We start from the raw sequence: 576,716 nt of genomic DNA, 5'->3' as shown, positions 1-576,716 counted from the left end.
TCTCTCTTTCACTTTGGTGTTTATACAGTGCTTCTGTGGTTTCCTTTATTTCTTCTTTTGCTTTTTCAAATTCTCTATTTTTATTGTCTTGGAATTTCTTGAGTGTCTCCTGTACATTTTGGTTGACCCTATCCAGTATCATCTCTATAAAATTCTCATTGAGTACTTGTAGTATGTCTTCTTTTAAATTATTCTTGTAGGCTTCATTGGGTCCTTTGGCATAGTTTATCTTCATTTTGTTGGAGTCTGGCTCTGAGTTTCTGTTCTCTTCATTCCCCTCTGGTTCCTGTACTAATTTTTTGCTGTGGGGAAACTGGTTTCCTTGTTTTTTCTGTCTTCCTGTCATTGTCCTTGGTGTTGTTACTGTCCCTGTACTGTGTGTAATTAAGTATTTTCTAGCTTGTAATAATAACAATGGTAATATTGAGAATGAAAGAGTGAGCTGAGATGGAAAGCAAGAAGTTAAAGAAAAGGGGAAAACAAATATACAGACAAGAGGGAGAAAGCAGAACAAGGTATCAGACAAGAGAGTTTCAAAGGTATAAACAGGGAGTGTTAGTGTACTAATCGACAGTAAGCTGAACAGACAATAGAGTGACAGAGAGAGGATTGAAAATCAAAGATAAAAAAAATAAAAAATAAGTATATGAAAGTAATATCTATTTATAAATGAATTAAAATAAAATGGAAAATAGAAAATTAAAAAAAACAAAAAAAACAAAAAAACCAAAAAACTTCCAAGTTTATATGCAATGCAATTTCAGTCTTAATAATTTGGATGTCCGTCTCAATCTCCAGTCCTGGAGTTGGTGCCTCAGATGTTGTTCTGTAGTTGTCTCATCAAAGGGGATGCATAAAGTAGAACAAAACTACACTCACACACACACAGAAGAAAAAAAAAAAAAGCCCCACCAAGTGTCCCCAGTTCAAATGCAATACAGTTTCAGTAAGTTTTTTGGCTTGCAGGTGTAATTCGGTTGTTCTCTCATCAAAGGTAGGGAGAAAAAGAAAAAAAAGCGTCTGGAGGCAGTTCCGAGAGTGGTATCTGCAACTGTGGCTTGCCTGCCTGCTGCTCTCAGCCTGTAGCTGGCGGCATTATTTATGCAGATCTCTGGGGTGAGCTTAGCACTCACCTGGTCCCACAGGCTTTGTTTGCTCAGAGTTCTCCTGTGCGGGGGAGGGGGGCCTCTGCTACAGGCTTTTCCCTTTCCAAGCACTGGGAAAGGCGACACTGCCCCGCGTTGTCAGGCCTGTGTGTTTATTTACAGTTCACGTGGGAAGTGGGTCTTCCCTCCTCTCACAAGCGTCCCCGCTCCCGGTTGCTGGGCGCGCCCCGCTCCCGCCAGAGCCTCTCCGGCCCGCCCGGCTTGTTTATTTACAGTCCCGGGAAGGATTCCCTTCCCCCAATCTTCAGCGCTCAGGGCGCCCCACCCTCTTTCCAGCGTGTCTTAACTGTTCTTATTGCTTAGTACTCAGTTTCTCTTTTTTTCCCGGGTGGAGGTCAGTCTGTCCAGGGGGCTATGCTGCTCTGGCCCAGGCTTGTCTGTGGGGCTACCGCGGTACCGCGAAGCTCACCTGGTCCGCGTCTTCCCAAGCCGTATGGGCGCCGGCCACTGGCGGCCCGGGGGCCTCCTCGCTTCTCCGTTTAACGTGAAGTGGAGATTTTCTGCGCCGGCTGGAGATGTGGAGGAGTCAAAGTTATGCCTTTTCTCGGTGATTATGCCTGTAAAGTGTGTCTCCAGCGTCCCTCCAAGATTTCACTATAGGAGGGTCGCTTTCTGCTTCCTACCTCTAGCCGCCATCTTGGAATTCTCTCTCAAATTTTTTTGAATATAGTTTCTTGAAGTAGTCTGATGATTTCCTGGACTTCCATGGTGTTTGTTGTTATCTCCTCTTTTGCATTCCTGATTCTACTAATTTGGGTTTTTTCTCTCCTCATTTTAGTCAGGTTTGCCAGGGGTCTATGGATCTTGTTTATTTTTTCAAAGAACCAACTTTTTGTTTCATTAATTCTTTGTATGGTTTTTTTGGTTTCTATTTCATTGATTTCAGCTCTTATTTTTATTATTTCTCTCCTTCTATTTGTTTTGGGATTTGCTTGTTCTTGTTTTTCTAGGAGTCTGAGATGTATCATTAGGTCATTGATCTGGGATCTTTCAGTCTTTTTAATATACGCACTCATGGCTATAAAAATTCCTCTCAGGACTGCCTTTGCTGTGTCCCATAGGTTCTGGTAGGTTGTGTTTTCATTTTCATTGACTTCCAGGAATTTTTTAATTTCCTCTTTTATTTCATCGATGATCATTCTTCATTAAGTAATGAGTTGCTTAGTTTCCAGCTGTTTGCATATTTTTTGTCTTTACTTTTGTTGTTGAGTTCTACTTTTACTGCATTGTGATCAGATAGTATGCACGGTATAATTTCTATTTTCTTATATTTGCTGAGGCTTGCTTTGTGCCCTAGGATATGATCTATTTTGGAGAAGTTTCCATGGGCTGCTGAGAAGAATGCTTATTGTGTAGAAGTTGGATGAAATGTTCTGTAGACATCAACTAGGTCCATTTGATCTATTGCATATTTTAGCTCTTGGATTTCTTTATTGAGTTTTTGTTTGGATGACCTATCTATTGATGATAATGGGGTGTTAAAGTCTCCCACAACCACTGTATTGGCATTTATATATGCTTTTAGGTCTTTCAGGGTATGTTTGATGAAATTGGGTGCGCTGACATTGGGTGCTTAAAGGTTGATAATTATTATTTCCTTTTGGTCTATTTCCCCTTTTATTAGTATGGAATGTCCTTCTTTATCTCATTTGATCAATGTAGGTTTGAAGTCTACTTTGTCAGAGATAAGTATTGCTACTCCTGACTGTTTTTGGGGGCCATTGGCTTGGTAAATCTTCTTCCAGCCTTTCATCCTTAGCCTATGCTTATTTCTGTCAGTGAGATGGGTCTCCTGTAAGCAACAAATTGTTAGATCTTCCTTTTTAATCCATTTCGTTAAGTGGTGCCTTCTGATGGGTGAATTAAGTCCATTAACATTAAGTGTTAGTGCTGATAGGTATGTGGTGATTCCTGTCATTTAGTTGTCTTAGTTGTTTGAAGGTTTGATTGTGTGTACCTAAGTTGAGTTACTCTCTGCTTTCTTGCTTTTTCTTTTCCTGTGGTCGGTGCTGCCTGTCTTTTCATGGTTAAGTTGGGTTTCATTTTCTGTGTGCAGAATCCCTTGCAGAATCTTTTGTAGTGGTGGCTTTGTGTTCACATATTGTTTTAGTTTCTGCTTATCATGGAAGACTTTTATTGCTCCATCTATTTTGAATGATAGTTTTGCTGGGTAGAGTATCCTGGGGTTGAAGTTATTTTCATTCAGTGCCTGGAAGATCTCACCCCACGCTCTTCTTGCTTTTAATGTTTCTGTTAAAAGTCTGCTGTGATTTTGATGGGTTTACCTTTGTATGTTACTTGTTTTTTCTCTCTTACAGCCTTCAATATTCTTTCCTTAGTTTCTGAACTTGTTGTTTTAATGATGATATGTCGTGGGGTAGTTCTATTTTGATCTGGTCTGTTTGGTGTTCTGGAGGCCTCTTGCATCTGTATGGGAATATCGTTCTCTAGATTTGGGAAATTTTCCGTTATTATTTTGTTGAATATATTACACATTCCCTTCACTTTACACCTCTTCTCCTTCTTCGATGCCCATGATTCTCAAGTTTGGTCTTTTGATGGAGTTGGTGAGTTCTTGCATTTTCTTTTCACAGGTCTTGAGTTGTTTAATTAATAGTTCTTCAGTTTTTCCTTTAATTACCAGTTCATCTTCAAGTTCTGAGATTCTGTCTTCTGTTTGTTCTATTCTGCTGGATTTGCCTTCCATTTTGTTTTGCAGTTCTGTTTCATTCTTTTTTCTGAGGTTTTCCATATTCTGGCTGTTTTCCTCTTTAATGTTGTCTATTTTTGTCCTGAGTTCATTTATCCGTTTATTCATTGTGTTCTCTCTTTCACTTTGGTGTTTATACAGTGCTTCTATGGTTTCCTTTATTTCTTCTTTTGCTTTTTCAAATTCTCTATTTTTGTTGTCTTGGAATTTCTTGAGTGTCTCCTGTACATTTTGGTTGACCCTATCCAGTATCATCTCTATAAAGTTCTCATTGCGTACCTATAGTATGTCTTCTTTTAAATTATTCTTGTGGGCTTCATTGGGTCCTTTGGCATAGTTTGTCTTCATTTTGTTGGAGTCTGGATCTGAGTACCTGTTTTCTTCATTCCCCTCTAGTTCCTGTACTAATTTTTTGCTGTGGGGAAACTGGTTTCCCTGTTTTTTCTGTCTTCCCGTCATTGTCTTTGGTGTTGTTACTGTCCCTGTACTGTGTGCAATTAAGTATTTTCTAGCTTGTAATAATAACAATGGTAATATTTAGAATGGAAGGGTGAGCTGAGATGGAAAGCAAGAAGTTAAAGAAATGGGAAAAACAAATACACAGACTGGAGGGAGAAAACAGAACAAGATATCAGACAAGAAGGTTTCAAAGGTATAAACAGGGAGCTTTACTGTACTAACCGATAGTAAGCTGAACAGACATTAGAGAGGCAGAGAGAGGATTGAAAATCAAAAATAAAAAAACAAAGATAAGAATAAAAATAAAAAATAAGTAAATGAAAGAAAAGTCTACATATAAAAATGAATTAAAATAAAGTGGAAAATGGAAAATTAAAAAAAAAAGCCAAAAAACCAAAAAACCTCCAAGTTCAAATGCAATGAAGTTTCAGTCTTAATAATTTGGGTATCCATCTCAGTCTCCAGTCCTGGATATGGTGCCTCAGATGTTGTTCTGTAGTTGTCTCATCAAAGGGGACGCATAAAGTAGAATAAAACTACACACACATGCACAAAAAAAACCCCACCAAGTGTCCCAAGTTCAAATGCAATACAGTTTCAGTAAGTTTTTCAGCTTGTAGGTGTAATTCGGTTGTTCTCTCATCAAAGGTAGGGAGAAAAAGAAAAAAAAAGCGTCTGGAGGCAGTTCTGAGAGTGGTATCTGCAGCTGTGGCTTGCCTGCCTGCTGCTGTCAGCCTGCTGTTGCTGCAGGCATTGTTTATGCAGATCTCTGGGGTGAGATTAGCACTCACCTGGCCCAGCAGGCTTTGTTTGCTCAGAGTTCTCCTGTGCGGGAGCCTCTGCTACAGGCTTTCCCCTTTCCAAGCACTGGGAAAGGTGACACTGCACCCGCGTTCTCAGGCCTGCGTGTTTGTTTACAGTTCATGTGGGAGGTGGGTCTTCCCCCCTCTCCTGTGCAGTTTTCCTCCCACCTCCACTTTCACAAGCTTTCCTGCTCCTGATTACTGGGCAGTGCTGCTGCTCCTGCCAGCTGCCATGTTTGTTTACAGCTCACGTTGAAGTGGGTCTTCCTTCCTCTCCTGTGGAGTTTTCCTCCCTCTGCCACTCTCACAAGCTTTCCCACTCCTGGTTGCTGGGTTCACGCCCCCGCTCCCACCAGAGGCTCTCCCGCCTGCCCAGCTTGTTTATTTACAGTTCCGGGAAGGATTCCCTTCCCCCAATCTTTGGTGCTCAGGGCTCCACACCCTCTTTCCCGCGTGTCTTTATTGTTCTTATTGCTTATTAGTCAGTTTCTCTTTTTTCCCCAGGTGGCGGTCGGTCTGTCCAGGGGGCTTTGCTGCTCTGGCCCAGGCTTGTCTGTGGGAGTATCGCGGTACCACAAAACTCACCTGGTCCGTGTCTTCCCAAGCCATCTAGGCGCTGGCGACTGGCGGCCCGGGGGCCCTCCTGGTTTCTCCGTTTAACGTGAAGTGGAGATTCTCTGCGCCGGCTGGAGGTGTGGAGGGGTCAAAGTTATGCCTCTTCTCAGTGATTATGCCTGCAAAGTGTGTCTCCAGTGTCTCTCCAAGATTTCACTATAGGAGGGTCGCTTTCTGCTTCCTCCCTCTAGCTGCCATCTTGGAATCCCCTCAAATTTTAAAAAAGAGTGCTATTTACAGAAGCAGTTACAAAAGTGAAACATTTAAGTATAGGACGAAAAGTATGGGCAGGACTTTTATGTTGAAAGTTGCAATGCACTGAAGAAATAAACCAAGGAAGACCTAAATAAATGAGCTGTGTTAGTTAGAATTTTCATTGTTGTGACAGCACCTGAGAGAAACTATTTACTTATTTATTTATTTTTAGTTTATTTTTCAGATAGGGTCTCACGCTTTTTGCCCAGGGCTGGCCTCACACTGCAATCTTACTATTTCTGCCTCCCATCTAGCTGGGATTGCAGGCTTATACCACTATACCCTGCTTGTTTCTTGAGGTGGGGTCTTGCTTACTTTTGCTTAGCTCTGCCTTGAACTGTGATCTTCCGAATTTCTGCTTCCTAGGTAATGGAATCACAGGCATGTGCTACCATGCTTGGCCCCAAAAGAAACAATTTAAAAGAAAGAAAAATTATTTTGGCTCAGAGTTTTAGAGGTTTCGAATCTCTTTCGAATGGCTGGATCCATTGCTTTGGGCCTGAGATAAGACAGAATGTTATGACAGAATGTGGCCACTTCATGGCAGTCAGGAAGCAGAGAGAGAAAGCCAGGAAGGGCCCAGGGACAAAATACCCTCCAATGGCATACCCCCAGTGACTTACTTCCTCCAACCAGATCCCACCTCTTAAGTTTCTGCCACCCTTCAATAAGGCCATCAAATTATCCAATCACTGGAACCCTCATTATCCAACTACTGCCCAAAAGACTTATCATCTGGGAACCAAGCCTTTGACACATGAGCCTTCATGGGAGATGCACCATGTTCGTCCATCAGAAAACTCAATATTATTTAGATGTCAATTCTGCACAAAATCCTGGCAGGATTTGGAGGGTTAGATGTTAACAGGCTGATTCTGCAATTCACATGGAAAAGCAAGTGGAATCGAATAGCTAACTTCACAATGTATACAAAAATTAACTCAAAACACATCACAGGCATCACAAAACAAAGCTACAAAACTTCTAGGAAAACATGAGAGGAAGTCTTTGTGGCCCAAAGACTTAGACATGACTCACAAATATTATCCAGAAAGAAAAAGCTGATGAACTAAACTTTATCAAAAGTTTAAAATTATGCTCTTCTAAAGAAAAGTTATAGACTTGCAGACAGCATGACAAGGAGCCGGTGTCCTTGTCTATATAATAAGGAGCTCTCCAAAATTCAGCAAGAAAAAAAAGCACTCCATTAAAAATGGGCAAGTGAGGACTGAGGAGGGGGTTCTCAGTGGCAGAGCACGTGCCCAGCATGCAGAGGCCCTGGCTTCGGTCCCAGCACTGCAAAAAAAAAAATGGTCAAAAGTTTTGAACGGGTACATCACCAAAGAAGCTAACACTGGATGGTGATCGAGCTCCTGAAAAGATGCTCGCTATCATTCGTCATTAAGGAAAAGAGTGAAAGTTTAAATAGAAAAGAAAGTTAAAAACCCACAATGAGAGACTGTTTCACACTTATTAAAATGGCTAAAAAAATTCAAAAAAGCAATAATAACTACATTTTTAAAGATATAGCACAGATGGAATCCATACGTGGCTAATGGGAATGCAAAATGGTACATTTTGGGAAACTTTTAGTGGCTTACAAAGTTAAACTTACACGTACTACTAATCCCACGTAAAGGTGTTAGCCCAAGAAATGAAAGCAAGTTCATACAAAAACAGAAGCATGAGTTTTTTTGTGGTGCTTGGATTTGAACCTGAGGTCTTGCACATGCTAGACAAGTGCTCTATCCCTTGAGCCATGCCTCCAACCCTTTTGTTTGTATTTTGTTTTTGAGATAGGGTTTCACTAACTTTGCCTGGGGTGGCCTAGAACTTGTGTTAGCCCTTCCTCTGCTTCCTGATTAACTAGGATTACAGGCATGTATTACCACACCTGGCTTGTACATGAATGTTTATAACCTTATTCATAATTGCCCAAACTAGGAATAACCCAAATGTCCTTCAACTGGTGAATGGTTAAACAAGCAGAGAATACTACACAGGGCCACCTGGAGGGAATTTTGGGGAGTGGTAGAACTCTTCTGTCTCTTGATTATGGTAGTAGCTATACAGCTATATGGATTTGTTCAAGCTTGTAGGATTGCATGCTTTGAAGAGTACATTTTACTGTATGCAAATTAGAAAATAATAAGTAGAAACTATAAATGCATAGGTTATGTAAGCTTGGTACACCCGCAAATATTTCTTAAGTCTCTAGCTCTCATTTGGAGTGTTTAAATTCCTCTGGGATCATTGCCTGTCAGAGGTAGATCCCTGTGTGTGTGTGTGTGTGTGTGTGTGTGTGTATGTGTGTGTGTGTGTGTGTGTGTCTCCTGAACTCAAGTTTCCAAGGCAGCGGAAATCATCCATGCTCAAATAGCTCTTCCATCCCCGCCTCAGCATGAGTCACCCTTTTGTTAACAGGAGACAGGAAAACTCTGGAGGCATTTTAGCATGAAGTGCTTATCCTGCCTCAGACAGTGGTGCCAGCCTCTCATCTCGTTTCCCACTAATTATGCCTACTATTTTATTAATCTGACTCCCCCAAATGATCTGCTGGGTGGAGCAGTCAATTGACTCTGTCACATGTCCTGGTGTCCACAGATTCATAGATGACGAGGAAGAGGACAAGAAAAAAAGATGACCCGAGAGAGGTGAATGGGGGAGCAATTCTCCTTTGCATTGTTTAACCTTAAGAATTTTATCATACTATTTAACAGTAGAGGCATAATGTGTACACATCTTTAGTGCTTTGCTTGGTGAATTTTTACCCATGTCTCTATTCAAGTAACCACTGACTGGATCAAGATATAAACCATTTCAACACCCTGGTTGGTTCTCATGACCCCAAAACTCAGTAACCCCAAAACTCCCTCCCAGAGGTAACCACTATTCCGATCATTGTTGTAGGTTCATTTTGCCTGTTCGCAAAGGCCACACAAGTGACATCCTGTGCTATGCACTCTTGAGGTTAGCCATGTTTGCTCACTATAAGGGCTCTAAGATTCATCCATTGCATGTATCAGGGTATATATTTTTTGCTATGCAGTATTCCATTGAATGAATATTCAGTAATTCATTGATCCATTATTCCATTGGTGAACACCGAGTCTTTGCAGTTTGGCTGTTATGAATAAAGCAACCATAAATATTTTGTGCCTGTCTTTTGGTGGATATACGCCTTCATTTTTGCTGAGTGTATCCCTATGAGTAGGATTGCTGGGTTGTAGGAGATACAGGCTTAGCTTTAGTAGACATCGCCAACCAGCTTTCTAAAGTGATTGTGTTATTTTGTGTTCTTACCAGCAGTGTATGACAGTTCCTGTGACTGTGCACTTGGTATTGTCGGCATTTTTAGTTTTAGCCATTTTGATGGGTGTATGGTTGTATCGCGTTATGATTTTAATGTAAATGTATATGTGCCCTCCATTGCTGTTGCCCCAAGGAGGAGAGTTTCTGATTGGTCTGAGGGTGTGTGTGGAGTGGAGCGTCAATTGTAGGCTATGTACTGTTGGGAAAAGCACTGTCATTGGGAGAGAGGGTTTAGCAGTCCCTTTTGCTAAAGTCTATTCCCACAGAGGCCTGGCTTATTATTGACAGGCACACTCATTCCTCCAGCAGGCTGGGTTTGACCTATGATAGACAGATTATGTCCTTCCCTGGGCAGATGGACTACTCTGAAGCTTTTTCTGGAACTATGTGAGCTGACGTGGTACTTTTAGTCATTTGTTTTCAGAATGACAATGTGTCAGTTTAACTACCACTCCTCTGATACGTCTGTCAATTGGAAGAGAAAGTTGGAAAAATGGACAAGAAACAATTGTGTACCAAGGTCAGATAATGCAAATCTCACCTTCACTTTTTTACTTGGTTTGTTGACAACTCTTTAAGCACAGGCACCTCCAAAAGGAAATCCATCAAGCAGGAGAGCTGCCAGGAATTTTACTGTGCTGTCCCTCAGGTCTGTCTTGATTCTTGGTGGGAACATGGCTGAGAAACCTGGGGATGTGTAAGCCTCCCCGAGTGCTCTCTTCTGAACACATTCTGATAGCCCAAGGGAAAAACCACCAAGTAAACTGATAAGTAGCACTCAGGGGCTTGGGAATTTATTATGTGAGCGTGACTTCTCGTTATGCCACATGTCAACTGTGTGGTCTTGACATGTAAATTGATATCAGGGAGGCTCAATTTCTTTATTTATAAGCTGCTATTATACTAATATTTCATGAGGATTTTTCAGGGTAAAGACAAATAGGAAAGGACTTAACATATGAAATAAGTACTCAGTCAATATTGCTGTAATATACAAAAAGTGGGACTAGCTTAGATGTTCTGCACCAAGTGAGTGTGTAAACAAATCATAGCACATATAATAGGTGGAAAAGAAGAGAAAAGAACTGCTGACACAGTACACATAACTGATGAATGTGCAGAGGATTAAGCCAAATGAAAGAAAACAACCCTTTCTGATTGCACTTATGTAGCATTTTTCTAATGACAAAATTTAGAAGTGAAGAATAGATTAGTGTTTGTCAGGGTTTAGGGGCAGAAAGATGGTGAGATAGAAGTGGGAGATCAGAAAAGGGCAATATCAGGTGTGGCTCACGTGGTGCAGCACCTGCTTTGCAAGTGTGAAGCCCTGAGTTCAAACCCCAGTCTCATCAAAAATAAAAAAGGTGGGGAACAATATGAAGGGATTTTTGTGGTGATGAAAGTTTCCGTATCTTGACTTCCTGGTGGATACACAAACCTACACATGTGCTCGAATGGCATAGACTAGACACACACATTAGTTCAAGTAGAACTGGTGAAAGCTCATTGAGATCTATGGATTGGTAATATCCTGGTTGTGATACTGTGCTACAGTTGTGCAAAAGGTTACCTTGGGGGAAGCTGGATAAAGGGCTCACTCTATTATATCTTATGACTTTGTATAAATCTACAATTACCTCAAATTTTTTAATAAAACATATTAGCGTTCTCTTACCGTATAACATGTCATAGATTATAAGAAGCACTGCTTAGTAGCAAGCTCAATTTAATGATTTAAAACAAAGAAGAAATATAGTGCCTTATTAAATCTATTTATAGATTGCAGGATAACTCTTGACAAGAAATATTAAAGTGTGAGGGTAAGGGAGGGAGAAATTGCAAATTAAATAAAGGAAATATGATAGTTTTTAGCAGTTGCCTACCCCAACTTCTGTTTCCCTTCCTTCCTGCTCTCTCTTCAGAAACCCAAGGCTCTCATTAAGACTGCAGGAAAACCCTGCAGGAAGATCAAGCCACACTCCAGTGTTGCTGACTTGATTAATTCATTTATTTACTTATTGCTTCTCCTTCCTTTCTGTCTGCCTCCTATCCTTCACTCATCGTTGACCCCTAACACAGCGACTTGTGTATTTGGTGAAGCTAATGAAAGGATTTTAAAAGAGGATTGCTGATTAGAGTAATTCCTCCTACAATAATAACTTTCTAATGTTCAAAGGTTCAGCACCTTGGCGATTAGGGATGGAACTCTTTCTTGGCCCTGTTCAAATGGCTCAACAGAACTCCCGTCCACTCTAATCTTACCCACATACAAAGCTCATCCTTTCCCAAATGCGTGTTACAAGCTTTACCAAACTGAACCTACACTTGCAAGTGTATGTATACAATGGGAAGTGAATTTGTCATTAATACAAATGTGACCTCTTGGAAGATGATAGAGATCCGTCGATTGATGATTACTGATGAGAATTTTGTTTTCTAAATTCGTGATCTTGCTTCTTCTATCCTGGGAAAACCCTTTAAAATATTTTTCCTGGTGTGGTTGAGGTAATATTTAAGGATTTCTCTCTCTGGCTTCAGAATTTCCTTCTGGATAGCAATAATTAACTTGAATTTAGATTAATGCAAAATGCAATAAAATGAACTCAATATTTTACTTATTGGCAAACCAATCTTCACTTGGAGTAGATATAATTAAAACTAGAAGCCAATACTCCATGACTTTATTCTTCAACTTAGATTAGATAGCAGGATAATGTTTTAAAATGTTCAAATGTGGTTTTCTCTTTGGGTAGATAGTTTTGTTAAAGGAGAAGGAGGAGGAGGGGAAAGAGAAGGAAGACTTACCTGCTATTCTTCTGCCATTAAGATTTTGCCATGAGGTATGGAGGTTTACTGTCCTGGCAGATGGAGGAAAATATAGTATAGGACAAAATAGTCATTGCTCAGCTTTAAATGTCAACTGGACTTAGAAAATCCCTTGCTTTGACAATAGTTTTGAAAGCCAGACTAGTAAATGGAAAGGAAATTTTTTTCCTTAAGGACTCCTAAAGTTGGACACTTCTATCATAGTTAACAAAGCGTAGAGGGTTTCTGTGGTCTCAATATTTGTGTTCCCTCAAAATTCATGTTAAGACCTAGACCCAGGGTGATAGCATTAAGAAATGTGACCTTTGGGAGGTGACTAGATCAGGAGGACAGAACGCTCATGAATTGGAATAGTGCCTTTACAACAGAGACCCCAGACACTGCCATGCCTCTTCTACCACAGCAAGAAGTTGCTGTGTGTGAACCAGAGAGTGGATCCTCACCTGGCACAGTACCTTCTGTGCCTGATCTTGGACTTCCCAGTCCCTTGAACTGTGAGAAATATAAGTCCTCCAGTCTATGGCATTTTGTTACAGCAGTGCCAACACACTAAGACAAAGGTTGATTATAGAAAAGCAATAGAGTAGGAAGGACAAGGACACAGAGAAAGTAAGGCAGCTCCTTTTTACGAGAGAGAGAGAGAGAGAGAGAGAGAGAGAGAGAGACAGACCAGCCTTTCAGTTCTGGGCAATGAAGGTGGGCACAGAGAAAGGAAGAAGATTCAAGTGTCCTCCTAATAGTACAGGGGAAGGAGTAAGGGGGTGGTAAGAACATCCAGACAGACTTGGGAGACATGAAGCAGTGGAGTGGCTGACCACCTCCCCAGGCATATCTGGATTAATATAAACATCTCAGAGAAACCTGTGACAGCCCCATGCTTCCTCCCCTTCCACGAGGGAGAAGTGAAATAACAGCACATCAGCAGCCTCATAGGCTTGCTACTCCAGACAGCAGGAGAGAGCACTGGAACCCCTAATTTGGGCATGGAAGCTTTGAGAGGTAGGTGTATTGAAAAGTCTGAGTATATGGAGGCTGCAGAATTTGGAGACCTCTCAACGGAAGCAACCAAGCCCCATGATCAGTAAGCAAGGCTGCCAACACAATGTCTCAAAGGCCAGTCACAGCCCCACGGAGACCAGGGAGGGATGCAAGGTGATCAGGTGGGCCAAGCTACTCCCAGAGGGTAGCACGAAGACAGACCATCCCCACAGTCATAAAGATGCACCTAGTTACCACATGGGAGAAAACTGGAGGTGGGGAAAATACTTGACAGGGAGGCAAAATCCAGAAAAACGAAGTGACCATCTGAAATTAAAGCTGAGCGATTCAGATGTCTACACTTAGTATCGTTAATAGAAATGTGAACGCAAGAGCAAGAAATAAAGTTATAGCTGTGTCCACTCCAGTTTGTGAGTTTTCAGTCTTGACACTGGTAGGTTTTTGAAAGAATTTGAAGTTTGCTCAAAGAAGAATGGGCAAAAGGATCATGGGAAATGTCATTGACGCCTCATGTATTAACCCCCACACCCCCCAAACCCCAGCACTTACCATTTCTGTGTTTGCTAGCCTGATATCCAACTGCCATCCCCTGCTACTTTGCCTGAGAGATTTCTCTGGAAACAGAAACTTTTCTGCACCTGCTCTTGGAAGGCTGGAAGTAAAGGGGAATGAACGCCCGTCAGGTAGTAGCCCTAAGCCAATGACTGATGGGTTTGGTGGATAAATATCCCAGCTCCCACATCCCTCTGGTGGAGTGAGTCTGATGTGTGTGTTCTACACTGCCGTCCACATTTCCTCTGTGTGTTTAAGCTCTGATTGTCCACTGTGATAACTTGTCTGACAATGCATACTTTATTGGTTGCCTTTCTATCCTTCTTTCCCTGGATTCCGCACTCTACTCTTGGCATTGTCTGGAACCACCATTTAAATAAATGACTTGTGTTCAAGTCTTTTCCTCAAGAGTCTGTTCTTTGTTGAACCCAATCTAAGTCAGGGAAGAATATGAGTGGAAGAATGACCTAAGATGAGATCAACACAATTTTCCTATAATGAGCCAGACAGTAAATAGTTTAGGCTTTGTGAAATTAATGTGGGTTTCTGTTACATAGTCTTCCTCTTTTTTTTCTGGTACTGGGGTTTGAACTCAAGGCCTCACACTTGCTAGGCAGGCGCTCTACCACTTGAGCCACACCTCCAGCCCCCTATATTCTTCCTTTTTAAAAAACCTTTTAAATATTCTTAGCTTGGGAGCCGTAGGAAAACAGACCATGGGCCATAGTTTGCCAACTTTAAGAGAAGAACCTATCCAAGATGAAGATTTTAGATTCCAAGGGAAATTCTTCTCTATTTCAACGTCTACAGTTTTAATTCTCAATATACATTTAGATTTGTTTTAAATCTCCCTTTGAAAGACACCCCTTAAATGAAAGATGAGTAGGATCAAACTAGTGAAAAAGACTTTACAATATTTAATTGCTAGTTCAAGATTAAAAAGGTCTGAAAGACTAGTAAAGAAAACAGAGCCAGGAACGTAGGTGCTTGCAGAAGTGTGGCTGGCACTGCTGACTGTAGACTTGCTGCCAGGGCTCTGGCACTAACTCTGTCCCCTTTCTTAGCAGAGTAACTTTTGGTAAATTATTTGACTTCTGTAAGCCTCAGCTTCTTCATCTGCAAACTGTGAATGATGATTCTGGAGATGGTGATGAAGTACTGGAATGATATTCCTAACAGAATTACTGTGACACTTGTGCAGTACTTGGCCACATAGCACACACTTCTTAAATGGTAGTTATAATTAGATCATAGCATCATAGACTATAAGTTAGTCATTTATTTCTACATATCCTGAGCATCTATTAGATGCTAGGAAATCTCTAGGTTCTAAAGGGCATAAGTATAGAGAATAGAGGGAAGGGATAGTCTTAGTAGAAAGAACTTTGAGACAAAAAGCCTGGAGAAATGTAAGCATGGAGTGTTTTCATAGAGCTGCCAATAGTAGAGAAAGGCCAGAAGTTAAGAGATATGGAAGGGTCAGGAGGTGAGGAATTCTGGGAAATGAGCTTGGTACTAAATTTCAAAGAGTTCTTAATTATTTGTAAGTCTAAGTTGAATTTATTCTGTGCTTGATGGGAAGTCACTGGTAAATTTTAAGTCGGGAAGTAAAAAATTTCAGATTCTGGACTGGCAGAGTGGTTCAAGTGGTATAGCACCTGTCTAGTAAGCATGAGATCCTGAGTTCAAACCCCAGTATCATAAAAAACGTTCAGATTTGAATTTTTTGTATGTCTTTAAGAATGGATGTTATATGGGTGGTGGCTGTTAGGGGACATGATTGGTGACCTTAGAAGTAGGGAAATTATTTAGGAAGTCATTGTCTTATGCATCAGTTAGCTTTTGCTGCATGGCAGACTACCTTAAAACTTAATGCTTAAAGCAACAGCATTTGTTTAGCTCAGAATTCTGTTTTGGTGTGCTGGACTGGCTCAGCTGTGTGGTTCTTCTGGTCTCAGCTGGGCTCACTCTGGCATTGGCAATGAGTGGCTGGATTGCTTGGGGGCTATCTGGTCTATGCTGATGTCAAATATTGAGCTATGTTTTTCAGTGTTGGGATGGAACCTAAGGCCTTGAACATGCTAGGCAAGCCCTCTGCCACTGAGCTACATCCCCAGCTTGTTTCTGCTCCATTTGGGCTTTCATTCTGCAGCAGACTAGCCTGAGTTTGGTCACGTGACAACAAAGCAGGGCTTCAAGACAGTGAGTAGAAATGCACAGAACCTTTTGAGGCCTAGGTCCCAAACTGGCATGGCATCACTGTCTTATTCTCTTGGCCAATGCAAGTCACAAAACCAGTTCAGCTTCCAGGGAAGCGAAACGTATCTCTTCATGGGAATAACTGCATAATCACACTGCAAAAGCTGTGGATGCAGAGAGGGAAATAATTGTGGCCAATTTCATAAAGCATCATAGTGCATTAAGATGCTTAAGACCTCAACTGAAGCAATGGAACATGCAAGTGAAGAAGACAGGCTCAACTTTGGAGGAATGCTCCCCAATTTCTCCTTGGGTGATTGATTAGTGCTGCTAACCTTCCTAAGACAGAAAATAAAGGGGAATGCAGATTGGCAGGAGGAAGAGTCGTGACAGCTAGTCTGGGATGACAGAGATGCTGCTGGGATAACTAGTTCAAGATGCTGAGGAAGCAGGGCCACCTTCTTTCCCCCTGCCTGCCTGACATAACCACCCACTGTTTTTCAGGCTCTGAGCCTGGCTCAGGAATATTGATACACTACACCCATGCTCCCCACAAATGTGCTACACACTCCTCAGTTGGCCCCACTCCACTGAAAACTTTCCCCTTTCCTGTCGATTCCCCACAGCTCAATTTAGGAAAGCTTTACTACTCCCCAGCCTTGTGGTTGTGGGCCTCTATTACTGTGTAAGAAATTACCCCCAACACTCAATGACATAAAACAACCACTTATTTTATTTTGTTCATGGATTCTGGGGTCAGGAATTTGGAGAGGACAGAGCAGAAATGGTTTATCTCTGCGACACAATGGGCCTCATCTGGGAGACTCAGAGGTGACTTGACAGCTGAGGGCTAAGATCATCTGAAGGTTGTTCTACTAACATGTGACCTTAGCTAAAGTTGTTGACTAGAACACACACACGACCTCTCCAGTTGCTCCATTTCAAAGATGAAGTTCCTAAGAAAGCAAGAGCCAGATGGAAGAGAGATTAGCTTTTCTATCCAGTCTTAAAAGTCACACATCATTTTCTGCTTCACTCTATTTGTTGAGGCATTCATGAAGCCCCACTCAGTTTTAACAGGAAGCAAAATAGCATAGCTACTACCTCTTGATGGGGGAGTGGCAAGGTTCTGGAAAAGCTTGTGGAACTGGAAATATGGCAAAAATATTGTCTGCCTTACAGTAGAAGACTAAAAACCATTAGACATTCTCATACCTAGTTCCTCTTTGGCATCACATTTTATGGGGTCTTAGTTTACCTTCTTACCCTTCTCATACTTTTCCAAATAAAGAGTGTCCTTTTCTCTAGAGTCCATCACCTTTATGCACCCTTGATCCACTACTGTCTGCCCCAGGAAATTTGTCTTCTTGAATCTTCCTCTCTACCCTCTCCACTGGACCTTCACCTTCAGCCTAAAGCTTTTCTACATATGTTGTCTCCTTTGAAGCACTTTTCGGGGAACCCTCTACCTCCCAAGATATGTCTTCACTCTTCTTTTTCATTTATCATTTAACCAGTTTAAAATACGCCTATACTTGCTTCCATTCCATATCCACTACCCACACCCTTTAATCCTTTGAAATATGACTCTTCCATTTTGAATCCATTGACTCTTCCCTCTTAAAAGTTGCCAGTGTCATCTCAGAATGAAATCTCACAGGCACCTCTTCATTAATGCCATCTTTATTCTCTCTGTAGTATTAACCAATGTTGTCTGTGCTTTCCTTCTTGAAACTATTTCTCTTCCTTTTGCTACTATGACATAAACCCCACTAAATCTCTTTCTACTTCTCTATTACTTTTCTGACTCTTCTTTGTATCCTCAACACCTTAAGGTAAGTGTTCTCAAAGATGTTTGCCTTGGAGACTCTCGAGGAGTCTACGAGTTGTCTTTCTTACAGCAACCTCCCATTGTGAGGGTAGTTCCCTTTATTCCAGCCCTGACAAACCCTTAAACCTTTGTTAATCGTCAACTACTTTTGGAACAACTTGTCCAAAGATTCCATCCAAATTTGCTTCCCCTTTTCTACTTCCTGTCAGCGCCTTTTATGAACACTGCTAACAATTTACATGTTTATTAAACTTCTTTCTTTTAGTAACAGAATCCCTGGAATTTTATCAGACATGACTTCCCAGCCTCCCTTGCAGCAGCTCAGTAGGCTAACATGATTAGTTGGCTCAATGGGACAGAAGCTGAATGGTGTATACAACCTTGAGGTCCTCTCCTTGAAGACAGTGCCTCTAGCCTTGGAACTTTTCTTTCTTCCTTATATCATATAGATAAGAACAAACCCCTAAGAGAATGGCGTATTCTCAAATTGAATGATCTCTAACAGTAATTTAGGTATTCTACAGGTATTCTACCAGTAATACATGTGATATTTTGGCCTTCATATGCTGATTATTTTGTCTTATTTCCTGCTTTGTTTGCATCGCAGAGAGGGAAGAAGGTACTATTTATTGGCTCCCTGACCCTCTCAACACTTGGTCCAAGTGGTATGGTTTTTTTCTCTCCTTCAATTTCCTTTCCTTTCCTTCTCACTTCCTTTCTTTTTCTTTCTTTCACCAAAGATGACAGATAGAAGAAATTGCTCTGGATTTCAAGGGATACAGGAATATCAAATCATCTCAGAGGCTGTCTTCATTTCTTCAAGTTGGAGTTAAAGTTAGAGTAATCAAAACCAAATTCAAATATTTCATCTTTGGTGAAGCTTCCTCAGACTCCTCTGGAGTTGGTTCTATTTCTTCTGCATTCCTCAGAGCACTTGGTTCTGACCTCTGCCTTATCATTCACCCCTCTTGCTAGAATTGAGCTGTTTCTACCCCTGAACTGTGCTGCCCTCAAAGGCAATGGTCATTCTTGTAGGGTTTATCTTTGTGTTACCACTACCCAGCCCAGCCTGCCACAAAGTACCAAAATAATCATTTGTCAAATGAATAAATGGAAGACATGCAGTAGATAGTCAATAAATGCTTATGTCATATAAGAATGGCAATAGCTATCATTTCTTGAGTTATTTCTATATGTCATACACATTTTTGTTTGTTAGTTCATAATATAGTACTTAGTAGCTTGAATTGTGATACTGATTTTTATAGATACGGAAATAGAGGAGTTCAAAAGTTCAGAGACCTTAAGGTTGCTCAGCCGGTGAATGGGTAAGTTAGCATCCAAACCCATGTCTTTATGACTCCAAAGCCTTTTCCCCCATAGGATCATGTTGAGTCTTGCTCATGAGGAGGGTTTGCGTGGCTTTATTCCTCGAGGCTCTGCAAAATGGTGTCAATACAGGAGCCAAGGAAGTGGTTACCATTCTTTATCATCTTTTTCCCCATCTCCATTGGCAACGCTCAACAGTATTTCTACGCATCTTGTAAGCAGAAGCACTGGCTGCTCTTTATTCTCCAAAGATACACAGGTAGCAAACAGATTTGGAAGGTAGACATAGTGTCTGCCTCCAGAGCAAATGGTCAATTGGCTTACCATCTTGGATTATAAAGGCAATATCTTTCTCTGGAGCAAAAGGAAAGCATATCTAGTGTCTGTTGTAAAAGATTCAGGTTTCCTAAGATCAGGGTTCCTCTCCTGTCATAAAGCCCACTTATATAAGCAGGTGTCACCTGGCCCTCTTTGGATCACCCTGTGGAATTTGGGCTTAGGAAACATGCAAAAGTGCTATTGTTGTGAGTAGTAAATTGTTGTTCGTCTATGATCCAGAAGACTCAAGCCTTTTACCAGCATGTGTAAAACTGGTGCAGGTTAGCTTGTTAGTTTGCAAGAAGGGTAAAATCTTAGATCCTCTGCAACTTTTTGAGGTCCTAGGGTTTGATCTCAGGGCCTCAAGCTTGCTACGCAGGTGCTCTCCCACTTGAGCCACCTCTGCAGACCCCCTTTTGCAATTCTAGACCCCTTCTTTATGCCAGGTGCTTTCATATATAACATATATTATCTTCACAATAACCCTGTGATAGAGGTGTGTATAGCCCTATTTTCTAGAAGGGGAAACAAATTCCCAAATAAGGGATCAGGTTCAAATTTGAACTCAAGACAATCTGATTCCAAAGCTGTGTTTCTCCAGTTCTGTAGTAATCCAGTAGCTATAGCCCCTTTTTGCTTCCAGGAAAGGATGAGCCTTGGTTACTTAATCACAGTTTAGTGTCCTAAAGATTGTTCATCTACTGTAGAGAACAAAGGCATTCTAAGAATAGCCTTCTTCTTGACTTGGGAAGTCTTTGGAGATGCAGGGCTATTTGAAACAAAAATCTGATTTCTTGGTATATCTCATTCCTCTGTTATTGCAAAGTTCTATGTGGAATTTGAGATTCTGGCAGTTGGTGGTTTTTCTCAGGGAAAAGAAACATTAAGACGTTTGTTCTTGGAAAAATAAATCTGTGTATGTGACATGTATACCCACATGTATATACAATAGAGCAATCTTTTCAGGATTTATTTTTATAGAGAGGACTGCTGCTATGCAAATATACACAGAGCCACTCTATATTTTAAAGACAATTTCTATACAGAGAGCCAGGATGGCAGGAAGAAGGAACAGAGAGAGACTGAGGAGTGTATAGACATAGAACACAGCTACACTCCCTAGGCTCTGTAGATGTCTTTGGAATAAAGGTTGTAGGATGGTTTGAAAGCCTTTCTGGTATTTTAACTCCAGCTCTAGAGGTTGCGCTCTAAATGCTAATGAATGTCTTGAGGGCCACATTTCTGTAATTCCCCAAGAGCATCAGAGCCTCTTTAAGAAACTGAGTAAAAACAGCAGCAAAACCTGAAGTTTGCTAGTCCCCAAATCCAGTTTTAAAATGCTCTTAGAATGATTGTCCTCCACTCATTGGTGATGACAGTTCCAAATCACAATAATGACATACCTTGTTGTCCACTCCCCACACTCTGGGATATTCGTGCCTTCCAAGGCCCAGGTGTCAGGAAAATAAAAGGGAGCTCAGGGACCCGTTAGCCTCAGACCTAAGCCTCCACATGCTCCCCCACTCACACACACCTCTAGTTTCCAGACTCCAGTTTGATGTCACCAGTTCACCAGAGTCCCCTGGCTTAATTAACATAACTGTGGCTATAAGAGCACATGGCAGAGATTACAGTTTCCATGACCTTACCGATTCTGGAAAACATACTGATATTTCAGAAAATATATGTATTCTTTTCTTCTGTGATCAAGAACAAATCTAACAACACACAGGACGCCTCCTCTGAGCTGTCTCCTCGTACCACCCCTCACCCCCATGTACAGATTCTCTTATTCCTCTTCCCAGAACCAAATTCAGTGATCCACATTAATGAATTGAGGGTTGAGAAGTATAGACATAGGCTGATTATCAACACAGAAAGCAAGCGATGTGCTCCCTTACCTTCTGCATCCCCTTTTGGTAATGACTTTGCAGTCGCTAAAATGTATAATACTTCTATACCCTTCCCTCAACAACCCAAGTTGGACAAGTAGGTAATTTGTTTCTCCATGTAGTTGCTGTCTTGGTGAGCTGCTATGATGGGAAGTAGCAAAAAGAGCTCCTTTTTTTACAGTTGACTCTGCTGGTTCCCTGTCCATATCCCTTGAACTCTACCCTTAAATGTTCCAAATGGCAGTACCTATGTCTCTGTGCCTGATCACCTTTTCTGGGAGAGTGGGGGATTGTTCCAGAAAAGGCCACTGGACACTCTGCACCTATATGTGGCAGATTTGAAGTGCCAAGGGGTTAACACTCTCGGGAGCAATCCTCAATCAATGGTTTAGCTGTTGCTGTATAATACCTCTACTCCTTTTCCCGTCACGTGGGATCAATTTGAGCTCTGTGTTCTCACCATTCTCCTATGCTTCCCCATGGAATTCATTTCCAATGACCCATGGCAGAAAGATGGCTTAATAATGCACACCTTATTGAGTACCTTCACTTTTCTGAATGGCTTTCCCACCTTCCTATCCAAACTACTTGCACTGAATTCTCAGGGAACCCAAACTAAGATATCCACTAAAGATTGAATAAGGCCATGGAAGATATTTCCATTAGCCCGTTAGCTGAAACTGCAAAGAAGCATGGGAAAATGATTCTGACAACCTTGGGAGAACCTGACAAGAGGGAAACTGACAAATAAATTTCATATGAGAGAGTGCATTACTTTTGGCTTCGGTTGCTCAATTATCCCCAATCCAACTCAAGCAACCTGTGTCGTGATTAGTAGTTTTCAAGTGTTTGCTCACCAATCAGCCTGTCTTCTTTTATTTATTTATTTATTTATTATTCATACGTGCATACAAGGCTTGGGTCATTTCTCCCCTCTGTCCCCACCCCCTCTTACCACCCACCCCACCCCATCACTCTTCCCCCTATCCCCTCAATACCCAGCAGAAACTATTTTGCTCTTATCTCTAGTTTTGTTGAAGAGAGAGTATAAGCAATAATAGGAAGGAACAAGGGTTTTTGCTAGTTGAGATAAGGATAGCTGTACAGGGAGTTGACTCACATTGATTTCCTGTGCGTGTGTGTTACCTTCTAGGTTAATTCTTTTTGATCTCACCTTTTCTCTAGTTCCTGGTCCCCTTCTCCTATTGGCCTCAGTTGCTTTTAAGGTATCTGCTTTAGTTTCTCTGCGTTAAGGGCAACAAATGCTAACTAATTTTTTAGGTGTCTTACCTATCCTCACCCCTCCCTTGGGTGCTCTCGCTTTATCATGTGCTCAAAGTCCAATCCCATTGTTGCGTTTGCCCTTGATCTAATGTCCACATATGAGGGACAGCATACGATTTTTGGTCTTTGGGGCCAGGCTAACCTCACTCAGAATGATGTTCTCCAATTCCATCCATTTACCAGTGAATGATAACATTTCGTCTTCTTCATGGCTGCATAAAATTCCATTGTGTATAGATACCACATTTTCTTGATCCATTCGTCCATAGTGGGGCATCTTGGCTATTTCCATAACTTGTCAGTCTGTCTTCTTTACCTACTTTCATCTCTCCCAGTAGATAAAGTCAAGATTATTTCTGTGATGAAGACAGCTTTTCTGGTTTCCACCCCAACTCTTCCATTGGTGGTGTAATTGAGCAAATTTTAAAATTCTTTTGAATTTCAGTTCAAATGTCTCTAAATTCAGGGCAAAATGCCTACGCAGGTCATTAGTTCAACAAATATGTTTAACATTTTTATTAGCATGTATCAGTTGTACATGGGGTTTTGTTGTGACATTTCAATATATGCTTATAATGTACCTTCGTTAGTTCACCTCACCATCACTCTCCCTCATCCTCACTCCCCCTACTTAAAATGATTTCAATAGGGTTCATTGTTCTAGTTTCATATAAGTATATACAATATATCAACCATGATTTTATATATATAATCATTATATATGTTTATACATTATATATATATATATATATATATAATGTTTGCAATAGTGAGACTGTTTGAGGGGAGGAGGGAGAGGAAAAGAGCATGGTAGAGAGTGAGTAATATTGAAATTCATTGCATCTGTGTAGGAAGAAGGCATAACAAAATGCACTGAGAGCTGTTGACTAATAGAGGGGAGGGGGAAAGGGTAAGGCAGAGCAATAGAGGGGTCAGTCTGATTAAAGTACAATCTATTCACAGGTGAAATGCCATGGGGAAACCCCTTCGAACATGACTATATACTTAAAAAATGAAGGACAGGAATGTAAAACAGGTCCTGTTAGGGGGTGGGTACCAGTGGGAGGTAGAGGGTGAATGGAGGTGGGAAAGGAGGGTGAATATGGTCAACAAATATTTTTGAACAAACTCTACATACTGGTTTTGTGCTAGATCTCTGGGAATACAGTCGTGAATGGTTGCAGTTTCTTGCCTTTTGACACTCACAGTACAGATGTTGGGCTCTGGAGTTCTCACTAAACCTCCACTTTTTTTTTGTAAAGTGGGACCAATTTCCTCCCAGAGTTGTGAGAATTAGCATCTACGATCAAGGTTAAGCACCTAATACATAGTTCCCACTACATAGAACATGCCCAGTTGGCAACACGCGAGACCTAAGATTATATACTTAATATTTATTGAGTATTTTATGACATGGCAGGTGCTGCTTCAAACAGTTTAAATGTATAAACTCATTCAGGCCATCCAAGAACTCTTAGAGGGAGACACTACTTTTTTCTGCCATTTTTATTGTCTTCATTTTATGGCTAAGGAAGTGCAGAAAGGCCAGGTAACTTGTCAAAGGTCCTAGAGCTAATGACAGTGACAGGATTTGAACCGAGATGGTCTGAATGTACAATCCATACTCTCAGCCTTATGTCTTCCCTTTCCAAGGTGTGGTTCTGGGACGAGCTTGTCAAAAAAGGAAAAACCGGATCCTGGGCCCACTGTAGACTAGTAATCGAGAGTGTGCATTTCAATGTGCACAGGTAAATTATGTGCGCGTTACAGTTGGGGAAGCACTGCTCTACCCCAGGCCAATTGGAATTTGATGAGTTAAGGCTTCAGCTGAGCTATGTCTAAGGTGCTGTTAGAGCAAAAATCTCAGAAGGACTGGGCCAAACTTCCTTTAGTAAAATATAAAGTACTTTATGTGGAAGGCATTGGTGTGTAAGTGCTCAAGGAATAGTAAAACACACACACACACACACACACACACACCCCTCCACCACCATTATGAATGTGAGAAGTGACTTGTGAAGGCCTAGCTTACTCCCAGTCACAGCTGATCCAACAGCTGCCACTGGCCTTACCTCATTCTGCATTTGTCATTGGCCGTTAGGCGTGATTGCTGACAGCCATGTTTTGTCTCACCTTGATGGCTCAGGAAGGAATTTGCATAGGCACAATTGTTTTGTTTTCTTCCCTTCTTTGTTGTCATGGTTACTCAATTCATTTACATCTTCAAGCTTCTTTCTTAGCCTGAAAGCCACTCAGAGCATCTCCTTCAAGGAGGAAAAACCGTACATGCAAGGGGAGCCAGAGTCCTAATTGCTGAGTGTCTAGGTGATAGTTTTTACATAAAGGCACTTCTAAAAGAAGAAATAATTCTTAAGGCTCAGCCTGAAATCACAATTTATCTGGAGGTTTCCCACTCAGATCCTGGGTTGGAGCTCTATGTCTTGAGTGTGTATGTGTCTCAGTGGCAGAGAACGTGTCCTGAAGCAGAAAGGAAGTCATTATTGTAAAAGTGACTCAGTGCAGAGACTGGGGAAAAGACACATTCCCCAAGGCAATGCTATTCTTTTAGCTCACTAAGTCTTTATGTTTCATGATGTAAGTCACAAAAGAAAGCCAAAGCTGCTCCAGGTGTTGTGGTACATGCCTATAATCCTAGACACTCAGAAGATGGAGATTGGGAAGATCGCCATTTCAGACCAGCCAGGGGAAAAAGTTAGGAGACTCCATCTCAACCAACAAGCTGGGCATGGTGGTTTTGTATCTGTAATCCCAGCTATACAGGAAGCAAAAGTGAGAGGAGGTGATCTGAGGCTGGCCTGGACAAAAACAAGAGACCCTATCTGGAAAAATAACTAAAGCAAAAAGGGCTGAGGACATGTCTTAAGTGGTAGAGTGCCTAGCAAGTGTGAGGCCTTGAGTTCAAACACCAGTACTGCCAAAGAAGAAGGTGAGGTCATTCCTCACCTACCTACTCTAGCCCCCAGATGACTGTGCATCCTTGCTTCACTCATCTACAGTACCCAACTCACTCAAAGCCCTAATGGCTTAAAGTGACATTTTATTCTCATGATCCCCTGGGTTCAGGGGATGGTTCTTTTGCCTGTGATGTCAGCTGGAGCAACAGTCATCCAGATGTTTGAGCAGACTAGAATGTCCAAGATGGCTTCCTCACGTGGCTAGCAAGTGATGTGGGATTTGGGTGGGAAGCTCCATTGGGAAGGTGATCAGAGATTTTGGTCCCCCTCTATGTGGCCTCTTTGTGGCTTGGATGTCTCACAGCATGGTGGCTGAGTTTCAAAATGGAGTATTCCCAGGAAAAAAGTACTCCATTGGCCAAGGGAAAGTACTGATTTAAGGGGAGAGGAGAACAGGACTTGTTGGGGTATTACGGTGACTAGCTGACACAGCCATCTGTATTAGTCGGGGTCCTCTAGAGGAACAGAACCAATAAAATGTATATGTAACTATCAGAGGGGGTGTGCTAGCCTGGCTTACATTATCAGAGGCTGGACAGTCCTACAATGGCTGTCTGCAAGCTAGAGAGCCAGGGAAACCAGTAGCTGCTGGGGCCAAGAAGCTGGAAGAATTAGAATAAGAGGGATGGATCCCCAGTCTGAGGCTGAAGGCCTGGAAGCTCCCTGGAGAGTCTGTGGTGTGAAACCATGCTCAAAGGCTAAAGGATCTGGAATCTGATGTCCATAGGCAATGACAGCAGCAAAAACCACCCCTACTGAAGACAAATTGAGCTTGCTTGGGCAGGCAAGTGCCCCCTTTTCTGCTTTTTTGTTCATCTCAGCCCCCATCCTGTTCAATGATGCTTCTTCCTCAGTTTGCTGATCCAAATGCCAAAGTTCTCTGGAAACGCCCTCACAGACGTACCCACAGGTATGTTTTACCGATTTTCAAGGTGTCTCTCGATCCAGTCAAGCTAACAACCAAGATTAACCATCATGCTCTCTTTCTGACCTTCCCCAGGTCAAACTTCTCTACTGCGTTCTTGGGAATTCTTAGTCATCAACAAAATTCTGTCCAACCTAAATCTCTTCTCTGAATGTGTTCCTTTTGTCTGAGGTGCTGGCTACTTTCCCCTCACACTCCTTGTACCCCTGGACTGGAAGGTGAGATGGGTGTCTTTCCTCGCTGTTCATTTTCAGTTTCTCAGACCACTGTCTCTTCCTTCTCCTATTTATACCACCCCACTTGCCATCTTTGAATCTTAAGTCAGTGTTCCTCTTGGTGTGGCCATCCGCTAACCCTATGTCATTCTCCCTCCTTCCTCTAGGACACTAGACCTCCTCACTGTCACTTTATCAACACTGCTCTTGGAGATTTCCGTACCATGTCAATACCGTCCCGATATTCTTCTGCCTCTTTGCACCTTGACTTTCCTCCAGTCATTCGCTCTCTCTACCTCAGTTTCAGCTCCACACTGCAGTTACACCCTGAAATGATTTCCAGTTGACTTCCTTCATAATCTGTTCTCCCAAGGCGTCAAATCCAAGCAGTTGTTTCGATTCTGTGAAAAGTAGAGCAAAGGCTTGACAAAATTACTCATAGTGTTCTTAGTGCTTTTCGAACAAATAGCAAGGTGGCTTTAGCCACTTTATTCAAAATCTGCTTAACAGAGACAGGCAAACATTCCACCAACAGCACACTCAACTCTGAAATGAAGAAACCTGCTAAATCTATGGTGACCTGACATAGTGCAGGGTACAATACAGTCTGGATCATGCTGCATTTAGAATCAAAAGGGCTCAGTTTAAGATTCATCTCATTTCTTGGGCATCATTGGTAAAGTCACGTAACTCCTTGAGCACTGGTTGGCTTATATGAAACTACTAAGACATTTTGCTGAGTAAATTAAATCAAATATATATATAATATATCTAATGTTTATTTGTAAATTATAGTTTGGTCTGAAGAATGTCATAATAACCAGAGGTTTTTTTTTTTTTAATGTCTCCACTTTTTAGAGGAAATAAAGGTGATTTTGAAAGTTTTTCTAGGGACAGTTAGTGGTCAGAGGTTGTTTAGTTCTGATGCCACTTTGGCTCATTTTATGACAAAATAGTTTGTAGAACTTTATAATGCCTTGTAATATTATTTCTTTCAAATTAATGCTAAAGCTGATGACATGCCAGGAGCTGTGCTAGGTGCTGGGAATATACTGATAGGTAAAAATAGATGCAGCTTCTAACTTCATGGAACTTTTAGTGACAAGAGCTGGAAAGAGCAAGTGCTTAGTCTAGGCGGGCCTGTACTAGGTAGATCTGACCTCCATGAGGAGCCAAGATCTGAAGGAAGATAGGAGTCAATTAGGTGGAGAAGAGATGTGTGTTAGTTTCTGACTGCTGCTATAACAAGTCATTACAAATTTCGTTGCTTAAAACAACACAAACATTATCTCATATACCTGGAGGTCAGACATCTCAAAATTAAGGTGCTGACAGGATCACATTCCTTCTGGAGACTCCAGGGGAGAGTCTGCTTCCTTGCCTTTTCCAGCTAATGGAGACCACCGATGCTCTAGGGGCCACCATGGATCATGGCCCTTTTATTCACCTCCGAAGTCAACAACATAGCATCTTCCAATCTCTCTTCTTTCCTGACCCGTGATTCTGTCATGACATGTCCCTCTCTGGCTCCCCTGCCTCTCCCTTTTCCTTGTATGGACACTTGTCACTGCAATAAGACAATCTAGAATATTCTGTCTAGCAAGATTCTCACCACTATCAAATCTGTAAAATCTCTTCTACTATATAAGGTAAGGTATTATGGGTTCTGGGATTGAGATGTGAACCTCTCTAGTAGGAGGCTATTATTCTGTCTATGACAAGAAGGAAGAGTATTTTAGGTAAAAGAATAACATGTGCAAAAACCCCAGGATTCGACAGGGGGTCTCAAATAGAAAGGACTGAAAGTAGAGCAGTATGACTGGAGCCAAGAAACTAGAGAGAGCATGGAGTATGAAGAGACCAGAGAGATAGACAAGATCTAGATCACATAGGACCTTTCAGGTCATGTCAAATAATTTTGCCTTGATTTCCAAAGCGATGGGAAACATTTAGTTGGTATGCTCATCTTTATACTTGGAGGAGATAATTTTGCTGCAGAACGGTGTGGAGAACGGACTGGAGGAGCTAGTGACTGAGGTGAACAATGATGTTGGCTTGTACAAGGTGGAAATGGAGTGAAGTTGATGGAACCCTAAAATTTTTAAGGTTTTTTCCTTAGAGAGGAGGAAAAAACCTACCCAGGAGACAGAGAACCAGGAAAGGCAGGAAGAAAACCAAGAGGGCATTGTTTCTTTGAAGCGAAAGCAAGTGAATATTTTAAAAAGTAGTGAGTGGCCGTTAGTGTCAAAAATGTTCGTGAAGTCAAATAAGAGGGTGACTAGAAAATATCTATTGAGTTTAAAGGTATTATGAAGTAAATTCCACAAAAGTGTAGGACCACCTATATCTGTGTCTTTTCAATTTTTGAGACAAAAACTGTCACACTTTAAGAAAATAACCAAGGATAAATCACAGGAACCTGAACTGGGAGGAGCCAGTTTCTGATGTGGGGGCTCAATCTTGACTTCATGGACCTCCTTTTTTGTTTATCAAAGTCCAAAGGACTTAGAAGTATAGTACTTTACACACAATTGACATTCAAAGATTTGTTGATTGATTACATAAAAAAACCTATCCATTTCTTCCTGACATGTCTTAATCTTGCCCACAGGAATTAACAGTTCTTACTCATGTACTGCCTCAAGGTCCTGATTCATAATCAAATAAAGTTTCTGTCCTAGTCATCTAAGTGTGCTTTAAAATGCACACACACACACACACACACACACACACACACACACACTCACTAGCTCTTATATTCACACATGCCTGAGAGATTATTTTCTCATTATGTGCTCTTGACTGTTTCCTTCTTAGGTGTGAAAATGTTTGAGAACAGCTCTTTGTGTGGACAAAGTGAAAACTACTTTTTTTTTTTACTGGAAGAGGATGTTTATACCATGGGAGAGATGACAGGACACCAGAAATTAGAGCTTCCACCCTGACTCTGAAAAGTTATTACGAAGCAGTTTCCTGCCACTTGTCTTTTCTTTTTGAAAAATGGGCCCATAGCACTTTTTACAACTGAAGGCAACAAAGAGAAGTTATGAAAAGCATGTGTGCATGAATATATGTGATAAATTAAAAATGAAGCAGATCTACCAGCATTTTCACTCCTACAGTCAACAGAACTGCATACACGTGGAAAAGTTCATAGCAGTACTATTGTGAAGAGCTCCAACTGCTTATTGTATCAGTTAGCTTCTGCTACATAACAAATGAGTCCAAAACTTAACAGTTAAAATAACAACTCATGCTTCTGTGGGTCAGCAATTTGAACTGGGCATATCTGGGTGGTTCTACTAATTGGAGCTACCAAGATTAGCTGAGCATTGGAATGTAGAGTAAATGCTGGTTAGTGAGACAAGCAATAGATAGCTGATACAAAGCCACCTTACCTGAGAGTCTCAAAGGACATGTGCAAATTTCTCAAGTTTCTGGATGGAAGACGTAGCAATTATTTCTCCCCAGTGTCCCCTCTTCATTTGCTTAACAGTCTCATGATCTTGGAAAAACAGAGAGCAAAGGTGGAGACTGTTGAAGTGTTCCTCAGTGAATTCGGTTATATGTTCTAAAATCAAATTCATGCCTTACCAACTTGTACAAACTACCACCTGGAGCTCTATAAAAAACCTTTAAAACAGCATTTCTCAACTGCAACACAACTGATACTTTAGGTTGGATAATTCTTTGTTGTCCTATTTGTTGATGGATGTTTAGCAGTACCCCTGGTCTCTATCCACAAATGACAGTCCTTCTTCAGCTATGACAACAAAATGTTTCCAGACATTGCCAAATGTCCCCTGTAGGGTACAATTGCTCCTGGTTGTAAACCACTGCTCTAGAAAAACCATTTAGGGAACATCAACTTGGGTACCACTTGGACAACCAAGGAGGGGCCATTCTTGTTCTCTCTCTAGAGATGATCTGCTTTTGGTCTATCGAAAATGTATTCCTTTCCTAATAAACTTTTCTATCACTTTCCAAAAAAAAAAAAAAAAAAGAAGGAAGGAAGAAAACCAAGGAGGGCAATGGTGAATGGATGAAAGTGAAGTAAGTGAAAAGACAGGGAGAGAAGGATGATCTTTATTTAGATCCAACAATGTGCATTGCTAATGTCATTAAACTCACAGCACTCTTGTGAAGAAGTTAGCATTGCCTCCTCTTATAGGTGAGGAGCTTGGTCTTTAGGGAACATGAGTAATGTATGACTATTAAGAGGTAGAGCCAGTGGCCTAAGCCAAGTGTGTCTGACTCCAGTATCCACATATTTTCTCCCATGAATTCAGGGCTACCTCCAGATAGGCCCCAAAAGTTAAGTGATGTCCAGCAACAGCCACCCAATGATGGTTGATGACTGTAAGGAGAGAATCTAGGCTCTTCCAAAATGAGCTCAAAAGGTAATGTCTAAAGTCCAGTGAATGGGCATGGGGAGGGTAAGACTTGAGTAGGGTTACAAAGCAACATACCACTCATCACCAACAACTTTAGGTCATGAAATCTTCTCTAGGTCTAGATTGGGCATGAAGGACTATTCTTAGTTCAGATAGGAAGAAGGTGTTCAATTGAAATCCATCAATAGTGTCCACACCTCATTTTCTGTATTTCTTTAAAAAAGGTTTTTAATCTTTAAAAATCCATGTATGTTTTAGCAGACAATGTATACATATAACACAAAAATTCAAGATACAAGAGTAGATAGAAGATGGTAACTTTTCCTTTTATCTTTCTCTCCAGATCTTTATTTCCTAGCCCCAGAAGGCAGTCACTGCTATCTCTTGTGTATAGTTCCAAAGATATTCTATATATAGTCAAACAATATGTCTATTTTTTCCATCAATAGCAAAGTAGTTTATACAATGGAATACTATAAGTACACAGATATGTATATATTGAGATATAAATATGTGTATATTTATATATAAATATGCATGTATCTACACACATATATGATATGAAAGATGTCCCAAGATTATATATACATATTTTCTTCTCTTTTTGCAGTACTAAGGGCCTTGACTTGCAAGGCAAGTGTACTCTTCCACTTGAGATACGCTCCCAATCCAATATATGTACATATTTTTAATCTGTACACAAAGGTCTATTTCTTTTTCTTTTTTTTTTTTTTTGGTTCTTCACTCTTTTTTTGAGACAGGGTCTCACTATGCAGCCCAGGCTGGCCTCAAACTTGTTACCCTCTTCCCTTAGCCTCCCCAGTGCTATAATTATAGCTATGTAACACCATACCTGGACCAAGATCTGTTTCTTTTTAATGATTGCCTAGCATTCCACAGTAGGACTATGTCATAATTTAGTAAACTGATCTAATATTGATAGATATGTAGATTGTGTCCACTCTGTTGCTATTATAAACAAAGCCTAAATGAACAGTCCTTTGTACACATTTTCCCTTTCATGTTCAAGTGTACCTGTTTATTCCACTTGAATTTCATTACCTATGATTTACCCTTTCTTCCTGCAGTGTCAGTACTTAGATCAGTGTAGCTTTGGAATCAAGGAAAGAAAATATTGCATTTGGACAAGATATCAAGTATACAGGTAACTTCAGAAGGAAAATAGAAAGAATGCCACACGTGATAAGTAAAATGTTGTGTCATCTGGTTTCTCAAGCCCCAGATTTCTTATCTAGAAACTTCTAAAACTGGCTGCAGTGTCAAATTTTCTTCAGTGTATCCCTCCTCTATGTTTTTACATAGACTCAGAGATACTTGTAAGTAGTAGAGCTTAATTCGATTTAAAATCTACATCATTCATGTTTCAAGTCTATGCTCTTCCCAATAGACTACCCCAAGGTCTTTGTTACTCCTAACATTTTAAGCCTAAGAAAAGGATATTTAAAACCCAAACTGACTGTAAGCCCCTGTGCCTTCCAAAGTGATGGCATGATTCAAAGCAGTGAAGAACTGAATGTTTGCTCTTTTCCTCACAAGGTCTGTGGGATGACGGAAAGGCTAGGATGGATATCTCAAAACCTCTGCCAATGGAGTATTTGACCAATATTTTTTTAATGAAATAATGATATGGGAAGGTGGCTGCCCTTCTAGGCACAGATGTCGATGGCTAAAGATATTGCATAATATTGTGAGGAGAGTGGGATTTCGAGATGACTGTCCCCAAACTGGGTAACCAAGAAGCTTTAGAAAACAAATAGCCTACATATTGTATAAAGATAAAAATGTCTGATATTGAAGTTTAAGCTATTTGGCCCTGTTGTGGTATAAACTCAAACTTTAAGTGAAGTCAGCTTCATACATGAATGTCTTCAGGGAGTGGACATTTTGGTTTATGAAAATAAAACAAATTTACATTCAAGTTAATGCAGAGAAGAGATTCAAGAACAACAGTGAGAGGAGAAATGACACGAGATGCCAAGGCCTGTGGGAACAAAAGCTTAAAGCCAGAGGGGGGCGGGAAAGAAAGCCCCTTAGAAGGTGAGGGTGCCTAGCCTCTGAAAGCCACAGTGCAGACTGAAATGCAGCGTTACTATTATTTACTGTCTTTCTGCTTTTAATGAGCAGGGGATGAACGGGGAATCATTTAAGAACGTTTTTGTTCATGAAGTAGGAAACACAACTAATGCCACAGTAAATAAAAAATTAAGTGTAACAAAAAAGACTAAAGGCAGAAATTCTAGTATTACTTCTTTAAGTCTACCACGTGAGGGCACTGGGTCGACATCGTGTGATTCCCCTGACATTTTTCTCCCTCAGCTTCACAGGATGGCTGCCATAGCTCTATACAAACCAATCTTTAAAATGTTTTAAAATTCAGGGTAGGAAGACAGAGAAAGAGAAAAGCGTTCTCTTTGTAACGGGGAGAATAATCTTCCCCAGAAGCCCCTAAGAGACTTTATCTGTCTTTGGCCAGATGTGACTCTCATTACATCCCTACTATAAGGGCGGGGGTGGGAGTGGGGGAGATTGCTGAGAAGCAAGTATGCCCATCCTTCACTTCATTACTTTGATTTATTCTTGAAAGCCTTAAGTGGAAAGCTTTTAATATTTTTAAATTCCATTAGTTTTAATCAGAAAGTTTATAATACATTCTGTTCCAAACAGTTTCCACAGATAAGAAGCTATATCAAGTGAACAATGAAAATAAATTTAAACAAGAAGTTAAGAACAATTTGAAAGTAAATAAAAAGTTTGTACACGAAATTTAGTATAATGAAGAAAAACAGTCTTGATAAGGATGGTGGAAGAGGTAAGGGGGTTGTTTTTGGAAGGTAAATTCTTTGGTCTACGTGATTGGCTTTTCACCTTTTTGGGAGAGGTGTTCATGGTTATTTTGTACTCTAACTGCACTTAAATATAAAGTTATAGCCTAGAAATCAGCTTCAGGACAAAAAGAACGCTAAACATACAATCACTTTGAAACATGTGAAATTGCACATGTGCAAAGACTAAGGACTTGTAGACAGTACTTCTCCACCCCTCTCATTTGGCTCTGTATGCAAAGCAGAACATTTTGGGCTTATTTCAACATGATGCTCAATTCAAATTTGTTCCATATGATATGCTCTGACAAATAAATGCATGTCAAGTAAAATTGGTGAGCGTGACATAGCCTGAAACTGAAATGATGTCATATCACTTCTTCTAGCGTATTTGTTTAGTATGTTTTGGGAATGAAAAAGTCAATAAATTGGGAAGAAAAGGGAGTCATTGTTCAAAAACTGGTACAACTTTTCCAGACTCATGACAAAAAGTCGTTAACGAACAGTCTTTATGTGAAGTAAGTCTATACCTGGAGAGGGGGAACAGAGTCATCTCAATTGGTTTCTCATTAATCAAAGTCACCCTTATAGTCACCCTTTGAGCCTGGGCACATTGCCAACCCAAGCCAAATTGGAACCTTTTCTCGTAGAGAAGGGGGTGGCTAGGATAGTCATTAAGCATGTCTGCCACAAGATATTTGTTCTCTCCCAAATTGCTTAGAAAATGTGCATTATGTGAGAAGTTAGCTAGAGGTCGGAAATAGAATTTGTATATAATTTCAATCATAAAATTAATAGGCCATTGTGGTTCTTAGGAATACTATACTAGCAAATAAGTGGTAGTCATTTATTGGTGCAGAGTCCTTGGTATCTCAGAGACAGGCAACAGCCACACTCCACACTGCAGAAAATGGAGCATGCAGCAGTTGCATTGAAAGCAAAGACCTATTTACATCACTGGCCCTTTAACCAGCCAATGTGGCATGTCCCCATTCTGCTTGCCAGGCCTGGTGAAGGTGCCACTGACCATCTGTTGGTGCCATCCATCAGGAGTATGAAGTAAACCTAAAATCACTTTCTAGACAATCAAACTTAGAACTTTCTTTTCCTGACATTGAAATTCAGTTATTGACTCAATGATCCTTTACCAGGCACCTGTTATAGGTTAGGTACGTACAGCTTTGCAGAAAATTCAGAGTTAAATCAGAAATTACCCTTTCCTCAAAGAGATTGCACTACAACAGAGGTAATAAGACACCCATACCAATTCTAAAAGGTAAAATATAGCATATTTACCATAAAAATGGGACAGATAGATATTTCTGGAAAATTTGAACGTATTTATTAATATCTATAAAGTTTCCACATCTTTCAACCTAGCAATTTAAATATACCCATTCTATTTTTAGGGTTCCCTAAAAAATCCACACATTAATTTCAGGTGAATTTCTTTAAAATCTGTATAAAAGTGTGTTTTCTTGTTTGGTTGCATTATTCTTGGGAAGTAATCCTTAATTTTTATAATTCTTAAATGAAAACATTATTTCATTCTTTGTAGTACTCCCACTTCCTACCTTAAGGAAATGGCCAGATATGTAGACAAAGACTTACTATGAAGGAAGTTTATCACAGAATTACGTATAATAGTATAAACCGGAAACAATCCAAATATCAAACAACTGAGAATTAGTTAATTAGAATACATCTGCTCAGCAGAGTGTATGTTCCCGTTGAAATGAGACAACAAAGCGTTAACGATATGAAAATCTGCTCAGGATAAAATGTTAAGTAAAAAAAACTGTATCCATGGTATGCTCTCAATTATGTTTAAAAAAAAGCATCCAGACGATGTTAACAATGATTATCTTGGTGTGTTGTGGGATTAAGAATAATTTTTCTTTAATCTTTTCCATATTTCTCAACTTTTCTAAAACGAGCATGGATCACTTCACCAATGGAAAAAAAAATTATAGTCATGTGAAAACTAGTAGAGATAAAACGTCATGACAATTCTTCAGAGAGATGATTTTTATTTGGGAAATCAGAGTGGACTCTTAGAGAAGGTGGCTTTCGAGCAAAGCTTCAAATCATGGTCAAATCCTTGACTTTTTGTGGGGACTAAGAGAAGGTAACTAAGAGGGGTGGTTGAAGATGCTAAGAGTTGAAGGAGAGAGGTTCATGTAGAAGTTGAGACGTGGTAGTGACTTAATCACTCTTCCCAGAAGTCTTGGTACAGGGAGGGCTGGTCCCTTTTTAAGTCAACAGCAGTACTAAAGTGTAGGCCAACCTCCGGAGCCTCTTATGACTCATGGGATGTGGCCTATATTGTCCAGAGACCCTTCCCTTTCTGTGACCGGGAGTTCAATATGGGGTTTATGGATAAATTATGGAAGGGTGGAGTATTCAAAAGTTAGACAGATGGACCTTTTTTTTTTTGAAGGATTAGCCAAAAATTCTGAGAATGGGATTGTAAGGCTTAGGGGAGGAGGGTGAGAAAGCAGAAAGTATATATTGCTTTGTGACTTAAATTGTTTCAAAGCCAGATGTCTTAGTGTGAAGCTGTAGTTTTTAATCCCTTATATACCCAGAGGAAAACAAAAGCTAGTAACAGATTGATTAATGCCATATGGTGTAAGATTACACTGCATAATGTTTATTAGTATTCTGTATCAGCTTTAACAAGACAATAACTTTTAAGGAACCGATTATGCATTTTAACCCATTAATTCATTTGGAGAATAACACTTAAATAACTTAAAAAGAGAAAAAGTAGCTATTTGAATAAAGTAACTATTTTATAACAGAAAAAATATTAGAAATCCACTTGCTTGAGAACTTAAGGATATTGAAATAGATTAAATGAAAAGAATATATTATTGCCATGAAAATTATTGATTTATGGGCTGAATAGTTATATGGACATGACAATAACTTCATGTCAGGAAAAAAAGTACAAAATTCGTTATGAGTAGGTTGATCGCATTTTGTTAAAGATTTATCTGTATAACATTGTGTATGAAGATAGTGGGTGCTATAAGGTTCAGAGGAGTTGGGAGTCTGTGCTGGATGGTTTTATTTTGGTGACTAGGATGCAACCCCATTTCTTTATTTGACATCTCTGCTCCTGAGGTAGACTGTAGCTCCTTCTAGAAATGAGGAGTTACATTTCCCGGAAGCCCTTGCCGTCAGTTTTCCAAGATAGACTCCATCAATGAGAGTCTCCCTCACAAGATTTGGATGGCAGAAGAGAAGCAGAGTCCATTAAAAGAGCAACAGGAAGGTGGTGGGCAATGCCAGACAGAGATGTGAGGTTTTTTTCAGCCTTTTCAAGCATTCTCTTATAAAAATCACTATTTCAGTGCTGCAGGCAGCTGATACCATTAGTGGAATCTTCCAACAATTCCTGCAACTTCCTGATTTCCTAAAAGCTAAGGACAGCTTTCCCTGACTGTCATTTCCTAAGCCCCTCCAATGGTTTTGTAAGCCTTTAATTTTCTAAATTAAAATCTTCTCTTCTTGAAATGCCTAGAATAATTCTCATTTCCTGACTAAGCTGTGGCTGATATAGGGTCTTTGCAACCATTTTGTTTTGCATCATAAAATCAATTAAATGAATGAAAAATGTGCTCAACCACTATCTTATTATGTCCCTGTAGGTTACATATGTTTTGATACATATATGTACAGTATTCCTACCTAGAAAAATTACACTATGCCTTGTCTGACCATAATCCTTGTTTAGTAATCTCCAGCATATGTTCCTTACACAAAATGATCTGTAAATCAGTAGATGTTGTTGTAAAAGTAAGAAACTAAAAAGAAAATCTTATCATCCCTAAATACTTGTTTAGCCTGAAAATGTGTGTGTGTATTATAGGGGATTACATGGATCAGTTTATAAATGGATGGGAACTCTTTCTATTTTTTTGAATGCTTGTTAAGATTGGGATTATTCATTTGTTTGACTAGACATAATCAACATCGGCTTTGAAAAAAGGTATCCAGAGTGTACTAGCATGCATAGGTACCAAGGGAACATAGTATGTATGTGTCTATACACAATTTGTGTGTGTACATGCATACATAGGCATATATATAATGTACATTTGTGTGTATTGAAATAATACCTTATCCTCTGGCAACTTAAAAAACTTCACATCTTTACTTCCTAGACACTGTTTCATTTTAGTAGAGGAAAAAATATAAAATATGGATTATAACGCCAATTAGATGCAAGAGTCCTTGCACAGGACCTCAAATGACAACATGGGTGTGGGAGATTGTTTACGAATGCCTTTCCTGTATGCACACCATTTGTAACGTGACTTTGCATCATCTCCCATAGAGATGCAGAATCCATTTCTCTACCTCCTTGAAGATGGCCTTGACCATGTAACTTGTGGGTATTGGAAAACGTGATAGAAGCAGAGACTTGAGAACAGCTTCTGTACTGGGTTCATCCTTTCTTGATGCTTTTGATAACCCTGACAACCCTTTTATATTAATAAGCTTGAGCTCACCAAAGAGGTGTGGCACAGTTACCTGCATCGTCCCAACCACTGGTCACTACCAACCATCAAACATGTGAGTGAGGCCACCCTAGACAAACCAGACTTCTCTAGCTAACTGTAGCTACGTGTATAATTCCATATAAGACCATCAGAAAAGTTGTCCACCTGATCCCAGGCTAAGTTACTGACCCATAGAATCATAAGCTAATAAGTGATTGTCGTTTTCAGTTACTACATTTTGGAGTGGTGAGAATTAGGCTAGATATAAAGTTGTGTGTGGGGTCAGAAATGGGGACTCTATTCCCTCTTTCCTCCATCATGCAAAATTTAAAATGAAGCTAGAAAACTATGCTGAAGGTAGACAACTGTAATTTATGATCTGTGCCTCAGAGGAAAGCAAACAAGAAAAGCAATGTTGAAGACTCCTTTTTTCCCTTACTAATTAGAAAACTCTGACAAATGAGAAGCTTATCACCCAACTACAATCAAAACCAGTGAAGTGAAAATGATTTTGATTCACTGAGAAATGTAAGAAAATTGAAATGAACCAGAGTTCACAGTCTTTCTTCACCAAGACCAGCAGTTTTGCAAGAGACGTGTCCATCAATAGGCCTTGTGGGTACTCTTGGAGCTTGCTCCCCACTCTCCTTTCTTCAGGTTTAGCCACTGTTGGGTGCACACAGCTCAGGATCATGGAATACTTTGTTTTGTTTCTTAAGTTGTGTTTATCTGCCAGAGGTAGTAAGCTAGAGACAAAGTAGGTAGGAAACACTCTCCATGGAAATATTCCTGCCCAAATAATCCACCCCAGCTCACCTTGTATATTATATAGGCAAAGATTCAACAAGTCTCACTTCTGTAACACAGTGGCTACTTCCTGGGAGGAGGCCAGCCATCTTCTCATGTGAGGAAATAGTCATCTGTGGTATTCAAAAAGGGGAGGGGACTGTGCCAGGTGAGAGGAAGGGGCACAGCTGCCTTCCACCCAGACCTGACTCCTGCCTCATTCTCACATGGTCACTGATGCAACATCTGTGGGGAAGGTTGATATTTACATTCCATGTTCTTCTCTTTTCTACCCACATCTTTTCATGGTCCTCAAGAGGGCAAGAAGCTAAGGATGTTTTGTTTTGTCTGTTTGTTTTGTTTCTTGACAGAACTTGGGGGGGTGAGGGGAGAGGTGAACTCACGGCCTCACACATGAGCTACACCCCCAGGCCTTTTAATTTCAATTTGTTTTTCAGATAGGATATCGTGCTAACTTTGCCCAGGCTGGCCAACTGTGAGCCTCCTACCTTCATATCCCAAGTAGCTGGGATTACAGGCATGCACCACCATGCCTGGCCCAGGTTCTATTCCGAGTCATGTTCAGTTTAGTATTCATTCAACTTCAAAGGGAAGAATGAGCCAGGTGCCAGTGGCTCACACCGGTAAACCTAGCGACTCAGGAGGCAGAGATCAGGATTGTGGTTCGAAGCCAGCTTAGGCAAATAGTTCATGAGACCCTATCTTGAAAAAAAATCCACCACAAAGATAGGGCTAGTGGAGTGGTTCAAATTGTAGGCCCTGAGTCAAACCCCAGTGCTGCCAAAAAAAAAAAAAAGTGAGAGCAAAAATGTCTTTGGTAGTACCTAAGAGGCTGAAAGCTGGCTCAGGGGCATGCTTCAGAGTGGATCACCCATTTATGGTGTCTTCTAAGTAGCTAGACTCAAAAATATCATTTTCTTATTTCAATACTCCATTGAGTAAACTTTAAAATTTATCTAAAACAAATTTGCCCTTGGAGGTATAGCTTAAGGAATAAGTGAATTGTAGACAGGAATTGGGTAGATTTATTTCCAGATATCCCCCTCTTCAAGAATTCCCTTCACAAAGGAACTTTGCAATGACTCAGAGAGTTGGAGACAAGGACAGGAATGAGCTTACACAGTGATAAAACAGGACCATGCAAATATACTCCTTGTGATGCCACTCATCTTCTCACCTGGAATTTAGACACAGCTCTTGTGTATGTATTTAACTGTTACTATGCATGTACTCATGGTTCCTTGAGGTGGAGAAGCTCAGTTTTTGCTCTTCTGAATCCTCCATACTGTTGAGCACAGTGTAAGTCAGACGGTGGAGCTGTGTAAAAGGAGACAGTTCTTACCATGATATCTCTAGTGCCTAGGACAGTACCTGGTACGTGGTAGCTACCCAATAAATGGTGAATGAATGAATGAGTGTGGCATCAACACCTTGTGACAGCTGTTGAATAAAAGAGTGAATTGATGAATACATGTTTGTTTGAGAATGGGTCTTGTCTTGAAATCTGGTGCTGGCCTGCTTGGAGAGCCTGGGGTTCTGCACGTGATGATTTGGAATGCAGTTCCTAGAAAGAAGGGCTACATGTTTGCATTTTTCATTTACAGAAGCAGATGGCTTTTGCTGCCTTGATTCTCACTGCTAGCTGAGTCTTATTCACCTGGTTATTAAAAATTGCTTCTTTTTTTTTTGATTCATTTCATTGTTTTGCTCAGCTTCTCTGTTTTAGGGTTTCGTTTCTTACTGATGGGGCTTGCTGTCAGCTTAGTGTGACACAAGTCTGAAGACCTTGGAATGGTTTCTATGGTTACGTCTTCTGGAATTCTCCCTCTGGAAACCTAGTGTTCTTTCCTTACCTTTAACTTCCATCTCAGAAATTTAAATACACACTTTCGGGTTCTCAAGAGTGCTAGCATTCCCTAGAAACACTTCAAACCACAAAGAATAGAAATCAAGGACTTCACATTCCTTTTCTTCTGTTATATGTGGAATGGGGGAAGATGATTTGATGCTGAAACACTCTGAAGGAGAAAGAGATTCAGAGATTTCCCCCTCACAAAAATGACTCCTCACATTGCCAGAGGCACAGTCTCCTTATTCCAACTGGATTCATATCACAAAATGGACACTGACACCAAACTTCTTTCTTCTTCTTTTTAAGAATCCTCATGCTAAATTTATCACTGATGTGTCTTGCCTTGGAGTGCCTAAAATGTGTTAGTTAGGGAGTGAGAAGAAAACCAGAAAAGAGTAAGGCTAGTGGATATTGGGAGGTGAACATGATTTTCTTTTAGAGGATCTTCGTAAGTGAACTGATTTCTGAATTAAATGACTTTCTAAAATCTTCCGCCCTTTCTCCTTCTGGGATTATTATATAAGGTTGAAACAATGAGGAACTTCTAGGGAATCAAGTTCCATACTCATGTCAGGTACACCTGGGATACACCTGTGCCTTTTAATGGACTCCAGATAAACTTACAAGCTATGCAGTCAGTAATACTAACACCCTAATGCAAAACTTTCTTCTTTATGGCTCCCCTCCACCTGTCCATCCAGCCTGGCCTGTAACACCCTCATCTCCCCCATGCAACCCCTTATTCTTTCTATAACTAGCCTCTAGCAAAGTGTCTCCCTAGCTCCAAAGGCTCAGCCAACAAAATTAGAGGAAGCCATGCCTGGTTCTTTCTGTGTACCAGAGGTGAGCTTGGTCTGCAAAGAGCATAAAACTGTCAGGCCTCAGCACTGGCCTTACTGCTTTTGCCTAAACTTCGGGTCCTTCCACTGAATCTCCTTGCTGATTTTTCTGCATGAGTAGCATGGGCCCATCACTAGGGCACTGAGCCCGCAAAAAGGCAGCAACAGCAGTGGGGTAGCATCTGGTAGCAGGTTGGTAGGCACTATGGTGTATTGCTGTACACATAGGCTCAGAAGGCAGACTTCAGAATTCATGGATTCATGTCCTTGCTTCCTCACTTACTGAGTATTCTGGCCAAGTTGCTTGACTTCTCTGTGTCTTTGTTTTTCATCTATAAGCTGAGGATGATTATAATAATTATTCCTGATTGTTATGAGTAGAAAATTAACTAATTACATGAAGCACTTAGAATAGTGTGTGGCACTTAGTAGGAATCCCCAAATGATGATCTAATGTTATTATCTACATTAAAGCTTCCTTTCTTAACAGGGTGAGTACTGGCCTAAGTCACATAATCGTAAAGCAACTCACGTACTGTAGCTTCCTGCTGTACCCACCACGCATGGCCACAACTGAAGCTGAGTCAGGACAGTAAGGAAGGCTAAGTGGGCCAATGGGCATGGCAGCAGCTGAAAATGAATAATGGTGTTTTCCTCTTGCTCTTTATGATCAAGTCTAGGTGATATTTGGCATGTCTTTTTTCTCTTTTTCATTCTTTGATCACTTCCTCCTTCTGTGACCTCCATTATTGCAGCCCTTTTCTCCTACTTAATCTCTTAGAACTCTCATTTTACAAAATTATGCTAAGCATGGGGCAAAGACAAGGGCCTGAGTAACTCTTAAAAACTTTGTTTCGTATGCATCTCCCAGGTCCTCTCTCCTTTAATGGGAGATAGAGTGGTCCAAAGAAGGAGCCTTGTAGGTTTTGTCTTTCTGAACCCCAGCAGCTCCAGCTAGGCCAGGGTCAGTGAGGACCCAGTGTAGGGATTCTGTTTCCACTCTGTTCACTGGCTGCCACTCTTCTGCTCAGCCTGGTGTGCTAACCACCACCTCAGGGGCTGCTACCAAGCCTCGATGTGATCCAGAACTGTTACTGCTATACTATGATAGCCTCCCCACTGTCCCCAGTAACTATGGCCACAATGATGATCGGGAAGACTTCTCTTCCCTCTTGTGTCAGTTAGCTTTTATATCATAAGAAACCACTCCAAAACTTGGTGGCTTAAAACAAGCTCCTTACTCTTCTTACACAGTTGGCAATTTGGAATGGGCTCAGCTGGGTGGTTCCATTGTTGTCCCAGTTGCACTCACTCATGCGTCCATAGTCAGCTGCCACCTAGACACATGGTTCTGCTACGGATTAACTGGCTGTAGGCTTGGATGTTTTTCATTCATCAGGCTGGAGGCAGTGGCAGGAGTTTCAGGAGCAGTAACTGAGGAAAACCTCAACATGTGTTTTTCACATCTCTGCTTCTGTCACAATTGCTATTGTTCCTTTTGTTAGAGCAAAGTCCAGGGGTCTGTGTGGGAGGGACCTATCCAAGGGCTGGATATAGAGGTGTGAAAAAACTGAAGGCCATTACTGCAACGATCTACCACATCAGCTGAGAATGCAGGGCACAGAAACTAGTCCCCGAGTTCTCTTTACATATTTTCCGACAGCGCCTAAGGCACGAGGACATCTGGTGTGACATCTCAGAATTCACAAATTGGAGATGAACATTGGTTCCTCAAAATATTACATTAGCCTCCTGTCAAATTGCTTTCAAATATAAATGTCTGCTTCTTTAAGGAAATGTAGGCTCTGAAAACAGCTACATTAGTAGTGGCTCTTAACTCCTATTTTGGAGGTGGAAGGGTGGTCACAAACTCCTTTCAGAATCTGATGAAAGCTCAGCGTCTTTACCTTAGAGAAATTCACATTCACACATACACATGGTATGCTGCTTATAATTTCATGAGAGTCTCAAATTCCCTGAAACCAAACCCCAATTTAAGGAATTTTTTATCAGATGGAGATTATATACTTTTAAAAAATATTTTTGGCAATAATGGAGTTGGAACTCAGGGCCTTGCTCTTGTTAGGCAGGTTCTCTACCACTTATGCCACACTCCCAGCCCTTTTTTGTTTTAGTTATTTTTCAGGTAGGGTCTTGTGTTTTTGCCCAGGGCTGGCCTGGACAACGATTCTCCTATCTAAGGCCTCCCATGTAGCTGGGATCGTACACATGAGCCGTCACTGCCTGGCTTATTGATTGTGATAGGGTATTGCTAACTTTCATTTTTGCCTGAGCTGCCCTCAAACCATGATCCTCCTGATCCTGGTTTCCCAAATAGCTGGGATTACAGGCATGAGTCACTGTGCCCGGCCTGAGAATATATACTTTTGTAAAAGAATTCCTTTTTGAGCCCAAATGGATTTGCCATAAGGCTTGTTGACTTAAAATAAATCTTATTGTTTGAAGTGATTCATAAACTACCACTGTCTCAGGTTTATCCAGAACACTGCCAAAAAACATTTGGTTTGGTTAGATTGCTCTTCAATGTAGGGAAAATCAATTTCCACCCAAATTTTGATTAATGTTATTAAAGGCCAGATGGGATCATTCAGGTGTGCTCTTGTGTCTGATCAGGCTGATTCTTACAGATGTTGCGTACAGTCTGACGCTACTGTTAGAGAATACAGCCAAAGCTAGTGAAACTATATGAGCTATTAAGAACATTCGTGAACAGATCATGCATTCAAATCATTATTTTGTGGTGTTTTTTAAACACTGGGGTCCAAGCTGTAAGGACTGTATCATACATTTAAGGGTTCTTTTGGTTGCAAGTAACAGATGACCCAACTATGTAGGCTGGCTCTCTGGTGGTGTAAATGGCTCAATGGCATGGTGGATCTAGTTCTTTTTCTCTAATCCTCTTTGTATTTCCCTCATGGCACCTACATGATTATAATAATTCTGGGTGTCACATACAGGTGACAATATCCAGAGGCAGAAGGAGAAAAGAACCCTTTTTGTGAACAAGGCAAATCTTCCCAGAGAGCACCATTGGGCATTCCCCAGGTTTTATTGGCCAGAATTGTCTCCCTAGTTCTGGGGAGAGGTTTAGCCTCCTCTGAAGAACCTTGCCTCTCCTCGTTCTTGGCAAGAAGAAGGGAATAGAATGGACATTGGTTGGGCAATCTAGTGTCTGTCCCAGTGCTCCTAAACTGAATACTGGTTTTGAATGAGTAACTTGACCTTTTACGGACAAGGGAGAAGGAAAAGCTTTTGCTAACATAAGTCATGGGAGAAAAGACTTCTGAAGCATCCAAGGGCTGACTCCTGAATGGCTGAGAATGAAGTTGATGGTGGACTTAAATGGGAAAACAAAGAACAATGGCTCAAAGGTGATGGAGCTGTGCCAACTATGGTGTGTCAAAGAGGGTAGCAGTACAGGCTGACAGGGAGAAGGTGAGTGAAGTGCAGAAAGGAGGGAAGGACACGGCATAAGGACTGAATAAGAGCCTGATTACAGAGGAGAATGGCAAGTGCTGGCATCTTACACTCAGCAAAATGGCATGAGTGTAACTTTGAAGGGATGTGGGCTGGGAGAGTGGAAGAGAGGGGCCAGCTATTGAGGCTCTGTGCTTGACCCAGGCTGGGTACTCAGCACAGATGCTGTAATGCCCTGCTTGTAGCCTACAGTCCATTCAGAATGTTCTGCCAGTGTTGGCGTCTGTGTACCTGACCCCTCCCACCCTCATGGCTGTGTGAAGATGGAAGAACTAACATCCTCCTGTAGTAACCCTCAACTAATGAAGTTTAAGACTTGGTATATAAATACCCCTGGTTTTTCCAGGTGTGGTGGCTCATACCTGTAACCCAGCACTGGGAAGGCTGAGGCAGGAGGCTTATGAATTCAAGGCCATTCTGGGCTACAAAGTAAGCCCTTGTCTAAAAACAAAAACAAACAAACAAACAAAACAAATAAACAACAACAACAAAAACCCAAACAACAAGCTGGGAACGGTGGCTCATACCTGTAAATCCTAGCTATTTGGGAGGTTGAGAGCAGGAAGATTGTGGTTTGAGGTCAGTTTGGGCAAATAGTTCATGAGATCACATCTCCAAACTAACCAGAGCAAAATGGGCTGGGGAAGTGGCTCAAGTGGTAGAGCTTGCTTTGCAAGCATGAAGCCCTGAGTTCAAACCTTAGTCCCACTAAAACCCCCAAAAAACCCATCCACGCCCACAAAACTACAAACAATAAATACCCCGCTTCTTACTTTTTTTTAGATAATTCTGAGCTGGAGGTTTGATACTTTTCCCAGAGGTTTTCCTGCAGGTTGAGATCAGTTGCTCACTGTGGTAGCCACCTTAACAGTGTACCCTTTATTGGCTGTCAGCTCTTCCTTTCCTGGCTTCTCCATCTTCCCTCCAGTCTTCTCTGCATGTCCTAAATAAACTAGTTTCACCCAAAGCCTGGTCTCCTGGTCTACTTTACATACATTCTTTTATCCAGTCACCACAATGATCCTAGGGGTACTGGGTATTAGAAATTCCAATCGATAGATAGGGTGAAGGACTCAGGCAGATTGCTGTGGTTCAGATATGGTTTGAGTGTCTCTCCCAAGGGGTCATGTGTTGGAAGCTTGGTCCTCTGTGTGACAGTGTTGGTAGCTGGTGGAACCCTTTTAAGAATTGGGGTATAGTGGGAAGTGGTTAGGTCATCGGGAGTGTTGCCCACAGCAATTAACATAATTCTTGAGGGACTCTAGTTACTTCCCATGAGAGTGGGTTGTTCTAAAAGAGCAAGACTGCCTTCCTCCCCACTCCTGGCTTCTTGTCACATGATTTCTCCCCATGTACACTCTTACTATGATGACATCCAGCACAGTGCCACCTGCCATGATGTAGCTGGGGTCCCTCACCAGAGCTGGTGCCATGTTTAAATTTTCAACCTCCAAAACTGTGAGCTAAATAGACCTCTCTCTTTTTTTTTAATACAAACCATTTAAAAACTTGGAAATATTCAAATTTTTCCCTTTTTTCTTTTTATTTATTTTTATTATCATATTATTGCTGTTCTGGGGGTACATTGTGACATTTACAAAAGTTCTTACAATATATCTTAGTTAAATTCACCCCTCCACCACTCTCCTTTATCCCCCCCTCTCTCCATTCTTAGAATAGGTTCAACAGGTCTCATTTTTCCATTTTCATACATGAGTACGTAACATTTCTACCATAAGTTACCCAGCTTCAAGTATTTTATTATAGCAATGGAAAACAGACTAATACATAGGTCAAGCTACCTTCTCAAACTTATTCTGGACTGATAAATAGCAATCTATTGAAATCTGGGTTTGTCTGGTGAAAGCATCTGCTCTTTCTCTAATAACAATTTGTATCTTGATGATATTGAACAAAACATGAATGCAAAGACTGAAGGACCTGGATAAAGCCAGGAACTGTGGGGCTGCTGTACTATATATCCACAACCTGTCCTGGTCAGCAGGTGGTTGTTGTAGAATTTCCATGTATCAGTCATTTCCATGCAAAAGTTCAAGAAACTGATACAGAATATCTGCTTGTGAATATGATAAGAAATTTCTCAGGCAAGAACTTGCCAAATGACCTACTTTGTACACAGCTGAGTTGTTGAGACAGTATGATGGATGAATTAGGAGATGGATTTTGGAGTCAAATATACCTGGACCGGAATCTCATTCTGACAGTTTCCTTCCTCAAGAGCCCAAATCTCCCTGTTTCTTTCCTGAAAGCGTTCTCTGACATCACTTGAGCCTGCTCAGTGACAGGTAGGTACAACTCAGAATCTTCGTGTGAGTTAACATCACCGTGCGAACCCTTAACCAATGAGGAAGGGAATTGGTGGGCAAATGATGCAGCATCTCCATTCGCCAGTGGAGTGATTCTGAAGCATGCTACCCACGGTTTCTCGGAGGACCCTTAGCTGAATTGAGCCTCAGTTGCCGCAGAGCTGTAACGCCTGTTTAATGCACTCATTGGTTGGTTATTGTCACCCCTGTGTCAGTATCCAAGTTGCTTAATTTTCTTAAGCCTCTGAAATTCGGATCAGGCCTTCAACATAAAGTTGTCACGAGAATGAAAGGTGTTCCTAGGCACAGACTGGACAGTGCATAGTAAGCGTTCAAATGAGAATATGGTTGTTAATAGGGATTCCTTGTTTTCAGCCTTTAAGCTCCATCCCTGCAGTCCCAGTTCTTCCACTAGGTGGCAGAATATCAACATTCATCATCCATGGAAGGCATGTCTCTTAGAGTAAAATAAGTAAATTAGAGACCCCAAGGGACTATGGTCAGTGTGACATGAGAAGGGCAAGCCTATGATTAAAACCTAACCCAAATAAAGCAAGTGGTGCCCTGAAATTCCAGCTTCAGTCAGATCAGTGTCTGATTCAAGGCTTTGAAAGGTAGATTGTTGGATGAATTCCCAAAGCAACATGGGGAACCTATATGAGAGAAGCAGGTGGAGTCTGTTTGCAAGAAATTACTGGGTGCCATTTTTCCATGCCTGGGGTAATTCTAAGTCACAGGAGATGACTAGGAGGTCGGGGAATGATAAAAAGCTAGGGAAAGCCCAAACAATCACCCAAACAAAGTAGAACTTCCCAAGACTCAGTGTGAATTAGGCAGGCAGCTTTGAAACAAAATCTTTCAGGATCATTGGACAAAGAAAGAGTACCAGCTGAGGATGCTGGTAAAAGGATGGGAAGGATAGGGCATTTGTCCCCTGGCTTCGATCCCTAACTGATTGAGCGTTCAGCCTGGGGTTTTAAATCCACCATACCTGTAAGGCGTGAAATGCAGGCATTTCAGATAGGAAGCTCTTGGAGTGCTTGAAATTTTCTATCACGCCCACTGATGAACGCAGGTGGTCAGATGAGACACGGGCTGGGGGCATCCACCACTGCTTCTGTAACAGTGCTAAGACTTTAGGGAATATACAAATCACCTGGGATCTTGTATGAACTTGAAGGCTTCCCATTATGCAGGTCTTGGGTGGTGACTGGATTCTGAATTTTTAACAAGCTCTCAGATAAAGCTGAGCTGCTGGCTCTGGACCACATTTTGAGAAGCAAGGGTTCCACCGTTCTTTAAACCAGTCCTGCAATTTCCTTTTCCAGCCTACATAATTATTAGCCCTAAGTAGCGCTGGAGGCACCAGGGTCCCTGAGTTTGAGCTGTTCTCTGGATCTTGATGTCTTCATCTTCAAAATGAGGCTATTGAATTAGCTGAGGTATTCCTAACCGGAGTGGCGGATGGGGAAAAGGTAGGAGGGAGACTTTTTTTTTTTTAAACAATGGCATTTCAATAGTCAGAAAATATTGAGCTAAAAATAAATCCACAAAATAGCAAACTGTGAACAAATCTTCTGAGCTGGCCAGGATCCACAGAAGGTAGCTGCAGTTTCTAAAAGGATTGCACCTCCTGGGAGTGGGGGAGGGCGTCATGGCTTCCAAAGGTTGGCTCAGAGATTTTCATTTTCATATAAAGGAAGATATGGGCTCGGAAAAGTCTGTATTTGACGATTTGTAAGACCACATTCAGGTCTACCATCTTTCCACTGAATTTTTTAATAAATTGATTACATTATTATATGAACTTACTGATGTGCATCTGCCTTTCCTATTGGCCTAGAGATCTCTCTACGATTCATCTTTATCTCTATTGCTCACAGCGGGCAATAGAACATGTTTAGTAAGTCCTTGAATGGGTGAATGAGCCTAGGAATATTTTGCAGCTCTAAAAACATTGCGATATTATGAGGTTGGGCTACACATTGGCTTTTTTGAAAAGGGTCTTTCAAGGTATTTTTGAAGTCCATGATACTAACCCCTTTGAAGTTGTATTGTAACATAATTTTAACCACATATAACCCCACGTCCAGTATGTAATAACCCTATGAATTAATGAGAGATACTGCAGAACAAATAACATTCGGTGACATCCTGATGACAATTCTTTGGCAGAAGAAATGGTTGAAAATGGTGCTTTGGAGTAAGAAACATCTGCCCTGGTTTGCCATGGAAGAGGAGTCAGTCAGTCTCCCTGCCTGACTGAGCTTGCCAGGGAGAGGCGGAGACACCGTTAATTACATGTCTTGCATTATGAGTTGGAAATAGATACACAGAGCAAATGCTCTGGCCCACAAAGCCCCAAAATGCAATGAAAGCAACATAGACTTCAAGTTCATTTTCAAAATTCCCAGTGTTGCAATGCAGAGCCAGCATACATTTTTTTCCTCTTTTTTATTTCACGTGGCACTTAAGCCACACACACACACACACACACACACACACACACACACACGCAAAATGAACTGAGCATCTGAAAATCAACTTGCAAATTCAGAAAAAAAAACACAGTGGGAAGAAATATATAGAAAGTGACAATGTTAACACGTAATTTTTAGCAGCGGTATTAATTAGTAACTTCCTCGGGTCTTTGGTGTCCTTGAAACAGGTCAGCACTGTTGCTTGACTTTATACAAACTAGACTGCACTCAGTTCAAAATTGCTCTTCTCCAGAGAAGAAGGGCAATTTTTCTTAGTTATATGAGATCCAAAGAGACCTTACTCAAAGGAAGTAAAGTGGTAGAAGCAGCAGGCACAATGAGAGGCCCAAATGGGCAACCAATGGGATAAAAAAGGATCCTTGCTCCAGGTCTCAATAGATGAACTTTTAATTCATTATTTTAGAATTACTGGAAGAGAAGGTCAGCTTGCCAGCAGCCCATTAAGATAAAATCTAGTAGAATTTGGGCAAGCTCAAGAAAAACCAGCAATGGAATGCAGTTGTCCAATGTCAGAAATAATTGGACTACTTTTCCCAGCCTCCCCCTGGGATGGTCATTTGACTAAGTTCTAGCCAATCTATTGTGAGCAGAAGTGAAACACTCTATTTCCAGGTCTGGCTGGTAAATACTGCCTATGCAGGATCCACCATATTCTTTCCCTTTCTGGTTTGATGCAAATAAAGGGTAGCTTTAGAAGCTCTATTTGGAATGTAGTAGAGCCACAGATGTCACTGAAGCACTGCACAGAGGAGAGCCCTTCACTCATCAGGATATTATGTTAGTGAGAAATAAACCTTTATTGGTAAAGATGGTAAGATGTTGGGGGTTATAGAAGCTTTTCATTAATTAAATAAATATTTGTTGGCTGTATTAATAGAGGAATTGTAGGAAGGACAAAAACGTTTGCTGTTTTGCTGTTTTGTTCTAGACATCACCCTGTGGGAGGGATTTTTGTCAAACTGGAACACACATATCAATGAAAGATACCAGTGATAAAGAGGTGAGAAAGGGTTGATGGGGGAGGGTAAAAGCGAGGGAGCTCAGCCTAAAGAAGAAAAACCTTTGGGTTGGAATAGGAAAATATAGTTATCTGTCTTCAAATCTTGAAAGTATGTTACAAGGAAAAAGGTTGAGACTTATGCTGTAGAGCTCAAGAGAACAGAGGTTGGAGCAAGATTTGGGCTCAATGTAAAGGGGAACTTGCTAATAATTAGCACTTCTCCAGAGTGGAAGGGCTTCTCCTAAAGCCTTCTGTATTTCAGTGGATGCTGTTGATTTGTCACTCGGAATCCATTTCCCACTTCTCTGACTAGAGAAACCCAATTTTATTGACGTTTCATCTTAATATTATTTCGAGAGGGAATCCCATTCCCAGCTCCAGGGATGAATCCTGATTAGTTCTTTTTTTGTTTTTTTGGGTTTTTTTTTTTTTTGGTGGCACTGGGGTTTGAACTCAGAACCTCACACTTGCTAGGCACTCTACACTTGAGTCACTCTGCCAGCCCTTCCTGATTAGTTCAAGGCCTCCAGTACATGACATTCTCTTACAGGCTGTCCAGAGAGTAACACATAGTCTAAGCTGGCCCAGTCAAGCTTAAAGAAAGATCTTGCATTTCATGACTGGAGGTGAGCTTTTCTCTTTCTTCTGCTGGACTTACATTAGGACTCATTTCATCTCAACTGTCACTGGCAGCCATCTTGTGGCCATGAGGGGAACCAGCCTTGGGATGAAACCAGCACAGAGGATGGCAGAGCAGAAAGAGAAAATACCTGTCCCTTAAACTGCTGATCATTCTGTACCTGAAGGCTCCTCTGCCTCTGGATTTCACTTTGAGTCGAGCTTTTCTGGCTTAAAACACCTAATTGATAATCTGATCTTGAGGATGTTTGTGAATATAGGTTGAATACTATCTTGTCATCAGAGCTGCCGGAAGGGAGTTCTACCCTGGACAGCAGGAGGACCTCTAAGGGCACATCTAACCTTGAGAGTTATAAATTCTGGTGAAGAAGGTACAGCTAACTTCATTTAAATTAAAATATAGGCTCCCTCATCAGTGTCTAAAAACACATTTTGTAGCAAACATGTTGGCTTAAGCTATCACACAGCTGAGCCACGTCCAACCTGCTCCTATTGCTCTTTGTAGGAAGTCTCCTGTGACAGAAACAACTCTTTGACCACTGAAGAAGATCTGGACCACCTCTTCAGAGTGCAGTGTTTTCCATCGGGAGCGGTGGCCTCCCAGCAACTACATTTCTCATGCCTCCTTACATGTACTTGAGGCCATAGGACTTGTTCTTGCCAATGAAATGGGAGTGATAATGATGTATGTCACATCTGGGTCATTGACTTTATCTATCTTCCAGGTAAATATAAAGGATTTTAAGACCCAAGAAGAGGATGGAGTCCCAATATAGAAGAATTCTGGGTTGCAAAGAATAACAAGGAAGACTGACTCCTCCACTAGGAGTGCCTGTGTTGAATAGTTACATCACTGATTAATACACTTCTGTGTTAAGCCACTAAACCTTTGGACTTGTTGGTTACCGTAGCTGGTTTTGTCCTAATGTATCTCCATTGTGAATGATCTTAGAAGGAAGGCAATAGCCTTCTTTGCCTCCTCCTAATGATCTCATTATGGAAGCCGAAGGGCTCCAGTTTGCTTATCTGCCCCCAGTACTGCCGAGATTTAACTAGCCTATTAGACACTTGCTCCTGGGATGCTAAATCATAAACAATGGGTACAAAAAAACGTAGGGAAGTATATATCAAATACACAGCAGTGGAAATAGAAACTTGAGGGAAATATGTGGTGCCTATGGCAACTGAGCTTTGACTGTGGTTTCTGCTGCTTTAGGCACACCCTGAGTCTTTCTTGTGTCCAAGCCTTGTCTTCCAGCTTCTATTTGATTCTCTTAGTCTCTGACAGCCTGCTAATTCACTCTCCCTTTAAGATAGTCAGAGTTTTTTTTTCCTCTTGCTTGCAATCATTTGGTGTTGTTTTATTTTTTTCCATAAAAGAGGCCCATCTCCAATTGATTTTGCTTAATAAGTGTGGACTTTTCCTTATAAAATTCTGAATTTATCTTTGATTCTGTCCTACTGTCTTAGATTCATGATCTAACAGCAGTCGAGGTTGGCATCACTCAATTTCCTCTTTTCATCTTCTGTTTGTCTAGATAATCAGGTAGCTGTTTTTCCTTGTGTTGACAGTTTGGTCTCTCTATTAGCTTTCAGCAATTGTTTTCCTTTCCTGTCCTCACCTACACATTTTGTGATATTTCTCCTTGCTAACCATTTCTAGCACTGAGCCGTGCCATCCAATTAGCAATCTGTAACATTTTTCTGAGGGGGAAGAGCATAATTGGCAGAGAAATCACTAGGCCTATTATCCCAGAGACCTGCTTCTGTTACTTCAAGATATGTGACCTTGGCCCAATCATTGGATTTTACCTGAGACTCATTTTGCAAAGTGACTAGAATGGAAAAAATATAGAAAAATCTCAGGATCAGTTACAACGACAGCAGCTAATTAAAAGTCACATGGTTAGAGAAACACAGTTGGAGTGAAGGTAGGAAGGTAGGAAATGCATAGCCTCACCTGGAAGCCAGGCTGTGCGACAAATGTCCATGCAATCTGCTGTCAGCTGATGGCAGCCATACAATTACTTTTGCCTTTTTTATCTGGCTTTATTCTTTAGGTTCATTCTCAAATACCATCCTTGAAGTGAATCCAAACAGAGCAGTGGTCCTGATTCAATGTTTTATTCACTCACATGATATGAGACAAATGTGAAACTCCACAGTAAACTTTTACTATTCACTTTAATTTCTCAATGAGGATTCTGTAACACTTCTGATCGGCCATTTATACCTGGGACTGAGCTGCATTAGAAACAATACTGCACCTCCCAAGGAACCGTTGTGGGGACTAGATTTGATGACCTTCATTTCCTCAGCTGTAAAATGAGGTGGCTTGCTGAAGCTCCTAGGGTTCCTTCTTCAGTCCCAGGCCATTGTGATGCTCCAAGATGACTTGTGAGCAGAATCTAAGCGGATGTAGTTAGTTCTGCCTCCTGGGTCTTCTGTTTTAACTAATAAGCCACCTATGCTGATTTTGGGTATCTTGGGTAGATGGTTTCAACAACTTGGCCCCAAAAGGGCCTGTTTGTGAGCTCCCAGGAAGATAGGCCTCTCTTTGTCATCACCGGCCAGTCTCTTTTTGTCTTCTCACTGTCCTTTCCCCTCAGCTCTCTCATGTATATGTCTTTGTGTGTGTGTGGTACTGGAGTTTGAGCTTAGGGCTTGTGCTTGCTAGGAGCACTACCACTTGAGCCGTGCCTCCAGCTTCCTGTATACTTCTGTCCTCCCTCTTTCCTTCTCAGAAGCCAGGGAAGAACAATTCTGTTTGGAGTTTTTCTCTTGTTGAAAACCTTCTCCAGCTCCCTTCACTGAGGTGGAGCTTGTTGTCATGGCAACCTCTGGGGAAGGTCTGAGGTTGGCACTAAATCCAGCCAAAAGGACTCACATGGGTGGCCACAGAAGGTCAGGACAGAATATTTCTCCAAACCTGGTGATTTGCTAATAGGAAACAAAATAGTTAGTTGCACTGATAACTTGTCACAATTTCCCCTCTTTTTTTAGGGAACACTTGACAACACAAGAGAGGACTAAGGCCAATTTAGTTCAATTTGCTAATCTTTTCTAATGTTTTTACAGATAGATACATTTATCTTAGGTCATCTTTTGACTTTGAAAATATTATCTTCTCTTCTGAAGCATGTTCTCTGAGTCTTTGAACTTGAGCCAAGAGGGAAGAAAGGCAAGGAACGCAAGCTTAAATAACTAATAATATTCAAATAATAACAATCAAATATTATTTGATAATATTTAAATAATATTCCGAGCAGTATCCCCTCCCAGCATACCACACCTGTACACACATACGTACACACACTCTCCCCTTCTTATTTGCCTTTTCATAGAATTGGATGAAACGTGAAGAAAAACAGCAATGTGCCCTGCAGAGTTTGGAAAATGCTGGACTAAATCTGGTTATTTGATTACTCTATGAGAGGTTCAAGGCCAAGCAGAGAAAGCAGTTGGTTAAAGGCAGTATGGTACCATGGGGAGAGAGATGGTTAGTGGCCGCCGGGCCAATTCAAGTGGAGCCTAGGATAATTGAAAATCAGAAGGTTTAGAATATAGGCATCCCAGCATTGTAGGTGCCACCATGAAACCTTTAGAGCAGCTGGGGCCCCCAGAATGCAGGCAAATGCTTCATCGGAGGCTTGGAATAAAAGGCGTGCTGGTAACAGACAAAGGAGGAAGGGTCTACGCACACAAGAAACTGTGGCGGGGCTGTCAGGCTGTATTTGTGTCTGCCTGAACTGCTCTGAAAAGATCCTCCTCTTCTGAATCACTAAGACCCCCAGACAATAGAGGGTTGGAGTTGTGACACTCCCTGAGCTAAGCAACAGATTGTAGATGTGGGAGTGGGAGCTTTCATGTCAGCTCTGTTACCGATAACCACCATTGACCCTAACACTACTGGCCTCAGCTTCCCCAACTACTGGGGAGTTTGATGAAAAGTCTGGCTATCCTGTGGGGAAAAAGGAACCCTTACCCACCGTTTGTGCAAAAGCTATAGAAAACAGCATGGAAGTTCCTCAAAACTCTATAAATAGACCTTCCATATGATCCAGCGGTACCACTTCTAGGTATCTACCTGAAGAAATGTAAGCCAAGATACAATAGAGCCACCTGCACATCCACGTTTATTATAGCGCTATTCACAACAGCCAAACTTTGGAAGTAGCCCAGATGCCCCACAACTGATGAATAGATTAAGAAAATGTGGTATCTGTACACAATGGAGTATTACTCAGCCATAAAGAAGAATGAAATTACATTGTTGCAGGTAAGTGGATGGAACAGAGATCATCAGGTTAAGCAATGTAAGCTAAGCTCATAGAGACAAAGGTCTCATGTTTTCTCTCATATATGGAAGCTATCCCTATAAGATAAATATACACATAATACCTGTATGATCATATATATTTATATAAAGAGAGTGAGAGAGAGAACATGGCTATAATGGTGGGTCTGTTGAAGGGAACAAGGGGAAGCAGGAGAGGAAAAGAGAATGATAGGGAATAATATCAAAATATTATGAAGATAATATAACAAAGTGCACTAAAAGCTGTTGAATAATAGGGGAAATAAAGAAAGACTAAGTAATAAAGAGGGTTACTCTAATTAAAATACAAAATATACATGTGTGAAATACCATGGCAAAACGCCATTTAACAATCAATATACACATAAAAAAGGAAGGACAGGAAGGTGAAACAGGTCCTGCCTGGGAGTGGGCACCAGTGGAAGGGGGAGGGTAAATGGAGAGGGTGAAGGAGGGAGAATATAGTCAATGTACTTTGTATACTTGTATGAAAAGAGAACAATGAAGCCTGTTGAAATTGTTCTAAGAAGGTGAGGAGAGGGGATGATGGAGAATGATGGAGGGGATGAACCTAAGTTACACTGTAAACATATGGAAATGAAATAATGAAACCCCCTGTTTAACTAATATATGCTAATAAAAATGTAAAAACCTAGTCTGGTCATCCTGGGCAAATGGTCCAAGGTAATAAGTCTCTACTGCACCCCCTTGCAGACACGAGCCCCCACCGTCTCTCACTGAGATTTTAGCAATAGCTTTCTACTTGGTCTTCTCGCTTCTGTTCTTACTTCCTTATAGCTTCCTGTCTACCTGCACCAAAGTCAGCATGATCCTCTCCAAATAGAAGTCAAATTGTACATTACTTCCTGGATCCAAACCATCCAATGGCTTCCCAATAGTCTTACTATGACCTATAAGGCCCTTCACCACCTGCCCCACCTCTCTTACTTCTCTAACCTCATGGACCATTACTTTCCACCTCTCTGACTTTGTTGTAGGTATACTTGTCTCCTTGCTTGAACATGTCATTTCTATTTACATCATAGAGCTTCTGCACTTGCTATTCCTCTGCCTAGAATAATCTTTTACCTGTTAGCTGAGTTACTTCTTGTTGCACCTCCTCCATATCTTTTCTCAGCCACTATCTTCCCAATGAAGCCTTCCTTGATCACCTTATTTAAAATGTGTTGGTAGCTATTGCCAGAATCAGGCTGCATAACAAATCACCTCCAAACTCAGTGACTAAAGGAAAGTATTTATTTTCATACTCATGAGTTCAACTGAGACTTGATTGATCTATGATGATCTCAGGTTGGGCTTAGTTCTGCTTTAGTTCATGTTGAGGACCAGAGTGAAGGGCAGTAGCTATCCTCTTCTCATGGCATATCATCAGAGCACAAGAGCCAAGCCAAGCAATATAAACAATGTAAGATCTTTGCTTGCATCACATTCCACTGACATACTATTGGACACAGGAAATCACATGACCAACTCAAACATTAATGAGAAAAGGAAGTACATTTTGCCCACCCTGGAAGGAAGAAGGCAAAGAATGTTTGCTGAACAATCATCCAATCATCCAATCTCTCTCTCTCTCTCTCCACACATACACATGCATGTGCACACACACACACACACACACACACACACCCCATACAAACCCATATCTCCCACTCATCCTCCTATCTTTCTCCTATGTTTTATCTTTCTCCTTTTGGTTTAGCTCCACCCTAAATATGACATGCTTTACCTACTTGTCTTGTTTATTTTACTTTTTTTGTCTCATTGATTAAAATGGAGACTTGCTGAGATCAGTGAGTTTTATTTGTTTTTTTTTTTACTGCTGTGTCATTGGTACCTTGAATAGTGCTTGATGATAAAATAAGTTCATTTATTACTCATTAAGGCAAGTTTAGAAATGAGTTGTAGGTCTTGCAACCTTCTTAATAGGGACATGATTTTTTAAAAGTACCATTCTTATCATTATACCACACTATTACCACCATCACCAGTACCATTATCACCACCACCATCATTACCACTATTACCACAGCCATGATAATCTCCATAAACATCACCACTGTCATCACCATTTTCCTCACCATCAACGTCACTGTCACCATCACCATTATAATCATCACCTCTACCATATCACCATTGGCTCCACCAAATCATCACAGCCACTACCATCACCACTTCTACTGCATTATTATCATCATCATCATCAACACAACCACCAGTACACTTCCACCACCCCCCTCACCACCAATGCTTTCGTTATGAACACCATCTCTACCATATCACCATCACTGCAACCATTACCATCCCATATCTACCACTCATCACTCCCACCTCCGTCACCAGTCATCACCATTGTTATCACTATTACCATTATCTCCATTAACGCATCATGATTGACAGTACTTCTGATTATACACAGCTCTCCATAAACTAATTCCAGTACAAGAAGCAGAAGAGATGATCGTGTGTCCTAATGGGCTGGATGCAATGAAAAAACCTCAATGCCAGAAAATTACTTCTCTTAAGAGCCCCAGAGCAAATGTGCAACCTTTTATACAATTAATATTTACTACTGTTTCAGAAAATACCACCCACACTTTTGGAAGTCTGCAGAGATTGTCAAACCTCCAATTTCCCCTCCAAAGCGGTACCAAAATTGTCTCCACCTCTTCTTTCCTTTCTCCTTTTGGAGGGAAAAAAAGTTGTTTACTAACTCATTTCTTTCACCACTTAAAGTCCATTACTTCTTGTTGCATAATAACGGACCATGTGACTCCTTGATTAATCTTTTCCATCCTGAAACAAAATCTTTTCCTGAATCACTGCTGCTTCTCCGGTTCCTTGTAAACACTGCCTGACAAAAATGTGTGGGTGCTGGAAGGCCCCCAAATACCAGGGGTAAGATTAAAGTCCATCAAATCTCCACTCCAGATCAATTCTCTCTTGCTTACACAGCAAGGCAGTGTAGTCTTTCTCCCAGTTCTCCTGTTTTGTTCTGTTTTGTTTTTAACTTTCCTCTTTAAAGCCAGATTTCACCTTAATTTTATCTGGCTTGTGACTCATTTCAGATCTCACAAAGCCTCTGTTTTATTTATTTACTTCTTTTTTGCTGAAGCCATCAAACAAATTCCTTTAACATATGGAAATATTCCAAACATTGTACGAAAGATCTTCCTCAAAATATACCATGGGTTAGGGAAGGGTGTGTTGACGATGGTGTAAAGAGAGAGACTTTTATTTAATTCCTAAAAGCAATTTTTCTTTGAAGAGACAAAATTGCCACTGTTTGGCTTTGGTCCCAAATCTGCTATTATGATGAAACACTAAGAGAGCAGTTTATACTATATACCTGACGACAACCCATCTGATTTTGATTCTATCAAACACAAAGAAAATCTGTATTGCGGGGGGAGGGGGATGGTTAAAAGAGGAATGTTAGAGCTTCCTGAGAAGCCTTTCTTTTTTGTGGGCATGAGAAAATGTTCCACAGGCAGGAGAAATAACTGAAAAGGCCTATACTGTTAAGAAGCTATAGGCTGATGGAGTGGCTCGAGTGGTAGAGCACCTGCCTAGCAAGTACAAGGCCGGGAGTTCAACCCCCCAGCACTGCCAAAAAAAATAAAAGGAGCTAATATAGTGATGTTTGCACAATGATGCCTAGACAATTAAGTGAGGCTGGTGGCTGCTGTGGGCATTAGACACAACAAGAAGTTGGCTATCTCCAGGGCTGACGTCAAGGGACATTGCTACCCTAGCTGTCAACTCAAAACCAGTCAGGCCAAATTTGTATCTGATTGTTTCTCATCTCTGGTTGCCTTGGGCTAGACTAGCCCAGGAAGACTCCAGGCTGTCCTCTGCTGAGGGGCAGTGGGAGGCATTGCCTTCACAGGAATCCAAAAGCCGCTCCCAGCTGAAAGGAGTTCCAGGTGGTGGAAAACCCCTGAGGGGCAGCAACTTTGCAAATGAAGCTAGGGGAGCAGCTGCTCTGTGCCAGGAGGATATCTTCTGAGCTGAGGCTTTTGTGGTGTGAGGCAGGATGACCTCTCAGCACGGAGTCTGGGATTTGAACTTGGGATGTGCTATTGTTAAAAGACATTGGAAGCTGACAATTCCTGTAAAGAGATTCGGTTTCAAATAAATGGTGTTCAGTTTACAGTTACTTTGGACCCAAAAAGGGGATTTTTGTCTGCTTGGATGGTAACAAGATCTCCTAGTAGGGATGCATAGATATTTGTAGAGGAGTGGGAAGGAGAGGCAGGGGAATCCTGTCTTGTGAGCCAGGCTGTGGCCCTACCTCCTTACTCTGCAGGCCTCTTCAGTGAAAACTCTGCTCAGCAGTGGACCTGGGCTCCGACAGGCATTGGGAATTGTATGAATCAGGCCTGAGAAGGACCCAGCTAAAACAGAGGTTACACACTGTGTTCGCCGGGAAACAGACTCTGATGGAGATTCATGAGCAGAGAGTTTATTGGGGCTTCACTCAGGATCAACACCTGTGAAAGAAGAGAAGTAGGAGGATTAGGTAGGGGGAATTTGAGCTATAGCACAGTGGCAACAAAGGCCCATGTTGATCCTATGGAGAGAGAGCTCTGGAGCATAAACCAGTCATTAGTCATGGGCACCCCCAGCAAAGGGCCACGCCTTCACAGAGGCAGAGCTCCTCCACCAAAGAGAAAATGCTCAGCTGCCAACACTCCAGGCAGCTTCGGGAACAAGTACTTCAACCCTGAAGGGAGAATCAGAGCGCATGTGGGAGAATCAGAGTGCATGTCACAGAATCCCTACATGGAGCTAGAAGGAAAGCCATTGACAGATGGCATACCAACTTATTTCTTTTTAAATATCATTTCTACATGATTTAAAAAATATTTGAATGCTTACAAGGCATTGGAGATACACAGATGGACAAGACAAGAGTTCTACCTCCGAGCGACCCATGAACTTGTGGAAAGACAGCCATATCAGATACTACCACCAGTCGACATGATTTTAGAGGCACTGGACAGGTAGAATGGTGTGCAGAGGGGGCTGATGGCATATTTAATGTGTGATTCTCAACGTTTTGTGCAGCATCAACCTATTGATCATGTATCACAATATCACATTTGTCACACTCTACTTTAGAACGACCATTTTGAAATATCCTTTTCTCCCACTCATTATGGAGAAGAGGTTTTCTTCCAAGTGGCAATGCAATTGTTGATAATATCAGATAACCAAATTATTTTCACTTTTTGGTAAATAAATGTTGACTGGAATCTGAAATAAAGGGAGGAGAGAGGAGAGATGGATGGCAACAGGGAATGAATAAAGATAAAATATGTCATAGCCACTTTCACAGATGTGGGACTAGCACTCCTGTTTTCTACCTGTCCAGAGTGTTCCCCCAGCACCAAGTATATCTTTTCCTGCACCCCCTACCCTCCCACAAGCAGCTTTCCTCACATTAACTGATGCTCTCTTTTCTGGAACACCTTCTCTGTACTTGGTCAGATGAGATCTCCTGACAGCTATTGCTGTGGTTGGGTATGACTTGAATGTGTCCCACAAAGGCTCATGTGTTGGAAGATCGGTCCACGTGTGGCAATGTTAAGAGGCAGTGTGATGTTTAAGAAGTGGAACCCAGTGGGAAGGATTAGGGGTGTTGCTTGTGGAAGAGATGAATCTGGTCTTTTGGGGCCCCGCTTAGTTCTCAAGGGACAGTTGTTGTAAAAGAACAAGCCTGGTCCCTCCTCGGGATGTGGTGGTGGGTGTGCACATTGCCAGTGGCAGGTCATTGCTTCCTTATGCTCCCAGGAAACAGGGAGTGTGTGTGTGTGTGTGTGTGTGTGTGTGTGTGTGTGTGTGTGTGCTCATGCATGTATAATACAAACTATATTTATTCCTATGCCTCACCATATATGCATGTGTTAAAAACGACGAATTTATACTGGTACTTCCTTCAACCCACCACGACAGAGGTCATTCTAGACTGTCTTTTCCTTACTCGCGATTCCTTTCCTCATCAGTGAGAAACCTGGTTCTCGTTGTTCATAGTAAATCTATATATATTTGCTTGGTCCTGGAATACACACAAAGTAGTTTCAAAACCTCTAATCCAAACTCTTCTGAGAAACAATCCGCTGAGTAGAGATCAACAGCCAGTCGTTGTGTCTTTAACCTTGCAGTATACGGTCGGTGTACTGTTTAAGTTCCTTAGATTAGTTCTTTTCCCTTCAGCAGTGGTTATGTTACTCACTTGTCATACAATTAGATCCATTTGTTACTAACTGTATTCCATCTTGGAATCTCTTCACATTCTGGTTTTAATGATTTTTTTTAAGGATATGTAAATCATTAATGTTGTTCTAAAGGCCAGAACTAAACAAAAATGTATCCTCATGCAAGTGTTACTTTCATCTCTGCCTCCCTGTTCCCCCTGCCCCATTTTTTTCCTACTGTGTGTCACAAGTCTCCTGTAAATTACCCAATTTCTGCATTTTCTGGTCTATTCTTTCTGTATTTCTTTTGCACAATTAAGCAAACACATGTATATTTTATTTTAGTTTTTGACAATGCTGGGGATCAAGCCAGCACATGCTAGGCAGGCACTCTACCAGCGAGCTATATCCCCAGCCCTTGGTTTTTTGAGACAGGGTCTTGCTATGTATCTTAGGATAGCTGTGAACTCAAGATCCTCCTGCCTCTTACTCTTGAGTGCTGGGATTACAGGCATGTACCACCACAGCTGGCAAATAACTTTCTAAACTCAAAGAATTTTTTTAAATTGCAAAATTATCTATGCCAGCCTCCAATGGCTCCTCAGGATTTCCAAGATGAAGCTAAAATCTCTTGCCTTAGCCCAAGAAGTTCTTTATGACCTAACCCATACTTTTCTCTCAAACTTTTCGTCCTGCCTCCTTCATTCAGTGACCTCCACTGCATTCTACTGAACTTCCTGCGTTTTCTCCTCCCCATGATGCTGTTTCATGCCTCCAGAATGCTATGTGTTTTCCTTCTTCGAGTGGCTTAGCATTCAGATCATACATCATTTTCTTTAGGAAGCTTTCCCCAATCGTTCTAACTCAGAACACCCTCTTTTGGGCTCTTGCACTACCCAGCTATACTACAGTCATAGTCTCATTGCAGCATATTACAATTGTAATATGTGAATATGTAATATGTGAATGTGAGTCCATTAAGACCAAGGACTGTTTCTTAATCTTGTTATTTGTATCTCTTGGTACAAAGCAAAAGGTAAATGCACAGCAGTGCGTCTAGGCTTGGCCTCAATTCTTCAAATAACAGACAGTCTGCTTCTTCAAAGGCAGCCTGTTCCATTTTAATGTTATTCAAAAGTTCTTCCTCAGAGCAAGCTGAACTCTGCCTCCTTGTAATTTCTACCCACTTGTCCTTGTGCTGTCCTCAGGAGGTAAAGCTCTTATTAGAGAGCAATGATCTGTTCCCTGAGCTGAGCCTTGGCAAGGGATACAGCTGTAACTGATGGCGTTTCTTGAAATAATTCAGTGCTGCTTGTTAAGGGTATGAAATCTTCCTTCCGATGAATATTTGACTTAAGGTAAGAACAATTTGAGTTTCCCTAAAGTGTTTCAGTTTGTTGTGCTATTTTAGTGTGTTACCCCAATCTGCTTCCTTGAAAAATTTTCTGCTACCTTAATTGAAGTAAAGTAGGCACATTCAGCACATTATTTGTCACAACAGTGATGACAGCCCTTCCCTCCATCTTTTCATGTGGACTCAATAGATGTAATTGGATTCATTGTTCTCTGTTCTGACTTGCTAGCTACTCTATGTACTGTCATCTTGCTGCTCAGTGTCCACAGTCTTTGATAACAGAGACATGGCTTAGATCTGCCCATGAGTCCTGGTATCACATCTCCAAAGTTCCATGAAACCCACCCTTTACTATAGACTGGAATTTCTCAAAAAGAAAATCTGCTTTAGGATTTCCCAGTGAGTGTGTTAGAAATGTAGAGTCTAGGATCTCTGTGCCTGATCTTCAAGATTCAAATCTCTGAGGATGAGACCCTGTGGTGTACATTTTAAACAGCCTTTTAGATGATTTTATGCAAGCTAAAGTGAAGAAACACTGACGTAAATGTTGGAAAAATAATCACTAAATATACCATTACTTATCTGTCCTGGACATTCATCGATACTTAAAAAACTACTAACCTCTATCAGTGTCTGTGTACTCCTTTTTCTGTTTTCCCTGAATTGCAAATGTGGAAAATTCAATCTTATAATCCCCGAGTGCCAGTTGAGGTAACACCTACTACGATTAACAAACACCTTCAAACCTCGGTGACTTACTATAGCTGAAGTTCACTACTAGGTCACAATAATGCCCAAATGGATGTTTGTGTTTGGTGGGGGGATTTCCTCCATGTGGTGATTCAGGAACCCAGGTTTTTCCATATTATAGAACTTTCTTCTAGAGCTTCTGTGTGGAGGTGATAGACAGAGGAAGAGAAAGTGAGGAGGAACATCAACTCCTGAGCCCCTTTCACGTTTCGATGGAGGGAATGATTTCCATGCTCAATCTAGAAGCAAGACAGAATGAAAAATGTAGTCTAGCTCTGTACTCAAGAAGAAATGTGTGTCACTTTTCACCAACACAAAACTTAGTGACTTAAAACCATTACCCTTTATTTAGTTTATTATTCTGTGGGTCAGGGGCTAGGATCAGCTAGGCAGTTACACCAGGCTCATCTGATCTTAGGCTTACTCTTGCAAATGTCATCAGCCGCCATGTTGGCAGGGGACTGCTTGGTCTAGGATGGCCTCAGCTAGGAAAGCATGCCTTTACTCCATCTGTCTCTCACTCTCCAGTAGGCCAGGCCAGGCCAGGTCATGCTTGTTTACATGGTAGCTCGGCAAGTTCCCAAGAGCAAGTGTGGAAGTCTGCAAAGCCTGTCAAGGCCCAGGCTCAGAATGTAGACAAGGTAGCCTCTGTCACATTACTGCCTAGCAACCAGAATCAAGCAGGGGTGAAATAGAAGATGAAAAGAATTGTGGCCAATTTTTGCAACCTATCACAAAAAGTATGAATAAATGAGTTGTGGTAACATGTTTATCAGAAATGTGACATTATAGTAAGTTCCAATGGATATATCTATTGTCATTATTGTCATTTCATTTATTGAACACATTTTAAAAATCTTTTAAAATTATTGTTGGACTTGGGGTACATTGTGACATTTACAAAAGTTCTTACAGTATATCATAGTTGAACTCACCTCCCCCATCATTCTCCTTTATCCCCCCTCCCCTTTCATGGAATAGCTTCAGCAGGTCTCATTTTTACATTTCCATACACGAGTATATAATATTCCACCATATTCACCCTTCTACACCCTTTCCTTATATCCTCCCCCTCCCACTGGTGCCAGACCCCAGACAGGACCTGTTTTACCTTCCTGCTTTCCATTTTTGAAAATAATACATTTTTGTTTGTGTAAGATAGCTATACAGAGAGTTTCATTGTAACATTTCCATGTGTATATGTATTATAACCCAAATTTGGTCATCCTTTCCATTTTTCTCCTTTCTACCTTAGTCCCTTCCTTATGGTGATTTTAACAGGTTTAAAAATTCTATAGTCATTCTTATATATGAAGTATGTCAACCAAATTCACCTTCTTAACTTCCTTCTTTTACCTTTCCTCTTTCAAATGTGACCTCCCCTTAGTGTGACTACCATCCCATAATATTACTGCATTTGTTTTGTGTCTTATTCCACATATGAGAGAAAACATGTGGCTTTTGCCCTTCTGAGCCTGGCTAACTTCACTTAAGGTGATGTTCTCCAGTTCCATCCATTTACTTGTGGATGACAAAATTTCATTCTTCTTTGTGGCTAAATAAAATTCCATTGTGCATAAATATCACATTTTCTTAAGTCATTCATCAGTAGTGGGGCATCTTGGTTGTTTCCATAGCTTGGCTATTGTGAATAGTGCTACAATAAACATGGGTGTGCAGGTGGCTTTGGAATAACCCGAATCGCATTCCTTTGGGTATATCCTTAGGAGTGATATTGCTGGATCATATGGCAGATCTATGTTTAGTTTTTGAGGAGCCTTCATACTGTTTTCCATAGTGGTTATACTAGCTTACATTCCCACCAGCAGCATATGAGGGCTCCTTTTCCCTATATCTTGCCAACATTTGTTGTTGTTTGTGAACACGTTTGTGGCAGGTTCTGTACTAGGAGAGTTACATACATTATCTTATTTAATCACCAGAACTATCCCACTTTATAGGTAAGGGAACCGAGGCTCAAAGAGATGAAGAAAACTATTGAAGTTCATTCGACTGGTAAATGATAGTTGCCAAAGCTCCTATTCCTTACTGCCTTGGGTTTTAGGATGTAAGCTAAGCTTGAACTGCCTAAAATGCTGAAGGAAAAGCCAAATTTGGAACCTGAATTATATCAAGCATTCATGAAAATCTGAAAAATGATTGTAAAGTGACCCTGGCCTTCTGACCTGAAATCTGAGGATGAAGGCTACACCCAGTTTTTGGTAGTGACCCTTCAGTTGCTACGGATCATCTCAAGGACAAAGCACTCCTGATTACTGTGACTCATTTGATGTCATATGCTGCCTAGTTCTTTCCCTTTTCACAGGGAGTAGGGAAATTCCTTTTTGATCAAAGAGTCACTGTTAGTGTTAGAAGATCTTAGATTGGAGGAAGGAGGTAGAAGGGAAGCGAGCAGAGGCTAGAGGCATTCAGCCTAGCAGTAGAAAATACCAGAGCAGAGCAGGAGTTTGAAGTCCCCTAGCCAAGATATTCCCAGCTTCTTTTAGGAATGAGGACCCAGATAAGATAGCACTTTACTGATCTTACAGACAATGCTTGGCAAGCATGTGATGTAGCAAACACGTTCCTGTGGCCTTAGTCTCCTGAGTAGTGCCTTTTCCACGACACTAAAATAGAAACTTAGTTTACCATTTGTGCTCAGACACAGTATTTTCTTCAATTTTCTTTCTATATTTATGCTTGTTTTTTTCTCCCCTGGAAATCTGCTTTTATGCCAGACATGGTGTAGTTTCCTTCCTTCAATTAAGATGACAAAATTAACCAGGCGCTGGAGGCTCACTCCTGTAATCCTAACTACTTAGGAGGCAGAGATCAGGAGGATGGTGGCTTGAAGCCAGCCCAGGCATAAATAGTTTTCGAGACCCTATCTCAAAAATATCCATCACAAAAAAGAGCTGGTGGAGTGGCTCAAGGTATAGGCCTTGAGTTCAAACCCCAGTACTGAAAAAAAAAAAAACACCCAAAATTAAACAAAACTTATTTGGGGATTGAGACAAAGGTCTCAATTCTGTGCCGTTTCCACTCCCACTCTCCTATCATAACGCCCTTGTGCCCAGGCATTAGACTTTGAAATTAGAGGCCTAGCTCACTGTTGAACTAAAATCTGCTTCAATTCAAGAAGACCGAGCAACAGCCTTCCTCTTTTATCCTCTTCTTCCTCAACCTCCCAGGCCCCTCGAGTCCTTTCCATTTTTATGTCTCCACATATCTGAGATTAATTCATTTCTGCTTGCTTGTATGTATACCCCAGACCTCTTCAAACCCACAAAACTTGTGTTTCTTATGAAATCTCCGTTTACTAGTGCTGGAATGGACTTGGGTTTCCTCCTGTCTGTCTTCTGAGGAGGCTAAAGTTCAGAGCAGGCAGAGTTAGATGTTTTCAAGGTTGTAGGGCTGAAAGCCAATTTTCCAGAATCCAGTATGTAAAGTGGCCAATTTGCTGAATGGTCAATCCGCACTGCAGTCTGGCTTTTGTGAACTCTTTTGTTCAGTTAATGGGTTTTCATTTGAAGGAATATTGAGTTTGCCTCTGCCCTAGTTCTTGACTACAACAGCTGGGCCTGGGGAGAACAAAGAGCATGAAAAGACTGTATAAGGAATGCAAATAATTTTATTAACATCTTATTTATTAATAGCATATAATAAAATGTTGCATATGTATTCAGAATGTATTCTCGAATAAGACTCCATTAATGAAAGATAGTAATAAAGGATATCGCATATGACCCTGTTCCTCTGACTCCCCCTCAGTCCTGGCAGCATTTCTTTATCTTCTTGCAGTTCTCTGAGAACACTAAGCTCTTTCCTATCTCATAACCTTCGCACCTGCTCTGCTCTGTTTCTCCTTCTCTACCCTCTTTTCTCCTTGATGTTTTCCTGGCATTTTTAAGGTCTCCGTGAGGCTTTACTTAGTCACTTAATCTGGTTTCACCTCTTTATCCTATGTTCCAGTAAGTTTTGCCACGGAGCAGACCATTTCAAAATTTAAGGGCTCAAAAAAAATCTCGACAATTATGTTGAGTGAGATAAGTCAAGCCAAATAGCATGTGTTCTTGCTCATTTGTGGAACCTAGACCTAAAATGATGATGCTGAGAATAATAATAATAATAGTAATAATGGGACATAAATGTAAAAAGGGGAGAAATAGGTAGGAGGGGAGAAGGAAAGGATACTGAGGGATGAAGAGGCTCAAAGTACACCACATATCTGAAGACAGCATAATTAAAACCACAAAATACTGTTTGAAAAAGGAGGAGGAGAAGGGTGGGAGAAACAGAATATAATGGAGGGGGTGAACTTGTTCAAAGTACACTGTGTGTATGTATGGAATTATCACAACGAAACCCCCTCAAACTATCAATGTATGCTAATTTAAAAATAAAGCAAGAACAACAAAACACAAACAATGAAAAATCCCAGCATGCACTGAATTCAAGATTCTGCTGGACCCAGCTGAATTCACTCATGGATCTGAACTCATTTTGCTGGCTGGAGATTGGCTGGTCCTAGGTAGCCTCACTCAAGTGTTTGGTGGTTGAGTGGCTGTCACTTGAAGTGATAGAGAGGACACGACTACGTATTGCTCATTCTCTAGAAGAAACATGCTTTCATTCACAAGAAAGCTTAGCGTTCCAAGAACATCAAAAGTATAAGCCCTTAAGGCCAGGCACCTATAATTCTAGCTACTTGGGAGGTGGAGATCAGGAGGATCATGGTTTGAGGCCAGTCCAGGCAAAGTTAGTGAGACCCCCATCTCAACAAATAAGCCAGGCATGGTGGGCACACCTGTCACTCAGCTACACAGGATGCCATAGATAGTAGGATCATGATCTGAGGCTGGCCCCAGGCAAAAATGTGAGCCCCAACCTGAAAAAATAACTAAAGCAAAGAAGGTTTGGGACATGGATCAAGTGGTAGACCACTTGCCTAGCAATCATGAGGTCCTGAGCTCAAACTCCAGTACCACCAAAAAACTCCAGTACCACCAAAAAAAAGGATAAGCCTTAAATGCAATCACTTTTCAAATTTGTGCTTACTTTGCATCTGTTAGTATTCCATTGACCAAAGCAAATCACAAGCCACCCCAGATGAAGGGGCAGAGAAAGACTCCATATCTTTATGGGGAGCATTCCAAAGTCGTATTGCAAAGGTATGGATACAAAGAGTGCAAGAATTTGTAGCCAATTTGGGCAACAGAACATGAACAAAGGGAACCCAAGCACAGGCTTGGAAAGCACTTGCACATTGGGGTTCACTCTCTTACTCTGCTTGGAACTCTGAAGACACTGCACCACAAGCCCAGGCTGGCCTACTGGAGAATGAGACGAGAGTATGAAGGGACCCCACCTAACTGCTTTCCAACCACCAGACATGTGAGTGAGGCGTTGTGGACCATCTAGCTTCCAGCTGATCCAACAGCTGACTACAGATATACAAGAGAGCTGAGCAGAGATCAGCTGAGCCAGCTTGGAATCACATAATGAACTCATAGAATTCTGAGCTAAATGAAATATTTATTGCTTTAAGCCACTATGGCTTGGGGTGGTTTGGTACATAGCAAAGCTAACTAATACAGGGGGCCTGGATCAAGACACCAGACCCAATCATGGCATAATACATGACCCTATGTAGCTAAATCTTGTAGCAGGCAGACTTTACCATTTCTGTCCATGCCTACTTGACTCTCAGCTGCCAATTTCTGCATTTCTTTGCCAGAGCCCACCCTGCCTTATGCACACAGTAGGCCAGAAGTTCTGGAGAATTCATGTTTACTATGAGTGACCTTCAATTAATGACTAGTGGGAGTTAGTTTACAAATGCCTCAGCAAATTGCAAAAGGAACAATTTGCTCCAAACCATCTCTTAGAGTTCTCCAGTGGGACTGAATTCTGAGACTCGGTAAAGAGCTGCCTTTGCCTCTCCGCTCTTGATTGTTTCATCTGCAGCCTGACCTGGAAACACATGGCCTAGGGCTATCATTTAGGCTCTATCACAGACTGAAACTGGGCATTTGTATCCAATAGATTTGGCATGATGGTTTTATGGGGGTAGGGGAGAGCTTTTGACATGTTTACCAGAAATGGAATGAAGGCCAAGGATAAGATGAAGTTCAGAGATGAGAGGAATGAGACTGGGAAGAGATCTGCTCTGTACCTTGTATATCAAGAAATAGAAGCTGCAAGTTTACAAAAGCCTTTTATTTCTTCCAATACTATATTTTGGGTATGTATTTGTTTAAGGAATAATTTACATATAGTGAAATGCAAAGATTGTCATGTACTAGTCAGGCAAGCTTTAATGAATGTATATATCCACATAACTACCTCACAAATCAAGATATAGAGCATTTCAATCACCCCCAAAACATCCCGTTGTGCCCCCTTGCAGTCATTCCTCATGCTCCAGAGACAATAGCTGCTATGATTTCTATCATTCTGTATTAGACGTGGCTGTCCTAGAATTTCATAAAAACGAAATCATACACTATGTACTCTTTTATGTCTTGCTTCTTCACTCAATATAATGTTTTCAAGATTACTCGTGCTGTTGTGTATGTCAGTAGTTCATTCCTTGTACTGCTGGATCATGTTCCATTGTATGACTCTAACATAATTTATCAATTCACATCATGTTAGATATTTGCATTGTTTCCTGTTTTTATCCCTTCTGAATAAAGCCACCGTGAAAATTCATGTACAAGTCTTTTTATGGGCATATAATTTCATTTCTTTTGAGTGCATATCTACAAGTAAAATTACTGGATCATAGGGTAGGTGTGAAGCCTTTGCTCTGGTTACCTCTGTGGCTGACTCAGTTTCCCCAGTCTTCTGCTTGACCTGCCTTCCTGCTGAGTCTAGGGTACTGAGAGCCCAGCAAGCCTTCTATGGATGTGGTCTCATGATTTCCCCTGAAAGTTTCAAAGCAGGGGTGGTCCAGGGTGAGGAAAAAGCACAGGGCTACAAGTTGGGCTTACATGAGTAGGAGACCAAGGTGTAGCCTTGGTTCTTCCATTAACAATTGTGAGGCTTATAATTTTCTGAACATTTTCCCTCATTGGCTGCTCTTCAAGTTTCCTTCCAGATAGTTCTATGGCTGTCTTATGAGTTCATAGGAGATAATCAATTAAAGTATGTTTCCGTATGTAGGACAAGGGAAAGAATTAAATTATTTGTATATCTCTTACCTTCAAAAAACATTAAAATAGTATTTCACTGACTTTACTGCCTCCTAATAAGGGTAGGTGCTAAAGATAATGAGTTTTTTGTGACTTGGGTGGTAGGTAGGAACACAAAGAGAGGAAGCCAAGAGAGGCCAGAGGCTACAGGATAGCAAATGAAAGGGAAAAGGAGGATGTGTGTGTGTGTGTGTGTGTGTGTACGAGGGGTATAAAGGAAAGAATGAGAAGCACACAGAAGGAGTAAACTTTAGAGAGAAAAAAGATATTTTGAAGCAGTGGTGCTGAGTCATGTGCAATAGTAACAACTCAGCTCCTTCTCACCAAGAAAATACCAGGAAAAACATCCTTCATTCTACAGTAGTTTCAAGGTTAGAAATATAATTATAGTGACCTCAAGATCAGTGGGGACTTAAAAGGGGTCCTGCAACATTTAGCTTGAATGAATGAAAGTATTAGGGTAAAAAGCAAATTACTGTAACAAAGACACCTAACAGCACAACACCCTGCAGAACCAAGAAGTTTGTTTTTCAGGTAACGATTGAGAGGCTCATGGTCCAGACTGGTGATGAAGCACCTGGTTTCATAGAAGATCAGAAGTTCAAGGTGATTCTGCTGTGTGGCTCTGTCATTCTGTAGAGTATTGTCATCTGTTGTTATCTGTGTAGTTGAAGATAGGTTGCTGTACATGAAGGAGGCATGCCTATTGTTTCAAATTCTAGTTCCAGTCATGTGCCAGTGACTCACATCTGTAATCCTACCTACTTGAGAGGCTGAGATCAGGAGGATCACGGTTAAAGACCAGACTGGACAGGGAGTTTGTGAGACCCCCATCTTAACCAATAGCTGGGTGTGGTGGTGCATGCCTGCCATCCAAGATACATTGGAGGCTGAGATTGGGAGGATTGCAGTTTTAGACCAGCCCAGGCAAAAAAGGTCTGCAAGACCCCATCTCAAGAGGAAAAAGCTGGGTGTGGTGGCATGTACCTGTCATCCCAACAATAGCAGGAAGCTGAAAATAGAAGGATCACAGTCCAGGCTGGCCTGGGAAAAAAGTGAGAATAATCAGAGCAAAAAGGGCTAGAGGCATGGCTCAAGTGGTAAAGCACCTGCTTAGCAAGCGCAGAAACCTAAATTCAATCCCTGGTACCACCAATAAATAAATACATAAATAAGTCTAGTTCTGGAAGTGGCACGATCACTGTCTCTCACATTTCACTAGCCAGAACTCAACCATCTGACCAAACCTAATCTCAAAGGAGACTAGGAAATGTAGTTGAGCTGTGTGCTCAGGAAGGGAGAATGGATTGTGTTCCATTCTCTGGCAGTATTTACCCCAGCTAGCAAGCCCTGAAATCACCCAAGATGCTGCTTGGGGGACCATTCCATTCATTCTTTGAGGGGAGAGCACTATTTTTCAGACCACATTGAGATTTTTTTTCTACTTTGGTTTATCCCGCATTTGCCCTGTGTGTGTATATACTCACACTGTGGTCTGATGAGCTTTGGGCAAGAGGATTCTTTTCAGTTCTTGAACACTTGCCTGACACCAAGTTAGGCTAGAACTGACTGTGCTTCAGGAGCAGGGCAAAGCAGGAGAGAAATGAGCCTAGGTGCCTTGTTCCTTCCCCAGGATCTTTGCCTCCCCATGGGGAAGTTGAAACTAAAGTCTCAAGTCTCTCTTCTCTCCTGAAAAATCCTCCCAAACCAGATGCACCCTTTCCCATCCACCTCTGTTATCCAACAAGCTTCTTTTCCTCCTCTCTTCCCTCACAGACCCCTATAGTATCAACTGGCTATGACACTAGTAATTGAATGCAGGGCATTTTCTCTCCACTGTAATTAGTCAAACTTCATCCCATTTGCAGTTGAATGACCCTTAAAAAGATGAAGCTAAAGTTTGAGGCTGCAAATTCCTTCTGAGGTGTTGAGTGGTATGTGTTGGGGTGTTTCTCCATGATGACACCAATGCCAATTCTATTAACTGAGCACTTTCTCTCCTCTCGCTTTCTCCCTCCCCACCTCATCTTTCCTGACTTTGGCATTGCCATTTTTCTTTACTTCAGACCTGCCACGATCTGTAAGCCAAGTCCACCTCCAACACCTCCAACAGGTCCTCTAGAATGGCGTCTTATATTTGGTTTGTAACCAACCTCTAGGGACTTCTCTGTGGCAGTCATAGCTGATTAGGGCAACAGAGAATTTTCTCTTCAAGAGAAAGCTAGAGTGTAATTAATCTCAGGGCAAAATGATTCATCTTGAAATAAATTATGTTCTCAAGATGCTAGAACAGCTGTTGAACAAAACATATTCTCCAGAAAGTGAGAAGAAGAATGACAACCTACAGATCTTAAATGAAAATTTAAAAACAAAAACAAGCAGATGTGATAAATTATATATATGAGTCATGGCACCCATGCACTGTCCCGTATAGTGGCAGTACAGATCCTCCCATCAGGAGATGGAATCAGTTTCTCCACCCTTTGAATCTAGGCTGGTCATGTAGCCTGCTTTGACCAAGGGGACATTAGCAAACATGAAACAGAAGGCTTGACATGTGCTTGTGGTTCCTGGGACCTTGAGACCCAACCTAGTCTGCTGGATGGTGATAAATATGTAGTTGTCCCCAGTACCCCATCCAATAGCTTGACCATGCTAAACACATGAGTGAGGCCTTTCTAGATCACTTAGCCTCTGGGTAACTCCTGAGTTGTCTGCAGGAAAATGAGAAATCTCAACTCATACCAAAAGAACTACCTGGGCAAACCTCAGAGTCATGATCTAAATAAATGGTAGTTGTTTTAACCTGCTAAGTTTTGGAGCGGTTTATTATGTAGCCCAAACTAACTAATACGATTGAGCAGCCTGTACAATTATGTGTGTGTGCATATGTGTATGTCTGTATGGGTGTCATGTAAATCTTCCCCCATATCCGTAACAAATGTTCCCAACATACCCTGAAATCAGTAGAGTCAGACGTGGTCTTTATGCAAATACCACAGAAACTCTGAGCTCCAAAAATAACCACAGAGAAAAAGTAAGTGATTGGTCTCCTCTTCCCTCTCCTGGCCTAAGTTCCTGAACTTGGAGCCAAGCCAAATACCTTGTAAAGAAGACAGAGCTTAGAATGCACCACACCAATCATTGCCCCTAAATTCTTCTGATCATAGGGAAATGGATAACCATTGGTATTTTCTTCCTTCTTGTCATGAAGCTTATTTTTCTATAATTATTTTATTTTTCTTTATCATGGAATTTATGTATTAAAATCTTGTAACCTCCTCATACTCCACAAGGTCTAGCTGTTACTGATGGCTTTCCAAAGACAAGTTCCCTAAAAGTGTTCTTATATATCAGATATGGGTATTGGTTCCTAAAACCACAGAGGTGACATTTCTGAGTGAGGTCTCTTTGGTTGAACAAAACCTGTATAAGATGCTGTCTTTAATATTAGTTTTCCATTTTTGATTAAGCATAGTTGGTTGAAGTATCACTTGACCTCTCTCAAATATGGTGACTTTTATTTTGGAAGACACAATAGGAAATCTGATTCTTATGAATCAAAAGTGCCTGGCAATAGGAATCCTTTCCTTTTTTTCCCCACGTTTAACTTCTTCCTTCTCCTCGTTTCTATATTTTAGCTGTGAAACTCATTCTTTTTTCTTTAAAACAGTCCCATTAAGGCATAATGTATGTACTATAAAAGTCACCCATTGAAAGTATATTTCAAGGGTATAAGTTAATAAATATATAGAGTTGTGTAGCCATCATGACAATGCAGTATTAGGACATTTTCATTACATCCAAAGATCCTTTGGATCAACACTCCTCAGTCCCACCCTCAGTAAAAGGCAACCACAAATCTATTTCTTATTGCTATAAATTTGCCTGTTCTAGACATTTCATATAAGTGGAATCATACAATAGAGAGAAGAAATTTGATAAAAATACTTAATATAAGGGTTTGCCAAGACAGAAAAGTATTTACAAGACCTACTCTTCCTTTGACAGTTCATCTATGAATATGAACAAAATGACCTATCTTGGTTTGGTTTCCCTCAACGTAGATGTCAAGGCAAAGACTTGGAGGCAGATAGTGTATCTGAGAGATAACCAGAGAAGGCAGAAGTGAGGGAGTGGAGAGGATGAGACACAGAAGGAGAAAATGCACACACACAAAATAACTAAATAAAAAGCAGGCAACTGGAAGGTTACTGCTCTGGACAACTGAGTCTCAGCCTCGTTGAACAGTGCCTGAGGAGCCATGTGGAAGGTACTTCTTGGAAAGCTGGAGTATTTATTCATTACCTTAGTTCCCTAATGTTGTGTAACAAACTACCCTTACCATTTTAAAGCAACAATTAACATTTATTATCTCTCACCATTTTAAGCATCAGGAATGTGAGGTTGGCTTGGCTAGGTGGTTCGGGCTTGGGGGATCTCACTTTAATGTTGCAGCAAAGACGTTGTTTGGGGCTATGTCATTGGAAGGCTTGATTGGGACTAAAGGATCTACTTCCAAGATGACCTATTCACTTGGCTGACAACTCAGTGCTAGCTGTTGCAGTGGGCCTTTGTTCCTTACTACATAGCTCTCTCCATAAGGCCACTTGAGGGGCCTTAAAACATGGCAGCAGTTTCTCCCAGAGCAAGTGATCCAAACGAGAGCAAGGTAGAAGCAGCAATGCCTTTTATAATCTAGCCACAAACAAGCTGCACACCATTATTTCTGCTATTCCATATTGGTTATAAAAGTCAGCACTGTTTGGTGGGGAAGACAACTGCACAGGGCATGAACATCAGGAAGCAAGAATCATTGAGGCCAACTTGGAACCTCAATACCACATCCATTGACTCCTGTCTCTCTTTAGTTAAGGGTTATCCTGTGTGGGTCAAGTAGGTTGTAGGAGGGCTTGAAGAAAGTCCCAGGTAGAGGGCTTTGCTGGTGCTTGAGGTGAGAAACTGCTTACCTGCTGTGGCATCGGTGAACTCAAACAAGGGCAAGGGGCTTTGGGATAGAGTATCACCAGCACCTGCACATGCACCAAGACTGCCATCAATGAGACAGTTTTTCTGGCCCATTCTTGATAATGAAAAGAGAAATCTTTGACAGCTCAGACTTATAGGTAGAACAAAATGATAGGTTGGTGATGAGGTACATTTGCCGCTGGGATGCCCTCCAGGGGACTGCTGCACCACCTTGAATTTTGATCTTTGGAAGCCCATCATTCCCAAAGAGGGAGCTCCCAGAACACCAAAGCCAGCCTGCTCCTCATATTGCTAAAATATATAAAAATATATGACATCACAGGCCTGCCCTGGGCAGAGGTCCAACCACATTCTTGAAATATGGGAAGAGAGTTGAAATCAAAGGCAGGAGGGAAGATTTAGAGGCCCAGTGTGCTGAAGGTTCTTCTCAAGGTAACCTGGTGTAGGAAGAAATGATGACAGATCAATGCCTGGCAGCACTGCCTAGCCCTAGATTTAAAGCACTGCCACCAACAGTCTCAATCACTCACGTGATCTAATTTTGCTACCCTTTGTGAAAGGAGCAAAAGCAAGAGGAGAAAAGGGAAGGTAGGAACAGAGTAATTAGGAAAAGAGAGAAACAGACCAGTAGATGAGTTAAGACCCTTGCTGGATGGCCAAAGCTGAGGAGCCATATGTCCTGGCTGGTTCAGGACAATCCTGGTTTAACCTGTTGTTCCAGAATAGTTATTAATAGCATTGACTTTTACTCCCAAAGACATCCGGGTTTGGGTGGTAGTTTACATGTCCATTTAACCCACAGTATTTTGTATTGTCCCAAACATAACTTTCCTCTCAATCAACTGCAAATGTTTAAATCTGTCTTGTCTGCTCAGCTGTACTTTGTGGAAGAATAGGTCTGTGTCTGACTTTTCCATTATTCTATCTGAAATATTGTCAATTGTGAAGTGCTCAATATATACTTTACTTAATGAATGAATGATTGAATTGATGAACTAATACATGAGCTCTATTTTCGAAGGTGTGGCATGATTGGGATGAATTGAGGGGAAGGCATTAGGGCTAAAATTTCAAGGGGAGCCATAGGTCAACACTATATTCAAATGTATGTTTTCATTTAGTACCAGCGACTCTGGGGCCATATGGTGTGTGTTCACAAACAGAGCTGCTACTGGTGAAGAGTCAAGGCTGTCAAATGTTCAGAAAAGCCCCACATGTGAATTTACAGGCTTTGCATCTCTGCTCTCTAAATGTCTGTTCTGTCATCCAGTGAATCTGAAAACCAGGAAATTGTGTTATCGGTCACGTGGTGACTGTAATTCACATTTTTCTGTGTTATTTCCTTTTTAGGGAGAGGGAGCCAAGCATTTTGCCACCAAACAAGGACCATTTATGGACTACTCAGCCACAGTTGCTGAGAGCTGCCAGGGCTGCCATGTGATTCTAAAGCATAAACCTTCACCTGTCTCACAGAGCCAAGAACTCGGGCACTGCATTTGGGAGACCGGAAAAAATGAAAACTGAAAGCCGAAGCCGGAGTTCTGCAGAAACTGCTGTAATGGTGACTAATTTAGAAGGGAAACTTCAACATCTCCAGCCGTGGGTTTTGATTTATCATCACAGCTTGTTCAGAGACACTGAAAACTCTTTTGCACTTGGGTCTTAAATTCCCCAGCAAAAGATGCTAGTCTTATTTTTCTTTTAGGTTTTAGGAATAGAGCAAGAAGGTTTCTTAAGGAATGGGGCATTGCGTCATAGCACCTGGCTTTTCTTTCTTGTTCTGCCAGCAGGTCATTGTTGAGCTGCTACTGAACTTTTTGTTGTTGTTGTTAGTGTTTTTCTTCTAAGATAGGAATCACTATGATGACTACGTTACAAGATGAACTGTTATTACAAATATGTGTCATCTATATTCTCCTGTTCCAGACCTTTCTTTCTAAGCATAATTCCAAAGCATGCCCCCTTAAAACAATTCCCACAAAAGTAGAAAGCTTCTCAGCAAACTAGCCGGTGTTTTTCTAGCACCTCCTACAATCACAGTGCCATAAGAGCAGGCCAGGGAAGTAGTTAATCTGCAGTAATATCATAGTTGACAGGTAGAAGATGGGTAGGCAAGCCTTCTAAGAAACGGAATGACATTGATGAAGTCATAGACCAGGGTTTGGCAAATGAGGGCCAAGTCCTGCCTACCATGTTTTTGTAAATAAAATTTTCTAGTACACACTCACACTTACTCATTTTTGTGTATTATCTATGATTGCTTTCCTATTATAACAGTAAGGTTGGATAACTGTGACAGAAACTGTATGGCCCCTGAGCACCAAAATATTTATTGCTAAATATTTACAATATTTGCTGAGTGTGGCATAGACCGTGATGGAAGTGGGAGTGCTTTTTCCTCACTGAATTGGGTTTTCAGAGAACGTGAATTTGAACAGAAGGAATGGGGCCAAATGATAGAGTTCTTCAAAGCCATTTAGTAAGGGACAGGGAGCAAGCTCATGGGGAAGAAAACATCTTTTCTTACCTTGCAGCAAACTCGATCTCAGATCCAAACACTGAGAATCTTGAGGGATGACAGCTACTCAAGTGTCCTGAAAATATCTTTCTTTCTATCTGACCATTTATCCACCCATTCTTCTTGCCTATTGAGCATATACTTACTTAAGTTTACAGAATCATTTTGTTACTTAAAACGTGGTCATTTTAGGGAAAAACACATTTAAAAAATATGGATAAATCCCTTTGAAAGAAGAAAATCATCCACAATCCTACAACCATAGGTAAAACCACTGTTAAATTTCAGTGTTTTCTTTTTTCCTACACAGAAAAGCTAGCGTTTGTTGAATGTGTACTCCATGGCAAGCAGCAGTCAGTGTTTCCCATGTTCTTGGAAGGTGCCCAGGAATCTTACCTACAATATCTCATGTAATCATTAAAACAACTCTAGGAGGTAGGTGTTAGCATTCCCATTTTACAGATGAGGAACCTGGGACCGTGAGAGCTGAAGGCAGTTGCCCAAGCCCATTCACACAGCCTGAGGTAGAGGCAAGATTTGAGTGCAGATCTGTTCCCTATTCTTTCCCCACTTCATCACACAGCTTCCCCAGGTAAAGAAAGTCACAGTGGCCATCTTCATTGATTTTATCTAGCAAATATTTATTGAGCATCCACCATGTATCCAATAAAGAATATATTGACTGTGTTCTCAAGGAGTCCTATGGGGTCTCTCATTTTCTCTCTGTGTGTCACTCTCTCTCTGTCTCTCTCTCTCTCTCTCTCTCTCTCTCTGTGTGTGTGTGTGTGTGTGTGTGTGTGTTGGGGAAGTCTGTGTGAAAAGTCAGGTTGTCAAGATCTGCTTTGACTTCAGACAAAACATGAAGCACACTTACTGAGTTTCTTCCCTCCTTGGTTATGGAACCCTTGGCCTTTTCTTGGAGGACGTGAGCCAGTTGTGCTGTATTGCTTGCCCCCTAGTTGGATGATTTTAGAACCCCCGATATGAAGGTTGCTAATCACGCATTAAGTCAGTCAGCCAATTACTACTGCCCCTGGGACTAGGCTATGTGTATGGACCGGTAGAGGAGGCAAGAAGTAACATTTCTCCCTAGTTGCCACCCTTGAGAGAAGTGACTGCCTAAATGTGGAGAGCAGACACAGGCCTGGCTCAACAACAATTTCTCAGGAGTTCCAGTACAGGGACCTCGTGGTGGACTGAAGGGATTGGGGGACGCTTTCTGAAACAGTGACGTGTTAACAACTCTTTATCATAGCTGCTGGATAGCAAACAAGAACACTAGGAAAAGTTAAAATCTCCCTTTCAAAAAGCAGGAGGTGCTTTAGCTTACAAATTTCCCTGGGAGGGAGGGGTGTGAGAGTTGGAGGTCGTGGATCCTCCTTTCCTTTTCTCTGGAACCCATACAAAGCCACCCACAGAGTTAGTGAGTTGCACCATGAAATATGGTATGGCTATAAATGAAATTACAAAAGAATTGCTTCCAAAGGCTTCACCTTGAAACCTTAACTTCAACATTGAGAGCACACCATTTATTACCACTGCTGCTGGGAAAGGGAGCTGTTAGTGTAAGGCAGAGAAGAGAAGACAGGCAGTCTTAGGAGTAGAAAATGATAAGATTTATGGTGGGAATAAAACTTTGAGCAAATTGCCTTGTTAAATGTGGGTGTTGGGCCAATTGTCAAAAGAGTTCACTTCAGGCAAACAGAATGGTTTTTCTGGAAAATTCTTTACACTACTCTATCCCTTTGTTTCTTTCTTTGTGTTAACTGGCCTGATAACAAAAGATTGGTGAGTGGAGAGAAGCTTCATTCTCCTTTAGGTTCCTGGATTCAACTGCCCTTTTTCCAGTTTACTCATGACTTCTTCACTTAGGTGACCTCCAAAATGGTGATGATACTCACGGCTTCTTCACGACTGTTCCATAGTCCTCACATATTGACAAATCTGTGACAGCCACCCAAAGGACGTTTCTTCAAGTAGAAAATACACACTGCATTTCAAAACCACAATACTCACCAAAATAATGAAAAATATCTCAGTAATAATTCCTATGTTGATTACATGTTAAAAGTGTAATCATTTGGACACATTGAGTTAGATTAAATATGTCCTTAAAATTAATGTCACCTGTTTCATTTTGCTTTTTATATCTGACACTAGAAAATCTAAATTACATTTGTGGCTTACACTGCATTTCTATTTGAAAACAAAACCTTAGTGTTCTTATCTGGAAAATGGAAATAAGCCAGAGACTGGTAAGGTGTACTCATCTTAAAAAATACCATGAGTCCCCCCACCACACGCATACATGCACTTGACCCATTGTGAGTTGACTACCCAGCAGTATGAACTGTGGTCAGGGTTAATGCGGTAGGTATTGTCAGTACCCCACATAGTCCCTGAGAATGTTATCATTCTAGTACATTCTATAGACATCCTACTTAAAGCACCTACAGCTCTTCCCTTTTGGGTTCTCTATTAGCCTTCAAGAGGGGAGGTCACCAATGCCTCCAGGAGCGGCACTCAGCCAACAGTGGATGGGAGTTGGAGGACAGGTCCCATGCCCTACAGCTGTTACACTCTAAGCCACGGTCTACACAGTTTCTCAGCGTTCCCCCGTAGAGTTGAGCCTCTCACGATGGTACCGTGCACAATAATCCTCCCCTTTTGTTTTTCATTTATTCATATGTGCATGCAATGTTTGGGCCATTTCTCCCCCCTACTCCCCACCCCTTTCCTCTCCCTCCCAAATTCTTCCCTTTTGGCTTTCTTCCTTTCATGTTTCACTTCTTGACTCCCTACAAGGGCTTCCTGGGGTCACCTCCTAAATAAGCCACTGGACTCCCATTCGCTTCTGAGGGCCTGCCTCTGGATGACCTCAACCCCAAACAGTCAGTGACTAGCCCTATATGTTGATTATGTTTAAGGACAACGTCCTAGGAACCTTTCAATGGCATCTCCTGTTTTATAGATCCTTGGCATCTCTGGGATTTTAACTAACAAATAGATGCTTAATGGTGTTCTTGAGTTTGTCCTGAGCTATAGAACTGCAGACATTACTACTTGACACTCTCTCCTGGGCCTCCCAAACATACTACCTCACATGAATTGGCACTTTCAGCTACATTTTGTCTGCATTAATGACTTCTATTTTAATACTACTTTCTAATCTCAGTTTTCATCAGACTGAGCTCCTGGTTTCATTTTCTTCTAATTACAATAAGATGCCTCAAGATATCTTAAGCATGATGGGTCCTGGGTGGGTGTAAATTGTTTGCTGCTGTTGAAGACACTCTGGGAGGGAATCTTCCAGAAACTAACAGGAAGTTGTTCCAGATGTCAGAAATATAGTGCCAAAAAATAAAAATAAGCTCCAGTTACTAAATTGATCAGGGTCTGGTATTTCAGAAAAAAAGAGACTCCAGGAGGAGGAAAATGTGAAATATCTGGAAAAGATCCAGTTATTCAACAAATATATGGCTTAGGAATGTTCTGGAAGCTCAAACATGGATTGTGGTCACTGAAAAAAAATCATTTTTTAGAGAAATATCAGGGATTAGAATCCTAGAAGAGCAGGAAGGGAGCTTGAGAATTCCCTTATCCACCTGATATCTTCTAAATTTATAAGTGAGGAAAACTGAAACTTTGAAAGGTGAAATGGTGGGTCTACAGACACAAAAATAGTGAGCTGAAACTAAAAACAAGTTTAGTTCTTTATCCATAGCCCTGAAGCATTACTCTAGTCTTTGTACATAAAAGCCAATGATTACAGACCATTGCTCCTACCCCCATCACCAAGGAAGACTGAGGAAATACCAGAATCCTCAGAGGTGTCTCTTGGCTGTGTGAGATGATGGGAGCCCGCATTTGGTAGCTCTTCCAGGGAGTTTACCCAGGGTCTAGCCAAAGTGCTGCCATGGAAAATACACTGCATTCAAAATTAATCCAATGTGCTGAAACACCATGAGAACCACGGCACACCCTCATGACACTGGGCTCTGTGCTAGGCTTCCAGGGATGTGAGTCAGTTGTGTACTTGAGCTCTGTTCTGAAGCTGCTTCTGACTGAAACAGTGAAGACAAAGCAGACAATAACCAAATTTCTATCACCAAATTCTTTTTTTTTTGTTTATTCATATGTACATACAATGGGTCATTTCTCACCCCTACCCACCCCCCCGCCCCCTCACTCTCCCCTGCCCCCCCTACCCCCTTACAACCCGGCAGAAACTATTTTGCCCTTATCTCTAATTTTGTTGAAGAGAGAGTATAAGCAATAATAGGAAGGAACAAGGGTTTTTTGCTAGTTGAGATAAGGATAGCTGTACAGGGAGTTGACTCACATTGATTTCATGTGCATGTGTGTTACCTTCTAGGTTAATTCTTTTTGATCTCACCTTTTCTCTAGTTCCTGGTCCCCTTCTCCTATTGGCCTCAGTTGCTTTTAAGGTATCTGCTTTAGTTTCTCTGCATTGAGGGCAACAAATGCTAGCTAATTTTTTAGGTATCTTACCTATCTTCATATGTCCCTTGTGTGCACTAGCTTTTATCTTGTGATCAAAGTTCAATCCCCTTGTTGTGTTTGCTCTTGATCTAATGTCCACATATGAGGGAGAACATACAATTTTTGGTCTTTGGGCCAGACTAACCTCTCTCAGAATGTTGTTCTCCAAATCCATCCATTTACCAGCAAATGATAACATTTCACTCTTCTTCATGGCTGCATAAAATTCCATTGTGTATAGATACCACATTTTCTTTTTTTTAATTTTTTATTGTATTATTCATATGTGCATACAAGGCTTGGGTCATTTCTCCCCTCTGCCCCCACCCCCTCCCTTACCACCCACTCCGACCCCTCCCTCTCCCCCAACCCCCTCAATACCCAGCAGAAACTATTTTGCCCTTATTTCTAATTTTGTTGTAGAGAAAGTATAAGCAATAATAGGAAGGAACAAGGGTTTTTGCTGGTTGAGATAAGGATAGCTATACAGGGAGTTGACTCACATTAATTTCCTGTGCGTGTGTGTTACCTTCTAGGTTAATTCTTTTTGATCTCATGTTTTCTCTAGTTCCTGGTCCCCTTTTCCTATTGGCCTCAGTTGCTTTTAAGGTATCTGCTTTAGTTTCTCTGCATTGAGGGCAACAAATGCTAGCTAATTTTTTAGGTGTCTTACCTATCCTCACCCCTCCCTTGTGTGCTCTCGCTTTTATCATGTGCTCATAGTCCAATCCCCTTGTTGTGTTTGCCCTTGATCTAATGTCCACATATGAGGGAGAACATACGATTTTTGGTCTTTTGGGCCAGGCTAACCTCACTCAGAATGATGTTCTCCAATTCCATCCATTTACCAGCGAATGATAACATTTCGTTCTTCTTCATGGCTGCATAAAATTCCATTGTGTATAGATACCACGTTTTCTTAATCCACTCGTCAGTGCTGGGGCATCTTGGCTGTTTCCATAACTTGGCAATTGTGAATAGTGCCGCAATAAACATGGGTGTGCAGGTGCCTCTGGAGTAACCTGTGTCACATTGTTTTGGGTATATCCCCAAGAGTGGTATTGCTGGATCAAATGGTAGATCGATGTCCAGCTTTTTAAGTAGCCTCCAAATTTTTTTCCAGAGTGGTTGTACTAGTCTACATTCCCACCAACAGTGTAAGAGGGTTCCTTTTTCCCCGCATCCTCGCCAACACCTATTGTTGGTGGTGTTGCTGATGATGGCTATTCTAACAGGGGTGAGGTGGAATCTTAGTGTGGTTTTAATTTGCATTTCCTTTATTGCTAGAGATGTTTCACCAAATTCTTGATGGAAGACTAGGATGTGTCTAATATCCCCTCCCATCCTTGGAATTCTCTAATAATTCCATGAACATAAATTGTATCTCATTATAATATTCATAAGTTCTTTCAAGTTAGAGATCATATATTCATTCATTCTATTCATTCATTCATTTGTTCATTCACACACTTATTGAACACATTTACTGAGTGCCTACTATGAGTTACTAGGGATAGAAGAGGGTGCTAGGTGAAGTACAAGGTAGAACAGAAGTTGCCTCCAACCCTCTAGTGGCTTCCCATCTCACTCACAATACAAGCCCAAGTCCTATTTTTGAAGGGACATTGCCATGGGAAGAGGGAAAGTAAGCACTCAGCCCATCTTCAGCCATCTTCAGGATGCAGACATGAACATTAGTCTTAAATAAACAAAGAATTAGGACAGGGGGCAAAAAGGTACGCATAGCTAAGCAGTCCCCATTACAGGTGTAAGCCGAAGTCTTCATAATCATCTGAAAGATCTGTCCTGATTTCAAAGTCCTTGACTTCCCTCTGTTATCTTGACATTCAGTCTCTGGTTGGAGATAGGGGAAGGCTGCTATAGCAAATGATTAGTTCATTCACTTAATTTAATTAATTTACTCATGTATTCATTTATCCAGCAAACATTTATTATTACCTCCATGTCAGTAGCTGTGCTAAACACTAGGGTATTGGTAGAAATTTTTACCGTTGTCGTGAACCTTATAGTCTATAGAGAGGAACTCAACATAAAACAGGTTGGCAAATATCTAAATAATAACACATTTGAAACAAAAAATAGGCATGAGGAAAAAATGTGGACATACTATTTTTATTGAGGGTCAGAGAAGGCATTTATAGGGCAAGTAATGTTTACACTGAGGCCCTAAAAGATGGAGATTAGTTAACCAAGAAAGAGGTGAGAGGAGTTTTTCAGGCAAATGGAACAGATTGTCAGGGAAGTTTTGAAGCTGCTACACTGACAACCATCTACTTTACCCATGAGATTTGGACATATCCTGCATCCAGCATCCTTTGTGGACCACTTTGGCCTCAGGACAATAGCCAAAATATGTTTGTGGAAAGGAGTGGTTAGATTATAAGGAAAGTGTCTCAAAGTACAATCACCTCAACAACCAACAATTCTAAGAGAAGTTATGAACACATAAGGCTGTCTGCCTTACACAAACACACACACACACATACACACACACTCACACAAATGCCCTCAGGGCTGGACAGGCTTTATTGGCAAGAAGTTTATATGATCCACTCTTGTTTCTATTGAGGATTAAATGTGAAAATTCTCTCTTGGTTTCCTTAGGATTTCATCCCTCAAAAGCTTGACTTACATTCTATACATACTGAACTTAGAGCTAGAAGGTTCTCCCACTTGTTACTTGAAGTACTTGAAGCTGTACTTGCTTTGTCTGTAATATAGATATACTGTAATTGCTCTATTTCTTCATAAAGTTTTTTGAAAAGGTTTTAGAAAACGTAACATATTGCCAAAATACTTTAAATTTTTGAATAGATTTTATTTTTTATAGAATAATTTTAGTCTCACAGCAAAATGGAGTGGAAAGTACCAAGATTTCCCATATACACACATCCATAGCCCCCCCCACTAACGACATCCTCCATCAGAGTGGTACATTTGTTACAACAGATGAATCTACAATGACACAATATTATTACCTAAAGTTCACAATTTACATCAATGTTCACTCTTTGTGCTGCATGTTCTATGGTTTTGAGTATATAAAATATAGTAGTAATAAATATGCTAGTTATTCTTCACTCCTACCTCCACCCCAAGATGCATTCTCTACTTCTCTTGGCTCTGTTCTCTGCCAGAAGTGACAGACTACATCACCCAGGCTCCCTTGGCAGCTGACTTCTGATTGGAATGGGAGGGCATAGCAGGTGATCAGAGGGCAAGTAGAAAAAGAGGTTGGGGTATTTCTTCACTGGTTCCTTCCTGTCTCAGCAGTTCATTTCTGGCAAGACCTGGGTCACTGGAAGGTGAAAGATGATCCACTGGGATTTGGTGACACTATTTCTTCCCCTTGTCTTCATCAGCATAGGGGTGGTTTCTTATCAGTCTCTTGGTTCCTTAACATTCCTTTCTAGTTCCCTTAATCTGCCCTCAAAGTAATCCCTTCACTCAGTTCTCCTCATTTGAGCCATCTGGGCTGAGTTCTGTTTCTTGTTGGAGCCCTGATTCATATAAACATAACAACAGTGGCTGTAATAGCTGAACAACAATTTTGTTGATTGCTTACAATGTGCCAGGTGTTAGGCTAATCCTTTCAAAAGCACTGGCTGGATTAAAGGATACTTTTCAATGAGGGTACAATTATGACTTTAACACAGATGTCAAATGAACACATGTTTACAAAGACTCTTTTCTTGACCAAGCTTTAGACCAGGCTCCTATGAGTCTTCTTATCAACTAGACTTAGTTCTTAGGCCTTGTCTTCAAGCTACTGAGCCAAGTTTTAGCAAGAATCCTACTAACTCAGTGACAACCCCTAACCCTCCATATCTGATCAGATTCTTAATCTTCCACCCTTGATATCTGATCATCCTGGTTTATCTTCAGCAAGATTCCTATAAAGTAGGTGTAGCAAGAATCCCCCACCCTTCTTGGGAGGCAGAAACGGGAGGATAACAGTCTGAGGCCAATCCAGGCAAAAAAGTTAGTGAGAACTTATCTCAAAAAACAAGATGTGTGTGGTGTTTCACAGTTGTAATCCCAGATACTTGGGAGGCAGAGGAAGGAGGATCACAGTCTGAGACCAGTCCCAGGCAAAAGTGTGAGACCCTGTCTGAAAAATAAACAAAAACAAAAAGGGCTGAGACATGGCTCAAACGTAGAGTGTTTGCCTAGCAAATGTGAGACCCTGAATTCAAACCCCAGTACTGCCTAAAAAAAGAATTCCCCTACCCTTGAAGTCTCCTCTTAGTAATTCTCCAATCACTAAGCTCATTAGCTATAAATCCTCAGCTGTCTGGTGTATTTGGAGTTAACAATCTCTCTTTTCCATTGTGATAATTTTGACATTTGTCACAATGTGCCTGAACAATATCTTCCTTGCCATTTTTAAGTGTCAAAATAATTTTTTCTTTATGTTGGCTACGATATTGGATAGGATCTGATTCATCATTGAATCTCCAGGCCTTACACCAGGTCCCCAAGTGCACACCTTAAGTCTTTTTCTTCACTTCTGACTTATTGATTAGGGATCAATCAATAAATCTGTCTCCTGAGCCAAGGCTCTGGATGACAGTCTGTTGAAGTATGATAAGGACAAATTTTGATTCTCAAGACTCTAAACAATCATGAGGTTGGATCAACATCTTATACTTCTTTACTTGAAAGGTATCTCTTACCTGAGGTTTTTCCTGGCTTCTTGCTCCAAGTGGGGATTCATTCCATGAAATCTCTTCTTAAGCTTTTTGTTTATTCCCTAACTCTTGGGCTGGAAACTTTCCTTGGCTGGTTGTGAGACCTTTGATCCCTCTGTTGAATTTTGTTTGTCACATAGGTACGTCTCAGTTAACTGCATTTTCCCTTCTCAAACTCCTGCTGATGATCTATTCTGTCTCTATGGTACTAACTGTGCAGTTCCTTGTCAGCACTGTATTACATAGGACAATAGCTTCCCCAAACTAGCTCCTCTAAGAGCTCTCCCTCCCCATCATCTCTGCTTCTATTTCTTCCTTTTTAACCACCTTTCATCCTTGAATTCAATTCCCTTGAGTTCTTTGATCTGGCCTTCTTCAAACCCTTATCTCTTCCATCCATCTGTTCAGCCCTTGTCAGACATTTTCCTTCTCATGTCAGTCCCTCAACCCCTTATAATCACTTGAACTTTAAGCCTCTTGCCCCACGATGAAAATTGGGGCTTTCAAAGGCCTCAGAGATTCTCTCTGGTAACTGTCTGGATCTAAAAAGGAAAACGACTATTTGGAAATATATTGGACATCTTATCCCCTCAAATGGACTTAGAAACACCCAGATAACCACTTGGTATTTCCAAAAGGTCTTTCACCCAAAAATCAGTCCATAGTCTCCAGAATATTATAGTTCAGAGTAAAAGAGAATCTTAAAAATCTCTGCAAATATCAGCCAAATGCATTAGCCTTTATACTGAGCAGGTAACCTTAATTTTTTCCATCTACCAGAAACAAAATTCAGATAAAAATATAAAGTGGAACAAAGACAAGAGCCAAATATTTTATATAAACCAGTGAGTTTTGTATTACAGTATTTACCTGACACATGGTTAAAATTTTAGAATGGAAGCTGTAAGGTTTCTATAAGGAAGCTGGAAGTTGTTTCTGTTTGTATATTCATATGTGTATGTGAATATATTAGTTTTCTACTTCCAGATGGTATTACTAAATTATTTCATAGTATCCCATGAAGAATTGCTACTCAAATTGGCTTAGATATAAATAAGCACACATATGAATTAAATATTCCTAAAAGTCCCAGAAACATAAAAACTTACTCATATGCCTTTTCAGAATTTAGGTAAGTCTTTGACAAATAAGGCTAGTGTGAGTCAGGCATGGTGGTACATGCTTGTAATCCCAGCACTATGGAGTCAGAGGTTGGACGATTGTTACAAGTTTGACAGCCTGATCTACTCATTCAGCCAGTGAGTTCCTGGTCAGCCCAGGCTACATAGCATGATACCATCTCAAAAAACAAAACAGAACAAAAAGGAGACTAGTATGGTACTATTGCTTTAATAAAAGCAGGTATGTCTTCTGAATTATCAGCACTAAGTGTAATGTGAACATTAATTTTTTTTCTACTTGGTCTTACCAGTCAAATAAGGTAATATTTTATCTTGTAGATGTTAAAGATTATAAAAATAATAAATTAGAGCTAAGAACAAATGTACAAGTAAAGATGCAGTAAAATGAATTTCTTGACAACCATTACTTCATGCGTATCAAGTGCAGCAATAAGGAAAAAAGTTATGCATTTCTTTTTTAGGTTTTTACTTTTTGATACTTGCCTAATGTGCACATACTGTAGAAACAGTTGGGATGATGGCTAGCTTTGTTTACCAATGTAAACATGATTGTTAAGATTGAATGTATAAAGTTCATGTAAGTGCAATCCAAGTTTAATGGAACAAATGGAAATTTCATAAAATATGTAAGGTAGGTAAGATGAATTTTTTCCTTTTCCTTTTTTTTTTTTGGCGGTACTGGAGGTTGAACCCAGGGCCTTGTACATACTAGGCAAACACAACCACTGAGCTACAGCACCAGCCTTAAGATGCATTTTTGTTAAAGGAAAAAGTAATTTTTTCCTGAGGTAGAAAGAAGAAAAATGTAGGATGAAAACTGCATGGATATAAAAAGTTGTAGAAACAGAATGACGTCATCAAGATAGAGGAATAGGAGGTCCTAGCCTTTATACCCACACAGAAATGCTTAATCAGAAAATGTCTACAGAATAAAATACTTTTATGAGAGCTCCAGAGTCCAGTTGACAGATTCCAGAACCCTTATGGAATACAAACTCAGAGAACAGCTATAGTGAAAGGGAGAATAGTTTCACTTTACCTGCATTGCCCCCTTCCATACTGGCAGAGCTCAGGGCCAAAGAAGACCCCTATATTAATTACTTTTGCATAGCTATAACCAAAATATCTGAGAGAACAACTTAAAGGAGGAAAGATTTATTTTGGCTCAAGGCGAAGATTCAGTCCATGGTTGCTTGGTCCCATACGCTTAGGCAGAACATCATGGCAGCAGGAGTTTGTGGTAGAGGACCTTCCTCACTTCATGGCGGGCAAGAAGCCAGGGCCAGATAAAGCTCCCAAGGACATTTGACCTTTTCCCTCCAAGTAGGTCCCACTTCCCACCCTTTTGCCATCTCCTGATAATCTCATCATGTAGTAGATCCATTAAGGGATTAATCCATCTATTGGGTCAGAGCCCTTATGATCTAATCATCTCTGAAAATACCATCACAGACACACCCAGAGGTGTTCTTTATTAATTTCCTAGGTGTTCCTCAGACTAAAAGTTGACAGTTAAGATTAACTACCTCAGCCTCCCTTGGCCTATTATTTTTCCCATTGAGGAAAGAGGAGTAAACTGAGCATCCAACTTCCCCAGTCCTAGAGTGTGCTGCCTAAGAGGCCCACTTCTCTCTCTCCTCGTCTAGAACACTGAGGAAATTTTCATGACTAGATTGTCTGGAAGCAACTAAGAACAAAGGGCATGGATACCCACAGCAACTGACCTCCAGATTACAACAACCAGTTCACAGACTCTGCCAGTCAGTTTATGAACCTCACGGGTAATCATATCCATAGACTGTGGCATGGCTAGCACACAGACCTCGGCAGCTGGTGTCTACATATCCCCACAAATGGCTCTTAGTGCAGCTATAGATGGTGCCACGTGTGCTCCCACTGATGACACACAGATCTCAGAAGCTGGCATGGATCTCATAAGCCAGCTAAACTCTGTAGGATTCATAGAAGGTATATAACCCTGAGACTGCTCCTTCAGAAGGGAGGGAGAGAAGTGAAGCTTATGCCTATCATTTTAACGTGTTGGTGCACTACGTAGAGTAAAAGGATGGATGACTTTCAGCATGTAGCACAGCTCTTTGGGCTGAGAGAAGATGTGGTTCTGAGACATCTCATTCAGGAGAAAGGGAGAAAAGTTTCTGCACTCAATGCTTCAACACTTCAGGGCACTGTCCTTGGAAAAATGAATGGATGGCTCTCAGAATCTGGATCAGCTCTGCAGAATTGAGAGACTACTTGCAATTCTAAGACTTCTCCTCTAGCAGGAAGCAAGGGGGTGCATCCGCACAAAAGATTTGTGAGAACCCCAGAATCTCTACCTGGGTCTTACTCTGCTAAATGCAATTCGTTAAGACGTAAGAAGTGACTGCTTCTTCAAATGTGCAGACACCAAGAGAAAGTCAGAAGTACCATGAAGAATAAAAGAAACAACAAAAAAATCAAAGAAAACTTTAGCAACTAAACCTAAAGAAATATAAATATACAAATTGCTTGACTATGATTTCAAAATAATCATTCCAAAGAAGCACCCTGATCAACAACAGAACACAGATAGAAGACTAAGTGAAATCAGGAAAACAGTATGTGAACAAAACTAGAAGTGAATAATGATAAATAATAACAATAATAATAAAAGAACCAAATAGCAATTCTGGGACTGAAAAATACAATGACTAAACCAACAACTCAATAAAGAACATGGAAAACACACTGGAGCCTGTAATCCTAGCTACTTAGGAGGTAGAGATCAGGAGGATTGTAGTTCATGGCAAGTCTGAACAAAAAGTTTGAGAGAGCCCATCACAATCAATGACTGGGCTGATGATGCACTCATCATCTCAGCTATGTGGAGAAGCACAAATAGGAGAATTGTGCTCCAGATTGGTCTGGGCATAAAGTAAGATCCTATCACAAAAATAACCAATGCAAAAAGGGCTGATGGAGTGACTTAAGTGGTAAAGCACCTGCCTAGTAAGTGTGAGGCCCTGAGTTCAAATTCTAGTACTCCAAAAAAAAAAAGCCCAAACAAAGCAAAACAAACAAACAAAAAACCCAAACATTTGGTTGAGCAGAAGAAAAACAATCATGAGACCTGAAGGCAGGTCAGTTGAAATTATCCAGTCAGAGGAACAAAAACATTTAATAAGAGTCTATAGGACTTAGGAGACATCATTGACCAAGCTAATACATGTGTTAGGGGAATTCCAGAAGGAGAAAAGGATAGAAAGCTTATTTTTTTAAAATAATAGATGAAAGCATTCTAAATCTGAGGAAAGACATGGACAATCAGACTCATGAAACCCAAAGAATTCCAAACATGCTGAACCTGAAATGTTCTACACTGAGTCAAAAGTCAAAGACAACCTGGCATGTTGGCTCAGGTGCGTATTCCCAGCTACTGGGAGGCAGAGACTGAGAGGATTGTGGTTTGAGGCCAGCCTGGGCAAATGTGAAACTCCCATCTCAACAAGAAAGCAGATGTGGCGGTCCATACCTGTAATCCCAGCTGTGTGGGAGGCATAGGTAGGAGGATCATTGTATGAAGCTAGCCTAGGCAAAAACTGTGAGAATCTATATGAAAAATAGCTAAAGTAAAAAGGACTGGGCATGGCTCAAGTGGTAGAGTGCTTGCCTGGCAAGCACAAGGTCCTAAGTTCAGGCCCCAGTATTGCCCCAAAAAGAAAAAGCTGAAGACGAAGGGTTACTTTTGAAAGTTTCAAGAGCAAAACATCTTGTCATTTACAAGGGCTCTTCCATAAGACTATCAGCAGATTTCTCAGCAGAAATCTTGTAACTCTACCACTGAGTTACATCCCCAGCCTTGGTTCATTTTTTGGGATTGGAATCTGGGTCTTAAATTGAACTCTGGATTTTTAAATGTTGTATACCACAGGACAAAGTGTCCTTGTTCAAATAAACTCATCAGATCTTGAATCACTGCTGTTTTAATAATTTTGTCAGTAACAGCTTTTGTTTTACTTGTGTTCTTTTTTGAAAGCATTTGCAATTAGCTACAGGCCAGATTGCTTCATCTTTAACAAAAAGCAATTTGTCTGATAGACCCATGGAAAGAACTATACAGACTTCTTCTGGCATTGCTTAAATAACTTTGAGACCATCCACTGGACTGAGTAAGGATTTCTAGAGCTCAAGTAGAGAAGCTGTATTTTCTAAAACTAGCCTAAGATCAAGCAGAGCAATGAATTGATGAAGAGTGATTACAGCCAGGCACCAATGGCTCACACCTGGAATCCTAGCTATTTAAGAGGCAGAGATCAGGAGAATCACAGTTCAAAGCCAGCCCAGGCAAATAGTTCATGAGACCCTATCTTGAAAAAAACCCATCACAAAAAAAAAAAAAGGCTAGTGGAGTGGCTCAAGGTGTACGCTCTGAGTTCAAATCCTGATAGTGCAAAAAAAAAAGAATGATTAGGACATTCTATGACTTTTGTTTGGAGCATTGCTGTATTCATTTGCAGAATATAAGCAACTCTTTTTCCTTTCCCCTTTTTTCTTAAGTTATCTATAACTCAAAGTAATTTATTAGAATATATTTTTACAAACAAAAATGAAGCATTTATCTTTCCTCTGTGCCTAGTCCCTCCAGAATTTAGAAAAATTTAAAAGTATTCTTATTTCCATGGCAAGATAATGATGTATGTCAGTTCAATAAGAAATTGTCTTCCTTGGATTAGGAGTGTTGCTGGCACCTCTAATCCCAGCTACTTGAGAGGTGGAGTTTGGGAGCATTGTGGGTCATTACTAGTCCATGCAAAAAGTCAGAGACCCCATCTCAACCAATAAAAGCTACATGTGGTGATGCATGCTTATCATCCCCGCTATGCAGGGTGTATAGACAGAAGGATCATGTCCTGAGGCCAGTCCAAGGCAAAAAATGTGAGACCCTATCCAAAAGGTAACTAAAGGAAAAAGGTCTGGGAGTGTGGCTTAAGTGGTAGAGTACCTGCCTAACAAGTACATGCTCTGAGTTCAAACCCAGTACAATCAAAGAATAAAGAAAAAAAAGAAATGAAAATAAATTATCCTCTTTATAACAGAACATAATTCAAAAATTAGATTATTGAGGTTTTTATTAGAATGTCATATGTGAGACTGATGCATAAAATCAGATCTGACCAGTTTGATGTAGCTAAGGTTGACTTTATGGAACCAATGCTTACAAAGCCCTCTAGGAAAAACCATTTTGGTACGGTTTCCCTGTCTTACAGATGTATGAATAAGCAAGGTCGTGTACTTCCTGGAGAACCAAGGAAATTAGAGACTTTGAGAAGAGAGGAACTCACCCAAGTTTATAGGTCTTTCTGGGGAAGTCTGGGGTGAGTTAATGGCTTGGCTTCTTAGCCTCAAGAGGCTTTTGAAAATCTAACCAGATTCCTTATGAAATGTTCCAGTAAAGCAAACTTTAAAAGAATTATGTAGGCAGTTCTCATTATTGCTGCACTTTCACAAATAATAAGGCCAAATCAAAAGGAGATCAGTCTTATTTTGTAAGTAAGAGTAACCTTATTTGGTTATCTTTGATTAAAAGGGGGGGGGTAATAAGATTGGAGGCATGGCTCAAGCAGTACAGCACCTGCCTAGCAAGCATTAAGCCCTCAGTTGAAACCCCAGTACCACCAAATAAAGGGCAGGGGATAACTATAGAGAGAACTTTTGTTTCAATGGAAGACAATAGCACACCTTGCACATTTTGCCAGTCCTTACCAAATTCTCAACTCTTCTGGTTTCCTCCAGGAACTGTCTGTAACTTTCCAAATTATCATTTTCAATTTTTCTCCCATCATCCTGACTAAACCTTACTGTCACATCTTTATTGGGTCTCTAGGTTATGTATAAATGACCCCTGTCCACCCCCTGGAATCGAAAGAAGCCTCCAGGCTGAAGGTGGCCAATGGACAACCTTCATGTCTGCATCTGCTGTGTGAGCCACTTTGGATGCTTTGAGCTTGCCAGCTAGAAGACTTCTCAACTGGATGCTCTCCTAACCTAACAGCTGGTTCAGCTGGTTCCTAATGAATAAAGGGCAACCAAATGAGAAGTGGACTTGTATTGTCCAAAGAAGAATGAAGAAACATTCTTCTTTTCGTCAACAAGATGAAGGACCAACAAAGATTTTTCTTGACCAAATTTTAGATAGGCTCCTTTGAGCCCACTTTTTGATCAAGTCTTTTTCTTGGGCCTTGTTTTCAGCTTGCCTAGCTCCATAGCCTAATTTGAGCAAGAATCTTACTAAATTAATTAGTTTAGTTAGAATTCTCATACCCTTGATATCTGATCACCCCAGCATGTCTTCAGCAAAAATCCTGTAAAGCAGATTTAGCAAGAATCTCCCAACCCTTGATGTCTCCTTTTAGTAATTTTCCATTCACTGTACTCATTGGCTATAAATCCCCAGCTGTCTTTGCTGTATTTGGCGTTGAGTCTGACCACTCTTTTTTATTGTGATAGCCTGGACACCTGTCACAATGGTCCTGAATAAAGTCTCCCATACCATTTTAACAAGTGTCAGAATGGTCTTTCCTCAACAATGTCAAAGATTTAACTCATTAATGAGAAAAGTGGTAAGATGTTATAACCAGTTGAAGGGAGAATCCAAAGAACAGGCACATTTATAGATCAGGAATATTGAAATGAATATGCAAATGGAAGCAAAACTAGTCTCTTCCACAGTGAGACAGAGATGTCAATTGAAGTTCTACGGAACAGAATTGTAAAATAGTTCAATGGCAATGAAAGGCTAGAATCACATAACCCACAAAGATGTGCTCTAGACTGCTGCCCATGGGCCAAATACAATCCTTTGCCTGATTTTGTAAGCAAAGTTTTATGAACGCATTCATTTATGTGTGTCTGTGCATAATTTCGTTAAGTTGAGAGGCTGCAGCATTGGTATATAGCTCACAAAGCCTAAAATATTTCTGATCTGGCTCTTTTTGGAAATGTTTCCCTACCCACTTGAGACCAGTATATGGCAGAACCAGAACTCTAACTTGGAGCTATCTGATTCCGTCATTAGTGCTGTGATCAGTGAACAGTTTAATTGGGCCTAGTAACAAAAACAAAATTATTTTTATTGAATGTTTTTTGAATTAGCACACATTAATAATACCAGGAGATTTTATTGTGATATTTTCATAATGCATATAGTGTAACTTGAACATGCTTACCCCTCCATTTATTTCCATTCCCCTCCCACCTCCCTTCCTTTTCAAACAGTGTTTGGCAGGTTTCATTATGCTGTCTTCAGATGTATATATGAAGCCAACTCCCATCCTCTCAAAAAATTTTGAGACTAAAATTAACATACCGAACATTGCAACTCTTTAGAAATTATTTCATCTTTTTTTTGGCAGTACTGGAGTTTGAACTCAGGGCCTTGTGGTTACTAGGCAAACATTCTACACTTGAGTTGTACTTCCAGCCTTTATTTCATCTTTAAAAGGGAAAATACTGCAGTTAAAGAGGTGTGTGTGCATGCGTGTGTGCATGCGTGTGTGCATGCGTGTGTGTGTGTGTGTTCCTGTGCACGTATGCGTGGGGGGTGATTAAGAAAGGAAGAACTGCTTTGATAACTCAGTAGCCTAATCATCCTTTCATTCCTTGGTCTACAAATGCTTGTAGAAAAGGAAAGGAATTAAATTGTAGTACATTTGTACAAGACAAGGCATTAGTTGTACACCATCAAACAAGGAATCAAGCCAGAAACTGAAAATTATTTCAATTTTGTAGCAATTTTCTTTTGAATGTTTGCTCTTTTCATATCTATCCAGCATCACAGTGTTCTATGCTTGGTGCACACTAACTTCTGTTGTCACTTTCTTAAAAATAGTCAAGTCTTCCCTCCTCCCCATTTATCACATTCTCTTTTATATCTAAGCAATTTAAAGCACTATTCTCTGGAGGGGATTAAGTAGGTTAATTAGCATTAAAAAGCCCCTTCCTTCAGTAAGTATTTAAAATCTCTAAATAACACCCCAGCTATGCTATCTACTCCTCTCCCTGTTTTTTTCGAATGGAAAAGTGAGATGAATCACTCCAGTGATAAGAGGATGTCTGAGATCAAGTCCAGCCCAGTCATCTCGCCAGCCAGCCAGATTTGGAAATCATGTCTTTAGTATCAAGTTGCATGGGAAATTTTGGTCAAATCTTTTTTCGTACATGTCATAAATAATCCTTCCTGGAGTATCACTAATAATCACAAGACGCAGTGGGTGAATTCCGATGACTGAACTGCCTTGGAGAAAATGAATGGACTGTTAATAGAAATGCTCTTGAATAATAGCTAAATTATTAAACTGTAGTGCGGTGGGTGTCGCTTTCTTAGTGTGGCAAATTAGATTTGAAAGTGCCAGTGCGAATGTCTCAGGAATATTACATTGCACAGCCCTTTGGAGGGATTTTAAACTTTTCTATAGCCTTCTCTCTTTTAATGAAGCTCATGTTCATTTCTGTTTTCATTGGCTTGCATTACAAGAGGGTGTAGCAGACAGGATCGCTTTTCTGTCATATCCCCTCAGTATCCACCTCTGTGCCAAAAGCTCTTTATGGCAAACACCTGCCTTTTTAACCCTAGGAGCATCTAGGCCTGCCCCTTAGCAAGCCCAAAATGCAAAAGAACTAATCCCTCACACTGCCCTCATCTAATGATGGATGTGACTAGTGAGTAGATACCAAGTGTCTCCTCCCCTCGATTACAGAACTATGAAGTGGAATAATTCCAGGGTAGGGGTACCAATTCTGGGGGTTCCCCAGCAGGATTGGGCTCCGTTGCCTTCAGTGTCTGATAATGTTACCTGGATCAGTTGCCTTCTCTTCCTGCCTTGCTTTCTCTACTGGTCTTTCCTGGAAGAGTTACTCAGAGAAATGATTTGCACTCAAATCCTTGTCTAGGGTAACCCCATCAGAACAGAAAGTGAGTATAAAGATTTTTCTTCACCAGTTATCATTCAGCAAAGGAAACGCTCCATAATCTGCTTTCACAGAACAACTTTGCCATCTCATTCAGTTGGGAAGACTGTAACAGAATACCACAGGCTAGGAGGTTTACACGACAAACCCCTATTTCTTACAATCCTAGAGCCTGGGGAGTCCATAATCAGGCTGCTAACACAGGGCTGGGGTTGTTGCTCCATGGTACAGTGCGTGTTTTGCAAGCAGGACGCCCTCAGTTGCATCCCCAGCACCAAAAATTAAAAATGGTGCTGGCATATTCAGTGTCTGGTGAGGGCTTGCCTCCTGGATCATAAATAGCCTCTTCTCACTGAGTCCTCACACGATAGAAAGAGTGAGGGAGTTAGTTCTCTGGGGTCATTTTAGAAAAGCACTAATCCCATTCATGAAGGCTCTGGGCATATAACCTAATCCCCAGCTCACCTCCTAATATTACACCTTGGGGGTTAAGGCTGCAACTTGTGAATTTCAGGGAACACAGGCATCCAGTCCATAGCACTTCTTAAGTCCTTTGCTCCTACAGAAATGCAGCCTGATACATTGGGAAAGTCAAGGATTTGGGGCCTGGAATCAACCTTGAGTTCAAATCCTGTCTTTGTCATTGACTGGAAGTTTGATGTATGTGAACTTGTTCAACTTATTTTGCCTTGTTCAACTTATAAGCACCCCTCAAATTTGCCACTTACAAAGAGGGAAAATAATGTTTACCTTCAGAATTATTAAGAGAATTAACTGTATAATGTATGTCAACAGCTCAGTACAGTGCTTGACATATAGTAGTGACTCTATAAATGTCATTTCCTTGACCTCCACTAGGTTGCTCCTTGTTTGCTACCAGTAGAATGTACTGTTCTTAGCACTGTAGCTTTTCACATGAGGGAATAAAGCAGAAAGATGCTCAGAGCAAGAATATATCAATATTCTAAGGTTTATGTGATTGCAAAGCATAGTAAACTAGGAAGAAAACCTTGTCTATCTAAAACATTTTCCATTCCTTGTTTTTATGACTTAAAAATTCTAACATTACAGAACTAAACTGAATTGTATTAATATTTATCTTGCAGTTCTATGATAAGCAAAACAAATTCATCAGCAAAAAACCCTCAAATAAGACAAAACAGGGAGAAGCTTATAAATCTAAACATGGAGCTCAACACTAATAGCCAAATGGAGAAAGGAATTAAAATAATTTAAAAATCACAAGTGGATGATAAAGTGTACAGAAACCAAAATAAAACCTGGAGATGCTGACTGTTCAGGAACTACACTGATGGATCAAGGGTAGCGAACAGCCGAAAGGGATTATGGATGAATCTAATCGTTCTAGTTGTTCCCCATGCTACCTGTCCCTGGGGAAAGCTTGACAGGTAAACAATAAACCAGGTTAGTGATGAAAGCAGATCCAATGGTTGTAACCTATCTATCAGTAGATTCTTCCATTTTTTTTGAAATTTTATGACCCCAGATATCTTGCAGGTCTTGTTGATTGTGGCACCATGATGTTCCATTATGCAGCCAATGAAATGCTTAGAATGATGAGTTCATGAGTGGTCTTAGTAGATACATGCAACCTGTCAATGGCTTCCTCCTCTGGAGAGTGGATGCAATGCCACTGAATCAGATGTTTCCATGGATCATAGGAAAACAAGACTTGCATTGGCAGCTTGGTCAAACGAGGCTGTGGCATGGCATGGTGTCTTTGAATGATATAGACCTCTTAGAAGAGGTCCCTCCATTTCAGAGTTAAGGGCACAAGGGTGAGGAGGTGTGAGAAAAGCTTGCACTGTTGCTGCCTGTACTGTATCTGTTCTGACCACTTCCAAACATGACTGGAGAGCTGGATGGCCTTTGGGTTTGAGGGAACTCTACTTTTTACCACACAGGTTTGTTGGTCACATTAAATGATGAATTGTCAAATGCCAACAGTTGTGACAGACTGCTCAGTTGTGTTGGGAAGAATGTTCCCTGCCACTTATACCAAATTCCTTCTACCCCTTCATCATATTACCTTGAACTTGCAACCACATTCGTAATCAGAGAGTCACACTGACAAGAAGATACTACCAGGTTCAGGGTGATCAGGGTCTACAGGTAGCTGTGCTATTGTCCTCTTTCAGTTTGTCAATGACCATAGCAAGATAGAATTAGCGGGTCCGGCTAAAGTGGTAATTCTCTTAGTACAATTCCTTTCTGAGGTGTTGGTATGTGCACCACTCTCAGTGTATCTTCTTAACTGATTCTCCTTTCTGCTGATACTTGCGGCTTCCTGTCCATGCATAAGTACCTGGATGGTTAATTCACCTTCAATTCACCTGCAGGGCCCTGTCACCTTCCTGCTTGTTTCTCCCATTCCTCCTCTGGTCTTCTACCTTCCCCCTTCCCACTCACTCCCCATTTCTCCCCAGTTGCCAGGAGTTTGCAGTTTGGACGTTCACTTCTAGTCGTGACCAAAGACGTGATCACCCAAAGCCAAGCTTCTCAGAGCACTACTTTACATGGAGACAGGTGAGCTTAAAGGAGATACACAGAGTGCTAAGCAGAGAATGAAAGCAATTGATACATTTGATTATGTTTAAATGAAGAACTTATGTTAGCAAAAGAAATCAAAAAAAGAAAAAATAAGCCAGAGAGAGAGCAAGAGCGAGAGAGAGAGAGAGAGAGAGAGAGAGAGAGAGAGAGAGATTTTCAACTCCCATACCCAACAAAGGGCATTTATGTAGAAAAAATAAAGCTGCTATAAATTAAGAAAAAATAGGAACACAATAGGAAAATGAACAAGAAACTTGAACACGAGCCATACAAAACAGGATATGCAAATGATTGGTAAACACAATAAAACCTGCCCAACCTCATTACTACTAATAAGAATGCAAATTAAAATCTCCACTACACTCTGAATAGATTGGCAAAAATGTTAACACCTGACATTATCAAGTACTTACTGTAGCCTAGGATGTAGAACAACTGAAACTCTTATACAAGGGTACCTTGGATTTGGGAAACAATATGGTGCTCTCTGTTAAAGATGAAATACTTAAACTCTACGCCCCCGCAGTAAACACTGTATAATTCCACTCAGTTTTTGAAAAGAGACAAAACCAGTCTGTAGTTTAGGGTTGCATATTTATGTGGCAGAAGTGAAACACTGCAAGGGGTTGTCACCAGAGCTTCAAGGAAGTGGTTACCTCCTTTAGCAAGGAGAGGGAGACTTGCGATGGGCCACGAGTTCTCAGTGGTCTGGTAGAGAAATTAGTAACATTTCATTTCTTAAGCTAGATGGTAGTTATAAGAGGGTTTGGTCTGTAATAAGTCATGATGCTGAATGCTTATGCTTCACGTACTCTTTCACATGTGTGCTGTATTTCATTATGAGAAAGTTTTAAAGTATCTCTCAGACTGCTCTGAGAAACACTAGTAACTGAAATTTTAATATGCATTATTTACAAAAAGGTCAAATACATTTTGGAAGCACTGGAATGAATGAAGAAAAATGGGTCTTGAATATGCCAAGGTATTTTGTGAAATTCCAAGAGCTTGAGCATATGTAGTGACTTATGTGATCACAAAACCCTTTTTCAGGGACATCTTATAGAATATGCACTCAGGAAATGTAGATGAAAATGTTATAGAGCAAGTACCAGTTTCCTGAGTTAGCTGGTTGGTCCAACCAGAGGCTTCATGTAAAACATAAAATGCAAAGTATCAAACAAATGCAGGTTTAGGTGGTGCTAAGCTGGAGATTCTTAAATTCTTAAAGAATTCTAAAATTCTTTAAAGATTCTTAAATTCTTTATCATTTCAAGTGTATAGTCAATTAATCCCAAACACTGAGTAGTGAGGGGTCATCCCATTACCTCCCCCTGTGGATAAGGATGGTCCAAAACCTAAGGCTTATCTCTCAGGCTAGGCTTGTTCCAGTGTTCATAGTGACCATGTTGATAACTGTCTATGATGGATGGATCCCATATTTCCTCTTTCTCTTTAATGCCAATCTCAGTTTTTTAGAAGCAAAATCATTCTGATGAGATTCAATAACTGCCTTGATGCTAGTGCTACAATTCTACAATTCTGCTCTCTCTGGGATGCTATATCAATTAGCTACTCCATAACAAAGCACCCAAAACCTAATGGCTTAAAACAATACCTAAAATTCTATGTCTTGCAATTTGAACTGGGCTCAACTGAATCATCTATTGGTCTCTGCTAAGTGACAATCATGGGTTTGCAGGCAACTGCTAGATCAGCTAGGATATTTATTTGGTTGGCTGTTAGCTGAGGCAGCCATTTGAGTTCCAGCCATGAATCTCTCCCATCATCCATCAGGTTTCCCCAAATGAGTTTGTTCACGTGGCAGCTTATATAACAAAAGTCCCGAGAACAGCAAGAGTGGGATCGCTCCAATGTCAGGTACTTTCCAAATATTTGCTCGTGTTATTGCTCTGTTGGCAAGACAAATCATATGGCCAAGTGTGGAGTCAGTATAGAAGGAGACCGTGCAAGGTCATTGATACAGGGAGACTTGAATAAATTGGAGGCCATTATTCCTACAATCTGCCAAAGGTACTGCTGACATCATAGCTATTCACTATCAAAATTATCCCTAAAACTGAGCTGACTTACAGTGCCTATGATATCATTCAAAATCTGTTCAAATTGAGCAGATGAAATAAATCTGTTCATCAGTCTTTTAGAGGAGTGATCTGAATAGGAAAAGCTGATTAAAAAGAGGTCTATTACATTTGCAAAGACATGACGAAATATAAAATATCCCTCAAAGAAAGTGCACAAGGAAAATTTTAATTATAACCTAAAACAGAGGCATTCTAGCAGATACAGACTATCATTAGATTATACTTGTTATAGAAATATAAAGGCTATGACCTTTCCTTTAGTTTCACTTCTGTTTATTTAGCAAAATTTGTTCCTTGTTTTTTTAAACATGACTCTGTCTTGTTTACAGTTTAACTTGTTGCATACTTCAAATTATTATCCACGACTGGACATATTAACTCTGTCTGTTGGAAGAGAAGAAGCCTGTCATATTGGGTAATTATGACTGTGGGAGGCAATCATGAAAAGGCAGAACAGGCCCAGGCCTGCTTTCTGTTGTGTACAGGAGTTGACAGTCTATGACTGTGGCCATGTTGGGTTGGAAGGGGACTCACATTTCTAAGTCACAAACAGTATTTTGGGAGTGATTTCTCTCAGGGAATGGTAAGGATCATCAATGACTCCAGATTCATCACCAATATTGATTCTATTGCCCATCTAAGGCATACCATTTTGTGCTGATTTTATACTATGACAGCCACAAGAAAGGATTGTCATCAAGAAGTTTATATTCCCAGTCTTATCTTCCTTAGTAAATATCTGTAGTCTTTCCTTTGGATGACATTGAACTCTGTAGATAATTTAGAACTTGGTGAGGTCTTTTATTGATGATGTTGAGGATGAGGACCATTGGTACTTGCCAAGTTCTTGACAAGAAGAGTATCATTTAATCTTTACAAGAAACCTTTCATCCTGTTTGACACAGGAAAAACCAGAGGCACCAAGAGACTATCTAACTTCCTCTACGAGTCATGACTTACAAATGGTGGCACCTAAGTTTCAATGGAGGTCCAAACTGATTCTGAAGTTTTGCTTTTATCTATTCAGGTATACTATGTCCTGTTGAGAGCCTTCTGGGAATGTCTGATTATCATTGCCATCACCATCATCATTGTCATTGTCATTTACACTTTTGTTGGGCATTTTATGTTTGTATTGTGTGCAGTACTGTGCTGTAAGTGTGGTCTAAAAATGTCTCTTGCACAATAGAATGTGGGATAAACAATTTTATAAATAGCTTTCTAGTTGGCAGTCTTGGTGGAGAAGGAAAGCATAAATTATAATAACCTTGTCAATTGATAAACCTGCTTTTAGTTAGAGGTTTTACACCCTCCACCCTCTTCAACAAATCCCTGTAAGACAGTCGATAACAAGCAGCAAAACGAAACCATTTGAATTTTAGTACAGTTTCTCCCTACCACATCCACTTGGATAGTTTATTCTTCAGTGAAGTCGTATGAAGTTAGGAAACTCAAGAGAGACAAGGGAGCATCTTGGATATCTCACAGCTGTAACTTTCAGATGCCAAATCGTACAGAAATGACTTTTCAGATTTACATATGGTTTGGTCTCTGTGTTGTGTCAGTTAAAAGCACAGACTTAGGAAACAGATTGCTTGGGATCAAACACAGATCTGCTGTTTTACTAGATGTGTGACTTAACCTCTCAAGCAGAAAAATGAAATGATAACAGTGTTCTCTGCAGTTGAATTATTATGGGGATTGAGAAGTCACGTAAAAGGCACAGTGCCTCATGCATAGTAGGTACTATCTAAATGTTAACTATTCCTATTGTGCTGAGAACCCAACATCATGCTTAAAACATTTCAGATTTGGGCTGGAGGCATGGCTCAAATGGTAGAACGCCTGCCTCGCAAGCACAAGGCCCTGAGTTCAAACCCCAGTAACACACACACACACACACATACAAAGCTTCAGATTTGACCTGGCTTGATGGTGCACAAGTTAGTCCCAGCACTGGGAAGACTGAGGCAGGAGAATCATGAGTTTGGGCCCATGATGGGCTCATAGTGAGTTCCAGGCCAGCCTTGGCTACCTAGAGAGACCCTGTGTCCAAATATTTTTCAAATTTGGAATAATTCAGATTTTGGATTTTTGAATTAGGGATACTCAAACAGTAAAGTCTATGCAAAGATTTAAAACTCTGAAAACCCCCTAGAACTTGAAACACTCCTGATCCCAAACATTGTAGATAAGGGATATTCAACCTATAAGGTCTCATTAGTCAAGCAAGTTACATAGCTAAGCACAGATTCAAGAAGAATGGGATTTCACCTTTTGATGGGAAGAGTGGCAAAGTCACATTCCAAAGGCACGGGCATACACAGATAGGACTAATTTGGGTCATTTCTGCTGTCACTGGAGGTGAATACTGTTAGTAATATATATTTATGTATATCTATCTATCTGTCATCTGTCTATTGTACACACAAATACATGAAAACTATGCACTCAAACTAAAGAAATAATATTTAACATGATGTTTTAGAACTTTTTCCATTAATTGCATAAGGACATTTTAACAACATGAAGTTACCATGACAAATTTAACCAATGTCTCTTGTATAACTTTTTAAGTTGTGGCAGACATATTTCAACCTCTGACATATTGCCAGAATACTCTATAGAAAGACTGTAAGCCAAAGGTGATCTTCAAAATACTTAAAAACAGAATGGATAATGACTGTAGCTTTCAGCAATGTCCTGAGGTAACCCTTTAGTTGCTGGATTGTGGAGAGGCTCAGGTCCCAGGAGAGAGGGTTGGGCACCTAGAGTGGTAGGTAGTTGTGAGCAACAATTGTTTACAATTCTTACAAGCATACTGAGTGTCCGTCATAGACCAGTGTGTGAGAATTCATTTCCTGTTGCCTTCTCCAACCATGGATGTTGCCTAATTTTTTATCTTTGCCAATATGATCCACAAGATGATGAAAATGATACCATTTTATTCTTTGTATTTTCCTAGTCATCACTGAAGGCATTTTTCATTGTTTCATGACCATTTATTTTGGGTTGGTATTGTTACTTTTAATGACTTACCCTTTTATGTCCTTTGTTCGTTTTCTCTGGGATATTAATCTTTTAATGGAAAAAGGTAATATTTACTGGTGACTTACAATATGCCTAAGCACCTACCAGGCATTTTCTAATTTAATATTCACTATGATTCTATAAAGTCATTATTATTCCCATTTAAGAGATGAGAAAAATAGAGGCAGAAGTTACTAATAGGCCCACCAGGATCTTGTTTGTAAGTACTGGGGCCAGGTTTGCAACTCAGACAGTGAGATTCTCTAATCAGGGTTTGTCATCACTCTCCTCTATTCTGCTGCTTCTGCAGCATTTACTTGTAAGAGGTTTTTTTTTACGTGTGCAAGAATTTAAAAACTACGGGTGCACTTTTCTATGTAACTTTTAAAATTCAATAAGATGTTTACAGAACCATCTAATACATCAAATAGTTCACGGATTTTTCTGAATGGATTCAACATCGTTTAAAGATGTTCTCCCTGTAAAGTGTATAAACGTATTCTCCTATATTTTCTTCGAAGATAGTGACCTTCAGAATTATCTGAATTAACATGTTTAGGTCTCAGACCTATTGAATCAGAATCTCTACATTGAGGACTAGATATGTGTGTTTTCTTAAAAATATGCCCAAACTCCCAGTCCAAGAGGACTGGTAAATACACACTTTTAGCTCTTATTACTCCCTTGGCACATACCATTCAATGAAGAACAGTAAATTAAGAATATATAGCTACAAAATCAGTTCCAGATGGATTAAAAACATAGTTGTAAAATCTTAATGTTTAGAAGACCACCTAGGAGGCTATTTGTATTAGTCAAGATTCTCAAGAGAAACCAAACCAGCAGAAGCTATGTATATGTAAATGTGTGTGTGGCATATGCATGAGAGACAGACAGACAGACAGACAGAGAGGTTTATTTTAAGGAATCGCTCACATAATTGTGGGGACTGGCAGGTCTAAAATCCTCCAAGCAGGCTGGAGATTCTGGCGAGAGTTGATATTGCAGTGTTAGGTCTGAAGGCAGTCTGGAGACAGAATTCTTTCCTCTTTAGGGGACCTCAGTCTTTTTTCTCTTAAGGCCTTCAAGTGTTTGGATGAGTCCCACTCACATTACTGATGCAGCTGGTATACCATGCTCAGAGCTCTGGGTTTGATTCCCAGCACTGTAAAAAAATATCTAATGATGCAAACGTGAGTCACATCCTCAAAATATCTTCACAGAAATATCTAGACTGATGTGTGATCACACAGCTGGACATCATAGCCTAGACAAGTTTACACATAAAATTAACATCCACTATAGCTTCTTGACCTTGTGGAAGGATTTGTTAAACAGCAAGCGTACACACACACACACACACACACACACACACACACACAAAGACTTGGTACATAATTTTTTTATTATTGTGCTGGGGATACAGTGTGACATTTACAAAAGTTCTTACAACATATCTTAGTTGAATTCTCCCCCTCCACCATTCTCCTTTACCCTCCTCCCCCCATTCCTGGGATAGTTTCAACAGGTGTCATTTTTCCATTTGCATACGTGTGCACGCAATACTTGCACCAGTTTCACGTTGTCTTGCTCTGTACAGTTTTACCTCCTCATTTGAAAGACTCCCAGGTAGACCAGAGTCCGTATTAGTTGATACACTCTATGGGATCATTGCAACTTGCTTCCTGACCAAAGACTCATATTCTTTCTTTCACTTCTGTGATTCCCGATAAACACTAAGAAACATAGTACAAGAACATAAAAGAGACAGACATATTTTAATTTAGGTCTCCAACAAATCCAGATATTAGCTATGGTACTACAATATCCTAAGATAAAATACTGAACAATTATGGATTTACCATTGCCTTAATTTAAAACAAACCTGATTTATTTTTTTTTAAAACGCAACCTCAAAACACAACACTCCAGACATGATATGGAATGTCTAACTAAAAACCAAAAGCTACTCAGTCCAGTGGACTTGAAAATTATCTTTCTGTTAATAGATCTCCCGAATGGCTGTGATCTGTTGGATCTGATAAATTCAGATTTTGACAGCTGCTAAGGACTGAAAACAAGCAGTTCCATACATTATCACTTAATAAAGAAACAAGGTGATGAAATAGCCCTTTGGTGAATTTTTTTAAAGGTTTTGAAGAGCCTGATTCCAACTTTAAGAAGTCCCTGTCTTTGTGTATGCTTTGCTGCTTTGCAACATGATCATTGACTCCTTATCTCAAACTGTGTCAGATTGAGAGCCACGGGTGTCCCCATTACTTTCCCCTCTTCCTCTGGCACAAATGCCTCAAACATGGTGTGCACACAACAAATACTGGCTGAATTGGGAAGCATCTCTCTTTGCTTTTACATTTTGAAGGCCTGACACTGAGTCACTGATTTGAGTGTTTGGATTGAACAGATTAAGAACATATCCATTGGACAGATAAAAACATTTTCCAGAATTTAAGGGAAGACTGATATGCTCTGCTGGGCTCAAAATATTTTTACAAAGTTTAATTGCAAAATATTTCCACCTACCGGTTCCTTCAAAAATAAATCTGAAAAGATATTACCAAAAAAAACCCCTAGTGGATTGTAGGGTATGTTTTTTGTTGAAAGAAACTCTTCTTTTAAGTTGGATTTCCTAGGAATAAACTTGGAGATAAAGATTCAAAAAAAAAGAAAGGAAAGAGAAGGCAGCCCAGAAGGATGCGCTATCAGGCAAAGTCCTGAAGAGAGTAACTCCAGATCATCTTGCTCTGGGAATAAATAGTTTAGGTCCTTGTCAAGGGAAAAGGGGGCTGCACTATTTATAGAGCCCACTCCACTCCCAGGTGTTTCTGGCTCTCCTTGCACAAGTTAAGTGCGTTCTAGCAGCCTGGGGCCTGTGCTCCAGCAAAGAGATGCAGGTGTCAGTTATGTGTGGGGTAGCGGGGACAGATGTGCATGGAGATGCTAAAAGGCTCCAGGGGACACATGCAAATGTCTTCCAGCACCTTCCTCACTACTCCATAAGAAATAATTTGTCAAGATCTTCTCCACAAAAGAGCAAGCCCAGGTATGAGTGGAGGTACTATGTAAGACAACATAAGATTTAAGGTAGGCAGCCATAATTTCTTTAACTTTACCCTTACATTGAGTCAAAAGCAGAGAGGTCAGAGAGGAGTTTGGTTTGAGGATGGGTTTGATACTTGCCTCGTGAGGGCAGCTCTACCAATAAATTCTGACGCCTTGGAGATGGTGGACAGTGAGCAGGTGTGTGCTGTTTCTGCAGAGCAGTGGCAGAAAATCAATCCTGAAGTGGGTTCTTGGGTCAAAGGTAGAAAAAGGAGCCCAAGCCAGAATTTAGTGGAAAGTTCAGGGGATGGGAGGAAAAAAAACAGAAACTGCAATGACAATTATTATAACAAATTATAAAGCACATCACATATAAAAATGCAATGTATGGATTATTTAAATGATTACAGTACATAGTCAATGCACTGCCCATATTTTAAGTACTCAGAAGCCACATGTGCCTAATGATTACTATATCGGACAGTGAAGTTCCAGAACATTCCATCATTATGGAAAGTTCTATTAGACAGTGCTGGTCTACAGTCTACTGAATACATCAAAGGTTGAGATGTAATGACCTCACTTTCATCTCAAACTTTTTTTTTCCTTCCTCAATCTATAACTATTCAACTTTTACCACTCAAATTTTTGGAACTGTGAGTTAAAGGACAATAGTACCTTTTTAAAATGTTTTATCAGGGGCTACTTTTCTTAAATGAGTTTTTTGGCAGCACTAGGGGTTGAAGTCAGGGCCTCCCTCTTTTGTGATGGTTATTTTTGAGATAGGATCTTGCTTCATGCCCAGGCTGGCTTGGACCAAAATCCTCCTATCTGTGCTTCCTGGTGTAGCTGGGATGCACCCCCAACACCCAGTCATTGGTTGTGATGGGGGTCTTGTGTACATTTTGGCCAGGCTGGCCTCAAATCATAATTCTCCTAATCTCTGCCTCTCAAGTAGCTAGGATTACAGGCTTGAGCCACTGTGCCCAGTCTTAAATGATTTTTCACTCCTTCAATCTAACCTGAGTTTTGAGGAGCTAAATATTAATTCAGAATTAGTGTGTATTGAGCTTCAGATGTGCTTTTACAACAACCGAGAGATTTTAGGGAGGAGACAAGAAGCTGTCCACTAACAGAAAAAATGGCAGAATCCAGTTTTCTCACACTCCACCACTACCATTTCCACATGGTTGGGCACAGGACTTTGCTGCCGGGACAAATTCTTACCCGACCAAGTAGCCAAGTGGAATTTGGGTGTGGTATTTTCAACATCTTGGGATCTTCTGGTGCTTTAGTTGACATCCAGAAATATTTCAAAACTGTAGATCACCTCCTGGGCTTACCAGGAGAAGTTCAAAGTTGAGGAGACACTGTGGTATCATTGCTAATCTTTTTTCCAAAGTTGAATTTCAGATTGTCTTAATTTGGATACCCCCCCAGAAGACCCTGGCACAGGATTCATGTGCAAGTAGTTTGCTTATGGGTGATCTTAAGAAACACTGGTAGGAAATTATGGGGAGGATGAGGAAAAGGAAGGAAGTCAATAAAGGATAAACCATCAACAAGTTTCTGATTAAGAACTCTGGGGTCTAGTGCTCAAAGTGACTCCACTGGAAGATGGAAGAGCTGGACACTTATTATCTTTCACCAGTCATTGGCTGAGGGATTCTGGATACAGAGCCCTTTAGGCCTACTGTGTGCCTGAATAGAGAAAGCCCTCAGACAAAGAAAAGCAGGTTTGGGAAATCAGGCCAGTCTGCAGGGAAACAGCAAGCAATGAGAGAGATGGGTGGGGCCTCTACAGAGTCTGCTGCACAGATTTATTTTTACTCTTAAGCAGGCAAAATAGACCGAAGTGTCTTAGAGTATAGCCCATCCATGTCCCAGTAGGGCTGGTCCACTGGCGCAGAGGAGATAATGAGCCACTGCCAAATGGAAAAACAAAAGAATTTTTAATGGGCAACTTGACCTCTGGTTAGAACATCCCAAATAGTTGAGAGTTAGCGTGGAGCCTTTGGTATATTAAATGCCTCTGAATTAGGGTAAGAAAGCAACATTCCGGATTTGACACCAAAGAAGATATGGAACGACTTATTTTAACTACTTGTCCAAGAACACATGGATTGCTTGTGCATTCTGGAATTTTGGAATGAGAATTACCAAATGCTTTCTGCTGAGACTGAGGAAGCCAAGCTGGGGCATTGTAGACCAGGGATATCTGGTTGCATATTGACAGACTGGCATATGTTGAGCTATAAGGAAGGCTAGTCAGAAAGAAAGATGGACTGGAGTACAAGGAAGGGTGAAAGAAGAAAAACTATGAAAGAGAAAACAAACCCTTGTGACTTTGGTAAGATGGAGACTGCCTTGAACATCAGAGGTTGTCTGGGTGTCTTTAATCCCCAGTGCCTCCAGCTATGCAGGGCATAGACTACATGCTTAGTTAGTGTGTCCCGAGGGTGGAAAGAGTGAGACCATGCAAGGTGCTCGGAACCCTGTCTCCTACACACACAATATGACATTGGTGTCATTGAATTAATTCATGGGAGGATGTTTAGAACTAGAAAGACTCTTGGAGATTTTTACATCCCTGTTTCTTTTACACATACAACTGAATTTTGGAGGTAAATGTCACAGTTTGGGACTACTCCTGATCTTATTCTGTATTCTTCCTGTCACTACACAGAAGGAAGGAGCAGGAAAAGAACTGAAGAACAGCCATTAGAATGAAGGCAGACCAGGCGGAGTCAAGTCTGTGGTGCAGCTCTTGAGCTGCTTGTGGGATTGCCAGGGAGATGTTGCCTAAGTCAGGCCTGTTGCTGTTGCATGTACATGTTTAAATCCATTTGGCAAAATTTACAAAACCTATGACTTTCATTGAGGTTGTATAAATCTGCAGACGTCAGGAGAATGGACATCTTTATAAGGTTGACTCCTCTGATTTATTTTGATAAATAATCTCTCCATTTACTTAAGCCTTCTTTAATTCCTTTCAACAAAATGTTGTGGACTTTTCCAGTGGAGATCTTGGAGCTATCTTGTTGACATTATCCTTGAATACTTGATCAGTTCTGATGCTATTAAAATGGTGTCTTTTTTAAATTTCATTTTCTTTTGGTGTTGGTATATAGAAATGTGATCGGTTTTTTTCATATCGACTTTATATCCAGCAGTTTTGCTAAACTGGATTTTCTTATGCATACAATCACATGATCTGCAAATAGAAATTCCTTCCTTCCTTCCCTCCCTTCCTCCCTCCCTCATTATAATAATTTCTGCACTTGATGTGTTTGAGAATTTCCACAAAAACAAAAAAAATTATTTTAAGGGAAGCTATTCAATGTTTCATATTAAGAGTTAGGTCTGCTGAAGGGTTTTTGGTTATCAGATTAAGGAAATTTTCATCTCTTCCTAATTTTCTAAAAATCTTAAAACCATGAGTAGAAGTTGTACAAATATAGTTTGTATCTGTATCTGCTGAAATCTTTTTAAATGTTTAAAAAAATTGTACAAAATAGTGTGCATCAATATGACATTTTCATATCAATGCTAAAAATCTCAAGTTCCAAATAGGAGTTGTACAAATAAAGTTCTTTTCTGCATCTGTTGAAATGAGCACTTGGCTCCCCCTTTTTGATCTGCTATTTTAGCAAATGAATTGATTTATTTGCTAATGTGCAACTGGCCTCTCATTCTCAGAACACTGTTGATTTTGTTCTATAGTGCTGGATTTTGTTTATTAATATTTCATGAAGGATTTTTACATCTGCCTCATCCTTTCCTTGTGGAGTCTTGCCATCCAGGCTATACCTAGATCAGCTAACACATTGGGGGTTGACTCCTTTTTCTGTTGCCCGGAAAAGTTTAAGATTAAGAACTATTAGTTCCTTATTTGATCGATTGAATTAATCAGAGAAGCCACCTGAATCTGGGATTTTCTTTATTGGAAGGTTTTTATTTATAGATTAAACTCATTTTGTAGTTCTTGTCTACTAATCTTTTCTATTTTTTGTCATGTCAGTTTTGATAAATTATCTTTTTTTTGTTCTTTTTTTCTAGACTATCCTTCTGTTTCTTTCTCCTGTCACTTTCCACTTGGGCCAGGCAGAAAAGAACAACTCTTAACCACCAGGCTGAGTAACCATTGGTGCAACTCTACTTTGGTGCCTCAGTTTTCCCATCTATAAAATGAGCAACCATAGCCAGTGGGTGGGATGATGTGGGATGTCAAGGAGCAGAGCACAAGGCACAGCAGAAATTGCATTTTATACACTCTGCACAGGGACAGCTGTGGAGATAAACCTCCAGTCAGTTGTGATGAACGATAGCTCTGTGTCACGTACATGCTTCACTTAGGGTGAGGATTTTCTAATGAATCTTTTTCTCATACTGCAACTGCTTCCTGTCATAGCATCTAAAGGTCTACCCCCAGCTGAGGGAAGAGAAGACTGGGCCTGAGTTTCTTGGAGTCAGTCTCCAAGTGGGTATGTTCCCTTTTTGTAAGGAGATGGAACACAGAAACCACCTTCCAGCCCTGAAGGAGTAATGGGCAACAATCACGCAGCTCCATCCTGCTTAAAAAGGAAAGTCATCCTTAACTCACAGGTCTTTTTCAACAGAACAGTGGCTTATGTGGCTTCCTGTAACAGAGCCCTGGGTCCCTCCCAGACCCTTTCATCTCCTTCTACCACCAGCAGTAGTGGGCCAGGGCACAATTGGCCTCAGCCATCTTGTGCATGTCGTGCTTCCTCTTGATCACTGGGCCCTGGTTGTGAAAAACCTCCAGCAGCTCATGTGAAAGCTTCTCTGGCATCAGTGTCGGCCGGTGCTTATGCTCTCTACACTCAGTGATCATCCACTTCATAGCCAGAAACCGGTGGCATCAGTCGGCCAGGGGCACAGGGATCCTCTAAGGATGGGTGCCAGCCCAATCACGGGCTCACAGTTTTTCAGTGCCTGGTGGAAGAAGGTGGAAAGGTTGTGTTCAATAGTTGCCTGTTCCTCTGCTGTACCAGTGTGGTACTTCTCAAACTGCTTCCTTTCCAGAGCTTCCAGAGTCTGCGCTATGAGGGATCTGGCCAGTACTTTGTTCCCTCCTTGCATCATCATGTCGGTCACTTACTGATCACCGGGTCTGCAAGCCCAGACCTTGTGTGTGACACTGGGGCACCTTTGATGAGCTGAGTTTTCTTGAGCTCCTGCTCATATTTCTCCTCCTCGGTGAGAGCCTTGCCGTAATGTTCTTTGTCAATTAGGGGATCCCGGAATTCAGGACCTCACTAAGGGCTCCATCTCACCTGGGTTAGCCCTGGAAGTCGCCAGGAGGCACAGTGCACATCAAGTGCCGGGCCTGACCGCTCTCGCACAGCCTTCAGTGAGGGGGCAGCCATTGATAAATTACCTTTACATAGCGATTGTCTATTTCAGCTGAAGTTTCCTGTGGGGGGCATAAAGATGTTTACAATAATAACTTGCTTTCTCAGTCCTGACCTCGGTAATTTGCACTGTCTCTCACTTTTTAAGATTAGTCTCACCAGACGTTGCTGGTCTTTTCAATAAAACCTTAAGAATCCCCTGCAATATGGGTTTGTTTTCTATTTCCCTCATTACGTTTTTCTTCCACTTTCATTCAATTTAGCTTGCTATCTCTGTTCCTAAAATTGCAATGAATATTTAGTTCATTAATATTAAGATTTCTTTCAGAATCGAAAATACACATGGAAGGCTATAAAACCCCTCTCAGCCTTCTATTTGTTGCATCTTTCATGTTTTAATACGCTCTGTGTAGTTCAAAGTAATTACTACCATTGGGTGAAGAGTTCATTTTTTTTTTCAGCTCCGGGGTTTGAACTCAGGGCCTCACGCTTGCTAGGCAGGTGCTCTACCACCTGAGTCATTCTGCCAGCCTGAGAACAGGCTATCTAGACAATCTCAAGCCATCACCTCACAGATTACTTATTGATTACAATGCGAGAAACGTGCCTGATTGTCTCCTTGATGTGTCGTTTAACCTAGTAATCCACCTCAACACCATCAAAAATGAGAAAAACACATTTATGCTTCCTGATGTGAGAAAGTGCAACGCACACAGCACTAACCATGTGGTTTTCTCGCCAAAAACATTTAACCTAAATCTGATCATGAGGAAACAATCAGACATGGGGTCCTTTGTAAGCATAGTAGCCTGGACTCTTCAAAAATGTCAATGTCATGAGCTAATAGAAGAAAGAAAACAAAACGATTATTATTCTGGATTAAAGGAGCTAAAGAGATTTAACAAGTGAAAAATGCACAGTCTTTAATTGGGTCCTGAATACAAAAACAAACACAGGTAGCGATAAAGGATAGTATTTGGGCAGTTGGAGAAATTTGAATATATTCTGTCTTGAGTCAATATTGAATTTCTTGGGCTGGTTATGATGTTGATGTTCTATATGGGATCTCTTGGTTCCTGTAAGACTTGTTGTGACGTATCATGATGTCTGAAATTTATTTTTAAATACGTCGGAGAACACACACGTGTGCACACAAAGAGAAAGAAAAATAGTCAATATAACAAAATGCTAACAATTCATGAACCCATAAAGAGTATTTTAGTATTCTGTATCACTTCAAATTCTTTATAGTTTTGAAATTTTTCAGTCATCACACTAAGCAAAATCAGTCAGACCTGGAAAGTCAAATAGCATGTTCTCTGTCACATGTGGAATATGCTTCCAAAAACTAATGACAGGAATGTAAAACAGTCCATTTGGGAGTGGATACCAGTGGGAGGGTGAAAGGAAAGGGCGAGGGAATGAATATGTTTGAATGTTGAAATTGTTCAACATTCAAAGACGGTGGGAAGAGGGATGACAGGGAGGGAGAGAGGGGATGGGTTTGATTGGGATACATTGTATACTATATAGAAACATCACATTGAAACCCCTGTATACAAATAATATACGCTAATAAAAATGGAAAGAATAGAAAGCTAAAAAAAAAAAGGAAGTTGGAACTTGGGAAACAAAGATAGGAGGACGGCAGTTTGAGGCCAGCCTGGACAAAAGTTAGCGAGATTCTATCTCAAAAACAAGCTGAGCATGGTCACACATGCCTGTAACCCCAGGTTCCAAGGAGACAGGTAGGAAGATCACAGCCCAAGGCCATCTGGGACAAAAGTGCAAGATGCTATCTGAAAAAAACAGACTAAAAGCAAAGGGGCTGGTGGTATGCTAGGCGAGCAGAAGGCTCTGAGTTCAATCCCCAATTCTACCGAAAATAAAAAGTTGGAAAAATATTTTTTAAATTTTCTTGTGAATTTTGTTTGAACCCACAAGTAAATGAATCCTTTTCATCTTTGATTATAAGATATTTCTAATAATATTTTGTTGTTGATTTAAAAAAATCCCTTTTAATTAGAGGGGACATTTATTTCAAGACTTGAATCTTTTGAAATTTTGCCTAGGTTTTGCTTTCATGTATTTATTGGCCATTTGTAGTTGTTCATTTGAAAAGTGCCTCTTTCAGTTCATTTACCCATTTGTTGATCGGATTATTGGATCTTACTTTTTAACCTATTTATTTCAATCTATCTATATCTATGTATTCAAGTATAGTTTCTAAAATCAGAACATATTATTTTATACAAAGTTCATTTGCAGTTAACCACATATTTGTCATTTCATAGCTGTTTGTGCTTTCCTGCCTCTAACATTTGATCTTGGGTCATTTTCTCTTTTCTTAGCATCTTCATCTGTCTGCTCATGTACAGCTCTGAATTTTTGTTTGCAATGCTATTTATTTTGCATGTAGTATTAAAAAATATTCACAGTAGATATGGAATTCTAAGTTGGTGGTCATTTGTTGTCAGTGCATTGGATATATTAATCTTCTGTTCTCTGGCTTTCAGTCTTGCTCTTGTGAATCAGCTGCCACTCATACTACTGTTTCTTTAAAAAGGATAAATCTTAAGAAAAAAATAAAAAGAAATAGTATGTATCTTTAACTCTGGGTCCCTTTAAAATTTTGTCTTTCCTTTGAACTCCAGTTTGACTATGATCTGCTTAGGCTGCATTTCTTATGTATAGCCTCTGTGTTTCTATCTTCTCTCCTTTGGAATAATTAAAACAAATGAATAAAGTTATGAATTATGAGTTGGTCAGCTTTTCATTTCTATGACAAATGCCTCAGAGAAACAACTTAAAGGAATAAAGATTTATTTTGGTTCACAGTTTTAGAGATTTCAGCTGGGCCTGACCATTGCTTTGGGCCTGAGGCAAAGCCGAAGCATCTTAGCAGCAGAAGCCTCACGGCAGCCAGGAAGCCGAGAGAGAGAGAGAGAGAGAGAGAGAGAGAGAGAGAGAGAGAGAGAGAGAGACAGAGAGAGACAGAGAGACAGAGAGAGACAGAGATAGCGACACACACAAAGAGAGAATGCCTGCAATTGTGGTATCCTCCTTCTATACATTTTTTTCCTTCTAGGCTACTAGACTATTGGATGGTGTTGCCCACAGTCAGGGCAGAAATGATTAATCATTTCTGGAAATGCCATCACAGACCAGGAAGTGTTCCTTACTAATCTACTAGGCATCTCTCAATCCAATGAACTTGACAATCAAGATTGATCATCGTGACTAATAAATAATAAAACAATAAAATATAGCCTGGACTTTCTTATTCTATCTATCTATCTATCTATCTATCTATCTATCATCTATCTTTTGCAGTTTCTTCTCTTTGGTCTTCCTCTGTCTTATTCTGGGTTATTGCTTGGGAACTTGCTCCCCATCCATCAATTCTCTCTTCAGGTGCTGATAAATCTGTCAATTGAGTTTTTTAATATTGACTATTTCCTTTTTCAGCTCTAGAATTTTAATTTGTTTTTCAAGTTGGCTTTGTCATAGTTCATAGTCCTGTTTCTTTCTTTTCTTGCTGAAATTTTCGTGCTTGTCAGTACAAGAAGCAATGATTTTACAGTTTGTGTCCAACAAGTCTATATCTGTTGCCCAGCTGTAACTTTTTTTCTATTATCTGCTGGTTCGTTCTTTCTTTCTTTCTCTCTCTCTCTTTCTTTCTTTCTTTTCTTCTTTCCTTCCTTCCTTCCTCCCTCCAATTTCTCTCTTTCTTTCTTTCTTTCTTCTCTCTCTTTCTTTTTATTGATGTGCTGGGTGGGGGTACATTGTGGCATTTACAAAAATTCTTAAAATATATCAAATATATCATGATTGAATTCACCCCCTCCATCATTCTCCTTTATCCCCCCATCCCCATCCCTGGAACAGTTTCAACAGTTCTCATTTTTCCATTTACATACTTGTGTACACAGTATTTGCACTATATTCACCTTCCTACACCCTAGTTGTAGTATCTTATTACCTCATGTCCATGGTTATACTTGATTGTGTGCTGGATGTTGTATTTGAAAAATTATTTGTGTAAATTATTTGTTACCTAGAATAAATTTCTGTTGCTGAAGCCATCTACTCTTTGTTATGGCAGGTCTGATTCATCAACCCTCTATACTATATTCTGTGATGTTGTGGCTGAGACTGTTCAAGACCATCTCTGCTTTTCAAGATGGTTCCTTATTGGGCTCTGCCGCTAGGGAAAGAGAATGGAAGAAGGAAGGAAAGCTAGTCTCTTTCCGGTTCCTGTCAGCATCACACCAGAAACATCACTCTTTGGCAGTGGCAATTCTGTCCTACAGCAGTTAATCTAGTTTGCAGTTTTCTTTCTTTTTTATTAGCATACATCAGTAGCACAAAGGGTTTCATTGGGATAATTCCATAGATGCATACAGTGTACTTTGAAAAAGGTTACCCCCCTCTATTACATTCCTTTAACCCCACTTTTCATCCCCCCTTTTTCAAACAGTGTTTGGTGGATTCCATTATATATCTTCATATATATATGTAAAATACTTCCATCCTCTTCAACCCCCAGTGCCCTCCCCTTTCCCTCTCCCCCTACTGCTGATTCCCCTAGACAGTCCTCCTTTTACACTCATGCTCCATTATCATTGTGGTCGTCATTTTTGGCCTAGATTCCTTATATGAACGAAAACATGTGATATTTGGCTTATTGAGCTTGACTTATCTCATTCAGCATGATTATCTCCAGCTCCATCTACTTTGCAGTTTTCTAACACTCCAGATCAAATTCATTGCCACACTCTCCTACTACCTTATCCTTTTCCCCACCAAGACCTGGCTGATGCCACCCACCTAGAGGATTGGGTCCCACATGGGACTCTCCTCTAAGCTTCTAAGTTTTAATGACTCCAACCTGTTTCTTTTTTTCCTAGCCCTAACAGTGGTAGCTGCTTCTAGCAGGTGCTACTTCTGGTGTATTCTTGTTCTTCTTTTGCCCTTCCAATCACTTAACAACCTTATACCTAGTTAATAAGACTTTGTACTAAAGTATCTTTGTTAAAATGAATGATTTGTGTCTCCTGAGTAGGTTTTGATTGATTCATATTTCATTTAGTGTTTGAATCTGTTTTTTGTGGGGGTGTTGGTATAAATTAATATTTTCCTATTACCAAAATTGGAAGCTCCCCAAAATGTAATTTATGTTATGCAAACAATGGATGCGCAGATCTACTGCATCATCACTGAGCCAAACCATGCAGTCTTCGCTTTTATTCCAAGATAGTTGATGGGGAGGTCCTCTTTCTTCAATGTGTCATTATCTTATTTCATGGGAGGAATCTTTCAGCTCTGTTGGGGCAGACATATATCTCTGGTCTTATAGGAGCCTGTGCCCCTTTCAGACTGCATAGAAGGAAAGGTGGCCTAGCTTCTAGTTTGAGGGTTAATGAAAGATAGCAAGCATGGTCACTCAACCCCAGGCACCATTAGCACTAGTGTGGCTGTCTCTGCCACCTCGTTATTGCCTTTGACTCAGGCTGCTGCTCGCCCACTAAGCATTTGGCTTTTGCGTCTATGGAGAGGATCTTTGCCAGTGTCCTCATTTCTAAATGAAGAAACCAAATTCAGAGTGCAGGGTCCAAGTAATAGAAATCAAGTGTGGGACCCAGAGTTTCTGACTCTGTTGGAGTTTCCTTTCAGTCTTGGCTTCCATTTCTTTCTTGCTTACATGCCCACCTACCTCCAGTCTATTTTCTGCTTTGTCTCCTCCTGTCCACTCTTCCAGTCCCTTTGTCTCTTCTCATCCCTAATGGGTATTGTGCTCCAGCTAAGCATCAACATTCACTCTTCCCTGAGCTCAACATTGATCCTGTTTCCTCTGGTCTATCGTCCCCACTGTTTCCTCTGCCTAGGACACCCTTTCCCCAAATCTAAGTATTAAAATCCCACTCATATTCAGGGTCAACTTAATGATGTCTCTGCCACGCATCCTTCCCTAGAATATAAAGCTGGAAACATTTCTCCACCGTCTTTGTTGCTATTGAATTCTGTATTTCCATTAGAACATCCTTATGTTGTAGTGACTTATGCTCATTTATTCCATATAACATTATGATGCACTTGCATACAAACATTCTTTCATCTTTGACCCCCCTCAGTGCCTATCACAGAAGTTTCAATATAACAATAATAGCAATTAGCAATTATTGAGTGTTTACTACATGTTAAGGTCCATTTTTAAAGTTTTACATAAATTGGTCCATTTATTTCTCCCAGTAGCCCTATGAAGGAAATAGTATCATTAGTGTCATTTTTCACATGAAGAACCTGCGCACAGAGAGATTAAGAAAGTTGCCTAAGATAACCCATCTAAGGAGTCAGTCACAGGGCTTCTGCAGCCAAAGGTTAAGCTCTTATCCACAATGCTACACTTTCTTCTAACGACCATTCAGGAACATTCGATTATTTCACTGTTGTTAAATACTGAAAAGATAGTTTTATTTAAAGAACAATTAGAGACTTGAAGCTATAAGATTAGCTGTCCTCCCAGAAAGGAAGCCAAGAGGAAACATGAAAGAAAAGGCTGAGTTCTCAGTAAAAATTTAAATGAGCTTCATCCAATTATTTAAACCTTACGTGCTCCTGCCTTTATTTAAAGATTAAAGTGCAAGTCCTCTCTCAGAAAAGAATGATTTTATAAAGTGTAGTGTGGTTTATGAAATCTTTAAAATCCATGGAAAGAAAATATGAGTCATTATTATTAGTTGGCTTAAATTTTATGAGAACGTTGATGGGTAAGAAAGGCTAGAATCACCCTAACAGGCTGCCATTTTCTTGGATGGGTGTGGCCTTTTATGCTCTCAAATAGGACTATCCTGCTATTGATTCTGTGGGATACTAAAGATTAGGATGGAGTGCCATTTCCTCCCTGAGTCTTCAAACCATTAGCTAGTTGAGGAGATTTTAAGTACAAGGATACATAACCAACCACTCCTCAGAACAGCACCTTCTGAAACATTTGGCCTGAAGAAAAGAAACTTGAGGAGTTAGGTCACAGTTGGCCACAGTTCCTATAGTATTTCACTTAGAGGAAAGAGAACAAGGAGGTGATGGGTTAGCAGCAAGGCCAGTCATAGCTCCGGGTTTACCCTGGAGGCAGCGTGGGGAGGTGTTAGACCTAAGTAAGTTGTGGCCTCAGGCAGAACTCCACCATGCATTTGGCCTCCATTTAATAACTCAGTGGCACTGGCTAAATCACCTAGACTCTAAGTTGCAGTTTCCTCCTGTGTGAAGTAGGGATAATGACACTCATCTTAGACGATTCTTATAAGGTGGCTTAATAGCATACTTGCAGCTTCCTCAAACTTGAGTCACTCACATATCATCATATCACTCAGGGTAATTTGGAGGAAAATTTACTAAGGAATCTGTTACAAAAGTGCAGGCAGGGTTCAAGGAAGGCAGCTAAGGGACAGTTCAGGAGCCAAGTGGGACAATTGTAGGGAGCTGTTCTCATGCCAGGCCTGAAGGGGGCAAGAGGAGAAAGTGAATACAGAACTAGGGAGCTACTTTAGAGAAGGGCTTAGGTTCCTAGCCATCAATAGAGGGTCCAATCAACTGCAAAGACACTACTGGAGAGGAGGCAGCAGGCTGAAAAGTACCCAGCCTCACTCTTCCCCTGCTTCTACCCCCCAGTTTCCTACCACTGGCTGAGAAAAGCCAGAAGCAAGGGGGCCTGTGATGTGGTCAGCCTCCTGATACAGGAGAGGGAGGATGAGGGAAGAACAGGTGTGTAAGGAGGGACAAAAAGAACCTATACAGCATGTCACCTTGATTAGTGTTTGCCCGTTTCCCCCTTAAAATAAACCTCCCTTTCAATAACTGAATTTGCTTTCAGAAGGAGACTTCAGAAGCCTCATCCTAAGCCATGACATCCGTGAAATCACAGGTTGGATGTGCTAGTCTTCTTTACAGTACACTTTAAAATTAATATGAATAGAAAGCATGCACACAGGTACTGCTTTGGGAAGCTTGGCCTCACTCCATTCAGGGCTTAGAGCATAGGAAATCATAAGGTGGTCAGTTCTGTCGCTGAAAGTTGCAGACAAACATGCGGTAGGACACCTTGTACATGTTCAAACCAACATTTAAAAGTCATTGTGCTACTGTTCTAAACATGATCTTTTCCCGATCTATTTTCTGACCTGGTATTGCTAATTCATAGGAAAGACTGTATAAATGGAAGTTGTGTGTTTGTTTTCTAACTGACCCATCTTAATGAGTCTGATTATCTGCCCATTGATTCTTCATGAGATTCTTTTGGTTTCTCCAGGCAAATAAGCAAGTCGTTTGAGAATGTTGGTAAGTTTTTCCTCTTATTGCTGGTAACATCTTATAGTGGCCAGGACCTTCAGGGCAATGTTGAACAACAATGGGTACATCAGAAAATCTCCGTTTCTTCCTTTTTTAGTGGAAATGCTTCTAGCTTTTTGTGTGTGTGTTTTTTTTTTTGTAGCATGAAACATTAAACATGATGTTGGCTGTTGGTTTATGAGAGATATTCTTTATCATGTTAAGGAATGTGTCTTTATATTCCTACTTGACTAAGAATTATTATCAGAATGGGCAGTATGTCTTACCAAATGCCTTTAAATATCTAGTGAGACCTTACATTCCTGGAATAAATCTTGCTCTATTGTGAGGTATAAAAATTCTTTTAGTATGCTTTTTTTTTGCTCTAAAAATGAGATCTTGGTTGACTAAAAGGAGTGTGTGTGTCTAGAAGTCATGTTCAGGATTTTGAGGGACTAAAAAATACATAAAATTAAAGTCTTTTATTTAATCTGAAGAAGAATATTTAAAAGCCTATTGGTGAACTGGTATGTTGTACACCCAATAATGTTTAAAATAGCAGTAGTTAAATAGCAAGTTCTTGACAAAATGGAAACATCTTTCAACAGTCTCCAGAACCATAGCAAGTTCTTAAAGAATAGAGGGACGCAAAGTTGGAGGATTTTTGGATACTCTTGTGCCCTTTCAGGGTAGAATTCCAAATAGAGATAATTTGGGCCTTGCAGATCTTCTTCCTTTTCTGAAAGTTGGTCCAGCATCAGACTTTTCTGCTTGTCTGTTCTTGGAGTAGGTACGTTATTTCAGTTTAAGCAAGGACAACTAATTAAGCAAGTAATAAACGGAGAGATATTGTAAAAGAGCTGAATGTGTGTCTGAGTGGGAAGATGGCACGTGAATACTCATGAATGGGATGTCCTTCATGTTTGTAATCTATAAATCTGGGCCACCTACTTGTCCACGTCAGCTCAGTGTGCATTCAGAAGAAACAGCACTCCAACAGGCCACAATAATTGAAAAAGTGTTTAGATTTTTACTGTAGTATATACAAAATGCAAAGAAGGAACTCTATTCACAGCATCCAACAAAGTTCCTCTTCACCCGTCTTTCTGCTAAAAGCACCATTTTCTCCCAACCCAACAGTTGCCCCTATCTTTCCACTATCTCTAAAAAGGTCCCTCAGCTTTCTTTCTAAGCAGCCTGATCCGCCCTTTGCCTCATTTTATCTTCTACATCCATTCTTTTCTCTTCCTTGAAGTTATTGCTCCTTTATCCTTTTCATTGCAAATGAATCACCCCTTACCCATTTCACAGAACTGCACAATGAGGACCAAGAGCTATCAGGAAAAAGAAAAAATACTTAGTAGGTAGAGTTTTTATCTTACTTTCCTTCATCACATGCAGAAAAAATCCCCAAATTTCTGCTCACTCAGGACTTTAGTATTCTTCTTCCAGCAAATGTTTCACAATGTTCTAATTTGATAGATTCTAAATCCTCCAACCCCCACCGATGCAATTACTGAATAGCCAATAAACAACAAAGAGGTCAAAAGCAGGGAGACCTGGGCAATCCAGGGCCTGGCAAAGGAACTCTGTGAGTAATGGAGTGTTAGGTCTATTGGCAAAACTGTGGTCACAAAAAGTGCTGTCTTCTACTTGGCCTGGTTCCCCCTTGAAGCTGAACTTCCCAAAAAGTATTATTAAGGTCTCAAGAAAAAGGTACAGGAAGAACATGGCACATTAAGCTGGCTTTCTACTTCTTCATGCTGGAGGGTTTTCAAGGGCTGAGATGTAGCTAGAAGGAGGAAGAGGGTCCTGCCTGCCTTGGGCAGTTTCTGTCCTGGCCCTTACCCTCTGCCCACCTCCCTCTCTGTCTCTAAAGCCCAGAAGGCCCCCCACTCCCGTGAAGTGATGAGCCTATTTTTAAAGGCCAGGCATACTCTGAATGAATAATGATTTCTCTTTTTCTCCACCCTGTGCCAATCAGTGACTCATCAACCATTTTCTAAATGACTATGTTTTCATTCCCCAGTTTCCTTCACAGTGCAACATTAAGGAAGACTAAATGCAGCCCCTAGCTGCCTCCCTTTGCTTTTCTGTGTCTTGTTTTAGAGATGTTAATGTCCTCAAAATAGAAGTGTTTCATTGAATACTGATCATTTGGTGACAAGTAAGAACACACACACACACACACACACACACACACACACACACTCACTCACTATAGTATTAGGGAAAGATCTGTACAAATTCCAGGAGGATGGGTGAAAATAAAGGAAGGAAAACCTTGGACTATGAAAAATGTGCTATCTCAGCTGAACTCCATTATCTACCCCTCACCCCCAGATTTCCAGGATGAGGTCCTTTATTAAGGACCCCAATTACACTTTGAATAGTCGCTTTCTACAAATAGGTATTTGTTTTTTCTTATGAACACTTCTGCTTTCCCCCACTCCCATCCCTGGTATCTTTTCCTGCCCCCTCACAATGGCTTTTCTAATAGGCTGTGGTCCTATAGGCAGCCACATGGAAATGTGCCTTTGCTAGGGTTTTCTCTTCCTACTCCCACTCCCGGGCATGGTTGTTTCCAAAATAAGGTTTACCTTTTACCCCAAGGACAAGAGTTGGGATGCTTTTTCTGGGATAACTGTACTTCTCCTATGCTGCTGTTGATTGATTTGTGGTCTTATCTTCTTGGCAAAAATCCAACCCAATACCAGTCATTAGCTATCCCTCCTGTACCATGCCAGAGGCCTGCTATTTGCCCTTCTTCACCTACTTCACCCTGCTCTGTGACATAGAAGCTTCATCTATGTGGATTACGTCAACAGGACTCCCTAGCCCAGAGGCTTCCGGTTGGCTTTGAGCCATGGGTTTAGGAGGAGACTAGGGTGGGGAATGGGATTGGGAGGACAATGAAGTCTACATATTTTTCCTGCTCAGTTCCCCCTTTGGACTGACTTTGTCCCTAGACCTAAGGTCACTGTTTCTTTCAAGGAAGTCTGCCTACACGTCTCTCCATCTTTCTGGCAGTCTCTCCCTCTTTGGGCCTGGGGGTGGTAACAGCTCTGCTGCCACTCACCCTGCCCTGCATTGTCTCCCTTTGATGCTATTATGTAATTAGTCTCTTGGTAAAAGGAGGCTCTTCAAATTACACTCATTTGAATGTGCCATCTGTTTCCTGTTGAAATCATGACTGGTCCTACCTTTCTGTCTTTTCCATCCCAACCCAACCCTTTGGTCTTACTTTGTTATGTTCCCCACCCCCCCCACACACACATCTGGCTCCTCAGGCCTCTAACATGAAGCACAGTGGGCCTTCTAAGGCTTCTGCTGACCCTTTGGGAAATAGCACCAAAGGGGTGATGGTGACAGCGATGAGCCTTTCTGGAGCAAGAAGGACACCTCCCTCCCGCTGCCCAGAAGTCTTCAGACTTAGGATCTAAATGTGATGTACATGGGCTTTGGCTGGTTAACACATACCATATTGGAAGATATGTTGCTGGGTTATTGACTATGACCCAAACCCTCCCCATTCTGTTGTACGTGTCCTCAGCCTGCAGAAGTTCTTACTTTGAACCATTCCCAGTTCGTCTAAGGCCACAGGATCTCTACAGCAGCTGAATCTCAATAATCATAATTATAATTATAATCATCACAATGGCTATCAATTACTGAGTGCCAACTCTGAACCAGGCACTGTGCCTGGTATTTTGCCGCACTAAACCAAATGGAAGTTTCCATTTCATTCTTAAGGGTTGCCTCCCCATGGTATTTGGGAAAAGGACATATCAAATCCCAGTCCATTCCCAAGCTGTTCCCACATGGCTCCACTTCTGAGTTGCGTTACTTCCCGTCCCACCAGGAGGCTCTATGAACTTCACTCTATACCTAGGTCTGGACCTTCCCAGAAGGCCTTCCCATCAGTAAATTGCTACTAGAATCTCTGGGAACTTTTGGAAGTGATTGGGAATCCCAACTGTCACTTTCATCCCCACCATAGATGGACTGTTACATGAGTCTGTCAATGTGTGTTGAAGATTTGAGGTGCACTAAAGGAGAAAAACCACATGGGAAGGGGAGAATGGAAAGGCTCAGGAGCCCTTGAGGAATGAAGCTGCTATGGAGGGGCTCTCAAAGGCACATCTCAGTTCCTGTCTTGGTTCCCTTCCTCCCTCAAGGTGGCTCCTCTCTGTGAAAGTCCTGCCTTATTTCACCTCAGCCTCTCCTCTTTAGGAAGTGTTCATTCACTTGGGTGTGTTTTCACTCCAGGAAGCATTCCTCTTTCTCCTTTCCCCTAGCATGAGTTAGAAACCAAAGCGTCTCTGCAGATTCCCCCGGGAGTATTCTGTCCCTCAAGATCTTCAATGCTGGTGTGCTGGTGAAGGGCAGATGCCTGTCTTTATACTCTTCAGTTTGTCCAAAGTACCTGAGTGCCTGTGGATCTCTCTCTCTCTCTCTCTCTCTCTCTCTCTCTCTCTCTCTGTCACATACACACACACACACACACACCCCTCCCAAGGACAAATGTTCTTTTTGGGGGACAGCATAGCCTAAATCTGAAAGGAGAAAGAGCACTCTTTCCCTGAGTGCTGTGACACTTTGCAAGGCCCTCCTTCCACAGTGTGCTTGATATCTCAGTTACATCATAACATGATCATAATCCATTCTTAGGCTTATCTTTCTATTTCAAGTTGCTCAGCCTTGGTCCTATGAGAATGGGCTCTTCAGTGGCCACCCTTTACCTATATACACAGTCCCAATTAGATGTAGAAATGACTACTTATATAAAAGGCATTGCATAGCTTAGCTAAGGTTCCTTCTTTGTTCAGTCTCTGTCTGGGGGAGGGTGTGGCTTTATTTCTCCAGTTCTGGAGTGGTTGATTCCTTACCCACATTCTTTGCCATAGCAGATCGGCCATCAATCTTCTTGAGACATTGGGATGACCTTTTTCCCTTTCCCTCTCTCTCTTCTAAATCACATCCATCACTAAGTCCTGGTGATGTTATCTCCTTGTCCATTTCTGGAACTCATCTCTCCCTTCACTACTTCTACCGCTGCCTCCATGCTGACTGCAAGTACATCCCATCACTCTCCCCTTCCTTTATCTGCCATTGCTATTCATCTTTTCATTACTTATAAATGGTCATGCCTCATCCAACTAGACTGTAATCTCCATGAGGGAATGGAGTTTGTTCATCAGGTTTTCTGCTGTATTTCTTGTGTGTGTATTTCTGCTGTATTTCTTCCAGTGCCTGGAAGGTGGTAGCCACTCAATCCTTATTTGCTGAACAAATGAATAAATGGTCGAGTTCAATTCACATATTTTGGAGGCTGGGAGATAAGGCCTCTAACACTGTCTTGCAAACAACAAGCCATCACAGAACATTCATTGGATAAATGAATATTTCTTTTGCTCAAGGTTATGTAGCTAATTAGTGGCCACACTTAAATCAAGTCTTCTTGCTTCAGTTGATTTTAAACTTGGCTGCACATTAGAAACACCTGGGAAGTTTAAAAAATCCCAATGTCTAGGCTGTACTCTAGACCAACTAGACTAGAACACCTTGGTGGGATTGAAAGTAGGTGCCAGATATCCATATTTCTTAGTTTCTGAGGTGATTCTGATGGGAAGCCAAGGTTGAGAACCATATTAAATCATGAAGTGGGGTCAAGGTGACCCCATACTCCTCATATTGCATTTAATGGAAAACAAGTTTGAGAAAAAAAATTAAAAACATCTTAATGAGTGAATGGAACATTGAATTTATACATACAGAATAAGTTTCTACCCACATTGTTGGGTAGAAACTATATCATGGTAAAAGCCAGCATGCATTAATCTCTAGAAGTGAACTCTGAAGTCAGAGAAATGGCTTGGGAAGGTGGGTGTAGACACTAGAAGAAAATAAGTAATGGGAATGTATTTGAGACCAGTTACTAAGAGCTGTTGCCTAATAGTCCTCTTAGACCACCGAAGAGTAACTCCAGGGACTTGAGGAGGAATCTTTATTTGTGTCATTTAAAATGGACAAACCTCCAGCTGTGTTTACCATGGAAACTTTTTAGACAAGGATGGATAAAAAGCCATAGGAGTAATTTTTCTCCCAGAAAAACATCATGTTGGATAGAAGCAGTACTTGGTGGTTCATTCCCTCCCAGAATCATCAAGCTCTTTGGTCAAGGCCTGTTCTCAGAAATGCCATTTGTGAAGCTGGGAATTATGACTTGAAAGAGAAGTGAACAAAGAAAGGATGTTGACTTGGCCAGGGAATGGTTTAAGTTAGCGAAGTCTCTAGGAACTGATGCTGTGCTCAGTGTTCCCAGGCTCCCCACTTTGGGTATTACACTAACCAAGGGGAGCTAATTTCATATAACTAGAACTCCTTACAATGATAGTTTCATAAATACATTAGAGAATTTGTTAAAATATAGGAAAACAACAAAGTAAACCACCATCCAATAGTGCAGAATTGATTTGCTTTAGTCAATTTGCAACACACATAATAGATATCAGTATTACTATATAAAGTACTTAAGTTAGGTATTATAAATCAATACAATGTTTAATTAAAATACTATCTTTTCATGGTCAATACTTCTACTTACAAAGAATTGCCCAGAGGGATTTTGCAGAGCTAAGAAAATGCATGGATTGACTGTCAATCAGGTCTAGGTTTTAGCCACTCATATATCGAAGACTAAGGAGGGAAAATGTTCATACTGATTTCAGGGCTTTACTAACATGGAATCCTATGTTTTGGGTGGGGGTAAGAGGAGAAAACCCAAGTTATTGTAAAGATGATGGAGTTGGTCCAAGTGGAAGCTTAAATTACATAACCTGTCTCCCAGTTCATACATTTCTCTCTTTGTTTTCATTTTATACATTGCTTTACACTTGCCATGTAGACATAACCTACAATGTGCATTTCATGTGTTTTAACATTAAAAACAATAAAGCAGTATGCAAGAATTCAGCTTGGATTAATACGAAATGCCATTGGTTGGAAACATGTAATCTTAGAAATCAAAGAGTCGTTTATTTCAATTCCTTCTCTAACTTTTTTTTTCAGTACTGAGATTAAATTTAGGGCCTTGTGCTTGCTAGGCAGGGGCTCTACCACGTGAGCCATGCCCCCAGTCCTCAATTCCTTCCCTCTAGATATTTGAATATTTAAATATCAAGATGTTGAGTTTGGAGACAGGTCATTGTAAGATTTCAGGACTAGATAATCTACAGTCAAGAGTCTTGTATCATTTGTTTATTTCATAGTTTATAATGAACTATTCAAGGCTGGGTACTTCATAAAGAAATGAAGTTTATAGACCTCATAGAGGCTGCAAATTTAAAATCGATGGCTCCCTCGATTTGGTCTCTAGTGAAGGCTTAGTAGCTGATGACACGATGGTGGGAGTATCTGCAAAAGGGAGAGATCATGTGAGAAGAGATAGGAAGCCAGAGTGTGTGTATGTGTGAGTGTGTGTGTAAGGAGGGTTAGTCATGACTTCCCACTAGGACCTGCCTCTTAAAGGTTCTACTACCTCTTAACATGGCCACACCGTGGACCAAGCTCACAACACATGAACACACTCTAACCATACCCAAACCATAGCTATATGTTTGCATTCTCTTTCCCTTGGTTAAACCCAGTTATTCTTGCTTAGAAAAAAATTACAATATTAACAAGTTCTAGGGCAGAAGAAGATATCATAAGCTATGGGATACCAACAAGGGAGTCCTTGCAGAAAGGCAGTCACCTTAGGGTTGTGCAATGACAGAGTGGGGCAATGTCCTGCCTTCAAATACTTAATATTGCCTACTAATATAATAAAGTTCCCCAGACATGCTGCAGCTTCAACCACAGCTGTGACAGAAGAATCATAGTCACTCAGATCATATGTGACTAAAGATCGGTTATCTCAGCATTTCCATTTGATAATCACTTGAACCTCTTTGAAAGGTACATATCATCTTTCCAGTCTTTCAAATGTTAAAAAAATCATTTTATCCTTTTTATGCTGAATAATAAAAGGCCTAATTTTAGGAAAATATTGTTTAATTTTAGATTAATAAGTAATTTAAACTCAAACTATGAAACACATGTTAATACAACTTTTACTACTATTTACATTGCATAGTCAAATTTTAATATTTTCCTTTTTAACAACTGACACAATTTATTCATCTTAAATTGTTTATATAAGAAAAAGTAAACTATGCCTACAAATTAGCTTTAAATTGACATATTGTTTTGTATGTGATTCTAGGACTGAATGTACATCAAAATACTGTGGAAAGTTAAATCTATGTTCAGACACCAAAATAGACAAATACAATTTTCATGACATTATGGTAACTAACTTTGAGGTTTTAAAAATGATAATATGAGAGGAAAATTGTAGTGCTATTGTTTATGAGTAGAACAAGTCACAGTGTGAATGTCTTTATTGACAAGTGCAAAATGGATAAAATCATCATGATATTTTATATATTTAATATTACTTGTTGAGGTGGGAGTATCATCATGACCTGTACATAAGATTTTGATCAGTTGGAACTGACCCAGAGGAGATTATCATAGTTATTCTTATTTATATATTGCACATTAACTTATATTTCAATATTTAGAATCTTTATGTATGTTTTCCTAACCCGTGGCCAATTGAGGGTCAAATTAAATGATTTATGATTAGTAGTAAAACTATTCGGACATTATACTGGTTAGAACCAACTTGTGTTTAGTTGAATGATGATTGGGCTGTAAGCAAATCTTTCAAATTTCTATCGATCTTAATTCAAACAAGGAAGTTTTCTGATGGTTTGTTCAAATGAGGAAATGCAAAACATTATATTCTTTTTTTTTTTTTTGGTGGTGCTGGAGTTTGAACTCAGGGCTTCATGCTTGCTAGGCAGGTACTCTAACACTTGAACCAGTCCCTCATTCCTTTTGTGTTGGTTATTTTTGAGATAGAGTCTCACTTTTTGCTTGGATCTGCCTCTACTTTGATCCTCTATTTGTGCTTCTGTACCTAGCACCACCACTAAGACAGACATCTTGCAAACTTTTCTTTTTGCCTGGGCTGGCCTCTAACCACCATTCTCCCTATCTCTGCTTCTCAAGTAGCTAAGACTATAGGCTTGAGCCACTGCACCTGGCTAAACATTATATTCTTTTTTAAGCAAAGAAAAACAGAGATAGATACTGTCTTTGATCAGCCTCCCATTAGCAGAGTCTAAGTTGGAGCATTTGTGGTGCAGATGATTTAGCGAGGCAGTGCTCTCAGGGGGGCACCTTGAAGAAAGCCGAGGGAGAAGGAGACGGAGCTGAGAAGGGGTGTGGATTCTGCAGGCTAGCTCAGTGTGATGCCACACAGAGTGAGAATACCAGCACAGAGTTTGTTCTGCACCATGCTATTGAGTCATTGGCCATGGGCTGGCCTCCTGAGGGACGTGATCTTCCAGATAGTTCCTGTGAGATACAAGACATTCTCCTGAGCAGGGTGCAGTTGTGAGGAGTCAACGTCCACGGCACTGAGGCTGAAGTAAGGGAGTATGGAAGGGAAATCAGTGTCATTTGCTACAGACCTAATTTCTTTTCATTATGTTAACTATAGGAACCCACTAGAACCATCTTCTGAATATAAAGCTATTTGTTGTAGAACAAATGATTGTTTCACAGTGTCTGTCTGTCCCCAACTGGACAGTGCCACAGAGACGGGTCTTGGATGATTCTTTGGTTCTGAGAATAGTCACAGGCACATAGTATGTATTTGTTGAATAGCATCTGTAGAACAAATGAATGAGAGCCCAAACCCTGGTCTCCTGAATTTTGTAATATTGCTTTATAATGAATTGACACTCAATTATTTGGCTGACCCAAATAAAAGGTTATTTTTCTCACAATGTAAGAAATATAGAGTGGGGAGGAGTACAGGTACAGGGCGACACTTTGATTTATAACTTATTTCAGAAACTCTCTCCTTTGACTTTCTTCCACTTTATATGTGACTTTCATTCTCATATATGACATGGTCCCAGGACAGCCTTTCCGCCTCGGTCAGGAGTCTATTTTCCGAGATTAAAGAAGAATGAAGAAGCAGGAAGGAGCAGCACTTATGTTAAGAAAGCAAAAATATGTCCAGAAATCTCTAGCAAATTTCATGTAGATGTCCTTGTCCAGAACTGTGTCATCTGGATGGTAGACAGATTGGCTGGCACTATAACCACCTGGCACAAACTTGGCATTCTGCTAGGAAGACGGGAATAGTGGGTATCTTGTCACTGCCGCAAAACTACCTGAGACCTTGAGTGTTGGAAAACAAACACACTCCCCACACCAACAAATAAGGCAATATGAAAATAAAAGTGGAAACTAATTTTGAAAACTCAAATCCCTCTTTCTCTTTTTCTGTGTCCCCATTCTTTTATCATGGCTTTCCTAGAGATGACGATCTCCCCAAAATCAGTAGGAAGGAGTACTTCCTCCATGTTTCAAGAAGGGTCGAAATGATGCTATCTTCGAGGTACTCGCTTACCACTTCTTTGTTTTTCAACAGAATTCTTGGGCAATTGTTTATTTTCATCTTAATGGCTTCATATTTCATCCGTACACTAGTGAGTGAGTTGGATGGTCACCTTTTAAATTCCTTTTCTCTTAAGTAGGAAATTCAGGCTCCTGCAATGTTTCTGCCAGTATTGCTGTTACTATAGGAGACTCCTAGGTGATGTCTTGCCTTACGGTGAGTCTTGTGATTCTCCATGGAGAAGCTTTCATCATTTCCAGACTCTCATTGAACCCATTATGAGACCATTGAGACAGGATGAGAAATAAAAATGACTACTTTGTGCACTGGGCTGTTATTCCTGGATCTTTACAATTGAGGTGGAGAAAGAAAACGCCTCCAAAAAAATAATTTAAGAGGCATGGTAGTTGGTTGTCTCACATTTGTTCCCCCGGGTCCTGTAGTTGACGCACAAATGTGAAAAGGCCCACATAAGTAAATTTCAGTGACATTTTTTAGTTAAAAATCTCCTGCTGACAAAAATCACCTTTCCCATCAAGGGTCATCTTGGCGCACAACGTAAAGGTTGGCTCTTCCAGTAAAGTGCCTTTGTGCCAAGGGCTCTGGATTTCCATTTGCAGCCTTCTTTCTGTAAGAGGCCGATCATGCTGGGTTTCAATTGCTGTATTGACCTTTTTGTGTTCCCCATTCATAAAACTGACTGTATTTTTTGGTGATATTGGCACCGAGTCAAATCTCTTGACACAAAATACTTACCTAATACCATCAGCATCATTTTCAAGGGCGAGACATCATTTATGCAGGTAGCCTTGTTAATCGCATTGATCAGAAGGGTAGAGCACTTCCTTCCAGAGGAGACTCACCCACTGTGGCTAATTGGCTAGATATTATTTTGTCAGCATTGTTTGTCTGCTAGAGTGTGTCAAATGCAATATCATATGCCCAGTGAGTTTCCTATGGTGATGTTAACTTGCTATAAGCCCACATAAAGTATTTTATTGTTTGGTTTTCCTATTAGAGTTACTAACTCGCCATTGTTGTGCCATTAACATTTAACAGCCTGGGAAGAAGAAAGACCACAACTATTATTCTACTCCGGCAAAGCCAACCCTGATGTAGAGAAGTCATTAAGCCTTCAGGAAGTTTTAACTTTCCTGTATTCAATTTCTTATCATTAATGCAAGGTTTGGGTTCTTCCTGGGCCTCTTGATTTTGTAAAGGAAATATAAGGAGGAAAAGGGGCAGGAAGGACTACGAAGAGACACAAATCAGGCAGAGTTGTTTCCAGTGCCTTCACTTACATCAGTGATTAATCAAACTAATGGGGAGTTCTAATTCAGTGCTTTGCTACCCTTAAGCCCTATAATTGCGGTGTCTCTGAACCCAAAGGAAACACGTTGCGCTCTGCGTGCCCAGGCGCATAGCTTTTAAATCTTCATAACTCTGTAATTACTACAGTGCTTTCCTTCAAATCTGGCTCAATTTCACTTCCTTAATGAGCACCACAATCTTGATAAAGTTTGAAGTTTGCTGCCTCTGCTGTTCACAAGGACTCAATCCCAGCCTGACAATGTGAGTTGCAGATTTTAGTCTTTCAAGTTCCTTCCTCTCCAAAAGAGCTGGTTTATTTTAGGACCACCACAGTCAAAAGCACTTCTTCTGGGTTAAGGCCAGTACTGGGTGTTTTCATCACAGAAGGGTGCTTGCAGAGCAAATTTAAACAGTTGAAAAGGAGAGGGGCAGGGGCAGGTTAGCAGCCCGGGACAATGACTGGCTTTAGTAGTGCCAGTGCCCAGGGCAATGTGGTTCGTCTTACCCAATGGAAGACTTTCTTTATAGGAAATATATTAAAATAGCCCACTTCCTCTTTATAAAATGAGTTCTGCCAAAAGAGTGAAAATTACAAGTCAGCTAAAAAAAAAAAACAAAAACAAAATCTTGATTCCCACATTCATTCTCTTCTGCCTGGTTTTTAGGGTTTTTAAAGACTTGTTGGAAATACCATTCAATGGTTCTAGTCAGATGCTATCTTCTCTTGCAGCTGGTTGGAGGGTCTTTTAAATTTTAGCCACTCTGTTTTGCTTTTAAGCACATCATGATAGTTGGTGTCAGCTTTAGCCTGTCAGTGTCTAAGCTGTGGGAACCAGCGCTGACCCTGGGTTCTCTCTACAATCCACGTGTTCCCTCAACAATGGTAATCGCTCTGGGATTCCCAACAGCACTTAATTCTTATCTCTCTTATAGCTTGCGTGGCATTGCACTACAATGATTTGTTTACATAGCTGTCTACCCCCACTAGACTGCACCCTTTGAGAGCGACGTTTATGTCTTCTTGCCTTTTGCACAGAGGCCTGAGTGCCCAATAAATGTTTGCACTCAGTAAATGGCAGTATCCGGTAAATATTGCATAAGCAAAGGAACAAATAAGCGAATGAAACGCCATTGCTGTTCGATATCACCATCTGCTTTAACTCTGTCCATTATTTTGAATTATGCATTCACAGTTCTGACTAGATCCAGATTTGGCATGTTTAAAATTATATTCAGTTGTAAAATGTGAGGCTCGGATTTTTGAAGATAAGAAGAATTTCTCCCACTGGAAACAATGTGAATAATCAACAGTTCTCTGCATGAGAAGATAAAAAGGCTGCCTGAAATCGTCTTTGGATTCACAGTCTTTGGCATTTTGGGAAAACCATTTAATATCTTTTTTTTGCTGCCCATGATTTCCTGTCAGTAAAATGTAAAGAGAAACCCACATCTTTCATATTTTAGAAGCTAAGTGAGGATCTTTGAGGAAGAAAAACACAAGATAAAACAAAGGAAAACCTTCTTTAGTAGTAGATAGTCTGTTTCTCCCCTTGAAACCATACTCATGGTAGTTATCAATATATGCACATGTACTTATATTTATGGTGGCTTCATTTTTTGACCTATTAATGAATACATTTACTCTCCCCCCACCCCATTTTTCATGGGAACATTAGTTCACAAGTCCAAATTCAAGGTTCTTCAACAAGGAAAAACTTGGACTTTTGAGCTTGAAAAACAAAGCTCTGAATGCTTTGGATGTAACATGTATACCATAAGCCACACATGGAAGAGTGCATGCTCCCTCAGACTACATGGCACCCAACCAGGGGCTTCTGGCTTTATTCATCATCCAGTAAAGCTCAAAGAGTAAAGGAGTTTGTGAACCTCAGAGCTCAGCAGCTACCTGTTAACTTGGGAGAATCTCTTGGGGCACTTAAAGGTGGTGGCATCCTAATGTGTGTGTATCTCGGGGGAAGAGAGGTGAGTAACATTTTCTATAGCCTGCTGCAGAATGCCCCATTATGTGTGCAAGCTCTTTCCATGTTTTAAGGCTCTCTCATCTTTAACCTTTATTTTTCCCTTAAGGTGTCTTTTGGACTATAACTTTATTTGTAAGTGTAGTTTAAGTATAGGTTAACTATGAATTCCAAAAAAAGTTTTCTGCTTCAATGTGAAACTATGATCCTCCAAAAATTTCCCAAGAAGAACCACCTCTCATTCTTTCTCCACCCATCACCACCCCTCTCAAATCTGTTCTTCCCTTCCCCCAATATATCACACATTGCATTTTATGTACAAACCATTTTCATTTATTTCTAAATTGTTGGGGTTTACTTATGTAAAGCTGATTTATTTTTTGATGTGCGAAATGGTTTAGGTAATATAGGTTGGGATGGAAGGCTCGTAAGTTTTCCCAGTAAAATTAATGGAAATATTTAAGCTATTTAACAGCTTTTTACTTAGTGGCAGGGCTTTTAGGAGTGAATTACAGTGATTAAGTGAGGAATTGGTGCAATTGGGTGGAGAAAGGGAGCCTTCGGTATAATTAAATGCTCATGCTAACATGCCCCATGCATCTCCTGGCATTTCTTAGATAAAAAAATATTTTTCAAGTATAAATAATGCTGGTGTAGCATCAATGCTGGGATATCAAATCAGGAAATTGTGGTGAAGAGTCTTAGGACTCTCTGCTTTGCTGCTTGTGAGGTTCTAGAGGAAATGTGTTCTGTGGAAGCCTAGCCAGGCTCTCAACGTCAATCCTATCATTTAGCAAAGCCCTACTTCCTACTGGCTGGAGAAGGCCAGAGAGAAACTGTGGGGTGTGGCGACACAGACAGGATATTTTATTTGTTTTACAATGGCATAAGGTTTATACTGACCACACATTTGAGTTTATGGGGGAACTGAGCTGGCCTTTGAGCTGCATGAATGAGTGCTAGGGATTAGACATTTTAAAATGCTGTGTCCCTTTCCATTTTGGCTCTAAACCATGGTAAGTAAATATGTGTACATAGATCTATGGTGTGTGTGTGTGTGTGTGTGTGTGTGTGTGAGAGAGAGAGAGAGAGGGAGAGAGAGAGAGAGAGAGAGAGAGAGAGAGAGAGAGAGAGAGAGAGAGAGAGAATTAGTTATAACAATCTGGCTTCAGATAGCAAATTTGACTTCCTCAAAACTTTTTGTCAGAAAATTCAGGGTAAAATGGTACAGTCCAGGATTTGAATAAGAAAGATACAGGCTGAGTATGTTGAAAACTCACAAGCATTAAGACTACTCATGGATCCTATCAGGATTACATGTGGTTGGCTAGCTTTTAAAATGTTCAATATTTTAATTCTGTAAAGCAGAAGCCAAACCCCAAACTGTGTTGTGTGTGTTGGGGTGGGGGTGTTAGAGGTGAACCATATAGGAGGGTGTTACTAAAGTATAATTATAGCAGTTTTCTGAAGATGCCTTTATTCACACTTCATAGAGGAACGAGAATACACAAACCGACCACATCAATGTATATGATCATTTGTATTAATTTTATTTTTGGTGACTTTGGAGGAGACTGTCTTGGAGAGGTCACCGGGGACCACCAAAGGAAGAAAAGGGGACAGTAAGAACCATGGAGATCAAAGGCAGTATCAAAGCCTTTTATTTTTAACTAAATGACATTATTAGCACATGAGTCGGAGTCCAGGAGATTACAAAGAGAGTTCTCCTTTTTGCATAGCTGAACAGTGCTTTGGATCATTTTGTAATCTTGAATCTCTGCTGGTCACTTTGGGACAGATGCCAAAGTAGCTAGCCTGTTTTTCAGCTTACCCCTTGGAATCTTCCATCTCCTAAGCCTTTGCCTTCCCCTAAGATCACCTCTTTTGGGCTGGGGATGTAGCTCAGTGGTTTTGTGTTTGCTTAGCATGCATGAGACCCTGGGTTTGATCCCAAGTACCACAAAAGAAAAAAAAAGATCACCTCTTTTGGACCCTGGAAGAAATTCATCAATAAGCCACAACTTCATTTAGCAGTGAGAGCCTCATACCAGTCATTCATGGCCCATCAATGTGCACTACTCAATTAGCTTCCATGGTTACTGTTAATAGGATAGAGCAGTTGGAGGAAGGGCAGACTGTTGCCACAAGACTTGCTAACTGGATGCCTTTCATACTCCCTCATTGTTCTTTATGCTTCAGTCTGTTTGGGGAGGAGAGTCTCCTTTGCCTACCTAGCAGGACTCAAGTTCAGAATTTTGAACACATTAAAGGGTAAGGGCAGGGTGTGGTGGTGCAGTCTTGTAATCCCAGGTACTCCAGAGGTCGAGGTAGAAAGATCATGGTTCAAGGCCAGTCCAGGCAAAGGTATCGGGAGACCCTATCTGAAAAGCAAACTAAAAGGATTGAAAGTGCGCCTCAAATGGTGCATCACTTATCTCAAGACCCTGAGTTCAATTTAAAATCAATTTAAAATTCAAATTAAAATTTAAATCAGTCAACTTTTTAAGATTTGTGAGGTGAAAGGTCAAGACTAAAACAGTGTCCAGAAATATTCCATTTCTTTTACTTTCTATTTGGAAACAAAACCAAATTTAAAGTAAAGTTGTAAGAAATATACATTGCACCTTTACCTTATATATGTCCTTTACCTGGACTCACTATTTTGGACAAGTTGCCATATTTTCTTCTTTCCCTCCCTTTACCATATATGTTGTTATAATTGTGGTACGTCTTCTTGTTACTGTATGATTTATGTGTACCTTACAAACATCATGACACTTTACCTCCAAAGCCCCAGCTTGGATGTTTTATGAACAAGGGTATTCCTTGCCAAAAATCTTACTTGTTCAGGTAGAATAAGACAAGGGTCTGTGGAAGCCAGAGTGTGGACCAGTCCAAGGTCCAGCTTGGTTTCATGCTTAAAGAGAGGAGGAGACACCACCGCAGGTCTGGAGAACTTTATTGTTGCCATAAAACATATTTTTTCCATGTTCTCTTTAGACACATGAAATGAGGGCTGCATTCCCAAAAATCTGGCTTGTGGCTTTAAAATAAAAAACTATTTTACAGTATACGTTTTGGAGGGCTGAAAGCATGTGTTTTATTAACATTTCCCAAAGTCTTTTTAGGTGTAGGCTGCCAGCATCCAGCCTGCAGACTGCTGCAATTGAAAATGTATGCCTGTTAAGAAATTATACCTTTCAGTTAACTGAAGGGAAAACTTTCCATTCTTTTGTGAATCATCATTTCTCTGATGGAGAACTTTGAAAACCCTGTGTCGGATTAGAACAGTAGGGTGACAAGAAGGTCATCCGATTCATCTCATGTAATGTGCAATGAGTTTTACAAGCAGCTTTTTTTGGGGGGGGGTTGTTGCTCACTGGTAGTTTGGGTCTCATTCATGATATTCTGTAGAGAAGGCGTCTAGCTCAGACTGCCAGGAGCTGCCCGGGAAAGGGGACGTGCAGCACTCTGGCCCAGCGGCCGCTTGGGATTGCGCCCACGCTGCGTCACTCTCCCCGGCAGTCTGTGCTCCCAGAGCCCGGGGCACTCCAGTTTTCCCTCTAAGAACCCAAAGGACTAGCACAGAGCTGGAATTCCCGGCAGCAACTTGCTCCAACACGCCAAAACTGTCCCATCCCCAACTGTCCCATCTACCCTCTGCGCTTGCTGCCTGCACCCCTACTCCCAACTTGAGGACTTCCCGCCTCCACCACGCTGCCACTCTCTGTTCTAACCCCTTGAAGTGAGGAAGTATCTTTGCTCCTGAACGCTCCCTGCGCGGCGAGGCCACCAGTGACTCCCAGCGGCCGTGCAGGGCGCTGCGCCCCTCTCGCCCTGGCCTCCCCCGCCCTACGTCCGCCCCGCCGCCCCCACACCGCCTCCTGAGCCCGGGCTGGAGGCGGATTCCTCTCTCCGGGTTTTCAGAGCGCCTCTCCAAAACCTCCTCCCCGCCCAGAAAGGGAGAGAGAGCCCAGGCGCAATCGCTCCCCGGAGCGGCCGAGGGGCGCGCGGGGAGAGGCCTGCGCCGGGGTACTTTCAAACTGAGGCGCGCGCACACACTCACACCCACCCACCCATACCCACGCACACACACACTCACACACACGCCCATTTATATAGGCGGCGGCAGTGGTGGCCGGGGCGGCGGCGGCGAGCGCAGGAACGATGGAGCTGAGCCAGTCGACCCCAGCTGGAAGCAAGTGAGAAGAGCCCAGGCGCATCCCGGGATTTCTGTGCGCGGCGCTTGTCATCCTTTCCTGGGAACCGTGCACCCGGAGGAGGACCGGCTGGACTAATTTGGGGAGAGGGCGGGGAAGAGGAGGAGGCCAGGTGAGCAGAGGAGCCCCTGCGTCTCTGGACTGCCTGGATTGCGCCTTGCGGGACTCCTGTCCTCTCCTTGCTCAGGTGGGCGCGCCCGGTCCTCAGCTCTCCAGGGGCGCTCGGAGGAGAACAGAAAGTCGCGGCCCGGCTGCGCGGGATGCCTTTCGCCAAGCGGATCGTGGAACCTCAGTGGCTGTGCCGGCAGCGGCGCCCGGCACCCGGCCCAGATGAGGACGCGAGTGGAGGTAGCGTTGAGCCACCGCCGCCCCTGCAGCCGCCCGGCCGGCGGGAGGAGGCCGAGGCGCCGGGGCCAGAGGATCCTCCCCGCGCGCCCCCTGCGCCTCTCGGGCTGCCAACGCCTCCGCCACCGCTACCCGCGCCGGCCGAGCAAGCTCAGCAGCAGCATGGCGAGGAGCCCGCGGTTGGCGACGAGAGCGTGGCGGGGGTCCCGGAGGCGGTGTCCGCCGCTGGCGAGGCGTCCTCGGCTGCGGCCGCAGCTGTGCTGCTCATGCTGGACCTGTGCGCAGTCAGCAACGCTGCGCTGGCCCGTGTCCTCCGGCAGCTCTCAGATGTGGCCCGGCACGCGTGCAGCCTCTTCCAGGAGCTCGAAAGCGACATCCAGCTCACTCACCGCCGCGTCTGGGCGCTGCAGGGCAAGATCGGCGGCGTGCAGCGCGTCCTCGGCACCTTGGACCCCAAGCAGGAGGCAGTGCGTGAGTACCAGCGCCGTCTGCCTGCCCGGCGCTCGTCTCCTGCGCCGCACCCTCGCGCCCTCCCTAGTCGCCGCAATCCCATCCTGTGGCGCCGCGCCTGCTGCAACTTGCACCTTACTCTCGCCTTCCCACCCCTCCCCTGCCCCTGAGAGCCACCCCAGTCCTCCTAGGGCTGAGTTAGCGGGCTGGTCCCGGATGGGTGCAGGGGTGCAGACATGAAGGGCAGGAAAGTTAAAAGGGCGGCCTCTGAACTCACAGACATCTTTTGGTTGGGAAGCATTTATGGGGGAGCAGAAGGCAGCGAGGGTCTGTCATTCACCTCTAGGGCTCGCCTTTCACGTCCTTCGGGGGAGGGAGGGGTGAGACTCCTGTGGATTCCAGCAGCCCAGCCCCGCGTCCTATAGCTCATCCCATGCATGTTTGAAGACTCGAGGAGTAGTGGGTATCCATATTTTAGGTCATCTATAGCACCAAGGAGGTTTTGTCACTCTTGCCTTGACCTCGGGGGAGTGCATGGAGCCCCGAACTTGTGCGACTTGGAGCGTCTTCACTGCCCTCCTAGTGAACTACACAGGCGCTCTACTGAAAACCCTGTGGTCCCGAGGGACCGCGGGGAGGGGCTGGAAGAGAGAGTGCTTGCACCCTGGGGAGATCCAGAAGACCTCTGGGCCTCTTTTCTGCTCTGAACAGCTCAGGGTTCTTTCTAAATGGCTCTTTGTGCCATCTGCTCCCCCCGAGCGTTCCGCAGTCTGTTTCTCCCCCCCCGCCCCCGCCCCAGTGCATTGTTGCCCAAATCTACCAGCGTGTGGACTTAGGTGTCAACCAGTCCTGCCAGGCAGGCTGCAGGGAGAGGGCGAGGAAGGTCTGAGAGACTCCTAGACATCTTTGCTGTACGTAGATTTCGCTCCTGACACCCAAGAGCTCTCGCTAAGTAGTCATTCTGCATTATCTGCTCTCTGAAGGGCGTGCAGGCGGGTCCCCTGGCGCACGGTCGCCCAAATCTGGCAGCGGCGAAATCATCTAGAAACGACCCAGGCAGCTGTGGACAGGGTGCTGGGCTGGCACGCGGGTCCTTTGGCGCCTAGTCCCGCTGCGACGCTCCAGGCGAAGGTGATGTCACCCACTGTGACTTACGTAAGAAGCTTCTTCTGTTGCTGCGGCAGCTGCGCCTGTGAGCAGTGGCCTCAAAGCGCACCGGGTTTCGGAGCTTTCGCGGCATGCTTCCCCTGGGATTTCCGTGCACCTCTGTCCCGGAACCCAGCCCAGCTTCTGAGCGGTCCCTGCCTGCCCGCTCATTCCTCCTCTCTTCTCTTCTTTCCTTGAAAAACCCTTTGAACCCCGCCCCAGAAATTCACCGCTTTTCTTCAATAACAATAATAATAAGCGTAATGAATAAATGATGTGCGCGATCGGTTTTCGCAGCTTTAAAAGACCTGGAGTTGGGTTAATGACTAGTTGTTTAAAAGGGCAATTCCGGGGATGAGTTCTGGAAAGAATTAGGACTGCCCTAGGCCAAGTCGTATTTTACTTTTGGGACTGGAAATGAGTGCTTTAATCCTGCCTGCTTTTTACCCCAAACCACACAGCAGGGACAGGCCCTTCACTTTCAACAGCATTGATATCTGGGAAGTGTGGCCATGGGGAGTGGCGATTTCACTTCAAAAGAACTGGAGGGAAGTTCTGCAGACTGTTGAGTGGTGCATACATTTCCCGTGTGTGTGGGGTGTGTGTGTGTGTGTGTGTGTGTGGGGTGTGTGTGTGTGTGTGTGTGTGTGTCTCCATGCGCGCAGGCACATACACAAACCACACTACATCTCTCCTTAAACAGATTTCACACAGGCGAAACTCAGGGCCCCCCTCTAGCCTTTCTTTAGGGGCAGTTATATGGATCCGGAATTTCTCAGTCCTTTCCAGTCTTTTTCACTGTTTGAAGTATGAACTAATGATTAATGGAGACAAGGGAGGGTCATTAGTGCATGCATACAGTTGGTAAATAGTACTCTATTCATATACATTTATAGGTGAATAAAGGTGGGGCTAATATAATACCCAGGGAGGGACTTAAAATTATTATTTTTACAATTTTCTAAAATGCTATCTCCATACTTTGTGCCCCATATCTCTCTCTTCTCATGCATTTAAATTTTGGATGGCATTGTTCTTGTTCAATGCCATGAAAGTACAGTATTGTGTGTCTTCATTTGGGTTTCCCAGAATGTACAGCCTGAGACAAGGATTTCTGTGTAAGTGGTTTGAAAAGGTATCCCAGGAAGTACGGGGAAGGAGTGGGAAAGTGAGAACTGGAAAGCTGTACCTGGTGTGAGCCAGTTACCACTTCAGATAACTGAGGTTTAGTCCAGCTGGGGACCTAGGCTCACACACTTCAGATATGTTCCTTTGAGGACAAGGAAACTGAAATATTTCTGCACCAACTTCCACCCCTTGCTGATGAAAAGTAACACCTGGAGCCTGAATTCTCTTGCTTCTGGGGCCTGTGTGATGGCTGAGCCCAGCATGCTGCTAGGGCCAGGTAGAAAGAGATGCAGAAAGCCTGTGGTGTGCACAAGAATGTCTGTGGGGGTTCCCTGGGGAGGACAGAGGGGAGCACCAGTGGCACCAGCTACATTTTGTGTCTCCCTTTAGGATAGCTCAGGCCTCAGGGAGTTTCCAAGGGAGAGGATGACTAAATGTGTGCCATGTTCCTTTTGCTCCCCCATTGAGGTTGTCTGGGTGCCTCTACCTGCTCCTTTAGCCTTCCAACCCAGAACAAGCATGAATTCTAGTTTATCTGGCTTAAATAACTCATGCAAGGTAATACTATTTACAGAAATAGGGGAGGCTACTGGGAAAGTGGTTATTTTGTTATGAAGGAGATGGAATCAATCATTTCTTTAATAAAATTTTTTGGTTGTATTGTGGTTTGAACTCAGGACTTCGCATTTGCTAGGCAGGTGCTCTACTGCTTGAGCCACACCTCCAGGTGGAATCAATGCATTTTTATTTGAGCCATGGTAAGTTTGCAATACTTGATGGCTTTAAGACAATTCGATGTATGAGTTGAGAGCTGGGGAGAAGGGTTGGAGGTGGGGAGAGGAGTACTCTGAGAGGGCTAGAATTGGAAATGTGAGGCTTAAAGTTAGAGATGGTGTCTGAAGCTTTGGAGTTAGGGACAGTATAGAAAGTAATGAAAAGTTGGGCCAGGAGTTGGCCTAAAGGAGTCCAACTTTGAAATTTCATAGGGGAGGAGAAAGGCTAAGAAAGAACAGTCAGAAATCTAGAAGGACAGCCAGGTATGGTGGTGCACACTTGTAATATTAGCACTCAGGAGGTAGAGGCAGTAGGATCTTGAGTTAGACATCAGCCTGGACTACATAGCAAGACTGTGTCTCAAAAAATGAAGGGCTGGGTTTGTAGCTTAGTGGAGTGCTTGCCTAGCATGTACAAGGACCTGGGTTTGATTCCTGGTACTGAAAAAAGGAAAAAAAAAGAAATCTAGAAGGATAGTAAGGAGAGTGTGGTATGATGGAAGCAAGGAGAAGGTGTTTCAAGAATGGGGGAGGGCTGGGAGTTTAGCTCAGTGGTAGAGCACATTCTTAACTTGGGTGAGGCCCTGGGTTCAATCCTCAACACTGCAGAAAATAAAAAAAGAAAAAGAATGGGGAAAAATCATCTTAGTTAAATGCCTCTTAGAGTACGATGAGCACCCCAAGAAGAGAAGAGAAGAGAGCACTGAGTTTGGTAACCTGTGATTAATTAGAGGCTTTGATAGGTGCCATTTTAGTAGAGGGGTGGAGATGAGGGCCAAATAAGAGGGGTTTGAGAAAGAATAGAAGTCAGAAGAGGAAATAACTCTGAAGGGAAGTGGAGAAACAGCAGTGGCTGGAGGCAAGTGCAGGGAAGATGGAGGATACAGGCAGACAGGCAGGTGGGCCAGTGGGCTGATGGAGGTGGGCCAGGGTGTTCTTCCCGCCATGTAAAAATGACATCTATTTTCTCTGTGAAGTATGTGGTGAGGTCATCAGCTGAGAGGGTGTTGGCAATGTGAGGCGAGAAGGGAATGTGTTAAAATGTTGTCTTGGGGTAAAGTGGATGCAGTAAGGAAGTGTAGAGGGATTATCTGGCTGTGTTGAGAGCCTTCTGAGATTTATGGTCATAAACTTGAAGTGAGTCCAGCTTTTCAGTCACTAACACCTGAGAGTCTGGAATTACTTCATAGGCTTCAGTGCCAAGCTCTTCATCCTTAGACATTTTAATGCTTTTGGCGTTTGGGTCACTGCTGATTGTATTTAGTTCCTGAGTTTTTAAGTAAATTTTATGTTAAAGTTTAACATGCTTACAGAAATGCATACAGATTATAAGTGTTCATCTTGGTTAATTTTCACAAAGCAGGTATCTCATGGAAATACCACCCAGATCAAGATATTAAACACTGCTGTGCCTGAAATACCCTCCCTTCAAGTCCTGGGCCAGTTACTATCCTTCTCCTCAAAGGTAACCATTCTCCTGACTTGCACGCCCATTGATCAGCTTTCCTTGTTTTTGGATTTTATGTAAGTGGACTAAAGATATCCTTTATAGTTTCTAGTATTACTCAGTAGACATTATGTTTGTAAGATTCTTCCATGTTGTTTGTGTATACAGTAGATTGTTCATTCTCCTTGCTGAGTGGGTATGTACATGTACCATAATGTGTTTATGCATTCTTCTGATGATGGATATTTGGGTCGTTTCCATTTGAGGGTAATCATCACAAACATTTGTTCTCCATGTGTCTTGATGAGCTCATGCATACATAGCTGGTTGGTATGTATCTAAAATTGGAATGGCTGGATCAAAGATGATGAATATGTTTGGCTTCAGTAGATCTCACTTAACACTTTTCAAAACTGGTTGTACCAATTTGTACTCCCAGAACTCTATGAATGTTCCACTTACTTGCCACCGTCACCAACACTAATACGGTCTTCTTAAGTGTAGCTACTCTGGTGAGTATGTAATAAAATTTCATAGTGTTTTGTTTGTTTGTTTTTGAGGTACTGGGGCTTGAACCTACACCTTGAGCCACTCTACCAGCCTTTTTTTTGTGATGGTTTTTTTGAGATAGGGTCTCTCGAACTATTTGCCTGCGCTGGCTTCAAACCGTGATTCTCCTGATCTTTGCCTCCTGAGTAACTAGAATTATAGGTGTGAGCCACTGGGGCCTGGATTCATAGTGGTTTTTTAACTTGTGTTTTTTTCTGATGACTTGTAAACTCGAGCATCTTTCATATTTAAAAACAACTGGACATTCTCTTTTGTAAATTACCCATCCAAGACCTTTGCTAAGTTTTAATAAGGTTCTTTGTACCTTTTTCTTATTATCTTTTAAACATATTTTGTGGATATGAGTCTTTTGTCAGCTATGGGTATTGTAAATACTTTCTCTCATTCCGTGACTTGCCTTTTTTGCTTTCTTAGTGTTATCTTTTGGTGAGCAGAAGTTTTTATGCAGCCTATTTTAATCAGTATTTTTCTCTATGGTTAATTTTTTGTGTTCTCTTCTGTTTGTTCTTAAACAAATTCATCATCAACCCCAAAACTGTGAAAATATCTCCTATGTTCTAGAAGGTGTTTTATTTAGCCTTTGTTGTTTAGATCTGCCATTTGTATGGGATTGATATTTGCAAATGGTGAGGTGGGTCATTAGGTCAAAGTTATTTTTTCCATATAGTGCACAATTAACCACTATTGAAAAGACTATTATGTCTCCATTGCACTGCAGTGACATATTTGCCATTCATCAAGTGCATTGATTCGATTTTTTTAGGTGATGTTTACTGGGTTTTGGTATCTGTTAGACCCTGTGCTAAGAGCTTTATATGCATTACCTTATTTAATCTTCATAATAATTTTCTGTTTTACTGAGGGTTTGAAACTTGTTCCAGGTAGCAACAGCTAGAAAGTGGTGGGGTCCAGAATTAGGAGCCAGGTCTGAGTTCACAAAATACTCTATTTCCAGCCACCAGAGTTTTCTGCTATGTGTTGTCACATAAATCCAAGGGAATCACTGTATTAAAGTCATCCTTCTACCTGGCAGGCTTCATCCCTTGCCCTTCCACCCATTTTTCCTCCCTTCTGTTTCTACTTTCTATCCCAGTCCACCTCTGTACACTAATCATACTGAACTGCTTGCTCTCCATACCCACCTATAAACTATTCTTTCCTTCTAGAACATTTTCGCTGGCCAATTTCTCTCCATTTTTTGACATATTCTGACATATCATTGTTTCTATGAAGTGAAACTTAAAAATTTCTTGCTCACTCCCTCCCCGCCACCTGCAACTTTTCTAGAACCCTGTGCTCATTTTTATTTTAGCTTTTCTTACTCTGTACAGCACACACTGCCGCTGCCCTATGTGAGATGTCAGTGATGACCCCAGGAGATCCAGACTTCTTATTTGAGAAGCTTACTTTCAGCCAGAGCACACACAGAAACTGCTAGATCCCGAAAGAAACTAGGAAGTAACATATTGAGTGACTTGATCATTTGGGATTGGTGTGGCAAGACTGATCGTGAGTTCATTCTGATTTTGGAATATGATCTTGTTTTTCCTCCCCATTCTGTTCATTCTACCACTCATAAAACCCCTTTGCAGTCTGCTTAATGTGTTTTCTTGGATGTTTAAGTAACTGTGGTTAAGTTTCTTTTTCTCCTGGCTCTGCTCAGTGAGTTTCTCTGAGGCATTGTGGGATTCTAACAGCTCCAATGAAAGCTGCTTTGAAACTCATCACGGAGCAACTGAGAAGAAAGCAATCTTTCAAAGGTTAATAATTCATGGCTGTAATTTCCTCATAATCAGTAACAGTGACACATTTCTTTCGAGACTTTTCTTGCTCTACTGGATGAGGCTTTTAAATCAAAACTACTGAACTACTTTTCTTAGGAAATCCTTGAGATTCTGCTGGACTGATAGTGCTAAGATGGTAACAGTGAAGATTTCTGTCTTCCTATGTGAGAAGGCCTTTTCTGTACAATGCTATTAGTAAAGTGTAAAGTCTCAGAGTTTCTAGTCTACCTTAATGGGTATTCCATTTTAATTGCTATGACTTATGAAATCTCTCCTATTGTCTCACATTATCCCTTATGTCTTAAGGAATCACTAACATCATACAACACTTTGAAATTTTAGGATCAATGATAATTTTAAGCATAGTTGGAATTTTGTTTAGACAGTTTGGCTTAATTTCCTTTTACTCTATTATAAATCACAGGATAGAGCTGGGGGTGTAGCTTAAATGGTAGAATACCTGCCTAGCAAGTGCAAGGCTCTGAGTTCAAACCCCAATATCACCAAAATAAATCACAGGATACAAGATTTTGTCACTTTAAAAATTCCTAGGAAGGGAATGCCTGAAGCAAATCATCAATCACCTAATCAATCACCCAAATTCCTGAAAATTATCTTGCCGTCAAGAATTCTTCATGAATCACATACTCTTAATAGATAGAAATAAAAATAATGAAGTAGGAGTGGTTTCTGAATGTAAGGATATTATTCTAGGGTTGAAATTTGTTGAAGCAACATTTTGGAGAACACTCCTACTGGACTATGACCTCAGAGGACAGGGACCCTGCCTTGCTTATCTTTGTGAATGACTAAGACAGGCATGGTCAGTTTTTGTTTCTGGCATAATGTTCATCTTTCAATCCATTAAGGAACATGAGATGTGTAGGTATACTAAAGTAATAATTGAAGGACTTGACCTGGAATACAGTACTCAGGAGAACGATCATGAGTTCTCCTATAGGCTACATAGTAGGCCCTGTCTCAGAAAAAAGAAAAGAAAAAGCATAAAGTTAATTTAACAAAAGTCAAAGAATCTTGGGATCTTAGAGTTGGGAAAGACTTTGGGTACTAATGGAATGCAACTTCCCATCCAGAGTGGGAGACTTTTCAAAGGTGTCCCAAGTGGCAACCCCATCTGGTTTCTTCTAAGCTCTCTAACACTCCTAGGAGTACAAAGTGGTCAGTCCTTATCTACATTGACACTAAATCTTTCTGTAATGGCAGCCTTTTAGTCCTAGGTCTGATGACTGAAGCCATATGTAATCTGCCTATAGTCTTTTTTTTTTTAACAGGATATCTTTTAAATGTCTGTAGGTTACTGCCATGGTTCTTTCTAAGATTTCTTCATTCTAGGTTAAAAAAAAATCAGGGCTCCTAATGCCGACTTTCCATTTCCCTCCCACTTTGGTTGCCCTCTGCCACAGGATCCATTACTTTCTTAATACAAATGTCCCATTAGGAGTAAGGTGGTCCTTGTTTTAATCATTGCATGATACTCTTGATGTATTATTGCCCTTATGGCCCAATAAACTCTCTTTTTTATAGTTGTAGTTTTTAACATAAGATTTCCTCTTTGCCATGTGTATAGTTGGTATTTTGAAGTTAAATTTCATAAGACTCTCCCATTGTCTCTGTTAAATTGAATCTTGCTTGCTTTGCTCTTTCATTTCCAATCAGTGGTGATGGCTTAAAATCTTGATTCAATGTGTCAGCTACTGCCCACAGCATTTTGCTCTCTGCAGACTCCATAAACATGATTCTATGCCATCAACCACATCTTTGATAAAATTATTGTGCAGATGGACTCAAGACCAGAGCCCATTGGCAGGCAGCACTAGCAACATCCCTCCAAGTTGACTCTATTAATCAACATTTCTTGGGTACCATTGTTACAGCAGCCACAGATGCACCCCCAACCTTCCCATTCAAACCACATTTCTCCACTTTGCCCACAAGATTTATCATCATGAGTGACTGTCAAATGGTTTGCTGAAATCAAGATACCATATGTCTGTAACATTCTTTTGATCTCCCAGTCTAACAGCCCTACTCAAAAGGGAAATGAGATTAATATGGCTCAAACTGGACCTCCTTATAGCAATCAGAGGGGCCATCTTAATTTTCTTGTGTATAATAGGAAAAAACTTTATTTTGGGAAATCTGCTTTGTCATTTTGGCCATATAGTAACTGCCTTGCTGGAATGCCAGAGGACCTCTGGGGCCCAAAGTCCATTTCTCTGGCTCTACAGAGCATTGGGGTATTGGTCCTTCCTTTCTAAAAGGGCACCCAATGCGGACCTTATGCCCCCATTCCTCGTTCCTTATGAAAAAGTTTAGAATCTATGGCCTTTGAACTTCCTTAGGCTCAGTTTGAGTATGGTTGGGAAGTGTCTGGTGTATCTAACTGTTAGGAAGCAGGAAGGTATGTGGTTAGGGGTATGGACTTTGTAACTGAACTGTGTAGGTTCAAATCTCAGCTCCATTCCTGAAGACTGAATGACTTTGAACAATGTATCGAAAACTTATTTTTCTTCATCTACTATGGAATGGAGATAAAAGTGGTACCTATTACATCAGGTTGTTGAGAGGGCTAAAGGTGTCAAGGTGTGTCAGTACTGAGAACTGTGCCGGGCACATGGGAAGTCCCTGATGGTTATTGACTATTATTGGCTATTCTGTTCTTACTATAATTGTATTTGACAGAGGAGGAGTGTGAGTTCATGTTTTCCAGATAGGTGAAAGTCTCTGCCTGAATCTGTGAAATGCTGGGTCAGAGAAAGGATATAGCTGATCAGCAATGCTGTCTCTCTGCATGGTCAAATACATCAATTACATTTTTTTTCTTTGTGGCCACTTTTTGTTATGTAGAGAAGTATAGAAAGGGAAAAATGGAGCAGTAGTCTTACCCAGATTCATCCATTTATTACACATCAAACACTATTCTAGGCACTTATACTTGATCAGTAAACAGAAAGTTACAAAGAGCCTATGTTCCAGTGGAGAGATGTAGACCCTAAGCAAAAAAAACCCATAATTCATTTGAGGAAATTAGAAAGCCTGTTAGGAGGTGGTAAGTACTGTGGACAAGAAGAAACTAGATTGGCTCAAGTGGTAGAGCATTTGCCTAGAACGCTCAAGGCCCTGAGTTCAATCCTCAGTACCACCACCAAAAAATGAAAGAAAGAGAGAAGGAAGGAGAGAGGGAGGGCAGGAGAGAGAGAGAGAGAGAGAGAGAGAGCAAGAGAAAGGAAGGAAGGGAGGAAGGAAGGAAGGAAGAAAGAAAGAAAAAAACTAGAGCAGAGTGAAGGGTTGCCATTTTTGAACAGGGTAGTTAGGAGCACCTCATTGAAGAAGTGGCATTTGAGCAAAGGTTGGAAATCGGTGAGAGAATTATGAACGTTGTTGGAGAAAGATTCTTTTGGCAGAGGGAAACCAGAGCTAGTGCAAAGACCCTGAGGTGAGAGCATGCCTGGCATGATCCACTGATAGCAAGGAGACCGATGTGGTGGATGTGGAGTAAGCAAGAAGGAGAGTGGGAAGAGAGGAGACCAGCATGGAGGGATGAAGGCGGATCACATTAGGCCTAGTAGGCCAAGACTTTGCCTTTTGTTCTCTGTGTAGTGGACAGTCAGTGGAGGCTTTTAAGCCTAGAAGTAACATGACTGACTTAGTTTTTAAAAGAATCACTTTGTCTATTGTGTTTAGAAGAGGCTTGTGAGAGGTAGGAGGAGTAGAAGCAAGGAGACCAAGTAGGGGGCTGATGCAGTCATCCTGGGGAGAAAAGGTGGTGGTTTGGTGGAAGTATTGGGAAATAGTTGGATCCACCTTAGAGCTCTTGACATCTTTTTGTATCATGGCAACTCAACTCATAAAGGAGGGCATAACATAGAGAAGGAAATTCTTCCTTTCTTCCTCTGCCAGACTTGTCCCAAAGGAGCCCACATTGTAGTGTCTTATGTGCTTTGTAGGGGGAGCAAGAGCCAGTTGTCACCTGTATGTTTAATGCATTTTATAAAGCCACCGATCTGAGAAAATAGGCACTTTTTTAGAGTCTTGTTGATCAATCTTATTTGCTGTCTTGAAAAAAAATTTAGATGTGTTCTAATAGTTTTTTTAGAATCAAGGTATAATCTGAATGCAGTGATGTGTGCAGATCTCAAGTGTAAAGATTGATGAGTTTTAATAGCTGTACTCACCTGTGATCTACTCCACTATTAAGCTAGAGAACACTCCACATAGGTGATACAGGAAAGCGGTATTTGAACTTTGATGACCTAGCAACAGCCCCTAACTTGGGCTGTGCTATGAATATGTTCACAGAAAGAAATGATTCCACAGAAGCTTCTGAGCTTTCAAGTAGGAATAGACTAAGAACTAGCAATTCTATGTATAAAATTTCCAAGACAAAGTGAATCAGTGAATTTCCTTACTTTTGGTCTGATTGTGTTGGGCTTTTTATGACACCCTCGTGCTGGATTTTAGGGAGAATCAGGGTTTGGACAGTATAAGAGTCTGACCTCATAGGCTCCAGGAATAACTTGTAAGTGGGAGATTTTCTAAGATAAGGCTAAAATATCAGTTAAAAAGACATGGAAAATTAGGTGTGGTGGTGCACTCAGGAGGTAGGTGAAATGAGAGTTCGAGGTCAGCCTGGGCTACATAGTGAAACTCCGTTTCAAACAACAACAACAAAAAAGACCTTGTTCCTCTGAGACAATTTTCTCAGTAGCAGAGAATACTGATTTGCACCTGCATTTTCAGTTTATTTTCTTGCTAGAAGCCTCCATGGAGGATGAAGAAAGATGTTTACACTTTGATTTCTGATTGTTCTATCTAAGGGCATTTAGATTTTCAGCCTTGTGCTAGAGTTCAGCTCCTTCTGACTTTTTCATGCTAGACATCTAAAGCAGAGAAGAGCTAGTAACCAGCAGGACAGATGACAGCCAGTCAGACATAATGTTCATTAGAATATAATACCAATATTTATGTTTCTTTCCAGCCTGCATCTGGACTCTGTTCCTTAAGCCTGTATTTATATTTTAATAATGCAAGTAAAGCTATATTTCCCTTTTTAATTTGGCATCAGAATTCTGCCACCTCAGCCGACCCCCTTCCCCACCCTGAAATGATTTGTTTGCAAGATGACACATGTTCACGAAGAGTTTGATTCTAGAGATTACCCGTGAGGCGGAAGAAATGTAGCAGGAACAAATACCACAGAAATCCTTTTCCATGGGAAAAGTGCTGGCATTCTCTGTTTAAGAAGCAGGAGAGGTGGAGGTTTTGAAGTTTGGGGCAATACGGTGGGGGGAATGGGCAAATGAAGAAGTGATTTTGGAAAGGGTGACCTGGAATGTTTTCCAAGAGTTTCACTTGGATAAATGCCTTTGGTGTGAGAGAAGAGATGTTGGAACCCTGCTCAGGTATCAGATGTCACCCAGTGCTCATCTGGCAAAATTTTAGCCTTTCCTAATTAAAACTAATCCAATTGCATGAAGAAAAATATATTGCGTAAGTTTGCCTCCTGTGTGGCCTTCTTTTAACTCTTTGTTTCATATCCTAAGACCTGCAAATCTCAGGCTGGTTATAGGATGGAAGAAGATAGAGAAATGGGTTCGCTGAGGAAAGACAATGAGTAGGGCAGGCTATTTACAATATTAGCTTGGAAATGTAAGCTGGAAGGTTTTTTAGGGTTTCTTAATTGACTTGTCTATGCAATGGTTTTAGTGACTGTTGAGTGTGAATAAAAATTTAAAACCAAAACCAAATTCCCAAGAAGTGATAGCTTCCTTAACTTCTCAACTTGGACTTTGTTTGCTTCCCAAGTTGCTTTGTGTGCTTTTCTGTGGCCTGATCAGTCTAATGAATCAAGCCTTACACTTATGAAGCTTAGGTTCAAGATTTGCTCCCTGAAGAACTGGGATTTTTGTCATGATCATACACTTATGTTCCTAACCTGGATCACCTGTGTTGTGAAGCATATGCGTTGGCTGTTCATTCTTGCAGTTCTATCACTTATCAGCTGTGTGACCCTGGATAAATTCTTAGTCTCTGTGCCTCAGTTTCCTTATCTTTGAAATGGGGGACATTACTACTGTTGACCTCATAGAGTTGTGAAGATTAAGTGGATTAATCCATGAGCTGTGAAAGCAGTGTGTGGTATATATGTAGTGTGTATAGTAAGGGCTAATATGTGTTTGCCAGTGATGGTGCTAATTACTACTGTGACTACTACTACTACTATTATTATTATTATTATTATTATTATTATTGCCAGGGGTTTACGAAATGGGAGTAGTTGTAAAAGTGGATAAAACCCAGCTTCTGGGGCTTCTCAGCCAGGGTACATGGCAGCTAGCTGTGTGACAAAAATGGGGACAGAAGAATGGCATCCATTTTCTGGCTTGGCTGATCTAACTCATATCATGGAGCATGTACATGAACAGTTTAGCATCTGGCCACTATTATGCCCTCATTGTCGGGGACTGTGGGCTTCTGACAGTGGGCATGGGAGGCCCATGTGTGGATGTGCGCCATGATGGAAGTCATGCAGAGTGCAAGTGTCCACACCCTCTGTCTGTGTCTTCTTCCATAATGACATGTCTTCTGTTCCTTGTAGTCAGACATCAGGCAGGGGATGGTCATCAGAGAGGGGGAGATTATAGATACGACATGGCAGAGAATGGCTAGGTGTTTAGCCCTTTCCCTTTTCCTCCTGGGCACACAGCTAGACTACATTTCTCAGCCTACCCTGTGGTTAGATGTGACAACGTGGCAGAGTTCTGTCCAATGAAATGTGGGGGAAATAATTACCCTGCTTCTCAGAAGACCATATAAAAGCTTCGGGCCAATCACCTGCAGTTCATTTTCCCCACTCTGCTGGCTATAGGCAGAGAACTTGGAGGCCCTAAGGTACAAAAGGAGCCTAGGACTCTGAATCACCCCATGAAAGACTGTCAGCTGACACTTGATTGGATTTCATGTGAAGGAAAAGTGAGCTTTTATTGGGAGATTTAAGAATATTTGTCACCGTAGTTAGCTGACCCTGACTAGCACAGTGGTACAGTACAGGGAATAAAAAAAATCAGTTTTCCTGAAAATGCATAGATGACAAAGTTACTCCAGTGTATTTGGTGTTCTTTCCCTGACTAAAAGGAAGCATTAAACCATATGCTGTTCTTTTTCTGAGTGACATGAGGATATCCTATGTGGCAGCTTTCCTTGAGTAAGCACATGGGTATAAAAATATGTTCGCATAATTTCTGTTTCTAAAGAAATGTTACTACAGAATTCATTTGGCAGCAAACAAAAAGAACAGAATTTTCTTTCTCTCCATCCATTTGTACGTGACAAATATAAATACAGAACTATGCATAAATTATGAGTATATAGCTTAATGAGTTTTTGCAAACCGAACATACCTCTGAAACTATAACCTAGAACAGGAAAGAGAATATTTGCAGCCCTCTAGAAATCCTACCCATGTCCCCTTCTAGCCAATCACAGATAACTATTATCCTGGCCTCTAACAGTGTCAATCATTTGAACTCCTTTGGAATCATACAGTATGATGTTTTTGTGTCTGGATTTTTTCCCCTTAAAATTATGTCTTCTGATTTGCTTGTGTTGCTGCTTCTAGTTGCAGTTCTTTTATTCTTGTTGCCATATACTATTCCTTTATATGAATAGAATAGAATATGCCTTGTTCTTCCATACTACTGTTGATGGGTTTTTGGATAATTTCCAATTTGGGCTATTTTGAATAATGTCGCTATGAGTATTCTAGATCCTACCTTTTGATGAATGTACCTGCACATTTCAGTTGGGTAAAGACTCCCTGACTTGAGTTTTACAAACCCATCTCCTTCAGTAAGACACCTGAGGGCTGTAACAGTGACTATTCTTATTTATTGCCATCCACTTGACTTTCCAATTGAGGCCAAGCAAAAGCCTTAATTTGCTTTTCCGCAATGTAAAAGATTATCAGTGGTCTTTCATGGCAAAGTTTTGGTGTCTAAAATGGAGGAAATCTGATCTACTTAGAAAGACCTCTCTCTCTTCTTTCTCAATTAAAGCATAGTTACAGGGCCTTTGATTCACAGACAGGAGCTCCTCACAAGGCCATGTTTCCAATCACTTGTAAACTCCATGTAACTGGACCTTGGCATTGAAATCTTTACTGGTGCTGCTTCAGCTTTTCTGTGAGGAGAACCTTCCTGGATTTTCAAATTGCTTCCTTTCCTTGGGGAGGGAGTGGAGGAGAGGCAGTGAGGAGTTCTCTGATCACTTGGTTGGATAGTCTTAAGAGTTCTCAGTAGTTACCTTCTTCAATAGTCCCTATGTTCATGGTTTTAAAAATCTAGGCAAAGTGGAATATTTTCTCAGAAGGGAAGGGGATAAAGAAGATGGGAAGGCCTGTCTGTCCATCAGCTGAGAGGGTTTATTCCTTTGGCTCTGCGTTTAGGGCCTCGACTACCTTTATCCAAAAAGTAGCAACCCCAGCTAGATGGGACTTTGTGGATTGGGGGCTTAAAAGGCCTCAAGCAAGTTCTAAAAGTGCTCATGGGACTTTTTTTCAAACCCCCGACATAGGCTGAGCTCCTCAGAAACCTTTGCACAGGTTTGAAATCCTGGGCTCAATGCGTGATGTAACACCCCCATCCCCACTATGGTCCTACAGGCCCCTCACGTTTGCTTAGAAATTTTGATTAGAGAATTGAAGGGTGAATGTTTTAGTCTGTGCCTTCCCCTTCAAGCACATCAGGATATCTGAAACATCTTCGAGGCCAAAGCAGACTCAAGACAACCTTGTGTTTTGATTGAATGTTGGTTCACTCTGGGTGTGAGGTGCATGAAGCCTTCACAGTTAAGTCTGAAAAATGGTTGTTAGAAGTCCTTGGGGGACTTTGCTGCTGAGTGATACACAGCTGGGCCTTTGAAAGTGAGCTTTTATGATAAATTTGAACATAGTTTTTAAACTTTCCTATGAGCGCTTCATTCCTTTTCCTAACTAGAGGATAGGTGAGCTGATTTTTCCATGAGGGAACTGCTTTGGGACATTAACCCAGATTTTCTTCAAATAAAGAGGTGACTATGTAATTTGCTTTTGGCTTTTAGAAACTGATGGAGGCTTAGTGAGACAGCTGTGAAGTCAGAAGTTCGACAGGGGGTGCTTTTCTTCACTCGCCAGGTGTGAAATGCAAAAGAGCTTTATAAGAGGCCTTTAAAAATTCACATTTACTCTGAGAACCTGGATTTCTCTTGCTTAAATACATTGCTTGTCTCAGGTTCCTGTTTCTTTCTGTAGTTGCACGGCTAAGACCATGCTGACGCTTTGTTCTTTAAAACTCCTTGACTTTTCCCTATAGCCAGCACTGCCCCTAGTTTTTGGAAGATGACTGAATTATTGTCTTTGGTGACTGAGTGTTTCCAAGGGGATTCTTCTAAACATGTTTAGGCAAACATTAAGCAAGCTCTCTCTCTCTCTCTCTCTCTCTCTCTCTCTCTCTCTCTCTCTCACTCTCACATTTATTGTATGACTACTTCTGCTACTATTAGCTCATGTTATTTCATAAGCCCCTCATTCTTTTGCACATAAGGAAACAGGATAAGCTAGTAGCTTTAAAACCATACTGTTTTTTTAAAAAGGACCTAATTCTAATGAAGCTATGTGTTTGTTTGGGTACTTCATCTACTCCACCGGCTCCTGTCTGTATGATACTTTCTTTCACGACTCCAGTGTATGGCCACCATGGTAACCTTATGCCTTCTAATTTACGATGGAAGAAACAGAGTAACAAAGAAACCCAAGCAAATGTGAGGACAATAGGTTTGACATTGACTGCTGAAAAGGGCTGAGTTGAGGACATCTAAACAACAAGACTCATGAACCAATAAGTACTTACTGCACATCCAATGTATGCATATGACTATGTTTTAGGTTAGCACATGGAATTGGGTGAGCAGTGGCTGTGTGTCTAGCTATAACTAATTAGTTGTTCTGTTTTCCTAAAAACCTAATCATCTTTAGGAACATACTGATTGTATAAAATAAATCACTTTCTATAGCAGGAGTCATTTTGTATATGAAGGCCTTTACTGTCTAAACCCAAAAAAATCATCTCATAGATGCACATATTTATTTTCTAGCATGGTGGTCACCCTTCTCTATTCTATAATTTTGTTTGAAGGCTGATGTAAATGAACTGTGGCTGACCTCAATTTAGAAATGAATTAACAATTACAATAAATTGCTGTATTTTCATTTATTCATATAGACCAAGATAAAAACGATATTGGTGAGGTTTAAAGGTGAGTTTGAAGGTAGGGTGGTCATAGAGTACTTTCAGACACTGCTGATGGAAGTGTAAATTGGAATAATTTTTCTGGTAGGCTGTTAGCCTTTATTAAATTAATACATAAAATTGTATGTCAAAGGTTTCACTTTAGAATTTAAGCTAAGGAAATAATTGGAAAAGTAAAATAAAATTATTTACTCCTGCCTCAGTGTTGTTAATAAGAAATATGAGAAATATATTCAATGATTAGCAACAGGAAACTGGTTTACATTACCTTTCACTGGTACAGCAAGCATTAGTGTACATTGATACTTTGAAATACTCTACCACTATTAAAATGATAATACAGGGCTAGGCACAGTGACTCACAGCTGTATTTTCAGCTACTTGGGAGGCAGAGATCAGGAGGTTTATCATTTGAGGCCAGTCCAGGCAGAAAGTTAGCAAGACCTCATCTCAACCAATAGGTAGGGTATGTGCACCTGTGATCCTAGATAAGCAGGAGGCCGTAGATAGGAGGATTGCAATATGAGCCTGGCCCCAGACAAAAACATGAGACCCTAAGTGAAAAATAACTGAAAAGCAGGGTTGGAGGAGTAGACTCAAGTGGTACAGCACCTGCCTAGCAAACATGGGGCCCAGTGTTCAAGCCCTGGTATTGCCAAAAAAAAGATGATGTAAATGGATATTTATGAGGCTAGAAATATGCTTATAACACATACATTATATGTATGTATTATAAAGTTAAAAAAGACTTTCTACAAAGTCATTTACAGATTATTGCATGTTTATTAAGAGGGAATAGAAATATAGGGAGGAAAAATACCTGGAATGTTATATACCAAATCAGTGTGGTGCATTTTCATGTATTTATTTTTGCCTTCCTTCATTGTATTATCTTATTCTATCTTTCCATACCCTGTCCTCTGTTATTCTAATTATATTCCTCTTTTCTTCTCCTTTCTTCTCTTTCATTTTTTAACTTGCTGGTCATGATCCATGTTATTGTTTGGAAATGAAGTGTCTCCCTGAAGGCTCATATATTGAAAGCTTGCTTCACAGCTGGTGATGTTATTTTGAGAGGTTCTGGAAACTTTAGGAAGTGTGGCCTAGTAGGAGGGAATAAGTCACTGTGGGCATACCCTTTTTCATGCTGTGTCTTGACTTGGGCCCCTCTCTGTTGTTCTTTCTGTGTCCTGTCCACCATGAGGTGAGTAACCTGTGCTATGTACTACTGCCACCATGATGGTCTGCCTCACTATGGGCCCATAATAAACAGAGTCAAAGACTATGGGCTGAAACCTCTGAAATTGTGAACCATATAAATCTTTCCTCCTTTTATGTGGCTTCTGCTAGGCATTCTGTACAGCAACGAGAAAGCTAAGTAACACAACCTACTAAGTTGATTTCATGACCTCTTCTTAATGGGTCACAAACCAGTTTAAAAAAGGCTGCTGTAAAATGTTAATAGTGGTTATCTTTAGCAGGCGGGATTATAGACAACTCCTTTTGAGAGATTAAGAAGAGTTACATTTTTTATGCAATAGAAAAACTAATGTAAATTTTTAAATAATACAGGAATTCCATTTGTAACCAAATTGATATCCTGTAACATTTTAAGAGCAGAGATACCTATTCTACTCCATAATTATTGGGCATTGAAAGTATTCTGGGAAACTTAAAAAAGATTAATACAGGAAAATATATCCATTGAGATATAAAGTTTAAATAAGAGAGCAACAAGAAATGAAACATTACTTCTTCAGTGTCAAAAGCTCACCATGTATCCCCACTTATGTCTTTATTCAGTGACCTTGCATCAATTGTCTGGGATTTACTTCTATTTCTGTTCCAGATTGCATTTTTTCATGCTTATTCCCCACCTTAAAAATTATTAATTGGGCTGGAGGAGGTGTGACTCAAGCAGTATAGCACTTATCTACCAAGCATGAATCCCCGAGTTCAAACCTCCACACTGAAAGAAAGAAAGAAAGAAAGAAAGAAAAAAGATGATTAAATTGATCACACTTCTTTCCAACCAGATTGTCTTGGTTTACAATACTGTTGAAGTAAGCTTTCTTTAAAGCTTAGGGCATTTTTTTTGTGGGACTGGAATTTGAACTCAGGACTTTGCATTTGCAAAGCAGGCACTCTACTGTTTGAGCCACACCTCTAAGTCCATTTTTCTCTGGTCATTTTGGAGATGGGGGGTCTCTCAAACTATTTGCCTGGGTTGGCCTCAAACCATCATCCTTCTGATCTCAGCCTCCCAAGTAGCTAGGATCACAGGCATGAGCCATTGGAGCCCAGCTAAGAGCGATTTTAAATGAAAGGTATTCATTAAGAACTTGAAGCTAGAAACAGAAGCTTTAAAGGAAGATGGGAAGAATCCCTGGCTTGAGCAAGTGCAGTTCCCTATGGGCTTCCTGCTTTCAGCACACAGTTGGAAATCCATAGAACAACTCCCACTCCAATATGGCCACACAATTAAACAGGGGAGCTTTCCTCAAGTCTTGGGGAAAACCACTGATGAAAAAGCAGGGGAGAAATTTCTGCAGAAACTTTAAGAAATGGGGTCTAGCTGGAGAATTAGGTCACTTGGGCCTATTTATCTCTGGGCATATGAGCCAACTTTCCATTGGTTAAGTTGCCTACCAGGGTTAGAGTTAGGGAGAGGCTAGCTGGCATTTTCATGGTAAGGGCTTGGAGAGATAGGCTTCCTATGTCTCAAAGAAATTGACAGGAAATAATTGGTATTGCTTTTCAAGATACAGTAATTTAGTTACTGCTGTTTCAGATTTTATGCCGAGAGCAATCTGGCAATGTTAAAATGTAATTTGGAGCCCTGGCTTTCTGATCTTGAAGAAGGCTAAATTCATTCTACCTTTGAAACATCGTGGATAGCATGTCAAAGTTATTCATGTGCTCATTTGCTGAGTCATTTATTATCTGTGTGGTTATTTGTGCATCCATCCATCCATCCATCCATCTATCCATCATCCATTTATCCAAGAATCCACTTACACAGAACTTCTTTACTTGATGCTGTGTGTTGATGGACACATGGCAATCACTGGGATAGGGAAGGAATTCCATGAGGAGGAAGAGCAATCCATTTAGTTGAGTTACTCACTGTCTGGTAAGACAGACAAACAAGTGTGAGCAATGCTGCAAGAGGGTCTAACCTGATTTGATTCATATAAAACTACATCTCCTTTTAAGAATTAGAATCATGAAATGTTAACTTAAGAGAAACCTTAGGAAAACTGGAATGATGTTTCCAGATCCCTGGGGTACCATCCAGGGAGCGGAGGTGGGAGTAGGAGGGAAAAGTGAGAGGAAAGTTGAAAAACTGAGTTCCTCTTATTCTAGAACTTGAGAAGATTCTTTTCCATCTGTGTCCTATATTAAGGTTCTTTATAAACTATTATTTGATGAAAAGGGATTGGCTACTTGATGTTTTTTGCAAAGTTCTAGACCAGTCCGCCATCTTTTTTGTTAAAAATTGAGGCTTCAAAAAGCAAACTGATTGGCTCAAAGTTGAAAATTAGTGAATAGTCTAGGAGTGAAATCTGGTCTTCTAACTTTTGTGGACATTGCCTCTGTATCATTTAGCTCTTGCTGTGTAACAAACTCCAAACCTCAGTGTCCTAAAACAGCCACTATTTATTTAGCCCAATTTTGCAAGTTTGCAGTTTGGGCTGGAGTCAGATGGGTTCACTGACATCTGTGATGAGTTGCTGATCAGCTGGCAAGCCATCTGAGTACTGGCTGGTCTAAAGTGCCCTTACATATGGGGGAGGTGAGAGTGACTGGATATTGGCTAGGTTAATTGGGTTACTGAGTCTGGAATCTCTCTTCATCAACAGTTTTCCAACAAAACAGGGAAACATGCAAAGCCTCTTGAGGCTCAGACTTGAGGCTAGTCAAGCAAATCACAAGATCAATTCAGAATTGGGAGTTTAAAAATAGACTGTATTTCTTAATTAGAAAATTGCAAGGTATGTGGATAAAGAAAGTGGAGAATTATTGTCCTTTTGCTGTATACAACAAGAATATTGAGTTATTTCCATGTCTTTTCTTCTTAGTTTAGGTATAGGAAAAGTACATGGTTTAAACTGCTATGTAATTCCAGAGTCATCTTTACAAGGAGACCATAGGTATGAGCTTTTCTACATACTGCAAAGGCTCTTGCCTACTTGAGTTTTCAAGTTGTTTGTGCTTGAGACAAATGGTAGTTACTGCTTCTGTTAAGAGACACTGTACCTTAAGAATATGCCTGCTTTTCTTCCAGTCGTGATCTTTCTATCAATAGCTCTTTCCATGCAAAGGACTTAGTTATGCTAATTCTCTTGGATATCTCTAAAGGGATGAATTTATCCTCAACATTTCCATAAGTAGTCTTATGTATCAGGAAATTATTTGGGTATTAAGGTATAAGTCTAAGGTAGGTCCCTAACTTCAGGTAGCTTGTGGTTCTAGAAAAGAAGAAAGAAAGATATATAGATTATTAAAGTGAAATGTGATGGGGAAATTAAATTTCTTTTCAGTGGTCATTATTTTCTTTGTAGTAAGAAGGTATGGCCACATGATCACCCAAATGGATCAAAAAAAAATAGACAAAATTCATACTTTTCAATGATAAAAACATTTAAGCTAGGAATAGAAGAAAACTTCCTCAATCCGATAAGGAACATTAATGAAAAACTCACAACTGACATCACAGTTAATAGTGAAAGATTGCTTTGCCCCAAGATGAAAAATATAATAGGCTCCATTCTTGCCATTTCTATTTAACATTGTACTAGAGATACCAGCTAGATAAATTAGGCAAGAAAAAGAAATAAAGGCATTCAGGCTGGAAAAAGAGAAGTAAAAGTATTTCTATTCACAGACGACACAAAATTATATAGAGTAAATCCTAAGGTATTCACAGCAAAATTGTTATAAAACAAATGAATGAGTTTAGCAAGCTCTTAGGATACCAGATGCAAAGCAAATTATATTCTATATACTAGCAATGAACAATCAGAAAAAGAAATTAAAGACACAATTCCATTTACAATAGCATCAAAAAGTATAAGACTTTTAGGAGTAATTTAAAAAGAAGTACAAGATTCATGTTCTGAAAAGTGTAAAACATCATTGAAAGAAAATAAAGAAAACCCAAATAAATGGAAAGACATTCATTTCCATGGGTTGGAAGACTTTATATTAGTAAGATGGCAATAATGCCCAAATCAATATACAGATTCAATACAATCCATACCAGTATCCCAGCTGATTATTTTGCAGAAATTGACAAACTTATCCTAAAATTCATATGGAAATGGAATGCACCCAAAATAGCCAACAGTCTTGCAAAAAACAAAGTTGAAGAACTCATACTTCCTAGCTTCAAAGTGTATTACGAAACTACAGAAATCAAGACAGTGTAATGATAGACATGCAGATCAATGGATTTACTCCTTACATTCATGATCAATTGATTTTCAACAAAGGTGCTGAAATAATTCAATGGGGAAAACAATCCTTTGAGCAAATGTTGCTGGGACACCTGAATATCCATATGCAAAAGACTGAAGGTGAACCTCCCCTCCTCACATCACCACAGCATAAATAACTGAAAATTAAGTATAGATTTAAATTTAAGAGTTAAAACTGTAAAACTCTTAAAAGAAAACCTAAGAGTAAATCATTGTGACCTTGGATTAGACAATAGTTTCTTAGATAGGACACTAAAAGCACAAATGATAAAATTAAAAAAAAATAGAATGTCATCAAAAATAAAAACTTGTCTTTAAAGGACACCATCAAGAAGGTGCAAAATCAACTATTTACAAGACATGTATCTGTATTCATTTCCTGGGGCTGCTGAAACTACCACAAACTGGGTGGCTTAACATATCAAAAGTTTATTTTCTTATAGTTCAGGGAGTTAAAAGTCCAAATCACAGTGTTAACAGGGCCGTGTACCTTCTGAAAGGTCTAGAGAAGAGTCCTTCTTTGCCTGACTCCTGGTTTCTCGTGGTTGGCAGCCGTTGTTGGTGTTCCTTGTTTATAGGCACATGACTCCATTCTGCTTCATCTTCACACGACACTCTCCTCTCTTCCGAGTCTCCATGTCTTCACATGACCTTATTATAAGGATACAAATCATTAGATTAGGGCCAGCTGTAATTCTGTATGACCTCATCTTAATCTGATTATATCTGCAGAGACTGTTTCCATATAAGGCCACAATCACAGGTACAAGGGATTAGTACTCCAATGTATCTCTTTGGGGTGCACAATTTAGCCTACAACAGACATGTATCCAGAATATATAAAAGAATTATTACAACTCAACAATATGAAGACAACCTAATTTTTTGAGTGGGCAAAGATTTTGAATAGATACTACTCCAAAGAAAACATAGAAATGGCCAGAAGCTTAACATCATTAGTCATCAAGACAATGCTAATCAAAACCACAATGAGATTCCACTTCATAGCCATCAGGACGGCGACAGTAAAAAGGGAGATGATAACAAGTGTTAGTGAGGATGTGGAGAAATTGCAACCCTCCTACACTGCTGGTGGAAATGTTACATGGTACAGTTACTTTGGAAAACAACTTGTCAGTTCCTTAAGACATTAAACATAGAGTTACTATATGACCCAGTGTTTCCACTCCAAATTATATACCCAAGAGTGCTCAAAATGTATGTTCATGAGAAAAGCCTACATTCATGGTCTTAGTAGCTTATTTATCATAGCCAAAATGTCATAATAGCCCATATGTTCATCAAACATGAATGGCTATAAAAATGTGGTATATCTATGCAACGGAATATTGTTTGTCAATTTAAAAAATGATAAAAGGTAATGAAAATTATTGATACATGGTATGGTGTGGATGATCCTTGAAAGCATGCTAAGTGAAAGAAGCCAGTAACTGTAAACACATACTGTATCACCTCAATGATATGAAATATCCAGAACAGCAAATGTGTAGAGACAGAGGCACATTAGTGGTTGTTTGGTGCTGAGGTATAGGGAGAATGGGAGTGGCAGTCAATGAGCATGGGGTTTCTTTCAGAGGCAATGAAAATGTTCTAAAATTAGTGGTAGTGTACGGCTATACCACGTTGAACGCACCCGATCTCATCTGTTAAAATTAGTGGTGATGATTGCACAACTCTATGAATAGACTAAAGTCAAATGAATTGTACATCTGTAAGGGTGAAATTTATTGTGTGAATTATATTTCAATAAAGCTGTTAAAAGTAAAGCGAGCCACGCAAGTGTGAGGCCCTGAATTCAAACCCCAATGCTTCCAAAAATATAAATAAATAAAGTACAGTCCTCTATCAAAACTAGGGGAAATTAGAAGACATGAGAAAAATGTTGAAGATTTGAAATTCTTATCCAAAAGATTGTTAGAGAGAGAGCTGTGTTAGTCAGATTAGGTGAGCTGCTGTGACAAATAGCCCCCAGCTTTCAGGGGCTGAACACAATAAAGGTTTATTTCTCTCATATAGCTGTCTGATCTTGGTCAAGTGACCATCATTGGTGGCTCTCCTCCAAATGGTGACTCAAGACCCAGATTCTTTCCATCTTTTGTCTCTCCCATCTTTTAGGTCTTTGGCATTCTCTCTGTTCAGTTGCTGGATGGGGAAAGAGAATGGTGGAGGATTGGGCACGGTGGGGTTTTGTTGTACAGAACTGGAGGTGACTTGCACCACTTGCACTTACATTCTATTGGCCAGAACTTAGCCTCACAGACACATCGAACTGCAAGGGAGATTGGCATCTAATCTTAATCGACTTAATGTGTCTAGGAAGAAAAGAGAAACAGCTAGCCAGCCTCTGATACAAGGGCTGACGAAGGACAAGAAGGATTGCAGGCTCTGAGCCTGGCTTGAGGTAGCATGCATTTGTGGTCAGTGCTGAGAGCAGGGCTGTGTTGTTTTCTCCCACCGTTCTTGGTGGAACATTCCAGGTTGAAAGTACTGTCGTGGGGCACATTCCTGCTGGTGAACTGTAGCCCGGGCTTCATGAGTAATTCCTGGGGATGGAAATAAAGATCAGGGCAACCTTGAATACATTAGCATCTCACCTGTAGAATGGCAAATGTAGCCATGCTGCCCACATTGTCATTCCAAGGAGAGCAAGTGATGAGATGGAAAATAAACTGCTGTTTCTTCTGACTTGGACATGGGCTGGATAAAACCCCTTTAAGGTTGTGCTTTAAATAGAAATCTGCCCCAGGCCTTTCTTGGAATTTTTCTACTTGGCTCTGGCCACATCTGCTCCCTTGTGGCCAAGGGGCCTGAGTTCTTCTCAGGAACCAGATCACCTGGTGGATCACTCAGATTGAAGCTCCTCCTTCTGCTTACCTTTTTCATACGTTTTCAAGGCTGCCTTGACAGGTGTGGCTATTTTTGTGACATTTCCATAGTGGTTGTGCCTGCCCTCTAGACAGCTGCTGGCTGTCTTTCTGACAGACTGTTTGTTTGTGTCTGACTGCTAATGTCATAGTAAAAATCACCTTACTGGCTTGTTCTTATTTTCAGAGGCCCTTGTCTCCTGGTATAATGCTGGATGTTTAATGAGCTTTGTTTATGGAGAGTGTAAGATGGAATAGCACAGCCTTTTCCTTTGTATCATAATTCCCTACGGGCTTGCTAAAAGGCACGTTGGGTCTTGAAGAACAGGCTGGCAGGAAGCGGGGATACAAACCAGGACCCAGGTGTGACAGTATATGCCTTTAACCCCAGCACTGGGGAGGCTGAGATAGGCAGATTAAAAGTTTAAGGCCAGTGTGGGCTGTAGAGTGAATTTGATGCCAGCCTGAGCGACATAGAGAGACCCTGTCTCAAAACAAACAAACAATAAATAAACCAGGAAGGAGGGAGCATCAGGGCCAGGGAGAAGTGATCCTTTTGAGGGTGGGCCTTCAGAACAGGTGGTCCATAGTCTAAATAACAGTGCCTGAGGTATGGAGTCAGGTGCATGGGATCTGAACTGGTGTCAGTGCCCAAGGGTCTGAGATAGTTTTGATGCATGGAGGAGGTTTTCATGTTTGTGTCATTTTTACACTTCCACAGTGTGAATCTCTCGTGGCCCGATTCCTAGTTCACATTCTTTTGTGGATTCCTCTTACTCTTATGACAGCATCTAACCAACTGGTTTTCAAGTCCCTAGGAGCTTGGCTCCAGCCTCTCTCCAGCCTTTTCTTTCCTCTGCCTCCCCAGATGCACTGCCATGGCCCCAGTTCTATGATTCCTCTAGTTCCACTTACATACCAAGCTCTCTAGCTCTTCCTGCAGCTTCCTCTAGTTCTCCTGATGACCTTCCTGACTAGCCCTCTTGTTAAGCTACTTGCCCACAGCACTCTGTTTCTTCCTCTTCATACTCTGTTGTAATACCTGTCTTGTGCTCCTCCACTAAAGTGAAAACTTCATAGGATCAGGACCCATGTCTTCTCCCCTATTATGGAGTCAGGGTAGGCTAATTTCTGTAATAAAGAAACCCAAACATCTCAGTGGATGAATATACCAGTTTTATTTTTCCCTCGTGACTATCCAGAGTGGGTGTTCAGTGGATGGCCTTTCACACAGTAATTCAGAAATCTAGGCTCTTTTCGTTTTGTACTTCTCTCATCCCCAGGGGACGTTCTTCCTTTCCAAGTCTGCATCTGATGGGCAGATGGGATAAGAGAGAATGGAGACTCATATAGGCTGGGTTTTGATGAGCTGTGTCTGGAAATTGAGTACTTAATTTCCATCCATAGTCCATTGGTCAGAACTTAGTCATTTGACCACATATGATTGCAGGGGATTCTGGGAAATGCCACCCAGCTGTGAGCAGGCTTGGTGAACAAGTAGCTGATCTGTGTGCACTCGTGCTTGCCTGGCATGGGATAGGAACTAAGTATTTATTTGTTGAAGGAGGGACTGTTATATATATCTTGGTTCTAAGGCAACTAATTTAGTCTTCAGGAGGGACATGTGACCTCAGATTATACAGAAAACGTTCAGCACATTCCAGAGCCTGGGGACCTTGGACTGATTACAGACAGTCACAGAGGGAAGAGCTGTGCCAGCTAAGACTCTGACACCCTGAGACAGTGAGGAGTTACCCTCCAAATCCTCCAGGGAAAGAGGATTTTATTAATACTTAACTATCTTTTCTTGGAGGATACAAAGAAGGAGGTAACAGAGAGGCGGGAGCGAGGACTGCTTCTTTGATTTTGTAGACTGCGATGGTGTCAGCCTTTCTTCACACATTGCTAGTAGGTCAACAGTAAGGAGTGGCGTGCCTGTGCATGCACCTGGCTGCTTGTCGCTGTCCTGCCTGGAGGGGATCAGGTGTGTGTAGTGCATATGACATGTCCACTCTGTTCCACAGTCAGAGCGTTCCTAAAGCCATTCTCTTTCCCTGATGTATCCCAGCAGGCTTTGCCCACACCCAGCCCCCATGGGTGGCAGAAAATGCATTTCTCACATGGATAGGCAGAAAGGAGAGAAGCACATGGGGATAGCTACCACTGACATGCAATTTAGTTTGAAACTGTGCCTCCAAAGACTTGACTTCTGGATGAGCTGGGATATAATAACTCCTTACCTGTGGGTGGCTGGCTCTTCAGAATTTTCAAAAGCACTTTCCCACACCTTATCTCATTTCATTCTCATAACATGGTGAGGTAAGAAAGTCAAGGGTTATTATGTCAGCTTTACAGATGAGAAAACTGAGGCTCAAAGTAGTTCAGATGACGTTCCCAAGACCATGTGACTGCCCTTCCTCTTGCCATTTTCACCCCAGATCCCCTGCTTGAATCTGCAAACTCCTTTCCAAAGGATTCCCTTTCAGCTTGCGATCAGTGAGAATGGAAAATATGTGTCATGACTAACCTCTCAGTGCTGGCCATGTATTTTCCTGTCTAAACAAGCATGTCTGTAAGAAGCTACCACAAAGCCCTTCCCAGTGTTTATGTCTCTGCACACTGTGGATCTGTGTCCTCCCAGTGTCCCCCGCTTTGAGTGTTGGTGGAGAAAACCAAAGACCAAAACGTTTCCTAAGTTGCATGCCCTGTATCCCAGTTAATCACAGAAGTGTTGAGGTGGGTTATACCACTGCACTCTTTCACTAAAAGAAAACAAAACAAAAACCACAGGGCCAGAGCAATTGAACAAATGTCTGTGTGTACAGTTGCTACTGCCACCGAGCAGTAGTGTTGCATGCTTGTTCCCAACCTCACTCAGACAGAAAGCCAATGTTACCTAATTAAAGTCCAAGGCTATAGTTTCCGCAGTCTATCATAGTCTGGCTCTGCCTTCATCAAGGAAGAGGGAGAAGATAAAGGTTGACTGGGAGTGATGTGGGAGGATATAGGGAAGGGGAGTCAGGATGAGTTTCTTATTCCACAGAACCTAAAACAGGATTTCTAGCATTAAAGTCCTCCCAGTACAAAGAAAGCATCTGGTGCAGAAAGGACTGGGTAATGTGAGTTCCTAAGCCTTTCTTCCTCCACTCCTGCCCCTTCTCACTGGCTGGTATACCTGGGAAAGCCATAGCTTTTGGCATCATCTCTCATGCGTTGTTTTTGCAGGAGCAGAGCATGACTGACATCTAATAGTATCTGTGTTGGTATCTGTCTCAGCAAATCCCTTTCTGTATTAAAAGATTAATATAGTAAATCCAGAGGTATGGAGAGATTGTGGTATTTCCTCCTCTGGTGTCAGAATGTCTTTATTTTTTTCTAACGGTATTTTCTGTTCTCCCCTCTCATCCCTATTTATTTTGGAGCTCTTCTCCAATGTCTCACTTTTCCTAATAATCATAAAAGCCTGACAATTTGGTAGAAATTGTGCTACTTTTTAAGAGAGAATAATCCAGTTTTTCTTAAACAGAAGAGTTGGGGTCTTTTATTTTCTGGTCTAAGGTCCCTTGAGAGGAGATGATGCTTGATCTATAAAATTTTAGACCTCTTTCTGAGGTATATTAATGTCTCTTTTCAAGAGATTATTTTGCCAGTATTCAGGTAATAATTCAAGCCTGCTTCTGTTGCTATTCATGGCAGCTGAATGCTGTACTAATTCCAATATGGTGCTGTGCAGCGATAGCTTGCTTTCAATTGTATATTAAGGCTATAATCATATGGCTTTTTATTTGAGTCAAATATTTACACAGTGGAGCTGAAGATATTGCTGTTACTGGTTCACCTTTAGTGAGTGCCTGCTGTTTACAAAGCTCCATACTTGTCAGATTCTTCTCAAGTTCTTTTGGGGTAAGTCAGCTACACTGAGACCAGCCTGAGAAGGAGATCGCAACAATCGAATGACACTTGTGCTGCCATGTGGTGAAGAGACCATAGAGCACCGTTCCCAAACCTACCTAGCCCCCATTACTGATTCTACTCATAATTGAACAGTTTATACATCTCTATAAATAATGATCAGATGATCAACAATAATATATTCAGCTCCCAGCAAGACGCTTAATAGCACGTGGTAGGCACTCAGCAGATGTTTGTGATACTGAAGTAATGTTTATACCTGGTGTGTATTTCCATTTGATCATGAGTTCTTTGGAGTCAGAGATAATGCACCATTTGGCTCTCTGTCCCCAGCCTCACACTCAGTGCCTAGCACATAGTGTATTTTCACTGAGCTCATACAGAACAACTACCCATATGTAAAGTGTTATTTGAATCCCCTGTTCTAATGTGTCCTCCTTCCTCCTTTTTTCCTTAGTATGGGCTCTTTTTTTTTTTTTTGAATGTTAGTGTCTTCTTGTTCTTTTTTTTGTTTTGGTGGTATTGGGGTTTGAACTCAGGGCTTCACATTTGTGAGGCAGGCACTCTACTGCTTGAACTGTGCCTCCAGCCCAAGTGTCTTAGTTGTGAGAGAAGTTTCTCTCATCCCATTATTTGACTAGTCCCAATATATATTAGTCTGTTAGGGCTACCATAACAAAATACCACAGACTGGGTGACTTAGACAGCAGATATTTATTTCTTACAGTTCTGGAGGCTGGTTGGTCCAGACCAAGATTCTAGCTAATTTGGTTTCTGGTAAGGGCTGACTGACTTCTTGCTTCATCTTCACATGGGGGAAAGAGAGATGGCGAGGGGTTCTGTTGTGTCTTCTTATAAGAACAATAATCCATCTTCATGACTTTATTTAACCTTAGTTAATTTCTTACAGGCTCCATCTCCAATACAGCCACATTGGGGCTTAGGGCATCAGCATATGAATTTGGTGGGGGGACATAAGCACTCAGTTCATAACACAGTATACGTGTTGCCCACTGTAACATATGCTGTTCCCTGATCAGAAAAAGAAAAAGATAAGCATAATATCATGTGTGAAAAGTCAAAGGAGTCAGCACTTAATGAAAATCTATGGTTGATCAAACATACGCTTACTATGCCTCTGTCTTTTCCTTCTGTTATTTTTTTTTAATTGAGGGTATTCCATGGGAATTCTCTTGAGTGTGTCTTTTACAGATAGGTGCAGCAATAGTAAAAGAAAGTGGAATAGTAAGGTTTGGACAAGTGGGTTTATGCTGTGGTAATAAACATCCCCCAAATTCCAGTGGCATCATATAACAAGTGTTTATTTCTCCCCCACACTACATATCTAAGGGTTGTCAACAGGGGTGCTTTATTAGCTGTAATTGTTCTGAGAGTCACTGATGGTAGATCCATTTTGACTCATGTATCATAGAGGGGAACATAGGTTTTTTTGTTTATTTTTGCTTTTTGAGACAGGGTCCCACTATGTAGCCCAGACTGGCCTCCAACTTGTGATCCTACAGCCTCAGCCTCCTAAGTACTGGAATTACAGACTACAAAAGGAAGCAGAGTGAAAAATCGCATACTGGCTTTCAAAGTTTTCACCTATCACATACCACTAGAGCCACCTAACAGTTTCTGTTCATCCTTCATTGGCTAAGTGAGTCACATGGCTATAACCAACCTCCAACTGGTAGGTATAGTAGTAGCACCAAAAAGGAGGAAAGTCAATTCTTTTTTTTGGCAAGCAGCACTGAATATTAGTATAATGGGGTAACAGTGAGTTCTAGGTAAAACATGGATAGGACTTGAGTAAAAGTTGTAGTGCAAAAGAGAAGTTTTATTTACTTAATGTCTTTTTAAAATGCTGCTTGCGAAACAGCTCTAACATCTAGAATTTCTTGCCTACCTGAATAGCTCTCTGCCTGGAATGAGATTCAGACAATGAAACCATTTTTTCCTTGAGATCCTCAGAGTTGCCTTTCGAGTGTCCATATGGTAAAAATAACAATAGTCTCAAAGAAACAATTCAAAGCTCTCCAGGTGGCTTATCTCAGATCCACCAAGAAATGAAAACCCCCCAAACATGCCAAAACATTTTTTAAAATGACTGTGTCTGAGGGTGGTCTCACTGTAATGATAAAGCTTCTTCTCCATTCTTCCTGAAAGTGATACCAGCTCCATGTTAGCAAGAGTGTCGCTGTCTGGACAGGGGATGGCAGAATCTGTGGGATTACTTTTGAAGCTGCATAAACACAGATTGAATTAAGCATGGTGAGTGGGTGACGGGGCACACAAAAAGAGTCAGGACCTTCCGTTGAGATAATAACTCGTTCGTTATCTGCCCAGATAAAGGTCGTACAGGCTTTTAGCAACCTCACAGAAAGGAGACTGGACTGACCTTTCTGACGGCAACTCTGCTCTACTCTGTAAACAGACCTAGAGCACAAGTGAGCAGCTGGGAAATTCTTGTTCCTCTTGCTGTCTTTTTCCCCCTTCCTTGGCTGTCCCAATACACAGGTCTTTACTTCCATTGGTTTTGAAATGGCCGTCTTTTTAGGTTACTTACAATGGAATTTTCCTGGAAAACTGTCAAATAAGTCCATGAACAGATGTTAGTAACATATTCTCCCCCATATCACACCTTTTCTTGCTCCTAAATTTTATTTTTGCATCAAAAAGAACAAACACATTATCATGTAGGCAAAGGAAATTTCTGCCTCATGGGCTGTTTTGTCCAGTTTTTGTTTTAATTTTTTCCTCGTTTTTCAAATTAAAATTTTTTTCTTCTGTATCATCTAATTTTTATCACAGAGTCTATCATGAATGATGTAGGATGCAGCTCGCAGTATTGCCATGGTGTGAAACTTAGAAAGCAGTGTGATGTGGGTGGGGGTACATTCTCCTATAAAGAAAAATGGTAGTTACAGTGGCTTCCGGGACATTAAGAATATTTTGGAATCCTAAATTAAGTAATGGCAGGTTAAACTTTTCCCAGGAGCTGGTGATTCTGGCCAAGTATCATAAGTTTCCAATGAGATTTGAAGGAAACGATTTCCCTTATTTTTTTCATAATCATTTTAATATGCCAACTAGTTCTGTAATGGGTTGGCAGACTCTGGGCGATATATTTTCTTTCTACTACCTTAGAAATCTTGTCAATAAAATGAAGAGCAGTCATATGGTTCTTACATGGCTATCATTTTTTTGTAAGGAAAGTTAAGCTATGTACTTTGGTAAGAGGATTGGGCTATGTTGAATGCTAGATCATAATGAGGCCTCCTGGCTCCAATAAATTACATTTGCTCTAGGTTGACTAGCCATGGATTGAGGTCATGTACTCTTGATCCAAATCATGAATGTGACAGCTTGCATCTACATACTGTATAACATGATCGTTGCTATCCTACTATACTTTATCATCGCCTGAGTCACCACTGGGGCATGAGTTTGGCAGAAGATGACAGAAATAATGTGTATTGTGTTCAGTCCTTAGCCTCAAACAGTAAAAGGCCTTACATTTGGACTTTATAAAAGAAAGCAATTTCATATGACCTAGGCATAATTAACAAGTTCAGTATGAGGAATGAAATAAAAATTATTGGCCTTAAATATAGAGGGGATAATGGAAAATTATTTGAAACCTATCCAGGTAACATAGAAAAATGGGTGACCGTATTCTGTAACATTTCCTTTTTCTGGCACTCTACCCCGTGTTTGTATTTGCCCCAAAATGCACTTCTAAATAGTTTTCTTTTTCTACATGAGAAATAAGAAGCATTGATATTTTGGAAATACAGTAGTGTGATATGTAAGGGATAAATGGTTGTTGTACCCAGGATTGATGCTCATTATAGTGGTGTTGGAATTACAGATAGCTTTACACTTTTAGAACTGGAGAACACAGATGAATGTTGGGCTACTCTGGCTGTTACACATCTCCTCTGAAGTTTGCAATGACATAGCATAAAATGATCATGAATGATGGTAGATGCAGTAACAGTGTTAAGTGTACCACTTTGTATGAAATAGTGAGAAAAACATTGTGCATATATGCAACTCTTGGAATACAGGCGAGTAACATCGATATGGGTTCGACTTCAATGACATTTATATACTGAAATTATTTATTTGCAATTTACAATATACATATATTAAAATTATATATATACATATTATATTACATTGAGAATAAAGAACAAAAATGTTCTGAAAGAAATTATGATTCAAAAACAAAGGTAATAATTATCCTAAGTAATTATACTATGTCCCCAAAGTTTGGAAAAGTCTAGAACTTGTTGAATCAAAGCTGAACAATACATTCATGCAGACTTATGTCTTAATCAGAAATTGGCAAACTTTTTCTGTAAAGACCCAGATAGTAAAAAATTTAAGCATTGCAAGTCATATAGCCTCTGTCATCTTTATTCAAATTTGTCATCAATTGGGAAACAGCCATAGACAATGTGTAAATGAGTAAGTGTGGCTGTGTTCCAATAAAATTTTATTTCTAGAAACAGGTGGTTGGCCAGTTTGGTTTGTGGGTTGAAGACTGTCAGCCTTTGATCTTAAGTAGGAAGCATTTTAACCGTAGTTTAATTGAAAGCCAATTTATATATGGTACCTAGCTGAATATGTGAATACCTGTATAGTTAGCACATGCATGAGTACACCATGTGCTTATACACACACACATACACGAAAAGGAGAATTGAGTGCTTATGGGTTCTTTTCAGATTAGTCTAGAAAAATTTCTGTATATGTAATTTTGTCCTACAGTATAAATATGCTCCATTTTCTAAATAAATGTTCTGATTCCCTCTGGAATTGTGGCTATCTTATCCAACTAAAATGTATGCAGTGTTGTCATTGTCTTTCCTTCTCTCAAGTTCATCGCATCGTGACCGTATGGGTTGTTTAATTAATACTCTTCCATTATGATGATGCTATTCATATGGACTTTTTTAAAAATGTGGGTTGTGGAAGTTGCTTTTGTTATGAGTCATTCTCTCTTGATGTCATTAGATAGTTTTAAACTAGGCATTAATTGAAATGAAACCACAGGCTTCATCAGATTGATTAATCTTGTCAGACTCTATTCAAAATACTTTTCTGTCTTCCCAGAGAAAAAATGTAGTTATTTGTTCAGAAATGAGGGAGAAACATGCCTTTCCAAGTGAGAAGACTGTTTTGGATTTATGGGGAAGATAAATCTGGCTTGTACTATCTGCTCACCTGTTTGTCCTCGGGGGAGCTAATTCTTTTACACTGGAAAGGTTGAATGATAGACAGTTTCAAAAGTTGGACCAACAAAAGCTCATAAGCATAGAAAAAAAGTTGACTCTTAAACTTTGGCTATCACTATCCTGGGACACCTCCTTGTTAGAGGAAGGCAGTCACGCAAGAGCTTTGGCCTTTTGTAACTCGGTCCTGCCTAATATATAGGAAGCTCTGTCTTCCAGAGATTCGGGCCATAGCTGTACCTTCAAACTCTTGAGATCAACACATATTTCCTTTCTATTTTTTTCAAGGAAATAGCTGATCTTTCTTTAATAGGAAGAATTTGAGCTAAACAGTTGATATTCTCTTTCTTTTTAAAAATTTGTTTTGGTGATACTGGCTGTTGAACTCAGAACTTTCACTTGCTAGGCAGTTGCTCTACCATTTGAGCCTCCCCACTAGCCCTTTTTACATTGGCTATTTTTGAGATAGGGTCTCGCTTTATGCCTGAACTGACCTGGACGGCAATCCTCTCACTTGTGCTTCACTGCACAGCTGGAATGAGAGGCATGTGCCACCACACTCAGCCATTGATTGGGATGGGGGCTCTCGAACTTTATGCCTTGGCTGGCCTCGAACCTCAATTATCCCAATCTCCATCTCTGGAGTAGCTAGGATTACAGGCTTGAGTGACTATACCAAGCTAGTTGATTTTCATTTAGCTAAATCACAGTAGGCCAAATGAGTTTAGAAAGTCAAGTGAAAACAATGAGGATATCACTTACATTTTATTTCTAGGCAATGTTTTATTTCCCCAAAGACTTTTGTTGACTCCATCTACCTACAGGAAGAGGTATGCTGCTTCTTTCTACCCTCAAGCATAGTAGACACCTTTGTAGTTTTGTAAGGTAGCACAAGGTATGCCAAACTTGTCCCCCCAAAAGTCATTATGAACCCTTCTCCGTATGTCTCCTCAAAAGTCAAGTAGAAACAGAAGAAGCCCTTCAGTATGGGAAAGAACTCATCTTGACAAAATCTCAACAACGTCACACAGGTAGACACTTTTTGACCTGGGAAAGCCAGAAGAAGCATTCTCTTAATTTTTTAAAAAATTAAATTGCTCCTTTCCTTTTGATGCACCGCACATCTAAACTGCCACAACAAATGACACTGGCCATTGGCCCAGGCTGCAGTTTCTCAATGTTTGATTGATTAGGAGTACTGGCCCAGGTGGTGTTGAAGAGAACTTTTCTCCTTCCTGCCTTCTGTACAATTGGTTGCAGCGTCTCCACACAACCACCCATGTTCCCTCAGCCTTTGTGACATGAGAGAGTCCTTAGTACGAGGCAGCAGAGCGCAAAGGTGGAAAAGTCACCTGAGAGGGAAAGCCAGGAATGACTCCCAATGGCTCAAGGTATGGTCATGCATTCACAGAACCCCTCAGCATGTGTCTTTGTCAACGTTAGCATATTTTAGTCATTTGAATTCTCAACAGCCATGGACTTTCAGGTTCAATTTATTTTAAAAACATATGTGGGGGCTGGGGACATGGCTCAAGTGCAAGGCCCTGAGTTCAACACCCTCCAAAAGACTTAAAAATATGTGCTCTTTCAAAGTTTTATTATTTCCTCTCAGTGATATCACTGGCAATATGTTTGAAGAAGGCCTCTTCTTGGCTTGCACCTGTTTCCTCTACGAGCTTCCTAGCAGTTGGTTCATTGACAGTAGGAAACAAATAGCACCTAAGCAGCAGTCAAGAAAGGCCTCCTTCCATGGGATGGGGAGGTGGGCCCCTGGGTGGCTGAGGATTCCACAGTTTTAAGGAAAGGGAAACAAGAACTTTTTTAGCTTACACTGTTGCTGTGCATCCACTCCAGAAATGATAAGGTTCATGAATTCCTCTTTGGGAAAAACAGCACAGAGAGACATGCAGACGCCCTGCCCTTACACACAGAGGCACAGGGAGGAGATATTGAGGGCAGAGCAGCAAGGTTCTTACCTATGGGGCTTCGGCACAACCCTCCCTTAGAGCTTCAGGAATACAGGACAGAAAGACAGGAGAAAAAAATGGGGAGGCAGCAGTTCTCTGATGCCCTTGGCAGTGCTGGGGGGCGGGGGTGGCACATCGTGGAACTGAATTTGCTCTGCTCTGCCCTGGGGAGGTCATGGGACATCATAGAGTGGTGAAGACCTTGCTGGCAATGGCCAAACAGGATGTGGGTCACAAGACTGTACTGGGGACAAGCAAATCTTCCCTGCTGGTATCTAATTAATTTTATTTATTTATTTATTTTCTTTTGGCAGCACTAGGGATTGAACTCAGGGCTTCAGGCTTGCAAGGCAGGCACTCAACTACTTGAACTATTCCACCAGCCCTTCCCTGCTGGGACGGTGGCTCTACCTGTCTCCTTCCAGCACCTTCTTATGGCATGATTTAGTTCATATATGGCCCCAGCAGGTATGTTTTTCTAAGTGCCTTAATTCATCAGAGTAAAGAACTAGCCAAAAATAGGAATGGGGAATGAATCACCCCCCCGCCCCCTCCCACCACTAGATTCTGCTTTCTACCCCCTTCCCAAGTCTGTATGGTATCAGATGGCAGGTTTCAGCCATTTACTTCTGATTGAGTGCCCGATTTCTTTAGTCTCTTATCTTCTCTTCCCTCCCCCAGTTCCTTACCCCTTTCCCCTCTGCCCTCCTCTCCCCACAGCTTTGGTAAGAAAGACCCAGCCTTGAATTCAAGCATAATTGCCCAGCAGGGGGGACTTCCTTGAAAAAACCTCACATTTTTGGACTGTAACAGTGGAAATCTGTTTGAACTGTTGAACTTCCTTTATTGTTGAAATGACCACCTACAGAAACATGCAGGGGGAAAGTAGCAGAAACACAGTGGTCCCTTTTATGGGAAAAACAGTAGCTGGAATGATTTCACTTTTGCAAGAATTCTATAATGAGGAGGCATTTCTGGAGGGAGCGTGTGGAGCAAACATTCCACAAGTCCGGGATGTCTGGGCTGCGATCAGGAGGTTGTAGTAATCGATGTTTCTAGGCTTAGAAACAGAGTCTTCATTCTTTTTTCATTGCAAGCACAAAAGCTGGTAACTGTAGCATTTCTGTCTACTTTTTGTTACCATTTGCATGGGCTCCTCTGGGGACTGGAGAGTTTCAGGCAACAATAGAAGGGTTTTGCCTCTCATGGAGTATTTTCCAGACAACTGATTTGGTGGACTGATCCCTCCGTTCACTCAGGCACCAGGATATCTTCCATTTTTGGTTGCCTTGTTCACTCTGGGTGTCGTGTCAAGGAAGGCTTCTGCATGGGTGGTGGTGGTCATCCTCTGATAAATCTGAAAAGTTGCTGTTCTCAGTTTCTCTCACGTCCTCATTATCCCTGTACCTCCACCTCCAGTGTTATCATCTTAAACAGAAATCTGAGCATGTCATCTCTATGTTTAAGAAATGCCCATAGTTCTTATGTTTAGAAGATAAAATCCAAACTTCTAGGCTGGGCATGGTGGTACATGCCTGTAATCCCAGCACTGGGAAAGCAGAGGGGGAGAAGATGGAGAGTTTAAGGATGGTCTAGGCTATGTAGCAAGACTGTATCTCAATCACCAAGAAAATGACCCAAACTCCTTAGCAAGGCACAGGTCTACAACCCAGCCTACTTCCCTGGAACTCCATTTATTTCACTTCATGGCATGCGTTATTCCTGTTGCTTCAAATTACCTTTCTTTTCTTTTCACTACAAATAACTCCTACTCAGACTCCAAAGCCCAAGCCGAATATAACTTCCTCTGTGAAGTCTTTCCAAACATCTTCATCTGCTCACTGTCCACTTGTCTGCCAGAATATTTTAGGACTATAAATCATTCGTTGCATGTCTGTTGCAATCCATGGCGAGCCCAGGGAAGGTAGCAGCCATGGCTTACTCTGCTTTGGATTCTCAGGGGCCAGCATAGGGCCCGCTCAATAAATAGCTTCTGAGTGAATGGATTGGGGCCATCAAGAAAATGTGAAATGTGTGTGTGTGTGTGTGTTAGGGAGAGAGACACACATGGAGACAGAGAGAGAGAGACAGAGAGAGAGGAGAGCAAGGGACCAGGGACAAAGCACGCCCCAGTGCCCGGTGACCTATGTCCTACAAGTAGGCCCCACCTCCTGACGCCCCATTCAGCTGTACACACATCCGTGGATCTGTCCATTGATGAAGTTACTGCTTTCGTGATTTAATCATCTCTCCATAGCACCACCCGCTGGGGACCAGTCCTTTGACACATGAGCCCTTTTGCAGGACACTTCAATGTGAATTTAACAAGACAGATGCACAGACACAAACCCTGAGTATCCAAGACACACAAATCTAGATGTTAAAAACTGAGGTATTACATACTAGGAGTCAGCAAACACTTTCTGTGAAGGGCTAGATTGTAAATATTTTAGGCTTTGGGGAACATTTAGTCTTTGTCACAACTCCTCAAGTCTGCTGCTGTAGACGTGAGTAGCCACAGACAATAGGCAATTTACAAAAGCATAATTTAAAACATTTTGATTAACATATGAAAAATCTCTTCTTTTAAATAGTGAACATTCAGCAGTGATTTTATCTTAAAATCATTTTCCCGCAACATTTTGGAAGTATATAAACCATGCCAGAGGAGATAGGCGGTACAACAGGAGCAAATGCACAGAGTGGGTGACTATATTGAAAGCAGCTTGGTTTCATGTGAACCACAAATACTTATGATTAAATTCTTCAAGCTGCCAAAAGTAAAATGACATGAAACAGAAAATCTAAATTCTTAACAATCATTTTACCAATTTATGCCTTTCATGTTAATTTTGTCATGTATAGTGATGTAACAAATTTTACCAAGACTACTGTTCCTTTTCAGCATTGTGTTTATCAGACCAATTGTAATTGGGCTTTAAAAAGATGTTCATAGAAGTTGCAGTGTGGCTGAAATATTTGCTTATTCTATAATAGGGCTGCAGAATATTCTGTGAAACCATTCTGGATGAGGAATAATAGGTCATGGATTTTAGGTGTCAATCTCATGCCTTCAGTTAATTTTGCAATTTTCTATTTTGTCAGCAATGACCTTCATTGGCAGTCACATTCACAAATGCCTCGTTTTAAGCAACTCAGGTCAGGATCATTATTGTCACCTGAGAGCATGTTTATGGAATGATTTCTAAAATTGCAAACTCCTACAAAAGCGTACGCTTCGTTCTTATTTGCTGCACAGCACTGCTACTGTCATCACCTCTGAGCCAGGGAGCCTGTTATTTTCATGGCAGAATGTTTGGAAGTTTCCCTCTTGTCCTTCCCCATCAAGGACTCTTTCTGACAAAATTAAACAATGAGAAATCAGTGCCCGTTTGCAAATGTATATGTGAATGTCTTCTCATTGCCAGGGAACTTTGTCATGATGCAGTCAGAAAATTCATTCATTCTCTGAATGCTGGAGTCATTTTTTAGGTTGTTTTTGCATTGTTCTTTTTTTGTTAGTGCATGTTAATTGCACAGAATGAGAGGTTTTGTTGTGAAATTTCTACACATGCATAGAAGATACTTTGGTCATATTTGTCCCTTCTACCATACTTTCTTACCTTCCCCCTTCTAACTTTCTTATAAGTGTTGTATGGTTTCCTTATTAGCTTTCTGTACATACATACAGTGTACTTGGATCCTATTCTTTCCCCCTCCCACTGGTTAACCCTCCCCTAAACAGACCCTCTTTTATGTTCATGTCCTTTTTCACCTATTAGATCTACATGCCATGTATGAGAGAATATGTAGTATTTGTCATTCTGAGTCTGGCTTATGTTGTTTAACAAATTTTCCTGCAAACAGTATAATTTCATTCTTCTTAATGGCTGAGTAATACTCCATTGTGTATATATACTACATGTTCTTTATCCACTCATTGGTTGTTAGGCACCTAGGCCAAGTCCGTGGCTTGGCTATTGTGAATAGTGCTGCTATACACATGGGTGTGCAGGTGTCTCTATTGCATGCTGACTTACATTCTTTTGAAAAAATGCCCAGTGAATGCTGGAGTTGTTCTATGCTCGCTCATTTGAAAGAAGCTTAGACATGTAGAAATGACTTCTTTATCACTCTGGGAGGGACTGTCCTTTTGGGCACTTTCCTTCTTCACTTCTGGGAGAAAAATCACAATTATGGATTCTTCAGCTAGGCCTTCCTGGAGTATGTCCTCAGAAGCCCCAAATCTCATCTGTCAGGACACCATGGTTTTCTCTCCACTCTTTGCTGCCTTTAATCAGTGCCGAGGAGGCTGGTCATTCCTTTGGTTTCTTCCAGGCTCAGGCTGACTTTGTAGAAAAGAAAACTGTCTGTCCTCTGAGGACTGCTGAGCCCTCAAATTTCCATGTGGCATTGGAGCCTATTAAGGTTTCTCAGAGGCCTGGGTCAAGGGTCCTTTCCAGTGTATTTTCTCAAGGCCTGCCTTCATAGTGATGCTTATTTAGCCCATTGGATTTTCTTTTTTTTGTGGAGCTTGAATTTTATTGGTATTTCATAATCCTTGGTACCTTATTGAAGGCTTGGGGAGATAGATACGGTTAAGCATAACACAAGTATTTGTGTATTGAAACGTTACATCAATCCCACTAATATGTACAACTTTTATGTTTTTATGCATCAGTTAAAATTTATCTAGTTTTAATTGTTTATACATTTATTTATATGTGTATACATTGTTTGGTCCACCTCATTTTGATGTGAAGGGAAGAGGAGAAACAGAAAGGAACTGGGGGAAAGAGAGAGAGTCAAAGAATTAATAAGAAAAATTCAGGGTAAAAAAGAGAGGGAGGTGGCGGTGATGATTGTGGTGGAGGAGAAGGAGAGGAAGAGGAAGAGGAGGAGAAGGAGGAGGGGAAGGAAGAGGAGAAGGAGGAGGAGGAGGAGGAGCATATGTAACAGCAAAGAGCAAATTCAGCAGATTAGTGTTGTCAAGCTGTAAACTGAGAAATTTCTTTCACAGCTAAGGCTCTCAGAGCAAGACCTCTCCTTACAGTTCTTGTATAAGTGTTTGTGGATAGAACCAAAAATAAGTTGGATCATTCTCCTGGAAATATTTTGGTTGCAGTTTTATTGAAGCGTCTTTATGGTTTGACATATATTCTTTCCTTTGATTAAATGCATCTTAAACCAGCAAGCTTTGCTATAGGCTTTTGTAAGCAGAATTTCCCTTTTTTAATGTGGAGTCTGGAAAGCGAAAAGGCACAGTCCTTATGGGCAGCTCTTCTGTTTAAAATCTGCAATGACCTGCTATCAGTACCAGGAATATTTTTAAATTGGATTCTGACCCCTTACCATAGTTTTCATTAAAATTCCGTATTGAAACTTTTTTTTTCTTTTTCAAGTGTACCTTCTAAACTTGGACATAAATTTCCACAATGTAATGTGTGTCTCAGAATAATTAAAGCTTTGGGCGATTGTCATTTCTAGTTTGAAGCAAAAGCAAAATCGTACACAAAATGCCCATGTAGGAAACATGAAAGAAAATAACTATTTCTTTAATACTGGAAGAGCCTGGGTGGTGCTTCCTCTGGGCTGCTTAAATTCACGTGATGTTGCTTCAACTTGTTTGACTGCTTTAAGAACCATGCATATGTTTATGTGCACACATACACGATAGAAATAGACACTATATCTGGATGTAGAGTATGAAGAATAATGGATAAGAAGTTTAGAAGTGAGAAACCATTCTAGAAGTCATCACCATGAACCACCCAGCCCAAGGTTCTACAGCTAACCACCTGTAGGGTATGTATCATGAACGGCTAAAATTGTTCCTTGATGCCATTTTAAAAGATGAGGTATGTATGATAGCTTCTTTCCTAGAAAGTCATAGTTTTGAACCAGTAAAGTGTCCTGCTTGTAAACACTTTTGGAATAGGTAATTCCTTAAGTCTTTTCTAATACTTGTAGATGGTGGGAGCGAATCCATGTTTACCTTATCCATGTGCTTCCATTGGCTTTCTGGTAGCTTAATGGTGATTATAGACCCATTTTTTCACTTCTCTATGCCATGGTATTCTGCCTTAGCCCATACTCTGCTTATTTCTTCTCCTTTCTAAAACAAGATTATATCTTAATTTTTTGTTAGTATTACCTAAATAAGTGTTAACTACCTAATGAAAAAGATTCAAGAAGCTGAAAAGAATTTGCCAAAGTATATAATTTATTCACTAGTGCTTTGTTCATTATCCATTATTCTGACTTTCATTTTCTTATTCCCCTACTGCTAATCTGTCCACCCATCAACTCATTCATTCATTCACTCATCCACTCATTCACTCATCTACCCATCCAGTCATTCACCCATCCAATCATCGATCCATGCTCCCATCTACCCGTCTACCCATCCACCACTCCACTCATCCATTCATCCACCCACCCATTCACTTAGTCACTCATCCATATATCCACCCTCCCACCCATCAACCCATCTACCTATCCACCTTTTCATCACTAGACAGATGTGGGAGGCTTATGGTGGTCTCACACTTATCTTGGTATTCTAAATATAAGGTTGAAAAACAGTTCCTGTCCTCTTGAAGCTCAAAATTCAAGTGGGAGACATACTAAATAAAGTCTTTACAAATATTTTGAACTTCCTAATAGAAACACATTTGTTAACCTCACAATGGCGTGTAATCGTGTTAAAAGTGTATTGGCGTTCTTTAATAATTATCATTTTAAAAGACAATGCCAGTTTCTCCTTTGGCAACTGAATACTATCTTCCTGTACTCTTCAGACTTCTTAATTACAATTACAGCATTTCATAATGATCTATAATGATATGCTCTTCAAATGGAAGTAAGAAATATTGGGGCAGGTGTAACATGAGCATAAAGGGCTATTGGAATATATGGATTGAGTTGGGGTACATAGATGAGATTTTACTGGTTTGAGAAGTATTTAATATCTTTTTTCAGTAGCAGGAAACTATTGACTTTTGTTTTGTGGGAGGGAGAGGACAGGGGTGATTTCTTAACTGCAAAGTGCAATTGTTTAGGTTTTTAAGTAGCATTATTCCTGTTATGAGCTGCCCCAGGCAACCACATCAAAGGCAGTTGTGTGTGTGTGTGTGTGTGTGTGTGTGTGTGTGTGTGTGTGTGTGTGCTGTTCTGGATTGTGGAGTCAGACCTGATCTCTCAGGCCTGTATTTAATTTCACTGTTTGGGAAATAAGTTAGTGTGCTCTTTCTGGCTGAGAAAGTCATTTGTTTTTCAGTTTTGTTTTCTAATCATCACATCTGTATTTGCATTTTAATTAAGAAAGAAGACAATTGTTGGAGATGAAATTTGGATGAAAGCTGTGAATAGTTACCATTTGAAAGAGCAGCATTAACACAAACCTACCTGTTGAAAACCATAATTTTAAACTGCACCTGATTTTTTCTTTTTTTGTACTTTGTATTCTTAATTAGTGTTTTTTCTTACTGAAAAAAATGAGATATAATTGACATACATTAATGTGAACAGATCTTAAGTGTATGGCTTGATACGTTTTATGTGTATACACACCCATGTGATCACCAATCAAATCCAGATGTAGAACATTTACAATGCTCCAGAAAGTTCCCTCATCTCCCTTTTCTGTCAATACTCATTCCCTGCCTTCTGCAATAGTAACTAGTCTTCTAACCTTTGTCATCATAGATCGTTTGGCCTGTTTTTGAATGTCATATAAATGGATTCATGCAGTGTTATCTTTTAGGTTGGGTTCTTTTGATCAATGTAATGTTTATGAGAGTCACCAGTTTTCTTATTTTTAACGTATACATGAAAACATAAATGCAGCATGTGCTAATGGGGTACGGTGTAAGGTTCAATGCATGCATTCACTGCACAAAATTTAAATCAGGTTAAGCATATTTATCTCATCAAACACCATTCTTTGTGGTATAAACTTTCAAAATCTTGTCTTCTAGCTTCTCAAAATGCAGAGTGCATAATTGTTACCAATAGTCACTATACTATGCAATAGCTCACCAGAGTTTCTTGCACCTATCTGGCTATAACTTAGCGCCCATTGATCAAACTTTCCCCATCTCCCTCCACCCCACTGTCCCCCACCTTAGATGTCTACCATTCTGCCCTCCACTTCTATGAGGTAACATGTCAGGGAAGTGGTCAAAATCAGTCATTGTAAAAGACACACTGTTGCAGTGAGAAAAAGCTCAGTAGCAGGGATGTCACAGGTGGAATCTAAAAAGCTGATGTCCAAGTTCTTCATTTCTTATATACTTGGGTACACAAAAGCACACAGCTTTCTCTTCTAGGGATGGATAATAGTATGCAAAACCCTGCAAAGGTAGAAACTGATAAACTTTGATGGTAGCAGTTGATAGGACCAATGGATCAACTTATAAGAAGCAATTCTAGCTGGGGACATTGACGTATGCCTGTAAGTCTGGGCTACTTGGAAGGCTAAAGCAGGAGGATTGGTTGAACCCATGAGTTTGAGGCCAGCCTGGACAACATAGCAAGACCTCATCTCAAAAATAAAGTGGCACAATTTTGAGGAGTGTGCTAACAGTCTGAATCTTTGAGTGATTTTTAGATCTTTTGAAAATTCAAGACTTCTAAGACCACCACAGTTTGGAACTATGCCTTGAGTAATAGGCCTGGGGTACACATAAAATTCCTATACTGCATTTAATTATGAGGTTTTGATCAGGGCTCCAACTGGCATTTGTAACTGGGGTTTGATCAGAGGAGGTTCTGCTCCCAAATATGAGAAAGCTTGGATAATAAAACCACAATGCCAATGGCTTTTTATTTATATGTTTAGAACTTGCCTTGCTTCCAGAAGGATTTAAGGTACATTCCCATCACTGCATGTGCTTTCTTCAGTGCTGGTTTAAAATATCAACCAGAGTGGAGATACAGAGAGAAGAATACCATCATCAGAAGACTGCTCAAATAAAGACTTGAGAAGGCATCTCCTCTTCCATCTAAGCTTCAAAAGGACCTCCCCTAACCAGACAGTCCAGTGAAAGCATGAATTAATTAGAGACTTGGAAGGGTTAGCATAAGAGCCTCGTCTGTCTTGCCTCTGGCCCTGTGTCTGCTTGGCTACCTCCTGGTTAGGCACTTTTGGCAATTGTCAGGTTAGGGATGAGATACATTGGCAGGCTTGAGTGGGCTTCAAAGACACAGGGAAGGATCCCAGCGTAGTTTCTGGCAATTCTGTCTGTTGCTGGGTTTTGTGCTTGTGTTCAAAATATTCCATTTCTCCATCTGTAAAATGGAGATAATCCTCCCTCACCTTGCAAGGCTGTTGGAAGGATTAATTAGTTAATGTTCCTCAAGTGCTTTGAAGATGAAAAGGCTTGTGGAAGTGCTAAGGTGGTATTAAGGAAAGTGCTGGAAGTGCTTTTATTTTCCTCATTCTCTTGTCAGCAGTTGGGTTTCTCTTGACTTTTATGTGTGTTTCATGGAGCAAAGTGCTGGCATGATAGGCAGGGTGATGCACCAATCGGTATAGAACAAAGACAGTGCCACTTTATTTTATGCCTTGGTATCAGTTCGGCTTATCAGTTGGCATTACTTCTGAAGGCCTTTGGCTTAGTTCTTCAATCGTCAAGGACTGGTGGTTGTCCAAGGAAAGTTTAATCTACTTTGGGGTGGAGGGAGGAAGTGGGGCTAGGAGAAGTCAAGCCAGATGGTCTTGAGTTGGAAGCCCTGACAAGGAAGAATTTCTCACAATGGAGATTTTTGAATTATGAACAGTGAGAAGGGTGCAAGAGGGAGAGAGAAGCTGAGAAGCAAATGCTCTGTGCTCCCATTTCCACTTTTACAAAAGGAAACATCTTTGCTTTTCCAGAGTGTCATGCCTTCTGCTTATGTCTTTCATGAGGTGGATTTTTCCTTCCCAGCCCAGGCTCAGAAAAGGGATTCCATGTGGTTCCCCACACTGCGAGCATGGATTGATGGGCTGTGTCGAGAAGCACACCCTGGTGACTTCCTAAGATAATCTTGCACTCTTCTCAGGTATATTACTGTTTGTTATAACCCCCTTGAGCCTAAACGAGGAAAAATAATAGTACCAGGTTTACTCAATTGATTGTTGGTCTGCTTATAATCTTTAAAATTCTAATTCTTTTGAGGAGTTTCTCTGGCCATTGATTTTGAAAATCTTGCTTTAGAGAATGGATGTGCCCCTAAAATGTTGAGGGAAAATCATATTTTGGGAAATCAGGCTTTTAGAGGCTCCAAAGGGGTTTGCCATTTCAATGATTCTTAGAATGATCCTTATATAAGGCAAAATATCTTGTATATTCTATATCATATGGGAACTTATAACTGGGGACTGAGGTGGTAGTGGTGGTGGTGGTGTGTGTGTGTATTAGGGGCAAGGCTAAATACCAATAGGTGACATGGGAAGCTCCCTCTCAATGGTCCACTGGAAAGGGTTGTTATACCACTTTGGTGGATCTGATCACAGGGTCAGGAGAAAGCAGAGAGACTTGCATTTGTAGGTCTTTCTATTTAAATTGGGCCTGCTTATGATCTGTGTGGTGTTCATTCTTCTCCATTTCTGAAATGGAGTTCCCTGCATTCCCTTCTCTTCGAAGGCCTCTTGGCAGCCTTCCGAGGAATGATAGAGTTCATTCTGATCGGTGTCTAGTGAGTAGAGCTCAACTGTGATGGAGCTCTACCTGTCAAATTCACAGAAGAATGTCTGTTTCATAATCCAGCTGCTTCTTAAACATGTTCCCCTAGAGCTAGTTCCATTTGTTAACTGTCAGAACCATGGAGTGGGATTGCTCCAGGCTCTCAGATGTCGTCACCCACCTTTGTTTATATACGAGTGTTTTCTCCATTAGCCAATCAATATTTGGCAGAAAGAAAGGACAAAGAACCTTTCCTGATGAGATGCTGACCCCACCTTAGAGCTCTTCTCAGCAAAATAAGATTGAGGAGGAATTTGGATTCTCTTGCTGCTGGGAAAGGAATGCATGGTTGCCTAGAGCACTAAGATAGGGAATGTGAATTCCAGCTCTCAATGCTCCTGCCTGGGATTAATCAGGTAGGACACTACCCTGAGATACAGGAATGATGGGCCCCAGATCAAGTCATTTCTCCAAACTTTGGTTCTCACTGCGTCTCATGGATATGGGAACTGAAGGCATCAGGATTCAGTGAGTGAAGGTGTGTGCTGCTAGAATTTTCCTCATAGATTTGGGTGTTTTTTCCTTGTGAGGCAGAAAGTCATTTCATCTTCCAACCCAAGTGAGTTAGACATCTTGGAAATTCCAGTGGTGTGCTGGAGCCAGCTTGTACCAGCTCATGGGAGCTGATTGTGTGTTATCTCTCTCCAACTTCTGTTCGTGATGTCAAGTTGGTAGCTTGAAATCTGCCGTGATGAGAGTATTTACACCACAGAAATGGGAAAGTGCTGCGAATCAGTTTCCTCCCACCTGAGCTGGTTGTTAAACATCTTCCAGCACACATCAGACGTTATGCTCACCCTTAAGGTCTCCTTGGGCTCACTTATGGGGACTGTTTAGCTGAAAGGGAAGAATCTCCTTTTGCTGTGGCTTCATTGTGTGTACTTGTGCATAGGCAGACTGCCCCTCGTTCTGTCATCTACGGAACTCAGCATCCTGAAGTGGGCTGTCTGGCAGAATGTCACCAGGGTGATGATTCTTGTCCTTTTGCTGTTAAGCTATATGACAGGTTATTATACTTCTCTAGCCCTCGGCTTCCTCTTCCCTATAATAAAAGTAATTTGAATCATTAGGTAATTGCTAAGTTGCCTCACCATTTCTACAATTTGATGAGTGCTTGGAATGTCATGTGTTTCAAAACCTTGGGACCCTTCAAAGCACACACACACACATCATTTACAGTGACCAGCTCGGCTCTTTCATTTTCTTTCTGGATCTTGGGCTCCCAATACTTCTACTTCTCTCTGAGCTTTTACTGCCAGCATGAATGAGTAGGGCACCTCCAAGTGACAAGCATAATTAATTAGTTCCTTTCATCTGGATGTGTCAACACACTTAAAAGGCAGCAGTCAATACTCATGGCTGTTCTTCAACCATGACTGCACGAATGTGCATGTTTTACAAGTGGTCTATCACAGTGGTGAACAGAGGATCCAGAATTATTGACTTATTTTCTGATCAAAAAAGACTACCTCTTGGTCTTAAAGAAATTCCAGCTTTGAGATTAATCTGCTCTATACAACCTCACAGTATTTGGCATGCTTGGTTTAGCTAATCTACTGGCAGAATTTTATGTATTTTTTTTTTCGGTTTCTCTGAAGTGGAAATTTGGGTTAATAGGTTTTTGCTAGCTCATGAGATATGTGTTCAAATAAAGTTTTCTTTTTAAAATTCTTTAAAAGAGGAATAGTATGGGTTTGTGTTGGAGATTGACAGTAGATTTAAAGGAATGTAGAAGGGACCAAATTCATCTTTATGAGGTGCCTAGAAGGAAAGGAGGGGGACTAATAGGGAGTGGAACTGACCACAGAAGTGAGCAAATTTGTGATTTTGCTTAGAGTCTTGCCAAGACACGTAGGCCCATATTTCTACACTGGCAGAAATACGTGTCCATGGACCCTCTTGGCCCAAATGTACACATCGACATGCAGCAACTCATGCTAGTTGTTATTATGATTGTTTATGAGGCGATTTACGCTTGAATTGGGAACCCAAGTACTTTGTTCACAGTTTGCAGGTTTGGTTATCCACTCCTGACGGCCAACTGGGTGGTGTGCATTCTATGGCTGCAACTGAAGGGTTGGGCCATCGAGTCTGCCACCAAAAGCACAAGCTACGTGAAGGACTAGAAAAGAACTAAATTCCTCTGGGATTCAAATTCAGGGAAAACCTACAATTTGGTGCTGTGTAGACAACAGAAGTAGGATGAAAACCTCTTGACTGCAGACTGCCACTAGAAGCCCCAGTCAGAGTTCTGCCAATTTTTCTTGTTGGAATATTCATAAAAATATTTTTAAAGCACCCCTTGTATCTTTTACATTTGATATCTGAATTTTAAAACCAAAAGTTTAACTCATTGCAAACACATTTTTACCAGTATGTTGTATATTCTTTTCGCTACTCAAGGTCTAGTGCATGGACCAACAATATCAGCATCCCCTGGGAGCTTGTTAGAAATGCAGAATCTTGGGTCCCTTCCTGCCCACACTAAATCAGAACCAGTATTTTAATAAGGTCCCTGGGTGATTCATGTACACATTAAAGTCTGAGAAGCACTGGTGTGTATCATGTATACATGCTTTGAGTATATCTTCATTAAATCCTTTCAAATTATAAAAAATTTGTTAGATCAGGTTATATGACCTAACTGAAGAAGCGATTTCTTATTGTTAAGCCATCAGCCAAACCAGACCTACTTTCAGTCAGTGCAAAGAACTGACTCTCTTTGTTGATTTAAGTGAGTGTTTTAATATGTGTGCTTGGCTAACGTTCTCCTTTCTGAATTGTGTTTCTAGAATGGGTAGATAGCTGGTTGACCAGACAGATAATGTACTATGTATTCACAGAGCTATACTATGAATTTGTTGCTAGAATAAAATACAACAGCATAGCCTTCAATGCTTGTTATTGAAGTGTTCTTGCATTTACCCTTGGGATTCTCCCTTTGAGCTGATGCTGTCTCAAATGATCCCTTTGTTTGGGTTCCAGGAGATTTTGCTTATTGAGCACGTTGGTTAGATTGAGGATAGGTATGCAACATGCCTTTCTTTACTAAAGGTGGAAGGAGGGCTGTGAAAAGGTAGTATGGAGAAGCAGATCACAGAGCCAGCAAGGCCAGCGTTTACCCAAACATGGAAGCAGAAGATCTGGAAATGTAATTTCTTAAAGCTATTCATATGCCCACATACTGCTAGAAAGTCTTTGGGGACCCCAGTGTTCGATGAGCCCCCATTTAAGAATGTTGAGTTGGAGAGTAGGCTAATACCATTTTGAAATGCAAGCCTTTTTATCTCCCTTTTGTCCTTGAATTTACATGTGGTGTGTGCATGTGTGTGTGTGCATGTACACGTGCACTAGTGCCTGTTTGAACAAAAGACATTAATCCCCAATTCATTACAACAAAATCTTCTGCCAGTTCCCTCATCTACTCTTTAATTCTGACTTCGTTTGAATTTATCAAATATTTATTTAACACCACAGTGCATTAGGTACTGTTCCAGAGTTTGGGGATAGAGAGGTGACCATCACAGACATAGGGGAATAGCAACTTAATGGGAGTCTAACCAAAATGTATACACTTGTGGAATTCCACAGAGATTTTCATAGGATTCCAAAAAAAAGGAGTGGCAAGAACTTCCAGTGTTAACCTAGGTGATCAACCTCCTTTGTAGGGAGGAAGTTCCTAAATAAAGGATAATGAAGTCTGTTAAAGAAAAGACGTGCCTGTTTGTGGGTATTGGTGTGTGTGTGTGCACGCACGGGTGTGTACCTTCAAGATCAAACCATTGCAGACCTGCAATGCTATCCAAGTGCTTTAATGTTTAATTCCCTTTGATTTGGTCCACAGTAACATCAAATGTTTCTGCAGGCAATTCCAAGGCAACTGAGGACCCCTGCTGAGAATCAAAATCCAGTAAGACCTTCACAGAGATTGGAGAAGAGGAACTTTATTGGTTTTTAGTCCAGTCATATAATTTCATTCTGTTTTTCTGTCTGAGACAGACAAGAAAAGTATCCTTTACTGCCCATTAAGCATGTATCCTGACAATCACAAGCTTCAAGAGGAGAAAAATAAGCAAAAGTTTGATGGAGGAGAAAGCAGAGTCAGTAGAGACCCTGTAACCATTCTTGCACTGGGGAATAAACCCAGGACTCACACACTAAGAGACAATGATGCAGAGAGATCCTGTTGTCTTCTCTGAGCTGTGGCCCATGGTAAATCATTGACTCTGATCCTGAGGTTAGGTTATTGCCGAATTGCTATTACCCTGATCGTTGTGTGATGACTCTTCCATTTTTCTACCTGAGGTGGGATCGTTTTATGCATTTGTTGTGAGAGTGTTCTTCACGTGGGATCACAGAACTTCTCACCATTGCTGTTTGGGGAGTCCTTGGCCCAGTCCCTTCCTTCATGCTTGTCATTGCAAGGTCTGCAGCACTTGTGCCTTCTCCCCCTCCTCCTCTGCCCCTTTTGCTTAACTTGGCTGAAAGCTGAGGAACTCATGAAGGAGGTTCAGGACTATATAATAAGGTGGGAGGGTGGAGGTTAGGACATTATTGAATACCCAAAGGCCTTTGCAGTCACTATTGGCGTGCTTTTTCCCCCTCCTTCTCTCCCCTCCTCATTTGTTAATTTAAAATTTTGATATCATTTCAAACTTACAGTACAGTACAAGACCAATACAAAGAGCCCTTTCATTACCTTTTATGACATTGATATTTCTGAAGAGGACAGGCCTGTTACTTTGTAGAATTCTCCTTATTTTGAATTCACTTCGTTTTCTCACGATTAGGTTTAGGTTACACACATTTCTTTTCCTTCTCCTCCTGCTTCCCCTTATCCTCCTCCTTTTGTTTACTGAGAGGCAAACATTTATTGAGTAAAGAGCTTATTTTTAAAAAACATTTAAATATAATAGTTTTATTGAGACACAGTTTACCCATTTAAAGTGTAGAGTTCAGTGGTTTTTAGTGTATTCACAGAGTTATACAGCCATCAGTGTAATCAGTTTTAGAAAATTTTCATCATCCCTCAAAAGAAACCTCATACCCATTGGCAGTTACTGCCTATTTCTTTCTCCAAAGGCCCTGGCAACCGCTGATTTACTTTTTGTCTCTCTATATTTCCCTATTATGGACACTTTATATAATGGAATCACACAAATGTGACCTTTTATGTCTGACTTCTTTCCCTTAACATGATATTTTCAAGGTTCATTCATGTTCCAGCATGTGCCAGTACTTTCTTCCTTTCTACGGGCATTCCACTGTATGGACAGACCATATTTCATTTATCCATTCATGTACTGATGGACATTTGGGTATTTTTATTTGGGGGCTATTATGAATAACACTGCTGTGAACATTTGTGTACAAGTTTTTGTGTGAATCTATGTTTTCATTTCTTTTTGGTATATATCTAGGAATGGAATTGTTGGGTCATGTTTAAACTTTGGAAGAACAGGCTATACACTTTTGACCCGTTACTGTCCTATGAGCCCTGAAGGCGGGAAAGGCAGGAGGAATAAGGTAGTTTTGGGGGCAGTACTAGGGTTTGAACTCAGGGTCTTGCACTTACTGGGTAGGCACTGTATCACTTGAACCACACCCCCAGCCTGGAATGAGTTTTTGGGGCGAGGGTTGGCGGGGAGACATCAGTGGATCTTAGCAGTGTCTAGCCTGGCAGTGTCATTTTTATGCAACAAGTTCATCTTCTTCAGCCCCCTTTGGCCTAATTTTCCAGAGATTAGTGTGGCCCTTCTGCATCTGTGACCCTGTCCATAGCTAGGATTTTTAATCTTTATCCTCTCTCAAGGGATGTCTATGAAACTTGACCCCAGGGTGCTTGGGAGACTGTCAGCTCCATATCTGTGGGGAACACAAACCAGCTGTTCGGTTTGGTTAGCTGCTGGCTCATCTGGAACTGCCTCTTATAGGTTTTCCCCCAAAACAATGGCCCAAGCTATGGCCTTGTGGTTGCCAGCCCCTTTAATTGGGTCCTTCATTTTATAGTCTGTTATTTGCGTGGTGTCTGGTTGTGATTGGAGGGCCGTGGTTTTTCCTAAACTCGACAGTTTAGTTAGATGTTTGATAGAACTCAATGATTCATCTGTCCCATGAAGGAGGAGTGTGAGTGTGTGTGTGTGTGTGTTTGTGTGTGGTAGGGGGAGGGGCATGGCATTCTGCAGGGAAATTACCTTCAAAATAGAATCCTGAACTGAATATTAGATCAGGCTGCAAAAACTCTGCTTTCTACATGGAACTCCTTCCCAGGGGTTTTACTTAACGAAAATGACCAAAGAATCTCATAGTGCAATTGCACTGAGAGATGGCCTTCTGGTCTGGATTTCTATGGCACCAGTAATGCTAACTGAGATCTTCATCAGTTATGTTCTTGGAAACACGGAACAATTTTCTCATGCTTTGTTGAACCAACCTGACTGTGGGATAGAATACTCCTTTTGACTTAGACCACCAGTAACTTTAGGCTCCAAGTTTCAGTTTTGTATTTTCGTCTAGTGGTAACAGTGGCTCATACCAGGGCAAAAATGAGGTTTGAAATTATCTTCTCAGAATTCAAGACCACTTATGATTTAGGGTGTAGTGGATAAGGATCGGGGCTACGGAGCTAGCCTACCTAGAGGATAATTCTGGTTCTGTATGATCCTGGACAAGTAACTTAATTTCTTTAAGTCTAGCTTTCTCATCTGTATAGCGGTAATAAGAATAGTGGCTACCTTGTGTGGTCGTTGGGAGGGTTAAGTAGGTTGGCAGGTGTAATATACTATAAAGATGCTTAGTTAGTGCTTAGCTGTATTTGCTGTTGTTAGTGTTATTCTATGTCCCATTAACACATGGCTGTTAGTCCAGCTAGGATAACACCTCCTAATGAAGCTGTGCCTGTGTGTCTGTCTTGCTAACTATTGTATGCACAGTACCAAGCATAGTGCCTGACATATGTATGACAGTGTATGACATATGATGTCTGACATGCGTTTGTTAAATGATTAAGTGAACGAATGCATTTTCTCATTTAGGAGGAATTCACAGTTCCTCTGAGCTTTCGTATCACTTTGTCTCTATCTTCTTTTATAGAGTTTCCCACATTTAACCTTTATTGGAGCTAATTGTGCCTTAAACATGACTTTCTTATCCAGTGGTTAGCCCTTGGAGAGTAGCACCTAGGTCAATTGTTTTGTATTTCCTGTGGGGTCTTGCATGAAGTGCAATAAATATTTGGTAAATTATTAATCCCTTTTGGAAACTATGGTCTTAAACCATTAAATTGCTGTGTTTTTTTCTACTGGATGCAAACACAGAGACCTAAGCATGCAGAGAGAGTATCCCTGCAACAAACTCGTGTCCTATTGTTTTTTTTTTTCCAAATCAAGTTGAAGAGGTGGGTAATGGTGTGGGCCAGATGTAATAAAAATGTGAGTTCAGTTCAAAGAACAGATTGGTGTTTAAGTTTTATTGGAGTTTAACAATTTCTGAAAATATAAGGTTTCTTTCTGTTTGGAGCTCCTTCAAATGTAGTTTATGCTTTTTAAAAATGAAAACACACAACCTCCCCCCCACTTCATTCTTTCTGAAAAGTAATGGGTAATTTCAGTTGGGTTCTGGGCTTGGAAGCTAGTCTCTGTTACTGTGCCTCTTTGGCTTGTGGATGGGAACACTGTGACTGCCTAGTTGGGGGAGCCAAGGCCTGCCTTTTGTCAGGCATGGCTAGTAGAGAGAATGAGAGGTCACTTGGATAGTGATCCAATATATAAGAGCAAGGTTGTCCACACATGGGTCAGGCTCCTTCCTGGATACCCAAAAGAAAGGTAACAGGTCAAAGGGAGATGAATGCCAACTGGTGCCTGAAGAGATCTCTCTACTTTATTTAGAATCAGAAAACACTTGATTGCACTGGATAGAGACATGAGTGATACTGCAGCCAGTCACACATATTCTGGAGAAGAAGCCATGTGCCTCCAAACAGAGCTATGGATTGGGTCAGGGTGACTTTTTGCTCACTTTGATCTTTGAATTTTTGGATTATGTATACCCTGAAGTTTTGGTAAATTGGTGCTATTTTTTTAAAAAAATATATTCTCCATAGTAATTTAGATGGTACAACAACCCCAAATCTCAGTGATTTGCATCAATAAATGTTTATTTCTCACTTGCATCACAGTCCAATGTGGATTGGTAGCAGTAGAGGAGGGTTCTATGCTAAGCACAGTCATTCAGGGACCTGGGTTTCTTTTATCTTGTGGCGCCACATTTCCTTGGGACCTTGGAGTCCTTCACTAGGATCAGTGTGAGAGTAAGTTGAGTGTGGAAGAATGAGAAGGTAGTCTTTTAAAAAACATTCTTATTAGCATATATTAGCTATATGGAGGGGTTTCATTGTGACAGTTCCACATATGCTTACGATGTACCTTGGTTAGGTTCATCCCCTCCATCACTCTTCCTCATCCCCCTCCCCCTACTTAAAATGATTTCAATAGATTTCATAATCATATTTTCATACAAGTATATAAAGTACATTGACCATATTCACCCTTCTTTACCCCCTCCATTCGCCCTCCTTTCTCCTACTAGTACCCACCCCCTAACAGGACTTGTTTTACAATCCTGTCTAGGAGGCAGTTTTCATGGACAGGACTAGAAATGGTTTTAATCACTTCCAACCACATTCCACTGGCCAGCCTGAGTTCATGGCTACACCTCGTCAACAGGAAGGCTGAGAGATGTAGTCTACTAATGTTCCCAGAGGAAAGTCAAATGGTTTTATGAAAAGCTAGTCACTCTCTGCCACCTAAAAAAAAAACCCAAACTGGACACTTGCCTTCTCAGTTGTCATAGGAAGACCAGTATATTTTACTGTGGTTTGGAAAATGCTTGCTATAAAAATTGCTACCCATGTGTCCTGGAGAAGGGCCCAGCACTGAATACACCAAGGGCAACCATTCATTCAAACAGTTTTTAATTAAGCATCTACGTAGCGTAAGGCATTATGTTTGGCACGGGTGCCATGATGGCAATCAGTACTAGAAGCAGATCCTGCCTTCTTGAAGCAGACATCTATCAGAAGACAGGGAATTGAATGAACACGTTTATACGCTATGAGAACAATGTGAGGTCAAGTAGAGGTGCTACTGAAACTTGTAAGAGACTTAGGCCAGTCCGAGAGAGCCAGAGAAGCCTCCAGAAGGAAATAACATTTATACTGGGACCCAAAAGAAGCTTAGGAAGAATTGGCCAGTGAAAAAAGGCAGGGCAGTGGGAAAGGGTGTGCCAAGCTGAGGGACTAACTCAGTTGCTCTCAACCTTGACTGCACTGTGGAGCAACCCCAGGGGTAAATTTGGCCAATCAACTTAGAATCTTGGGTGGGGCGGCAGGCAGCAGAGTAGGCCCAGGCATTAGTTTTATCTTGGTTGTATAAAAAGCTTCCCAGGTGATTCTGATGTGCTGCCAGGGTCAAAAGTCATTAGAATTGCAGGTTTGAAGAGAGGCCAAGAGGGGAGCATGCTGACTTGGGGTGTGTGAAGGCCTGAAGGCCTTTTCAGAAGTACAGGTGCTGAGAGGACCCCACAGTGATATGGAGGGGACAGGGCAGAAGGAGAGAATGCTTATCTGGGGAAAAGCCGCTTTCCAAGTACTATTTCTTCTTCGTGTAGAGAGCTGTCAGCCTGGTGGGGCAATAAGACCTCTCCCACAGGGCCTAATTAACTCCTCACCTGCCTTTGATGATTTGGGGGAGGCCAGGGCAAGAGTGAGTTTGGGGTATGTAAAAACCTGCCTCTTCCTGTGATTTCCTAAGCAGAGAAGGACCAAAGTGCAGGTCCTGCTTAATGCTAGCTGTTGTATGCCTTTCACTGGAGTTGGTTAAGTTTCGGTGTCAGAATTATTAGCTTGTGGCACAACAAGTTAGTGAGTGGAGTTAGACTCTACTGGGAACAGTAACTACTCTTTGTGTGTCATGGTCAACAAACATGAAAGCTATGGAGTGGAAGGTGCATCTAGGGACAGACTTGCTGGGTAGAAGGCCATATGTATTTTTGGCTTTCTGAGAAGTGGCTAAATTACTTTTCTAAGTTCTCACATTTATGAGATGTTACATAGAAAAAATCCAAGAAAAGGTGTCTCAGGACAGATGGAAGCTAAAGACTGCATTAAAAAAAAGTGAGGCTTAAAATTTCTACCTTTTTTACTCCTCTTACATGCCTTGTAACCCCAAGGAAACACTGTGGATTCTCTTGACCTTGTAAATTTGCTGTTAATCTTTTTTAAAAAGTTTGGAAGGAAATTCCTCATCTTCCTGTCTCTCTCACCTCAGTTCAGGAAGGAGCAAGTTGGAAAGAGGTAATAAATAAGCAGCCCTTTTCCTTTTTGGAATCCATTAATAACCAGTCTAAGAGAGCTTTGTCTAACCTTTGCTCTCTAGCTGCTGTGGGAAGCTTCAAAGGTGAACAAAGATTTCTCTGGATCAAAGTCAACGGGACCATCATTGTTATGCTTTAGAAAAGAAGCAGGGCTATGGAGGCCCCAAGGAGCTATCCTACATAGGTCATTTCACTGGGGGGAACTGGGTCAGTTCCTGTTAAGGTACTGAGTTCCCCGCCTAAGAAGGCCAGGACCTCAGTGACTCCCCTCCAGCCATTTCCAACTGTGAACTGTTTGCTATCTGACTTGCACCCTGTTTTCCTGGAAATATGCATTTTTCCCACTCTGCATTGCACAAGCAAGACCCTGTGATGTAAAGAAGGCAGGCCTTAGAGGGGTGTGAGCTCCTGGACCCCTCCTCTGTGTTGGTCCCTGTGCTCAAACCACTCATCCTGTCCATGCATATTTGCAACACTCCCTTTCTATAGATGAGGGAACTGGGGATAAGAGGCAACTCTACCAGGTCAGGTATCCAATGGGGCATAATTCCTAATCTTCGTGGAGCACTTTCTTTATGCCAGGGATTGTTCTAAGTATTTTACACAAAGATATCTCTTTCAATATTCATTGCATCCTGATGACAGTAAGTACCATTATCACCTCAACCTTATAGATGAGGAAACTGGAACACTGAGAAGGTAGGGATTTACTGAATTAGGGCCCAAGCAGTTACCTAGCTTTTTGGCACTTGACATTTTCCATGTGCTAAATGCAAGTGATCAGTATTTGGCTGTCTTGTCCTGTTCTGTGTTATGAGTAAGACCCTCCCTCCCTCCCTTCCTCCCTCCATCCCTCCCGTCCTTCCTTCCAGCATTTACCAGTAGGTAAGGGAGGGAGATGGTCTTTGTCTCATGGGAACTTGATACAGCCTGTGTAGCACAGGGGAAGCAGCATGGTCAGAATAACAAAGCCCATGTGCAATTAAGTGACAAAATGAGTAGATGACTCAGAGATCAGACAAGGAAGAATTGAGTGAGGCTTGAAGAAAGCATTATAGATTTCATCAGTGGATTTCAACTCCCTGAAGCCAATGGATTTCAAACTTGAATGTGCGTCACAATCACCCAGAGGCAGAAGGGCACTTGCCTAGCATGCTGCAAGGACCCAGGTTCGATCCCCTGCACTGAAAAAAAAAAAAAAAGAAAAAGAATCACCTGGAGGACTTTTTAAAACACAGACTGCTAGAACCCCCTCCTCAAGCTTCTGGCTCAGTAGGTCTGGAGTGAGGCCTGAGAATTTGCATTACTATCAAGCTGAAAGACCAAACTTGGAAAACTGCTGACTTAAACAACTGGTAAGATTTTTAGAAGTACCCAGAAAAAGTAAATGTGTGTATCTTGTTTTAGTCAGGCTAACTGTCACAACAAACAAATGCTAAAGTCTTAGAGGCATAACACAGTAAAAATTTATTTCTTGTTTATGTTACAGTCCATCTCTGCTCATGCAGTCATCCTGGGGTCCAGGTTCCTTCTATGTTGTAGGTCTACCTCTTCCCAGGACCTTAGAGTCCTCTACTGGGACACGTGAATGTAGTCAGCAATGAATGGAGAGAGTATGAAGATTGCGCAGAAGGTTTTTATGGGTCAGGCCTAAAGGAGGAACACATCTTTTCTGTCCACTTGCCGTTACCCAGAATTTAGTCACACAGATATGCTTAGCTGCAAAGGAGTCTGGAAAATGTGTCTCAACATTTGTCCGAGGAAAAAAGGAGACAGAGTGAATAGGTGGTTATCTCTACCATAGCCTGGTTTGATTGGAAAAGAACATTTGTGTTGAAAGAATAAATGTTTCATATGCTTCCAAAGAAATTTACTGCAGATAATTCAGGTCATTATTTAGCGTCATTATAGGGTAGCTGTAGAGCGGGAGAAAATCATCAGATGTAGGCTCAGACACTTGTCATTCAAAAGGAGAATAGCTCACTGTAAAGCTGAATAACTCCTCAGTATCTGTTTTTTCTCCATAGAAATTGGGATTAAAAAAACATAAAAACCACTAGTCTAGTACTAAGCACATAAAAACAGAGAGTAGTTAGTTATGTGTCCCCTGCACTCATGTGTATAGACAAAGCCATACTGTGTGGCACAGGGATTTCCTTCATGTGGACAGTTTTGGGATTTAGTTTTTAAAGGACATGAACACAATCCTGATTTCAGCAGTTGGGTGACTGTTCTAAAGGCTTCAGACATGCCATAGGAAAGTAGACAAAGCCATCAAGGCCTCAGAGAATACTTAGGACCCAGACCACAAGATAAATTATTTGGTTTTTGGTGTTACATTGCCTTGAATGTAGTTACCTAACTGGAGGACTTTGGCCTTTGTGCCTCAGTTTCCTCATGTGTAAAAGGGAGATGATAATATTGTCTATGTTGTAAGGTGTCATGACAATGGAATGAGAAAAGGCCAAGGACTATACTGAGAATTTCCAGCCATGTGTGACATTCTACCATTTCTTCCTGTCGGCATCATTATCTGAGGCTAATATGGTTGGAAGATCTTTGATCATATAAAACTGTTAGTCTTTGTTTGGTCTTAGGATGACCACCCTGGACCTGACAGAGCCCTGTCCTCTTCATACAACTTGAATGTTCATCAGTGATTCTTGGGCCCCTGGACTGTCATGAACAAGAAGGCAATCTGAGGGAGGAGTGGTAAGGAATTCTCTGGATTCTTTCTCAAGGCTTTTCCTACATGTTTGACTGGTGGTGGAACGCTGAGTGAATCTAGCAGCAGGAATGAAATTCTCCTGGGTTCCATGATGGTGGTAGCAATGCCTTAAGGTCCTCGCCTCCCCAGCCCAGCCCAGCACAAATTTCCCTCATTCCACGTTGTTTTTTGCTCCCTTTGTGCCTGGGACCTTTAAAAACCTTTCCCTCTACCTCATCCAAATGGTGCAATTGTGGGTGATTGAAACCACATTTTTATATGTGTCAAAATCAGTTCAACCCTTAGAAAGAAATCATAATATAAATTGGATCATATATCCTAAGTGGGTGCCACCAGCTAATTCATTTGTTAGACTGTTCAGCTACACAGGATTAAGTGAGTGTTTACTCTTAAGCAGCTACATGTGCGTCTCATTAATGCACACACTCTGGCATGGCTTGTACCTAATATCTTGTCAAATAAGGGAGTGTATAGAAAGCCCTTGAAAACCACCAAATGACTCAGGGAGTCATTACTTCCTGAGCCGAATCAGTCTCTCTAGTGGTTAATGGGGTGGAGCTGGGAGAGTTGGCTGGCTTTATATGACTTGATGTTCCAGAAACTTGATGTCTTGCCCTTCCAGTGGCCTCTCTCTAAAGCAGAGGAGGGCAAAAAGAGGGCCTGCACATCTGCTTTAGTATAAAGGGGATGCAGATTTGGAATCCCATTGTGTGTATGGGGCTACAAAAAAATCTATTTCAGAATGTCTGCCCCTTATCCAAATGCACACTCAAATAAGTCCCTTGCAGCCTCAGACAGGTGGTGGTCTACCACTCACTAGTCCAAGTATGGATCAAGGACCAAGAGCGCTAGCATCACATTCTCGGGCCCCACCCTCGACCTACTGAGTCAGAATCCAGTTTTTTTTTTAATGTGCAACGAATGCACATTAAAGTTTAACAAGTACTGGTCTAAAGTATTTGTTCTCAACCTTAGCTGCACACTGGATATAGCTGAGGGGTTTTTGGTTTTGTTTGGTTTCATGCTGGCAATTGAACACAGGGCCTCTCACTTGCTATGTACGTATTGTACCACTGAACGCGACTCCCCGTCTCCTAGCTGGAAGGTTTTTGAAAAATGCTGGTGCCTGCCTCTCACCCCTAGAGATACAGAAGGAATTGGTATAAAGTGTACCTTAGCATCACATCAGGATTTTTAAAAGCTCCTCTGCCAATTCTAATATGTAGCCCCAGTTTCCTCCCAGTTTTAGTGAAGCTTGCAATGCCTATTTTATAGGTGATTGGGAGGATTTGAGGAGGTGACACTGGGAACCACTACAAGCATCCAGAGGTACCATCTACCATGACTGTAGTTCTTTCCGTCCTTTTTGACTTCCCATTTTCCTACCTCCTGAAGGATTTCCTTGTCCCCAGGAATAAGAGTTTTGGGAAGTGCTGAGAAGGGTTTGGGAATTCTTATGCATCGTTTTCATGTAGAACTGTCCTTTGTGTGTTTTTGTAGCATTATAGAAAGAGCAACATCAATTCATGTTTCTTATCCTTATTTTATACAATTTTTGGGACTGCCAGTCAGTAGGAGCTAAAGTGTGGGGAAGAATGAGCTTGGAAACCCTTCCTTCCTGGAAAATGCTTCCTTTTGTCTTGTGCTTGAATTCAGACATATATTGTATCTATGAAATTTCAGCTGTGTGTTATTGGATGGACTGGTATAGATCAGAGCCCCCAAGCATTTTCTTTGGCCATCAGATTACTTTTTCCACTTTTTAAAAATTGGCATACATCTTTTGTAACAGGAGAGGTAAAGTGTTTTGAAACAGGACTTCTAAGTTAGACACAGAGAGACTCATTTCTCCCCACTAAGTACAACAAGAAATCCTGGTGAAATAATTGCTAAGAGTATCTACTTAACCAAGGCTAATACATCCCTACCTTCTGGAATCATCATGTAATTTTTTTGCCTCTTTTCATATTTTAGGTAAATAGAATCATTTGTTTTTACTTTTTGTGTCTGGCTTCTTCTGTTTAGTATGATTTTGAGATTCATCCATGTTGTTGAGTGTAGCTACCTACAATCATTCATGTATTTGACTTCCTTAAGCTTGTAGGTGCCACTTGGTATCTAGTGGGTGGTGAAAAAGTGAGTAGGGATAGTTGTCAAGATGGAAAGGCCTACATGCATTTCTGACATGAATGCCAGTATTAATTGTCTACTGTTTGGCATCTGCTTATTTTTAGTAAATTGGGAGCTAAGGAGTCACTTTTCACTGAGTTGAGAATTTTTTCCTCCTTTTTCCTGCCAGTCAAAAAACCAAACTGTATCTGCTAGGCATCAAGGTCAACAGAGTCTAATTCTGAAAACATATATTTTTAATTTTATGAAATAATTCAATTCTGTTAACTGTCACCTGTGAGCGTTGGTTAATTTCTTTTCTTCTTTTCCAAAAGGGATTAAATGATAATCAGGTTCCTAATTCTTGTGAACCATGTAACTAAAGGCCAAAGAGACAGGTGGACATTGTAGTTTTTATTGGTGATGCTATTAGAGTGTTTATAACCCACATAACTACTCTGGAGACCTTTCAAGTACTTTGAGCCAGTAAGCTCTTTAATGATGAAGAAAAAGAAATAAAATGTCATCATCTTTGTATATATTCAGTGGATCAAGTCCAAGTGATGTTGGCTAACATCAACATTTGCTGGCTAGCACTTTGAGAACAAACAGATATAGCATTAGCAAGATTTTGCATCAACAATAAAATATGGAATATATATGTGTATATATATATACACATATGCATGTATCTATCTATAGAGAAAGAGGAAAGAGAGAGAGAGAGAGAGAGACTTTTCTAGTTTATTCATTAACTATAGAACAAGAAGAAGAAATGTCTAGGTCTGAAATTCTTTGAGGTTCTGGTTTATGTGTACCCTAAGGAAGTATAAATATTTTCCTTAGAAAGGTCTTTTCTTATTACATACAAGAAGTTACTGGTCATTTTGGAGTTCCTGGGGTCTTTTAAGTCTGTTCTATCTCCCAGTCTTTGTTGAACTGATCTTTTAAGATTGGAGTTTGAATTGCTTCCTTCTAACCCTCTGGTGCATTGCAGCAGTGTATTTTCATCCCATGGTAACCTCTTGGGTGAGTTGCTGGAGAGAAATATGTTAGAAGGCATTTGTAATTTTTCTAGAAGCTGTTTTAAGCAAGATTTTTAAACGTATAATCACAACATCTCTGAAATTTTTTTCATTGCCATCCAGGAAAAAGTATCTTTAGAGTTGTCAGGCATATTCCTTTTAGAGGCAAGCACACTTGGAAACTTCCTGCTGCCATTTCCTTCTTTCTCTCTAGTCTTGGAGCCTTGGACCATTTTATAGATGTCATGGAAATCTAAAGGTATACAGAATTTCTGAGATGATATTCTGGATGACTTGATTTTGTACCTAGTGTTTGCTGTTGTAAGCATAAAAGTGAACTAACTCCCTTTCTTCTTTCATGAATACCCACTGTAGTTTGGGGCTCATGAGTCAAGTCTCCCACTAGTATTTTATGGCCATTTTGTGAATTCCAAATCACACAATATCATCTCAGAATGAGTAAACCCAGCATGTACTCAGGGGATGAAACATTTGTGTTCCCCAGACCTACTTATGGCAAATAAATTCTTTATGAATGAGATTCCTCTGCCTGTTTTACACTTTGTTTGTTTCGATCTTCTGCCTCTGGTCTTTAATGTGGAGAAAGTTTCTAGGAAGGTTAGTAGAATTTTTGTTATCTCTGTCCTGAGAAAAGGGAAACCAAAGGTACATATGTGTGTGTGCACATGCATGTATGTGTGTATGTGCATGTACTGTATGCATACATACTCAATGACATGCAAATGTGTGTATGTTTGTGTCCTCATTTGTATGTGGATTTGTCCTCATTTGTATGAGCACGGGTTTACGTACACATTGCACATCGTTGTACTGTATTGTACCCTCCAAGTAGACTGGACTCTGGAGGCATTAAGGATGTCCTCTAGAAAATAATAATAATAATAATAATAATAACTAATCTTTATAGTGTAGTGTGCTTCAGGCACTGTTCTATGAATTTGATCCTTACAGCACCTAACAAAAGACGGTACTATTGCTATTCTTATTTTTCAAATGAGGAAACTGAGGCATAGAGAAATGAGGAAACTTACCTGTGGTTACACAGCTAGGAAGTGGCAAAGCTAGACTTCAGTCCCAGGCTGGCTATCTCTAGCTCTTAAGTCACACTCTCAACTAAAGGGCTATCTCCGTGGGAAGCAAGGCATCCCCATCCTGCTCCAGATAAAGCTGGCTCTTGACGTGCAATAGCTCATTGCCCAGTGGTGGTGGGAATGATGTCCTACAGAGTAGTACTAGAACTGAAGTTTGGATATTTAAGAGCCTAGGGCAGTAGTGTCCATGGACTAGGATCGGAGAACCTCAATATGGCATGTCAGTGTGTTTGGGGACCTGTCATTCTCTCTAGCATGTCTTTTCTGGTGTCCATTTTTGGTACTAGGTTATATAAATGGGAAAGATCTAGGATATTCCTCCCTTTTTTCCTGTGGCTCCACTATAAACATGCTTAAGTAATGCCAGAGGATTCAGGAAAGGAAAGGAGGCTTGTCAGTTACATGAAGTTCAAGACCAAGCAAAGCTCATCTATGGAGATACACATCAGAAGGCTGATGATCTTGGCAAGGGGGTACTCTTTTTTTTTCTTTTATTCATATGTACATACAATGTTTGGGTCATTTCTCCCCCCTTCCCCCCGCCCCCTCCCTTAATCCCCTGCCCCCTCCCTCTCCCCCCACCCCCTCGCTACCAGGCAGAAACTATTTTGCCCTTATCTCTAATTTTGTTGAAAAGAGAGTATAAGCAATAATAGGAAGGACCAAGGGATTTTGCTAGTTGAGATAAGGATAGCTATACAGGGAGTTTATTCGCATTGCTTTCCTGTACATGTGTGTTACATTCTAAATGAATTCTTCTCGAACTAACCTTTTCTCTAGTTCCTGGTCCCCTTCTCCTGTTGGCTTCTGTCGCTTTAAAGTATCTGCTTTAGTTTCCCTGCATTGAGGGCAACAAATGCTAACTAATTTCTTAGGTGTCTTACCTATCCTCATATCTCCCTTGTGTGCTCTCGCTTTATCATGATATCAAAGTCCAATCCCCTCGTTGTGTTTGCCCTTGATCTAATGTCCGCATATGAGGGAGAACATACGATTTTTGGTCTTTTGGGCCAGGCTAACCTCACTCAGAATGATGTTCTCCAAATCCATCCATTTACCAGCGAATGATAACATTTCGTTCTTCTTCATGGCTGCATAAAATTCCATTGTGTATAGATACCACATTTTCTTAATCCATTTGTCAATAGTGGGGCATCTTGGCTGTTTCCATAACTTGGCTATTGTGAATAGTGCTGCAGTAAACATGGGTGTGCAGGTGCCTCTGGAGTATCCTGTGTCACATTCTTTAAGGGGGTACTCTTGAGAGGGGCCTGAAGGAGTCTTCTGAAGCACTGGAAATCACCCATATGCTGATCAGAATAGTGTTAACCTGGATGTACATATATGTAAAAGTTCTTTGAGCTGTACACATAAGGTTTATACTCTTTACCATAACAAAAATAAATAAAAATGGCAGAATCTAAATTGACCCGTACCAATATTGTAGAAGCTGTCCCAGGATGCCAGGGGAGAGGAATAGATACAGCTGGGTCAGATTTAAAAGAAAAATCCATTAAGGGTTAGATATGTAGGTAGTTTTTAATTTGTAAGAACCAGAAGTTGTTTCCAGGAAGATGTAATTGCTTGTATTCGGCAGACATTAATTTTATTGCTGTTAATTTCTTCTTTATTTTCATGATTTGTATTTTGGCTTTAATACCCCTGAGCATTTGTGTATTTGATTTGCCTTCATTTGATCCTGGCTCTGCCTTTGAAAGCCATTGCTGTTACTACCTCTCCCAAGTTAGGAATGATTTACAAATGTTTGAACAGAGAAACAAAGACAGAAAACGGGAGACATAGTCTGGTTTGTTGCAAATGGCTTTTCCTGCCAAGCTGTGGGGAGTGGTATTTGGGCCAGCTTTGCTTTCCTAATTGGAACCATAGCTCCTTGGATTGCCTTTGGATTGTGAACTCCAGGCTCTGCCACCCTGAAAGGGCTATTTCATGCTGGGACACTATGTACCACGATTCTCACTTTCTTTGGTCTGTAAGGAAGGACAATAGAGCTCTCTAATTAGAGTTTGGAAACATTGAAATATCTGATCCTTCATAGGTTTTATACTTCCCTGCTACCCTCTTACTGCTGCCCTTCAGTGGTATAATATCACTAACGTTTGCTGATAGCTTACTGTCTGCCTGATGCTATTTCAGCATTTTGCATGCATTAGTTCATTTAATTCTCACCAACTCTAGAAATGGGTGCCCTTTATAGAAAAGAAAGCTGGCTGGTGCAGAGAGATGAAAACAGTTGGCCAAGGTCACAAAGCTGGTAAAGTGGCAAAGCCAGCATTTGAACCCAGTCTGGTTCCAGAATCTGAGCTGTTACCTGCTGCCTAAATAAAATTGATTTCCTAGTGAGGAGATCCCCTCAAATTCCTCAGATCCAATTCCTATCTTCCACCACCACCACCTTGCTGACCATGTACAATTAAAACATTTTTCTATATGAGGGGAAAAAAATCCAAATCCTTAATGGATGCCTGCTATGTACCAGTTATGGTGCCAAGCCCTTTCATATTATGGTTGCATTTAATCTCTGCAACTCTTCTGTAAGATTAGTATTTTACAGACAGGGAAAATGAGGCTTAGTTTAGCAATGTGTCCAAGTTTCTGTCACTAAATAGGATTTGGATATAGGTCATCTTAACTCTAGGTCTAATGGTAGTTTTTCCCCAAATGATCTATTGCATATACTATGCATCTCATTCCTTGTTGTGTTTGAGGTAGTTTTGCCCACTTTACCCTCTCATATTACTTAAATCCTTATTTAGTGTGACCCCTTCTAGTTCACAGTAAATGTTCAGTGAACCGAATAGCTTTTAACGCTTGTCATGTGAAAGGCTTTAATTCTAATGTTCTCCCATGAGGTTTTGTATCCACTCCATTATTTTCCTCTTAACAGCTATGACTAGCATCATTAAATTGCTATTTTGTGTCCCATGGCTTCCTGTAGAAATTTCACTTCTTGACTGATTTAACAAATATTTATTAAGTATATATACTACGGGATGTTTACTCTGACAAGCCTTGGGAATCCAGAGGAACCAACAGGGTTTCTTCAGAGTCCTTGTTCTCAAGAAATTTGTGATCTAACTTGAGGTGGAGCCATAGAAATAGTTGATTACAATGAACATGGTTCTTGTGTTGGTAGAAGCAGGTGAAAGGGTGTGAGGGGGGCACTTTACTAATCATAGAAGCCATATAAAGGCTTCCCAGAGGAGGGGAAAGAAATGCAAACTTTCAGTTCCAGGTTAGTGAAAACAAAAATATGATCCTCCTCGCCATGGTGTTTTTGTTTTTCCCAGTGCTGGGGATTGAACTCAGGGCTTTGTGCATATTAGGCAAGTGCTCTACCATTGACCTATGCTCCCGGCCCTTTTGTTTTTGAGACATGGTTTAGCTACTTTTGTCTGGATTTGACTCAAACTCTGTATCCTCCTGCCTCTGCCTCCTAAACAGCTGGGATTACAGGCATGTACCACCATGCCCAGTTGGTCTGAGATTTATTCAAGAAATTTTACTGTGGAGACAGGAAGTGGAGGATTCATGGTGACAGGAAATGAAAGCTTTGTGTGATCATGATGTAGAGACTTCGTGGACACAAGAAGTGGAGGTTTCATGGGAACAGGAAGTGGAGTCTTTATGGGATCAGGAGTAGATGCTTTGTGGGAACAGGAAAGAAAGGCTTTGTGGGGACAGGAAATAGAAGCATGACACGAACTGGAAGCTTTATGGAGATAGGAAGTGGAGGTTTGAAATGGAGGCTTTGTAGGGAAAGGAAGTAAAGGGCAGTTCCAATCTGAGGCTACCTCAGGGACCCTGCAGTGGAGCCCATGGTGTAGAGCTCCATCATTAGCTGAGTTCACCTCTGTCTGGGTTTTTCCCTGTTTTGACCATGAGTCAAACTCTAGGTTTTCCCCTGTGTTTTCTTCCAACTTTGGCTTCCACCTGTAATTACCCCTTCTTACAATGTATGTCAGTTAATAGTCTTGAAGAGAGCATGTGAGAGAGAGAGAGAGAGAGAGAGAGAGAGAGAGAGAGGAGATTTTATCCAAATCATTTATTATTATTATTATTGTCAAGTTATACTATTGGCTGCTTACCAATAAGTTCTTAGGCTGCTTTTGAATCTGGTGCTTACCCTTTGTCCAGTAAATTATGGCATGAGAAGGGACAGGAACATATGGTACAAAAAATAGCTGCCAAAGTTATCCTCCTATGCACACATCTTTCCCAGGCTATGGTAGGTTGAACAGTTTGTCCAGGGATGTGGCACGGCAGACCTGATTACTGACCTAGAAAGTTATTTTAATATCTAGAGAAACAATAATTATATTGTCCTAATGGACTTCCATTAGGGCAAGAAGTGAGGAAGTTGGAAATGTTTACAAGCTCATCGCTTTAATTGTTCAGAGTAGGTCCTGGGACCCCTTGTTTTGGAATTGTTTTTGCTGTGTTTTATCATACTCTTAACATACTGTGCCCCTAACATCCTTCATTGTCGGTGGCTCAGAGTTTTATGTCAATATTTCAGGATTGTCTCTCTCATCTCCCCAACAACAGTTGGTTGCTAACACACACTTTCATTGGTATTGATGGCTCACTCACTTCCTCCTCAACAATCCATTCATGGAACCTCTCTTTGGGATAAGGGTTGATCCTATCCTGAAATCCACCAGTCCTTGCCAAAGGGTCAGCAGATAGAGTACATAAGATCCAGGGGAAAGCCTGGCACTTTTAGCTTCATCTTGAACTAAAAATTAACATTTCCTTTGATTGCAAATAAAGGACCTATGACGTAGTCACTAATATAAGTCATAAACATTTCTGTATAATGTTACAGTTTCTATGAGATCTCAAAATACGCTCATTACTATTTCAAAATCATGGTATTGGTAAACAAGTACATGTATCACTATATGACAAATTTGCTGTTTAGTATTTGGATCACTGTATTTTGATACAATTGATTTGCTTTATAGTCCTGTGTGTTTCATGTATTTAAAAGAACCATTCTGGTAAGGGGTTCATAGGCTTCCTCAGCCTCCTAAAGGAGCCACTGTACAGAAAATGTTAGGAAACCTTACTCAAAGAAGTAATCCTCTGATACACTACTTGTTATGGAGGCTGCTACACACTCTAGGATTCCCCAATTCATTGGAGCTTTTACTAGTATGGATTAATCTGAAAGGAAGAACGCTTGAAGGCGAAATCCTACAGTGGTCCTGGGGAGGATAACTCAGGTGATTTGTAGTCAAGGGACAAAGCTATGCAAGGAATAGAGGGTAATTTAAAGAAGATGGTGGCAGGAGGCCTTTAATTAAAGCCACCCTGGTGCATGCACCCCATGGTATGTTTATGAATGTGCTGCACCAGGTACAGATGTTTGTGTCTGGCATTAATCAGCCCCACATGTTTTGTATTATGGAATGATATGAAACCTTAGGTTGATGCCTCCTTGTCCTTGCTTAAAAAGAAGTTGAGTGGGCAAATTTTGTGCAGAAGCCCAAGTCTGCACTTTTGGAGTCCTGTTGATTTATGAGTCATTTGATATCATCGGAGCTCATTTAGGCTGAGTTAGCCCGTGCTTTCCGACTGGAGATCCAAGTAAGGGAAGCTGCTGGGTGGATGGGATGAAGGGAAAAACTCAGGGCAGAAGGGGCCACAGAATACATGGACTGGAGTAAGTTGAGAATTTCTCATGGACATCACCTTGTCAGTGTCCCTGCCACTGCCACTCCCAGATGGACATGCGTGTGTGTTAGCTTTGAGGCTGTCCTGGTACTTGGCATTCAGGACTATTGACTCCTCTCCTATTCTAGTCATAAGTGATTCACTCACTCATTCTGCTGGTGGGGAGTTTACCAACTCAATTTAGCAGCTGAATGCTGGATAGAAGGCAACTGGGTGAAAGGAGTACACATATGGAGTTAAGGAGATTGAGGTTCAACTTGTACTGTTCTAGTGACAGCTGTGTGATCTTGAGCGAGCCATATTGTCTCTATCTGCCTCAGTTTCTCATCTGTTCAATAATAAGTTGCCTGTTTGGGATTCTCATGAGCACCAAAGGAGAAGAACAAAATTTTTTATGAGAGCACAAGAGACTCTTATAAGGCTTCTGCGTCTCCATCCCAGGAGCTTCATGGCAGTTTCATCTTGTTATCTTTCTGTTGGGTGTTCATTGAAGAGAAGGATCTGAAGGCTAATGTTTATTTCCATGCTTGGAATACCCTAGTGGTTATCTGCCAAGTTGCAATGAAAGATTTAATTTTATGTTCAGTTAGAACATAAAATTCGGTTCTGTTGGTTTCCATCTACCCTTTACTAGGTTGAACTACAAGGTTGGGGTGAAGGATACAGGCAGGTTTCCTTCTGTTCGTGGGTACAGATATCCCAGTGTATCTCAGAAGGAAGGAGGGACTCCTGTCAGGGGTTGGCTTCCCCAGGAACTTTGAACAGGAACCCCAAGGCTTTGTAAAGCTCAAATATAGTTTCTTGTCCAAAAAAGGCTGGGAATCTTGGAGTTGGAAAAGGAGTTTCGTAAGACTGATAGCCACACCAATAACTACCACTGGCTACCTCCCAAATCTAAGACAGCTCCTTCTTCTCCTCTTCTTTTTCTCCCGCCTCCTCGTCCACCTCCTGATCCTTATCATCATTATGATCACCTTCACCATTGCCGTCACCACAAGTTTCTTAGCCAAGAAGTAAGTAAGCCAAGTGGCTTACTTACATGGTCTCATTTAGCTCCCAGAGCCACACTCAATTAAGTATAGGCAACTGAGGCTTAGAGAAGCCAAATAACTTGTCCAGAGACACAGCTGGTCAAATGGTACAACTGGAAATCCAGCAGATCTACTTGAACCCAAAGCCCATGCCCACAACTGGTGTGCCCTATATGGTATCTTTGATAAATGTGTGAAAAACACATGAAGAAATGGATAAGAGAATAAATGCCACAGGGTGAATAAAAAGACTAGAGGTCTTGGTCGTGGATTTACTGAGGTGTCATTTGTTCTCTCATTAGCTCTTCACTTCCCATATCAAAAAATATTAAATCCTTGTTGCTGTGTTTTTGTGTCTCAACACAGAATTTAGCTGCTTTTCCTTCATGTGGCAGTTGAGTCCTTCCCTAAATGCTACCATGTTTCTACAAAAGAACTCTTGAACTATGGCCTCCAAGGTTGTGTTCAGTTTGTAGCCAAAGCTGACAAAACTAAGTTCTTCACAGAATTTCTTGGAGCTGTTTATAGGCAAGTAGCCACCTCCTGATAGGAAAGAACTTAGAATTTGCAGAGGGGATGTGAGGTTCATTTTGTTACCTCTCATCTCAGCCTTCCAGGTACAAGAACAGACACTGTAGGGTTTTTTGAGGTGGGAAAGCTGAGGATGTCTCTGTTTGTATAAAATTTGGCTCATGCCCCAGGGAGATCTTATGCTAAATTATAAAATGAAGTCCATTTGCTAGCCCAGAAGAGTTTGGACTAGTGGCGATTGTGAGACTTCTGAGCAGTTTAGCTAAACAGAGGTGGCAAGTAATTGTCAGACAGAACAGGGAGAGAGGAAAGAGGGATGAGCCACTATCTTTTGCTCCAGTCCTCAGTCCCGTGTTTGGGATCAATACACTGAAAATGAAAAGAAAAAGCTTCAGAGAAGAGAACTGGTTGCAGCTGGCAGAAGAAACCTGCCATTGAAACTGGTAATGCCATTTTAATTAGGCTAAAGCACAAATGAGAGCTGCATTAAGATCTTCTCCTTGGTGCCCTGGGTCTCTGGGCAAGAGAATGTGCTCTCTTTGTGTGATGTGCCAAAGCCCACCAGCTGCTACCTTGCAGGAGAGTTACATCTGAGTCACTGGTTTCCAAAAGGGTGACAAGTAGGCTGTGTGTGGCTGAATGAGAGGGGCCTGTCTTTCCTTGATCCTGCCAGCTTGGACCTGGACTTGAGCCATTACAGCAATGGCCTTGATTTGTAAACGGGTTGGATGTTTCAAGAAGCTGTTATGAGAGCAGGTTGGGGGAGGAAAGGAAAACCACATAGGGCGGAGGAAGAAAGCAGTAAGACAAGGTGACTGGGCTGGGCTTTTTGAGACTCAAAAGGCCTTTTTTTTCTCATCTCACTCTCAGCTTAGCACTTTATAAGCTAATGGTTCTCATCCTGGGGGGAGTCAGTGTTTGATGATGATATTGATGATAATAGTGACAATAAAAATAAGAGTAAACACTTAGAACCCATTTCTTAGAAAAGGTGCCGTTCTAAGAGTATTCTATAAGTGAGCTCAATTAGTCTTTAATCCTTCACCAGGGGTTCTGTTAAGCCTATTTTAGAGGTAAAGAATCAGAAGCACAGAGAAATTAAGTAACTTACTCCAACAGCGATAGCTAGAAAACCAGAATTCAGAGCCAAAGACTGGGGCATTCCCCACAGAGAGGGATCTCAGACAGGGATTCAGTGGGCTTTGGGTTAAAGTTTGGAGAAGATCAGATGTAGAGAAAGATCAGACTCTCAGCTTTATGAGGGCAGGGGCCATGTATATCATGATCATTGTGGGATCTAATACATTTCAGGCCTGGGGCAGTCTTTTGGCTCTTTCAAATACTTATTGAAACTCATTGAGTGTCGATGAGGCGGAGAAAGGCACAAGCAAGAGGTGAAATGTTGTTATGTACAATTTAATGAACAAGTGCTTACATTTATATTCATTCATTCAGTAAATATTCCACTCAGCATCTTCCATGTGCTGAGAGGTGTACTAGGTGTTAGAAGTAGAAAAATGCATGTGACGTGTATTTGGTCCATGAAAGCCACCTGCTTAGAGATACATGCCTACAGATGTAAGTGTGTATCTACAACCACACAGATACTACTTCAGTCTAGCCTCTCCTCAATTTCCCTTACTTGCTGTCTGGGTCTCTCCTAAGGCTAAAACTTAACATGTTTTATATGGTGTTACAATTCTGGTTTTTGTGTGTATACCCATGTCTTATGTCCAGTAATTGATTATAAGCTACCTGAGGCCAGCTGTACCATTCAGTCACCTTTGTGGCCCCTAGAGCAGTGCTACTTCCAGTTTGGTCCATGGTCTGTTGGCATTTGAGAGGATCTTAGAGATGCTGAATCTGGTTCCCACCCCAGACCTGCTGAATTGAGGGAGGGAACCCAGGAATTTGTACTCTAGTATTTCTCTAGGTGACCCCTGTGTATGCACACTCAAGTTTGAGAAGCACTGCTAGGTATGGAACCCAGGCCCTGTCATGTGTGAGTGCTCAATAAGTAATCTTTGAATGATTGCATACATAAATTATTAACACTGAATAGGGGAAGTGGGTTGGTCTTACTAGGTCTGGGCATGATTCCAAATATCCATTTTGCCAAGTCTGAGGAGAACTGTGAGGAGGAGGAGTTGTATTTCTTTCCCTTTCAAAAAATTTGGATGGATGCATTTTAATAGCTGGGAAGATAGACTTCATCAGCCCCAATGTGGGAAATGGTGAGCAACTGAGCCTGTGACTGATGAGAACTGAATGAATGGGCCAGATCATAACGAAGGCCAGGAGATAAAACAGGGAGCAGTAATGAGTTCACAGAAGGTTCGAGAACTCCTTGCAGATGGTTTGGGGCAAGATGCTAAAGCCACAAGTTTACAAGAAATGTATGCTTGAGGCTCTTGTCTGTTCCAGGGACTTATTACAAATTCACTCCTCCCTATTACTGTGTATGTGGCAGAGCCTTGCTATAAATCTATCTCAAATTGTTTTCCTTTTCTCTTTCTTTAACTCTTCCTTCCTTCTCTACCTCCTTCCCTCTTTCTGCCTGAGAGGATGTTTTTGTTCAGACTTTCATCAGGGTTAGAGCTACCCTGTGGCATGACATTTGTCAAGGGCAAGGATGTATGGGCTTCTGTAAGTAGTCAGCAGCTGTTTTGGAGTCATGGTTTTAAGGAATCTCCCTCCCTCAATAGTGTGATCATTCCTTCCTCCTAACATCCCTCCCTTCAAAAAAAAACTTGCATAAGAGCAGTTGGCTCAATATAATAAAATACAGCTTGGCATCATGGGCTACATAAACAAGAGACATTTAATAGACTGCGTAGCGTTTTGGCAGTGGGAAGAACAGTAGCAGCCAAGGAGACACATATGGCTGGCTTAGTAGCATCCTGGACTCATGGGAAGAGGATCCCAGCTTTCAGTCCCTGAGGGAGGAGGCGGGGTGAACAGGGGGTTAGATGGACGAGCGTGGTTTAGCATTCACAGAACACTACTCAGGTTTTCAAAGTAGAATGCTTATTTTTAATAAACATTTACATAGTGCTTATTCTGGGCCAGACACTGTTCTCTAAGCCCTTTACATTTTTCAAAACAGCTTTATTAAAGTATAATTTACATACTATGAAACTCATCTTTATAAATATATATATATATATATATTACTGGGGTTTGAACTCAGGGCCTCACATTTGCTAGGCAGGTGCTCTATCACTACATCCTTAACCCTTTTTGCTTTAGTTATTTTTTTGGATAGGGTCTCGTGTTTTTGCCAAGGGCCAGCCTGGACCATGAGCCTCCTATCTTTCCCTCACACACAGCTAGAACCACATCCATGTTGCCACCAGACTTGATTTATTGGTTGAGATGGGAGTCTCACTAACTTTTTGCCTGAGTGGGCCTCAAACTGCAATCCTCCCAATCTCTGCCTCCCAAGTAGCTGGAATTATAAGCATGCACCATCTGTTTTAAATGTACCACTGAATAATTTTTAGATAAGTCTATGGAGTTGTGCTGCCATCATCACAATCTGAGTATAAAATCTTTCTTTATCTCTTGTGTCCACTTACAGTTGATCCCAATCCCAACCCACAACCTCAGGCAACCACTAATCTATGTTCTGTCCCTGTGAATTTGCCTTTTCTGGATAACTCATATGAATGGAATCATATAATATGTGCCCTTTTGCAACTGACTTCTTTTAAAAAATGTTTCTTCTATCATATATTAATTGTACAAAGGGTGTCATGTGATATTTCCATATATGTGTATAATGTACTTTGATCAAATTCACCCCCTCTATTACTCTGTCATTTCTTCCTTCCCCCTCTCTTCAAAATGTAACAGGTTCCATTATTCTATTTCCATACAAATGTATGAAGCACTTTGATCATTGTCAACCCCCTTCACCCTCTCTTTCCACCCTCCCCCCACACACTGCTTCTCACTCCCAAACAGGTGATGGACTTCTTTCACTGAACATAATGTTTCTGAAACTTGTTCCTTTTTTACTGTCCAGTAGTGTTTCATTATATAGATGTAGTGATTTACATTTATTACCTCAATTTACCCTCACGACAACCCCATGAAGTAGCTGCTTCTGTTATCACCAATTACAGATGAGAAACCCAAGGCATGGTTAGTAATTTGAGGGGCAATGATTTAAACCTAGGGCATCTGACCTCAGAGTCTGTGCTCTTGACTCTTTTGCTGTGCTGCCTCTCCATCAGTACGAAATATGTATTCATTCTAACTTGGGGAGCTCTTTGATATAATCACCATTGCATTCCTAAAACTGACTTGGTTTGTGCAATCTGAGAGTGTTTTCTTGATTGCCTAATTTGTGCTATGTGCTGTGAGACATTGAGACGAGTTCCTACCATCAAGGAATTTAGTGTTTTGTTTGGTGGACAAGATTTAGAGGACTATTATAATGTGGGGTGTTCTAGGGCCATACAGGACCATAATGATCCAAGCCTACAAACACACTCCAGGTACCAAAGTCAACAGGAGGATGATGTCAGTGAGAAGAGTGAAGAAAACTTTTCGAGGGCGGCGACTTTGAGCATGTTCCAGGTCTTTGGCCTAATCAACCTCAAATTCCATGAGTGGAAGCTTGCAATTATTTAGCGCATGTCCTCTTTCTTAATGTCTTTCCACCCACGGAGTTTTCTTCTTGTATGTTCCAACTCTTAGCTTCCATCTGCATCTCTATAATTATGCCAAAAAGCCTTTCCTGCTAAGCTGTTTTTAATAGAAAATGTTTAAAAACACTTAAGAGGGGTTGCTCTTTTTGGAATACTTGTTTGCCAGAGTATAGAGCCTGGAGTGTGTATGTTTTAAAACGCCTCACGACTTCTATACTTGGCCACAATACTTCTGGCAGACAGGGGTTTAGGAGTAATAATGGTACAGTTAGCTTGTGCTGTGTAACAAATGGCCCCAAAATGTAATGACTTAAACAACAACTGTTTATTTGACTCATGATTCTGCAGGTCATCTGGACAATTCTTTTGCTGTGGATTGGTTCAGCTAACTTCTGTTGTATGTATCTGTGGATAGTGGGCAGCTTGGCTTATGGCTGGGCTATGTGTCTGACTGTAGGCAAGCTGTTGGCTTGCGTATCTTACTTTTCTTCCATGTGGCTTCTTAGGTTCCAGCAGGCTAACTTGACCTCGCTTACAAGGTAGACAAATTCCCAAAGAACAGCAACAGAGGACAAACTCATTCCCAAGCACTTTCTATCTCTCTGATCATATTATGTTTGCTAATTGCCCCAAACAACTCCCATGGCCAGCTTAGATTCAAGGAGTGGAGGAATATATTTTACTTCTTGATGGGAAATCTGCATTGCCATATCGTGAGGATGTGAGTATAAGGAGAGAGCAAATTTGTAGCCATTTAATAATCATCCACAGAGTCAAAGTATATAATAGTATTAAGGTCAGCAAACACCTAGTAAATGCTTACAGCATGCAGGTACTGTTCTAGGTACTACATATATGTTTCCTGCAACAGCACTGAGAGCTAGGTGCTACTATTTTCTCCATTTTTCAGAGGAACAATTTGAGTGTCTGAGAATTTAAGTTACTTGCCTAAAGTCATACAACTAGTAAAAATGGGGCCTTCAGGATTGTCATCTAGGCATCTGGTTCCAGACCTTGGGTTCTTAACCAGCATGCAATCCTGCCCATTACGAACTTAGCAAAATGTGGTTGATATATCACTGAGGTATTGGGTTAATGACTAATGTATACTAATATTAATTGAAGACTTAGGATGTGCCTGGCACTGTTTCAAGCACTTTACGTACACTGTGGCATTTCATTCTTACAGCAATTTGATCCATCAAAGACTACTTTTATCTCCAGTTTACAGATGAGAAGACCAAAGCTTCAAGAAGTAAGTTATATGTCTATGGTTACACGGCTAGTATATGAGCAAACTAGGATTCAAATCCAGTTCTGAAGAAGGAGCACTCATCTAATTTATAGCAGCCTTTCATTTATCCAGAGCTTTATTTCAGTTGCGATTTATAAGTGTCATGGAGGGGGATCTAGGAACGTTCTGGAAGACTGATGATAATAATGCAGATGATGAAGAAGGAGAAGGAGAAGAGCAACTAGAGCTGTTGTCACAAAGCCCGTAGTTTTCCAGGGGAGTTTATTAATTCTTGTCCACTGTGTGTGTTGGAGCTGACTGATTAGTGGCACTAATCACAGGGCTACAATGCAAATGGCGCACTGGGTTTTACAATGTGGTAAACTTGCAGTGACCCAGTGCTCACTCTTCATTCATTTGGTTCTCCACACATTAGCAGAGCAAATAGCACAGGTTTAGTTAAAAAATCTGAGAACAGCTTATAAAGTCACTATCACTGGATAATGAAGGAATACTCAGAAGAACTAGTTTACTAAAAAGCACACAAACTCACAGTAAGAGGATATAGGGATGTTGGGGGTAGGGACAAATCACCTGTAAATAGCCCCAGAGTTATAGCAGCACCATTTACAATAACCAGACTATGGATCAGCCTAGGTGTCTGTCAACTGATGAGTGGACAAAGAAAATGTGGTGTATATACACAATGGAAAATTATTCAGCTATAAAGAAGAAATTATGTCATTTGCAGGAAAATGGATGGGACTGGTAATTATCAAACTAAGTGAAATAAACCAGACTGAGAAAGGCAAGTATTGGATGTTCTTTCTCATATGTGAAATACAGACCTAAAATATGATACAAGTGTAAAATTGGGGAACTGTTTGGGGGTGAGAACCAACCAGGAGAGAAGAGGGTGAAAGGGGAGGATGGGGATGAATATGATCAAAATATTTCCTACACATGTATGAAAATAGAATAATGAAACCCATTAAGTTATTCAATAAAGGAGAAAGAGAGATGAGAAAGAGTAATAGAGGGGTGAATTTGATCAAAATATATTATATGCATATATGGAACTATCACAATGAAACCTCTTTGTGCAATTAATATACACTAATAAAAAAGAGAGAGCAGGGGGATTAGAAAAAACTCCAGAGCTCCCAAGAGGGTCACTGTCTTCCTACTTGGAACAGTAATTGTTTTTTAGAGAGGAAAAGGGGGGATTCAATGATGTGATTTGGAAAGATTACCATAGGTAGTAGTGACAGAGACAATGATGGTGTATTTCTTGAGTGGAGGGCATCACACCCTGAGAGGCCAGATAAATAACATCTTCTTGGAACTGACATTCCAGGATTGCAGTGACCTCTTGGGTCCCTTGACTTTTCAGATTTTTGCCTCTTAGTTTTCTTCAGGGTTGATGTAATCCTAAATGAAGAAAAGTGAGGACTGTCAGGGATCAAGATGATGGACCAGTGACCATTTTAAGACTTGTGAAAGAGACTAGCTCAAGGGCTGGTGGAGTGGCTCAAGTGTTAGAGTACCTGCCTAGCAAGCATGAGGCCCTGAGTTCAAAACCCAGTACCACCAAAAAATTACCTTTAAAAAAGACAGCTCAGGCAGCTTTTTTTTACTCAAGAGGGTGGCTGATGCCCCACTGGGAGGTTTTGGGCCTTGCCTTCATTGTGGTTTAGGAATGGAGTCAGTGCATGTGATGAGATACCACAACTGGAGAGCCTGTCTTTGAGTGACCAGTGCCCTGAGATGGCTCCCCACCTCCATACTCTTTCTTCCATAACTAAGGGACTGATGGCAAAGGACTCCCGCTTATGAAGTGCTCTTGAGTTCAGGTAGTAGAAGGAAAGTGAAGATGATAGGAGAGGTGATTTTCCTAACTTTCTAGAGTTGGTGCCTTCAGTCAGGTTCATGGAATTACTTGGAAGATGCCAGTTTAGTATTTCACTTGAAAATGTCCCACCATTGTGCTCAGCTAAAACCATGGTCCTCCCTCTCTCCTATCATGGTCCTTCCTTTCTTGAGAAATTTCAGAAAAATACCAGAGCCAGTTCCCATAGAGAACAGATCTACTTTTAGATCAGAAAGAGCCAGGTCATAGCAGCAGTAAATCTGTGGCGGTACAAGAGCAAGACAATATGTACGGGGTGGGGGGTAGCAGCATGGAAACACCAGCCTGCCAAACCCAGGCAGGCAAAGTTTCTGATGCTCTAGCTGGCAATAAGTGGACACTAGCATTATGTCTGCAAAATGCCTTAAATTCCTGGGAGGAAAGATGTAGAACAGAAGATGGGGACTTGCAGCCAGATTGGGGGAGAATTTACTGTGACCAGCAAGTCACTGATGCACAAAATACATTTTCTTTGGGGTAGGGAGAGCTCTTGAGGGAGAAAGAAGACCCATGTTTCTAGGTAAGGCCCTTTGAAAGATTCCACTTGTGGATTGTAAGTGTCTGGGGCATTGAGTTGGGCCAGAACTTTGGAGCTTTTGGGTGATTTGGGGGAGAGTGTGATGTTAGTGTGGGGTGAATAAATGATGTAATTGGCCGCTTGACTCACAAAAGTCTTGGTAAGTGCCCTGAAGCAAAAAATATGGAAGGAATTAAAGAAGCACTTTGGAGGGCTCGATTGAAATTTCTTTTCTGTGTGTCATATGTGGTCAAGACAGCAGCAAACAGCATAAAAGGAAAGGGCTCTTTGTACCCTTGTTGGTGCAGGGCTGAGATGGGAGTGAGGTGTTTCTTTGTTAATACTTGTGATGGGTTTTGTGGAGGGAAAGAAAACATGAAATTCCCTTCAGATAATTTCTCAGCTTGCTGGAGTACTAGATGGAGGGGCAAGAGGTTGCCTGCATCTTGAAAGAATCTGCTCTTCCAGGAAGAAAAAAAAATTACTCCTTACCCAGTGGGAGCTAGGGTCTAGGAGACTGTTTTCTTTCTCTGAGAACAAATTGTTTTTGTTTTTGTCTTCCACCTTTTTATACTTTTGTGAGTTGTACTTGCTGTTTGCCTTGGGTAATTTTTAAAGTATCAAATTCATCAGCGTGTGATTCTAGTTTATCATATGTAATACCCAACACACCAAAGACGTTTTATATGCATTTCCTGAGAAGTTAAACCTTGACGTGTGCTTACCCAGCAGCACTGTCCTCGCCCTGGGAGAGCAACATTCGGCTGGGCTGTTCTTTCCTCTATGGCCTGCCTTGGTTATCTAACAGTGTATGGTGATTAACTGTGACACTGGGTGTGTAAGCATGCCTTCCTACAAATGCAAACAGCACAGATGTGGTTATTGTGAAGTAATCATACATTTGGTCTGAAACTAAATAAAGTTTTGCCCTCCTGGCCTGGTGGGCATCATATTTACCTCATTGACTGAGAGACAGAGATTAAGAGAGAGAGAGAGAGAGAGAGAGAGAGAGAGAGAGAGAGCACTGCAGTGGAGCGGGCAAGAAGGAGAGGCTAGGAGGAGGGAGATAGGGATGCCATATGAAAATGGTTGGAAAGCATATGAGGAAGTCTGGAAAAATCCAATTTGTTGCTCTCAGGTGTTTTAAGGAATCTCTCCATATGAGGGTGTTAGAAAGGATTTTGGCGCTCACAGTTAGAATTAGATGATACAAGGCAACTTCCCAGGTAGAATTGATATATAAGCAAGTTTTGAATAATGAGGTTGAATTAGTAGCTGACAAGAGATGGAAAGGCTAGGTGTTTGCATCAGGTAGGGCTGGAGTGGAAGGACTTGGCCAGAGTTGGGGCAGTCAAGAGCACTTCTTAGCAGAAAGAAAAAGAGTCTGAAAATAATCTTAGTGTAATCTTGTCAACAAAAAAATGAAAGGGAAGAACAGAAAGTTCCTTGCTAGAGGGTTGATGAATCTAGTTGCACCACTGGAGCAGCAGCCATTGCCAGGAGATCTGTTATCTAGGGTCAGACCCCAAATGTCTCCTTTTTTATTATCACCTTAAGAGGGATTTTTTGATGCAGTCCAGAAACACAGAGCTTCCTGCCCTGGGCAAGGAACACTCCAACTTTTGAGCTGTTGACTCTGCCTTTAGAGGCGCTGGGAGCTTGTTGGATGTGTTTGATCCCATGATGTGAGAGACTGGACCTTCTCTTCTTGTGTTCCTTTCATGGGCTTCTACTGAAAATCAGATATGAAAACAGTCATGGGCTCTGGGTGCCCATGTGAACTTGCTGCTAGTGTACTATGGCTGGTGGCTCTCCAGGAGTGAAGGATCCCTTTTTGTTGACTAGTGTGCTCAGGTGCTAGTCTCAGGATGGGAGCGCTTTAGAAGACCCAGGAAGAGCTTCAGATTCATGGTCCTCAGACACAGCAAGATGAGAGGAATGGTCCTGGATCTCCAACTGGTTTCATTTCAAACTAAACAAATGAACTTAATATGGTTTCCATGTTATTGAGTTCCTGCTACCTTAGGACTTTTAGTTGGGGATAAAGAGCCATAGATGAGTATCATCAACTTTCATAGTGATTGAAATTACATTTTTATAGCAGCTTAGTTTGCTATTCTTCCAAATTGTAATTTTGTCAATTATAATTGAACATGTTTTTAAAAGCTGAATTTTCTCACTTAAAGTTATTTCCCTAGGTATAGTTTTCAAAACTAAATTAATTAACATTTCACTAATTATTTAATCAATCCTTAACCCAATAATGGGGTAGCCTAGATTTGAGCAGCAAAAGCAAAACAAGCGAACATAAACAACAACAAAACCACACGGGTATTTTTTTTCCTTAACCAGAAAAAATTTCCGAAAGGCTTAGATGGTCAGGTCAATAGTATGTAGGTGAAACTGGGAAAAAATATTGAAAAAAGACATTGTGTAATTTGTAGGAGCCAACGTTTTGACTTGGTTAAAAACAAATCAGTCAATTAAAAGCATGTGAAATATACTTAGAGACTTAATGGTAAAGAATAAATTGTGGATTTGAACCCATTAATATAAATCATCATATTAATTTTATCTCCTGTCATGACCCACTGCTATCCCGCAGATTTGGAAATGGGCTATTTATGCTTATATTAGGAACCTTTTTGGTTTAGTTGAGTTTTTTGTTTTGTTTTTGTTTTTGGTAGTACTGGGGATTGAACTCAGAACCTCGCACTTGCTAGACAAGCACTCTACCACTTGAGTCATGCTCCCAGCCCTTTTGACTTTTTAGTTTTTTGGGTTTGACATAAGGTCGTATACTTTTGCCTGGGCCAGCCTCAGACCATGATCCTCCTACCTCTGCCTCTCAAGTAGTTGAGATTACACATGTACACTACCAAGCCTGGCTCTATTATGAACGTGTTAAAATGAACTTATTGATCTGCCACAATGGAGAAAGGAAACAAAGCCATGGGATTTCTAGACACAACATGGAGCTCATACACTTCCCATCTCATACCCACTGCTGCTTTTCTCCAGAGTGTTGTTTGCCAGTGTTAAGAAAAATAGATAAGGAATGAATTCACCATGTCATCTGAAATACAAAGTCCTTGCCATCAGTCACAGTTTACAATGTACTTCCAAACATTTCTCTTGCAGCTCAAACTGTGAACTGAACTGCTTTGGCAGGTTCAGCCATGTGTAGGGTAACCTGAAAGAAGGAACAGTCTCTCTTCCAGGAATTTACTGTTTCCATTCGCTCTTGGCTCATTACTGGCAAGAACTGGGAGGGAGTGCCAGTCTGGCTGTGGGGTGTTTCTGCTTACAGAAAGCACCAAAACCAATGACACCACATAAAGATCTATTCACCGTCACATCCCCACATCACCAAGAATTATTTTTCAATACAGTTTTAAAATTGAAGTTAAACATACATGTAAAAACGTGTGCCAAAATTAATAATGTAGCTTGATGGGTTTTTATAAGATCAATACAAAATAAACAGAATATTCACCACATCACTACATTATGTTCCATTGTACAACTAGGTCACAATGAATTTATCCAGACTACTGTCCTTTGGAGATTTGGATATTTTCTGGTTTGGGGTAATAACAGTGGTGTGTCTATGAGCATTCCTGTAGGGAACTTTTGGAGAACATAGGTTTGCATTTCTCCTAGAGAGATAGCTATCTATCTATCTCTATTGATGTATCATGTATATGAATATGCATACACACACATGTACATGTGCACATACACACACACACACATATATACACATCCTCCATATTCAAGAGAGAAAATTCTGGATCATTCAAGAGGGGCTGTTTAACCAGAAATCTTGTTTTGTTTTTCTCCCGCATCTTCTATAACATACGTCTGGCCTGTGGTTTTCTGCTTCTGCTTCACTGTGTTCTAGGAGTTCTGGCATCATCCATGAAGGGAAGGAGGAGCTTGGGTGGGGTCTGGAGCTCTGCCTTCAACCAGAAAAACACCTCTTTCATCTGGTTCATAGGCAGTGTTGGAATTGTACCCAGGATTTTGTTTTAAGAATGAGTTCTGTGGGTTTGCTAAAAGAGCTTGAAAAACAGATGATTTTCGTTGCTTGTGCTTGCTGAAGAGAGGGGAAGACAGGCCTCCTCTGCAGACTTGGGGAAGGCTGATAGGCACAGATGGTGCTGGCGGTTTATGGGTGTTGTTTCACTAAAGACTCAGATGACTCCGTGAGGGAGCAGTTAAGTGACATTCCTAAGGACACACATCTAAAAGATGCAGAGCTGAATCCAAACAGCCTGCCTCCAGGGCTTCCTGTCCCCCCTCCCCCCTTAATTATCCAAGTCAGAATGCCCTGCTCCCACACACTGCCCATTTCACAATCTCCCACAGCCTGTCAAGGGCCTGCATGAGCCATTGTGGTGCCAGTGGTTTACCCTTTTGGTCCAAGTTTTCGTTTCTCTGGAAAGGCTATTGCCCAAGAAGCCCAGGTGTAATATTGAGACAGGCTCAAATAAAAATGACCCCCTTCTTCTCTTTTTCACCCCTTTTAAGTTCATTTCAGAACAGAATTTAACCCTGATTTATCATTCCATGTGCTCAATCTTATGTGATTGCTCTTGGAAACCTGTGAGATAAACATGAGAAGTATTACCAGCCCTTATTTACTGTTCTCTCTGCTCAGATTCCCCTATTCCTCACTGTGATCCAGCTACCACTGGCCCCCTTAATATGCCACAGGACCTTTGCACTAACCATGGCTTTTTATCTCAGTTCTTTCGGGGCTCTACCAAAAGTCATCTGATAAAAGAGATCTTTTCTGACCTCCCTACCTAAAATAATGTCTCCATCACATTCCATCTCCTGATCTGCTTTCCTTTTTCCCAAAGCACTTCTGCTGTCTGATTGTGTGATGTATTATTTGTTTTATATCAGTTGATAGACAAGGTAGGCTTCAGGTGGACTGGGTTTTTTTTTGATCATTGTATAACACTGGCACATCAATAAATGTTTAATAAATAAATGGAATTTGGTACCCAAGTTGAGTTGTCAGAACCCATATTTAAAGGGAGAAACTTTTAGGTGCTGTATGTTTTTACATTTCGAATATTAGTTAGTTTTGCTTTCTCTTTTATTTCTTGATTATTTTTTACCAGAGGTTGATCTTTTCATTAGGCTTTTCAAAGAACCAGCTTTTGGTTTGGAATGAGCCTTTTATTCCTTGCTTTTCTTCTTTTCAACTCTCTATTTATTTACTCTGTTTTGTATATATGTGTTTTATCTGTGCACATTAGAGATCGTTGGAGTGCAGAGAGCATAGCCAACCGCACTGTGATGAAGTCTGCTGACTAGGTTAGGCCCTCGAACCACCATGTCTGAGGCGTCTGTGGTTTGGAGTTCTCTTTCGCCAAGCCATCTCATTTTTGTACTAGCCAATGGGGTGGAAAACAGCAACACTTAATTGCCAAAAACAAAACAAAACAAAATGAATTTCCAATTATTGTTTAAACCAAGCTATTTTAAAACTATATTCTAATCGATAAGGGTTGGTTTCTGTCCCGTGAACACGAATACAATTATAGTAGCATTTGTTATTTCTCCTTACAACAAATGTCTTCTGTTGTTCGTGGTGTCACATATATTAGTTTTCTGCTGTAATTAACCATGGGAAGATGAAGGTTACACTAGAATGAAACTCAAGCCACATTTTGGGGCTCTTATCTCCCAATCTAAATGAAGCCTAATTGTGTGAAAATTAACAAGGCTGTGAGGTCAGGGGAAATCTGAATGGTAAAGTGCACACACACACACACACACACACACACACACTAACAAGACAGAAAATTGAACACCACAACTGCGAAATGACTGGAAGAAGGTGTGTTGCTAAGGGGTACTTCTCATGGTGCATATCTGAGAAAGTAGGAAATAAAGCCTTATGTGAACAAGGAGAATCCTTGTGCATGGACGTTAGGGGTGGATCTGGATCTTGGGGGTGGGGGCAGGGAGGACATTAATGGGAGCTCAATATCTAGTTAAAGCACTTGACCTCTGGGGTGAAATCTCAGTCCAGAGAACACTGAGTGGTTTCACAGCCAAATGTCATCCAATGAACTCTGATGTATAAAATGGCAGACAAGTGGTCATAAATTTGTTTGGGAGATACTTGTGTCTCATTCTGGCTTTGCTTTGCAATATGATAAGCTTGATTTTCCTAAGGAGCCTCCCAATGACATGTCCACTTGTATCAGGATCAAGACATTTAGTTGGTATGTGAAATGTGATCAGGGTAAACACGGAGGATTTGGCACATTGGGGGATCCTCTGACTTCAGAGGTAGGAAGTAAAGAGAGAATGAAAGGGGAGAAGATGAAAAGGTGGAGTAAGATAGAGATAAATGACAGATAGATAGATATAGATAGATAGATAGATAGATAGATAGATAGATAGATAGATCTGAGGTATTTAAGATTATTAAAAGCCTAATTTGTAGTGCCCCCTTAAATATAAACATTTCACTCCAGCCCAACTTTTTGAAGTCCACAGTAAGAAATGAGCTGATTCTTAATATTGTTTCCAGCTTGAATTCCCTTTGATTATAAATACAGGGAAGGGGGTTCACTGCAAGACAGAGCAGTGTTCAACATACCTTGACAGGTCAAAAGTCAGTGGTCATCCCCAAGTGTTGCTACCCAGCCATGAGTACAAGAACATTTCCTGCAAATCCTGTGTCCGGAGGCATTTGGGTCCTCCATCTGGACCGTCATAGACCAGGACAGAGCTTTGTAGTCTACTGAGAGTCACTCTGGATTTTTGGACACGAAGGACAATGATTTAGTGGAGTGATATAGCTACCATGTGCAGAGCAGTTTTCACTGGTGAGTCTCTCAATGTGTGATACCAAAGGCATGGTTTCTTTCAGCAAATAGAATTCAAATTCCAGACTGTAGCTGTAACTGGAGGAAGAGGTTATATTCTAAGTTTTCAAAGGTGTCAGAGGAACAGAAACCATGCATTTAACTACACATTTGACTTAAGAACATTGTGCACAAGTTTGAATAAGGAAGACTCAAAATTTCCAATGATATGCAGAGAGTGAAGAGTTTGAATAGAAACACGCATGATTTATTTACCACAAAATATCAAGATTGTCCAGCCAAGCCAGGAAGCATGGGTGTGTCAGTAAAATCTTGACAGATACCAAAAGAAAAACAAAAACCCCACTTACTGAGTGGTAGGATGGAATAAGTGCTGCTATTATAGAATTCTTTTTAAAGAGCCCATATAGAAGTAAGTATAGTGTTCCTGAATAGTGGCTCATTTGTTCTGGAAGCTTTGATTTTTACAAACCCACCAAATCACTGAGAGAGAGGGTGCATCTTTCCATAGGATACGTAATCTGATTGTTTTTCTTCAACTAAATAACCAGTTTATAATTGACCTAGAATATTCAATTGTCAATAGTTCCAAGGCCATGCTGTCCAATGTGGCAGTTTGTAACCACAGTGCTTTGAGCACTTGAAATGGGATTAGTGTGACTGAGGAACAGAATTTTAAATTTTGTTTAATTTTGATACTTGGTTCAGTTGTTGGGAAACTTAGCATCTTTGGCATATGAATCTACTTATTCAACTGTCTATTTCATAAAGTCTGAATGAAATACATATCAAGTGTTTCTGATGAAAATTTACCACCCAAATTGAGATGTGTCATAACTGTTAAAAAAAAAAACACATGGAATTTCAAAGACAATATAAAAAAGGAAAATGCAAAGTATCTCAGTAATTTTGTACATTGATCACAGAAATATTATGTACTCATGTATGAAAAATGGAAAAATGAGACCTGTTGATACTATTCCAGGAATGTGGGAAGGAGGGAATAAAGGAGAATGATGGAGGGGGTGAATTCAACTATGATATGTTGTAACAACTTTTGTAAATGTCACAATAATATGCTAATAAAAAAGAATGATACCTAAAAAATAAACTGTTACTATAAAAGTATGCATACATGGAAAAAAGAAAACAGATCAAATAAAATGCATTGTTAAATGTAATTTCACCTTTCTTTTTTTCGTGGTATGGAGTTTGAACTCAGGGCCTCTTGCTTGCTGGCAAGTGCTCTACCATTTGAGCTACTCTGCCAGCTCACCTTATTTCTTTTCATTTTTAAAATGTGGCAACTGAAAAAGTTTTAAAAATTACATACATGACTTGCATTATATTTCAGTTGAGAAGTGTTTTGGGCACCACACTTGGTAGTGAAGGCTAGCTTTGTCAGTGAAGATTGAAATGAACTGGAATAAAAGAACCCTTTGGTCTCATATGCACTACAGGTTTTTCCTGTTTGTCCTTCAGGTCCCTGAACCCAACTACTAGGTGATTTATTTAATGTAAATCTCTGTGTCCTGAAAAGGTAGGTATTACTGAACTTTGTTGTGTGCTCTCAAAGCCTTAAGATCCTTAAAGAATCTAGTTGGGAGATGGTTTCAGGACAATGTGCTTCCTCCTTACATATCTGTCTTGGGTTGAGTTTCTAGGACAGATTGGGATGGATATCTGTGCACAGGAAAGTTACTGTAGAGTGGCTTTGGGAACCACAGAGATGGGGGAAGAAGCAGAACTGGGCATGGGGAAGAGCTGAGCAGTAATACAACATAACAGAGATCTCAGCTCTGGAAGCAGTTGGCCCTTTGGAGTTGAATCAAATTGAGGCAAGAGGTTCTGAACTTTGCACCCTCTAGTTGTCCAGTCTTTGGATGCAGGCTGACTCCAGATAGGGGGAAGAATCTTGAGTGAGGCAGCTTCCTGCTATAGGAGGCAATTCCTAAAGCCAAAAACAGCTGTGAGTCCTCAGCAGCCAACAATCGCAGGAACTGGGGGTGGGATACATCAGTCCCAAATGATGGCTACTTGGTGACATAACATGACATCTCAATCTTGCTGTAGTCATCAGCCTCTGACTAGAGCCAGACATGCAAAGTCTTTCAAATGGCATAGTTCTAAACCCAGGGAACTGAAAAACCTCTCTGTGCCTAAGAATGAAGAGTAGGGTATGTGTCTTCTTGTGTTCCCCTGCTTCCTTCCCTGGAATAAGCCATAATTTCTAGAACAGGAAAAGTAAAAGATTAGGGGGAGGGGAGAGAAAGTGGAGAGAGGGAGAATGGAAAGGATGACTCAGTATGATTCAAGCACTCATAAATCCCCCAGTGTTATAGATACTCAGAGAGACATTTTATTTTCCTTTAACTTCTGAATTGTGCTATAATCACAGCCCAACAACCATTCAGAAGTATGGGGAAGGAAGGATGAGAAGGAGGCTAGATCCCAGAACACACAGTCTTGCCCAGATCAATTTAGAAAGAAGTCAAAACTCTCAGCTTAGACAGTGTTCCACTGGTTTCCAGTCACAGAGAGAAAAAAATGTCACCAGATAACAAGCCAAGAAAGAGAGGATCTCTGTCCCCAGGTCCTTCAGAGAGTGACCTGCAGCTACTGCAGAGCAAATAAGAGGTTGGTTAGCCACTTAGTCCCTGAGAGCTTGGTACTGATTCTTCTCTGTGTGTCTGTCTGACCATCCACCTGGTTGTTCTATTTCCTGTTTTCTATTTGTCCTTTAGGCCAAGTTTACATTTGGCACTATTTCTTCTGAAGAATCCTCTGTTTGCTTGCAAACACTGATTAATCAAAGAGGCCCAACAGCCTGTGATCATTGAACAGGAGCATTTTCCCATAAGCCTCTTCTGCTTTTCCTTCTAGTTATCTGTACTTCAACAGCTGTGCCTATTACACGTGTACATGCTCACAGAGGGATGCACGTGCTCTTTAAGTCACCTATCTCTAAAACCATGTTAGTGCAAACAGGGTTGAAGCTGCCCCCCAGTTACCTTATGTCCCTTCTGCCCCCTCCCTTCATCTCTTGCCTATCTCCAGCCGCCTCACTCTTTGCCTCTCATTTCACGCTGCCTCTGAGACAGAAATCTCATTATTTCTGATTTAGGGGCTCCTATGCCCTCCCCTACTACATGTTATACTCGCCGCTAGCTTGTTACAGAATCACAGGAGAATCCAGAGCTCAGATTTATCTGCCAGAGGGAATGGCTGTAGGGGAATGGGGGCTGAGGAAAGTAGGGACCAAGAAAGGGAGTAAACGGAGAGAAGCATTGAAGGGAAGGGTGACAGTTTTTAGAGCTGTGAGCATCAGGATGCTCGGATTCTTTGCATTAGGTCACATGATGAATGTGGTGCATCTTATCAGACGACTAGAGACGAAACAGAGCAGCCTTTGTTAATGTCATTTTAGAGATAGGCTGGGGACAAGCCATCAGGGTTGGGGACAACTCATGAGGAAAGCGGTAACAGGCTTTTTAGGCCCATTCCCTCCCCTTTCCTCTTGGAAAGTGGTAAATGATGAGCACAGTCATGCAGTTTATAATTCAATAACCTTCCTAAATCTACCTCTGTCTCAGGCATAGCCTGAGGGCGGGAATGAGATAGTGTGCGTTGGGTGTAGCACATGGGTTTGGTGCATAGTGGGGGCTCAGAAAATGTCTGCTCAATGTGTAACCCAGCAATCAGTGAAGGCTTTAAGCCGTCTTGGTTTGGTTCCTTCAGAAACAGACCATGACATAAATACCCAGCTGTAGACAGTTTATCTTCACTACCAGCAGGTAGCGAAGACATGGTGTGAGGAAAGGGGACAGCTAACAAAGAGTCATTATCAAGCTGAATTCTGCAGAGGGGTTATCTCACCCAAGAGTCGCAGGGACTGGAGTGCTCTTACACCAAATTCCCAAAAGCCGTTGATTGGGTCCTGGTGCTAGGTATGGTAGTTTTCCAGCATTTCTAACCCACCTCATGCATGAGTGGGTTAGAGACAGGACTGAGCCCCAGTCCTGTCCTCAGGCTCTGAGACACAGGCATTAGCAGCTGGAGCTTACCTGTAAGGTTGGAGGTGTGTGTGGGGGGACACACACTGACTGGATCTGTCACAGTTGCAAGGATCCATGTATTAAGTTATTCACTAGATCGATATTTACTCAGCCTCTCCCTTGTTCCTGCCACTATCCTAAGTGTTGAGGATAGAACAATTAACAAAAGACATGCAAATCTCTGCTCTTGGAGAGCATACAGTCTAGTGGAGGAGAACAACATAAATAAAATAAGCACATTAGGTGGTGATAATGACATGAAAAAATAAAGATGGAGGATAAGAGTTGCTGAGGGTGCCATATTAAATTAGGTAATCAAGGAAAGCCTCATTGAAAAGTGGATATGGGAGTGAAAACCTGAAGGGAATGAGCCCCACCGATATCTGGGCAGAATATATCTAAGCAGAGGAAATGTTAAGTGGAAAGGTTCTGAGGCCCAAGTGTGTGCCTACCACATTCAAGGAAGAGCAAGGATTCTGATGTCGATGGAGCAGAGTGGGAGAAAGCATGAACCATGGGAGATGAGCTTATAGAAGTCTTACGGTGGGGACAAGAATGCAGGTCATGCAGGACCTTGTGGGTAATTCTAAGGCCATTGTTTTTTATCCTGAATGAGAAGGGAAGCTAGTGGAGGGCTTTTAGCATAGCATGGCCGGGTTATGTTGCTATGTCGAGAACATACTGAAGCAAGGCAGAAGTGGATGGATGCAAGGAGACCTCTTACAAAGCACATCTTCCAGGATCTTCCGTTGTACTCTCTAATAAAAAATGAATAAAAAACAAACAAAAAAAAAAAGAGAGTGGGAACAAGTCTCTTGAGGCCTACATGTGTCACTGTCATGATGTACTTTCTGCTGCATTCTGTTGACTGAAACAAATCATGAAGCGAGCCTAGATTCCAGGGAAGAAGAAATACACTCACCTCATGATGGGAGGAGCTTCAAAGTCACTTTGCAAAAGGATGTGGATACAGAAAAGGAAATTAGGATAACCCTTTTTGCAAAGAATCTACCACAGCAAATGACCTCAAATTAAACTTTCAATACTCCTGTACTTAGGATTTCTTCTGGGCACCTCATTGTGTGTTGTGGAGTAAAATGAAAGACCAGGAAGATGTGTCATGTCTATTTTAGACCACACCCACCATATGTGCCAGTGAGGATGCATTGGCCAGGTAGAAGTGGAGAACAAACTGTTCCTTTTTACCCTAGTAGCATGTTCTTAGGTCAGCTTCTCCTTTCACTTACCATCCCTGCCTCTTCTAGTTCCCCATTTCATTCTTCTCTGAGAACAAATATCCATTCCTTGGGTCATGAGGAGGGCTTTGCCAGGTCTTCAGTAACCTTGCTCCTGGCCACTTTGCACTGAGATTCAAAGTTTACTTCAAGTAGCTACCAAAGGATTTTTCCATTCCTAACTTGCTCAAGATGAAGTCTCTGCCAGTTGTCAACAGAATCCATTTTCTATCTGCTTTCCAAACGGATGGGCTTCATTTTGGAACTCATGCTATTTGAGGTTCTGTGGGTTGGGTGGAGAGTGATATGAATACAGTGTTAATGGGTCTCATTCCATTCTTGTATTTATTTATGAATGTGCTTCTTGAAGCTGAGATTTGTGCCCATTTCTCTGACTTTCCTCCTACCATTTCGTACACCTAGTAGAATTGAAAGTCAGTTTCTACCATAGTCTATCCAATACCTTACACATTCAAACTAAGAGTGAGGATCTCCAACATCTCTATAAATTAATTTGATTTTTGTGTATCTATGCCAGCCCTGTCCAATAGGACTTTCTGCCATTATGGAAATGTTCTCATTTACACTGTCCAGTACAATAGACACTGGCTACTTATGGCTCTCCAGCACTTTATGTGTGGTTAGTATAACTAAGGAACTGAATTTTACTTTTGATTTTAGTTGAGTTGTATTTAATTAGTTGTATTTAACATTTTAATTAGCTTAAATTTTGAGCCACATCTCCATCCCATAAACTTAAATACTATATTAGACTGTGTAGCTCCACTTAGTTCTTGAATTTTCCCACAGAAGTGCTTCTGGTAACAGAGGAAAGAAAATGCGTATTTTGATGGTTTAGGAATACAATTCTTTAAGTATAAAATTACCTGGAGATCTTAGCTTAAAATGTATGGTGATCTTGCATTTCTCTTTATAAAATGTCTACCATACTGTGGTACAAAGTGAGTGGTCTGGAAAGATTTGTTGGCGACCTCCTGGGCACATGGTTGCTTATACTCCTGTGGGGTCATGAACCACAGCTGCAGATAGAGGAGTGCATTGCAAGTAAGGTAGCTTAAAGTTTAAACTTTACATTCTTCCTGTTTTTAGTGCTGCCTGAGAATAAAAACATCTCATCAAACACCTATTCCGTGTTATGAATGACCTCCTGGCCAGTGTGGGTTATAATCCCCACGCTGCAATGCAAAACTCCTATTTGATTTAAAAGAAAATTCTCCCCAAGAAAGCTCTTCAAGTGCATTTAATGAATAAGGCGGAGTCCGTAACTTTCAGTGACATTTACTTTAATAAGCTGTGGGAGTGATTTAGTGATCAGTGGGCACTGACATTTGAGGAGGGAAAGACAAACTTTGCTGCTCCTGACATGACTTCTTTTTTTCTTTTTGACTCTGGCCTTGCAGCCTTGGAAACTTCGAGAGATGCTGTGTTCTCTGGGTTTTGGAACAATCTTTTTTTTTTTTCCAACACATAGCCACAGATTAATTTCTTCTTTATATATCTGATGTTGCAAATGTTTGGACTGAGTAGAGTACATTTTCCACAGCATTTGTGCTTTCTATCTTGCTCTGTCTCCTGTGCATATGTGAGTGAAGTGTGTGCCTGTGTGTATGTGTGTGCACAGGCTGTTCCTCAACATGTAATTTGTTCCATCTTGTTTTGAAGAAAAGCTCATGGAAGAAAAAAGACTTAGAAAGGAAGATTTAAAAAAATCAGTACATGGATACATATATAGCTCCAACTCTAAGCATGACTTAATGTCTTTGTATAGCTTCCACGAGACCGAAATGAGAACAGCATCAGCAATGTGGGAGACTGCATCTTAAGTCAGTGACTTATCATTTGTGTGGTCTGATAATGGTGACTAGTCCTTTCTGAGTCTCTATTTCATCATCCATAAACTGGGAAGAAAATGCCTACCTTGGAGAATCGTTTTCAGTAACAGAGATAATCTGTTGTGCATCAAATATAACTGGTCCACATGGTCCAGTCTTGGTTTCACTATATCACAACATAAAGTATGTAGCAACCAGAAGCACTGGATATAATCCTTACTTCTGAAAATGTTAGTGGGGATCCAATTCATAACCTATAGCAATAGTTCTCAAAAACAAAACAAAACAAAGCAAATGGCTTCTTTTCATCTTTGAGCATCTGAGCATCTCAAAAAGTTCTCTCCTTGCTTTCGGTTCTTCTCAATTCTTTCAGACTCTCCCTAATATCCTATGGATTCTTATTTTTCATTCTGCTTCCCAATTCTTTCTACTTCTATTCCCTCCCTATCAGAGTGAAAGAGACTATGATTTTTGTTATAATATTAATGTTCTTGCCTACAATGTGTGTCAAATGTCTGTCCCATCGTACACAACAGTAGCTGCTGTTTGCATCACTAGCAAGCTAATGAAGACTGTTGACTCTCTGCTTTTCCTAGGACTTTTTAAGAGTTCCATTGGAGGTAAATACCACTGAGGTAGACTCTGAGATCAGGGACAAGCGATGGGGGGGGGTACTGTTAGTCCTGACAATACAGTTTACAAAGTATTAATATTTAATTAATTAATTCATTTAATTTATAGGGATTGATTTATTTTTTTAATAACTTTGGACTGTTTTTGAAAGAATTGACAGGAAAATATGTACAAGATGAAGTAAATGAATGATAAAAATATGATCAAAGAAAAATAAAACAGAGTCTGAAAATACCCACCCCAAGCTGCTGTTTATCTGTGAGGCATTGGAAAAGTAGAGGCATATGACAGACTGGCCTCAGTCACTTTGAGGACTAAAGCTTAAGAACTATGTGATAAAGTTTCTGCAGGTATAAAACGCTGTAGAGATTTATGGTGAATAAGCTTTGTTTCTTCAGTGTACAGTTTTAGTAAGTATGGTGGATGTCTGATCTCTTTTGCCGTGTTTCTGCATTAGCTTTCCTAGGAGCTGGCTTTACACAGCAGAGGCACCAGGCTCAGCTGCCAACATCTTGCTGCTCAGCTGGGTCTCAAAATATCCTTAATCACGTGTTACTCTTCGTGAACTCCTAGTAAGATTTTGGTATTCTGAAGACAATTAAAAGAAGAGCTTTTTTGTAACATGTTTGGGTGTTGGGTTCTGGGCTGTGGTTTCCTGAGCAGCTCGTACACAAGAGTCAATCGTGTGCCTCTGTTTCATTCGGGGACATCAAGTTGGTAGCTGATGTGAAATCAACCACAGTGGCAGTATTTATACTACGGACATCAGCAAGCAAAAAAAGTCAGGGCCTTTTCCTCCTATGGAATGTCAGTTGTTAAGCAAATACTAGCATTCTGCTGGAACTGGGTACATGATTATGTCAAGTAAAAGAGATGTCACCATTTAGAAGAGCTCCTGGAAATAATTACAAGGAACCCTGTGGACTCAAAAATGCTGTATGAAATTGTAAAAGAATTCCCAATAATGCTGGTATTTGATTTGGGAATCTCAATAAACCTATCAGAATTTCAGATTGGGAAAAATCAAAGGTTGAACATTGTGATGAATGTTGGTTTATTTAGAAATCATCAGGGAGACAGGAGGTTGGAGTTTTCTGCTGGAGCCAGAAGCAGAACTAGCCCGATAACATCTAGAAACAGGCCTCTGCAGCTTTCACTGCAGGGCAACTGAGTGTAGCTGAAATGATTCTTCCTGACACATCCTCTAAGAGACAGAGAGGTTGACAAGGGACTAGGAAACATTGTCTCTGTGACTGATACCCTTATCCTAGTAACTCAGTTGACAAAATATTCTTTGCTCCCAAATTGCCAAAGAACCAGCACTTTCATCTCTTCCAACTCAATATCTAAGGCTGGTGTGTCACCTATACTCCACATTTTTTGTTTGGTTGTTTGCTGGTGCTGGGGTTTGAACTTAGGGACTCACACTTGCTAGACAGGTGCTTTACCACTTGAACCACTCCACCAGCCCAATGATGTATTGACTATAGCCAGAGAGTTGTCCAGGGTCAAAAGGCACATCTACCCCAAATACTGCTACAAGGGTACCTGATCGTGCAGGGAGCTCTTCAGTCTTGTAGTTATTTGACGATCCAGCTATTTAAAATAGTGACTAGGAATATAGACTTTCAAGGCTTCAATGAGCTGTGTTCAGATCCTGATTCTACCACCTACTACCTGTGTGACATTGGGGCAGGTAGCTTTCTATTAGTTTTCTCATCTCTATAATGGGGATAATAAGAATATTTAACCCAAATGTTTGTAGAGAGGAATGAAAGGTGCTTCAACACAGATTTGGGGGTGCCTAGAATGGATTGAGGAAGCTCCTGCAGTGTAATTTCTGCTGCTAGCTTTTGGGTATCCACTTGTTCCCAGTGTTTCTGGAAGGACAAGAGACAGCATCGGGATTTTTATAGGGCACTCCTGAAACATCTCAGCTACATGACAAAGTATTAGCTGCGTAAGTATTCATTTATTCACCATCATCCTCTACAAATTAAGCTCCGTTTCCTCTACAGTGCTTGATACTAACCAGCACTGTTTACTTTCTAAATATTTTTTCCAGCCTCCCAAATAGCTCACAGGGGCAGACACTTTGGCCTTAAGGATGTCTGTCTGCCTCCCATGAAATCTTTTAGTATCGAAGGGGCTGCTTCCAGGTTTCCTGAACCATAAATCATGGCAGAATATTAGCATTTTGTTGATGGCATCTAGTGGCCATGTTTCGAGGGTGCCAAGAGTAGCAATGGCAGGTTTCTGTGGGAGTCTAAGCATAAAAATAATTCAGCAAACACCCAGTCAGTGGGCATGGAGCTGGGACTCCCATCTGGTGCCACTGTGGATTACCAAGCTTTGCCTGGGTGAACCAGAACTGAGATTTCCAAGAGGTATATCAGGCAGCAAGTGTGCCCTCCCCCTCGATTCAATGGCTTTCTCATTTTAAATTAAATGACATTTACTTTTAATTGACAAATAACAATTGCATATGTAACTCATAGAAATAGAAAATAGCAGGGCTATTGATGCCCCAGAGGCTGTGAGAGTAATAATTTTTTTAAAAAAGCTAGCTACAATTTTAAAAACTGATTTGGGCATTATTGATGTTTATTTGAAATATGGGTCCCTTTGCAATGTGGAGAAACCAATGGATCCCTTGTTAGGATAGTGTTTCTCAATACGTACACAACACATAGGATTAAAAGGGAATCAAGAATATAGAAATACAGTTATCAGAGGATTTAAAAAATTGTATTATAACAGATATATGAAGTTTTGCTACTACATTAAATAATAAGAGTTAGGGGTAAGTCTAACAACCTTGATGATTTGAAGTAGTGACAATGCAAATAAGATTTTAAGGTATCAACTATAATGTGATATGGAAATGTCTGTCATTTTTATTGGTGACAAACTCACAAGTGCTGTTAATATCACTGTGCTTTGTTACCTTCACTTGGAATTGAAGGAGACATTAAATTTTAGTTACAAAGTAATGAAAAAAGAATCTATCTATGGCTGCTTTACCTAGGTTAAGAACGTCTGTGTCAAGCATTGTGCTAAGGCCTGAGCGTCCATCCTTCCTAGGCTTTCCCACAACTCAGAAACGCTGGCGTTATTTCCCTTTTACAGATGAGGATACTAAGGTTTGAAGTTAGACTAATTCATCTAAGGTCATAGAGCAGTGAAACTCTAATTCCAAGCCTGAACTCTGTGACACTTGGTTCTGTGTCCCACACCTTGCCTGCTTGTGAACTTCATTTTCCCTAAAGGATGCTGGCATGAGAGCTGCCCAGGGGTTTTAAAAGACCTTGGCAAGGGTACTGTTTCCCAGACTTTCCATAGTTCTCCAAGGACAAAGGAAGCTCCTATCTTCTTCTGAAAGCCTGTCCTAGAGGAGTATCAAGCAGCTTTTTTTTTGACTCTTGAATTTCCAGGGCCACATTTAGGGAGTTCTCTTGAACCTTGACAACCCCTAGCCCACCTAGCAAATGGTAAGCGCTCCCACTCCATTGGTGTGCCAGAGTCAACACATACAAGCTTGCAAGAGCCAATTGTGTGCATCTCTTAGGGTAACTTGAAGTCAGTCATGGTAGGACTACTGACGTCATGGAATCCCTAAGCACTACTGCTATGGCATCTTTATTTTAAAAGGCAGTTGTTAAACATTTACCTTTGAACATGCTCCTTTGACCAAGCTCATGTGTTCCAGTCCTTGCCTCTCCAAAGGAAAGGATTTGAACAACCACCTCACAATTGGAGGAACCAGCTTGCCGTGATAAGACAAAGTCTTGGTTTACTTGCTTACTATCTCTCCTGTCTTGGGCACTGAAACCATTTCAAAGCACAGATTTATTACTACTCAGGTATGGTGAGGCCAACAGATCAGGAGATGATCTGTTGAAGAGATAGTTTGTTATTCACAGATCCCAAGAGTTGGGACAAGGCCATGTCATGAGTGAGCCAGAGGGGGAAGCACCAGGGTCAGTGAGGATGCAGAAGGAGAAAAGGAACTGTGGACAAGAGCCTTGGCTGTTTTCCACAGGAAGGAATGGGTGAGGCAGTAAGCAGGCTCAGGATTGGCTAGTTTGAATAATCTCAGCGCTCTCTGGAGTGCAGGGACCAGGCCCACTTGTCTGCTATCTGGCCCTGGGCCATTAGGGCAAGGGGGATAGGGGGGATGGTTGGGATTTGGCTCTGATTGACAAATTTGCATATGAAAGGATACTCTGACCAGTTTGCTCTCTTCAGGAATTCACTAGCACTGGGAGGAGCCTTACCCTCTAGGGTGAGCAAGGCCTTCAAATGTCAAAGAATCAAAAATACAGAATAAAAAGACACAATTAATACAGAAACCAATGCTGTCATAGGAGCAGACAGCAGCAGCAGATTGGAGTGGTTTCCTTCTAAGTGGTGTGAGATGCCCCCTGCTGCCTCTAGCTCCAACAGTGAGAGTGTGCCTTACTGCCCATATGGGAAGTCACTGTCATTCTCCTAAGAAGCAAGATAGAAAGTAACAGTTGAGTCTTATGGCCAATTTAAAGCCTGAGCTAACTGGGACTAGAGGTGTGGCTCAAGCGGTAGAGCAAGTGGGAAACACATGAAGTTGGGACTGATACTGTGTAAGTAACGTGGACCTCTATGAATCTACTACTTCAGGAGGCACACAGTTTACATTTCCAGAAACCAAGCGAGTGCTAAGCAGAAATAAACACTCCATAGTATTTTTACACTACCATGTTCTGTGTTGCACACAAAAAAAGAAATATGGTTCATAGCTGTCCTGCCAGTTACACAGGAGGTACAGGTACAAAGATTGTGGTTGGTCGGTGTGGGGTGGGCTGGGGGTGGGTGATGCAAGACTTTATCCAAAAAGCAAAAAAGGGCTGAGGACATGGCTCAAGTGGCAGAGAGCCCCCCTAGCAAGCCTGAGGCCCCAAGTTCAAAGCCTAGTACCACAAAAAAGAAGAAGGAAAAGAAATATGTCTTCTAGAGGCTTGTAAACATTCTGCACATGAGATCCATTATTTTATGGCTTACAGTGGGGTCCAAATGCAATAATCTGAAGACTAAGCTGTTTCTTTATCTCCAAAACCGAGGCTGAGGTCAGTGAGGGTGGTGCAGGCGAGACTGCTTCTGAGGTGCCCTTTGACTCTGACATGTGCTATGCTGGAGTTTCGCCAGTTGGCCCAGGTTGGATAGTAGACTCTTAGATGGCCTATATCGAAGGGATGATAAAAGAGTGGTCTGGCCCTTGATCCCACTCCTGTCAGGCTGTAAAGGGCATCAGCTAGGAAAGGGGTTTGCAGACAGACTGCTTTGCAGTTTCCCCAAGCCCCAGAAAAGCAGTCAGCTGTTAAAAGACCAGGACTGCTTTAGGGGACGGGGTAGGGGAGATGGAACTTACAGCCTTTTTAGTCCTAGGTGTATGCTGGGTTTTATCCAAGAAAAAGATGACAACCCTTTGGATTCTGAATGAGTATCTGTGGCAATTCAGAGGCCATAGAACTTTCTACAGGACTGAAAGAATCCTGGACACCAACAGCCTTCCTGCTGAGCAGACATATGGCTGGCTAAAGACTTTGGTGGATTCCGGTGGTGATCATGGCACACAAGCCTTCTTCTCCTGGCTGGGACTAAGACATAACAGGGCATGACTCGGCTTTCCAAGAATTGGCATGGCAGGCAGACAGAAGATGATTTAGCTGCAGGAATTAAATGCGGATGGTTCCGAAGCATATGTTGCCCCTAATTTCTAGTATGGGGTCTACATACAGTAGGTGCTTAGTAAATGGTGGTAATGTGAGTGAACAAATGCTTGTTCTATATATTCTAGAACAAAAAGAAATCTCTGCTTATTTCTTTTTTTATAATGAAAGTCCAAGACTGGAATGGGGAACATTTTAAAATTTTAACATTAAACCCTGAAGTACACAAGCCATAGCTGATAGATAGATAGATAGATAGATAGATAGATATTGATATATACTGATATATAGTTCAGCTATTGCTGCATAACAAGTAACTACAAAACTCAGTGGTGAGTATTTCTCATTAGGCTTTCAGTTTTGCAGGTTGTCCTGGTGACTGCTTTAAGCAGGAGGTTTTCATGCTAGCTAATCTAGGCTGGGCTTGGCTCTAGTCTTTGGGTTTGATTCCACTCCACTCAATATGGCTTTCATCCTTCTGGAACAGTGGGCTGTCCAGAGCACATTCTTCTTGTGACAGTGGCCGAAGGGGAAGCCCTGCAGCACAAGCACATTTTAAGCTTCAGCTTATATCATATTGGATGGCATCTCATTGGACAAAGCAAGTCAAATGGTCAAGTCCAAAAGCAATGGGTGGTGAAGTTGACTTCACCCTCATTGGGACCAGAGGAAAGTGAGTAATCACTGAACAATAAACAACAACAACAACAAGTAAGCAATAAACAGAATAACTTTATTTATGCTTTATTGGTTGTTACTCTGTCAGGGATTGCCTAAAGTGTTTTACACGAACAAACTTAACCATTGCAACAGCCCCGTGAGCTACGTGCTCCTATTTGTGTAAGCTTAATTTTACAGCTAAGAGAACTGAGGCACAATCTTACTGATGAGGTTGCAGCCGGACACCCATCCAGGAGGCAACTGACCCAGAATTCACATGCAGCTAGTCCAGTCCCTCTGCCTATCCTCTGAGCCACTCTGCTGTCCCTCTCCAGAGGGCAAGAAGCATGCTGAATAGTTTTGGAGCACACTGAAGCTGGCAAAATGGCAGCCCCATGTTTGTTTTTAGACTTGTCATGAAAGCCCAGGCAGAGTAGGTCCTGCGTTCTGCATTTATTATGCAGGAGGATGCTGAAGCTCTGAGAGGCCCAGGGACTTTCCACAGTCACACAGCTAGAAAACGGCTGAGCCAGCTCGGAGTTGTTGCTCCCTGTCAGAATTCCTACTGTGTAAAGGAGGAGCTACCCAGCAGTCATCAATTTTTTTTTCATAATTCAGCCTCCAGACTTTGGGAGGTTTCTAATTTGGGGCTCCCACTCTCTGGGCCAGCCTTTTACTATATTTATTTATTTACTTATTTGTTTATTTTCTGGCTAGAGGATTTGTACCCTTGTTTCTTAGTATGGGATTGATGCCATGGTCAGAGAGCTGCACTCTAGTTCTCACGGTCTCCAAGTTCCTAGTTTCTTATGACATGGCATGTCCCAGAGTGTCCTCTTTCCCTCCCAGAGGCACCCACCCTTGCTTTCTTTCTCTGCTGAGTGCTGGGACAGCCTTGGCTGTCCCATAGTGTCTGGTTACAGTCTCAGATGGGTGAGTCCAGCTCAGTAGCTGTAATTTTAGTCCTTGATGAAAGGGAAGGGGAAGTGAAAGGGGCACTTTAGGCCATGTTAACAGGTGTACTCAAGCCACAAGACTATCTCTTGAAACCTGGGTGAAGGCATTGCCTTTGGGACTTTTGGATTGTGTGGAGATACAAGAGCTTTATCTAGAAGAAAAAATTTTAATAGTGTCTGGGTGTGAGCTACACTTTTACTCCAAAGCCACGAGAGGACCCAAAGCCACCAGTTTGGGGAGCTCTGGGGTCATCCCCCAAATGAAGTGCATGTGGATACTCTGACCATAACCTTGTGCTTGCTGCCTACCGAGTAGGGGAAATAAGCCACTATGTGCTTCCATCCTTGCAAGGGATTTGAAGAAGTCCCCAAGCCAGCAACAATCCAATTAACATATCTCACCTTACCTGTATTCTGTCAGCATCCCACCTGCCTGCCCTTCCCTCCACCCCACAACCTCTCTCCTGTCAGAATCCAATGACTACATAACTGTCATTCAGGAGTTTCTGCTACAGGCAGAAATTCCCATAGGTAAGGCACAAATGATCCAGAAAGGACAAGCAGAGGACATTACATTTTATTTGGCCCAATGCCTGATAACCCATTCCATGAATTCTCTTCTCATACTAGAGTCAGGACTTATCTCCAAACTGGAAACTTCCAAATGTTGCCTGCTCCTTTTACTCCAACCTGAGGGCTCCAATCAGGATGACATTTGGGCCTGAGAGCTGAAAGGTCTACATATTTTAGGGCGAGAGGCCTGTATGGGATGTGCAGAGGTGTGGTAGTTCTGCCCACGGAGGTGATGGAGGCGTGCACTTGCTCTATGTCCTGGAAACCTGACCTCGGGGCAGAAAGAAGAGCTGGCATTCCTAACTTCTCTATGCCAAGTACAGAAGGCTGGCCAATCTAGACCCTCCTCATTCAGGTTTGAAGATGTATACAATAAAATGTATAGAATTGCAAAAGGCCTATGGTTATGAAAAACTGAATTTATGGTCTAGCAAGGTATGTGCTTCTTATTAACCTACTTATGATCAAGATCTAGTTGAAGGGTTAAAGTTGCAATATTTCTGGATAACTGTCATAGCTCTTTCTGGGGTATGAAAATATCTGTGTTTCTATTGGTGATGGGGTAACAGGTTCTGCTAATTACTACTGTGATTTGCTGCCCAGATCATAATTGAAAGAAAATGCTACATTTTGGTTAGAGATGAGCAAAAATAAAAAATTTTAATTCCCCTCGGAGTTCCCAGACCCCTCAAATTCTAGGTAAGGTTAAGGATCTCTGTTCTACAACCAATCTGCAAGACGTGTTTGAGGACAGCTATTATGTCCCAGTCACTTTCATCCTTGAAATATGTATTTCTAATTTCTGGAAAGTATCAAACATGTAAAAAAGTGAAGAGAACAATGTGATGAAGCTTCCCTAGGTACCCGTCAGCCAGCTTCAACTCTTACTGATCATGGCCAATCTTGCTTTATCTATACTCTCACTAATGTGGTGGGAGCTCCCCCCGACACACACACACATGAGTTAGAAGCATATCTTAGACACCATGGCATCCTTGAATCCCATTCTTTGATTTATACACAGCAGGTGGCCAGTTCAGTCTTTATGATTCAGAACTGCCATTAGAAGTGCTTGGTTCCCCTTGTTGTGAGTCAGTGTCCCAGAGGTATGGGTCCTGGTCAGAGAACCCACTCCCCACACTCAGTGACTGTCTATCCCATTCTTCCCAGCGTGTGTCCAGTGCACAATTTATTCACTTCTCCATTTCCTTTCCGTGTCTTTCTACCACAGTGGAACTGCTTTGAGGGAAAGGGTTTTGTCTGCTTGACCACAGCTGCATCCCCAGCACTTAATAAGCTCAGTAACCTTCAAATGAATGGCTGAATTCCCAGAGAAAGGCAGGCTATGGGGGTGTATGCTGCTGCTATCCAAAGTGAAGTCCCCAGACCACAGTATTGGCAGGTGAATGCACTCACTGGTGAGTTGGACATCCTTGGTTTGAAGTGTGGTTTGCTCACTGATGGGTTATGTAGGCCTCTGTATCCTCATCTGAAAAGTGGGGTGAATGAGACATTTCTGCAAGAGTTATGGAAAGATTAAATGAGCATTGGCTTATTTGCAGAACAGGTCCTGGATGACTCGGGTTAATGCTACCACATAGCCTACCTTTCCATGATATTAGGAAATAACATTTGTCCATCTTTCTTCTTCTTCTTCTTCTTCTTCTTCTTCTTCTTCTTCATGCTGGTGGTGCTGGGGTTTGAACTCAGGGTCCATCTACTTGCTAGGCAAGTGCTCTACCACTTGAACCATGCTTCCAGCCCTTTTTGTTTCAGCTTATTTTTCAGATAGGATCTTGTGCTTTTTGCCCAAGACCAGCTTCATACCATAATCTTCCTACCACAATCCTCTTACCTGTGCCTCTCACATAGCTGGGATTACAGGCATGTACCACCACACTCAGCTTGTTTTTTTTTTTTTTAGATAGGGCCTTGCTATCTTTTTTTGCCTGGGGCCAGCCTCGAATGGCGATGCTCCTCCCACCTCTTCCTCCCACCTCTACCTCCCGCATAGTGTGTGCTGCCACATCTGACCTGATTTGATCATCTTTCAAAAACTGTGAAAAATTTGCCTTGTCACTCTAAACTTGTTCTGGACAGCTTTCTCCTCTTGTTCAATCACAATTGTGGCAAGTTCTTGCAACACTATGAAGCAAGAGCTCAGCTTTAGTGCTCCCAGCCCCTCCCTTCTGCATTCTTGTCCCTTGAGTAAGCAACCACGATCAGCAATCTCATAGCGGTCCATTTTCCCCAGAATTGGGGTCATCGATTGGGAATCAAAGTTTGTTTCCCTGATGATCAGAGGACTGATGGAGAAGTTAAATAAAGCAAAGCAAAGAAAAAGAAAGCCTTTTATGAGCATACCATTGAGGGAGGAAGTTCTAGCATCTGAGCTCACATCCCAGGATAAGTGCCTTCGTTGACTGTGGGTGTTGAGTCCTGATGGTTACAGCCACTTCTTGCCAGAGCCCTGGACCAACAAGCTCAAGTGAGTTCAGCTCAAGGGCAGTTGGACAGTTTGGGGCAATTCTTACTACTAAACTCACTCTTCCCAAAAGGTTAGTTCGAGAAGAATCAACCTAGAAGGTAACACACATGCACATGAAATCAATGTGAGTCAACTCCCTGTATAGCTATCCTTATCTCAACTAGCAAAAACCCTTGTTCCTTCCTATTATGGCTTATACTCTCTCTTCAACAAAATTAGAGATAAGGGCAAAATAGTTTCTGCCTGGTAGCGAGGGGGTGGGGGGGAGAGGGAGAGGGTGGGTGGTAAGGGAGGGGGTGGGGGAAGGGGGGAGAAATGACCCAAACATTGTATGCACATATGAATAAAAAAATTTAAAAAGAATATTTTCATAAAAAAATAAATAAACTCACTCTTCCCTATTCAAAACGAGAAGCATTCTAATCTACTGGCTGAGGCAGGAAAGCAGAACTAAAGTTTTGTTTTTTTTTAACACCTGCAGGAAATATTGATAGCCCAGGCAAGTGTTCCTCACCCTGCTTTACAAACATTTCCCAGTCTTGCCTCACACATTCATGACATGATACCTGGTATTTACCTGGGGCTTGTTCCAACAGAATTTAGCAATCCTATCTTGGCCTAGCTGTGTATTTACATGGTAAACATTCTGTAAAAGAAAGGGAAATATTCACTTTAAAATACCTCATAAAAATGCCCTTTAGAGATGAGTGGATAGCAATGAGCAAACATTTTATATTTATAAAATGAATCATTTTATTAAAATGTTATCCATAGACAAAAAACTTAATAAGGATAAGGTGACTGAGAATGCAGTAGTACTTGTTCAGTATTCTGTAGATATATAGGTTTTTTTTCACATGCATAAATTTGTCTAAACTTCTTAGGAATCTAGTAGACATTATCAGTTCCATTTTAAAACTGAGCAAATGGAGGCTTACAAAAGTTATATAAATGTTCAATCCCAAGCAGCAGTAAGGTAAGGACATGAGGTGAGGCCTTCTGACTCAAAATCAAATGCTTATTGGCATATATCAGCCAAAAAACCGTATAAACAGTTGTAAACCCATTGACACACAGCTGCCTTCATGTGTCTCTACCTTTTAGCATTTAACAAGGAGAGTGGAACCACTCTAGGTATTTCACACAGAGAGAATTTAATGAAGAGAATTATTTACACTGAAGGTAGAAGGGCTGAGAAACCACACAGAGAACAGTGAAGTAGTAACCTAGAACAGGAAACTGCTACCCCTCTTAAGCTGGAGGGAAAGGAGCACTGTTATCAGAACCCTAGGGCTGGAGGTGCACTGCAAAGACTGGAAGAAAAGTGAGCCAGCCTGATGTGAGTTGGAACCCTGGAGGAGAACTGGCCAAGGCTAAGAATGAAGGGAGGAAATATCCAAACTTTTCCCTCCTGTGCTTCACTCTCCTCTCAGTGCCTTTCATTAGCTGAGCCCAGCTGGAAGCCAGTGGACATGGGTGATGCAGCGTGCGGGGGTAAGCAGAGCAGGGAGTAGACTTGAAGCAACAAACTCAAGGCCAGCACAGCATCTTTTACTTCTAGGTGTGAGTACACTCCCAGAACTAGGGTTGTGCTCTCAAGTTTTCCTCATCCAAGGGCCCCTAGTTTCACCTGACTCTTTGATGACATTCCCATTTGCCTCCCTCCCTCCCAAGCAGGTTTGATTTCTGATCAGTTTGCAGGCCAAAAAGAAGCTTGGAAGTTTGCAAAGGTGAGAGAAGGTGGTTTTGATTTGTCCAGTTACACATTTGATCCCCAGACAGAACTTCTGTTGCTTTTAGGACACAGAGACTCAACAAAAAACTGTGTCAAGGAATATTTTGGCAAGCAGATGTCAAAAAGAGTGCTGCCAAATGCCCTACCAGGAGAACTGGTTTGGCAACAAGCTGATAGACCCAAAAGACTGGAATACACCACCCATTCTTCTGGATACTACTTAATCTGCACTGATTAAAATGCTAAGTTCAAGCTTTGCAGTTTTGTGAAACTCTCTCCTGATTTGCTGAATTTTGCAAGATTCTTGTCTGCCTCTCTTCGCTACCCTCCCTCCACTTCCAGGATTCCATTTTCCATGTATATGTATATGAAAATTTGTTTGCAGGACTTTTTCTGGTCATTCCACAATCTTCCATGTAGATAATTGGAGACATCTGATCCCTTAAACCCAAATGGGAAAACCCTGGCGTAAGAAAAATTGTTTCTTCTGTGGTTCATAGCACAGTTTTGCAGACTTGTACCAATGGAAAAGGAAACTCATGGTCATTTGGGTTTATGATTGGGAAGAGATAAAAGAGAAACCCTACACCTCATTCAGGACTGGGCACACAATAGGTTCTCAAAAAAGGAATGCTCCATGAATGGATGGGAACATAAAAAATGTACCGTACCCTGTTCGTTTCCTTTGACAGGTGCTTTTGTGTTTTAAATACACAGCATATGATAGCATGCAGCTAATGCTTTAGAGTTTTTCTGGGGATTTAATAAAGCCTAAATAGTATAAGGTCTTCAAGGTTTTGTTTGCTTTCTTTAAAGGAGTTACTACCTCCACTCTCTGTACTGTTGAGTTTATGATGAATTTGGAACTTAGGTGTATGTTGAATCATTTTATCGGCTTCATCACTTTTATGTCCTGTAACTTTAAATATTTATTGTGCAAGCTTTCAAACAGAAAATAACATAATGGCCATATATCCACCGGGCAATTCTATCAAAGCTAGCATTTCTCCCATGCTTGTTTTATGTCCGTTTAAAGAAATGAGCGGTTACAGTTAGAATCAAAAGTCCTTATATTTCCTGCCTATATAATTATGCCCTGTCTCCCGAAGGTTAACTATTATCCTAATTTTTGTATTTATCATTCCTCACCTCGATATTTCTTAATATTATTACTACATATGTCTGTATTAAAAAATGATATCAACATGGTTTAAAGCTTTGCATAAATCATATAAGACTGTGTGTGTCATTCTGTGACTCACTTTGTCTTAAACATATCGATACACATGGCTTTACTGTATTCATCTTTAGCTGCCCTGAGGAATACCGTTAAAAGAGCAGAGTACAATTTATTCATGCACTTTCCTATTGATGGGTACTTAGGTTATTTCCAATTTTTTGCTCCTGCAAACAATGCTGCCACAAACAATTATGTCAGATGTCCTGATGGCACATAGGGAAAAGGTCTCTAGGGCAGTAGATCTCAATCTTTTGTACACATCAGAATTGCCTAGGGACCTTTCAAAAGTCCCACCACGCCAGGCTGCATCCAGACCAATTAAATCAGAATCAGTGGGGTAGGACCCAAACACCTGTTTTTTTTTTTAAGTGGCCCAGTGAATTCCACTGTGATCCATCATTGATAACCATTGTTTTAGGGGATAGATCAACAAATAAAGCTTCTGGGTTGAAAGGTTTGTTAATTTTTGGCTTTTTAGGTCTTACCAAATTATTCTCCAAAGTGATCGTTCTAATGGAAACTCAACTACCAGGGTATGAGATATCCTGTTCCTGTAGCATCATGTGTTTTACCAATCTTTATTAATCTTGTCCCTGCAAGGATCACAAAGGAGGCTGAGAGATGGCCCTTTGATAGCCTCCTACGCCTGCTTCCATCTGATTCATCCCCTGATAAAATCTTGCTTCTCCCTAAGTGTGTGGAGTAATGGGAACTGTTCTCACAAAGTATAACACAAAGCTTGGGGCCACCCAGTACCACCATGTTGCAATTCAGGGTGTTGTAGTTAAGAGGTTCTTGCCATGCACTGTACTTAGCATCATCTAACAGTCTTTTCATGGTATGATTTGGAGCTTCTCTGTGATGTCTATCTTTGGGGGGGTACCAAATGACACAAGCCACATTTCTATGATGTGGCTATGCTTTTCCCCTTAACCACAGGTCCAGTGTGATAGTCTCCTGAGCAGCTAGAAAAACAAGATATTCTGCCAAATCTAGTCTTCCATGATAGTTAGATCAGAGTGGTTATGGCAAAACATCAGAGATGCTAGCCCTGACTAACTCAAGCCATAGCTGTGTAACTATAATAACTTCCAGCCTCTCCACATTCCTTCTGTCCCCTGCTCCTCAAATAAGGATGTTACCTTGCCCCTGTTTAAAAGCACAAGCAATCACCACCCACACTGCATCCAGAATCTGCTATCCTATGGTGCCTTATTGCAGGGTTTTACTCCATTTATCTTTGCTTCTAATTTTGTGTCTTGGGGCAGGTTCCCTAAAGACAGCATCAGAAATGGATATTCTTTTCTTCTCTTTTTTATTAGCATATATTAATTGTACAAAAGGGTTTCATTATGATATTGTCATTCATGCATATAATGTTCTTTGATTAAGTTCACTCCATTACTGTCTTATTCCCCCCTCTTTACAAAATTTTAACAGGTTTCATTGTTCTGTTTTCATACATGTATAAGAAGAACTTTGATCATATTTACCCCCCCTTCATTTTCCTCTTCCCCCTCTCACTCCCACCCGCAAATAGACCTCGTGTTTTATAGTCATGTCATTCTTTTTCTTAAGGTGTAGATTCTGCTTATGAAAGAGGACATGCAATATTTGTCTTTCTCAGTCTGGCTTATTTCACTTAACATGATGATTTTGAGTTCCACTTATTTTCCAGCAAATGACATAATTTCATTCTTCTTTATGCTTGAATAATACTCCAAAGAAAAGTAAGTCACCACTCAAGAGAGATACTTGCACACATTCATTTATAGCAGCACTGTTCACAATAACCAAACTATGGCATCAGCCTAAGTGCCCATCAACTGATAAATGGATAAAGAAAATGTGGAATATATACACTATGGAGTATTATTCAGCCAAGACAGGGATTTTAATGCATGTGATTTACTGGGAGAGAGCCCTCGGGTATGAAGGAAGACGAAAGGGGGACAAATCATGGCTGAGCTGCAATGTAGTCTCAGAGCCTGGTTTGTGCTGATCTGTAGGAAGAGGGCTTTCCTTGGCATATCAGTCAGTCAGTGGCTGGGAGCTGTGCGTGGGAAAGGAACAACTTACCTTCCAGGCAAGGTGGCTCTCATCAGGCAAGTAACTCTCCCAAGAAAGGGGGACGTTGTGAGCCAATTGTAGCCACCTCTCACAGCAGCTAGAGAATGGACATACAGGTCTAGTAAAGGGGATCAGGGTGGGGTTCCCGTCCCTTCTATCCTCTGCGACACCCTGTGAACTGGAAATAGATAACAACATGATCATCTCCCCACATTGTCATCCAGAGCTCAGAAAGGAGGTGGGCTTCCTGTGGATGGGCAAATCGTAAGCATGATTACAGTACTTTGGAAGCACCATGTTTAATAACACATCTTTCTTCTGGCTCTGAGTCTGAGTTGAGAAGCATTCGGAGGCACGTGTGTGAACTGAGAACCAGGATAAGAGGCACGGTGAAACGAAGCCCCTGGTAGATGGGAAAGGGAGGCCAGTGCCATTCCCAGTCTGGGCTTTCAGAGATGATTCACAAGCTGGAGCTTTGAGGCATGGAAAGCAAACAGCAGACACAGGAGTGTTGGATGCAATTGTTTCTTTAAGCCATAAACCTGGGGAACTCAGATGACTGAAGTGAATGTTTGCTGGGCTGAGGTCAGGTTTTCTTTTGCTGGGAGCCTTCCTTGATTCTGATTGCATCTTATCGTGTGTTTGTCATCTGCAGCTTGTGGAGGGAGAGGAAAGGATTCATAGAAATGGCTCAACTGGGATCTCATTGTTGCTTGTTGTAATGTCTGGCCGTGTTTCCTCCTGAGGTGTCTGGTTAGAGCGTCCACTCTGAAGAAGCAGCGTTAGCAATGAATAGTTAGGAGCACAGCTCCCTTCCTTTGTGAGGCCAGGGAAGGGAGGCTGTGAGCTTCACACAGTGCCTCCATGGAGACTGCGTGTCTGCAGATATCGTCAGCTGCTCCTCCAGCAGAGAATGACAAGGCTTCAAGGCAGTGTCGCATAGGACAAGAGATGTGGGGCTTTTGCATTGAGCATGCTGGAGTTTGAATCTTGGTTCCACTATTGATCAGTTCTGGGGGTTCCTTTAGACTTTATTGTTTCACCTATCTTAAAGGGTTATTTGGAGAATTAAATGAGATTGTGTGGTAAAAATTACCTGCTGTGTTATAAATAATCAGTAAGTGGTAAGTATTGTTGTGGTTTTCTAAGAAACTTCTACTGCATTCCTGGTTTATGACCAGAGCTAATAGCCCTTCCTGGGGAGACCAACAAAAGGAATTGGGATACTGGAAGGAACTTATTTCCCAAGGGAAAAAGAAGGTCAAGATGTATAGATGGACTAACCACAACTCTTGGATATTCCAGGACAGTTATAATTTCCTATCAATGAGCAACCACGTGTAAAGATTTGGGATTTGTAAAGTCTCATGACTGTCCTTGTGAGAAAATGCAGCTCTGGGCAGACCTGCCTGGGAATATTGGGAGTCTTTGGCACACCTTCAAAGAAAGCAATTTCCTGTGGAGGTGCTTCTGGTGTTTATGACTCTACTTTCAATTGTTTGGCAGAGTTCATTGAATTCAATTCATTCTTTTATTTTTTAACTACAATGCTCAATCTCACAGACCAACTTTTTAAACACCTCTCTAACAAGGTGTGATGGCACACACCTATAAGCCCAATTGTTTGAGAGGCTGAGGCAGGAGGATCACAAGTTTGAGACCACCCTTGGCAATTTAATAAGACCTTGCCTCAAAATACAAGAAAAAAAAATGAAAGGGCTAAGAAGTCGCTCAATGGTCAAGTATTTGCCTAGCATGTGCAAGGCCCCGGGTTCAATAACCCAGTACTGGGAAAAAACCCTCTCTAAATTGATGCTTGATGGGGACAAAAAAAGAGCCCATTCAGCTCCTCAGATTTCTTTCATCTTTATCTTCCTATACTGGTTAATGTCTCATTCTCGTCACCAAATATTTGGGTTTTCTTTCAGAGCTTGGAAGGGGCAGGCTCCCATAGAAAGTCAAGTGAACACACAAACAATTTACTGACCCTGCCCAGTTTTACCCTTTGAGACTGGGGAAGGAGAGCGGAGGGCAGTAGCCAGGCAAACATTCTCCCCACCCTTTCTCTGCCTTCCTGCCTTCCCTGGCCCTTCTCTGTCTGGAACCTTCTCCATGCTCCAGTTAGCAAATGTGCATTTCAGCAGACTGGCTGAAACTCAAGTGCTAGCACTGGGCAACTAATGCCATTTGACTTAAGAACAAGCCACGTTTACGAGGTCAGAGCTTTCTGGCCTGCCCAGTGTACCTGCTTTAGAACAGATTAAAAGGGGGCCTCAGCCCATTTTATACCCAACTTTATCCACCTACCTGCCTGAAGCATATCTCATTTCCTATGAGCTCCAATACACCCCACTTTGAGCTCCAATACACCCCACTTAGTCTCTCTCTCTCTCTCTCTTTCTCTGTGTCTCTCTTTCTTTTCCAGGATTCTGAGTTTGCAGTCACTACTTCCCTAGCACCCAATGCAGACTGACTGTGAACAGCTTCTTAAAAGATGACCAGGTCTATATAGAATCTTAAGGCTAGAAAGGAAAACAAAACCAAATCAGTGTATCCCTTGCCTTCCTGGCCCATATATTTTTAAATGACACAGCACTGTATGTGATTCTGGAGGGGAAAGTGTCATTTAAATTCTTGAGATTTGTTCTGGCAACGATGGGCCTGTTAATGTCCCATTAATATTGGCTTTTCAAGGATTTCCAAACCATTGTCCTTGGTTTCATTGTTTAAATTACTATTTATTCCAGTGGAAATGTTGTGTAAGAATGGTAATGTTAGCACAAAGATGCCCCAGTTTTGAGATCCAAGTGGCTTTATTTTGCTTAAGGAAACATTTATCTAGCACTTACTGTATGCCAGGTTCTGTCCTCTGTGTCAGATAAATACAAATCCACTTTATCTGTGTCACGATCTTAGGTAGTAGAGACTCGTATTATCTTCAATAGGGAGGAAATGGAGGCCCAGGGAGATCAAGTAACTTAGCCATGGTCTTGCAGAATGGTGAGGTTTAAACCCAGGCTCTCTAGCTCCAGAGTTCCAGCTCTGAACTGCTAAGACTATTCCATCTCTGTTTAAAATTAACTAGGGCTTTCTTTCCTTGTACAATGAAGGAGTTGAAATGTGTAACTTCTAAATTCATTGCAGGAAACATATGATGGGGGACAGTGATAATTTCAAAGATTTTCTTTTAGCCACAGCACCTGTCTTTTATCATTTTTACCTTAATCCATGTGCTGAAATAGTTCCTTTGGGTACAATATTCCATGGCATAGTTTCTTTTTTTAAAAATTTTTATTTTATTCATATGTGCATACACTGTTTGGGTCATGCCATACCCTCTTGGGAGTCACAGCACACTGAACATATTAGAGGAACCTAGATGTACTGCAGTTAGGAAACCTTCTCAACTTTGGCGAATCAAATGTTTAGCATCCTTGTGTTACCATGGAATCCACTGTTTGAGTAGCATTTTTTTTAACATCTTCTAGAGTCGAGGTTCTTAGAGACATTAGGGGTACACTGGCTTACATGTTTTTGTAAGTGGTGTCTACAGCTTTGAGTCTGCACAGATTTGAAAGTTTTGCTCTTCTGTGCTCATACCCATCTGTGTATATACAGCTGCATAAATATTAGGAACAACAGGAGTTTTCTGTACAAAGATTGCATATATGCTACCTCATGAAATCCTTTGCTAATAAGACATTTATGCCTCTCTCACAGCTATCCTTATGGTGAAAATATTCACTCAAGTACCAACGAGACATGTAAAGATGTGCAACTGACCCTTGAGACATCTCTCCCTTCACGGCCTATGGCAGCTTAAGAATGTGGTTGTGTGCTGACTTCCCCTCATTGTCTTCTTATATCATGTCCTCTTCCCACTTATTCTTGGGGGCTTTTTCATATTGATTTCCCATTCCTATTTTCCTCTTTCCCCTCTACCTTTCATGATTCCTAAAGACAAGGGTGTCCAGGAGACTGGCATCCAACAGAACAATATTTCCCAAACATTGAGCTGGGCCATCCCAGGTGGCATAACAGTGTTTCTATTTGCTGACTTTGCTATTACTAAAACACCCACTTGCAAAAAAAGTTTTTTTAACTCTGTTTGCTAGTTTTCTTTTATAGCATCCAATTTGAAATAAAAAAGCCACATGCACATTGTTAAAAATAAAACATCCAATTCTAAGAAAGGAATAAAATAAAATGAAATGGGAAAGGCTTCTTTTCCTCTGCTTTCTAGTCTTCTCTTCAAAGATAAACACTAATAACAAGTCCGTGTGCATCATTTTGGAAAGGCTTTATTCAAAAGTGTGTATTTGAGCAAATCTGTCTACCTCTGCCTCATACTACACACAATGCTTGATTTAATTGCCTTAATAACAAACATTAGAAAAATTTCCAGCTCTGAGTGTGCTGCTCATTCTTTGCATCAGATGCATAGCATTTAAAACAGGACAATTTATTGAACCAGTGCCCAGTAACAGATGTAGGTTTTTTCCATTTTCCACTACCAAAATTGTGCATCGTGTGTTCTTTTACACTCAACTTAGCTAACTTTTGCAAGTATAACTGGGAGTAAGTGCCATACAGTAGAATTTCCAGTTCAAAGGATGGGTGTTCTCTAGCTAGAAAGAAATAGCCAAATTGTCCTTCAATTAGGTTGTACCATTTTTTGCTTCTGCCCTGTTGGGGATGAGAGCCTTCTTTCTTCCAACCTGCAATGACTTTAGGTATTACCAAGCTTTTAACTTTTGCTCATCTGAAATAGGTCATACAGGGTATATTTACAGATTTGCAATGACAGCTATCATTTGTGGTGTGATTTTCATTCTAGAACATTTAATCTGCATGACGAATGGTTATGTTGGGATCAGTGTTCTTTTCCATATGAGGGAGCTGAGGCTCAAAGGAAGTGACTTGCCCAAGCTAAGCAGTGAAGGACAGAGAATTGAAACTAGGCTTCTTGACTCAGAATTTAATTGTTTTCACTGAATTGCAGGAGTGAGGGTGAAAATAATGGGGGGAGGGGTGGTGTGTGTGCAATGTGAAGCTGAGGCCAGGGGAGGGAAGATGACTGAATGCAGGCTCTTTCCCTTCCATCCAGTCTCCTTTAATCCCCTGGAAAAAAATCACATTTGAGCCTCAGGTGTTTTCCTGTACATTATCTGATTTAATATGGAAATAAGAGGCCATGTGTGAAAGCTAAGTTAAGATCGAGTAAGAACTTTGTTGCCTTGCATCTCCAAACCCTCAGTCCTAAAAGCAGCAGCAATAGGCTGCCTCTTCCATCTCTTACTCTCACAAACATGTTGACCAGAAAGACGGAAACATCACTTAAAGTCAAGTGTACTTGGACTAGTAGCACTAGAGAAACTTCAGAGCTTTTGCATCTCTAATCTCCTTGTGACAGATGGCAGTTCCTTGAGAGTGAGGGGAACTATAGAAGTTTCTGTCTTTCTAATTCTTTACAAGATGGTGGATTGATATTGGACATCTATTCTTTCTTTTACCATGCCTCTCTGGACTGTAAATCCGAGACTGAAAATCTAGAAAAACTACATTTCCCAGATGGCTTTGCAGCTAGGTCCTAGTTGGAAATTAGATTTTGTCAAGTAGATGTAGCTGTGCCTTCTTGAATCTGCTGGGGACTGGATTTATTGGTTTCTGGGACATAAATCTGTGACATACCTTTCCTTGGCCACACTTATGGTTGGGAAGAAACACCTGTTGGGTTAGATGACAAATTTTATTATGATACAGTTCAAAGTGTCTACTTTTAAGATTCCTTACTTCATTTATTATTGTTTTTTTTTCCCAGCTTGTATCTGGGTTTTTTAAATCCCATTGGCCAATTTTACTAGGGTTTTTACTAAAACGAACAACTTCCAAATGGCTAACAAACAAAAACAAGACAAAAATCTCTTCCCTTCCCTTTCTAAAAGGTGACATCTTCAGATGCCATATTTCATGGGCTTTGTAAATGGGTACTTAGTTCATGGATCATTAACAGTCATGAAATGAGTAGAGACATGGTGTTGTTGCTGTTTTGACATCTGGAGTATTTATGCAATGAGATCTTTTTCTATTGTGATTTGTGTGCTCCTGTGAACTTGTCTGTCATACTTTTCCCGACCTTCACTTGTGCTGAATTTTTGCTTTGAGCTGGAAAGGCACAAATACCTAAAACCACACCTCACCACACTGTAATGAAGATCAAAGTGAAAAAATGAAGAATGGCCAGATACTCCAGGTGTGTTTTTAAATCCCCAGAAAATTTCGCCTCTGGGGATTCTCCATACTTGTTGCCAGAAAGGATTTTCCCTTTTATGATATAAAGCACAGTTACTTCTTTTTTCAGTTGTAGATGGGGATTATTTGTAAAGAACTGGCCTGTTCTCACTGTGGTTTTCATGGAGTGTCTGGTCACTTTTCTTATTGGCACTTTTCTGAAGACATAGACAAAACCACTAGAAGTTCTGGATTTGTGAGGTGATGGAAAGGGAAGTGTTCCCTTGTCTTTAGAACACAGTTGGATTAGCCCTTTTTATTAGGAGTCAAGAGAGACATTCAATCTTAATCTAATTCACCTGTCACAGTGTGGCTTTGGTGCTTCACCCCTTTCCTCCGAAAGATGGAGGGGAGAATAATGAAGGTCAACATTTACTGAGCGTTTGCTCCGTGCAAGGCAAATTGCTAAGCGTTTTACACATAACTATTTCATTTATTCCTTATAGTAAGCCTGAGGTTGGTATTGATATTATTATTATGGAATAGTATTTTTAATTGTGTATTTTTTAAAATCACATGACAAAATTAGCCATTCAGAAAGTGAAACTATCTCGTGGTATCTAGCACATTTGCAATAGTGTGAGCGATCACCACTACCTAGATAATTCCAAGACATTTCATCAGTCAAAAAGAAGCCCCATACCCTTTAAGTGGTCATTTCCTGCTTCTTTCTCCTCTTGCAACTCCCAATCTGTTTTCTGTCTCTGTGGATTGGCTTATTCTAGATATTTCATATAATTGCAACCATACAACAGTTAGCCTTCTATGACTGACTTCTTTCACTTAGTGTGTTTTCAAGTCTCATCCATACTGCAGCATGTATTAACACTTTGTTACTTTTTATGGTTGAATAATATTCCAGTGCATGGATATGCCACCTTTTCTTTATCTATTCATCTATTGATGTAACTTTTAGCTTTTTCTTCCTTTTGCCTATTGTGAATGGTGCTGTGTTTGACTAACACATGTACATGTAGTTGAGTACCAGTTTTCATTTATTTTGGCCATATACAAGGAAACCCTGTATGTGGAAACTTGAGTACATTGAAGTTAAGTACACTAATGAGAGTTGGGGATAAGATTCAGACCTAGAGTCTTCATGTGACTACCATGTGATGTGGCTTCCTGTGTCCACACTGTAACACTGTCCCTGGACTCCTTAGGGAAGTAACTTACAATAACAAAATCTTTTTAACACTTGGCAATCAAAGTTTCATGGCCATGAAGACGTTCAGATAGAATGCCTTTCATGAATCCACCACTGTCGAGCAAATGGTGGTGTTAGACGGCATCCTTCTTTAATCCTGAATGTTAGGTAATAGTCATGCCTCATTTGACTCTATGGCATGCTAATTTCACAAAAGATTTTTACACAGAGTTTTCATTTGATCCTCCTAACAACCATCGGAGACAGGAAAGGTCAGCTTTATAATAGGCATGTCCATTTTACAAATGAAGAAACTGGGACTTAGGTTAAGGAACTTGCTTAAGTCACACAGTTAAAGTAGATGATACCGAGTTTCCTATGAAACTTTTTAAACAAAAGCCAGTTGTAATAAAGGAATGTTATTTTAAAGCTAACATAATAACAATATAATAATAATTATGTTATTATGTTGCCATAATAACAATAGCAGTAGACAATTCTAATATCTTTCTACAATGCTTGGGTACAAAATATGATCTAGCATAAATAATGTTCAACCAACATCTGTTAATCAGCACACTTTCATACCTTGAATGAACATAATAAAAGCTTGCAACCCTGAAAGATGTATTCCCATACCCCTCAACGTTTGTCTCCAACAATTGTTCACCCTTAGAGACATTACTTCACTGCAGTTAGGAACTGTTATTTTTTTTTCTCTTTTTATTTTTTTTCTCTTCTCACTATTTTGGGTCATAGTAACCATCTCTCTTTTTTAGGTAGGAACCTGAAAGAGAGAGACATCAAGTGATCAGTAAGAGTAGGCTCAAAATTCTGGGTGCCTTTCTAGAATTTACCAATTTGCTTTTCCTTTCCTTGCAGGGCCAATCCTACCACACCCACCATACTTCTCCTTGAGTACTGGTCAGCCTCCCAGTCTAAGTCTCATGGCTTTTCTGGACTGCAGACACCTGCCTCCTTTCTTACTGGAAAATTTTTCAGAACATGTCACAGGCTGATGGTTTCAGTATGAAGCACCATTGCTGAGCAATGAAGAAAACATGGCTTTCCCAGATGGCTGATGCAAACCCCTGGCCAGTGTTAGCACTGTTTCTATAGCAGCAGCTGAGGTGGTACTTAAGTAGTAGTGAGATTATAAATTGAGTGGTGAGGCTGCTTAGATGTTCCCAAAGGAGCCTGAGTGGCTGGTCTTTCCATTTCCCTTTAGCCGTGAGGGATGATTCTGTCTTCTGATCCATACATTGTCGCATGTGAAAATAAACTGCAGCCTCATTACTCTGACATTTTATTTCTGGACTTTTTTGATGCTGCCATAAGGCTTCAACAGCCAATTTAACTGAAGATAGAGGTTTAGTTACTCATTGATGCTAGAGCAACATCCTCCGTTAAGTTATTTCCCTCAGTTTTGTAGATGAGGGCTTTATTCAGTTGACTGGGCTCAGAAATGAGCCATATTTTGGGTTAAGGAAAAATAAGGAATTGAGGATGACATACTAGAGAATGGCCCTGCTTTTAGATGGACCTGCTGTCTGTAGAATTCCAGTTCTGTGCTCGGCCATGAGTGGTGAGGTGGGATTGCCTTGGCCTTAAACTCTAGGAGATTGAATGTGCAGCAATTTCCTGAAGCTGAGTTATCTTTAAGAGAAGAGAAGCTATTCTGAGGCCTTAAGTGACCTTACTTGTGGGTGAGCAGGATGTGACCTTAGATGAGAGGCCTTCATGCTTGGCCTCTGGGGCTCTCCATAAGGCACTTGCTGCCATTGAAGATTAAGGAAAGAGACAAATGACTACAGTCAACCTACCACCTCTTTGTTTTCTGAGAGTGGGTGCAATTGCAGGATGAAGGGGCTGATTTCTAGTCACATTTTTTGCCCCGGGAATCAGCATGGGAATTTCTGAGGCCAGTTGCAATCTAGCAAAACAAGCAGATTATTTGTCTGGCAGTGTCCCTCAGGTTTGCAGGCTGCCAGTCACCTCTAGAGGATGGCAGAGGTACAAGGTAAGGTTTGTTTACCATGAAGATGCTTCTCAAGCTCTCCCCCTGGAGAATATGATTCCATAGATGTTGAGTGGATGTCAGGAGTCTTCACTGTAGCAGGCCTTGGGTGATTCCTAATACAAGGCAAGCTTAAGAAACATGGCTTTATAAAGTAAGAGGCTTTACAATCTGAACCCAACACTCTTGTCTTTTCTTCTGCAATCTTTTCTCCTTTTTTGTCATCATGGTGGATACTTATAGGGAGATGACCTATACCCCTTCATGCTCCAATGGGATTTCCATCTATCAGTAAGCACAACTCCTTGCTTTCCTGAGGATTTAAAAGTCTGGAATTAACACTCTCAGGAGCAGCTGTCAATTGGGACCCGAGAGGCATTGGTGCATAAATTTCCCATTGCCTCTTGAGAGGGATAAATCAGCCATGTCTTCGCCATTTCCTAGAATTTTCTGGTGAGATTAAACACCAGTTGCTCATATGCTTGACATTCACTCTCTTTCTCACTTCCTCACGTCTATACTACCTTACACCATTTCCTTGCCTCTCAATAAACTGTGCTATAACATGACACACAAGGTCCTAGAAAAATCACCATGTTATGCATAAGTATGTAATAAAAAACCACAGGGCTTGTGGGATAGATGGGATTGGGGTACAATGTTCAAAAACTTAGTAACACATAAAAAATAAGACAGGAACCTAGGAAAATATCATATGGTTAAAATGACACTTTACTTAGAGAAAGCCCTGAAGGTGGATGGTGGGACACTTCCAGCTTGTGACTTACGATAACTGAGGTAACAATAAGAGTCACCAGAAACCAGACATAACATTGTGACACTAGATATGGACAGTTGTTGCTCCTAAGGTGAACTGAGGTAACTGGTAAATGTTTAAGGGTGTGTCTGTGTGTGCATTTTGTAAATGTGGCTCAATTCAGCTGGTGTACTTTTTTCTCCCACAGACAGAATTCTTACAAAACTGCGCAGAAGCAAACGTGAAATTTGTGTGATGCCCACATCAATCACTAGTATATCAATCACATGGAAGTAAATTTGTTTTCAAAACAGGTGTTCCAGTAGAACTGTCAGTACTTGCATCAGCCTCCTTGCTGCAGGACTTGCTTCTAAATCTAACCTAGGATTCCTGTCAACAGCAGCTTGATGACAGTTTCATTTTTTTAGTTGAAACTTTCTCTTGGGGGTTAAGGCTGATATGCAAGATACAAGACCTTTTCAAATGAGTTCAATAGTCACCGTGGCCAGCTATAGAAACTGGCATCTCTAACCAAAATGTCCCTGCAGGAGGATCAGCACCCAAACCACCCAGTCTCACCCACTCATTCTTTTGTAACTCATTTGGGTACTGTGACCCCATCTGACACATCCTAAGAATCTTGGTTGCCTATTTGCAGTTTCTTGGAACTGATTTCAACCAAAAAAGAATAAATGTCAGATTATTATGAGCTAAAACAGAATTCTGTAAATGCTTGGCTCCTTCATTAGGGGGACAAAGATTAATGTAGAACCTTGGTAGATACATTATTCACTTGCGTTCAGTGCTTCCCAGGAGGTAAAATTATAGCATAAGCTTGGCTTGTTCTTAATTTCCTGTGGTAGGTTACAAATGGGTTCTTTTCTATTCTACAACTTCTTTAATCTCAGCACCTGATTTCTCCCATGCGCAGCTGTACACCACCAAGCAGCTTAAATACCACATGGCTCATTTGTTTAACTGGTTCTGCTTTGGTTTCAAGTTCATACTTCCTGTAGCCTTGATTTTGACCTGGGTGTGCATTCGGCTGCAAGAGTCATGTTATTCAGAATGTGGACTTCAGACCACCACATCTGAAGCCCCCACCCCGCCCGCTTGCCCGCCACCAGAGAACTTGTTTATAAGCACAGCTTCTTGGGCTTCACTCCAGATGTCCTGCCTAGGTGATGCTTAGGCACACTCAAGGTAGACACTTCACTGGTTCAGACCAGTGGGTTTCATTGGGACCAGTTTGCTTTGCCAGGACATTGGGTGATATCTGGAGACATTTTTGGCTGTCACAGCTTGGGGCAGTTGGTACTGGCATCTGGTGAGTAGAGGCCAGATATGCTGCTAAACATCTTACAATGCATAGGACAGTTTCCTAGCAAAGAATTCCTGCCTCAAGTGTCAATAGAAAGGTTGAGGTGGAGAAAACAGGATTTAAACCCTAAGGATTTCTCTAGTCTACTGCTGTTCCCTTCATAATCATTTTCCTTGGTTTCTTACATCTGGTGGTCTCAAAGTGACAAAGTTCTTTGGTTAGACAGAAATTTGCACTTGGGACAGACTGGCTGGCTCCCATGGGTGGGATCAGGGGGGATATGGATGATAGCTGACTCTCTGAAATGTGCTTTCCCCAGTATTCAGGAGTCGAACTGCTAAATAGATCAGCCCAGGTCATCGTAGAGATTAAGGGCCCTTGTAGAATGAGAACAAATAACACAAATTTGGAGATGCAGAGCTGAGCTTTCTTGTTAGAGTGTAGATTCTTTGTCAAACATCCTTGATGTTTATTAGTTAGCTGACATAGGCATGCTACAGTGAAAGCCAGCTCCATTTATCACCTAGGGCAGTGGCAGACCGGTACTTCCATGCTTCATTTCTTACTGACCCTTGCAGAAACATCTGAAAATAGCTTCTAAATCATTAGAGGGCTGAGAGGGCTTAGTATCATTTCAACCTTGGGAGTATTCCACTGGGCCGTGAATCTTTGGAAACTGGTAATTCATATATAGCATTAAGTGGTGATTCAACTTCCAGTTCTGAAATTCTGTGAGCCTGTATCATATCTTGAGGAATATGTATGTGCATTATAAATCCTTTATTCAAAGATAAACTTTGGCTATATAATGTACAAAGGACATTTTGAGTGCTAGCTAGTGATATTTTACAAATTCATGCATGTTATTAAAATGTTTTGTATATGCTGTAGCTTTAATGTGAAACCTCTTTTATCTGTAGCCTGTTGAAGTTTGGAAAACCCATTAGGACCTTTTGAAATGATTGAACTATCAATGCTGTTTGGATACTTGTAATACCTAATGTTGATGGAGTACTCACACCTTTCTGCTGCTGTTGTAAGCATGTTCCCTTATTTTGTTCATTGAAACCTCACAGGAGCCCTGTGGGGTAGAAGTATAGCTATTACCATTGAACAGATGAGGTTAAACACCAGGGACACACAGATAGTGGGTGGCAAAGCTCCAATCAGAACTCAGGCAGTGTGGGTCCTTAACAAGAGTTAAATGGTAGCCAAAAATTTCCATCTCTAACTCAAATTGAATGAAATAAACATTAAGATAATTTCCTTGGCCCAGCATTATCCAGTACAATCAGAATGCAAGTCACATATGTGAGTTTAAATTTTCTAGGAGCCAAAATTTTAAAAGCTACAAAAACAAGTAAAATTAATTTTAATAGTATATTTTACTAAATGTGATCACTATAAAACTTCATTAAAGAGTTATTTTACATTTTTCTTTTATACATTTGAGATCCACTTAGACTTACAGCACCTTCCAATTCGCAGGAGCCAGGTTTCCAGTTCTATATGTGTCACCTGGCCACCATATTGGACAGCACAGCTTAGCTGATACTTGGTGAGAACTGGTAAGCTTTGAGAACTGAATCTGAATAAGTTTTGAAAGGCCAGGAAGATGGTTTTCCAGTCCTACTTAGCTCAAGTCTAAGAGAAGCCTTAAATGGGTCTCCATATTTTGACACAGTTCTATAGCTACTTTATCCAGGGTCATGTTTCTGCAAATGGGTGTGCGTGTCCTTCTTCTGCAGGCTTTTTTTCCAGTGCTGGGGATCAAACCCAGGGCCTTGTACATGCTAGGTAAGTGCTCTACCACTGAGCTCTGTTCCAAACCCCCTCTTATGTAACTGCCAGATTTGGTTTACAAGCACACACATATACACACAGATCACCATTTTGTCAATGTACTTGCTTCATTGGATTGAAGATTCAAAATGAGTGTTCAGGAAGAGAGAGATGTTTTGATTTGTGCCTGTGTGAAGCCTTCCTATGTCTGGCTGACCTTTTGACAGTCATAAACTGTCGTCCTGGCCCAAGTGTGATTTCAATAGAACACACTCATGCACACACACACACATGCATGTGCGTGCACACACACACACACACACACACACACACACACACACACACACACACACACACATTTTAACCCAGCAGTGGGAATATATAGATCTATAGCCTCAAGAGCAAACAAGTTTGTTGAATGGCTACTTCAGAATTCCAGAAAAACCTCCCACACTTGTCCAATAATGGTACCAAGCCCTGAAGAGCGAGTGCCTTTTATGTATCTGTCTAATGGAAGACACCAATACCTGTCTGCTGAATAAAACATACAGGAGCATCCCTTGAATACTCAGACCAACAAGAACACCTGCCATTGGTGTTGCCATCTTTTTGTTAATTCAATTCATGGAAGCAAGTGGCTCTTCTAGAAAGAAAACATTTGTAATCACTGAGAAGCAACAAACTGTGGTGAGAAAATCATGATGAAAAATTTCAGTCCTAAAGTCTGCCATTAGCTAGCATTATGACCTCCATCTCTCTGGGCCTTTGGGGGTAAAAAAGGGAAGTAGGATTAGATTTAAAGCAAGGATGCATATTAGAGTCACTAGGGAATTTTTGTTTTTTAAGATGCTGATGTCCAAGACTGATTCTAGATCAATTACATCAGAATCTCTGGGGTTGGAGCCAGGTTGAGAACAACTTGATTTAGTGATCTGTGATTTCTAAGTCTTCGATGCTGAAGGGATACCATTATTGCAAATAATGTAGCATGTTCTCTGCTTCCAAACTTTGTGTTGCATCTTTCCTATTCCCTCTACATTGATCAGGGCCCTGGATTCCCAGTCAAAAGGCAAATAAAGCTGCAACATGCTTCAAAATCTTCATTTATACTGAGCTTCTAGTATTAGTGTGAGTGCCAGAAGGCTGTGTTGCCAATGAACTCTTCCTTATTTGGTGTAAATTAGAGGGCCAGAGAGAGAGAGAGAAAGAGAAATGGAGCATTTAGGTGTCTAATTTCAAATGCTGTTTGCTTGTAATGCACTTGTGTGTGTGTGTGAGAGAGAAATCCATTTATTTTCATTTAATTTCAATTAGGCCCTTTCTAGTCTCAGAAAGGATTTAGAGTATCAAGGGAAGGAAACTAATATTGTGTATCTCTATCCCTCCCTGAGAACTGTTCCATAAAGAAGCAGATGTTCTGGTGTGTCTCATCTATAGTCTCCAGAGTATAGATGAAATGAGAATATTTTGAGGGTGGGTGATTGTATCAGTCAGGACAGGCTTAGTAACAAATGATTCTCAAGTCTCTGTGGCTTACAACAGTAGGAGTTTATTTCTTGCTCATAAAAAAATATCTGTCATGGGTCGACTACAGTCTGTCCTTTGGCATCTTCACTTCAGAACTCAGGCTGATGGGATCCATCTCTTTCTTGGACACTGTTGCTCTATGTAGTAGACAGGAGAAGAGAAAAGGAAGAATCATGGGCTTGATCTTCATGCTTGTGCTCAGAAGTAATACACAACACTTCTGCTCAGACGTAATTGGTCAAAGCAAGTCATGAGGCTAAGCTAATTCTGAGTTCAACACAGCAGGGATGGGGAGGTGTCAGTCTTCTGCAGGGATAAGGGTGAGAACAATAATACAGTCTAAATTCTACACAATCCACTGTAGCAGCAAAAGACATTATAGTTACAACACTCACAGACTCCTATCTAACCAACAATATGGCCACTACACAAGGTTGGCTCATAGCTGTAATGGCCTCCCCACCTCCCACCAGTTGTCTGCTATAATTCACTTTCACTGTGAACACACTAAACAAGAGCCTTGGAGCATATTGTTGCCCATGTCTTGTCAGCCTGACCTCTGCTGACCTTTGTCCTTTCCAAAATCCTTCCATATGCTGAAAGATGGCTTGTTTGCTCTCCATGTGGATTTATTGATGATTTGAACAAAGAGCTTGGTGGGGCCAGCCTACCCACTTGTTCATTTTCTGAAGAGGCAATGAAGAGTGGTGGTTGGGAACATTTGTTCTCAAATTTGGCTGTACGTGAGTCATCTGGGAGCTTTAAAATCTATCCAGGTCTAGGTCCTACCTAAATCCCGCCCCCACACCGAGATTCTGATTTAGCTGATCTTGGGTGCAGTCTGGGCTTGGATGATTCTAATGCCAGCTGTGAAAAAGTACCAGTTTCTGAGCCAGCTGAGATCTGGGTTCAGAATTCAACTTCTCCATTTCTCAGGCGTGTTGCTTTTCCTGAGTTCCCTCTGTTGCTTAGCTTCCTCACCTGTCTCTACCTCATAGGCTTTAGTTGTGATGAGTAGAGGAGAGGTGGAGATGGCACTAAGCACTGTACCTTGGCCCCAGTAAATGCCCCAAAAGTATAACGAGTTTTGATGCTGGTGTTTTTGTTTTCATGCTGCAACTTCTTGAGCTGCACCAATGCCTCCTACAAAAACGAACTGTTCTAACAGGTAGGCTTGTGAAGAAATGGTCGTAAAAGCCACGTGGTGCTGTTTCACTTGACTGCATTTAGCAATGGTGTAGGTTATGGGATTGAAAGCAGCTTTTGCATTCCCTGACTTCTCAGGACCTCACAGCAGGAAAATGCCTCTAGACGTCCTTGAATCCTCATCACTCCTTCTTCTGTAACCAGCGTGGAGAGCTTGTTTTGAAGAAGCTTTTATGATCAAACCAGAAAAGAGAAGAAGAGAATAGCAGGAAGGAAGTGAAGGGGGGGAGGGAGAGAGGGAAAGAAGAAAGGAAAGAAGGGAGGAAGGGAGGGAAGGAGGGAGAAAGAAAAGAAGGAAGGAAGGAAGGAAAACAATGATTTCAAAACAGGTCTTTCCAACATGAGTGAGCAGGTTGTTGAGAAGCAGGAGGATAGGGTTTTGCTGTCTTCCTAGGGCCTTACACAAGCCTTGGGCCAGCTGGGCTGAGACCAAGCAGCACTTGCACACACAGCCCATCCCCCTGAATGTTCCTCAGTGTGTTTGGGTTTCAATTTGAAATAAAATACAAAACATGGGAAGTTGCAGGAAGGGGTAGGGTGGCTACCAGCTTCAAAGAGCTCTAACCACTTGATTCTAGCTAGTAGTTATGATTCTTTGTGGTTAATGATGGTGTATGGGACCACCATCTTATATGGACTCCTTTGGGGGGAGAGGAGATTGTCACTGGGATACCTTCCATCATCCTCATTTTGTTTCAAATGAACACACAGGGCTTTTCAGCCTCTTAATGCTTATTCGGCAAGTTGCCTCTTAGCCTCTCAATTCCTGAGATAAAACTTTCCCCACCTCCACTCCATTTTCAGTTATAGAGTTTTTAATGATTTAATGAGCAAATGTCAAAGCTTACATTTCTGTTTCCAGGAACTATTTCCTGATCATTCCTAATTCTTTGCATATGACACACACATCAGAGTTAGTTCCATTTGACATTTGTGAATTTATGGGAAGCCTCATCTTGGTCGACATTTAAAACTTGGCTGCACCCATTGAATCCACCCTAGGGAACAATTTTGCAAGGGTCCCTAAAGGACTAGGCCAGATGACCAATAAAATGCCATTTCTGTAAATTCTGATTTCAGTGGGGTTTTGATGAGAAAGGTATTTTTCCATTTTTTTGTTTGCTTTCCCTCACAAACATGGAAAACAGGAATGTTTCCAAATGATTAAGATCTAAGAGTGGAAAATGAAAGCACAGACAGTGATAGTCTCACTGACTGCCAAGAAAGCACGCTCTTGTGGGGATTTGGGGCTGGCTCCGAGGATAGCATGGATTGCTCACATTCTGTTTGGACAGAAAAAGAGAATTGCTGGATTTGAAACATTTTACCCCTTTTAGGAATTGCTTCTAGAGTGTGGACCTCCAGCTGGGCTGGTGTGATGTCTGCAGGGTATCATGCTTATTGTCACGTTAAGAGGAGTTTAGGGGAAGAAAGGAAGAGGATGGATAGAAGGAAATTAGCAATTTGTAATTGGAATTTTCCTAAGAATGACTGGAAAGTAGAAACACATTTCCATCTATGCTAAATATTGCCATCATTAGTGGATGAGATTTTGCAAGCATGAGTCCTCTTTCTTCATTAAAAGTGTGATTTCAAGATGCGGAGGAGACTGGAAGTAGAGGGTGCTTTAGTTTACTTGAACTGAGAAGACAGGAGTAGTGGCACAGGCTGTTTTTGAGACTCCTCGTTACATATGACCAATGAGACCTTGCAGCATTAAACTGGATTCTCCCATTTCTCTATTTTTGCCACTAAGAAAATCTCCAGTAAGTTCTACCTTGCCCCGTGCCCACTTGTCCCCTAATTCTTGTTCTGCAAATATGTACTACATTGGATGCATTGTCTACTTCCAAAAGCACTTCTTTGGGAAGAGGTGGTATTTTCCCAGTTTAATTTTCTTCCTTTATTCACTTATTCACTTGTTAATTTATTTTGCAAAACCAAATGTATTTTTATTTGATAGTGTTTTGTTTTAATTAAGTGGGCTGAGGCCAGGTTGCCATAGCTGGAGCAAGGTGGAAAATGAAGAAATGGCCTTCATTTTGCCTAATAACCTTAGCAAATCAGGGTTTGGCTCCAATCCTCTGGATAATTCCCTCATTGCTGTATTTTGGTTTGGCAGAGGAAGCAGCCTGCATACTCAGTCTGTAACTGGGTTTTATCAAAGCCAGGACACCTCAGTCTCTGCTCCCTGGGGGCTGTGGAGCTAGGTTCAGGATGGGAAGCAGAAGCAGATAGCCTGGACTGAGCATGTCCAGCTTCTGGGCTGCTTGAGAGATGGAATCCACTGTTCTCTGTGGCATTGTAAGGTCGTTCTTCCTGATCATGGTGATTGGGTGATTGGGAAGCCCCAGAGCTTCCCAGCTATTACATTGGAAGGTGGGCAGTGGGGCAAGCTGACTAGGAAACGTTTTGGCCTTGGTCGTTTCAGGATGGTTTGGCCTGGTGGGTGACATTGTCTCTGAAAGGAGCCTGTTTTGGGAGTGGAACTCTGTGTCAGGCTCAGTTTCTCCTTGCAGCAGTTCAGACACATTTGCTCACACAGTAGCTGAAAGCCTCTGAGAAGCAGCCAAGAGCTCTCATCCTCCAGGTTTCTGGAGCTGTGGCTACCTGGGTGTGGCAGCTCTTCTGAGGTTCCTGGTGCTGCCATCTGGAAAACCCGGGCCGGATTTCCATTCAGGTCTGGCTTAGGGCAAACATGGGCTTGCCTGTAACAGAGGGCCTTTCTTCTTGCGGTGTTGATTCAGGTACCCAGAATGTTAACTTCTGAAGTTGGTGACTGGTCTATAAGGAGTCATCCTGTGGCATTGTCCCCAAATCTTTCTGCCCATTTCTTAAAATAAATTTTCCAAAGTTATATGAGAACTCAACAACCTCACCCCCAAGAGCTGGAGTTGGGAAAATATGACTCTGTCACACAGTTATAATACATCTTTTCCCTGGTACCTGCCCTCATCCCATCAAGAAGTCAGATTTGGGCCAGGCACTGGTGGCTCATGCCTGTAATCCTAGCTACTCGGAAGGCAGAGACCAGGAGGATCGCAGTTCCAAGCCAGCCCAGGCAAATAGTTCGTGAGACCCTATCTTGAAAAAACCCAACACAAAAAAAAGCTGGTGGAGTGGCTCAAGGTGTAGTTCTGGGAGTTCAAACCCCAGTACCACAAAAAAAAAGTCAGATTTGTGTTGGCCAGAGGTCAGAGGCAATCTCTGGAGTTATTTTGTCCATGGCTTGTTAGGAAGAAGGGATAAAGAAGACTCTTTCACAGACTCTGTTCCTTCAGGTATTGTTCTTCCTGGTCAGCAAGACAATTCTGCTACTAAATATCATGAGTCTAACCAGTGTACTCATGGAGGCAAACTCTGGAGGGTAAAGGAGGCAACAGGGAGGCACAGTGTACTGAGTGGCTCTGTGGATAGCTGGGCAAGAGTAAGGGCAGTACCAAGCTGAATTTTAGGGTCAGGCAGGACTCTGGCCCTGACATGACACAAGAGTTATGTCATGGAACCCAGTTATATGACTAAGTGGACACAGCAGCAAGTAGAGACTCGGGAGTAGGTTCCACTTGAGAGACAAAGATCCAGTCCTCCTGCCATGGATGTCCTTCCAGGGCCCACCTCTGGGGGCTTGACATTTGTTGCTGTGCCAGAGATGGTGGGGCCATCACATCAGTGTTGTGCAGCTCCACTGAGCAAGTGAGGAAACCAAGGCTTGGAGTAGCCATGAGACTCACTCCAAGGTCCTTGTCAGTCCTGAGGCAGAGTCAGTAATGGGGACAGTTCTTCCACATGAGTTGGGCCCCATTGATCACCACACAAAAGGTAGAAAATAGGATGAGATAGGGCTCAGCTTAGAACCTGTCATTCTCTGTTTATCTGTCTGGCGGTTCCTCGGGTCCCCTTCTTCAATGGAAGCATAGCTGTGCTTTTCTCTGACATTGCCAGAGAATGAACTGTGACCTCCAACCACCACAATACAAAAGCCACAGAAAGAAAATGTTAAAAAGGAGTTGAACTGTGGTCCAAAGTGGTTTTAGTTTCCTGGCTTTCAAGGTGCACCAGTGTTCCAGAGTACCAGGGGCTTGTGGTCACAAAAAGCGTCATCGCAAATGAAGCTAAAAATGGGTTCAGTCTAGGGAATGCTGCAGACGGTGCTGTGGATGATGGGGAAAAGGAGACTGCTTCCTGCTGTGTGTTGACTACTCACTCTGTGGGCCCAGCTTTGTCTCACCCTTGCCCACCAATGGCCAACCTCCACATCTGGTGATGTTGTTTGTTTTACTTTTTCTTTTGGAATGATCAAACTTATAGGAAAGGTGCAAGAATAGTACAAAGAAATTCTGCATACCTTTATCTAGATTCACTGATTGTTAATACTTTACCACATTTGTTTTCCCTCTCCTTCTCTTTCTCCCTCCCTCCCTCACACTCTTTCTTGCCCCCTCCCCATATACAGCTATTAATTTTAGGAAATGTACATTGATTTAATATTTTTCTCTAATCCATACTTTGTATTCCACTTGTGCCCCAACCATATCCTTTCTAACAATTTTTGCATGGGTCACAATCTATCCAGTTGTCCCATCTCTTTTGTCTCCTTTAATCAAGAATAGTTCACAAGTCTTCCTTTATCTTTTATGACTTTGACTTTTTTGAAGAAAACTGGCCAATTATTTTATAGAATGTACTTTAACTTTTGTTTATCTGATATTTCTTCATACTTTTGTTGAAGTTTATGCATTTTGGGCTGGAATACTATATAAGTGGTATAAGTGATCTGTCCTCCTCTGGGGACCACCTTAGGAGACACAGATATCTATTTGTCTCTTATTGCCAAAGTCGCATTTGGTTGCTTAGTTGAGGTGGTGTCTGTGTAGTTACTTTCCCCATTTGTAATGAAAACATAATTTGTTGGAAGATTCTGTGACATTATGTAACAATCTCATTCCTCATCAAACTCTCTCTACCTGGTTTTAAGACTCATTGATGATTCTTGTCTGAAAAATGATTTACTATAATGGTTTCATCTTTATCCCTGCTCTATTTGTTAGTCCCAAGTGGCCTTTGCCAAGTTTGGTGGCTGAGCTCACAGGGTGGAAGAGCCTTGATTTCCTTCTTCGACTCTCACTGCTAGTGCTTTTGAAGCAGTCCTGGTTTGTTGGGTGTGTATTTTGACACATGGAGGAACTCATTTTCAAAATACTTACTGTTGACTAGATGACTTTTGAGTAACCTTTGAAATGCTTTACAATAAAGGGAGAATATAGGTTACATATGTTATAATTTGTTTTTGTGGAACCTTCTGGAAAATTGCACCTGGATCTTTTACACAGTGTTGATCAACAGAAACTTGATCATCATAATAGTAATAATAATACCTTCCTGCCATCTAAACCCTGTTCCAAGGAAAGGGGGAAATGAGAGGGATTGTATGAACTCTGGGAAGGATGGTTGGACTAAAAAGGAATGCTATCTATTAGAAGCAGATGAATTCAGTAAAACACGAATTTCCAGGAATGCTTCAAAATGCTTGTGTGGGAGTTCTTTTTGGAAAGTAGTGAATGACATTGCTTGGAATTTTGTGTTTTTTTTAAATTGATTTTATTTTAAAATGAATCCTCAACCAGTTTCTAGCCCAGTCATTCTTATCTAATTCTTGTAGCTATTTACTCTGTTATTTGTTTATACCGGAAGGGCTTTCTAGAGGGAACCTCTGTTGTTTTAAAGGGCTGGAATATTGAATTCTTGGTTTTGATTGTTCTTTTTTTTCAAACTGTTCTTATTGTCCATAGTAGGAACAAAGAAATGGGGAAACTTTGGGAGGTTTGTCAGCTCTTATATGTTGTTACATCACTGGTTGTTACGGTTCCCATGATGGCAACTGTTCTTAGAATACCAGCAAAAGTTGTAAGCGAACATAAAAGAAAAAGACTGCTTTTCACAAATCCTGCAAATGAACAAATGCCAGTTACTCCTGTGATGAGTGGTCTGGAGCAAAGTTTCACTAAGTACCATGGAATGTGCATGCATATACACAGAAGAGAGAAAAGGGAACTAGAGAGTAAGTTTGTGGTCAAATACATTTCAGAAGCACTGTAAATCATAACCCTCTTGGAGAATCACAAGCTAAAAGAGCATAATTAATGCTCTGAATGTTACACCTTCAGTGGGAAACAAACTACCCCAAAACTTAGTGGCTAAAAACAACAAACATAGATGTAGTCTGTGGTTGGGCTGGGTGGTTGTTTCAGTCTGGGCCAGGCCAGGCAGATCTTGGCTGGACTTGCTCATGTGTCCCCAGTTACAGGTCAGCCGGGGACTGACTGATCTAGACTGGCCCCATTTGAGGTGTCTCTCCTGGAGGTGTCCTCTTATTTTCCAGCAGGCCAGCCTGGGCTGGTTCATGTGGAATCATGGGATTCCAAGAATGTGAGGAGAAGTGTGTCAACCTTTTGAGTCCCAGGGTTAGAATTCAGGCGGTGCCACTCTTGTGTGTGTGTGTGTGTGTGTGTGTTTGTGTGTGTAGGGGAGGGACTGGGATTTGAACTCAGGGCTACATGCTTGCAAAGCAGGCATGCTACTGCTTGAGTCACATCTCCAGCCTGTTTTGCTCTGGTTATTTTGGAAATGAGGTCTCACAAACTGTTTGCCTGGGCTGGCCTTGAACCACGATCCTCCGGATCTCAACCTCCCATGTAGCTAGGATTACAGACATGAGCCACCTGTGCCCTGATCAGGCAATCACTTTTGCTGCCTTATGCAAGTCACAGCACCAAATCCGAATTCAAGGATATGAGACTCTTGTCTCTTGATAGGAGTGCTGCAAGGCGTCCTTGCGAAGGGATGAAGATACCAAGAGGAAAATTCTTGGTGCCATATTTATAATCTAGCACAGAGACTACATATGTGTCTGGCTACTAGTTTTACTCACATTTCTGGGTTTAAGAGAATGTGTAGATGAGAAGGAAAATAGGTACAGGTAATTTATAATTACAGAAAGTACAATAAAATGTCAGTTTGAATTCATTGAGTTAATTTATGTAAAGCACTTTGAACCAGCACATAGTAAGTGCTCTGTAAATTTTGGTGCTATTTTTTTATTAATATACTGAATAGGTAGGTATGTCACTTGAGATCCCCATCTTTATTTAGAAATGAAGCTAAGGATTAACTTGATAAGAAAATGAACAGAGCTAGTTAAGTGTGGTGATGGACGTCTGTAATCCCAGCTATTTGAGAAATGAAGGTTGGAGGAGGATTGCAGTCTGAGGGCATCCTGGGCAAAGTTAGTGTGGGACCATGTCTGAAAAATAAAATAGAAACAAAAGGACTGGAGGTGTGTCTCAAGTGGTGACAAGCCTGCCTAACAAGTGGGAAGCTCTGACTTCAATCCCCAGTACTGCAAAAAGAAAACAAAAGGAAAACGAACAAAGCTTTCACAAAATGAATAATCGAGTTAAGGCTTTTACACAAGCTACCCTTAGCAAACCAATCTGGAGCACGGATCAGCCATTTTCTTCTCACGGGCCAAAGGTGGGAAGATGGATCCAATTTTGCCTTCTCTGACCAGTTCACCCTGTTGAGCTTGTTTCTGAGGTTACATCAGAGCTTAGTGGGTTATTGCTAAACTGGAGTCTGTAATAAAGAGGGTACCAAGGTGTGAAGAGTTTTATTTTCTCAAGACTTCTTCTTTGTTTATTTACTTAGCCTATATTAGGTACATTGGAGTCTTGGAGGTGCTCGCATCCTTCATGGATGTGATAAAAGCAGTGCTTAGCTTTCCTTTGGCTGGCTGGGCTCCTGAGTGATAGATGGAGGGAGGGCCCTACCAACTTCCCTTGATCTGCCCCTCCAAGGCACCTGGAGGCAGCAGGCTAGCCACTGATTGCCAAATGCCCATAAGAATTGTGCCAGTGCCCCCAACTTGAAATCTTCTCAGTCCCTCAGTGTCTGGGCTTCTGTTTCTCCTTTCACTGTGCTTTGGGGTGCGAGGAGCCTCCCTTTCTCGCCTTGAGCAAAGCCCTCTGCAGTTAGCATCAACAAATCCCAAGTTGTTTTTCTGTGTGTCAAGAAGAAAAATTCTCTGAGGATGAAAAGCAGACACAATGGAGGGAGTGCTGCCTTTTCCTTTAATCACGTCAGGCTCCTGTGTGTTGACAGGAAGTTTTGGTACTCCTTAGGTTTAAGGACAGATGCATTTGGGGGTGGCATTTGAACTTTTTTTTACTGCTTTGAGTTCTCAAAGTAAGTTTGATAAGATATCTGTGAAACCACAAGGCGCTCCCTTTTTAATAGGCTTCACTGCCCCCTTTGGCCTGCTTATAAACGCCCTGCTCCTTTAAAGGGACCTATAATCACAGTGAGTTCTTGGTGTGACAACTCCGCCCACTGGCCTTATCTGCCAGTTGAGTTTGATCTTCTTGGCTGAAACCTGTGAGATGTCCCTCTTCTGAGCCTCTACCTTATGTCTCTATATCCTTTTGTTTCTTCCCTTTCCACTCCCAACCTCAACCCCAAATTCATTAGTGCCTGGTGACTTGTTCTCCTGTTTCCTCTTGTTTTCTGTGGCTTTGTCTAGGGTAGGAGGGTGCAAGGGGAGGGACTTCGCCTCCACCCCCAGGGAACATGTGGTAATGTCTGGAGACAGTTTGGGTTGCTACAGTTGGGGACAGAGGGCATGTAGCAGGTAGAGAGCAGAGACACTGCTGAACGTCCTACAGTGCCCAGTACAGCCCACCACAGCATAGCATGGTCTAGCCCCAAGTGTCACCAGCCAGTGTCACTGTGGGGAATCCCTGGTCTAGCAAGTTGCCTTCTGGTGTGGTGCTCCCATTTCCCAATATGGTACCTCACTCTCTCCTCTCTTGAGAGGGATTTCTTGGTTACATCATCCCTGCCTTTAAGTCACTAAATCCACAGAAGGAAAGAATTTCTCCTGAAGGGTGTTACTGCCCTGCACATACTGGAGTGCGTGTGGATGACTGAGTCAGGTTGGTACTAAGACGTAATCATAGAACTCCCAGCTCTGTGCCGCTCTGGGTGGCAGGTGTGCTGGGTTTCCCCAGGGACACCTCATGGCAGCTCGTCTTTGACTCTTTTCTAAGGAGCTGATTCTCGCTGGGAGTGCCGACTACCTCTTCCCTTCTCCAAACACATTGATTATGTGGCTTCAGGGTAAGATTTCTGGCTTAAAAGAAAAAAGAAAAAGAAATTAAAACACCCACACTTCAAGGCAACCCCTATGAGTATATGTTACACTGGAAATGCTTCATTTTTCAAATATTTACAAATAGATGTTCTCCTTGGGATGTTCCAGGTCTGTCATTTGGGAAAGTTAGACAGTTCTAGGCTTCCATCCTTCATAAGCACAGTGCACTATCACAAACACCAGAATGTGACACTGGTCACTGGTTACCCTGTGTATACCTGCAAGGTGTCAGACCTGAGACCTTGAGCCAGTAACACCTCTTTCACAAGCCACACCTTTCCTGCCACCAGCCCTGCAGGACTGTGTATGCAAGATGCCCATTATTAAGGCATTTCCTTCCAGGTCTTTCCTTTGCTTCCTCTCTCCTAAGACCGTTTGACTCAATGTGAGCACTGTCTGTTGAGGACCTACTGTGCACCGGGTCCTGTGGTAGGTGTTGGAGAAGTGGCAGAGAACATAGCAGACAGAACCTCCTTCCTGGCGCTGGCATTCCAGTGAGAGAGCAGACAGTGCAAACTAGACAGTGATGAAACCTGAAATGCCAGGAAGGAGCAGGTGCTTTGACAACACATGAAACTGCGTAAGGGCTAGAATGGAGTGTGGAGGGAATAAAGGAGACCTCTCAGAGGAAGTGACTTTGTTTTTCTTTTTTGTGGTACTGGGGCTTGAACTCAGGGGCCTTCACCTTGAGCCACTCACCAGCCCTATTTTTGTGAAGGGTTTTTCAAGAGAGGGTCTTGCAAACTATTTGCCCAGGCTGGCTTTGGACCGCTATCCTCCTGATCTCTGCCTCCTGAGTAGCTAGGATTACAGGCATGAGGCACTGGCACCCAGCGGAAGTGACATTTTTGCAGAGACCAAATGAGGCTGAGGAGCCAGTCCTGGGTAGCTGTCTGGGAAAGAGCATTGCAGGCATACAGAAGAACAAGGGCAAAGGCCCTGAGGCAGAATAGGATGGTGGAGCAGAAAGGGAGTAAATCAGGAGCAAGCTGTAAGAGAAGACAGGGGAGAGGTAAGGGATAGGGAGAAAGCAATCATGGCACCTCAGAGGCCAGAGTCAGTACTTAGGTGTTGACTCTAAACATGAGAGAGGCTAGTTTTGGCTCAGGGCAGAGGACAGACATGTCTGCCATGTATCCTCACAGTAGCCCACTGGCACCATGAGAAGACTGGACTTAGGAGGCAAGGGCTGATGCAGGGAGTCCAGTCAGGTCATCGCTACAACCCAAGAGAGAGATGCTGGAGGCTTGGACTTGCCTACCCTGTCCAGCTCCCAGTCCGTTTCAAAACTCTATGTAGTTCTTCGATGGTGTCTTCTTCCACGCTTCTCGTCTGCAAAATGGCTTCCTGGGTAAAGTGAAAAATCGTGAGGGCCATCCCGAGATGCTAAAGAGAAGCTGGATCCTCAACGTGGGAGAACAAGAGCCTCAGCTCTGTCCGTACCCTCCAAGGGAAGGGCCAGGGTGGAATGAGGTCGCTGAAAGTTCTCTTATGTCGCCTCCATATCCTCCTCTCTCTCTGCACCTTTACCCATTCTTTTCTTTGGACTTCACACCACTGCTTCTCTCATTTCCACTTCCATGGTGAAGACTTTGCTACCCAGCACATGGCCTCACTTCACCCCTGATCAACTATTTTTGAAACCATATTTTGACTATTGGGGCTTTCTTCCTTCCTTCCTTCCTCCTTCCTCCCTCTCTCCCTCCCTTCTTCCCTCCCTTACTTCCTTTCTTCCTCTCTCCCTTCCTTCCTCCCTTTGTTCGTTCCCTCTTCCTTCCTTCCTTCCTTCCTTCCTTCCTTCCTTCCTTCCTTCCTTCCTTCCTTCCTTCCTTCCTTCCCTCCCTCCCTCCTCCCTTCCTCTCCCCTGCCCTTCCTTTCTTTCTATGCACATCAGTGGGAAGGTAGTGCAGCTTGATTTTTCTGAAGTCCATCAACTGCTGTAGGCTGCTTGTCAAGAAGGGTGGTATGTAACCTGAAATGCTGCTCTAATTTTCACATTATCCCTTCCTGCTGTTTGTTGAGTTATTTAATTAGATACCGCAGTATTTTCTAGGGAAAACACTTTGAACAGAAGGCCTGATTTAGCTGGGAGTGGATGCCTTTATTATGTGTCAAAGAGCTAAAAATCGCTAGTAAGATGTCAGTGTGTGCGCATGTGTGGGAAACACAGGGAAACACACACATGCACATGAAAAGTGATCAAAAGAGAAATGTGGAGGGCTTGGGGAACAAGGAGGTGTCAGATGCAGTGGATGATTTGGTTCCTGCTCAAGGAGTGTGTATGCTTCAGTTGGCTCCAGTTTGGCTCATACTGCAATGCCTTTAGTGTCCATGGAGCTGGCAAAGAGAGCTGATGCGTTGTTTTTCTAGGGAAAAAAAATTGCTCTCCCTCACACTCCCAGTGCAGACAACAGCATAAAACAGAAATGAGACAGAGCCACCCAGAGTCCACACAGACTCCAACTCCAATCTTTGTATTATTTATTCAGTTTTTGCCATTTTGCACATTTTCCCTAAAAAAAAGGAAAAGTCAGTTCACTATAGCTCTTAAAAAGTGTGCAGCGACATTCAGGATTCAATTCATCCCAGCCTAGGAAGGGAATCATGTTTGGGATGTGATGGTGTGGAGTTCCCAGGAAGGAATGTCTGTCAGCTAAACCCTGCTGCATACTGTTCTCTTTGTTGTTTGGTGTCCCCTGTTGCTGGATGTCTTTCCCTTTGCTTTGAGACTCTCTAGGTACACATGTTGCTTTGTGGCTTCTGGCTCTCTGTAGCAGCTAAAGGGGCTCCTTTTCCTCTATCCTCCATCTCTGGGCCACAGGAAGAAAAGAATAAAGATGCTTCCCCATAATGTCCCCAAGCTCAGGCTAACAAAGCTCCCCTCTGACCAGAGCTAATCATTTTAAGAATAGCTGGAGAACTGCAAAGTGAGTCCCCCACACACATCAGTGATGTCTGGATCCCAGTCCCCTCCTCTCCTTCTCCAGCCAGGTCTTTGGGTGTAGGAAGTTTATTTTTTAGCTCTCTCTCTTTTCCAGCCTTTCCAAACAAGATGCCCGTGCTTCATGTTAAAACACGGAGGAAATTCGATTAAGTAGTATGACATAGTTCAGGTTTTTGGAGAGGTGATATTTTGGCTTTATGTTGAGTGCTACTGACTTGATTGGTCACCAACACATGGATAGTCCCTTTACCTCTCAGAGTAATCCAGACAGTTGCTATTCAAAGCATAGTCCTTGGATTAGCAGTATTGTCTCCACTGGGAGCAGGTTAGAAATGCAGAATCAGGGCTCTACCACTGACTGAATGAATCAGAATTTGAATTTGCTGTTTGACCTGATCCTCAGGTTATTACTATATATATTAACGCTTCCAAAACACTGACCAAGAGCAGTGGTCCTCAATTTGAGTATGTATCTGAATGATGTGATTTAGCAATCTTATTAAAACACAGATTTCTGGGCCCACTAGCCAAGCTCCTGCGTTCTCCATAGCCTCCTCCTTTCCTCTGGGGGAAACCAGTTCCTCTTCCTTAAGAACTCTCCCCACTTCCTCACTGTGAATCCAAACCCACATTCACCTCTCCTGGCCCCTCTGCACTCTTCCATCCCTCTCAGCAGCTTCCCAGCTCTGTTTCTACTTTCCCTAGCCTTGCCAGGTAGCTTGCAAGACTCCCCCGTTCCCTGGGTCTCTCACTCCCTCTCCACCCCCATCTAATCTTTCACCTCTCAGCAGTCTCTCAAATTGTTTTTGTCCCCTCCACCCTGACCACCACCTGTATGGCCTAAGTCTCCATCTTCTTCAGGTGTCCTAAAAGTGGCTTCTTTGGGCCTCTCTTGTCTTTGCCTTTTTCATCCTCAAGTCTGAATGACCTTTTTAGTCTTCCTTACCATCACCCCCCACATACTACTACTTCAGCCTGTCATGTGAGATCCCATTGGTCTTAGCCTACAATCCCAAGTGTGGTTCTAAAGGCAACTTGGCAGGTCTTGCCTATGCCTTCCTCCCAGTTTTCTTCCTCTTGCCCTCCCCTAGCTCTGTGCTCCAACTACTCTGACCTACTTTCAGGCCTTTGCATGAGCTGAGAACTCTGCGTACCCCTACCTCACCTGCTTAGTGCCTCAACATCCTTCCAGTTGCTCCTTGACCTTTCCCAGGGAGCACTGCTCTGACCTTCCTCAACCAGTGAAGTTTCTTTGTTGTTGACCTACCTTCTTATGCGCATGGTGTGTTTTGCCCTTTTCAATTATACATTCAAAGTATGATGGTTGGATTAGTGTGTATCTCTCCTCCTGAAGTTCCATGGAGCAGGGACCCAACTCATCTGTGTTGATCCCTGTGTCTCTGGGAGCTGGGAGCTGGAATTTACCTAATGCATATTTGTTGGTGAAGCCAGTGGGATCCTTGGTAATTCTGGGCAGTGGTACACTCACTGTCCACACCCAGGCAGACTGTCCATGCCAGTTAGGACGTGTGGAGAAGTACAGATCTCCTAAAGCATTATATTAGAAAACCAGACTCCCTTCTAAACCTTTAGCACTTGTCTCTTAAAAATTGTATTAAATATGTAAGAATTTGACTCAGAATGCCTTGATAATTGGTAGCATGAATTGGCCCTGGAGGTCAGAAAGGCTTATTTGCTCTGGTTTTAATTAGGACAGACAGAAAAAAGCCATTTCTATGTAAATTAATCAATCCATTGGCGCACACTTCTTCAACCCGGATTATATGCCAAGTGCTAGGCTGGAGTCCTGGGAAACAGAGATGAATGATGTAATCCCCGCCCTTGACGGGAGGGAGGCAGGTGGCAGGTCCTTGGAAAGTTTAATAGCAGTAAAGAATCCAAAAATAGTATAGATGATGGCATCAGAAGTATGCTTCGAGTTTAGCAACAACCTCAGTGCCCCCCTTACCATGCATTTTGAAGGTTTCCTCCTTTACAAAGACAAGAGCAAATTCTAGGCTTGAGCCGTCATCATGAGACATCTGCTACAGAAGGGCTTTCGGGAGGGGGTGAGATCTTGGTCCTTCAGTGAAAATGCCAATATTGCTGTAAATGAGCTCAGACCAAAGAAGAGGTTGGGATTGGAAGATTGGGGTAAACTAATTGCTAACCTGGGTTCAAATCCTGACCCTTTCACTAGCTGGTGGACAACTTGGGCCTCAGTTTTCTCAACCATGAAATGGCCACAATAACGTCTTTGTATATTGCTGTGGGGAGGAATAAACAAAATGATTTATAGAGCACTCAGCACAGTACATTTAGAGCAGAAATGCTGAATGAATTGTTCTGATGAGTATTAAGCCTGTAGAGAAGTGCCTAACAAAGACATATGTGGAATTTTCTATAATGAACACAAAAAGCCTGTTAGGTTGCTGTCAGGTGCCCGCCCTGCTCATGAACAGGAGCAGAGTACAGGGGAATCAAGGACATGTGGGAGGGTCAAAGTTCTTTGAAAAGTGAAGGTCACTGGCAGTGGGTTTATATGGAATCTTCTCAAGTGTGTGCATCTATGTGGTTAGACAGTTAATGACTCTATGTCCTTTGCATAATTTTCAGCAACCACTTTTTATAAGGCAGCTTGTTGTTATTTAAAATTATGGGTTTGAAAATACTTATAAAGCAATCAGGGAGTCTGCACTTTCAAGAACTGAGCACATAGGACAGGCTCCCGCTAAGAAGATGGCCAAGACTGGTGGTCACGGGCATCACCTTGGGTCTTAGAAAACTGGGTTGGCGTCCTGACACAGCTCCTTGGGTGCTGTCACCTTGGCAGGCCCCAGGGCTTCTTAAGCCTCCATTTTGTGGCCTGTACTGTGGGTTAATACTAATACTCATGCTGAGGGTTGTTTTGAAGATTAAATGACATACATACAAAAACATCTGATCATATGCCCAATAAATTGTTGGGTTCCACTCTCTTTTCATTAACATGCACTTTTTCTGAGCAAAAGTCTTGTTAGCACTTAACAAAATTAATTGCAAAACCAAATTAGGAGTCTACGACTGTGATATTTTGCTGTTTTTTCCCCTTTGGTGATGAGTTCTTTCACTTACTGAAGGACAAAAAGACTTCTTCAGATTCTGTAGTCTGAAGGTCATTGTGTGGGTGTGTGCATGCGTGTGTGTCAACCCTCACATTAATACATATTTCCCAGGATGCATTCATGATGTCTCGGCAGTTGATGGGTCTTTGGAAGGAATTAATAGAATTGAGATCATAAATTGATTTCCTGAGCAGAACATTCTGTATTCTGATGACAGACCATTAGAGAATGCCTCCTGGATGAGAAGATCCCAAGGAGGCCAGTATGGCTAATGGTACCTGGGACATTGGCTTCCAGAAGGTGATGCTATCCCATGCCCCAACACACACACACACACACACACACACACAGAGGAACCAATGGCTACTATAGTTCTGCTCAAGCCTATAATCCTGGCTACTTGGGAGGCAGATTCCAAATTTAAGGCCAGCCTAGATAAAAAGTTCTAGAGACTCCCATCTCAATCAGTGGCTGGGAATGGTGGCCTATCATTCTGTCTACCTGAGGAAGCACAAACAGGAGGCTTGTAGTCCAGGCCAACCTTGGCATAAAGTGAAAACCTATTTCAAAAATAGCCAACACAAAAAGGGCTGGCAGAGTGGCTCAATGGTAGAGCACCTGCCTAGTAAGTGCAAGGGCCAGAGTTAACTACTCCCCAGTACTGCCAAAATAGAAAAGGAAAGGAAAAAGAAAAGTTTTGCCTTAAAGTCAGATTTGTGGTTTCTCTCTGAATCCTTTATTGTTCTGCTAATGGGGCAGCTTGGGGGCCACCATTTTCCTTTTTGTTTCTTACAAAAAGGTTACAGGAGCCTGATAAATTGCTTCTTTTTCTTGAAGCAAATTTCAAAGTATGTTCCTGTATAAGAAAGATCAATCTCATTGATACCATACACCCAACCACTGTCTAATAAATAGGAAACCTTCCATAAATGTATATTATATCAACTAATCAACACGTTCATTTCATGAAGACATTAAGACTGTTTCTTTGCAAAGATTTTTTTTCCATTCTAAAAAGGCATTTGAAGACCATGACACCATGCACCTTTGGTGTATGGTGAACTTCATTTTTCTAGGAAGAAAAGTTTAGGTGAATTCTGATCTTGATTTTCTATAAAGTGATCATCCTAATGAGGTAGACCTAAATATGAGTCATAACCTTATTGAAATAGCAGCCAAGATTGCCAGATAAAAGGTGAAGCAAAGACTCTTGTCATGTCCAAGCAAGACAAAGACCAATCCCAAACAAGAAAAAGTGGGGCACTTGTTTGCTCATATTTAAAGCATGCATATGGCATCAACCTTGGAATGGAGTTTCTGGTAAATGTTTTGCTTGTTTTTTTGGACTTTGGAATCAGCAAAACTGACTAGCTTATCTCTATTGAAAGCACTGCAGAGAGATGAGAGTTTTAACTTTAAATTTAATTCCAAACATAGTGAACAATGAAATACCTGTGATTACAGGTTTAAACTGGGGCACATCTGCACCTAGAAGAAGACAAAATCTCTTTGCATGGGAAAGAGAAAGTGAAATTAATTAGAAATAAATTATGTAGTTGAATAATTTTGGGCAGAGATAATGACAGAGTCCTGCCTGGTACTACCCTGATGATGAGGTTAACTTCTCAAAAATCAGACCCTTTGAAGGTTAATTTCTATAAAAGGACACAGATGAACTTCAGAAAAGAAAGGTTGCAGTTTCCCTAAAACGGAGGTGTCCTGTTGGCTCAGCAGAGTAGCTAAATCAGCTGGGAAATGTGGCGTCTGGTGTGGTAGCACGTTGTACTGGGGGAGCTAGACAAAGGTCAGCAAAGCCAAAGGTTTTAAAAGAGGCGGTTATGAGGACTGTCCTGTTCAGCTTCTGACCTGCCACGCTGATGTCAGAGGGTTTATTCAGATTTGCAAGCCTTTGTTTGGGGGGATTGGAGTGATTCCAAGAGACAATGCCGGACTAGAGGCTGGGGGCACGCGATGCCTGAATTGAATTTGGGCAGTTGCTGAGCAGATGGGGATCAGAGGGGAAAACAAAAGGGAAGCTGTTCCCAGCATATCCACAGGAAGGGAGAATTGCAGAGCCAGCCACAGGCAGGAGTGCTTCCTGCCCAGCCCCACTGCAGAGGCCCCTGGTGCCCCCATCTTGTAGAAGGTGAAGCATCCCTAAGGCTTCTGGGGCTTTGCCTGTTTCACACTTGGAGAAAAGGCAGAGGTAGACCATGAACTTCTCCTTGAGCTCTGATTGCAAGAGGTTTGTGCTGTTTCCTCATTTGCAGGCTGGAAAGGTTCCTGGACTCATCTCGTCTGACACCCTCATTTTAAGGTGTGGAAACTGAGACCTACAAAAGTAAAATGCCCTACCTGGACTCTGTCAGTGTCTCAGGTTACTTTCCTTGAAAAGCAGACATGAAATGAGTGGAGTGCCCACCATTGTTCAGGAGGTGGTCCCAGGAAGCAGTAACTAGGGTTTGGAGAAGTAACACAAGGACCAGAAGGAAACCAATAAGATCCCAGTATGAGCATCTGGGACTCAGTCCTGCTGGGGACCTCTAGGACACCCCAGGGAATGAGGAAGCTGGGTGTTTTTTCACAACCTGCCCCTTCTTGCTTCAGGACTGATCCTAGAGACATTAAGTCCCCAGTTCTTCTGTGTCCCAGTGGCTAGAGAAGGGCCTTAAGCAAAGGCTCACAGGTGCATGAAACAGAAGCCATGGACACGGGGAAGGATTTCAACAGAGGGATTTTGAGTCATGGACTTGTCAAGCCCTGTAGCTGGTGGGAAGGCTGGCCAATTCAGAGGCCAGGCAAACATTTCTCTGAGTGCTCAGCATCACATATAAACACATCAAACCACTTTTCTTTGCCTCTAAACTTTTCTTCTTCCTGGGAGCACATTAGATATCCAGATTACAGTGACTCTTCCCTGCTTTACCCCTCTAGCCACTGCCCTTGTTCCCTCTCTTTCAGTCAAGATTTGCAGCTTCCCGTTTTATTTCGAGTAAAAGCCAGAGTCCCAACAGCCTACATAACGAGCGCACACACTCTAATGGCAGGCCTTTCTGATCAAACCCATACTGTTTTCCCGCTTTCACTGCATCCCAACTGCAACTGCCTCCTCATTGTTCCTCGAGCATGCTTCAAGACCCTCGCCATTTCTGTGGCCTCTGCCTGGAATGCTTTCCCCCAGATATTCCCAGGGCTGACTCTCCTCTCTCGGTCTCCACTCCCATCCTGTCTTATTTAGCAGCAAGGCCGTTCTTGACCACCCCATCTAAAACATCACAATCCCTCACCTTGGCATTTTCCTTCCCTGCTTGATGGTTCTCTGTAGTCTTTAATGGTCCGACATGCCATATAATTGGTTTACTTATACCGTGTATCTGCTTATCTCCTTGGTCTCTCTAGAATATAAGCTTCATGAGGGTAGGCACCTGTGTCTGTTTCATTCACTGCTCTGTCTCCAGTGCTTAGAACTGTGTCTGGCATATAAGTAGATACTTTTTTTCTACTTCCTAGCCCAGGACCTTGATGGCTAATGGAACCTTTCTGCCATAAAATTTAAACATCCTCAGGGAGCTTTCTCCTCATTCCATAGATAGAGCAGAGGCTTTAGAACACTGAAGACCTTGGTTGGCACCCTCTAGGTTCACAGCCTTGCTCCTTCCAAATTCTAACATTGCTAGCTCACCAATATCCAGCTCTCCTCTCCTTCTGGGCACATGGAAGGTTATTCTCCTCGGTCCTCTTCAAAGGGGTGGGACCACATGGCTAGTGCTGACAAATGGGCGTTTAGTATAGAAGAGCAGGCATGAGTTTTCCGTGTGCTCTTGTCACCTGCCTCAGCAAACACCAAAGCTAAGCGTAAAGATGGTGGAACCTCTGCCAACCAGGATCCCTGTCTTGCTTTGGACATGTGACATGAACAAAAAGCAATTTAGGGGGTGTTACTGCAGCAGAATAGCCTATCCTAATATCAAGTGCTAGTGGTATTCTTGTGTGTAACAACTTAACCCCTGAGCCCCCATTTCTCATTCATTAACAATCTTTGTACCACAAGGCAGCTAAGCTGTTCAAGGCAGGGTGTGTCACACATGTGTGCACATGTGCCTGCTTACTCACACTTTAACTTATGACTTCCGTAGAAGCCTTAGGGAGAAGTAGCTGAGGACTCAGTCTCTCCCATAGATGTACACCTCAGTCAGGAAGTTGTAGTGCACTGCCTTTGGCATCAGATGAGGAAGCAAACTTTGTGACATGGGGTGATGGGCGCAGTTTCTTGGCACACTCAGGCCTTGATCTGATTCCTTTAGAATGAAGAGATTTACCACCGGGAAAATTGTGAGTGAGCAAAAGATGAAAGCAAAAGCTGTCCTCTGGGCTAGGACAGTTCGATATGAGCTCTGTGTCTATATGGCAAGTGACTTTGATATTTGGGAAGGTAGAATGTTAGGCTGAGGGAGAGAGAACCTGATCCAACCAAGACTACCCCAGTATCTGATTTCAGTGGTGGCAAGAGCATCGTCAAAAGAGGACAGAAATGAGGAAATCTGCATGCTGGCTCTTAATACACAGCCATCCCTCTGAAGAACTTTGGAAAGTTAATTTCACTTCTCTGAACACAAGGCATTTTCCAAGAGGCCATAAATAACGAGCACCATCACAATTGTAGGCTTACCCTGATTGGATGTTTACTTTGTTTCCATTGGCTCCAGTATTTACTTGAGTCAACTCACAATGCTGTGTATGAGTGCATACTGCGATTATTTCCATTTCACAGATGAGAGAATCAAGGCACAGAGATGTTAAATCACTTGCCTGGAATTAAGTGACAGAGTTGAGATTCATACCCAGGCAGTGTGACTTGAAAGCCAGATTTGAAGGCTCTTCTATGAGAAGTGCCAAATGCATTTGTACACACGTTGCTCCCTTCTTCCCTCTGGAGGAAGGTTAGTTGGTATTTGTCTTCCACCTTCCTGAGAGTCACCGAGAAGATGCCCAGCTTAGTTGCTTGCTGAGAAGAGGGACTGTGGTACTGCCCATCACACAGTACAGCATGTGTGGTGGAAGGCGTTGATAATCTGATGATTTTAAGTCATAGGGAACACTTACTGCCTGCTAATAAAATACAAGGTAAGGGATGTATAGTAAAGATTGTAGGTAGGTGCTTTGCCCAGAAACCCTAGAACTGTTTTAGAATCTCACCCCTACTCCAGCTTTGATGGGCTTTCAGTGGCCAGAGCCTCCTGCTCATCTTCCCAGAGCTATCTTTCATCTGCTGGACCTGCTTTGCCCACGGGCTGAAAGAGCCCTAAATAGTTGAGTTTATGTGCATGTCCATATGCACACACACACACACACACACTCCTTAACCAAAGACTGGTGGGTACAAGAGCAAGCTCCTTCAGCGCCCTAACCTCAAAGTGTGACAACTCTGAAACCCAGTTCACACTCCAGAATTCCCCCTGTGACCTTAGAAGAATTTTACCCAATGCCCCAGCCCCAGCTTTGCCTGAGTCTGCCTCTTCTCTCTCCTTGGAACATCTCTTTCAGAAATCTCTTTAATTTTTGGTATATATAAGGTTGAAAAAACTATCCAGTAACTTCTAATCCCAATTTTACTGGGAAAGGGTGAGAAGAGGAAATTGAAAAGCAAATGTGTAGGGGCACCTAAAGCTTTGAAAGAGGCACAATGCGGGTGCTTGACCGGTCATTGCCTGACACCCATTATAAATCTGGGCCTGCCCAAGGCTCCTATGCTCCCACCCCTGCCAAAACTGCCGTGCAAGGCGGCTAGAGCTTTTTGAAGCAGCTTGCAGAGAGCCTGCCAGAGTTCTTCTATGGAATTGCATGCCTGCCCATAGGTTTCAAGAACCAGTTTTTACATTTCTGCCACCTGCCTGACCTGCTGCAGCAAAGCCCCACTAGGGTAGCTTGGCATCACGGCCTGGCTCTGGTGTTCACTTCTTTCTGGCACTGGCCCATGCCAGCAGGAACAGGAATTGTGCCAAGCACGCCATTGTGGTTGTGCCAACCAGTTCCACTGCAGCAGTGGCCTGAGGGTGCTTGAACATGCCTGGTGTCATTACACTAATGCCGAAGACACTGGAGGAGGTTGACCATTTCCTTACGGTTTCCTTTCTCCAAGCAGCTGTGGCTTGCTGGGTTGGCCTCAGAGGCATTTGTTATTGCCATGCCTGGCTCCAGAGAGGGTAGAGCTGTGCTAGGAGGTGATACAAAGGGAACCTTTCCTTGCAGAAGCCCTGGGGAAGAGAGAGGCAGAGAGAGAGAGAGAGAGAGAGAGAGAGAGAGAGAGAGAGAGAGAGAGAGAGAGAGATTGAGAATGTGTAGTGTTTTGCATTGGTCAAACCTAGGTTCAGGCTCAGGTTCTACCACTTCCGGGCTGGGTGACCTTGGGCAAGTTACATCATGATCATTCTTAGCTTGTGTCCTTGAAATGGTTATAATACTCATATCTTGCTTATAGATTGCTATGAGGAGTAAAGGAGATATGAGTAATAGTGGTTGCTCTCACAATTGATGTTAGCTGCTTTAATTTATTATTAATAATATCTTCATGTGTACTTGTTCCTCTGGGGAGATCTTACAAACCAGCGCTTCTCAAACTGCATAAAAACCATCAGGAGAAGCCAAGCACTAGTGGTTCAGGCTTGTAATCCTAACTAGTTGGGAGGCCGAGATTAGGAGGATTGTGCTTTGAGGCCAGCCAGGGCAAATAGTTTGTGAGATCTCAAATAACCAGAGTAAAATGGACTGAGAGCTTGGCTTAAGCAGTAGAGCACCTGCTTTGCAAGTAATCATGAAGCTCTGAGTTCAAACCCCAGTCCCACCAAAAAAAATCATGAAGTGAGTCAAAACATAGATTTCTGAGCCTTACCCTCAGAGACTCTGATCTAGCAGGTCTACATTTCTAACGAGCACCCTGGTGATGCTGGATCATGGACCACACTTTCAGAACCACTGGTACAAGCCGTAGGGCAGCACTATGTTTATCTGCAACAGCTATGCTGATGTGCTTGACTTATGCCACAAACTCCACGTGACTGTCACCCGTCTGCAACTCCTATTCCACTCAGCTCCAGAATTAATGCTTAACTCTGTCCTAAACGTCAATAGACAGAAGCTGAGGCCTAGAAATACTAATATGACTAAGAAATTCTTGGGGCTTAAAGGTTGATTGCACTGCTTAACCTGAACACTACTTAGAAGTCAGAGCATATTGTAAACACAGATAAGTGTGGGTTCCCCTTCCCCAGGAGGCAGCTGAAGCTGATGGAGGAGAATTGTGCTCATTGTCTGCTTTTCTTCCACAGAACAGAGCTCATGCAGAGAGGAAAATAAGGTGCTTCAGAAATACTCTCTAGGCAGTTCTTGATTTTTTATAGTTATGAGACATGAAATCAAATACCATTACTATCAAAATAAGAGGATGGATTGCTCTCTGTTCTCTGTGTCCTCAGAGTTCTGGCTTTTGCTGCCTTTTCCATGTCCCCCCACCCCCCCACTTTGGTGGTACTGGGGTTTGAACTCAGGGCTTTGTACTTTCTAGGCAGATGCTTTACTGCTTGAGCCATGCCTCTAGCCCTTTTACCTATGGTTATTTTTGAGATGGGGCCTCCTTTTTTGCCCAGGACTGCTTAGACTGCAAACCTCCTATTTTATGCTTCCCACCTTAGCTGAGATGGCAGGTGCACCTCCATGCCCAACTTTTTTTCCATTGAGATGTGATCTCATGAACTTTTTGGCCCAGGCTGGCCTGGAACCTTGATCTTCCCTATCTCAGCTTTCAAAGTAGCTAGGATTACAGGTGCAAGCTACAGGTGTCTGGATTATCTGTTTTCTTCATTTGACATTAGAGGCTCCTTTGCTCAAAAGTGCCTGGATTCTGGGAGTTCCTGGGCTTGGATGTCTCTGAGGCCAAAATGCAAAGGAGAGATGCAGGCCCAGAACATCTAAGAAAACCATGGTTTCCTTTTTATCATTTCTTTGTACATCTCCTAATTGCTACTTTTATAATAAAAAACCTAGCTACTCTATTCTTTCAATCAATGTGGATAATTCTACACAAACCCTACATTTCGTGTTTTGTGTCAGCCAAGCAGACACTATGTTAAGTGTTTTTATATATAGCATCATTTCATTCTTGCCACAAGTTCAATGGGATAAATCATTGTCTTCATTTATAGATTGAAGAATGGATATACAGAGAGGTAAGATAAGTTGCTCAAAGTTGCAGGGCTAGGAAGAGACAGACATAGGACTCAAATCAGATACTTTGGGCTCATTTTTAGCTATTTTCACAACCATGTAAAAAATAGAAGCCAGGCAAAAGTTCTGGGATCAACATTTTGACAAGGATTTGTCTGGGTGGTACAATGATATAAATATAGACTTTTTTCTTCTGTTCTGATTATCTGTTTGCTTTCTTAATAACTGCATATTACTTTCACAATAAAAACTTTATTAATTAGAAAATTTGCTAAGCTCAGGGTCTTTCCTCCATGTTCAAGGTCTAAAGTCATCCCTGGCAGATGATTGTTTGTTATTTGTTATTCTGTGAATTGTCCCATGGACACAAACTCTGCAGGAGCTAGTCAACTTCGTTAATCATTCTGTAAATTTACCTCAAAAGTGGCTGATTCCATTATCTGTTTGGAAGGACTCCTTGTAGTCATGTGCTCTCCCACTGGGCAGGGACCTGCTGTCAGGATGCTGTGCCCTTTGAGCTGTTCCTCCAGTTGTTGACATGTGCTTGTGCTGCCCATCCAAATTCCTGCCTAGCCACCTTCAAGCCCCAAAGCCTGCCTTAGAGAATTTGATCTCTAGAGATCAAACTCCTGCCCTTGGTCTATTTATTGATCAGGGGAGGCCAATTACTAAAGCAGGCAATTCCCAAATCTCAGCAGCTTTAATACAATAGACATTGATTGTTTTCTCAGCTAACATTTCGGTTTCACCATTTTCTGTTTCAATATTTGACAGGAAGTCCTCCCCCACCTTGTTGTTCTGCTCAAGTATTCCATTTGGTTCTCTAAATCCTGCTGGTCTACAGAGGCATCTCACTCATGGGAGATGTCTGTGGGTTAGGCTTGGAAGCGGAGCACATCATCTTGGCACATTTCATTGGCCAGAACACAGTCATGTGGTCAACTCTAACTGCAAGGGAGACAGGGAAATGTAGTCCAAGTGTGTTTTGAGAAGAAAAAGGAGGCAGGTCTTGCCTGGGGAACATGTAACTGCTTCTGCCAAAGGCACATTCATTTGTTCAGTAAATATTTTGGGAACAACTCTTGTGTGCTAGGCCCATAGAAATTGTTTGTGTCCTGTTTGCTATAGTCTGGAGGCATTTTGCTTTTTTCTAGGTCAGAGGCAGATTTGGAGGGCTCCTGCTCAAGACCAAGTAGAGGTTGCTGGGCTTTTAATCTTTTAGGTGGAGTGCGCAAGGCATGGTTGCCCCTACAAACACTGCGTCAGTCAGAATGCAACCAGGAGAAGAGCAATATGCCAGCTATTTTAACAGTGTTTAATAGAAGGCATTGGTTAAAAACATATTAGGCAGAAAGTGAAAAGAAGGTAGGAACCACCGGAAGCAGCAACCACCGTTAAGACTGGGGGAGCAATGGGAAGAAATGTTAGAAGTTTGGATATACTATCCTGCAGAGCTGAGGTCCAGACCCCTGAGGCAGACACATTACCTGGCTAATACCAGTGTCTCAGTGGGGACACAGTGAGACTGGTTCTGGGATTGCTCCCCCCACCCCCCCAAAAAAGGCTAGAATCTAGGACCAACTGCCAGTGCCTAAATGAAGAGCTATTTTTAAGGGGATTTTCAGAAGAACGGGAAGAAGAGAGAGGCACAAGCCCTTGTTCCTCCATCCTGCCAGTCTCCCTCTAGCTTCCTCTACTGGCAGAGCTGAACAGGGTGTAGGTGGCAAAGCAGAAATGAGGTGTGTGAGGAGTCTAGACTCCAGCATCACACAGCAGAAGGGGTGGGTTTGGAAGTGAGAGACAATAGCTTACTAACTGCTTCAAGCTCACACAGCCTATGTTTTGCTTACATGATACAAACCATGGTGGAGTCCCAAGGCAAGGGGCTGCTCAGACCTTTGAGTACAATCACTTCATTCATTGGTAAGAACCTTTGTAAATGCTACAGTGTACCTCGATGCAGCACAACAACAACAACAATAAAAAAAAGATTGGCTGGATTTTAACCAATGTACAAGAGGAAATAAAATATAAAAAATTCACTCATTGATTCACTGAGCACATTGTTGGATGACAGAAATGCTCTGGGAAGTTCCTGGCTCCAAGGAGCTCACAATGTGCATCTATAGCACACACGTACGTGGGAACATATGTATGCACATACACATGGACGTGGTAAAAATGAGAAAATAAACAGAGAAGCACTAAGAAACATCCAGGCAATAGGCACACACCCATAATCCTAGCTCCTTCAGGTGGTGGAGGCAGGAGGATCACAAATTCCAGGCCAGCCTGGACAAAGTTAGTTAGACCCTGTCTCAAAAAACAAAATAAACACAAAAGGGCTGGGGGTGTGGCTCAAATGGTAGAGCACCAGCCTAGTATGTGCGAGGCCCTGGGTTTAATCCCCAGTTCTGTAAAGGGGGGGTGGCAGAATGCTTTTTTCTTCTTGGTTGCCTCCTAGCTTGGAGAAAATGAGAGGAGTAGAAAGGCATTTAGCATGTCCTTGGCCTGGCATGAAGACCATCCATTGTTCAACTGCCTGGATTTGGTCTGCCAGCAAGCAGCCTTCTCAATTGGGGGCAAATCAAGTGCAGATTGACCTTGACTGAACAGAATGAGAAAAGTATAAAAGAAATGAGGACAGTCTATGTGTGTTGGCCTCTTGGAGGCCTGACTTTCTCTCTGGGGTGTGGGGAGGAGTCTGCTCCTTTTATTTGCATCTTTTAGGCTTTGGCTACAGAGGGCATTGGGTTAAAATTTTCTAACATTGGGAAGGTGATACATTTTCTATGATTCTGTGTGCGTGGAGACAAGGACCCATGCAAATATGAACTGCACTTTTCAGTGTGACAAGTTTTCCACATATATGTTCTCATTTGATATTAATTGAACACCCACTGTGTGTCATTCACAAATAAGGCATACCCCATTGATTTGAATCAGTGGGCAGTGTACACTGTTGGTGAACTCTCTATCCCTCTGATGTGGGAAAGGCCAGAGACATCCATCCTGACATCCTCTTTTTCACATAACAAGCACCATGTTGCAGAGGAGTCATGGCATTACTTATACAACTGCGAGAAGCTACATAACCTCCTTGGACCTCTGCTTTTCCCATCTGTAAAATGGAGAGTCAGATTAGATTAGCTCAGGAATCCAGCCAATATTTATTGAGGGCTCACTTTGTCCCAAGCTCTGTGACTTAGCATTTCTGAGATGGTCCTGATTTTATATGCACATGCTTCTCGACTTACAACTTTCCTGTCCTGATAAACCCATGGTAAGAAAGTTTGAAATATCACAAGTTTAAAATACACCTAGCGTACCCAACCTACCAAATATCCTGGTTCAATAACACAGCACACTGTAGAGTTATCATCATTTCCCTTTGTGATCACATGGCTGACGGGAGCTGCCCGGTCATGAGAGAGTATTGTTCCACATGTCCCTAGCCTGGGAAAAGATCCAAATTCACAATTCAGAGTCCTGTTTTTACTGAATGCGTATTGCTTTCCTACCATTGTAAAGTTGAAAAATTAAGTCATACCATCATAAATTGGGAACTGTGTCTGTAGTTTGATTTGTCTTGATAAAGGCAAATTCTAAATATATAACTAAACATGATTTAATGTTTTCCATTTTCTTTAGATGTCTTTATCTGAGTCAGGAAAAATGAGGTCAAGTGTTGAAGGTAGTGTCTGTGGGGATAAAATGAAAGTGCCTCTGTTAGCTTTGTTGTAACTAACTGGCGGATAGTCATATGCAATTATTCGCTGTCATAATCTAGTGGGCCAGTTGGACAGACCATCTGGTCTGATTCAATTCAGCCAGGGCCGAAAGGTTTAAGATGGCCTTACTCCCATGGTTGGGGTCTCCACTAAGACGGCTGTGGTGGCTGGGTCCTCTCTCCATGTGGCCTGTCGTCCTCCAGGAGGCTAGCCTGGGCTTATTCACATGGTGGTAGAAGGGTGTCCAGCAGCATGAGAAGGCAAGGTGGGAAGCTTCTCCCATGCCCTTGCTTGAGTCAGGCTTGCCATTGTCCCATGTACCTATAGGGATGAAAAGGGAGTGATCCCTTTCCTGACCAACACAAAGGATCATGGCTGACACTTCTATAACAAAAGATAGGTCAGCAAAAGGAAAATGTGACAAATTTATTAATCAAAGTTTTACATGCGCAGGAGCCTTCAGAACAAAGAGCCAAAGACCCAGGTGGACTATTCCTTTTGATACTTAGGTTTGATGGAGCATGGACAGTCATGCAAAAATATGGCTGGACAAAAAGGATAGACTGAGGGATGGAACTTGGCCAAACCTGTCTGTTAAGATTCTTCTGTGTAATATTCTTTCTTCCTGGGTGTGGGGCAGGATTCTTTCAGAAATAGGGGTCTTATGACCTATTGTCAGACAAGGAAGGTTAGATAATTTCTTTATCGCCTACTCCAAGGCAGAAAGGGGAAGATTAGAGTAATAGTTTTAGGCTTTATGGCTTGTTTGAGGGAAAAGGGCTCCTGGTTTCCATGACCTGCCTTGGGGAAGAGAAATTCTAACTTCTCCTGATTGCCTTGGGCAAGAAAGAGAGCAAGAGACAGGAGGGCAGAAGGTCAGAGAGGAATTTTGCTTCTGAGGCCCTCCTTTAGAGTGCTTTTTTGGAGCCCCAACAGATCAAAACAAGTTGCAAGCTCAGGCCGGAGTCAGCATAGTTGGGGGTGACCCAAGGGTCATTTTGACCAGTTTTCATGGAGTTTAGGGCACCAGAGGCATTTCAGAGGCTTGTTTACCTGTGGAGCTGTAGGGCAGCTGTGAAGGTGTTGGGGAGCTTGTGGGAGGAATGGTAAGGCCATTCCAGGGAACCAGAGGGAAGACCAGGTGGGGTGAGTGAGGTTTTGTTCCCATTGCAGGTTGGCATGCAGATGTGTCTCACCCCAGTACCATCTAAAATTGTGTGAAGTCTTTTCTGAGCTCCATCTATTTGCCAAGTCTGCAAATCTCCTGAGACAGATGCCAGGGTGAGGGGATTGGGGGAAAATAACAATAGACTTCTTGACATGGAGAGGGTAGGAGAAAAGATGAGCTTAGTGAAGAGACCCAGATAACGAACAAGAAGCACACATTGACCACTTACACATATATTCACACACACGTGCATGTGCACATGTATCCCACACCCACCTACACTTGTGCACACTCACGTGTGTACATGCTTGCACATACCACACAAGAGCACAATCTTTTTTTTCTTTTATTCATATGTGCATACAATGTTTGGGTCATTTCTCCCCCCTTCCCCCCTCCCCCTCCCTTACCCCCCTTACCCCCTCACTACCAGGCAGAAACTATTTTGCCCTTATCTCTAATTTTGTTGAAGAGAGAGTATAAGCAATAATAGGAAGGACCAAGGGTTTTTGCTAGTTGAGAGAAGGATAGCTATACAGGGAGTTGATTCGCATTGATTTCCTGTGCGTGTGTGTTACCTTCTAGGTTAATTCTTCTTGATCTAACCTTTTCTCTAGTTCCTGGTTCCCTTCTCCTATTGGTCTCTGTGGCTTTAAAGTGTCTGCTTTAGTTTCTCTGCATTGAGCGCAACAAATGCTATCTAGTTTTTTGGGTGTCTTACCTATCCTCACACCTCCCTTGTGTGCTCTCCAATCTTCCAAACAGTCACAGAGGGCTCACAGAAACCCACCCTAGGGGAATCTGAATTGCAGAATGAAAACCAGGTTGTAGAGAGTAAAAGGAAGAGGGCTGACAACTGGCCCTGGGGGCAATCCTTCCCCTCCCACCTTCATGGAACGAAGATGCCACCATGCTTCACTCTACATAATGATTCCTGAAGTACAATTTCCCAGGTTATACTTGTCCTATTTTTTTAAAAGGTTGACACATGTCTATTTAAATTAATTTTCCCATTCATCTCTATGGATGCATTTAGGGGGAAAAAGTTTTCCTGCTAAAACCAGAGAATTGAGTGGTGAGTGGAGAGGCTGGAAGAAAGGGAGGGGAAAATTTATTTTAAAAGGTTTCAAGATGAGTAGGCCCTTGATTTAAAAAAAAAAGTTGAGGCAGCCCACTTCAGGGATGCCAGGACCAGTTCCATGATGGGGCCATTTCCTTTAGTGGCTGTGGATAACATTTTCTTTTGGAAAAAATGGAAGCCAACAAGCACTGTCCTTGTCTTGCTGCCTAGGGACTGAGTTTTTCCTTTCAGTCCTACTTCAGTCCTACTTCATTCCTGGGCACCCATTCTTCTAATCTCTTCATCCCAGGCTGTCAGCGTCAGCATAAAACTGGACCTCTGGATGGATGGAAAAGAAAGGAAAGCTGTGGGCCACCCCATCCCCAGTGGCTCTGGGCTTTCCTCTTGTTTGTTTAGAGGTTTTCAGCTCACAGGAATGTCAGCTTCTATCCCAGCATTCAATGGCCTTACAGGCAGCTTTTCCGGTGAGTGGGAGAACGCAGAAGGCAGCAAGCTCCTTCATGTTTGGCAGAAGCAGGAGAGGCGGGGAGGGCAGTTGCTGCCTTCACCCCTTATAGACCCCGGCCCTGGTCACTCTCCAGGAGGAAGCTCAGGATGATTTTCTCAGAGGTGGAAGGACAGCTGACTTGAGCACTAGAGAAAACAGCTGGTGGGCAGGGCCAGGACTAGGAAGAGGGATGCAGAGAGAAAGAATTTGCACAGCCCTTAACCCCTGCAAAAGAACAAGTGTGTTTAAATCAGGCCACATGTTTAGAAAGGCTGCTTAGGTCAGGAATGGGTGTCTTTTAGAGACCACAAAGGATTTGGAAGAAAAATTGAATTCATTATTACTAATGGGGGGCTTCAAGTTCAAATGTACAGCTAGCTATGATTTTTCTTGAGAGGGTAAAAATAAATGAAATAAAACAGATAAGGTATTGATTTCTTGATACCACAAGCACCCAAATGCACACTGTTTTCTCTGGCTCTCATATCATCTTGTGCGTGTGTGTGTGTGTGTGTGAGACACACATGCACACATGTGCACACGCGCAGCTGGCTGCTTCGCAAGGCAGAAAGGAATCCACTGACCACACACTTAACCCTTCCTTTTTAAACACTTTTGACCCTCCATGAATTTGGTGCGTCCTTTCAGAGACATGTCCTGGGTTGAGAAATGTCATTTGGATGCTGGCCGAGACTACAGGTAGTCAAAGATAAGGCTAGTAGGTGTCTGGTTTGCTTCTGGTGGCACCATGGTGGGGCAGCAATGAGCAGGATGCAATCGAGGGTATCTGGATTTTGCCATCACTTTGTTTTGGATACTCACATCTAGGGCTGCCAGAGGCTGAACCATACCCATGCAGCCTGGAGGTGGAGAGGTGGTCTGACGGTGCCCACTGGGCTCTTCTCTGCCTCAGCCCTGCCGACACCCTCAATATCTGGAGCTTAAGCAGAGAGAGAGAGGTCACCCAAGCTGCCGTCTTCTGTGGGCTGCTTTTGGTCTCCCTGCTTGTATTTGCCTACTTCTAGTCTCTTCTGCATACAACTGGTAGGGAAGGCCTTAAAAAGGTCAAATCATGTCCCTCCTCTGCTCAGAGCAATCTGAAGGTCGTCTCTTAAACAAGGTAAAAGCCAAAGCCCTGGCTCTGGAGTAGTGCACAAGGCCCTGCGTGATCTGACCCCAGAAAACCTCCTCCTACTCACTCTCTCTCTCTCTGCTCCACCTATACCCACCACCAGGCTGTCCCAGCTGTCTGGGTTTTCACTCCTGCCCTTCCTCTGCTTGGAACATTCTTTTACCACATGTATACACAGCCCTCTCCCACATCTTGAAAATTCCCCTGCAAAGTGGGGCCTTTCCCATCCACTTAATTTAAAACTACCACCCTCTAGGCTTCCTGAGGTCCCCTTCCTTAATTTCCTCCATAGCATTTTTTTTGCCATCTACTCATCTGCGAATTTAACCTCTGCATTTTTTTATTTGCCCCACAAGATTGTAGGTTCTATGACAGCAAAGATTTTTGTTTGTCTTCTTCCATACTGTACTGGCAGGGCCTAGAATAACGAGTGCTTGGCACACAGTAGGAGCTCAATAAATACTCCTAGAAAGAACCAATGGACTCAAACCAGAGAATGCTTTTCAGGAAAACATTTGAATTACCATTTAAATCCTGGTGCTTGAACTGAGTTTTAGAAGCCAAAGTCTTTCCCAGCCTCAATGAAGCAAGGGAGCTGAGTAGACCGCCCCCTTCCCTAGTACTCTTGCTATCACGCCCAGGAATGGCCACAGCTGCTCTGACCGCTCTTCCTCCATGATCATACCAGTTGGAACAAAGAGAATAGCCCGTTTCCATGGCATCTGTTAAAACGCCTTGGTCTAGTAATGCCTGAATTTGCTGCTTCACCATGGCGAGGTGCAGGGCGCTCCGCGGATGAAACTACTTACCCATAAATGGTAGCACACAGCAGACACACAGGTGCAAGCCATCAGGTGGAGTAGGGTGGCCTCTCTGATGTGTCCCTCTCTTCCTAGTGCCCCTCCCTCACCCTGCCTGTGCCCCTCCACAGCTGTTCCCCTCAGTGGGCTGGGCCAGCACACTGCAGCTGTGGGAGGAGGGGACCCTCACAGTCAGTGCAGGCGCTCAGTGCAGGATGCTCCAAACAGCCAGCCCAGATCATATGATGTTTTCCCTTATAGTACTTAGCTCTAGTTGTAGATTATCCGCTAGGTGCCAGGTGTTATACACACATCTTTAATCTTTACATGGATTCTACCAAAGAAGCATTGTTATTCCCCTTGAAAGAGAAGAAACTGAGGCATGGAGATTTTACATACCTGGCCCAGAACCAACGTCAGTAATGGAGCTGGGTATTGCCAAGGTCTGGCTCCGGGGATCATGCACTGCCCAACTTGCATGGATAACTTGTACAGTGATGCAGGTTTCACACTATACAAGTCCAAAGACATCATGAATGGTGTCTCCTGGACTGCACAGTCTGAATGCTGTCCACAGCCACCCTGCGTATCTACCGTAGGATTTGCCTCGCAGAGACCAGTTACAGCAGTTAGGAATGAATTCCACTGCAAAGAATAGAACACCTGACCTCTGGGGGTGTGGGAATTAGCCAAAGTGTGCTTTTAGTTTTAGTACATCAAAAGGTGTGAAAGTAGATGAGTCCAGGAATTGTTTTAGCAGCTCAAGAATGCTGAGTTTAGTGTGTCAGAAATTCTCTTGGCATTTCCTCATGGTTGTAAGATGGCTGCTATAGCTCAAAGCATCACACTTGTGTTCTAGGGAGAAAGAAGGTGGAAGGGGGGGCGTCAATCGCATCTATTCCATTTTATCAAGAAAGTTAACCTTTCTCAGATCTCCGTCTTTTCCACTTTAAATGTCAAAGCTTTAAAATGGATGTGACAAAGGGAGAGGGATTGGGGAGGGACCACTGAGTCAGCCAGTGCCTGCCATACCACTGTTAGTGACTAACTAGCCAGGAGTATTTTTGACAGACCCCATGGCTAGCAATGTCCTCTATTTTTTTTTTTTTTTGGAAGAGGAGTGCGAGGGCAGACCAATGCTGACATTGTTGTGGTCTTCCTGAACTGGAGAGTGGTTCTAGATCCCTTTCCTCAGAACATCAGCACCGTCTGGGAGTTGGTTAGAAATGCAGAATCTCGGGCCCCCGGCCAGAACTACTGGGTTACAATCTGCATTATAGCACAGTCCTCAGGCAATCTGCACAGGTGTGTTTCAGAAACACTGCTTCTCTAACATAGATGGAGGACATGCAGGATTTCCTCCATCAGTGTTCTCATAGCCTTCAGCTCTCAGGAGACTGTTCATCCTGGCTTGCTCAGGACTGTCCCAGGGTTAGTGCTGACAAGTCCCATATCCCGGGACCCCCCCCTCCAGTCCTGAGCAGTCCACCCTATTAGCTATTATCATTGGGGTCCTACCCTACTCCGCACTCTAAGGCAGAGCCTATAACTGAAAAGGCAGGATGCCCAAAATCCTTCTTTGGAGCATCGGGAAAGGGTATAGGATTTGAACAAGGCCTGAGCCAGTACTCACTAGGAGAACAAGGCCAGGTCCACCCTCCTGATGGAAGGTGTGGACAGCTAGCTCTGTGGACTTTTTATCTAGGTGGTTCTAGTATCATTACTGATCTTAACAACACACTAACAGCCAACATGAGTGGGTTTGGATTAAGAATCCAGTAATAAACAGATTAACTCTTTCCTCGCTTCTTTCTTCCATCCTTTCATGTTACTTTTTTCCTTCTGCCAAGAAACTAGAAGAGAAATGCCAAATCCCCCACAGGAAGCATGTGACATCATGAGTAGTGTTGATGACTCAGAGCTGTGTCTTAGCCCTGCCAGCCAAAAACATCAGGAATGAGCTGAAGGGCTCTGATTTATTACTGCAAACAGCAACAACAAGAAGACACTTTTCTTGACTGCTAACCTCCTAGACCTTCCCCTTCTGCCTCCCAGCCTTTTATCTTTCTTTGTGCCCTGGGCAGCTGAAACCCCTGTTTAGAGGGACAGTGAGACCAACTGATTTCTTAGGGCCGCATACTTGCTATGGGCCCACTGAAGTGGGAAGGAGACAACAGAGCCTGACCACTGAAGGTTGGGTGCCTGGGAGTAACTTGACAAGTAACACAATGCAACACACTAGAATTTCTGCATGCTGTCTACAGGTGAGGAGGCAAGAAATTCAAGGACAGTCGGGGCAGTTTCCTTAAGAACTTGGATTTGGTCATTTAGTTTGGCCATTTTGATTGTAGGTCTAGTGGCACAGGGTTGTTTGGGGGGACTCTTCCACACAGCTAAGGAGAGATAGCACCTTCTCCCAGGGCCTTTTGTTGGCTCTCTGCAGCCACATTGGTCTCCAAAAACCACTATGCTATTATATGAGAAATGTTTTGGATTCAGTGAAATGGTCCACCCAGGAACCTTGCTATACAATTTTCTATGCTGCTTCAGACCCATCTGCAATCCATAAGGAAAGTGGGATTTCAGGGCATAATTCCTCATCTCAAGATTTTGTTAATTGAGTTTCTTCAGTGTCTTTCCTAGGAACACTAGGCAGAGACCTTTTAAGTCAGCCTTACTCCCATACAGAGATGAAGAGGGATCCAGGCCATGAGGATGGGCAGAAAGGATGACAGGCTGGATGGAAGATGACGTATCTCCTCCATTTGCCTACAGAAAGCAAATAATGGTAGCAAGTAAGTCCAGTTATCCCTGGACTGGGGAAGGTCTCTGGGCTAACCATATTTAAGGCAACTCCTTGACCAGCTGCAGGTCTGTGACTTTAAGTGGCAATATGTTGTCCAAAACAAGGCAAAAAAGTATGGTTGATCCAATAGCACCAATACAGCCATTCTCGCTGAGCCTTATATGTTGAGATGTGAGGTTGTCTGAACCGGATAAATCATCACTATATTTATATCCAAGAGTTTGAAGCTCAACTGGAAGATCCATGTTTATATTTGTGGTACAAAGATGGCTCTTTTCTAAAGGACATGTTTACAACCACAGTGACCCTTAATCTTATTATCAGAAGACCTCCTCTTAGGGAGTTCATTGTGTTGCAAGGGGGCTGTAAGATGGCTGTTCAGGAAGTGGGAGGGCCTTCACAGTGGATTGTTTTTTTTCAAACCTTGGTTTGGATACGATTCACATTCAGTGCTTCATCTGTCCCCACACTAGACCACAGTGATGATTTGAAGTTCAAGACCACAGGTCTCCATCGTATGCAGCTAACCACCTAAGTGAAGCAGGACTTCTCACACTGGAGCATGCTAGAGTCACTTGGAAAGCTTAGTAGTACCTAGATTGCTGCACCCCATCCTCAGAGATGCGGACTCAGTAGGTCTGAAGTAAGGCCTAAGTATTGGCATTTCTGACAAGCTCACAAATGACGCTGGTGCTGCTGGTCCGGGCACCACACATTGAGTAGCAGTGGTCCAAAAGAGGTACCAAGCACTATTGCCCTCACTAGCTTCCCCCTCACACAGATTGAATATAATATGTCTAGATAAGAGTGACTCAGTGAGATTTCTGCCTGTCCTTTTGAGCCTAGCTCTTAACCTCCACTCCCCCAATCCTTATTTATGGGGGAGTTAAGATACCATCTTGGGGTGTGAAGCAGGGGTGAAAGGTGCTAAGGGGCTAGCCTGGCTGTCCCATACTCCCTCCTCCACCCATCCCCAAAGGAACCTTAGGGGCCTGGGAGTTCCTGCTGGCGCCTCCGTAGCAGGCGGCTTGCATCTGGAGTTACACCCTTCAAGGGTCTCTGAAGGAGCAGGAACAAAACGGAGGAGAAAATTGTATTTGAAATAATTTATTTTCACATGCAGGGGAGAAATCACATTTGGTCTAGATTCATGTAAAGAAAACAGAGATTCGATTTTTAAAAATGTGTTGCTGGCAAGAGAGAAGAGCAGACTGGTTTGGATAAAATACACATTCTGTTGAACCTGGCCTTCAATCCCAGACTGCATTTAAAGGGGTTTGGGTTTAGCCTATTGAGGAAAATCAAGTGTGGATTTTATTTTCAATTTTTTCTTTCTTTTGAATTACCTCCTAGGTTCAGACTGGGAGAGGGACAGAAACATCTGGATTGCAAGAAAGGTTGTTCTTAGAATTTTGAGGTTTCTGTCTGATCTATAGTGATTCAGAAGTCTTAGCTGAGGCTAAGGAAGAGTTTCTCCTAGGATTTATGGAGAAAGCCTGAAGAACCAGCAGCCTAAGGAAGGCATGAGGGGAGGCTGGGGCAAGAAGCTTCCACATAGAGTGCAGGCCAAGTCACCCACTTGGAGCATGCAGAGGTGCTCTCTTCACTCTGTTGTCCTACAAGTAACAAGTTTGTAGTGAAATGAAAAGTCCCCCTTGTAGGGAGGAAAGCAAAGGGGAGCCCTCTTCCCTGGGTTCCCAGCTCTTGACTCCTCAAGCCGGTGGGTAGTCACTTCGAGGTCTATAGACATGCGAGAGCACACACACAGACACGCCGCGTGTTCCTGAGCCACTAGGTTAGCTTGGTAGGGCTGTTGGATTTAGGCTTGGACAGCTGCCCGCTGCTTGGTGACTACTTTTAGAAAATCAAGAAATGACTCAAGATCATGGACAAAATTTTAATGAGGAGTAAGAGTTCCTGAAGCAGTTCAAGGAAAATATCCTTTCCCTGGGAACAGAAAACATGATGCTGATTTCCCCAAATAGGGCAATAAAATATTTAAAGGTCTTAAAGGGATTGTGAGAGGGAAGATTCAGGAAGTGGGGCACATTTGTCTAATCTTGGAGAAAGTTTTGAGGGATTTAACTGTGTATCCAGGTCAAGAACAGACTCCTAGGCTGGATGAACCAGGGCTGGAAGTTTCTGGCTTCCATACTTCCTGATATTTGATCTCTACCTTTTCCTTAGTACATATGTGTGTGTGTGCACAATGTAGAAAAAGCCTGTTACTGCCCTAAAGTGGTTGATTCTGTAAATGGATTATGAATGGCCATGACAGTTTGGGTTCCTCGGAAGCAAACCATTAGACAAAGGTTGAAGTGCAAGTTGTTTGCGACACAAATGAAATACTGGTAGGAAGAGTAGAGAAGAGGGATAGGAAAGGTAATAGGACCAAGAAGAGCTGCTGTATAAATGACCACTGTGCACAACTGGTCTCTCCATTCACATTCCTGGAGACAGTGTAGAGCACTCAGACTGATCCTACCTGAGCGGGGAGGGGGCTGGGGTATCTACACTACAATTCCCAAGAGTAATTTGTTGAGAGAGGCTCTTGGGGTTTGCTAACTCTGTAAAATTTCTGGTCAAACCTGTGGGCAGAGTAGTCATCTTCAGTTATGGGGAAAAGACAGGAATAAAGGTACAGTGGCCTTTGGAAGTCTGGTGCAGTGAATTGAAGTGAGAGACATATCGGGTGTATGCTGATGGTGGCTGCTACACACATACAGGTGTGTGTATGTAGGACTTTGGGGAGGGGGACTTTCTCACAGAGGTAATAAAAGGGGTCTCTCTGAATATTTCAACCTTTTAATAAAATATAATGAAATATTTGGAAAAATAAAGGGTTTTTAGAAGGACAGTTTTATAAAACCCAGAAGTTAGTGGTATGGGGTCTATAGTGCATGCATTTGTCAAAATTATACTGTCCATTTAAAAATCTGTGTATTTTACTGAATCATTCCTAAATTTAAAAAGAAGCAGATATGAAGTGCCAGATGTTTGTACTTTTCAGTAGACTCCTGAGTCACAGAATATTTAGGATACACTTGACTGAATCCCTAAAATTCTGCCTTGGCTGTGGATCATCAATTGAAAATTTTTCTTTGGAACTTCACTCAGAAAATGTTGACATGATGGACTGGTAAATCCATCCATTGTAGATGGGGTAGTGACTCCCCAACAAGACAGCAGGCATCTTTGGCTGCTTCTGTGCCATGGCTTGTGCCCATGCTGCCTTTGCTAGGTTTTCCTTGTGACTGGGCCATGCATTTTGTAAGGGAAATGACTAGGAACTCTGTGTCTGAGTCCATAGTATAAATATCTGTGAGGCAGAAGGAAATGGTAGAGAAAGGGTCTGATCTTATGAACTTTCCTCTTTGGTCAACCTAGCCGAGTCCACCTACCACAGGTGACTAGGGAAAGAAGGACATGATCATGTCTTAGGATGGATGCCAAGTTAGGAGTGACCTTGATGCCAGGTGTATGGTGATGATTAGTGTGTGATGGTCTGAGCAGGTTTCCTCCAGCTCACTAATGTCTCAGCTGAGAACAGAAAAGGGTGCAAGTGGGAGGTGCACCAACAAAGTGGAGGCCATTAGAACCTTCCTTCCGTTTTTTCTCAAAGGACCCATATCTGGAACTGATGAGATGGGTCTTCACAGCAGAAGAGTGTTCTAATGACTCTCAATTAATTGACTTGACACTGGTAGAAAGAGCACCACAGGTTGAAAAAGATGGGAATCATCAAAAAGAAAAGCCTTTGATGTCACTGTTGTCCTGTTCACATTTAGGCAGGTGTTTTTTTCAAGAACTTTATATCTTAACCACGAAAGCCTCACAGGGTCAATCAGTCACACAAGAAGACTTTTGTCATTCTCTGGGATTGGTGTGTGATGAGAGGTTGAATGGAAAGCCAAGAAGGAAGGGCTGTGTGTAGTTTCTGTGGGTGGCAAGTGTGTGTGATGGGGCCAGGGAGGGAGAGTAGAGAGGAAAGGTATAAAAGGAGAGGTTGGTGGTATGCTTATTTTACAAAGTTTGGCATGGATGTATGTTTTTTCCAATAGGTTTTGTTCTTCCAAACTCAGTGACTTCTTACCGTGTTCCTAAAACTAATCTAATCTAGATACATTACCCAATACTACATAGCCATTTTAAATAAACACCCACATTCATGCATCATATTCATGTAAAATTTAAATAATCAGAAAGCTCAGAGGAGTACAGTGACATCACAGATACAGAAGGAGTAGAATTTTAGAAGCAGACAGAGCCCTAAAAACAATAGTGCTGTTTCCTGCTGAAGTTGAGACACTGGAGGCTTCGATGTGGCCTGATCTCTCATCTACCTACACCAAGCTTCTAAAACTTGGCACTCATGATATCTGTTATGGGGACTGTCCTGGACATTGTAGGATGTTTAGCAGTGTCTAACCTCTGCCCACTATGTGCCAATCATACCTTCCCCTACTTGTGATACCCAAAAATGTTTCCAAGTACTCCCTCGAGGCGCAATCACCTGTGATTGAGCACCACCAGCATAGATAGAGGACTGGTGGGTCCTAGGATCCAACACTTGTACTATTCTATGCAATTTGAGCATTTCAAACGATGACCATTCAATGGCTTCAGAATTAAATGCGTGTGGTGTGCATGCAGACTGGCACTGTTCAACCAACCAGCATGCTTGTCTTCCCAGGGCACTTCTTTCTCTAGCAGCTCTAAACCAGAGGTTTCTTTCTCAGCACGTGTTAAGCTAGAACATATGGAATTACCTTGTTTTTTCCAGTATAAATGATCATGGCAATTTCATAGGTTTAATCAAAACACACAGACTTTAAGAGCTATGTCCTGAGTACCTTCCAACAACCCCCAAAATTCTTGAATGTAGAAATGTTTGTTTAGGCTCATGACCTCTTCTCAGGCCCATTTCGAAGGCTAGTCCAGTGTTTTTCTACGCAGTCTTGTACCACAAGCTAACCACATTGCAAAATTCCCCTCAAGATCTCTTTCTCATCCTGTGGTAAGTTGAATGTGGCCACGAATGCTTTGCAGCAACTCTTACTTAGAGATAGAGTCTGTCTCCTCACGCCCTTGAATCTGAATTGACCTTGTGACTTGCTAACAACAGCGTATGGCAAAAGTGGCACTGTTTGAGTTCCTTTAAGAGGCCTTGCAGTGTCCACCTTGTTCCTCTTGGCCACTGTTCTGGGACCACTACCCTGTAAGGACACTGGTAGAGCTTCTTGGAAAATGAGTGCCTGTGTGGAAAAGAGCCAAGACACCCAGTAACAGCCAGAACCATCAACCAGGCCTGTGATTAGGGCTATTTTGGACTTTCTAATCTGCTGATTCTGCCAGTCAAATGAGTAAGCCCAGGTGAAACCAGCAGAGGGACCACCTAGTGAATCCATATAGTCATAAAAAATAATGCCATTGTTGTTTTAAGTCACTGGATTTTGGGATGTTTGTTACACAGCAGTGGGGGCTGATACACACTTGATGGAAGCTTTGCAGTTTTTTTTAAACAATTTACTAGAGTGTGACTTTGAATAACTAACAGTGAGCCAGGTGTCGGTGGCTCATGCGTGTAATCCTAGCTCCTCGGGAGGTAGAGATCAGGAGGATCATGGTTTGAAGCCAGCCCCAAGGAAATAGTTCCTGAGACCTTATCTCGAAAAAACCCATCACAAAAAAGGGCTGGTGGAGTGGCTGAAGGTGTAGGCCCTGAGTTCAAATCCCAGTGCCAAAAAAAGAGAATAACTAACAGTGAGAATGCACCTCTGGACTGCTGGAGAGTGAGCAAGCATCACTCACTTCCTAAGTCTCATGCTTCCATACCAGCCTTGCAGTGGGTACTATTTGGTCACATTCTTCAGAAAAACTGCTGATTTGTACATTTGGAGGCCATGAAAAATGGTCATAAATTTATGAGTAACAGCTACAAAGGCCAGGCTGGCTTCTGTACCTGAGGATTACTGACATAGCATCCATTTGTAGTAGGCTTCATATGTTTCCATGTTTATAGGTCACATATAAATGTCACACACACATCCGTTGCGTACTCATTTTAACCACAACACAGCTCCTAGATGTGGCTAACCCTCCATCCCCTACAGTAATAGTTTGGAGGGGTATTAAAACCAAGAATCCCCTCATAAATAGTGAGCATTAGTTGACTTCCTATCATAAAACTTTCATTGAGCACTTCTTCTGATCTACAGCAGAGGCCCTAGGAAGCCCTTGTTTAGTATGTGAGGAAAACTGGAGTTAGCACTCTCGTAGGAGTTAGAACTCGTAATTCTTTGTGAATTGCTTCTTTAATGTTGCACACACAAACTTGCACTGGACTTTACCTACGTGAGAAGAGAAAGTCTGTCTGCCTCTTTGTTCATGGTATCCATAGCACATAGCACCGGGTTCAGTTCCTGGTTGTTCCTAAATAAATCTGTTGATGAATGAATGAATGAACTTTTAGAGCTGAGAGCCGAAAGAGACCTTAGAACTCGTTGTCTTCCATCTCTTACTCTGTTGATGGGTAAGGATGCTGAGATTCAGAACGAATTAGCACTTTTTTTTTTAACACAGGGACTTATTTTCTTTAAAAAGCCACTTGACACACCTCATTATCTGATCTGTCACAGCCTGTGATTGTGGGAGAGGAAACCTCAAGGATTTCTTCGTGCGCTCAGTGGGCTACATCACGAGCATCCCTGACATTGGGTGGGTCTCATGCCATTGACAGCAGGCTCCTGCCCACCCCACTTGACCCTGTGACTCATTGCAGGGTTGCCAGGCCCACTCGGGCACAGAGCGGGCACCAGATGTAGCTTTCAGCATTGCGTTGTTGTTACTACTCATCTGCCTGTCACACCAAGGCCTTTTCTGTGCTTCAGAATGTGAAAGCAAGATGGCCTTTTCCCATATGAAGCTAATAATACCTTCTTTTCTTGATTCTACTTAACACTGAACTAAAGATTTGGCCTCTAGGGTGAGGCTCATAGTTAATTGATTTATTTTAAACATAATTACAGAAACTAAAAAAGACACATCCCAATTGGGGCCCAAAGTGGACTGATTCTGAGGTTCTAAGTAACCAGTTGTGCGCTGGATGTTTGGAAGAATGAGCGTCTGGCAATTGTGCTTGAAGCCTTGGGCAGAAGGCATGGAATTACTCTGCAGTCACTGTGATGAGGAGCAGCTAGGCCCACCCCTCTGCCACCCACTCACTTCATTTTCTCTGATGACCTAAATGAGAAAGACAGTTGGTTTCCTTCCCCCTCAGCTCTATGCCCCATGCAGACAAACAGGCTGTATTTCTGGCAGACTGCACAGGGTATGTGCTGTCTCGTCCGCTCAGGAATGATCTACAGCTTCAGAGGGAAAATAAATAAATGAATAAATAAATAAATAAATAAATAAGCAAAGTCGACCCTTGCCCTTTGTCTGGAAGGAAATGCATGGCTTCCCGGGCTGGTACCTCCCTTCCACACTTGCCTGTGCCCCTGAGCCCTGGGGAAAGAACAGCCAGTAGTGAAGAAGAGAGGTTGGTTTTAGGGGTGTGGGTGTGTGGGTGTGTGTGTGTGTGAGAGAGAGAGAGAGAGAGAGAAGGAGGAGGAGAGAAGAAAAGAGTAGAAGGAGAAAAAGGAGAAGGAGAAGGAGAGGGCAAGGTGGAGGAAGAAAAAGACTGGGAGAGAGAAGAACAGGAAGGGAAGGCAAGAGGAAGAGAGGGAGGAAGAAAAAAGAGAAGAATGAAGAGGAAGAGAAATGAATGGGACTACTTTAAAAGAAGGCAGAGGAGTAACTCAGATAGTGATTTCAAAGTGCAAATCAAGCTATTAAGAATACTTTTTCCTTCCCTAATTTCCCTTCTCCTTCCAGATATAGTTGTAACTACCCCTCCCACACACCCCCTGCCCCACCTGACTCTAAAATGTACTGAGGATGCTCCAGCATAGGCCTCATGTAATTGATGCTCAGAGTCAGCCAATCAGTTAGACACTTCCATAGGCGCTGTGCCACGGGCTGCAAGGCAATCTGCCCACAAACATCAAGGAGACCAGCTTTCGCCTTCCTTAGCGTTTTGATCAGCTCACATGAAAGCCCTGGACTCCTTGTTGGGTATGCCAGAGAAAACTGTCCATGTCTCAGCTCTCCCAACTCCAAAGTGTCAGCTAGGTGAGCTGTCCCATTTAGAAAGCAACCCTAGAGAGGCCCCTCACCCTCCATGTGAGCTAGATGGAATGTACTTATTAGCACGCGATGGAGAACCCATATGGTTTGCCATATGTATTTTCCCCATTTAGGGTAAAAATTAAGTGAGATAATCTATACCAAGCATAAGGCACATAGTAAATAATCGGGAAATATTAGTTACTGTCGTCTAATGGCCACAATTTTGTTTTCTTTCACACCAGCTGGGTGCTGGGTGCTGGGTGCTATTCTATACAAATCTTAAATAACCTTATGAGATGGTTCTGTTATCAACCTCCTTTCACAGATGGAGAACTGAGGCACAGAATGGTCCTGGTTCCCAGGAACTAGACACAATGGTCTGTTTTCCCATTGTATCCATTCTTCAGGAGATAAGATGGTGGCAATGAAGGGAGAAGAATTTCACTAACACCCTCCTCCTTCTCTCAATCTCCAGCACCACCACCCAAGACCAAGCCACCATCTCCTCATGCCTGGATCACAGCAATTCCCTCCTCCCTGGCCTCTCTGTGTCCACTACTGTTTGCTATAGCCTGTTCTTCACACAACCATGAAAGTGGAAAGATTGTGGAGGACCACAGCATGGCTTGGCCCATGACTTAAAAGATCACTTTGGTGCTTTTCTCAGAGTATGCTTTTCCTCCATTACTTCATCTTTCTGAATTCTGCTTAATGGCATCTCCACATACTTTACTCCCCTCCCTCATTTCTTGTGTATCTCAATAAGCTCTTTGTAACCTTCATCTATCTTCTCACAACTGAAAAGTATTTTCGTTTCTGTAATTGGGTTTTTGCTTTTTTTTTTTACTTCTCTCACTAAACTTCTAAGCTCTGTAAGAGCAGCAGTCATGCCGGTATGGTTTGCTGTTGTACCCCTAACACTTGGCACACTGCCCAGCTCATGGAAGATGTGTAGTCTTTATTTAAAATCTTAATTTGTTGATACACAAATGGCTGGTATATCTTCAATGTCCGAGATGCATATTTGGAGTCATGACAGGTTATGGCTGGGGATCAGCTCATCTCACTTCCCGGGCCGTCCAAAGTCTTATTTGTACATCCTCACCTGCCATTTTGTGCTTGGACATGAGTAAGGGCTGGTCTTATTCCAGAGAGTCGGACCCCCCGTTGGAATTCCAACACCAAGTGGCCATGGATGCATTGCACAGGGAAAAAGAAGTCATCTATTGCAATTGGTTCTCTATGCCTTGTGGTAGGATGCAGAATGAAAGGTAGAAGGCTGTTAGAAATTCAACAGTTCTTATTGTCCAGAGATTCCAAGAGGTCCTGTTTCCTAAATGGCATTTATAAAATACCTAATATGTTATTCCCTTTCTATCCTCTGCCACCTGAAATAGTTGGATCTAAGACTCATAGCATGGTCAATCATGTATATTCATGCTCAAATAATTTAGTATTACAAAATGTGGACCCATAAGCTAATTAAGTATGCATTTAAGAATTTGGTCTTGAATAATTGGAAGTTAATTTCTTCTTTATGTTACTAGAGACATTTTCTGATAAAAGGTAGAGGTAGATAGACTTTGGTCTCTTTCCACCTTCCAGACATTCCTTGAATTTTTCTCAGAAGGGTTGGTGTAAGGCAGACCTCATTTTTTTCTCATCCCCTCCACCTTTGTCCTGGCCAGAGGATGAACTATGGGAAAATCTCATGGGTGGTGCTCTAAACAACTTTCCCTTGATGAAATAACCCTTCTCCCAAGGGCTACTTGTGTGGTTTAAATTACTTTAAAAAACAAAACAAACAATCTAGAGTAAGAGAATTAGTTTGAAAAAACAGAAGGTTACCAACAGGCTTGCCCTATGTAGCTGGGAAAGACGTGAAAAGCTCAGACTCCAAGCACCAAAGAGAATAAATAAACGTGTCGCAAGTGCCATTAAGAAAACACATCTGCACACTGTCAGTGGGGAGGATAAACACACGATTGTTTTCCCTTTCACAAGGAGCAGTGATGAGGAGAGGCAACTTGACAGACCTCATCCAGGTCTGTTCAGTTTATAGCATCTTAAGGTTGAAGGGTGGGCACTTAGCCAACCTTGATGCATTCCCCAAAGCTCTCATCAGAAGCAAATCTTCAAAGAAAACAAGTAGTATATTCATTCTCACCCCACCTCACAGACGGGAGAACAGACATGGGAAGAAAGAAAACGCCCTAAAGGTTATCTGGTGGACCTCAGTTGTCCAAGATTGGGTTTTTGAGCCTGACATCCTTCTCTGGTTTTCCTCCTCCTTCTAATTCCCCTGCCAGAGGGAAGAGCAAATGGAACTGACATAAATATCCTCCCCAGTTTTAGGTGTATCCTTCACCTTATATACACCCCAAACTTCCAGATTCCACCAACTTCCCTAGTGTTTCAATGAGTAGCATTATAAGTCTTTATGAACCGTAATCAGAACTCATGAAAGATAACTAGGAATCTAGGGAGTTATATGGATCCATTAAAATCCTCATAGGCCTAATTTGAGAAAAGGTTCAGATACACAAGAAAATAAAAATGACTTTCTGAAGCTAGCAACCATCTGGAACTTCTACACTTCATATTCGTAGGATCACTGGTAATTGACTATTTAAATCTTAAGCTAAAGCTTCTCCATTTTGGTTACGTTAAATGCCTCTCATACTATGTGCCTAAATCAGAGAAAGGAATATGAAGAATACCTTAAAGCCGTCTAATATTTGAACATCTATACTCCCTTAGTTGCCTGGATTTCCAAATTTGATCTAAAGTGATTTAAATATAATTCCAACTTCGATTTTTCAAGCTAGTAGAAATGTAGCGAAAAAAATTGCCAACACCTCGGAAATCATTCACATTTGATTTTGGAAAGGGTTCCTCACTTATTAGCTGATATGCTGAAAGTTGACTTTAAATTATAGTAATAGAGAAATATGAGAATTGACTCAAGGAGCGCTACAAACTGTCCACATTTTCCTTGTTCTGTCTTCTCTCCCGTCTTCCACTTCCTGCACTTATTAAATTCTTTCCATTTTCTCATCTCTAAAGCAGAATAAGAGTAAGCAGGTTAAATTAGAATATTCCTGAGGACTCTCCCAATACTAGAGTTCTGCAATTTAAGGTAACACATGCCCTGATATAACTTTCAACTATTATTTATTCATTCATTCATTCAACAAAGTTTTTGAGTACCAGTTAGGTACTGTTAGCCAGGAAAGATATAACCTTTCTTGTCATAAAAATTATATGAAATATGTCTGCTAAATATGCAATAAATGCTTCATAAATACTGTCAAATGATGTACAAAATAGAGGTTATAACAATTTCTGAACAATCCTGTGGGTAATGTTATTTAGTTGTGCTAACATTTGATATCTCATGTTAAAAACTTTTAGTATTTTGCAGTTGTTGGAAATGATCAGAGAAGTGTATTGCTCAATAACTATGAAAAATACTCTGGGCTTTTAACTGGGGACACTAGGGTCCAGAGCGGTATACACTTTATTAAGGTTCTGTGTGAGTCGAGGTGGAGCTTAGAAGGTCTCCTGAGTTACCCGTGCTGGATTAGTTAATAGTTAAGAAAGTAGGCACAGAGGGCCAGGTATCTGGATTCAAAGTTAGTCTCTGCCACTGACAGGTAAAGTGACCTTGAGCAAGTCATTTACCATCTCTCTGTCTTAGGTCCCCACTCTGTAAAATAAGACTGGAAGAATAACTGATTGCATGGGGTGTATGAATTAAATGAGTCCCTACATATTGAAATGCTCGGACTCTAAATACTATAGTGTCATGTGACAGCCATTAGCAACTAAAAATACGGCCGGAATGTTTTCTCAACATACATCAGAAAATCAAATGGCATTATGAAATAGTCAAAACTAGTAATATACCCAGTTCTTACATCTAGCTGTACAAGATATATCATGAGTAGATTATGTCTCTACCAAGAGAGGAAAACCTACTTACAACCATCCCAGGCATACAGTAAGTGCTTAATAAGTATTATATATTGTCTCACTGCACTGATTCCATTTCCTGTAACATTGGAGAGGGTGTTTTAAGAACTTTGTTAGAATGCAAAGGTAATACCCTCCCCCGCTCTGTGTGTGTATGTATATGTGTGCATGTGTGTATGAGTGCCCGTGGACAAGAAGGTGTGTTTTAGAGGAAAATCAAATAACTCACTCAGTAAATTATCTCAGCCAAAAGTTCAGTTGCAGGAAATCAAATTCAGATCTGTAAGCCAGGTGAAATTCAAATTCCCTTTATAAACATTTATTGCCATTTCTAGGCAAGAAACATTTCCCCTGATCAGATTGTTTTGGCCGGGAAGTCTTGCATTTTAAAAGCAAGTAAAAGTGAAAAAATAACTCTCAGTATATGACACAATTTACAGTTAGCTTCTCAGAAATGTGTGTCATGTTTTAAACTTGAGCAGGTTGATGTTCTCCAAACATAGTACTCCATATTTATAGAGTGCTTTATTTTAGAGTGTTAACAATGAATGAGAAAAAGCAAAACCTTTCTGTAGGCATTTTTTTCCTTTTTTTTTGCTTGATGCTGTTTTGATTTGAAACCAGCCTTGCTTCTGTCTTTTTCAAATGCCACAGATTCTATTCTGCCCCCCCACCCTTTCTCCCTTCTCTCTCCCTTATCCCCCAGAGGAAACACTTCAATTGCTTTTATTGACAAAAAGAGAAAAAAATGTACACATCAGGCAACCAGGGTAATGAGGAACAGGCTGACGTGAAAACTAACAAAGAACAAAACCAATTGCCCCTCTTCATAGGTATAGCAGGTCTACAGGGAAACAGTGCAGAACTGTCTTTGTAATCAGATGCTGTCGGTATCTCCTTGGCCCCACCCAGAGATCACTCTGTAGCTCAGTGACAATCTGCTGCACATGTCCAGCGTCTTACCTCAGGTGTTGTGGTCTCTGTCTGAGGCTTTCTCTGGGCTACAGAGATGCTCAACACCCATCTTCCCCAAGTACTCTCACCCAAGGAGGGAGGAAATTTGGTAGAAGAATAGCCCAAATTCCTCCCACGTTGGTGAAGTCTCTTCTGCACTCTCTCTTAGGGGGTCCCTGAAGAACCGAGCCCCAACTGCCCACAGTAACTGATGCTGACTTCCCTCCTTCTTCTCTCTTGCTGGTCTTCGTAATAATCACATCTCACATCCAAATCATTCTTTCAGGATCTGCTTTTTGAAGGAACCCCAAATAAGAAAAGAACTTCAAAGTACTTATCCAATTTTAGTCATTATCCCTGCCAGAAAACAAAAGGGAAAAGTTGACCCATATGACTATACTTAAAACCTTTGGCTGAGTGTTTTCATGCCGTACACTAACTTGAGATGTACATTTCTTTTCAGGTTCTTGAAGCCCAGGTTTCTTCAGCTATTAGTTTCTGTGAAATCATTCAGCGAGTATTTCTTGAGCACCTATGTACCATGTACTTTTCTGGGTGCTGGAGTTGTATGAGTGAACAAAGTGCACAGAGCCCCTGCCCTCATGGAGGAGGCAGACACTAAAGGATAAGTGTAATGAATATATAAATAGATAGTGTGTCTGAAGTTGGTAAGGGCTATGGGGTAAGGAAATCCAGCTGAGCAAGGGAGCTCAGCAGTGGGTGGTGTGCCATTTTAGCTCAAGTTGTCACTTGCTTTTCTGCAGAGCACAGAGTGCGGATGCACTGCTCCTGCCAGAGAGCCTTCTCCCCCTCCTTATCTCTCCAGTCGGTCTCCAAGGAGAAGCTACTGCTATTAATAGTCATTGAGAGCAGGAAACAAATGTCTCTCTTCCATCCACATGGAATTCTTTGCTCATACTGACTTCTTTTCTCCTGACTGGAGCTTGGCTCACAGCAGATACCAAGAAGTAAATGTTTAATGAATGAAGCGTGCATATCGGGAACCACCTCTGTGTTTGAAGTTCACTTGAACTTTAATGGGCAACCTTGGCATAGCCAGGACCACTGGGCCGGGGAGAGTGTGAGGAAATTGGAGAACACGCCTAGCTCAAATTCCCCTGTGGTTAAAAATGGGGCTTAATCATCAGTTTCAGGGACATGAGGTTGGCTTTCAAGCACAGTAGAGAAATTTGAGTTTCACCTTCTCTTGCCTCTTGGGGCCATGCAGAAATAATACTGGAACAAAGGGTTGGTCTCAAGGGTGCAACTTTGGATGAGGTTACCAGGGAAACAGGGAACAAGGGACAATTTTAATATCTCTCCCCATACAGTACCATCAGAGTACTGAAGGACAGAGCTCAGATTACTTTTGACAATGCCTATTCCTGGCATTGTTTCTGGGGAAAGTATAGGAAAAGAACTGAGCCCTACTGGGGAGGAAGGTAGAGAAGTGGTATTGGGGAAGGAATGGAAGACTGCCACCAAAGGGTTGACAGGTACCCCCCAGAGATAGGAAGAGAGATTGAGTGTAGGAGAGAGGAGCTGTAAAGGCCAGCTGAGAAGACAGGGAGCCATCTTGAAGGGTGTTCTTCACAACTACAGAGAGAACTCCAGGAAGATATACGAGGTCCACATTAGAATCTGGTTGGATTTAATGAATAATCCCAACATGGTGCAGTGAGACTGCCTGTAGGTGGTTTTACCTTCTGCTTTGAGTTTTCTGTGGAATTGTTTAGGGGAAAGGCAGACTGATCTGGCCTTAGGAGTTAACGGATTAATTGGGACTTTGAGATTTCCTTCCTTCTAAGGTTGCTTCTCACCTTTTTGTGGTGACTTAAGACTGAGGAAGGTAGTGCTCCCTGTGAACATTTAGAATGAAAGTCTTTGTCAGGAAAACAGGCAAATAAATTTGACAGCTGCTTGATGTGGGACAGTCATTAAATTTTCAAGAATATAAGTCTTTATTATTTAGTGACATTAATCTCCCTTCCAAAAAAGAAAAGGAAAGGTTCCAGAATTGCAGAATGAGGAATTTGTGTTGTTTGCTCTGCTGGAAGTTGCCGGGAGTCCTGCCCCCACATTCCCTTTCTTGATGGGCACCTGAGCTGATCCATAATTAAGGTCCCTAACAAACATTCATTTCTCACAGTTGTTCTGAAGGCTGGGAGGCAAGATCAAGATGCTGGCAGAACAGAAGGGCCCATTTCCAGGTTTACAGATGCCTGATTTCTTGCTATGTCCTCACAGACCTAAGAGTAGAAAAGAGCTGGTATTTAAGCTGTTCCCTCCGTTCCCTCTCTGGCCTCCTCTTTTCTCTCTATTACTAACTTTTCAGCTATTCTCTACTTTTTAAACCCACCATGGGGAAAATGGGATCAAAGAAATAAAACTTAAATCAGCCATTTCCTTTGCTGTTTGGGGGTGTTTCCAAGAGAAAGATTTAGTGCAAATGAAAGCTGAAATGCTGGTCAAAGATTTTAGAAAATTCTGTGCTTGTCCTTGTGTCCTATCACTTAGGAAGGATAAGTAAGGACTGATAGATTTCTTCTCCAAGAAAGGATGAAACACCATAGAGGATGAGAACAAAGTTAGATAGCCATGTTTCCTCTGAATGTCATCCAAGCCTAGAGGTGACATGAGCTGTCTAGTTGGGAGGTGTGGGAACTGGTCTTCTGGTGACTTTGGAAAGAAGGAAGAGACCTTTGACCTTTTCCTGGATGTGCTGGGCCTGTTCAAACATGGAAGACATCATTCTCTCTGGCCTGCCAAGGCACAACCTGACTTTGCATAAAGGCCTCCTGGGTGCATTGCATTTACCCACTGTCTAGACAGTAGTTGCTAAGTGCTCAGGGGTGAATCCTGCCTTTGCATCTTTCCCATTGCATGACCTAGGTCAAGTCACTTAATTTCCTCTTCAGTAAGTAAAGATAATAAAAGTGCCTGCCACAAGAAGACATACATATCTGCACATGTATGATGGGTGCCAGGTTAAGGAGGGGCTGTAGCCCACCATGACTCTGAGCTAACTTTGTCAGGATCTTATAGGCACCAAGACTATGTGACACTCATTGAGACCACATGACAATCTGCTAATTGATTCACTGATCTTCCTGTCATAGATCAGGATTTAATTGCTCTGGGAAGAATCTGGGAGGAATTGCTCTGGGAAGAACATTTCATGGACTTTGGACTAGAACATTCCACCAGGCTCTTTCTACGTGTCATTCAAATTGTCATCCTCTAATGACATCTCCTAGCTAAGTTAGTCAGAAGTAATATCCAACAAATATTTATTTGACACTTGCTATACAATTCTAGGTGCTAGAGATACAGTAGATTGCAATTCAGTTAAGGTCCGTGACCCCATAGAGCTTATATTCTAGGGAGAGAGGGAGACGATGAACGATGTCAGGTAGAAGGAAGAAAGTGCTATGCTCGTCCTGTCACAAATCCACCTCAAATCCATTCATTCATTTAGTCAGCAGTTACTGATGGAGCTTCTGAGGATATGAAGAGCTTCCTGGCCTCCAGGTGTTTACAGCAACTGATCCTTTCCCCTTCCCGCCCAAACAAGATGCCTTGTGTTCAACAGAATGATTTGGGGCAGTTAATTTTGAGCTAAACTCATTCAGCCCTGCACTATCTGCCAGACATGGCCACCTAGAAAAATTATTTCCAGCAAAGGATTTACACAGATGAATTTTGTGGACCTAGACCTGAACTTGCACTTGGGGGAGGAATTTCCAACAAATAAGGGACTCCTAAAGGAAAAGAGGGAAAGTCGGTCTTTGCACTTGCCCCTCCTGTCTCACTTCATGTTCAGGCCAAAGAGGTCTTCAAATTATGGTAAGATTTCCCTGTACACTTTCCTTTGTTGAGTTTGACTGAGGCTAATATTTCTCTAGTGATGATTTTCTGCTATTTTGTGGGTTGTAAATTGAATCTTAATGAGTTTTCAGAACAACATTCATTCAAAAGTATATTTAGGCCACTTCCAAAATGGAGATCATTGATCCAATTATGGAGATAAATGTGGCAACCAGATGTCCCTGCCTCTTCTCTCCCTCTTTGTCTTCCTCTCCTCTCCTCTCCTCTCCTCTCCTCTCCTCTCCTCTCCTCTTCTCTTCTCTCTTCTCTCTTTCTCTCTCCTCTCTCTGTTTTCTGAGGTTAAAGATTTGCACACAGGAAGCCCTGATCAAAATGGATAAGTTGGTTACTGAGACAGGCAGCACTGTGTTTCTGTAAGAAGACAAGAAGCTTTCCTTTTGCGAGGATGATGGGCAGTGAGGAGGGGTGGAGCTGCTGAGTTTTCTAGATTCTCTGATTTGAAAATGAGGGACTCAAAGGAAGTCTATCCATCCTGAGTAATTGCATCCTGACACCACTGAACTTCCTCTAGGTTTCGACTTTCACCCCTCAGAGGCTCTGAGGAGGGAGGACAAAGGAGAGGCCATTTCTCCCCTGGGAAGGGAGGAAGTAAGTGTGCTGCATGGGGCACCCACCCCAGCCCAAAGTCTGCTTGTGTGGCTGCTGCTCCAGCTTCCTGGACAGAGAATCCGGGTATCTTGTTTCTCCTTTTCCTTTTGCCAGACGTCTTTGTGGGCCCTTCATTGGTCTTAGTTCACCATCAGCATCTATCAGGCAGCTGCCACACAAAGTTCTGTTTTGAAAAGGAGGTGGCACCAGAGGCCAGCGTTGGGTTTGGCAGTAATTTGTGAATTGTTTTTAGCCACTCTGTCATTGTAATGTGAACAAGACTTTTTAGACCAGAGGCCACTGGTGTGGAATTTGGGATGTTGGTTCACCAAGAACCAGAAAAAATATAACACTGGGAATACTGGGAGAAGGCTTAAAGTGCTTCAGTAGATAAAGCCCTGTGAGCATCCACAGTCACTTGGAGCCCCCATTTTCAAATACTTCTCACAAGTAGTTGCCCTAGGGAGCCTTCTTTGTTGGCCTAGCTTCAACACTTAAAGATAGGAAACTGTACTTTTTATAATAATATTTTACATTATAGACTTGTCACTAATGTAGGAACTTACTATTTTTTCATTTAGTATGAAATAGACTCTCTTGATAGCGTGTCTACAACTTTCTTAATTATAAAAGTAATACAGTTATTTGCTTGTAGCAATATATAATTAAGATAAACAGTAATGTTGGCAATTTTTAAAAACTAGAAAGTACCCCTCCTTAAACCTTTCCTCTGAGTTAATCATTACTTGATATTTCCCTAGCTATATGTTCTTGCTGGTCACCTAACTTCTCTGTGCCTCAGTTTCCTCATCTGAGAGGGTTGGGCTCTTATCTCTAAAACAACAATGTTATTTGCACCTTGTTGTGAGGATTTAGTGAAATATCTAACATACATTCTGGTCTAAACCAAAACTGGCTTTTATCGTCAGTAGTATGTATTTTCTGTCTCTGTCTGTCTATCTATCTATCATCTATCTATCTATCTATCATCTACCTATCTATCTATTGCCTGTGCTTTGCTGTGCACAGAAAGCAGAAGGAATGAGAAGTATCTCCAAGCCATTTGGCAAAAAGGAGGACCAGGACCAGGACCAGACAGGAGATGTTTTTTGGGGACACTTCTCAAAACTAAGGGTATTTGTTATTAGATAATTTAAATAGTCTATTGGAGGAGTCAGAGCATTTGTCCCCTTGTCTTGATTCTGCTACCAACCAGCTGTGTGGCCTGCAATAAGTTACTTAAGCTCTCTGAGACCCAGATGTCTCATCTATTTGAGAAAATGGGGTTAGAAGTTCCTGCCCTCCAGAACCATTTAGGGGGATGAGAGCTGTGACATTGGGGTACTGTGGGTTGAATGACTGTAAGCATATATGTCCATTTTATACTATCAACTCTTTTCTCTGGAGGCACTGACCAAGAATGGCTCCAAGAGCATCAGAAGACAAACCACTGTCCTCAAGGGACTTAAGAACCAAAAAGAACCCAAAACACACATATAAATGCTGCTTGAACATTTACTAGAGAAAGGATAAAATTATGGTCACCACAATCGTATTTAATAATAAGACAAGATGTTGGAGAGAAAATGCAGCTGGGAACTTACACTGAATTTATAGGGTAACAGGACATCTTATCAGTTGCTTTTCTGGTAAAGGGATCAGGTTTTCCATTTTAGCCACCACTTGAATGAACAAACATAGCCATTCACTCAAAGTTTGACAGAACTGTTAATGATGCCTGACCCCTGGTAGGACTTGAATCCATGATTTCTTTAGCCCAGGCCTCTCTTCAGCCCTGCTTGTGCATGAGGTCTTGGGAAGTTGAGCTGTGATGCCAAAGGCCAAGGACTACTGCAGCCAGGACAAGCTCTCTTGGCTGTGCTATAGGCTTTATGAAACCTTGCTACATCTCCTCTCTGAACCCTCAGGAGTCAGCAGGGCAGGGAATGCCATCCAGATTTTCTCTTCTTAAGTGACTTTCCCAAGTCATCTTGTTTAGCAGTGAGTGGTGAGGGAGAGAAGGGGGCCTAAATATTGAATTTCTCAATATCCAAGACAGTGCTGTTTAGTAAGAGGAAGTTTCTGGGAGATATAAATCCATTGGCATGAAGCAACTATGATCTACATTAAAGAATATACAAGCTGAGTACCGGGGGCTGATGCCTGTAATCCTAGCCACTTGGGAGGCATAAATCAGGAGGATCGTGGTTCAAGGCCAGCCTAGGCAAATAGTTTTTGAGACCCTACCTCAAAAATACCCAACACAAAAAAAGTCTGGTAGAGTGGCTCAAGAGGTAGAGTCCCTGCCTAGCAAGCGTGAGGCCTTGAGTTCAAACCCCAGTACTACAAAAAAAAAAGGAATATACAATGAGACTGGTGGTATAGCTCACTGGTGGAACATGTGCCTAGCTTGTGCAAGGCCCTGGGTTCCATCCCTGGCACCACACACACACACACACACACACACACACACACACACACACAAGATGTTTAAGAATACACAGTTTTTCACTTAATAAAGATGAAATGCCTCTCATGGCACTTCTTTAGCTTCTTCCAAAAACTATCAAACTTGTAACAGTCTAGTTAGACTTTGAAGAAATTGAACAGGTGCCTTCAGTTAATTTTCAAACTGAGGAGTCTAAAACCAAGTCACACTGCTTTGGCACAGTGCGTTCCTTCCACTCCTCACCAAGGCTCCCAAGCAATCAGTTCTTTGGCCACGTTCTAGAAGCGAGTCCTTCATGCAGTGCCTTTCAGGCTGAAGCCAATGGTCTACTAAATCTGCTTGGGAACTGATTTGTTAATTATTCTTTTCCTTTTTGTGACATTTTTCAAGATAAACTTACTTGAGCCAGCCTCCTAGAAAACCTTTTAAAATGCTAATTGCGCAATTGTGCGAATAATGTAAAAATGGATCCTGTGGTGCACTCAGCACTTGACTAATTAACAAGCAGTAAATGAATTCTTCCCTAGCAAATTCTATATGGGGCCATGTGAATGGCAGACTGCTTCCTGGAGCCATCATTGGAAGAGTTTGGTTTTAAGTAAACAGGTAGGTATAGAGGAATCGACCAGTGAAAACCAAGACTTATTTGGTCGTTGACAGCATTTTCTTTCACCTAAATTGCGCATGTTGGTGGATTAGCTTCAGCAGATGTTTGTTGAAGCCTTGAACGGCCCTATGACAGGCCTAAGGAACACAGATGTAAAGATGAATTAGATACAAAGGGTGTCCTTGAAAGCTATTCATCTAATGAAAGAAAGAGAAGAGTAATCAAGGGGAACAGTGGGAAGCTTTTGATGGCAAGGACAGAACGCCCCTAGACATGTGGGTTACATGATAAAGATATTTAATTATCTTACAAGGTATGTCTGAAGTTGGGTGGCTCTAAGATTGCTTCTTCCCATTCTTTTGCTTTGTCATTCTCATCATGTTGGCTTTTTGTCCTTAGGCTTGCAATACATAGTTACCTTGCGCCAATCATTTTCTTCTCAGATGACAGAGTTCCAAAGCAGTAAGCAAGGCAGGAGCTGGGGATCAGTATGGTAGGGGATCATGTCCTGTCACGTACCATTCACAAAAATAAGTCACCCGGCCACATCTTGATGCAAAGGGGGCAGGAAGTTGTACTTGCAGATCCAGTCTGGCCAGACAGCCATTTTCCATCATCAACTCAAGACTAAGGAAGGGATTTTAAAAAGTGTTGAACAATTAGATATCTCTGCCACACTGTATAAGCATATAGGTGCATACAGAAGACAGAGATGTGAGTTCTTTCCTGAAAAATGATGGGAGGTTTTTGGAGAGGACCTGACAGTTTAGCTGAGTCACCAGGTGGATGAGGGAGAGAAATCCAAACAGGAAACCCTATATGCAAAGACATGAGGGAGCTTGTCAAATTCTTGTGCTCTTTGTGTTTTCTTGCCCTTTATTTCTCATCTTTTGGTCAAACCTCCATATGTAGCAAGTCATTTAACTCCTCAGAGTTTCAGGGTCATCATCTATAGAAGTGAACAGTTGGACTACATAATAATAAGAAGGACTCTGTGATCCCTCTCACTCTTTTTCTACCTTTAGTGGTTTCAGGAAACATTCACAGTCTTGATATTTCTTGTATGACTAGCAGGAGTTCTTTAATCTTATCCCCTCCATAAAAATACATCTCAAAAATTTCTCAAGGAGACAATATGGTGGGCAGAGAATGAGATCAGGAATCACAGATCTGAATTTGAAGCCAGACTTTGTCCTTTCCTTGCTGTGTGAGCTTGAGAAGACACACCTCATATTCCTCTCGTGTGGAATCAAGACAATGGGATCTATATTATGGAGCTCTTGGAAGATTCAGTGATTGTTATTAAACACCTAACTCAGTGCTACATACTTACTAGGCTCTCAATAATTCACAAAAGAAGAAATACAAATGGCCAGTACTTGAAGCCTGAAATGAGAAATAACTGTGTGTGTGTTTGTGCATACACATGGTTGTATCAAATGGACAAAGAATTTTGAAATTGATTCCTAGTGTGGTTGAGGGTAGAACGAGACAGGGAACATAAACTGATATGGCATTTCTAGGGAATAATGTGACAATTAGAATCTGTCTTTTGGAAGTGTTCAAACTATTTAACTCAGTAATTCAAAATCTAGTAATTTATGCTGGGTAGATAATTAGTATAAAGTTGTTTACATTCATACTATTTAGAATAAAAAGTACTAGAATCAACACAAATGGCCAATAATAGACAATTTATTAAATAAATTAAGCTCCATATATTTTAATATTAAAAATCACATTTTAGAAGATAGTGATGTTATGGAAATGGCTGTGATATAGTATTGTGTAAAAAGGCAGTCTGAAAACAGTACTGACAGTGTTGTTTCAGTTTTTCTACCATGCATACAAAAGTGACTGAAAGTAAAAATAGCAAAATGCGAAAATAATCATCTGTGGGTACTAAAAAAACCAAGTCTTTATTTTCCTCTGTGCTGCTCTGAAATCTTCAAACTGTCTTTCATCACACATGAAAAAAAATGCTTATAAAACTAAGAGAAAATGTCAGGTTAGAAAAATTACCAAAAAATATTAGAATACAAATTGACTTCAACTATGTAAGAATATACACATATCCTCCCCCACCCAAAAAAAGAAGACTGAAAGAAGCTGTTTCCAAATACTTTTTTAAAAAAAATTTTTGGTGCTAGAGATGAAAACAGGGTCTCATTCTTGCCAGGCAAGTGCTCTGCTACTGAGCCATATCTCATCAGTAATTTTTTTTTTATGTGGTAGAATGATAGATTGTTGTCATTTTCTTCTTTGTACTAGTTTGTACTTCTTCAACTTTTCTATGACTGGCTTATTTTTATGAGCAGAAAAAGAAATTACCACCAACTAAAACCTGTGGAAAGAATTTTTCTTGAGTGCTGTATTACACTCAAGAATACACAAGCAAAACATCTAAGTCTGAGGGCCCTTGGCTTCTTTTGGCCGAAAGTGGGGGATTCATTTGACCTGTGTGGATCTTGGTACCTAGGTTTATCCTCTGCCTCCTGAAGACACCAAATCCCACATTGTAAAAGGCTGTCGTGGGACAAATGAGTGAATTTTACGGGTGTAAGAAATTGCAAGAGAACCTGTGCTCTGGGCTCCAGGAGGCCAGCCTACTTTTTGTAAACTTAGTGCTTGTTGGTCTGGTTGGCACCTCTGGTTGGATGCATGGAGCTCTCTGGTGGCCAAGAGGTGTCAACGCAGCAATTTTTGTACTTCTAAAACCAAACTCAAGATCTACTAGCTAAACCAGAATGTTCAGAGCCACTGCCCTCATAATCAGTAAGAAAGCATCTATATCCACTATCCCCATAGTATTTGGTATGAAGATGAAATCCTCCATCTGCTCTTAAAATCACAGATACAATGGGCACTGTTTCTGCCTTCATGCCATGTCAATGTCACCTGACACTGCTTGGCTTTGTAATAATCGTGTAATAAATTGCTTGATAGGCACCAACCAACATCACACTGCCTGTCTCACAAGTCCACACTGTGTGCAGTTGCCCTCGTTAGTTATTTTTCTAATGAGTCTTCATAGCATCATAGAATGGAAGGAGCCTTGAAAGCAAAGACATTGAGCTCCAGTGAATCAAAGTGATTTGCTGAAAGAAATGACATGTTATTTGCTGAGCCAAGAACAGAATGTATTCCAGTCTTAAGAATGTCATGTGTCAGGCTCCCCCATTTCCCTGATGCCTTTATCTGGAGTGGCCAACTTGAAACCAAAGCTGAGGTTTCTGACTCTCCTTATCCCTGAGAGATGTGCATTTCTCTTTGTTTGTATCACACTATGACTCTGTGCATCTTGGATGGGGTGGTCAACTAACGTGGATATGGGTAGGGGGTGTGTGCATGTAATGGGAGCATGCGTTTGTGTAACAATGCGCTATCGTAAGCCAATGTATGTGTATCTCTGTCCTTTCATCTAGGCATGATCCACGCCCCCAACTACATTATAAAGCCCTTGAATATGATTTTTGCAGTCTGATATAATACCATCTAGAGATGTTGGGACCACTGACACAATTCAGATGACTTTGTAAGCCATGACTGCAATAATATCTGAATCATTTGGGTCCTTAGCTTTGTTTCTAGAATATTGTTCTATTTTTAACTGTTGTGGGGTACTGGCTTTTAAAGAGGACTGAAGGTTAGTGGAAACTTAGCCCTTGGGTGTTCTAGAATGTTCCATTGAGAGGTAATTAAGAGGAAGAAAAGGAACAAAATGTATCCCCCAATAGACAAGCCAGTGATTTGGTTATATATTTATTTTTGCTGGAACAAAAATGCTTTGAATTTTATTCCCATCTGAATCATCAAAGTGGTTTTGTATTAATACCTTAGAACTTTGTCTGGTAAATGAAGTCTGAGAATAAACCCTGAAATGCTTTTTACAGTCAACTTTGCTCTATCAAATTTGTTCATTTTTACAATGAATTTTTTAAAAGATACATAAGAAATAATAATTTAAAGTCAACCTCGGGAAGCACTATAATAAAGCCCAATGCTAGGAAAAATCAGACAAATGAGGTTTGACTTTTGACATTGCCAGGCTATGAGGAGGAAGCAAACGGCGATGTGGATGGTTGTTACGCATGTGTGATGAGTATGTGGAATTTCATCGTCAAGTTCTGTCTACATTAAGGCATGTTAGAAATTTGTCATTTGCCATAAGAACCTAACCTTTTCCCCAAAAATAATTTTTAAAAAGAAAGAAAAAATCTTGGCCAAAGTCATTCAACAAGTAAGTGACAGAGAAAATCTGCAAACTTGATATAAAACCATACTTATTGAAACACGGTAGCCCCAAAGTTACAATGAACTCATGAGGCTTTGAAGTAGGACATGAGCTCAAATCTTGTTTCTTACTCTAGTTGTAACCCTGGATAAATTTCTTAACCTCTCTGAACCCTGATATTTTCACTTATAAAATGGAGATGCAGTACCACCTTCTAGAGTTATTGGGACCATGAGAAATTAATATATGCCAAGCACATAGAACTCTACCTGGCCCTGGTAAACATCCTTCAAAATGGCTCTTACTTTTATTATTAAGATGATAACTAGATTAAGAATCCCAATAGAAAGTCAGATCTGGTGGTACATGCCTGTAATTCCAGCACTTGGGAAATGGAGGCAGGAGGATTGTAAGTTAGAGAACTGGGCTATATAATGAGACCCTGTCTCAAAAAGAAAGGAAGGAAGGGAGGGAGGGAGGAAGGAAGGGAGAGAGAGAGACAAAGAGAGAGAGAGAGGAAGAAAGAAAGAAAGAAAGAGAAAGGAAGGAAGGAAGGAAGGAAGAAAAAAAAAAGAATTCCAGCTGGCCCACTGGGAGGGAGCATATTTGGGAGTAAGTGGTCCTTCAGTCTTCAAGAAACCAGGAGTGCTCAGTCCGATCAGGGAGGAAAAGTGCAGCAGCCCCAGTTTCTTGGAACTTTTTGATTTGGGAGCCTCTTCTAACTACAGCAGCAGCTTCATGGGGGAAGATTTCCCATGAAATCCCAAGAAACACCTCGTTGTTTCACTGGGCAGGAATGAAAGAATCTTTCACCCAGGGAGGACTTCAAAATAAAATGACTTGTTAGTATAAAATTGAGCCCCTGGTTTCCTGCTTCCTTCTATGTCCAGGTGCTCCCAGATTCCCAGCAGAAAAGGCATGCGGCTTCCATCAGAAATGAGCTGTAAGCTTCTTGCATGAGGGCTCTGTCTAATTTACTTCTGTATATATAACATGTAGCTCACAGGAGAGACTAGGGGAGTTTTGGGATGGATGAATGGGTGGATGGATAGATGGATGGATGGGTGATGAATGGATAGAAGAAACCGTCCGAGGAAGGATGCATGTGTGTCTCTGTGTGCTAAGAGGGCAGTTTTATTTTTCAGTTTCTTTTTCATACCTGTTTGTCTTTTTTAGAAATCTCCACCAAGGAAAAGAGCCTACTCTTTACTACCACTGAGAACCTATTGTGTACCAGGTAGGGTAACAATGAACATCTAGTTTTCAAACCATTTAATCTTCACAACAACTCCATGAAGTAGGGCTTATTAGTACCACTTTGCAGATGAAGAAATCTACATACTTGCCCAGGTTCAGACAAAATGTAAATCCATGCTTTTTCTTGTGCACCATGCAATGTAGGCACACCTATAGCAAAATCCATGCTAGTACTGAAATGAGGTAGAGGGTCACTAACTCAAAGACATTTCTAAGAGACAGAAAGAATCCAATGGGATACAAACAGAAATCCTCCATTTACCGTAATGACAAAGAGAAAATAATCCAGTGTTTTTGCTTATCTGTACATGAAAGGGTGGGAGATAAAAAGAAGAAATGAAACAAGGAAGGGAAAAGAGAGGTACAGGCAGTCTTACACTCCTAGGTTTCTCCTCCTAGTGGAATTCAGTGGCTGGTTGGAAGGAATAAGGTGGGTCACTCCATCTGCATCCTACCTTGAGCATCCCCAGAATCAGGCTACTCCACTTATCCACAGAGGCAAATTCCATTAGCAAGTTCTCAGGCATGAAGCAAACAGTGGCCTTTTCTATCGCCTTATCAGCCAGTCATTAACTATGGACTGCCCTTGGAAGAGGGTGGTATACCCTTTGGGCTAGGTGACAAGGACAAGAGAAGAGATCAGCTATGAGCTGCCTTTTGCTGCCAAACCTCATGGCTGCTGAAGAAAGGGATGCCAGTCCAATTAAGGGATTTAGATGGAGCATCAACAGCATCCACTACACCCACCAAGCTGCCATATAGACTCCTGTTGGTGTGGATGTATGCAGAACTTCTGCAGGCATTTTGGCCCTTCCAGTCCAGATGTAGACTGCTTTGATGGGTAGAGATAGTTCACGTAGAAGTTCATTCTTTGATCATGGAGGAGAGAAGGTACCAAGCAGCGATCTTCCAATGAACCTGCTAGTCCAGAGACTTTCCCTACTTCCTGGTCATCTGTTGCCGGGTACCCCTCTGTCTCAATTGAAACTTAACATTATTGGTGAAGTCTAGCCTAGGATTTTGAATTTAATGGCATTTATCATGCATAGGCCCCTTTGATAACTTTAGGATAGCCATCATCATGACATCTAAGGTTTATCTTGTATTCTTCCCCCAGGCTTTGTTTTTCCTCTTAATTCAAATGTTCTTCCATATTCCCTTTAAATTCTAGTCCAACCCTTCTCTCTCAAATCCTGTTAATACTTAACCTGGGGTCAAGGTTTCCCTGGGTGAAAAACAATGAAAAGGCAATTATCTAGCTGTGAGTGCTGAGGGAGTGAAAATTGGTTGTGTTTAATTTGAGGCATTCCTAAGAGTGTGCCTTTCCTGTATGGTCAACACTGAAAGAAACCAACGGATGTAGACTTTTTTCCCCCTTGCCTTTAGACTTTAAGGATTAGTCATAGGATCATGTTCAAATTATTCAATCTAGAAAAAAAGTGATTAACATTTAACTTCTTTAATGGGCAATTACTCAACAGCCATGCCAGCGGGTAAATATTTACTCATCATCCATTCCAAGGAGTGAATGTTAACTTGAGTCAGTTACTTGTGTTGGTTCTTTAATAATGGAAAAGTGAATTGATGGAGCTCTAAGAGCTCCAATTTCCCACCAAATAAGAGCTGACTGAAGGTTATTCAGAGCCCCAAGATGGGCTTAAATTACAGATCATTTACTCACCTACTCCTTCCTTCAAACACAAAGCTGAAGATTTGTTGTACTCTCCTCTATCCATTGAAATCTGGAAGTCTGAATCTCACAAAGTCAAATGTAATAAATAACTCCAGCTTTTCAGTCAGTAGCTTTGTACCATCCTCTGTTTACCACAAAACCGCCTTTTTCACGTCATTATGGATACAAGTCAGAGTAGAAGCATAGTTAAAGATGCGGAACGGCTTGTTTTTTGTGATTGTTCTTCCTTAGAATACGAAGGATGGCTTGGGAGACCTTGGCTAGCATGGAAAGAGTTGGCAGCTTCCAATTACTTTGCTTCTTTGCCTACACTGTAGTTAATGGGACTCAATCAAATATCCCACTTGGATGCACTGAGCATAGGGCCTGAAGACTTAGAGAAATAATGGACCCCATTTCTGAGATTTCCAATTCACTTCCATTTTAATCAACAGGCAGGAAACAAATTTAAAAGGTGAAACATGAACCAAGGTCAGAGGTTAAAGGTCAGGAAGTGAAACTTTGATGCCAAATACTCCAGGTGTGGCCTCCCATGCATAGGTCAAAGATACCCACACAGTGAACTACTGCGAAAAAGGTTTGGGGGTGGTCTTAGTTTGTAGAAAGAAGTTTGAGAGTCTAAAACTTGGTAGACTAGTCAGGGTAGATTAACTGCTGTCCTAACTACTTCCAGTCCCAGGTGCTTCACACAAATTAAGGTTTATTTCTTGCTCATGTCACATTCCAAGGTGTGTGTAGGTGTGGGGAGGGGGGCTGGATGCAGGCATTCAGGAACCAAAACGCCCTCCATTTTATGACTTCTGTGTTCCCTAGGGCCTTGCAGTTTTTCACCCTAGCTACTGCATCTAGACAGCAGATAAAGAAGAGAAAAAGCATGGGGCATAGCGTAGGAGGTTTTATGGGCCCATCCATATTCTGGCTAGAAGTGTCAGACAGCCCCACTATCATGCGAGGGAGGCTGAGGAATATAGTCATCTGTGTGCCCCAGATGGACAGGAAAACGGTTGGGTGTAAAAGTAGCCGGTCTCTGCCACGCATGGCTTCCAAGAACTTGAGACTTCTTCTAAGAAAAAAAAATGATGGGAGCTGCGAGTTGGTGGATACTTGTCTTCAGCAAATGTTTGGAAGAGAGCTGAAGAAAGAGTAAAGGACAAGGACAGGCAAGAAACAGTTCAAAAGTTAGTGGGACCCTTCTGGAAAGTTGCCAAGTTAGAGAAGATTCACTTGCCCTCATAATGGGTGATTAAAATGGTTCTCATTTGGTTTTTTTTTTTCTGGTACAGGCTATAGAGGGTGAGTTAGACTTGCTAAATCAAAGGCTTAGATAAGAGGCAGCCATGCTTGATTGAGGAGTGTCTGGATCAGAAAGGAAAAGGGAGAGGCAGAGGCAGAGTGGGTCGTGCCCCATCACGGGGGCCTGATTGTGGCCTCTAAAGGCTGGCTGTGAACAGAGGCTCCTCAGGCTTGTCATTCACTAGGGAAGTGTTGGGAAGAACAAACTGGACTGAGAGAGGGTGCCAGGATGCTCACAGGCTCTTTATTGAGAGGGGAAGACACTTTTGCTCAATTCTCTCTTTTAGTTCTTTTTTCCTGCCTATGAATGCAATCCTGCCTTAGCTCTTTTTGGGAGAGGCCTAGGATGGAAGGGAAAGTTCTGGCAGGGATCTGGAGGGAAGGCAAGAGCTGAGGGACTGCCCCACCCAGCAGGTAGCTTCAAGGGCCTCTGACCTGGCGTGGCTCCTGCTGGCTCGAACTTGCCCTCCTTCCCCAGCAATTCTGACAGGCCCTCTGGGGCGGACTCTTGTGGCAATTTCTGGCAGTCCCAAATGTGGCTCATTGTCAAGCTTCTGGACCAGTGCCCGGGAGCCTGTTGGAAGTCCAGACTCCAAGTCAAGAAGAACAGAATTACCTGGCCAGATGCCAAGATAATATTTTCCTTCCTAAGCAAGAATGGTGCCTAAGAAATAAGCATAAGTGCTTTCTTATTTTCTTATGTTGTCTTCAGTCTCTTTTGGAGTAGTGACCATTAAGAGGCATTTTTGAAGTGTACCCTACCCCTCCAAAGGGGGAGGTTTTTATTATTTAATAAACATTTATAGGGTGCTTACTGTGTACCTTATAGTATTCCATGTTGTACAAATATTAACTCATTTGATCCTCACAGCAAATCCTGCCATAGGTACTGTTTTATTCCCACTATGGAAAGTGAGGCTACAGAGGCGAGAAAGGTATAGTGGCTTACCAGGGCCATGCAGCTTATGGGTGGTAAACTTGAGGTTGAAATTAAGGCAGTCTAGTTTCAGAGTCTGTGTTCACTGTGTTCACTCTTTCTACATTCTTTCTTCAAAGAAAACGATTGTTTTTATAAAATGATATAACACACCTATAGAAAAGTGCCCAAGTCCTAACTATACGGTTCAATGAATTTTCACAAACTGAATACATCCAAATACCCAACATCACCTCTCACCACCAAATCCATAACATCGTGAGCCACTAGAAGAGTCCCTGCACCTCCATCTTCACCCCAAAGATAACCTTTATCCTGACTGACTTTCTCAGCATGGATTCATTTAAACTGTTTTTCTATATAAATAGTATCATACAATATGCCTTCATTTGTGTCTGATTTCTTTCCTTCTGCCTCACCCTTGTTCAGTGTACTTCAGATTTTTTGTTTTCACCACTATATTGTTCATCTTTTGAACACATCACAATTGGTTTATCAACTCTATTGTTGATTTTGCTAATATCCACTTTAAGGCTGTAAAAACGGTGCTGATACGTACAGGTCTTTTGAATGCATGGACATGTTTCCATTGGGTATATAAGTGAAAGTGCAAGGCTATAGCATATACAAATAATCCAACTTTAATTAATACTGCTGAACAGCTTTCCAAAGTGGGTGTAGCAATTGACAACCATACCAGCAGTGTCTAAGAGTTCCAGTTGCTCCACATTCTTGCTGGTACCTGGAATTTATCTTTTCTTCTTTTTTTAGCCATTCTGGCAGGTGGCAGGTGTTACACTTATTTTAAAATAACAAAGAGCTTTATTTTCTAGAATGGTCCTAGAGTTATAGAAAAATTGAGAAGATAGTACAGTAGAGTTTCCATAGACCCTAGACTCAGGTTCTCCTGTTATTAAAATCTTATGTTAGTATGGCATATATCTTACAGTTCATGCACCAACATTAATACATCATCATTTCATCTAATTCTTATTAAACTTCAAATACACTCAATATATTCATAACAGTGTTAACATCTTCTACGTTTGCCAAACGGGGGACTGTTAAGAAACAGTTTCAATTCTATTATTCAATTGGACTGGGAGCAGAGGTGATGCTTCTAGTGGAATTATTTGCTTAATAAAGTCGAACCCACTGATGATGCAGATAAGCTTGTTTGTTTATTTATTTATTATTTACTTGCAGTACTCGTGCTTACTAGGCAGGCGCTCTACCACTTGAACCACACTACCAGCCTTTTTTTGCTTTGGTTATTTTTGAGATCGAGTCTTACTTTTTTCTCTGGGCCAGCCTAGACCACAGTCCTCTTATTTTTCCTGTTGCTTAGCTGGGATGACAGTTGCACACCACCATGCCCGGCCATTAGTTGAGATGGGGTCTTGCAAACTTTTTGACCTGGCTGGCCTTGAGCAGTGATCCTCCTGATCTCTACCTACCAAGTAGTTTAGGGTTACAGGCTTGAGCCACCAAACCCAGCACAAGGAAGTTTTTGCCTGGCATAAACTTTTATGATGATTGTTTTGGATCAAGAGATTCCCTAAATATGGACCAAAGAAGAGTATGGGGCTCCCATTAAAATGTCAATAATTGGGCCCAATCCCACACTAAGAATCAAAACCTCTAGAGATACAGACCAAGAAAGTTTTGAGAAGGAAACTTCAGGTGGTTCTAATGTACCCTAAAGCCTAATGACCTGTGTCCTAGACATAGAAAAGCAAGCTCAGTAAACAGTACCTGTTATATTTTAAATCCAGGGATGTAGGATTTTCTGGACTGGGTATCTAATACTACTACATTTATTTAGTTCTTATTTTAATAGTAAGGTACATGGACCAAAAAGAACCTGTCAATAGCAGAGTCACAATGAAGATTATTCTTGAGTTAGGTTTCCCAAGACCTTGAATAATAAGAAGAAAAAAAGACTACACTGGGAAACTTAAATGATGCAGCTGGTCTCCAGAGGGCAAGGAAACTGAGACAGAGCTGGAATTTTTGGCCCCTTTGGAATAGCCAAAGCAACTTTAATGTCAGACAGGGTGTGGAAGACAGCAGGAAGAGATCAGAGTGTAAAATATTCCAATGGCAAATTCCAGAAATGCAGCAGCCAGAGCTAAATGAGACAAGAGACAACACACATTAATTTCAGACAACATCCATTTTAGTGGCATGTTTGTTGAAATAACCCTTTGTCTTCTAAAAAAAAGCACTGGGGTACAGACCTCTGAATCCCTGCAGGAAACTACAAATTCCTAGGAGGGGACAGCAGCCCCATTTCTGACTTTAATAGCAAAAGACAATTATTTTTAGTGTTTTCCAGTAGATCTCAGCTGTCTGGTATTGTCAGGCTCTATTCATGGAGAGGTGGAATTTGGAGAGAGTTAATTCAGTAGATGGTGAGGGGAGGAGGAATGAAGGGAGGGGAGGAAGAGAGAGAGAGAGAGAGAGGGGAGAGAGAGAAGGGAGAGAGAGAGGAGAGAGAGAGAGAAGAGTATGACAAGGATTTTAAAAGCTTTTGCACTCCAGTGCTATTATGTGACTTGATAGACCCCAAGGCAAGGTACCAGTCACAGAGTAATAAATGCCAAGATCAAATCTCCAGGAACAAGTATAAAGGGATTCTACAACAAGAAATTTGTCAAAGGGGTTTTGGGGTACCAGGAAGCATAAAGAAACTAGGGAGAAAGTAAGTCACTGATAAATTCTCATGGAAACAGCTGAAAAGCCATTATGGGTAATGTTGTTAATAATTAAGATGTGCAAAGCCATAGATGAGGGCTTTGGAGGGGATAGTGGGTGGTAGCAGGTCACAGAAGAGAGGAAAGTATGGAATTGGATTTTTAAAAGCTGCTTGGAAAACCCAAACATGTAGACTTTGCAGATCTATGGATGGATATCTTGGTGATACAGAGGAATGGCTATTTACCTCTTGCCAATTATGCTTTGAAAGATCATGGAGAAGAGCGAGCAAGCGTTTGTCAATCACAGGAAGAAAAGCACTACCTTGCCAATTACAGACCAGAAAATGAACATTAGTTCATTATCAAAGTAAAGGGCTAGTAAACATTGAAGAGAAAATGCTAAAAGAACCTGGGCATGGGAGAATTGTTTATCATAGGCAGCTCCACATCTTAAGTCAAGATAAATGGATTTGATGAGGGAAAGGAGCAGTCGTCCTACAAAATTACATAATTATTGAACGAGGAAGGAGAACATTATATCTAGAGCTTCAAAAGCGGTTTCTATGGCATTTTAGGAAAGCTTGCTTGAAAATTCATTCACATTGGCTCGGCTACTAGCACTCACTGTAGATTTTTAAGTGGCTTAAGGAACATAGTCCCCTAAACAATAATTTATAGGAACATTTCAGCCCAGGAAGAACACAACTGGCACTTAATTTTTAAGGGTTTGCTGTTAGCTGGTTCTTCCTTTGATCTCACCCTCAGTATTCTGGGAAGCACCATGAGAGAGATCAGCCTCTTTTACATAAAAGAAGATTTAAACTCAGAAGTGTTAAGTCACTGTCTAAAGTCACAAAGCTTATATAAAATCCAGATCAAGTTCCCAACTACTGTTATTTAACTTTGAGAGTGGCTTTCCATCAGGTTCTCTTATAAACTGGACTTTAACATATAAATGTGACATGTCAGTGTGTGCAAGGAAGAAAAGAGGATCAGAACCAAAGTCTTCTAGAACAGCAAACAATTTCTCCTAAATAATGCAAACTAGGATTCCTAAAGATCTCCTGGGGAGATCAGGTAAGAACTGAGCTCAGGGCAGCACACACACACAGAGTCAAACGTGAGTCACTCTCTAACCATTCCTTGGTGCACTAAGGTATAATCTGCGAGGTTGTTTTTGAGTCTTCTCAGGTAAGGCAGGGAAGAGGTGAAGGTCATACTTTCCTTCCGCATGGGCCTCTGGAGGTGCCTGCTACTTTTCCTCAAACTGGGTAGGAAGAAAAGGGGAGATTGCTCAACTGGAGAGGGCTTGCTTTGGAAGGCTGCCAATAGGATAGCACTAGGGTAGGATAGTGTATTTGCTGTAGATTGTGACAGAAACATACACTGGAGATAGACTACCTTGCAAGGGAAGCAGTATGGAGCAGTCTAGCATGGATGCTAAAAGTTTCCTGCTGGTGTGCTAAGCAAGTTGATTTTGACCTCTCTTTCTCTACAGTGTTTAGGAAAAGAAAAAAGTTCAAGGACAGAGGAAAAGTCTTTATAATTCCTTAAGTGGGATTTCTCCTGTGTGTGGTGGGGGAGGCCTTAGAACATGAGGCTACTTGGCAATATCCCAGCTACTGTTAACATGATAAATTTGTTAAGCTTTTAATTTCCATTTTTATATACATTTGCACACACATTTGCATTTCTTTCCTTTGGAATTTAACAGCAGTGATTTCAGGCTTGGGCATTTAAATCAAGATAAACTGCTTTCCTTCTTTTTGAAGAGTAAGATTCAAGAAACACATGGGCCAAGTGCCAGAACAGTCTCAGACAAAACATACTGGCTTCATTTGGGGACACTGAATTGATACTTGTAACCATTTCAAACTTTTCTCCAAGATATCTCAGGGCTTAGAAAATAGAAAAGAATTTGCATTCTTTTCTCTCTTTCCAGAGCCTACAGTTTCTCACCAATGCCTGCCAAACCTACCATATAGTTTGACATTTATTTAATCATTCCCATCCTATTATTGATGATTCAAACAAAGACCAGGATAAAATATGAGTACTAAAAGATGTTTCTGTGGTGTGAAATCATAGTTCAACACCAGCCTAATGTTACCCTTTCCATGGCCAAGTCATTAAGCCTCTTTGACACCCAAAACTAGAGTAACAATGAGAGGGACACTGGTTTTAATAAACACCTGAAACTTTCTTTACCTATAGTCTCCGGGATATGTGACCCAAGAGAAAATTGGCTTGATTTCTTTCAATGACCTCTCAGAGTCACTGAAAGGAAGATGACTGACTCCTTGAGGGCTGTAATTTTATCTCTTCAAATGACTTCTTATCTGTGCCCCATATCATACTACTGTGCGACCTTAAAAATGTCATGTAGACAATATCTGTATCCTCATAATGAAATAGCATTAATACTTTTTTTAATAACAGTGCTAAAATGTATCTGGCAAGTTAACAATAGTGTCCGAATGTATTTTTCCTAGTACAAACATATTAATAAATACATTTCCAAATATGTGTTACTTATATCAAGTGGGGGACCAGTTAAAGTATATTGCTTTAAGAAAATGTTTCCCAAACTATATATGCATTCCTCATGCATACACACACACATTTCTATAGTCAAGAATGCTTGGGAAGGTAGATGCGGTAGTTCATACCTGTAATCCTAGTTACTTGGGAGGCAGAGGCAAAAGCAGGAGGATCACAAGTTTGAGGCCAGCCCAGGCAAAGTTATAGAGAATCTATCTCAAAAACAAAATAAAAACAAAAGATCTGGGGGAATGGTCCAATAGGTAGAATGCTTGCCTAGCATGCACGAAGGCCTAGGTTCAATCTCCAGTACCGAAAAAAAAAAAGAATGTTTGAGAAAACTGGATGAGTTAAAACAGGTTTCTTTATTACAAAACCCATCAATGCCTTTAATATCCTGAAGTTCATTAAAACCCTTTAAAAGAGGATCAAGTGTGAGGGGTTTCATAAACTCATTAGATCACAGAGCTCTTTTGTCACATTTGAGACTGGGTTCTATGAAGAACATTTTGGGGTTTTTTTAAGATGTGTATAGAAATACTTTATTTATACTATATAACAATCCTGTCTTCATTTCCAAATAACTCATGAAGAACATTTTGAAAGTCGTGACTTCCTGCAAGGGTGATTCATTACAGGACAGACAAGCATGCCTCTAGCAAGAAAGAATTTCTGGGACTGTTCAATAGGGGGGAGGGGGAAGGAATTGATGACAGAACATGATCAGGTATCTGAATAATCAAGATCTTGAAGCCAGGAACTCCTTTGGGAGTCTTTAAGGTCACTGTCATCAGCATATAGCACTGGTATTTGATACTTGATTATTGAGTGAATGAATGAATGAACAAATGCTTTCCTCAAGCTTGAGTAAGCCAAACACCAGATGAACCTGATTATCCTTTGATTCGGGGTCTTATGAGAATATAAAATGCTTTTCCTGATGGCTTGGGATAGATAAATTACCTAATCAAGTGAAAAAAGATTAGAGTTGGCTCCTCTTGGGTGTCCAAGAACTGTAACCCAAGCCCCACAAAATACTCAGAAGTGATGCAGGTTGGGGTAGGAGGTACCTGATCATCTCCCAGTTTGGTTTGAGAAAGATGAAGGCATACTGGTTACACTTTGAGGTGGATTTTTTAATCATATAACGTAGGATAGTCTCCTTTGTTTCTGTATGATACAAAAAGACATCAGTTCTCAGACTCAGTTCCTGACTTAGTGGTGTGTCAGCCTTAAGCTGTGCCTCAAGTATGTTGTTATTAATGGCAGACGTTGAGAATGATTTCCTTTTAACTATAAATTAGAGCATATTTAAGACTACATTTAACTTCCCCTGGGCCCCCAGTTTGAGAGGCTTTCTTAAGTGAGAGAGCAAACTGCTTGCTTGTCAGGAAATGTACATGCTAGCGCCATCAGACCTATGTTTCTTATTGGTTAAAGAAGTTCATCTTCCATGCAAATGCAAATCCAGGAACTGATAAAAGGTTAAGTCCTAAGACCCCTTATTTGCAGGTTAGTGAGTAGCATGGTTAACTTAGGTTCCCTTCTCTTTCTTTGAAGCTCATAGCATTTTTCCTGGTGATATGAATTGCGATGCTTTCTCACCATAGGTACCTTAAAGTATGGATACCTAAAGACCACTTACTGGTGGTCTTTCCCTCACAGGAATAGCCCTAACTCCAACCCTAAGTACTCATTGCTAAGGAAACGCCATTCCCCTTAGGGTTTTCTTTGGCTGCTTTCTGTCCTCAGGCCTAGATTGAGGTCCTGCTTTCCTGCATTCCATCCCATCCCAATCAGCAAGGACTGGCGGGTGCGGGGGGGGGGGGGGGGGGGGGGGGGGGGACGGGGACGGACCTTCCATCGATGGAAGAGTTTATCACTGTGGGTAAAGGGTTAACATACCCTTTCCCTTTTTCCCTTTCTCTGTGGAAATCTGTCCTTGTGTTAACTTTCCAGCTCTGTTGCCCTGGAAACATGGTGAAGGTGGAATGTCAGCTGTGTTACCAGGCAATATTGCTTATAGTAAAAATGACCCAATTGTTAAATTGCTTCTGGTGCTGCAGGGTTGTAAATGAATATAAATACCTGGCAGGGAGCCACAGCTTTGGGCTTCCCTGAGTGTGAAACTCTTGGTATGACCCTTGTGGAGCTCCTGGAAACTATAGTTGTTTACAAAAGCTATTACATCTCACGAGCCACAGGGTTTCTAAGCCTAGATGAACCCTGTGTTTCTCTGACGTGCATCTTATCTGTTTGCACCTGAGCTGCCACTTGGGGATCCAGAGATGTACTCCAGACAGCATGTAGGCTCCTGTAAAAAAAAAAAAAAAAAACCCAAAAGAGGAAGGATGCCTGAAGCTGCCTGCCTGACCATTGCAGATCCTGGCCAGTTTCCTTCTGAGTAGATTCACACGAATGATGGCTTACGGTACTCTTGGCAGTCAGAGTGGTTTGCTGAAACCAAAGAGGCCCAGTAGACATTAGAGTCACTAGAGTACGGGTGTGCCCTCCACATTTATGGAGGCTGCTGTGATATCCAATCTCCCAGTGAAGTTCTCTAGCCCATGCTGGCCTGACCCTTCAAACAACAGTTTGCAGTGAGTTGTTTCTCTGTCCCTAGAAGATATTCAGAGCCCATTTCCATGAAAAACAGCCCTGTTGATTTATTGTCCTTGAACAAAAGTGACCAGTTGCAGGGGCTGAAAAGGGTTCCTTCCCATTCCCAGTTTTTCTAAAAGTTTTATGTTTCCTATTTATGGGGTGGTTCATACTGCTTTTAAATCTCTCAAATAGCTCACTTTCCCAGAAGCCTCTTAACATACATGTTTCAGAGGGCTGGAGCATATTTTCAGTATTTCATTTTATTGAGCGTATTCAGCTCTGTTGCTATTTGTGGGTTTCTTGGCAATAATTCATACTGAGATTCCTCATTTATCAGGCTGAGCTTGGCAGGAGGAGTCCAATAGTGACCATCAGTGAGTACTTATGAGTTTAGAACCATACCAAGTACTCACTGCAAACACCAACCTTATGAAGTAGAAACTACTATTTATTTTCTTCATTTTAAACATGAGACAACTGAGGCATAGAGCAGGTTAAATGACTTGCCCAAAGCTGCACAGCTTGTAAGTGCCAGAGACAGTGTTCACCCTCAGGGAGTCTTGTTCCAGAACCTGACTTTGTAACTGCTAGGGCAAGTTGCCCCTCTGAGTCTTGTACTAAAAAGCACAATTTTGTTGAGCATCAGGGAGTTGAAGGTTAAGTCTGGTGCTCCTTGGTGTACTTGATTGATCCAGAGAGAAGCCTCCCACCAACCCAGCAGGAAGTGGAGGATGCTTTAGTTTCTTGCCTCTTAGAGGAAGTGAAGCTCCTCTATGTACCCCACGGGATTACTCTTCCAAGTTCTTTCTAAGCACACCTCTTAAGCACTGTAGTGATAGCCAAGGGCACAGCAGTGAGCCAAAGGACCCCAGTCCTGGCCCTTTGGAAAGAACCCATTGGAGTGTAGGTCTTGGTCAAATTCTCCCATCCACAAAGATGAGGAGTAGGAGATTCAGGAGGAGGAGAATAAGTAGGAAATCAGGAAAAGATACATCCATTCTGTCTCTCTCCATGGTAAGGAGCTTTCTCTTCCCACCCTGCCCCCCCATTCTACTCTTTAGCCAAACAAAGTTGAATCACTGACAACACTGCCTAATAGAACTTTCTGTGATGATGAAAAGTCTATTTATTATCTGTGCTTCCCAGTAGGATATCCACTTGAAATGTGACCGAGGAACTGAATTTTTAATTTCACTTCATGTTAATTAATTAGAATTTAAATACAAATGGCCACATGGGACTAGCTGCTTCTGTAATGGACAGTGTGGCCTTAGAACTTTCCTACCCTGCACATGACATGAAGCCCCCCTCTTCCTAACCTGGACCAGGTTATTCTCATTAAACTCCTAAATTTCACTGGGAAAGATCTGAATAGGAAGCCAGAGCTACAGTTTCTAAATGTGCATTACTGGATTCAAACTTCCTTAAATCCACAAACATGGGCTGCAAAAACCTAAATCCAGTCTTCCCCTTCGGAGTTGGATTTCTTCCCACTGCTACCTACTTTGAACACATTTCCAGGTAGCTTAGTAAAACAGGAGATGGTTTAAAAAATGGGTTTTGAAAAAGGCAAGTTGGAGGTAAGAGAAAGGGCAGGAGGGGAATGAAAGAAAGGGCGATATTGTGGCATCCTACCGATCTATGTTTCTAAATCTTAGTGGCCTTGAAAGAGAACATTAAGATATCTTTTACTCTCAGGCCTGGCTTCCCAGAGAGGAGCCATAGATGAAAGCCTGCTTTGTGTGGCTACACTGTGACTGCAGAGACAATGAAAACACTTTAAAAAAAAAAAAGTAAGTTTGTGTGTGTGTGTCAAAGCCCTTGTCGCTACAAAGCAATCTCACAATTAGCTAGTGTTCACCTTCTTGGCTCCAGTCTTTCTAAAAATAATTATGATAGTAACCTTTTTTTAAACCTGCTATCTATACTCAAAGCAATTTCTTGGATCCTGGAGGATTTAACGAACAGTACCCAAAGCCTCAGGCTGTAGCTGACCTAATCAGCTTGAAACCCGAGCAGTTTTTAAAGACTGAATCAGATATGGAATACCCTTCACCAAAATCCTGGTTGTTGGGATAAGGCCAAAGTTGAGCTGCAGTTGGGACACACAAGCACATCCAGGGATCCATTTGGTTGGTCAGTGCTTAGGCTGTGTAGTGGTTAAATATTTGGAATATCACCTCTGGATATTGTGGCTGGGCCAAGCCTCCAACTATGAAATGATTTCAGCGAGAAGGCACTTCGTCTTCCCACCATTGATTTATTTAACACCAAATTGATTCAGACACTGAAGGAGACAGGTATGCAAATAAAGAACTTGAGCCAAGGCTAAAGTAGAATTGTTTTTTGAAAGCTGTGAAAAGCCAGATAATGAAGACATTGCTTTGACATGAGGGTATCAGGGAAGTATGAAGGAACATGGTCATATTTGATATGGGCCTCAAAGGACAAGTAGGAGCTCACCAGGACACGTAGCATTCCAGGCAGAGGGAACAAGGCACGAAACACTGGAGAATTATACCAGAATTACAAGTGCCATGTGTTTAGGAAAAGAGTTTAGGTGGTAACGGTAAGAGTGGGATAGGAGATAAAGTGGGTGATCTCTGTTGGTGTCATTTTCTGAAGTGCTTCAGATATCATGGAAAGAACAGAGTTAATTCTGTAAACACCAGAGAGTTAATACAGTTTGTTTTAGCATGCTTAGATGTACTCAGATGCAGAAATGGGAAGTTCAACTCTAGGCAGAACACTTTTTTTTTTTTTTTGGTGGTTAGCAGGGGTTCAAACTCAGGGCCTCACGATTGCTAGGCAGTCACTCTACCACCTGAGCCACTCCACCAGTCCGACAGAACACTTTTGAGGTACCTGTTCCAGAAGGTAGTTGGAAATCCATCAGCGTGTTACTCAGACCGCTGGGCATAAAGACGTCTCTCTCTATTCTTCCTGAGTTTTTAATGATCTATTATAGTCACATGACTTTCCTTATTTGTCACACAATTGAATAATCAAAGTTTTGTCGTTTCAGCAGAACGTTTAAGTCTAAGAAGGACTTAACTGGTCAGATGACTAGCTGGCTAGAAGAAGGCTTGTCTTGAAGCTGTATTACCTAGGAAGCAATACCACTTTTAACTGAATTTGTATTATGGGTCTATACAAGTAGGAGAAGGAAATGGAACAAGTGTAAAATAAATCACTACCAAGTAAGTATTACCAAAACATGGTTCTTTACCTCCCACATGAGTGTTATTACAGTCAGTTGCCCAGGACTGATCAACACAAAATGAAACCAAATGTGATGAATGAAAATGTGTAACTACACACAACACACATTCAAAAGGATACTGAAGTGGGTTGATAGACGCAGAGTAATGATTTGGTCCTTTTGAGGTGGCTTTTGATGCGTGTCTGATGGAGATTCAGAGGGGTTAGCTGCCTCCAAGCAATCTTTTGGTGTCACCATTATAAAAACGTCATTCCAAAATATCATGGGGAACAGTTTCACTTCTGACATCCAGATTTATCACCTTGTGATCACGTTGCTCCTTGAAGATCCTGTTTCAGCTACAGAGATTTAGCTACAGGGGCTTTGCTTGTTTCTATTAGATTGGATTCTACATCTCTTCAAGGGTTTCTTTCATGAGTCCTTCACAGGATATAGCCAAGGTAATGTAACTTTGTCCCCCTTTATTAAGGCTTTTATTCCCCCTTGTCCAGGCAGAGATAACACCTGCCCCTCCAAGGGCTGTGAGAAGTCATTGTGTGCAATGAATTTAGATACCTCGGTGGGTCTGTGGTCTGTGATGTGCAAACTTCACTCTGTGTAATCACGTTGATCTGTAACCACTACTCATGTATGAACCTCAGTGAAGTCTGCTAAAGATTACAGCAGATATGCCCGTTTAGAAACTTTTACTGGCTACTGTTTTGTTTCAGGGTGGCTGGCAGGACCACAAATTGAGCTTAAGATGTATCTTGAAACCGTTTAGCCATGCCTCACATTTGATCAGGATCAGTCAACTCCTTTGAAAGTTATCATGAAACAAATAGGCAGATAAAAACAAAATGCTGAGTGGCTGAGGTGAAACAGACCCCTTATTTTGGTTGGTTATTTGATCTCCATCCATATCCTGTCATTAGGCACCTTGTCAGATTTAAGAACTAATTCCAGACTTCCATTTATATGAGGGAAGCTAGAGAACACGATCACCGGGGAGGGAAACCCACCTGCTTCACTGCAATTGTGCCTACCCTCCATTTGCCTTTTCCTTGGTCAAGAGGCACATTCAGACTAGGTCAATAGAACGTCCTCTAAGAGATATGGACTCTTAAGCCCACTACTGAAACATAACACATGATTCCATGTTTTTTTTTAAAAAAGGAAGTTAAGACAAATTATCAAAGAGAAAGAAACATTTCTGTTTTTCCTTTTCCTAATGGAAACTTGTCTGGCTGTTTTGTAATAAAGGTGCCTTAGCCATGTCACCATTTAAATTCTCAACCACTGGGAGCTTAGAGAAGTCTATAGGGCAAAATCCTCAAACTTCCAATATTTTTAGCCAGCAAGCAAGAGCCAAATTAACCATTCCCAGGTACTTAGAGAAGAGATGAGTCTTTGTCAACTTTTGTTTTAGCAGCAGAGAGAGCACACTTCTCTTCGTTTCTGTCTGAATGTGTCAAAACTATGTCTCTCAGCCTACAGAAAGGGATAAAATCTTTGCTGGCTAATCTTCCAACAGAGGCTTAATATCCCTAACATATAAAGAACTCAAAAAATTAACACCAAAGGAACAAGTAACCCAATCAACAAATGGGCAAATGAACTGTTGAGCCACTCAAAAACTAAAAATAGGACTACCATGTGATCCAGCTATCCCACTCCTGGGTACACGCTCAAAGGAATCAAAGCGAGCATACAATAGAGATACCTGCATACCCATGTTTATTGTGGCACTATGGAATCAGCCTAGGTGCCTATCAGCAGATAAATGGATTAAGAAAATGTGGGATACATACACTATGGAGCATTATTCAGTCATAAAGAAGAATGAAATTATGTTGTTTGCAGAAAAATGAATGGAACTGGAGAACATCATGTTAAACAAAGTAAGCCAGACTCATGGAAGCAAGCATCACATGTTTTCTGTCACATGTGGAATTAAGGGGGGAAAAACGACATGTTGGGGATCGGGGAGGGGAATAAGAGAGGGGAATGGGGGCTGAATGTGATCAAAATATGTTATACACAAATATGAAAATGTCACAGTGAAACCCATTATTCTGTAGATGTTGTGTGTGCTAAAAAAATTATCTACTTCAGAGTGAAAACCAAAGGTGTTCAAATCCATACCATGAAGCAGGAGGCCTTGTGAGATCCACACATTCTCAGGGAGTATAGACACAACTTGTCAGAGAACTGTCAGGGAAACAGCGGCCGTTAGTCTCACGTGCTGTTCACATCTCGTGCATTTGAGGTGAACTAGAATTTAACTTTGATAAGGCACAGGTGTGTAGTTTGTCAATGAGATTTAGTAGTGAAATTCACTACCCACTCCAGTATTGTTCTCTTTTCCCCAGCATTTTATTATGAAAGATTTCAAACAATACAGCTCTTCCACAGTCCCAAACATCACCTAACTGGAATAAGTAGCAGGGATTTGAGTCAGGTGGCTTCAGACACAGCATTTACTTGATGTATTTCCCCATGACTTTTAGGTGCATTTTATTATTGTGGAAACATGGCTGTCTATCTCATTGAAATAGGTAAATATCACCGTCTGGCACTTTGAGCATCACAGGTTTGAAAATACCCATCTGTTCTTCTCCACCTCTTTCCCCTGGCTGTCAGTCATCCCCTCCCCTCACTTCCCAGACTACAAATCTCAGAGGCACCTTTGATGCTCCTGGTGTTTTGCTTCTTCAAGTCCAGCTGGGTCCTGAGTGCTCTTCCTTGGAAATGACTGTCCCAGCTTCCCCTACTTTTTTTTTTTTCTGGTTTGTACTGCCCTACTTCTCCCCCAAAATTTGATGAGTTTTTTTTTCCCATGCCAGACTCCATACAAGCACTTTCTATCATTATCATTTTTTAATCCTCCTAACATTTCTATGAAGAAAGCAACTATCCCCATTTTACAGATGGAAAAATAGATACACAATGCATTTTACTCCAATTGCTCTTCTGTACTCCACTGCACTCTGGAAATGCCTTGGATCTTCCAATTTCTGGACCATTGTTTTCATGCTTTCTATGCCTTCTCTTTACCCAGCCAAACTCTGCTCATTTCTTCAGGCCCAGTCTTGGCTTCCATAGCTAGCAGTGACCTATCCTTAAGTCAGAGCTCTCACTGCTCGCACCACTCCTTTGGCTACCCTCAAACATAGCCTTACAAGGCATCTCCCATGATCCGTCTTACCTTCCAAACTAAATTGCCTCCGCTTAGCTGCCTCTGTCTAATAGGTCGGCTGTATAGATGGATCAACTGCTTATTTTTCAAAAGTAACTGCTGTTTTCTCACTCTTCCCCCCCACTTCCTAGTAAAGATATTAAAGAATCAAAATGGTGCTTTAGGGCAAGGTGAGGGCTGGGTCTCACCATCCATTTGTGCAGTACAGTTCCAGTGATTCCCGAGTTTAAGGGCCAAGATCCCAAAGGCCATTTGTACTAAAAGCAATAATTCTCCTAGATTCAATTTATTTGGGAGGAGGGGGCTGGCTTCATTTCCTTTAGACCTTCTGCTTATTCTGATTGTCATAATCTTTTGGAAAAGAGCTCTTTCCTTTTGACTTTGCCTGTGATGAAAGCAGTACTTTCTGGCCTCCTTTTTAAAGCTTGAGAGGCAGAGGTTTTCTGAAGGCAGCGGTGAGAAGTGGTCCTCAGCATCTGACTTCAAGCCAGATCCATGTTTAGAGCACACTCCTCACTTCTGTTTTCATAATTTCTATTCCACTCAGTTCCACTTAAGATGGACTTTGCAATATCTTCCATTTATTGTGGCAGTGCCATAAACACTGAAGAGTGCAGTTAAGCAAGGGGACTTGTACTTTGGATAATAGCTGGCTAGATTCTGACCAGTGGTTCTATTGAAAACAACTAAAAATGCTGGAGGAAATAGGAAGAAGCTACAGATCCAGCAGCTTCCCTGAAAATAGAATTAATTAATGGGTTTGTGGTTTCTCCGCTAGTAAACCTTCTATTTTGCTCAATATACACTTTCTTTGTGGGGAGGGAGTGAAAATGAGCACAGTGTTTAGCTTGTTCTTGTGAGATTAAAAGAGACACCTGGTATCACTTAGTCTTGATTGGGTTGGGGAGGTGGTATTAAAGTGCCCAAGCTTCCTCCAGAAAGTCTGCGTTGTTGAGAAGTGAGATGGGCGAATGAGAGGATGAGTGATAGCCTTAAGCAGTGGTCCTCACTTCTCAGGGGCATGGACCTGTTGACAGAACAAATAATCACATCCAAAAGACTTTGAAGCTCCCCACATGGTCAGCAGACAAGGGGCCACAGGCTCAGCAATAAATGCTGGAATTTGTTCAAAGAGCAAGAGGAAGGGCTTGCCTTTGCTTGAAGCCTACACCAATCTGAAACCACAAAATCTCAGCCAGAGGGCTAGGACTCAGCAGAAATTGAGTTGCTATGCTGGGGAGTGGGGGTGTTGGTATATGTTCCACTTGTACAAGCAAACTCTCTGATAATTTTGACCCTGAAAAAATTACAGTATCCTTTCATCTCGGTGGGTTACATTTTCTAAGGGCACAGTTTTAAGTTTCCGTTGATTATAGGTATACTGTTGGGACTCCAGCACCCACACTCAGTCACTTCCAATATTCATGTATTAAGTGTCAGCAATCTTCACTCAGGCTTCCTCACGCTTGAACATTAACTCAGGAAATCCCAAATGAATATGGCCCCTTCCTGAGCAATTTCCCATCTTCATTGCATGATAAAGGTTTTGGATCACAGCCTAGTGTAGCACTAGGCACACAGTGGGTCTATAGGTGGGTGGCTCTGTTGTCAGTGTTTTGTGTTAATCTAGGCTTTCTTCCAAAGAACTAGCAGTGCTTTTTTCAGACATCATATCCTGTCAAGATTGTTCTTTAAGCCAGGTGCCATGGCTTACACCTATAACACTAGCTACTCAGAAGTTTGAGAGCAGGAGGATCGTGGTTCAAGGCCAGCCTAGGCAGGGAGTTTGCAAGACCCCATCTTAACCAATAGCTAGGTATGGTGGCATATACCTGTCATCCTAGTGATGGCAGGAAGCATAAAATAGAGGAGGACTGAAGCTCAGACAGGCAGGCCTAGTTAAGAAGCAAGACCCTATCTCTAAAATAACCAGAGCAAAAAGGGGAGGAGGCATGGCTCAAGTAATATAGTACTGCCTAGCAAGTGGGAAGGCCTGAGTTCAAAATCCATTACCACCAGGAAATAAATAAATAACTGCTCTTGATCCTGTGTTCCGTAATCTTGCTTAATTTTAATAACAACGACATATTTGTCCAGTGTGCCTTTTGCATTTGCCTGCCCCCCATTCATTCCCATTTTTTTCCCATGTCCTAGAGCAGACTTTCATCATTTCTTGTTTGGAATGTTGCCATGGTCTCCATGAGTCTGTCCCAAATGACTGACTTGGTGTGCCTGCTTCTTACTACATCACCGTCCCCTGAAAGTGCTATCCACTTGCCCATATACGTTCCCTGGCTCAGCTGTTTCCACCACCCGTGATGCTACTGCCTTTCCCCATTGACAGTATCCTGCTGATCTATCACGGTGCATCCTACATGCTGTTTCATAGGAAGCCTACCTTGCTCTCCACAGGCGGAATTCACCATTCTCTTCGCTGTGCTCCCAGACCATTTTATTGTGAGTCAAGTTCGGTATTTATTTCAGTTTGCCTCTCTCTATAATATATACTTAGTTTTATGGCTGGAACAACTCCACCGCAAGCCCCTTTGAGCCCAGGGATGATCTCATTTGTCACTGTGCCACACTACAGCATCTATCCAGCAGTCTGACCCTATCAGACAGCCTAATAAATGAACTGAGCAAATGAAGGATATCCCTGTGTTGGACGTAAAAACAGGTTAGCATTTGCTGGTATAAGGACAGGTAAAGGGATTCATTTGTCCAAGGTCTTTCAAAGGGCAAGGCAAATTAGAGACATTGTCACTTCTGTCACAGTCCTCAGTTGGCTGGGTGATACTACCTCTTTAGAGATCCTGGCACTATTTGGTAGTGATTTGTTATTTTGTATGTTGAGTGAGTCTGTCCATATGTGGATCTGTGACAAAAGCTTGGGGTACAGGTAGATGATTCCTGTCTGTGTGATTTTCTCCCTCTCTCATTCTCCTTTCTCTCTCTCTCTCTCTCTCTATATATATATATATATGTACACACACACACACACACGCACACATTTATGGGGTAGGGATGGAACTCAGTGTCTGGCGCATACTAGGCAAGCACTGTACCCCTTAGCTATATCCCTAGCCCAAGCTGCATATAGGATTTCAAATTTTTCTAGTGCTCAAGTTACAAGAGTAAAAAGGAGTGTTATTAATTTTCATAAAATATTTTATTTAGCTCAATATATGCAAACCATTACCATTTCAAAATCCAACCAATATTTAGAAATTATTAATGAGATGTTTCACATTCTTTTGTGCTTAAAAATCCATTATGCACTTACAGGACATCTTAACTCAAATGCTAAATTTTCATTGGAAATATCTGGTCTATATTTAGATTTCATAAAATTTACAGTTGAAAAACTGGATTCACTAGCCGGGTGCCCGTGGCTCATGACTGTAATCCTAGCTATTCGGAAGGCTCAAATCAGTAGAATCATGGTTCGAGGCCAGGCCAGGCAAATAGTTTATGAGACCCTATCTCCAAAATAACCAGAGCAAAATGGACTGGAGGTGTGGCTCAAGTGGTACAGTGCCTGCTTCGAAAGCACAAAGTCCTAAGTTCAAACCCCAGTCCCAGCCCCCCCCAAAAAAACAAAAAAAGAAAAAAAAGTGGATTCGCATATTTAAATGCTTCCAAATGTATGTAAAAATATTCCCAATAACTGAGTTTGATATCAGCTTCAAATTTGAGTTAAATGAAATTTTAGAATTTCATTCTTCACGCTAGTCTTGCTTCATGTGTTTAGTAGCTACTGTGTCTGTGAGCTCACAGCCATAAAACACAAAGATTTCTAGTATCATTTAGCTCACTCCTCTGCCCTGACAATTTTAAAAGAAATGTATGACGAGGAGAGTCATTAGAAGACTACAATTAGCCAGCTGCCTTATTTTCCCCAGCCTTGCCAACAACTTCATGAAACCGGGCCCTGCTGCTGCCTTCCTGGAGCTCCAATGAAAGGTAATAGGATTCTGTTGACAAAGCACTTGAAAATCCAGGGATGAAATGGCCCGTGTAATTCTCAGGCTTGTTGGCTAGGCTGGCCTGTGGATTGAGGTCTGTGTCTACACTGCAGCCGCCTCCCCGCCCCCCAGTCATACTGATCTACACTTCCTTCTTCAGCAGGTCTACACCACTGTCTCACAGCACGAGTCGATTGCATGTTTCATTGTTTGCGACACCAGGATGCCTTGTTTTTAGATGCTCTCAGCTTTGATCTGATAAGAATGTATTTGAAGTTTTATGCTTAATTACTTTTGAGTGATAGAATATGTGGAAAATGTCTTTCTCAGCCAAATGGAATCTTTTCCAAATTCAAAATAGTTAAATATAATTTTCTCCCTTTGCTTCAAGTTTCCCATCGAACGGCACCCCAGAGACCAACTTAAACCTTGAAAGGTTTAGCCAAAAATGTTCTGGAGCAAATGAAAGTGAAGTGTGTCACCTCAGCCAGTAGCTAGCCTGTGTCTCATGCAAAACCTTGAAAGCACTGGCCATTATTTATTTCTAATAGGAAACCAGGGTTGGTAATCAATTTCCCCAGAATGCTGTGAGGGCAAGGCATGGCCCCATGGCTTGCTCTGATGTGAGATTTGAGGCCAAAGGGAAAACTGAAATGACTCTAGACTCTTAAGGGTTTTGAAACAGGTGCAGTCTCTCTTCTTTCCCTCTGGGAAGCGTGCTGTCCACAGTTAGATGAGTGCTTCAGCAGCAGTTCATTGAGTTCTTGGATGAAAATGGCAAATTTCTCCCCAAATGAGCTTATTATCTGCTGCTGTTGGGTGCAAGGCATCCCTTAGCTATGGCGGGAATTACAACTTCCATCTGTTCCCTAATGTGAAAAATGTGTGCAGGCCTCTGTGCTACCAAGCTACATGAACTTTAGACATTTAGATCTGCTGACACATTTGGGTCGCGGCCCTCGGAATGGCTTTTGTCAATTATTTCATTACATATCCAAATAACCATCGTGAGGGTGGTCTGGATTTGTGATCTGTGACAGTGTGGTGGTGACATATTTCTTGCCCTTGGAACTCTCTGTTTTTTGGCTCTGTTTAGGGGTTGATGATATATAAGGACTCAGGATATTTAATCATTATTACTTTTGAAGTGAGCACAGTACCACCATTATGAAACATTCTTGGGCACAGTTACAGCCAAATCCATATCATTAATTCTTGGCTTCTTCCCAGAGTCTCCTGTCTTTCACCTTGCTCTATTATTTTGTTCGGACAAATCAAATAATGCTTTGTGCTTATAGAGCAACTTTCATCAGAAAATTGTAAGGCCCTCTGCAAGCTTTTATTTCTCTAAGTACAAATAAATATCTTCAGAGAGCCATGCATATTTAAGCATGTTTATTTGTGCTGAGATTTTTTTAGTGGGCAAGGAAATTATGACTTTCCATGTATCCACTTTGGAATATAGACATGTAATGTGCAGCCTTAAATTTTACTTGGCATATTTAATAAATAGCCCTTGAGCAAGTGATTGCATACAGTCATAAAGGCTCTTGAGAATATAGCCAAGGTTTAGTTTCTTCTACTAATTCTATATACTTGAACATTTTCAGAGTTGTATCTGGTGTATCACATGGAGAATTTCTTTTTATTAATTAATAACTGCTTCTGATTGTCACCTGGAGGTGGAAGAGTTTTGACTAAGTAAGCAAGATTGACTCACCAATTGAAAACACAGTTATTTAAGACTTAGTCCATGGTTTAATTCTGATCAGATGAGTTGGTGATTGGTTGTTTGGTTTACAGAATACCAGGAATCTACTTTTTACTAAATTGACCCATTCTGAACTTTATCACACTATTTAGCATCCTTGTGAAATAGAAAATGCTAGTTATTCACCCAACACCATTTTCATTTCATCCTGGATACATAGGTAGACTACATTTCCTGGCATTATTTGCAGGTAGGTGGAACTCTGCAATTGTGTTATGATCAATGGGACATGAACAGAAGAAAAAGTTCTACTCTTAGCCCTGACCTTGAAATCTCCCCTTCTAGTCCTCCACATACTCTTTCTTTGCCTGATAGCTAGACGCAGAGAATTCTGTAGAAGACCCTAGGATCCCCAGGGGATGCAGGGCTGCATGATGGAAGAAGGCTGGTTCCTTGAATGACTGCATGCAGTAGAGCATCTCAGCTGAACTGCCTTTAGTGTGACATAAGCAAGAAATTGATCTCTCAGGCCTGTGAGATTTGGGAGTTGTTTGTTATGCCAGTTAGCCTACCCTAACTTATATTCTTTTATATGTAGTGGAGAATCAGTGTTTCCTCATACACATTCTACAAGTGTCAAGGGGACATGCAAAGCACATTGCTGGTGTTGAACAGTAGGTCGTGAAAATGCGTAACCAATGAGCCACGTGGCTCTTTGATCACCATGTCCAATTAAGTCACATGGTTATGTGATTTTCTGGTTTGAGTCAGCTTTTTATCTGGGGCAGATGCAACCATGGACAGTTTTATGCAGTAAAAACTGATCATTTCAGTAAGTGACTTCTCTAGAGAAGGGAAGGGAAGGGAAGGTGCAGAAACCCATATGAGTTACCAATACTTCAGGCTGTAGCTTCTGTTTTTTTCTCTGAGAAGCATTTCCTAATCCCCACCCATGTCTGGGTTGACTCCCTCCATGCCTGTCATCCTGGGTTCTTGCCATTGCTCACGTGCCTACAGCTAAATTCCTTCCTCTACCTGGTAATGTCTAGCTCTTGATCCTGGCTTTCTTCTGTTGTAGAGATCAGAGACCATTTCAACTAGGTCCTTGATTGTTTTGTCTTCACCATTCTGCCCAGTACCTGGCACATACATATTGTTGACTGGATGGTTAAGGGAATGAATGACATTGGGATTCTGGGTATCAAGTACAGGCAATAGCCTTAGGATCATTCATGAACTGGTTCTCAAACCACATAAATGAAGCATGCTGGATTTTTTTCCTACTTAGAAACAGGAAAACTAAGGAGGTAAACTGATTTTAGTTTTATCAACAGCTAAAACACAAATCAGAATTAGAAATAAGGACAAGATTCATTTTCGGATTTTGTTTTATTAGTCACTCTGAGTCTTTAAGAGTTGGAGCTCAACTAATTGGTGGCCTAATTCCTTTAGTGAAAACATTTGAATGCAAAACTACAAGGAGAGATTAAGGACAAATTGTCTCATTTATGGACCAGGATAAGTCTTGATATTTTACTCTTTTGTTCATTAACTTGACAAACATTTATCAAGCCTTTTCTATGGGAGAGCCTGGTTCCCAATTCTGGAACACAGTGGTGCACAAGACATGAAATGATCCAGTTGTCAAGGATGTTAGAGTTGAGCAATGGACAGACTTACAACAAGCAAGCAAGAAAATGGCAGATGGGGATGAGATTCCATGAAAAATTTCAAACAAGTCAATGTCTGGGCCAGGAAGATTCCATAGTCAGCAAAGCATCTGGGAAAGGAGTATTCTCACAACATGTAAATTGAAGCCTGAATGACAAGAAGTTGCCAGCCATAAAAACAGATTGGGGAGAACACTCTGGGCAAAGGAACATGCTAGGGAATTTTCTGGCCCTGAGATGAGAGAAAGTGGCCTGTTAAGGAATGAGACAATGTCTGGAGTGGTGGAAGTAGAAAGTATATTGGGTAGGGAGGGGAGAGTGGGGGATTCAAGGAAGAAGTGGCGAGAGACCAGGCAGAGGGTGTTCATGGACAGCTTTGTTTGCTCTGTTCTAGAGTCTAGATTTAAGCCTGAGAGCAGTGGAAAACCATGAGAAGGATTTAAAAAAGAGTAGAGAAATGAACTGATGTGTATTTTGGGGAGAACATTTGACCCACTCCTTGGAGTAAGTGCCCCAACCCCAGCCCCAAATAAAGGCCTGATTAGAGGGAAGGCCAAAAGGTGTGAAAAGAAGCAGCCACTTCTAGACTCCTTGGAAGGCAGAACTTAAGGCCCTTGGAAGTATGTGGGACATGGGAATTGGAGCAATGCCCAGGGTTCTGGCTTGGGCATGGGAGGTACAGATGGTGGTACCCTCCTGTAAGACAGTAAACACTGAGGAGGTACGGGTATGCAGGAGACCTGGCCAACCCCAATCCCCAATGGCTTGGCAACAAGAAGTCTACAGGAGACAGTTGAATATGTGGCTGGGCCAAGAGAAAAGAGGTGGGCCTTCTAGGTAAGCACTCAGGTGTTAACCCAGAGGAAGGACATAAGGAAAGACAGGATGAGGGCAGATTCTTTAGGCTTAGCTACTTGACTGTACGTGACATCTCATGTTTGTTTGGGGGGGGGTTGTTTGTTTCTGTTTTGTTTGGTTTTGCTTCTTTATCATTCTCCATTTCAAGATGTTGACTAGTCGTTTCTGCCTGTTTTGTTTGGTTTTGCTTCTTTATCATTCTCCATTTCAAGATGTTGACTAGTCGTTTCTGCCTGTTTTGTTTGGTTTTGCTTCTTTATCATTCTCCATTTCAAGATGTTGACTAGTCGTTTCTGCCTCTCCAACCTGGCCTGCCACAACCTTGGCTTCTCCTGCCTTGATTTGGTACTTTCCCCATTACCTGTGATCCTCAGAGGGCTACCTTTTCTGTCACATGACCTTTCTAAGTCCTTCATTCCTCTGTGTCTCTAGGAGATGAGCTCCTCTGACCCTGATGAAGAAGGTACAACTGGCATCTCTGTGCGGACCTGGCTTTGCATTCTGGCCCTGCTGTCCTTGAACTGTGTTGTCCAGACCTCCTTTCCTTCATCCACAAAAATGAGGAAATCGAACTGAAGAGTACTTTGAACTTTAGCGTTTTTTCTGACTCTAAATTATCTCAGCCCTCAGGGTGAAGCGAATGGCCTCTTCCTGAACTGGCAGTAGGAACTGAAAGAGAATAGCTTTTTATATATTTATTTGTTTTTTGTTTTCCTTTTTTACATTTTTGTGGAGGCTGGGTGTGCTACAAAGGTTCGGCTTCAATTAAAAACACTCACAAACCTCCTGCTTTGTTTCAGTTTCAAAAAGGAGCATGTCTGAATCCCTAATGCTCCAATGTAGATGTGAAGAGGCACTGTTGCAGAGGCCTAATTTAACTCTTTTGCTTCCCAAATTTCCTTTATTGAGAGCAGGAGAGATTTCAAAGTCTTGAAGATACAACATAGAACATACCTTGACTTTAAAAGTCATCGACAAGCAGGTCCCAGCACACAATTATCCATCCTTACTCAAGAGCTCCAAATGCCAGCTTGGGCTTATGGAGCCCTAGTATTTAGGCAAACATTGTTGAGTGTCTTAAGAGAGAAAACGGGCTCATCAGTTATGAAGGCTATGGGGGTCCTAAAGCAATGTTCCCTTCTCCAGAGAACACAGGAGTCCAGACCTCCAAATTCATGTTCTGGAATTTTGAGCAGTGTCCTCTTACCTCAGGTGGGCTGTGTGCTCAAGTCCTGATCCAGAGGCATCAGGAATACATTGATGGTCTCTGGCTATTGGGTGAGCAAGTGTAATTGGAGATGGGTTGTGATTCCACTGAAGCAGCCACAGTGGCTGGGTGAGCAGGGCCTGGAACCAAGATGTCAGGCAGATGCTGGCCAGCTACCCAGAAGTTTGGTCTATGCATTCACTGATGGACTGAGAGCTCTAGCATGCCCATCAGAGTTCTAGCTTGCCTCTAGACAAGGTGCATAGAGCAGGGGCTTCATATGAGCCCAACGCCAGGGCAGAGATGGGCTGCTCAGTGGCCTCTGTAATGCTCTCTGCCAAGCATTGTCAGCCCTCCAGGCAATGAGAAGGGCATTAACACAAGGCAGAAGGAGCCACTGCTTACCACTACCTGTGTTCTCTTCTTCTTGGACACATGGCCTGGCTACATTTCCCAGCCTTCCTTGTAGTGGCGGAGTCATGCTGGAGACTGAAGCCCAGACATGCATCCATGTTGGGGGAGAAGGGATGGAGGGAGGTGAAACTGTAGCAAGAGAGGAAGTGCAGTTTGTTCTGATTAAGGTCAGGACTAGGGTGCTGGGTCTTCTGACAGATACAGTCTCCTCCAGAGACCAGTGTGGATGACTGGATGCAGGCATGATTCCTGATGGACAGGAAACTCAGGTATTGGAAGCGATAGGGATGGCAAAAAGGAGAACTGTTCCCAGAGGTCTGCTGGTGAGATCATGTTCATACCTGTAGACATTCATGCCCTCATCTCAAATCCTGGCCTCTCAGTGTGTCCCCTAAGTGACTTCTTGCTGTAGTCTGAGTGTCTCCCCAAAACTTAGGTGCTGGAACCTTTATTTCTCAATGGAGCCATGTTGGGAGGTGAAGCCTGGAGGGAGGTGTTTGTGCTATGGGGGTGGGGCCTCATGAATAGATTAATGATTTCCTCCCAAGAATGGATTAGTTATTGGGGTAGTTTTGCCCTTCTCTTTTCTCTCCCATATATGCCTACTTGCCTCTCTGCTACCTGCTGTGAGTTGAGGTAGAACATGGTCCTTATCAGCAGCCAAGCACCATGCACGTGGATTTCCTAGCATCCAGAACCACAAGCCAAAATTAGCATTTTCTTTATAAATCACTCAGTCTCGGACATTTCGATGTAGCAATAGAAAGTAGACTGAGGCAGTTCCTCAGAGGGCTCCACCAGAGCACAGAACACAACCTGGTTCATCTTATTCTCCCTCATGTCCACACCCTCCCTGCCCCTCTCTAGCCACACCCTTGGTCATCGCTGTCAATGTAGTGAGCTGGGTCTCCTTAGCACAATAGCTCACATCACCTCTGGAATTATCATTTGAGTCCAAGTGACTTGAGGGTCAGGCATGTAGCTTAAATGTAGGATAGAGCTGATGTAGCATAATCATGGTGAGGACTGAGAAGCTGTGTGCATTCTAAATAAATAAAAGCATTTGAAGTCTATTAAGAAATAAGTCATGGTGCTGTTCAAACAAAACAAGCCATGTCATACTGCCCACCCTCAAATGAAATCTTCAAGAAGACAAATGAAAGGAAAAAAAAACATAAGTCATGTCTGAAAATTCTATTTGATCCTCTTCTGTGCCAAGCACAGCATGTGTAAAAATAATAATTAGTATTTGAACTTTTGCCCTTTGAGTGATGTCTGACATACATACAAAAGAGTGTCCAAATCATACAGCTCAAAGAATTAGTATCAAAAAAAATTAAAAACCAACAACACAGCCTTGTACTAGCCTGTCAAAATGAGACCTAAAATATTATTAGCTCCCCAGAGTCCTCCTTGGGCTCTTCTTCCTCACCAAAGGAAATTGTTATCTTGATTTCTAACACCATATATTAGATTTACCTAATTTTTAACTTTATAAGAATAAATTCGTGTAACATGTATTTTTCATCTGGCTTCTTTTACTCAACATTGTAGTTGGAAGATTGATCCATAGCCTTGCATGTAGCAGTGGTTTGTTCCTTCTCACCACAGTATAGTATTCCACAGTGTGAAATTAACACTTAGCTATTTCTAATTTTAGACTCTAATAGCCTCTTAGCATGAGAGAAAGCAGAACAACAGAAAGACCTGGGTGTCTGAGGTGGGAAACGGTCAGTGTGCATGCAACTGGTCTCATAGCTGAAGTTGGAATCCAAACTTTTGGATTAGGACCCCTTCCTAATCTTAAAAATTACTGAGGCCCCCAAAGAGCTTTTGTTTGTATGAGTTATATCAATATTTGTCACATTAGACATGAATGCTGAGAAGTAAAAGTATGCTCAGTAATTTATTTCAAAATTAACAGTACATGTATATTTATATTGTATATATTTATAAACCTGTTATATATGTATTAGGTTTATAAATAAAGTACTTGAAGAAAAATAGTCCTTATTTTACCAAACAAAAAATGTTAATGAGAAGAATGGTATTCTTTTACTTTTTTGTAAACCTTGGCCTGCAGTCTGACTTTGTAGAAGACTGCTGGATTATTGTGTGTGCTTCTGCATTCTGACTAGTTCAGTATCTCACGTCGCTCAAGAGAATGCAGTAAAGTAATGTGTTAGTATCATTATGAAAATAGTTTTGCCTTTGCAGACTTACTGAAAGGATTTCATGGACCCCCCCAGAGGGTCCCTGAGCAAAACCTGAGAACCACTGTTCTAGAACGCCATGGCCAAGTGTCAACCAGGTTTAGAATGGAAAACTGGCACCCCTAAGTCAGCCCATTTAAAGGGAGGGGGGCAGGATTGCTACTTACTCTAAGCCAACAGGAGTTATTTCACTTCTTCGCTGATTAAAAATCTGTATTTTCTTCTTAATATTTTATTAATCCTTCAATTTGAAATGTTTTGATTTTGTTCATTCTAAGCCAGTAACATCCATTAGAAATGTAATGAATTTATTTATAAAATTTAAAAACTTTTAGTAGCCACTTAAAATATGAAAAAGATGTAGGTGCAACTATTTTTATTAACATATTTTATTAGGACAATATTTTCAAAATATTATCATTTTGGTATGTAAGATCAGCATAAACTTTAATAACATGAAATAAACTCAATAGAAAGTACAAATGAGATATTTTATATCATTTGATTTATATAGTCTTTAAAATCCAGCATATATTTTCATTTATAGCATGTATCAACTCATATGGTACATTTTCATCAGAAAGACTTGATCTCTATTAAGATTCAAACAACACCATAAAATTTGGTAAAGTGTATTCACGTAGCCACGTTCTTCCAAACACACTTAAGTTTCCAATAACTGAATGGAGCATCAGTATTCGAATTAATTAAAATTAAATGAAATAAAAATTCACTTCCTCATTCACACTTCACCTAATTTCAAGTTCTCAGTTGCCACATAGGGCTAGCAGCTGCCATACTGATGGAGTAAATCTAAATGTTTAACCCTCTGCTTTTCTTATCTATCCTATCCCTTGGTTCTTCAGTGCTTTGAAGCCTGATTTGGAAAACTTATTCATTCTCATTATTTTCCTAGGAAACTGGTACCACAGTGAGTTTCTTCATAGATAAGTTAGGACAGAGTTGTGGGTGGGGAATCACTCTGGAGCCACAGTTTGCAATAGCAGGTTTCCTTTGAGCTTGAATTCCAGAACTTTCTCAACTGATGTTTTCACGAACCTAAAATAATCTCACATTGTTTCTGATATAGCTGTAAAATATGCTGCTGCCCCCAGCACATAGGTGGCCCTGGAATGGACACCTAGGATTGCTATCCACCCAAGAACTTCAATGGGATGATACCAAGGGCAGACAAGACTGCTGTGCTTATTTGGACTCAGCACTAGAAAATTTGTTAAGTTCTTAGAGATGATCTCCACATCAGTGTTAGAAGGATAAGGCAGGTTTTCTTGCCTTTTGTTTCCCTGTTTTCATGTGATCATGCTAACCCAAAGGGAATGGGAAGCAGAAATGAAAATCCAGCTCAAAAATACTCGGGGCAAAGATGCAATACTGAGTTTAGCATCTTGCAACTCAAAGGCAGCAAAAGTAATTTAACAAGTTTTAAAGAACCAAAGAAAGTCTGTACAGTATTGAAGGTTTTGTTCTCTTTATGAATTGCATGATCTCTAAATCATTTTAAATATAAAATAAGAAGCTACCTTTTACATCAGAGACCTCTTACTTATATTTGCCACATGAAAAAGACTGAAATTTCAAGTCTAACCATTTGATCACCTTCTTATAAGTTTTGTGGCTGGCCAATTGTTTGTCATCGAGTGGGCAAATGAGAAAAATGAGTTTTAACTTCATCTAATATTTCTCCTTCCCCAAATTGCCTCATTAAGCTTTTAGTCCATCTTATTACTCTGTTATAGCCATTCTCCCACTGTTGAACTCCTGTGAGAATCCTGCATGTGAGTGCATGATGTCATTTCAAATAAATATAAAAGGAACTGGAAACTTCTGGAATTTCCTTATCTAAGGAAACCAAGCTAAATATACTTAGTTTGCATCCAATAGGGGCTCAGTGAAGGTTAGTACCACTCTGGTTGAAATGATTTTATGACATATTAAGACTGAAGTTTTCCTGGGCTTTTTTATTAAAGCAGATACCCTAACTTTTCTGTCTCCACTCCACAGTATAAGATACCAGAAGAGTCATGGTCATATAATACCGCAGGCTAGGCCCAAAGTACCTTTCAATTAACACACTCAACTCTTGGAATCAGGAATTACGCAGATGAAGACAGCAATTGTGCATAATCTTGAATACACTTGGGTTTGGGGTGGCCAAGCCTTGTCTTCAACACTCACCCTTAAGGAGTCAGAGTCATCCAAAGATGAATAAAACTTAAATCAGAGTGTTAGAACTATGGGGGGGGGCAGGGCTTAGGGATCATCTAATGCTGTCTCTATTCTCCCTGAATGGTCTTGCTCTTAAGACCATTCAAATGTTCTTCTTCTTTTCTCAGTAAAATGTAGTTTTGCTTTTACTGGGATCCTCATGAGATCTTAGGTGAAGTGTTATCTGGTTCTAAAACTATAGAAAACCCCCTGGTTTTCTATAGGCACCGTTGACTGGTGCCTCTAGTTCCACCATTCCAGGTTTGTCCTTTTAGCATTAAGAAATTACATTAAAAAACAAACACCTTAAGAAACGAGTAAACCATTATCAGACTTTTTTTTTACTTTAGTGTGAAGAAAGGTTCAAAGTAAGGTGTGGTGGAATGAAAGTTTTATATCCGTAAGGCCAGGGGTTGGAGAGAGGAACAAGGAGCAACACCCTGAAAGGCTAAAGGCTCCAAAACGGGAACTTAGAAGACCACTTGGCTCAACAGACTCTCACTTCTTCTTCCCAAATGTCTTCATTTGTGTGAATGTGTCTTTGGCCTCCTGTGGTGACCTAGCTACTTGGTAATTGCTCTTGCCAAACTGGAGCCCAACTAAGTGGATGGTTCCAGTACTGAGGGGCAACTGAGGCCCAGGGTGAGAATTCTCAGCCTTTCTAGAAATGTTTGTGGGAGCAGCAGTGGAGCGTCATGTAAGGTAGGGAGGTTAGGATCTTGCTTTCAACTTCAGTATGAATAGGAACTTCTTATCCAGACTCATGGGAGAGCATGGGGTAAGGGGGTATGTGTATGTAGCTATATGTATATACACATGCACGCATATACCCATGGACTCACAGTCATGAGTATACACACAACTTTGTGTGCACGTTAACGTTCCTCCTGAAACACTCAGCAAAGCAAGTGGCAGGCTTTTCCTGTGGGTAGCTAGGACTGCAAACCTTGTCTTGTTTCTTATCTGTTGACTTTGGATTGAGATGTGAGTGGTGAGGGATGGTGAATTTGTACTTTCTGAGGCAGGATAATGGGCTCCCTAACCTCTATCATTGGGATAACCCAGCACAGTGCTTAGGAGCCCAGCCTCTGCCATCACCACTTCCAATGCCTTAGCCAAGTCATTTAGCCTCTCTGTACCTCAGTTTCCTGATCTATCAAATGGAGCTAATGCTAGTATCTACCTCATAGAGTTGCTGTGAGAATTAACTGAAATAGCACAGATAAAGCACATTAAACAATGCCTGATACCTAACAGGTGCTCAATAAATATTTTCTGAATGAATAAAAATTTCGTATTAATTTTATCCTATTATTACAATGAAAAAACGTTCATTGCATCGTGGCTTTAGATATAGTGGGAAAAGGGAGGCGAAGAGTTAAGAATCTCAACTTCTGTTCTTATAGTAGAGCCAGATTGTCCCAGAGGCTCATCTGCAGATATTTTTCAGTGTATGAAGGAAAAGGAAAAACAACAACTAAATGCCTCAAAACAAAACAAATGATGAAATCTGGAGCGAGAGGCAGAAAGGAATTGACATCTTGCAATTAAATAAAGGCATTACTACAAAACAGCTTCTGGAGAGACAGTTGAGCCAGACCTGGATTTTTTCATGTTTTCTCCACCTCCAGACTCGGGTTGAAAGTGTTGAGCTTCTTCTTGATTTGAATGAGCCACAAAAGCAAAGCATACTGTTCTCTTTTTTTAGCACTTCACACTCCTTGCTCTCTTCTTTGCTTGCTGTCCTGTGTCTCTGCTCAGATATAAGAAAACAAAATGGCAGCACCTCCTTGGTGAGAGCAAAGACTGAATGCTGTAGGTATGGGTCTCTATACAGGAATGGAGTGTTATGTAAACTCTACTTAGATAATCTCTTGATGAAAACCAACCAATGAACTTGGGATCATTACTACTCCCCATTTCCTTTCTTTCTGGTATTGAGAATTGAACCCAGGACCTTGCGCATGCTAGGCAAATAAATGCTCTACCACTGACCTACATCCCCAGCCCATTCCCCATTTCTTTATCATGAAGTGAGCACTGCTTCAGTGGACCCTGCCATCAGGCCTGGTAGATGCTGGAGCTGCTGTGGGGCAAGGCATCTTGAGGCCATGGCTGACTGGATCTTTAATTTTCCACACATGTTCACATATGTACAGGAATCCAGCAGATGGTCAGGAAGCAAGCTTGGGCAGCAATCCACTGACAAGTAGCAGTAGCTTTGAATAAATCACATTGGTCTGGGCTGCAAATTTGGCTCGAGGGAATGGGGACTCAGGCAAACAGGAGGAAAAGGCATTCACCCAACTTTTTCCTGAAATACCAGAAGAATAAAACAGGTCAGTAGTGAATAAAAGTTAGCTTATGGCCACCCTCCAAAGTGAGTTGACCTATTTAGGAGTCAAGAATAAGGCAAAGGAAATTCAGTGACCTGCATCTGGATTTGTTAAGGGAGATGAGCGAAGATACAGATTGCCAGGAAGTGAATTTCCCGAGTCACTGGTTATGGATCATATGAGTGGATATGGCTGGAACTCATAAGAAGGGCTCTGGGACATTGGCTTTGGGCCAATTCCTGGCAGAACTTAGCATACAAATGATAACCAAGGCAGAATGCAGTGGGAATCTGGTATGCCAGCTTGGTGGTCCTGGTCACTGCAAAGACTCTATTAATAGATTCTGAAAAGCTTATATGTTAACCTCTTCTCCACTCCTTCCATAAAGGGGAATCTTAGGCAGAGTGAGCAAGGGACATTAAGGCCCCATAGAGTGCAAAGCCAAAAAGTACTGAGGCTGGCCTCATCATAGCCTATCAGGTTGGAGTTAGTAGTGGATGCCACTGGTACCCTGTCTATATCTCCTTTACCAGCCTGAGATTCTGTAGTTTTCCCAAGTAGGTCCTTGCTAATTTTAATGTAGCTGGTCAGTTGACCAATGAGGACCATTCATTTTATCCCATCATTTTTATTTCTTTTCTTAGATTAAGCCCCATAGGAACTTTTTTTGCCCAATTTGAGTTGTAAATTTTGGGGGTGATATCCTAAAGGAAAAGATATTCCTCATATTCTCCCACAAGAAAGTAGATCCTTTTTCTTTCAGAGTTTCTTCTTTTCACCTTCCTGATAGACTGAATGTTCCAGCAAGTTCAGTGGAGTTCTTATGTTTTCTTCTGTTTGCTAATTCTCTTCTTCATCCTTCTGTGTTGCTTTCCTTGGACTCAGCCACCTGTAGGAATAGTACTACTGGCCTAACGTTCATAGAAGGAAACTTCTGGAAATCCAAAGGAATTGTGCATCTGGAATCCCAGAAGCTATTTCACTCTAGTGCCACCCCACCAAGAGCTGGCCAGCACTGACATCAAACTGTGCACTAGGCTGGCTCACCACCAGACTCCCTCCATTCTGCCATCTCATCCCAGCTTTCCCCTCAGCCCTTCTGCAAAGGTGAAAAGCAAGTTCATAAGATGAGGGGCCTTCTTTCTCCCCTGACATCTGGTTTGATTCTGGGCTGCTAAATAGTGTCTTTGCCATGAACAACAAAAGCTAATTCACTGTGGTTTTTAAACACCAAGTGCAAATATTTTTCCTTTTCAGCTTGGGGTCACTGGAAGGGAAAAAAGAGGGCTGAGGGGAAGATTAACCTTTTAAAACCTACTATGACTTCCCAGAGAAAATAAAACAATGGTAGCATTTCCTTTTATTCATGGGAGTCTTTTCATCATTGTTGTTCAAGGTAAGATTGGGGCTTTCCAGAATAGTTTTATTAAATGCGTTTGAGCTTGGTTTTGATGCAAAACCCCACTCTGATGACTTTTAACACCCCCTCCCCCCATACACACACAAATCCCAGTAAGGCCACCCTCTCTGCTTTCTCTCTCTTCTGCTTTCATCTCTGGCTGACTTTCCCTCCCTTGTCCCTGACACTGCTAATGGGAGAGGAGCAGCACAATTAGGCAATGGCCAGGCCATTCATCGATATCATGGACAGATGCTGGGAAAGCTAAAGATTCCATCTGGGTCACTTCTCCAAGGTTCCACCCAGACTTGCTGCTGATTTGGATTGTCTCAATGCATCCCAGAGCCTCAGCACCCTTCAGTTTCTTTTCAGAAATGAAGTCACCTATTCTGGTTCTTGCTGCACATGAATAAGAAGCAGCCTACAAATGCAGGGGGCCACAGCCATCAGCAGAGACCTAGTGACTAGCTGAAAAGAAAGCAAATCCATGTCTCTCACTACTGGCTCCTCTAAAGTTCTCTCTGGACTGTGAAGCAGAAGCTCATCCCTGACTTTCCATTGATTTCTCTTCCTTCTTTATCTCTTTCCAGCTTTGTACATAGATTTTACTTGCTGGGCTCAAGAGGGAGGTGAAGCTCATGCATGACAATATAGCTAGCAGGGCAAGACTGTAGAAGTGTCTGAACCCTCCTGGTCTTACCAAGAGGAAGCCCTAAGAGGATCCAGGATGATTAAAGTTTGTGAAGGGTTTGAGGAGTCTTGCTTTGTACTATTACCATTGTTGTCTGCATCTATGAATTGAACATGTTGATACAGGTGGTGTGTGTGTGTGTGTGTGTGTGTGTGTGTGTGTGTGTGTGTGTGTAGGGTGGGAAAAGATCAGAAACTCATTTGCAACCTCCAGGGAGCAAACTCTACTTGTATCCACCCCCTGCCACCCTTCTTGTCCTTTCAGTGCGTGTGCAAATATTTGCAGACCTGTTGCTCACCCTCACACCAACCCAAAATTTCACAGCCAAGTCAGTCAGCCCCATCCTGGTGAGAAGAATGGGTGACATCCTGGGACAGCTGTGGAGTGGTGGGATGGAATCTATCCCTTCTTGTGATTGGTCAGTTGGCGGAGGGACTGGGCTGCTGTGGTCTGGCTTTTAGTATTTGCTTAACTTTCTGTCTTTAGCAATATACTCTAACCATGTAGCACTTGGCGGAGTTTCTTGAACGGGTTGGGCCTGAGAGTCTGCATTTCTAACAAGCTCCCAGGCGGTGCTGATGCTACCAATCCCCTGGCCAATTGCACTTGGAGTTCCAAGGCTGTAAAGAAGTACCACTGTGTTCTAAACTCTTCCAGGGCTGGGAATGGAATTGTGCTAGGCCCCTCCTCTGGAGACAGGGTGTGTCTGAGGCTGCCTTGGAGTCCTGATTTGCCATTCAAGTGAACCCCAGAGGGATTAGCAGCTGGCCCAGCACTTGGGTGAGACCATCTTCCCCTCCAGGGGGGAGTCCCAGAGGCAGTGTAGAGGTTGTGTGAAAATCTGTATCCTCCTTGCTGAAGGTTGCCCTCTCTCGCCCTCCCAACCCCCCTGCCCTGTGTGCTGACTTAAGCAGATCAGTTTTCAGTTCGCTGGCATTCAGAGAGAGCTTTGCATAAAAGAAAAGGCCCTTCCTTAAGAAGAAGCAGAGCGGGAACCCAAGCATGGCTCTGGCCTGCTGCATGCCCAAGAATGCAGGTATTTGGGGGTTGCAGCATTTTCTGGCAAGACAAAGAGGGAGGGGAGTTGGGGGAGGTCAGGCCTAATACAGAGGGGCTTGCTGTAGTTGCTTCCTGTTTTGGGGGCAAGAGCAGAATGTTTCCTGAAGAAAGAGAGCCCTTTGGCAGGAACAGATGTGAGAAAAGGAAGCTGTGCTTGACCCTCACTCACAGCTTACCTTGACATTGAGGGTCACCAGCTCCTGAGCTCTGGAACCTTGGGCTGTTCATCCTGGCTGGCCAAAGTTTTCCACTTTGTGTTGTGAACTGCCCACGACGGAGAGGACAATCGTTTCTCCCGCCTCTTCTTCTGCTCTGCCATGTGACGTCATGAAGGAGGGTGCAGACTGTGTCTGAAATGGAGATTCCAGGGCAGGATCCGGGGCTCTGGCTCAGGGATGCTGGGAAAGGCCTGCATCTTGCCTGGGATCACACTGGGTCTTCCTGCCCCTTTCTTCTCCAGCACCCCACCTCTACCCATCTTCCAGGAATTCCTCAGTATTTCACTCTCATCCTGCTCTTGCCTGGACAGATTTATCTCTTTAAGGCCCCCAAATTCCCTAACTTCTTCTTTCTTCTGTCTTCAATGGCCTTAAATCAGTCTTTTAAGCCACTTTAAAAACCTGTTGACACTTTAGCCTTCTAATTCCCCTTTACTATATTCTTTTATTTCACAAGGTCCACCACACAGTGAAACCCGGTTTGGAAAGTGTCAAACTCTTCAGTGTTCTTCCTCTCAGGGTTAATCCTTTCAATTTTAACTCAGGCTCCTTCCTGTCAGGGGTGGCTCCTTATTTTTCTACTCTAGACTCCAAGGCCCCAGTCGGGTTGTCCCGCAGGAAGCAGGCCGTGTGAGTTGAAGCTGACCACTCTCTTGGCCATTTGGGTTGCTTTTGCAAGGGTAGTGATGGGGAGGCACTGGTCTGGGCAGCTTTGTTAGCTGAGGAGAGGAAGGAAACATGCATAGGGACCAGGCACTTTTCCATGGGAACCATTGAGCCTGGGTTACTTTGTTCAGTACCTTGTGTTTTCCAAATTTTTCTGTGGAGAAGTTGTTCAAACTCAAAAACCCTAATACCATTCATTACTCGATGTGCAGGCTCCACCCCAGACCAATTAAATCAGAATCTCTGGGGATGGATCCAGGCATCAGTGTATTTTGTTAAAATTCCCCAGGTGGATTCCAATGTGAAGACAGGGTAAGAGCATCAATCGTTTATTAGAGCCAGGCATGTTGGTGCATGCCTGTAATCCCAGGATTTGGGAAGCTGAGGAAGGAGAATCTCAAGTTTGAGGCTAGCCTGGGTTATAACCCTGTCTCAAAAACAAATACAAAAAACCCTCCACAAAAACCAAACAATAGGAACAAAAAGAATCACTGACTTAGGTAAGAGAGAACTCCACTTTCCCTCTGGCCCCCGGTTTTCCTCAGGGAACAGGGTGAGACAATGAAAGGCCTAAATTCATATCATATAGATCGGTAGATCCAGAGGAGAGGATCTGACAGCCAGGCAGTGTTTATTAGTTGGGCCTGAAGGACTAAAAATGGGAAGAAGTACCAAGGCCAAGAGGCCTTTCCAGGTGACCACCAGAACTTTGCAGTTTAAGCTCAAGGAGAAAGACAGGGAGAGGAGGGGCCTTTTGAATCATTTGACCCTGCTGGCTTTCAAGAATTGAAATATCCGTGGCGTGGAGGTAGTTGACAAGCCAGGGAAGCATGGGGCTGGGTTGCAGAGCTATGTGGCAGAGAGCTCAACTTTCTCACAGCTGCTGGCATGTTATGAGTTTGGTTATCTTTGAACATTAGTTTCAACAAGTTTTCACAAGGTCATGTTACCCAAATTGGGTACCATGTGGGGAGACCAGGCCTTTAATCAGAGTTACCTCCAAGTAGGACTGGGCAGATACTGCATTCAGCACAGAAAAAACTAAAGGGAAAATGACCACTTTTTGCCTCCATGCAAATTTTATTACACCAGGTTTCATTATAAAAATGTTAGAGGTTTGGGGTGTGCATTTATTACATAAACAATGTAGTTACTATGATCTCCAACATCTTTCAAGCTGGAGTCTCAAAGGGAATTTTATTTACTAGATTTAAAGCCATGGAACAATTGTTTCATATGATTGCCTTATAAGCATAGGAATAACTCAGGGAAAATGAAACTGCTTTCTTCTCTTCTCAATCTGGAGAAAGGCACAGCCACATGCCAACAATGCCAGATTTTGTAGCTGATAGACTACATTTGGGTTGGGCGTCAAAGGGATGGGTAGTCTGGCCTTTAGGGAACATGGGGCGAGTGACTCTAGTTTCAAGATCCTGTTGCATTAAGCTTAAGAGTGTCTGGGTGACTTGACAGGAGTATGAGAACCACTTGGGCTGATCAGGCAAATTCACAGGAATCCAGATCTCAATGCCAGCACACAGCCAGTATCCAGGAGGCTCAGCAACTACTGTCATTATTTGTGCCCAGATTTATCTTTTCCAGAAGCAAAACTTTCACACCAGTATCAACGTCAACTCAGGTCCCTCAGTGCATTTCTGGGAACTCTGCAGTCAGAGGTAGGTTGCTACCATCTTATGGCAAAGACCATTTTGTCAATTGTATTGGTATTTCCAATTTTAAGTTAATATATCTGATATTATGTTCTTCATTAGATATTTTAAACTTTTTAAATATTTCTTAAACTGAATTCTTAATTTAAAAATGAGAATTGAAAAAACTATAAATTTATCTCCAAGTACAGTTTTGGTAACTTCCATTGATTTTACTATATGGGCTTATTGTTTGTTTTATCCTCCAAACAGATTTTAGAGAGGTAGCAAGGCATAGGAAAATGAGCTTCAGTGTCTGTCAGACTTGGGCTTGAATTTTTTTTCTGCTATTTATCAGTTTTGCACTTTGGGTGAGTTATAGGATCACAATTTCCTTATTTCTAAAACAGGCATAAAATATTTGCTTTGTGTACTTTTAAACAATGATTCAAGGAAAGAATGCAGGCAGAGGACTTAGCATGTACACCTAGAGGATGCTCAATCCTTGGTCATGATGAATAATAATAATAATAATAAAAATAACATACCACTGGCCTAGGCCAAAGCTTTGTATCTGGGGAGCTGCTCTCCATTTATGCCTCAGGCAGAAAGCCAGGACAGTAGGTATCCTTTCTGAATCAGCCCACTTATCCTAATGTCCTCCAGAGGCACTGCCAGATGGGATGTGAAAATAACAACAGTGTGCCTAGGGGAGGGCAACTGCTGCCAACTGTTACCTTGGAATGAGTGTACCCAGGCAAGCCAGGGAGAAAAAAAAAAACTCAGCATGAAAATTCACCATTGAGAAATTCCTCTGAAGTTTCTTGGTTCCTTTTGTGGGATATCCTTCAATAGAATATTTGAACTTATATGTCCCATATTTGGTTTCTTTCCTGGCTACCTAACTGGGTTGCTTTCTATTCTGTAAGACTTCGATTCTTCATCATGGGCAGGACCTTGAAGGAGGCGAGCATTTAGAAAGGAAACTTTATAGAGCAGCATCTCTGTGCTGGACACTGGCTTGGTTCTGGGCATCAAGCATGACTAAGATGCACGTCCGTCCTTGAGGACTTCCAAATCAGGAGGATATTGACCTATGAACACCAGAAAGGCTGTTGCCCATCCACAGGATGGAGGGACCAACTCACCTTGTACGGGGTGGCATGAGAAGTCAAGTGAGGCTGATGGAGGAGGAAACTTTGGAACTGACTGTATTAGGACAAACAGGCTAAAGGATGTCAAGTTTGGGGTGGATTTTAAGGTGTGTTGAGTCAAGTTTGAGGGGTTTTTTCCTGCCTGTTTTGTTTTGGTTGATTCTTTCCTTCTCTTAGTCTGGGACGATGGTAAGATTTAGGAAGGGATAAGGCTGCAGAAAGCCATAAGCAACTCTAATCTGCTGCCTGCACTCTCCCCATTCTGCACAACTTCGCTGTTGATAGAGATAAATGGAGGTGGAAGATACTTGTCTGTGTTCAAGGCAGAATCTTCTAATCTTCTCTGAAGCCCACCCAGGGCCTCTGAATACCTTCCTGGTGCCTGTAAGAAATTGACTCTCCTGAGAGATGCTGCATCTCATGGCCTTGTCTGTGGCCATAACTATTGATCCTGAATGTAGCTACAACTACTGACTCCCCAAATGGCAGGAAGGAGATGCAGAAGTGCATTCATCTTAGCCACATTCCCTCACAACTGAAACCAGGGTCTACTTATCCAGCAGCCAGCGGCCAAATGCCAGACTCCAACAAGGGGAAAGATGCAAGCGTTTCCTCAGCTTGGAAGAGCCAAGGCTTCCCAGGAATGTTATCTTTGCTCCCTTCTTGCCCTCCCCCTGAAATCGATTGAGGAGGAAGTTTTGATTTATTTATCAAGATAGAGTAAATTACTCTTCTTTCACCACCTTGTCTTTGTGTTATGGTTGCCATGAATTGGCCATTAACAACTAGGACCCTTTTCCCATCTAAGCTTTTATCCCTGGAAACCTTCACCAGCAAGTTAGAGTTGGGTGATTAATTTTGAAATAAGGATGTGCCAGGGGCACACACCAACAGCTACAGAGCCCTGGACTTAAATAGACAATAAATTCTTCATTCCCAACTAATGCAGGCCTATGGCTCCTATTCTGAAAACCAGGGGTGATGACAGGGGCCATGGGTTTCCAGTGCTTTCCACAGCTGTCTCAGAAAGCAAGCAAAATGGCTGCCAGGGAGAATTAAGATAATTGCGTGTTAAGTCTCTTTCCTTGGAAAGATGTTGATTTGTAGCTTCTGTTGGTTAGGCTTTTATTGTTCTCCTTCTGCCCTCTCCTCTAGGTTTTTAGTTGCTTCCTTTTATTTATTTATTTATTTTTTTTTTACACGAAAGACATCATGGGTAAGAAGAGATTTTATTTTGAAGAACAATGATCACATTAGCAAGGTGACAGCAGATAAGCTAAAAGTCACTCCATTTTCTGCTGGGGAAAAATGTTCTTCGCCACCAAATCTCATTCTGCCTCTCTTTGTCTAGTCTCCTTTTATAGGAGGGTGGCAGGCCCAGCTACTGATGGACTCCGAAGAAATATCTGGGAGATAAGGTACACCCTTCATTCATATAAGAAGGGAAGCTTTTGAGTTCAATGATAAAAAATGACTTTCTTTCCTGTTCCACAACATTCTTGTGGCTGGAGCTCTCTGTAGGACAATGACATTTCTCTGTCCTTGGTCCAACATATCAAGCAGAAAATAGCTATGAAATCTGAAACTTGGTAAAGGGCAAAAATCCAATTCATTGCAATTTAATAGATGTCTAGGCCCAGACAATAGCCTGCAGGTACAGAATATGCCCCACATCTTGCCTTGTATTTGGAGCAAACCTGAGGACCCACTCCATGTTTAAAGTGTTACAGCCACATCTAAAGACTCAACCCAGGGAAAGAATAGTAAAACCAAACCATTGTATGATCAGATTTCCAAGTGTGTCTGTTTATAAAAACCAAATGCAACGAAAACCAAACTTCCAAACAATCAGGAGGAAAGAAAAAGTAGATGTGAAAAAGGGGATGTGAAAGACACTGGGAAAAAGCTTCCCAAGGGAGGTGGGATTTGAACTGGGCTTTTTGATGGATTGACAGAAATTCATTAGCCAGGAAAATAATAACCTGTGGTTAGACTTCTCTTAACTTTGGCTTCTTCTGCAAAACCTTACTGTGCACAGCACAGTGCTTGGCACATGATAAGGACTGGGTGAATTGGCATGGTTGTGACTGCTGTGGTCATGACTATCTTTGTCATTGGAGGTGGTATTGGAAAGCATGTGAGCAAAACCTTCCGAGTCCTAGAAAAATGATGCTATCAGTCAAAGGTAATTAAAACCCCTTTCCCAGGCCTCTTCCCCTCTAATCTTACCCCATTCTTTCTGAGGTTGACTGTCATCTTTTATATCTTGGCACATTCTGGTTAATACCAGCTCACCTCTGGCAAAATTAAAGCAGTCCTACCCAAGTCTGAAAAGATTTTTTAAAGCCACTCCATTTTCCAATGCAATGTCTTACGAACTGCTTTCCAATTTTGATTGTGGATAGATCTTTGAGTAAAGGTGTAAATATAAAACCAATAGCTGTGCTATCATTTCTCCTGACTCTTGTTTTCAACAACTTACTTTAGCAACTTCAAAAAATATTCACTGGGGTGATGTTTTTTCTTCTAGTCTGTTTATCCTCCAGTGGTTTCATTTAGGTCACAAAGGAAAGATGTCTCTGGAAAGAAGCAATGAAATTTATTTCTTTTAGAGTTTGGCAGTTAAGATGGAAGCCTAAGTATTTTTGCATCATAAATACTTGATATGTGTTTTAGAGGGGTTTCTCCACTGATGTTGGGGGCTGAGAGGTTTTGGGGCCCAGTGGTTGGAGAAAACTAGGATGTAAATATTGAAAGTCATTTAATGACCCCTTATTATGGGCACAGCAGGATTATGCTAATTATTCTGTCATAGTTGATCCTCATCACCACCCTCTAATGCAGGTACAGTTATTATTCTCATTCCATAGATGAGGGAAATTAGACTTAGAGTATTTCCATAACTTACTCAAGATGACAGCTCAGATGTCATCAATTGTTGCAAAGCCACAACTTGGTCTTGGATCTGACTGCAAAACCTATGCTCTTTACCATTAGGCTGCCTACAGGGACCTGAAGATAATGACCCTAAACTAAATGTGAGGGTAGTGTTTTTAGGTTATCATACAGTGCCTTGGGGAAAAAAGTGGGAGCACTCAATGCAACCAAAAGTTAAAACATATTCTATGGCCTATGGTACAATCCCTGTATAGGTCATCCAAAGTAGAAAGGAGCTTAGCTCTTATTTGAAGGAGTAAAGATTAAGCAGCAGAGATTGCCTCCACCAAAATATGAGACTGTGAGCTGGGAAGTGTTGTCACTTAGATAAGGAATAGAACCAGTGGTATTCTGTGTCTCCTGAAGAGGGAAGGGATGGGTAAGGTCTGTTACTTTCTCTTTCAATTCCTTTAATGACTCCAGAAATTTTTGCTAATTAAATTACTGCCTGTAACTGATGTATTTATTACCCAGCACTGTTTATCAATGACATATTGTTCAAATATTCATTTCCTAGGAGAGGGTTGTAAATGTCTTCTGGGATCATAAAAAGTGATGGATTAAGAAGTATTAGAGGTTGTGGCAGGTCAAGAAGTTACAATGAAGAATTTTCCACTCTGTTTCTTGGATGTATTGGCAAATCAGCCTGAAGAGATGGTATTTCAATAATAAGAAAGAAGATAATTTGTTCTCTAAGTTCTTAACTTCAGCACGTTGGTGAAGATGCTTGGAGAGATTGCACTTTATCTCATTTAGGGTCTCTGAATGACATAAAAAGTAGCAGATATGATTAAAGCTCTTCTTGCAGCTACAAAAAAAAACCCCGTTTTTAAGTTTTTCTCTTCGGCAATCAACCATCTTCACAACACCATCAGCATTCCCAAATTTCCCAAGGCTACTTGCTCCAGACAACCACAAAGCTGCCCTGGGCCAACAGTGCCACCTTTTATCTGTACCAGAGGACTCTTGGACTCAGCATCTTTTCCCCTCCATCTTTCTTGCACTTTGTGCCTCTCTAAAGTTCTCTGCATCCGGTTCATATTTCAGTCAAGAAAGCGTGCTTGCATTTTTCCATAACAGCATGCTCTCTCTGACACCTCCGCATCTGTATGCATTGTCTCCTCTCTGGAATGCTTTCATGAACTGTTTCATCTGCCTGACTCCTAGTCAGTTGGGAAGCAAGTTCAGAGCTTGAACAAGGAAAGACTTCCAATACTGATAGAGGTTTTTGAAATTCACAGAGTTGCTCAGTAAAGCACCTCCTTTTGCGGCACATATAAGTACATGTTAAACAGCAAATGTAGGAGAACTATTTCAGGTACAAACATATTTTCTCAGGTTAACAAAGAAGGCTTCTTTCTTTCTTCTTTTCTTTTATCTGCCCTTTATAAAACCTTGTCAGCATCAAAAAGAACCCCCTTTCATTATATACTCTTTTCTTCTGAGGAGCAAAATGAACTAAATTAATTCATTCACTCAGTACTATAAATACCAAATAGAAAAGCCATAGATGTACAGATGTGAATACTGCCTGTATAATTATTTTTTTGTGCTTCTATAACTAGAGGGCACTGAGAAAAGAAAAAAGAAATTATTCAAAGTTCAAAGGCTCCCATATTTACTAAGAAAATAAGAAAAGAAGCCCAAACATCCCCATGTTTAGAGAGCCGAATAATCAACGGATATGTTATCTATCAGCATTTTCTTCAAAAGAAATGGCTTTATGTAGAACTGATGGGAACACTAAATGCTGAACATTTTTCCTTTTAAATAAAGTTAGTAATTAATTTAGTGATTAGAGTGCAGGCTTTGGAGTTGCTTTCACTATTTTGAAATTCCAGCATACAGCTAAGGCTGAGAATCACTGTTCGAGGTATTTTGTTGTAACCATTATTTCTTCCTTTCTCAGATAGTTCAGTTTGGCTCTAATTTAGTTTATAATTATTCCTGCCTTTGAGGGTCTCCATCTGTAAGTTTCTGAAGTATGTGGGAAGGGGAGGGTGGACATCTCTTTCCCTTTCTCCCCCCTGTATTTTTGAATACCTTATCATCTTTAGAAGACAGCTGTGATTATGGTTGGTGAATACAAAGCTGACACCACATTTAATAAACTGTAGTTTGTCTTGTTCCACAGTGTTTCTAGTTCCCTGAGGGATTTCTGGGGTTATACATTGGCATTTTTAGTCTTTAAACACATCATTTCTTCTCTTCCTTCTATCCACTGATTATTTCTTGAGTTTGGCTCTGGGCCACTCACCTTGGCCCCCAAACCACATGATCCAACATCAGCCTGACAAGGCCAGGATCAGAGGAGGAAAGGTGAGCTTGTGGAACTTTCTATAGGAGGCATCTCTGAACTGGCATTTTCATGGGTCATATTGAGGTGATATGAAAACTTTGAGCTATAAAAGTATTTGTAGCCATCAGAAACGATTTACCTGTTGTTGTTTTGTTTTTCAAAAAAAACTTTAGTTTATCATTGCTCTGCTTAGGCCAATAATTCTTAACCATTTGTGTCTGTTTTGACGTATGACCAAAAGTTTGAGGGAGATGCATAAGTTAGCCTTTTCTGCATAACAAATCACCCCAATACTTAGTGGGCAGTCTTTCTGGAATGGGCTGACCCAGTTAAGCTCTATGGAGCTTGCCTATGCATCTGTAGTCAATTAACTGGGACTGGATAACGAAGATTGGCCTCATTCACTTGTCTGGTGGTTAGCAATCTATGGGCCAAGATGAGCGGGCAATTGGGCCATGTTTGTCTCATCATCCAACAGGTTAAGCCCAGCCTTCCTTGTGGAGAGGCAGCAAGCATGGGTAAATATCAAGGTCATCAGTAGTTGGAAGGCTTCTGGGGTCCAGGCTCAGAATATGCACAATGTCACTACCAGTGCATTCTATTGTCCGAATTTAAGTCATAGGCCTGCTCAGATTCAAGGTGGAGAAATAGACTTCAACTGTTGATAGGAAGAGCTAAAAACTACTCTGGCTACTTCGGAAATGTACTGCAATAACTAAGCAACTTTTTAAATACATAAATTAAAATGGATCTGAAGCTCCTCCCATAATAATATATTGCCCACATGCATTCAAGCAGACTTTGCTAAGTGAGAGAGAAAGACTTGGGAATTGCCCATGGCCATGACAATGAGTAGTCCATGAAAATACCATGGGTTATGGCAGAAAAAGGTTGTGGACAACTGTCCAAAAGGCAGTGTAATAAAGTGGGGAAAAGCATGAACTCTGGAACAAAGAGACCTGAGTTTAAACTTCACATCTCCAACTCGCTGTCTGGATGTCCTTGATCGAGTTACTTAACTTCTCTGGGCACCAATTTCCTTAACCATAAAGCAGGAATAATACCTAAAGCATAGGACGGTCAGGAGGGTTAAATAAGATTGTGGTGCAATGCCAGCAGCTGGTAAAGAGTCACTTCATGTTAGTCACATCATTTCATACTTGTTTCTTTGTTCTCTTACGTTTTTGAAATTCATGTGTAGTGGGCACAGTAACTGTCTTTTACTTAGAATCAAAGCAGTGGTGTCCCTTTTGCTGCCAGATACCAGCTTGTCTTTTTCCACATATTGCATATCTTTCAGAGATGACTTTGATGCAGTATTTTTAATCTGGGATCTTAGCAGTGTTTGCAAATATAACTTACAGTTAACAATTCTCAGGCAATCTTAGCTTTTTGTGCTATAAATTATTTCACATTTTTGAGTTATTCATAGCTTGTTTCTTCTTTATGGTCTGGATATATTGTGGAATTAGGGGAATCCACCATCAGAAAAGAACATGTTGAAATAATAGAAGTTGGGCAGCAATCTATGGAAACCATGTTCTTTCAGAAAGAGTACATTTGCACTGAACAAGATTTTCAAACATAACCAGGAGTTCTAAGTAGTGAGGTTCGTCTTTGGGGACTAGGGAAGGCCAGATTGGGCAGAACTTCTGCTTAAGACTTCTCTTCTGATGCATTCCATAGGGTTCCATTTTGGCTAAATCATCATAATTCCTACCAAGACAGCACAGAATGATAATGGTTTTATTTATTATTTTATATGCATTGCCAGTATATGCAAAGTTTTATAGCTTGCTATAAATCGAGAGGGATTATCACAGCTGTTACTTATTTTAACAGGTCACAATACAGTAGTTTATGCCAGATGGTTTGGAGAATTTGGAGAGGGAAAATTTATACAGGCAGCCTTATAGATACTAACTTGGGTAGTCGTGCTCTGAAATTAATTTACATTTGTTGTGATATAAAATATATATGAATAAATACATAGCTCTTCATGAACAAGTGATCCATTTTATAGCAGTGATTTCTTCTGGAAGTCATGGGGGGTCCCTTGTGAGCAATGGTGGGGCAGGAGCAAGAATAATGCGTTTCTATTAGAATAGATGAGAAGTGAAACTCAGCCACATTCATATCTGTGGAGGGGACATCTAACTTGCCCCAGGGAAGTAAGCCTTGGAGGCAAAACTGGATCTTAGCACGTATTAGAGCCAAAGAGAATAAATCCAGAAAGTAGCCCTAGGTAAACCTAAGGAGGGGGTGTGTGTTAGAAAAGAGTAGAGCTGGAATTGGGATCCTGAAGGTCACCAACAAGGTCAATATGGAACAAAAAAGTTACCCAGATCTAGGCAGCCACAGAGCTTATTCCTGCCCTTCGGGATGCTGATGTTTATGTGTACGATGCTTAATTCTGGACGCTCAGCAGAAATGGGAAGAAGAAATAACTTTGGAAGGCAATTTTAGTTCTGGGTCTAATAGAACAATAGAATGAGAGACCCAGAGAAAACCTTACAAATGGTCTCTACCCTCCTTGTTTTATAGATGAAAAAAAAAAAAAAACAAAACAAAGCAAGAGGGTCATTGAAATATGATCATATTAGTTCTTACAATCAAAAAATAAAATCAGACTGTCAAGATACATAGACTCCCTTGGCCTCTTCCATTCTCCTTCTTCTTGATCCAGTCTCACCATTTTCTCTTCTGCTTCCCACCTCATGCTGGGAAAGGACCACATCCCCACCTGTTAGAACAATCCAGATGATGCTAGGTCTAAAGCATGGCTGGATTTTCTTGGTAAATTGCCACCAAAGATAATATACCACCTCTGAAACTAGAATAAAGTTAAGTAGCTTTTTAAAACAGTTGATTCTTACACCTCCTGTAATATAGGAGTCAACTAAGATCTGTTGGCATCAACAAAAGTCTTAAGCAGCAAAGGTGAGTTTAAAATGGAGATTTGTCGAATGTAACAGGTATAATGTCTCTGTAGAAAATTAGAAAATTGAAGAGCTCGTGAACGTCCTAAGATAGCTAGTAGAAGAATTAAAACTTCGAAAAACGTGTAGACTGACAATACAACCGCCAAGCTTCCAGTGACTTCAGCTCTCTGGAAAACAGCCCTAAGCCTGGAAGTAAGTGAAAGCTTACCTGGAAGGAAGTTCTACAAGGCTGTAAATGGTTGCAAGCCCATGCACTGTATCCTTTGAGGTCTTGCTCATACCCTTAGTAACTCTTTTTTTTTTTCAGTACTGGGGTTTGAACTCAGGGCTTTGTGCTTGCTAGACAAGCTCTCTAGCACTTGCATCATACCCCCAGCCACAATGTCTGCTTTCCTCAGCCCATTGTGGATTCAAATTATGAGGAAGGAGCTCGAAAGAGGATGAGAGAGAAATGACAGCAGAGAACTAAATATCAAGGAAAGAGCTTGGGAATCTAAAAAAGAGTCTTACAAATGTGTTACCATAGAGACCAATAATAAGCCTTCTTAATAAACATTCCAAGTAATCAGCAAAGCATTAAATTGTGTTTTGTATCATCTGATTTAAAGAGATAGGAAAGTGAACAATTTAAGGCAGGCTAATTCTGGTAATAAAATCCCCAATGTTTAAGTGGCTTACTTCTCACTTTCCTTGCAAGTCAACTTATAGTTATTTGGGTACCCAGGCTCTTTCCATCTTGGGCCTCCACCATCCCCAAGAACCTCTGTGCTTAGCCAGCAGGGAAGAAGTATGTGTAGGAATAATTAGGAGTTTTATGGGCCATTGCCTGGAGACACATACCACTTTTACCCACATTCAGCTGGCCAGGTCTTAGTCACAGAGCTGTACTTGACTGCAAGGGATCCTGGAAAACTTAGTCTAGCTATAGCTAGGACAAAGAGAGAGACAGTTCAGTGAACAAATAACTAGCCAATTTCATCCACAGACAGTATAAAATATGCTTTATAACAACAAGAAGTCTCATAAAATTTTCTTGGCTGGATGAACTTTAGTTATAGAGATAGTCACCTCTGTAGACTTCTACATTTCCTAACAATATCAGTTATAAGGAATAATTATGTTCTGGGTCACACTGTAGATCAGAGATAAGCAAACTGGCCCATGGACCAAATTCTACCTACTCCCTGTTTTTGTGAATAAAGTTTTAATGAAACACAGTCAAATCCATTTATTGATGCATCCTCTGTGTCTAACTTTGAGCTACCATAGCAGAAGTGAATGGCCTGCAAAGCCTAAGATACTTTCTGCCTGGTCCTTTTCAGAAAAAGATGAATTGATCTCTGCTATAGATCATCACTGTCCTACGGGAGGGCACTCTTGCAGTTCTTTCTTCTGAGATGCAGTACTCTTGGCTTCTAATAAAACCAAGTGGGATACCCACCTGGACTGGGATGGTAAACTGAGCAGTTAGAATGCCAGTTCCAACAGGGGCTAGGCTCTGTTCTATTTCTACCAGCACCCAGCAGAATACCTTGCATCTAAGAGATCTCAGTAAGTGTTTCTGTTTGAACACTAGAGCCATAGGAAGCATCAGGTACACTGATTAACATCCAGCAGATGGAAAGCCTGAGAAAAAATACAATATGAGCTTTATGTGTGAAGATATCAAACACAGGTAGGAAGGACCTACCTTCACTGAGTTTTTATTATGCACCAGGTACCCTCATGATGATTCACATCTATTATTTTATCTGTTCTTCTCAGCAACCCTATAAATTAGGTATTCTTATCTTCAGTTTACAAATGAGGAAACCAAGATTCAGAAAAGTTGAATAATTTTCCCAAGGCCACACTGCTAAAGGATTGAGGGACTCTGATTTCAACAGAGATCTTTCTGAGTCCAAAGCCCAAGTCTTTTTCCTTTATTCCATGGGACTTGCTAAAACCTTCAACTAGATTGTTTGAATTTGAACAAGGTTTTAACAAGTGCCAGTCTACCTATATTATTATTTCCATCATTATTGCTAACAACCACTCCCTTACTATAAATAGCAATATGAAGGGGAAAAGACTTGGCCATTTTCATCACTTTTTGGAGTTCTGCATACCTCGTTGTCAAGGCTCTCCCTTGATAGAGCAGCCCTGAAGACCCAAAGCAAGGTAGATCATCTTCATCTTGACATGTGTGATTAGTGACTTGGCCACCAGAAACTCTTAATCTTGCCAGGGACTGCTGTAGAGGGTGGCCATTTTGCTTACCCTAACATAAATTCTCAGGTCAAAGCCTGAGAGGTTTGAGGCCACCCATAGTGAGGCCTCCCATTCCCTAAGTGAAGTTGGTCTGAGAGCTTATTAACACAGAGATGACTGCCAAGCTTCATGTTCCGTGTGGCTCTGCAGGTTTGAAAGGGGCCTGAGAATGTACATCTCTGCTAAGCCCCCAGGTGCTGCTGCTGCTGCTGCTGCTGCTGCTGCTGCTGCTGCTGGTAGAGGTAGTGGTTCTTCCGGGAGCAAAGCTAAAAAAGAGACTTCTGTTTTCTTTTTCAGAAGCTCCAAGTGGCTTCCCACCCACCCTGTACTTCCCATCAGTAGCTACTCCCTTAGGCCTTCCCAAAGCCTCAGGAGTGCAGGTCCTCCCTTGGCATTGATCTCTAGGTGCCTTTTGGCATTCTTGATCATGCTGCCTTCCTGCAACTCTTTCATTTTCTGGTTCCTGAGATGGGGCTCATCCCTCCATGCTGCTCTCTTGCTTCTCTGACTCCTCTCACTTTGATAGCCTCTTCCTTTACCCACCCACCCTTTGTACTTTGGGATACATGGCCGTCTTCACACCCTCACTAGTAAAGTGGCTCTGCCTTCTCTCTTCTCATCCTTCCTGACCCGGTCACACTGTCTTCCAGGGGGATTCCAGCCAGAGTCTCTCTCCTTGCTGGCAGCCCTCCAAGGAGGTTAGTATGAGTGGGGTTGGAGGAGAACAGCCAACCCAGACTAACTTGGGTTCACTGTGATACTTCATGTGACCACAATCATTAATTCATAGTAATGCCATAAACCCTGTGCTTTCTTGTGACCTTAGTGAGATGAGTATTTCACCACAACTGTGAATTATGGAGGAGTTACAGGCCTCGTGGACACAATACTGCCCACATACAAATCTACGCAGGGCATAAACCTCCCTATTTAAAAATAGGCAGCCCAGTCGGAAAATGGTCAAGTTTTCCCAAAATGGGTTTCAAAGGCCTCAGGACAAATGACCAAAACCTCAGCATTGCACAAGGCATCTTTGGATTTCATCCACTGGTTTTCCCTCTTGTTATATGTTAGGCCATATCCCATAAGCATTGTGTTTTAAGTGGCCCTACATGACTCTGCCTTCTGCATTGGGTTGTTATATATAGAGCCTGCCACCCTAAGGCATGGGCACGCACTGCCATGGTTTCTAATCCTAGTTCACCCGCAGAGCTGGTTTAGTAACTGTAACTCATCCTTCCTGGAGATTAATGCATGGCTGCATAGGCATTGTCCTTGCAGTGTCTTTAAGCCTGGGCCCAGTGAGTTGTGTCTAGGATGAGGAGGCTTCAGCGTCCGGGGATGAATGGGGGGAGGGGATGCAATGTCACATTTCTCGAGCACTCTATCTACTCCTGTTCCACGCCGGCACATGCTGTAGCAGGATCTCTGCCCACCCTCTTGCCCCAGGTAGGGGCTTGGCACGGTCGGCATCTCGGATTCCTCTGCCGTTGGCCAGAGGCTGGGAACAAGGGAAGTGAGAGGGGAACCATGGGGGTGCGGTGCTGAGCAGACGCGGTCAGTCCAGCCTGTTAGTGATGTGCCGAGCCCACCGCCACTCTGGGTATGGGTGACGCGCAGCCCCAGCGATCGCTCTATCGGGGAAGGAAACGCACAGGTACAAGAAATCCGGATCCGGGATCCTCCGCAGCCCCCAGCTTGTTTAAGCGCGCAGGCCGGGCTTTGTGGCCGGCTCCCGCGCACTGCCGAGTTTGTGGCTGGGGGCTGAGTCCTGCAGCTCACTGCGGCTGGCGGCAGGGGACAGATTCTTTCTAGCCAGGTTCCCTTCAGCCCAGCGGAGCCGGGAGATGTTCGCGGAGCCCGGCGGCTGTCTGCGGAGCGTTGGCGCAGCGGTGCCTGCTGCCCGGGAGGTTTGGCTGCCGCAGTCCTCCCGATTCACGGGGCTGTAAATCGAAGCTGTCTACGGCAGCCAGGCGCTCGATCCCCGCGTGGCTCCGGGGCTACGTCCCGCCCAGGTCTCCCGGCACCTGATTGCCCAGTGGTCAGTTAGGTGGCTCAGCCTGCAGCATTGAAGCAGTGGAGGGGCCAGTGCCCCTGCTTTGATGGAGCGCGCCGTGCGCAGAGACCTCCCCAGTCGACTTCCTCATCAGAAGGCAGCATCCATTCATAATTCTCTCTCTGCCTGTGGAGCGAGTTAGGCTGGAGCCGGGCATGGATTCCTGCGATCTCTCTTTTTGCATCTGAAGGAGAAACTACGATAAAAGAAAAAAAGGAAGGAGGAATGCGGTCCTAACGGAACAAGGCGCTGGAAAGCCCCTGAGAGGCCTCTCCTTTGCAGGGAGAGGGAGAAGAGACAGATCCCAAGCCCAGCGCCCCAGCCAGCGGCTGCTTCGCTGCGGAGCAGGCACGCATGCCTACCTCACCTGACGGCCGCATTCCCGGGGAGCCGGCGCGGGGCCCGGCGGCGCGCCCAGGGCGCACGGGCAGTAGGATTTCGGCAACGGGCGAACGATGCGCGGGCGGCTTGCCCAGGGCCGAGCCCGAGCCTGAGCGGGCGCCCGCCGAGGCAAGCCTCAGCGCGGCGCCCCACCGCAACCCCCCGGGATGCTCCACGACTCGCAGCCCAGGCCATGCGGGTGTGTGTGAGATGGGACCAGCTTGGGGGGAGGGAAGGGTATGGGCAAGTGACATCATTTTAAACTAATTTCTCGCACCTCTGGGTGGTGGGTGAACTTGGGGGTGGGGGAGGAATGAGCCGCAGCCCAGCAGCACCCTAGCCTGAGAGGAAATCCCCGCGGCTGAGGTCTGAGAGCCGGATCCCCTTGGCCGAGCTAAGCTAAGCGGGGGAGAGCTGGCGGTCAAGGTGGACCGCGCATAGCCCAGAGGGGCGAGAGGAATGGTGCTGGCGTTCGAGGGGCGGGGGGGCTTTTATTTATTTATTTTTAAAAAGGCATATTGCAGCTGCAGCTTTGAAGTTTGCCGCCTCCTCCCCACCTCCATCCCCGGTTCTGGGGCGGGGCAGCACTTTTCCTCGCTGCTCCCCAGGCCCTTACCATCTGTGGGGAGGGGGCTGCAGCGGCTGGCGTTGGGCTCCCGGCAGGAGACATGGGGACTAGAGGAAGGGTGCCCGGAGGCTTAGCCTTTGGGGGGCTTTGAGAGCTGGGGAGAAGTCGGGGATCCCGCTTGGCGCCCCCTCCTGTTTTTTTATTTTTTGCCCTGCCACTTAGTGTTGGGTGACATTTTGCCTACGCCGGGGTTTCACTGTCATGGAGCTGCGATGCTGTGAGGCAAAGGGACTGTTAAGATAAGCCGAAAGAGAAGCGAGAGAGCTGGAGCTTTTCGGTTTGTGGCGGTGTTAACCCCATCCACCCTGCTCCCTTGGCGCACCTGTCCCCTGCGGGTACGAGTGTAGCCGTCTTACTAGCCATGCCCTTCGGTGGCCCAAAGGTGGACTCGCTCAGGGCATGCCAGGCCAGGAACGTGTTTGCAGTAAAATAGCAAAACCCCACCTGGCCCCCTCAGGGGAAGGCCGAGCAAGCCCAGCCATTATGGTGCACAGTGTTTTGCCATAGTGTGGTATGCTCTTGAGTTTGGAAGCTCTTGTTTTATAGGCTTTTTATTTTGTGCCTCTTTGTCACTAGTTTGTTTTTCAGAGCTGCTTGTGAGCAAGGCAAAGATAACAGCATCTAAAAATAGCTTTGTGGCTGGAGATGCAGCTTGGCCTGACCCCACTATTAAGGGGCTAGGGTCTCCCTTCCAGCTGTCTGATGTGAACCAAACTTGGAGTGCCAAATAGCCTGGGAACAGATCCCCGCATCCTTCAGAGCGGTTCAGCCCGCAGGCGCAAGTGAAGGCGGGGATGCTGGAGCGCTGCTTCCAGTGAGAAGGGCAGCAGCTCTGAGGAGCCTCACCCCTTCCTGTGGAGCCCCAAAGCAACTGGGCTGCAGAATTGGAGGATGGGAGCCTGGGCAGGGACCCCTCCCCCACCCCAGCTGTGGACATCTGGGGCTTTGCATGCCCTCTGAGTTGCACCCAGAAATATATATGGGGCTTCCTCCTCTGCATTTCAGGAATCAGCAGGCCACTCCCCGTCACCCCAAAGGAGTTTTACTCAGAATACAAAGAGACCAAGGGGTCCAGGTGGCACTTAAATCGTGCCAGCTTCCTAGTGTATGTATAGTTAACTAGATGGGATACCACCTTCTTTCCAGAAGGAAACCCCTGCCTGGTAAGCCAGGGCACTCAACCTTTCAGAATGGGGCCACCCTCAACTAATGGGGCAGGTGTCACATGGAATGAATTCAGGAAGGGACTGAGGACTTTTGAGTGATTGCAGCAGATGGCAGGAAGCCCAGGTCTCCTTCCATGGGTACTAGCTCCCGTGAACCTGCTGTGCCTCTCCTATTATTTCAAAAGCCTCGTTTCTCCCATGTTCACCTTTTCTTTGGTGGCAGTGGTGGCAAAATCAAGCTTAAAACACCATGGTCCCATATGTTCCGATTTGGTTGAATGGTAGAATATGTTTTTGCAAGAATGCATTGGCAATTGCTGAAAATATATCAATGCATATTTTTTCTATAGTGAAAGAAATAAAGAGCAAGGGTGTGTGTGTCCACCACCGGTTCTTCATTGGAGATGGAACCCACCAAGTGATTTTTCTCCTCGATTTCACAGTGAATTTTGATTTTAAAATTGTAACTTCATTTTCTGTATGTCATAACTGTAATCACTGGGAAATATTAAGATAGTGGTGATCTTGATTTAAAAGGGAAGCAAGAGACCAGGAAGCAGCACATCTGAGAAAGCCATCATTCTTCTGGTCTTCTAGTACAGACTGGTTTATCTCTAAAAATTTCCCTGGGTTTGTATTCTCCAGGGAAGACACCGGATGAATGGCAATTGGCTGAAACCCAATGATGATTAAATGTAACAGTAGTCAATTTTGGCCAGCTTAGAAGAAAAGATGGGAAGTCCATGAGTTGGAACCAGATTTCATGAGTATAACACCTGGCTTAGCCTCTAGCAAATAAGATGTCAGTGATCTCAGGCTGGGTCTGGTAGCTCAAGCCTGTAATCTCAGCTACTCTAGAGACAGAGATTAGGAGGATCTTGGTTCAAGGTCAGCTCAGGCAAAAAGCCAGGAATGGTGGTACATGTCTGTAATCCCAGCTATGTGGGAGGCCATAAGTAGGAGGACTGAGGTCTGAGACCAGCCCCCAGCCAAAATTCGAGACCCTACCCAAAAAGTAACTAAAGCAAAAAAGGGTTGGGGATGTGGCTCAATTGGTAGAGCTCCTGCCTAGCCAGTGCAAGGCTCTGAGTTCAAAACTGAGAGAGAGAGGTAAAGGTGTCAATGATCTCTTGTCTTAGGTAAGAAAAACTGCTTCCTCCTTGTGAGTGTATTAGTCAAATAAACTAAGACTCAGGGATATAACACACACACAGTTCATTCCTTCTGTAAAGTCTAAGCACCCTTTGGGTTTGTGGTGATAAGGAGCCTAGTTTTTTTCCCTCTTTTGGCCTTACCATTCCCTAGGACTTCAGAGTCCTCGCTGGGTCCTTGAATCTAGCAGCAGAAGAGGAAAGTGAAAAGGTGAAAGATAGTCCTGGAAGTAGCGCTCTGCACCTGCACCCACATTCCATGGCCAGAACTCAGTCACATAGCCACATCTAACGCTGTGGGGCTGGGAAACATAGTCTGTGTGCAGTCTGTACCACGGCTGATATACTCTGTGGCGCAGAGGAGCCCCTTTTATATACCTGCTTTGGGATTTGAGTTGTATGAACAAATCATGTAGCCACATACAATACAGATCTCTGTCTTAGAAATGGTGGTGGTTCCACCTCCCTCTTTCCATCTCAAAGAGACTTGGAAAGGTGCAGAAACAAAAGGCTCCTAGAGGGACCATCTGGTCCAGCCCCTTTAGGTAAGGTCACTGTCATTACTCCCATTTAGCAGATAATTTGCCCCATATCACACCGCTAGTTTACAGCAAGACTGGAGTAGAACCCTTCATCCCCTTTTCTCACTGCTCCTTCATCATGCTATGCTAACCTTATCCTCTTAAGAAAACAGCTATAAGCTGGGCACAGTGGCGCATGCCTTTAATCCTAGCTATTTGGGAGGCAGAAATAGGAGGGTCCATTGTATGAGGCCCACATGGGCAAAAATCTTGAGACTCTACCTGAAAAATAACTAAAGGAAAAAAAGGCTAGGGGTGTGGTGCAAGTGGTAGAGTGCCTGCCTAGCAAGTGTGAGGCCCTGGGTTTTCTTTTCCTTAAAGGTATACAAAATAGTTTTTAAAAGCTGGCATCCTTTCCTAGTGGATAGTCACTAAAAGCAGCTATTCACAGGATTTAAAATGCATGTACATTTTTTGCAGTTCTTACAATATAATTGCTTATAGTCAGGCGTACACCAAGCAGACATTAATCTATTGCCCTACACATACTAGAAATAGCCCATGTAATCCTCACAATAACCCTAGAGGGAGTAGTTATTACTATCTCCAGTTTACAGATGAGGAAACCGAGTCACAGAGAGATTGAGTAACTTGCCTAAGATTTTATGGCTAACAAGTAACAGGTCCTGGATTTGATCCTGAGTACGATAACTCCAGAATCTAGCTTTGGATATTTTTTTACTACACTACCTCTCTGATCTCAAGGTCTCCTTATCCAGCCCTCTCTGGGTGTCCAATTGATATAGATGCTGATACTCAGAATTTAACGTTCTTCGTTTCCTCTTTTAGTGAGTAACCTTGAAAGGTCCATGACAGGAGGTCATTTGTAAATTTGCTGAGGCATGACTTTGAACCCTAAGCATATGAAATTAATACACAGGATTGAGCTGCTTAGCTAGTGAAGAAGCCCAGCCCCCAACCTACAGCTCTGACAGTCTAGTGAGGCTTTTTTGTTTTTTAATTTTTCTGTCAAGATCTGTGGTTTACTCATCGTTGTGTAGGCAGTAAATACTATGAAATAATAAAAAGTTTCTTTCTTTGTGAAAAGTGGCCATTGAATGAGGGAAGCCTCTGGGGCAAGGTTAAAAGGTAGTTGACTTGGGGGTGGGCAAGGCAAGCATAGGCACTTGCCGTTAGATAATTGCTATTTGGAGTTGTTCTGTCCATCCAGAATTGCATGAGAAACCACCCCAAATCTTACTGACTTAAGAAACAGTCAACCTGTTAGTTCAGAATTTTGCAATCTGAGATGAGCCCGCCTGGGCAAGTTCTTGCCAGTCTTGCAGATGGTAATGTCACCTGGGGACTAGGCTCAGCTGGGACTGTGGGGTGGCTTGCTTCTGTCTCTTTCTGTGTAGTTTCAGAGACCCTTTCTCTCCACGTAGCCTCTCCAGCAGGGGACACTTAAAGAGTATTATATCCTGCATCATGAGATTATACATTTTTCTCAGCAGCCCATGGAACTTTCTCTGAAAGGCTGGATGTGGTGATGCACAAATGTAATCCCAGCACTCGGGAGACCAAAGTGGAAGATCACAAGTCTAAGGCCAGCTGCAAATCAAAATTAAAAACCAGAGGCCTAGTGTGTTTTAACCCACACCAGATGTGAGGAATTATCGTAGGAATAGGAAGAAAGGAATTTTGAATCAAGCATTTCTGTAATGAAAAGAACATGAAGCACATGCCCCCAGTGACCTAAGGACCTACTAGGCTAGCTAAAGGTAATCCCACCTCTCAATAGCACCACACAAGGGACACATGGTTCTGCCAGGCATGAGTACATCATTAGTGGCATCCCTCTGGGGCCACCACATCTTTGCCTTCTCTGTGACATGTGTATGTCCATGATGGTCACTCCTGCATAATCATGATGTCTTTTTCCTTCAAACCCAGCTGTGTTCTCAGGCAAGGTCTGGCTGTGTCTGATCCTAGGGAAAAGACTCTGAGCATGAAGCATCTGTGGTGCTGCATCCCATGGAGTCAAGGGAGCAGACACCGTTCTTGACCTTTCAGAGGAGAGGCATCCTGAAACTCTGCTGGGCGGCCTACCCACCAAAAGAACGCCTACAACTGGTCTTCCTTACCTGGCAGCTCACGGTCCCCAAAGAGTGCAAAGGCAGGATTTTCTAGACCTTCTTAGATTGGGCCTTTGACTTGTTTCACCAAAAAATGGTAAAATGGGTACAGGCCCAGCCCGACTCCAGGAGAGGGAATTAACCAAGGTCATGAATACCAGGAGGCATGGGAACAGACTGCTACAGAGGTGATAGAGGTGTATTTACAAAATTGAGGATTACAATGTAGGTTAAATGAAATCTGTTCCTTTTATTCCGATGGAGGAAGACTATTGTGTATGCTTGGTTCTTTCTCAAAGAACCATTTCTACCTTACAGGAGCTCTGAGGCTGTAGCTGTGACTACCCGAAGAGAAAAGGAGCCAAAATCTGTGTACTTCTCTCTCTTGTTCTTCCCATGCAGTGTTGAAAAGCTATCCATTTTAGAGGAGATACCAGTGCTCACCCTCAGACATAAATTAAAGATAGTTTCTGGAAAGTTGGGACAAGAAAACAGGACTATTTCTGATCTCCATCTACTCTTCCCCAGCAAGTCACACATTATGAGAGGACTTAGCACGCACATCAAAAACCCCAGGATGCCTTGAGGGTAGAACTGCCCTCTTACAGAAATGGGCTAGTAGGCCAAGCATGGTAACACCTGCCTATGATCTCAGCACTCAGGAGGCTAAGGCAGGAGAATCAAGAGTTTAAGGCCAGCCATGGCAAGGCCTTGTCAAGGAAGGAAAGGAGGGAGGGAGGGGGACTAGTGGGCTCCTCAATCCATTCAGGGTCCATTCAGATCATTTCCCCCAGATCCCTTGTCACTATAGTCAATGCGGGTACCATGGCTACTTTGATGCACTATTCACACACACCCCTGTCCCCTTCATCACAACTCATTCACCAGAGCTGGGTGCTGATGCTTCACAGTTAAGTCCTCTGCTGAAGGAAGTCACCTCACCCAAAGTCATGCTCTTTCCCAGGAACACACATCTGATGACTGATCAGTACAAAGCTATAAAGGCCTAGTCACCATCCCTTGATTCAGTTCAATCCTGCAGGGCCATCCCAGCTCCAAAGCTCTCCACGGGACCACCAAGACTTTGTTGACACTTTCACAGCCCAACTTCTCTCTTCCCAGTCCCACTGAATTCATTTCCTCTACAGGAGTGGACCCAGACAGGATTTCCCAATAAGTTTCCTTATTTCCAGGAAACTTGACCTGTGATAAGGAGCTTGAAGCCTGGGCTACTTTCTGTTCCAGACTGGCCTCTGTGGATGCACATAGAAGCTGGACATGCAGCCTGGGCCTTCCCCAGACTGGGAGAGATAGATCATAGGCACTTGAGTGACAACACGAGAAGGCAAGCAAATACAACGCTACAGAGTCAAAGGTTAAGTCTGCTGGCTCAAGCATTTTTCTTTCCTCACTCTACCCCTTACAACTTCCCCCAAAGTGTTGTGTGTGCATGTGTGTGTGTATGTGTGTGTGTATAAGGGATGGATGATTCACGACATTGATTATATGGTTAACAATTGTGCCTAAGCGCTCTCCCACCTGATTATTTCTTCCTTTGGGCATGGCACTGGCAATCAAAATTTATCTTTCAAATTAAGGCTATAATTATATTTTGATAAAGATCTAGCAATTCAATGAGAATGAAATTTTGAGGGTTGCCAGGATACGGATGACTCTGGGTAATAGAGAAGGGTTTGCGTGCAGAATACTAATAGGTAGCTCAGCACTGTTATCTAGACCTTTCCAATTGCGTGCGATAATGCAGGCCCATCAAGTACTGTTTGTCTGCTATTATTCTAGGAGGATAAAAGCGATGAAAGATATAAGCAGGGTTTTATGAATGAAAAGGTGATTCATCAGAGTCTTTGGTCTGTCTCAGTGGAGTTAAGAAATACAGCAATAATTATGTGGTGTTACCTCAAAATCTAGGAGACAAAAAGCTTTCTCTTATTTTCTTTTCTCCTCTTTTATTGTAAACAAAAGCTAGATGTCTTAGATACTGGGTTATTATTTTTCATTGGGAATAGGGACCTGTGTTTTCAATAGTGTTGACTCCCTGGAGAATAGAAACGGGAAATTTTTATGGTGTTGTAAACAAATTTTTCTTTACTTTTCCTTTCAATTTTATTCTGTCTGATTATTACTCAACAAGTAATCTGATTATCATTTAACAAATATGGGGTCCTTGGTATTATGCAGATTCTACTTGAGGGACCTAAGAAAGTTAAAATGGACAACCATGCATGAAAATAACAAGTGACAGTATAACACAGCAGCACCCGACCTAACACTTGGGTGGAAGAAAGAGGGGGTAATGTACTTTCTTACTGAGACATAAGCTGCACATGGTTGAGGCATACATGGGTTTTATGCATTGAATTCAGTGAGTTTTGACACACACATCCATGTAACCACCTCCTCAAACAAGATACAGGATATTTGCATCCTCCTAACATTTCCTCACTACTCCTTTCCCGCCACTCTGTGGCAACAATGATTTAGAATCCGATCACATAGATTAGATTTTCCTGTTAAAGAGCTTAATATAAATTGAATCATAAGTATGACTTTAAAAAACGTTCTGGCTCTTTCACTCCAGATAATATTTTGGAAGTTTATCCATGTTGTTACATGTATCAATAGTTCATAATTCATCTCTTTTTATTGCTGAGCAGTAATCCATTGTTAGAATGTGCAGTTTCTTTATTCATTTTATTGGGCCGTTTCCTTTTTCAGTTAAACCCAGTTTGAGATTATTAAGAATAAAAATGCAAAGAATATCCTTCATAGATCTTTTCGTGGATTCCCATTTTAATTTTTTTTTGTGTAAATACCCAGGAATGAAATTGCTTGGGCATAGGGTATGTGTTTAGTTTTATAAGAAACTAGCAGAGAACCTTTAAAGTAGTTGTACCATTTTACACTCCCATCAGCGATGTAACTCTACATCCTCTCCAACACTTGGGATTGTCAGGAACCATTCTAGTAGATATGACATGATATTTCATTTAGTTTGTGTTTAACTAGCACAATTTGTGTTTAATTTGCATTTCTTTGATGAGAATAACATTGAACAATTTTTCATGTACTTGCTAGACATTCACATATCTTGTGACATGCCTAATTAAGCCTTTTCCTTGTTTTTAATTGGGGTCTTTGTCTTTTCATTATTATTGAGTTGTCATAGCTCTTTACATATACTGAATAAAAAAATTTCTGTAACACATATGATTGCAAATATTTACTCCTACTCTGTGCCATACTTATATTTAATGATGTTCTCTTGATGAGCAGAAACTTTTAATCTGACAAAGTTATATTCACCAGTATTTTCTTTTGTAGTGTGTCCCTGTTGAACCCTGTCAGAAAAATCTGCTTCCTTCAAGTTCATGAAGATTTGCTCATGCAATTTCTTCTAGAAGTTTTATGGTTCTAACCTTTACAGTTAGGCCTGTGGTCTTTTTCTTATTCTTGTATCTGATGGAGTGAGGGAGGGTCAAAATTAATTTTTCCCCATATGTATATTCAGTTGTTCCAGAACCATTTGGGTTTTTTTATTTTTTATTTTTAAATTTTCCTTTCCCCCATTAAGTTGACTTAGCACCTTTTCCAAAAATTCAATTCCACTGTATACGTGTGGGTCTATTTCTGGACTCTCTGTTATTCCATTGATCTGTATGTCTACTCTCTTGCCAAAACCACATTGTCTTGACCTCCATAAATGTGTAGTAAATCTTGAAACCAAGTAGTATAAATACTCTAAATTTGTTCTTCTATTTCAAGATTGTTTGAGCTATTCTAGAACTTATGCATTTTAGAGTTAGCTTGTCAATTTCTTCAAGAAAAAGTGTGCTGAGATTTGGGTTGGCATTGTTTTGAATCTGTAGATGAATTTGGAATGAATAAACACGTTTAACAATGCTGTACCTTTAAATCTGTGAATATGGTATAGTTTTTTATCATGCAAGTCTTAATTATCTTATCCAGTTTTTGCAGTTTTTAGTCTAGAGGACTTACATGTCTTTTGATAGAATTATCCTTATTATTTGATAATTTTGATGCTACTATAGATTATATTCCTTTTATTTTATTCTCTAAATTTTTGTTATATACACTTGATTCTTATATGTTGACCTTATATCTGGTGACTTTTCTAAATTCAATTTCTAGTGACAGCAGTGTTTTGTGTATTCTATTGTTGCCTAAATAATGACAGTATTCATTTCCTATCTTTATGTCTTCCTACACTGGTGAGAGTGGATGTTTTGAGTTCTTCACCATCTCAGGAGAAACCACTCAATGTTTGGTCATTATGCATAAAAATAGCTGTAGTTTTTTTTTTTCAGAGATACCCTTCATCAGATTTTGGTACTAGGGTTGTCCAGGCTTCATACAATGAGTTGGGAAGTATTCATTCCTCCTCTATCTCAAAAAGAATTTCATATAAATTGGTATTATTTCTTCCTTAAATGTTTGATGGAGTTCATTGGTGGTGAAGACATCTGGACCTCTGATTTTCTTTGTGTGAAGGATTTTGATTAAGAATTTAATTCCTTTAGAAGATATAGGACTATATATTTGCTATGTCTCTGGTGTTCCTAGTTAAGTTTTTTTCAAGGAATTGTTCATGTAAGTTGTTGAATGAATTAACACTGTAGACTGTAATAAGCAAAAAGACCAAAGGTATCACTTGAGATGGGGCTTTGAAGGACAGACTTGGATAGACAAGGAGGGAGAATAGTGTGGCTGTTGGACACAGGATTATGCCAATCTGATTGGGTAAAGGAAAAAATGTGAAACGATGATAGAAAAAGGGCTTGGAGCCAAATCAATGCCAAATTGAGAGTTTGGATCTTATGTAGGAAATGAAAAACTTCTGTATGCTTTCAAACAGGGACATGACCTACACAAATGGTACTGATAGAAATGATTTGGAATGACGGACTGAGGGAATGGAGAGAGTAGAGGCAATACATACAATTCTTTTAGCACCGGTGGAGTATAGCGTGGTAAGCCCTGTCTAAATGAAAGGAGTCTGACAAAGAATGGAGCTAGGAAGGGGCATAGAGCTTGAAGTTTTCTAAAGGCCTCTGGGTGTTTATTTCTCTGCACACAACATGGTGTTTTGTACCTAGTATGCACTTACCACACTGTTATGATTTTCTCTGCTCCCATATCTCTTCACTAGATACCACATTTCTCCAGGAGAAAAGCCCAAGGTTTATTTTCGATGCTAAACCCAGCATGTAGTAGACAGTTAATAGTACATGAATGAGTGAAAGCTGAAAGTATGAGTAAGTAAATGAATGAACAGGCAGAATTAAAAAAAGAAACCATTAGTGAAGCTAGGCTAGCCTGTGTAAGGGATAATAAACAAAAGCTTAGTGCTTTAACACTATAAAAGTTCTATTTCTTCCTCACACAAAACTTGATGTAAGTCTTAAACATGTTGCCCCCACGCATGGAGGAAAAAGAGAGAACCAAGGCTCTTGGAAGGTTTTGTAAGGACCAAGCCTAGAAGCGATGTTCATCTCTTCTCCCCACATCTCATTAGCCAACACACAGTCATTTAGCCCCTGCAGAGGAAGCTGAAAAACATGCATTCACATGGGCACTTAGTAAGCACTAAGAGGCACAATTATAGAGGAATAAAATGGAGCCCTCCAAACTCTTCGTTATTGCTCCCATTCCGGGAGATAAGCCTTGGAGACATTAGCAGACTTACTGAGGACCGCCCACACGCATTACAGACCACTTCTGCCAATGGAGCTTTGGTCTCTCTGGCCTGCCTTTCAGGGCTTCTTCGTATTTATCACCCTGGGGCTCACTTATTGCGAACTAATTTTTCAAAGCCAACTCCTGCAGAAGAAACTGTGAGCAGAACGAAACACTAATAGACTCCGCTGTCAGTTCCCGGTAGCTCCAGCCAGAAGCGCAAATGGAGAGAAGCACAATGTGGGTCAGGGCAGGGAGTTTTGATGATGAACCTCCCAGGAGTCAGCAAAGCAGCCCTGCTCAGAGAGGCATCTGCGCTAAGCGCACGCCAGCTGCCTAAAGAGAACTCCGCGTCCTCTGTGATCTAGAGTCTCCCGTTCAAGATCAAAGTCGCTGCCTCGGCGGGGCCCACAATGCATGGCCACGGCTCAGTGGCCTTACAAAATGCTGCTGGGGTGTCTCATGTATAGCCGAAGGTGTGAAGGGAGGCACCTCGGCCAGGCTGTCACTGGCACTTGCTTTTCAGAGCAGCGTGAGGGGCAGAGATGATGAAGGCCATGCAAATGGGATGAAGCTGGGAACGTACTGGGTTCTCAGAGGGTTCCAAGGGTGACGATGATGATGGCCGTGAGTCAAGAGAAAATACTAAGCCTTTCGTAATGTTTTCTACTTGAGGAGCAATGCAGACAGCCTGCTGCTTTCCCCTTGGAGGCCCCTTTCCTAAGCAGGGCCAAAGGCAGCCGCAGAGCCCCTGCACCAACCAGCACTTCTCTTTGGGATTTCCTGCCTCATAGATTTTTTTAGAGGTCCAGTTAAATAGAGTGACATCAAGAATATGAATAAAATGGCAGAACTCTCAGGAAACGAACCATCAGAGAAACGAGAAGTGAACCAATTGGAGGAAGTAATGAAAGAAAGGGCTAAAGGAGATTTTGCAGCTAGGAAATGAGGCAAGCCAGATTTTCTCTACCGTCTATCCCTATTCCTGCAGCCTCACTGTGCTGCTTCACAAACGCTCAAGGTCGATCTTACCTAGCGCTCTGCCTTTGTGGTTCTCTTGCTGTGGAATTCTCTCACCCTAGTTTTCACATAGCTCACCCCTTCACTGAATCAGGTAGCTGCTCCCTCACTTGTCAGAGATGTCTTCCCTTGCTATCTACCTTAATTTGGGTCCCTTCGAACTAGATCCTAAGACAAGGATCGGAAATACTAGCAGTTTCTTTGAGAGATGGATCCAGGTAACCCAAGTAGGGAGAAGGGATCTAAGGGAGGTATGCTAGCCAACAGTGACTGGTGTAGGCAGCTGGAGCCCAGGCCTGCTGGGAGCTCTGGAGAATAGGGTAGAACACACTTCACAGTTGTCTGAACCTCAGAGGAGTGCACCCATATCTACTCACAGGATGCTTCCGGGGGCAATAGCTATCTAACACTTCTGGCTTGCCCAATTTATGGGCCAAGCATTCTCCCTTGCCAAAGGGGAAAAAAGATCACTGTCGTGCAGAGGGTCTCAGGAAGTCATGGGAAACAGCCTTTAGAATGTCGAAGTGAATACCATGGGGACGTTGGCAAGGTACTAATGGTCTATACACCATCCTCTCCAAAATGACCCTCCTTTCCCCACTTGCTTGCTTCCTTGCAGAACTTCTACTACGTGACCTAATGTTTGCATATTTATTTGTCAACTGTCTCTTTTGCTACACAGCAAGCTCTAGAATAGAGACCTCATACATCCTTCAGTGCCTCAGACAGGGATATTTGCATGCTCAGTAACTATTTGTTGAATGAATGAATATTCAGAGAATGATAGAAACTTGTAGTTGACGTCAATATTATTCTCAACATGTGTAAGTGTGGGAGAAGGGGACAGGAAAAAGTTGCAGGAACAAAGATAAGCCTTGCACAGTGGAGGGCCATGGCCAGGCCTGAACATGAGTTGATAAAGAGTGAGGACCAGAGAGCAATGGGTCATTCCAATTTCTTAGTCTCAGTTTTCTGGGGACTCAGGGATTTCATTCTTGCCATGGCCATAATAGCTATTTCTTTTGCTCCATATGCCAAATGGAAACAATAATAACCACAAATCAGGATGCCTTTGTAGATCGGGAAATGTGATATATCCAAAAAAGGACAGGCTAGTGTTGGCCCAGTAGAGGAGTCAGGCCAAAGTTGACAAGGAAAGAAATGCAGAAGGGACAGAGAAAAGAAGTGGAAAGATAGAGTGATGGAGAAAGTACAGTCCAGGGAGGTAGGAGGCAAAACAAAGGCCTAACAATCTCTTCGAGTCCTCACTAAAAATTGGATATTCAACTAGATGTTATTAAATTTTTTTGGCTGTACTGGGGATTGAACTCAGGACCTCATGCTTGCTAGACAAGCACTTTACCACTTGAGCCATGCACCAGCCCTTTTTGTCTTTTGGTTTGTTTTTGAGATAAGTTCTCCTGTTAACTTAGCCTGGGCTGTTCTCTGACTGTGATCCTCCTACCTCTGCCTTCTGAGTAGCTGAGATTACAGGTATGAATCTCCATGTTCAGCCCGAGATGCTATTAATTTTCGAGATAAGATTTTTGGGACCTCTCTGAGTAAATACAACTTACCCCAAAGCTCCAAATCCCTACTTATTATTTAAAAAGCCCTGTTGGTTCAGCCCTGAGCTGTCTGCTCTAGGCCACTAGCTTGAATTCACCCCAGGAGGGGGGACTTCTGAAGTTCATTGTCTCTGAAAAGGCAGCTTACTTAGTCTGCCCCCAGTGAATCCTGCTCTCTTCAGGTTCGCAGAAAACCCTACCACAAAGGACTCTGGCATTTCTGGATGGACTCCAGCCCATAACCACTGTGTAAGAAAGACCTGGGAAGGCACAATGGTGAGCTGACACAGTGGTAAGAGCGATGGGAGTCTGGGTACCTCTGCGTGTCACTTGTAGCAGGTGGCTTTTGTTCTGGAAAGAACAGACCTTTCCCTGAGTGGATAAAAAGCATATAAATGGTGTATTCACCAAATCTAATGGTTTGCCAGTCTTTTAAAAGAAAGCTTTGAAAAGTCAGAACTTTGGCCAGAATTCATTCTCAAATAAAATGAGAATCCCAAGTAGTGTTAGGTCCCATTTGCCTTCTTTCCAGTATTTTTTACCTCTTCATATAAACATCTTTGTCCTGATATTTAATTCCCTGAAGAATTGACAAAAGAAGCCTCAAAACAGCCCATGAAAGGGGGTTTGTCCCATTCTACATGGGACTAAATTGACATCTTTAATTTACTGGCAACTTTGGGAACCAGCCCGCCAGAGTGGTGGTGTATGGTCCCCTGTGAGTGTAGTGAAATAATCAATTGTTCTCATTTGTTATTGGAATGACCAGATTAGCCACATACTTTTGTAATGTAAAATTCTATCAAAAATACCTTTTGCTGAGGTTGATCTGTTGTTTGAACATGCAATGTGGCCCTCTGGGTACCTTGGACCATTGCTTGGCCTCAAAACAGACCTCTGGGTTGATGTCATTGATTCATTCCATTTGGTTTGTAAGTTGGTGGCATATAACCTTTACTCCTATTGCTGTGTGGTCCTGAGGCTATAAAACAATACCAACAAAAAAGAACTTCCTTCCTCTTCAACGCTATAGCATAACCCATTCCTTTCCTGATCTTGCTTTTTTGGCCACGTTGGTCTGGACTTAATGTCGCTGAGCCAGTGATGCTCCGCAAAGAAAGTGAATATTCAGAGCTGGAAGGCACCATGAAAGCAAGAGCCAGCGTGGGCTGGGTGACTTGCTCTGGGGACATTGGGCAGGCATAGACATATGGGGCAGACCACAGTCACTCCCAGGTCTCTAGGCATTGCTTGAGCATTGAGTTTTCACTGGCTAGTCTGAAGGGCTGATTTGCAAAGGTGTATGTTATGACAGTCACTCTACCTGCAGATTCCTAGAGATAGTTTGGAGGTAGAGTTTGGGAAGAAAAGTAAAGGAGAGAAAAATGCCAGCATTAGCAGAGCTATGGCAGCAGAGCAGAGCCCTATTTAGTGCATCAGTCCTCATTTCTGTGGATGCCCTGAAGTGACTCGTAATTCAGCCAGACTCCTATGCATCTGGTTTTCAAGGAAAAGCTTTTGTTAATGCTGACTGTAAATAGAGGGGGTGGCTTTAGGGGTGTTTTCTGAAGAACAAAACTTTGGCAGATTATTTCTATAGCATACCGATATATTTAGCAACACTAAATACCTTACTCATTCATTCTCTGAGCATTTATTGAGCACCTATTGTGCTTGGTGCTAAGATATGGAGAAAAAATATTCCTTATCCTGGAAAATCATATGGTATGACTGGAAAAGAAGCAACTATAACAGTGTGTGAGGCCAGGCATGGTGGTATGCACCTGTAATCCCAGCTACCCAGGAGACAGAGATGGGAAGATCACAGTCCAAGGTCAGCCCCGGCAGAGTTAGCACAAGAGCCTATCTGAGAAACAAACTAAGAGCAAAAGGACTGGGGATGTGGCTCAAGTGGCAAAGCACTTGCTTAGCAAGTGAGAAGCCCCAAGTTCAATCTCCAATACCACAAACACCTCCCCTCTCAAAAAAAACAGTGCATGAATGTTGCTGCCTTGTTAACATGGGCTTTCCTGGTTCAGAAATGATCCTAACTTAGGGAGGGGCTGTGGTAAGATTACATTTGTTGTAATCTGGAAAACATTTTCTAAGCAGACTAAAAGAGAAAGGATAAAAAGTACAAATGATTTAAAGGGACAGAAAAGCATCCATTAGCATGATAGAGTAGTGAAAGCAGAAGTTAATTTTAATGAGCAGATAAAATATCAAAGCAAAAGGGGCAAGCCTCTGATTGCACTGTTGCCATCTAAGTTGAGAAGATGGGACCTACAGGCGAGAAAAGCTATATAAAAGGACAAAGTTAAACAGAAATACAATAGGAGCCATGTCCCAGGCTGAGTAATGATATAGTGAGTAGAGTGAATTAGTGTCATGCTAACTGCTATAGCAAATAAACCTTGATATCTCAGTGGCTTAATACAATTCAGCCTTATTGTTCATTTGCATAATGTTTACAGTGGTCTTTTCTTCATTGGTGGGTAGCTCTTCTAGCCAAAAGTCACGCGTGCAGCTTCCTTTCGTCTTATGGCTACCATTTCAGTATATGGCTTCTAAGATTTGTGTAATAGTCTTTATCAAGAACACGAAGAAGGATGTGTGGGAATTTCTATGGCCAGGCTGGCAGTGGAAAACATCACTTCTGCTCACATTCTACAGACTAGGCCTCAACATGTGTCCATGCCCAACTTCTAAGGAAGCTGGGAACTGTAGTCCAGCTGTGTGCCCAGGAAGGAAAGGAAATATCTTTGCTGACCAGCAAGGCCAGACTGCCACACTGAGGTAGAGGAAAAAGTCATTCCATTAGAGGTCAGTCAGTTCTACACTGTCATTTCCTCAATGTCACTCTTCCCACTACCCTGCACTCCAGCATATCTCCCTGTTTTATTTCGTCTGAGTATTTACCTCCTTCCTTATCAACCAATTTACTTCCCAACCTTCTTCCTCCCTGAAGGCACATTCCATAAGGGCAAGGATTATATGTCATGGCCAGCACAGTGTCCCAGTGCCCAGCCTGGTGCCTGGCACATGAGAGAGCCTTCATAACTCATTACTCAGCTAATGAATGAGCCAATTGAACCATGGAAATCTTGAATGGCTTCATGGAGAGGGTGCAGCTTGACCTGGGTATTGAGTAGAGATCAGGGAAAGAAAAGGAGCAGATTAAAAGGAGACAAAAAGGACCACAAGATGTATAATTGAACCACTTATGGCATTGCACTGCATCGGTTCAGTTCACACATTTGAGCACCAATAACATATAGGCCAGTGCTGTAGACCATTGCTCTGCAGGAAGATGCAAAAATTACACCATCGAGCCCATGTCTCAATTCAGCTTTCCTGAAGCACCACCCCCCACTACTCCAGCAGGGGGTCACTCCTCTTTATGTAGCAGGTTCGGCTTAAGCTCCTCATCCTGGCCTTTGAGCCCTCCACTGAGTAACTTCAGTTTCCTTTATGGGATACACACAGTCTCTCCAATACAGATATCTACTCCTTCATGGACCAATGGTGTAGGATAGAAAGATCCTGGGCTTCGGAACCATATGAACCATTGCTTCATATCCTGGCTCTAGTATTTAAAATCTTTGGGCCTTTGGGTAACTTTATTAACTTCTTGGTACCTATGCAGGAAGTTGGAGATGATAAAATGTGCATCCTTGTTTTATTGTAGGAATCAAATAAAATAACCTGTATTTTAACATTTTTATTAGCATATATTGATTGTACAAAATAACGGACTTCATCGTGATATGTTTATGCATGCATGTAATGTACTTTGGTCATAATCACTCTTCATTTCCTTCTTTTATCCCTCATTCCCCTCCTCCTGCCCCCCTGCTTCTTCTTCTCAAATAGTCTCCCTCTACTTTTATGTCATTTTTTCTAGATTCCACATGTGAGAGAAAACATGTAATATTTGTCTTCATGGGTCTGGCTTATATCTCTAACACGATGGTCTCCAGTTCCCTCCATTTTCCTGAACCTGACATGATTTCATTGTTTGTATGGCTGAATAATACTCCATCATGTATATACACTGGATTTTCTTGATCCACACACATGCATCCTTACCAGCATTTGTTGATCTTTGTTTTCTTGATTATAATAATCCTGACTGGGGTGGGAAGGAATCTCAATGTGCATTTGATTTGCGTTTCCCTGATAGCTAAAGAAGGTACCAGATGATTTATTGGCCATTAATACTTCTTCATTTGAAAAGTGTCTGTTCAGTTATTTTGCCCATTTATTGACTGTATTATTTGATTTTTTTGGTGTTTTAATTTTTTTATTAACATATTATAGTTGTATGGGAGATACATTGTGACATTTATATATATGCTTATATCTTAATTAGATTCACCCCCTCCATGGTTCTCCCTCATTCTCCCTCCCTCCCCCTTAGAACAATTTCAGCGGGTTTCATTGTTCTATTTGCATACACAAATACAAAGTACATCCACCATACTCACTCTCCCCTTTTGCCCTCCCTCTCCCACTGATACTCACCTCTAGACTGGACCCATTTTACATTCTTGTAGGGAGGTGTTTGATTTTTAAGTTCTTTATATTTTCTTGATATTAATTCCCGTCAAATGAATAGTTGGCAAAGTTTATCTCCCATTCTTTACCCTGTCAATAGTTTCCTTTGCTGTGCAGACATTTTTAATTTGATTAGGAGGTAGGACCTAGCTAGAGGAAGGAGGTCACCGGGAGCATGTCCTTGGGGGCTTCATCTTGCCCCAGTCCCTTTCTGCCTCTGTTTTGCTTCCTGGCTGCCATGAGTTGAACAGCCGCCTCCACCACATACCCACCACCCTGTGTTCTGCCTTACCATGGCCTAGAAACAATGGAACCATCATACCATGGACTGAAACCATGAGCCAAAATAAATAATTCTTTCCGTTAAGTTCTTTTCTATAGGTATTTGTCACAGTGATGAAAAGTCTAACACAGATGCAATTCACTTGTCAATTCTTGTTATTATTTCAAGGACTCAGGTCTTGTATTACGTTGTTTTTTATTCAGGGTGAGAGATAGGGATCTAGTTTCACTCTACTACTTGTGGATATCCAGTTTTTTTTCAGCACTGTTTGTTACACTTTGTCTTTTTTCCAATGGATGTTTCTGGCACCTTCATCAAGAATTACATGGCTATAGCCGTTTGGGTTTATTTCTGGGTTTTCTGTTCTACATGCCTGCTATTTGTGCCAGCACCATGCTGGTTTTGTTACTATGGCTCTGTAGTCTAATTTGAAGTCAGACATTGTGAAACCTCCAGCATTGCTCTTTGTGCTCGGATTGCTTTGGCTCTTCAGGATCTTTTGTGCTTCCAGATGAATTTTAGGATTATTTTCTCTAGTTCTATGAAGAAATGTCTTGGGAATTTTGATAGGGATTGCATTGACTCTGTAGATTGCTTTTGGGAATATGGCAGTTTAACATATTGATTCTGCCAATCCATAAACATGGGGGGGTCTTTCCATCTTCTAGTGTTCTCTTTGATTTCTTCCTTCAATGTTTTATAGTTTTCTTTGTAGAGAGCTCTCACTTCCTTTGTTAGGTTTATTCCTAGATATTTTTTTATTTGAGACTATTGTAAGTTAGATTGTTTTCCTGACTTCATTCTCAGTGGGTTCATTATTGGTGTATTAAAAAACTACTAATTTGGGGGGCCAAGCATGGTGGCCTATGCCTATAATCTTAGCTACTCAGGAGGATTGTGGTTCAAGGCCAGCCCAGGTCAAAAAGTTAGCAAGACCCCCATCTCAACCAACAATCTGTTCATACTAGGTCATGCCTGTGATCCTAGCTACCAAGAGGCATGGGTAGGAGGATCATGGTATGAGACTGGCCCTGGATTAAAAACTTGAGCTCCTATTCAAAAAATAATGAAAGAAAAAAGAAAAAGAAAGCTACTGATTTTTGAATGCTGATTTTGTATCCTGCTACCATGCTGAATTTGTTTATCAGGTCTAAAAGTCTTTTGGTGGAAGGATGACCTATATTAAGAGCCTAACTCAGTGTGTGTTTCACTCATATGCTTACTAAGTAGTGTTTGTCTTCCTCTTAGGCAGCCCCTCTTTCAAACACCTCCTAGCCAGTTACAATGAACTATTCCTGGGATCCTTACTGACAAACTCTGTAACCTTCATATTAGTTTGGATCATAAGAAATTGTTCATACTCAAGTCTTTGTGTTTTTAATCTCAAAAGGGAAAGTGCATATGGGTCAGCCTAATGCTCAGTGCATACTGATCCCTCCTAGCATTCCCCCCACACCCCACTATTCATTCATCAGTTCTCCCCACTGCAGTGGTCCCTCTTCCCTGTGCCTTCCTCCAGAATCAGAGAGCATTTCTCTTGAACCAGTGTGGAACTCAGCGCCTCTCTCAATGTTGCACGCTTGATCTTACTTCAGATAGTCACCTAATTTGTCTGACTACCAGGTTATGAACTCCTTGAGAACACTGATAGTGTCCCTTTCTACATAAAGTGCCTCTGCACAGTCCTTCGAACATAATGATAGGTAACACATTTTCCTTCCTAGACCCCAATGTAACGTTCTAGAATCACTTGTCTGCTATAACTTTGTTCTCTTTTCTCCCCTGCCTCTGAAGCAAATCAGCCTGAGAAGAGAAACATAACAGTAAACCTTGAACCTGGGAGGAAGAAATAGGGTGGTGTTTATCTATTTTGCAAGATGCTTGAGTTTTGGATTCTCGTTAAAAGCTATAAATTTGAACTATATGAAATTGTCAATTTCCAACTATTTTGACCTACAAAATGTCAACTTCATATCATTCAACCTAGTGTCTTAGTATTTGGGCTCATTCACAGTCATTTATGTTGTCTGATCACTGTGTGTGGTCCATTCACCAAAACCTTGATAGAAAAATTCCCATGGAGGTTCCTTATAGCTTCCGATAGGCTCTTGGCCTTTAGCAGATTCTGCCATTGCTTGTGGAGTTTCCATCAGAGGCTCTGGATTCAAAAAGGCTAGTTCATTTCCCTTTTCCCTGCAGGTGCCAACATATGTGTTTGATCTCTGGGATAAATGCCAAGACCTCCAGGCTTGAGTTTTCAAGTTTTCTGGAGATCAAAGGCTTTCTTCATCACCACGTGGGCTTCTCTGTGCTGTTCCTCAACAAAGCCAACCAAGCTCCTCTGAGGGCCAGTGGCAAAGTTCACAGGAGACAAGGAAGGATGGGGAGGAGCTCTTCATTTTCTAAATATGACTGTATGTGGGGCAGATAAGTTTGAAGGTTTTTCTGCTATGAATTGCGAATTAAAAATGCAGGAGCTTTCAATGGATTTTAGTTATTTATGAACTAGATCCACCTGAATGGGTGACATGGTTTCCTCACTTTATGTACCCAAAGAAATACACAGGACCTTAGCATTATTGTATTCAGTGCCTTCAATCATTTCATGTAACTTTCAGAGTATGCTTTACTGTACATTTCTAGTAGAAACTATCCTAAAGACAAAGGAGAAAAACAGAAATCTAAGCCCGAATTCAGGTATCCTATTGCAGTCATTTGCAACTACTCAAATAAGTAATTATGGCATTGTCATTAGGAATCAAGATTTTCAGTGTAAGAGAAAAGAGATCAATTATAAAATCAAAGGAGTTAGATTAAAACCTGTTATCTTAGAGTTGAGTTGGAAGTAGCAGTTTAAACTAATGATTTCTGAAACTTGCATATTTTCTAGTTCCGTCTACCAGAGAAGCCTAGAATCCTTGCCAACCTAGCAACAGTGACTATGCCTGGCCTGCAGAATGTGGTTTCTAAAGGCTGTCCTATCAGAGTGGAGCCAGGGCTTCTTGGAGAAAGGGCTGATTCCAGGTCTCGGGCAGCTAACATACAAGATGAATCTGGGACACCTCCCTCGGTATCTCTGCAGACTTAGCTAGACACAGGCTAATTGAGTCACAAGAGAGCCCATCTTTTCTGACACCAGGTTGAATACATCATGGGCTAAGTGTTCCCCACTCATCTAGCCACGTCTTTATGGTGAGCACAGAACTCATGACAAATATCTAGACTTTTAAGGTGGAAAGGTCCTTGGAACAGAATGCCTTTTGCTCACAGGCTCGTGTATTTATAGCTTCTTTATTGGCCCAATAAAGAGTATCATTTCTCATCTACCTGTGAAGATACTAATTAGCAGAAATAATTCTAATTAAGTGTAGTGGAGGTGATATGTGGTGCTTTTTGTAAGTACTTCAAAATTTTCCATCATTGATGATCTCTAAGTAAATTTTAAGAAACTATCCTCTACCTAGGAGAGGAAATTTATTAGCATATATACAATTGGATATCATGTGCTAATTTCCTTACTGCTTCACAATCTAACCAGGCCAAAGGCATCTATCTGTCCAAGATGACCAAAGAGGTTCCATGCACCCTACTAGAAAATAGGAAAAGACCATTTCCTCTTATATACAGTGGTTGTGTTCAGTGTTTCCTAAATGGAAAGGTGATTTTTCACATGCTTTTTCTGACCTACCTCCCATTCCAACCACACTGTCTTCTTGGAATGTCATAGGTGCCCAGGTTTATAACATCACATCTTAGTCTGAGGGTAGCGAAGGGACTTTAAAATATCATACTCATCTTTGTGGGTTCAGTGTTTCCTTTCCTCTGTCTTCCCATGAAAGAACCAAGAGTATCAAAGGGCAATACACATGGTCTCCCCTGTAATCAGCCTCATCTGGTTCTTGTAAATAATGGAAATAGATTTGTGACCCTCACAAAGGTTTTATTTATGAACCCTTTTTGGAATCTTGGGAGTCTTCCTTCACTATTCATTTGGCTCTTCTGAAACATCAAATCCCTTATTTCTGATCAGTATCGTCTTTTCTATACTTTTCTAACTTGTTTGCAAACTTGCAACATTGCTGGTGTCTAGGGAGTGTAGGCTGAGGAAGCGAGTATGAGCCAAGCCCCCATATCTCCCACTCTGGTTTAAGTTTAGGAATGGAACCCCGGAAATTGGAGCAAACATTTCATGACTTGGTAATGGGCTGGTCGTTTTCGGACTCAGTTGCTGATTTCAGAACCTCTGCTAAAGCTAACCTTGGGGTTGATCTAACTACTAGATTGAACTGTTGAGATAACTTTTGTAAGTCAAAATGGTCAGCTATCACCAATTTAATTTGGTCAATCTTATCTTGTGGTCTTGGTCTCAGTGGACCACAGACTGGCCACATCTACATTCCAGGGAACTCATTAGAAGTACTAATTGTAGGAGCTAATCCTGGACCTTCTGCATCAGAATTTCTGGTGCTGGGTAAGAAGCTATTTTTACTGATGTCTCCAGGCGATTTCTATGCATACTGTGTTTGAGAAGCTCTAGTTTAAACCATTAATATTAGGGTAATATTTAGGTCTTCCTTTGAAGGAAGTCTTCACAGTTCCCCAGTGGTGTGGTTTGAATCCATATGGCCTCTCTTACAATGAATCTGTTTGTTAAAAATAAATATTTCCCCTGGACACCAGTGACTAATGCCTGTAATCCTAACTATTCAGGAGGCAGAGATCAGGAGGATCACAATTGGAAGCCAGCTCCAGCAAATAGTTCGAGAGGCCCCATCTTAAAAATACCCAACACAAAATAGGGTTGGCAGAGTGGTTCAAGTGGTAGAGCACCTGCCCAGCAAGCGTGAGGCCCTGAGTTCAAACCCCAGTACCACCAAATAAACAAATAAAAAAAGAAATATTTTCACTAGCATTGTTGATCATTTTTGACAAGAAAAAATACGAATCCTTTACCTATGTGGATATGGTAGCTTAAACTGTATAATTTCTGTGTCTTTGCCACCCTAGAGTCTGGTGTTTCTAAAAGGATCTACCTGATGGTATATATCTATCTGCCTAACTAACTAGCTGATATGTACATCTAAGATACCAGTCTGCTACCTAACCCTTGATTAGGGTTAGCAGTACCTCAATAGCCTCTGTGGCAAACTAGCTAGGGAAAAAGGAACCGTTCTTCATGTTATGACAGCAAAAATTTCTAGTTTAGCCCATGCTACATTCACAGTAGTGTAGACTGTGACCTAGATAAAGCTTTTTGAAGATATGTTCATGGCAATGTATTTTATAAATTCAAATTAATCTCATGTTCAGTGATGGAAGAATGAGTAAACTACAGTAGAATGTGTAAAATCTGGTAGAATATTATGCAGTTGCTAATAAATATTGTTTATGAAAAATTATATAAAGAATTTTGATTCACAAGGGAATTTTTTTTGTTTTATAAAAAAAGCAGTATTGAAAAGGGCATATATGCTATTATTCAACTATATGAAAATACACCTGAAGCAAAATGGTTGTTACTATGCTGATGAGTTGACAGTGGCCTTGGGTGACAAGATTATAAGTGGCTTTTCTCTCTTTCTTTTAGACTTTCTATAGAATATATATTACTTTTTCTAATGGAGTATGAGGAGAAACTTTCAAAATTTTTATTTTATTGAGTCTGTGTATGGATGAGAGGGAGGGAGGAAGGGAGAGAGGGTGAGAGAGAGACAGAGAAAATGTTAATCTTTGTAGCCCTTTTACTTATTACATAATAGACATATGATAAATACTTGAAACAATGATTGGGTGAATACTAGACCATAAGTACTTAGGCTGATGACGGGGACTCTATCTTAGATATCTTCATGTCCCCTGGTTCCTAGCCCAGAGCTTTGCAAAAGTAGATATTCAACATAAGTGGGTGAGTATGAATGAATGTCTAGACTCCTCCAGCTGCTAGATATGTCAACTTTATCTAATCAAGTTTCCTGCTTCAAAACCAAGCTAGTGCTGCACCTAAATCTGTGCTCTCTTTACCTGAGAAGGTCTCCTAAAACAACTTTAGGCTTTAGAATGTGTACACTCTCTGCAAGACCATGCCCTTTGCCCCTCAGTTTTCCCACCCTTTCAATTTTCTTCTTTCTTTTTCCACACTTTCTTCTCTACCCCTCCTCCTTAGCCTCTCTTGATAATACAGTCTGTCCCCTCTCTAGACCCCTGTGGTTAAGAATTTCTTCTTTATATCTATCTGAATTTCTTGTACTGTGATTCTCTAGATAAATAAAATCCATAGTTGGCAAAAAAACCCACCTCACTTGAGCTATTTGTGCCAATTTCATTTTCCTGCCAAACTCTACAGGGAGTCATTAACAAGCAGCAAAAGCAATCAAACACGTTTCCATGGGACAGTGCACGGCATTGCCAGGAATATTTTGTTTTAAATATAAGATGGTACTCCTCTTGACAGGGTACGTGGATGTGGCCAGGTGGTTAGCCATCTGACAGAGTCTGTGAGGAGTATGAAGGAGAGTTGGAAAACAGTGAAAACAGCAGCTCAGATGGCAGCCTGGGGGTCAGTGTAGGTGGAAGAGTTTTGTTGGTAACAATCTTTTGGATGGGTAGATGGCAAGCGGTAGAGGCATTCTAGGTACACAAGCTAACCAAGGTAACAAAACTGAGCCCTTCTTCTTTCCTGAACCAGTTTTCTGGATTGTTTGATCTGGAAGGCTCAGATTGCAGAATGGGTGGAATATATTTCATAAATTGAACACCTGCATGCTACCTGGCTTTGTATCTTTAAGAAAGGGAGGTTTGTGTTTTTCCACTGCTGTCACAAAGGCTTTCCATCCATATCACCATTCCATGATAACATGCGTACTCTAAGCCTCAACATAGCTCATAGTTGTTTCTGGTAACTGGGCAGTGCCTCAGAGTAACTTGTGACAGGATATTCTTCAGGGTACATGGACTCTGTGAGGGAACATAGGACAAACGTTGGTTTCTTTGGCTGGTTCATACCAAGGTTTGCTCCCTGGGCTGAAGTGCTTCTGGAGTCCTAAAATAAAAATATCTGGTTTCATAGAGAACAAGTAAAAAGTGTTTTTCTTTCTCAAAGGCCAACTTTGATAAATGTGATAGGTAGCAAAACATGATTGAGAGATATGAAGGGCACAGAAGTCAACCAGGGAAGTACATAGACATAGGGTCAGGAGACACGGACTTTAGTTTCTGCCTCTGCCAAAATTCAGCTCTGAGAATTTGGGTTAAAGCTTTGGACTTGCATCTTGTCATCAGCACGTGAGAGGGGCAACCTAAACAGTGACTTTAACCGTGTGTTGACTGCTACCCAGAGTACACATTTTACATCACAACCAAGCATACACACACATATGCGCTTAGCAAAACAATAAACAATAGATTCACAAAACAATACAATATACTTGAGTATTTTCTATTCAATTCTATTCTATTTCATTTCTTTAAAAAATGCTAGTCTTGACCTGCTGAATATATTTCACAATCAACTAATGGGTCATGCCCTGCAATTTGAAAAAAACCACAGAAGTCTGTAATTTTTGAGGTCCCTTCCAGCAGTAGAATCCAATGATTCTGCTACATGTCTAAAGGAATTTTCTTAAGACATAGCTGAACTATGACAGATGACGATGTGTTTACATTCTGGAGGAAGCACATGGTGTGGAAATGAGCAACAGAATGACCTGAAGATAAACAAGTAAATTAAAAACTATTCCTAAGGAGAATGTATAGCATTGTAGCTCTGATATTGACTTTTGAGAGTTAGGATCTCCAAGTCATTATGCTAAACGCTACCCTAGTCAACAGATACCAGAGACTGGGAACATCAGATTTGTCAAGAGAAGTCATAGGCTCCCTAGTTATGGGAAGGTTTCTTTTCAGTTTTCAGAGTATAAGACCAAAAAGTGATTTGTAGTGACCTCATCTTTCTTTGTGTTTCTCCCACTAAGAATAAAGGTGATGTTTTTTAAAAGAAAAAAGAAATTTAGAGGGCACCAAACATTCTTCTTTTGAACTTGGAGCCTGGCCCTGACCTCTTGGTCTTCTTTTGTTTCCACTGCAGGAAAGGAAACTAATATTGATTAAGCAGTGACATGGAGCCTCAGAACCACTCTAAGAAGACTCGATGATTCCCATTTCACAGACTAGGAGACAGAGGCCCAGAGAGTTCAGTGACTTGTTCTGGGCCTCACCAATCCTGTGATTAAACCCCATCTTTCCATCCTTGAATGCAGGGACTTTCCACCAGCCCATCCTGCCATCACTTTAATAGAGTCTTTCTGGGTGGATTTTGGTAGCTGGTAAGCAGAGGCATCAAACAGAGCAGAACAGGGCTCAGAAAGCCAACCCCTCATTTATAAAGATGGAGGATCTGGGGTGCTAGGAATGTTCAATGACTTGTATAAGTCCACAGCTGGAATTCAGACTCCTCAAGGTCTTTCCACAGGATGTGTGACATCAAAACAAACAGAAACGGTAACAGTAATAATTACAAACAGTCTCCCTGTCATGAGCATCATTTTGTTTTAGAAGCTGAGAAAAATATTTCTCTGGGAAAATCATTCTAGATTCGTTTAGTGTATAAATTAATATACAGCCATGTCTTCTATTCTGTGGGAAGTGGAATGTTTAAGGAGCTGAAGGGTTTACATTAAATGCTTTGTCCATAGTGGGGGAACAAGTCTGAATATTGTGGTTTGACAGAAAAGGGAGCCTAGCAGGGACAGTGTCAGTAAACCTGGCTCTAACTTTGGACTGCTCTGCAGATGGCAGGACACTTGGTGGTCCTTGCTGCCTCTGTACCCTGCCTTGATCTCTCTTGCAAGATGTCAAGCAGAGTGAGCAAGGGCTGCTTGCCAAGGAAGGAAGAACAGGTGAGAATAAATGGTCTCACTTCGTGAAATCTACTCCCCATCTTCCCAGTGGCTCTGAGATCTCAGGAAGCAGCTATAGACTGAGCAGATTTCCATTTTGCTCACCAAGCTGATGGCTGTGGAGGATGGGCTTCAGCATAGCAGGGAACCAGGAGCAATCAGGCTGTGGATCTGTGACACTGACTATTCCAGTGCTTCCTAATGCATTAATGTGGGTACTCCTTGCTGCTTTCTATCACAGGCTGTCAGAATGGATGCTTCATGAAGGGATGTATTCCCGGCCAAAAAGCTGTGTGATGGAGGTGGGCGTGATGGGTAGAAGAGCAGGAGGAAGGTTAGCAAAGGTGTATGTGGTGTGTCCTATAAACACTTTAGAACATTTTTTAGAATTCCTTCCCTCCCTTGAAGGGGTAAAATTCCATTTCTGAGTTACTTGGCACATTTCTCTGAAATTTTCACCACATACAGCATTCATACTTTGATTTTAGATGTCATCTCCCTGCTTTTAAATTTCTTTCTCTTTTTTTTTTCTTTTTTTGGGGGTATAAGGGGCTAAACTCAGGGCCTTATGCTTCCTAAGCAAGTGATCTACCACTTGAGCCACATCCAGGTTCTTTTGCTCTCAGTTTGTTTTCCAGATAGGGTCATATACTTTTGCCTGAGTCTCAAACCATGATCCTCCTGTGTCTACCTCCCAAGTAGCTGAAATTACAGGCATGAGCCACCATGCTGCCCCCCTACACACTTTTAAATTTGTAAGAGCCTGGAAAAAGAAAGAAGAAGCAGGGAGAGAAAGCCAGTGGAAAGGGCAGGGACTTAAGGTAGGGGACCTATCTAGGAAGGAAGGCCAAGAATAGACATTTTGCACACCTCCCAGTGGTAATGAACTTTAAGGCAGCAAGAAACCCATGAGGCCAGAAAAGATGGAATCAAATAAGTACCAGCTCTAATAGTGTAGGGGATACAGGCTACTGGAGAGACGCAGACAAGATTATACTTGCCTCTGATTTTTATCCCTTGTCAGTAGTTCCTAAAACCAAGCCTCCTCCTGCTCTTAGAAATGGGCCTGATCTTTCTAAGAGCCACTCGTTTTCCTCAATATCTAAGTCAGCTCATTTCCCAGGAACCCAATGACCGTATCCATGTTTGTGATATACCACTATGAGTCAAGATCTAGCTAATCCCATTACCTCCAGGGATTGACGGGAGAATGAGCTAATCTCAGACTTTTCACTGCCCTATGGACATTCCCGGTGGTGGTCTTTTCTTTTAGCAGTTTTGGTTTTGAGGTGTCTTTTGCAGTGTTATTTGTCTTTCTGGAATGTAACACATCTTCCCAGCCTTCTAGTAGGCACTTTCTGGAAGATTCCTTCAGTTCTTGGTTATACCTAATGATATGAGTAATACAGAGAGTAGCAGTTTTGAATCCCTTGTTGCACACTTCTTATGTGGCAGATAACCCATTCTCCCTTCCCCCACCCCAACCATCTTGAGCTTAGGCACACTTAGTTCAGTATTTGTTTGGAAAAGAGAAGTAGATTAGAAGTCAGAGATGGTTTCTAGTCTCAGATGTTCCGCTTATCATGTGTATGACTTGGTAAATGTACCGACTTTCTCTGACCATTGGTTTCCTTATCTGTAAAGTGGGGAAATACTTTCCACTTCGAGTTGTATGAGGGTACCGCGATATTATGAACAGAACACACCTGGCGTAGAGCTTGGCATCTGGTTGGGGCTCCTCTTGAGAGCTTATAGTCTTGGAGAGGAGAAATTATACCTACAAACAGCCTTTTTCCTGCTGTAGAGGATGCAAATGAAACTTGTAGCCCTGTCTCCCATTGTAATCCTTGCCATTATCTGCCTCTTCCTTGAGGAGCAGTAACAGAGGGAAGGGAGATGACAAGACAAAGCAAGTGACAGACTCTACGGAAATAGATGAAAGAGTGGGAAAATGTATTATTCCTATTATATTTCTATTTTTATTATTATTTTCTATTATTCTATTATTTCTATTATTGCATAACAAATTACTGCAAACCTAGCAGCTTATCCTGGAACATCAGTGTGTCAAGAATCTGAGTATGAGTTAACTATATCCTCTACTCAGGGTCTCACTGGGCTGAAAATCAAGATGTCAGCTGGGTCTATGTTCTCATCCAAGGCCCAGATGTCTCTTTCAGACTCTTCAGTTGTTGGCAGAATTCAGTTCCTTGAGGTTGTAGAACTGAAGTCCTCAGTATCTATAGGCTGCCCACCATTTCATGCCACAGGGTCCTCTCTACAACATAGTTTGCTTGTTCAGAGCCAACAGGAGAGTGCCTCTGCTGCTTCTTGTCTCATGTGATTAGGCCAGACCCACAAAAGAAACGATATTCCCTCTTGATTAACTCAAAGTCAACTGAGTAGGGACCTTAGAATCCCCTTTGCAATGTAATGTAACAAAAATCACAGATTCTTCTCATACTTAAGATTATATGGGTTAAGCACTTGAGAGGGCAAGAATCTTGGGGGCTGTCCTAGAATTCTGCCTACTACAGAGGATCATCTAGATGTATCCACATAAACATAATAAAACCTTCTTCTCTTTGTTCCATTTCTATGCAAACAAAGATTGTCAAGGGAACTAAACTTTCTATCTTGCATGGCTCAACCATGGTGAAATTGTTAAAAATAGAAGAGCAGGGGTAGAGTGAACCTGAGGTGTGGGATAGCCTTGCAAGGACAGTGGTGCAGTGACCATTTGAATGAATGGATTCGGCTTTGGTTGAACTTTTCCTTAGGAATAGATTTTTTAAAGAAGGAAGATGGGATAGTTTCCTTGAAAGAGTTCCATTAGTGTCTGTCTGTCTGCCTCCAGTGGACACATCATACTAGTTAATGCACTGTGACCAAAGGACATAACTGAGAGCAAAGGCATGAAAGCATTTCCTTCCTTGTCAAAGAGACAGATACCACTGTGGCAAGTAATGGAGGAAATAGTTACTTGCTAATGTATGCCAGAAATTTAGTTTAGCATCTCAATGGAGAAAGAAGAATAGTTTGGACAGGGAAGGTAAGGCTCCCTATCCCTACAAGCTGTCATTGTGAAGACTGGTTCTTCCCAGGAACTGGCCGTCCATACTGGAACTCGTGTGCTAGTCTTTGCATCTATGAATACACAGTCTTGAGCAGCAGGCAGAGTTTAGCCAGAAACTCAGTGCTGGCTTGCCCATTGACACAATAGGAATGTATTTAGGACATGAGCAAAGAAGAGATTCTCAAAATAATATTTCCTTTCAACCACCTTGATATTTACTATTTAGTACAAAGAAAAACATTCTGAGCTTCTTTACATTTATCACGTGATGTGATAATTTTTCTGAAATTTGGGATTAACCTATTATAGAAAGGTAGAAGTGGATGAATAGAGACAATAACGTTTTGGGTGTTTAGGGTCACTAGAGTCTAGAGGTCTTAGATCATCCCTAGAGAATTGTGTAATACTGAGACAGGAGGAAAGTGCCAGAAGCCATTACTCCTAAAGTAATGCTTCCAGGCAGATCACATCTACATTTTCACACACAGCCAGAGAACACATGTCCCAAGAGGGCAGGGATTCCCGTGTGTTTTGTTCTATGCTGTATGCACCTAGCACTGTGCCTGATACTAAAGCTGCTTGGAGAATGTTCCAGAGTGGATAGATTTTTCTCTCGTATTGCTCAATTCCCTTCACTCCCACAAGCTACCAAGGCGTCGTCAGGAAATATTCCACGTCTCCTAAAACTCACCTGATGATAAAAATAATTCTGGGGCACTTTTCAAATATATACATGATCGGGACTGTTGGCAATTCCAGTTCAGGAAGTCTAGGTGGAGTTCAGGCTTCAGCATCTTTACATCTACTGAGTCTTTTCTTCAGATGGCCATTAAGGCAAAGAGCAGGAGCTCAGTTCTTCCCCACCCAAAGCTTGAGGGGCTTGCTTTCTGAGGGGCTGTCAAAATCAACACCCTGACTTTCCCATCAACGTGAAGAGGGAATGAGGGGCTATGAGTCTTCTGGTTTACCTTCAGTAACCTAGGCCCTGTCATCATGACTCCCATTTTTCTGAAGAAATGAGCCTTGGGAGGAGTGTTAAGGAGCCCGTCTACTTCTGGAGCAGCCCACTGAACTTTTTTCCACAGGTAGACTTTCTGTTCTGTCTTCTCTTCTCGCTGTCACCAGCACATGAATTACAGCCACCTCTGTTGGGTTTGGCAGTGATGCTCTTTTGGGTAGGAGTTGAGAGATAGGCAGGTGTCCAGAGTTAGGCTGATTTTTTTTTTTTTAGACAATCTCAGTCACTGAACCAGAACATTCCTCTGAGGGTGGCTAAATAAAGTTTCTGGCTGTCTTTAGAACTCCCCCTATTTACACATCAGAGAAGGAAGACTGTAATCTGGATCTGGCCCTCCCCATCTACACCAAGGCCTCCCATTCCTGCCATCTGAAAAGACCTCCCGTAGTGATTCCACCTAAGCTCTCATGTCCCCAAGACTCAGTGACCCCTGATTGGTTCACCAAGCACTTGCAGTTTCCAAAGAGAAAGTTGAGGTTATACTGTAGCTTGAGAAAGAAACATTGCTGCCTTTCTTTCTTGTCTTTCTTGGCTTCATAGAACCCTCCTTCAAAAAACTATCCCCTCACCCAGGGAAATAATGCTTCAATCTGACCCTTGGAGGCTGAACACCAAGGAAGAATAAATGTAGGTCAGAAAGTAACCTGCTCTATGGTTGAAGGTGAGAGAATATAATACACTACTTTCAGTTATCCTAGAGCTAAATTGCCCAACACAACGGCCACATATGGCTATTTATATTTCAATTAATGATATTAAATAAAGTTAAAAATTCAGTTTCTCACTCACTAGCCACATTTCAAGTGCCTAATAGCCAATATGCCTAGTGGCTACCATATTGTACAACACAGCTATAGAGAATTGCACCATCACAGAAAGTTTTCTTAGACATTGCTGTTTTAAAGGAATGACATTTTCGCTTTTGACTCTGTTCATGTGATATTTCTTCACATCATTAGAAAATCTTTGTTTGTATTGATGATTTTTTTTTTGGCAGTGCTGGGTATTGAACCTAGGTCCTCATACATGCTAGGCAAGCTCTGGAACACGGAGCCACATCAGCCCTCTATTGGTGAGGTGATTCTTATAGTTATGACGCTTATTCTAGAAAAAAAAAAGACTGCATTAGAAAACAGAACCAAAAATAACTGCAGTCCTTGGTGGGGGAGGCAGAACTAATCATCAAAAGGTCGTATTTTCTTTAGTTTTCTTTCTTCTGTTCCCCTTCTATAAAACTATTCTACCTTCTTTTCCATTTTCCTGTCTGCTTTTCCTACATAATAGCTTGTTCCATGTAAGCCTTCTTAAAGTGAAATGGTAGATTAGACTTCAAAAAGAAAAGGCTCAGAAAGGAACCAAAAGCATATTTGGGGCATAGGGCTAAACACTTGTGCAGAGCACTCCAAAATCATGCAATGGAAAAAAGAGGCAAAGAAACAGAAAGAGAGGCCGAGACTGGGAGGAGCAGTATAGTTCCAGGCCAGGAGTCAGGGTCTGGACAGAGGGCCAAGCAGACTGGGCCAGTCCTCACCAGTCCTGAGGCTGACAGGCTGCCTTGTGCTCCTGACTTATGCTTGCTGGCCATTTGCCAATCAGAATCCTTTGGTTCATACCACCTGCTTCCATAAGGTTTTTAAAAACACTTTAATTAGCATATATTAGTTGTACAAGGGGTTTCATTGTGACATTTCCATATATGCTTACAGTGTGGGTTGGTTAGGTTCACCCCCTCCATCATTCTTCCTCATCCCTCTCTCTCCCCTACTTAAAGTGATCTCAGCAGGTTTCATTGTTCTCTTTTCATGCAAGTTTATAAAGCACATCAGCCACATTCACCTTTCTTCACTCTCTCCATTCACCCTCCCCACTCCCACTAGTACTCACCCCCTAACAGGACCTGTTTTACATTCCTGTCCTTCGCTTTGAAGTGTATATTACTTGTTCAAGGGATTTTCACCACTGGCATTTCATGAACCAAGAATGTATTGCATTTTAATCAGATCAACCCCCTTACCTTTCCCCTACCCCCTATTATTCAACAGGTTTCTGTGCATTTCTTTATGTCATCTTCCTACACAGATGTGTTTTAATATTATTCACTCTGTCATTCTCTTTTCCTCTCTCTCCTCCCCCTAGTCCCTTCAAACACTATCAAAAACACGTTCTCTCTATATATGTATATATGGTCATGTTTATATTTGTGGATGTATTTATCTTTTGGATCTATCTTGCACATATGAGAGAAAACATTCAACATTTATCTTTCTGAACCTGGCTCACTTCGCTTAACACGATGATCTCCAGTTCCATCCATTTACTTGCAAACAACATAATTTCATTCTTCTTTATGGCTGAATAATACTCCATAAGGTTTTATTTTCCACTTACAGGGTGTTCTGTCTTAGGTGCCTTATGTAATAAAGAAGACAAATGCCATGTTTGGGGGGAGGTAGGCTCTCCTTCCTAGCAGTTTTCCTCCCTTTATATCCATCACTCCTGCTATTGTTTCTTTAATGCTTATACTCACCCTGAGTGGAGCCAGGGAGTGTGAGCAGTGCTTTGAAAGATGGAGCAATGGAGCAGCAATGGAGTCCGAAGGTAGAGGGTGGGATTAGGAAACTTTATGGCTAGGGGTCACAAGGGACAGGAAGCAGCATAAAGTATGGACCAAAGTTCAGCACGAACAGCATGCAGATGTACAATTGCAAGGTCCTGTGGCCAGAAGGCTGGAGCTAGGCCAACCATTCAATTCACCTCTCAAGCTTTCTTCTACATTCTTGGAAGACAGGACCCAGATACCTAAATCCCCAAGCAGGCTGTCAGGGTTGGTAAACCACTGTGCCAGAGGGCAAGGAATGGAGGGAGGTGGAGAGGAAGTTAGCTGGTCACAGGCAGATGGTTGGGGTCCTGGGGTCTCCCATCCCTCACCTCAAGGGCAAAGGTGGTTCCCATCTATGCTGTAAACTTCAAATTTTTCTTTAGCCTTGAGTTAGTTCTTCATGGGAGCTCAGCAGTCTGAACTTCCACTCCACCCAGACTCAATTTCTGTCCACCTCCCCCCTTGCTCCAGCATCCACCAAATGCACAACTTACAGTCACTGATATACAATGTCTTGTTCCTTCTCTGTCTTGCAGCTGTCTCGAACCTGGACATCGAGAGTAAACTGAGCGTGTACTACCGTGCACCATGGCACCAGCAGCGAAACATCTTCCTCCCAGCCACCAGACCACCCTGTGTGGAGGAGTTGCACCGCCATGCCAGGCAGAGCCTGCAAGCCCTACGCAGAGGTAACCATCCCAGGCTTGGGGCTTTTCTGGGACAGACACGGAGGTTGTCCCATCCAGGGGTTCTCTGTCCTATCAGTCCCAACACCTCCCTTTGTTATACCAAATGCTTCTTTTTCTACCCTGAGTGAAATCCCTTGTTACCATTATAGTGTAAATATGATAATAAAGAGAATTTTTAAAAATTACTTATAATAATATATATTTCAACATGCAAATGCCTAGTCACAATATGCTAGAATGTATCATGGAAGCAGTTAAGATGTTTGCAACTACCAAAACTAAATTTGGATTAATTTAGGCAATCAGAAGCTATTCCAAATAACAAGCATAGAGAAAATGAAGGAGCCCTGGGGGCAGAAGGGCACAACCATGAAAACTGGTACATTCTGTACATGTTAGATATGAGCAAAGTAGTACTTTGGATTAAAATTACAAGGGAATTAGGTTTGACTTGGATATAAGTTTAGGCTTTTTTCCTATAAGAGATTTGAATGGGACATTTGAATATTGTGTGGGACCTGGGACATATTTTCATTGACCATCCTGTGCATTGCAGGCTGGTTGTCATGCTTGGCTCCTGTCCAAGCATTCTAACAACCAGAACAAAGCCCCATGGAGTTCTGGTTTTTTGGGAACTGCTGAGCTGACTCAATGCACACTTTCTGCAGGGAGGTGCAGAGAGGTACAGGGAGGCACAAGGAGGCCTAGAGAGGTGGGGAAATTTGCTCAGGGTCACACACACAGCAGGTTGGGTTCAGTGTCAGGACCCAACCAGAGCTCTTTTCCCCCTTGCCATACGGGTCCCATGGAAATAAATATTTATGGTTTTCTCACAGTTTTGAGTGTACCAGAGATATGCATATAGCAGTCCAGGTAGAACCACAGCCTTTTCTCACACTGCTTACTTTCCAGTGCCTTGGAACCATTCCAGTTAGAATAAGGAGACTAAAAACAAGATCATCCTTTTAGAGTCCCCTAAATGGGATATTAGAAGTTGGCTTGCCAGCTTTTTTAGCCCTTACATTCTTGCTGTAGAGACAGATGATGTCTACGTTCTTTGTGTTTGTTCCAAATTCCCTACACTCTTTTAAGGAATAATATTTTATGACAGTACTATAATGCAAATAAAATATTTTAATGTCATTTTCAAGATGGAGAAATAAAATAGTGCTTTCACCCTGTTTTGTCCCACATTTGTATGATTTCTACCTTTTCCCTTAGCCTTATCTTTGTTTCCTGTGAACGAAACAGCTAACCTACGACTATCCCTACAGCAATTGTTTCTAAAGATTCCTTTGGTTATTAGTATCAAGATATCATCAAACTTAAATGAAGATAGGGGATAGTTACTACTCAATTCCGCTCTTGGCTAAAAATTCTTCAACAAATTTTTAGTGCAAGCTACCATGTGGGACTCTTCCTTTCAACTCCTGCCATTTCTTTGCAGCCTTCCCATTATATCCTGTGCATCCTTCCATCAGGCACTCATAGCTGTCTGTCATAACTAACCACTGTCTGTCTGTCTTCCACCATTAATCCACGAGCAAATCAAGTGCAAGGATGATCTACTTTTAATTTTTTTTTGAGGCAAGCTATATAGCCTAGGCTGGCCTTGAACTTGAGATCCTCCAGCCTCACCCTCCCACGTGCTTGGATTATGGGCCTGCACCACCACACTTGGTTCTTATTATTTTATTCAAAGCAGTTAACATGAGCCCAACATATAGCAAATCTTCAACAAATGTCTGTGGAACTAACTCAAATTCTGCAAAAAAGCTGGTTGAGGGCATGAGATGACTACAGAGGAATCTGGTCATTTTCACTAAATACTTTCTCAAGTCCCATCATTGAAGACCTTGAGTGTCATTCTTTTGATCCTTTTATTATTATTAATCAGTCCTCCCTGATTAGATTTTTACCGATTTGACCAGATAACACTGAGCCGCTCATGACACATTTCACATTCACTCTCACATCTCACCACCTCATCAGGTTTGGGCTTAATGGCAGAACTGAAGAACAGCAAGTGCCAATATCAATTTTCTCTGAACTTCTTCCTGGGGGGCGAGAGAGGGATGTGGCACCTCCTGGGGTTTGTGTGGAGCACTGTGGAGCTGCGTTTTGCCCTCCACAGACAGGCTTGTTTTGTGGTTGGCTCAATAGCAAATCTTGGGTGTAGTAGTTTTAATAGCACTGCAGAGAGCCATAAACAGGAATTATTGGCACCATAGAATTAAAAACATGCAGTGTAGAATTAAAATTAGAAAGTGACTTTTTTTTAACCTTGTCCAAGAAACAGTAGTTTAGCAGTGTATTCATCAGCATAATCCACTTCTGCCATCTTCTGGTTGTGAGTAGTACTGACCTCCCAGACAGTGAACTGACTCCCCAAATGCCACAGTGGGCTGCCCTGTAGGTTCTCTATTTGGATAGCTGGAATAGCCTGGTTTCCACCAGGAGGGAGGGGACGAAGAAGCACAGACAGGTGAAGCTGTGTGACTGCAGATCTCTGCTCATTTTGGACATGGGGAACTGAAATTAACACCTAGACCTACTTAATAGCAGCACCCCTCCACAAACTATGGAAGGCCAGGCATCATGCGAGAGCCTAGGATCCATACAGCAATGAAGTATGGTCTCTGCCCACAAGAAACTCCTGGTCTAGGGAGGAAGACAGACAGGGAACCAGGGAAGTCCGATGCAGTGATATGGGCCTGAAGAGAAAGAAGGAAAGGCCCCTACAGTGCCATGGAGCCCCAGGGAAGCCCCCCCCCCCCGCCCCGCAAGGAAGTAGCATCTAAATGGATTTCAAGTTGTTTAGAATCCAATTAATTTCTCCTTTTTAAAAAACAGTTCTTTAATGCTCAGAGCCAGTAATACCTTTAATTGATGCCATCTTTCATGTTCATAGAACAGGGAGAGAAATTAATGTATGAATATAAAGAGAAAATTATATTTTATATTTTCTGTTCTTTCATTTGGGTCAAAGTTTCATTGGTCCACAGGAATAAGGATCAAGATTCAACTGCAGTTTTAGGTTCTAGTGGACCGACCCAACTTTTTCCCTTCCTCCCCATTAGCAAAAGTATTATTAGGGAGCCATTAATCTAGCCTGCCTACTCCCAGCCTGGGGCAAAGAAAGAGATATATTTAAGATAGTGTGGGAGACAAGCAATTGAAAAGGGAAATTGGGTTGATGCCGGCTTTCTAACTCCTCCCCTCCTCCCACCTCCTCCTAAGCAGTAACACCTGTATTCTACTCTACTTGATGGATTTAGGAATGTAAAAGGGTTTCCTTGGGCTGCCTGCCCAGTTAGAAAAGCCCCCTGTTTGCTTGCAGAGAAAAATGAGGGTGGCACTGGTGGGTACTTGAACAAGGAAGGCATTTATCTCAGAATGTCTTCCTGATAAACATTGACTTTGGAAGCAGTTTAGCGAAGACCACCTACGTGGTTTGGAGGACTTTTTTCTGGTTGCAAATGGGAGCTAACATTTTTCTAAAAAATCTCAAGCAAAGGAATGTGAGGAACACCGTCACATTTTCCTAGCACAGATACTAAGGGTGTGATACTAAGGGAAGGATTAGATGGGGAGGCTTACAGAGAGCCAAGTCAGACATGGAGAGAAATCAGAAAGCTCCAGAGTGCTCAGTTCCTAGTTTAGGGGCAGCACATTGAATACAGCAAAGAAGAATGGAGACAGCATTGCAGAGGCCATATAAAACAAGGACTAGGGCCCAGAGAAGCACGTAGCAGTGAAAGCAGAAACAACACAGCCCATTATCAATATAGAATAAGTAGGGAATGTAGAATGCATTCTGATTTTTTAAAAACCTAGACGTTAGTGAAAACGTCAATTGTTATTTCAGTTACTTGACAAACGTATTGAAGATCTATGTCCTAGGTACTGCAAGTCATGTGATGAACAAAATGTAATCTTTGTCCTCCAGGGGCCAATTTATAGTGGAAGAGACTGACAGGTAGGTTTTATTGTTATCAGTACAAACATGAATGGCTACTATGGGTCACTGGAGAAAGGCCATCTGACATCACTGGAAAAGGTCAGCATAGTTAGCTCTGTGTCCTAGCACAGGTTAAAACAAAAAGTAAGTAGTGTCTCATAAGTTGCCAAATGCTCTATATGCTGTCAATGTTCAAAGAATTAGAATATGACAAAATGTAATTATAATCAAGTACAGTCAAACCCTGTGAGGGAGGTGTGCTAGGATGTAACAGTGCCTAACAGAACCCCAAGCAGTGTTAAGAGCAATGATGCCAGAGCCAAGTCCATAGCACCAAGAGCTCCCCAGTGACACACCCTCCCTGCATCTTTCACTATCTACAAAGGAAGGACAGCATTAATGTCCATTTGGGGCAGTGTTGATAGGGTGCACGGAAGAGCTTTAGCAAAGTGTCTCTGGCATGTGGCAATTGCTCAATAAGTATCAGGCATTATGTACTACTGTACCAGTGCTGAACAATACTGACGTTAAATAATGGAAGGACAGATTGAAAATTGGCTGCACTAATTTGTACCTTGGCCATGAGAGGTCTCTAGAGACGTCAGGCTCTGGGCATGTGTGTAAGCTGGATTGTGGCAGATGGACAGCCTTTAGTATAAACAGGGTGTGTTTTGAGATTCACAGAGACACTGGAAAGCTACATTTTGTTCTTGGTATCTCAGTGATTGTTTTTCTATGGTGTTTGGGATCCAACCCAGGGCCTTGTGTCAGTGGTTCTTGTTAAGAAGTCAGGACCACTTCTTCCCACACAGAGATATTTCTTAGCTTTCTCCAGTGGTAGTTTTATCTTGAATCAGAAAAATGTTGTCATTGGGATTACTTTACCTTCTGTGGGAGCCCAGGATTTCAAACCCTTCTGAGTTTTGTGAGTAACAGGACTGTAATGGTGTGCTGGTCACCCAACTTTCTGGAAAAAGATAATAATATAAATAAAAGCCCCAGTGTGGAACACTTGCCAATTTCTGTAATATAAATACACCATGGCCTATTTCCAAGTACTGACAGTTGAAAAACTCGCTTTCACAAATTTCTGACCCTGCACCACTCGTGGCTCCAGCACCCAGTCCAGCTGCTCTGGCATGTTCACGTTTGCTCTCCACCCCAGCCTAGATGGCAGCAAAGCTTCCATGATGTTCTCAACTTTCTGGTTTTGTGTTTTGCTTTTTCTTTCATTTTTTACCCATGTTGTTTTGAAACAAAACATACTGAAATCAGACCTGAGCCATCTTGTACAAATAGTGTGAGATGAACCCATGGAAATGGGTGTCTCCACCGTCCTATAAATAGCAAGTGAGTTCATTTAGGAACTGTCCTAAAAATCTGATTTGGTGTACAAATTAGGTAGATTCATAAAGCTCACTTTTGCTAACAGTCTCAAGACAGGGAGAGAAATTGCAAATGTCAAGTGTATTTCACTAGGATTGCCTTTTGTGTCCCCTCAGAACACCGGAGCCGGAGTGATCGCCGAGAGCAAAGAGCTGCTGTCCCCCTCTCCTTAGCTGCTCCACCACTGCCAGCCTACCCTCCAGCTCACAGCCAGAGGAGGCGAGAGGTGAAGGACCGCCACTTCCTAACGGTAAGGGAGGCAGCCACAGCTCTTCTGTACTTGCTAGCAGTGAACATGACTTTGTAGTAGGATTCAGTTTCCCCTCCCTTTGAGGGAGGCTGGGGGGCCAAGAAAACAAATCCTGGGCATTTGGGGACAAATGAATTTTCCCCCTTTCAATCCTAAAAGGAATACCTTCTTATGGATCAGGGATACAGATATATTTTTTAATGAACTGGTTGCACAATGCAATAAAGCAATAAGCATGAAGGACTCTAAAATCAGAAAACAAATATACTTCAAATCCCAGTTCACAGTATAAGCTAAAGAATTTAGGATGCGTTACTTAATTTCTTTAGCCTCAGTTTCCTTATCTGTAGTATGGAAATACTGATAGTATCTAGTTTATAGGGCTTGAGGATTAAATGAGATAAGGCATGGACAGAGCTTAGCAGAGTGACTGACACAGAGTAAGACCTCCATAATTGTTCCCCACAGCTGTCACCACTATTATTTCTAGTCAAGTGATAGCATGGCTGGCTCAGTGGTGTACACTGGGAAAGAACTTAAGGGATGTGAAAAATTACCACTTGAAGAGGAATCATATCATCACGTGCTTTCCCACTCTGTAAAGACTAGTTTCCCAGGATAGCCTATTACCTTGGTGCTGTCATCACGGCTGGTGATCTCCACCCTTGCTTGAGTGGAGCTACCTTACCCTAAGCCCAAACCCCTAAGTTTGTATCACAGATGATCAGGCTGAACCCAGCTCAAAACACCCGACAACACAGTCAACAGCCACTGCAAACATGTCATTCCAGGTGTGCCTTCTGGGGCCTCAGTGGGGACAAGTGAGCATTTGTGCCTCTGAGTAGGGTGTCATTGAAATCAGGGACTAAATCAACCCAGACTGCCTGCCTGGATGTCTGCACTCCTGATCTCTTCTTCTGGTTTTAATCCCTAAGTCTAAAGAAATTACAGCAGTGTGGGTATAAGTTGAGGGTTTTGTTTTAAATGAAATTTTACGTATGACTGTAAACCCTGCCTTGTATAATATGCAAAATATTCAGGTCCCATGATACCAAACATCCAGATGAAAACAGACTTCAGTTGAATGAATCTACATGACATATCACTTAAGGCCTTGAGTGACACTGGGTGATATGTAGATATCTTTCTTATTTGCAGTTGGACAGATGAACTGAGTCCTTTTAGCACTCGTTAACTGGACACTGAGGGCCTTGTCACACTCACTACATTGCTGCAATGCATCTCAAGGAGAAGAAATGGAGGCAAGAGGCTCTTAGGGTTTTCTAGTTCTTCAAATAGAGCAGTTATTCATGCTAGCGATTTGTCAAGGAGGCCCCTACTCGACAGAAGTTCTTATTAAGCTCAAATCTGCTTGCTGAAGCATTTGCTTTTAATGAGGCATTTTCTGCATAAAAATGCTAAAAATCTTTTTCCCAATTCATTATAACATGTTTCGTGTCTCGTTGAGTTGGTTTTCTTGGGAGGGAGGTGTGAGAGAAGAATTTTTGTGTGTTTACAAAAATATAACCCTTTCTCATAATTTGTATAATCTTTACTAATGTCTATATAGTCTAATACCAAAGTAAGACTATAGAAAAAAGCTTAAAATATATTGCTGAAAAAGTAAAGGTTGCAGGTATAGGGACAGGAAATTTGCAACCAAATTCCTGGATAGACATTTTCTTAGACATTAACTCTCCCTCTCTCATCTATGAGACTGAGTTTAACTATTTTTTCTTTCTTTAAATAAGCATTCATAATAAAAGTCTAATATGGTCTTCCATAACTCTGCAGGCTACTGCACTGTATTTTGGTCATTACTGGCATAGTCTCTGAAGCCAAACTACCAGCTCTACCACTTCCTAGCTGTGAGACCCCCCCCCATCTTAACCAATAAAAACTGGGCATGGTGGTGTGCACCTGTCATTCCAGCTATGTGGGGAGCACAGGTAGCAGGATCATGGTCTCTGGTATAGATGTAAAACCCTATTCAAAGAATAGCTAAAGCAAAAAGGGCTGGGGGTGTGACTCAAGTGGTAGAGTGCCAGCTTAGCAAGCACAAGGCCCTGAGTTCAAACCCCAGTACTGCCAAAAAAAAATACCCAAAAAGATCTCTTCTGTCCTGCTACTAAGCTTCTGAAATTTCTGAAATTCTATAGCTAGAATCTATGTATTTATCTCCTATTAGAAGATAGACCAGTCCTTCCTAGTATTTCACCTTTAGGAAATTAATTTGAGATCATTTGTTTGGGACATAAGGCTACTGTACACCTGGGATACAGAAAAGGGATTAAAACAAATGTCTCCAAATCCACATTTCCACATAGCATCTCAATCTTTTATTTAATTCACTGCAGGAAACAACTTTACTGCTAAAGGGACTAAGGAGTTGTTTGGACATGGCGAGAAGCCAAATGTAAAAATGTTGTTCCCAGGGGCAACATGAAAGATAAATTGCCTGGGATCAACTTCTGTCTACATGACTGAGCTTCTGGCTGCAAATGAACTTGTGAAGTGGTAGGACACTGATTAGTTATGGTGGGTGGAGTGGGAGAAGAGAGAAGGGTGCGCCAGTGGAGGTGTTCATGTACTAAACAAAAACCCAGTTATTGAAACTCATCTGTCTCCAGGTAGATTGCCTAGGCTGTGGTCAAATTGGAACTAGCAAGTGGGTATCTAAACAAGGAGCATTTGCCAGAGCCATCACAGGTAACCTGCTATTTGCAAATACAACCATGGATTTTCACCAACCACTTCAGGTGGCCCATGCAGTCTTCTGTGTGCTCAGCAGCCAACCTTTATCTTTATTGTGTTGATGGCTACAGAGCTGCTTATTTGAGGAAGTTAAATAGATTTGGGGTGTGTGTGTGTGTGTGTGTGTGTGTGTGTGTGTGTGTGTACTGAGACTTCCAGATAGCTGAAGTCTCCATCTCCCAGTATATTCTCCAAAATTGATATAGAACAACAACAAGGTTTGAAAAACAAAACTAAACTCCAAAACACATAGTCAGCATGACTTGAGGACTGAGAATGCCCCAAACATCAAATTAACTGTTAAATAAAAAGAGAAAAAGCACCAAGTCTTGCCCTGTTTCCTCTTGTTATGAGGGAGGAAAGGGTAGATTCAGGAAATAAAACTGCATAGAAGAGAAGAATTAGCAGTGGTTTTAAGATTGATCTAAAACCATCTCCAGAAAAAAATCAATTCTCTCCTGCATCCGGGTAAAATACTGAAAAAATATATATGAACTGCAAGACAAGTACTTAAAAATATACAAAAGTATGTATATGTTGCAGGGATAGTCATCTGTATGCAAAGCTTCTAGGGGAGGAAAAAAATGCAAAAAGGAAGGAAGATAATCCTTTTGGCAAACAGGGGTGAGAAAAAAAAAGGCAAAAGAAGACAAAAAACTAGGGAGATACATAACTCCTGCCCTGCCACCAAAGCAAACAAGTTCACTGAGACTTCTGGGCTTTGATATACTGACTCAAGATGGTGCCATTAAACTAAGGATCTTGAGAAACACATAGAGTGCTTGCAAGTATCAGTGGAAGAATGCAAGAGGCAAAGAAGATTTTATATCCAGCCAAGCTTCAAATATCAAGGCAATAGAAAAGCCATTTCAACACATATGAACTTAGAGAACTTTGCACTTATGGGGGATCTCATGGGATAAAGGGACTAAGGTTCATGAGGAATCTATCAGAGGACAAGCTGAATCTGACAAAGAGATAATTGAGAAAATGTCAGCCCAAGGAGAGTTAGGGTACTGTCCTTGATACGTGGACATGTAGATCTAAAACTTTAAACTATGGTAGGGATGAGGATGGAAAACTAATGTACATATGTTAAATGTGACAATAGACACAATGCAGCTAAAAATGAGAGACGAGAGAAGTAAAGAAGAAAATAGAACAGGCTCGTCAATCGCTGTCTAGGCAATAGGTGGTTTTAAAGGGTACCAGTAAGAAAAGATAAAGTAGATAGCAAAAGCTCCAGTGATGAAACAATGGACCAAGGCCATTACCATGGTGTAAGTACGAAGATGATGTTAGGAAAAATTACAGTCTTCTTAAATAGCAACAAATGGTTTTATAAAGAGCAAAGATATTTCTTATAGAGAAAGAAACTAACAAATATAAAAATATACAAAATGTGTTAGAGTTGGCATATCAATAAATGTGATTGAGCTTAACTTGCCCATTAAAAGAAAAACAACTTTTAATTTGACTTACAAAGTAAGACCCAACTATATGCTGTATACATGAGACACACCTAAAACAAAATGATTCAGAAAGACTCTGTAAATGGATGGCCAAAGGTATGACAGGTAAACAGAAACAATAAGAAAGCAGTAGTAGTTGTGGGGCCCCAGTGGCTTATGCCTATAATCCTAGCTACTCAAGAGGCAGAGATATACTTCCAGTTCATTTTGCTCTGGTTATCTTGGTGATGGGGGGGGGTCTCATGAACTGTTTGCCCAGGCAGGCCTTGAACTGTGATCCTCCCAATCTCAGTCTCCCAAGTAGCTAGAATTACTTGTTGCCCCTTGGGAGGCAGAGATCAGAAGGACCACAGTTTGAAGCCAGCCCAGGCAAATAGTTCACAAGACCCAAAGGGCTTGCAGAGTGGTTTAAGTGGTAGAACAACTGCTTAGCAAGCGTGAAGCCATGAATTCAAACCCCAGTACCACCAAAAAAAAGTACTGAAAATAAATTTCAGAAAACTGCAAAGACACAAAAAAAGGCAAAAGAAAACAGGGAAACAAATAATAACATAAAAGTAGAAATCAATGAAGTAAAGAATAGAAAAACAGTATGCCCAATTAATAAATAAAAGTCCTGGTTGTTTGAAAATAAAAGACCACAAAAAGAAGGGGAAAGTACAAATAAACAAAATAAGCAATGATAGGAGAAATAAACATTGAAACAAAAACAAATTTTAAAAATTATAAGAGATGACAAAGTAATACTTTTTAAGTAAATTTGAAAACTTAAATGGATACTTTCTTAGAAGAATAAATAATTCCCCAAACGGCCCCTTTAGAGCAAGTGAGTTTAAAGAGATTAATTTCCATTGAAGAAACAGAAGTAATTAAGGAGCCATGCTGCCAGGCCCACTCCGTTTTCCAGAAGAATTCTATTAAACCTTCCAAGTCCATGTACCCACAAAGCTCTGTAACTTGTTTCAGAGCATCAAAAATGAAATATCACTTCCCTTTCTTTTTCCTCCCTCCTTCTCTCCCTCCCTTCTTCCTCCAGCAGTGCTGTAGACTGAACTCAGAGCCTCACACTTGCTAAGCAAGCACTCTACCACTTGAGCCACACCCCAAGTCCTTTATGCTTTCGTTTTGTTCTAGATAGGGTGGTCTTATTCTTTTGCCTGACAAGGCCTCAGACTACAATCCCCTTACCTCTGCTTCCTGAGTACCGGGGATCACAGGTCTCTGTCACCATGCCCAACTCGTTTATGAGATAGAGTCTTGCTAACTTTTTGTCCAGTCTGGCCTCAAACTGTGATCCTCCCAAGTAGAACTTCCCTTTTTCTTTTATGAAGCAAGTATAACACTGACACCTAAACCTGATTTTTAAAAATCCATAAAAACAAACTGCACACTTATGTCACTTATAATTATTCATTCAAAAATACTAAATTAAACATAAGCAAACAGACTAGGATATCACATTAAGAAATTAATATGCCATGACTAAGTGGGATTTATTCCAGGAATGAAAGGTTGGTCCAATATTAAGACATCTATTTTAGGACATGTCTTAGTACCATATACCATATTAATAGATCTAAGAGGAAAAGCCTATGATTATCTCCAGGGATGCTAGAAAAGTCTTGAACAGAACTCAGTGTCTACTTTATAAAAAGACTCAAGAAAATAGGAATTGAGTGAGACTTCATTAACATGACAAAATACACATGTACCTTAGTCTGAAAGCCAGCAGACATTTATAAAATCAGGAAGAAGGCAAAACACTCACTATCTCTCCTACAACATATTTAGTATTGTTTAGAGGTGTACTTATTTTCTACCCCAGCAGTCCTACTAAAGATACATTTCCAATAGTACAAAAAGCCATTCATTGCAGTACTGTTTATAATTACAAGACATTAGAAACAACCAAAATGCCTATACATAGAAAAGTGATGGAGTGAGTTAAAGGACATGCACACAATGGAGTATTATGCAGCTGTAAAAGAATGAGGAAGAGCTTTATTAACAAATAAGAGGCGATTTCCAGGACATACTCTTAACTGAAAAAAGCAAAGCCCAAAAGACTGTTTATGCTATGCTTCTCTTAGAAAGAAGGGTATATGAAAGCACACCGATATCTATGTATTTGCATAAAAGAGTCAGTTCTGCAATAACACAACATATGTATCCCTAAAACTCTTCACACTGTGCAAAACTGCACAATAAAAACTGAAAGACTTACGGGGAAAGAGAAATTAGGCACACAATACTTCTATCAGAGAGGGGGGAGGGAGAGAATGGTCAGGGGAGAGGAAGGGAAAGAGCCAATATTAAATGGTTAAGAAATACACAAATACTGCAGGAAAACACTGAAAAAGGAAACCTATAAAATGTGACTAGCTTTACAAGGCACAGATAAATTGGCAGATCACCTAGAATCTGTTGGGGGCGGGAGACAAGGACATCAGGAGAGCTTGTGAGTTGAGAGAAACTAATCTGAAATTGAAAGGAAGGTTGCAACACTGGGTGTGACTGAGTTTGGGGTTAACTGGTATGGCTGGCATATGTCTGAGGATGTGTGTGTGTGTGTGTGTGTATTGTATTCTTACACAGCTCACTTCAACTGGGAGCAGTTCCTGTAATCACTTAGAAATTCACATATATGAAATCATGCAAAAGCAAATCAAATTTTGTATTATGTTTAAATCATTCTCCTAAGCTATCAATTGCATTGGAACAAATTCACATTTTCAAAATTAGCACAGCAAAACTGACTGTAGAGGAAAGATAAATCAGAACTAATGAGGTTGGTTTACTTAAAGGGGGTAGGTGAAGATGGTCTAGAAAGAATGGGGGAATGGGAAAGAGGTAGTGTGGCCAAAGAAGAGTGACATTTCTCTGAGCAGATTTTTTGTGTAGCTCACAGTCTTAGATCCCAGGTAAGATTTTACCCCCCACACACATAAATAAATAATATCAGTTAAGACTTGGGGAGACCCCCTCGTGGAAAACCAACAATAACAAATAAGTCTAACTATATTATAAATGAGTGACATAACCACCCTGGGGAGAGGACAGCTAATCTTAGTAACTTTTGTTTTGTTTTGCTTTCACCACAAATATTTATTCATGGATCCATGAGTATAATTTTAAGTGGAACAATAAGGCATACGCGTGAATTAAAATGGTTTCCTACATACCTAAAAGGGGAAAGCCATAAATTTAGGAACTTTAAATATGCCAGTCAAAGAACCTCAGGTAGCTAACAGATGACTATTAGACAATTCTTCATCTATCTGTCTATCTAGATATTATTAATCTTTCCATATATTGCATATATATATATAAAATTCCTATATTACAACACTTGATCGCAAAGTCTGAATGATACTTCACAAATGATTCCTCATTCATTTACACTTGAGTCATCCTGCCCAGCCACCCGCTCTGTTCCCCACTCATTTCCCATCTCTTTGCAGTAGTATTTCTTAGACATTTCATTCCTTAAGAATTGTGTATACATTGTCCTTCATACACAAGCAAGCACTCAAGTAAGCAATGAGTCAGAGAAAGACCGCCAAGGGCAGATGCATGAATGAAGAGACTACACAGACAGACTTTAGAATGTCAACATGCTGATTCAATAGAGTCTAAATTTAGCTGACTCTGGCACAGAAGTTTCTTTGGCTTGCTCAAAGGTCTGTTATTCCACCTTAGGTTGTACCATCAATGCCAATTCCAGGTTTCTGAGGGATTAGCTGTGATCTACACAGGGAGCTAGGAAGCCAGTGTATCCAGGAAACTAATGCAGCACTACATTCTATGCTTTGAACCTCCAGTAGGAGCAGACTACAGCTTCCAACGTAGACGATGACAACTGTAAAAGCCTTCAAGACACTGAGGGTGATCTTTAAATTTCAACCAGGATACGTTAGGCACTTCTTTACCAATATTCTCTCTACATGGAAATGTGAAGTGAAAAGCATTCCAGTGCACATAACACCGGGGCAGAAATGATGCTGCAGCAGAGGCATGAATGCAAGAGGCTCTTTAGGGTGCCCGGTCTCCTTGTTCAAAAACTCATGAGAAAGTTGCCAACAATAGTGTCAGAGTAGCCATTCTGGCCGGCAGTGATGGTACCTCCAAACTAAGCAGACTTGCAGGAACATGGCTGCTTTCTGAAAAATCAACAGCACAATAGCAAGGCCTGCCATGCAGCTGTGTACGTAGAGACTCAGAGGCTGGAGGTACAGCCACCTGGGCAACCCACCTGAGCACTTGGCTCTACACCTCCAACCTTCTAAGAAGAACATCTCCATCAAACAATCCTTTGATGATAGTACAGAATGCAAGGGACCCCCCTCCTTTTTAACAGTTTTTGATGTTTCACTGCACTATTTTCATGCATATGTATAAGATGTATTTGTATAATATTCAACTTCTTGCTGGTTCTCCCCCCCAAAAAAAATCTGCCTTTTATAATCACATCATATGATTAGTATTTTTTTAGGTCTAGATTATGTATATGAGTGAAAACATGCAATATTTGTCTGAGCTTGGGTTATCTTGCTTAACATGCTAATCTCCAGTCCCATCCATTTCCCTGAAAATGCCACAGTATCTCTACCATGTAAGTACATCATAAATTAAGAGGGTAAGAACAATAAACCCCAATTTAGGACACTGCTGCTACTGGGGTTTGAACTCAGGGCCTCGTGCTTGCCAGGCAGGTGTTCTACCACTTGAGCCACATCCCCAGCCCTTTTTGCTTTAGCTATTTTTTGGATCGGTTCTCCTGTTTTTGCCCAGATCAGTCCATACTGTGCAGAATTCTCGAACTGAGAGACCTGACACTGTTTTATTGTGCCAGCACAGACTCAGAGGACTTGTGTCCAAAGTCTGGGTTCCGAGAACAAAGGAGACTTTCTTTATATACCCTTGCAAGCAGATTACAGAAGTATATGGTTACATACTATTTCATTGGCTACTTTATCCTCAGTGCTATGTGACCCTTCTCATGCCCAGCTTCCTCAAGTTTCAATTTCTTACCATGCTCCCTCCTCCCTACTACACTATTCCCCACTTTGATGCTCAGACCCACCTAGGGTCAAAAAGATTTAGGGGTTTGTACTTTCATAGCATCATTACATGGGTGGCTGTTTTTGTTTCTATAGTGGCCTCTATAATAGTCCTGATAGACTGTAATGCCAGGGGGACCAGACAGGGTATGTTAAAGGTGCCCCCAAGACCAGAGCCATTGTCCCTATCAGGGTCTTGAATCTGCCCAAGGCAGAGAACCAACCTCCAAACAAGTCATTAGGAGTCCATCCTTTCCAAGTCTGGACAGGAACATGGGCAGTCTTCCTCATTCTGTCTGTCATCTCTTCTATGACCTTCCCTTCATCTCAATCTGTAAGCAGCAGTTGCTCAGGTTAAATTTTCCGTTTCCACTTAGCAAGCAAGTAGTCTAGAGCTAAGTGGTTTTGACAGATAGCATTGTGCATTTTAGTGCTTTGTTTTGCCAGCAAATTGAGGGCTCTGGAACCATGAAGGGAAACCAGATCTGTAACACCAGACAGTAGCTGTATATTTTGTTCCAATAGAAACAGTTCACTTATCCCACCAGGTGGTCGATTCCTCAGGCTTCTGCCCTGCGTCGATTAGTCAGTTTCCAGAGTGACTAAAGTGAGGCTGTCATATTGCTGTCTGAAGGTAGCTAGAAATTCTGGAGGGTCTGGATGTTTCAGAGGGTGATCTTACATGGTGAAGCCGGATCAAGGATGCACTCCCACTCAATAGTAGCTGGCTTCACTCAGCTGTGGTGGATCCAGGGAACAATGTCTGCTATCTTAACTGTGGTGGGGGTAGACAAAATAACAACAAAAGGGCCCCTCCAGTGGGGTTTTAACAGTTGGACATTCCATTCCTTTATCCAGATGGCATCCCCTGGTTTGTAAGGATGCATGGGAGTTGTCAGGCTAATGAGAAGTCTCTCCCGGACTCAGTCATTGATTTTTGAAGAGCCGCCCCAGGGACTGCATCTGTTGTCTCAAGGTGAAGTCACCTATTTCTTTGAGGTCCCTCGTATACCCCTGATTAAGGAGGATGGACGTCCATGAAGGACTTCAAAGGGTGAAAGTCCTGTCCGCTTCATGGGACTAGACCTAATCCTTAGTGTTAGAAATGAAAGAGGCATGGAAGAGGTAGAGAGATGGCTCAAACACCAGCACAGGGTTTATTGTTTAGGCAATAAACCTGTGGAAGGGGACTGCAGCAAGAGAGCTAGAACCCACTGCCACACACACAGGCTTGGGCTAGATATAGGGGGCTAGTGGAAAAGTACCAGGAAGGTCATGAAGGAATACTGTTGCTGGGCAACCAAGAAAGATAAGTTGTGGTTAGGTTACTGCCTGTTCGACTGACCGTGGCACCCATCTGGAGATAAAGGTTAACAACTGGCCCTTTGTCAGTATTTGGGGTCGGGTGGGGAGTTTCCAGTAAGCCACCTGCAAAGGAGGAGGGGGACTGAGCCTAACATGGCTGTCCTCACTGTTAACCCCAACACTTAGTAATGCTATGGGTAGTAACTGATCCCACTACAGATGTGTCTCCTAACATAGTTTTCCCGACTGTAATTTCAGGGATCTTATTCATATGTTCCATTTTTCCTGAACTTTGGGGGTGGCAAGCCATATGCAACTTCCAGGTGATTCCTAAGCCCTTAGTCATCAGCTGCACCACCTCAGCCACAAAGACTGGCCCATTATCCAACCCAGTAGACATGGGTATTGCAAACTGAGAGATGATCTCCTTTAGCAGGCATCTGGCCACCTACCAGGCTTTTTCAGTCCATGTGAGGAAGTCTTCCACCCATCCTGAGAAGGTAAAAATGAACAATGATGACACTTGCATCCTCAGGCTCGTGGCATTTCAGTGAAGCCCACGATCAGGTCTTCAAGAAGAGTTCTGCCAATGCTTTGCACCTGGGGTGGTGCTCTCAGTCCCTGCTGGGGATTGTTTTTGGCATACAGGCTACATCTTTTGCATACTCATGCTGAAGAGCTTGGGGACATAAAAGTGCTGGGCCAGGGTGGTCTCGAGGGTCACCTGCCCTGAATGGGTTCCTTCGTGGAACTGCTTGACAAATGTGGGAGCCAATGACTCAGGGATGGCTATGCAACCATCTGTAAACTTCAACCAGCTGCCTGGTAGAAAAATTCCCTTCTCAGTCTTGAACCAAGCCTGTTTTTTTGGTGTGTACCGTGGGTCCCATTCAAGTAAGGGACACAGGAACAAGGCTGCAGTCAGGGCAGTTGGTGTCAGTCCCCTTATGAGGGCTGCTTGCTTGGCCTTTCTGTCAGTTCTCCAGTTTCCCTGAGCAATTGCTGCATTTCCTTTTTGGTGTCCGGGCAGTGTATAACTGCCACCTGTTTAGGAGCCCCTACAACATCTAGCAATTCGAGGATTTCCTGCCCATATTTGATACTTTTTCTTTCCCAGTTAATGAGGCCCCTCTCCTCATTATTATATAGGACCCCATGGATATGAATGGTTGTGAAGGCATATTTAGAGTCAGTAAAGATGTTTATCCACACTCCTGCAGTGAGCTGGAGTGCCTGGGTGAGGGTGACAAGTTCAGCCTTTTGTGCAGAAGTTCCAAGTGGCAGCGGGCAGGCCTCAATGACTGAGTCCAGAGTTACCACTGCATACCTGGTAAAGTGTGTGCTGTGCTGGACAAAGCTGCTGCCATCTGTGAAGTATTCAATATCTGGATGGCTGATAGGCTGATTGGTTAGATCTGGCCAGCTTGAGAAAACCTTATCTATAATTTCTAGGCAGTCATGCTCCAGGGGGCCCAGATCAACCAGCAATAGGGTAGCCAGGTTTAGAGTCTTAACAACCTCCAGCCGGATCCATGGGTTTTCACATAGCATACTCTGGTATCTGACCATCCAAAAGTTGGTCAGCCAATAATTCCCCTTGTATTCCATGAGAGTCAGGATGAAATGGGAAACCCAGACAGTGAGTTTTTGCCCTGGGGTAAGCTTGTCTGTTTCTGCCACCAAGACAGCGGTGGCTGCTAGGGCATGCAGGCAAGGCAGCCAGCCTTAGGAAATGGCATTGAGTTGTTTTGACAAGTAAGCCACTGGATGGTGCCAGGAGCCGAATAGCTGAGTCAGGACCCCAACAACTGTCTCCTTTCACTTATGGACATGCAAGAAAAAGGACTGTCACTTCTGGCAGGCCTAGAGGAGGGGCATTTGTGAATGCCCTCTTGATTTGTTTAAAGGCTTTCTCTTGTTCCTCTTCCCATACTAAGGGTTCCTGTTCTCTCCACTTTGTGGCTTCATAGAGGGGATTGGCCAAGAGGGAGTAGTTAGGGATCCAGATTCAGCAGAAAACTACAGCTCTCAAAAACTCTGATTTGCCAGCAGGTCTTAGGGGCCAGAATAGAACAGATAGCTTGTTTCCTCTCGGGGCTGAGTCTGCGTTGTCCTTGGGACAGGTGAAAGCCAAGGTATTTGATGGTGTCTTGGCAAATCTGGGTCTTTTTCCAAGAAACTTTGTATCCTGCCTCCCATAAAAAAGAGAGAAGGAGGTGAGTCCCTTCCATACAGTCCTCCAGGGTTGGTCCAACCAGCAGGAGGTCATCCACATACTGGAGGAGTGTGCAGCCATGCTGGTCAGCTGAGAAAGCTTTGAGGTCAGATGCCAAGGCAGTTCCAAAGATAGTGGGGGAGTTTTTGAAACCTTACAGCAACCAAGCCCAGGTTAGCTGTCGCTTCTCCACCATTGGGATTTTCCCACTGGAAGGCAAAAATAGGCTGGCTCTGTGGGGCTAGGCAGATGCATAAAAATGTGTCCTTAAGATCTAGGCAGGTTAAAAACTTTTGCCTCAGCTGGGACAAGGCCTAAAAGCATGCACGGATTTGGGACCATAGGGTGCCCAGAGGTCCTGAACTGGCCTGAAAGCCTCGGTCCCTGGTTTCTGGGTGGGTAATAAGAGGGTGTTCCAGGATGACTGGCAAGGTTGGAGGATCCCTTATTTTAGGAGTCTGTCAAGATGTTTTTGAATTCTAACCTGGGTCTTCTGGGGAATGAAGTACTGTTTTTGGCTGATGGGGTTGGCTCCAAGCTTTAATTCCACCACTATGGGGGGCACGTTTTGGACCAGTCCTTGGGGTTATCTTCCACCTATATGCCTGGAATCTTGAAGGGAAGCTCAGAAATCTCAGAAGACCTTCCCCCAGGGGCATAGAGCTGCCATTCCTCTTCTTGTGCAGGGTTAGAATTCTTGCCTTGGGTCCTCTCAGCTTTAAGGTTGCTGTGCAGTCAGGATCAAAGGTTATCTGTGCCCTCAACTTACATAGCAAGTCTCTACCCATTAAGGCCATGGGGCAATTAGGGAGATAAAGGAACTTGTGCTTTACTTCATGGCTCCCAAGATTGCATTGTCTAGATACTAAGAAGCGACAGTGGGCCCTGTTCCCCATAGCCCTGATAACAGTTGCATGCTTCTGTGAAAAGGGGTCCACTGGCTGGGTCACAATTGAATGGTCTGCACCTGTATCCACCATGAAATCAATGGGATGGCCCCCTATCTTCATTTGGACCATAGGCTCCTGGGGACCCAGTAGAATGGAGCCCAGACTGTCCTATTCCTCCTTATAGCCTTCCAAGGCTGCCAGTCTGACTATGCTTTCCTCCCAGGTGCTGGCTTCCCCAGGGAGGAGTCCCCCTCTGGGAGTCCCTGGCCTACTGGGGACATTCATTCTTCCAGTGCTCATCCTGGTGACAGTAGGCACGTTGGTTTCACCCTAATTCCTCCCTGGAGTGGGGGTGTCTCATGGGCATCACTTGCCATCCATGGTAACTGCCCCTGCCTCTATTTAGATCAACCCACCAGGGACCACCTGACTGCTCAACAAGGGCTGGAGCAAGGAGGTCCACTTTCCTTTTCATCTTCCTGTTGGCCTCCCATTTTGCCTCCTGGTCTCAATTGACAAAAACCTTTGTAGCCACATTCAGTTTCTGCAATTTTCGTCTTATGTCTCCTTGGGCCTAGCCAACAAAGCCAACATTAATCATCTGCTGGTTTTTAGTGGCTTCTGGGTCAAAAGGGGTTTACAAGTGGAAGGCCTCACACAAACACTCATAAAACTGACCAGGACTTTTCCAGTCTTTGGAGGACTTCTGATATTTCACTCATGTTAATGGCCTTTCTTCCTCCTTCCTTCATGCCCCCTAATAGTGCCTCCTGATACTGTTCAACTGCTGGTAGTCTAATCATTGTTAGGGACCCAATGGGTGTTTTCCTTGGGGAACTAAGCCTGAGCATAGGCTTGGGCATTAAAAGTGCTGGCAGGGGCATGATCTTCCAACCACTTTACAGCAACCAACATTGTATAGCATCATTCTTCAGTATTAAATAGAGTCAGAAGAAGCTGTCAACAGTCTGTTCAGGTGGGTTTATGAGTCTGGATGAAGGACTGCATCAAATCAATCAGAGTCTGAGGTTTTTCCATGAAGGAGGGAGTTTGATGTTTCCAGTTTAGGAGGTCTGTGGTGGTGAAGGGCTGGTAGACCTTCCTCCTTGCATCTGACCATGCCAGTCATAATATAGCAGGCCTCTGGCTTCTCTCAGGGGCATCTGCAGGGTGGTGGGAGTCTGAGGAGAGAAAAGCGGTCCTTGCTGGAACTAGTTGGGTACCCCCAATTGAATGGGAGGTGTGGGATGAGAACTGTCAGACTTGGGGTACACTTAGGATCTGTGGGACCCGAGGAAGTGGGGAAGTCGAGACCCCCCACTTGACTGTCCCTCAAGCTTCCCCTCTGGCATCGAAGGTGAGGGTATGGAGCTGGGTGCCAGTGGCAGGGGTGGATAAAGTTGCACATAGGGTGGTGGCATTTCCTTGGGTCCTTGGCCAGTATGGGCTCCTTTGGCTTCTCCCTACACTTTGAAGTTGTGGCTACTCTAGCTACCATGATCCTACAGGTCTCTTCCAGACTGGGTCTTAGCCACACAGGCCAGCTGAGAACTGCATCCTGCCAGCAATCAATGTAGGGAAACTTATCTAGGTGTTCAGGCTTCCTTACAATTAACTTAAAAACTTCATTGACTACAGTCTTGTCTAGTGATCTTTCCGGGGGCCACCCTACACCAAAAGTAGGACAGTCTGATTCACAAAGGGTCCTAAGCTTGTTAGGAGTTAACTTGACTCCATAGTCCCCATTAAATCCCTTTTTAAAGTTTTTAAGTATACACTCCAAGGGAGTGCCTTTACACTGATTTCCACCCGTTTCCTCCTATTACCAGATGTCAAGACAGAAACAGAGGGGAAGGGGGTTTTGGAAGAGAGGTAAGGGGTCCTCTTCTCTGACACACAAGGAAGGACAATATGCACCTGGACATGGTCATCTGGCCAGGAACTGCACCTACACAGGGTCTTCACTAGCTTTGTCCATCTCTGGCAGCTCCCCTCATGGGGTTTTAGGCATCTCTTAGTCATAGTGAGTCCATATAATCCCCAGGCCAGAGACCTTGTTAGGGCTCACCCTAGACCATATGAGTTCACCATGGACCCGCGGATCAGAACTCACTTTTGCTTTGTAACCAGGCTACATCTCAGTCACACACATTCACATGCAGACACCCAACATTTCTGCCCCACTCTCAGTGCCTAGGAGTAATGGTTTTGCTTTTGCTCAAAGCTACTAGGGTGATTCTGGGAGATGATCAGGCTCCCCTTCTGCCACTTAGGGGCAGGCCTAATATTTGAACCCAGGTTCTTACCAGTCTGATGGGCGGCACTCCCTTTGCTGGATCCTGTGCCTCTCCAGGTTCCATTGTGCACCCGAGACACTCACCCCAACTCTCCAGGAAGGCGAGTCCCTCCTCTGGATCAAACTGTCTGTTGGCACTTGGCGGGATCACTTCTCCTGGAGGTCTGGGAGATGTACCCCAGTGACAAGGGAGGTGAAGAAAACACCATCTCCAAATCCCAGACAATCCCCCAGAAATGTTGTAGAATTCTTGAACAGAGAGACAGGACACTAAAGCAGTTCCACAGGAAGCAATATTTTATTGTGTTGGCACAGACTTAGCGGACTTGTGTCCAAAGGCTGAGTCCCAAGAACAAAGGGGATTTGCTTTATATACCCTCGCAAGCAGATTACAGAAGTATATAGCTACATACTATTTCACTGTCTACTTTATCCTCAGTGCTATGTGACCCTTCTTATGTCCAGTTTCCTTAAGTTTAAGTTACCTGCCATGCTGTCCCCTCCTCCCTACTACAGTAGGACAATCCTATTTATGCCTCCTGCATAGCTGACATGACAGGTGTGTGCCGCCAAGTCTGGCTTACTTGTTGAGAGGGGTTCTTGCTAACTTTTTTGCCTGGGCTGGCCTTGAACCACAATCCTCCTGATCTTACCCTCTTGAATAGCCAGAATTATAAGTGTGGACCACTGCACCCAGCCATGAACAACTAAATTTTTTGGTGGTACTGGGGTTTGAACTCAGCACCTTAACACTTGCTAGGCAGGTGGTCTACCACTTGAGCCACTCTGCCAGCCCTTTTTTTGTAATGGGTATTTTTGAGATAGGGTCTTGCAAACTATTTGCCTGGGCTGGCTTTGAACTATGATCCTCCTGATCTCTGCACCCTAAATAGCTAGGATTACAGGCATGAGCCACTGGTGCCCTGTGCAAATAATTTCTAAGTGATATAAAAATAGCCTTTGAACATATAAGAAATGGAAATTTAAATTAATCTAAGAGCTGGGTGCCCAGTGAAGATATTGTCTTCTGGGTTTGTCTGTGAGGACACTTCCAGAGAGGATTGACTAAGGAAGGAAAACCCACCCTGAATTGTGGTGTCACTACCCCAAGGGTAGAGGCCAGAGTGAAAGAAAGTCAGCCACACAGGTCCTTTCTCTCTCTCTCTCTCTCTCTCTCCTCTTCCTGGTCACCATGATATGAACGACCAGCTCTTTCACACCCTCCCCACCATCATGGATTAAAACCTCTGAAATCACAAGCCAAAATAAATCTTTCTTCCCCTAGTTGTTTTGCTTAGTTATTTTGTTACAGTAACAACAACAACAAATCTGACTAACATGTGGGAAGAGAAAAGCATGATATTAGTTTCAAATATAAGACTACAGAAGCAATAGTACCTATTATACTTCCCATCTAACTCACCTGTGGTCTTTGCCAAGGATGGATGATGGATCTTGGAGACTGACTGTAAATAGCTTGTGACTATACCTATACCTGCTGTTCTGATGTGACATTTCTCTTGGAAGAATTCAGCCCAGCACCTGGCATAATTATACAGCTCTTGACCACAGCACATTCTTTTTCCCACTGTACCCATTTTCAAGGATCATCAGAAGCAGTTTTCTTTTGAGATCATGTTTGCTCTCCTCTCTGATATAAAATAAACTGCAGAAATCATAATCATCTTAAACCTCACAAAGCATCTCCCTAGCTCATATTTTTCTGATGGGACTCAGGAACTGGAAGTAGTAAGGAATTTGGATTGTCTTAGGCAAAGCAGGCCAGAGGGTGAAAGCCTGGCACCATGTATTTTATTAGTCAGGATCCAGTGAGGAAATCAGAAACCCCCATGAGATACTTTAACAGCAAGAGTTTGATATAGGGACATTATGATAAAAGTGAAAAGATGAATGGGAAAGTGAAGTGACACTGAGATAGTAACAGCGACATGCAGCTAACATGCCTAGGGCTGGGAGAACAGGAGGAAAGGGGTGGAGTTACAAGAGCAGCCCTATGGTATCAGAGCCCAGAGCTCTGAAGAGGCACCAGGGCCTGGCTGATGATGGTGCTCCTGGACCTTCGAAGTTCAGAACCCTTTGAGGAGCTGGTACCTGACCTCTGAGAGCAGGTGCGGCCTGATGGGTGCTAATACATCAGGAGCTCAAAAGAAGAACCACAGCGAGCTGGTAGCCCTCTAAGAAACGGGCACTGTCTGACTGGAATCTTTGAGGAGGCATGATAAGGCTGGTTGTGGGAGGGTGGAATCGATGACAGCTGAAGCCAACTGCCATGGCTGGAGTAAGGGACCATTGCTGGGATGATGCTAACAGGAAGTGAGCACCAGGGAGAAGGAAGACCCTTCCTCTTCTAGCCTTGTAGTCTCCCTCTTGCAACCCTACCAGCAGAACCTAAGAGGGAGCAGCTGGCACAAAAGAAATGTTTTCAGAGCCCTGGCATCACAGAGCAGAGTACAGAAGAATAGGTTTGGATCTGGCAGACAGTAACTTTACAACCAGCACAATAGCTGATGAAAGCATTAACCAATGAGTCTGGTTCAGATTAAATATCGTGAGAAGTAAAGAAAATTCCGTGTTAAATTTAGTTTTGGGAAAAAAAAGAATTTAGTTTTGGAATTCTTTCTTTCTTTTTAAAATATTTGCCTGGCTGTGGAACTCTCAGTAAAATGACTTGTCTATATGCATCAGTACAGAATAGTCTCAGGTTGACATTCTCTTGCATACCTGAGACTTTTCCACTGTTCAAAACATAGACAGACAATGGACTACTATGAAAAATAAAATGGAATGAATTGTTGATACACACAACAACTTAGATAGATCCCAGAGCCACTATTCTAGATGAAAGAAGCCAGTCTAAAAAGGTTATATATTGTATGATTCCATTCATGTAACATTTTCAAAAAAAACAAAGCCACAGTGATGGAATGGCTGCCGGGAGAGGATGGGAGTAGGCTGTGATAATAAACAGGTAGCACAGGGGAGTTTTGAGGGAAGTAATGGGACAGTTCTGTGTCCTAACTGTGGTAGTGGTTACATGAATCTATACATGTGATGACATCCACAGAGCTGTACTCAGAGAAAAATAAAAGGAAAAACAGGAAAGGCAGAATGTGTATGACTTGCATCGTACATACTTCTTAAAAAGTTGACTGTAGCAAGGTCATGTATGACCCCACTGAGCTTTTACAACATCTTGCCTGAGTTACCAACGTGAAGCCTCACCGCTGTGGAACAATGGGCAACACCTCCCCAACTCTGGGCTTTTCTGTGGATGCAGACTGCCGGCTCCTCTGATTTGGGTGAGGGTATTTGTGCTGCATGTAGCAGTTAAAGACTCTTTCTTCCTCATACTTCAAAGCAAGGCCTGCCCTTTCCTTACTCATGTCTTTTATTGGGTGCTAGCAACCTTTGAGGATTGATGGAGCTGAGTGGCCCTTGGCAGGGCCTCCACTAATTGGCAAAGCTGGCCATCGAGGATGAATAAGACACTCCCTGGCATCAACCTCACAGTGATCTTGATCCAGCAGGCCTTGTTTTGTGTTCTTCTTGACAGTACAGAGCAATTCCTGTGAATAAATGACTGAGCTGAGCAGCCAGCACAAAGTGTTCTCCATCCTGGGTTCCTGGAAGCCTTCTTTTCCATTCATGTGGGGACTGCTTTCCACAAATGCCTCCAAAAATAATTTTGTTATGCTTGGCATGTTTAAAATGCTTCATTAATAGGACATGATTAAACAAAGTGTTCCTGAACTTTAAAAAGGCATAAATTATTTGGGGTTCTATTGCCTTAGGAATTTTTGTTCCATTCCAGCTGAGATCAAAAGAAGAGAGATATGCTTTGCAGTTGCACCCTCCCTTTCAGAAAGCCTCTCTTTGGGTGAAAACTGCACCACTGCCATTTTCATTAAAGCTTTGCTCACAGGGGCAGATTTCATACCCAAAACATCTACAAAGAGAATGGATTCAAAAGTGAATGAGCATGTGCTCTTGTGTGTCTGGCTTCTTCTGGATCACATACTTTTTTGACATCAATGTTGTATGTGTCAGTAGTGTGTTCTTTTTGATTACTGCATAGTATTCTATTATATAAATACAGTACTCCCCACTCTGTTTACCATTCTGCTGCTAGCAGATATTTGTGTTGTTTCTAATTGTGGGGTTTTATTTTATTTTAGTTGTGGAGTTTTACAAATAAATCTCTTATATTTTTAGGCAAGGTTCTTTATGGATATACTCATTTTTCTTCTATATACCTAAGAAATAAAAAGTAGATATATATTTAAATTTATTAGACACTACCAAACAGTCTCCAAAGTGGCTACACAATTTATACTCTACTCAGCAGTGGATGAGAGTTTGAGTTGCTCCCATCTTTGCCAAAACTAGGTATTATTAACATTTTTCAGCTTAGCCCCTCTAGTATACAGTAGTGCCTCATTGAGGTTTTCATTTGAATTTTCCAATGAATGAGGAGGTTGGGAACCTTTGGAGATCTTGTTTTCTCTTTTGATGGTACTGGGGACTGAACTCAGGGCCCCATACTTTCTAGGCAAGGGCTCTACCATTTGAGCCATGCCTCAATATACCTTTATATCTTTTGTATATTCTTTTGCAAAGTACTTCTCAGGAGAACTAAGGAAATGGTGGCAGCTACATTTGTCAGGGCAAAGTAAATAAAGGTATGATTTGGATAGCAAGATTTATTAATGATAAAGGGATTTTTCCCAGGCCTGAGTAGCTATGATTTTTGGTGTTCTTATTTTTATTTTTGGGGGGTAGGACTAGGGTTTGAACTCAGGGCCTTGTGCTTGCTAGGCAAATTCTTGCTCAACCATTTGAGCCACACCCTCAGCTCTTTTTGCTGTAAGTATTTTTTCAATAGGATCTGGCATTTTTGTCTGGGTCAGCGTTTCTTGACTAGCTGGAATGACAGGTACATGCCACTATACCCAGCTTCTATTGGTTGAGATGGGATCTCACAAATGTTTTTGCCTAGGCTGGCCTCAAACTGCAATCTTTCCAATCTCCCTTCACCTCCCAAGTAGCTAGGATTACAGGTGTGAGCCACCATGCCAAGATTTTTGTGTTTTAAATAGTTATTAATGTATAACATAGTTTAAAAAAGAACTCAAGAGTCAGGCATAGTGGTACACATCTATAACCCCAGCATCTGGGAGGTGGAAGCAGGAGGATCACTAGTTCCAGGTCAGCCTGAAACAAACAAACCAAAAAGCAAAAACAAAAAAAGAAAACACAGTAGGCATCTGTTCCCAGATAGCTCCCTCTCTAGCTCACAACCATTGTCCAGAATTCTGTTTCAGTGACATTCCCTTGGGTTTTTCACAAGTTGTCAGTATCTTATTAAGTTGTGTTTGGACGCTTCCTTCAAGCAGTAGGGAGAGTTTGGGCACTTCCCCTTTGGGGAAGCTGAAGGCTCTGACTGCTGGGGGTGAGGGTTGTGAGGGGGAGAAAGACTGAGATAATGAAAGCACAAGATGTGCATTAAGCTTCTGCCTCCCTCATCATTTTGTTTTCCCTGTGGCTGTTTACCTTGGTGGATTTCCCCAAGAAGAATTAGAAACAATGTTCTGATCATCAGGAAAGTAAGAGTGCTAGCCAGTGGAGGCTTTCAGGTAGTTTCCAACAGAAAAAGTGCTATGTCATTGTAGCCCCAAGAGTGATGTGCAAAGAAGGCACTGCCAGACTTCTTTGAGCCTTTGCAAAGATCAAGGCAACTGATATTTATGTATAGCACATCCACACACTCCTACACAGAAGAATCTGAGGCAAATAGGAGCTCCTGCACCTCACAGATGGCCCATAGTATGTGCTTCAATGCAGGGGTTGATTTAAGGACAAACAAGCCCTGTGGCAGAGTGACAGTGGAGCCCATATCACCTCACTAGGAACCGTGTGGCTTGCAACAGACATCTTTGCTCTTAGGTGTTATTCCTGTATTCAAATGTATGGCAACACCCACTCTTCAGTAAATATTTCTCAGGTTTAAGACAGCATGCTAGTAATAAGTCAGCTCTGAAAGTCAACTGCTATAAATGCCATATGGTATCAGTTAGATCACAAACCAAAGTCAATTTTTCAAAACATTTCCTGCTGGAATACCCTCAGTACTCTAACAGATGTCTTCTGGAAAGTTTTGAAGCAAAATAAGCCCCCATCAGCACATAAAATAAACCCCAGAAGAAAGTAAAATATGGAGTGGAGGATTTTTTTCCTTTGTGACAGAAAGAGAAGGATTAAGGGAATCTTTGTAGAAATACTGTTCATAGGCGCAAAAGTTAGGAAATGAACTTTTCACACACACAGCATTTACTAAAGAAATTTCTTACTTTTGAACATAATGTTTGTTATTTCTTGTTCTGAACACCGGAAGGAAGTATAACTCCAGCTTTTGTTGAGGAAATCTCCTGAGAAGCTAGGGAAAAGATTTGAGGACCTGATGGGACCAGCAGAGACAGAAATGAAGTAAAGATATCAAAGAACCATGTTTTGTTAGGAACAAGATGGATGGCTGGTACTGGTTTATTCTAAAATGTCACAATTTAGAGTCTAAGTCCTCAATAGCAAGAGGGCCAGAATGTGAGCTTGGGAAAGAAAGGAGAAATTTCCTTGATTTTTAATTTTTCTCCAACATTTTATCATGAAAAAAATCTCAATAGTACAGAAAAGTTGAAAGAACTAGGGCCATGGCTCAAGTGGTTGAAAATTTGCCTAGCAAGGTGAAGGCCCTGAAATTCAATCCCTAGTACTGCAAAAAGAATTTTTTTAATGAAAGAATTGTATAGTGAGCACATGCATATCCATGAAGGAGAAATTATTTTTTATTTTGCATCTGACAAGTTGTTTCTAATGTGACTAATTTTGACCCTCATCAAAGAAATGCTCTTGAATGAATAAATAAGTGGTCTCCTAACATACTTATTCTGGGGAAACCAATGTTGTTCACTGTCACTCCTGAAAATCAGGAAGCCTTATGCGTCTGCTTCTATTATCTGTTGTTTAGGTTGCTTCTTGTTCACAGTGTATTATTTTCTCTGGTATCTTTGACTTTGTACTGGAAGTTGTCTTAAAAAATTATATGCGGGTGGAAATAATTTGATGTTATTTCTCTAGGAGGGACTTTTGTTGCTTATGTCAGCCATGTAGGGTTGCTATCAGTACAACAAATATTTATGGAGCACTATTGAGACAATAGGAATATAGTGATGAACAAGCAATGGTGTATTTCTCTGAATAAGCAATAGGATACATTTAAATAAAGCCATTAAAGAAAAATTTAGTTTATGCAAGTTTGGTCAACATCTAACTTTGCCTAACTTTGATCCATCAGTCCCCATTAAGGAGTGACATCCTGGGCCACGCAGAGATGCCCTGAGCGAGGGCATATCTCACAATATGATTTCTTAGATAATTTAGAGAAAGATGAATATTCTACGAAGTGATTATTGCATTCATTGTATAAAAATCTAACCAGAACAATTTTATTTCCTTTGACCAGCACATAGGAAAGAAGACACTTTAAATACAACACCAATAGTCCTGTGCCGATGGTTCACACCTATAATCCCAGCTACTCAAGAGACAGAGATCAAGAGGATCATGGCTCAAGGCTAGCCTGGGCAAATAGTTTGTGAGACCCTATCTCGAAAATACCTAACACAAAAAGGGCTGGTGGAATGGTAGAGCACCTGCCTGGCAAACGTGAACCCTGAGTTCAAGCTCCAGTGCCACCAAAAAAACATATAAAACACCAAGACAGTTACTAATTCATGGCAGAAACAAAACTATAACCCATGTTAATATTACTAATGCAAATACTATAAATCTGCAGGAGTTTGAGTGCTTGTATCTAGAACTGGGTGGAGGAACCAAAGAGCACCATTCTTCTGTACCCAAGCTCATAAGTACCCAGTTTCAGCCCTTGCAAGCTGGAGATTGGAGCTACTATCAAAATAATAGAGGGACAATTAGCTGAGGAGGACTCTGCTGTGAAGTATAACCCAAGGAGACCTTGACTCAATCACAGTGGCCCAAACTGACAGTCTACACTAACTCTGGACTTGGTCCTATCATTCCTAATCATTATGAGACATTACCTTATACTTGTGTAATGGGGTAAATAGGTTTCTCAAACACATAAAAAAAAAATCCACTCCTCACCCCTCACTCCTGGAAAACATACTCAACAGGAGAGGTGACTTAGAAGATTTAGGATGAACTCCAAAATTTATATATTAATATTAATATCATTCATATGTTTTCTGAATACAGTTTCCTGCTGTATAATTTTTTGAAAATCCTTTCATGAGACACCAAAGCCTTGTATTTTTCTTTGAAGCAGGTTCCTTTTCCATGGAAGCGTTCCTTTCAGGCTCCCTTCTGTCTAGTTCTGTGAGCTTTCCCTCCAGTTTACATGCCCAGTATCTTATATGAGACCTCCACATTCATGAGTCACACATTCTGTGAGTCATTCTTCAAATAGAACCAGGTTAGTGTCCGAAGTCAAGCCACATCTACCACATCTGTCAAAGTGATCATTTTCAGTGAGGAAGCTATAAATCCTTCAAAATCATTAGTCTTAACTAAGATCCAGGTCAAAGTTAACCAGGCCTGAGGAGATGATATTCAATCTGCTTAAAAATGAATGAGCCTATTCATTTTTACCTATTCACACCAAGAAGGTCCCTTGCATTCTGTGATAGCTGCCTCCTCCTGAGATCTTGGCATACCCTTACTTTAGTTTGGTTTCTCATCACTGTTAACACACACAGAGCTGGTATCGTTCAAGTGAACAAATACTTTGGGAAGCTCTCACAATGCGGGAGAAGCTGCTGGCATCAGGGAAGACTGCAAGGAAAACTGATGCCTGGTGACTTCTAGGAATTCACAATCTTCTAGATGAAAAAACACATCCAAGGATAATTCATGTTATAATAAAGCCCTGCTATGGGTTAAGTGTATGATAGATGACTAACTGAATCCACAGTGGTATAGATGAGAGTTTAAAAGAGTTTCAAGGTGGGCGTGGGGGCCCATAACTATTATCTCAGCACTTGAGAGGCTGAAGCTGGAGATTGCAAGTTGGAGGCCATCTTGGGCTACACAGAAAAACCCTCTCTCAAAGAACAACAACAAAAAGAGTTTCAATGCCCTTCTCAGTAGATCCTGAAAAAGGAATACTGGTTACCCAGGACTGGCTACATAATTTGTAGGATCCAATGCAAAATGAAAATCCAGGATCTCTTATGCAAAAATGAAAAAGTTTAAGACAGTGACAACACAGCATTGAACCAAGTGTGGGGGACCTCCTGAGTATGCAGACTGCACAGGAGACACCCTCATGAAACCTGGTGGTCTCTAAGTATAATCCATAAGGAAGAAGCAAATGTGAGCCATCTAGCAGTTCACAGGAAAAGAAAATCAGTGTAAGAAAAGAAAATAATTCAGTCTTCCCCAGATTTACAAGTGGGGTTGGAAGCTAAAAGATGGGAAAGTTATGATTTGCAAACACATTTCCACTGATATTGTACAGCTACAAGGTAAAAGCAATAATAATAGTTGTACAAGTAGCAGACAGTAACATATAGAACATATTAACTGCCAGGATTCTTCCAAGCATATTACATATATTTATTCATTTAATCCTCAGAATAGCCCAGAGGGTAGATGCTTTTATTTATCTATCTTAATACAGATGAGAAAACTGACCCTAGAGAACTTGAGTAATTGTACCTACTCATACAGAAAATAAGCCAGGTAGTCAGAATTGGAACGCAGGAAGCCTGGATCCAGAGTCTGCTCTTAACCACTGTTTATGCTACTGCTCAAAAATACTCATTTAGAAGAAAGAGAGGAATTATCCTAGTATATTCATTCATTAAAAATCATAGGTTTGGCCAAACTACGGTGTACTGTATGTACATTTTTAATTTTTTCTTTTTGCATTTTATGTTCATAGTTTAACAGCACCCGTTCGCCCTCCCCCACTGAGTGTTGCCACATGGCCCCATGGAGTAGAAAGGTACTGGTTCTAGAACATTTCTTTGCAGCCCTATCCTAATCTTTTCAGACACTCTCCCTTTTTTGGCTCCTTTAACTTTTTTGCAAACTCTCTTGTTTCTAACTAACAGTTGGTCTTTTAAATCAACTTAAAGACTGGTATTTTCCTAACTTGAATTAAATAAAGATAATTTTGATGATGCCATTGGCTTTTTTCCTATTTGCTATCCCCATCCATTTTGCAGCTCTGTTCAACATGGACATCACCTATTGCTGCTCCTGGACCTTGTTGTTTGGAAGAGAAAAAATTCCAACTTGCCCTATATTTAAAAGAGAAAGAGAGAGAATGGGACAAAAAGATTCTCCAGCAGCCAGTTGTCCCTGTCATCATTAAATAAAAAGTGCTTTTGGCTGCTGGTCAGAGCCTGTAGTCAGGCCACTAACCTTTCATCCTTTCTCAGTTTATTGTTATTCAAGGAAGGAATTGCCTACAAAATGAGGCCTCTGGTGGTGGGGGTTTCTCTCTAGCTCTGCTCTTAGGCTCTAGTTTTCTCTCTCTCTCTCTCTCTCTCTCTCTCTCTCTGCACGCACCAAACTTTTTTTTCTTTTTGGAAGTTACCTAGGAAACAAAGTCTTTTGTGCTCGAACTTTATTTGAGCTATTGGCTTCGCTGGAATCTGCACAAAAGCTGAAGGGAGAAAGAAGGTTGCAATATTTTACTAAAATGTTCATGGCGAGCACATTTTTCCCAAGGGGGGGATCATATCCTGTTGGGTGTGTTGGGGGGCTTTGCAGAAACCTCTGATAAGGTAAGTAAATGCCGGGGGTTCCTTTAAATAAGGGGCTCTGAAATCTGTTCTTTAAGGGGACTTGAGAACAGTTCTTAGACAAAAAAATGAAATTCCCTGAGTCAACAGGGCATGATGTTTCCAAATGTGAGGACTAGAAGTTTTGTTTTAAGATACTGATTTTAGTGCAGAGTATTATTAAAACCTTACTGGAATAAGAGGAAAAAATATTTATTTTATACCAGTACTTACCTTCCTCCAATTGTATAAAGAAATAAAACTAGGGTCAGTGGTGAAAAGTGGGTCTTTTAATAACCTGGTTTAGAAACCCAACACTGAAATCAAAACTAGGGTTGGAGATTTTTTTAATAATCTGGGCTAAGAGCCCAACCCTGGAATAAAAGTTAGACAGTATTAATATTTATCAAAGGTTTGGATAGAGAATTTTCAAATGTCATATGGAAATCAAAGCCTCTAATGACACAGCTGGAAGAAAAGTTTTGCACTGCAAAACTGAAAGAAAATAAACTAAGACTGTTTGACTGACCCTTCCAATTTGAAAAAGAAACCCACTTCAGTCTTCTCCTCAAGAGGGAGATGGCTTCTTCACTTTTGCTTCTCCATGTGCATACATACCGTGTTGATGCAGCTGACTTTGAAAAATGTTACTCACCAAAGCCATCCTCCTGCAGTGCCAGGAACTCCTTGTGTTTTAATGGCCTCTCAGATTAGGTTGAATTGTCCTTCAGGTGGTGCATTCTGGAATGTCTCCTGACTCCAGGTTTTCGGGCACATTTTTGGAGCCTTTTCATAAGCATTTAACTCATCTTCTTCCTTTGATCCTAGTCATCTACATTTCTCAAGATGTTTGGTAGGAATCTATGGTGAGATAAAGAGTCAGAAAGTGGATCTACCTTTCACTGGACTCCAGACAGGCAGTTTTCTTCAGTTTGAAGTTTGGGCATTTCTGACTACTTTGTCTCTCTTAATTCCATTTAATATGAAAAGCATGTTTAATTAGTCTATTTTTTTCCTGTTGTGTCACTTCACTATTGAAATAATATTTTCAATCAGTTGTGCTTACTATTTATAGGAAATCTTCCTTTGTCTTAAAATCTTATCTCTGACCTCATTTTTCTTGCCTAAACTATTAAATTTCTTATGTATGTGCTATGTAGAAGCTATGATGATTCAATCTGAATGTACTTTGTTTGCAGTCCCACCCCCCAGACGATGAAGAAACAGATGTCATGTTAGGGCAGAGGCCGAAAAACCCAATACACAATATCCCATCTACACTGGACAAGCAGACCAACTGGAACAAAGCACTACCTCTCCCAACGCCGGAGGAGAAAATGAAACAAGATGCCCAAGTGATTTCTTCTTGCATTATTCCCATCAATGTCACTGGTACCGTTGTTTCTTTCCTTAGGGGCAGTTGGGTCCAAATATTCTGCATATTTAATATGTTCAAAACCTGTGCTGTTACATCTACAAGCTAAAAATGCCATTTTGTAAATGCAGAATACCTTTTTCATCAAAATACAACATAGATGATGTTCAATATACTTTTGTCAGGTTTGGAACATCAATTTGCATATGTGCTGCTGGACTACTTGTTATGTAAATGATGGACAGTTTCTTTTTGAAAAAAATCATCAAATAGCTCTTTGGTCATAGCTTATTGAAATAATGGAGAAAGTGGCAGTGATTAATCACATGATAATGACGTGTGGCACTGCAAGAAAGAAAACAGCAAACCCCAGGTTTCTAAAACTGCAAGTAAGGTCCTGGCAACCAACTAGAAAATCTGGTTTCATGCTTCCCTGGATAAAGGTAGGCTTTTTTTTTTTTTTAAAGAAAAGACCATTAGACAGCTGTTTTGATTTTAGGGATTTTTGACATAAAAAACATATGGATACATAGATGAATGCTGAATTCAATTTTAAAACCAGCAAGCCAGTCTTATTTTCCTCTTCCTGTGTCTTGAGTTTGAATATCAGACTAGGTAGAATGGATGTCTAGCCGGGCTTTAAAGTTTATTGGCAGCAATTGTGAATCCTACAATTGGCTCTGGTAATCTTGTTATAAGTCAAATAATATTTTAAAATATTCTTTCAAAGATAGAAATTAAATGATCTATCCATTGGGATTCTTTAAACATATTTTACCTTGTTTGTGTATGGAAAATTTCAAAGCAGCCATGGTATACCTGGTTTTCATCTTAGTGCCATGTGACTAAAGATTGCATGTCTCTTGTGATGCATTTTGGACATAGCTATTATTAATCCCACTCAGATTTTCTCTCACATAGAATGGGGAGCAAAAGGACCAGGTATCTGGGACAGATATTATTTCCCACCTGAAAAAAAAAAGGAGTTCTAGTTGACTGACCAGTGGTGAGGTGGGACTTAATTTTCCTGATGACCTATTTAACTTTTAGTATAAATTTTTCTAAAGATGTGTACTTATCTGCTCTCTATAATTTAAATGGGATGTAGTAGTGGAGTTCAGCTGCTAAAATGGATCGTTTTGGCACCCTGTTAAACTAATTTTCAGTTCAGGGAACAGCTGATTACAAGCAGCACCTGCTTCCTTCCCGGCACTGTAAGGAAAATCTTTTCAAATTTAGTGCTATGAGTATGGGTCGTCATCTTGTGATCAGCAAAAAGGGAAGATTTTTCTTTCTGCTTTATTTCAGGAACTCTCAGACTAAAGCCTAGATTAGATGCTGATTCCAAGAGTTTTAACGAGAACATTGTTAATGATACCCATATAACTCAGTGTCTGCGTCTCTGTACCATGTGTCCTATAACCATTAATATTAGAAAAAGGATGTTAATTTTTGGTTGGAGCCAAGAAAGGAAAATTCCGTTAGTGTGGATTCTCTCATAATATTGTAATCATTCATCATGTGACAGGTATTTCAAAGTGAATTCTAGAAACTTTTGGCACTGCGATGCTAAGCAGAACTCAACTGCTTAATTATACAGGTTTAACCAAGATTTAACCTGCCATCGGCCCTGTGCGTAATAATCAGAATAAATGATGAGGTGATTAAATTCCAAAGCACAGCACTGTGGCTTCCTGAGGTGAAGCTCACTCTGAAAACTCCTAGGCCAGACAGTTTGAGCTTCTCACCTCTCTTATCTTGCTAGTTTTGATAAGACTGCGAGTAGTGTCAATCATGTGATTAGAGAGAGAATCTAATAACCATCACGGTTGACTCCTGTACGTGTAAAAAAACTGACAAACAAATGGTTTAACGATGGAGATTCCAGCTTTACTTGGTACAGAAGGTAGATCTGTTCAACTATAGGACTGGGAACTCCTCCGTATGTTTATTTCATATTGGAAGGGCATCTGGTGCTAAATCAAAAAGCATCCAATTTAGTCAACAGAAGAAAGTAGACGGAGTTACAGGATAGTTAAAAAAAACAAATTCCCAAGCTGTTGTGTTTCCTCACAGCAGTGTGTGTGTGTGTGTGTGTGCGCGCCTAGAGAGGAAAGTTTGGGCATGGGAGGTGGAGGGGAAAAACTCACAAAGGCGCTTTTAATGGAGAAATGGGTCAGGATATGTTAGCTGAACTAATTCAGGTTAACATCTTGGCTACTGATCTACTATGCAAAGGTATCAGTTTCAGAGAGCCCAGAAATAGACCAGTAAATAGTAGTGACTAAAGGTTATAAATCCCAAAGGAGTCATTTCAGTGTGAGAGTGCTTTTCTGATGTCTTTTTCACTTCTTTCTTTTGATTTTCCTCTTTTGCTTGTTACTTTTGGCAGTGCAAGCTGTTGTGGAGAGCTGCATTTAGAAGTAAAGCTTAATGTACTGCAGCATAATTTAAATAGAAGCTGAATAAGGACTGCCTTATATTTGTTCACAGGCTTAATCCAAACTCTTCCCTTACTCCCAACCAATAAATATCACTGTGTTCCAAGCAAATGACAATTTGTTTGCCATTTCTAAAGACTAATGAGACCTGTTTGTGGGTTGCAGGAGTTGGTTTTGACAGAGAGGCTAGTATACGCTGTTCTCTCGTTCATTCACAATCCGTACTACAGCGGAGACGAAAATTGAGGAGGAGGAAAACCATCTCCGGTATCCCCAGAAGAGTTCAACAAGAAATAGGTGTGGTATAAAAAAAAATGTGGTTTCTGTCTAGGGCAGAGTATAAGGAGGTGAAGTGGACAGCCTTCAACTGGTTTCCTTAAAAATATTAAATATTTTAACTAGAAAAGGTTTTCAGCAAGCCAAGTGCTATGATTTTCTTTTTAAATTCTCTGGTCTTGACTGTAAAGGTTTAACGTTATAGATTGAGATGTGTACAGTCAAGTCTTCTCGCTGAAATATAGTATTTTGCCATTTTAAAAATGCTTTATTCAGGTAGAAACTGAATAAAAAGTAACAAGATTCAATGAAGGGGGATAGTTGGGAAACTGTAATTTCATACTTTTATGGCTTTAATTTTTTGAAAGGTAAACTTTGAGCATATGCAGATACTGAATTTTGAAAATATGATACCTTTGGGTGACATTTTTGTGCTCAAAGTGTTTAGAATATCTCTTCCTATTTTAAAATTATTATAGTAGCATCTCTTGTTAACAAGATTTTGTATTTCTTATAATGAAGTCTATGATTTTTATTTTATTATGTTTATACTGTAAACCGCAAATGAAAAACAGCAGCCAAAAAGATAAAACATACTTTAGTTAAAGAAAAAGTAGTCACTTTGGAGGACACATTAATGTGAAAGTGATGAGAGATAATTCATAAAAGATATAAAAGCATACCTTCTCTTAGTATATTTGTATACATACATATATAGATATGTAAATATACATACCCACATACGTAGAACAGAGTAAAAGCATTTAACTTTCTCCTAATTTTGTATATTCATGTTTTTTTCTATTAAGAGAAAGTTGTAACATGCTAGCATTCAGATTTGCAAACGTCTTTCAAAATGCCTGTTAGTCTGCTGATAAATGTCACTGTGTTTTCCATGTGTCTTAGATTCTGATGAATCACCAGTGGCCAGGGAAAGGAATGTGATTGTACACACAAACCCAGACCCCTCCAATACTGTCAATAGGAGGTCTGGAACCAGAGACTCTGAATGTCAAACCGAGGATATTCTGATTGCTGCCCCATCCAGAAGGAGAATCAGAGCTCAAAGGGGTCAAAGCATTGCAGCTTCCCTTTCTCATTCCGCCGGCAACATTTCTGCCCTGGCAGACAAAGGTGACACCATGTTTACTCCTGCAGTGAGCAGCCGCACAAGGTCTCGGAGCCTTCCTCGAGAGGGTAACAGAGGTGGAGATGCAGACCCCAAAGTCGGTGCTAAACCCTCAACATATGAAGAGGGAGAACCTTTTGTGGGTGACCATGAAAGAACCCCTAATGATTGCAGTGAGCCTCCAAGCAGCCCAAGTGGACAGGAACACCAGCCTGCTTTGGGCCTGGCTTGTTCTCAACATCTTCACAGCCCCCAGCACAAGCTAAGTGAGAGAGGGAGGTCACGTCTATCCCGAATGGCTGCTGACTCTGGCAGCTGTGACATCTCCTCCAACTCAGACACCTTTGGGAGCCCCATCCACTGCATCTCCACGGCTGGTGTCCTTCTTGGCAGCCACATGGACCAGAAAGATGACCATCAGTCATCCAGTGGTAATTGGAGTGGAAGCAGCTCTACATGCCCCTCGCAGACCTCAGAAACAATCCCTCCTGCAGCTTCTCCTCCCCTCACTGGCTCTTCACACTGTGACTCGGAGTTGTCACTAAACACAGCTCCTCATGCTAATGAGGACACTAATGTCTTTGTGACAGAGCAGTTCAATGACAACTTGGATAAAGTGAGAGGCCACCGGGCTAATTCCTTTACCTCCACTGTTGCAGATCTGCTGGATGACCCCAACAACAGCAACACCAGTGACAGTGAGTGGAATTACCTACACCACCATCATGATGCATCCTGCCGGCAAGATTTTAGCCCTGAGCGTCCCAAGGCAGATAGCCTGGGCTGCCCAAGCTTCACAAGCATGGCCACTTATGACAGCTTTCTGGAAAAGTCTCCATCAGACAAAGCAGATACTAGCTCTCACTTTTCAGTAGACACAGAAGGATACTATACTTCCATGCACTTTGACTGTGGTCTCAAAGGTAATAAGAGCTATGTCTGTCACTATGCAGCCCTCGGCCCAGAGAACGGCCAAGGCGTCGGAGTTCCTCCTGGTCTTCCGGATTGTGCCTGGCAGGACTACTTAGACCACAGAAGGCAGACGAGACCAAGCATCTCTTTCAGGAAACCAAAGGCAAAGCCAACCCCACCTAAACGTAGCTCATCACTGAGGAAGACCGATGCAAATGCAGATGTTTCTGAGAAGAAAGAACCAAAGTTAAGCAGTGGCCAGCACCTGCCTCACAGCTCCAGGGAAATGAAGCTGCCTCTTGATTTCTCTAACACGCCTTCTCGAATGGAAAATGCCAATCTTCCCACCAAGCAGGAACCTTCTTGGATGAACCAGAGTGAACTCAGTATTAAGGAACCTCAGTTAGACACAACAGATATTCCACCATTCAAAGATGAAGGTGCTGAATCAACTCACTATGCAGACCTCTGGCTTCTAAATGACTTGAAAACAAATGATCCTTACCGATCCTTATCTAATTCAAGCACGGCTACAGGTACCACAGTTATCGAATGCATCAAATCTCCAGAGAGCTCTGAATCCCAAACATCCCAATCAGAATCAAGGGCCACCACCCCATCACTTCCTTCTGTTGACAACGAGTTTAAATTGGCTTCTCCAGAAAAGCTGGCTGGCTTGGCATCTCCATCAAGTGGTTACTCAAGCCAATCTGAAACGCCAACGTCCTCTTTCCCTACAGCTTTCTTTTCAGGTCCATTGTCTCCTGGAGGTAGCAAAAGAAAACCTAAAGTCCCAGAAAGGAAATCCTCCCTACAGCAACCCTCTTTAAAAGATGGAACCCTAGCACTAAGTAAAGATCTTGAACTTCCAATTATACCTCCCACCCATCTTGACCTAAGTGCTCTTCATAACGTCCTGAATAAACCATTCTACCACCGTCATCCATTGCATGTTTTTACTCATAAGCAAAACATGGTAGGAGACACACTGAGGTCAAATCCTCCACCATCCCTTGCAATTACACCGACAGTCCTGAAATCTGTTAACCTTAGGTCCATCAGTAAATCTGAAGAAGTTAAACAAAAAGAGAGCAACAGTACAGATCTCACCTACTTAGAGGAGAGCACTCTCACAATGGCTGCCTTGTCTCCAGGTAAGATTGGGCCACATGCAGCAAAGAAATCAATATCCCGTCAGTATTCCGCTGAAGACTCCATACTGACCTTTTTAGACTCCTCTGCAGTTGAGATGGGACGAGATAAACTACATTTGGAAAAGAACCCTGCTTTTGATTTGAAGAACCACTGCCATCCAGAAACTGAAACCTCAGCTGGTAGCAATCTTCTAGATTCAAATGCCACAAAAGACCAAATACAGATGGAAAGTGAGTCTATTCCAGAAAACACAAGTAAAAACTGTGGGGTTCCAACTGAAGAATTTCAGAGAGTTTCTGCTGCCCGCCCAAATGTTCTGGATGGTAAAATAATACAGTGTGGAGCTGGCCCAGATGGAGCCCTAGAGCAGGTACCGAAAACACCCTGCATGGATCAGGAAGAAATTGCCCAACCTGAATCTGTGGATGTAGTCACATTTCAGTCCAGTTCACCAACTAGAGCAACAGACATAAGCAATCAGCGTAAGCATCAACTTGCTGTGAGCCGCCACCATGACAAAGTGCCTGGGAATATTTGCTATGAATCAGAGACATCCACTGTAAATTCATTCCCTGAAAAATATTCCGAGCAGGAAAATATTGCTTCAGGTATTTCACCCAAAAGTGCCTCTGATAACAGCAGAGCAGAGGAGACCCAAGGAAATGTGGATGAGGCTTCATTGAAAGGTCAGTCCTTGATGCCTTTGTCGTGATGGAAATGTTTCTTATGGCATTTGCTGTACTTTTTCTTTCTTACATTTCCCTTAATACTGCACAGCCCTGGGTGTTGGTTTCCCCCGCTATTCCTTTTCACTTGTTAAAACAATTGAGATAAAAGCTTTTGTTATCGAGAGGCTAAAGTTTGGCAGATCTCTCTCTCTTTCTCTCTCTCATTTTAAAAATGGTGATACCTCCTATGTTTTTGAGCGCTGGGTCAGCGAAGCACAGTACTGAACTGAGTAGCTTCCTCTTAAAGATGCTTCTGTTCTTTTTTGAAGAATCGTCACCGAGTGATGACTCCATCACTTCACCACTTAGTGAAGACTCCCAAGCTGAAGCGGAGGGTGTGTTTGCATCTCCAAACAAACCTCGAACGACTGAGGATTTATTTGCCGTCATTCACAGGTGAGGCGGTGTTAGTTATCAAGTTTCCCCAAACAAAAGGCACAGCAAAGACGCTGCCTTTTCAAGTGTCTCATCAAACACTTTCCCACTTGTAATATGTTCCGCAAAAGCAAGCAAGGAAAAATTATTATTCTAAATCGAATTGGTAGACTTAAGTGCAAGCTGGGAAATACAAATCTTTATATATAGTTTATCTATATAGTCTTTATATAAAGATAGACCTCAATTGAGACAGTTTCATAAGAACCACCAAGGGGAAGATGTTGGGGTTTTACCCAGGAAAGACATTCTAGAACAAATTTGTTTTCAAGGTGCCCTCTTTTTTTTTCCATTTTTTATTAGCATAATTCATTGTATATGGGGGACTTGGAAGGAAAGCTCAAACTCTTGGTGTAATCTCTGATATAAATACATGTATTTCTATAAATATATTTTTCTTTTTAATTAGTTTATTGACTGATTGATTTGTGGTAGTGATGGAACCCAGAGCCTCACAAATACTAGGCAAGCACTCTACCACTGAGGTATACCCCTAGCCCTCTGACTTTTAAGTAATTTCTTGAACCTAAACAATATGCTCAAAGCTATAGTCATACCTTAGTAGAGACAAATATAAGTTTATTCATCAAAACAATCACAGCAGCAAGTTTAAGACAAGACATTGTATATACTTGCTTGTTTCATAACTTGGGACAACTAATAATTGCTCCCTTTTGTTTTCTCTTGTTAAACTTAAATTTAATAACACTGGCCTTCATTTCCAAAACAAATGCCCATATCCCATGAAAAGGGTTCATGGGATGCTCTGGGTTGCTTTCCCAGGACAGGGTCGTGCTCATTTAGCCTCCTATGCTCTTGTGATCACTGGCCCATATCTGGAACAATTACAAATTCTTTACAGCTAACAACCAAAGAACAGAGCAGGAAATAGACCTCGGAGAGCAAAGCTCATATCCGACTGAGCTAGCCAGTGCCTACTCCTATACTGTAGAGACAGATTTAATAGGAAAAAGCCACAGTCTTTCAACACACTGTAACTGGAAGTCAGATAGCAGTATTTTCTTAATTTTCTTCTGATCCCAGTAAGTCCGTTTCTAGAACCTCAATCCTCCACATTAGTCATTGTCTGAAAAGGTCATCTTTAGAACCCAGTTGATGCCCACTGGTTATTAGAGAACTTCCCCGAACCTGTGAGTGTCACAAGGGCACCAAATGTGTCTTACTCATCATATCTACAATCCTAAGGCTCAGTATCCCCCCCCCATACACAATGTTCTTTAAAAGTAGATGGAAGCCAGGTGCCTGTGGCTCACGCCTGTAATTCTAGCTACTTAGGAGGCAGAGATCAGGAGGATCGCGGTTCGAAGCCAGCCCCGGCAAAATAGTTCGAAAGACCCTATCTTGAAAAAAACCCATCACAAAAAAAGGGCTCGTGAAGTGGCTCAAGGTGTACGTTCTGAGTTCAAATCCCAGTACCTCAAAAAAAAAAGTAGATATAGATGGAACATTTACGATGGGAAGGAACATTTTTTGCTTCATAAAATTGTATGTGGATTCAGATTTTTCCCTATTTTCTCTTTTCTTCAAAGATCCAAGAGGAAAGTACTTGGCAGAAAAGATTCTAGGGACATGTCTGTTCGAAGCAAATCAAGAGTTCCCCTCAGTAGCAGTAGCAGCAGCAGCAGCAGTTCTGTCACTTCACCCAGCAGCAATGTGACAACTGCAAACAGCCAGAGGTCTCCCGGTCTCATCTACCGAAATGCCAAAAAGTCCAACACATCCAACGAAGAGTTTAAGCTGCTGCTTCTCAAAAAAGGCAGTCGCTCTGATTCCAGTTACCGCATGTCAGCCACAGAGATCCTGAAGAGCCCTATTCTGCCTAAGCCTCCTGGGGACCTCACAGTGGAGTCCCCACAAAGCACCGATGATGCCCATCAAGGGTCACCTGGGGCCGAGGCATTGTCCCCACTCTCTCCGTGTTCCCCACGAGTCAATGCAGAAGGGTTCTCTTCAAAGAACTTTGCCACCTCAGCATCAGCCAGGGTTGGACGATCCCGGGCCCCCCCTGTGGCCAGCAGCAGCCGCTACAGTGTCCGCTGCCGGCTGTACAACACACCCATGCAGGCCATTTCTGAGGGAGAGACAGAAAACTCTGATGGGAGTCCACATGATGACCGCTCCTCCCAGAGCTCCACATAGGCTGCCGGTGCCAGGCTGTCGCCAAAACGCCCAAACCCTTAGTGATGAGAGGATGTAGGGACACCATGGAGGAGGTGGGAGAGGTCCCAACAGGATGGGGTAGCATCACTGCTTAGCAATGAATTTCTAAATATATGCTGGGGAAACAAAGTGGTTTAGTCATTCTTGATTGGTTTCCTTGTTTTACGTAGCTGCACTGTCTTTCATGGTTTTCTTTAGCTTAGTTTGATTTATCTGATCTCATTCCCTGTGATAAAAGAGAATATAGAAATAACTAATTTTCATGAAACGTAAACAAGGTTTTCCCAGAGCTGCCTATTCAGAAACTAAAGCCCTCACTGTCGGTCGTGATTCTTTAAGGAGATGAAATTACTCTGGAGGTTTGGTATTTTTTTACATTAAAATGAATTAAAGCAAAATTTAGAAGAAAGAACTACACATATGTAAATATCATATTTTTGATAAAATGTGTGAATAGATTTATCAATGATGAGTGGACATGTGGCCAATTATCTACAGTGCACCAACTATTTATACAACACACAAAAATAAAGTTAATAACTGTATTCTGTGAATACCATTTTCATATCAAATACCATATTTAAATGTCCACCAACGTGATTTCTGAGTGATAAATCTCAAATATGAATTTAAAACTGGTGAATTAAAGGAAATCTTGAGGTCATATACTGAAATGTGATTAATTTAATATATGAATTCAGATCTACTCATTTTTGTGACAAATTATAGCATAAACAAGCTAATAGCGACTCGTGGCTACAATTAGCCATGTAGTAATTTGGACAGAATGAAAAAGCATGCTTTTGATTGATTTCTTTTTATCAACGAGAGAAGTCATCATTCTCAACACAGAGCCCTGAAAAACAGCATTTGACAGCGTCCTTCAGACTTATTTTCCAGTGGATTGCTTTAAAGAGACTAAGTAGGGAAACCAGTAGTTAATTTTAGGTTATACTTTATATTAGGCTACTGGGAACATAAATAGTCATAAGCCAATGACTAGAATCTTTAAACTCCTTAAACAGTTAAGCAATTAGCTCCAGGTTCTTAAACTTACAAAAATAAGACCTAAGCATGCCACAGAGCTATTGATTTATCAGTAAGTACCTGCGATGAGTTTTCAGTGAAGCTTTCTCTCTGTGCTGATCAGATTCATGCTACCTAAAAAAGATAACAGAAATGACACTGTGAACAATGTAGTTGGGAAATAGGCATGTGTATATGCATTATTTATATTCACTGTTAAAGGGGAGTGTGGGGAATGGTTCTGGTTCACAATGCTACATACAACTGAATTTTTGTCTGGTTTAACTATATCTGCTTGATGGTGAAAGGGGAGGGTGGTGGGTGGGAAGGAAATGTCAGAGCAGATGCTCTGATAAAATGAAGGCAGGGAAACAAGCTGAATTACTTGAAATTACTTGAATTTTCTTGTCTTAAAACTGAAAAAAAATGTTACAAGTTGAAATCTGCAAGTGGTTTTTCACACCTCTGATTTTAACATGAACTGATACTAATGTTTGGAATCATGTCAGACATATAAGCAGCTGTGTACTTAGACTAGATTTTGAATGGGAGAGGTAGAGAGAACTAAGAAGGGATATGACCTATAAAAGACTAGAATGTGATTAGAATGATACGACACACCAGGGTTACCAAGAAATTGATGAGCAGCTGGCTTTATGCCTTTGCAAGTGGTGTTTGGGAAAGCAGGATGTATGAAAGGGCGTTTACAGTTTGGGATTAACTCCTACAAAATGAAGGAGCAAGCCTGCTCTAAGAAGATACTGTGTTTTAATAGAAATGCATTTTAAGATTTATAGATAAGAATTAGAGAATCTGATTGCTGTCGGTGTTTTGTTTGTTTGGAAAGAAAAAAAATGTCTGGCTTCTACTATTTGTTTTTACTACCAAATCGTGTTACTTAATTTCTTGTCATTCTAGTATGTAAAATGGGTGCTGGGGGTGGAGGGAAGAGGGAGAGGAGGAGGGGGAGAGGGAGGAGAGACAGAGAGAGAGAGAGAAAGAGAGAGAGAGAGCGAGAGAGAAACGAACATATGTACTGATGTGTGCTGGGAATAGATAAGCTACCTGGTAAAGGGTTTGAACATTTACAAAGTGTTATACTTTTTATTAAAAGAAAAATGTTTTGGGGTTTGAAAAAAAAAAAGGACCATCATTTCTCATTGGAACCCATCAATTAAGAAAACCAGCATGGTTTGACACCACATGGGAACATGACCAAATCTGTCTCATGCTTTGAAAAGTACACTTGGCAAAATTTTAGAAATTAAAGTTTTTAGATAAATGCGATAAGAAACCATTCTTTCCAGTCACGATAGATGATCGTTTGTAATTTTCATAAAAGCAGTTCGTTTGCAGTATGGATTTTGTGTAGCTAGGGGTTTTTTAAGCGTGAAGAAAGGTATGTGGGCTTTGAAAATGATTCTAAATCTTGAATAGAAAACATATGATTGGCTTTAATAAAAATGTCACCTTTTTATTATTGACATTAATTTAAGTAATGGTACCATATATATTTTAAAATACATATTGACTTGAATTGTGAGGCAATAAGATACCTTCTATATGTAATGATCACAGAACTAACCCTTATAACATAGTTTTACTTATTTTGTTTACTCTAAAAATCTATAGCAGAGTTTCTCTATTTTATATTTCATAGATTTAAAAAAAACCCAAATAAAGATGGATTTTAAATTCACTGAGGAAAAGAGTAGGGTGTAACAAACTGAGTCAGAAAGTAAGCAATTCCTTAATAATCTGAAATATTCTACTTGGCTTTATTACATAACAAACAAGACCAAGGTTTAGGGCTGTTTTACCAACACTGCCAGCTCAAAGCAGGTTACACACATTAGGTAGTGTAAAGAACATCAATCCGAACTTTTCTTGTTGTTTGCACTGATGCTAATTTTTTTTTGTTCTTTTATGTTCATACAACATGTCTATGTCATGTGGGGGAATTTTTTTCCTTTTTTTGATTCTGCTTTGATTTTTTTGTTGTTTTGTTTTGTTTTTGGCTAAGTAGAGGACATGGACTAGTCGGAGCAAACAAAACATGCAGTTTGCTTTTGCCAAAGGTCAGTGAGTAAGTACATTTGCTGCAGTGGTGGTGGTACTTAGAGAACTAGATGGGAAGAACAAATTTAAAACTATGAAGAAGGTTACAGTGTAACTATTTTGGTACTAGAACCAGTTCATGCTGGCCCAAAAGACAATGGTTTATGGACTTGCATCCATTTTGTATTTTTGTAATATTTGTAAATATGAACTTTTTAAATTGTTGCAAAGATGGTTTCTTTTGTAAGATGTTTTCAACGTTTACATTCAATCCAAGCCTTTGTATATTTTAGAGCTGTGCAACACTTTAAGTCTTGTATTTATTTTTAGTAAAAACGGTGACAGTTTCATTGTGAACCCCTCTAAAAAAATGTATCAGAAAAGTTTGATTACCTAGAAAGTGTGTATAGAAACTGCAAATAAACGTGACTGCAATTAAACGTCTGGTTTTTCTGTTATTTAGTTTTATTTTTGGAGTTTCACAAACTTTTATAGGCAGCTGGACATAAAGGATGTATTAGGGCAAAAGCCAGAGAAAAATACAGTTATCTATAATGGGCACTAATCTATACATATGTACTTTTTTAGCTATACAGGAGTTTGAACTCAGGGCCTTGATTTTGCTAGGTAAGAGCTCTATCACTTGAGCAATGCCCCCAGCTGTTTTTGCTTTTGTTATTTTTGGAATAGGGTCCAGCTTTTTACAGCCAACCTGGACATCCTATTTAAGCCTCCCTCATAACTCAGATGACAGATGTGTGCCACCATGCCCAGCTTCACTGATAGAGATGGGGGTGTCACTAACTTTTTGCCCTAGCTAGTCTCCAACCATGATCCTCCTGATCTCTACCTCCTGAGTAGCTGGGATTACAGATGTGAGCCATCACACCTGGCTAGTTTCATATTTGAGAAGAAGAAACATATTTCCAACATCCAAGCCAATTTACTTGTAGCTCCTTTCTGGACCAGGAAAAGATTTATGGCTTTACTTTGAAACACTTGCCTGCTTTGCTTCTGATAATTACTCAGACTATGCCTCCTTCCCAAGATTAGCAACCTTGATATATGTAAGATATTATGCCACTAGATAATGTCACATAGCAAACTTGTGTGCCAGATAGTGTTCTAAGTACTTCGCATACACTAACACATGTACTTCCCACGTTGTGCCTATTTTATAGAGGGAGAAACTAAGCACCATTACTTGGCTTGCCCAAGGTCATAGAGCAACTATCTGTTGGCACTGGGGTTCAAACCCAACAAATATGGCTCCAGGATCTGTGCTAATTCTGCACTCCAATCTGTGCTTGTTGGAGACTGGAAATAACTTCCCCATGTTCTTACCATATCAAGCATATGACAATTGCTTAGGCTCCACCCCTGTCTCCATTCATATTTAGGCGCTGACTTGTATTCTTGGAAGCCAGTCAAGGTGGACATCCCTGGTGGAGCACAGAGGGAGAGGGAAAGGGATTATATGCAAACAAGAATATTTCTCAACCATACAACAAAAGTGTGGAAGCCCAACTACTACGCCCTAGGTAGCCAGTCTCCCTGAACCACAGCCATCTCTGGAGGTTTCATGTGCACCACCTCAGAAACCTGTGTCCACGTGAGAGAGTTGCACCAGAAAGGTTGATATTGCACCCCAATTCCCGCCTCTGCAAATGACAATCTGGGATTTGATGCCCAGTTAGGAGCATTAATAGAGTGTCCAGGCCTTGCAGGAGGCAGTAAGGCCCCTCCGTGCTGCTGTCTCCCTACCAATGCTCCCCTTCTATGCTTGAGCCCAGCCATAAGGTCAAGAAGAAAAGGCTGCCCTGCTAAAAGGTTTTTCGGTCGCCCACAGATAGGTCGATCAAAGGGTGGGTGTGTTCATGGGCGCCCTTCACCAGCTGCGCATGCGTGCATTCTAAAGCGCACTGGTCTACTCCAGGGTTCCTCGCACCCCGGGCCTTGCGACACGCGCACGACACGAGGTCAGACCTGATTTCCGGCACAAGAACGCTTCAGTCCTGCCAGTGGCCGTAACCGCCCCGAGCTGGGAGGTTTAGGCCTTGCGGCAGCAACCTGTCTGGCGGTGCCCACTGCAGGCTGGTGTGGTAGGTTCTGGACCAGGCAGAGTAAGTCTGTCGAGGGCTATTTTATTCTCTCCTTCTACTTTCTCGTCAGGACTGTGTGAGTGCCAGGTGCGGAGCACCAGCCCTGTGAAGGGATTCGCTTGGTGGCTGGGACTCTCCTGAGGTGGTTGTGCTTTGCGTGAAGAACGAGTGTGCACTCTCGCAGAGCGCTACGAGAGCGGGGCGTCTGTGGCGTTTCTCAGGGCCTCCTCCCAGACGCCACCGCTGGAGCTTTGGCGATGTGCCCACTTATAGGAAGTGCTGCTTCGTGCTGACTTTCTGGACGATTTAATCCCTTTTCAGCTTTTCTCTTACTTGGGGTGAGGCGTCGGGGGTGGGGGGCGGCGGAGCAAAGATGGCCGAGGCGGGGGCGGCGGAGCAAAGATGGCCGAGGCAGGGGCGGCGTTGAGCATGGCCAAGGCGGGTGCGGGGGGTGAGGAAGGACTCACTCTGACAGAATTTGGAGTTTAAAGGATTGGCAAATTTGTTGAGATGGGGACATAGATTTTGAAGTGGTGAAGGCGTTTGGGCAAAGACAGTGCCATCGCAGTTGCATTGTGGGTACATTAATGAGGAGAAAAATAAAGACGTACCAAGCTTGTTCTTTGCTTCAAGCGGGCAGGTGCCCCAGTGAGGAAAAACTAGAATGTGGGGATCCCTGTAAAACGGGGAGCCTCGGGTGCGAGCTTTGGGTCCAGCCCGCGGGCGTCTGCGTGGTTTGCTACAAAAGGCGCTTGCTTAGTCTGTTGGAGATCGATCGATGCCCTCCCTCCTTTACCTCGCTCTCCTCTGGTTTTATAACTCGAGGCGGAGAGCCTGCTCGTTGTATTGTGCCTTGTATTGCTCCTGGGGTGAATGTGTACTTCTCAGCCCTCGTCCTTGTGAAGTATGCCTTCTCGCACACTTTGATGGCAGGTGAATGCTGGTGCCGGGATCGAAACTAAACGTGGCTGTGGAAAATGTCTTTAAAATGACCTTAATGTGTAAGGGACAAGTCTTTGAAAAACGAGATGGCTTCGCGTTTTTGCGGGATTTTGAATTTAAAGAATGAAATTAAGTTTGCATGATCTTGTCATGGTTGAACTCTAAGAAAATGTAAAAGCTGTAATCTTGTACCTTGTGAGAAGCAGTGAAAGGGAACTAAACTTTAGGTGCGACTTCCGTGAACCAGGCATGATGCTGACTACATGACGATCATTTAGTCTTAAATAGTGTAAGACTAAATTTTGCACGTTCAAAAGTTGCAGCATGGGGCTGGGGTCGTGGCTCAAGTTACAGAGCGCCTGCAGAGCAAGCGCCAAAAAACAAAAACAAAAACAAATGGGGCACAGAGAAGCATTAAAGTAAAGTGGCAAAGTTTGCGATTTGGATTTGGATTTAAGTGTTTCTGACTAAAGCCCAGGGTTTTTGTTGTTGTTGTTGTTGTTATTTATTTACTTATTTTTGTATCCTGCTGTGGTACTTTGAGACTGGTGGAGTGGCTCAACTGGCAGAGCACCTGTCTGGCAAGTGCAAGGCCCTGAATTCAAACCCCAGTACAGCCAATAACAACAACAAAAGAAAGATAGCAGCTCTTTCACAAGAAAGAGTTATATTTGCAGCATACGAGTACAATGGGATTATAAATTGCATGTTATGACCCTGAGGATGTGTTGCCTGTATACCTCATGACTGTTTTGTTGGGTAGATGGGGTGAATACCCAAACAGTAAAATAATAGTAGTGTTATTCTAAGCACTTGCCATTTATTAATTCGTTTAGTTCTTACAAATCCATTGGGTTTGTACTGTTATTATCCCCATTTTACAGATTTAAAATGTGGAAACATAGAATTGAAGTACCATAAGTTGTCCACAACTTACTTATACACAGCTAGTAAGTGAGGCAAGTGGGATCCAAACCCAGGGATTCTGGCCAGAAGCCTAAAGCCTTAATGTTCTTTGATGCTCTGTGTTAAAGTGTGAGTAATTGTGGAATGTTTTTTGATACTGGTCTCATGTAACTGGACTTGTGTGACAGTTGCCTAACTGTTAAAGTGTGAGTATTCTCGTCCTTGGGTAAAAAGCAGTGTCGTATCCAGATGGAGTGATTGTTGATCTTTGATTTTGGAAGGTGGAACTTGAAGTAAACTTTTAAGATGATTAGGTTCTCCTGTGTGGAGAGACTGTGGGGCATTGTAACAAGAGCAGGAGGCTCAAAGAGTGCAAGATGGGTGTTAATTTGTAAATGTGTCACAGAAACAAAAATGTCAGGAGGACAATGGTAGTAGCTCAGTACCGACTGCTCCTGCTCCTGTGTCTGATTGTGGCCAAGTTTGGCAGCATTATAATTAACAACGCTGACTGAGAGTTTTTAATAGTAGCAGGTGCACTTTGTCTAACAGAAGTCCAGACACTAAATATTTTAGGCTTAGAGCACAAGGACAAGTGGTAAGAGGTGACCTCTGATGGGTAGACAGGGTCCTTATTGTGTAAGGACCTTGCAGATCATGGTAGGAGTTTGAATTTTATTGTCTTACTGTTGGGGAAGAGATTCCAGGTGATTTTATTAATAATAGAGAAGTAAAGAACGTTAAACTAGCTATGACAGGTGAATTAAGTGTTCTTTGTCCCAGTTTTCTCATAAGGAAAATGGGGGTAATAATAGAACCTATGCCATAGGTTTGGCAGTAAATTAACAAAATGGAATCGTAAATCAAGAAAAAAAGAGAAAACTCCAAATTAAGTTGAAACTAATGAATGGTTTTAAACTGCGATTTTGTTAATAATTTTGTAATTATGAAGGTACTATCATTCTGGATAAAAGTAGTTTGTTGAAACAACTCAAGAAAATGTAGAATAATTTGAGTAATTAAAAATGTTACCAAATCTGGGCTTTTTTTTTTAACTTTTCAAACTTTTAAGGCATAGAAATTCTGCTGCGTTGCAAAGTTTTTCAGAGCATAGAAAGAGATGGAAGGCTTCCTGATTAATTTTGCAGAACAATTTTGTTACAAAGAGTTAATAATAATGTGCTAATATTGGCTCATTAATTTGAGAAATACACCATCTTATTAATGTACAGGTCTTAGACATGCAAATAATTTCTAAATAAAATGCAACTGAATGTTGTTCTCTCCATGACCAGCTGGATCACTCACTGTAAGACCTTTAAGAAATATATTAGTATGTTACATTGGTAGGTCAAAGGAGAAAGTCACTTTATCATCTGACGCCCAAAAGTCATTTGGTACTATCAGTTATTTGTTGTGGCTTAAAAACTATATGCAGGAACAACATAGTCCTTAGTGTGTTGTATAACATCTGGCTGATGTGGCTCTCCTTAGTGAGAAGGAAGTAGTGGAGAATTTCCAAATGTGGATACCATGGTTTGTACTTCTTTGACCCATTGTTTCTGCTTCTAGCAATTTACCCCACAGGACTACTTGCACGTGGGCAAGAGTGTTCTGAGTGTTCTTTTTAAGAGCAAAACTTTAGAAGTAACTTGAATATCCAAGAATTGTGGACTGGTTAAATAAATCATGGTATATTTACAAGATAGGACACTAAGAAATTGTAAAATGTGATATATGTAAAGGTATTGATTTGGAGATACTTCTCCCACTATAGATTACCTTTGCTTGTTTGTGAGGTGTATGTGAGTTGAATCATACCATGTGTTCTCTTTTATGTCTGACTTTTGCTCAAGGTCAGGACTGTGAGGTTCATACTTGCGGGGAGCAGCAGTCGGTTTTCCTCATTGCTGCAAGTCTTCCTTTGTATGGATACGCCCCGGTTTAATTACTCATAGCTCATATTAGTTTTATAGTCAGAAAAAAGTAAGAAAAAGCAAAAAACAAAATCGGTGGAAATTCCGGCTCAAATCGGAGGTGTTTTATAATTTGAAATGTTTATACATTGGTCTGCATTTAACTTGGGAGTTAACGCTCCCATCTTCTTAGTCTCCATTTGGTTTCTCTTCTCTGGGCAGTTGGTCATTAGTATGTCCCCAGCAGGAGGAGGAAACGGGAAGAGATGAAACCCAGTCCCTTCATTGCACCTCTCATTGCTGTTCTGCCTCAAATATGGATGGGGTGAATGAGCTTTTTCACTAAGGCGCCCCGCGCAGTAACTGCCACAGGTGTTCAGATCCTCCCTGTCCCGCAAGGCAGAGACCTATGTCCTTGCAGTCAGTGGCGAAGTTAAATGCCTCAGCCGTAGCCGAACCTTCAGCACTCTAGATTTTTTGGCTTATATTTGACATCCAGGCTTAACGTAAAACCTAAGGAGTAAGACATTCAAAGATCGTGGCAGAAGTGGACCCTACAGATACTCTGAAGGGTTCGCTGGGCAGGTGAGGCGGCGGCGGCGGCGTCCCCAGCGCTTCTGGGCGCCCGGCTGCGGCCGGCGGGGCGGGGCGGGGCGGGGCACCGGCCTCCTGGCGTGGGGGAGGGTGGAGGCCGCCGCCTGCCTCACAGTAGCCTTGCCGCGCCTTGCCGGTTCTCTTCTGCTCAGGTTCCAGCTTTTGCTCCGTAGACTTGAGGTTGTAAAGCATTCACTTCACAATTTGGAATTGCGTTTAACTCGATGTTTATTCCTGCTCACGGGCCACGGAGCTCTTCAGTTCCTAAACACTTATTTTAAATTGCGCGAGGAAGAATTCTGTCGAAAATCCAACCAGGACTCCAGTTCGAGGTGGTATTCTGAAAGCACATCCATGTTAAGGTTATTTAGGTAGTAAGTGTGCGAAGTAACTTTTTTATGCGTTGCTTTTCAGGAGTGGAAGGTTTACCAGTCTTAGGTGACTAAGCAGTTTCACAACCCTCCAGCAAGTTTAAAACTAATTTGGCTCAACTCAGAGGAAGTGGAGTTGTCCTGTTGCACACACGCAAAAAAAATGTCTAGAACCTCCAGTGAAATCGATGTGGTTTGTATTTTAAATTGAAAATCTTTGTTCGTTTCATTGTACTATAGTTCTTTTCTAAATTGTGTTTAACTTTTTCTCTCTTTTCTTTATTAGTGTATTGTTCAAAGGTGTTTCATTATATTTCCATACATGCATATAATGTACTTTGAACAAATTCACCCCCTCTCTCTTAACCCTTCCCTTTTAAACAATTTTAAGGGGCTTCATTTTTCTATTTTCATTCCTGGTTCGGAAGTGCTTTGATCACACGCATCTCCCCTTCTTCACCCTCCTGCTGGTTCCCACCCTGGAACAATCCCTCCCTGTTTTACACTCACAACTCACATCATTCATTGTTTTTTAGGTTTAGATTCCTCATATGAGAGAGAAGATGAGATGTTTCTCTTTCTCAGTCTGGCTTATTTGTGAAAGCACTTTGAAAAGCATCAGGCACTATACAAAGATAAAATAGTATATTTTTATAAGTAGTAATCTATAGTTCAATTCCATATTATTTTGGTTATCTAATCAATGCGACGCCAACTCAGGTAATTTCTATCGTGTATTTTAAAACAAAATCATACATAGCTACCAAGTGTGTTTATTTTAAAATTATTCCTCGAGTTCATAATTCATTTGTAGAATAAAAAATTATTTTTACCAAAAGGTAGTGGTTATTTTATGGCCTCTTCACTTATTTATACCCTGTCTTGTTCCAAAAATGTTTTAAAACAATTTAAAGATTAATTTGAGAAAAAGTGCTTAAATAGTTCCTATTTTGTCCACAGAGTGGCACTGTTGGATTATTTAAAAGTCCATAGCCATGTAACATTCTTTTGTTCACGATTAGAAAGCTGTTTGCTTTTAAGACAGTTTTAGCATAGACTTTCTGCCCTGAAGTACAAAGGGTTAGGCTTGATGGAAAATGGCATCTAATGTGTGGCCGGATTAATGAGAACACAGCTGTGTACATACATCTTTTCATGTAGAGACAGTACATACAATGGGCACAGGTCCTTTGAGATCACAAATAGGACTTTGGCGCAAGCCTAGAATCCCAGCTACTTGGGAGATGGAGGCAGGAGAATCAAGAGTTTGAGGCCAGCCCTGGGCAAAGATAGCATTGAGACCCTGTCTCAAAATAAAAACCAAAGGGCTTCAGGTGTGGCTTAAGTGGTGGAGCACTTGCTTGAACTCCTCAATTTTTTCTTTAGTTCTTTCACGTTTCCTTTTTAATTTTTAATAAATATTTCTCAGGAAAGAACCAGAATATCTACTTATGATGGTGATAGTACTGTTCTTTATGCATATGAGCCAAACGCTACATATTTCTGTAATGTAAGTAATACTGATAGTTGCCCTGTATATTAAAAGTTACCATTGTAAAGGGAAAGGTTTAAATTCACATATACTGTGGAGTTGGTCTATAAACTCACACTTAAAGAAAATACTATCCTGACTCTGTATGCTTTCTTTCATTGGACAATGAGCTCTTAACCATTTTCCTTTCTCATTTTTCTTGTATAGTAGGAAATTCAGAGTGGCTTTGTGCTGGAAATATGCACCTAGATTCTTCTGAAAATTCTTTCCTTGCTTCCTTTCTTAATTGGCAGTCATCATTTCCATACTCATTATTAATGTGAATTTTTATTTTAACTCTGCTTTGGGTTAGAATTTTCAAAGGCTGTTGAAAAAACAATTTAGGAAAAGCATTGTTTCTTCCCTAGTATTAAAAATGACCCTTACTGAAGTAAAGCATTAACTGCTTACTTTTTAAAAACTATTCTAGCAAGGAAGTATTCGATCTGATACATCCTACGATGAAGAGGAACAAAAAACAGTTGTGGATGTCCTTACCCATTGTCAGGTATGAAAGTTCTCTCAAGTGTGGTTTTCTAAAATGTTCAAGTGATAGGCTAGAGCTGTGACTCAAGGAGTAGAGTGCCTGCCTACCAAATGTGAGGCCCTGAGTTCTGTCAAAAAAAATGTTCAAATGAAAATTCTCTTTATCTCATATAAAGAGAATTGTTCAATTAGTTGAAATTTGCATTTCAAATTATTTATAATTATATCATAATAATTTCCAGATCAAGGTATCATGACAGTCACCCAGTAGTGATCATTTTTAACAATTTACAGTTAGAATAGCATTTGCAGGTGAAATTTTTGAAATAGTAATATGTATCTTTTAGAACTTTAAAGAAAAACATTACTGATCAAATATAGTTGTATCTCTTCCACTTAGATTGCTCAATATTGAATTAATTTCCCTTACACAAGTTTTAAAGGAAATTGATTTAGATACAATTTATTATGTGCCTTAAATGCATGTCAGGATCCTCAATTGAAATAAAATGGCAGCCTTCAAGAGTGTCTTTAAAGATAACAGAGGTGATAATAACAATACTAATACTGATAGAGTACTGAGCACTCTTGGACAGACACCATGCAGTATTGTTATCCTTAGTATTAATATAATGCTACAGCAAGGAGAATTCCTAAGAGAAATTTTCACCCCAGTTCTGTACATGAAGAAATTGAAACACAGAGAAGTCAAGTAACTTGTTCAAGGTCACACAGCTAATAAGTGGCAGAACTCTGGCACAGAAAGCAGCCATGTGCCTGTAGAGCCACACCGTTTACCTCAGTGCAGTGATTATCCCACTTGAGCAGGCACCTGGGGACTTGTTAAAACCCAGCTGGCTGCCCCTACTGGGCTCTACATTCAGTAAGAATGGGGTGGAGCCCATGATACTGCATTTCTCACAAGCTTGCAGGTGATGCTGATGCTGCTGCCCATGGACCAGAGTTTGAGAATCACTGCCCCAGGCTCTCAGTCACTTGCTCTGCTTTTTCCCTTGGGGTGCTAGAGATGAATCCAAGGCCTCTGTCTGAGCTGCATCCCCAGCTCACTTGCTCTATTGGAATGGTCTCTTTGCTTCTGCTTCTCCCCAGGGAAGAAGATGGCTGGCATTCCTCCAGGACAGGAACTTTCTGTTTTCGTTTTGTTCTTCAGTGTCCATGTTGTCTGCACTTAGCAAAGTAGTTCTGACAGTGGAAGGCCCTCATAAATATTTATTTAAATGAATGAATGAGGAAATGCTTCTGGTCTTTTATCTAAGTGTGCTTTTTGCCTGAAATGTCTGTGCTTTTTGCCTGAAATGTCTGTGTGTTTCAAGAATTCTCAGACTTTTATCAGGTACATATGTGATTGGCACATAGGAAAGGTGTACTTATGGCTTTGTAAGGTTAATTGTTGACTGCATGGTTTTAAAATATTCTGGAGCCAAAAGTTCCATCTGTTGTATTTGGCTCCATGTTCTTCGCAGAGTGGAAAGCCCCCTGTCTATTAGTTTACAAGTCTTTATTTGGAGGGCGAGTCTTTGACCCTTAGCAGATTTGGACATTTGTCTCTGAAGATAGCTCCTCCCTTGATGGGAAGTGACTGCAAGCCCACATGGGCTGCTGTCAGATACTATGATACACTCACTTTCCAGTTTCTAGCACACAAGCACCTTCCAATGTGCACAGGGGTCAGAGCAGTGCAGGTGCAGGTCCAGACTCCCTGTCTTGACCAGGTAGGCCCTGCATCACCTGCAATGGAGTTACACAGTTTCTGATGACTTGAGGACTTTCATTGTGCCTAGCGGTTAAAAGTTGGCTCAATGGAGTTTCATGTGTTACTTTTCTTTTGAAATATGAACTACTGATATCTTTTATTATAATAGGTTATATATGATGCCATTCAAAACCTGGATAAGAAGTTTGATATCATTCACAGGAAGGTGTTGAAAATCAAGCGTTTACATACAAAATACCTTTGGCACTATCGTGTAAGTTTTATACAAATATTGTCACAACTCTGATAAATCTCTGGCTTCTAAAAATGCCAGTCAGCTAAAAGCAACAGAGAAGTAGTAACTGTGAGGTTAGTAGAGCTGATCTTGCTTTAGTAGCAGCAGGAGGTAAAAACTGTTGGAAGAATGCTGAAGTTTAGGTTTGACAAACATATAACAATGAGTATTTCTATGTTTGTACCTATAATATATACAGCACAACTAAAATGTTGGGCTGAAGAGGAATAAAAATTAACCATACCATCAAAAGGAAATACTTAATTTTCATACTGTAAAACAATATTGTGTGGAAAATAAATATTAATATATTGACTCACCATTGATTTATGCTGGGTTCCTATCATTTCAGAAGCCTCTGGGATTTGCATGCAAAAATAGCTACCTGGTTTCTAAAAAAACTAAAGCCCAGAAAGCGAAGAAAAGGGAGCGTCACAGTTCATTCTCTTGTGAAAGTTACAGCTCGACTTTACCAGTTCACAGGTCTGAAAATGATAATGAAAGCAACATTATGATGACCTCTTTTCATTCCGATGATCCCCAGTCAGTTATGCAGGAGTCTCTGTGCAGGGAGCAGGAGTCGCCAGTCCTGAGAAGCAGTCCTTCGATTCCACACTGCTCTGGTTGCTCATACCAGACGTACTTGAGATCTGATGATGGTGTGCCTGGCTCTTCTACACTGGCCTGCTTTGCCAGCTCTGAGATTCCCATCACTTCTGAATCTTCTGCAGTGACTTCTTCACCTTCACTGACCCAAAGAGAGCCCATTTCTGAAATAAAGAATGACTCCATGTTATCTCTATGCATCCCAACTGGTTTTGGTGAGTTTGGAATGGCTCATGTTGCAGATAGCATTTTAGAACCTGTGTTCATCAACATGCTCTATGCAAGCCAGTGGAATTTGTTTACTATTTTGATGGCTGGTTTGAGGAATATGCATAGTGATGACTAATGTTTATTCAGTGTGTATTATGTGTAAGGCATTGTGCTAATCAGCAAACATGGCTCTTTTCCACTGAGCCCCATAATGATCCCATTGTAAATATTTTAATCTTCTATTTTCTTTACCTTTTTTCCCTGAGTAAATAACTCAAAACACTCCAAAAATGGCCATGGCCCAGATGACAGGAAAGAAAGGATATATCAAATTTTTGTTGACTGTCCATTGTTAAAGAAAAAAATCCTTCTAGCAAATTATAAAAACCCCCTCAGTTATCAACACACTCTAATTTTAGGGAGTCAAACACTCTGCTTGAGTTAATAAATGTTAGACTGAAGGGAAGCATCGAAGGATAGATGGGAGGCAGCTTAACATCAGCACAGGCTTTATTCTGGAAAGGGAGCCTGCAGAGGGCGTGGCCAGCAAGAGGGCCAGAGCCCACTGCCATATACAGGCTTGCAATATAAATAGGGGGAGCTGGTGGAAAAGTACTAGGAAGGTCACTGGGTGGAAACATTTTCCTGTGGGTCACTAAGGAATGCTGTTGCTAGGCAACCAAGGAAGATAAGTTGTGGTTAGGCAAGGTGTCTACTCAACTGTCCTTGGTGCACACCCAGAGATAAAGGTTGACGGCTGTCCTTTTGTCAGTCTTTGGGGTCAGGTAGGGAGTTTCCAGTAAGCCAATTGTGAAGGGAAGGGGGTCTGGTCCTAACATGGCTGCCCTTATTGTTCACCCCAACAATAAATACTTCTCAGAATACAAATTTCAGAACAACTTAGTGCACAGCACAGCTAAAACCTGCTGAGGTACAAACACCAAAATTATTTCATGTCTCTGTTATTTCTTTATTAAACATGTAAACCTTCAATCAAGATTATCTATTGCTATGTAATTAAACATGAAAGAGGAATTAAATAAAATGCTAGTGTTACCTCTGACCTAGCTCAGCAGAAAGTTTTGGTTTCTTTAAAATTCAGATAAACCTTTAAGCCACAAGATGGGAATCTAGAGTAAAAGTTGTGCCAAAAATACCCATATTAAATACATGGGAGAGATTTGGTAAAATAACTAATTTGGTTCTCTAAGATAATGGGATAATTGAAAGTTGTTGGTTAAAGTGAACAATTTCAAGGCTGGGGATAGCTCAGAGTGATGCAGTGCTTGCCCAGCATGTACAGGCCCCAGATTCCATCCCTAGCACCACAAAAAAGTGAACAAATTTAAGAAATTATAAACCTGTAAATCTGGGTAATTTCCATTGTGTTTAGTAAAATAAACCTCATTTAGAAAGGGAAAGAGATTGAAAGAGAAGTTGGGAACACTTCACTGAAACACTTAAAATAGGAGAGTAATGGGTTAAATTAGACCAACCTAATTTAATCCACGCAACAGATCTTTTCCTGTACTTGTCTGTGCCCGAGGTTTTGGGTTGTTGCATCTGTTTCATGATCTTTGAAGCTTTAAGGTGTCTTCCTGCTGTTTGGGGGAGGTCACATGGGATGCTCTGAAGCCACTCTCCTCAGATCTTTTTTCTTTTTTTTTTTTTGTGGTACCGGGGCTTGAACTCAGGGCCTATACCTTGAGCCACTCCACCAGCCCTTTACTGTGAAGGGTGTTTTCGAGATAGGGTCTGTGGAACTATTTGCCCAGGCTGGCTTCAAACTGTGATCCTCCTGATCTCTGCCTCCTGAGTAGCTAGGATTACAGGTGTGAGCCACCGGCGCCTAGCAATCATCTTTATTCAGGATTTCGCTGGATTTTACAGTTGTCATCTTGATTCCTTGCTTGGATACTTAAGAATAGGTTCCAGGAATGACACCATTATTCCCTAGCTAACATCTCTTCTTTCAGGATAATGATCAGGTGAACTGTGATTTGTTTTTGTCCCCCATCAAAGCTGCAAGTTCACCATTGGAAGCTGGCCCTGTTCCCCTGAAACAAGAAGCCCTGGAGGACGCTTCGACTTGGTCAGTGGATGACGTTATCCTTTTCCTGAAGCGTGCAGACCCTCAGATGTCAGGCTCCCTCACCAACCTCATGAAACAACATGTAATGTATCTTTTGATCCTTTTTTTCTTGCTTCCCTAATGCCTTAGAATAACCTCTGTATGGGCCTTTCAGTTGTTATTGATATACTCATATTCCTAGCCATTGTCAGAAATTAATGAATATCAGAAATTCATTTCTGCAGTTCAGAGGTTTTACCCTTTTTGTCATAGATGTGTAGTATTTTATTCAACATGGATTATTTAAAATTACATAGTTTGACATAGTTCATTTAAAAATATGTTAAATTTCACTTTTCTTAAAGTTTGATGTGAATTTATAAATGTTGAAATGATGCTTCACTGTACAACTTATATTTTTAATAGTTTTTATAAAATGGACACATTCAGAGACTGCATCTCTGAGAGTCTACATCTCTGAATGAGCTGCTCTCTGTTTTTACATATTCCTATATATAAAGAAATAACTGCTTGTCAAATATGACAGTATTATTAATTATTATAAGTTCCTTTTCTCTGTAGGAAATTGATGGGAAGGCCCTACTACTTCTCAATACTGACATGGTGATGAAGTACATGGGGTTGAAGCTGGGAACAGCCTTGAAGCTGTGTCACTACATTGAAAAGCTTAAGGAAGAAAAATGCCTCAAGAATTGAAAAAATGTTTGCAGAAATTTAGATTGGGCTTGCCAGTTCCTCCTCATGTGAAACTATTTTCCTGCTCTTAATTTTTGCTTTATAGAAAGTTTCTCTAAAATGTGTTATATCCAAAATTGCAAAGCTAATTATAGTCGTCTACTTCTTTAAAATTCATTAATGTTAGTATTAGCATATTCAATAGGAAGTTCATCCACATGCTTTGTCTTTTTGATATTTTTCATTGATAGCTTACAAATATGCTTCATTCAGAAAACAGCAAAAAAAAAAAAAAACCCACAACCCTTTGATAGGGGTTCATCAAAACAGCTAAAGAGGAAATACTAGGGATTGACAACTTCTATAGTTAAATCCATGAGAATTTTTCCTCACAAGAGAATTTAAAGGTGAAGGTATACTTGTCATCTCTTGCTCAGATATAAAATATCTGACACTGTAGTATACTGTTAATGTTCTACCAGTTGCCAGAAAAGCAATAGCCATATACATTATTTTTCTTTGTTGTTATGACCTTGAATGTTTCATTTATTCACATTTAAAAGGAAAAACTTTACAAAATTTTATTAGGTGTTCTTACAGTTTTTAGATAAGTTATAGGATAAATAGAATGGCTATTTTATGCAAGATACAGTACTACAAGAGTGGTTTGGGTGGAGCCTTATTATATTTTGTTAAGATAAATACCTGTTATTTTAAAGATTTCATACTTTGGCTAACTAGGAAGTTGTTCACGTATCTCTGTGAAGACCCCCTATATCTAAGTTTTTGAAAGACATTTTGTTGTATGTGTTTATTCTTCATATGAGTACTGTTTCATATTTACATTTTATTCTATACCTGAACTAGAAACACAAGTAAAACCTTTTTAATTCAAAATGGTACTTTGCACTGCCACAGAGGTAATGATATTTGTATTCTGAGACATATATATGCATTATTTGCCATCACTACTACCTCTCTGCTTACTCTTCAGAAAGTCAGAAACAGTCCATAGATTGGTTCACATATAGGAAAGTTCTTTGTCCTTTGCCATTTTCTGAGTCATTCATGCTGTTAAACATTGGAAGACACACTAGCTCTGACATCTTTTGGGGGGCCTTGTTTCACAGTTTAAAACTTTTAAGAGAAACATGCGCATCGTTATTCTGTTATTGTTGTTACATTGTGTAACTTTTGGTATAACATTTATAAGCATTGAGAATTGGTGCTAATAATATTAGCCATTTGTTATAAAGTCAAATGTCCACCGGGGCAAGAATTTACATTCTCTTTTTAGAAAGCCAAGCATGCTTTATACATAAATGTGAAACACAACTATTTAATGGCTGCACATGGTTTAAATGATCACTTTATCTATGTTATTCTTGTGTGATACAAGGTGAGATTGTCACTGAAACTTGGTCTTTCAAATTGTTTGTATGAAGACTCTGTGCCCAGTTGAACATTCCTCGGATGTTTGAAAATTACTGTGTTCTGTTATTTTGAGATTTTAAAATATAATAAAATTAAGTAAGTGCAACAACTTATGCCAAAGCCTCAGATTTTATTTCTCTTGTTCTCACAGCATTACATTAGTGTAGGAATTTGTTAAAGTTGAGAAAGAGGCACTCCAGTAAGTTTTGTAGCCTTGATATCCAATTACTTGAGTTTTAAAACATGCCTTGATTCTATTGGTAAATAGATGTGTGAGCAAAGGGCAATAGTCTTTAAAGAAATCCCATGGGACCCACAAGAAAATGAAAGAAATTAAATCAGTGAGTTTGATTTGTGCTCAAAACCTTTGTTGCTGACAATATTATGGATTATGCAAGTATGCTAGAAAATCCCAGTACCTCCCTCAAAATGATTCCTCTCATTCATATGTTTGGCTAGTAACTCTGGCTACTCTTACCATTGGGGCCACCTCCATGATACACCTGCTGTTGTCCCCTCTGTCTTCAGATGGCTCTACTTCCAGGACATCACCCCACGTACTCTTACTGATGCTGCTTTCCAACAGCACGGCCTGGGGTCACCTCTCAGTGAGGTGGACGGGCCCTAAGGCTCTAGGGTTGATGCTTAGTGGGCTGCAAGGGGCTGTCAACTTGAGTGACCTGAGACTTGAGTGATTTGACATCCTTTTCTTCCCTATCCAGCTTGGAAAACTTCAATCCAGAGACTCTTTTGCCATATTACCCATCCTGTGATTTTTCCATGCTATTAAAATAGTCTTTCCCCTAGCTTAGTGTCTCAGTTCATCGTTTTGACACCCCCTCCACCCTTGTAGTCAGCAGAATTCTGGAACTTCAGTTCTCAGACCTTCCAGGTACAACTAGCATTTGCTTTGGTTTGTAATCTGTGTGTGATTCCTTTTCTTTCTTTCTTTTTTTCTTTTTTTTTTGCCATACTGGGGCTTGAACTCAGGGCCTTCACCTTGAACCACTCCACCAGCCCAATTTTTTTGTTAAGGGATTTCTCCAGATAGGGTCTCTCGGACTGTTTGACTGGGCTGGCTCCTGATCTGTCTCCTGAGAAGCTAGGATTATAGGCGTGAGCCACTGGTGCCCAGCTGTGTGATTTCTTATCATTAGAATGTCTCATAGTACATGTTCTATAGTGGGGTTTCCCTAACTTAAATACAGGTCTCCCTCTGCAAACGTGAAAATGTTTTTGTAATATTAGAAATTAAGGCAATTTGTATTAAATAATCACTGTGACTATGAAAAGTGGGTCTACGAGGAAAAGCACTGGTTTTTTCAGCTATAGAAGGAATTGTACTTGCAGGTGGCTGAGTAAATGAAGTAGGCTTAAATTTCTGGGACTTTCTACAGGCTGATGCCAGGACGTGCTTACAAGGTCTCCTGGGGCTGATCCAGGCAATGAGGATGCTGTAGGGTAGGCAAGATGTACCCACAGGGGCTTACCTTTGAAATGCATGGCAGTTTTCTTTCCCTGACGTCCCTGGTATTTCAGAATTTTGGTACATTAACTATAAACATTTAGAGACCTTCTTAGAGGTCTTCTACTTTTTTTTGTTTCCTTTCACTTTTCCTTTTCTCTTCTTTTCCCTTCTTTCCTTTTCCGTTCCCTATTTCCCTTTCCCCCTTCCCTTCCCTCTTTCCCTTTTCCTTTCCCCTTCCCCCTTCCCTTCCCCTTTCCCTTCCCTTCCCATTCCTCAGTGCTAGGGATCAAATCCAGGGCCTTTCATATGTTAGGGAAGCACTCTACCACTGAGCTACATCCCCAGCTCTTGGCTTTTTGAGACAGGGTCTTGCTATGTAGCTTAAGCTGGCCTAGAGCTCATTGTTACCCACACTAGCACTGAACTCACTATATAGCCCAGGCTGACCTTGAACTTGTGATTCTCCTGCTTTCAGCATCCCAAGTGCTGGGATTACAGGTATGTACCACCACTCCCATTTTAGAGGTTTCTTAATATTAGCAATTAAGGTGTTTAGCACTGAGAAACACCTGTTCTTGGTGTGTTTAAAAAAACCTTTCACGATAATTAAGATAGCTATTAAAAGGAAAATAAGTGTTGGTGAGGATATGGAGAAATGGTAACCCTTGTGCACTGCTGGTGGGAGCATAAGATGGTACAGCTACCATTTTAAAACAATGACTGTATCATATGATACACCTTTCCCACTCGGTAGATGTCCCAAAGAATTAGAAGCAGATGCTCAACAGATGTTTGTACATTAATGTTTAGTGCAGCATTATTCATAACAATCAATAGGTAAAAACAAATGGCCATCCAAAAAGAATGGATAGGCTAGTATAAGTATACAATGGAATATTATTCGGTCTTCAAAAGGAATGGCATTCTGATACATCCTGCAACATGAATGAAATTAAGTAAGCCATACGCAAGGACAAATACTGTCTGAATTCACTTGGTTGACATCTGTAGCCAAATTCATAGTAGTGGGTACTGGGGGGCTATGGAGAGGAAGAAATGGAGAGAGGTACTGTGTAGTGGGTACAGAGTTTTAGTATGGGTTAATGAAAAAGTTCAGGATATGGACAGTGGCAATGGCTGTACCACATTGTGAATATATATAATATTAATTACATAGTTTAGTAAATTTCATGTATATTTTACCATAATGATTTAGTATAAAAGGAGACAAAGTTGAAGTAATAGATACAAAATGACATGGTGTAATGCATAAACTCATTCTTTTGTCAGCAAATACTATTGAAGAAACAGGATAAATTGCAGTGCAGCAGATCTTCCATCCCACTGAATGAAAATACAGGTGTTTCAAAAACATGACATCTTATGGTGGAATCCGTTTTTGGAAGGAGCAGTTGGGGAACACCACCTGACCACATTCCACCCTCTACTTTTCACCTCACACCTGGCATATTCCTCCCAGGTACAATGCTTGTTTGTTTTAAAGTCATCACTACTCTCTCAATTTGGTTATTCCACTTATTAATTCTTAAATGTATTTGCTTTTCAGAAAAGAGGATTTCTTTTCTTTTCATTTTTTGTTCACATGTGTAGTCCTCTTACATGAACCTGAAAAAGCCCCTCAAGATTCATATTTGCCAAATACCCTGTGCTCCATGTTCCCAAGACACTCCCTCCCAAGAGAGAGACCACTTCAGTCAGCATCACCATAAATTCTGTCACTACCAGGTGGGTTTCCATATTTCATAAAATCCCAGTTTTTGACTTAGTAGTTTACCTATGTTGTAAGAGCACAACCTTACTTGCCCTAATCAGCCCTTGTCACACTTTTAGCAGTTGCATCACTGTTAACATAGCAAGCTAGACTGGGTTTTGGAATTGGAAATTCTGAGCGTATCCCTCAACTCCGCCCCAAGTTTTCCTCTTGTGCTGTAAATAAGGCATCTGTCAAGTAAGGGTACTTTTGGAGGAAATATGACAGATTAAGACATTCTAGCCTGCCATTAGTGGTAGACACAAAGCATGCTATGTTCCATTCACAGTAGCAGCTTATTTCTTGCTCACAATCCAAAGCAGATATCCCTCTTCCCTCTGGTGATTTGGGGGCCAGGCTCCTTCCCTTTTGTGGCTCTACCATCTCCTAGGGCCTTGGGGATCCTTTGATTCCAGGTGGTGTGGCTTACTCCACACCACCGTTGCATTCAGTCTCATGGCTCCTCACTGTGACAGTGGCTGGAAATAGTGTGTGCCCCAGATGATGAGGAAAGGGGTCTTTGGTAAGTAGCAGTCATTCACAATCTTAATAGCACAGCATAACCCATAAATGCCTCCTACACCTGTCAATTTCCCTGTTACATCCTTCCACCCCCACTGCACCCACATAGCTGGCTCTCCTTATCTGCTTCTGCTTTATTTTCACTATATCAATAAACCTCGTAGTTGTTTATATGATTCCCAGCCACTCTTTCCTACAAAGGATACAGCATCCCATCCTGAACCCTGCTTTCGCCATTGGGTCCTAAGTGCACCTGAAGAGCACCAGGTCTGAGCAGAAGCTTTCCAATGGCAATCAATGACTCTCCTTTTCCTCTGCCAGGAGAGTGCCATGTGCAAGATTTAGAGGTTGCTCCTTGAGACTGGGGTTTGGAGCCATAAGGCATGTGGGGCTGGGCCAAAGCCATCCGTCATCTCTATATAACATGAGCAAGAAGTGATGTTTGTAGTGTTAAGTCACGGGGATTTGGGGACTTCACCACAGCTCAAAGATACGATGAAATGTGATGATACACTTTCTCACATCTGTTTACTTATACATTGGTGGCTTCCCCCACTAGAACGAGCTCTTCATAAGGGCAGTGACTTTCATTAGCTTGATTATTCTTGTACCCTGTGTCCAAATTAGCACCTAGCACCTAGGTGGCTTGATCATTGGTTCAATGAGTCAAAATCCTGGGAATCAATTTCAGGTTGAGTTTTTAGTACCACATACTTACTGAAACACATACTGGGCCTTTCCACAAGTCTGAGAGTAACACCATAAATTGCTATTTGAATTTGGGTTGTATCTAGTTAGTTTTACTTCTTGTTTTGCATATGTATCACCAGACACTGAACTACAGGAAGGAGCAAGTTGTTGGAGAGGAGAAAGACTCCAAGGAAAATGAAAACTACAGTTCCCAACTGTCATCTGTTTTAATATAACATCTTGCTAGCTGCCACTGAATCACTCACTCTTGCCTTCTCATTAAAGATCTGTATAAAAATTAAAATGATGAAAACTAAGATGAGCAGATGAGCTGTTGCTCATCTGGGAAATATTCCTAGTAAGTCAAAGGTTGTTTTTGTGGGATTGAAAAAAATACCTGCACAACCATTCTAAGGTGTTCTCACACACACACACACACACACACACACACACACACACACGTGCACGTGCGTGCGTCTGAGTTCTGGGTGTGTCTTTATTTTTTTTTTTTGGCAACACTGAGGTTTGAACTCAGGGCGTCACACTTCACTCCTTCAACCCTTTTTTGTGTTGAGTATTTTCAACACAGGGTCTTGTGAACTAATTCGCCTGTGGCTGGCTTAGAACCATGATCTTCCTGATCTCTGCTTCCTGAGTAGCTAGGGTTGCATGAAATACAATTGTTAGTGGCTTGGCCACGCTTCCTCTTGTGCTTTATTTTTCCCCTTGCTATGTCAGTTCCCAACCCCCCAGCAAACCTTAGCCATGGAAGGAGCAGAGGCGGATGCAGCTCTTGGAAATGGAGCATGGGGGGCATGCATCTTGCCCCTGTAGGCAACGCACTGTAGGTGGACCCTGAAGCAAGAAGAGCCCTGATGGGAGCAAGGGCTGCGCTTTGTATTTCTTTTTTAAAAAAACTTGGTGTCAAGGAGCTAGGAAGTGGGGTAGGAAAAATGCCCCCATAAAAATACTAATGATGGCCAACCCGGAATATGAGAGTAGACAAAGTAAGATCCTTGACCTCAGAAAGTTTACAGTCTGTCTGGGAAGGCAGCATTAAAATTAGAAATGCCTAAGTAATTCCTGTGTACCAAATGTGGCAAAAGTGAAATAACCACAAGTGATATACCAGGCAACCTTTACCTAGTGGAGAAGATTAGGTTGTGCTTTCCTGAGAAAGCGTTTCTGCCAAGACCTGAAGGATGGTGAGTAGGGGTTAAGGGAGGTGTGTGTTGAAGGCCCAGGCCACTGAGGAAGAGTGACTTGCCATCAGTACACACCTGGAACTCTTCTAGTAGCTGTATGGGTTTCCTTTTAAGATGCAATAAATACATCTGTTGATCATTTTACTGAAAACCTACTTTTATCTCTTTTCCTGTATTGTAAACCAGTTGTTCCTAGTTTATATCGTATAATCACTCTTTCCCCATATGGTAAAATTATCATCCTTATCATAATTTAAATCCTTATAAAATGTTTTTAATACAAAATGTCTTTGTTATTTTTGTGGAACAAAATTATCCCCAAATTTAATAGCTTAAAATAACAAATATTTATGATCTCAAACAATTTCTGATGGTCAGAAATCTGGGAAGGGCTTAGGTGGGTGGTTCTTGCTCAGGGTCTTTATAAGAGGTCACATGTAAGATGTCAGCTAGAAGTGCAGTTACCTGAAGGCTTGACTAGGCCTGGATGATCTGCTTCCAAGATGGTATACTCACATGCAGGGTGACCAACACATTCCAGTTTGCCTGGAACTTCACTGGTTTTAGCACTGAAGTCCAGTGGCCTAGCTAATCCCGCAACCCCAAAATAGTTGCTCATCCTACACATGAGTGTTGACTGGAACTCTGAGTATTCCACTAGTTGTTGGCAAGATGCCTCATTTCTTTTCCTATGGCTGCTTACAACATGGCAGCCAATTGCCAATTCCTTCTGGTGCAAATAATCCAAAATGAAGGCAGAAGAGAGTCAGAAGTGACCCAAGAGAGATGGGACATCAATAGATTTTTCATAAAATCAAGCATGTTAAGCTACAAAGAACATGTGACTTTCATAAAACAAAAATAGTGATGGATAACTACTTCTGCCATATTCTGTTGGTCATGCAGATCGGCCCTAAAACACTGTGGGAGAAGATTGCACAAGAGTGTGAGTATCAGGGGGTGGGAATTTTGAGGGTTGTCTTGGAGCCTATGTCATACATGAAAAATGTTGAACTTAATCAGTAATTAAAGAAATTCACAGTAAAATGAGATTATGTGGTTCTCCACATTTTACACATTTAACAAAAATAATATTAAATACTCATACCAATGGGGCATAAATTTGGTGAAACACATCCAGAAGGCAGTTTGGCATTACATATAAAAAGCCTGAAAAAAATTTTCTACTGACAGTGATTTCACTATTTCAAACTTATCCTGAGGTAGTAACCATCTGCTCAAAGATTAAGCTTATAACAGGCATTTTCATCACGGTATTGTTAGTAATAACAAAGAGTTAATAAATGAGTCCACAATAGGGAAACTATTTACACTGTTATATCCACTCAATGGGAAACATTACAGGAATTAAAAAATTATGTATGAGAGAGTTATTTATTCACATGGGAAGGCATTTGTATGATATGGTGAGCAAAGCAGGTTAGAGGTTCAGGTATGTAGCATTACATCTCTGGGAAGTTCTATCATGTGTTTATATACAGATGTAGCTACATATCTAGAATATATTTTGGAAGAGAGACATAAATCTGTTTATAGTGAGTGTCTTGGGGTAGGAAGGATTCTGGGTACATTTAACTTATCTTTGCTCTCTTATTTCTCCAGTGTGTTGCTTTTATAATTGTTTAATTACAAGAACACAGGCCATATCATATCCAAATCATTATGAAAGATAAAAAGGAAATAAAACATGGCCATTAAGCAGGCCACAAAAACAGCAAAAACATAAGGAAAAAGGCGTGACATATGTCAGAAGACTAGTTTAATTTAATGGTATTATATATATAAATAGGTTAAATGCCCACATTGAGAAGAGTCGAGGGTTGATTTTTTAAAAGCAATTAGATGCTTTTACCTACTTTGTCATTTGTCTTAAACATTAAAAAGAAAGGGCTCAACAAAAATTGATCAGCAAGAAAACAAAAAGTAGGTCACAGAAATAATTTTAAATCAGGCAAGATACAATTGCAGGCAAAATATAGTCACTACATGTCTTACATGAGAAGAAGTTCAAGCACAGACCATAAACATGTATGATCAATTACATAGCATGAAAAAGTAAGTGCATGTCTATAATTCTGGCTACTTGGGAGGCTGAGATCAGGAGGATCTCTGTTCCTGGCCAGGCCAGTCCAGGCAGGGATTTTGTGAGATCCCATCTCCACCAATAGCTGGGCATGGTGGCATACCTGTCATCCTAAGCTACTTGGAAGCTGAGATCAGGAAGATCTAGGTTCCAGGCAAAAAAAAAAAAAAGACTCTATCTCCAAAATAACCAGAGCAAAAAAGGGCTGGATACATGGCCCAGGGGGTAGAGTGCCTGCTTCACAAGCAGAAAGCCCTGAGTTCAAATTCTAATACCATCGGGGAAAAAAAAAAGAAAGAAAAACTAGAAAGCAAAACCAGATAGATCCATGTCCCGTACATAGTGGTTTGGAATGTAAGTACAGTCATTATGGAAAATGGTATGAGTTCTTTAAAAACTAGACATAGAACTGCTACATGATCCAATAATCTAACTCCAGGGTATATATCCAAAGAAAATTAGATCAATATGTAGAAGGGATACTTAATGTTCATTGCAACATTATCCACCATAGCCAAGATATGGAAGCAACCTAAGCATTGATCGAGGGACAAATGGGTAAACAAATGTGGTATATATACACACAATAGAATACTATGCATCCTTAAAGTAAGGTGGGCGGGGAGGAATGCCGTCATTTGTGACAACATGGATGAACCTGGAGGGCATTATGGTGAGTGAAATAAGCCAGGTACAGAAAGACAAACACTGCAGGATCTCACTCACACATGGAACCTAGAAAAGCTTAACTCATAACCACAGCTTCCTTCCTGAACTTCCTCCTTGAGTTCCAGGTCTGTGCATCCAACTATTGACAGGTGTCTCCAGCTCCATGCCCTCAGTCATCTGGTAAACATCTCACCTGAGTCCTTTCCTGTCTTTGCCAGGCCACCCCTCACCAGTCCTGCTGTTTTTTCCTGCTCTGTTAATTATCAGCACCCTCACCTACTCATCTGTCCAGTCTCCCAAAATAGTGACTGCGAGTGTCAGCTCCTCATTGGCCTCGGCCCTGCAGCCTTGAGGTCACCAGGTCTCAGGCATCCCACCTCTCACAGACTTCTCTGGTCTTCTGTCCCCCCCTGGTCTGTTCTTCCTGGAGCTTGCAGCCAGAGAGATACTTCAGAAATGCTAAGTTCCTTCCCTGTGAGCACTTTGATGGCCGATAACTTCATTTCTCCAGTAGAAGAGAGATGATATTTTAACCTTCATTTTTGCTCATTTATTTCTCAACTTTTCAGAACCTAGAGTCAGAGGAAGGGGGGATATTTATTGGAGTCCCTTTGGAAATGTCAGTAGGCAGCATGAAGTAGGTATCTAATCTCTCCCTCTCCCCACTTCCCATACACACACACACACATGTGTGCCACCATGCATGCACATAGTTGCCAGGTTTTGTCCCTTCCTTCTGTGGGACACAGCTAATTCTGTCCATCCTTTTTGGTCCCATCATTTTGTAGAGACTAGCTACCTGTGTTCCTAGTCAACAATAGATGTCTTCTCCAGGATATTATGCACCATAAATCTAAAACCATTTTATGTCACCTAAATACATACATATCATAACAGTGAATTTATAGTGAATGTATGTTAATAAATATAGATGACTCTTTCCTACCTGGCTGTTTTCATTTCCTGCTCTGTGCTGGCTTGTACACTCTTTCCCAATTTATTGTGTACACTGTTTCCATTTTCTGAACTCATATCTTCCTCGCAGAAATATTTATAGCAGCTCTTTTCTCCTGACTAGTAAAGATGTCCCTAAAGATCTCAGGTATCCATACCCTTGGATAATTTCCTCCCATTGAGCAGGAATTGAACTTATTGACTCCCCTTAAAGGCAGAAGTGATGAGATGTAGATTCTGGGATTCCATTTCAAAGGCTCTTTAGGTCTATCTTAAACATTCTCTCAAATTGTTTGCACTGGGAGAAACCAGCTGCCATGTCATGAGGCAGCCAGGCTGTTGAAGAGTCACATAAGCAAAGTCTTTGGTCAGCCTACAACTTTGGGGGTGAGCTTGGAAGTATATTCCCATTTCACCATCCATTGAGCCTTCAGATGAGATCACAGCTGGCTTGACTGCAATTTTATGAGAAATCCTGAGCCAGAATTACCTAGTAAAGTTGGGGTAAGATTTCTGACCTATGGGAACTGTGAGATAATGTTTATGGTCACAGTCGTGCATACTAAAACAATGGCTTCTTCTTGCTATTTTTCTGCCTTGATTTTAAAAGGTAAAATTGTGTTTATTATTCTGTTTTTCCCAAATGTCACTGCCAAGCTATTCTCCCCCTGATTCCTTCTCTTCACAGATAATTATAACCCCAGAATCTGGTGAAAAGCTGTCTGTTGCCTATGTGGGATAGGAAATTCTTGATGAAATGGGTGCTGCTTAAAGTCCCAATCTCTCAGATCTGAACTGTGGAAATCTTTACCTCAAGTCTCAGTGAAATTTTGAAGGAATGAATGTACTCTCTTGAAATGAAAAATATGCAAAGTTTTTCTTTTCTTTACTGCCTGACATATTTGATATATGCAGCCTGCTTTGGTAGTTATTTTTAGATCTTCTATTTTGGTGTGCCTGGGTCATGTTTTCACGTGTCTTTCATGTGTATGACTGCGGTCAGTCCAAGGAAGAATAAAGAGTTGCTGCACGTGTTAGGGGGCAGTGTGTACATGTAGATTTCTTTTTCCTTTTATTCTTTTCAAATACTTTCTTCCTCTTTGGTCTTTCTACCCATGCATTCATATCTCATATCTGTTTGGAAAGTTTAGCTATAATGCATAGTCAATACACGAATGTTAGACACAGCCATTCAGTAGGGATTACTGGTTTTTAATGGTGCATCTTGCTTCATTAATGTATCAATGTATTTCACAAGTTAGCAGAGATGTTTGTGAAATCAATAGCAACAATTCTATCAGAAAAAGTGTGAATACACAGGAAATGACTGTGGGCAGAAAGGAATGCCGTGGGTATAACCCTTGCGGAGATCCTTGAGGCATTCTATGACATATGAGTACCCTTCCATCATGACACTGCTAAAAGGCACTCACTAAACGAGGTAAGGGATAGTAGCTATCAGCATTCACTTCCACTCTAGACATTACCAAATGTTTGTATCACCTGTTTAATTGGTACACTCATGATGATAGTGCAAAGAAATTTCATTTAAGCCTTAATATGTGATTGTAGGTAAACTGCCTGGTTAAACTGTGGTTTTGTTCAAGATGCTTATATAGATCAGGATAAACTATGCTATTCTGCAGTAACAAATAAATCCTGAAATCTCAGTGGCTTTGCTTATTATGTCAGGTAAAATCTAGTTCTCCACAGCTGCTGCTTCTTTTCTGTGGCTCTACTGTCCTGTCATATGGCCTCCACGGTCATCACATCAGGGGAGGTAAGAAGCTAGAAGAGTCTTGCTGTTGCTTCAGCCTAGAGGTGACACGATGTGGGATATAGAGCCGGGTGGTAGATATATGACTATATATATATATATATATATATATATATATATATATATATATATATATACTTAAGCTGGGGTAGACTGGTTTTTCCCAAGAAGAAGAGGAAAATGAAAGATTTGGTGACCCACATAGCAAGCATTATGTCTCCGACAAGTCTGGAAATCTTTTTCAGGTTAAAATGATTGCATGCAGACAATATCATCACCCTCATCATCATCACCACCATTATTTGGTGCTGGGGATTCAACTCAGGACCTAAGCATGTCCTGATTTCCACCTCCCAAGTAGCTGGGTGTGAGCATAACACCCAGCCCAGCTACCTTTCTCTTTAACACAAGAGGAGAAATTAAAGATTGTTGGAGGTCTGACAAGCTTAGCTCTTTGCAGTGCTTTGTGAAACCATTGAATAAAGCTTTTCCCACTGAAATGTCGGGCTGAGGATTCAGAAAGATAACCAGAAGCCTGAACTGCTGGCACTTTGGATTTGGAGCTGCAGACTCTCCACTGAAGTAACTTCAGGAGCAGAAAGTTCTGGGCCTGGCAGGAAGGCAGAGGGCCATGAGGCCCACACTCTTGGGGGCACAAAAGGATGGAGTGGTGTAGACTGGTCCCCCAACCCAAGCAGAAGTGCCTGAGGATGTCAGGGAGGTGGGATTTGCTTAACCTCCTAAAACAAGGAGAGCAAGAAGTAAGTGTTGGAGTTGGGCACTTGGAAGTAATCCCTATGGCCTGATGCTGGGGGAGGAGGTGACAGCCAAGGTCACTCCCTAGTACCAGGTGTCCTTGAGCCAGAGGGCCTCTGCTACCTCCTGCCACATGCAGGGTGCCACACAGCTCTCTTTGGACCCCTCCCCAGGGGTCTCAGGCCTGGACTCAGCCTGGGAGACAGGAGACAGAGTACAGTTCTCAATGTGAAGGGGTGAGCCTTTCATCTGTCCCAATCGGGTTCGAAGCTCCACCCCTCCCTCAGTTTTTATGTCTGTCATTCTCATTCTCTCTCTCTCTCTCTCTCTCTCTCTCTCACACACACACACACACACACACACACACCCCTCTGGCCTTTCCCTATCCCCCCACTTCAGTACCGGGATCGAACCCAGGAACTGGCAAGTGCTCTAGCACTTGAGCCACACTCCCACCCTGCTCTCCTGGTCTTTATAGAGCAGATGTGGGTTTGTCAAACTTGGGGCTCCCGCTGTCCCCTTCCCCTCCCCGCCCCCACCGAGAGCTGTTCCAGAGGCCCTTGGAGCCAAAAGCCCCACTGCAGACACTCAAGTAGCAAAGCAGTAGGCCCCACGGGGCTTAGTCAGACTGGGGGGCGGGGTTCATCCCCCTCGGCTCTGCCCTGACACCGCCCCGCCCAGTGAGCAGCGTCCAAAGTTCGCGTCGCAGGTGGCCACCCCTAGTGCCTGCTACACTGGATCCCCAGAAAGTATTTTTAATGGAGTAGGACGAAAATGATCCGGGCACAGCGCATGCCCTGAGGTTGCCCTGTGGACTCAGTGGGTGGCGATGCGGTAGATCGCGTTTCAAATTTCAAAGTCGCCTCATCGCCCCCCCCCCCCCCCCCGCTCTTGAGGTCTCAGGGGATGCTGCCTGCTTGCCTGGGGACTGCACGTAAACCAGGCGATGATCGCAACCTGCCTGATTGGCGTGGAAGTTGAATGTCGCGATCCTGCGACAAGGCGCCATGAGCAGCAGAGGGCAGCGGATCTCGGTCTGGTCGCCACTGAGGTCACCCGAGTTCTGCAGTCCCAGAGCTGGCCGCCCGCACAGATACGCTGGAGCCTCTGGGCATGGGGTGGGAGTAGGGGGTTCTCTCCAGCTCCCCTGGGATCCCGGCTGCAGCCAAGATGGAGAAGCAGGCGTCTGGCAGGGCTACCAATGCCACTTGTGATTCGGGTGTCCCTTGCCCTCTCCCCACTCGAGGGCCTGTGCTCGCAGAGGCTGCCTTTCGTCCTCCAGCTCCCTTGGGGATTGTCTGCCTCTCCTTCCTCTGCTGGTTCCGAGACTCATAACAACCTTTCCTGGCCCTGTTTCCCCGTCCCTAGAAACCCTAAGGTCATCGCTGCAGCTGCACACACTGCAGGTTATCCTAAGGCACAGACCAGCTTCCTTCAGGGGACCAAGGTCACCAGCCAAGGGCCAGTGTCAGAACCTCTGGATCTGTAAGGTCTTGGTGCTATTGCTGAGTTGTGCCAGCAGGGGGCACTGTCTCCCAGAGCAGAAGAAGTGGGCAGAAGGTGGGTTTTCGCCAGCAGGTGGGCAGAGAAGCAATGACTGTTCTGAGTTTCTGAAAATTCCTTTGCTGCAAAGGATCCTCTTTCTGTGAAGGAGAGGCCAGCAGCTCTTGAATACAATGAGCAAGGGACTCCTTTTCTACACTCACATCACAAACCCTCTTCTGTAGTTATTTCAAATACATTCTCCTCGTTTTATATAGCAGATGTGTTCCTGCGAAGTCACCAGTATATTAGAGGGTGTTTAAAGCACACTCGAGAAAGCTCCCTCATTTAAAAAAAAACTGTTTTGTCTCTGTAGAGCAAATTTTAGATTTCTGCTACAAAAAACGGTTCATCCACTCTGAAACATCAGATTCTTAGAAGGAAGGTTTGGTAAAAGGGCATTCAGCTCCAGTGTACTTCTGAGGAAGCCCCTGGGCCTCTGCCTACCAGGCTGTAGGCTTCTGTGTCTGCAGAGCCTCACAGGGTCCCTACAGTGCTGCCCTTTGGGGCACTGAAACGGGCCCTGGGATGGGTGGCTGCCTATGGCCTCTGGCCTGTCTTGGGGGGGTGGAGGCCTGAAAGCCCTGTCCTATCTATCTTAAGCAAGGAAGGGAACTGCACCCGGCCTGGTACACCTCCAGTACACTCACAGGCCCAAGGAGCGTAGGTTATCTTGTCACTCTCTGTGAGAAAGTCCACAGAGATGTGGTTATACTGATGAGGAATCTAAGGCAGAGCAAGGGTTAAGAACATTTGCCATTTCGTTTTGTGGCCAGTCTCCACTCTGGGCTTCTTTTCTCCCAGTCCATGCTTCTTTTCCTCCTTTTCCAACTGTTCTATTTCCTTGTTTGATGGCCAATCCACTTCTCCATCAGGCCAAAAGGAAGGAAAATAAAATGACATGTTGGTTCAACTAGTAGTCTAAAGAAAGGCATGAAAGTACCTTGCTGGAAGCCTACCTTTGCAGAGAAAAGTAGACTCTAACTACATGTTATCTAGTATTAAAGGTTTTCTAAAATTTTGAAGTCTGGTGGCCTTTGCTGGTCTCGCCTACTATTACTATCTATAAACAAGGTGTAATATGAACAAATGTATTGAGTTCTCATTGTGTGCTCACTTATTCCCCAAATACACTGACTCATGTACTCAAAGCCATTTTATTACTTCCATTTTACAGATGAGGAGATGGGGCCAGAGATGTTAAGTGACTTGCCCAGAGTCACATGGCTAGAAAGGGGCAGAGATAATTGAATCCAGATTCCATGGCAGTAAAGCCAGTACTCCTAACTGCTACTCAGGATCTCTAGCCACCTCCTTGCTTAAGTCCAGTGACGCCAAATAGTCCCTAGAGAATTTTCTGTATTTCACAATAGAAGGATGCCTAGAAATATAGAAAGATTAAAAGGTTCGTTCAGCCAGTTGAAAGATTTAGAATATTCTCATTTCATTATAACCCAGTGGGACACATACAGTGATGAATTGGGGTGTGGAAAGAAAACATTGAACCTATTTATATTAGTGTTATTCCTTCAAAATTTTGATTTTTGCACAGACTTTATAAGGTACATATTTGTTCAGTAGTCTATGTGTGTAATTTATTTTTAAAATCCACAAACTCTGGGGGAGGCAAATGCTGAAACATTTTGTTTGTATACCAGTGATGAAATGTTGGCTACTTCTTGCTTTATGTTCTATGTATATTTCAGTGAGAGTGCAGAAACCACTTTTGAAGAATCTGTCTTATTTTGAAAGCATAGTGAGCCATAGAATTTAAAAGAAGCAAGTAGTGCATCTTTTTTTTACAGCATGAATTATAGATTTCAGATATTTCTCCTTTGTCATTGTGGGTTTCCTTGTGCTGTGTTGATTGGCCTTAGATTCCCCATGGATTCTGTTCAGTCCCCACACATTTGTTCAGGGCCCCCAAATGCCATATTCTGTGGTAAGCAGGTAAGATATAATGACCATGACCTTGGTCCTGATGAAATTTGTGGTAGAGTGGAATAGACAGAGCCATACTTTCAATTGAATGAGATAGACAAGATGACACCCAGGTGTACATGTTACTATGGAAACCCAGGAGGGCTCTTAGCTTATGCTGGATAAGTCTCTCCAAAAGATTTTTGGAGGGGGAGTTGTTTTGAACTAAACCTTGAAGGATTAACCAGACTAAAGGAGTGGGAAGGGAGTGTTAGGAGAAGGGCATTCAAGGATGGCACACAGAAGCATGAACCCTTCTGTATTCCTGGAGCTTACCCATGGGGGAAGGCAAGAGTTGCAGCCACAAAGCTGGGCTAGGACCTGACCTTAGAAGGCCTGCTGACATGGGAGGCCCCAGGGTATGAAATACCAACACTAATCACATGGTAAGACTTGCCAGTTATCAAATGGACTCTGGTGTCAGTCCAGGGGAGAGATTCAAGGGGCTAAGATGGAGGTGTTTCCCGGTTCTGAGGCCATTTTAAGAGTCTAGGCAAGGGCTGATGTGGGCTGGGTGAAGAACAGTCAGTGGGGAGGAAAGAATGATGAGCGTGAGGAAGACTCAGAAGCCAGTCAGGAAGCCAGGGGCCGAGTGGTGAGGGTGAGGGGAGAAGTCATAGAGAACAGATCCACTTTTGCCACTTGGACTGCCAGGAAGAGGGTGGTAGCAGCAAACTGAAAAACGTCCATTAGATCTGGGGGAGGGGTAAGGAAGGGAAGGCTGAGTTTGGTTTTAGGGATGATGATGAAGATGGCAGGTTGGAATGGGGGTGGGAGAGAAGTCAGAGCTGAAGATGGAGGGGAATAAACACAATAAAGATGTAAAGATCAGTTAGAGATGAATCAACTTGGGTTGTAACACATTTGTACATGAAAGCAATGCTAGGAATCTCTCTGTATAACTGTCCTTATCTCAACTAGCAAAAACCCTTGGTCCTTCCTATTATTGCTTATACTCTCTCTTCAACAAAATTAGAGATAAGGGCAAAATAGTTTCTGCCTGGTAACGAGGGGGAGTGGGGGGGAAAGAGAGGGGGCGGGGGGCAAGGGGTCATTTCTCAAATGACCCAAACAATGTATGGACTTGTGAATAAATGAATAATAAAAAAAAGATGTTGAAAACAACGATGAGGATGTATGAGGTCACCATAGGCGCCTACATAGAAGGACAAAGAGGAGAAGAGGTAGAACATCAATTATCATCTGAGCAGGGGAAAAGAAAGACAGAGAGAGAGAGAGAGAGAGAAGCTTTAGTGACATACTGGTTGAAACTTCAATAATCTGAAAATTGATTTTGTTCAAATGGGCTTTGCTGAATTTTATCATTCATGGTCTCAACAAAGGAAAGATCTAAAGAGTAAGTAAATAGAACAGGTGGGCTATAAGTGAAATGTCCAGAATAGAGCATCCTGTTCATATGGTATTTGCACAAGTCAACTTTGACCAGGATCCAGAACAGGCCCAAATGAGAAAGGACTGCCTGTGTTAGGGGCAGGAGCCAATATAGCCAAGTGGCACATACGAAGGTAGACAAGGTGGCATTATGGGTTTCAGTTCCATGAGCAATTCTTAAGGCTTAACCAGCTACTGTGCACTGTGGACCGAAAGCTGAGGACACAACATTCTGCCCTACTACATGGGCTTACCATTCAAAGGACAGAGAGTGACTCAATAAAATGGGAGAAGCTTTCCTTTACCATGTCCCTCCCCTCAGAGAAGCATGGGGAGGAGAGGAACTAAACAGAACTCCCCAGGGGCAGCACTGGGGTCTTGCAGAGTGGGGAGGAGGTACTTGCTGGGGAAACCAGGACCATTTAGTGCTGTGGGTCAGTTGATGGATGAGTGCCAGTTGGCTAATGATGACTTTCAAGGAATGCTCTGCTGTCAGGAAAGCTGAGAAGGACAGGATGGGAAGAGATTCTGAAAACAAAAACAAAACACACACACACACACACACACACACACAATCTTCAAATAAAATAAGAGCAAAAAGAAAAGAAGAAAGACACTTGTGGGGAGTGGGCACTGGGGTCAGGAGAGTCAATACCAGCTGGAGACAAACAGCTCCCCTTCCCCAGACAGCCTGGAGGGCATTGTGTCACCCCAGCCCAGGCGAGTTGCCAGCACTCCTAACAATGACCGAGTCAAGGAAAGGTTTCTTATGCCAAGATGGTTAATGTGTTTTTGAAAAGATTCTCATTGAAAACAGTTTCAATAAAAGGTTCTGGAGCTTAAAGAATTAGCCCTCCATTATCTGGCTCTTCCATTGCCTGCCGAGATGCATTCCCCAGTCACACACACAAAAAATAGACTTCTCATCCACCCTCAAGTACCTCAGGAGCACCCATTCACTCACAAACAGCTGATACCCTCTTTCCAAATAATGTTATCCATGTGTCAACATGATTTCCCCAAGGACTTCTGCCAGGCGAGATCTTGTTAGTTGGTTTCCATCAGTACTTGAAATCATAAAGCTGCATTAAAAAACATCGCTTGCTAACAAAAACCTATTAACCCTGTATGCAGGCCCTGCTCCCCTGAACACTGAATTCCTCAGCACATTTCAAGTCATTTCAATGGCCTGCATTGCTATGACCACCTTCTAGACTGAGGCCTGCTGACACCCTGTGATTGGTGGGCTGAGTCTTTGTTGTTATTAAGGGTCTCAGCCTCATTTGGGGAAGAGGAAATGCAGATTGGGAACCTGGTCTCTTAATTCTAAGCCTACAGGTTATTAGATCACATATGCCCTAAATGTGCCCCCTACCCCTGAATAGGACATAAGGCAAAATAGAAGTCACATCGCCCTGGTGTCCAGAGTGCTGATGAAAAGTTTCTGAGGGGATGGCACCAAGCCTCAGTATTGGGGCAAGTGCAATGCCACCATGTGTAGTGCTCTTCACAACCATGTGTGCAGGCCCTGTAAGACAAGGGAGCAGACAGATGAGACCAGAGTGACTGCTGTTTCGTGACTTTTTTATTATACTAGTCTTCTTCATGAGACTTTGTCTGAATTAGGAGGTCTGTGGTCAGATATAGCTTGAACCCTCATAGAGAAATGATGAGGACCAAGCTGAGGGCCTGAGAAGCCCTGTTCAGGGCAAACCACCTGGGAGAGGGGATTACAGATTCCAAGAAATGAGGCATGGGTGGGGGATGAGCCAAGCTAAGTTTTGATAGTAAAGAAAAAACCTGGGAACATCAGAGAGCTGGGGCCCAGTGAAAAGCGAAGAGGTCTTAACAGGCATATAACCAGTCAAAGATGGTGAGGCCCCACGGGAAGAGGGGATATATTAACATGGATATAACTGATCAAAGATAGAAAGTTCAGTTCCAGGAGACTTTGCTGGAACCCATATTCAGTTCCCAATTTCTATCTGGGGTTCTTTTATTCTTTTTTAAAAGATAACTTTATTGAGATATAATTCACAAACCATACAATTCACCCATTTTAAAGTGTACAATTCAAAGTTTTGAAAAGTATATTCACAGAGTTGTACAACCATCACCACAATCAACTTTAGAACAGTTTCATCACCTACCTGGAGTTCTTGACTCTACAAAGTAGATGGAGAAATTGGGGAAAGAGCAACCAAGATGACGAAAGGATTATAAAGTAGAAACTCCCAGAAAGTGAAAAGAGATGGGACTCTTGAGTCTGAGGGAAGGAGGCTGCAAAAAGTTCTGGTACTTAAATAGAGAACTACTAAAAGAGGAGATTTGGCTTTTGTTTCCATTAAAGACAAAACACAGCTTGATTACAGCACAAAGGTTTTAGGTAAAACATGAGGAAATTTAAAAAATACAACTTCCTGGCAATGTTTGTAAATTCCTGGGTTATAACGCCCTTGGAAATAAGATCAATGAACAGTCATCACAGGGTGAGTTGCGAATAATGGGTCCTTCCAGTTTCACAGTGCTAGTAAAATAATGAGGCATCCATCAGGACTGATGGAGTACCTGGCCTTTCTGTGAGGTGGGTCACCCTGCTGAACCCCTTCATGGTGGATGAATGACAGCCCTTTGGATAGGGAAGTAGTGGTACCAAATAAGTTTCCTAGTGGTAAATCAGAAAACATGAGTGGGGCACTGAAAGCACAGCTCCAGGTCCCTCTTCCTGATTAGTTAGTTACATTCATTCATCAAGGATTTTCACTATAGGCCTTCACTATAAGCCAGGTATCAGACAGGCCCTAGAGCCAAAGCAGTGATTCTGGATCGGGGTGACTTTGCCCCCTAGGGGACATGTGGCAATGTCTGGAGAGACTTTTGTTATCTTGTGGGAAGAGCCCAAGGATGCTGTTGGACATCCTGCAATACATGAGGCAGCTCTCCAAGAACTGAGTCATGCAGCCCCAAATGTCAAATAGTGCTGAGGTTGAGAAACCTTGATATAAAGAAATAAGACTCACTTCCTGTTCTCCAAAACTTTGGTCTGTTCATTGTGCTATTTCTTAATGTTACCTGAGATATGCCCTAGTGGAAATGTCTACATTGAAGAAAAGTCTTTAGTTTCTTTAATTGAAGTGATCATAAATCAATCCCATTATCACTTGGGACTGATAGCATGAGGCTACTGATGTAATAAGGATTCATTACGTTCTTCTTAATTGCCTGGCTTAATAAATCTTAGACTTAAAACATTATTTAGTAGAGGAAGGACTGCTTCTATAGTTTTGCTTGGGTATAGCTACAGAATACAGTTGGATGGAAAGTAATTATAAGTTGAGTTAATACAGTAAACCTCAGCAGTTCATCTCCTTGAACTTGGATTTGTCTATAATCATCTTAGCAGGGCATAGCTAAAATCTCACTTTGCCTAGAAATCATCTGATCTAATAACAGTTGCAGGTGGGTTATTTACAATATTTTGAAACTAATTCTTCCAAGCACTCACATGAACTACTTAGTATCAAATCAACCCATATGTTAGTTAAAATAAAATGACTGATTTAATAAGATGGCACCCTAGGGGCCTCAAATATACCCTATTTTGTCTCACTGATGTGGGAGGTCAATATTTGACCTAGTGAAAGTGAGCTGTTATGGAAAACTGCCTTTTTTATTTAATGAGGAGTAAAGTCTGCCAGAATGACCTCTAGCACTTTTTCCCTGCTGTTAAAGTTTTCAGCTTAGCAGCTTTTAAGTGTGGCTTTTAGAGGCTTGGCATCTCCACCCTTCAGTTTGAAATGTCCCCTTTACCATTGTGCCAAGTACTCTGGGCGTTCCAGTTAACTGGAATGGTCTTCAAAATAATTGAAAAAGAATCTGTAATTCTGAATCATCACTAATTCATACTGGTTTTTGCCCCCAAAGGGCCCAAATTCCTGTGGGTTCATTGGGTTTCAGACCTAATATTTAAGAATATCACAAGTACATATTTTGGAGTTGTTGATGCTTAAAAACTGAAAGTAGAAAACTCTTCTGAGCCTCAATTTCCTCCCTCAAAAAATGGAATCTAAATCCTTTTCTGCTCTATTTTATTAATTACACTATTTATGAAGATAATGAGTATATTGACAGTCTCTCAGTAACCAGCCTTGTGCTTCTCTCTCTCTCTCTCTCTCTCTCTCTCTTTCTCCTTCCTTCCCTCCCTTTCCTTCCTCTCTTCTTTCTCTTTGGAGTTTTCACCATTGCAGACATTATTTTTCATGCTAAAAATGTGATAGTTTGGGTTTTGAATGCTAACAAATCTTGGACCATACTTTAGAATTTTCTGCTCATTGGTAAGAACTCCCTTGGTTAGGATAGTAAGTGTATTCTATTTAAATTTTTCTTTTTCCCTTTTAGATCAACTAGGTTTTACTCTCCTAGAGGATTACTAGCCTCAAATATGGATCTGCATGACTTGCTCCAATTTTGTTTTTACCATTTCTGAACAGAAGCCATCTTGACAACTCTAAGAAAACATCAACATGCCTAGAGACTGATCAGATTTCCAAAAAAGCCCTGAAAGGCTGATCTTTAGGTGGTTGGCCCAAAATATTTATGAGAAGAGATGGGAAATTAAGTCAGAAAAAAAGCCTGATGGAAATCTTACAATGCTGAAACCTAAAAGTAGATTACCTGGCCAGGTGGCTGGATGGGAGACAACAGTGACCACAGCTGGTTGAATCAAGCTGAACATTGACAGGGCTTGAAAGTTTGCTAGTAAGTTGGTGAACCCCAAGGGGTCACAGTCCTTGGACAAGATACCATAGTTCCAGGCTGCTAGCTCTAAATGTTGATGTGAAAGATTGCAAAATTCTGACTTGGGGGAGAGAGTGAAGTTAAATCACCAGGAACCCCAGGGTCACTCTGGCCACAGCAATAGGGCCTTTCCCTTCTCCTTATCCCTGGGCAGCATGTAGCTAAGCTGACTGGGTTCCAGTTTCCATCAAAGGCCAGCAAGGGGGAGGGGGGCAGGCAGAGGGTATCACTGCCTCAGTAGCATCACTTGGCTCCTACACAATGCGTACTTTATTTGCAGCCTTCACAGATCTCAACGGGCAAGTCTCTCAACACTGCTGCCAGCGCCCACAATAGCCTCTTCCCTCCAAATCCCCGGTGATGAATGGCAAGGACCAGATGTAGGCACAGCTGGGTGGGATGGGGAGGCCTGTTCCAGGAATCTATCCAGCCTCCCACTGCCTCAACACCCAGGATTGGCTGTGCCTTTCTCACTCAACCAGAGCTGCCATCTGAAGACAGAAGGGCATCCCTGATACAACAAAGAGAAATTTGTGGTTTGAGGTTTATAAGGCAATTGCGGGCTACAGATCCTTTCCTTTGTCCATGTATGTCTCTTGGCTTTAGCACTTGCTTCTAAGAGCAAATTGCAAGTCTTGTTCCTCAAATCCAGATAAGCAATCCCAATCCACTGTGAAGATACGGGCAGAAATACTGTCCAGTACTGCATGGCAGCAGAAACTTCTACAAAGTCTGGGGAGAAAAGACAGCAAGCAAATGGGAAACTCTAATCCCTAGGCACATTTGTATTTAATTGGAAACTAGGACGCATGCGCCATGCTTAGGAAACACAGCCAGAAACCCACACTAAGTTGAAAGAATGGAGTCCGGCTGATGGTAGAATGAGACTAGCTGGCCAGAAAAGAAACAGTTATTTGGTTATGCTTTGAAAAAGAAAATTTAACAACACAGAAAAAGCAGGAAAGAGAAACTCCACTCTGGTTATACGCTACAAGACCAGCTAAAACTGGAACCCTATACACAGAGGGCTGGTAATAAAAGAACAGTCTCACAACTGCTTTTCCTCCTGTTCATGTTCCCAGTAACAGCTGGATACATACTAATTGCAAGAAGTGAAAGAAAGAGCTTCGAGTTTAAAAGCAGGCATGTACTAATCAGTCTCTCACCAGCACAGTTTCAGACACAAGTGTGATGTGCCACCTAGCAGGTCTATTTTAAATGCACACTCACAGCTCCTCGTTTGTGTGGGTGGCTTTATGTTGTCAGGGAGGAGCAATGTACTGTTCTCTCCTTCCAAGTGCATCAAGAAACGGCTTAACCAGGACTTCTTAGCCTCGGCACTATTGACATTTTGGGTCAGACCATTCTTTGTTGTGGGGGGGTTGCCTTGTGCATTGGAGTATGTTTGCTTAGCAGCATCACTGGTCTCTACCACTAGATGCCAGCAGTCTCCCCGCCCCGTGCCCCAAAGTTGCTACAACCCAATGTCTCCAGACATTGCTAGATGTGCCCTGGCGGGCGCAATCACCCTCATTTGAGGACCACTGGGCTTAAGTAACAAAAACCAACTTTCTCTTCCTTCCTTGACCTTACCCCCAAAGATCTCTATCCCAGGCTGCAAAAATTTATGCTATATTTAAATCCAGCAGCAACTGACTTTCCTCTTATTCTGAGTGGGCGCAATAATACTTTTAACTTGCAAGATTTGCAATCACTGAGAACCAAGTTCTCATCGCCCTTGAAAAAGGGCCCCTTTCCTACTAAACCTGAAGTGGGGGGAGGGAGGAAGGTACTTTTTTTGATTGTTTTGTGAGGCAGGGTCTTACTATGTAGCCCAGGCCAACTCAAAATCCTCCTGCCTCAGCCTCCCGAGTGCTGGGATTACAGGAATGCACTATCACACCCGGCTAAGGTACTTTTTCTTTTAGACATTTGTTTTAGGATGTAGAAGGTCCACTCATAGAATTAAACACACTCAAGAACTATGTGAACCGGAAAGGGCCTTGAATACTTGAAATTTACCTCCCTGGCCTGTCCCTGGCCCCTTGCCACATTTTTACAAATTCAAAAAAAGGCCTAGAGGGTAAGTGACTTGCTCAAGGCCATACATTTTCCTAATTCTCCTTTTAAGGGGTATAGGGCAATATCTCCCAATAAGCCTGAAGAGCTTAGATCTCTAAACACAGATCATTTACAGCTCTACAAGCCAGAGTTTGGGCCAGTCATGCCAGTTAAAGAATGCAAATTTTATAAATGACAGAATACTGCAACCAATTAGTGCAAACAAACATTTATTGTGAAATATTCATCCTACCCTTTATTAGGTATTACATCATCAAAGCACTTTGTGGCAATGAAAATAGCTTTTTACCCCTCTGATTCACCCAATATTCCATTAAAGCTGCAAAAAATGTGCAATCTGCTTGAAAAATAGGTTGCTCTTATTTACTCATTTGTGAAAAGTCAAAAATTAAAAAAGAAAATGGTACTAGCTTACAGGGCCTCTACAGCCAATTTGCCTTTCCACTTCCCACGAACTCTCCAACAGAATTAACAAAGATAATTTGTTTTAAATGCCTTTTTAAAAAACCAATGCACCTTTCCCCATGTTATAATCATAAAAACTTTTAAAAGCTATTATTTACTTTCTTGGAAAAAAGGTGGCCAGCCGTTGTTTTTTGATTGGGAGCATGTGTATTTCCTGGGAGTTTACTTTCTTTAACTTTATGCCCCGGTTTTTGACAGGTTTCCTGAGGGGCTCTGCGCTTCCCATGGATTCTTCTCCGTGGCTGTTGACGTCATAGCCCTGAAGCACAGAGTCTTCTCTTTTGAAGGAGAAGTTTTTGGTAGACACCCCTGAGAGGCCTTTGATCTTGCCACAGAAGATGGTAGGCACAGCATCTTCAACTGAGACGATGACCTTGGCCGCCTGGGACTCGCTTACAACCTCAATGTTATTTTCAGACTTGACCTCGTCGCTGGGGGTGCTGGGCTGGCTGACCATCTCAGTGGCATTGCTGCTGTTGATGTGGTTATCCAACATGGCTGAGGCCTCATGGGGTGTGGCAGGGGCAAAGGGCATTTCCATGCCACTGGGAAGTTTCTCCATCACGGTGTGACCTGGGCTGTCTGCTGACCCACTGCTGTCATACACTGTCTCAGGGGGAGGCTCAGACTTCCGGTGGGCTGTCAGTGACAGGTCTAGAGCTGCATCCTCTTGGAAGATAGGGGGACTGGCTTGGCCAGCCTTGAGCCAGGGCACTGACTTCATGGAGAGATCCAGAGCCTCATTGTCGCTCCCCATCTTGATGACCGAGTGGCGGCTGAGCTGAAAGTACTCCTTCGGCTGAAGGATGTCTAAGGGCTTCAGTTCATCCTTTTCCAGAGGGGTCTGGGTGCCTTTAAAGGAGTGCAGGCTGAAGGAAGATGGCGGCTTGGGGAAACTGGGGCTGAACTTGGATTCAGAACTCTGAGGCACCGGGATGGGGATGGGAATGGGGACCGGCACTGGCAAAGGGACAATCACAGGGTAGGGCACCAAGAGGGTGGCTGGTGGGACCAGTGGGGACAAGGGGGAGTTAAAGGGCTGGGGGGGCACCGGGGCATAGCCAGGAGGAGGCTGACAGGGTGGGGGGGCGAGAGAGCCCTGGGAGGGGAATAAATTCTGGAGCACAGCTTCAAACGGCAATGTGGGCTCCTGTGGCTGGCTGGGGATCCTCAAGTCCAGGAGCTGGGGCTGGGCCTCGGGGTCCTCAGCCCCCTGGAAGAGGTTGTTGTGGATAGCACTGGAGGAGCATGGGGCTTCCTGTGGCAGGACCAGAGGGGAGTTGAGGTGCTGGAAAACGTGCTGCTCTAACACCACTGGCAGCTGCACAGGGCCCTGCGTGGTCATGACGTATGTGGTATTGCCATTGGGGTTGAGCTCTGGTGCAGAGCTTCCCTCCACCTGCATGTGAATGGGCATCACCACTGGACTCTCTCCAAGGCACAGGGGCTGCAGCACAGTGGCTGCCACCTTCAGAGCCATGCCACTCTGGGACTCAGCAGGGGGGTTCAGAATGGATGGGGCTGGCACAGTCACCAGGGCCTTCTTTACCAGGTCAGTAGAGTTGATGTTCCAGGCCTCGGTGGTGATCAGCTGGGCCATGCCATTCTCCAGTCTGTTATTGGCCAAGGCGGGTGGGGAGTCGGTCATGTCCATGGAGAGGTTCTGGGACTGCACGTCTTCCATCACTCAGCTCTGATGCCACTTGGCCTGCAACACAGAACAACAACACCAATCCTCCTTAACAGGCTAATCATAATTGTCTTCGGTGCTCTCTCCGCTCTAGAAAGTTGTTGACCAAGGAGCACAACTGAGCTCCCTATGTATACCTCTGCATTACAGCTATTTCCTAACATACACAAACACACCCATATGATCAGCTGTGCTTGGAGAGCCCCAATTCAGCAGGCAATTAAGTTAAAACACAGATGATGTAATCTCTCAATAGCCAAGTGATAGTAAATGGTATTTTAAAGCCTACTACTCAGCTTATATGTTTAGCCTTCAACAAAAACAAAGTTTCATTCCACATTGCTATGTCAGACACTAAGATATGCAGAGAACTGACTGCTTCAAACTCAAACAATCAGCGAAGACATACTTTCCCTGAAGGAAAAATAAAACCTTGTCACATTTGAATATTCTATGAATATGGAATGGGGCATTAAAAGCTCTGTGTCACAATAATTATGGAATTATTTATAAATCATGGAAAATTTCAGAAAGCATTTCAAAAACTCTTTGTAGCAATAATTCTTCCAAACGGATTTGACAATCAAAACAGTGCATTTACACTAGGGTTACAGTTGTCCCACTGTCTCCCTCTGACCAATGACATCCTCTTGCTTCTTGATGACAGGAAAATCCACTTCCTAGAGCAAGGTGAATATGGGATGGCTTGCATGAATGGTCATTTGGTCCAGCATCACTTTCCCAATCAGCACATCTGTCTGACCTGTGGTCTATCCCAACATCTAGCTGCCAAGATGTTGATGAGTCTACGGTTGGGGAAATGGAACACTTACGGGAAGCAAAACTCCCTCAAGGTGAAAGGCATTTTCTTGATGTCTGAGGCACCTCCCAAAGACTCCTGACCACCTCCTGTGAGGCCAAAGGAGCCCAGCGCGTGTGCTTCCTGGAGGAAGCAGGGCTGCAGCTGTGATATGGCTCTCCATGGAAACGCGTCCATATTTAGCCTTGTTGCCATGGAGAAGGCAGGCACCATGTCTAACTCAGGGATCTGTGCAGCCCTGGAGTCTGGATGGGCTCAATAATAATTCAATAAATCCTCAGTTTCACTGGGCAGGCCTGGGGCAATTCAGATTCTTGACCTCACCTGTCTCTCTAGTATAGACTATTTCTGTGGTCATCTTGTGCTCCTCTCTTCACCCCCAAATTGCCAACACAACCTCCCAAACAAGAAGGAGAGGTGGCCCAGCACGCCATGGGATTAGAAATAAACAAACGATGTCTTACTCCAGGGAGGCAGCTTTAACAAATGAGCAACTCCATGATATATCCATGCAATGGAAACGTGTCAAATGCACAGAACAAGGAGGGTGGGGGAAGGGAAAAATGCTGTGCAAACAACTTTGTGGAGAGCGACTGGTGGGCCATGCTCTTGGCAGAGTGCACTGTAGTGCCTCTGAGGGAGGTCTCCAGAGTCTGTGTTCCCTGTAGGCAGGTGCCCTCTGGAAATCCAATATGCTGGCCAGTCTTCCCCTTAGGACTTAATTGGGAGGTGGCCAGCCTCCCAAAAAGCTGAGATTTGCCCCAGCTGAAAGGCCTGCCTTTTTTTTTTTTTTTGGTACTGGGGTTTGAACTCAAGACTTCATGTTTGGTAGGTAGGCACTCTACAGCTTGAGCCATGCCTCCAGCCCTTTTTTGCTCTGGTTATTTCAGAGATAGGGTATCGCTTTTTACCCAGGCCACCCTGGACTGGGATCCTCCTATTTTAAGCTTCCCGAAGAAGCTGAGATGATAGGTGGGTACCATTATGCCCAGGTTTTTTTCCAGTGAGATGGGGTCTTGCACCACCACCACCACCACCACCATCCCTGGCTGGCCTGGAACCAGGAGCCTCCTCATCTCAGCCTCCCAAGTAGCTAGGATTACAAGCGTGAGCAACCAGCACCCAGGTAAGGGCCTGTTTTTTCATGAAATGAGTGCTCCTCGATTCAGCCCCCAATTCATTTGCTAAGTGCCTACTGCGTGCTGGAAACTTTTCTGAAGTCTAGAGTTAAAGCCGTGATCAAGAGAGGCGAGGTCCCTACTTTCATGTAGATTATAATTTAGCGAAGGCACAGGTCTTTGATCAGATTTATAGCATGAGAAGGCATCAAAGACATGAGGAGAGGTAGCAAGAGCAGCAAGACAAATCCTCGTGACACTGGCATGCAACCCTTAAAGGCCCTGAGAACAGGTATGACCTGTCCCTTACAGTGGCCAGAACCCTCAGGGTGGGGATGAGAAAAAGCTGGAAGGAAGCTGGGGTGGGACTAATGAGGTCAAGGACAGCAATGGCCAGAAAAGCCACCTTTGGCCACCCATCCAAGGGAAATTCTCATGGTTAGAGACAAGTCCGAAGAAGTCAAGTCATGTTCTGTGCCACTTTTGGGTTTCCTGTGGGGTTAGGATGATCCAGCCATGAGAGTGCTCTCTGAGGACGGCTGCATCTGCCTGCCCTTCCAGACCTTCCCTCAACCCCTCCCAAAGGAGAGAGGGCCACCCTTCTGGATGCCTCCCCCACCTGCTCCTTGCACACACCTTCAGCTCAAGTGCCAGTCCTCATTGGTTCGTGGGAAACCTCCCTGCCCTCCCTCCCTAGCCTTGATCTAGCCCTGCTAATTCCCCCAGAACTCTCGAGCTCAGAGTGTGAGGAGGGGACCTTGACAGGACAGGGTGTCTCCTATAGGTCTCTGCTCCTCCCACAGATGGCAAAAGCTGAAACGCACTGAGCATTTGAGCTGTGTCACGCCTTCTGCTGGGAACTTCCTCTACACTACCTCACTAAAGCCTCAGAATGACCCCACCAGAGGAGAAGGGCAATTACGCCCATTTTGTTGATGGGGAAGCTGATTCCCCAGGGAAGTTAAATAACTAGCTTAATGGTACACTGAGGCTGGGGTTCGAGTTCAGGGCCAATCCCAGGTGCCCTTTCTGCTATGGGAGCTGTGAGGGTTGCACTTGACCATGTATTTTGTTTCCTGCCAAGAGTAGGGCCCCACAGCCTCCCCTTCAACACAGAGTGCATGTGTCTGCAAGGCTTGCAAGAATAGCACTTGAACATAGATTTCTTCATGGTAGAGGCCAGGCCCTTTCTAGTAATTCATGGAACTGTTGCTCATTCTTTGTTTCTCCACCAGGGCCCTCCTCTGTCCCTCTCTTTGCTGAAGTTCCTGTCCTTGAGGTATGCAGCCTGACACAGCTATGGTTGTCTTACTAGATAGCTAAGGAGGGTGGGGGAACATCCTCTCAATTGACCTCTAGATACTTACTGGTCTCCCCCCAATCTGTCTTCCCCAGACAGAAGTCACGTGCATGACAGGGAGGCCTCCTGCTCTCCTGCTGAGGCCTCCCTGTCTCTGGGAACAGGGCCTAGGCCCAATGGGATACAGGCTAGGCCAGGGTACAGGTGGAAGGAAGCAGAGTGCAGTACCTTAGGGGCAAAGGGAAAAGAAGCCTTCCTCCTTCTCTGCCACCCTGACAGCCCTTAGCACAGGTGGCCTGTGAGCATCTCCAGCTGCTTCTCTGAAGAGTCACTGGCCTGCTAAGACAGGCTTGTGTTCTTTCCCTTGGTCTCTACCAGGTAGTGCACTGTCTCTGGGGATCCAGAAATATGAGTTCTGCTTTTGTCATACACCCACATTCCAGAAAGGCTCTGCTCTTTCCCTCTTCCTCTCAGCACCTCGACCCGACCCCAATCCCGATCCCCCCCTCGTGTTCCACATGCCAGCACTCCCTCCAGCTGTGTGTCAGTCAGCAGCCGAGGGATCCGGGTACAGCCAGTGTGGCACAGTGGGTATCACCGTTGCAGGAGTCAGTACGGGAAGCCATATCTGTGCTTTGAGAAGAAAAAGCAGCCGGTGAGTCGAGGGTTCAAAGAGCAAGTTTCTGTCCCTGAAGATGAGCACAGAAGACTGGAAAGAAGGTAGAAACCTGGCCTCCCCACCCAAATAAGCTACTGATTGGTGTGGGCAGAGGGTGGGTTGGGGACCTCTTCAAATCAAGGAGCATCACAGCAGCCACCAACTAATGCTCAAGCAGAGAGGGCAAGAATTTCTTCAGTGATTGCAGGGAACTTTTAATTTGGGTTTTATTTTTTTTTGGCAGTACTGGGATTTGAACTCAGGGCCTCATGCTTGCTAGGCAGGCGTTGTACCATTTGAGCCACTCCACCAGCCCTTTGTTTGGGTTTTATAGAACATTATTTTCAAATAGATTTAAATTAGGTCACTTAGCCATTCCACCTGTGCCTGTTATCATTCTGTATGTATGGGGGACTGGAGGGAGAGGGAGGGGTTAGTTACAGATGGTAGTGTGGCCCAGTGGAAAGTGGGCAATCTAGATCAGTAGGTTACTGGAGGTCCTCATTCTCCTGGCCCTCAGTGTAACCTATGTGTCCCCAGATGGAGACTTGGGAGGAAAGTCTCAGGGCCTAGGGCAGATGGGGGGGCAGATATCTGGAATAGTAGCTGGGCTTGGAGACTTGTGGTGTACAGAACTATTATCTGAGCCCTTCATCTAATTATTACAATGATCTAATTATACCAGGGGCTGGTTCTTCCTAGGTTCTGCCCCCGTGCCTGGGTCCTTTCTGGCCTCTCTCTTCTCCGAGCCAATTCCTGCTCATCTGGCAGGCTCTGGGGGGGCTCAATCCCAAAGCTGCTTCCTCTGATACTTCCAACTCTCACTAAACTCCTTCAGAACCCCGACTTAACCTTGTCTAGTCCTTTCCCTGCCCCCTCCCATACTGGGATGACTCATTTACTTGTTTCGCAGGAGCACGGGGACTGTCTCCATGACTGAATATGGGAATATTTTCTGGATGAATTGGTGCATGAAATGAATACCTAAGCCTTCCCGAGTCTGGGGACCTTCTCATCCTCTGCTCACAGACTCACCATCTATAGAATCCTGGCATATCAAGGTGGGCAGGGGCGATAAAGCTTACAGTAGTGCCTTTAACCTACTCCTGACCCTTCTGACAGATGAGGAAACTGTGACCCAGGAAGGCTAAAACTCACCCAAGGCCATTTACTTCAAAAGTCACCAGGCTCTTGTTGAGGGAAGAGCGGAGAGTCAGGCCCACAGGTGCCACAAGAGAACATGAGGGCAACCACCCACCTTCACCAGAGAGTGAAGGACTTTCATGAGAGAGCAGTTGTGAAGTACTTTGTGGAGAGTGCAGAGTCTGATGGGGCTGGGGTGTGAATGAACTGATAGTTATAAAAGTTCTCCATGGGATTCTAATGTACAATCAGGCTGGGAACTCATCCTATGTTTCTCTGCGGCACCCAGAAAAACAAAATCCAAGTGATTGTTTTCCTTCTAAGGAGCTACATTGGTGAAGAAGCTTACGTTGGACCTAACTCACAGGTGGTCAGTCAGTGACCTGTCTCACATCTGCAGCCCGTCAGGTGCCCACCCAAGCCATCCTGCCTCTCAGGCCTCCTCTTCCAGAACTGTACCCAAGTACTAATTTCAGCCTATAAGTTTCCATATATATTGGTGTTTTTATAATCAGGTGACCTTTATGGCTTCAATTAAAAAACACAAACACTTGATCACTCCAGGTCCTAAAGTTTGTCTGTTTCCCCAGGGTTGGCATTTAGCATTTAGCACTGTCTAAGTTTCTCTCTCTCTCTCTCTCTCTGTCTCTCTCTCACACACACACACACACACACACACACACACACACACTTACGAATAGGCCAATACCCTCCCCCCTAATATTCTAAGCCACATCCTAAATGATCCTAGTGGGGGCTCCCTGAACACCTTCCATCATCCCAAACTGAAGGAAGTTCAGAATGTGCTATGAATCCCACACTGACCCAGAACAAGGTCCCTGAAACCATTTCTCCCTGAGCCTGGTTTCTGAGCCAGGGCATGCTAGGAGCCCCTCTCAGAGTCCCAGGTCACCCTCCAGAGAAAGGTCTGATTTTATTCTATAAATTGTTAGCATTTTTACAATAGAAATGACTAGGCCACAAGATCCCTGGTATGAAGCAGCAAAACACTTTAGGAGTGGCTACCTCAGAGTGGAGGGCAGCCTGGGAGGGGTTTACCTCATGGCAACTCCAGCCAAGGCCATTGTTGCTTGAAGGCCCTGTGAGGCCCCTTGGATTGCCAGAGTGAGGTCACTTGGAAGGAAGGTATACTTAGTGATGTGGACAAGGAGGCTCTGATGCAGGCTCCAAAGTCTCTTCATTAGGCCTCTGTCACAATTGAGGTGTTTGGAGGACTCGGGGCCCAGCCCTACTCCCAGTCATGCTTTCTTCATCCCCAACAGGCTACAGATGTGACTTGCTCTCATATTTTTCCATCAAGACAAGCTTCTTCCCTTAAGACAATAATTCTTTAAACAATGTCATGTGTTGCTTACTGACAGTGACACATTCTGAGAACCAGTACTGGCTAACTTGGTCATTGTGTGAACACCATAGGGTGTGCATGCATAAACTAAGATGGCTATGATGTTACCTGGTGATAAAATCTTATGGGCCCACCAAGATATTGTGGTCCATCATTGACTGGAGCATAGGCCGGTTAGAAATACAGGCTCTTAGGCCCCAATGTAGACTCACTGAGTCAGAATCAGCTTTGCGACAAGATTCCTTGGTGATTGGGTGCATATTTAAGTTTGAAAAGCACTGGTCTACTACTGGTTCTCAAACTTGAATATACATTGGAATTGACCAGAAGATTTAAAAAATACCAATGCCTGTATCCCACTCCCAAGACTGATTTAATTGTTCTGGGATGCAGCTTGGCCACTGGTAGTTATAAAGGTTTTCCAGGCTGGGAACGCTTAATCTAAAGGGCATAGCACAAGGCAGCTGGAGACCCGACCTCATTCTTAGTGGCTGATGTTCTTTCTTACTTCATAGAAAAGACTGAAATCATCAACACTCCAAACTCCCTCAACTTCCCCTGAGCCCTGACATCTCCCAATGGACCACTACCACCACAAAGAAGTGAGATGTCTTTCCCTTTTGCAAGGCTGACTTGCTGGAGACCTCTGCTAAGAAACCCTGAGCCACTCCACTAGCTCTTTTATGTAATGGGTTTTTTTGAGAGAGGGTCTTGCAAGCTATTTGCCTTGGCTGGCTTCGAACCATGATCTTCCTGATCTCCGCCTCCTGAGTAGGTAGGATTACAGGCGTGAGCCACCGGCACCTGACTTATTTTCTACTTTTGATCCAGTAGTTAAGCCACATCCTCAATGAAATGTATGAAATTCACCAGCCACTTACTATGAACCAAACAAGAAAAAAATCATAATTTTTGTTCTTTAGTACAATGCACATATGGTTTCACCATTCCAGACCTAGGATGCACTAAATATCTAAGAAGTGATTCCAACTGGGTAAAAAACGGTTTCTCTCTCCCCATAGGGTGTAATAATTATCAATTACTTGCCCCAGTGATTAAATTTTCTGAGCTTTAAACATCGGCACAGGGCCTTTTATTTTAACCAAAGCTGTGAACATAATTACTACATAAATGTATTCCCAAATCGGTTAAAATATGAAGAATACACAAAATAGTCACCAGCCTTATGGTTGATTGCGTTTTATATTCAGTGCCTCCAAAAGGAGTATCACTAACCACATTAGCTTTGGAAATGAGTTCCCCAACACACTACTGACTTTCTTACAGAAGTGGTGGTCATGTAGCTTTCAACTGAACCAACCTCTGGGAGGATGGGCTATGGGAAGATCCTGTTGAAGGGTGTAAACATTAGGTCTGATCTGATATTGATGAAAAATTGGAAGAGGTGGGGTCCAGCATCATCAACTGGCCAAGGACACCAACAGCTTCAAGCTCTTCCTGAGGAGGGGAGGTAAGGTCCATGCCCGGAGATGCTAGAAGTTATTTGTGTTCATTTTATCATCTCATTCTTTTTATTCTCATTTCCTACCTTTGTGGTGTATATAATAAATAAATATAAGATACATATGTAATAATATATGTGTGTATGAATGCATGTATGTGGTGTGTGGGTGTGTTGAGAGGGTGTTCAATTTTTTTCTGACAGGAGTGCAAGAATGAAGATGTTGCCACTCAGCAGGGGAGATGAAGATCCCAGTACTCAATGAGATGTTCAGGGTCCCCCTGCCTGTACAAGTCTTAGGGTCATTAGCCCAGTTCACATGAGACCCAATCTCCAAAATAACCAGAGCAAAATGGACTGGAGGTGTGGCTCAAGTGGTAGGGGCCTGCTTTGTAAGTGTGAAGTCCTGAGTTCAAACCCCAGTCCCACCTAAATAAATAAAGACCTATGACATGGGGTGCTTGTGAGATTAAAGGATTAATCTAAATAAGTACTTGGCACAGTGCCTGGCACATGGAAGGTACTCAGTAAATCAAGGCTACTGTTATTGTCCTCATGGTCATCAGCACTGGTTCCGTTATCATTGTCACTTTTTTTGTGTGTGTGGTACTGGGGTTTGAACTCAGAGCCTACACCTTGAGCCACCCCACCCAGCCCTATTTTTGTAATGGATTTTTTGAGATAGAGCTTCACGAGCTATTTGTCCAGAGCTGGCTTTGAACAACGATCCTCCTGATCTCTGCCTCCTGAGTAGGTAGGATTACAGGCGTAAGCCACTAATGCCTGGCTTCATTGTCACATTCATTACTACCACTACCACTATCTTCAACTTCATTAATTATTCTCATGGTCATGGCTGTCATCATTGTCATTGTTGTCAGCTTGCCATTGGCATCATTGTCTTCCTCATCAGAGACACTGGCTGCATTTTCTCCAAGCATCTTGAATAGCATCACCAATGCTCCCTCAGCATCTGAACGGTTTGCACATTTGTAACCCTGTCTGTTCAAAGATTCATTTGAAAATCAGCTGCCAGGAACTGGGATGGCACTTACCATAGAATTAGTGTTACACCCAATGGTGAGGTTTCCAGGCCAGCTCTTCAGACTCACTCAGTACAACAGAGCTGAAATATTGAACATTTCCAATGAAAAGAGAGGACAGTGCTTTCAGATAAAACTACAGATGGTTGGAAAACAATGAAATAAATAAAAAATATTCTCACTCAGACTGGAAGGCAAGGGGAGAAAGAATGGTAGCCAGAGCCGCACATATCTGGCATGTGGACTCTTGAGCACTTTCAAAGGTCCTGAAGTTACTGCCCTTGACTACACATAATTTTACTTTGGATCCTTTAGTTTTCCTTCTCCTCTGCATAAGAGCCTAAGAAGCTCTCCTCCCCTACTTATCAGAGGTAAATCACTTACTAATACAAGGGGGGGAGTGGATGAGTAGAAGTAGAGGGCAAGGATGAGAAGGAGAGGGAAAGTGAAGAAACCTTCTAATAAAACTAGGCATAAATGGAAGAAAAGAAGATTTTAAAAGTATGTATAGGTTCAGATGAGAAAGCGACTGCTCAGCTGGCAGAGGGATGAAGCCTAGAGAAACTGTGGGAAGCTGTGAGAAAAATACAGAATGAAGACTTCTTCAGTTGGTCATCGGGGCGCTGTCAAGCTGCAACAGCTTGGTTGCTGCATGGTGTGGAGGGAGAGGTGGGGCTGGAGCTTCTCTGCACATTGAGGACATGTTGAAAAAGGGGACATCGTCCACAAGTACAAGTACTACGGGTGCATAAGGATGCCGTTCCACATTTTGGCAGGACTTCTCAGACCTGGGCTTCTCCCACCAAAACTGGGTTTTCCAGAAAGAAGCTGATAAACAACTCAATGAAGTATACGACTGATAAGTCTCAAGTATTATATTTTCTTTATTGGCATAATAAATGTAATCCAGGAATGATAAAGTTATGGACAAAGAAATGAAATTCTAATTGAGGAACCCTGGGAATGGCTTCCCTAAGTGTCTTGACATCTTTCCATAGAGGCAAGAGTTTACAACTATGACCAATTTGCTGGCTCTATTAAAAGGCACCTGAGTGGGATATGGCCTTACCCTTTAAGAGCTCACATCTAGGCTGAGTGCCGGTGGCTCACACTTGAAATCCTAGCTACTTGAGAGGCTGAGATGGGAAGGTTTTCTGTTTGAGGCCAGCCTGTGCAAAAGTTCATGAGACCCCATCTCAACAGAAAATGCTGGGTTTGGTGGTACATGCCTGTCATCCTAGGTATGGCAGAAAATGTAAAATAGGAGAGTCGTGGTCCAGACCGGCCTGGAAAAAAAAAGTGAGACCCTATTTCCAAAATAACCAGAGCAAAAAAGGACTCGAGACGGGGCCCAAGTGGTAGAGCCTGCCTGGCAAGTGCAAAGCCCAGTTCAAACTCCCTTACTACCACCATTGAAAAAAACAAACAAAACAAAAACCAAACCAAAACAAAACAAAAAGCCTCACAGCTAGGAAAGGATATATGAGTGTGAGCCAAATTCCTCATTCCTATGTAAACTCAAACTTATTACTGCCCCAAAGGAACTTCCTGAGTATGTGCCTCCCAGGTGCAGAGATTTTAGCAATATCCGCATGGTATAGGACCTTATTAACTGAACTAGCTACCTCCTGAAACTCTGATTTCTGCCTTTCCAGGTTTCTGTGCAGAAGTTATGGGCTCTCAAAGACTATGCCCCCATATACAACACACTACTGTAGGGTGGGCTGCACAGTAACCATTGCCAATGGTGAGGAATATGGTGAGGAAGGTGAAGAGGGGAGGCTGCTGGTTTGGGATGAGCCCAACTGGCTAGTTATCTTAGCTTGGGTTCCCCCATGGAAAGACCCTATGGCAAAGATTTGACTGAAATTAGTTTATTTGGAAGATTCCAGAAAATACCAGTAGGGGAATGAAGCAGTGAGACAGGAAAGGAAGAAGTCAATTTATTAAGCAAGTTATCACTACAGCAATTGGAGCTCAGTTCCATTGGGGGCGCTGGAAGACAGTGTAGAACACTTTCCTCAGAGCTATGTCACTGAGAGGCTAGGAAGTTGGGGTGTTTAGTCACCAACTGCCATCCATCACTGGTCAAGGGCTGCTCCTGGAGGATGCATTTATTCCTTGGTACTTCCAGCTAGCCAGGCATGTAGTCCAGGCCAAGTGCGCCTGAGACAAAAAACAAAATACAAACCTTCAGGGAGAGTCCCAGGCGTTTGCAGTAAGCACCCTTTGATGAATAGAGGTGAGTCTGAGGGGACATGGCAGGGTACCAACAGTATCTGCTACACCAGTCATGTTCTGAAAAGCTGTAATGCTCGTTATGCAAATACCTAAATGTCACTAACCGAGGCCACCATGACCAGGTGTTTCCCCTGTGGATGGCACCTTCTATGACCCATGTGAAGAAGACACTGTGTTATAACAACAACGCTCACGCCACAGAGGAATCCGCTTCTGTGGAGTGTAACTTGAGATCTTATACAGAACAAGGCATGCAAGGAGGCCAGAGATATCTATCTTTCAAAAGCAAAGTATTCAAGAGATGGTCAGCTTGGTGGATACGCTCCTTTGTTGCAATATATCTGGGGCCCTCCAGAAAGTTCTTTTAATCATATTTGTGCTGGCCAGAATGCAAGATGTTCCTGGGATGAATCACAGAGGGAGTTTCTTTTCTAGTGATCTTGTGTTCCAACTCTGGGACCAAAAACAATAAATAAACAAACACTACCTCACTTCATCAGTTGCATACTGCCTAAAAATAATAATAATAATAATAACCTTGACCTGAGAAGTACACAGACAACGCAGGGAGGGGTGGAAAGCACTCATCTTTTAAACAGGAGGACTTCTTTATGGAATTTTGTTTTCTCAAAAGTACCCCTCTGCCTGGAGGAAGCTCTGTCAAGAGCAGAACAACACACTTGGCAGAATATTAGGGCTGGAGAGTCTTTTGAAGTCCATAAAACTTCACCATATTTATCTTAAAACAAGTAAGGTGGTTGGCGCTAATATAGGATAAACAATACAAGGTTGGGGTGGAGGAAGGAAAAGATTGGCTGCATAACATCTGGTTAGTTGGCAATGAATATTGTAAGTGTTATTTCTTATTTTCTTTAGGGGAAGAGAATGCAATGCATGCATTTACACACACACACACACACACACACACACACACACACACACACAGTGGCCAAGTAGGAACAAAGGCACCTGTTACTCTCTAATAGTCAGGGGGCAGGGCTTAAGTTGATTCTTCTTCTTCCTCATCAACTTTCACCTCTGGTATTTTTCCCCTCTAAATTCCCACCATTGAACCTTTATTGCACAGATGACATGTGTATTGGACCTTGCGACTTTGGTAGGATTTCAGAGTAGGAGATGGCAGAATAGAAGAAGGTTTTCCAGAAGTGCAGGAATGGAAGAAGGAACAAGAGGACAGGTGTGTCCAGGACAGGCCAGTGGGCTGGAAAGCTGGATGCCAGGGACTGTGGGGACTTGGGGAAGAGACAAAGATGCTTGGAACATTAGAAGACTGTCAACTCAGCCAACACAATTTTGATGTCTTCACTGGTCCCAGTAAGCAGAAAGCCTTGATTCAATAGTGAGATCACTGAACAGGGAGGAAAGGAAAAACTCATTTAGTTTGCAGGGCTTTGCTAACTTCTGTGTCCCCTGCCCCTTTCTCGATGCCTCTCACACACACTCACAGGATGATAATAATAAACCATTTACTAAGCACTGACTTAGCATGTGCCAGGCACCCTCCTTGGTACTCTACATTCATTTTCTCTTCTCAGTTTCTCAGCAACCCCAGCAGATTGGTACCACCTTGGTGTGACTTGATTTGCTGGATTGCTGCCTCCCATCCTCCATTCACCCCCAGGAACTGAGCTCCAAATCCCTAGGAAATGGTTGTTTCGGTGGCAGGGAGGGACTGAGCCTTCCAGAACATTAGCAACATTCACTGAAGAAAAGGCAGGTCTGGGGGAGGTAGGGGAAAGGGAGAGCAAAGATTCCCGGTAGCATGTGTGGGGCAGGTGGATTAGGAATGGGCAGAAAGTGAGTAGACTCTCCTGTCTCTGATCAGAACCTAGAATTCTTTGGCCTTCTTCTGTGTCTCAGACAGGCCTGCCTCACTTTGCTTCCTGGCCTAACTCTGCTGGAGTTCCCTTCTCTACAATTGTCACTGCCATTAGTAGATGAGTGGGTCCTGAAGAACACAGCCTGAATCAGATGCTCCCTTTTCTTGTCAGAGACAGCTCCACTCTCACTTCCTTTGTGCTATGGTTTGGATAAGTGTATGCTAGAGGTCCATGTGGTAAAATGCTTAGTCTTCTGCTTGGTGGAATCTTTAAGAGGAGGGGTCTAATGGGAGGTCTTCTGGTCACTGGGGGGTGAGCCTTTGAAGAGGGATACTGGGACCCAGCCTTTCCTGTTCTCTATTTTTCACATCCCAGCCAATGTGCCAACTCACCACAGACACCACACAACAGGCACAACTGACTATGTACTGAAACCTCCAAAACCAAGAGCCAAAATAAACCCTTCCTCACATCTAAGGCATTTGTAACGATAATGGAAAGTAGACTGTGCCTCAGGACAAGCTTACATCCCAGGCAGGGGTGGGCTCATTCTTATTCTCCCCAGGAATATTTTAGCTGTGGTTGACTAACTAGCTGTTCATGGAACTCATTTCCCCTTCTCCTTGGACTACAGTTCCCAGCCTCCCTTGCAGTTAGGTGTGGTCATGTGCCTGGGCGCTAGCCAACAGACTGTGAGTGGAAATGATGTGTACCACTTCCAGGCCTGGCTCCTACAATCCTTGCTTCCATAGGTCATGCTCCAATTCCTTCCTTCTTGCTTCAGCTTGATGTGCAAGGACCTTTTAGAAGCCACCTGACTAGAAAGGAGAGAAATGGAGGGGATGAACCAATTAGGGATACAATACATATAAACATGGAAATGTCATAACAGAACTCTGTATATGTATCTTAAACAAAAATGCCTTTTTTCAAAAACAGAGAACAGGAAGGTAAAACAGGTCCTGTCTGGGGTCTGGTACCAGTGGGAGGGGGAGGATATAAGGAAAGGGTGTAGGAGGGTGAATATGGTGGAATATTATGTACTCATGTATGAAAATGGAAAAATGAGACCTGTTGAAACTATTCCAGGAATGGGGGGAAGGGGAATAAAGGACGATGATGGAGGAGTGAATTTAACTAAGATATACTGTAAGCACTTTTGTACATGCCACAATGTACCCCCAGCACCACAATATAATTTAAAAAAAAAAGAAAGAATAAAAAGAAGCCACCTGATGAAGATAGGCAGTCCCAAAATGGGAGAGCCTACATGCCTGAATCATGGCTTAGAAGTGGACCATCTGCCATCAGGAACACCCATCTGGGGCTTTATGTGAGGAAGAAATCCACTTCTATTGTGTTTGAGCCTCAGTAAGCATTCAATTTGTTAGTAATAGCAGCTAGCATTACCTTACCTGATATAGCACTTCCTGGGACTGTCTCTGTCCTCTGGGAGCGTCCACTCTATGACTTCCTGCACTCTGGGAGCCTTCCAAATCCGCTGGCTGAAAACCTGAACTGCAAAAGCAGCCCAAATGCTCAGAGCCCAATCCAAGCTTCCATGTGCTGACTTTCCTGCAGTTAAAGCACCAGGCAGCCTTAGCTATTGGTCCCGATTTGAGCCAGTTTATTAATGTGGGTTCAGAACTATTCTTTGCATAAATGTCCTGTGAAAGAGTGTTTCATTAGCACTCAGGGCTGGCTGGGGGAAGGGAGCTGCCTCCAGGGAGTAGGGACAGGCAGGGCTGAGAGCAGCTTTGCTCCCTAAGCCTAGCAACTCCTGAGGCAGCCTTGCCCAGGTCAGTGGATGGGTGGTGGAGGGCAAAGTAGCAGGACCCTGGCACGACACAGGCAGACAGGCCCAGGAAGTGGGCATACCTGGCTTCTCACCAGAGGTAACTGCTGGGACCACAACACCGCTTTCTCTCCTTGCACCTTTTGCTAGTTTGTAAAGTAGTGTGAAGCCTGGAATTTCTGCCTTTTTCCTACCAGGATCTAGGATCGTTTTCCCTTTGTCATAAGTCAAAGTCAGTCTCTCTCTCTCTCTCTCTCCCTCCCCCTCCCTCGTCTCCCTCCCCATCTTTCCCTCCAGTACTGGGGATCTCAGGACCTTGCACTTACCAGACAGGCACTTTGCCACTTGAGCCATGCTCCCAGCCCTTTTTGCTTTAGTTTGTTTTGCAGATAGAGTCTCCCACTTTTGCCCAGGCCACCTCTCCCTCCCATATAGCTAGGATTACAGGTGTGTACCACCATGCCTGGCCCTCATAATTTAACTTCTAGGCAAAGATTGCTCATTCAAAAGTGTCCTCTGCCTCCTCTGACCTCCAAAGCGCTGCCCCTAATGGGTCTTTGCCTTGCTTTCATCATTATCACCCTTTTTCTGGGTTCCTCTCCAAAAACACTAGTTCATCTAAAGACACGTGGTAACCAAACTGATCAGAACATTTGGGGCTTTCCTGTGCAAAGGACCCATCTTAACTATCTTCTGTACCCTTCAACATTACCTTGAGAAGTAGGCAGGGATCATCCCTGTTTCAAAGATGAGGGACCTCAGACTCACCCCAAGCACTGCAATAATATCAGAGGAGACTCGAACTAGCCTCTGTCTACCCCCAAATCAAGGTCAATACAATTATTCCTAGGCCTTCGCTCCCTGGCTCCAGAGACCCTTGTCTGGGGACTGTGGTGTCTGTAATGTACCTTAAAAGGTACCAGCACCTCCAGAGGTCCATTTCTTGTACATGACTCAGGTGAAGCCCTCACCTGGCCAAGCCACTGCTCGAAGTGACTGCCTTAGCAGCCTCCATCCTATCTCTTGATCACCATTGATACTTAAGGCTTGGCTAAAGAGTATATGAACATTTGCAATGTTTCCCTTAGTGGTGAAATTGATGGCTTGCTAATTAGCAGATAACTATAAGAAAAGGGTAAAATTGGGGGTATTCAAGAAATACGGTATAGATTGGCTGAAGTATTTTAAAAGTAGTCCCCATCCTTGTGCAGACATGGTTGGAGACACCAGAAAAGCCAGGAGCCAGCACTCGAGGACATGTTTCAGATGCTTGCCACCTAACTTGTCCCACGCCTGGCAAGTGGTTTTAGAGGCTTACCAGTCTAGAAGGTAGTCACATTCTACCTCGGGAATGTTATACTGTCTGCCTTGAGTGGTTCTAGCACCTGGAAGGATAGTCAGCTGGGAATCTCGGAACAGCTTATGAACTGCTGGCTGCTTACTCTTTAGACTGTCAGTGTCCACATGTGTGTGGCACCACTGAACCCTGATACTTGTCCTGAGGCTATTGCTGTGTGATTCTGAGCTCCCTAAGAAGGGGGTCCTTCTCCTCCACTCAGACTCTCTTATCAGCCTCCTCCCCTAAGTCCCTGCTCAGGGCTTTGGCCTTGAATTTCCCCTGTGGCATCACACAGAGAGCCCTTAGGTCTAGGAAGACTGCCTTAGGGACAGGGATGATGAATGGAAACTTCCTGTCCATAAAAATTTTAAACCTGGTTTCACTGGGCACTGGTGGCTCATGCCTGTAATCCTAATTACTCAGGAGGCAGAGATCAGGAGGATCAAGGTTCGAAGACAGCCCTGACAAATACTTCCTGAGACACTATCTCAAAAAATCCCTTCTCTCTCTCTCTCTCTCTCTCTCTCTCTCACACACACACACACACACACACACACACACACAAAAGGCTGGTAGAGTGGCTCAAGGTGTAGGTCCTGAGTTCAAGCCCCAGTACCACAAAACAAAAACACCTGGTTTCCCTCCCATAGCATCTTTTAGTGTCTGAGTTGGCATTGATGGACATGCTTAAAAATTCTTTAAAACAAAAAAACCCTAAGTAACCATAGAACATCCATCAGAATGACTACGAGTAAAAGATCTTTAAACAAAAAATGGTGAGGAGAAATTGAAACAAGTTTATACTGCCCATAAAATGTTGCCACCACTTTGGAGAACTGTCTGGAAATTTCTAATAAATTTCAATGACTGCTTTCCCTGTGCTTAGCAATTCTATTCCTGGGTGTCCTCAACCCAAAAATGAAAACATATATTCACAAAAATACTCTTGCGCAGATACCCATAGCAGTTCTATTCATGAGGACCACAAACCAGGAATAACCCAAATACTTGTCAACAGGTGAATGGATAACTAGGCTGTATTGGGTCCTCTAAATAGGATACTACTCCTCAGCCCAAAGCTGAGGTGTCTGCAATGACACCATGAAGCTCAATGACACTGTTAAGCAAAAGAAGCCAGATACAAAAGTGCACATGCTACAGAATTTCACTGATACAGAATGGAAAAACAAGGCAAAAATATTTCCACTGTGATCGTAGAAATCAGAAAGTGGTTGTTTTTGGGCAGGCAGGAGAGGGAACTGATTGGAAGTAGACCCGAAGAACCTTTTCGAGGTGATGGGCATGTTTTCTGGCATCTTTTAGGTAGTGTCACGTAGGTGCATACAACTGTCAAAGCTCATTCATCTGATCACTTATTAATCATTTTGTTTTATGTTAATTATCCCTCAAGTTAAGAAGAAAGACATTAAAAATACCGTGGGAGAACTGCAAAAAGGGGAAAAAAGTCTTCGGTGGTTCTGTGCATATGCACTGTGAGTTCTGAACACCCTAAGCCCAGTGTGGGGAGGGGAGCAGAGGTGCAGCAGGGCTGCTGGCAAAGAGTCCTCTTAAAGCACCTGCCAGGGGCCCTTTATGTCAGGCACAAAGGAAGCAGCAATGTCAGCCACCAAACACAAACACTGAGTGAAATAAAATAACACAGGCCCCCAAGGAAAGTTGGCCCAAGAGTGTAGGATAGATATCAGGCTTTGAGCCAAAATTGCTTTCCAAGAAATGCCAATATTTTTGTATTTGGGAAAGAGGGAGTATTACAGCAAACAAGAGCCAAAATGTGTTGGTCCTTGGACGACAATGGCTGCTCCACTGAGGAGTCTGCATAAGGGACTTCAGAGGGCTGATGCTGACCTCCATAGGTCTCTGGGATGCATCATCCAGAAAAGCCCCAAGCGGAATGGGAAGGTAGGAGCTCCTTAAAAGGAAAGGCATCCTTCCTTATTTTGCTCAAATAGCAAACAAAAGCTTTATCAGCACAGGCATGAGTTTATGAATCAGGCTTGCACACAAACCCTGGTCCTGCCCCCATGAGAACTGTGTGGTCTTGGGAAAGTGACTTGGCCTCTCAGAGCCACAGTGTCCTTGCCTGTGAAATGGGGAAAATGATTCCTGCTGGTGAAGTAGAAACTGTCTAATGCCCAGCAAGTACTTGGCACAGTCATGCCTGGTTTCCAAGGGTCTTTCCAGATTGTCTATGTCAACCTCTCACAGGAGAAGGAATCCCCTTTGAGCCAAATTAGCATTCTTTTTTATTTTTTACAGTTATGCTGGGGGTACATTGTGGGATTTACAAAAGTTCTTGCAATATATCAAATATATTTTTTATTTTTGAGTTCACAGAATTTGCATAACCATAATCCATGAGTTCATGATATTGTTCTATATATGGTCCACTTTTGGGTTGCTTTATTTAGAAAATGGTTTTACTTTTAATATTATAAAATCTAAAGTAATCAAATAAACATTAGAGAAGTCATCCCCCACCTCCGTTCAGCAATATGCGGGTCTCCCTCTGGACTTTCTAGTACTTCCATTGGCCCCTTCCGCTTGGACTTAATTCTTTATAATGGTGCTAAGCATTAACAAGAAAGTAAGTCGGGGTAAGTGGATAGGGACTGGTGGCCAGAGAAGGGACTACTTCCGGGAGGTGACCAGGGAAGGCCTCTCTGATGTGGAGTCATCTGAGCAAAGACCTGAAAGGAGAAAAGTGGACCCCGTGACACAATAGCATCCTGGTGCTCCTAGGAGACATGAAAGAGAAGGAGAGTCAGAGTCAGTCTTTGTCTGTCTGTCTGTCTCTCTCTCTCTCCATAAGAGAGGGCATAACATGTGATCTTCTGATTTTCACTTTACAAAGTCTGTCTGTTAAGACCCATTTTACATATGAGGAGACAAAGGTGCGGAGGAGGTGAAGAGGTGAGCTGCACTAGGCCAGGCATCTGGTTGGGGCAGGGATATTGTTAGAATTCATGGCTCTGAGCATCTTCTGTGAGGCCACATGGCCCCTCTGCACCCTCAAATGATTTGAATTCTACAAAATGCCTCAAGCAGCTTTCAGGTAATGAGGTGACAAATAGTTTATTGAAATGGTGTTCTTCCAAGCAGAAGTTCTTTCACCATGAAAAAAGATTACTTGAAGACTAATTAGGATCCTGACATTCTTTAATGACTAATTCCTTAGAGCCATGTCAAAATCCATGTGACTATTTCCAAATTATTTTTCTTATCATAGGTGATATTTATTCTCAGGAGAAAAGTCAAAAATAGGCTAGTGACATTCTTTGAAATTTGAGTTAAGTGTTATAATTACAGCAGAAGCAGCAAGAATTTGTCTTAATAACCAGGAAATATACAAGTAGTAGATTTTGCATGTATTCTAATAGCACTCCTTCAATTCGGAAGAGGTTGATGACAATTCTTATTCGTAATGATGTAGATACAAATGTTGAGGTCGTGGGTATGAATGTTCCCTTCATTTTTGTTTGGAAACTGAGTTTGGTACAAGATAAAAACAGCAAGCAAGACTTGTGACTCACGATTGAGTCTGACCTGCCTTCCCTATTAAAACCTCAGGGGAAGTGGATTCGTCAAATCTGTTTTCTTCTTTGGCTAGCTAAGCCCTTCCTTCCGCCACTCACCAGCTCATTATGGCAATAGACCCACGTGCTGTTTCCATGTTGCGTCCCCACTCCAGGCTCAGCTACAACTGCAGAAATTCTGACGCAAGAGATCACAATTCCTGACTTCTGACAGCCTCTGATTTCTCCCAGGAGAATGAGCAGATGAGAAGTTCTCCACGTTTTCAAAGACGGACGAATTCAGGCTGTTTCTGAATCCCACCCAGACCTTTCCCTGCCTCTCCTTTTTCCTGAGGACAATTCTGGAAGTCTGCAGATGTCACAGTCTTAACGGCAGGAGGGGCCTGGCACCCCTTGGCACAGGTGAGAACCATGTGCTTTTAGATACTTAAATGGTGCCTCCACCAGACCGAGACAACTTTGTCTAGTGGATGCAACAAAAGGACTCAAACTATTGCCTGATAAGCTGCTGAGCGATTCTCTTCTGAAACTCTCTGCCATTGTGAAAGCTCAGGAGCACCGACAGATCTCACAGGTGTATAGGCACTCATTCCCTATGGTTCTAATTTGAGAAGAAAAAGAAAAAAAAAAAAAACAAAATGAAAAACCAAGCCTGGCGTTGGTGGCTCACGCTTGTAATCCTAGCTACTTAGGAGGCAGAGAGAGATCAGGAGGATTGTGGTTCAAAGCCAGCCCAGGCAATAGTTCAAGAGACCCTATCTCAAAAAACCCATTATAAAAAAAAGGGCTGGTGGAGTGGTTCCAGGTGTAGACCCTGAGTTCGAAACCCAGCCCCACAAAAACAAAAAAAACCCCACAAGGCAAAGTCATAACAAGGTCAAGACTAACCCTTCCAATTTGTAGAGAAGAGGCCCTACTTAATGAAATGAGATAGAGGTGCCAAGCTCAGCCTCTGACTGGCTGAGGGGGGTGAGCAAGGCCCTTAACCTCTGTATGCTTCAGTCTCCTCATCTGTATGATGGAGAGGGGTAACAACAGAACAGTTAATGGGAGTGAGGAAAAACATGCAAACCACTCTGAACTGTTCCTGGCACATGGTAAGCACGCCATAAGGTTAGGTATTGTTCTAATTAATAATAAGAGATAGGAAGTTAAATGACCCTCACTGGGAAATGCTAAATAAATAATCGGTGAGAGTTATATTTGAAACTATAAATTAGCAATGAAGAAGATGAAAAGGAGGTGATTTTTCTTCTCAGCAGAAGTTAGGACTGTGATGTCTTCTTTTCCATGGCAATAGGTAATCTATTGAAACATGAGCCTGGCACAGGGCTGGCTTCTCATGGCCCATCATAGACAAGATGTGTGGGGGAACCATATCCAACATCAAGTCTAAAGTGACAACTATAAGGTTAAGAGCAGAGGTGGGGCGATGAAGGAGGGTTTTTTATGGTTCTAGGGTTCAAACTCAGGGCTTTGTGCTTGCTAGGCAGGCTGTCTATCACTTCAGCCATGCCCCCAGACCTTTTTGCTTTAGTTAGTTTTCAGATAGGGTGCTGCACTTTTGCTCAGGGATGGTGTCAGACTGGAATCCTCCTACCCACATCTCTCATGTAGCTGGGATTACAGCTGTGAACCACCACATCCAGCTTCTTTTGGTGAGATGGGGGGACTCACTAACTTTTTGACCCAGCTGGCCTCGAACCATGATCCTCTGATTTCTGTTTCCCAAGTAGCTGGGATTACAAGCATTCACCACCACACTTGGTCACTGATGGAGGGCTTTCACTGAGCCAGACTGTCTGGGGAACAGGATATGGAGGGACAGTCAACCCTGACTGTACAACAGCCTTAACCAGGGAGTTTTGAAAGATCTGGATCCTCAAGCCACACCCTAGAATCTTCCATAGTCAAGGCTAGGTGATAGGATTTGTTAGAACCCCTCAGGTGATTTGACACATGCAGTTGGGGGTGAGGGCCACTCATTGACAGTCTGGACTTCCCCATCATGAGAGTGGAAAGTTTATCCTGCTCAGTCAGTCCTCAGGAGGCCCAGACACCATCTTGGTTCTCTTCAGAGAAAGCCCACCAAGTCCTGTCCAGGGCAGGATTGAGTAACAGTTCTTCATGGGGCCACAGTACCTGGGATACAGTCTGGGTTTGAATCAGTAAGTGAATGATAGATGAACGAATGGCTGAATACTGCACCATAACAAATGTCTCCTGATAAGGAAGTAAACTGGTTAAAAACTTTCTGGAGGGCAATTTGAAAGCATTCATACCTACTGACCCAGAAAATCTGCTTCTTGGAATCACCCCAAGGAAACGCAGTCCCTGGCTGGCTTTCCTCCCAAGTGCCTGCAGCTCTGATTAAAGAGAGATCTGTGGGCTATGGAAGGGAAGTGTGGATAGTCCAGGGTGACCTGCTCTTGCCATCTTGCCATCTCACTTCCATGGAGAGCTGAAAGAAGGCACATGTTATTTTCCTTTCATTAGGGTTTGGGATTCGCACAGACTTTCAGATAAGAACTCAATGATCTAAAACTAAAAAGACTCTTCCAGAAAGGAGAAAACCCATAGGCCTTAAACATCACTTGTAAGAGGGCCTGATGTCTGGTTTTCAGCAGAGTGGCCCTCTGGCAATATGCCCCATAATGAGCTGATAGCAAAATGGGCCCCTGTATGGTTAGTGATGTGACCCAGTATTGCAAGCTGGTAAGAACAAGGTGTCAGCGGTTTGAAGCCTTGTTCAAGCACATTGAAGATGGGTATTTAACTTAGGAGGGTTAAAAATCTTCACTTCCTAAAGTATACATTGAAGGCACAATGCATTAGGGTAATGCATTTGTCCACAATCAAGACCCATCTCTCAGGACAGGATCTCTCTCTTCCATGCAGGTGATAAAAGACTGTCTCCATTATGTAAGTAACAACCCTAAAATGACTGGACTTTGAATTAGGGGCTGGAATTGACAGGAATGAATTTTGCAAATATGTTATTTAAAAAGTCCAACTATTGGGCTGGACACGGTGGCTCACGCCTGTAATCCCAACTACAAGGGAGGCAGAGATGGAAGAATCATGGTTTGAGGCAAAAATGTTAGTGAGACCCTAATTTAAAAACAAGCCAGGTGTGGTGGTACATGTCTATAATCCCAGCTACTTGGGAGGCAGAGGTGGGAGGACTGAGGTTCAGGGCTGACCTTGGGCAAAAATCCAAGACCCTATCTGAAAAACAAGCTAAAGCAAAGCAAAAAGGGCTGGGGGCATGACTCAAGTGATAGAGCCCAAGGGGGAGCTCTGAGTTCAAACCCCAATATGGCAAAAAACAAAACAAAACAGAAAACCAGTCCAACTATTTCAGCTGAAACTATTAGATGTTTTGTATGTGTATATACTTCTTGGTACTTAAGAGAAAATAAAATCATCTTTAAGTTTAAAAACATTCTCTGGGTAAGACCACTTATAAGAAGCTTAGTCCAGAAAAAATATTATTCTTGTGTTACAAAATCAAAGCCATGGAAGAAAAAAATCAAAGGGAGAGAGCAGTCAGGAAAAATGTCCGGGTTCCAAAATGCTGTGGGAGACCGCATAAAAAGCATGGTAATATTTAAGCTTGTGCTAAACATACTTTTTTCTTCAGCCACTTTTCACTGAGTGTAAGTTTACGTACGCTTTGTCAAATACCTCCTTAAGGATTTAGGCTGAGGGATTCCCTACCATATGGGGGCTTAACGCTCAGGCAAGGTTAAGGGGGTGGGTAGGCTAAGGAGACCAGCCCTCGTGCTCAGCATGTCCCATTTCTAAGGGATCTGGCTAGTTGTACTGAATCCCAGGCAGCCATTCAACAATGAACATAGGTCGTGGGTTTCACGGAGGCCCAGGGAGTGTGTGTGCGTGTGTGTGTGTGTGTGTGTAGCTGGGCTGACTGACCCACACTGGCAAACCACCAAAGCGGTGGATGGTAGGCGAGTAGTGACATCCTGGATACCCAGGATGTCATCACCACTATCATTGTGACCATTAAAGCAAGCCTTTTCCTGAAGAGGGAATAAAACCAAGGAATTCTTTGAAAACTGACCAAAGCAGTATAAGAAATGCTATTGAATTATTGATCCCATCAAATGCAAATGCCTCTTCCTTGATGAAATCGTGTGTTCTGAAACCAACAGGCAAGGAGAGTGGCAGCTCTCCACTTGTGAAGGTCGTGGTGACCTCCATGTGACCAGATCTGCTGAGGGAGTCTCTTGGCCTTCAGCTTACTCAGCTCAGCAGTGTTCAACACAGTCAACTGTTCCCCTCCTTCTTTTAAAACATAAATCGGATAGTCTTACTCATCTGCATAAAAACTCTCCAATGGCATCTCATTGTACTTTAAAATAAAAGCCAAGCCCTCCAAAGCTCTATCTGATCTGCCTTCATTTTAACTCTTTCCACTCTCTGCCTTTTCCTCACACTTTCCTCCTTGCTCAGCCCACTTTTCCTCCAAGCTTCCATGCTCTTTCCTGCCTCGGGGCCTTACACTGTATCCTCAGCTTCCCATAGAGGCTTCCTTCTCAGACTTTCTCAAATCAAAGCAGTCTCCTGCTTTGAGAAGGTTCTGTGGCCTTCTATAACAGCCCCTCAGTCTCCATCCTGGTTCTTCTTTCTCATATCAGTCTCTGTGTAACTTTCCTCCAGTGCCTATCACATTTGTAAACCTTCTTTTGTTTACTGTTCTTATTCTGTCTTCTCCACCCTATCTGGACTTGAAGCTCCTTGGGGGCACAGACCTCATGTGCCATGTTCATTGCTGTATCCCTGGCACCAAGAATAACACCTGGTTTACGATGGTGCTCCGTGAATATTTATTTGGAGGAAGGAATGAAGGGGGAAGGGAGGCACGGCAACGCTCCCAACTTGTGTACTCAAAGGCTGGTATGCCTCAAATTTCTCACAGAGGTGGGAGGAAATACTGAATAGTAGGTTTAATTGATTTTGGCTGTAGCTGAGTATATGTAGAGTCATTGTCACATGGCATGTTGAGCTGATGCAGGATAAAGTGACATTGAGCTTATGATGTAAGAAGCATTGCATGGGGCCCTGAGGCCAAATGGCTAGTCCACTAGGATATAGAGTACTTGACTTGGAGGCTGTGTAGGAGAGCATGGCTCAGAAGTGGGCTCTGCTCCCACAGCACCCCCTAGTGCTCAGACAGAGGGAGTGAAACCCTGTGATCCTCTCATAGGACACGGAATGATGGTTCAGAGCCCCACCTAAGTGATTGTGGGCCTATGGCCAAACTCTGAATCCCTGGAAGGTAGGGGTGGGGCCTTGTTCGGCACTCAGTAAACATTTGCTCAATGGTTGTATTAACAGAGCTTTCCCATCCAGACTACTTATGTTTTATTAAGAAAACATTTATACAAAAAGCCTATTATGTGCCAGGCACTCTACTACGTGTTTACAAACAGTCGATCCTCACAAACAACACTACAAGGGAGAGGTACACGACTGTTACCACTTCTTTACAGGTGAGAAAACTGAGTCATGAGAAGAATAAGGATCTCGCTACCCAGTGGCAGAGCTGGGAGTGAGCTTATCGTGGCCTTGGCTTCAGAGTCTATGCTCTTACCCACTAGCCTGTGATGTTGAGGGTGTGTAGGGCCACACACTGTGTACCAAGGGTAAATGGGAAGCTGGGTACTTATCCCTTAAGGAAGCCCTGGGGGGTGAAGCCCTCCTCGCTTTATACGCTCCTTCCTGGTGCCACCTCTGCTGGCTGAGGGAAGAAAGGGGGCGGGGAGCTTTGGGGGCTCCTACTCCCCCAGCAGAGTTATTCCTCTTTCTGTTTCCACTCTAGATCTAGGCCGGGAGTTCACAATTTGGTGTAACTCTTCCTGCCACCAAGGCGACATTTCGATTGTCACATGTGCAGTGGGAGTTCCACCGGCATCTAGTGGATGGAGGAGGCCAGGCATATCAGTAAACATTCTACAACACGCAGGACAGCTCCGCCATCCCCAAACCCACACAGAGCAAAGAAAGAGCAACTCACAAATGTTAATCATGCTAAATAGTGACTTACTCTTAGCATTTAGTTTTTGCTACTAGGGTTTGAACTCAGGACCTCACACTTGCTAGGCAGGCACTCTACCACTTGAGCCATGCCCCTAGTCCTTTTGCTTTTCAGACAGGGTCTCATACTAACATTGCCTGGTTTGCCCTTGGACCACTTCCTTAATAGGTGGGAGTATAGATCTGTACCACCATGCCCTGCCTTGTTTTGGTGATAGGGTCTCCCTAACTTTTACCCAAGATGACCTCAAATCTCAGTCCTCCTATCTTCACCTTCCCAAGGTGGGAAGCACCATGCCAAGTTCTAAGTCACTCTGGTCTTGATCCAGAGACTACTTTTCAGAAAATAAAATGAAAATGACTGTAAGGGCATCAAGGACAGGCCTAACTGCAGGCCTCTGAGAAATTCCAGCCTGGATCCTGATGCACTTGTACAAAGTGTGCAGGGAAGAGGCAAGGACCTTCCTGCCTGCTTCCTTCCTTTCTCTCCTGATCCCTGGAACCACAGCTGCTCCCTCCTGCTGAGAAGCTGAGAGCAGCTCTGCCCACACGGCACTAATACCCATGTCCCCTGGCAGCTCCTGGATGCTCTGGGCTTGGAATTTGGTGTTCTTCGAGCCCTATTTCTTAGTTACATTCTAGAGATGAAGGGAAATCTATGTGTAATTCAGAAACAAATGGTCCTACCTTTGATTCTTCTCAAACATGCCATACCAGAGTAGAATTGTGTGGTTCCTAAACAGATTATGGAGGTCTCTGGAGAAGGAAGTAGACCTGGATGAGCCCAGCCAAGCTAGACAAGGGCCCTCCAAGTTAGATCCCACAATAGAGTCCAAGAGAAATTAGTATGTTCTTTATGGATGATAAAAAGAAAACAAACTCAGAGTCAGACTCAGAGTAGAAGAGTGGGAACACTAGATGGTGTGGTCAACCCTAAAGTCCTGGACTTGATTGCTGGCTCTGTCCCTGACCTCTGTGACCAGGAATCATCACTCCACTTTCCATGTGTGAAATGGGGTTCTAGACACCCCGGAAAGGAAGGTAAGCGAGGAGCCTGTCAAAGGGCCTCATACTGCATGTGGGTTGGAGGTCAGAATTATCAAATTTTTGTTTGCTCACTTACTAATGTTCTGGTTTTTGTTGTTATTTGTTTGTTCTCATTTGGGGTACCGGGGCTATCACACCAGGCCAATGTTCATCTTTTTATTTGCTTATCACTATTTACCCTTTAGCCATCTCAACATCCAAGGGCTCCAAAAGCTACTTATGTCTCTGGCTTATGGGGAATTGGATGTCCTGAACACTCAGGACAGAATAATAATGAACACAAGTAAACCTTGAGATGCAGTGTATGTGATTTCATTTGAAGGAATCACATAGTTGATTGGGATTTAAAACTGGGCTTGAGCTAATGAATAAACGTACAATCCAGAGCCAATGGAGTGTGTTAAGATGCTATTTCACTCTCCACTGTGTGTCAAAAAAAATGTGTAGGATGGTGTGGATAGGATCCTGTCTAGATTAATGGATCACACCAGCAGTTCCCAAACCCAAATCCTCTGGGGAGCTCGCTGGGCACATAGACTCTCCATGTGAGAGTGACACCCAAAACCCTGCCCCAATAGATCTGCTAGGGTCCAGGAATGTGCAGACACAAAACTTCCTGAAGGTGAGTCAAAGGTCAGATCGTCTTAGGAACCTCTTGACAAGCAGTTTATCAAGTACCAACCACTGTGCCATGATCCTTAAATTTCTTTTAAAAAAATCCTTAACCAAGAGGTTTTGCAAGCATTGTTTGACGCTGCCTTTGCCTTTACATCTGAGAGATTATTTTTAGCGATGAGATTTGTTTTCCTTCCAGCAAGATGCTCTACATCATTACTACCAATTAGGCAAGTTCATTTAAAAGCTTTGAATTCATACTTGTAAAATTCCCTTTTGCTCATCCAACTTTATGTCTAAACAGTGCCGTTGATGGCTGTACAGTTCCCTTTATGAATTCCACTCCTGTGGATATATTTCCAAAATTGTTTCAGAATTTCTTTGTCTGGAAAAGCCACGACTGCTGGTTTTAATAAGAACATGGTTTAAACATAGGTATCCAGGACACCGATACTGCATGGCTTCCGGGAACACAGGCAACACCCAGTGCCCACAGTACCTTCTCTTTAAAACAAAACCCGGCTCCACCCAACTCCATTCTTTCCTCCTACAAAAGGACTTCCTCCTCACTCCCTTCTCACTCTACTTGGCCTTTAGAAAGAGAAACATGGCTTAATAGAATGAGAACCCAGGCTAGACCAAATGAAAAGCAAAACTTGGCTCTAGCTAAAACTCACCAAATATCACAAAGTATTCACAATAATGTGCAGCCATGTGGCTGGAACTCAGTAGGTACTCAACCCCTAATGGAATGAATTCAATTATTAGACAGAAACCTTTAAGAAAACCCAAACAAGAATTCTCTGAACAACTGCGACATTCCACAGCGTTCACATCTGAGAATGCGCTTCTATTACGTAATCAACAAAGTAAAGGAAACTTTATTTTTAGCTACTGGACTTGACAGGGAAGATCGGAGTCCTATTTAAACTTCTCTTTTATCCCTAACCTTCAAATGACACTTCTATGATTTGCTTTTTATAATTTGTATTTTTAAAAAAAGACTCAGTTAAAGATGGCCTCGAGCAGATTTAAAACAATACAAAACAACAAGAGAAATAAACCAGATGGCAAAAAATCATAAATCAGGCCAAGCAGTGCTGAACAAGCTACAAAGGAAAGCATCATCAAACTGTAAAGGGACGAGGCACTTCGTTCCTCATGGATAAGCCTCCATTATTGCTTCCTTGCAAAGGAAAGCTTGGAGGTCATGCAGGAGAGGCTGGTGTCATCCCTCCTCCACCTGTCACAAGCTCGATGGGAAAGGGCTGCGTGACAGTGTTGAACCCCCAAAGGGTCAGGCCTCAGAGCAGCAAGTGGGGCACAGTTTTCCATGTGTCAGAAAAAGAACAGTTTGGGAGGATCTCTGTTTTAATTGCATGATGGTGAAGGTAAGCAAAGAAGAAAAAGAAATTGACCCAATATATCTCTGCACTGTTTCTAACACTGAATGGAAGTAACAACAACTCCCTTCTAGAAAAACCATCTCTCCCCTTCTTCTCCACAGAAACATTATAAGCACCCTCTGGGCAGAGGAAGACAAGAAAGACACTCTGAAATTCAAGACTCATCGTGCTTGGCTGAGTCCACACTGGACTAAATGTTTGGATCTTCCAAATGTTTGGAGATAAGGGCTTTTGTTTTGCAGGATTTGTTTTGTAATATAATTGCTGGGTGAAAAGTAAAATATTCAGGAGTATTTTTGCATTTGTGTGTGTGTGTGTGTCTGTCTGTCTGTCTATCAACCTGCATTGGGCTGGCCTTTCAGCTATTAAAACAGCTGCCCTATATTTTTAGTGCATTAACAGCATTTTTTAAAACAACAATAACTGATCCTCTTAGGCAAGAGTACATATCCATTAATGTTAAGATACTTACAAGTACATGTTGTTCTGTGGTAACAAAACATGCAGAAAATCTGGCACTAGCTTTTCAACTCTGAAGCCCTATTTACAAACATACTGAATTATTAACTCCAGTACATCATCCTTACCCCCGCCTCCTCTTTATCTACAGGACCTGAAAAGATGTGAAGGGTTGCCAGGACGTGCTTGTCAATCCAAATTTATGGGCACGGACAATGCCAAGGACTCCTGTTCACTACACACTGACCGCTCTGCACCACCCAATAGACCTCTCCAAGTGGGAGAAGAAATATAGCTAAGCAACTGGGGATCTAAGCAGCACAAACGCTTTTGCCCACAGGCCTACGTCTGTCTGCTTCTTTTTCACCTCACCCTCTTTGTTCCATGGTCATTGTGAGTACATCAGAGTTTGCTGTAATTGCTTCTCTGGGCAGTGCAGCTCTAGAACTCTGTGGATGTGCTAAGAGAAGCATCCTGGACCTGGAGTGGTGAGTGGACTTTGCCACCAGTTTGGAACAAGTTAACCAATGGGCATATTATTCTTGCTTATTTCTAGGATGTCCTTTTATAGGCTATCTAGAATATAGTTAAGTTAGTGTAAGTAAAGACCGAAGGCAAGAGAAAACCCAGAAACAACCCAAATGTCCACTGGCAATACATAAACTGTGCTATATCATATGATGGAATAGTAGAGAACAATAACTGAGAATGAATTATGATATGTGCACAACATGGACGTGTCTCAAATATATTACACTGAGTGAAAGAAACCAGACATAGAAGTACACTTTTCTATGAAGTCCAAGCCCGGGCAAAACTGTTAGAGAAGTCAGGGTAGTAGCTACCTTGATGGGAGGAAGGGATTGTATCGATTAAGAAGTGAAAAATTTGCAGAGACAGTAATGTTTCTGTATCCTGATTTAGATGGTGGTTTTAGAAATGCATACATTGGCAAAAATTTATTAATTTGTGTACTTAAGATGAGCTCCCTTTACTTACTTTATAGCTCAATTTAAAAAGTAAAGCACAACAAAAAGACAAAAAGTAACAGAGGAGATACTGCTTTAACCCTGATCCGGCAAGCCCTGTCACTTAACCTCAGGAAAAGCATCCTTACCTTCTCTGGGAGTTCCTCATTCTACCTACCTGCTTTGGCTGTCAAATTAAGTTAGATGAAACTGAGTGGGGTGGTTGTTCAATTTCATTTGTTAAATGTATGCCTGCAAAGGCAATACTGTCAATCTCAATGAAATTAGGGTTTGTCAAATGAAGGAAATGTGTGTGTGTGCATGTGTGTGTGTTTATAAAAGACAGATTCCTGCATTTAGGATTCACTCTCAAATATCTTTCTAGCAGCTGTATTTCTCAGCCTATTAGTCAAGGGCAGGCACCCAGCCAGCTGTTTGCTGGATTCAACTTCCCTGTACACGATCATTTCAAAGGTCGTGTATATGTTCATTTACTACCTGGTTGTTATTTAAAAGGATTTTATGACATCATTTTGGGTTGATTTATTCTTTCTCCTCCTCTAAGAAACTCTGGATTCCAGAGCACCCAATGGCAAGGTAGCTCTGAGTGGGTAGGAGACTTCAAAGAAATCATTGTTGTTGTTTTTCAAATTAAACATGAGCACACATCAGCAATAGGTTTTGGGTCAGACATGATTATAATCACCATTGTCTGGCACTAGAAGAAGGAAGTGGTTTAAACAAAAATCGTGTGTAGTTTTGCAAAGAAGAGAGAGCAAATAAAAGATACCCATACCATGTCCTATCTAAATAATTACTTGCAGTAACCATCCTCATATGGTAAATTTGACAAGGTCTAGGCCTTTATTATTTGACTCAATTTCTTTTTTTTTTAACCCCCTCTGGGGGATAGTTAAAGATTTAACTATTTTATTATAAGGTAATGCAGTTCCATTTTCCATGGGGGTCTGTGAGGCCAACAGAATAATATGGGAATAATATGGGAAGAGAATAAAACACCAAGAGAAGAAAAAAGGAGGTCTGTGAAAAGGTGGGGCAAGAGAGACGAGATGGTGATTCCAGATTTCAAGACAGCTTGCAGGCAGGGAGGTGGATGGGAAGAGAGAGATCCTGTGTGTGAGGCTAATCCGTATGGCAGGAGCCACAGAAAAGGTTTCTGGGGTGGTGGTCCAGGGAGGAGGTGGTGATGAGAAAGCAAGTGACAGAGAGCCACAAGAAGAGTGGGCCTGGAGAGATAAGGCCCTGATAAAAGCACTTACTTGCTTTCAAATGAACATCTCAGGGATTCGTTTATTTCTCCCCAGCACCTGTAATCTGTGTGCCCCCCCGCAACGTGTTCCTGTTGCAGAAAAGAATGACTCCAGCACAAAATCAGCAGTGAGTGATCACCATTGTTCTTCTGCTCAAATGTCACATTCAGATACCCCGTACGTTGCCATTCAGAAATCTATTAACAACATAGCAGAGTCAGGAACTCCCGTGACCTACTTTTCCCAGACAGTGGATGCTTCTAATTCTGCAATCAGTGAAACAGCAAAAACGATTAGAAAATGTGTGTGGCATTGTGCCGAATCAGACCAGGCAAGTTCAGCCGCTGGGGAAAGGTTAATAGAATGTAACTTAAACAGCTCATGTGCTTCTAAATTTGCTCCAGGCGGAGAGGGGCACCAGGCAAACAGAAGTCCTTCAAAACCCCAAACATGAGCTCTTTCCACCATCCCTGACCCTACCATAGCCTGAGATTATCTGGATCCTCAAACCACCCCCTCCTCCAGCCCTCTTGTTCCCACTGTTCCCTTGGCACAGACAAACCAAGCTCTGTATGTGCAGTTTAATATCTTGCCCATTTTGAATGTTGTAGGGCTCCAGATCTCCCTGGTCTCACTGAGATGGGTTCAAGTGTTTGTCTTTCCAGAATCACAACTCAAACTCCAATCATCGAATGAGCCCTGCCTTCCTCCTCTTCTGCCTTTCTTCATTTATGTAAAAGAATACCCCTCCAAGGAAAGACTAAAGAGGAGCTGGACAGACCACTTTGTGCATTATAGTTTTCATCCCCAAAAGGATTCATCTTGGAATTATTTTAAATTGTTCACACATACAATTACAACTGTATTTTGGAAAACCAGAAGAAAAACTTCATTCAAGACTCTTCTGTCCTCAACAAATCAAAACTATTTGATTTTATTGTTTTTAAAGGAAACAACCTATCATGGTAGAGATATAAGTTGTCTTTTCCTTTTCACTCTGTTTTATAAGTCATTTTTCTCAGGGCCAGTGGCTTAGAATCCTTTGAAACAGTAATGTCCTCCCCCTCCCCTCCACTCCTCCTGCCCTGCTCTCAGCCTCCATGTCTTAAATGATTCATTTCCCCACACCTTTCTGCAGTTACACGTCCATTGCGCACAGTATTAGAAGCGACAGTGACAGGGAGCAATGGGACCAAGTCTGTCTGCCTTCATTGCAGCTTGAAAATTAAATACTATTTGTTATTATCCTCCCCTGGGCCAGCGCCTAATCACAAACTTCTCCACAGCAAAGATACCTGGCCATGGCTTGGCTGAACCCCAGAGCAGGCGATACAAAAGGTCCAATGGAATTTTCAGAATTCCCAGACAAAATTAATGCATGTGCCAGAGAGCATTTCTCTGGGGGACATGGCTGAATTTGGGATCCACCAAAGGCAAATGACCAAGATCCAAGTGCATATAATGTATGTGGGAGGGGATACCAGGCAGCACCCGTGGGTAGAGTGGAGACATAAGCCAGGAAGGGAAGGCAGCCAATCCAGGGTACATTAATGAACAGCTAACTGCTGTGGGCACTCGAGGCTCCATCCCACTGGGAATTAACCTCGGACTTCTCTCCACCAAGGGGGAAAAGCTGGATATGTCTTCCAACTCTACTGCCACATTGGCTGAGAGCTGCTGCTGGGCGGGGGCACAAGCTCCCAAGTGTCTTCCCTGCCCCATGTCTGGGCCAAGCACACCCCCAGGGCCAGTCCTGAAGACCTGGAGCAGAGCTGCAGTAGTAAGCAAGTACCCTGGCAGGCCGAGGTGAGTGCCAGGGACATGGGTGCTGTGGACACCCAAAAGTCTGAAAACCACCAGTGTACAAGTGCAGGTCTCTTGGTTCCTCTTTCTTCATTCCCTGAACTCCTTCCTGGTGTCCTGTGGACTGGCACCAAGCTGGATTCCCCCAAGATCCAAGCACTTACAATGTGAATTGGACGCCTTTACAAGTCTTCTGCACCCGACTGGTAAATCTTGGTGCTGGAGCCCAAATCACAACCCACAGCACCTGAAGCAGTCAGTGGCCCTTCCAAAGACCTTGATGTATGCCCAAGAAGTAATTTAATCACTGGGAATCCTAGCTCCATAAATACTGAATCCCTGAGAGATGATGTCTGTTTTGCAGCAGAGCTCTATATTCCAGAGAGCCTGCCACCCTTCCCAGCGTAATGCCCTTAACTCCCAAAGGGATTCAAGGCAGGCCTCATGCAACTGACTTCTTCATGCTTCCTGGGAAGCCTGCTGGGGAAAGCTGGGGGTTTTGTTGTTGTTGCTGTTCAATTTTTGGCAAGAGGCTATTTTTTGCAAGCTCTATCTTTGTCAAATGCTATCACAGGCAACATTAAGACAGCTCTACATATGGCCACCAAAAGGCATGTTCAGGAATAGTTGTAGCAGCTTTATTTCCAATAGCCCCAAACTGGAAACCACCCAAATGTCCATCAGCAGGAGAATGGATAAACAAACTGTGATACATCCATACAATAAGATACTATACAGCAGTAAAGAGGAAGAAATTACTGATACGAGTAACAGCATAGATGAGTCTCATATGCATTATCTAAGTGAAAACAGCTAGACACAAAGTCTACCATGCTTCTGTTTACATGAAAATCTAGAACAGACAAAAGTAATCAATGGAGACAGAAGTCAGAACAGTGTTTGCCTTTGAGGGATTTTGACTATAGAGGGGCTTAAGGGAGCTTTTGGGGTGCTGGAGATACATTCTATTCTGATGTCAGGGTGGTTCAATGTGTGAACACACATTAACTTAGAACCCATCAGCACTTAAGATTTGTGTACTCAAGGGCTGGGTCATATAGCTCAACGGTAGAGCACTTGTCTAGCACGTGTGAGACCCTGGGTTCCATTCCCAGTACCACGAAAAATTATCTTTTGTACTCTGTACACCTTTACCGTATGTGTACAGAGATACTGTATGTATCAATAAGAAGGTAAAACAGGATACAGAATAAGTAAAAAGAATAATCAAATCAAATCAGACAGCTCTAAAGGACACTGCTTCCCCCTTTCTCACTGTGGCCAGTGGAAACATAAGCCCTAGAGCTTGGCCTCCGAGGAAGAAGCTGATTAAAAAGATTTTCTTGGGTAAAGCTAGCATTTTTGACACAGGAAATGGGGAAGACAGAAGGAAAACCTCAAAGTGAGCACAGAGCCTGTGGTGGGCACCACGAATGGTTTAGGGAATTTGGGGGATTGAATCAGCACCCCCTCAAACACACACACACACACACACACACACACACATTCATGCATCCCATCACATCCACACCCATCCCACACCCCACACCGCCTGAAATATGACATACACTCACATTCCATGCTACCACTACAGCATACCCTACATGGGCACACACAAAGCACTGCCCACATCATATACACAGCACATTCAGATACACAACTCCATCACACTGCACAGACTTGCATATACCCACGTGCACAACACACAGAGCAGAGGCAAATTTCTCTCCCTACAGGGTCAGCTCTGAGCTGGCTCAGCAATGTCTGGGTAATCATCTCCTTTCACTGCAACCACAGCCACTGTCATCATCATTATCATCATCGTTGTCCCAGGAACATCCCTCATGGACAGGGACATTTCAGAGCACACACAGCTGTGCCTGCAGACAAAGACATCTGCCTGCAGTCGTCTGCTCATCCTGAAAGCTGTCCAGGCACATCAGGTTTATGCCTCCTTCTAAGGAGTTGAGTGTCCTGCAACTGTCAGCTTCAGCCCAGCAGGAACCTTGCAGCGACATCTAGTCAACACTCTCCTTTTCCCTCTCTCTTGGTCTGCTGGCCACTGCTGGTAGGACCTTGCTCCACTTCCCTAGGCCCAGATCAGCCTTGACCTTCCAGACAATGTTCACCACATTGCCAGGAGAATGCAAAGAAACCAGTCAACATCTGGAAGGTGCTACCCTCTCCCTTTGGGATGCCAGTGTCTCCTCATTGCTGGTCTTTGCCCTGGGCTTAGAGCATACTTGCAGCCTTCTGAGATTTTAGAAACCCTTTCTTCCACTGTTTCCAGTTACCTTAACTTGAAGAACAAAATCCACCGAGTCTGTTCCATATCTGTTGACCATCTGGAGTTTCAGCAAAAACACGTTTCCAAGTGTGGAGGGCCGGGAAACATGTCTAGCTGTGTACTCAACGTTTCCCTCTTAGGACTCTACCCCCAAAAATATGAGCAAAAACATAACGTGCATGTATTGTCACAGCTCTTTCATATTAGAAAGACTGGAAACGGTCTAAATGCCAACCAGGATGGAACTGGTTCATTATCACAGATTACATTGTTGTAGCAAAAAGGATGATACAGTTTGGAATGGTGCTGACATGGAAAAATGTCCAAGGAAATTATTTAAAGCAAAAATAAGCAAAAAATCCGCACAGTGCATATAATGTGAGCGAATTTAAAAAAAAAAAACTTAAAGAATAAAACCTAGGATGTACCTGTGTTTTCTGGTAAGATTACAGAAGCTGTTCCTTTCTTTGCTTTAGATGTCCATAATACTTTCATTTTTAAATATGTATCACTTTCTCCAATCAGAAATGCAGAATTAGAGACTAAAACATACTGTTTCTTTTCAAGGTGTTAGGTTACTCGTACTCAGAGGCAGCTGGACCTTGAAGACAGGCAGAGAAGGATTCAATAGTTGGGTCCATCATTTTCTGGCTGTGGGCCCTAAGCATGTGACAAAGCCCTTTTCCTTGTTCAACCTCCCTTTCCTCCATCAACAAGCCTCACTGAGTGAGTGAGTGAGATTGAGTCAGTGCCACTCTCTGAGCCAACCCTGGGGAGGCCATGGTAGACCAGATACCCCTTTCCCACTTGGAGTTGTATCTATATAACTGTTAAATGAGGGTATATTTGCAAGGCCATTGAAAGGATTATTATCATCATAATAATTCCTGATACATAAAAGGCCTTTGAAAATTGTCAGCAACTTCAAAACAAAATCCAAGGAGTATGACTTAGTTAAGGTAGAACAAGCCACCTAACAAATAGCTCCAAACTTGCAATGGTTCAATAATGGAAGCTTATTTCTTATTTATGTAATGGTCCAGGGTGAGTACACCAGATCAGACGGTTCTGTTCTGTGCAATGATCCTCCTAGGCAAAGGAGGTTCCACCATCTTTAATGGTGGCTTTTAAGGTGACCCTGAAGCTTTGCTCAAACTCAGTCAGTGAATAAGGAAAGAGCTTAGAAGAAAACCTGGAAAGCTTTTATGGTTGCAGCAGAGGTGCACACCTCATTCCTACTCCCATCCCACTGGCCAGAGCCCCGGCACATGACCACACATACAACTGCAAGGGAGGCTGGGAAATGTAGTCTATCTGGGTGCCCAGGAAGATGAACAAAACGGGCTTAGAGGTCTCACCAGCAATCACTGCCACAGTGAATTAGAGAAGGAAACACATCTTGGTGACTGTGTGTGTTTATTTGTGCCCAGTCTGCAAAAAGCTGATGATGCCCAAAGAAGCCTTTGCTCTGGGAAACTCAGAAACTTTGTTTTTGCTGATATTTTAGGTTTTTGTGAGAACTTTAAGACATCTTTTTAAAGCTTTCTTTTTTATTACCAAGGTTGTCCTGCCACCATCTGAGACATTCCTAAGAAACAATGCCATTCCCCCCCTCCGACTTTCACAAGATTTGAGATGCTGTCAAAAATAAATGCCAGCTCATCAGATTTGGTGTGAAAGCGATGCCAACACACATATAACTCAAACTAAAAGCTGCAGGCAAGAAGCTGTGCTGCACATACATTGCTACCTCCCCTCCCTCCCCCAGAACCTTATATGTTAGCCAGTGAATCCATGGGCTTAATCATGGCAACTAAGAGGAAGTGTCATTTTTTCCCATAAGTTGGCACTTTGTAGAACTGATACTTATGTGTCTCTCTGAGTCTTACATTACAGATTCAGAGAGCATGAGATTTAATTCTATACTTTGGTTTGCTTTTGTCATCCAGGAGATTGCAAAAAGTCCGTATGTGTGGCTGAGACAGGGGCAAGATGTGTACGATATGGTACTATTTGTTCATTCACTTATTCACCTATGGAATAAACACTGACTCAATTACAAACATTGTAGGTCTCAAGCTGAGGACACCAAGATGGAAGGCCTATTTGCTGGCTGGTGAGGGAGTCAGTTATGGGAATACACAGTTACAATGCAGCAGGTGTCCTCATGTAGAAGAGGCAATGAGGTAGAAGATGTGTAATGGCAGGAGAAGCATAACAAACAGATTAAAAGAAAGGCCACTTAATTCTTTGCTATTTCTCTGATGTACTCAGCACAAAGGCATAAAGTAACTTATCAGAAATCCTTCCGTGGTCATTGGTGGAATAGCTGGACATGTGAAGAGGAAGGCAATGCTCCAGGGCACAGAGGCTTTTTACTTACACTGTCGTTAGAAAGAGAGTAGGAAATACTAGGAACTGTAGGTGTCAGGTCCCTCCTACATACTAGGCATTATGTGTACTTGTCAGTCATCCTACCAGGGCCATTGCACAGAAGTATCACTGAGGCCCATAGAGAACAAGACACTTGCTCAATTATGTAATAATCAGTAGACCTGAGAATTTGGCCTGTTCCACTCCAAAGACTGTGCCCTTCCTGTTGCCTCCCTTTACTGCTCCCCTGGCATGGAAAATCAGAGTGAGCAGGCCCAGTCTGTTGGGAGTACCTATAGCTTAATCTGGCTGCTGGGGGAAGGTAGCAAAGGATAATGGGAGGAGGTAGGCCTCAGGAGCCAATGCTGGCCTTCTGGGAGTAATTAGAGGATAAACTGTCATTGGTCACTCATTGATTCAATAATATTTATTAAGAATTTCTAAGTGCCAGGTGCTGTCCCAGGTGCTGGGGGGGATATGGCAGTAAACAAGACTGGGGGATAGGCAGTGGAAGAGGGACAAAATATGCTAAAAAGTTTGGTCAAACATGATCATTCATTATGTTGATCATTAGAGAAATGTATGCTAATTGAGTTTTGAAATAAATCAATGTAAGCACAAGAAGACTTTGAATTGTGGAATATACTTTTCCAACTCCTGGAGAAGACAAAGGATATGTAGGGGGAAATGACCCTAAGGACATAAACCAAAAATGTTGACAGTGACAATCTTTGAGTGGCAAGATTATAAATGGTATTTATTCTCTTCCTGTCATCTTTCCATATTTGAAATTTAAAAAATAAGTATGTGTTGATTTTATGATCATAGAAAAACAAAATTTACTAAGAAAATCAAACTCCAAAGAACCGGAGAAGGAAGCTTCCTCATGTCTCATCTCTTTCTCTCCAGGCATGTAGGCGACAGGGTGACATGTCATTCCTACAGTAATACTGAATGATATCTTATTTCAACACGCTATCTGATTATTTCAGAATTCACTCACAGGGAAGCCACAGGAGGAAATATACACTCATCACTGAGATATTAGGGGACTGAAGCCTGAGCTTGATTTTTCATTAGGGCATTGCGCCATTTTTCAATTAAGACAGGTTCATCTTTTTTTTTTTTTTTTGAAAAGTGCTGATGTGTAAAACCTCATTTTCCTTCCTTAGCACATTAGCCTGTGGATTTTACTTTAATTTACTTCCATGTGCCCCTACAAGTGACAGAGAAACTGAGCTGGTGAGCTGTGTTGCCACAGCACTCCTGGTGCTGGAAAGGAAGCAGCTCTGTGAGAACAATGCTTTGGAAAATCTGTGAAACCCAGTTGAACACACAGAAGGTTTGCATGAAAGGGCAGGCATTACTCACAGCAGCTTTGACAGTGAGAAAGGAGACAGAAAAGCCACATAGCCCTTCAGCAATGACAGTGCCTGGAGGAATCGGTCAGGTCTAATCTAGAAGCCAAGGGAGAATTGTCTAATGTCTTGATAGAGTGCATTCCTTGCACTAGTTTTTTATTAAAAGTATTTTCCATGTTCTTGAATAAAAGGAGGTTCCTTCCCTACTCCCTCAAGTATTAAAGCTAGAAATGAAAATATCCTCAACTCAAACTAACAGGGTCTGTGAGGGGCCTAGGTTCTTAACATAAGATTCTGTTTCCTGCTAGAAATATTGTTTCAGAAAAAAAAATAGAAGCAATGATAGAAGGACCACAGGAAACATCTGTGTATACAAACAGGCCAACTCACCAGGAATAAAAATGCATTGTGCATCGTGAAAGTCTAAATATTTTTATTAACATAGTTTGTTAACCAAGAACTGAGAAATAAGGTTCCCTAAGAGTCCCCCATCAAATGTTTGCTTCGATATTTCATTTTATTCTTAAGAGAGACGTAACTCTGCAATCTTATCTTAGATTTTAGCAATGAGTTTTCTATTAGAAGTTATTTCTTTTCCATCTCAGGCTGAGCAAAGCCCTGGGCCAAGGGGGTTAGGGAATTTGTTTCATAAAACTGACAGCTTGGCGAGCATTCAATCACGCAGCACTGCACAGCCCAGGAGAACAAATAAGTCCTTTTCTGAGGCCGCTCCAGACACGTTACGATGTATGTTCCACTGCTTTATCCCTGCCTTCATACTGTTTGTCTCCTGCAGCAAAAAGAAAAGGGAGCAGAAAACACATCGAGAAATACGCTGGGACCTGTGAAGAGGCGAAATGAGTCAGTCACATCCTCATGTGGATGTTGGGAAAAATGTCCACATCAGATATGCTGTTTTAGTGGCTAGGCCTGGCCTTCCTTTCTAACAGGCCAACATGATCGAAGAAGACTCGGCCATTTTGTTGTCCTGTCCTCAGTGCTTCCAGCCATATGTCTTTGCAAGATTTGACAGAGGCTTTGATAAGGCAGATAAGCCAAGCTTGGCAGAGGCACTGCCAAGAGCAGGTGACTGGCTTGCAGCCTGGGCATCATCCCAGGCAGCTGACACTGGGCACCCCAAACCTTGTACCAGCAAGAGCCCAGCTTGGAAACTTCCAGCTCAATAGCCTTAACTCAGAGCAGCTAGAGAAAGGCAACCATGACAAAATTTCTGCCCTCTCCATCCTTGTGAGAAATTACAAGGACTTTTTATTTCTTGGTATTCACGCACAAAACTACAATTTAAAAATTCTTGTGAAAGACAGCTAGTTCAGGCTGATGGATACCGCTCCTGTCACACGAAGGGAATTCTGGAGGCTGGTGGGACCTGGGTCTCTATCAGCAGGCTGGTGACACAGGTGTGCTAATTTGTGGAAATTCTTCAAGCTGTACACTCAATAATATGTGTACTTTTCTGGATGTATGTGAGGATTTTAGACAAAAATCTGAAAATGAAAATCCAGGATGGGTAATTTTTAGGATTTTTCTCATCCACATAGCTGATTTTAAATACCAAGCATTACTCAGAGAAGAGCGAGCCAAGTTGCCCCACTGCTTAAACATTCTGACCTCTTTAAGGTGTACGTGAAATAGGAAACACTTTAAAAATGCTGATACAATTATTCAAGTGTTCACTCACCATGTCCTTTATGCTTGGGGAAGAATATACTGTAGGCAATTTGGGTCTAACTAATGTCCCCTTATCATATGGTGTTACAGAAGGAAGGGTACGAATAAATGATGAAACTCATTTTCACCCACAGACTCACAGAAGGACAGGGTAGTGCCCTAAAGGGTAGTGTCTTTCCAATGACCCATGTCTCCCTGGGCCTTTCTCACTCCTTCACTATCTGAGCCATGTGGCCAGAAGAACCTCAATTTTGCTTTTTCCACATTTTCTTCTCTTTTCTCCTTTTTCTTTCATTTCTCTGAACTGAAGTGCTCCTAGACTGCCCGCTCGCCTTCTTCCTGCTGCAGAGGGTTCAGATGCCACTAGGAGAACGAACTGGTGTCCTTAGATGAGAGTGTCACTTCCCTCTGCTGCACTTTTTCTTTTAAACTGATACATAAAAATTATATTTATTTATGGGGCATCATGTAATGCTTCAATACATGTATACATTGTGTAACATTCAAATTGGATAAACATATCTATCTCCTCAAATAATTATAATTTTTATGGTGAAAGCATTCACAATCCTTTCTTCTCTCTGTCTCTCTGTTTTTTTTTTTTGGCTGCAATTTTGAATGTAGCCGAAGGCCTCAAAGGGAAAAATCCTTTTCATTAGCTTCCTATTTCAAGCGTTCCTCTGTCTCTACCATTTAGAACACGTCTGTTTATTTACTGAGGTTTATTTTGCAAGAGCAATAGTTATGATGGGAATGGGGAAGGGATGCCTTGGAAGACTTTAAAAATTGTAATTTGGTTTCAAAAGAGTTATGAATAGTGGAGGGCTACAGTCACTTTGGAAATTAAGATTTGAATGGTTGACTACTGCCAATGATTCTGCATTTTGCTACTCCTAAAAAAATAAGTTTTTTCTAATCATGATTTCAAGAATGTAGAAACACGTTACGTACAGAAGGTATTTTTCTCACCCAAGGCCCAGTTTAAAATATTCCCATGGTTATTAAGGATTTGCAACTCCCAGATTGTGGCAAGACCAAAGGACTTGTTCACTTAACAGAAATGTCTAGACAGGACCTCAGATGGGTGGGGTAAGGAGGACAGACACAGCCCAGCTTCCGGGGAAGCAGAATAAAGTTCTCAGGCTCCTATTTTAAGTAAAGCATTTCATTTGGAACCAGAGAGACTATTTGAGGACATGGATATATACTTGCCTTTTCTATTCTCAAGCTCCCTTTCTGCTTTGTGGTAGCGCCGTCATGGCAAGTCCGCAGGCTGAACCATCTCCACTGCTTTAGTCCTGCCCACTTCAGCTGTCCATGTTGTTAGGCCTCTCCTAGCAGAGGTGTGGCCAACTCATCCTGGGTTGTCCAGCACTGTCTGGGTTTTGAAACTGAAAGTCTCATATCCCAGGAGCCCTCTCAATCCAAGGCAAAACAGGACAGATGGCTGGTCACGTTAGTGGCAGGCCACCAGCCAAACCCCTCCTCCCAGCTGGACCTGGCCAAGGCCTGAACTAGCAGGATCACCCCATATCCCCCACTGCTTAAAGACTCTCACCTACTGAAAGTGTGTGTGTCTGTAAGGTATGTTTAAAGCTGGTGACAGAAGGTACTCCTGGCCGTGGCCATGTCTGTCCAGTTTGGGATTCTCCCCCCAGTGTGGCTTTAAGAGGCAATCCTGACCCATTCATCTGTTTTCATCCCATTTTCTTCAGAATTGAGGAATAAGCAGATTACATAGGCCACTCACCTAGGCTGAGGCTGCTGCCCACCCCTGGCTGCAAAGAGAGGGTGGAGCAAAGGTGCACACTCTCTCCCTTTCTTTGAGTTCCCTGACCTACCAAGGGGTGTATGGGACAGAAACTAGGGAGTTATGATAATTTACTATTGCTACCAGTTGTTCTCAAGTCTTACAAAGTCAGCTTCCTAAATCTTTTTTGGATCCAGCCACTTGCCTCCCCATCCCTGGTCCCTACATCTTGTTTCATTCTTCCTTGTCCTTGTCACTAGATCACTGCAACAGCACCTGTTTGCTTCCCTTCTCCCAATCTTCCTCAGCCCTCAGCCACATTCATTCTGCACTATGAAAACATCAAACACATGAATTAGTGCCACTGCCCTCCCTGAAACTGCTCAGGATGAAGTTCAAGTTCTCAAGTAAAGCTGACAAAAGCCATTTTGATTGACATGTAGCTCAGAACCCATCCTTTTGCCACCTTGGTTTCCTTGTCCACAAATGAAAATAGCTGTTTCTAAAAAATACTGTGTGGTTTCAGAGGAAGTGTTTCTATTACATTCCTGGTCATGTGCTTTAATTATCTCTTGGAGTCAGAGGATATGGAGTACAGTACGCCACCTCCAACCACAGAAGTGGTGCGAAGGATAAGGTGGACCATTAGGCTTGGTCAAGTGACAGATGTGGAGGTGCAGAAGCACCCCATATGGATGGGGGTGAGGCGCTCCATGCTGAGAGAAGGTGGAACTGACTACAGAAGGTGATGGGAGAGAGAGGGCTCTAGGACTGCCAGATGTGCTTGGATTCACTGAGCTTTCTTGTGAGTAGATGGCACAGAGCTAAGTGGTAGGGAGATGCAAGAACCCAAATCACATGAATTTCATATTTTGCCACCAATGAATGGGGACAGACCCTCCATGATAACGGAAATGAGGCCTTTGGGTCATGTCTTTGAAGACTTGCTTTTGGAAGCAGACAAACTGGGGGTATCTCAAGCATTTGCACTTTGTATTCAACTCATTATCCACATCTAAGTGCTGTGGATACATAGCCAGGAGCCGAGGAGGGCTAGATTGTCAGAGATGGTGATTAAAATGAGCTTTAGGAAGTGCTGCCTGGCTCAAGAGAATGAAAGTTGATTTGAGACCAAGCCACAAAAAAAGACACAATGATTTCGGCTCTCAAAACACAAAAACCAAAAACAAAAAAAGAGGGCGAGACAGAGAGAGAAAAGAAAAAAAAGTAGATGTTCCCTGGGAGAAAACAGATTGGTACACACTTACAAAAAAGGCATTCCACATTACTGTTTCAGTTTACAAATATCCAGAAGAAAAATAGCTTAGCAGCTACTTTCATGAAGAACCTTAGCTTGTTCCCACCTGTACTTTTTTAAGCAAGAAAAACCTCAACATGGTTAAAATGGAGATCAAGAGTCAAGGTGGCCACATCACAGCCCCTTTCCAGTGACCTTTTCAGGCCTCCAGTCCTGCCCCAGGGCAGCTGGACAAAGACACTAATTATGGTGAAGCAAGGTGGGTGGGGAGGATGGGGATGGAGCAGAACCTGGCTCCAGCTTCATTACTATCTGTCTTCCTGGCTTCACTTGGTTTTTTTTCCTAGTTAACTTTCCTGTACCCATTTAATCATAGAGACCACAGAAGGGGCACAATTGGGCCTCTCTGCCAGGGCTTGATCTATATCATCAGGGTACACAGGCAATTCCTAGAGACCACGCCTCTTCCTTCACCCTGCGCCTGGCTCTCCATTCCCTCCCAAGGAGCCTCACATTAAAACTAACACTTTCTAAGAGTAATAGAGGGGGTAAATGTGATCAATTACTTGCATGTATGGAAATATCACAATGAAATCCCTTTGTACAATTAATATACACTAATAAAATAATTTTAGGGCTAGAGGAATAGCTCAAGTGGTAGAGTGCCTGCCTAGCAAGTGCAGGACTCTTGAGTCCAAACCCCAGTACTACAAAAATAATAATGGTATTTTTAAAAAAAAAAACTAATACTTTCTAGAACAATTGCCAAAGTAGTCACCAAACCTGCTTGTCACCCAGATAAAGGTGGGACTAGGAGAAGGATGGCTCTGGGGACAGCAGAAGGAAGGAAGCTTCTCCCAAGAGACCACTGCCCTTTGTGGGGCCAGAAGTGATTCTAGTGGACACTGCAGCCTGAAAACCACTGGCTACAGGCCTCTGAGAAAAGGGTGAGTTGTACTGGATCAGGAGGGAAGAAGAGAGATGTGAAGTCATACATGGGGAGCAGAATATAAAGGGCTATAAAGCAAGTACATTCTAGAGTTGCTCTGTCCAACACAGTTCTTACTAGCCACATGCAATGAGTTAAATTTAAATTTAACAGAATTAAAACTTCAGGCCTTAGTCACATCAGCCACATTTCTAGTGCTCAGCGGCTACTCGTAGGTAGTGGTTATTCTATTGGACAGTGCAGGACATTTCCATCACTGAAGATGGTTCTATTGAGCCAGGTTGTATAAAATACCAGCTCCACTGCCTATAAACTGTGTGACCTTGTGTAAGTTACTAATCCTCTCTGAACCCTGAATCCTCAGTGAAATGGAGCTTAAAATACCTATCTACCAGAAATGAACCTATAGCACAAGCTTGACAAAAACTGTTGCTTCTGTGATTTCCTGATGTCATTGCATAGGCTTCCTCTAAGGAAATAGACAGTATGCACTGGCTAGGATGGACTGCTGTCACTACATTTCAATTGTCAATTTCAGGGCTTGTGTAAGCAGCTCTGTTTTGATAGGACAAGCAACAGTGACATGTTGAAGCAATGCCTATTTGCTGGTACCAGAAAGGTGGCATCTTAACCCACAGCAGTAAGAGATTTTCAGTAAAGCTACAGTTCTTGCAGCCAGAAAACCTTGCTTTGTGAAGGGCTTTCTTTCTTTCTCCCTGCTGCATTTTTTGTTTTAATCACCAACGCCACAATCCCCAGGGCAGTCCATTACACATCCATTATCATTTAGAAAGATGCCCAGGAGATTGCAACCTTCTTATTAACCACCCCCTCCCATATAAGAAAACATAACCCAGCCCGGAGCACCTTACAAACTAGAGACAACCTCCCATGGTATCCTCCTGAAGACCAATCTGAGCTCCAGAGGCAGAAAAACGGGCTAGGAAAATGAGAAGAGAGCTTCATATGGGGTGTTTTATTTTAACTCGTCAGGAAACGGGGAGTCACTGAATGCTCTTGAGCTAGGGTGAGGAGACTAGAAAGGTGCTTTTGTGAGAGGAAGCTGACACTGGCCTGTAGAACAGTAGTTAAAGGAGCACCAGCACAAATCAGGCAGAGCAGGGAGGAGGCTGGGGGTGGGTTTGAGGCTGCATTCATGGCAGAGGATGGGCAGGGCTGAAAGGACAAAGGGAGTTCAAGCCCATGAGAACTGGCAGCAGTGCTGCCACTGGAAGCCAGGAATAAAGGGTCAAGGCTGCATGCTCAGAAATTCATGCCCAATGGAAGAAGCCCTCAAACTCCTCCATTCTTCACAAGGGCTTTGGACAGAGCCAGTTCTCTACAGGTCTAAGATCCAAAGAGTTGGGTAAGGGACTAAAGGCAGCAGTCCCAGGACCCTTGCTTATGTTGGTTTTTCTGCTTTAGGGATCTTATTGAAGGTTTCCCTTCCTTATCTACTCAGGTTCCCTGGATGGACAACTTTTGACTTTGTCAAATACAGACGGTAAAATAGAAAAAGAATCTTGATCAGTCACACAAGAGACTTTAGAATAAAGGGAAGTTCTGTAAAATGGAAAAGGCCTGGCTTTTAAAATGGAATCTTACTGCATTTTTCACTTTTCTTCCATTTTACTATGAATGGGTAGAAATCTTGGTCCGTTCATGTAGGAGTCTGCAAGCCTGGCCCATGGGGACCACAGATTGCTGTGACATTCCAAGATGGTCCCCCAGGTGGTTAAGACTGTAAGCCTTAGCTCTGATAGCTTGCAATCCGCCTGCCAAACTCCTAAGAGCACACAGAGAGCACGAGGTTTCTGATGTAAGGTGTGTCCAATCTGGAAGGGCAGGATGGAATCGGTTTTTTCTAACCTTCTTAAAATGCAAGTGATACGCCATAAAGGATCTCAGGACAAATGGTCTCACACTGACATCTTCACATTCAATAATTTCATATTCAGTCTAAAGGGTTAGTGATTTTTTTCATAAAAGGAAATTGCAGCCAGAGCTAATTGCTCAATCTGAAATGTATCTGGACATTGTTTAGATGTTGGAAAGGAAACGGTAATGTTGCAGAGTTTTAGCAAAGAGGAGCATTATTTGAGAAAAAAATTAAATGTAAATTAATAGGAAATGTAGCCACGCATGCTCTTCAAAGCTTTGCTGTACATGGTCAAAAGAGCACCCCTATTTTGAGCTTTCCTTGACATTTTTTTATTTATAAAATGCAAAAGGAAATCTGTCCGCACAGCCTCAATCTATTCGCATCCATTGATTTGTTAGCCAATCAATGGCCACTGTAATCTGAAAAAAAAACACTGGTTTCTATAACCCTTTGCAAGTGCGACCGTGTTCTGCTAAGCTTAATAAAGAGAAAAACAGCAAGAACCATCTGGAAAACACTCTTCCGGAGTCACAAAAGATAGTGGCAGCCTTTGCCCAACCTGCTATAAATAAGTGTCTCAGAAGAAAAAAAAAAAAACACCCGATTTTCAAATCTGTTTCTACTTAATACAGCTGCAATAGAGTTTATTTAGCTTTTCCCTATAGCAGGAAGACTGTTTGCATTTTTATGACAAGGGTCTAAATGTTTTTCACAGCCATTTCCATTGCCATTATTTTGAGGAACAACATACCACTCAGACCTGTCTGTTTGCTTCTGCAGCACACAGTGGTGGCCCCAGTGGCCTCTGCACCACGAGACTGGCCTCCAAAGCCCAGATTTATGATCCCGTTTCCTCTCCCAGTGTTGAACCATCACCCAAATCCTGGTCTGCAAGAAGCTGGCAACTCAGAAGGACCAAGTGTCACGTGCTGCAAATCAATTATGTATCTACCCAGGCCCAGCACACTGTGGATCCCTGCCAGCTCTGTGACTCTCTCTTCCTGACAACAAGGACTCACTGCGAGGCTGGAACTCAGCAAAGATAGTGCATTGGTGGTTTGGCAAACCCCTAAACGCTCACCTTTCCAGCTTTCCTCAGCGGCTCAGCCAGCTGGGAGTCCCTATGTACATGACACTCTTAACTCCTCAGACACTCTTTGGAAAAGGTCGGCTGAACTTGAATGGCTGCAAAACAAAGCAGTCTCCATTGATTTCTGCCCTGAGCACCTGCCCTTACCCTCCCCTTACATCTCCGGACACCCATCCCACTCTGAGAGAATGAGCAGGAGAGGGGTGACCCAGGACACTTCCCTGTGTCCTGAAGGCTCCACATTTCTGCCCTCCCAATTGTCCCCAGGCCCATTCCATTGCTGCCTATGCATAGGACAACACCTTCCCTGTGCATACACAACCCTCCTTCTAGCCTCTCAAGGGACCACCAGAAAGAATGTAGCTCAGGGTTTGTCCCTAGGGCACCCTGTCATCTCTTCTTGCTGCCTGGAGGCCGTACCAGGTTCTGGCTGCCCGAAGGAACCCTATGATGTCTCTGTCCTTAGAGAGTCTCCCAAGCAGAGCTGCTGCTGAGAGGAAACAAATGTGTGAAGAGGGAATAAAACCAGGAGGGGTGGAGGTGGGGCTGCCTGAATGTCCAGTAATTGTGAAAAATATGCATCGTGCTATAATCGACTTTCTTTCTCAATAGTACTGGAAAACACAGAAGGTAGTGGTGGGCAAAAGGACTGCCTCATCTGAAATGAGTCCTTTTCAATGTCATGGGCAGAGCACTCTCAAGTACACTAAAAGGCTAAATTAAGCGGCTCAGGCTTAAGATGCTTAAGGAAAAATGACAGTGGGGAGGAGGCAGGGGTGGAGGAAGATGCCTGGTGGCTTTGAAGTCACATCTGGAATCAGGTGTATATGAAAAAGAAATTAGGGAGGAATAAACCTGTCCTCTCTTATGAAAAACCAGAGAAGCTGCTATTCTTACAATGTGCCCCACAATTACCTATGACTTCTTCAATAGCCTGCCTTAAAAAAATCTTTGTGCTTATACAATCTTACAAACCCTTCCACCACCCTTAGAATTAAGTCAGGTGCATGACCCGCTTCTGACTGTTAATTAATCACCCCCATGAATTGTATATATAAAAGCCGGGGGGTGAAATTGTGTCTTTTATTATTTCAAATTGAATTTTCTGAAAACCACAAATTACTTATTGAATTTTGGTCTAGACCAGTGGTTCTCAACTGTGGTGATTTTGTCCCACAAGGGACATTTGCCAGGTCCGGGACAGGGGAAGGGGTGAAGCTGCTGACATCTAAATAGATGCTAGGAAGGCTGCTGAACAACCTACAGTAATCCAGAACAAAGAAGGGGGCCAACATGGAGAAACTGTGATCCAGATAAAGCCAAACCCAAACATGCTTGGCCTTCAACGTGCAGAATCTTGGCAAAGGAAAAAGACCTTGTTTTCTTCAAAATCTAAGATGAGTTTGCTGTATGTTGACTAGGAACATATTTACTGCTCTTCCACATAAATGAAATAGCTTCTCAATCAGAATCTAGGAACATTCAAAAAATACTGTGATGATAGTGGGGCATTTTAAATGCATATTTCATCAGTCTAAATGGATGAAAATTAGTATCTCATAAAATAAAATGATCATCTAGTTACAACCAAAATCAATACGCTGTATCTTACTTAACCTGCAATTAGAGTTAAAAACAAAACTAAAAGAAGGAAGTGCTATTCTTTCCCATTTCTTGTTAGCTGGGTACACACTTCTAAGCATGAGGCATTAAAAAACAAAACATGTAGATGAAAAACTTTTTTTTAACCAAAAAAAAAAATTCTGATTTTTTCCAGAGCACAAAAAGCTTTCTGAATCATTCCATTTTTATTTATGTAGATTCAATCGTTCTTTAGTGAGCAAAACACGCAGCCCATTCTCTTGGTTATGCTTGCCTGGCTCTCCAAATGCCCTCAAAACTGGGATGATGAATCACATACTTTGGTCTCACTGTGCCAATTAATAGTAAGCAAAAGAATTCCACACAGCCCAGATAGGACATTCTGCTTGGTGTGTGTGGTGGTGGGAGGGAGGGGGTTCAGGATCCTTCAGCCAATTGTTTTCATAGGGCCTTAAGAGCAGGTGTTACAATACTCCCAAATTCCTTTAGTTCTGGAACATTCTCTGTGGTTCGGTAGTGTCCCCAGCTTGGGGAGTGGGCTATAATCAGGGGGAAAAAGAAACCTATATTCTTAGAGTCAGCTAAGACTTCCAGGCTTAAATCACAAAGGCAAGATTGACTGACAGCAACATCATTTCAACCCTTCCAGGCCTCTGTTTCTTTCCATGAATTATAAGGCAAAAGTAGCCATACGTACCAAGGCAAAAATAACAACAACAACAAAAACGTCCGATCACACCCAGCCCTGGCTGCCAGCGAGCCTTGCTTCTGCTGCTGAAAAAGAACAGTTGCTCTAGTGCAGCTGGAGAAGCTTTTCCAGGGAACTGGTAATACCCTGGCTGTTAATGAATTATTTTTCGCCAGAATGTCGGATTCTTCCTGTGCTCCAGTAAACAGTCTGCTTCTGCCATGGGAAACAAAACCAGCTCCTTCTGAGGAGCCCAAGGAGGTCAGCCAAGGGTTCCCTGTGGGGGCAGCGCCCTCAGGAGCCAGAGCCACAGGCGCTTGACCTATAAATCACCGCAGTCCCAAGTTCATTATTCCATCCCTCCCTGTCTGTTCATACTGTGCCTAGCTGCCTGGGAAGGGCCCAGGAATGCATGGCCCTAGCTGAGATGATACCACAGTGCCAGCCCAAATCCTTCCCCAACCCCACTCAACTTCCCTTTGCCCAGGTATCCTCACAGGTGGCAGGCACTACTGGGGGTGTGGCACTGGCTTCTTTGAATGTGTTCTGTCTTCCTCACAGAAACATGTATTTGTGCCCTTGCTCTTGCTCTCATGAGACTGTCAGGAAAATGACTGTGTGCTGCTTTTTTTTTTCTTCTTTCTCCTCTTCAAGGTTGGCCCCAGCCCCCAAATAACCCACTCTTAGCATGAGGGTGTCCACCTGTGACATTATTCTGCAAGCACAGATTCCTGGGAAGGTTATTACTTTAAGCTGCTACTAGAGCAGGTGTCAAAGAAATCCCTGGCTCAGGCAGGAGACTACTCTTCCAAGGACAAGAATACCGGTTAGGTATTTTGGGTGAGAGAAAACGAACGAAAAGGAAAGGGGCCATTTTGTTCAAGACAGCCTGGCCTTTGCTGCCCCAGCCCACCTTGCTGTCTCCTTTGGGTTTCTGGAGCCCACACTCACTCACAGAACGTGATCATCGTAGGCCTGATGAGAGTTCCCCAAAATGGCACCTCAGCTACTGAAAAGTAAAATCATCTGACACCAGGCCATTGTGGCTACTGAGTCAGTCCTAGGCCTCCCACTTGCCATCAAAATAGAGGGTGTTTATGCCCTAGCACACAGGCAGGCGCTGTGACAACACAAGGTTGGTGGTTAGTATGCTCCAGAGCAGTGCTGTCAAATAGAAATAGATACGGAATTTCAAATGTTCTAGCAGACACATTCGAAGATTAACGTAACAGGCAATATTAATTTTAATACTACATCTCATTTAAGTTACATATTCCAAATATCACTTCACCCATGCAATCAACATGAAAATTATTAATATGCTACTCTTCATTCTTTTTTATCCTAAGTCTTAGAAACCCAGTGCCTATGTTACACACATCCTTAATTTGGACTAGCTGCTTTTCAATTACTCCACAGCCACATGTGGCTAATGGCTACTGCATGGGACAGTGCAGATATAGGACATCTCCATCCCCATAGAAACTTCTATTGGACAGCACTGGGCTGAAAGACTAAAAAGCTTTGGGAAGGGAAATGACAGGTGGGAATAGAGTGTGCTCCAAGATTCTCTCAATGTATTGAGTCAGTCGTTAGAGCTAATGATGACAGCATAAATTGGAACTAGTAGGACTGGGATGTTGTAGGAGTCAGCTGTACCTCTGAGTAGAGATTAAAATGGGCTTTTATGAAAGGCTCTGGAACCATGCGTGGTCTCATGGTCTGAATGCTTGTGTCCCCCCAAATTCATATGTTGAAATCTTAATACCCACAGTGATGATATTAAGAGGTGGAGCCTTTGGGAGACGACTGGATCATAAGATCAGCGCCCTCATCAGTGGGACTACTGCTCTTACAGAAGACACCCCAGAGAGAGCTCACTTGCCCCTTCTGCCATGTGGGGGCACAATGAGTCAAAAGTTACCATCTCAGCAAACAGGCCCTCACTAGATAGTGAATTTCCTAGCATCTTGACCTTGGACTTTCCAGCCTCTAGCGAATCATGAGAAATAAATTCCCATTGTTTATGGGCCACCTAGTTTAGGCTATTTTTGTTACTGCAGCCCAAATGGACTAAGACAGACCATAAAGGGGGCTGCCTCACAGCTGCGGGAAGACCAATGAGTACCATCATTGTTCTAGGCATCTGCTGGTTAAGCTACCTCCTCTTAGCTGTTCTGGTTTGTTCAGGGCAGGGGCTATAGAAGATCACCAAAGTCACGTACGTCTTTCAATAACAATTGTGGGTTTGCAATCTAATTTGGTGAAGCAGATACAGAAACATGATCAAATTACATGCGCCTGTGTCTGCACATGCATGTGTGTTTGTGTGTGTTCTGGGCCAGACAGAGAAGGAGGGTCACGTCTGAAATCCCAAAGTACTAATGTGGCTGCCAAAACTGCCTCCTCACCAGCTGCCAGCAGAGCACAGGGGAGCAGTAGACTCAAGAGGCTCATGAAAAAATAGTGAGCTGCAAAGGAGAGACCTTGAGTCCAGAAAGAACAAGGTGATGGACACCAGGGCAGATGATCAGGTGGGAGGGAGAAGTGGTAATCAGAGGTATTCTCCAGAGACAAGAGCTGCCAAGTCTACAGCAAAGATGTCACCCTGATCCCCAGATCAAGCTTAATTTAGAATCCCACACAGGCTTTTGTGCATGGGGCATGGGAAAAGTGTAATTAGCCATCTTTCCCCCACCTGGAGAGCCTCATTCTCTGAGGTCCCCCTCATACTCTGATCAAAGAGGCAGCAATCAGAAGCCTCTCATCTATAGATTCAAATCCTGGCCCTTCAGTGGCTCCAGAATTTCTAGGGGGCTAAAGACTACCATCTGGTTGAAAGGATGCTAAGCGACCTGCTTTGATGATGCACTTACAAACCAAGTCCCCCTCATTTTTATTCAGTGTTTGTTTATTTGGATAGTAATGAGTCAAAAATACCTCACTCAACCTTTGGTCCCACCATGGACCCTGGGCTAATCACTTTATCTGTGTGAACCTCAGTTTCCTGATCTGTAAGATGGGATTAATGCTACCCATCTCGCACGGATGTTGTTAAGAGTAAATCAAGGTTTGTAGCATGAAACTACCAAAGGCTCAAACTGGAACACGATGTCAGGAATTCCAAGTCCCCACCGAACATACAAACCTCTGGATTTCTCCCCGGTGGGTCTCCCTTGACAATGACTTACAGTTCCCTCTCCACCACCATTCACTCCTTCAGCTCCATCACTTGGTCACTCACTGGACTCATTTATTTAACAACAGTGTGATACTGGAGAGTCCTAAATGAAAGGGTACCATCTTTCCACGTGAAATGGTTAGGGACTATTTTGGATCTACCTACTTGGCACTTAAATGTACATTACTGGTGACTGGACTTCCTCATTAGTGGGCTCCCCCCACACCCCCCACCAATTATGTACCGTATTTTATAAAGGGGGATGGGCTGAGGTCTGGCCTTTGAGAGAAATAAATAAGAGACTTTGAGCAGGGGCAGAGGGAATATTGCCCCCTTAAATCACAGCCACCTAAGTCTTGAATCAGACACATGACTGGAAATTTCTGTGAGCGTTATCTGTAAAATAATGCTTCGAAAGGGTCACAGGGTCACCGAGAAGGTTTACCGCATGGGAAATGCCTGGCAGACAGAGGGCAACAACAAATGTTAGCTGCCTTGCTATTTCAGTTTTCTCCACTCCTCTCCTCCCCATAAGGTTAGGGGAGGAGCCAGAGAACAGACACTTGCTATTTTCTTATTGTGGCTTCTGAGGGCACTGTGTGTGGCATGGCTACCTGTACACACAGAATATCTCCATTGTAGGTGCACGGATTAGGGAGACCAGACCTCTCCGTAGTCTCCCAGTCCTTGCAGCATTAGAGCTAGATGTGTCTGGCTGCTGGCGCTTGCACTCCTGGCAAGCAGCACTTGGTCACACACCTCTGCTTTTTCGTTCTTGCTGCTCAGATGGCCCTGCCTTGGTGGCTGTTTTCTAGATACAGGATTTTGCAATTTATTTTGTAATTCTTGCCCAACTGCCCACAAACTAGTTCTCAACCCTGCCACTGGCATCCCCTGGAAAGCCATTTTCTCATTTGTTCTAAAGATGAGCAGGTTTTCCTGGGCCAAACCTCACCGTAGGAGGTCTGGCATTCTTTGAATAATAAAGGAATCTCTGGGTGGCTGGATAGCCCCTGGGCTAGTGCCAAAACAGCCAGTCCCTGGAGTTCCAGTCTGACTTGGCTCATGGTGCCAAGGGCCACCTCGGACATGCCTCTAGTGGGCATCTGTAAGGATGAGAAGCAAGTGTCCATTTGCAGAATACTGTGTGTACGCGGGGAGAGGATAGGGTGACTGGAGGTGGGCTTGGTTTCTCTGGGCTTTGAAGAGATAGAGAAATTGGGATGCCACCAGGCTCATGGGTCTGCCTTCCAGCCCAACACCAGCTTCTACCAGTGGCATAGCTCTTCATGTTGCCCTTCGGGGAGAAAATGTGAAGGAAAAACAGGGAGTGGATCACAGAGCCACACTAGGGAGGGGCTCGCCATCCAGTAGCTTCTGGACTGGCCCCCTCCCACACCACCACCACTCCACTGGAACAAAGGCACTGCCACATCACGTTTCAAAGTTAGCAAAGTCTCTTGGTCTACCAACAAACAATTCTGATAACTCAAAAGGAGGAAGAGGGACATCTAGAAAACGGTGGGAAAGAGTCCCTGGGAACAGCACAGAAAACCGTGCCTGATGCACGCAAGGCTAAGAATTGTTTTCTCCCTGCTGGCTGCTTTTCTCTCCGTTCTAAAGAGAAGCTTCCAAGAATCGGCTAAATAAAGGGATCACACCAGAGGATGCGAGATAATGCTAAACCAACAAAAACAAAGACCCAAATGAAACAGAGCGAGCCATGAGAATATGCGGTTATCAAAACTTTGTTTGGCCATATCTATTTATCATCGCTGCACACCCGGGCTCTGCGGAATATCATTCTGTTGATGTCACTTATCCTCAGCAAAATATTTACACATCCTTAAAAACGCCAGATGAGGGGGGCTGGCCCTCTCGCTGCCGAAAGCAGCCTCTCAAGCCCCATCGCCAGGTTCTGGGCAGTCCCAAAAGGTGGGGGCACAAGGGTGGGTGACACCGGTGGGCACAGGTAAGAGCTACCAATAGTTAAGGAAACGCTGCCAGCTGCCACCCAAGCTGCGCCCTGCCCTGCCCACCTCTCTTCTACCTGACTCTGCAAGAAGCAACCACATCCCCGATATGGTGTCCGCGCCTCCTACTCCTCCCCTCCTGCCTTTCTCATTGATTAAGTTCCCAAACCATTGTTAAAGCCGGGTTGTTAAAGCCTTGGAAAATGGGCTAAATTCATTAAGCTTCCCCCCGCCACAAAAGGAATATTCATAAAAGTTTGGCAGGCAGAAAGGGAGGCTGACTGCGTGCCATGGGGTCGGTGACAATCCGCTCCTCCAAAGCCACCTTAATCCTTCATGCCCCATCCCTCTCTCCATCCATCGTCGTGCCCCAAACCCATTCCAGGGGCTTCTGATAGGGAAACACAAAGCAGCAGCTGTTTGGCAACATTTCTACCCCTCGCCAGCAACTGTGGTGGGATACCATTTCCCCACCCAGGCGGAGCTTATCCGGAACAATAGTCGGGCTTTAAACGGCAAACAAGCAAACACACAGAGCACAACCCCAACCCCGAAAATGCCAACGCGGAGACAGGCAATAACTCCCTCCGCAGCAAAAGGCGCCACGGAAACGCACGCAAAAAATGCAACGAGAACGCTGCTCGGTGCCTAACATGGCAGAAAGCCCGAGCTGGTGCGGCCACCCCGGGGCTCGGCATTGGGGGGCACCAGGGCTCCCGGGGCGCCGACGCACACTCACCGTGCTCCAGGGGCATGCGGAGCTGGCTGAGCGTCACAAAGAGGAGCCCAGCACGATCTGGCAAAACCCAACTTTCCACCCGGCTCGCCAGGGCCGCCAGATACGTCAACAGAATCCATCTTTCGAAGGGCCTGGAAGGCGCCGGGTTTTCCGGGCCGGGGCAGAATGGCAGCTCCGGAGACAGCCCGGTGCAGTGTCCCGGCGCGCAGTGCGTCGCGCGCCGCCCTGTGCGCCCGGTGCCAGCGCGGGTGGCGGCCCGAAACCCACTTCGGGGCCCCCGCCCCGCGGGCCAGCGCCGCCTCCCCAGCCGTCCCCGGCCCCGCCGGCCAGTGCGCGGCGCCAGCAGCGGGAGCCGGCCCTGGGCGCGCCGCACGGGTGGCGGCCTCGGCCCGCGTCCCCGTCCCCGCCCCCGCCCGGCCCTCCCTGCTGGCCCCGGCCGGCCTCCGGGCGCCGTCCTGCCCCCGGGAGCAGGCCCCTCCCCGGGCTCCGGGCCCCGCCAAGCGCGCCCAAGCCGGCGCGCCCCCTGCGTCCCGGTGGCAGGTCCGCCTGGGGAGGGCGGGCGGGGGTGACCCCGGCCCGCATGGGGGCGCCGCGGCCGCTACCTCGTAAACGGGGCCGCCGCCTCCAGGAAGCCGCGGGGTGGTCGCGGGTGCGGGAACTCTCCGGTCTGGCCTCGCCGCCGGCCTCCTGAAGGGAGTGCACAGTGGTGGGAGCCTCAGTCGCTGCTGTCACCGAGCTGCTGTCGCCGCCGCCACTGCCGGTTGTGCGTGAGCGTGTGTGCGCCTGTGTCCCGGCGAGTGTGTGTCTGCGTGCGGCGCCCGGCCTTTACTGTATACACCAAGGGGTGGGAGGAGGCGGGGAAGGGGAGGGCTTGGGGGAGGTGGCGGAGGAGGGGGAGCTGGAGGGGGGCGAAAGGGTACCCGAGGAGGCGGCGGCGGAGGAGGGACAGGTGATCTCGCCCACAGGGAGGGCGTGGTTGTGGGCGGCGCGGGGTGGCAGGAGGAAGGGGAGCCCGGGACAGAGGGGGGTGTTGTGGGGGACCCACTGGAGAAGGCCCGAGGAGCTGGGGACCCTGCTACCTCGGGGGCAAGCAGGCGACCATGCCAGACCCCAGGATGAAGAGGAGAAAGGAGCAGAGCCCCAGAGGGAGAAAGTGGTTGTTTGATGGAGGAAGGAAGGGGAGATGTGAAGCGCCCAGCCATCATCCTAAAATGCAGATGGTGATACAGGTCGAAGATTCTTCTCAGAAGGTGGGAGATCAGTAAAGACAAACTTAAGTCCACCGACAGAATCTGATTTCCATTCAAGAGGCGATTCACGTATTAATCTAACATTTATTATGCACCTAGTGTTTGCCAGACACTGGGCTAAGAACTGGAATTGCAGAGATGACGAGTGTATGTTGCTGACCTGTAAATACATGTATTATTGATCATTAAAATTATTTTAAACCTAAATCCTTAAAACGTTTTAAGAAAGAAAAGGAAGCCATTATGTTGGTTTAATCAATCCCTAAAGATGTAAAGATTTTTTTCTATTAATTAAAACAGGATGAAGATATTTGAGAGAGAATGGCAGAGCCAGAATTATTTAATTCGAACAGAGAAAAGTATGACCCTAGCTGTTCTTTGTATGCTCAACCCCCCCCCCACCGCCCGGCAAGTCCCAACACTGTGTATTAACCATGACTTCCCTCTGTTAGAATTTGGGGTGGCCACAAGAGTGTGAAATACCTAGACAGCCTCCACCTGGTCAGTTTATAATTATTATGGGAACCCAATTTTGTATTTGAAAGTCTCGATTCTAACCATGATGTCATGCAAGCCTAATGTGGTAGTTATCAGGGCTAAATTATGGCTTTTGTGGGCACTTTTTCCTTTGTGGACTCCTCCCTCCATAAAAAGATATTAAAAGTTACATATTATAATTGCATCTGTGTAAAGATGAATGTATTAGTATTCTATGTTTAAACAGTTTCTTCAACCTAAAAGATCTTTTTGTCTGATGTTTTAAAAAAAGATTTCTATGGGTCCCTAAAAGTACTTGTAGGCTACCAGGCACTGTGTATACTGTGCCTAGTGGAAGTCAGCCTGCTGGTACCAATCCTCCATTCTGAAGTTCCTTTTTTGACAAAGAAGAGTTAAAGGAAGAAGAAACAATTGACACAGGAGCAGAAAGAAATGCAATGCAAGTTTGAACACCAACAGTAAGACCCGTTTCTGTTGGTTTCAGTCAGGGTTTGGGGGTTTTAATCAGCTGGGAGTAAGTGATAATGCCCGTGGAAATACTTGCCTATGAATACGTCTTTAATTGTTTCAGTAACCAAAGACTTTCTCTACAGATCTTGTAACTATTCAGAGTTCTTGAATCAGGTATATGAGATGAGGTTTCAGTTGCCAGGATCTAGCTTGAATACAACTAAAGACACAGCTGGGCAGTTATAATTGATCAACTTCATGGATGAAAGATCCGTACAGGTTTTGTGTGTGTTGAGGGGGTTGTGTATATAAGGTAGGGATTGATATCCTGGAGGGAAATTACTAACCTATTTCTTTTGTTGGCTCCATCACCACCCTGGGTTAATGTTTGAACCTCTCTGGCAGTTGTGATTCACATTTGTCGCCTTTTGAGGTACTTATGTTTTCGGAAAAGATTATATTGATTCAGATTAATGCATAACAAGCAGGCATCATGGTCCCCATTCCAAAAGAAATGCACAGTGGCACCCTTCCTTCTGCATTTCCATTGTGACTGCCCTTGCAGAATGAAGGAAAAAGGGGCAGATCTGGATGGGGGACCAGATTGTGCTTTGGGACAGAAATGGGACATTAATATAGAAGAATTATGTTCATACAGTCAAAGGAATGCCTAAGAAAATGGAGGGAAGAAAGGACATGCCCAAACAACAGGAAAGAGGAACAACCACAACAAAATCTTCCAGCGTGGGTTAGGGTGATTTTTGAGATCTGTAATTCTAATTAATTGGTGATTTTAAACAAGGACCTAAGAAATTTCCAGTCTTCAATCTGATTCCTTTATCTATATTCTGCTTCTCTAACACAGCATGTCATCATAATCTGGCTTTCACAAGTTTACTACTTGGGCGATTCATTCATTCATCCATTCATCTATTAAGCACCTACTGGTTACCTAGTCACTGAGCAAAAGACTTCAGTTAGAGATGGTTAGTATATGGTTGCTGATCTAGTTTGCTCACAGATGAGTAAATAAACTTTTAATAATACACTGTGATATTATGTGGTACATGAAGAGTTATTAAAATGGACTAGGTGAACACCTAAGGAGTGGGCCTCTGACTATACTGGGAAGGGTGAGGAGTGGCATGGGGCAGATAAATCAGAGAAGGTGGCACAGAGATGATGACAGTTATTGAGTGCTGAGAGATAAATGGGAGTTTTACAATTTAAGGGAAAGGCATCATAAGTGAAGGGAACAGTAGGCACTGAACCTTGGATATTCAGCATGTTCTACAGGCTGCAAATATTTTGAGTCTGGAATAGAAGGTGTGAGGAATTGCAGAGGAGGGAAAAGGAGATTTTCCTTACAGTCAATGGGAACCATTGAAGAATGCTAAGCAATGGAGTGACAGGGAAGATTTGGATTGAGGTTGGCCCCTCTGTTAGTATGAAGGGCTGATTGGGGTGGGGCGGGGAGATGTTCAGCAGGGAGACCAGGTGAGAGAGGCTGTTGTGATGATCAGGGCTTTTGTTGAGGTAGGGATGAAGAGTAGGAACTTGAGTCAAGTGGTACTCAGGATGTAGCATCAATAGGTCTTAATCATGGAGGAAACCAGGGGAGTTAAGATGACTGACTCAGGTGGCAGGGGTGGGGGGCGTGGTCCCGAAGAAAAGCAGTTTGGGGGCTGGAGAAGATGAATGCTATCAGTTTCCCCAGAAGCATATCCTGAGACAAGGATTCCAGTGTTGATTTAGAAGGTGCAGAAAACACTGGTAGGGAAGGGGGGAAGGGAGGCAGAGAGATGATAGTCACAGGGGTATGTCATCAGGGCCAATCATCACTGTGGGAAACTAGACCTTAGTCCCATCAGCAAACTCTTAGACATTCACTCAACAGGTAAAGAAGGTAGTTGAGGACTATCCAGGGGGTGCTAATTTTCTGGCAATTCTGACCTGGCACCAGAATAGGCAGAGGGTCCTTCTCAAGTGCAGAAAGAAGGTCCTGGTAGCTGAATATCTGAGAAGCACATGGAAATGGTAGCATCCAAAGAATTTGGGTGGAAGACATTAATGCCTACTCCAGAGTTCTGGTTAGCAAATCTTGAATTGGAGGGGCCTGGTGGGTAGCCACATTGGAGATGTCCAGTAGTCATTTGGAAGAGCAGGTCTGGAGTTCAAAATCTAAGCAGGAGGCCTAGATTTGGGAGTTGTTAGGTTCTGGGTGTAGGTTGAGTCAATGGGTTTTGATGAGCTCCTTAGAAGACATATGTGAGTTGAGTTTGTAACCAAGACCGTCGCCCTCTGGTGCACCAACACGATTGGACTTGACCTGTATGAGTATGTGTGGGATTCTCAAGGGGTTCCTGAAAGCCCCCAAGTTATAGATGCCAGTTTAGTGCTCATGGCTTTGAATGTGTCTGGGGGGAAAAAAGTCCATTAATGTACTTAAAGTTGAAACTTTGTTTTCACATGTTTTGTTGGTGAATAATATTTACTGGCTGATGGAATGAGGCAGACACTCAGAAACATTTCTATCACAAAGCAAAAGGATAAATGCTAAAAAAAACATGCAAAGGGATAGATGCTTAAGAAAATTCAAGAGCTAACTGAAGCAGAGGATTGAGCTCAAATCCAGGCTGAGGGGGAAAGCATTTCAGAGAAAGAGTCCAGCGCCAATGACATTTTTACAAAAGGAATATTGAGCGCCGACAAGGAAAGGGGAAGGTTTTGATATTTGATAGAATGGCAATGTCTAGTGTGGTCTGGATGGGTTAGGGGTGGGGGCTTTAGTGTTCTTCATTTGAAGATTTTGTATGTCCTTTGGATAATATTAGCAAAGACTGGATCAAAGCATTTGTGAATTGGTCCTTTGGTTAGGCAATCAATGAGCATATACTGAATAGCTGTTATTCTACAGTACTGAGCTGTATGCTAGAACACAATGAATAATAAAGTCCCATCCCTGCCCTGTACTTAAGTCTCTTGGAGTCCGGGTGTAGCTCTGTTTAGTCTCACAATTGGAAGAACATTTCATTTCATTTCATAGAGATTTTTGAGAAATTATCATGAGTAAGAAGCAGGCTCATTATAAAGGGCTTTGCTTGTAGCAGCTCCACTCTGTATTTCCCATGTCTTTTTCCTAGCAGAATATTAATGTTCACATGCCCATCCCTTTCCTGCGAGACTTACCTGCCTTAGAGTTTGATCCGAGATTTCAGGTGGATCTGTTTGTTGTAAGAAAAATTGCACCCCTCCTGCTATAATTTGGGCCAAATAGATGAGAGGAGAGATTTGCTGGGGTCTCATAAGTAATCCTTACTCTCTAGGAGGTCATCCCCCATCGCAATGGATGTGAGGATAATGTAAACCCATTTGCTACTAGCAGCAGAAACTTGATGCAAGTGACCATGCAGTTGATCATCTAAACCAAGACACTACTGAGGGTGAACAGGGTTGCTGTTAATACTTGTGTCAGAACAAAAGGCATAACTGAGTCTTCCCAGCGAACCATGATGGGTGGTCCCTGTGATGCTAGGAACCAGGTCTAGGAGGGAGGTGATGCAACTCAGATAAAGAACTTGGGACCATGACTATGTTATTGAACTACTAGAATAACCAACTCTAGAGCTATCTGGTCCCTCCCCTATGTCCTGTTTTATAAATTATTACATTGCTTTACAGGTTAAGTTTCTTTGAGCAAGATCTCTATTGCTGGCAGTTGAAAGCATTCTAAGATATACATGCCATAACAGGATTGTCTTTGTTTTGTTTTTATCCTGTCCCAGGAGTAAGGGCCATTCTGGAGTCAAGAGAGGTATCTAACAACCCAAGTGTAAAGAAGTAGATCAAGAAGTGGTGTCATAATCTGTCTTTAAAGACAAATGAAGGAAATAATAGAAACAGTCCCATAGTTGAAATGCATGGCTCTGCTGAATCTGGCAGGTCAGCTGTGCACATGGTGGTTTTCATTCTATCAGCACCTTCAAAGCACACTCCTGCTTGTGACAAAGCTCCTGTGACAGAAGCTTGTCCCCTGCTTGACTACTGCTCTGAGTGACTTTGAGCATCCTGTCTTCTCTTTCTGGGGCTGGCACCCATAGCATGGTTCCTTGAAACCATAGTAGCCATATTTTCCCTTACATCTTGTCTTTCTCTATTGATAGCAAACATCAAGAGAGAACCCGGTGCTTTTATCTCCCACAGAACCTACTCTAGTTCTCTCATGTACTTGGCTTTCATTAAGAAACTGTTAAATTCATTATTATTTCCCCTCATGTTTGAGCTTGGTCTCCTATTCCTAAGGAGCTTTGGTGTTCTTTATCACCTGCAAGCACTATCACCGATGCTTTCCAAGTGAAGGGAGGATGTGAGCAGAGTGGGTTTTGTACTAGAGTTATGGACTGTCTCCTGAGACTATCAGGGTTTGCCCAAATCAGCAGAGAGCCTTGCACAAGACAAGCAAAAAGCCAGATTGCATGACACAGAATAGAGCCCATATAAGTCACTAAAAAGGGACCAGGAAAAGTTATAGCCAGGATAGAGATTTGGAGTCAAAGGCATGAAATAATAAAGCAGTGGGTTTTAGTTAAGTGGAAAATAGACCTTGATTTGTTTGGGGGCAGAAACTTACTTTGCTGGATAGAATACCTAAGCTGTGACATAAGTATGGTTGAAATCCTGGCACTTAAAGGAGCAGAGATAGGATAGCTCAGAAATGATTACAGAACCCAGCCTTTCTAAGCCTCATTTTCCCCATTAGAAGGCTGAGTTCTGTGGGATCATCAGAGAGGTGTGTACGGAAGAACTGGACACACACATGCGTGTACACACACCTTTGCACATGCCAAGTCCTGTTCTTTTTCTAGGTGTCAGACTTACCAATCCTTTCTTAAAAAGTTTTTCAGAAATGAGCCAGATTGATCTCTAAGTAAAAAAGAAAAATCAGCAAAATTGCCATGGAGTAATAAGTATTACCAATTGGAATATTATCAAAAACAGGTTATTAAAAACAGCAACAGTGGAGACACTCCAGTTCAGGAGTATTATTGATAAAGAGGAAAACCAGCAGTGGCCCATAAATATCCTCCATTGCCCCCAGTCTTAGTCCTCTGGTGCCTGGAACTATGATTCTATCTCTGCCATCTCATGGGAGAAGAGCTGTTGAGGACCTTCTCAGCCATCAAACCCATCGGCTTTGGAAGTGATTAGTTACCACCCAGATATGGCCTGCCTGATCTTGCTAGCATGAACACACAGGACTGTGGCAGTCAGCTTCCCAAATGATCCCATCATTGCATGATCTCCACCCTGCGTGTCCCTGGCCTGTTAGGTTTGTCCCAATTTATGTGTTGCAAGTCTCTCCAATGGAACTGGCAACATTTCTGTATCTGTAAGGGATGAAAGGAGTTGCAAAGTCATTTATTTTTGAACAACTTTAATCATTTCATTTTTCTTCACCCAGAAGAATTTATCAAATAATAGAATTTTATGAATGGAACAATTACAGGGTTGGGGAGTGCTAGGACTGAACCCAGGGCTTCACACATGCTAAACACAAGCAGCTACACCCCAGCCCCTATGAATGGAACATTTTATCAAGGGAGGAAAATTGAGCAAGTGTAAAACTTGTCTTGTCTAGATTGGTTAGCAATTTTTTTTGGTGGTACTGGATTTGAACTCAGGGCCTAGGCAGGTACTCTACCACTTGAACCACACCCCTCACCCTGGTTAACATTTTTAGTCACCATGCTTTGCATTTGTGGTCTCACAAGATTGCTTATCACTGAACCTTGCTCACCCAGGCCCCTCTCGGGTGCATTCTCTGATGCTTTTCACACCTAGGATTGTCCTTATCTGACAAGACCACCAATGTGTTAGGTCTGAGCTGAAGCCAGCTTCTCTTATCTAGGATTCTCATGTTCCTGAGGGGACTACACTGGGCATTGTTCAGCGGTAGAGCCACAGCCATCATCAGTCATTGTCTCCATGACCTCCTCCCACGTGGGCCCCAGCCATAGCTCCCACGTGGGCCCCAGTCATAGGACGGCTTCCGGGGCTGACTCTGCAGAGTGCTCAAGCTTTCTATTGAACATGCAGCTCCGCCATGCAACCCAACCCACTAAAGTGTCCCCACCAATCTCAAATGTCCACATTGCTGTGCACATGGGATGGAGTTGGTTTCTCATTCACTGACAGCCTTAAATGGACTGTCCCCCAACTTGACAGGACTGTTGCATGAACTGGACCACCACCATCCTGGATTCTCTCTCTCATGCCTTCTGTTAGATGGATCCTTATTTTTTGAAGAAACATTTAGATAACCTTTTGAAAAATACAATGTCATTGCTTTAGGAAAAATTTGCAATTAATGTAGAAGTACTAGAGAATACATATAATTTGTTCTTTAAAAATGAATTGCTCATTATGTTCATTAAAAAATTATATATAAGTATAAAAAAGTATATATAAGTATTAAAAAAGGCTATTCTAACATCAGTATAAACATTCAATCTTAACTACCTTCAATGATCTATATATTTTGTTCAAGTGTTTCTCTTTATGGTATCTACTCAACTGAAATATTACATATAATTTAAGTCCTGCTTTTGGCTCTTATACTATCTTCAAATAAATATTTTACCACATCATTCGAATGATATTACTGACCTGATGGAGTGGCTCAAGTGGTAGAGCGCCTGCCTAGCAAGCATGAGGCCCTGAGTTCAAACCCCAGTACCGCCAAAAAAAACCCAAAACCTGACAGTATTATGTAATCACAATAGCCATTTCAGTGGTTGTATGAAGTAGATTCATTATCATATACTTAGTTTTCCCCTACTGTTGGCAGTATAGGATATTTCCAATTTATTCACCAATTTTTAATCTTTGTGTATACAAATGCTTGCCATTAGTAATCATTACTCAGAGTAAATACACAGCTATAATATTTCAGAAGCAGGCACAGAAACAGTCTCATGTTGCTAAGCTGATTTAAAAAGGGCATTCCACTTAACACTCTAAATATGTGCTCTGGGAGCATGGCCTCCTGAGTACTATTTATTATCTTTTTGCCTTAAAATATGTTTCTCTGATTGGTAGGAAGGTGGGCCATTTTTGTTTGTGTGCTTGCTACTTGCATATCTAAGGGAATTGTCAGTTTATTGTCTTCACCCGGTTTTCACGTAAATCATAGCATTTGCATCTTATTAGAGTATATGTGTCCTTTATTCAATACAAAATAAATGTTTTCCTTTTGTTCCAGGAGTTTGGGGCATTATTTTATATAGATAATTTTGATTTTTATAGAGTTAAAATGGATACAGTTTATCCATTTCTGTGTTCTGATGTCTTGTGTTATTTGAGTAAAAACTAATGTAATCTAAGTAATTCCATTTATATTCATTTACAAGTTTTGGGTATTTGCTGTATGGGGGGACTTTGCTTCATTTTTCTCAAGTAGTTGCCCAATTGTCTCAGCACTATTCAATATGAAATCCCTTCTTCATTGATTAGTGCTTGCTATTTTAGCAAATAATAAGCTAATGTTCAATACATTCTCTTTCTGGGATGTCAGTTATATTTTGTGGTTCTTTCTCTTTTTAATAAAATGTTTTATTTTGTGATATTTGTAGGTGTACATAGTATAGAGGTATAAGAAATAATAGAAAGGTCCCATGTACTCTTTTTTTGTTGTTCATCTAGTCACATGTGCATACATTGTTTGGGTCGTTTCTGCACCCTGCCCTCCTCCCCCACCCTTCCCCCCCTCCCCTTCAGTTTCCCATGTACTCTTTACCCAGTTTCCCACAACAGTAAGCTCTTGCAAAATTACAGTGTGATATCACAACTAGAATATTGACAGTATTGACAGTGACACAATTCACCACTCTCATTCAGATTTCTCTAGTTCTACTTGTACTTATTTGTGTGTGTGTGTGTATGTGCACATGTGTGTGTTTGGCTCTGTGCAGTGTTATTACATCAGTAGGTTTGTGTATGCACACAACAATCAAGATGCTTAACATTTCCATCACTACAAGGATCCCTCCTACTTCCCTTTCATAACCACACCCACCTTTCTTCCACCCTATGCCCCACCACTGGCAACCACCACTTCCTTTTCCATCTCTACTATGTTGTCCTTTCAAACAATTTTGTATATTGGGCTGGGGATGTGGCTCAAGTGGTAAAGAGCTTGCCTAGAAAGCATAAGGCCCTAAGTTCAAACCCCAGCACTGCCCCAAATTTTTAATGTAGATCATGCAGTATGTAACTTTGAGGGATTGGTTTTTTTTTTCCCCTCAGCATAATTCACTAGGAGATTCATCCACATTTCTGTGTTTATCAATACTTTGCTCCTTTTTTTTGCTAAACAGAATTTCATGGGACGTACACACCATGGCTTATTTTATTATTCATCTGTTGGAGTTCATCTGAACTCTTTTTTAATTTGGGGTTGTTGCCCGTAAAACTGCTACGAACATTCATGTACAGGTTTTTATATGAACACAGGTTTTCATTTCTCTAGGATAAATGCACCAAAGTTCAATTTCTGAGTCATACAGTAATTGGATGCTTAGTTTTTAAAGAAACCACCAAACCGTTTTATAGAGTGGCCATATAGTTCACACTGCCGCCACAAATGTGTGAGCTATCCAGTTTCTCCGTGCACTTGCCAGCATTTGATGTTGGAACCATTTTTATTTTAGCCATTCCTATAAGTATGTAGTGATGGCTCATTGTGGTTTTAATTTGTACTTCCCTAAACTAGCTAATGATGTTAAACTCTTTTTGTGATGTTAAGCACATTTTATTTGCTGTCTGTGTCCTCTTAGGTGAGATGTCTGACCGTGTCTTTAGCCTGTTTTGCAATTGGATTATTTGGTTTTTTACTGTTGAATTGTTATTTCTTTATACATTCTAGTTATTAATCCTTTGTCAGATACGTGGTTTGCAAATATTTTCTCCCCGTGTGAATCCTTTTTTCATCTTCTTAACATATTTCTCACAGAGCAAATTATTTTATTTTTCCCTATGGAAGTCCAATAACTCCAGCACGATTTATTGAAAAGCCTGTCTTTCATTTTTTCAGTTGCTTTTGTGCCTTTCTAAAAATCAGTTAGCTAGCCAGGCGCTGGTGGCTTACTCCTTTAATTGTAGCTACTCAGGAGGCAGAGATCAGGAGGATCATGGTTCAAAGCCAGCCCATGTAAATAGTTCATGAAACCCTATCTCAAAACTACCCATCACAAAAGGGGGTGGTGGACTAGAGAGCAGCTCAAGGTGAAGGCCATATTCTTTACTCTGTTCCATCGATCTATGTATCTGGTGTCTAGCCTCCCACAGACACTCGTGATTGCTGCAGCTATATAGTAAACATTACAATCTCGCAGAGTGATTCTTTTTCTAGATGGTTTTGCTATTCTAGTTCCTTTGCCTTTCCATGTAAATGTTATAATCTTTTTTATATCTACAGAATTTTTTTCTGGGGTTTTGATAGGCATTGCTTTAAATCTGTAGATAAATTTGGAGATAATTGACATCTTTATTATATTGAGTCTTCCAGTTCATCAATGTGAATGTATCATTATTTATTAAGGTTTTTAAAAATCTCTTTCATCAGCATTTTGCAATCTTCAGTGCTCATATCCCGTACATATTTTATTAAGGTTAGTCCTTAGTGTTTCATTTTCTTTGGAATAATTGTAAATAGTATTGTATTTTAAATTTCTGTCACTATGTATTCTATTGCCAGTATATAGAAATAACACTGATATTTTTGTGCTCGTCTTATATTGTGTGACCTTCCTGAACTCAGTTATTTTACTTATTAGTTCCAGGAGATCTTTTCAAATAGAGAATCCTTGAGATTTTCTGCACAGATAGTGATATCATCTGCAAATAAGAGCAGTTTCATTTCTTTCTTTTCAATATATATGCCTTTATTTCCTTTTCTTGCTTTATTTCAAGGGCTAGAATTTCTAGTACTATGTTGAATATGATTGCTGAGAGTAGACATCCCTGTCTTGTTCTTGATTTTAGGGAGAAAGCAATCAGTCTTCAAAATTAATCATGACATAGTCTGTAGGTTCTCTGTCAAGTGGAGATAATTTTCTTTTATTCTTACTTGCTGAGACTTTATTAGCATATAATAGTTGTGCAGGGGATATACATTGTAGAATATTTACATATGTGCTTAGAGTATATCTTAACTAGATTCATCTCCTCCATTGTTGCTGAGACTTTTTATCATGAATGAATGTTGAATGCTGTCAAATGCATTTTCCAAATCAGTAAATATTATCTGATTTTTTTCTCATTAGCCTGTTGAAATGATGAATTACATTGATTTATCTTTTAATGTTCAGTCAGCTTTTCATATGTGAAATAAATTCCATGGTATATTCTTTTATATCCTATTGGATTCCATTTGCTATTTTTTCTGTCTGAGTTCATGAACATACAGGTATGTAGTTTTCCTTTTTGTACTATTCTTTCTAGTTTTGATATCAAGATAATATTTGCCTCATACTGTAAATTGAGAAAATTTCCTTCTCTTTTATTTTCTAGAAAAAATTATATATAATTGGTGCTAATTTTTCTTTAAATGTTGGTAGAATTCTTCAATGAGACTGACTGGGCATGGATATTTCTTTTTTAAGGGAGCTTTTAATTAGACAATCAATTCCTTTAGTTGCAATAGGACTATTAAGATAATTTATTTCATCTTGGTTGAGTTTTGATTATTTGTGGTTTTAGAGGAATTTGTCCATTTCTTCCAAGTTTTTCAGTTTATTAGTGTAAATAATGAATAGTATAGTAGTATTCCTTTATTATTCTTTCAAAGACCATAAGATCTGTAGTGATACCCTCTGAGTCATTTCTGATATTGGTGACTTGTTTCTTCTCTATTTTTATTTTATCAATTTTACTAAAGCCTTATCAATTTTATTTTATTTTTGATGAGCCAGCTTTTAATTTCATTCATTTTCCTACTTTCAATTTTATTGATTTCTGACTTTTGTTATTTCCTTCCTTATGCTTGCTTCAGGCTTCTTTTATTTTTCCTAGTTTCCTGAGGTAGCAACTTAGCTTTTTCATTCAAGACTTTTCTTCTTTTCTAATGTAACCTTTTTGGTGCTATAAATTCCCTGCTCAGCACTGATTTAGCTGTATCCTACATATTTTGTTCTGTTATACTTTCCTTTTGATTCATTTCTATGAATTTTTAAATTTTCCTTATAGACATCCTCTTAGATACATGAATCATTTAGAAGTGTGTTGCTTAATTTCCAGATATTTAGAGATTTTTCTGGTCTTTTCTTCAGTTATCGAATTCTAATTCAATTCTATTATGGCCAGGGAACATGCTGTATCTGATTTTAACACTTTCAAATTTGTTGAGGTTTGCTTATGGGCTATTACTTGAAAGCTTGAAAAAATGTGTGTTATGCTGTCGTTGGATGGGGTACTTTAGATGTCTCATAGGGATCCTGCTGGCTGAATGTATTGTTCATATCTTCTATATTCTCTGATTTTCTATTTAGAAATTCCACCAGTTGCTCTGAGAAAGGTGTTGAAGCCCCTAACTATAACTGTAAATTTGTCTATTTCTCCTTTCAGCTCTATTTATGCTTCATTCATATTGAAGCTCTATTGTTGGATTCATGCATATTCTTGGAATATTAACCCTTTTATCATTATGTAATAACCTTTCTCTGTCTCTAGCAATTTTCTTTCTTTTGAGATCTACTTTTTCTTGTATTAATGTAGCCTCTTTTTAGTTAATATTTGCATAGTATATCTATTTCTACTCATTTTCTTTCAACCTACCTACGTCATTGAATTTGAGATGAGTTTTATTATAAATGACATATGGTTGAGTCATTTTTTAGATCTACTCTACTAATGTTGGCCTTTTTATTGGTGTATGCAGGTCATTTTTGTTTAAAGTAATTATTGGTAATGTTAGAGCCTAAATCTGCTGTCTTAACATTTTTTGTTA

At 42.1% G+C, this 576,716-nt stretch overlaps 3 protein-coding genes, 1 long non-coding RNA gene and 2 pseudogenes across 12 annotated transcripts; 2 read left to right on the top strand and 4 right to left on the bottom strand.

Annotated features, from left to right (window-relative positions):
- Positions 1-100,074: 100,074 nt before the first annotated feature.
- LOC141419507 (poly(rC)-binding protein 2 pseudogene) lies at positions 100,075-100,845 on the bottom strand (annotated as a pseudogene).
- A 13,120-nt stretch (positions 100,846-113,965) lies between these two features.
- Positions 113,966-114,678, bottom strand: LOC109675302 (small ribosomal subunit protein uS7m pseudogene; annotated as a pseudogene).
- A 26,066-nt stretch (positions 114,679-140,744) lies between these two features.
- Positions 140,745-465,088, top strand: Nhs (NHS actin remodeling regulator). Of its 4 annotated transcripts, none has more exons than XM_074063560.1 (9): positions 140,745-141,839; positions 418,347-418,499; positions 423,963-424,096; positions 450,086-450,148; positions 452,132-452,324; positions 454,914-455,045; positions 455,931-458,906; positions 459,218-459,344; positions 460,934-465,088. In XM_074063560.1, the coding sequence occupies exons 1-9, from the start codon at positions 141,284-141,286 to the stop codon at positions 461,541-461,543; spliced, it is 4,944 nt and encodes a 1,647-aa protein (XP_073919661.1). In that variant the 5' UTR covers positions 140,745-141,283; the 3' UTR covers positions 461,544-465,088. The 4 variants fall into 4 exon arrangements, with proteins under 4 accessions (XP_073919661.1, XP_073919662.1, XP_020042107.2 ...); XM_020186518.2 differs by lacking the exon at positions 140,745-141,839 and adding an exon at positions 359,638-366,904; XM_074063561.1 differs by lacking the exon at positions 450,086-450,148.
- On the bottom strand, positions 451,578-475,957 carry LOC141419823 (uncharacterized). Its single transcript, XR_012444545.1, has 4 exons — positions 475,826-475,957; positions 465,993-466,090; positions 462,672-462,725; positions 451,578-451,793 (listed from the first exon to the last, which is right to left on the bottom strand). It is a non-coding gene; the product is annotated as an uncharacterized lncRNA (long non-coding RNA).
- Scml1 (Scm polycomb group protein like 1) lies at positions 466,544-480,623 on the top strand. 4 transcript variants are annotated; one of them, XM_074063566.1, is made up of 7 exons: positions 466,544-466,750; positions 471,523-471,672; positions 473,441-473,518; positions 475,380-475,484; positions 475,858-476,326; positions 478,344-478,495; positions 478,975-480,623. In XM_074063566.1, exons 2-7 carry the CDS (start codon positions 471,643-471,645, stop codon positions 479,107-479,109), a joined length of 969 nt encoding a protein of 322 aa, XP_073919667.1. In that variant the 5' UTR covers positions 466,544-466,750; positions 471,523-471,642; the 3' UTR covers positions 479,110-480,623. The 4 variants fall into 4 exon arrangements, with proteins under 4 accessions (XP_073919667.1, XP_073919668.1, XP_020042109.1 ...); XM_074063567.1 differs by having other exon boundaries at positions 466,544-466,771; positions 476,050-476,326; XM_020186520.2 differs by having other exon boundaries at positions 466,544-466,771.
- A 23,800-nt stretch (positions 480,624-504,423) lies between these two features.
- On the bottom strand, positions 504,424-563,342 carry Rai2 (retinoic acid induced 2). Of its 3 annotated transcripts, XM_074063563.1 has the most exons (3): positions 562,515-562,829; positions 515,309-515,379; positions 504,424-506,404 (listed from the first exon to the last, which is right to left on the bottom strand). In XM_074063563.1, exon 3 carries the CDS (start codon positions 506,378-506,380, stop codon positions 504,791-504,793), a length of 1,590 nt encoding a protein of 529 aa, XP_073919664.1. In that variant the 5' UTR covers positions 506,381-506,404; positions 515,309-515,379; positions 562,515-562,829; the 3' UTR covers positions 504,424-504,790. The 3 variants fall into 3 exon arrangements, with proteins under 3 accessions (XP_073919664.1, XP_020042106.2, XP_020042105.2); XM_020186517.2 differs by lacking the exons at positions 515,309-515,379; positions 562,515-562,829 and adding an exon at positions 563,117-563,342; XM_020186516.2 differs by lacking the exon at positions 515,309-515,379.
- Positions 563,343-576,716: the final 13,374 nt, after the last annotated feature.

This window comes from Castor canadensis, chromosome X, assembly GCF_047511655.1.
Source record: "Castor canadensis chromosome X, mCasCan1.hap1v2, whole genome shotgun sequence".
Lineage (NCBI taxonomy): Eukaryota > Metazoa > Chordata > Mammalia > Rodentia > Castoridae > Castor > Castor canadensis.
Note: the sequence above shows the minus strand (reverse complement) of the source record. Positions and strands in the feature narration are given on the sequence as shown.

Excerpts from the sequence above, each read along its gene's own strand:
- Rai2 (XM_020186517.2), bottom strand. The coding sequence starts at position 506,380 with ATGGAAGACGTGCAGTCCCAGAACCTCTCCATGGACATGACCGACTCC.
- Nhs (XM_074063560.1), top strand. The coding sequence starts at position 141,284 with ATGCCTTTCGCCAAGCGGATCGTGGAACCTCAGTGGCTGTGCCGGCAG. Across the intron at positions 141,840-418,346 it reads CCCCAAGCAGGAGGCAGTGC|CTGTCTCGAACCTGGACATC; the intron begins GTGAGTACCAGC and ends TCTGTCTTGCAG. Across the intron at positions 424,097-450,085 it reads AGGACCGCCACTTCCTAACG|TTTAACAGCACCCGTTCGCC; the intron begins GTAAGGGAGGCA and ends TTATGTTCATAG.
- Scml1 (XM_074063566.1), top strand. The coding sequence starts at position 471,643 with ATGTCTAGAACCTCCAGTGAAATCGATGTG. Across the intron at positions 471,673-473,440 it reads CCTCCAGTGAAATCGATGTG|CAAGGAAGTATTCGATCTGA; the intron begins GTTTGTATTTTA and ends AAACTATTCTAG. Across the intron at positions 473,519-475,379 it reads ATGTCCTTACCCATTGTCAG|GTTATATATGATGCCATTCA; the intron begins GTATGAAAGTTC and ends TTATTATAATAG.